The 576,716-nt window shown below is 40.0% G+C and overlaps 1 protein-coding gene and 1 long non-coding RNA gene across 4 annotated transcripts; one reads left to right on the forward strand and one right to left on the reverse strand.

Annotated features, from left to right (window-relative positions):
• Window positions 1-29,262: 29,262 nt before the first annotated feature.
• ARID1B (AT-rich interaction domain 1B) lies at window positions 29,263-355,590 on the reverse strand. 3 transcript variants are annotated; one of them, XM_053937248.1, is made up of 20 exons: window positions 353,556-355,590; window positions 322,837-323,031; window positions 273,850-273,996; window positions 254,887-254,997; window positions 127,650-127,893; window positions 110,731-110,820; window positions 95,568-95,747; window positions 88,908-89,235; window positions 71,054-71,205; window positions 63,485-63,594; window positions 62,574-62,732; window positions 56,338-56,547; window positions 52,753-52,957; window positions 44,981-45,119; window positions 43,775-43,947; window positions 42,019-42,169; window positions 39,378-39,474; window positions 35,330-36,119; window positions 34,350-34,480; window positions 29,263-32,351 (listed from the first exon to the last, which is right to left on the reverse strand). In XM_053937248.1, exons 1-20 carry the CDS (start codon window positions 355,305-355,307, stop codon window positions 30,639-30,641), a joined length of 7,077 nt encoding a protein of 2,358 aa, XP_053793223.1. In that variant the 5' UTR covers window positions 355,308-355,590; the 3' UTR covers window positions 29,263-30,638. The 3 variants fall into 3 exon arrangements, with proteins under 3 accessions (XP_053793223.1, XP_053793225.1, XP_053793224.1); XM_053937250.1 differs by lacking the exon at window positions 353,556-355,590 and adding an exon at window positions 352,610-352,637; XM_053937249.1 differs by lacking the exon at window positions 62,574-62,732.
• On the forward strand, window positions 353,763-358,594 carry LOC128785089 (uncharacterized). The gene is made up of 3 exons (XR_008429755.1): window positions 353,763-353,826; window positions 356,941-357,038; window positions 358,029-358,594. It is a non-coding gene; the product is annotated as an uncharacterized LOC128785089 (long non-coding RNA).
• The last annotated feature ends 218,122 nt before the right edge of the window (window positions 358,595-576,716 follow it).

Raw genomic sequence — 576,716 nt, forward strand, 5'->3', positions numbered from 1 at the left:
TGAAGTCAAAGGCAATATATCCACTTAAGTTCTAGTAGTACAGTCACTTTCCAACTAAAAGGGTGCTTATGGAATGTTGCCTGTGTGAATGTACCTAATTTAGATGGTTTAAAAAAGCATCAGAGGAGAAAACACAGAAAGCTGACGAGTATTAGGGCAGGAGGGATAGAGAAACTACAGGTAGAGAAAGCTCATGAAAGGAGTAGGGCTGAAAGGGTGGAGGAAAAAGCATGTCTATAAAGGACTGTTAAAGGAACAGAGGAGGATCAAAACTGTCAGGAACTGCAAATGAAGTGGAAAGAAGGACACAGGCAACGAGAACTCAGAGCCATTACAGGCAAAGCAGATGTTGTTGCTACCAAGTAGGCTGAATTTTCTGCATGAGGCTCAGGATGTGTTATGGAAAGAAAGAATTATCCTGCAGTTGTGCTTGGGAACCCAGCACAATACACTGCAGCTTTGCATCTGTTTATTTTGTAGCTATGACATAGGTTTTGTTTCCAAAAGAAAGTACCAAATACATATACTTAAATATTCAGGATTTACAGCACCCCTCTTCCATATTTCAAGGGTGCCACACCCTGAACTCTGCCTGGAGACTGCCTTCTCCAAAACGAGAAGACAACACCAGGGGCAGCTCTTCCATATGAAGAGATATATTTCACCTGTTAAAAATCTTGCAATGCTTCTCCAAGCAGAAATACAAATATTGGACTGCTGCTTCACTAGGCAATAGAATTTTTTTTTCCTCTCTGTGGTAAGAAAATACTAATGAACCACTTACTTAAGTTCCTGAGAGGAAGCAAGAGGGAGATGCTGTTACATCACCAAAACTAAAGCCTGATAACAGAGAACAGTATTTGATATTAATTTTCTATTGTCTTGTCAAAACTCGTTTAAATTCCCAGTGGATAGGTCTTCTGCTATTCCTTTGGGGATCATACTCCATCATACTCCAAAACTGAAGAAGCTTTCCGGATTTTTTCTTTGCTTTGCAATAAGGTAATTTTTCTTTCTCCTCAGCATTCATACCCTATAAAAATTTAAAACTTGTTATATTTCGTCTCAGTTACTCTTTCACTAAGTTGCCTGTACTTGACTGGTTGGGTTTTTTTCACGCAAGTTAATCTTCCTGTTCCCATTCTCTGGATTTTCTGTAGTTCATCAGCTGCATTCTAGTGACATGATAAATCAAAAATATACCTAGTATTCTATCCAGGCTACAACAGAACTACACAGAGAGGGCTATTAAGTCAGGACTCAGTGGTGCACAGCTTTTGCACAGGCAGCCTGAAATTTTGCTACGCTTCATTGCAACTGTGTCACATTACATGTGCATGCTTAATTTTCTGTTCACTATTACCCCTTTTAGAATATGTAAGACAGTGGCATAAAGCTATTCAGCTGGTTTACTTTTTCTCAGCACTGCTTGAATGCTAGTAATGATGTAATAAAAAAAATCTGAAATCTGAATTGGGCTCCTGTCGACTTTATCCAGAAATTACAATTTTATTTCATTTTCATTTTAAGCTGTTGTATTATGAGAGGTCTGATGTTTAGCAAAATATTTGCCTTTTGCATATAACAGTTTCACATAACAAAACCAGGTTTTTGCTTTGCAAAGTTTGAAGAAAGCCCATTTATAACTTTACTTACCCAAAAAAACATTTTGCTAATCAGAAAACAATTCTAATGCTCAAATGGACATGGCTAATTCAAAGAGTACTTGAAGTAAAAGATAAAAATCAGAATAGTATATAGGCTTGGTAAGGAGTTTATACTGCACCCTCCTGGGACATCAGAAGTAGTGCATCATTGCTTGCAGAAGTGAAACTTGTGGTACTAATGCCTACATAAGATCTTCAGAAATGCACTTCATCAGGAGAAAATACTCCATAAATAAATAAGTAGAAATTATTTCAAACAGAGTACTATTGTTCCCTTATACAGTAGAATCTGCCCGGAACAATCTCAAGATGGGAAACCTCTGCTATAGTGTAGCATTAGTATTTCATTAGTAATTGTAAATCATTCTGATGTAAAAGATGAGGAGGGGAGGAGAAGGAGTATTTTTTCAGTGCCTTTGTGCTGTTTCTCTGCAAGATAGGGGATGATCTAGCAGCATGTTTGATTGCATTGAAAATATGAGACAGCAGCAAGGGTAAGTGTACCTAGATTACTGCTAAATTAGTTTTCCTCAACATCATGAAAAACATGAGCTACTCAGGTTTGCCTGGGACCCATGGCATATTGTGAGATGGCTGGTTTATGTGGAAGTCTAATTCACATTCTGCTGCATTTCCTTGCTGTTAGTAAAGTTACAGTTGCTCAGGAAGCAATTAGTCCTTCTTGTTGCAATATGGACACTGCAAGGCATAGAAAACAAAACACATCACTTGATCAGTCCCTCCTCGATTCTTGTCATACCCTCTCTTATACTGACTTTGTACCTTGAACAGCAGGAGCAATGCCTTCCAGCTGTGCATTATCTCCTTTCAGAAAAGAAGATAGGAACAGCTTGAGACACTGCAGATCAGAAACCTATAGTACAATGTCAGCTAATGCCAAAGTGTTTATAAATAATTTTCAGATAATGGATACTGTGGAATTCATATTATTCTTAGTTCTTTAATCTGGTTTGAAATTGATAAAGCTAACACAGCATTACAATCCAAGCCATACTCCCCACAGGTTTAGAAACTGGGTTTGTACATAACTAAGCTTAAACCAAGTTTGACCCTGTATTGGCAGCTCAACCCACATTTAAATCAAAACTGCATTGAGTAGTAAGTTTTTATGCCAAAGTAATAAAAACTGTAACGAGACACATACATACACACATCCCTGTCACAACATATATACATTGTGTCCTAGGCATACTTTTAATCTATATCTAACTTTTTTAGTAGCGACAAAGCTCCTTTCAGTCATTACTAGAACCATTAATTTAAGTATCAGCATTGTCTGGATGTACTGTTCTCCTACAGTGCCTAGGATGTCCACGCAACCATTGATTTAGGAGACAATATCACTTGCTTCCAAGTTTATGAGGCAATAAACAGCTCCCGCATATTGATGAATGTGGAGGTGTTTGCTCAGCACATTTGCAGGGGACGTTTATTACCCAAGTGCTGTGCTTTAGAAGCAAATGAAATTGTAACTATTCTCACTTTCTTTTGTTGGGGGGGAAGGGAGAAAAATACTGTTGTGTTTAATTTGTTCCTGCACTTTCCCTCCTCCTGTGACTCATTAAAATGACTGACACAGGCGCGGACGTTTCCCTCATCTGTGCAGTTGACGACTACAGTCATTTTTTTCTTTGGTGGCTTTACATGAGACTGCTTTAGAACAGGGTGCAATTGTCAGAATACCAGAGAGACATGACTAAGATTATTCCTTCGTGCTTTATTACCCCATTATCGCCTTCCAAAGGATTAAGTTAGCTCATCAGCATAGCCACTTAGACTTACTAACTCTACAATAATATTCATTGCTCTGCCCATACAATAAAATAATGAAATAATTTTTAATCTGCAGAATTGGATCATGCGAATGTAAGGGATTACAAGATGAGTCTTTGGCTTGTACACCTGGCAAAACACTGCTTAGAATCTAAACTCCTTTGAAGTATATTATGCTGGGAAGGAAAAGAGAGTGGAGGAAAAAGATGAGATTGCAAAGCTGCATGCCAACTGAGTTGTTATGAGGATGCCAAACAAAGAAAGCAATCCGGAAAATGTATTAAATTATCAAGCCCACAAAGCTGATTTATAGCTGCCGTAATTTCTCCTTTGCTTTTTGTTCCCATATGAAGAACGTCAGGGACAATATTTACTTACAAGAAAAAAAAAATGTTTCTAGCTGTTAATAAAATATATGCAAACATATTTTAATTATTTTATTTATCTAGGTTGGGAATGAAAACAGAATAATAATTTAAAGAAAAGTTGGAATACAAAATGTAAGAAATAAACAAATATTTTCCAAAATTCTTAAGATTAATGAATCATTGATTCTTCTGGCTTGAAAAGTCTTCTGGTATGAAAAGTCTTAATCTAAATAGCCTATTTGTTGTTTCAAGAAAATGATGTTTGAAATTTCTAGCAAAGCAGATGATTCCTTTCTTACTGTTACAATATGAGATTAGGGAAAAAAATATTAACTTGAAATATTTCATAATGCTCATTAACTCATTTTTTCTCTTTTCTAACTCAAGACTCAGATATGCAAACTTGCATTCATTTATATAAATCTGTTCATCTGAGTAGTGGCATTAAAATCGATGGGACACATTCTTAGGATAAGCCAGTCCTTAGCAATGTTATGCCAGTAGGCTGTAAAAGGTCATACCTTTCCTTCATGTTTGAAAAAATGCCTTCCATCCACCTAGAAGTGTAAGAATTATAATATTAAGAACCAATCCTTATATTTAATAGTAGAGAAACTGTAATTGGTTGCACCTAACTAGCTCTTAATACTTTACACTGTTAGAAAGGAATTTTCTACCACACCTGCTTTAGTATATATATTTGGACTTTTCCATTAGAGCCCTTTTCTTTCTAATACTATTTTTGATCCTTTCAGTTGTCCTGAATTTTCATTTTTCTTTGATTTTTGCCCTTCATTCTTATTCGATAAATGAATTTTTTAATGGGAAATTGAAATGAATCATGTCCTGTGCTGATTCGCTGCAAACAGCCAGACTCTGGTTTGCTTATTGTCCTTTGCCCTCCTGCTGCTGTGGGCTAAAGGGAGTTAGTCCATGGGAGCAAGTTGGACAATAGCAGTATCCCTTTCATTTACAATTCAGTTGGCAAGATTTAGTTGGCATTGTTATCTTGGTAATATTAGGTTACCATAGATTTTGAACTATGGAAATTAGAAGCAACAAGCCTTCTGACAAGTTTTGACCACCTCACTGACTGCTGCTTGGGGAATTTATTTGGGGCAGCACGTTAAAACTACACATTTAGATTCTGCTTTAACTTACCTGAATTCACTGCAAAAAGTGTATTCCAGAAAGTCAAGAAACTGAAATTGACATTTTTCCATGCTTATAATTTTAAATAATGGATGTGTGGAATTTTGAAATTGGAATTACTTGAAAAAGAAGTCATGGCAATAATGGATGGAGCCTGTGCTTCAGTCTGGTAACTGAAGTGAAAATGTATGTCATCATAAAATGGTTTAGGTTAGATCTAGTTACCTCAAGTGTGAAACAAAGTAATGGAAAAGAATGTTTACTATATAGAGGTTTTTATGTATCCTGTTTTATAACAATTGGACAATTGAGAATAAATATAGGAAGCAGGTTCAGTTGCTCACTTAAGTTTACTACATATTTTGCTCTACTATTACTAATTTCATCCGAATGTCTCTAAAGATGTTCATAGCAGCCTTGACTAAGGTCGATACATGACCTTGTTCTTTGGAGGTCTGGGTATGACAACAATCTGCTATAAAGACAGTCGGAAGAAATGGTGGTATAACAAAAAATGAGGCATCTTGCTGATTTAATGGACCCCCAGAACAAAAGAAAATAGCAATATCTAATAGCAGAGGGCTACATGGCCTAATAAAGAACTTTTATACTAAAAAAATAAAATAATTCCCAATCAACATAGTAAAAAAAAAATCAAACCTGACAGTACATACAGCTGATAAAACAGGATATTTATCAAAGACATAGAACTAAATGAGAGTATGGTATTTTTTGAAGAAAATATTTTTTTAGAAGTTATTTAATTTTTTTCTTATTTAGGCTTTTACTGAGGTAGAAAACAGGGTGTAATTTTGCTGCTCTAGTTTTGGGGTTTCATCTTTTTAAGTTTTTCTATACAGGAAAGCTCAAGAAGAATTACTTTCTTTTCAAAAGACATTTTTAAAATGACTAGTGAATCATATTTTTCTTTCTGGTCACCCTATTGGATTTTTTTTTTTTTTCCAAAACAATGGGAACACAGTAAGGTTACCTCAAGGAAGAATAACAGAAGCATTTGACACCACATGCCTGAGAGAAAAGTCAAGAAAAGGCAAATGGGGGCAGTGACTAGTTTTTGTTAGTCAGGACTGTCATCCACATCCCATGGAGGGAAGCAGCTGATGACTTTGGAAAAGACATTCTGAATGTTAGGTCAGGTGTCTCAGTTACACAGAAAAGCTAGGACATGGCAATGATTTTGAGAGAGAATCCATTCTTTTGATGGATAGGATGTGCCAGCTTCTGTAGGAGGAAACCTCAGAAGTGTATACCAACACTTTCCTTCTATATGTTCTCTGCTAAGGGTCTCAGATGAGCAATACTTACTGTACTCAGTAAACTTTAATTGCCCAGAAAGTGTTGACAGCCTATAATACTTCATGTGAAGATTATTAGGGGTTCCCCAAAAATCTCCTGTTGAGTGACTAATTGCTAGCAGCAGACACATTTCTAATTAATTATAACACAAATTATTCAGATACTCTCTTTCATTTGTCTAAGAATTCATAAGTAAGCTCTGCTATTTGCATATGCTCTTTGGCCCAAGGGACATGTTAGTGCTGGCAGTGAAAGGAAACCAAAAAGCACTTTTGTTAAAAGGAGAAAGGAATGATGCAATCAGGTCTGTTCTCTGATGCGGTTTTATTGAGTTACTGAAAACAGAGCAATCCTGTGTCTCCAAACACAGAACAAACCTAGGTGATGTTCACATTCACAATTGCCAAGGTTGCCTTCCTAGTCTGTTCTGTGCCCCAGGGTCTTTTCCTTTCTTCTGTTCCCTATTAAAGCCAAACAAGCACCTTATAGCTCTACCTGTAGCTGGTGAACTCGGACTTTTAATCATTCCCTTACATGAAGCCTTTTGCTAGTGAAAGGAACTCCTAACCTTTCCAGTTGTTTCATTTGTACGAAGGGCCTTAATCAAGCCTTCCTTTAGCCAGATTTAGGGGTGTTTAGCACCCCTAGCTAGAGCTGCAATGGCCTGGAGATCACAGGCTTACTTGACAGCAGCCTTCTAACACTTTCCAACACAGAAATATCATATCCAGGTATGATTTAATTTCAAATCCCTTTTGTTCCTGCAGGGGTCCCATCAAACAAAGCACACATTCAAAGTATAAATTCATAGAAAACACTGGCTCCCTATGTGGATAAGAGATACATGGTAAAGGGGAAAAATAAAAAGGAATTATATCTGGCCTGCTGCTTCTGTGTGATTTTCATATTAATTAGCATAATCAGATTTATCATTATTCTTATGTATCTCTTGAGAAGCAGAGTTGCCAATTATTTAATTTCTTACTAGTAAAGAAAAGCACATCTCTTAAGCACCAGGTGACAGGGATGGGAGAACCTCGGTATGAGAAGCACACGTGGATGGGCCAGTATCGATGAAAATATGTATATACTGCAGTACATTGGACACCCTGAATGGAGAGCAATTCTTTCCTTAAAGAATTTGTAGAGGCAAGCTTTGCATGTTGGATTTATTTACTCTCTCCTCTGCATAAGAAAATCACCGCCACACACTTACCTACTGAAAATGGCTGCATTTTTGATGTGTTCCGAATCTCATTTGTTATTTCCTGGGCAAAACTGAACTGTGGCTCACCCTCCAAAAAAAATCCCAGCAGACACAGACCTATAAAAACTATCTTGCTATAAAGGACTCTATAAAACAGTATGTTTTAATTGCTTCCTGGTTTCAGCAAACTGTTTTATATTCAAAGTTAACATTAGGTTGACACTTAACTTCCTTGGGCTTTTTATTATTTTAAGGCATAAATTATCAGAAGCTATTTATTTTAGCATTTGCTTTCATGAATGGAGGTAGCATTTGTGTGACTGATTAAGCACTTAAAAAAGCAGCAGAACCTGCCGCAGATTTAATTAGTTGCACAAATTATCACTGAGCACCGTAAATTTAATGTCATCTCTTTTACAATAAGCAGGTAATAACACATTTGTATGGATCAACTGAGTATCCTGTGGGCAGGTTACTATTATACTCATTTGGGATACAGGAAGATGAGATTGAAGGAGTTGCTCAGGGTGATGCTCTCAACGGATGGTTTGGGGTCTGAAGTGGGGGAACCAACAGTTCAGGAAATAAGGATGTTTGGATTTGTGCAGAGATGACTAGAGCTACCCTGCCACCCACTACAGAAAAGTTTAGGAATCACAAATATAATCAGCTGAGCAATTACTACCTTTCTTGGAAAAAAATACACGAAGCATTCTCTGCATTGTACACGTCTAACAATGTTTTGGTGCTCAGCCAGGTAAGTCTTCCCTTAATAACCTGTCTTCTCACAGATGCTAAGCCTGTAATACAGCTACTAAAATGTATTTAAAAGGTTTATTAACTTTGAGACTTTTCAGAAATGTCTCTCACACCAAACTGATATAATTCTGGAGAGAAAGATACACGGTAGTTTCTGTAGTGAGGCTCTGGCACTGTTTATCTCCCAAATGAGATTATCAGCTCATGAGGTTAAAAATCAACCAAGTGAATTTTTACATTATAGATTCTCACAAGAATCAGATGAAAACTGGTGATGTGCAAGAGAACTGAAAGTATACCTGCTACTTGCAGTACAATCTAGTCGTTAATAACCTGCTCCCAGGTATTGTGTGGTATCATGGCTGAACTGTAAGGACAAGTGGGTCACAGGCTAGTTTAAAAACAACCAGTTTTTTTAAAAAAGCCATTCCACATTCTTCCCTGGGGAGGATAGGAATGCACAAAACAAAGCAGTATGTTACTTAAAGGTAAGTCAGCATCCTATGAGAAACAACAAAAACGAGACTGCACAATCTGAAGACTTAGCCATCTTGGAGCAGTGAAAATTTTCTAAGCCACAGCAGAAACAACAGAGAAACTCTGCATCAGTAGTAATCTTTTTCTATAACAAGCGCTCTTCCAAGGTCATGCATTTAAGGAAGTTGACAGATGAAATCTGATAAACCTAGCTGCAGCAATTTGGGATGTAATTCCCAATGTTGCCTGGATTCATTTCTCCACCATAGATTATCACAGAACACAGTGCATGCCGCTGCTTTAGCCCATCTCAGCTTTGTTACTGGAGGTCTGCGTTGCAGAGGAAAGCTGTGAACGGAGCTGGCTGAGGTGCAGCCAGTCCTGCTGTTGTGCTGCCCCTGCTGCAGGGGCTGCAGCCTCTGGCACAGGAGCAGGACAGCCTTGCTCTCCTTGGCTAGGTCTGCCTCAGCCTGCCTGTTGAATTCACTGGGGCGCACTGCAATTCAGAGGCTTAACTGCAACCCCTGCAGATAAGAGCTTTCAGCTGCCAAATATTATGCAGGATCCCTGATGGGCTCCTCAGCCTATGTCAAACCCTGTGAGGTTGTAGTTGCCATCACACTGCAATCATGGATCTGAACTGCGGGCTACAATTGCACCTTGAGAGGAGCAGCACTGAGAGAACATAGCAGAAATCTGTCTAGCATGCAATGCTATCTCTTAACAGCAAATGCCTGGAGCACAATATAAGAACACAAGTACTTTTAAAACCAGAGGTTGCATCACATATTTCTCATGTACAAATCTAGCTAATTGCTTTTGGAACTCATAAAAACTTATGACTTCTACTTGAGGAGATCAAAATTACATTTCCTTAAAAAGCATTTCTTCTTGCTGCTTTCAATCTGCCATTTCCTAGTTCCAGTGGAAGCATCTATTTTTTTGGTTGAAAAAAAGCAATAATTCCTTGTTCACTTCCCTGTGTATCTCACAGATTTGGATTGTCAACAATGTTGGCCATTGTTTCCCCAGAAAGAACCATGCTAGTGTAGTTGTTTCTCATCTGGAAGACATTCCCCAACTTCTCTCACTCTTGCCATTTTTTTCCATCTTTCTTACTCTGCTAGTTAGGTGCAGGTAGCACACTGTCATCTTTGTGTCACAGGAGTCAGAGTGGCAGATGTGAGAACAGCTAAATCAGAGTTAACTGCCCAGCATGGGGGATGGCCACTGGCTGAGCATTCCCAAGGATAATGTGCACATCCACCTGTGATGTGCACCTCCATGCTTCTCATTGCAATCATATGCTCCAGACTCTGGGTTCATGAAAGATTTTTTACTCCTCTCAGGCCTCTCCACCTTTTCCTTTTTGTAAAGACACAAAAGATCCTTGCAGAGATGGAGACTCTCAGTAAATAACACCGCTCAAGCTAAATTGTAAATGTGTGCTGATATCAGATTTATCAATAGTTAGAAAAATTCTAAAAGTAATTCTCAAGTACTTATTCTGCTCTTCTGCTGCTTGTCCCATCTGGTTAAATTCACTAAATTAACAAGATTATTTCCACTCAATTGAACTATCAAACAGCAAACAAATACAAGCAAACAAAAAAGCAAAGCAGAAAAGCAAACAGCAACCACAATAACATCCAGGAGTACTAGGCTGGGTTCCAAGAAACTATGAAACTTCATTACAGATTATGAGGTTAAAAACCCTGAATAATCTGGGATAAATATTTTAGTAAATTAAGGATTCTGTTGTCATGTTCTGTCAGCAATTGTAAAATGAAAAAGGTTACTTTTACAAAGAAAGCTGCCCATCTGATGCCAAAAGCCACAGACTGAAAAGAGACCATTAAAAAATTGTAAAACCAGTGAAGAAATTCTAGCTAATGACATGATTCCAGTCAAGGTCCAAGTCACATGGAATTTCAGTTGGCTTAGAATTTTCAGTTTGTGCAGTTAAAACTCACAGATTCAGCTCTTTACTGTAAACTAGAGAAGAAAGGACAGTTGTTCAGTGTATTTTATTAGTTCAGGTAACAGATACTCTGGATGTTATACTCATCTTCAATATATTTCATGTGCCTTCTTTTCTATATCCCCTGCCAAAAAAGGAGAAAATACTTTTTGAGACTGGCAACACTCATTCTGGGAATGATTGTGCCTTCATCTTTACAGCCTCAAGAGGCAACTGGAGCTGCTGGGGAATTTGTATGTAGTAAATTATCTTTTCAGAAAAAGAAATGTGAACAGATTGCTGCAAAAAAATGTACAAGACAATTTCACTACTGAGAATAAAACAGAAAAATCCTAACCAACCAACCAAAAAAACAAAGCAAAACAAAAAAAACAAAACCCAAAAAATCAACCAGCCAGCCAACCAACCAACCAAAAAATCACACACACAAAAAAAGCATTATAAAGAAATTAGCCCTCAAAGAATTTTAGCCAGTTGCAATTAGTTAATACAGTCAAGTTATACTTCTCCAAAAGTGTATACAGTTAATACAGTCAAGTTACACTTCTTCATTACTTTAGCAGTTTTTGTAGTCATTATTGATCATTAATTAGCCACGTCTGGTTGCTAAGATGTTTTAGTGGGAATTCTTTGGCCATCACAGGTTAAAGCAAGTCCTTACTTACCACTTCTGTAACATTTCTAAATTAATAGATATGCACAACCTAGAAGACAGGGTGTGATTCAAAATGAGTCACAACTTTTCCCTATTACAAAAGAGTATATTTGCTTTAAAATAAGAGCTCAACATTACCCACAAATGTGTATGGGTGTCTCCTCCATTATGTCTGAAACTGGAAAGAGCAGTCAATCTGCACTCTGTATGATTTATATATGGAGAAGACATAGGTTTGCTTAATTCCTACCTTTGCCAGTGCTATGAAGAAATACAAATTAAAAAAAATCTCAACCACCATTTTTCTCAAATTTCCCCAAACATTAAAAAAGTGCATAAAATCATTATGCAATAAATAATATTAACCATGGTACCAAACTATATTGCTGCCTTTAAACAGAATATTTATTCTGGTCCATAGAAAACATTTAATATTTTTCATTGGAACTGAGAGCAAACAATGCATAAAATACTTCTGAGTTTGTTAATTACTAAGGGAGAAATATAATTAGCAATAATAATTCTTGGGATCACTTTATAGTCAGTCTTTCCCAATTAAACTTGCAATCTATAATTTTCCTGGAGGAGATACTGAAATGTCTCAGATCTCAGCAGGCTCAATTCTGTGTATAAAAAAGCTCCATAAAAGGTTGTCACACAGCAAAGCACGGGCTCTGTTTAAACAGAATAATAGTCATAGCAATAACTACAGAAATGTTCAGGTTTTGTGGTTTGCAGTAGAATAACTTTCCTGGAGTTCTTGTGCAAAGGTTCTCCTGCAGTCTCTGCCAGTGATAAACTAGATTTGAAGAGGGAGTGCATTTTGACCAAAATCCATCTCTACCCCTTGATCTCTGTGCTGGGGGGCACTTGTCTCTACATGTAGTTGGCTTACTGGACTGCTGATAGACTATGCTGGAAGAATTCACTATATATTGCCATCACTTCTAAGAGGAAGAATTCCTTTTTCCTGCAGGAAAAGCAACTTCATAGTGAATGAAAAAATAAAGTAAACCATACTGGACTACGGGCCATGCTATTTTACAAAGGCATAGAAGAGTTAAAACCTGTGCAGCTTCAATAAATTTGGGGGATGTGTCCTTTATCCTATTTTATCTGTACAGTTTGCCCACCTAACCAAATCCCATATTCTAGAAATGCATTTTACCCAGAATCATACCTAATCACTTTGTTTGCAGATGGGGCACTTTTAGGAGCACTACAGATTAAATTACTTGTCTGTTACTTCACTTAGTTCAGCATCCTAAAGCATTGACATGTGGAGCAGGAAGGTAACATTGTCCTCCAGATGATGTACAAGACATTTAATAATGTCCAGTTTAAAACATGCATGCTTAACTGTACATTATGGTCAAAGGCAACTACAGACGGAGTCCGAATTGGGGTACTATGATAGACACCATTTATAGATGACTTTGTAAGTATTTTAAGGTAAATATGCCTTGATTTCCTTTCAAAAATTTTATAGGAACTTTGCAATCATATGAAAAACATTGTTGCAATCACATTTCATTTGTGCTCCTTGCCCTTGTTCTGTCACTTGGCTCTACTGGAGAGAGCCAGGCCCCATCCTCTTGACATCCACATTTAAGATATTTGTATTTGTGTGTATTGATAAGATCCCCTCTCATCTGTCTCTCCTCTGAGCTAAACAGGCCCAATTCCCACAGTCTTTCCTAAGAAGAGAGATGTGCCAGACTCCTAATCATTTTTGTAGGCCTCCACTGGACAATCTCCAGGAGTTCTTTTTCTTTCCTGAACTGAGGAGTTCTTTTTTTTTTTCCACAGCACTCCAGATGAGACCTCACCAGGGCTGAGCAGATGGGCAGAATCAATCACCAGCCTCAACCTGCTGGCAATGCTCTTCCTATTCCCCTCAGGATGCCATTGGCTTTCTTGGCCACTGCTGGCCCAAGGCTCCTTCTCAGCAGAGCTGCTTCCCAGAAGGTCAGCCCCCAGCCTGTGCTGGTGACTGGGGTTATCCTTCCCCAGGGGCAGGACTCTGCATTGCCCTTTGCTGAATTTCAAAATATTCCACTCCAGCCTGTTAACAACTCCTGAAGAGCCACAAAGTGCTCTGGGGCATTGGCCATGCCTCCCAACGAGGAGGTGCTCTGTTCCTTCATCCAAGTCCTTGATGAACAAATTAAACAATACTGGACACTAGTCAGAATCTGTGTAGGCAATATATCTGTGTGCAAACAGTACAAGGGGAATTTTATCCCAAAGTGCCTCTTTTTTACTAGAATCTCAATTTTTGATCCCACATAATGTCATCCTCCTCCTTTGGCCTCTCATTTTGGGCGTTTTACTTGGAAGCACAGATTATCCAAGAATATGGATTACTTGAAGATTTTTTTTCCACAAGGAACAGAATTTTTAAAACAGCAGTTACCATGTGGAAGGAAATATGGGTAATTCACTCAATCCTTCTATCAGTGTGCTTGAAGCTGAGGAATCCAATACTCAGCTCTCTTGGTCAGGTTGTAATTTCAGATACTGCTGGGCAGCTATCTGAATCTCTTTGCATGTTTACATGGCCTATCCCCACATGCTGACAGGTTCACACCTGTAAATCTGATTAGCAGACAATGTTTGACTTGATTAGTCAAGTGCAAAGCTCAATGCAGTCAGACATTTGAAATTCAAGATTTCCTGGAGCTGTGTTAATAGGTTTGAGACCTGAGCAGTGTGTAAATGAAGCAATAGGAGCCACACATTCTTACAGACAGTGTTTCATTTCTTCATTCTCAGGGGGTGCTGAATTAGGAACTGTTTGGAGCTTATGTGTCCCTCAGTTACTAAATGCCTCAGGACAGACAGTTGTTGCCATCAGAGCTTTTCTGGAGCTTCTTCAAATGAAAATATCAGGTTTGTGTAATATTAAATTCCAGTTTCCTACTGGTTACTGTCTGTATATTTGATGATCTCTAAAGGTCCACAGGCTGCTTTCAGATTATTCCTTCACATGAGAAAAAAGGACTATATTCTCCCTCCAGCCTTTCACAAGGGTTATCTATTTGCAGTCTCTGAGCTCAACTTCTTGTTTACTTATTGCTCTTCCATTCCTGTGAATCCAATTTCTCCTCAAATTTTTGTCAATGCAAAACTCTCTTTCTCTTCTGAGACGGTCTCAGTGAAGCATTTCTGATACCACATATCACGGGTGCTCTGTGAAATCAGTTTCAGAGTAATGATTAGCTATACATGCTTAGAAAGGCACTTATATTTCCAAATATCTCCTTGCATATTATTAAAGTTTGTGAACAAAAATGATGAGTCGTTCTGCCACCATAAGGAGACCAGAGGAGAAACACACATGAGCCCAGTCCAGTCCTAGTTAGTGTGGGGAAAAAGTCATGGAAATGTTGCTAGCTACTTTTTATACCTCCCCACTATGAGCATGGTGTTTTACTATCCAGTAACAAGAGATGGATCCTTGTCCCTTGATCCTGCAGATCCTGGAATATAAGAGAAATTACATTGCACTGGAGTAATTGCAGTATTGCAAACCCTTGATACTGACAGAGTTTGTAAGCAGCAAAGTAAGATTTATTTTCATGTGGTGCACCCAATAACACATTGCAATAAGTAGTCAGGAATAAGCACTACTCTCTGGTACCACACCATAATGTCTCTATTCAGACTCCCAGAATAGTGTCTTAAATTAGGTCAAAACACAGAACAAGGATACAGGACATTATGGCAGGGCAAAGTAATGGTGGAAGAAAAAAATCAATAAATATTAAAAAAGGCTGAAAATTGCTTTGAGGTGAGTAGTTATTCCCACAAAAAGACTATTTGCATTGATTTAATTTCTGACATGCTTTGTTTTTAAGACTTACAATGAACTGTACTATTACTGTTTGTTCTGAAGCATTGTCAGAACAAAGGCATGAATAAGCAAGAATGGAAATGAAAAAATTTAGTCTCCGTGCCATCTGTGAAGGGCAGGAATCACCTACAGGCACTAAAACATGACCTGAATAAACAAGGTGGGCAGGAGGCTGGAGGAGAACATAGATCAGAGAGCAGTGACTGAGGTGAGAATGGGGGATTTGCTGGAAAATGATAGATGCAGTGCTTCAGTAACCATTGACCTTGCACTAAATAGCACAGGAAAAAGTCAGTGCTCCAGAGATTTAACATAGGACAAACTCAAGAGGACCAACATTAAACTGATTTCTCTCTCATGTACACGTTATTTCCCTATCCATTTCTTCCCTAGACATATTAGCTGTGTCATTTCTCCAGTATCATATGTACTCTCCTCCCCACAGGGAGCAGTTCTCTCTCCCCCAGCCGCCAAAACTCAGAGGCCTCTGAAACCTGCAGGGTAACATTTATACTCAAACCCACATTTTCTTTGATATGAGAGGACTACTTACTGATGAAAATTCGTGATTTTTCAGAAGATATTTAAAAATAATAAAACCAAACCCTAAACTTACAACACTGTATTTAAACTGGGAAAGCCCATGGAATAGCTGGCTTTCATTTGGTGCTTATGTGAATGTACAAATGACTGTCAGAAGACCTTTCCCTGTACCATTTGCTTTATTGCAAAGCAGCCATTGGGAAACTTCATGATGATTTCAGTGAATTTGCCTTAAGACCAATGTTGGTTACACTATCATTTGGCACAGCACAAGACAATTTGAGAATCTGTTTATTTTCAGAGCAAAATGTTCCTTGCTCATGGACTCTTTCAAAATGAAGCCAATATTTTTACAAAAAGGGAGTCTTGGGGACGGACTGCCCTCTGTCATTCACTTTCACATGTTCTGCCTCTTTTTTCACATTTTGCAAGTTGTGCGTGAAGGCACTGTGGTTTAGAAGGGTGATGCCTCTGGTGCTTGCAGCCACAGAACAGGAAAGCAAGTGGTGCACCAGTTCTGGAGAGCACAAGGTTGCACAATGCCACAATCTCTGTCCTCGTCTCTTACCCAAGACATTGGGTAAGTCTACTTGGTGGATCAAAGGATCAACATTCCAAGGAAGAGTGAGTGCTGTGTGGTGCTCCATTAATGCATGTGATGTGGTAGCATACTTTAAGTCATGTTTTCTAGAAGTGGAATATCTGTCTTCTAAGACCAAAATACTGGAACACCTTCAGTGCTGCTTTTACTTCCCTGACCCAGTTCCCCTTTCATTATTCATCTTTCTCCTTCTACAGGTGATGCAGAAACTTCTCTCACCCAGGTCTCCTCCCTCTCTGCTACCTGGACCCCTGTGTTCCTGTCTGAAAAATCTTGCCTACCCTCCTGATGACATGCAGCTGTGGGTTGCACAGTGCACGCACACACACACACACACACACAAATGCTGTGGGAAGGCATGGGGCAACCTGCTCTTACACCTAGCTCTCAGCAGGGCTGTGGCCCTGTGGCAACCACTAGCAAATGCCTAAAGGAATCCTTGGGACAGTATTTAACTCAGTGTTGTCTTCACATTGAATGCACTCACTGGAAATAAAGAGCAGGGAGCAAATCACAACTGCTTCGCAAGGGGGCTGCACAGTCTCCAATTCTGAAAATTTCTGCCTCGGGAAGCAGGTACTGTGAATGGTATTTAAATGTTACTGGAAAGGGGAGGGGAAGGCTGGTGGGAATGAATTTCTCTCTCACGACACACCATGGTCACCAAGGCTGGCAGCGTATGGTCAGCTGCCTGCTCTGGCAGCGTCACTGCTGGTCTGCTGCTGCAGTTTGTACGAGAGCTTAGGCCATTGGATTCAGACAAAATCAGCCAAGGTGGTGTAACCCATTGAAACATGCTGTGTGAGTTTCCCTGGCTCATTTTGTTTCAAGAGCTCACACAAAACCGATGCCCAGCAGAGCTGCAGGAAAGGGGCAGCAACAGGCAATTGGGAGGCAGTGAAGGCTTGAGTCAGAGCTGTATGGAACACGAACATCTGTGGTTTGGTCATTTACCAGTACAGTCGGTGTTCATCAATGTGGTCAATGAGGTCATCTGTCAAAACAAAACTCTGCTGAGTTCCCAGATGCCTCATTCTTTCATGTGAACTTCCCTAACATAAGTGCAGGAATAAAAAGAATGTAGTTGTCATTACAAGAATAAATTCATTAAAGGTTAGTGCGAAATCCAAAACAATTATAAGGAAGCATTTACCTCTCCACAGACAACATCTCTATTATTTTTGTCAGCAATTTGGAAAACTAATTAAAATAATGGATTATTGTACTCACTGTTTTAAGCTAATCAGTAATCCTAATATGCTATGCATTTGCTATTTCCTATAAACACTATTTTTAAAAGCCTTCCTAAATTGACACTTTAAAAATTACTTTCTTTTTCTTCTTAGTAATTTCTAATCCAATAAATAATTAAGCTCATCTTGCTTAATATTTGCATGAGTGTGAGAAAGCACAGGTCATTCAGCATGGGTAGCTGAGGAGATCCTAGATCCCTGTGAAGGGAAGATTTTCATAAAGCTTTTTAGATATCAAATACATAATGTTTTAAAGCCATTGACCTTCCAAAGGGTTGAACACCTTTCATATGTCTCCAGGTGAGCTTTCCAAAGCAGGAGCTACTAACCTAACAGGCAGGCTTGAATGCCTTGCCTCAGGGTGTTTTTCACAAACAATACAGACACACTCTGCTCATAGCATCTGTCTCATATCTGCTCATAGCATCTCCCACTTGCCTGAGAACTAAAAACCAAATAAGGGAAAGAGATCCTCAGTTGAGATATGAAATATGAATAGTTCTTCTGTGAACTGAACTTTGAAGCTTAAATAACAGAACAGTAAAAGTCTGGGAAACTGAAAGATGTACACTTCTAATTTAGTGCTACCCAAAAACTCAGTTAAAAGATTTAAACATCTTTCTTTACTTTAACTAGAATCTTCAATGGACCAAAAGTGCCTCTGGGGAATCAGCAAAGCATTCTGCAAGATCTGAAGAAGATTAGGGGGGAGGAGACCATGAGGGAAATTATCTGCACTTCAAAGTGTTTCCCTCAGTATCACTATTTCAGATGAAGATTTACAAAATGTTTATTATTTATACATTTAGTTATTTAAACAAATGTAATGTATTACTCAGATGAGAACAAAAAGATTTGGAAAATTAATTTTTATGCTGTAAAAATATAAAGCCTATTGGACTGAAGTTCCCTTTGACGTTCCTTTCTCTTTTTACAGAGACTTTTTTTCAAACCAAAGACAAAAATAATGTCAAGTTCTCACCTCTCTGTTGAGGTTCAAAGGATTTTCCTCCCTTCTTTTTAGTATTATTTTGTATGGTAAGTATCCTATCAAATGAAGGCTCTGTTTGCTTGAATTTCAATGAAAAATAAGACAGAATTAAGAAGCCAGCAGCAAGTATTCCACACTAAGTGCTGCTTTCTACACTTTTGATACAACTTCTTTAAAGGGTCTGCAGAAAGGGTAGAAACAACCATCAAAAATATGTAGAAAACCCCCAAACTGACATAACTTTGCTGTTTCATTATGTAGCATCATTTAAAATGAGCTTCAGAAAATAAGAAAGTACTTTTTAAAGCTGAGGTATTTAGAGGCATGGAGTGGCCATGGCTTTAAAATCAGCAACAACCTATCACAATGTAACTTCTATAATCTTCATCATTTCCAGGCCCAACTCTGTACCTCTAAATAATTTCTATTTCTTAAACATCACACATTATCTGAGGAAGTAGTTTAATTCAGACTAGTCAGGCTAACCTTTCAAAAAACCTGATCAAGCCAGATGAAAGATTTTAGAAAAGTGTTAGCAAGCACCTTTCCTGTGTCCCCATGGTTTTTGTGGGACAAGTCCTTTGATGAGGTAAGCAGTGCAGAAAAAGCATGTACACCATTGCTCTCACTCCATCTATTTTCCATGCTCTCCTGTGCTGCCAGAGGTTCTGCCTGACACTCCCAGATCCTTCAGGAGCATTTCTTTCTGCTAATGGACACCTGCCTGCACTCAGTCTCACAGCTGTGCTGGACGCTGCCCCATTTTACAGCCTTGGGGCAGCACTGGAGAAAGCCAGCTCTCCCAGCAGCTTCCAGGCCTGTGTGGGCAGCTGGGAAACAGAGGTTTCTGTGCAACTTTTGGCTGTCAAGGTGAGTTCCTCCAGACTACCAAAAAGGCAGCAGTGAATCAGAAGCAGTCTAATGGCATGTTATGTATTTTAGCATAACTTTGGTCGAATTAGAGGCTATGGATTGATTTCAAGGCTGTATGAATGTTGCCAGCTCGACTAAAATACATGGCAGGCCAGAACGGAGTTAATGTGCCAGTAAGACAAAGAGCTTTAGCCAGCAGGGACATCTAAAGCTCTGAGTTCCCTAAGGCTGTAACTAGGTGAAGCAAAGGTATGGCTGGTTACCTACTGTTATGCTACTGTGACTCGAACCGTTCACACAGCTCCTGAGAAACTCCTTGAAAAATGTGGATGCCTTGGCAATAGTGTGATACTGAGAGCATTGTAAGGATTGTTTGCCTTTGCTTTAAATAACATTCATCATTGTTTAGAGAGTAGCAGTGGCAGGGAGATTTGGAAAGCTTCTCCAGTATGCTGTCCTTCATCTGCTTCTGTTATTCCTATCCCTGCTGACAGCTAGTCAACACACTTCTTTATTTGGATTAAAATTTCTATTTTCTTGACTGGGGACTGAACTTCCACTTCAATTGAGAAGTTTAAAAATATATATATATACTGCTTTCAAATGTATTTTTATTATGGGAAACATTCAGAACAAACCACTTGAATTTACTGACTGATTTACTGGTTGGAAGGAAACATCTAAGCAGAATCACAGTGAGAGATATGAAGACAGACCTAAACTAGTTCATGACCTCTCACATAAGTTGTTGAGGAAGAAAACTGGATGGAAAGTCTGAATTATCTAAGTCTTATAGAGACCTTTTTTATATTAGGGAGATTTTACCTACTTACCAAGAATATTTCTATTATTTTACCTGTTATATGTTGCTACGATTATGTTGTTTTCTTCCTAACAAAAAAACTCAAGATGTGCTTGATCTCTTAGTCTGCAGCCACCAGATGCCTCAAACCACAGAAACATCAAAATATTTTAACACTTTGTTTGTTGCTATATAGTTAATGGAAGAATGGGTCCTTATTTATTTGTTTATTTTCAAACCAGCACAGAACTTGAAAAAAGATTCTTCAAAAAATGTGAAGATATAATACCATGTGTTTTTAACTTTTACTTATCTACAGCTGATAATGCTGATACCAACACTAGTAAGCACCACTGCCTACAGACTAATTAGAAAATGAAAATTTATGCTTAAATGATCGTTCTGCTTGCATTTTTCATAATTGACTAAAACAAAATCATTGTTTGATCTTGACTATTGCATAATAAATGGTACCAGCTACTTTTTCTTTATCAGCCAAATAATTTTGGAACAAAAGACATTTTTTCAACTTATTTTTCTGTTAAAATGAAGAGGTATGTCTTTAATGTATTACCATGGCACTGAAGGGTCTTAAAATACTGCATATTACTGGATGCTTGTAAACATGAGGCAAGGATTGCATTTTTTTAATAGCTTAACAATGATAAAGTGGTCCTTTCAGTGAATGACTACTACTCATCTTTCTTTCAATATGAGCTGAAAGACTTTTTTTTTTTTTTTTTTTTTAATTAGAACAAGCTGATCTGTATGTGCTTAAGTTTGATATAGTATGCTAATTGCTCGGTTCCCAAAAACTGATGACAAAAGCTGTGCTCATAAATAGAGCTCACACAAACACCTCCTTGTGAAATTGGGAAAAAAAATTATATATATATATATATATATATGTGTGTGTGTGTGTGTGTGTGCTTTTATATCCCTTCCCCAGTCTACAAGAAACATGGAGAGAGGCTTTTTACAAGGGCATGTAGGGACAGAATGGGGGGAATGGCTTCAAACTGAAAAAGGACAGGTTTAGATTAGGTATTAGGGAGAAATTCTTTCCTATGAAGGTACTGAGGCACTGGAACAGATTACCCAGAGAAGATGTAGATGCCCCATTCATGGAAATGTTCCAGGCCAGGTTGGATGGGGCTTTGAACAACGTGGTCTAGCGGAAGGTGTCCCTGTCCCTGGCAGGGCATTTGGAACTAGATGACCTTTCAGGTGCCTTCCAAACCAGACAATTCCGTGATTCTGTGATTTTGAACACATCAAACAAAAATTACTTCAAATCTGTTCTCCGAGCCGGGAAAAAACCATAAAGTCAGATTGAGTTTTTTGGGAACTCACCGATGGCGTTCAGCTGGTGACCCCGACTGCAGAGGTGCACAAGGGCTGCGCGGTACTTGCGTGTGAGGGACGCAGCGGCACCTGGGGGCAGGGGGTGCCGGGGGTCCCCGGGAGCTGGCTGCCACCTCGGGGGGCACGGCGCGGCCCGCAGGGGAGGAGGCCGCTCCTGCCTCCCCCTGTGTCAATAGACTGGGATGGATTGCAGCGACCTGCTAAATATTGATTCTGCTAAGGCTTGGAATTAAAGTTAATTTAAATAGTACGCGTAAAGAGTTTTATTAATTGATTTCAAATGACAAAGAAGTATTGGAAAAGCATTAAACCTAAGCGCCATTTTAAACAATAAATTTAAGCTCACGGTAATTGAATTATGTGTTTGCAGCTGGAAGGGCAGGCCGGAGGGAAGCGCACCCTGTGCTTCTGAAAGCAGGGGAAGCATTCTGGAGTGAAATGCTGTCCCGGCGGCAGAGGGGCTGCTCCTGGCCAACCTGCGAGGCCGCAGCCGCTGCCGAGGGGACGGGGCAGCTCTCGGCAGCGGCCCTCAGGGAGCCCGGCGGGGCCAGCGCGGCCGGGCGGGCTGGGCCGGCCCCTGCCCAGCTGGGGCAGTGCGGGAGGGAAAGCAGCGGGACACGAGAGGCTGCTGTGGCGATGGAGGAGGGGCGCAGAGCGGCCAGCAAGGCCAGAGAGATGATTGCCCTTCTCCTCTCTGCTGAGACCCTGCCTGGCGGACTGCGTGCGGCTCTGTGGCTCCCAGCACAGGAAAGGCATGGACCTCGTGGAGCGAGTTCAGAGGAGGGACATCAGGATGATCAGAGGGCTGGAGCATCTCTCCTGTGGCGCTCTTTAGCCTGGAGAAGAAAAAGCTCTGGGGAGACCTTATAGAAGCCTTCTGGTGCAAGAATGCTGGAGAGAGGCTCTTAAGAAGGTGTTTAGTGATAGGATGGGGGATAATGGCTTTAAGCTGAAAGAGAACAGGTTCAGATTGGATATAAGGAAGAAGTTCTTTACTGTGATGGTGGTGAGGCACTGTAACAGGTTGCCCAGATGAGCTGTGGGTGCCCCATGACTGAAAGAGTTCCAGGCCAGGTTGGATGGGGCTTTGAAAATCCATCTGGTTTAGTGGGAGGTATCCCTGACCATGGCAACAGATTGGAACTAGATGATCTTTAAGGTTCCTTTGAACCCAAACCATTCCATGAGAGCAGGACCAAAAAGATCTCAGTCCCACAGAGAATGAGTTTCAGTGTATCAGACTGGGAGGAGTTCTGGGTTTTATCCTCCATGTATCATCATTTCCTATCGAACTGACTAGTAAATATTTAAAAATTGAAACAAAAATTGTCAGAGCAATCCCCTCTCCCACAACCACTTTCTATTCCAAGGCAAATGAATGCCGCTGATGGAAAAGTCAAATTCATACAAATGAGGGTATTATTGGCTTCCTTTCATGACTGTTAAGTGATGGTACTGCTGCCCAAAACTGTATCCATGCCCTTTGAGTGCTGCAACACCTTTGTGATGGATTTGTTGCCCCCTGTACAACCCCTCTTGGTTTGCCCCCTCGTTGGCTGTCCCCCTATACAAGACAGAAGGGAAATGAGAAGCCTTTTTTGTGTTCTTGTAGTAGAATGTATTATTTCATAAATAGCAGCTCCAGACATTAAAAACTAAGCAAAAAGTGGAGATTAGACTGCCTATTAGAGAAATTCAAGAGCATGTCCTTGGATAATGATTTATCAATATATTTTGTAGTCCCCTCTCAGCATGTGTTTATCACTCCAGCACTACATCCTCTTCCTGTACCAGGGTCAAGAAAATGTGCCACTTCTTGAGAGATCAGGCTGAAGGTCCAGTGCATGCTAGTTCTCCCTTACACTATGTTTTGAGATGCTCTGGAGGTAAATCACATCTACTGGCTCCTGGAGAGTTTGGAGCCAGCAACAAATCCCTGTCCATAGTATATGTGAATAACTCCATGAGTGTATGGTCATAGCAGCTCAAAATGTTCTGGGTGGAAAACCAAGCAAACCAAACACCTGAATGCATTAAGTGCTTAACCCAGCCTGGACTAGGTTAGAAACAGTAGCCTAGAGCTGCTGTGTGTGCAGGGAGCTAATAACTTCTAGGAGGTGCAGGCAGGGAATGGTAACCTCCTCAGGTAAGGCCACAGCCAGAAGAATGTACACAGCTCCAACTGAAGATAAAACAAGCTAATGAAGTTAGATTAAAAGTCTCCTGCTTAAAATAAGCTGTTTAATGGATATGATCTGTACATACTGCTTTATTTTCTTCCTTATACTATACTAGTCATGCTTTCCTATACAAGATATACATATTGTGGAATGTTGGCATGTGTTATGCTGATAAAAATGCATGAGCCACTTGAGGTACTGAATAAGCTTATGTTATGGAGGCCATAATATTATTTTCACAGGGTACATTGGTCATACATCTAAGTGCTTTTGAACAAGCAGTTTTATTGATATTTAAAGCAAACTCTCTTTACTCAAAATACCCTATGTAATAGAAAAGCTGAGGAAAGGAAAGGAAAGGTTGGTTATTTATGGTTACTCTAAGTAACATGCCCATCTTTTGAAGGTGTAGGATGTCAAATGTGTAACTTGAGGCTCCTTTCTCTTCTTTACCTGTCCTTGGCAGATCTTGACCACTTCTGCACTATTAAGGCTGGGAGCCAGTGTAGTCACTTTTCCCTACAGGATAAGAACCTTTGGAAGATGCTGCTGTCTCAAGAACTGGTGACAAAATTCAGCACAATGAAGAAATCCCTCTGTATACTAGAAGGTATCAGTAACAGACAAACCCTAGGCTATTCAGTTACTTGAAAAATCAGGACTCTCTATTTGGTACTAATGCAGAGGGAAAGGAAGGAAGCAACATGAGAGATTTAGGGAGTAAATATTAGGGGGAAAAAAAGGAACAAAAGAGAAGAACAACTTCTCCTGCCCTGTGAGAGACATGCCAATGAAACATGCATGACTATACAAAATGGGTGGAAATACACTTTTATTTTTTAGGTGGACTCAGGATATTGGTAACAAATAACTTGTTACAAGTCTGTCTTCCCTAACTGCATATAAAATGCATAGTGGTAGTTCTGCAGATGAAGCTTTATGCTTAAATTGCAGTATTTCTCAGGTTTTGTGTTTCACTATTTACAGAGCTTCATCTTTCATATTAAAAAAAAAAAAAAAAAAAGAATCTTCTTGAAGGAGTCCACTGTAAGCTTCACTGGTGGTGTTATATCCAGTGGAACACTGCTTATTTCCAAATTCTCTGAGAGGGAAATAATTTTAATAATTGATTTTGCAATTTGGTGTTATAATTTGATGGTAAAACATTATTTAGTTGTTTTTCTTCTTCTCTGTTGCAGATGAATATGTAGAACTGGTAAGCAAATTACTACACGTAAAATAAAATTGCATCATGGAGTACTATAAGCTTTATCTAGCATGTATTTTTCATGTTAGGGAAACATATCTTTCTCCTGGCATGATAATACATCAACTTGCCTTTTAAAATGCTCTATAGGGGAGCAAAAGCCAGAATGTTTGTCCTTCAGGAGTCTCTTTGCAGACCTGAATAAACACTGTAGAGATGCCCAAGTCATTAGGGATTTGCTCTGCTAGCTAGGCAATTCCACTGCATCGCCCTTTCAATGTAACTAACTATGCTTAATTAATGGAAATGCAATATGTACTAAGTAATGACAGAACAAGTAAATTAACAAATGCAGGGGAAGATGTAGCTCTGTTGAGGGCATCAGATGAAGATCTGGCTACTTCATTAGTTTATGCGAGTTAAAACAAATGTGAAGTATAAACATACATTTTTTTTATACTGTACAACAGCATTGCACTGAAATGCATTTTAGCTTGTGTTAGAAGTAGTAATTAGAAGTACAAAATGAGTAGTTTAGGCACGTGACAGGCTGTATTTGGTATGCAGTCCAGAACAGCTGTCTCCTTTATCTGGAGCTCTGACACTCACAGAAAGGATGGCCAGACTTTGCAAACCCATTTCTGACAGTGCACAAATAAACAACTGAGGGTGGATTTAACAATGCAGACAGTCTTAATCCTTCCCCATTCCCGCTGTCTTGAGGTTTTGAAAGGTAAATGCAATTTAGAAAAACTTGAATTTACCAGTCTACACTTGGAGACTCATATTTTCCTTCCCTTGCTCCCACTAAAAATATTTTTTTTTTACTTCCATTGTATTTATACCAGCCACCAATGAAATGCCAAATTTCCCTAGCTTGGTTTAATTGTTTCTTTGGAATGACATAAACATAAAAATAGAGTAAGGGACATAGGAAGCTTTTCTTTCAGCTTTGTGTTCTGCCTTTCTCCAAATGACCATGCCTTTTCACCCTTTTTTTTTTCCCCTCTTAATTTTCCTCTCTCCTTTCTTCATGCTCAGTAATCTTTAAAATAATTTTTTCTGAGGGATGCATTGAAAGGAATTTGCCATGAGGAACTGTAAGATTTCATGAGAAAACAAGTAGGAAACACCCTGAAATTTCACAAATTGTCCTGAGGAAAATTAAAGTGGCATGGGGCCGTGTTTTATATCTCGGAATTCCACTTTTCTTCAAGAGTAGGACCTGCCTTTTCAGTTCACTGTTGCTTTTGTTTTCATTTTCTCCTCTTTCTCCACCTGCAGTTACTTGTTCATGACTTGGAAAATAAACTTTTTGCAGCAGGGACTGCTTTGTGGCTTTGTGTTTTTTTTTCTATGAGCACGGTTTCCACATATTTGATAATTCTGGGCCAAAGGTGATGAAAGTAATCCTTCTCTGGAGTACTCAGACACAAAATTTCAGGCTGCTCGTAGTTGAAAGTCCAAAAATTACTGGCTTCTGTGGTAGTTTTATTATTGTTCGGGCAACAGGTGTGTGTTATTTCTTAGGTACACCACTACTATTGCCTGCAGAGTAAAGAATCTACTCACAGCTTCTTGAAAGGTGAACTCACTGTGTGCTATCTCGGTTCAGTTTCAAATTGGCTTGAGCCCCTGCACTATATGAATACTTTGTATCTTCTATGGGGGAGAACAGTAGAGATGGTAATTTTTTTTTTTTTTTTCAGTTCTACCTCTTTATTAGTAAGAGGTATTTTCATATTCATAAAATAAGAGGTGTAGCCTGCATTGCACTGTTAAAGTGTTGTATAGGAATCATTAACATGTAATGCATGTATATGCTTTTCCTACAGTATTCCTCTAATTAAGCAAATTTTTCTTCTAGATGTATCCATGCCAGAAGGTAATGGTCTTGTGGTGATGATGGCACAGATTGCTGTGTGAAACAGCAAAAGAAGATGGAAGAGAAAGTGCACAGGTTTTTGATTTTGAACACAGGAATTTTTCCTTTCCTTCTTTCATTTTGGGTAGTTGAAAACATGGAGTTTCTGAGCAGGGTATTTTCATGTGTTGGTTTCTGTTTTGTAGGTTTTCTGAAAGAGTAGTGTAGGAAGTTATGTTACAAGAAACAAAACCAATTTTTCCTGTCAAAGGGGATAGGCATTTAATTCCTGAAGTGATTCTAAAGGTCAGTAAAGATATATGGATGTTCTTTCAACCTGCAAGTAATTAATCGCTTGGGTTTGCCAAAGAATCAGGTAGATTTATATACATATAAGCAGTTAGCTAGTCAAGTGTTTGTGGTTGATTAGTGCCTAAAATACTAACTGGCTGGTTTCCCTTAAATAACTCAAATAGTCCATCCTGTTAGTACTACTCTGAGCTTCATCACAGTGATCACATCTGCATAAAAATGTAGAATTTGCTTCCTAAATAAATACCTCTTGCAAGAACAATACCAACAGCAGTTCAGGCTTGGTCAGGACTCAATCAGAACATGCTAAGTGCACAAGTCTCATCAGCAGGTCATCTCCAAAGGCTTAAGAGAACATTGTGGCAAAGATGAAATCATATGAAAACAAGAGGGGGAACTGGAGCTCTTATGTGTCACCTTTCTTCTGATAAATGTGATGCAATACTAACCAGTGATTTAGACTGTTTACTCTTACTGTAACAGAATAAAATCATGTTCAGGTAGAGTCCTTACTGTTAATATTTTCTTTTCACTGCTGTGTTCCCTTGGCTAGTTCTTGGCCCAGCTGGAAAAGTGGCAGGAAATGTCACATACATATGGACATTATGTGGCTGGCTGGATGTTTTTCTCCCCATGTTCTTTAAGCAGGCTTGAAGCAGTCCTGAGGAGCATTAACATGCTGCCTCTGACAGCTGAGAGTGTTTTGCCACAGGTGTAGTTTTCCCCAGAGGACTCTGGGTCTGAAAGCTGAAGAGGGAAGAGATGTCCTTTGTTGTCCTTGATCAGAAAGGGGTGCATAGCACTCAGCAGAGGGTTTATTTAACAGCTTGCTTGTATCCATGGGACGGTATCAAGCATTAAAATATTAGTAAGAAATAAGTTTAGCAGGGCATTCTACTTTGACACTGCCCAGCAATAAGCTGTAAAAATCATCACTGAAATATGCCTCCTTCTGTGATGCAAGTGGGTTATAATTCACCAGACATTTCTAAAAGCAGTGATATGCAAGAGGAAGACAGACCACTGCAGCAGATGATGTAGCAGTAGAGAGATTACTGAGTAAGAGAAGCTAGAAAGAGAAATTACTTCTTGTGACACTAGGGAGGCACGTTTCAAACTTGGCTTATAATTGTATGTACTTTACCTGTCTCTGAAATTCTCTTACATATATTAGTGTTATAGCAATCTATATGAACAAAATGGGCAGTATGCCAAAGGGGGTTGTAATTTTCAAGTACCTCTGTATTGTTATTGGAGAGGAGAGGAGGATATCCACTAACAGTGTAATTATGTGGCAATTCCTGGGAAATTGATTATTATTAGCTTTTTATGATCACACTAACAAAGTCAATGATCCAAGATAAAATAGCAAAAATTAGTGCTTGAACAATATTCAGCAACAATGTATCACCAGGTGAGAGTGGATGTATCTGAAACCAGATAATTCCTGAAAGGGAAATGGCCATCTCCCACCAATTATAACGATGGATGTGCTCCATTAAAGCCTGATCCACTTTAACGGGGGACTCCCAGCATAAGAGGCCACATAAGTATGCAATGACACATACAGTATCGAGAAGTGGGTGGGTGTTTATTCTAAATACCCACATCACTGGGGTATTTGCACCTTTAACCAACAGAGAGAATTACAGGTAGTGAATACAGATCAATTTCTTCCAGTTGGTTATTGCTTTAACAAAATCTTTTGTCACTTTTTCTAACATCTGCCTTCAGTCCCCCAAACACAGCACAGAGACTGGATACCTGCATAGTCAGAACTATCACTTGTCAGCCATGTCTTACCCTTTGAGGCTTTGTGGTTTTATATATAATAATTAAAAACGCTTCTCTGAGATGTGAGAAGGCTTTTCTAAAAGAAGAGCAAGTTGCTGCAATACAGTAGTGTAATATTTTTGAAGGTCATAATAATAAAGTAGGGGAAAGAGAATAATCATTATTGCTCTTTCTTGTAATTAGTTTGCTTTCCGGTATCTCACACTGTAACTAGAACACTATTCAAGAACACCCATCACAGTGCTTAACAAGATTTAATGTACATTTATTCTTAACATGTGGAACATATAAAGATTTTATACTGAATAAATGAAATTCATTAAGCCAGAGGAAAAGGAGGAATTTACATCAAGTTTTTTCTTTTTAACTACATTATCTTGAAATACAAATGCAGATTCTTGTCACTGAAAAATCTTTGAAGTTGTGTTTCTTCCTTTTTTTTTTCCTGTATATATTTTTTGTCTGTAGACTGGTAACCATTTTCTTAAATCAATCCATACGTAACCATTTCCACACCTTGATTTATAAAGCAAATTGTGATCGGCTGCTCTCCCGAAATAGAGCATGACTTTATACATACAGAAACTTGTACATTACCCTCAGTTGTTGGTTTTCTGTGTTGGGTTTTTTCTTTTTTCTTTTTTTTTTTTTATTATTTTTTGGAGATATGGCCCAAATGAAAGAAAAAAAATAATTCTACTATCACTTTGTAGATACCACATCATGAAAAAGAAACTAAAAACTTTGTACTAAAAAAAAAAATGAGGGTATGTTTCATGTACAACTTCTATATACATCACGGCCCTTAGGCAATAAAAAAATATTTTAAAAAATGATTAAAGGAATTGTGAAGAACTGTCATTGTGGAAGGTCAAAAAAAAAAAAAAAAGATGTAGACAAGACAGTTCTGGTGAGGAAGCAATTGATGTTTAACTTCAGGTTTTGTTTAAAAATCTTTTAACTTGACTTATTTTGTTTTGTTTTGCTCCTAGCCTAATATAACCATTTCTCCTGAGGAGAAATCAGTATTGTTTTGGATTTTGACTACTGACTGACACCCTCCTTGATCCCCTATACCTACATCACTAGAATCTTCTATTGCACAGAGCTTTGGGTGATGGTATACAAGTTTTTTTTAATTTTTTCCTTATCTGAAAAAATAAAACACACAGGAACTTGGTATGTTGGTTATTTTTCACCTTTTTGTTTCAAAGTGGTGAGATTTTTTCCCATCATACAATGGTTTGCCATAACATTTTTTTTTTAAAAAGTCACTAGTTCGCTTCCCAAAAAATAATGCAATACAAACATGGAAAAGAACATTGAAAAGGATAATCTATGGAAAAAAAAAGTGTGACCTTTGAATGTACTAGACAGCAACTTTGGTTAAAAAAAATAAAATAAAAAGATGTACTTATACACATAGACAGCAAATATTAATTTCATAACTGTTCAAATTAATAATTTCTTTAATTCCCAATTGGTAAATAGTGAATGGGGCAGAGGAGCAAAGATTCTTTTTTTTTCCTTCTTCCTACATTGGATAAACAAGAACAGAAAACAGCCAGTTATATGTGACCCTCTAATCTCCACTCACACATGCTTGGCTTCTCACTTATGTCATAACTGCCCAATCTGAAAAAGTACATCACAGATGACAGATGCAACCAGAGAGTTCAGGACAGCAGATATTGAGATATCCAGCAAACGACCCTCGTGCAAAAGGAACTCGGAGCGGTTCTCGTCCACTCTTGCCATGGCCAGCAAGGCCTTGGCTGCCCTGCACATCATGTCTACGCTAGGCGGCTCCAGAGGCGGAGGCTGCATGTGCATGAGGTTATGCTGGCTCTGCTGGTACTGGGCCATAGTGACCCCATCCTCCAGGAAGCTTATCAAGTTTCCAATGCTTCCCTTCTGCACAGCTATTGCCCTTGCTGCTAATGTGTCCCCCTGGGCAAGGTTCGATAGGAGCGCCATGGACATTTCTCGGCAGACCGGGTTTTTGCGGTCCCCAACGTACCTAACTAAAGTAGCGTAGAGTTTCTCCTGACGGCTGAATGGGGGGGTGGCCAAGATAAGGTCCACATTATTGTCCTGGATACTGAGCTTACACAGGGTCTCCAGCACAAGTCTCTGAGGCGAAAGAACTGAGTTGGGCCCCACGGTTGGAAAAGGATCCTGTGCCTCTGCAGACGGGCACACCATCCAGTGCAGCAAGCCATCCAAAATTGGCAAACAGATGCTTTCTGTGTAAGCAGACAAGTCTAGCTGCCCAGAAATGTTGGCTAATGTGACCAATGTATTATCCCTCAAGACCTCGAGGCAGTCCCACCACCACTCATCCTTGCTGCAGGCCACCCCTTTGTCCTCCTCTTCCTCTTTCTCATAAGTCTGCGGCGCTCGCTTTCTTTCTGGATGCTCGTGGTGAAGAAGGATCAACTTTCCCAGGATCAGCACCAAGCCTGGATGTTTGGACATTTCGGTGTCATTGCCAGGCACAAAAGACAAGCTACGGACAATATTTGACACACAGATGCATCGTTTGGCCAAGGAGTCTTGCCAGTGAGTTATGGTGCATAGAGGAGTCTCATCCCGGCTCCTTGGCTCATCCTCTAGCAATTTAATATTCCGGTGGCTTTTGGCTTGATGGATCCCGAAGGGAAATTTACTGCTCTCTGTTTGGGAACCAGAGTTTGAGTCTTCAGGTAGCGCTCCTGGCCGAGCTGAGAGGACATCATCAATGGTTGCTGTTATACTCTTTTCTTGTTGCTCCTCAGATTCACCTTTCCCCTCGAGGTCCTTCTTTTTGCTTGGAGAGTTCAAGGGAGGAGGGGCTTTCCTGCGTGGTGGAATCTCCATCTTGCTTTCAAAGTGAGTCTGGATATGCTCAGTTGTGTCACCACCACCAAGCTGCCAGTGGAGAAGTCCACTATCAAATTCCTGAACGCGTCCAAGTTTGTCAGATCGGTCAACAACAAATAGATTATTTTTCTTTACAATCTTTATTGGCAGCTTGTCAAATTTACTCGCTTGTTTTGGCCTCTCACTTGGATCAGCAATGGCACCAGGAGTAGAAAAAATAATGCTCTTTTCTTCTCCTTCTACCTTTTCATCCTCCCCCTCCTCCTCATCTTCATCAAAATAGTCAATACATTCGTCATTCTCATCTTTTCCATTATCCTCTGCCAAGGACTGACTATCATCTTTCTTGGCTGCTTTGTGATCAAGTGCTTTGTGGCCTGGATCTCCCACTTCATATTCCATAAGGATTCCAAAAATGTCAATCAGGCATTTTCTAAAATATTCTACTAAAAGCTCAAGAAATCCAGACAACTGAGGGAAGAAGAAAGAAAGAATATAAAAATCACATAAATATTTTTGTCTACATGAAATTTTATTAGGAACACTGATTCATTAATGTGTGACTATTTCTCTCATCCCGCTGTGGACTTGTGGCTAGGTCCTGCATGGCAGAAGTTAATCAAAAGAAATTCTTCTAGAGTCTGTCCAAACAGTATATAATGTCAAATTATCACAGCTCTGTTTGCTTCAGCTGTAACAGCTATGAGAGGTACAGAACTTTATTAATGTCTCCTTTAAGCCATAGCAGACTTATCTGGCTTAGCTGCTCTGTCCCCTTGGAAACGCCTATTACTCTTCATTTTTTGTACAGAGTACTGAAGTTCCTAACTCGGCTATTTTTTCTGATTTGTATTTTTCTTAGATATCTAAAGTTTGCAATTCTTCCTTTCCTCCTTTGTCTCTAAAACCAACTGTCATATAGGAACCTGCAGTTCAGGGTCTAGGTACTGATATCCTAGATAAATATGTCATCTCTATTGGAATAGATCCATTTTTTGTCTGGCTGTAGTTTAAAACTGTTATTGGAGCCTGGTGCTGTAAATCACCCTTCAGAAACAGTTTTAATTTAGGTTTAATCTTCTTAATCAACTTGTAATGACTTCCTTATGAAAAGGCAGTAGTTGGGCTTGGTATTAATTTACGCTTAGTGGCTTTATTATTAAAAATTCTTTGTTTTTATGATGCATTCAGCCCAATTGTCTGACTTTTAATGTGTTTTTTTTTTTTTAATTGTGGGATAATGGATTTTCAGTAAAATGTAGCCTTTTGTCCATTCTATATTCTCTTATGGTTGCCAGCTTCTCAAAGAACTAAGAACAAACTGATGCTTATCAGAACCACAGGAGTTACCAGGCATCATATGGTCCTGGCTGCCATTGGAAACAGAGTCCAAAGCAAATATAACAAAAGAGTATTTACAACATATTTAGTATTCTGTGCCATTTGCATAGGGTGTATTAACACAGTTTCTGTCAAAATTCAGAGGAGATTCACCTCCTTTAACTTCAAACATCCACACTATTCACACACCTAACCAAATTGTCTTGATCCCTTTTATAATCAATGGTCTTTTACAGGCCATTTCTAGGGTATGATTCATCTGACCTATTTTAGATCTCTTTTTCTGGGTGAGATAAATCATGCTATAGATATCCCTAGTTCTAAAGTCAGGTGGGATGTAATGTACCATTTGTGGCTACATTAAAAAAAAAAGTAATTATATTTAAAAAATGATGAGTTACACTATTAGTATCCAAGGAGTGAATGGAGGAAAGAAACTGAATATTTAATTTGTACAAATTTTAGATGATGTGAATTATCAGCATGCCATCTATTACTACCACCTAACAGGCAAATGATTAGAGCAGAGCTGAAAAATGCTGGGAGGCAGTGAGGCAAAAGCACACACTGTTTAATCCTGTGTTGCTTGCATACTATGGATAGACAGTGGATTTTAGCCTTTAAATTGTCAATTTGGTATTCCTGTTAAAACTTAATTCACTGGAAGAAGAAACTGAACAGAAAATAAGCAATTAGATAAAATCCCATAGTCTCACAGGGAAGTACAGAACAGGACAAGCTGTCACCAAAAACCAGTTTGATATAGTCTTGCAAAGTCTTTAAAGAAACACAGATTAAGAAAGATACTAACATACTGCTTTTTTGAGGGATTACACTACCATGTGTGTGAGTTTACACATTAGTCTTTTGGCAGTGCTAAAATTCTTATATTCCTACATTCTCCTTTCTACAAGAAATATCCTTTTTTCAGACTTCTTTATTTCTTCTATTTGACCTATATCTGTCTCTTGTTACTCACCGTTATCAATCATAAACAAGTGCAAGTTTTTCAGTATTAAAACTTATGTTAATTAGAATAAATTGGAAAAGCCAGCAGCATTTTTGTAGGTGTCTTATTACACTTTTCTTTTCCTGGAAAGTTGAGAAGTATAATGCTTTCCCACCTACCTGAGAGAGGTTGAAAGTAGCAACAGTGCTGTCATCATACAGAAGAATATTAATAGTGTCTAGCGCCCAGGTACTTTCAGCCAAAAGACCAGATTTAAGAGACATCATCACTCTCCAGGCCTCAGGAGTTACTGGAGAAAGAAAGAGAGAGAAGTAAAACAGTATTAGTGCATCCTTGGAGACTGTTAATGAGTTCTGAAAGGGTAAAGGATGATATTCTGAGGATGCAAATTTAAATTAAATGGTTACTGATTAACTGCTTAGTTCTGTTCAGTTTTCTCTAACTGCTGCTAAGCCTTAGTGCTGGAGAATATCCTGGTAGGGCCATTCTTCCTGACACTGCTGAACCTGAAATAATTGCACAAACTTAAAGAACTTGACTAACCCAATTCATCAGTAAACAAAGGTAGAACACTCTGTCAGGAATGTGGAAATCTGAAGTATGAGAACTTGAATGGATGAAATGTAACCAAAATTTAAGATAAGAAAATACCTGGGGATCTTTTTAAGAACTGGGGGAGAAACACACAGACAAATATTATGGAATGATTTAATGGACCATGCAAGGAAAGCAGAGATTGCAACTACACAGCAGAACAGCATGAGCTTCCATGGAACAAAAACATAGAAAGCTTTGCTAAGCTAAATGCTGTACTGGTGATTTAACAGACACTCTAAAGGACCTTTCAACACATCTAATTTTGAAATCTGAGGCAAGCTTCATTTTTAATGCATTTGTGAAGACCTCAAGTCTCCATTTAAAATACTGCTTTCATTTCATGTCAGATTGTCTGGGATGAGTTTTACCTATCATCCTCACTGATGCACATGTTATTACATTTTTATTGAAAACAATCACATTGCAGTTACCAAAGTTCACTATTTGTCAAGAGTATCTTAAAAATCTGAAAAAAAAACCCAAAACCAGAATCAAAGTCCCTTTCCTCACCATTTATGTTAGGTTTTGTTTTGATGCTTACCAATATCTTTTGAGGTAATCTTTCGTCTTGGTTTTAAGACTGGTTGGGATGCTTCTACAGAGCCTGGGGGGAAGGTAATCTCTCGCCTAATTGGTGGTGGTTGGGGTGGTGGTCCTGTGACCTGTGACACTGGAACTGTGGGTATAACCTTTTGCATCTTCATGGAGGGTAAGAAAGGAGACTTGCTTGGAGACATACGGTTTTCCAAAGAGCGCTGGAAGGACGCTGGACTTGGAGCTCTGGAGATGTGGTTTGGCATAGAGGGTGGTGTCTGGTAGGATGACTGAGGAGGTCTAGTGATAGGCTGCATGGAGGCTGAGGATGACATATAAGAAGGCTGCCGTTGGTTGACATGAGAAGGCCACTGACTCTCGTGGTTTATCCTCTGGTCAGGTACCATCATATCATCAGTGCGATTCATCCCTGGATATGGGGGGGCCTGTGCAGGGCCTCCTGGACCTTGCCTGTTCTGGTAAGGGTAAGGCATATCATTTCGTGTTGGCCACATGTTCTGCTGAGGACCTTCACTGGAGGATGACGACTGCATGGGGCCACCAATCATCTGGGGAGGTATTCCATGCTGCTGCATTTGTCCTGGGCCCTGCATCCTCTCCCTGTTATATGGATACGGGTACTGTCCCTGCATGGGCCTCCTGTCAGGCCCTGTGTAAGCGTTGCCGTACTGGTTATACATTTCCTGCTGCTGGTTGCCATACTGCATGTTATACATATCCCCTTCGTGGCGTTTGGCTGGAGGCCCATACATGCCATCCATGTGTCTCTTGTAGTTCTGAAAGAAAATTTTTGGAAAGATGTGTCACTTTCACTCTACACACAATACAAATACACTGGATGAAAGCTCATTCAAAAAGCTGAAGGCGTTTAGCTCTGGAGGGATCATGCCGACTCCAGAGGCGGGCATACAGTGCTGTTAGGCTTGATCCAGTGCTTTCTTTTTAAGCCTCTGTTTTGCTGTGCTTATAACTGAATACTAAAAGGAAGCTTATCCTTGGGCTAAATTTTCTTATGCTTGCTCTATTTTTTCCCTTTCCTTCTCCATCTGTCAGATTAAATTCCACTGGTCATTTCAGACATGTATAAAAAGGCAACAGTCCTCACCAACTAAAATATTTTCACTTCTTTTTTATGCTTAGTCTATTAAGAAGAAAAATATAAAAAAAAATTCAAAACCACCCAGTGAATCTTTTCAAGAGACGAGCACTGAATAAACTCTTTAAGTAACAAGATATGCTGCAAGCATGCATGTCAGAAACAGTAAATCTTACAATATGACATCAGCTACAGACAATAAATTTATTAATAGGAGAAAACAATCTGCTACATTTGATACTCTGTGAATTCCCAGGAATACTGTCCTCTTTAGGCAACCGTTCTCTTCCTAAATCATCCTAATCACATTTAATTTATTGTGAGATTATTGCAGCAAATGGTCACATCCAAACGTTCTGTTCTAGTTTATGCAGGTTCTTACCCTGCTGTTCTGTAATGAATTAAGCAATGTAACTAACAGCTGCCACCTACGGTTTATTCCCTCTTTGTTTCTCACCCTCTCAAATGGGGAATGTTGTGTGAGGTAAGCTGTTTTACCTCGGGGAGAGCTGAGTGGTTTTTAAACCATACAAGCTTGAATGTATTTATGTTTAAGATGGCAGAACAAAAAAAAGACATGTTGCTCTTTGAGGGGAAGGTGGTAAGGTTTGTAGCGGTCCTTAGTTCCTGTGGGAGTTTGTTCCACAGTTCAAACCACATTGAGAGCTCTGAAGCAAAAAATGTGAATTAAATGGGTGATTTTTGAATATATGATCTACGGCAAATTCAAAGTTACAGCTCCCCTGGAAACTCAGTAGCTCAGTAGCATTGCACAATGTATACTAATGTACTAGAGTTAAGATCAGAGAAAATTCTCTCTGTATTCAAGATGGGAAAGTTAAAACAGCTCTGGGATTCATAAAGTCATCTTCCAACTTTGGTGCACATAAAACCACAACTACTGTATTGTATGTAAGTTTTTTTTAAAACTTGCAATAGAGCTTTCTCGCTATCTGAGAAATATCTATTTCCAGCCTTACATTAACTACTTGCTGTACTAAATTCCACCCTTGGGGCAAATTTATACATTAAGAAATGACTTGGCAGCAGCCACACCTAAGAAGGTTATGTTTGTTTTGCCACAGTGACTCAGTGCTCACAGCAGACACTTGGGATGTGCCTTTTTAAAAGCACTCCAGCACCCTGGTACGTGCAGTGTCAACGTGCCCAATAGTCCCCAGTGCAGAGGACAGTGATGCACCTGAGCTCCTCCCTCCTGTGGACATGCCCAGCAGGACACTGAGACTGCACAATGTGTCTTTCTCTCTCCTCTGAGATGTGGAATTGTGAGACCTCACAGAGGACAAAAAGCCACCAACACAGGTTACCTGCTGTGTAATAGCTCTTGGGATGTAAGCATTCATACAGGAATTGGAAAACCTGTCCCCAAGTGTTTCATTAGCCCCAGGAGTTCATGCTCCAATCACCTCCTTTGCTGGTCATTCTCTAGCCTTCGGGTTGTAGATAAAGCTTTGAAAGGGTAATTTTTGACATTCCTCCTGAACCACTACAGAGTAAGATTTAGGTAACTGTAAATAAGCTACTGGCAACAGAATCTCTAGCTAAATGAAGAAGTGGAATCCTCTTGGGATGGGAGAGAGAGGCTGAGGTTGATCAGGATCCTTGTCCTTCATTCTCCACTGCTTTTCTGCATTAATGCATTTTGCATTCAAGAATCATTGTACAAAATATATAAACAGCACTAAGGACAGGGCCAAATATATTTTTACAATTCTAGCTGTCTCCTTGCTTAAATGAACATGTAGTTAATATATTCCCTGCACATGTTAGCATGGAATATCACAAACTGTTCTGTTACGTATCTTTGCAATTCCCCCACTAAATCACCTAGACTGCTAGCATATGCTCATCATAAAAAACAACAAAACAGTTTTTTTGATTTCTGAGATGTTATGAACCAAAGAGATGAGCAAGAAATTCTGAAATTTAAATTTATGTATGTTTTTAGTACAGTGCAAGTGAAGATCTCTTTTGGTTTCTCCCCACAGCACTCCCAACCCCTGACCCCAATTTCCTAGTAAAACTATCCTGAACTGAAAATAACTATCTGAAATTGGCTCAAAACTAGTTTACATTTCAGGTTTTTTTATAATAAGGAAGTGCTTTTTATTCTGGAAGCCAACTTCAGGTATTGTATGACTAGAACTGAATTAATAACACACAGAATGAAACTGATCCTGTTGAAGTCAGTGGAGTTTTGCTATTGACTTCTAATGTGGGATTTTGCTCACAAGGTAGTAATCATGCATGTAACAAAAAAAACCCTTATTAATTAATATAATTTGTATTTTTGAGTTGTAGGAGCTGGGGAGACTGCAATGTACAAATGTTTAAACTATTGTTAACACCTATAACATTCTCTCTTATGTATTTGTACCATATTATTACTAGAGATATCATGTGGGAATATGCCCTCTGATCTATATTAAAGATAGGTATCTCATATAACCCACCACAGAACTGAAAATAATTGAGAGTGTTGCTCATTTTACATTGTTCCAATTCTCTGTTAGGTTCACTTGGCTGCACAGCATTAAGTTAAGGCCCTTGAACCTGCCATCCAAACCACTTTTCTATTTGTTCCTTCACTTGTTACTTCACTTCTTTGTCACTTCACTTAACTATACTTTATACTTTCCCAGTCTGCTGGTTATTAACTTGGGACAATCACTTGATGCACATCCAAAGCCACAGAACATCTGTTAGAATTTACATTCTTCCAGTGTAATGAACACATTTACCTACAGCTGCACATACGTTGCTTATCCATACAGGCTGTGACTTTGACCAGAATTACAGTGCTCTTCTGTGCCAAAAGACATACACTACATAAACAAATTTTTTCAATGTATACAGAATCCTGGGGTGAATTTTTTAAAACAAATGTTAGGAACATAGCCATTTTTCCCTCTACTACCTGCTGCTGTGGATACATTCCAGGTTGATGTCCTCCATATGGTGGCTGTCCTGAGGGAGGTCCTTGTCCTGGATACTGCTGCCCATATGGTTCATGCCTAAAATAAAGCATTCAAATAAATACTTAGAGCTGCTGGAGTTTTCAAGCTACCAGGAAAAGTAAATTCCTTTGAAAATCTTGCACCTTGAAGGCATCTGGCATCTGGAAACAAGGTGAAGGCACAGTCTGGTATGGTCCTGAGCCTGAGGTAGTAAGCTCTGCTGGAGCTGGTTGTGGAAGGAAGGAGGTAAAGTAGATAGAAGGAGGAGCAATGAAGATACAACAGAGAGATTTAGAGGGAGCAGTCAGGAATGGGAAGAGGGTATGGTCAGCAAAGAGGTAAGAAAGGCAGCGGCAGACATGGGGAATCCATCCTTGGTGGGGAAGTATCTAGTGTACAGCTCAAAGGTTGCAGGTAAAAATTCTTGTGTTTTAGAATGCCAGCCTAATAGCAAGCTATTTTCTGAATTATTCAAGAATATATCAATTTAAAGTGAGTAAAACCACTACTCATAATTTTGGTAATGTTCATGTAATTTTTAATTAAAGCCACATAATGAAGCATACATAGTAAGAAACAAGGTTGTGTTGCACTTGGAAACTTACCTGTGGCCTTTAAGACCTCTGAGGAGCACTACAGTGCAATATTTTTAGCACATATGAATGAAATTTAGGTTGCTGAAATCAAGTACTTGGAAAGCATTAACATTGATAAATAACACTGTATTGCAGGCTAATATGTGAGTAATTTTTCTCTGTACACTATCAGTGAGAACACATCAACAATTAGAGGATAATTATAGAAGTAATGTATCAGGGAGAGGTACAGAAACAGAGAACTGGGGAACTTGACATGTTAAAAGAACTAATGGGACCTCATTTTTCCAAACATAGAAAACTAATTTTTTTTAAAGAGATGACCAGAGAGAAAGAAATAGCAATTCAGTATCTCCTATAATTGGAGAGAAATTATCCAATACCAGTTAAAAGAACAATGTAAATGAAGGGAGTTGTCTGTAGCTGTCCAAGAGTATATGCAGTAAGATAAAATTCAGCAAAGGTACACATATGTTATACATAAGGGAAGACTTTATCTAAATATTCAGTTTGTTAGCCACAGGATAACCACAAGCCAGGTGAAATTGTGGAAGCTTCAGAAGTGGTATCATTTAATGCTGCTCTGGAGAACTTGGGCCTGTAAACTATGTTCTAGTCCTCTGCTGAGCAGCAGATACACAAGGTAGGATGTATATTCCTTTTCTAACATCTTTGATTTGACTACTCCAGAAAGCCAACTGATTCACACAAGCCTCTGCTCTCCTGCAAGAAACTGAACTAACGGTAAAAGCCTAAACAAGAAAGCAAAACAGAAGTAACACATCGAGAGGCCACATGCTCTGCCTGCATGCTCTCACAGGGGCTGCTAGCGCTCCTTGGCTGGTTACCGTGGGTATTACAAACACAGAAATCAGTGTCCACCTTTGCTGGCCAGGGTAACAATTAGGAGAGTACATGCTTGGGTCACTGTTTGAAGGTACCATGGTGCTTTGACCAGGTGGTACCATACTGCCTTCTGGACCCAGCCCGTGATCTGACCTAAAAAATTACAAAGGAAACCTTATTCTGTAAGAAGTACTTATTCTCCAAAATTGTCAACCAAATAAAATAAATCACGCACTTTAAAGGAAACATTCTCTTGACTGAACACCTTCCACTGGAGCCCTTACTCTCACCAACTCCCCATCAACTGAACTCCCCACCTACTGAACAGCATGATGGTATTTGTTTTACTTGACACATCTACTACTTAAAACTACTGACTGAAAACTACTTTGTCCTTACACTTTAAAGATCCACACTGTACCACTCTGTCTACCATCAGGAAACAAAAAGAAAAGCTAAATACACAGCCTAATGAAAGTAAAAGCAGGAATATGGCCAGAGCAGCAAAATCTGCCAGAATACTTAATATAATCCAAACATTCCCAGGACATTCTGCTTGCTCTACCAATGCTTAGACATCACTGATTTTACCAATTTTTCTCCCAAAGCCTTTCCCCAGATAAACAAAAGAGGACCAAATTTATTTCATGTACTTCACTGAAGGACAAACTTATGAGAATCCTGTTGGACACACTGCAAGACTGATGCTGCTACAGCTCTGACAACAGACTCCAGACTCTCCAAAGGCAATTCACTCACAGACCACAAATCAGACACATTTAGACTGTGCGTTTTGTTTTTCATTAAGAGCCAACCAGCAACTGTTTAGGTGAAAACATGGCCAGGAGACCAACTCAAGTGCTATTTTATGCTGTCACAGCCCAGCCCAGCTGCCAGCTGAAGGCAGCTATCAAAGACACCCACGATCTGATCTGCTGCAAGCCTGAGTGATTTCTAAGGTGTGACAATTCCTCCTTATTAATTTCTGTGAACAGCTAGACTCAGTCATTACCAGTGGTTTGACTCCCAGTGATTTAGTAAGATGCTGTAGGAAATGTAGGCTGCTGTGTTCTCTGCAAGGTGGAATGGGAAAATGAAAAGGGAAGAGAGAGGATCATTTTCACTAATGGGCTTTGCTTTTTCCTGAAGATTGACTCACCTCCTGTCATAGCCACTTCCATAAGAGAACTGCTGTCGCTGGCTCATGCTCATGTTGGACATTGCTCCAGATGGACTCTGGTTATACATATCTTGTATTCCACTGTTAGGCATTTGTCCAGGGGTCATGAAAGGCTCATTGCTTCCAGGCACTGCAACAGTCAGTGAAATTAAATTTATTAATCTGGGTGTTTGAAGATCACTTTCTTTTCAATGAAGTATTTCAGGAGAATGTTCAGATCCCTAACACTGCCAAGGAGAATTAGCAGGTGTATAACAAGCTCTTTGGGGTCTAATGGGAACACGTGAAGCACCACCACTACCAAGATGATGGATATAGTATTACGGAGCTGCAAGTGAGGAAAAAAAATCTCCTCCTATGGAACTGAGCTATCAGGCACCAGGCAGCTGTTTCCCTCTGGTCTTCACAGCTGAAAATGAACTTCACTCTTGTTCTTTTCACCAAAAACAATGCTAAAAATGAACGCAAACATAAGCCTTACAAAATAGATGAAAGCAAATCTACTAGTTTGAACTACAAAGCTGTCAGAATCAAGCTTTTCTTTCCCCCCATAAAACCCTTATACACACATATACAATAATGTTGTTTTAGAAAGGATACTCTATCCTAATGTGGCTTCTCAAGTAGGATGGGCATATTCTATGGGTCCAAGAAAAGGCACTATTATCAGATATAAATCACCAAACAAATAGAAGAGACTCTAACCTTCAGTCCCTCATAGTAGATACTGAACAGAGATATTTCTGTTTTGACAGGATGAAGTGAAATGTAAGACAAAGTACAATACACCCACTTAATCTCATATGGATATAAAACCTAAAGTGAATCTAAAGCAGAGAGAGTTCGCCCTTCCTTCAGCTGTATTATATGTTAGTGTCCACAGTCCAGGCAAAAGCATTTAAAGGAAAGGCTTTAAAAAAAAATCACATCAAATCAAATTAACTACCTCTTTTAAAGCATCTCCCCACATCATCACATCTCCCTCTTTCCTCAGTTTCAGGGCCTCTTCTTGCTATATCTCCCTTTTGCTCTGTTTTAGTTTATGCTTCGTCTCCTCCACCTGCTCCTCTCTTTACAGCCATTGTGAACCCTGTCTGTGTTCTTTCCTCCTACTTTCCTATATCTGAGGCATGCAAGATTGATTTAAAATCTTTTTACAATATCCACAAAACCAGCTGTAGGTTAAGTACCCAAAAGGACCAGAGTCAATTTTGATATTAATTTTAAATTTTGCTTTTTAAAAATAAACAGAGTGTGTTTATCACGTTTTGTCAGGGACTGCCCAAGTAAGAAAAAAATTAGCTTTACTATTCTGAAAAATATATAAACTGAGACAGAGAGCATTAGGAGGCTTGCTCAGTTTCACACAGTGAATTCCCACACCAGTCCTACTACAACCATGCATGTTGCTTCACCACTTCACATTCTAACAGTGAAGTCCAGCACTTGAATTGCAGAGTAGCTAACCAACCTCAAGAAATATAAACACTAACCCTATGATTTATGACATTTCCCAAAATTTATTCCTACAAGCATTTTTAGGATTCTGTTAATTCCAAAATAATGGGCATGACTCTGAGTGGGGAAATATGACCAGACCAGAAACTCAACTGCACTGCACCTCTACAAGGATACCAATGGCAAAATCATCAAAGTGAAAAAGCTCATTCTGACTACAACATCTTGATTACCTAAGACACAGGGAAGAACAGTTAAGCTCCCACAAAGAAAATACCTTTTCTCATTCCACCAAAAGGATCTTTATTCGGCTCATATGGCATCCTTCCCATCATATCTGGCATGTTTATTCCCTGCTGGTATGGTGCATTTGGCGTCATGGAGTTTCGCTTTGGGAACGCTGAGTCACTTACATCAGAAAAGGGATCATGCACACTGACTGCGCTGTTTCTAGCAGATTAAGAAAAAAAGAAACATTAACATCATCCTGTATTCATAAGAACTGTGAAAACAGCCTAGACTACAATACAACTAGCTCACCATGCTGTGGCAGTGATCAGTGCAGGATGCATCCAAGGAAGATGCAAAAGACTTTAACAATGGACAATCATTTAAAAGAATCTACCCACTTTATCCTCAAGCTTCTTTGTCTACTTACCTTAGAGATCAGGGTTTTTTATCTAATTCTATTATTTGTGCATTCCTATTACTCATATAGAAGTCTAAACCTTCCTGAAATTTCACTAAGCTGTTTTGCTCTTTTTTATCTAGAAAACTCAATCTGAATTAAGACGATTAAAGAAGATTCTTGCTATCCTTTCTGCAGCATTACAGATGAAGAAAAATTTAGTTTGGAGTGGCTCTGCACACAGTTCAGAGATCAGTCATGTTCCTGCTGAAGTCATAAGAAACTGTTTTGTGGACTTCAGTGTACTAAGGCTCCTTAATGAATGGTGAGACAGCTTCACTTCAGATTAAACTGGACTGTGAGACTTACAGAGCACAGAACTGAAAGGGATCTCTTGGTCCACCCAATTTAAGCCTCTGCTATCTCAGCTACTGTTATTGCATATGCTTTTCACAATTTGAATTCAAGTCACACCTTTAAACCATGTTTCTCCTTCTTGAGCATGACTGGATCTGCTGACCAGAGGTGTACAGGGTAAGTGAGGAGAGGAAGGTTGTGGTTCTAAGTAGGTACTGCTGGTTTCCACCTTCCTCCCCATTACTGACATATTCACATACATCTCTCTGCACTGGTGCTTGTCTGATTCTTCTCTGCTGTTCAGAACGCTAATGGACCTCTCTCTACTCCTTCCTCCCTTTCCCTCTCTCTCCTCCAAAAATAAATAATTTTCTGCCACTTTTCAGGCTCTGACTGGTTTACTGCAAAATCCTACGAGTGCTGAAGCAGCTAGGAAAGACCGGATTAAAGTGCTGTAGAACTAGAGCAATAAAAAATGAAGCAAAGCCCTTTTCATACCTGCCACCCTGCATAGGTGTCATCTGTCCATGAGGTGTGGATGCTGGTGTTGGGGGCTTCAAATCGCCTGGCACTTCTGTCATGGAATTACTACCAGTGGACTGTGGAGTCTGTGGGCCTTGCAAGGAACCAGAATTAGCTGAAAAATTAAAAAAAAAAAGTAATTATGAAAAAGTAGCAGCCAAATTCCTGTGGAAATAATAATCATCAAGGAAAAAAATGGTTCTTTCCTCCAGAAGCCTGTGTATGCCTTAATCCATCTCAGTACTTTATAACTTCCCCAAAATCCTCTGAGATCAGGATATGCTGTGTAGTAATAGCCATCATCTTTCCTAGAACCATGAATTTAATCTGCTGCCTGAAGCAACATAGATAGAAATCATCCAGATGAAGGATCATTTAAATCAGAGGTCAAGTTAATTGTCTGTAGTTTACAACAGAGTAAATGAAGGTTGTTCTTTGGCATAGCTTCTTTATATAATCACTATCACAACACATGCATTTATAAGAAATATTTCAGCCAGAAGCTTTTTATCATAAATTTAAGCTGTTATATTAATATAAATTCATGGTTTTATTTAGCACTAAAAGGCAGACATTTCCATGGTGAAACATAGCAAATGATTAGCGGCACACTGCAATCCCGTGTCATCTTTGAGACAGCATGGCAAAACATGGTATTTAAGAAATGCAAAAGGCAATCTGGGATCAGAAGAAAACAATAACTGAAAGTAGAATTTGAACAGGAGGCTACAGATAACACTTCTAAAAGAATTGTAAAAATAGAAATGGACACCTTAACAAAATGTTAGTTGGGGTCAGTGATGGTAAAGTATATGTAACAAGACCAGGTCAATTCTGCAAAGAATCTGTTTAATCTGCAAAAACTTATTTGTTGAGATCTCAGAAAGCAATAGACTATCTGCATTAGTGTCCTCCTTAATGGAGGTAAATACCTTGATATTCTAGGTATAACAAATGTAGAAGAGCATTTTACTGTTCTGATGTGACTGAGCAGCAATAAGGGCATTAAATTAATACATCACCTATTGGTAATGGTGGAGCTAATGTAAAATACACCCAGACCAGTCTTTCAGAGCAGACACCAAAGCTACTACTTTCATGTGACTACTGAACAGAAACATGCCCTGAGCCCAAAGCTCTACATAGCAGTTTTATGATTTAGAAGGTGGTAAGTGAGGATTAGTAACAGCATCTAAGTCTTGGATCTGACAGGTCTTGCAGCAGAAATTCTACAGAAGAACTTGTAGGATTCAAGTCTTTAGATGCAACTGGGAAAACATTACCAACAGAAAAAATTCAAAAATCTAACACACTGAGTAGGACATGGATTTGGCTTGAGAGGTCCTTCTTTTTTATGAACTGTCATGTAAGTGTTTTATTGTGCCCGCCTACCTACGTTCAACAACCAATTAAAAAAACCTTTATAAATTACTGTTACAGGGAAAATTGGAACAAGCAGTATGGGTTTTTCTTCTGTATATGAAAGAGAGTAGTTTATAATTGACTCAGAAACCTAGAACACTCATCATCCTGACAGGTAGAGCTTGTTTTTAACTAGAGAACACCTTTTTTATATGCGTTTCATATATATCTGTAACACATGTTCCCTTATCTGGAAATCAGTCTCAGTAGCAAGTGCATATGTAGAATCTACATTGTGTGGACCACATTGTTCTTGTCCTCAGCTTTCTGAGGCATTTTTGAATTATGCTTACATAGTAATGAGTTTCAAAAAAAAAAAGTTTAGGAAAACCTCTCTGATTGCATTAATACAGGAACAAGAAAATTTGCAACAACTAATGTTAGTTACATTAGTCTACAGTTAGCTGAAGGCTTTAGTGCTATAATAAAACAAAAACCCACTATATTCAAATAAAATGAGCTCTTTTTATATATGACCTCCAAGCAGGTCAGGATTATTCTTCTGCCCTTGAGCTTTAAACACAATTCTAGATTCTTCTAAAAAGCTTGAAAGCTGAGTTATGCCACAGATTGTCACATACCATCCTGCTGTATTAGAAACATGTAAGCAAACATCTTAGTGTACCCATATACTTACTGTAAATTCAGATATCGCCTAACCCTGCATATTTCTCTTATGCTGGGCTATTAAGAAGCAATTAAGTTTTTCCCTATCCTACTTGAGCAAGAGCTTAATTCATATCTCTAGCAAACCTAAAGGAAAAAAAAAGATTTTTCTGTATTTACAACCTGCCAGAGTGCAAAATTATTAATAACAATGTGTTTTAGATCATCTTCTAAAAGAATGGTTTAAAAAAAAAAAAAAAAGGATACCTAACTGAGAAGCTACAAGTCCAATTTCTATCTTTAGGGTGCCACTTATAAGGCTGGTTATTTTTCCTCAAGCCTCTTTCTAAATGACTGATTATATACAACTGAAAAAATGGAAGGCAAATGCTGTCACGAGAAGTGCGAAGTTTCTGGTACTGCTTTGTTAATACACTTTGCCCCTCACCTCCACTGGGTTAGGGACACTTCTAGAGAATAGGAACTGCAAGTGTTCCAATCTCTGGATTAGGACTCTGTCTACCAAGAAGAGCCCGTATTTCCTATTTCACCTTAAATTTTACATTTGCTGGGCTGCACTCTGAAATTTTTACATCTATTTTTGCAGGGATTTTATTATGATAGATGTTCAATTTTGATTGTGGACATTGTGAAAGAGAAACAGTATCTTTTAGAGTGCTTCATAAGCTTCAGTATTAAACCAAGCTCTAAGAAGGAAGACAAACAACAGTGTTCTTTTAGGAAAAGTAATCTCTGCTTATATGATTCTGCAGCTACCTTAGGGATGTCCAGGGAAAAAACTGTGGGTTCATAGCCACTGAATTCCTCATCTCACTCCACATCTAAGCAATAACTGTCTTTCAGGTATCACAATACTAAATACATAAAAACTTAAATACAATTGACATCCTGGTCAGTGAGAAGGTGAGGTCGTCCACAGTTTGCTGTGGGAACATGTGTTAATAACACATGACTGCATGCATTATTCTCTGCAGCAGGAATTATAGTACTAGAATGACTTTTGCCTTGCAAAACCTGCATGGCAGTAAGTACTGTTTTCAGGGAAGACCCTTTATTTACCAGAGAAGAAATATGCAGCTAAAAAAAAGACATTAAACCTTCCTCTTACCAGTAATTTTTCCCCTTTGGAAAAAAAAAAGAAAAAAAAAAGAAAAGAAAAGGAAAGAAGAAAGAAACCTCTTGAAATTCCATTAATGTGAGGCCTGACATGCTCTCTAGGATATCCCTACCTTTTGCCAGAAGCTACAAATGTATACTCTAAAGTAAACAATGGAAAGGTTACTGAAGGTTAAGTACATTCACATACTTCAGAGTGAACAGCCAGCCACCACGCTGGGAAGATAATTTACACAGCACGAACCCAGTGCCCCAGTTAGGCTGGACTGGGGGCCGCTGGCTGCTGCAGGGCCCCCCGGGCAGGCATGGATGCAGGCACAGGGCCACCTCCGCCTGTCCCCCCAGCCACCCTCCCAACCCCTGGCCCATCCATCTTCAGTGGGGATTCCCTGGCTGGCCTCATGACACGCTCCATGACATCACCTGCCTGCTAATAATAGCACTTCAGTCAGCCACCCGCCAGCAGAGACGGATGGGTTTGGTTACAGACGCACTCACTGAATGGCTGTGTCCTGCGGTGCCGTGCCGTGTCCCCCCCGCCACCCCCCTCCCCAAGTCTCGTTTCTCTGCTGCCAAGGAAACGCAGGCAACACACTCCTGGTGCCTTCTCGCTCCCTCTTTCCAGCACAAGCGTACGATTTTTCCAGGTTTGCTTTAATGAAATCTCTGTTGACATCAGGACCAGCTGCTGTTACTCACAAGCATCCTCAGCTGGACCACTTTGGCCATGCTGTTCATTCAACACAGGATAAACTCTGAGCCTGTTATTTTGAGAGCTGTGCACACATGACCGCACACTGCAACTATTCAGAGTGAGAGAATACAGCAATGGAAGATAACTCCTTCATGCTGATGCTCCTTTGGAATTTTTTCTCCAGCATCCATTAGTGCTTACAGTAATGGTGCCCAGAATTCTTCTCAGTTTAGAACTTCCCACATTATTTCTGAGCATTTTGGTCAAAACTATCAAATGCACATGACAGGAAAAGCATTTTATCTTTGCACGTGCTCCTGGAAAGAAGGAAGACCTACAATGCCCCTCTCTCTAAGGGAGTTTTTATGCAGCGGAAATCATCAGCAGGTGACACGGCCCTTGGCACAGACCCAGTGATCAGGACAGAAGGCCATCAGGGATCCTCCAATAGTTAGTCTGTCATTAGGCATTTGCTGCTGCCCTTCACTGCTGATGGTATTATCTGACACAGGCAGATTTAAGCTGACATGAAGGCCTCAGCCTACCACAAACACGTCACCAACTTGCACAGCCTTGGAGCAGCGCAAGGCACACTGAAACATTCAGGCCCCCACCCCTCCCCAGGAGCTTTATGAAACAGCAGAAGAGGCTCTGACAGTGATTTGAAGTAACAGCTATTGAAATGAGCACCTAATCCCACCTTGGCTACTGTGCAAATCTCTGCCGATCAAGGCCAACCAGTCTGTCACTTTGCTGCTCTACTCTCACTCTTTTTTTCAACTTCTTATAATTGCTGACACTACCGTGAATTTCACTGTACATAACACTAAATTACTCACTCCTTTAGGTACCATTTACCTTATTAATGATGTTGTAAAAAACAAAAGTGATGGGAGAATCCTGAATATAGTGCTACAAGCAAATGGACAAACACGTGATCCCAGACCACCGTCTCGCAGTCCCATAAATTTGACTTACACATCACATCCTTTTCTTGACCGTGCTCCTCCACGCGAATCTCCTCACCATGGCTGGCGCACTGTGCTCCCTAGCACTCCCTCTATGCCTGCACTCTGAAGGTCATCTGTGAGGCAGTCACATAACCACCCCTTGGATGTGAGATATCAACAAGAACGGATTTGCCCTAAGCTGCACTTCAGCCTGCTCCCACCTTGCATAACCACATAACCACCCACCTGGAAACTACGACGACATTTGAACTGAATCCTTCTCTCTACCATAAAGGCTGCCAGTCCTGATGTATTCTTATGAGCAATTGAAATATTTAATTTTAAAAGTTTTATGAAGATCATCCAACTTCTAAGATCTCAAGACTTTCTTCACAGCATCAGCTTGTTAGAACTGGACAAAATACAGCACCCTCCCCTCTGAGACAAGTTCCCCTTCTTTTCTATCAGATTAACTTCAGCCCTAATACTGTAACTAGTTCTCTGCAAATGGATTTGGCTTCTAAGTGGCTCTGCCTACACTGAGCTAACTGCACAAGAGAGGCCAATAGTTAAAGTAAGGACCTTTGGAGGCTACTGTTTCTTGTTGTATTGGGCTCCTGTTCCCTCTGAATGCCAAAGAGTGACAGATTATCTAAAGTATGTCTACAACTCTGCTTCTTTTGTGCCTCTAAAATGTTAATGTTGGTATATACTGAACGAAAAGAAACAAGAAAAAAAGCTGACTACTAAAGAGCACAGGCTTGTACTCTCTGAGGCATCTATACCTCAGCGGGATTTCATGTACTAAAGCTGATACACACTGGGAAAGCCTTTCTCCGTACAGAAGTGCAGTCCCATTCAGTGACACGAGCTCTTTTCTCTCCAACAAAACAAACCTTGAGATCCTTGCTTGCTTCCCCCTTTTCTAGTCTCTATGTCCTGCTGTGTTTTTATTTTAGAAAAATAGTTTCAGTTCTCCTCAAAGACAACTAACTTGAATGTTATGATAAATTTAAACTTGGACTTTGCCATTTTCATTCATAGCATTGTGATGCAAAAGGATCCTGTAAAGTGGTACATCTGACATTTCCATTCCTTTGTTTTATGTTTACATATTTAAATAGCAATTCTTCATCTCAAAATTCAGCTGATTTAGGGTGATTATCCCAAAATCAACTACTGAGAGCAGTATTGGAGAGAGAAAGTAAGGAAAGAGAGAACAAAGCGTAATACTCTCTCATTTTTAGAGACAGATTAATTTATTCTTCACTGTCCTTAACAAGTCTAACCATTTCAGCTTTGCTTACCAGTCTTTTCAGGAGGTGATGGGTACCTCCAGCATGTATTATTTTTTGCAGCTGTGCACACTCAGGACACTCTGTGCTTATGTGAGACAGATAAACATTTGGACTATGGGCTTTACTTCTAGTACCAAGTGTTTTTCTCTACCTTCTACACTTGAATTGCAAAGTAATCTAATCTCTCTATTAAACAATCACCACTGGGGTACCTTATAAACCTAGGTTTTAACAAGGTGGAGGAAATATTTAAGTTATTACACAGAGATGTGCTTAGGAAGATTTTAACTAAACACTCCCTCAAATCCTTATACTGAATAAAACAGGCTGAGAAAGATTTAAGCCTTATCACTGTTATCTTTTTCTGTACTGAGAAAGCATTATTGTAAGAGATAATCTTGGAAAGGCCAGAACTTTATTACATGATTATAGAGGTCTTTGCAATTTTCTAGTGTCCATGATAGGGTACTGAAGTCATGCAATTGCAAACTGTCTGCAGGGCTTGCTGTGTCTCTGACTCTCCACTTCCCATTTTCAGCCATGAACTATAGTAATAGAAATTAAGTGAATTAATATTTTCCTAAAACTGTTCTACTGCAGGAAACTCCTGTAAACATTCCAGAAATTATATTCTCTTGGCAATAAGTGACGGTGGTCTGCCTAATAAGTAACTGTGGCAGTAGTTCGCAAATTTTGTCAAATTATTTTGTTGGTCAGAAAAACTAATAACAAAAGAAATGATCCAAAATAATGAAAGGATTTTTTTACTCTTCCATGGGTAGTCCAGAGGTCAACAGCTAGACTAATACTATGACTCTTCCTATGTACTTAAAATATTTCTACTTAAGAATAGTCCTGCCTTGAGTATCAACTGCGACTATAATCTTGAGTATCTTAAGTGACATGAATTTAGAAATAATACAGTGGTTTCAAACACCACACTGTAAATGCAAGAAAGAACAGCCAAAATACAGTAATCCTGGTTCCAATTTTTCACATGAGAAGATAAAAACAGTGATCCCAATGACTTACCTGACACATAGAATTAGCAACAAAAGAACAGAGAGCGTGCCTCCAAACAGGGATGTCTGGCAGTGAGGACACACTGTACTCACAGCTCTCCATCTGCCACATACCCAACACGAGCTGCATCAGAGCAACCATCTGAGACACACCGATCAGTCCAGCATCTGCCATCCTGCTCCAACTGAAGCCTTGCTGATCAACAGTTGTGTTGAAAAGCAGCTTCAGTCACAGCAAGGAAAGTGCAGGTACCAGAGCCTGACCTTTAGACAAATGCATGCTCCTGTCTTACAGCAGAAGCACATCCGTGCAGACCTCTGTTCTTTTTATTACGCCCATGTCACTGAATGTTAAGGGTGTGCTGGCACACACATCTTTATATGTTGGACTGAGGAAGGACAAACCAGACACACAGCTGTGGTGGCCTTTCAGAGTTAACTCTGATTTGACTCAGGAGTCAGCTCCAAGTCTGAGAACGAAGATTCCAACAACGGGTTTATCCTCGTTGTTCCAGCATTATCCAGACACGTTTATAAATACACAGGGTGCAAAAACCTAGTATGCCTTGCATTCAAAAAATGCAAAGTTGTGTAAGAGGCTGCAGTTTATTTGACTTACCAGGAGATGGCGGCTGAATCTTAGGTTGTTTCTTGGTATCTCCAGTGCTGAAGACTTCTGGAGGGGGCTCCTCCCCTCGCTCAATCTTGCACTCGAAGGCAAACAGGTACTGAATGTATTGTTTTTTCAGGGAGCTGGCTGCGCTGCTCGAAGTGCCAACGTTCAAGGTGGTTGCCAGCTCACGCCACTTCTTGTTTTTATTAACCTAGCAAAGTAAACGGCAGAATCATTGGTTTGCAGCAAAGTGTTTCGTTTAAGTCAGGAAACAAAAAAGGGAAAAAAAAAGCACTTAATGTCTACTTGGTTTACTTTTTTTTATTTTCCTCTTTTAACTAATGCTCATTACTCCCACACACAGTAATGCACAGACAGCATTTACAGTTATAAAGCCATTAAGGAACCTGCTGATAGCTACATAAAAAGCTTTGCTTGTGCAGTCTTCTGCATGGTGCATCCTTTAAATGCCTTACGCCCTTCCAGGGCCTATGCTCTTCAGTTAGCAATCCATCTCCAAGCAAATTCCTGTTCACTCTCTCCCTCCCTGACACCCACCCACACCCACCCCATTCTAATTAAAAAGCAGCTTCTAAAATATAATTTAGAAGGCACTAACAGTGTTATTCTGCAATTTGTTTGAACATTGATATAAAAAATAAATTTTTCTCCCAAATAGCCACCAGCTGTCAAGCAGTTCAGCTTTTAATTCCTGGTTCAATTCCTTTCACTTTAGTGCATCTTGCAGGGACAGATCAATGATCCTCTGGCTAGATGAGAAGCAGAGTGAAGCCAGGCCCCTTAATTAATTAAGGCAGACTTCAAACGCTCACGGCTAGTCCAGCAATACTCTATATTACAATGCTGACTGCACCACTCCACTGTGAGTCTTGTTTGCAGTGTAAGGCTAAGAATATTGAAAGACTCTGCTCAAACACAGCTGATCTGTAATAATAGCAAAGTTCATTTGTCATTCTGGGTGATGCCACTGACTCACTCGGCTGTACCACTCGTAGCAGCCACTGTTTTTGCTCTAACACCTGATGTCTTTACGTTCATTCAACCACTTATGCAATTTCTAGGTATGATCCAAGGAGCAGGGTCAGCATCAAAATAAACTGGCTTTAAATATCTGAGAAATCTCATCTTTTGTGGGTAGCAATTCTGATTCCATGATCGTCTGCTTCTTGCCCTAAGGCCTGATATTTTAATGACTCCACCTTAACTTGTACAGCTAGAAAGATTATCATCAGCCATACTATTCCTTAGTCTGTGTGCCAGCAAAGAAAACATTTTTCTAAGTTTCTCTCAGTGTTTAATAACACTGTAATTGCTGCCAGTCAGCAAAGATCTTTTGAGGATGGCATTAACAGCAAGCAGGTTGGCATGGCTATGCTGTGTTTTTATTTCTCTGGTACATCGTGCAAGAACCCAGGAGTTAAAGGAGAACAGATTTTCATTAAGTGCCCTTGTTGAGGCCTGAAATCCAGTTACACAGCTCTTTGTGCCTACTGGCTTACAGCTAAGTGGTGCGTAATGAACACATTGCATAATGCAAACAGAAACATTCATGCCTAAATGCCCAGTATATTGGCATTTAAAAGAAGACTCCCAGCAGCTGGTCTGTTAGTGTTGGGACCCCATCAACAGCAACTCCTCAGACAGGGAATATGCACCACTGCTGCACAGCTCCACTCCCTGCCACTCTCCAGGCAGAGTCACGAGATGTGGATTGCAGCAGTTGGAGCAACAGCTTTTTAGGAGGGCATCACACAGATGCATTTAAATAAAACTCAGCAAGCAAAGCTCTGCACCTCTGAGCAGCTCTAAACAGATGAACATAGTGATCATTCATGTAGGCACACCAGCAAAACCAGGAGCTCTCATTTTTAGTGTTAATTTTAACCAGTAAAGCACACACATTTGTAACTCAAGCTCTTTCAAAAATCAGTTGAAGTGAACAGCATCTATTCTTTGGCAAAACATAATGTCTGTCACTGAAAATCAACACTGAATGTCCCAAAATAAAATAAATTTCCATAATAAGCAAACATGAATAATTCTCTAGAATATCCCATCTGCCCCCCATCTTGCTCAATTTTTGATGCTAAGAGTCACACTGTGGGCACAATCATGCTGTACAAGGCAGAGCAGCTGCATGATAAAATTTACCTGTAATAAAGTTTCTGAGCTAAAAGTAATCACATCCGTATGATGCTGAGGGGCATGAGCTGATCACTAAAAACGTCGGGATAACATCTCTTACCAATATACAGCATTTAACAACTGGCAGAATCAACTATGTTAGGTTTCTCTGCCTTCCTTTAATAATAAGAATAGCTATAATCCCTGGATTTGAAGGGCCAATGATCTAATTCAGTAGTCAAATCCCATGTTGTGAGGTGCACTATTAAAAATAGCTTTGGAAGGGGTACTAATTGATGTTGGACATTCCTTTCTTGAACTAACCACATATATTATGAAAATATGTTCTCTTTTTGAGAATCTAATTTGTTTGCCATATTTTTGAGTTCAGATTTTGTAATTAGGGGAGAATTGTATGTTTTAATATTACGTTTTATACAATATTACACATGCATATTTATCTACATGTTAGCTATATTTAAGACCTCATTTTGTAAGGCATTGAACAAATGTTCTCATAAATACAGAACTTATGGATCCCTGCACTTCACAATAGTGTCCAGTGCCTAGTCAGTGATCCCCTAGATGAAAGAGATGCTTTGTACAAGCATCAGGAAAGGACAGGTGACTTTGAATGCCAAATCTAAGACTGCAAGTACTGACCATTTTCTCCTTCTTTCCCTTTAGAAGCTAAACAGTGAAATATTTCATTTTGCTCTGTGGTAAACATCCCCATAGAACTCATGAATATTTTTCCAATATCCCCATGCAAAACTTTAAATTAACTGGTGAGAACACAAATGAAAGTTTCTGTCTCCCATCTGTGACTTTTTTATTCTCAGCTCTTCCTGCTTTCATTTTTCTTCAACTCATTTAGGTAATTCACGTTTTCCTTATAATCATTATGTTAGCAAGACAACCCAAAATATCCTGTAAGCATTTTCCAAACACAGCATAATCCATGTCTAAGAAACACATACAGCGTATAGAGACACTCAGAATTAAAGGTTTGGGATGAAAGAGCGCATTTTAAGAATATTTCTGCAGTTTCTCTGGAGAGATGAACTGAATTGTCCTACAGGCTTATCTCTATATAGGAAAAATGGACTTAAAAATCTCCTTGTCCTTTTAGCTCTATCATCTTACTCATAATTTTGATCCAGTGGCCTTTTTCTATTTTCTTCTCTCAGCAGCATTACTAGAAAAGGTTCCCCAGAAAAGGCAACAATTTCATCTGTCTACAGCAATGGCCAATCTTGATTCAAACTCTAAAGTTTTAGGGCCATTATGCAGCCCAAAATGAACTCCAGACAGCTATCAAAGCATGAAACCATTTTCTTCAACAATATTGTCTGGGTTGAAAACCTAATGATGTATCCAGCAGGAATACTCTAGAAAAAAGAATATTGACTTTTTGAAGGTTCACTTTTAACCAGTTCTTCTCACCTGTGCTAAACCTCCAATCTCCTTGACGCAGACATAGAGCCTGAACAGGTCCAAGGGCTTCTTGCCCACAGCTGGCAGACTGGCCACAGGCGTGCCCCTCTCCTCCATGAACGTCAGGTACCGATCCACCCACATCTTGCGCTCTGGCTCATTTCCTAGCTCATAGACTTTAGTGATCTTCTCTCCAGTTGTGGTAGAGGAACTTGATTTCTAAATTGCAAGAAGAAAAGAAAGAGTTGGGGGAAGGGTGGGAGGGGAAGGGAAAAGAAAGTAAGAAACTCACAACATTGAAAAAGAGAAGATGTCAAACAAACTAAAGCTATCACACAACAGTCAGGAATGAAGGCTACTAGTTCAGGCACAAACAGTACATTCTGTCCATATACAAAAAAGTCAGCTTTATAAATAAAGGGCCCAAACTCCCCATTCTCATATTTCTTTCAGTGATCTGAACTTTGGATCCCAGAAGGCAAGTTTCTGATGTTGCCTCATGTCATTTTAAGAAGACGTAGCTCTCACAGTGTGCTTCTCGTCCACTTATCTCAAAGTGCTTTGCAAGCAACTATTCTGGTAAAATTATAAACAAGTTTGTCCCACACAGGTTTAGAAAATCCTAAAACCAAACCAATCCTCTCCTCTTTGCCCTCAAAGATGGGCTAGAAAACCTGAAAGTAATCCTCTAGAGCAGGAATTGCGCAAAAATAGCCTAAAGTGTGAATCATAGCAAATTAGTACATGGAGAAGTAGTCCTCCCTTCAGAGTCACAAAATGGTTATGCTTTATTACCACTTCACACCACTGGTGGCCAAAAAGCAAGATAAGCAAGAGTGCCTACAAGGAGATTGGTGGCAATACTCTTTGTGAGCTGCCAATTAGCTGCCTGATCCAATAAAGCCTGTAAGTAGCAACTACTCTTCTCCCTTGCTGGAGTACTGATGATATCCATCTCTGTTGTCCTTGCAAAGGGAATGTGTGTTATGACCTGGGGAAAACCAAGAATGGACAGCAATCAGAGCTGAGACACCACCAGAAAAAGCAGAAGAGGTGGCAAGAGCAGAATTCCATCTCTGTGGCAAAAAGGCAGGAGTGAATCTACTTTCCTGCTGCTCTTTGGGCTTTACAGCTAATGAAAGCTCATATTATGTTTGATTCTCTTTTCTCCTTTTTTTTTTTTTTTTTTTTTTTTTTTTTTTTTTAATGTAGTGACAGCAGAAAGCTGAGGCTGCTACACAAGCTATAGATTCTCACCATATCTTTTCTGTGCAATGTAACCCTGTGAGCTGGGCTCTGTGCCATGTGTGGACAGACTCTGTCACAGACCCTACCCAAGCTGCCTCAGCTCTGACAGCAGAAAGGGGCTGCTGCTAGAGCAGGACAACCCTCCTACTTGCAGAAAGTGAACTGATTTGCTCAGCACTGGAAGATGGGAGTGGTTCAGAATTAAACACAAGGGAAAAAGACTGACATAAAGCTTTGGGAAAGGAGCCAAATATGTGAAGGGAAACATATCCTTTACGTCTGTATAGTAAAAGCCTAAACTTTGTTGTTGATTGCAGTAGACACTTCTTAAAACTCATCTAGTCAATCACTCTTTCCCTCTTTTGTCTTTTCCTTACTTTGAACTGAAGAGAGACTATTGTCAAGTAAACAGAAACTCATTCCTATTTGAACATCTCTGAAAAAGATCCTCCCTGTACCTCACAGATGCTACAGAACTGCTCACTTTGTCCATGTCCCCACATAGTGGTGAGAGGCCTGGCACTCAACACCATGAAAGTGGGATACAGAAGAGTAGAACCTCACTGCCAATGATTTCAAGAGTACTGCCACCATTTATCTTGCATGTTAGCCTGGAAAATATGACAGACTCTGTATCTCCTTCCAGCTATCAGCTGCAACTTGGCAAAACTGGAAAAGAGTCAGGAGAAAAGAAACATGAAGACAAGGGGGTGACCTAGCAGTTCCATAAGCCATTGCCATTCTTTCCAGTGAATGGATATTAATTTTAATTAAATAAATAGCCTCCTTTAAAGTTTTCTTTACTGCCTTGCTGACACTGTAACTTCTTCACAGCAATCCTTCCTACAGACATATATAATTACCTTTCTTAGAAATGACGTGCACACCTGAATTTACTTCAGCCAGACTCAGTTGTGTTACAACTCCTACTGAAGTGAGAGTCAGGGCTAAATTTGTTTTATTAATACTAAGTGGCTGGCAGGAAATACACTGATATGAATCCTGCAGCTTATGCAAAGAAAGCACAAACTGATTCTGTAATAGCAACCAATTTACTGAAAGCATCATTTGCTATATATCTGGGTACTCAAGAAAATCAGTTTAACTCTTCGCAACAAATACACTTTTTCAAAGTTTGGGAGGGTTTTTTTTAAGTGGGTGGAAAGGGGGAAGGACGGAAGTCATGTTGCTACTAATTTGATGTGGTGAGCACCAGATACATGATCACACAGGCCTGAACAGTTGAATGAACTGGAAGTACCCCACTACCTTTTGCAGTAAGTACAAAGTTACTCTACTGCTCACCAGCTTCAATTTTAATCTGACACTTAAGATGCCCCAGAACTCTACAAAAAATAAGGTGGGAAATTCCAGCTTTTATGCAGGAAATTTTCTATGTGCTTACATTCTAACATATGAGGCAACAAAATAGTTTCTATTTCACTTTTATGGTGAGCCATGATTAAGAAAGTTCAGATTTACAAGTTTTAGGGTTTCATTTTTATATGTTAAGATTCACTTTTTCAAATCAGAATCAGAGCAGAAAGGAAACAGTTAAGAATTTTTCTTTCTGCATTTTTCTACTATACATCTCAAATGATGCTGCTTTTCAGCAGTGTGGCAGCAAGTTCTAAAATGACAGTATAATCTGAAAACTTTTCACAGCTTACAGAAGGTAAGAAGTGTTTCTTACTGTGTGAGCTTTCAGGTTGTCATGCTTTGTAAAATGGGTGCAATTTTCTTCTAAAATGAAATGTTAACTTTATAAGAATGCACTGGAGGGAAGAATGCTATTCCTCAAGAGTAAAGATCTTTTTATCTTCTCTATTTTTATAAAAGTAAATGGATAAAAATGACAGATGTGTGCAAGCTAGTCTACACACAAACAAACTTCAGTTTCACATGGGCAGGTTCAGCTGGAAGCCTAAATTTACCTATAAATATTAAATATTAACCCTTATAAAGCAAGGGTTTAAAAGAGAAAGATCCCATTTTAAACTAAAATGAGCACATCCCAGGCAATGCTGGAAGAACACAGATCACGACCTTTTCTTCTGTTAAGTATGTTGATAATTTTGGTGACAGAAGAATGCTAGTGCAAGCCTATGGCACATAGCTTTACTGATTTAGTTATATCCTACTCTGCCTGCAATCCCCAGCACTCTTCCACATGATACACTGGGGTGTTTAACTGGGTGATTAAAAAAACTCCACCAAAGTATGTGGATGCCAAAGCCAATTCCCATACTAAATCTGTCGAAACCCATACTTTCCTTTCAATACACCTACCCACTATTAAAACTGCATTATATGCAGACCCTTGTATGGTGAGTCTGCAGAACCCTTCAGAGCAACACAAATTTATGTAGGAGTTATTTTCACATGAAAGGCAGTGGGTAGTTGCTTCTCTACATATCTTTAAGGATCTATATTTATACAATTATCTACTGTTCCCTTCCCTGACTTCCCTGTACACGTGTTACACAGACTTCCTTTACTACAGAACAGAGTGTGCATACACAGGCAGCTGCCAAGTCCAATCCCTGGCAGAGTCTTGTGCAGGACACATTCCTTTGTCAAGATTTTCTCCTGAAGGACTCTGGAGACTCCTCTCAACTAGCACCATGGAGGTGTAGTACTGTTCAGGTGTATTCACTGTCATTTTCATGGGTACCTATGTACAGTTAACAGCATTTTATGGGCTTTTCGTAACCTACTGTTCTACTCATGTTGCAGTGACCCTGCATAGTTTACACCCATGCTTGAAATGTCTCTTTTAAAGAATTTTAGAACTACCTCACCACTGTCAGGGATGCATATTATATGCAAAACTGGCAGAGCAGAAGTGTCCTTTTCCTGACATACCCAAGGAAGCCTCAAAACCTAATGTTCATCAGTTCTTTCTCCCCATTTTCTCATGCCTCACTTCCACATAAAACAGCTGAAAGAGAGGATCCACTTAGTAGGATCACAGGGATACCTTGAAGTGAATCAGAGACCATTCACCCCTGCTTTTATTCTCTACTGGAACGGACAAGTTGTAGCACATGAAACAGCTTTGGGATTTAATGAACCAATTCAGGCTGTTTTCAAGTGTAACGAAATGCCTGCAATCAATCGTTCCAGTCTATGTCAGGCTGCTGTTGAAGTCGATGAAGTTATCCAATCCACTGGCCTTCATAGGCAAAAAGGGATCAGCTCATTTGCAGCACTTATTTTTCTATCATTCCAAAGCTCTGTTTTTTCCATGTCTAACTGAAGCTTTTGGAGAGAAGGACATTCAGAAGAAATTGAAAGCACAAACTTTCCTAATTTATTTTTTCCAATGTTATACTCTGTCAATCATCTGTACTTTATTTACACGAAAAAAATCTCCACATATGTTCACGATGACTCCAGGATTTGCTATGCAGTTTATGCAAGAACTCAGGAATACATTCTTCTTTGGTTGTAGAGGAAGCACTCAATGTGTTAGACAGCCTATGCAATAACTCTCTTGCTTTCCTCCAGAAAACTGCCCAAACAAGCAATACCCCAAACATCACTACAAAGAAAACTAACAGAATTTTTGGCGTCACCCTTTCACAAATGTTTTTAAGAAAAAGATGAGACCTTGTGGGAACAAGTAACATCAGTTGCCTTCTGAGACTCAAAGTTGCTGTCTAATCAACATCCAAAGATTTAAGTGGTGCATTTCATGCCATGCTGCCCCCTTGCTCAGGGGATTCTGTAAATGTCTGGGTTTTGGATAGTTAGATCTCTTCCCCTCTGACTGGCCTTCCTCTGTTTGCCTTGAGAAATACTCTGTAACATATCACTTTGTAAAAATTGTTATCAAAGAATTACTGCTAATTTAAGTGCACTTTAACACTGGGGAAAACCCCCTTTATATTCTGCACAAGAATATGTTACATTATTTTTCTACAGAGAAATTATGATCATTTCTACTTTTGATAAAAAGAAGTAAGAGAGGAACAACATATATATTCCTAATTATTAAAAAAAAAAAAAAAAAAAAAAAGCAAAAATGACCACATGGACTTTTGCTCCCCATAGACCATATAATCTTAGGCCTGCATTCTCTTTTCTATATACGCATACAGATTTTCTACATGTGTGCATATATATATATAGACAGAAAGATGATGAAATTTGGTTGTAGTACCACACATTTCTCTCAGGTTCTTCTTTATAACCTGTATGAGACTGATTAACCATTACTCATCTAAAAAATAGTTTTCTAAAAATGTACATGCATCAGGAACTTTTTTCAGCTCACAGTCTGGGTTATTTCAAAATAACCAAATGAAGCAAATTAGCAACAATTTTAGTTTAGACTATGCCTTGACAGTTATAATGGCTGTATTTCCAAATACACAATTCAAAATGAAAAACGTTTCATAAATAAAAATGGCAACTTTTTTGTGGTGCTGAGTCTATAATTTAACTTTTGATGGGTATTAGTTTCAATAGGGGAGAAGATTTCATTATTTCATTTTGTGGTTTTTTTTTTTTTTTTCCCCTTTGGTTTTTTTTCCCCTCTAAATAATCCTAGTAAAGACAAGTGCAGCAACCAGAGTGAAGTCAGTTGTGTGAAGGAGTTTGGGCCCAGGAACAGAAATGGAATTGTTCTTAACAACACAGTCGGCATGCTTAGAAGCTGATGCATTACAAGAAGGATGTTTTCTTCACAACAACCGCTGTTTTACCAGACAGCACACTTGCATGATGCACACAACTTTACTCTTTCTTATTTCAAAGTACTGTTGGGACAAATTTTGCCCTTGGATAAGCATGCTCAGGCCCCACTGAAGCCAGGCAGTGGAACTTACAGTCATGTGTCCGAGAGCAGAATTTGTACCCAGTGTTATAAAGAAAGAAAACTGTTTAGTGGATAAATAATAAAGAAAAGGAATTTACAAAACAAACAAGCAAGCATTAAAATATAATTAATTACAAAAAAATAAACAAAAACCAAAATAACCAGAGCCACTTACAGGGCTTGATGGAGTCTTTGGCCAGCCTGGGCTGCTAATGCTATCACTTTCATCTCCATGAAATGAGGAGATGCTAGCAGAGCTTGGGGACATTGGGGAAGGGACTGGCAGGTTGCCTGGGGTTGGGGGCTGAGAAATACCCTGAGAGCTGTAGCTATCCTGTGGTAGAGGAATACAAAAAAAAATATGACAAAGGCAGGGCAAACTTTGTTAAAAACAAAAAAAAATACATCCAGTTTAACAGACTGACCAATTTTTATATATAAAATATATATAAACAGAGAGACACATACAGAAAACACACACATATATAAATATATTTATATATATATATAAAAGGTATTAAAACAACATAGTTAGTATAATTTGGAAAGTTTGCTGGATGCTTGGCTAAAGTCACTAAGCCACCATGCTTACTTCAAGCTCACATGAAATGCTAAGCATGGGTTTCCCATTATGAAAGAAAGAAACAAAAACAAGCCGTTCACCTTATTTAATCAAATAAGGCAGGAAAGCAAAATATTAAAATATGTTGCTGCTGCGGCCAAAACAGGAAGCTATAACTGAAGGCAGAGAAAAATGGCTGCAAGGATTGAAACCAGGCAAGACCCTTCTTTCCCACCCACCTGGCACAGCCAAATGCCCACGCAACTTTTGGCTTGGGATGCTTTGCCCCCGCAAGTTAAAATGCCGTAAGAACTAGTAACTTTCAGATCCACACAATGAAGAAAAGAAAAGGAAAAAAAAAAGAAAATAAAAGGAAAAAAAAAAAAAGAAAGAAAGAGATTGCACGTGAATGGAAAGGCATGCAGGAAAGAACAGAAGTGGGTAGGCCAAAACCAGGAGATGAAGGACAACACAGCAGACCTCTGCAGGCGGAACCAACACCACGTGCGGAAGGTGGTAAATACCTTTGACTTGCTCTCGGGTTGGGGGGCTCCTTCTTCTTTGCCATCTGCTTTGAGAGGAAGGGGAAGTTTGGACTCACCGGGTGTCATCATATCTGCAAGACCCATAGGTGCTAATCGAAAACAGGAGAAACAGTTAAGCATGACTTTATTTGGTTTGTAGGAAAAAACACGCCTCCTGCTGCATGGTTGAGGTGCCACATGAAGGAGAGGTTTTCCCACGTCTGTCCCGTTACTCTAGCATCCAGAAACCTGGAAACCTCTTCAGTTGAAGTGAGGAAACAAAGGAGAACAAACAAGAAGAGAATACAAGCACCATGCAACAACAACCATCGCTTAACAGAGTAGAATTCATTCTTCATGCTGCTGGTGCTCTTCAACTGTCTGCGTTTGACCACATTATTTTAACAAAATAAGTCTATTTAATTACTGCACTCTCCCTTTAGCAATAGACAAACGTAAATGAAAGCAACGCACATTCTGCTTGCCATGTTGAATCTAAGAAAAAAACCTGAATTTTCCAATTACATCTGTATTAAGGCTGGTGTCCAGCAGATAATTCCTGCCCCTACGACTTCAATATGAATGGCTCAGCCACTGTGAGCCTTAACTACAGAATTACAAGCTGTAAACCGTGCTCTGTTGGACAACCAGCACTCAGCTTCTTCCTCCTGCCAAAACGAGGTGGGACTATAACGAACACATAAATGTCTTTCTCTGATAATGGCATGCAGTTGCTTCCCAGGGGTGCAAGGAGTTTAAGGGTTTTTTTAATTTGAAGATGCAAGTGCCAAGTACAGTATTATTGCTGCAGAGCTGCTGGGTTCCTGGTTCCTGGATTTCTAGAAAGATGCAAGAAACATTCAGAGAAATAGAAAGAAATTACTGGGCAGAGCAGATGCCAGGAGGTGCCATGACACTGAATCAATGCAAATAAGCAGAAAACAGCAGCAAGACACCAGGTGATTCTTTGCCTGCTGAAAACCATGTGCACTGCATTTGTGAAAAACTGGATTACCTTCCCTTTCTCTCTTTTTAATCCCCCTCATGCCCTTCTTTCAAAGGGTATGAAGTAAGAAAAATACAGAATAGCCTAAAAGACAATAAAAAAGAAAAAATATATATCCCACATGTAAAAATGTAAGAATCAGTAAACTATCACTGTCTTTACCAGAGTAGTGTAGCTCTTGCAAAATGACAGTGCTGGCTTGCACCAGGCAGCAGGCACACTGCACAGCAAGCCAAAGACAGGAGGGGGAAAAGAAGCTTTAAAAATACTTCACAGATTGCCCACTACAAAATGATTATTGCACATATTCATGTATTACTATGTTTTAGAAAATAATTAGTTTTAATTACAGCAGTGAGAGCATGAGCAGGACTCTAGCGAATACGCTGGCAAGCTTTGCAGTGCTAATTTGCTAATATCTTTAGCATCACTGCAGGTTGAGACTCTGGCTCTGCCAAAAAAACCTACCCAGCCATGTGCCATGTGAGTTTACAACTGTATGCTCAATATTCAGCTTTGAACTGCCGGTGTTTTTCATGGGCACATTTTCTTGTTTTTTCAAAGCACATTTGTAGCCCAATCAAGCCCTTAAAGTCATCACAACACATAAATCATAATTGAGATTTAAAAAAAAAATTACTTGCAATACTTCAGACTTCAAGAATTGGAACAAAAAGCCTTTTACAAGTGATGCAGCTGCACAGAAAAATCTATTGGGATCAGCGAAAAATGCTGTTATTTTTATGTATGTGTGTGAAATCTCAACAAAACAGCCAGTCAACATGCCACTGGGAAGTCAGCATCTACTAAGCATTTGATTTGTATGCATTTTGCCCTTATACTCTGCTTGAGGAGCTGGGGCAGCTTGTGACCATTCTCAAATGAAGGATGGCAGCCTAACACATTCTAGTTTTGAAGATGCATTTAAAAAAATTGGTTATTTTTCTTTCAGAGATTTAAAAAAAATATATGTACAAAGTGGTGAAATATATGCCACAGTGTGGTTTCAAACTGGGATGCAGAACCGTTATACAAAATCCATTTTAACAGTTAACATATTTCCTGCTGTGAAAATGCTAAAAAAGAAGTCTTGGGTTTTCGCTTCAAAGCAAGCAAAGCTGACCCTTCCCCTATAAAGCAATTTTAGAGAGGTCAAACAAAGCAAAGTTAATGATAACGCTTCTTCACCGGAATTTTGCATAGCTAAGTCCTCTGCTGGTACCTCACTTTTATCTAGTTGCACATCATACTTCTATTACAAAAAATTTAAAAATTGTGTCCACTTCTGGTAGTCCTGTTTCCATTAGAAGTCCCTTATGGGATCTCTGTTTCAGAGGGGTTTAAGTTAACACCTCATATAAAGGGCTACTAACTCCAGCCTGCAGATTACAGCACACATTCTGACTCTATTAGTCATGTTTAGAAATGTAAAATACAGGTTCATTCTGGCTTCTGACTATTTCTTGTTGGCATATACAAACATAACTATGAGGAATTGGAGACAATTATGAAACAAATAATGAAATTACCCAAATTCTGTTTCACATTTGTTCTAAGCTATTTAGTTCATCTACGTTCTTTCTTTGTACCTCTAAGAGAAGAACTGCAAGCACTTTGCTGGCAAACTGCAAGGTTGTCTATTTTCCCTATAGCTTTTACCCAAGATGTTTCCACAGCTATTTTTCTATCTGCTGTTGAAATGCTGTTTTGTAACTTCTTGCAATCATACTCTCCAGCGATTTGTGAGAAGACATTCTTTCACTTTTTTTAGCTAAGCGGTACAGTGAGAACATTGTTTTGACCCTTTCTGAGCAGTGAAATACTGTTATTGTCACGAAACTGCTAAAATAAGACGCAGTCTCTTTCTACACAGGTACTGATAATTCTGCCTGTGAAGTGCAGACCAAAGGAGAAAACATTGTAGAGAGGAGGATAACAGGGAAATCTTGACTCAAGAAGTGTTGTGGCGTACTGTGAATAGGTTTCAAGTACTAGCCTCTGGCTTATAAGAATTTAAGAGCTAGAATGATTTCAGAAAGCAAGTATAGGTCAAGGTCCTGAATTAACTATTCCACACTGAATTTAATGTACTCAAAGGCAGATATTGACATGAGTAAAACTGCAGTAAAGAATTCTTTTTTGCTAAAGGCTGCTCTACCAGTCCCAGAAGATGATGAAATACTGTAGAAGCAGCAATATACAAACATTGTTTTTCTCTTTATTGCTAGTGTGATAACAAATCATGCTCTACAAAACAGAATACTCCCTCCTCTCTCCCTTGTAATGTAAAACATTCCACTCTCCTTTCCAACCCTAGCACTCTCCCTCTGCGAAAAAAAGAGAAGAAAAAGCAAAAACAGTGAATTAGTGACTGTGGAGATGATGAGAGGATCCCCACTGCTTTGATGCCTGCTGAAAAAACAGAAGAGGGACAACAGCACTGCCCAATGTCCTGCCATGAATGATCCTCCAGCTCTGGGGACAAGTGCAGCCAAAGGTGGTTGAGGACCTTATCTCAAAAGGATGAGAGAGTCACCAGGGATCTCAGTGCCACATTGCCCTTCTGCTGACAAGTCTTGTCCAAGGAAGGACAAGTTTGGGATGTGGGCATCTCCGTGCCAGGTGCTGGCTTGATTTACAGTCACACAGTGACCACTGGATCATGGTCATCACTTGTTTGGAATATAGGTGATGGGACATTTCAGCTGTTACCACCTACTGACAACCTCCAGAAAGTTTATCTAAATGTGTATTAATAGCTCCTACAAAGATATGCATTAGGGGAAAAAAAACCCTGAAATAAACTGATGTACCATTTTTCAGAAAAATGCAACCAAGCTACAAACCAGAAAAATCCAAATCAAGTTTCTAATAAAATATTTCACCTGCATAAATATCATTGCTTTTCCTGTTAGAGGTTCATTCAAATAAATACCAAGTCAAATATAGAGCATATGTATGATTTTTAGTATTATTTTAAAGAGTGTCCTTTAACTCCTTTAGTGCAAATCATTTTTCCTAGAATATCACATTTTATGTAAAGTATTATGATGTTGAAAGTTAATTGGGAATAACAATACCCAGAAAAAGAAAGGTTTCAGTAAGACACAGGTACTGAAATAAGGAAAGTATCCTTAAGCACTAAGGAGATTAATGCCTTTTTATTGGTTTGTTCATCTCCAGAGATAGCAGAGATTGTGAATGCCAGTTTCTGTGCAAGAACAATATGGAAACTTGCGAGACATAAATTTCATATTGCTTCTTTTTAAAGATAATTTTCACTAGAATTAACAAAGCTTACAGCGTGAGCTATATTGGGGGTTGTAAATTTCCTGTTTATTATATATGCATTTTTAAAGCTGGAATTTGAAAAATAGAGGGGGAAAGTGTAAAATATATATATGGATAATGTAAACTCATACAATAAAAGGACAGCAGCAGTTATACAATTTTTCTGAATGGCAGCTTGTTCCATAATTGTGAAGGGATTCTGACACCTTTTTCCTGAAGCTTTTGTTATTGTTATGGATGGAATACTCTATTAGAAGACTCTGTCTTCTTTGATCTTGTAATTTCTGTGTTCCTAAACCACTCTGCATCAGCAGAAGCTGTTTGATCCACAGTCACTGTTGAAGTATTAGGATGCATAACTGCAGCATGATTTTCATTTCAATTGTGACATTAATTAAAAAAAAAACAAAGACAAAAGGATCAACTGGTAATGAGGAGTTATAAACACTACTAAAAATGGGTAACAAAACCAGTGTTAGACATAGCTGTGCTGAAGCTCCAACACCATATGAAAACAATTCCATCGGTTATCAGCAATCTTCTCCTATTTTAGAGTACAACCTAAAACTGCATTTTATTGAAATGAAAGACCTGCCTTCCTCCCTCACAACAGGCAACAAAACTGTCCCCTTCAAAACCCAGACAGCGAAGAAACTAACTTCTCCTATTGCTCAGCTAAGGTTTTCACTGGCCTCTAACTGAAGCCACAGCTGTGGATGCTCAGTGTATGTGAGCAAAGTTAACCAATGCCTTCACTCCAGCAGCAGCCACTCAGCTGCACTTGGTTTTGGCCCTCCACATTGACTGAACCCTGGTTTATCTGACAGATGTGTGATTTTATGGGGCAGGGAGGAAGGAGAAGCTAAGGAGCCACATAGCTGAATTGGTCTTCCTGCCACAGAAAATCTTGTTTTCAAGCTCCTAAAAAGGAGTCACCTATAGGTTCTCCACCTCATCAAATGCAGGGCCAGAGCTGACCTTAAAATGCACCCCCAGCTCAAGAAATCATAATTAAAAGTACTGTATTTGCACTTGTCTTAAGCATCCATTTTTTTGACTGAAGCAGAAGGATGAGTCTGGATAGGGAGAAATTAAGCATTCCCACAGCATTTGCACTCAGCAATGTATTCATACCTAATTTTCTCTTTCTGGTGTTCTGTGAGTCCATCTCCTCCCCAACAGTGCCTCTTGGAGGTCTGTAAAGCAATTCTAGATGCGTGTCTACTCCCACACAGACTGAAAGAGGTGCAATGAACTCCTCTAGTTCATCTCATACTTACTTTCCATTGGGCAATCTCTGAATTAATATAACTGGAACAAAAGAAAACCTCACAAATGCACTGGCAGAAAAACCCCTGATAAATGTTTAAATTATTAAAAATCCAATATTTCAGAATGCATAACACAATAAAAAGAGTATGACTACCCCATACAAAAGACTGCTAGGATAAATGGTCTTGCACTGAACAGATTTCCACTGTATGAAATAACGAATGGCTGAATTATCTGAACAAAAAAACCTCTGTGAATCTTCCTTTAAACTGGTTATTCCTTAGGAATACATAAATCTTCTTAGGCAGGGCACTCTGCCATCTGTTTGCTGTTGGTTATTTTTGCAGCTCTGGGGGCCAACAGAAAAGGGTGGAAAAATTACTTCTGCTAATAGCAAAACAGAATTTATAGCACAGTTTCAATGCTCTGAAGTAATTTTATTTCAGCAAGCCAGACAAAACACATAACTACACAAACAAAACATAATATTACCTGGGACAGCTCTGGTGGGGAAAAAGCAAGCTATTATCTAATGCTCTTTTCAATAGCTTGTCCCTCTTTATCCATATGGTGCAGTGTGCTGTCTGGGTTAGTCAAAAGCTTCCAGGCCAGAACTGGAAAAAGCCTTTTTTTTTTTTTTTTTTTTTTTTTTTTTTGTTAATTTCTCTCTCTCTTAAAAAAAAAATAATCTTACTGATTAGCAGGTTCCTTTCTTCAGCTAACCAAAATGGTAACAATGTTCTTGAAATATAAGACACTGTTCAGTGTCTCAGCAGCTCGTATGTAGAGGAAAGAAACTCTGGACATACCAGACACTAGCATCTCACTGTGGCTATTTTCTTCCAAAGACACTGGAACATATAGAACTGACAGGAAGAAAAGACAGCAAAAGATGCAAAGGATGAAAGAATTATATAGGCTCAGAGGGGTAGAGCAAAAGATGTGAAAAACCTGGTTCTTGGTAAGACACAATTTAGGTAGTAAGGCATTTCTTAAGAAATAAATAAAAGTAGAAACAAAACCAACTAAGAAACAACTTCCTATTACCTTAGCACAACATATTCAGCTTTCAGAAAAAACTCCAAAACCCCCAACATTTCTAAAAGGGATAACGTAATCAATAAGGCAGGCACAGAAATTCCATTACTGGAATAAGTACTTGGGAGGATCTGCTTCAGAGTCATTGAAACTCCATCCAAACACAGCCCAATCAAAGAACTGATCTTTGCTGAAGTATTATCTTGAAGGAGGATGATTGTTAGGAATTCAAGCTGAATATGGACCATGAAGCACATTTGTGCAAAACTCTATTCACTGGTCTTCAGAGTCACACACAAAGTACAAGCAATTCTGAACTCATAAGTCATGATATGAAGGATAGATCCAGGAGCTACATTGAATATGCTTTTTTTTTTCTTCAAGAGGAAGTTATGGTAAAATTTCATATACTGATACTTAAATAACTACATGAGGAAACCCTATATACATTTTGGAAACAGTAAATATGGCCTATATTTTCCACACAGAATAATTATGTTAAGTGCCCAGCTTACAGCATCTTCAAGTCAGAGCAAGTGCACATATCTTTTTTTAAATGACTACCACTTTAAATATCTGAAATTGCAACCTTAGTGAGTAAGACGCTGAAAAACAAAAGCAACCTCTTAAAACAAGAAGCTGTTCTCCTTCCCTTTCTTGCAGACACATACACACAAATATACATATACTTGCTGGTCAACACCTACATCAAGCTGAGTCTGAGAGATGCTGGAACTGTGCAAAACCCTGTACTCATCTGCATGCTGTGCAGAAGGACTTGATGAAAAATGTATCAGTTACTGTACAAAAAAACCAGCAAGCACCTTAGCCTAATTTCAAATCACTCCGAACTACCCAACAGGGGTGAATCAAATGAAGAAAGATGTTCCTCTGCCACCAGCCCAAGGCTGATAGTGTTAAGCAGGTTTATGGAGGAAGGTCACTGCTGGAAGGTTACTCACCATTACCTGCTGAACTGTTCACCATGTTGGGTGCCATGCTGTAAGGAGGAGCCTGCGGGTTCATCAGGCCAGAGCTGTTGTTCATCGGCTGAGTGTAGGGGGAGCTGGATCCCATAATGCCGCTCTGATTCATGGCAGGAAAATTGCCTTGCCTAGGAGAGGAAAGCACACATACAACATCTCACTACAGACCTCACTGCTGAAGATGCTGTGGTTTGTCACAGAGCACATCACCTAATGTTTGTAAGGAAAAAGCAGGTAATTAGTTCATTTTACCTACGTGGGGAGCTTTGAGTTAGTCTTGAGCTAATTATCATATATTTGAAATAGAATTGGACTGAAGACTAATTTCAAGAGACATATACAGAGTCTTTCTATGTCACTATCAATCAGAAGAGAAATACAGCTCATATTATATATCCTATGAGTAGACAGCAATATGATCAGGAGTCAAAATTAGAACCTAGCATTGGCATTAAAAAAAACCCAGCACATCACCATTCTTACCATTTTGACCATGTAATAGCAATCCTCACCTGCCAGACCTTAATAAACAGTGAAATGACCAAAAGAAAAATGGGTACCATAGATTCAATTTCTGATTTCTGCATTTGTCATTATTGTGTTGAACAGTGTTCATCTGTATGGGTCATCTATGCCAAATCTTTCCAAAAACTCAATACGTATTCCACTTCATTGAAACAAGAAACCTCAGCAGAACTATTTTGCTTTTGAAAATTAATAGCATATTTGTAGAATGCTTGTATAACTGAGACTTAAATTTGTCTCGAAAACTGCCCTAAATGAAGCCCTTACATAGTTCTCCGCATAGTTCAGACCAAGTATTTTGAAAGACTAACACTTATCTACTTTTAAGTTATAAGAAGTATCTAAGTATGCTTGGTACCTGATTTGTCAAACTCTATAGACAAACTGAGGCACAAGGAAGAAAATAATCTAATTCAAGTACAAACGATAACCCGATGTAATGCATGATTCAACTTCAAAAATAATCTTTTATTCTTTTAATACATAAAACAATTACCTACCTTTTCTTAGCACAGTTGAAGACTGCATGTATTATCATATGTACATGAGTAACACTTATACATATAAAATAATACAAATGAATAAAAACACACAGAAAAAAATACTTACTTGTATATTCATAGGAAAATACATAGGAAAATAAAAACTCAGATCTCTTTCTTCAGTGTGCCCCCTGTACATTTCTGCTGCTTTTCCAAATAAAAGAAACAAGAAAGCAGCCGCTCTTTTACACAGCTTTAGTACCTGTTAACTTTTATTTCCTTACAAAAAATGAAGCACTTAATTTCATCCTACAGGAAGGGAAAGCTGAACATCCGGGTAGCAAGATGAGAGTTTTAGTAGAAATCCTAATTTTAATTATTTTACAGTATTCAAATAAAAAAAAGAAAACTCCCAAATCAAGAACCCTGAGTAACTTCAATGGCTTCTTGTCCTCTCCAAACTCATGGCAGATTCTTAACACAATTGGTAGAAGCAGATTTCTTTTTTAGGAGGTACAGGAGGAAGACCATTAAAGCAGTATTTGGCCTAATTTTTCTTGACACACTGTGAATTTCTTCAAAGGAAAAGAGAATGTGTTATCTAAATAAAGCATATTTTTCCAAGTCAGTTTTGTCCTTTGCTCTCTGAAGACAAACTTTTCTTCACTCTTGCAAAGACACAACGGCTTTCTTTTGATATGAAGGAGATAACTGCCATACAATGTCATTTCCCAGATGAAGCTTGCGACGAGAAGTGGAGGGAAAAGATTTAAAATGCACAGTGGTGCAATGCTCCAAGGGAAAATTACAAAGGGAAAAGAGAAGAGCAGATCCATTTGGCAACAACTTTAAATTATTTGAGTCACACAACCAAGCTTTTCTTATGTAAATACTGTATCTTAAACCCGTCCCCCCCTCCTTTTTTAGCTGAAAATTGCTATATTTCAGCAAATGCAGTTAACTGAAAAGTGCCTTCTATGCTGGATAAGCAAGATCCTTTCTGCTACTGGGTAAAGTTACTAGTGAAGATGAAAAAAATGTGCAAGCATATTTTCATACTTTAAAAAAGAAGTAATGGATTTTCAGAGGTTCTTTTATGGAGTAAGGCTAGGATCCTGGAAAAGGCAAGTCTCTACAGGTATCTATCTCTTTAATGTCCTTCTGTTACTTTAAAAATACAAAGGAGACACACACCTTGCAGGTAAGCTGAAATTGGTCCTTACCTACTAATATTTCAATACTATTACTTCCTAGCATGTGTATCTTATAAGCTGTGGGGCTGTTCATTGTCTCAAATTGAGGTACAACCTATTTCATGTTACCCACGATGGACATCAATCTCAATTGCAGCTCATGCAAGCATACTGCTGTACAAGAGCTTTAAATCAAGAAGTAGGAAACTATTTCCAATTTAGACGGAGAGTGGAAATTAAATAAAAAGAATATACAGGCTTTGGCCAGGACAGCAAGAAAACAACTGAAGTCTAAAAAAATTGCTTCTGCACCCAGAAGAACCTGAATGGCAGAACCTAATTCTGAAATCTCATCGGGCAAGGCAATAGCTTTCCCTTTCATCCTTCTATGTAATGTTGTACTTGGAACAGACACAGCTCTCTATCTCTGGAAAGAGCCCAGCAAATGAAAAGACTCAGCACTATCCCTGGCAGGACTTTGTCCTTTCCCAGCCCCCTATCAAAGCCCTGACCGCAGCACGCATGAGCTAATTCAGTAACACTGAAAGGACATCCTGTCAGAGTAAATGCTGTTTTATTCCGAGACTGGGGGCAGTGAGCAGTACAGAGCTCCTCCACATATTATTTTGCTCTATGATGGCTTGGAATGGAAAGTTTCTTTAGGGAGAAATAATCAGGTATTACTTCAGCCTTTAATTCTCACTCCACAGTAGGCCTCCTTTGAGTAAAGACTGCCGACTGTGACAAATTGTGCTGCATCAGTGCTATAATATGAAGTAGAGTCCATTAAGAACTGAGCTGAGATCACCAAACTCATTTTGATTAACCTCCAGGTCACTAAACACTTATAAATATGTTACACAGCAGCTGCTAAACATATTTATATATGCTTAAGGTCACAGCATCATCTGTTGGTTGTTGGAGTTAAGTCAAAAATCTTATGTTTCCTTCTGTGCTGCTTTTAGTTAAGGCATATCCAACATACTACAGTACTAGACTCTCTCCTACATCTCCCAATTCCCTCCTCCATTTTTCCAGGATGCTAAATAAAAGTCAAGCCTTTAAAAACAATCTGCTGTACACGTAGTGACATCTAATGGCAAAAATTCAACTGGCCGGCTATGAATTTTATAACACTACAAACCCAGCTAAGTATACAATTTTACAGTATTTGCCACATAAACACCAAGGGCTGGGTTGCTTAGGGATGAAGCAATTAGGAATAACAAGAAGAAATTAAGAAAAGATATACTTAAGTTTAGTATAATGAAAAGATGTCTTCACGGTGAGATACAGTTACCTCCAAGGGAATGAAGGAAACCTCAGCACCTGACATTTCTGCATGCAGGCAACATATACAAATACATGAAAATGTATTTGTCAGAGAAACCCTGCATTGTGTATGAACTAGAGTATCTGCTCTTGCAATACCTTGATCCCAGATAATGTATTTTTCCCCATTTAGAAGAACAAGAAGCCAGGTCAACACAAATTTGGGATTATGCTATTCATTTAAACACCATACCTATGGATACATTTTTTTCCCTGCTCTACTGCTACAAGTAGATCTTCAAGAGTTCAGCAATTGTAAGAAATTTAAAGTGGAAGAGAGGAATCTGTTTCTTTCTACAGTTTATTTACTCTCTTGACAATTTAGCAATGCATCATGCCAGAGCCAGTTTTTATGCTTGAGGAAAGAGCTGCCACCTCAGGGGACTTGGAGAAGCTGGAGGAATGTGCTGACAGGAACCTTGTAAAAGTCAACAGGGACAAGTGCAAGGTCCTGCACCTGGGAAGGATGAGCCCCCTGCAGTGGTGCTAGCTGGGATTTGACTAGAGGGAGCAGCTTTGCTGAGAAGTCCCTGGGCATCTTGGCAGACGGAGCTGGGCATAAGCCAGCAGTCTGCCCGGGCAGCAAAGAGGGCAAACAACATCCTGGGCTGTGTGATGAGTTGCAGAGTTGGGAGGTGGAAGAAACTGATCATCCCCTCCTTCCTCAGGACTCACTGGATTCCATCTAGAGTATCATGTTCAGTTTTGGATGCCCAGAAAAGAAAAGATGATGATGAACTAGAGTGAGCAGAGAACCCCTCACATGGGCTTGAGCCCCTCCAGGGCTTGAGCACTCACCCTGGAAGGGCTGAAAGATGAGGCCTCATTCAGCCTAGGGCAGAGACAGCTGTCCAGAGGAACCTACAGCACCCCCATAGCACCTAAAAGGAGGTCAGCAAGAAGATAAAACTGGCCTTTTCACAGTGGGCATGGTCGGGGGACAAGACACACTGGGTAAGAGTGAAAACACGTTCAGACTGGATGGAAGGAAACCATTTTCCCAGTGAAAATAGTGACTTGATTTGGCGGCCCAAAGGGCAATCTGTCTTTGGAGATTTTGAAGACCCAACAGGATAACACCCTAAACTCTAAGATGAGCCTGATGAGGAGAAGGTTGGACTAAACATTCCTCCTGAGATTCCTTTCCAGCTTGAATGATCCTATGATCTTAGCTTGTCAGCTTCACTGTGCTGTTGACAGTCTGGTGTACTATTGGGTCCAAAATACAACTGCTCAAATTCAAACCATTCCCTTTTAAGAAGTTCTTCTGATCTTTTGTTTTCCTCCATTTGCAATCTACCCAAAGCTTAATCTGCACTTAATCTCTTTTCTCTGCAAAACAAGTAGCATCAGATCTAATTGTGTCGTCTGAGCTAATGCAGAAGTCCGTGTATTTAAAAAGAGGAGTTGACACGCAAGATCTGGTCATCGTTAAAAAGCACAACAAAGAAATTGTTAGAAAGAACAGCACTGACAATACACAGGAACACATGAGTGATCACAGCTGCTGAGCAGTCTCTAATACTGAAATGCCTTCCTTTAATTGGACCTGAAATCCTCAGTAAGCTTATGTGTTGTCTCCAACTGCGACACAGAAGTCACTCTACAGCCCTTGAACTTCATGCTTCCTGATATGTGATTTAGTACCTCCTCAGTTTTGTCACCTGATGCAAGACTTATACTATCATCTTCCTTCTCTATTCTTATTGAAAAAAGATGAATTCACTACGAAGTTGAGTTCAGATGTGTATGTGGTTTAGCTATGGACAATGACAGAAGTGGATTATGCTTCTCAACAAGGCAAAAAATTAAGACTCAACTTTTCATATGGAAACACGTCAAAGCTCAGGTTGTTCCTGTGTACATAGAGATCAAGTTCTAGAACTTTCTGTGGATTTCCTAAGAGGCACCTGATGCCTTGTACTCTTCTCTCAATCTACAACTCCAGAGCAAAGCCCTTCATACATACAGAAAAAGTGAACCAGCTTCTGTAATGAGCCCTGTGGCAGCCAGAGCACAGGAGGTGAGTCCAGCATAGAAATGTATAGGGAACAGAAGAAAGCTTCAGAGGTGGAAAGTATAGAAGTGATGGAGGTGAGGAGATTTTGGAGCACAGAAAATGGAAATGAAGGAGACAGTAGAGAAATTAAGAAGGAAAAATGATTGGGGGCATCCTCACTAGGTGCTAAAGGTTTTTAGGGCAAGGAGGATGACAGGTGCTCAGGAGAAGGCAGATGAAACAGAGATGCAGGAGAAGGAGAGGGAGAAACACACAGAATGCTGCTATTCCCAGGGTAAACACAGGTTACACTCTAGCACAAGTGGAGCCTCTTAGCCAGATATGCCTGAAGGAAGGAAGGGATTCACAGGAAGCTTCCAAAACAGGGTGCTACCAGACATGTGCCTTCCCTCAGTTCCTCAGTTTGTGCACCCTGCCCTGAGGTAGGGCCAGGGTCTGAGGTGGCCACCTTGGCCAAATGCTGGGGGAGCCCCTGTCCAAATGTAGCACAACGGAGTGATGCTGAAGGGGCAGTGCAACAGGGACAAGAGCAGAGAAGGGACACAGCCCAGGCAGGGAAGAGGTGGCACTGAGTCACACTGCACAAATCCTGGCAGTCACAAACTCCTATCAGTTGTTAGTTAGGCACTGCACTTCCTGACACTTGACACAGTGTGCACCTAATGTAGGGATTTCTCTCAGTTCTGCTGCCCTAGGTGGACCTGAAAAACTATCCTGTTACTGTGACCTGGCCACCTGAGCAGTTGGCAGGTAAAACAAAAAAGGACCCCAAGTTTGCCATTTCTGCTCCAGATCTTTAACCTACATCAGTTTTGCAGCGAATGCACTGCAGCACCTCAGGGGAGTAATTTGTGTAAACATTTTAAAAGGAACATTTTTTCTTTTAATGCTGACACACTGCTAAGGTGGCTACTTGATTACAAACTGTGAAAATGACTGCGTTAGGCTGCACTCACAAATCACAGTGTACTGACCAAATTGCCCTGTGCTTATCTGTGCCAGGTCTGCAGCATGACAATATTTCCTCTCTCTTTTAAATGTCAAAGTATGATTTGGGGGGTTGTTATTTAAACACACTGACCTGCACAATAACCAGAAGTACTTTATTTAAATCTGTCTTGAGCTGGGACTAGCCTTAAGCGCTTATAATCTGTCACACTTTGACACCAAATGGGTTATTATAATGAGAGTAATTCAGGAGTGAGACCTGTGAATGCTTTCTCCCTGGAGAATTTACACATAAACATGTGCAGGCAGATACATATGCTCTTTTGTTAGGGATTTTCCTTCTTGCTACATTATGGGCTTCCTTGGAGAAGTGAAACCATTTCTATTGTTAGTGGATATGGGAGAACTGAAGAAGGGAGAAGAGAGAAAGGGAAAATAAACCCCAATATTGCTTATTTTGTTCTGCCTGGAGGTTCACAGTATTCTTAGAAAAGGCCAAGACAAACGAAGCCTGAATATTGTTTTGAGCAGCTATAAAATGGCATTGAAGGCAGCTCCCATGTGAATAAAAAAAAAAAATTTAACATCATTATAACTGAAAGCAAAGTATCTTTTTCTTGTTAGCTGCTACTGTAAGTATGCTAACCTGGATTTACATGTCCTACTCTGTTCAGTGGGGAAGCTCACCAGTTGTAATAACAAAGTTTCAGAAAAGCAACCATGAAACCTGCTGCTTTGACAGGTATTAGGTCTGCCACAAGACAGTTTGCCATTTTTCAGGCTAGAAAGAAAGAGAAAATTTTACACTTGTGCATGTCTACTTGTGTGAAAATGGGAGGCCTAAGTTCTGAAATACACTGACACTGACAAAGCACTGGGAAACATAAATGAAAAAGCATCTGGATTTGTACTGAGGGGTGTGTGTTTGTACATGTCTGCTGACAGGAGGTACACAGAACTAACAGAAAACTGTTCTTCTCAACAACAAGGCCTAAATGGTAATGCTAAAATGGGGAGATAATTTTAACATTGTAATTATGTGATAGTGCAAATCGCCTTGTAATCCACTGCAGTCAGTACACAGCCAAATTTCTTAATTTGGCTGATCCAAATATTGTTGTGCAAGATACTTTTAAAAAGAGTAACAGAAATAGTCTTTCTAAATATGTTATCTTTCTTCTGATTTATGCAACTACTTATGCCTTTAGCATCATCTGCATTGGCTGAATTTTACTAAAAACCAATCGAGGAGGGGGAGGAACTTAAAAATTAGTTGCTCCTACCACACTGATTCAATGCTGAGCTACTCAGAAAAAGTCACAAAAACTTATTGTTACTTTACAAGTTGTTGTCAAGACATTAACCATTTTTCCAGTGAAAACATCTGCCCAATGGGCTACCTACTTGGTAGTCATTTAAAGCCCAACAGAACAGGAGTGTCACACCATGTCGAATTCTGGAAGAGCAACATAAGAGGCACGTGTAATTCACAAGTAATAATGCTAATAAGAACACAACTTCCCAAATTTGCACAGCTGAATGCATACTGGGATCAGAATAAATCTCTCTACCCCATTTTACAGATAATAAAAACTGAGGAAGAGATCCAAGATTAATAATGGTCTAAAATATGGTCAGAAGAACAATAAAGTAATTGAATACAGTGAGGAAAACACAGGACAAGCCTGCCGAAAAGAAAATAAATCCCTAACTTCATTTGATCCTAATGACAGAAGGGTGTGTGACTGAAAAGCATTTTGTGATAGTGAAATACTGTAGGGTTTTGTTTGTTTGTTTAAGTTGCAGCCATTTGATTTTCTTTTTATAAAATTCCCTTTGTGTTAATTAAAGTAGTTTTGGTCGGAATTTCATGGTGATCACAGCATTTGTTTACCAGTCTTCAAACCCACAGAGAACCCCTGAAATGCCTTTATTGCACAGCATTCTTACAAGTACAGCAATACGTCCATATCTGAATTTATTCGCGTAAGAACAAACTAAGCTCTTGGTACTCCATGTAACCTGTACTGGATAAATACAATTATAATGCTGTGTGACAAAAACCACAGAACAACTGAAAAGTGGGCCAAGTCAAATGGCTTGGAAATCCATCACAGCTCTGCTCTTGGTGACCTCTGTCTACCTTCCCCACATATGGATTTGTACAGCAGCTCTAACAGCAGCTGCTTGCACAACTGTCTACCTCACACATGATGTCTGAGCACTGAGGAGATACATTTCTTAGCCCAAGTGGAGCGTGTGATGCACAACAGACAGCTGCTTTAATCTGTCCAGCAAGCAGGAGCATGCATGAACTGGGTTTATAGGGAAAAAAAGAAATTTGCCCTGTATGGCATGATGCTGTCAATCTGAACCAGAATGTCAAGAAGGGTGATTTAGCCTTGTGTGACTTGATGTCAAAATGGGAATGACTCATATGACTCTCACTATGCACCTTCTATTTTTGTGCATGTTTATAAATAGCTGTATTAAAAAGTCGGAAGGCCCTATGAACTCTCTCCCAGAAACATTACTTGAAAGTGGTAAGTCTGTTCCCAGCACTTGAACAGCCAGAAGGTCACCAAGGTGTGGTGCTAAAAAGCTACAGGAAACTAAGGACACACTTTTGTGTTTCAATAACTCAGTTTCCTCTGGTGGGACACTGTCTTGGGAGAGGTTTAACCCCTGAGCTCCCTCATCTTCCACCTGGGGATGCTGTCTCCCACTACCTTCTTACCATGTTCAGCCACATCCCCACACTGCTTTTGAGCACCTTGGAATGCACTGTGCTAGCAACCAACCGAAAATCTAATAAAAACCTGATCATTTCATGCCAGCTCTTCAATGTATTTTTTCATAGTAAAATGTCATCTGGCTGACAGCAGCATGCTGAATGCAACTGTGCATGTGCATCAGCATGGTGAGGAAGTTCTCCAGAGAGATTTTCCAGCAGACACGTTTTTACTCACCTACCTTTGCCCAATGGCCTGGAGCAGTTATATGTTTATTGATATTATTACCAGCACTGTTACCATCAGTCTCAGCTCTTTGGCACACTGGACAGTTTCACAAGAGCAATGTAGTGCACATGCCAGTATGATTTCAGCTGCCTCTTTTCTTCATCTTTGTTTCAGATGCCTGAAACCTACTGTGGCCACTGCAACAGGTATTTAACATGTTAGTAAGATTGCCAGCCATCATTAACAGAATCTCCCTGCTGCCAGGTTATTATTTAATATGATTCTTACAAGACTACTTATATGTCCAGCTAGAATTGGTGCTCCCATCTGGACTCATCAACAAACTGAAGGGCTCTTCCCATTCATATTTCCCCAGGCAGCATTGCTAAAAAAAAAAAAAAAAAAAAGTTTATTTTTCTCTCAAATACCACCCTTGTAAAAGAACCTAAAACCTTAAACCACCTTGAAAACCTGAAACCTTCCTACCATTTTTTATGTCCCTCCCTTCCTGTCACAAAAATCTCAGGCTCTTCTATCACAGTATTGTACTTGCACAGTGTAATGTGCCAAAGCACACAGCACAGTCACAGAATTAGCTTTCTTCATGAGTCCCATTAAACAGATGGCTATTCTACTTTGTTTTGGCTTTTTTTTTCTCTAACCACTTCTGTGATTTAAGCTAGTAGATCTTCTGACAGACTGTGAAAACCGTTTCCTCCTCTGAAATAGTTTGTGTCACCCAAGAAAGAGTACTCAATCTAAGGTCCTCCCTTATTCTTTAACTTTATGCAACATCAATTAATGAAGCACTACATTCTTAATGTCCTAAAGATCATATTTTAAGGTACAGAATTTCTATGTAACATCCAACCCAGAGGCAGAATGTTAATAAGCTACACCAAGTCCTACACTGCAATTTTGTTTCAAAATAATTAGTCTTTCTACAGAGGGCAATGAATCTCCTAAACAACCAAATCAAGCCAAAAATAACCTTGACAAAATAATAATCGAATTATAAGTGTCTCTGAGGTAAGTGAAAATTCTCATTCATGACTAAAAATCACGCTTCCTTCCCAACAGACTCCTTCTTTCACAATTTAAGAATGGTTACTCTCTGAAGGAGGAAAAGAGTAGGACTCTTGAGGTCTGTGGTTAATCTCTAATGGCACGAACAGCATACAGCAGTCGACTTGATTGATGAGTCCAAAGAAGAAAAAAATGCCTCCCAAAATCACTGGTTGCCTGCAAGAGTTCTGCAGCATGGTGACAACCAGGGCTCCAAAATGATGGATTTACCTTTTAGCAAAACAAAATTCCAGATAAAAATGTATTTCTCTTGGTCTCCCGCAAGAAATGGCTTTGGTTAGCTCAGCATGTAAAGTTTCTTCCAATCCTTACACAATTTTATCAGCAATTTTGAGCTGATCTATAAAATGCATCTCCATTTAAATAAAATAATCACAGAAGATTTCTAGCTCTCCCCTTACAATAATAAATACATATAAGCTGAGCTGAACTTCCTCCCTCCTAATACATTATAGAAAAAACTCATACACGATTCTGCTTTATAAAGCAAAACATAAGGCAAGGAAAAAAAGAAATAATAAAAAAATCAGCTTGATACAAATGACTATTTCTCATGAAGAGGGAAGAAGCATGGGTCCTTTAGAAGAGAAATATGCCAATGCTGGTTAATAGCTTCCTTAGAAATTACAGTTACAGTAAGCATTAGTATTTGGACTTTTAACCCCTCATATCACGCAGAAGCCTAGCATGGGGAGAAGATATTTCAGCTATTACTGCATTTCCTCCAGCCTCAGGTGGAGCCAGCACGGGAGTATTTGGGGTTCACAGAGACAATACAGCCAGTTAAGCCAAGAAGCAAAACCACTTCACCCTGCTGAAACTACACACGGACTTTATTTTGGAAGCCAAATTTAGTTTCATGGACTGAAAGTACCACCAGGATATTAGAACAGCACTAATCGAAAGCAAAGTGGGGCTCATTTCAGGGTCACCCATCAAGATCTCTAAAGGAAATCTGTGATTGTTTGGAGGAGCAGAGCAGAGGGGAAATGACCAGACAGATTGAGCCTGTAGAACTGTGAATGGCCTGAATTTGAACAGGAGCAACTCCTTCCGTGTGACTGAATGCTAAATAAAAGACCCGGCAGAAAGAGCCTTTCTTGCCAGTGGCTTATTTCAAAGGCAACAGATAACGCAGGCACGGGCTCCAATTATGGCTACCAGTCCTATCTTAGCCTAGTTTACTTTGGGGATTTCACAGCTGGCAGCCTTTCATCTAGAAGTAGCCTGGTTTGAATAAGCAAAGAAACTTGAATGAGTACTTAACCTTCATGCACTCCACCGAACTTCCCAGCAGAGAAGAACAGCACCTCCAAGCTTAAGGGGAAAAGGGAAAACAATGGAAAATATACACTCTCTCCAGGGATTAAAGATGGTAAGTTTTACTGGAGTGCTTCAAGACTTCCTGCTACAAAACTGCAGCTTTCAAAATCACAATTAGAATTTTAAATCCAAGTTTCAAGATCAAAAAGACCAGACTGGAAAATACTGCACAGAACTGACAGGCACTAGGATGTAAAACACCTAAAACAGTTCTGGGTTTTATTTATATTATTATTCTTTTTAAAAAATTTATTCCCCATTTCCGCCTCCTTCTTTTTCCTTTTGACATTTTAATGCATCATGTCCATTACTATATTTCCTCACCAGTACCTTCTAGTCCATCAGCAGTGCTGCATTACCCTGCTGTTGGAGAAAATAATATGGAAAAAGTGCTTTGCTGGCACCAGCAACATAGGATTATGAATTATACATACACAGCAGGAGAGAAGTGCTGATGGAAGGTTAGTGTGCCTGTGTGTGTGCAAGTGCATGTATACACACACACAGACTAAGAAGAAGACATCTAAAATTCACTTTTAAAACTAATTTACACTAACTGTGTTTCTCTGTACAACAGAAATTCTCTGGTATCAGTGCAGCTTTGTTTGATCAGTTTTATGACTGATCAAAAATGTACTAAATTCTTCTCACCACACTACAATGAGGCTGTGGTATCCAACCAGTTGCTAAGCAATTTAGAACCAGAACCATATTCTAGAATGCCTAGAAGTATGTCAAAACAATGCAACATCATACATGATTGTAGAGTCCGAACACCACTTCTCAGGTGGCAGGGGGATCAGCAGAAGGTAATGTAAATATCCACCTCAATTTAGCAACCCAATGGCCAGGATTTAAAATGATCAGTGGCTGCAAATAGCAAAACTGGTTCCAAATTCCTCAGTTTAATAAACTACTAGGTCTGAATCATCTCCTCTAAAATCAATGGCATTTAATTCTAAATTCACACAATCTATTAAAAAAAATTGCTTTAATTTACAAAATTGCAACATGCAATCCTGAGAATCATATTAAGGTACATTGAGGTCAAAGGGGCTGCCTTCAAAGATAGGACTGCTCCTCAGGCAGGCATATCAAAACTCATTTTGTTGTAATTAGTTCAGGTATTGATAACTGTAGTTGCACCAGCAAAAGGCTCATTTTAGCATCCAGTTGGATGCACATTTTACAGCCAGCTAGCACTGAATTACATTTTCTAAGGCCACACTACTAAAAGCATCCAAGTCAGCCATTTTACAACTGTTTTTACCTTTCCATATACTACAGTCACACTTTCAACTGCTAAGAAGACATGCTCAGAATGACACTCACTGCTAGCATCTGAGATGCTGAAAGTGATGGTGAAAAGCATCTAGCTCTAAAGATGTCTGTTGACTTTGAGTGCCAAACTGATAATCAGTTTTAAACGGAGAACTTGCTGTAGAAAGCAAAAGCTCACAGACAGTGAACACAATCCTGAAAGGTTCAGGCTGGGCATCTACAAACTGAGGAGCTCAACACTGGCTGGTACTAGAAGATACTGGCTAAATTTGCTGCCTTTCACATCAACAGGGATTTCATTTCTTACAAACAGTAAGAATGAGATACAAACAGTATCTCATTTCTTAAAACTGTTTTTACTGAAGGCTTATTGTGATGCAGTTTTTGTACACACAGGAACATTTATCTGTCACTATAAATATATGTGCTGTTCTAAGAATCACAGTGTGATAAAACATCTTTTGGAGCCACCTGGAGCTTTAAGGTCTCCTCTGGGTTCTAGTCGCCTGCAGCAGAACCAGCCCTTGGGGTTTCAGTCAATGCCAACTTTCTTCCATGGATATATTAGGTCTTCAACATACAGTCCTCACTAGTCAATGGTTATGCTGAGATCAAGACAAGACAAATATAAAAAGTAAAACGCTGTTTTGTAGTTTCTTCACACTCTCCTTCTGAAAATAAAGTGTATTACTACTCAAGGTACTAGAGATTTATTTAACATTGCCTGCTGTGAACTTTTACTCAGGGCAAGCATGAACACCCTGGGTAGCCTGAAACAATGAAGAGATTCAATGAAGAGATCTTAAAAACACCTTTCTGTTCTCTACCCTGACATGGCAGTTATCATTTGGGAAACCCTGGCATGCATGCACAAGACAGACCAGCACATCCTAAGATTTTAGGTTACAGGGAAGGTATTATGTATCTGTATAAATTAATCAAAGCTTAACATAAAGCAGACCTCAAGATGAGGTCAAAGGCTAATTCAAATGGTGTAAACCTAGTACCTTCCACAGCCACCACTTTCATTTATATGATTTTAATCTTTTCTAATGAAAAGGGTGGTGGTCTGCTCTGAGGATGATACCTAGGTGTAACTGGCTGACACTCAGATCCTGATCATCCTGCCCTGCTTAATGAGCATTGATTTTGTGCCCCAGTGGAAGAATTTTTTTTTTTCTGATGCATGCCATTTAAATTCTTTTTATGCTGCTGCTTAGTGTGGCTTGGCAAGGCAGAGGCAAACCAGCATTCTATGACTAAATGAGACTCCTGAGCTGGGAAAGGACAGATCCTGTGGATTAACAGCTGAAGATAAATTTCTCTCCCCTATTGATACTTGGCTTCTGAGTCAACAAGTTGACCTTGAAGTGGATCACAACCAACGTGAAAAGAAACACTGCTGTGTAACCATGACTATGACACAACTATTTGATTTTATTCTTAGTTCTACACAAAGAAGGTGTTTCATAGTAATAAAAATCCAACACCTTCTGAGCTCCACAGCTGAATCTCATAAACTCAACAGATTCAAAGAAAAAGGCTGAGCACTGTTCATGCATGTTGGCATACATAAGTGGATGTCTTCCCAGTTAGGTAGTGTGGTGGGAGAGTTCTCCCATTTCACTAAGTTTTCTTTCTGCCTTCTCTGTACACATATATGAACAATGTTATTAAGGGAAAAACCAAATTAGCAGCTACAGAAAACTGGTAATTAAAACTTGTTAACTGCCATGACAGAAGCAATAATTTGGGTATTAAAGATTTCCTACAGAGGCAACAACTGGAATAAGAGAATGGCAGGGAAGTCTGTAAGAGTTAAATCTCAGGTGAAGATGGACTTGTTTGTGAGGGAGCAACAAGCTGGTAGCCAACATAGATACTTTCACCCAGTTCTGTAACTTGTGATATGGTTACAGAAATCAGTGTGGAGGACTCTGGTGAGAAAACGGTAGTTGCACTTCAGGCAAATGTTTTGCAAGGGATACTTAGTGCTCCTAAGAATTCTTCTAGAGACTAATTTTTCAAATATATGCACACTCAGCTACAGTGTACTAAAACTTCCTTGCAAATCCCATTAAGAAACCCTGTAATCACTCTTGCAGTACATCATCTCTCCGAAAAGGATCATACTCTGGGGGTTGCAGTTCTCTGCCTAGACAGTAGTGACAATACCACCAAGTCCAGAAAACGTGGCTGCACGCACCGCTGCAGACAAGAACACCAAAAATGAAGAGAGAAAAATGGTGCCTGGGTCAGGGAAGGATACATTTCATTCCTTCTCAGTGATGAGGTTCTTCATGTCCGTTTTAGGCACAAGGAAATGGAGCTGTGCCAAAAGCCATGCAGGTGTGTTGAGTGAGTGACATGCAGCTTTTCATTGTACAGTCACAGTAGCATTAATAAAAAGAAAAAAAAAAAAATTAAATCCCCTCTACAATACAAGCATTTCTGTATCTTTTATGTGATTTTTATATTCCTTCAGCAGCCAGATGGGATGTTCACAAACATTTTCAAAAAATGCCAAGGTCCCACAGTAAGTCCAGTTTACACTGCTGCCTACCCGTACTGGTCAGGCTGGTGGGCTGAGGGAGCCTGAGTGTTGCCATAGTTCGGGCGCTGTGAAGAAAACATGCTGTGTCTGCCAGCCCCAGACTGGATAAGATGACCTAATGTGTGGTGGCCTAAAGCAGAACCTCTCTGGATTTGATCTGTATCACAAATCCGAGTCGTTGTGAAACACCTTCCTTCCACATGCGAGTCTCGAGGACTTGCAGGAATAGCCAAAAGCCATTATGCTTTCTCCCCTACAGTTGACTTGAGATCAAAGAGGAAAACAGTGTGCTTGCAACCCCCTGGCACAAGAGTGGTGTGACAAGTTCCTTCCCATTTGCAGTTCATAAATTACCCTTTTGCCAGTATTTGTGATAGTCAGTGACTGCTCAGCTCTTCCATAGGTGCCGGATCACTGGAATGGGCAGTATGTGATAGTAATGCTCCAAAATGGGGCAGTTTTGTCCAGTCAAAACTAGAAAGAGAAAGCAGTTCTACAAAATTTACTTGGGAGGAAAATGTGAGATAGAAGTGGTAATCATTTAACCTAGTTTTTGATCAAACATCACACACTATGCAAAACGTGCAAGCTGAATCACAACCAAATGCTTTCCACTTAACACAAAGTCTTTTCTTGCTGTCAAGACCAACAAACATGAGCTTTTCCTTTCATTCTATGATTATAGAGAAATCCTGTTCCTGCAGCTGCAGTGATGGCCTATTTATTCCTTCGTGCCTGACCTATCAGCTTATAGCCTAAACCAGACAGACAGAAGCAGACTTCCACAAATCCTACTAGACAGGTCTGTTAAAACAACCAACAGAAGAAAGGGACTGCTGGTTCACAGATATCTCCTGGAATATGGTCTGCTTTAAGGGAGCCTGTTTCTATTTTACTGAGCAAGAACATGAAGTACACTAAATTAACTGTTATTGTTTTAAAGTTTGCTGCTGCTTATCATTAGTAGCCACCTGCCTTTCAAGCTCTCAACACAAGAAGGTAACAAACACAGGGACACACTGGCTTTCTATTTCTTGTTTAACATTGTGTCTTGGAATAAGAGCAACTCAAGTGTCCACAAACACTGGTCTTGAATGATAGTATCTGGACGAATGTAGTGCATCTGTGTATGCATATGCATAAGTGCAGTGAGCAATACATGCACATATGAACATGTTCACCAGAAGAGTGCAACTAGATTTGTGTAATTCTCAAAACATTATGGACCTTCTTGCAACAGAAAAAGGTAATAAATATGACAGGAGTTATTTGAGTCCAGGGAAATGTGGATGTTACATAATCTGAAAAATTTCACCAAAAAAAAAAAAAAATTAATCGCAAATATTCAGTCATTTTAAGAATGACATGGACAGCAAAGTGCCTTTTACTAAAACCTATATACTAATGACAATATGTAGCTGTGCTGCCCAGAGGGGACACAAGAAGACAGACGATGGCTCCAACCTCTGCAGCTTGTTTGCAGGTTCTCTGCACAAGTGGCAGGAATCAACTCCAGATAACTACAGACTGCTGTATGTCTCCCTCTGCCTCTCCCCTCCAGCTGCTCCCCTCAGCCTGCCCTCCTCTCCCCCTCTGCAGGCCTGCCTGGGAGCAAGAACATCCTGCAGAAGAGAACTGCCATCAGCACTGTTGCTCAAAACGTGGGCAGTAGATACAAGTGCTGATGGGCAGCTTCACAGGCTTCCTTACTCTCTGGCAGGGGTATAAGCTGCTGAGGACATGTTGGCCCTCTCTTTACCAGAGATAAAAAAAGTATATAAACCCAAAAACGTTTGAAGTTGCAGAGGGCTTGTCGAATGTTGTTGCAATCATGTGGGTTGTCCTAAAGCTGTAATGCCAAGAACCAAACCAGAAGTGGCCATCATCACCATTGTCGCAACTGCTTTTTGAGAGGATAATTCAAACAGGCAACAGCATGTTTTCTCCTTAAGAAAAGGAGATAATTAAGAAACAGTATTCTTTGGACACACCATCTCCTCCCAGAGATAAAGGCATAGCTAGAACATGTATAAATGCACATTCACACACCTCTACAGCGCTGTTACTTCAGAAATGACAACGAAAACGTTCCTACTTATTTAAACTCCTTTCACCTGCATGCATACCTGCTCTGAGCTGAGTTCGCAGCAGCCTGCATCACTGCAGCAGCCGCCTCCTGTGCCTTACGGTTCACAGTTGGCATGGGCGGGCCCATCCCAGGGCCTCCCTGCTGAGACATGCCAGGAGAATTGGGGGTCATACTGCTCATGTTTCCAGGAAATGGTCTGCTCTGCATCCCAGCTGATGGCATCCGTCCCAGGGGCATGGAACCACAAGGCTGGCTTGGCCCCTGTCCATGCATCTGACTGTTGGCATTGATACCCATGCCGGGTCCTGGGCCACTGTAACTTGTGTTGGGCACACCGCTGTATGTCGGTGGTCTGGAGTAGTTTCCTGAACAAAATGATAAAAAGCACAGAGAAAAACATTAAAACTTTTGAGCAAATTTTCTGTTTAGGAAGTTAGCAGCTGCAGAACTTAACATATGTGAACTAAAGTGACCCACCCTAGCCTCAAACTCAGGACAATGCTCTTACACGAGAGAAGCAGTGGAACAAACTACCCAAGGAGGTTATGCAGACTCCCTGCACGGAGGTTTTCAAAACCCAGTTGGATACAGCCAAGAGTAACCTGGTCTGATCCTTTATCTGACCCTGATTTGAATACAAGGTCAGCCCAGAACAGCTCTTGAGCACCCCTCCAACCTGAATTATCCTGTGAACCTGATTTTCACATACCCTCAAACATTTTCTGTCTAATGTATGTTACAAGGCAACAAGAAATAAAGAAAAGTACAGCCTCCAGAGAGTTAACAGCACAGCATGTGTGGTATGTAAGAAGCCCATTACATAAGTTCAAGGGAGAATTTCATTTTTGCAATTTCATGTTCTCATTCCTTTGTCTTTATGCAGTTTCAGCAACAGGCTTCTTGCTCCTAACTGTTCTGCCCATTTAAGACAGAGATGATTTGGTGTGGACTGGTGAGAATGACTGCTCAGGTCCGAGAAAGATTCCTGCTCTTTCCTGCCCCATCCTGCTTTTCTAGTAAGTTCAGTTTGGTTATGTCAGCATAAGGGGTGGTAGCTTACAGTGCAACTCCTCTGAGAAAACTAGTCTTACACAAGTAAGCAACAGTACAAAGATGCTCATATAAGCAGGTGCCTTATGAAGGACAGCATGAAAACCTGGCTGAATCCAATCTGTGTTGTCACTAAAGTGCTCCGCTTGCAGCAGCTTAACTCATTTGAGTGCTGATTTTCCTGTCACGTTGAAATCTCAAGAAAAATCAAGTATACAGCATGCAGTGTTACAGAAACAAACCCAAGCAGCATGAGAAAGAGGAAAAAAAAAAAAAAAAGAAAGCTAAAGATATGATAGAAAACTATTTTAGGAAACATATCACATTGCACTACTTCAGTCATCAGTTTTGACTTGTCTTCATTTCCATCTCATCCAGATTAGTGGAAACATGACCCATTCCCTCCCTGTGGGATGCCACAAAGCAGAGTTTCCTGACTACTCTCGGATATTCCCACGCTTATTCAAAGGCAGAAGTCCTTGGACTCTTCCTGTGATTGTGCAGATCAGCCATGCTCTCCTCAGGCCTCAGCTACCAGGCAGAGGAGTTGGTGGCATCCAACTCCCATTTGTATTTAAAATAAACATATTCATCCATCATTTGAATGCACACATAATTAATTCATATGCTCCTGCTGCTGTGCTTTTGCTAATCTTCTCTTCAGTCTGTAACTGACTCACTCTACTACAAGATCTCCTTAGTGAAAACGTATGAGACCTACGCTTCCCAAGGAAATGAAGCAACCATCCTCTTCTGCTTTAAAATCCAAGTTTCTGCCTGGGGGTCCTCACAGAAGGATCCCCAGTATGTGGTTCAGCAGATATGAAAGGCTCCAGATTCAGCTTTATGCTGTCTTAAGACTGCCCTGTCACTTCTCCTCTTCTAGGCTTGGCTGCTGGCAGCTGACTATTCTCTGTTCAGTGAGCCATCGCCCCCAGCCAGAGTTTTAGCTGCTGAGACCAGCTCAAGCCATGCATCTGATCCAGCAAAAGTGACTACAGACTGAAGGGTTGACTAGTTTCACACTGCTCTGCTATGTGTTACAGGCAACAGCACACAACTTGGATGTTGCTCCGGGTTTCCAGTTGCTTTATACCAAAAAAAATGTAATACAGCAAGATGGTGTATATGTGCACTCAAAGATTATGCACAGCAGTTAGCACATCTTATGTACATGCCATTAGTAACACCGCTTCCCAAAGTGAAGCAAATTCTCTCCCTAGACTAGCAGACCTGATATCCACAATCACTGGGAGCTACTGTCAGTACAATTTACATAAAGGCAATTTGTTTTGTCATTTAGGGTCTACAAAGTACATTCAGCAGCATGTGTGGAGGAGCAAACACCAATGCTATATAACACTGCTGCTGTTTTGATGCTATTTTGAATTGGGACAAAAAATGCAATCTTATGTGCTTTGGCTTTTCCAGCATACACACAACAAAGAAAAAACAGTGGAATCTTCTCCATAAAAATATGTGGCTCAGTTAAAATAGCTCCTAATCATTCATCTTCAGGGATACAAGATGCACAGGGAAGTTATATCTTTTTAGTAAGGAAAACAAGTTTCAGTGTTTCTTTCCATCTTTTTCTTTCCCTAAGCATTTCCTTAATACCTCAAGTACTAGCTATTCTTATACCTTTCCCAGACAACAACAACAACAACAAAAAAAGAAGAAAAAAAAAAAAAAAAAAAAAAAGGCAAAATAAAAGCCAAACAAAATACAAGAGGAATTGCCAGGAATGAAGAGTGTAATCTTATTTCCATGTTTCTCTAATAGATTAGTAATTTGTTGGCAGTGGCTTTGACAGAAAACAGATGGATGCAGCATTAAACACAATGAATGCAGCAGATGCTAGGCCAGCCCACATCAGCTGGACGTGTCAGGCAGCCAAGTTCAAGAGCCCACACTTTTCAAGTGGGTACAAGCCTGGCAACAGCGGCTGCACAGTACTACTGAACAACTCCTCCCCTCCATATCTGAGGGATTTTTGATTCCAACTCCCCCTTGGCAGAGTAGAATTGTACCAAGAGAGACAACGTCTCTAATGCATGAGAAAAAACAATGCTGTAACAGGAATCAAGAGGAAAAAAAAAAGTGTAATGAAGATAAAAGTATAAAAAAGCTGACTAACAACCTGCCAAAGACAGATGTTCATACTTATTGCTGAAACTCGGGTCCACTTTGTTCAGGTTTGCTGAACAAAGTGCTCTGAGATCTTGCCATTTCTAAGCAAACTAAAAAGAGGGAGATTTGAGAACTAGCTGTTAGCTTTGCTCTCTGCTTTAGAGACATAGATCAGATTCACCATATTAAAAAGAGCATCTTGGAATAGTTCTAGAATTTTTTACATGTGCACTTAACCATCAAGCTATTCTTCTACAGACAATTTAAATGTGTTGTTCTGAATTCCTCTAAGCTATTTTACCTAGGGGACTTCAGTAAGATATAGTTGATATTTAAGTCTTAGCTCCACAGACTCTTGCATACATGGGTCTGGATTCAGAGGTACACACTCTCAGGATACACAGGGCATCTCATTCTTAAGATGCTACCATTTTAATTAAAATTTAGGATTAAAATCAGTGGGAACTAGACAGCAAAGTGCCTTTGTGAAATTAATCCAACATTAAAAGCACAAATACTCAATTCATACTACTTTATCACAAGCAAAAGGGGGTTTAACTTACAGTGAAGCTCTGGGGTTGCAGTTCAAACAAATTCAGTCCCGATTTCCCTCTTTGTCATACCCCAACAGAACAGCTTTACTGCTGAATTGAGTAGGAAAGGTTAGGAAGACAGGATGCATTTCTGAGGCATTTTACTGATTCACAGGAAGCTTTTCTCTGCCCCAGTCTTAAAAGATCCAACCCACTATGGCATCTGACTGCTCTCCAGAGTGCATTTAAGGGACATTTTGCTGTGGCAGCAGTCTGATGCTCAGGTCATAGACCAGAGCTTCATTAGCCCCTGAGCTAGATGTTGCCCAAATACAAACTGAAGAGATTCTTTCAGTAACAACTTCTATCCTCTGCTTTTTTTTTTTTTTTTAATTAATTTAATTCTTGGGGACAGGAAAATGTTGGGATTTAATAAAAAATTAAAATTAATCTTCTGTACTGTATGCTCCTGTGTTGTATCGCAGACACACAGAAGTGTGGAGCCAAAGCCATTTATTATTTTTGTAGGAAATGGTTTCACAAAATTGGACTAGGACCCAGTACAGAACTGCTTCCTGGGAAAAATATATTCTGCTCTTATTATAGTTCTAAGTGTCATGTAAACACATGAAAATCAAATAAATCAACCATAGGCATGAAATGGATCATTCTGCTCTCATGAACTGAGGGCTAATACTTCCAGTCCAAACTTAATGGTGTAGTCTTTATTATGGTGAGCAATTCAACTGCACAGAGGATACTAGCCTTGAGCAATTGTTTTCAGGACAGCACACAGTGAAATCCAGTATTCAAAGCTGGATCAAAAGCTTAGTGTCCAGAATGCTTTGATGCATATATGAAAATACAAGTAGTCCTGACAAACCCAGCCTAAGCTTAACAATATTCTGGAAGAAGGCCTATGTGAACAAAACATGGAAAGCAAATCAAATCCGTGAGCATTACTTTAGTTTAATAATTTAAGAACTTGGTTTCAACCCACGTAATTTTCAATATATTTGCTATTTTGGCAGAAAAAGGCAAACGGGATAACATTATTATATATTCATCATTGCTGGCATATGATTATGCTGTATAATAGGGTATGTTAAGAATTGCAATTATGAATTACTTTCATTTAAAATGAAAAAATGCTTTTAAAACCTGAAGTCCAGGTAAACACATAACTTGGAAATATCACTATCTTCATTCCTGGTGGTTAGATCAACCTGGTGAAAATGTACTATTCTTCTGGTCTAATTGTTACCTATAGAGCTGACAGTCTGCAAGGCCCTTATTTTATGATGACCAGTGCACAGAATCATTGGTACTTCCCAAGCACTGGCAGAAGAACATGGTTTTCATCCATCACACTATTCACCAAACCCTTCTGAAATGGTCTGTTAATGACAATGATGCTCATTTTCTTCCTGTCCCTCAAGTTCACTTTTTAATAGGAGTTTCTTCTTGACCATGACCCATAAAATCATTACATAGGCACTTTCATCTGCAGAGGGAGGAAAAGAACTGCTGAACTCAAGCAAAAAAAGAAAGTAGCATTTGGCGTGTTACTTAAATGCATTGATTTAGTACAAAAACCTTTCCATTCAATCAGTGTGGATAGCTAATGTTTTACTGCACTTGACACCACTATTCCCATGGTTTGGAATCTCAGCAGCAGCAGTACAGCTGGAAGTCAGGATAGCACATCATAAATCCACTGGATTTTTTACCAGTTAAGCTAGTTGCTCACTGTGCAGATAAAAATAAGCACTTGGACAGCATTTTATGGCCACAAAATGCTTTCCAAATAAAAGGAAAGCACCAGTCAACTGGAGTTAGGTAATTAATCTTCACACATGGCTATAAGGCATTACTAGTCCCATTTTATAGTTAAGGAAAGCAAAGCAGAGAAATTAATCTCCTTCCCTATGCTGAAAGATGATGTAAAAGGCAGAGCCAAAATAAGAAACTGGGAAATCTTGGCTAGTAGCCCTGTGCTCAAAACACTAAACCAAACGCTGCCCAGAGATGAAACAGAAAGGAGCATTGCACAGGAGAGCAAGGCTCCTTGCAAACAAACATCAGAACTAGTTCTCAGAAACTCGGGAGACTAAAATAACCATCCTTGCTAGCATGGGAGAGTCACTGATCCCTACAGAAATTCCCACTGCTGCCTCAAGTCCTTTCTGAGGCTTTTAAGTAGAAAGCAACAGTAGAAGTGCTGAAATAGAAAGGCTTCTTTATGTTCCTCTAAAGAAAATACTGACCCTTATATATTCCATGGCTTGACTTCAACTTCATTAAACCCCTAAACAGACTCATACGTTATAAAGGTTATCTATTAAAGGCAAAACAGTAGACAAGTTCAAGGCTGTCCAGGGGCAGAAACTGTGTATTCTATTTTGGTTCACTCCCCCACCAATTCTGCCAAACAAGCAAAATAAAAGGAACTGTCTCTCTCAGTCTGAAGAGTTAGTTAAGATTCACAAACCATAAGCATTAGAGCTCAATATTCTATTTCCACAGAAGCCACTGTATTATTATGCTTGTTAGAAGACTTTACCCTCAAAGTCACCATGCAATTTCAGGCTGGCCTTGGGATTTTATCCAAGAAAAGGAGTCCTATTTTGGGAGCGGTGTTGTGACCCTTATTCCATGCTTGCTCAAATGCAGCCTCATCACAGAGATGACATGCTTGGGCTTCTAAACAATAGACCCAGCAATGCCACAGATTCTTAATTTCCTTGCCTAATTGAAGGTCACTATTTTTACACAGAAAAAGGTGCTAATAACAGAAACAGCTTCTTCCACAAGGTGCAGCTCCACCTTTGGATACAGCTTTATTTGTTTAGGATTTTTTTTTATGCAGAGTGTTGTGCGTGCATTTCTGTTGTTTTTAACATACATACTCACATACACGATACATACATATATTGTAAAAAATATATATAAATTATTGTATCTATCACCAGCATGTATTTTACCTTGTGGTCCATACTGGCTCATCTGAGGCCCATAAGTACCACTTGAATTACTCTGCTGAAAGCTACCAATTCCAGGATGCACTTGACCTCCAGGTGAGGGGTGTGGTGACATGGAAGGTCCAGTTTGTTGAGGTCCATACTGTGACATTTGGGGGTTCCTCTGTATGCCTGCCATAAAACCTATAGGGAGAAAAGCAACAAAGCAAAAATTAATATTCAGGTAACTGTTCTTTATTTCTAAAATATCTTTGGCATTAAAATAATCCAACCCTCTTTAGTTATTTCACACTAAGAATACCCAGAAAAATGCTGTTGTTCATACAAAGAAAACCATACAGATCTCCAAGTCAGCAATGATGTTTCAACCACCAAAACCTGCACGTAAGGTTTGAAAGCCTTTACTTGTAAATGAAGATGGGGCAGTCCTGCTTATTTAGAAGTGGTTGTCAATTTTAAAATTAAAACAACTTTCAGTGAAAAAAAAAATAAAGACAATTATATGCATTAGTTAATTAGCAGTACTAGGGAATTTGCCTGATGACTTATGGTGGGAGTATCACATCTTCAAAATTATACGTCACTAACAAAATGCCTCACTTCAGCATATAGAAACCCACTGTAAATACTCCTCTACTGCCAACAAACTCACCAGAGCTAAAATTTACCTCTGTGTGAACACTAGTCATACCAGCCAGAAATAACAGTTGTTTTGTTATGTATTTGTTCTCTAGGTCCTTCTTCTAGTCTTTCCCCTGCACATTCCATTGCATTCTCTTCTTTTTCCCTTTTGTAAATGTATTAATGAATCCAAATTTAATTTAAGGTTCAAAAGCGACAGCATGACACCTAGTGAAACAGTATCAAATTCAGAAGCTGCACATGAAGGAACAGAACTAAGCCTATTAAATGAAGGAAGAAGAGGGTTTTGAGGTGGGGTTTTAAAGTTTTTTTGAACTGGGAAAAATCCTGCAATCCTGCCCGTGAAATGTCTATGTAGGGATGCTGGTTTTCTGGTGTTTTATACCCTGAAAGGTTTTAGTGCTGCTTTGAATGTTGAGGAGGATGTGCTGGCAAAATTTAGTTGTTTTTTTTATTTCTGGAGGAAAATCCGCTTTCTTTCCTTTCTGCTCGCATATTAAATTTCATCTTTCCGTTTCCCTGCGAGGCAAAACCTGCACATACCACAGCCCAGCTCTGGCTGTGCTGCTACTGTGCCGGGTGAGGAGGGAGCCCCGGGGTGCGGCACAAAAGGATGACTCTCCCACAGGGCCGGGGTGTCCTCCCACTGGATAGCACCAAACATCACCCTCTCCCTGCCCCAGGACACTCAATGCCTGATTAATGGAGAGGTAATTTTTTCTGAGCCATATCCAGACACGCGATCAGACTCATAACTGAAAACACTGAGGTGCAGGTTGTAAGGAGAAAAACCAGGAGATGAGATGACTTTGTACCCCTTGGGCACAGTTCTTTCGTGCTGTGAACAGCTCAATCTATATTGTGCTAAAACTCCAACTGCAACTTGGCAGAATATGCATCAATTTTTCCTGATCTTTGTGCAAGCCCCAAGACAAGGAACTTGATCACACCTGAACTGCAAAGTCAGAGTCTGGCACTTGCTCTGGAGGCAGAGCGGACATTGACACATGACACAGCAAAAAACTGAGTGTAAAATGGCAGCTTGGAAACTGGTCTGTATTGGTTGGAAAACTCCATTCTTCTGCAAAGGAAAACTTGCATGACCTTCTCCATTTAGCTTTATTTTGAAACAGACCCCTTGATTTTTAAAACAGTTCCAGTCTGGGCACAGCTCTTATTAGAAGGCCTATGTCTTCTGCTAACAGTGCTGTAAGTAATTTAGAAACCTAATACAATCATGTCTGTACAAAATTAAAGCCCATGCTCCTGACACACACCATATATATCACTCTCGTGGGATCCATTTGAATGAAAAAATTTGTACTGGTCACACTAAGATTTTTGTTATAAAGACAGTAAAGTTACTCCTGTGTCTAGAATAGAAGTGAGGTTTTTTTCTGTTCAGCTTTTAATCCATATGAGGTAACTTTCCAAACATTGCTCTAGTGATTAAGGTTTTTCAGCCCCGTTATTATTGCAAGCAGTACTTTTCTTAACAGCACAAGGAAGGGTGATATACTGAACAGCTACTAGTGTAGTAATTTCTAGTAGTGATGCAGAGGGCCTGCTGGTTGTTGAAATTAATGGAGAACATGGACTAATGTCTAATGAAAAACATGGACATTATCAGTTTTAACCAGCCCTGCTGTTGTCAAAAAGGCTTCTAAAGGGACCAGACTAATAAACAAAAAGTAAGTGTTTCTACTCAAATGACTTCTTCTTCAGTAAACTCCTCCTCATTCATTTTGGATGCTGTGGAATGGATGTATAGCTATGTATACAGTCATAAATAAAACATGCCAGGAAGAGAGTGGGACACTTGTGTCCATCCAGATAAACCTTCCCACTCAGTCCTGGTAATCTTATCTGTATGACTTCTGGGCACAGTTCCTTGTCCTGCCTTATCCATGCTCTGGGCTGTGGCTCAGGGAACATTGGCCAAAACCAAGCCACGGGCATGCCAGAAACTCAAGAGCAGAGATAACTGTGTGAAACTACTCAAACTCATGCTCTAGCCTTAGTTTAATAAAGATGTTGATTAACACAACAAAAAAGGAACACTATTAAACTGCTTTTGATGTGAGGCATGAGTTTCATAATCTCAGAGGGTGTAGGATTCCTCTCAAATCAAGGCAGGCTTTACTGTTTTCTCTTGAAGGAAGATATTAAGATAAAGAATTAAGGAAAAGGAATCCTGAAATTCAGGAAGAATATCTATGCTATACTATATTCTGCTACTGTCTGTATGGTACACTGAAGCATGATGTTAAAACAGGGCATGCTCAGATTTCCTTCCAGGGGGCAGAGGAGTCCTTTCAGCTATGGATGAGATGTGGAGTAGCAAAGAACAGTTCTTATCCTCATCAACCTCCTTGAGAGCCCAGTCAACATCCAGAGATCAGTGTATGAGTTTGAAGTGTTTTAAGTATTTGCAGAAAGCTCGGATGTCTTACAGAGAAAACGGTTCCTGGTCAATACATTAACATTCATGCATCATAAAAAAAAACCCATCAATTCTAAAAATCTTATCAGAAATGAAAGGGAGCAGCTGGCATACATTCATTTTTCCTTATTTACACACATTTTCCCTAGTGTTCAACTTCATTTTATAGCCGATACAAAAAGAAATAAATTTTCTTTCCAGAAAATTAGATTTAAGATAAAGTTTTCTTCTGTAAAGAATGGAAGTAGGATTACATTAGAGGTGCACTAGAGTAATGGTAGTGAAGTGATTCAACAGCCAGACTGCATCTGACATGTCAACCCCTGTGACAACAAGGTGGGTTGTTTTGTCTTTAAACTGCTAGGAAATAGCTGTCAATTAAGCCTTTAAAATTGCAGTGGCAACACACTCATCAGTGAACAAATCTACTCCCTTCCCTTAATATTAATGATAAAAAGAGGTAGAGGTGATGCTTTATTTGCCATCACAACAAAAGATTACTTATTGAAAAAACACTTGAGTGGGTTTTGGCAAACTAAGCTGTTTCAGAAGTAGCTGAATAAAGTGACCCTGCCAGAAGCATTCTCTTCCTTTTGAGTTAGCTTTTATACTACATTTACATACGTGAAGGATGACTGTATTAAAAACCATTTTAACATTGCAGAGTCATCTTTGCTGGTTTTTTTTTTTTTTTTTTTGTTGTTATTGTTCTCAGTGGAAGAGTAGCATACTATTAACAGTTATCACACTGTAACAATAATAAAATATGTTTGCATGTTCAAATTCAACATACATAGAGTGTTAAAAAATGGTCAGGTAGCATTTTATTTTTCTTCCTTTTTTTAGCAAAATACAGAGAAAAAATAAACCAAGCAATGCTTGTGACAAAAGTGTTTCTGCTTCTTTGATGAAGGAAAAGACAAAAATTAAGCCTCTATTGTTCTAAAGAGCACTAACACCTGGTAATACACATAATTTAGCTAATACCACCTATAAGACTTTTTAAAATAATTTAAAACCTTTTCCTTCCCTCAGGCATATGTATACACAAAACAGATATACAACAGTAAATGACTAAAGCTTCATGAAATTGTGCACTAAGGTTGTCTAACTTACATCTGTACATTGACCAACCCAAAACCATCTGTTTCTTGAATACTATCACCTAGCACTACCCGTGAAAAACATCCACTCAGCGTGCTGGGTGCTGCTGTAAAACATCAGATGGATTCTTGTGATATTTTAAAATCTTTGCTTGAATATGGAAAAACCTTTTGATATTTTAAAATCTTTGCTTGAATCTGGAATAAAGAAAAGTAAAAGCTCAAACAAAAAGGAAGTGACTGCAAAGGAACAGGTTATTGCATATCAGTTGATGGACAGCAACTGTCTACTGGCACAACTTTAACCATGGTCAATGAGAAGTCTTTTGATTTAGCCAGGAGTAGTCCATCCATTTTCATGAATGAATTAAACCTGAAAACATGTGCAACACTTACTCATTATAAGCTAAATAAACCTTGGAGTTTACAGTGATAGCAGATCATCATTAACCTATGCATCTGATAAATAAGAAATGAGGAAAGGTACAATGTGCAACAGTATACTGTAAAAATGAACTTTCCTAAGAAAAAAGTACACTGGGCTGCAGCTCTTCCTAGAGGGGCATGCTTAGTGACAGAGCTTGCAACCAAAACAACTCAGGAACCTTTCTAAGGAAGGAACAAGGAAGCTCCCTTTGTTCAAGGGCAGAGAAGCAAGGGCTATTACTAGCTAGACAGGCTTATTAGTCTGAAAATCATGGAATAAGAAAAGTAGAAAGAGATTGGATCCATACACTGATGATCAACTAATTAGGGAAAAACAACATAAAATCATGTACTCATGAATCAGCTCAAAAAAAATAAAGTATGTGGAGAGATATTTTCCACTACCTCTAAAGGAAAAACTTGTGTACGGGGAGAAACAGAAATTTCCAATGCTTGGTATTTTAACAAGGCACTGGTCAGTACCCTTGAGAAAAAAGAGCAAATGTTTGCACACCCATGACACAAGCTTTTGGCAAACCTTCCTTCCTCAGACAGCGGTTTGTGTTGTATCCACTCTTTCAGGATTTTCACCAGAGTATACAACAGAACTACGACAGATCTAAAGCAGTGACTCCCAAATCTAGCTCATCCGTGGATAAACAACACTGAGATAGACATGTCAGGGTAAAGCTAAACAAATGAAAAGCACTATTGTGTGATTTGGCACCCTGCTAGCATGGCAGGATGCTGAGGAACACCACAGTCCCACTGAAACTCTGCCTAGCCCACCCGTTTCAGATGGCAAGGACAGCTCAAAGGCTTCGGACTGGTGAACCACGTCTGGGTTTTTGCCAAGCTAAACATGTTCATAGTCAGCACCTCAGAGCACTGCAAGGAAATAGCCAACAGAACACAACTCAGACATTAATTAAGTGTTTTAGTAATTGAAAGAGTTGGTTATTCTCATGTAAGCTTGTGACACCAGAACCCTAAATATGCAACCAGATTGTCTGCAGATGGTACTTGAACAGACACTTCACATGGTGTGGTCAAACCTGGAGATGTGTGGCTTACAGATGGCAGGAGCTAAGAAAATACTGCTGCACCATTGCTTATGGGGGCCAGCTCTACCTGGCCATAAACTACTTACTGTCACTGGCAAAGAATAGCCTGGTACTTACCCCTAAGGTGCTACTTAAAATAAACACCGAAAAGGACACAGTGAGAGAGATTTAGGCACTGGAAAAAAATCTAAGCAGACAAAAATGTTATATAGGTCTAAACAAATGACAGCAATTAAGAAACCGGTGAAGGTTTGACCCATGTATCAGAAAATAAACTAAGTAAATCAAGTGAAATAATGTGGCATAAAAACCTGATATCAAGAGCAAGCAGACACAAGATTTCTTTACATTTGAGATACCTCAGATCCTATTTTCATTTTCCAGAAAGCAACCTTTTTAACATATGTCCAGCTAGACCTATGTTTGACATACACAGAGCACGTAACTTGGAAATACACACCACAGAGCGATGGGTTGGTGAGCATGAGTGGCTGAGCTTGCAGTGTCAATCTCATTTAGACAATGCAAATACTAATTCTCAATATTCCTGTCCAGTTAATAGGCAGACAAATTAAATAATAAATAAATAAAATACCTGCATTACAACTGCATACAATATCTTTGGACATAATATTTTGTAAAAACTAAAAATGGTATTTAACATTTCTTATTTCTTTCTCCACTCACATACTATTAAAAAAAAAAAAAAAGTTCCAAAATGTTTTTAGGAGAAAGTTCTTTGAGAAAAAAGAGCAAATACTTGCACATCCACGATACAGTTTTTGGCAAACTTTCCTTCCTCAGACATTCACTCTCTCAGTTCTTCTGAGAACTCTTCTTCTTCTAATGAGCTGCTCTTCTTCTAATTAGAAGTTCTTCTAATGTTTCTCCATTAACCATGAAAAAATGTAATCAAGTTTCTACACTGAGCTCTTTTTTTCCAGCCCACATAAAAACCCACATAAACCTTGCCAGCTTCTCCAAGTCCATCACAGCACCACTGAAACCATCTGAACTTCTCTAGTCTAGAGTAACAGTGACATGATTTCCCTTTGGTATCTGGACAACTTATTTTCACAATGGCATCTGCTAATACCTACAGTCCAACCACCACATTTCTTCACATCCATTCAACAAAGAATGTTTCTTTACTTATGGGAAAAAGCAGTAAAGGAAAACAGCACCATAGCAAAATTAGTATTTCCTGCAAAGATCATTGCAGTATTTCTTGTTTCCACAAAAAGACCAATGTTCTGTTTAAGAAAAAGTGCTGGACTGGTTTTATTTTTCTTTAAAATTATTTTCTTATTATGCTTTAATATCTATCTTACAGTCTCCTCACTGTTTATTTGTCTGACTGCTTCTCTTCACAATGTGAATAGCTTTGGGGAAGATGGAAACTAATGACCTAGCTAAGGTTTTAACCCAGACCCCCTAGTGTTTTACCAGCTGTGCTATTAGGTTAACTGGCTGAATCTCCTCTGCTTCTCTCTCTGATATTACAAAACCCAGTCTATGTATAGCATGCAATAATGTTTAAATTTTTCCCACCCCTAAACCTCCCTCTGCTACTGCCTAGCCTTGAAATTCATATAATCTATCATTGATAAATTAGAATCTGGGGAAGGATCAGACAGATTACCCAGATGGTAGCCGGGGAAGAAATATCCAACCCTTCCTAATGCAAACCTTGCATAATGCCCTCTGATGCAAATTTTAAGTGCTATACTGAGGACAAAGAAGGAAAGACATTTATGGAGATGTTCACGCATAGCCTAAACAAAAAATACATTGCTCATTCGCCATTTTACACATAATTTGTTACTGTAATATACCTTATACAAGATGCTTTTACTATGGTGCTTGAAAAATCAGGTTGACGGTGACTTGCAGTACAAAAGCGCCCACCCTGCTCTCCCAGCTGCCCCTGAAGGGAATCCTGAATTTCAGTAGGTAGCTTGGGCTGCTGGAATTAATCTCAGCAGCAACATGAAAAACCTGAGGAGTCTGTCTGCTTTGCACAACCAACATTTGTCTACGTTTCCCTAATAACGTGCACACTTAGGAAAATTGTGGAGGAGAGCAAGGAAGAAATGGCATTTTACAATGTGTAATGTGCAAAACCTGCAGGCTTAATGGTCTAAATTTCAGGTTTGAAAATTTTACCCTCCCCAGAGACTGCTGTTCAAAGGTTCTGAATCAACTCAGATCTTCCTTTTCATGAAGTAAATATATTGAATATCGCTATTATATACTTTGTGGACAAGACTAAAATATACGTGATATGTCTTCTGTTGCACACATGTAAAATAAATTATATTGCTTCTTTCAAAAACACAAAATCAGTGTGTTGTCCTTGGTCCCAAAATGCCTTTGCCTCAGTCTTATTTTTACCATGATTTATGATTTGACTGATTTTTTCCTTTCCTTGATTTGCAGCTGTTCCCTGATGAGTGTTTATTCTTTTGGGATCCTTTGGGATGGTAGGAACTATCCAGTGTTAGCTATTAATATATACATGATATAGACTTCAATTCACTGTCCTGTATATTAATTTTAAAAGACATAAAGGGTCTTAGATCAGAGATTGTTTATCTTTACAGGAGCTTCACAAAAAGGTTAACTTAGGCACTGAGCGTCCTGACAACCATGGTGCTGTTGAACAGGCAGACCACAGGCAGCTCCCAGTTTATAGGCCATGGTGGGAAGCTCTCCCAGGGACAGGGATCATACCCAGTAACTTCACATCAAGCATGTGACAGCAACATTGACTCACTCTGTCAAGTTCTTCTTCAGTAACTGCTGTAGCTTATCTTGCTCCCTGAGCCCAGAGGCAGGGAATTTGATGGCTGCCTAATGAAGTCAGTGGAAACTTTTCTATTGAGAAGTCTCTCTGCTGGCAACTATATAAACTCTCTCAGAAAAAGTCAATTCTGCTCCCTAATCTCAAAAAGAGAATCCCCAATTTAGTTTAAAAAATGAAATAAAGATTCATCTCCAAGTCTAACATCAGCAAGAAGAGTGCAATGACCAGCTGCTGTTATACAAAATTTGTTTGTTGATAACTGACTCTGGGTTTTGATTGTACAGATATTATTACTTACTTCACATCCTACTTCTGCAGTTTTGCTGTCTCCCAGCATGGCTTATCATATGTAAATCATACCCTTTTGTCCTTTGATTCTTCTTGCAGATGGCCTGCTGTGTATTTAGCATAGGCCACAAGTAATCAGATCAACCTAAAGCTGAGACTGGCTGGTGTATGTCTGAAATCCAAGTACAGTCTGGAACCAACATCCTGAAATGGCGATCGACTTCTTTAAGAATTAACCTATTTTGGCAGAGTAACATAATTTCTAATACTTTTGGGCAAGAAAAGCAGGTTTTCCTGAAACGCTTGAGAGACAAACAGACACAAAACTATGCACTCCACAGCTCAGAGAGGAAAAAAGGAACTTTTCTTCCCAGTGATGTTGATTACTAATCAAAGTAGACATATTGTAAGCTTTTTTGCTGTGCATTGCTAATCAAAATAGCAAAGAAAAATAGCATGCACACATTTAAAAAACCTGCTTATCACACTGACACTACATTTCAGTGCACTTCCACTTTTACAATCCAATTAAAAATACAGAGGTAAAAACGAATGAACCCCCCATCTTTTTTAAAAACTGTCAATAAATTTAGCACTCACTAAGTTGAGAAAGTAATGTGGCTTTCTGAATCACCAATAAAGCTTAGTGCTTGGCTCTACTGCATGGCTCTGCCTTCACATATAGACCTGCTCCGTGTACCCCTTGGCATCATGTTCCTACTTCATCACATGCCTTGAGATAAAAAAGGGACACTTTACAGAGCTAGTGTGACAGTTTCAACTAAAACCTGCTTTTCCTCCTTACGTGATGCACTTTTTCTGTTTGTTGAGGGCACAGTTCCTCTAACCCCAGTTTTCTGGGCATGATTTCCACGCAGCCTGGCAGAGTGCTCCTGCATACCAGACAGAGCTCAGCTCCCCTGCACTGACCCACTTGGAGAACACTGTGTGCAGAAGAGGCACTCAAACATACCTGTGGCTTTGCACTCTATGCATGTCTCAAGCATCTTTCTTTAAGAGCCTGAAACACTTCAGTCTACATCAAGTAAACTTATTACCAAGTCTGATTTAACCTTAAGTGGTGTCATCCTTAACATGGCAAGCAGAAGAATGTTAATGACAAGAATCATTTTATTCTCTAGCTCCTCAGTGCTCTGAATAGATCCCAAATCCCCAAATGAGAGTAAAAAATGTATTCTCAGGGAAAAAGTCTTTTTAAGATCTAAAAGCAAACTACAGTATCAATCTTGTTGCAATAAGAATTCTTTGATCTATTTTCTTTCTTCTGGTTTCCCTTTTTAAGAAGAAAATAGATTTCGGGGAAATGAATCTCCACCATCAAATGTCAGTATTAAGCCATAAATCTGATCAGGAATTGTAGGTGCAAAACACCTGATTGGTATTCTGTGTCTTCCACACAAGTAAAAACATTTATATTTTGTTAGAAGAAAATGCATGACAGTGGAATTTATGTAATGACTGTGTACAAATAAGCATGCCCAGAAAACAGTTAAAGGGGAGAAAAATGCCTGTATGAAATCTAATGGGTAAATTAGGGAATTTTAGTTACAGGAATTCAGTTGCTACTTAGTGTTTGTAGGGAAGCACAAAGAGAACATCAAAATGCCTGATCACATCCCATCTGTTACAACCTCTTACTGGATAACATCTTGACTGCCAAAAAAGCTATTTAAATTTACTACATTGGAGCTACTGATAAATATCACTTCTGTGAAGATCTAATACTAAATAAGGACAAGATCTGAGGATAAACCTTACAAGCAGCAGTGTCAAAAAGATCCAAATTTTGCTTAGTGTAACACCTGTACTCTTAAGAGCCCGCAGTTTCTTACTCCTTGTCCCTGACTGTGATATGTTTTTAATAGAGCACACAACTGCACAACACTCCTCAAAAGCTGAATGTCAACAACGTAACGAAATAAAGGTAGAACAGAAAGAATGACATAAAAAAGAAAAAAAAATGAAAAGGTACTAGGAGAAGGTGATCGAGAAGGCGGCAACTTCCATTCAACAATTTTGGAGGTGATTACTCCAGGCACTGTCCACATAGATCTGACAGGCACAGAATGCTGCCATGAAACTGCCTCCAGCAATGGAATACATTTTCCAGCACATCACAGCAGCTGCAACAGCATCAATTCTGCTTGCAATCCATGTCCAAAAAGAAAAGTTCTCAGTGGTCCTATTTCAGCATATCTCAAGGACTAATTAAATCCTCATTACTATCTTCTAATTATTCCAGTGCTCTGGGATTTCACTCTGCAAGTCCCCAGTGGTGCATTAGATGAAAAGGGTTAAATAACCTGTGTTGATTTTGAGACTCCAGATCTATTTCAGACCTTTAGCATATCATCAGCATTATCATGAATATTTAACTACGTACCGCTGTGAAAATTATAAGGGGAAAACAATTAAAGATTTTTTAAAAATTAATTCTGACCCATATACATTTGCACTAATAAATAAGGCTTCTTTAAGTATCCCCATTATGAGAGTGCTTGCTAGAGTAATAATGTGAAGTCATTAACTGTTTTCATTAAATTCAATGGTTTTCAGGAGCTCCCAATTCACTATTTTAATGTAAGACTGAAACCTGACATCTACATGCCCAACTGCATAAGCATGAAAATACTATATAAAAGCACGTAAGTTTTCTAAGCTTTTTCAGAATTACATAAGGAACCATTCATTCCTGCAGGGGTAAAAGTGCCTATTTCAACATTATTATGACAAATATTCTCCTAACAGTGCTTGCACAGGTGAGTGTTCATATAAGCAGACAGAAATCTCTGTTAGTTTACAAAAGTAAGAATGGGAGTATAAGCTAATGGCCAGGACAAAGGTTTCTTTTTCAGGCTGCAGCTTCAGGAAACTAATTTAGAGGGTCAACTGGGATGTGCTGGGCTTCTATTTGATCCCTAGAAATAACTTCAAACTTGTTGAGCAGTTCTGGCTACTAAGGACATCCTCAAACTACATCTTCCAAAACCCAAACAAATAAATAGATACAGCTGAACATAGGGAACTCAAGTGGCTGTGTACCTCAAGTATTTGCTGAATGATTATGACAGCTGCCCTACCTCTGGGGCTGATAAAAAGAAAGTTTATGAAGAGCCTTGATTTCAATAAACACAAAATACGGAACCCCTACTTTTGATCATATAAAGGAAAGTCCGGAGTAGGTCTGTTAGAAATGGAGAGCAAGATGTGCATCCTCCTCCCTCCCAGAAATGAAGCAAGTTTTGACCACTACCTCAATTAGTTGTGACTACACTGTCATTACGGTAGCCCCATGTAAAGTAATTGTTAGGATTCAGCAGTAGTTAAACATACTCTTGCTTCTCCAAGAGACTTCTGACACCAATCTGTCTTCACAGCTGTCTGGCTCCAGCAGTTCTTTAAGGTGTATGGGACTTGACTTCAAGTCCCACTGCTTTCCAAGTCACGTGAGCTAAGAAATAGGTTATGTACATAAAATAAATGCAATTTCTTGTTTCTTAGGTAGCCATTGTGTGTTGGCAGAACTAAAACCATTTCACAGATTGGGCATTGAACAACAGGGGCCAGTTACCGGTTGTGGGACAAGAACAGAAGTGCTTAGAATAGCAGGCTACATTTACACTGAGCAGGTCCAAATGTTCTACAGTTTGAGCAGGACATGAAAAATTTAAAAAATATTTTTTAGAAGTAAACATTTTAATGCTTATTACAAAAAGTATTAAATAAGCTATATAAAAAGAAACCTGAGGAGCACAAAAAAAATCCAATCCCCCAAGAAACTCCTATTACTGTGTATGTACATTACTACTCCCCTACTATCACACACAGAATGTACATGTAAAAATGTTGTCATTGTTTCATGCTGCATTGTGAGACAGGGAATGTAGAGTCTTAGGTAGGCAAACATAAAAATCCCACAAGGGTGCTGAGTAACCATGGAAAGCACAGTAAAATATAATCAAGCACTTTAACAATAAAATAAGTAAGTGTAAACTTAATGGTTCAAGGTAGTGCTTTAGTATCCCGAAGTGCTACAGCTAAGACTCCACCCATTGGTCAATCTTCGTGTTAGCTAGTAAATAGCATTTTTTTTCAAGTATTGAGAGCAGAGGATGCTGCTCAAGCAATGATTAGCACTCTTTTGTTCACCCAATTCTCTCTCAAAACAAGGAAAGAAATGCTATACAAAGTGTGGAAACAAACAACATTACCTTATCCTATGGAGTGCCCCTAGGGTTTTTGTTTTCATTTTCCTTTAATTTTTTTTCTCTTTTTTTGGAAAAAGTGTATCAGTAAGTCGAGAGTTTAAATTACTGTAACAGATGCCCAAGGATCAGGTGTCCTTAGCAGCAACGATTTTCTGCTCAGGTTTTTATCAGTAAATGACAAGCACCTTCCCTTTGAGTCCCCATCATTCCCCCTCCTTCCTTTCTTCAAGTTCTGTGGAAACCAGTTCAAGCAAGCAAAGGAATCAACTAATGTAACAGCCTTTTTAAAAGGTGAAGTTTTCCATTTCAAAGGAGCCTCTAATCAATGACAGGGCACAAAAGGGAATGCACACATGTTTATGCGCATACAGCACAGACTTTAGAGAAGCTTTGGGGAACATGCTCTGCAAAATCAATAGGACCTAGCTAGTTACAAATTTTGAATCTCCTGCATGAAACAAATGGACTTCTTGTATAAGCTGGGTCACAAGGATCATGCCTATTACACCAGATTTTGTAATATGAAGTGTTCAAAACCTGCAACATTCCTAAACATATTTTCTCTAAGAACATACCCACAATTCTCACTATGTAGAAGAAAAACAAACTAAATTAATCTCTAAATTTTACTTCTCTCACTGTTATGTACTTGTTTGACTTCCCAATTATGGCACCTGTGTTCTGTTTTACTTCTGAATACCTGTCTGCCTCTCCTGATCATACATTGTACCCCAGTTTTGTTCTACAGCAGAACAGAGAGGTTTGACTTTTCCAGTTCTGTCAGACCTGCCTAACTTGTCCCCCAAAGCCAGGTGAGGAACATACCCTGCAGAGATAATTATTACTGGGCACTGTAACATTTTATGCCAAGATCCATTTGTGCCAGGAAATGCACACATCTTTCTGAGATGTTTGGGTTTTCAGAGCCTTCATCTGATCCATTCTTGCTGCCTCGTGACATTTCTATCCCACAAAGCATCTTGTATTTGTGTTGGGTACTGAGGGCATTCTTTTTTCACCAAACATGTATGCTATTCTGATTTTTTTTAATGGGAAAATATGTCCCTGCATTAACAACTGAGTATAAAGAAGGACTGAAAAGGAAACAGAACAAACCAGCAAGGAATTCTGTATTTCATGTTCTCATTAATCAGCATTCCTGGAGGAGGGGACATTCAACCCAGAAAAACAGCAAAAATTAAGATTCTCTGCTCTTCTTTGTGAGTCCTCTTAGCTCCTCCTGGATGCTATCCCAGAAATTTGTCATTCTGTGAGTTCAACTTGTTTCACTGTGAGAAAACTTCTAGTATTTATGGTATCCCCATATGGTGCTACTTGGGATATTTCTGGAAGCAAGACATTTTAGGAGGGGCATTTCATAAATAACTCCATGTTTATCACAGTTATCATGTGTCTGTTTTGCAAGCCTGTCACTGGCACATGTTAACCACTGCATGGACAGGATGCCCGATTTACAGCAGTTGATTGCACGTATGGCCACACAACAAAGCTGTGACAACTGTATTCCATGAGCTAGGGAGAAAGGAGGTAAAAGGAAAAAGGGCTTAAAGTTTATAAAAGGCAAATTTAATTTGAAAATGCTCTGCTTATTTTTGTGAGCACGCGGTAGGGAGCACCCTTTTAGAACAGTGCTCTTGACTGCAAGGTTTTCCATGGCAAGATTTCCAAATGATTGAACCATTTAACCTAAATATTTGATTTCCCTTTATATTTAAAGATATTTTATCCTAGAACTGGCTAGAGGATTATTGTGTCCATGCAAAGATATTAGAGATGACAATTTTAAGAACAGTAGCAAAACTGTTCCTAGTTAGCTCTCCTTCTCTACATCTTAATTCCAAGATAGACAACAAAGAGCTGTATTCTCCAGGACATGACTCAAGTATTTACAGAAACTGCCTTTATACCCTGGGCATTCACTGTATTTCGAGAAAACCTTATTTTTGATTATAGTTTGGTAAAACCTGCTATCCAGTTGCACTTTCCCCTGAGACAGAAACCCCCCAAGCTTTTTACAATGAAGACTGTCATTATTTTCCCTGGGAAAAGAAAAGGAATTCCAGGAAATCTCACATTGCTAATGTGCAACTTAAAATTAAGGCTGCATTTGGCACCAACTGAAAAAGCCCCAACACCTAACAAACCTCGATCCTGTGGCATTGGTGACTGGCTCAAGGCAGGGTGGGAGCTGGATTCTGACTGGCTGCCAGGAGGCTGCGGTGGCATCTGACTGCCTGTAACACACAGAGAGAAAAGGGAAAACACACTTGCTTTTAGCATTTCAGTGCACAAAACCAAGGATTGCTGCATTTTTCAACCACTCAACATCAAAGAAAGAACCAGCTATATAACGTAAAGAAAGAGCTCAACAGGTCTAGCTTTTCTCATACATTTTTTTTTTTCCTTTTATTTTTTGAAACCCACGGAGGAAACATGCACAAACACATTTAGCAACAGGCATGGCAAAATGTTCAATTTCGCACTGAGCGAGTTCCCAACCTCACCAACATGATCCAATTTATAGCTGCAAATCTCCTGACACATATTTCTGTTAGGGAGTTTAACAAAATCCAAGTCTGCTGAACAATAGAGCTCATCCTGCCTAGCTTAAACTGGCCTCCAGCCAGGCAGACATGGACTGCTGCCAACAATATTACCAATGAAAAATTCGGTCAATACAAAAATTACTAACAACAACAGTTAAAAAAGTATTTAAATGAATCAGTGGTTTTAATATTGTTTGAATGTCGATGTAGATTATGGGAATAAAGAATAACACGTAGGCAGGCATGGTAGAAGTGAATGTTTGAAAGAGATCAGACAGAAAAGGGGTATCTTACTATCCAAATAAAAACAAGAGGAAGTTATTTATGAAAATAACTACCCAGAACAGACACATCCATTTTTATGACCTTATTCAAAAGACATCCACTGGTGTCTACCCACCCAAACAAGCAGAACACTCCGAGTGCTGTCTGTGCGGATCGGAACACAAAATGTTTCCTTTCAGTGTTAATGGATAATATGGCAGATGTTTATTGCACTGATGCAAGTCACTCCTCTGGGTCACCATTCAACACCGTGTCAAGCAGAGAGGTCCATATTTACCACCCTACCAATACCCCAGGAGCCTTTAGCTTAAGAGTGAACCTCCCCAACCCGAGCAAGGGGAAGAATGAGACCTGAACATCCCCTAGGACTCTTCTTTGCTCTTGGTCTTATGCATGCCTGCTCGTGACGGCCCAAGTGGCTTGAAGACCACCTCAGGTTAGGCAGCAAATATATACTTTAAGCATTTAGACACTTGCAGTGACGAGCACAGTATAAATAGCAGCAGACAGATTTATACCCCTCATCCTCAGAAACTGTTCAGATTGTTTTCCATTTGAAGGAAATGGAAAGAATGAAAACACAGGCAATAGATTTGTGCCTGCTGAGACTCATTTCCTCCTGCTCAGCAGCTGCCCCTCTGCAGTGGCAGAAGCAAGAAGCCTGCGGACGGTCCTGGCACTGTGAGCCGGGCTGACAGCAGGGCAGCAGGGGCTGCCCTTTAGAGTGACCAAGGGCCCCAGGTTGGACATAAATGCAGGAAAGTAAATGTGTCTTCTCTGTCTCATCCACGTCCCGTCCCAAATCCACGGGCTCTCAGCACCAACTCTGAAGAAGGGCCAGATTGATACAGAACAAAGAGAATATCTGTAAAATGTGGAGTGTAACCACTGCCTAGCTATTCAGATGAAGTGCTTTTGCACTAAAAACATGACAGTCAACATTACTGGGAGCAGCTGTGACAACTATCTCAGAGATGCAAATGCTGGACCAGAGGCAGAATTGTTCCTCCAAAAGACCAAACATGCCACTCAGCGCCCAAGGCTTTGGGTTCCACGGCCCATTCATGAACTCTGAGGCATATGACAATAATAATGACAAATTCCAGCTTATGTTTTGATGCCACTCAAGAGCAGGCTGTGGAGATGGTAAGTGCCTGCATTATAATGAAAGCTTTCAGCTTGACAGGAAGGATTCAGTGACTCAAGACTGTAAACAAACAGCATTTCCATGTTAACACAGGGCAATGCCACTTCCACTGTGTATGCCCCAGGCACTGCTATCAGTGAGAGCACTACAAAAAAAAAAAAAAAAAAAAAAAGCACAGGTGGTTCTGACTCCACTGCATAGCTCTTAGAGGATCCTCCTTTAGGTGGATGCTTGGCAACTTTGAGAGAAGCTACAGTTCAGAAAATATCTATGATAGGCAACATATTTTGCATATTATAGATGGTGTCTAGTTTTTTTACATTGATAGTAACATCAGTTATCTGGCTGGAGTCTTGTCCTGCACAGGCAAATGTTCAATCACAGACAAGTAAAGTCAAGGTGTAGAGCAGTACCTGTACAACTTTTACGAAGAAATCAATTTCATCCACATCCTCCGTCAATACAGACTCTAGAGTTTTGCAGATTCACTGGAATTATCAGTCTCTGCAAGCACGAATGCTATTTTTTCAGTGTACTTCTGATTTTTTCCTTATTAAACAAACTGTCAAGCAAAATTTTTGTTTCACAAAGATAAACGGTTTCATAAACATGACCAACTCTGCACAAGTAACAAACTTTCAAGAGAAGTATCCACCTCGCTAATTATCAGAGGGTGCTACAGATTATCCAGGTGCTGGACATGAAGGTACTGCATCAAGTGTTTTCAATCAAACTGCCATTTTATTCTTAGAAGTGTTGTGAAAGGTAAAAGGAGGTTAAGCACCCAAATACCTTTCAAGACTTGAACTGAACTCTTAATTTGGGTATCTAACTCCTATTAATTGGGAGCTGATGGCAGGACTTAAAACCTTTGAAGATCCTGTCTGCCATGCTTTTTAAGTTTCTTTGTCATGAAAAGAAATGACCTTAAAGATTTTCCATTTCTTTCCTTTAAATGATAGCAATCCTTTTCTCTTTCAGCCAGTATTGCTGTTGTGTTTCTTGGAAGACACTTTAAATAACACATGAACAGACTTTTTTATTTTATTAGGGAAGGAAAACTTCTATGAAAGAAAAACAACCTTTTTCCGTTTTTAACATAACTTCTACAGCTATCCAAAAATTCAGTATTTTTTTTTCAGTGACAGACTACTGCCTCCTTTGACCCAGTGATAAACAGAAGAAAGCTTAAACATGGATCTTTTGTATATCATTGCTGCCACACTGGTGAGATACTCCACCTGCCAAAATGTATGCAAGGTGAATACTACAGATGTTTCACTAGTATTATGCAAAACCAAAGAAAATGCAATAACACATGTTAAAAGGATAGAAGCTGCCATGCTAGTTCTTTCCCCTATATTCAACAGAGGAGCAAAATGCTATACAAATTTGTATAACTATCTAGTAAAAATAGTTGTTAAAACTACTGAAACTGGCAGTCTACCTAATATAGTATCTGCTATTTAAAATAAAAGAAAGTCATCTGAAGGGGTAAGGGAATTTAAAAACACATAATACTGTATTTTTAAGCGGGTTTTCTATTTTTTAAGTTATGTCAAATGCTTTTAAATTTTTTCACTTTGAAAATCTTCACTTCAAATGAAGTCAGGAGAGACTCTGTACTATGTTTGGCAAAGATGGACTGAGAAAAGTACTAAATAGTGACTGCATTATGGCTACAGCCATGCAATTAAACTGTAAAAAGTAAATTCCTTAGGGTCAACATAGCAAGCAAGAGCTGACCTTTGATTTTCTGCTAAGGAGGAGTCCTTACAATCCACATCAGCAATGTTTTGAAAGATGCTAAGGGCTCTCCTTCCCAATGATACTGGAGGATGCTCAGCTGTGACACCCTGTACCAGCTGGACAACACCTCACAGAACTATGCCTGAACAGCTGAGTCAAGAAAACACTTTGGTGATAACAGGTTCCCTCTGGGAAATAACCAGTTAAGGGGGGAAGGAGGGGTATAAGCACAGGAATTTTAAGATGCATGAGGAACTGGAGGGCGGGGGACTGATCACAGCCTGTGTTGAAAATGGAACACTAGGCTGAAGGAAAGGCAGAAGTTACAGATCTTGTGGGTCATCTTCAGGAAAATTCCCAATCTAATTTAGGAAATGAGAGCTACGACTGGATAAATGACTTGATTGATTAATCACAAAGTAAGTAATATTAGTCAATACAAAAGATGATCAAAATACTACCTAAGAAACCCTTGGGACCACCTTTTGGCTTGGAGTATTAAAAATGCAAACATTTATGTACATGGATCAAAACCAGGCCTTTTATAACTGAAAAGCTATAGGTTATCAAGTAGACATAGGAGGAAAAAAGGAAGGAAAAATCTGACCATATCTGTTGACCTAAAATGGTTATAGCCTACAAACAGCTGTAACTAACCATGTCATGTGGCACTCAAAGAAACAAATTGATCACTAGGATAAATTAGGGGGATTGTTTACAGTAGAGGTAAGACAACAACATCACTGCTGATTTGTCACTGGTGGGCCTTCACAGGGACAAACCCAGAAAGCCTAATACAAACTAGAATGGGAACCAGCTACCAGCATGAAATGACAGGAGGCTGAAAGTGTGAGTATTATTTGCATGACAAAAACTAGAGCCGGAATTTTGTAACTTCTTTCTAAGAATATATTTGAGGCTAAATATCAGGGAGGAAAAAGAGCATGATGATGTTTAGGAGGATAATCAAACCATTAATTGAACTTGAAACAACTTTGTTTTAGGAATAATGAGGTCCTGAAAATCTAGTGATTAGGATGAAATCTGATGAAATAATAGGATAATAATCACACAATGTTACAATAAAGGCTCACAGACCAGAAGAGACATTCCGGGTCTCGGATCCCTACATCAGAATTGGAAGAACATATGTAGGCTTCTATATAGGAGTGTTTCAAATGAGCTTTTCAGGAAATTGGAAGTGAGGTGCAAATGACCTCAAAGGAAAGAAATTTTCTATGGGTAGCATAAAGGGAAACTGGTCATGTGTTTTGTGTTACCTCTTTCATCTTATAAAGCCTATGACCCCTTAAGAAAAAATATTATTTTCTTGCTTAATTTATGCATTGTAGCCAAGCTTCCTGTTGTATCAACAGTATTTTTAAAATTACTTATTCATTCAAGTAAAAAGCAAGGGTTGTCTGCATATCCTCTCTAATTAAGACGTGCAAAATACTAAAACCTTCCTCCTATCTATGCAGTATCGGAGTGCAGATGTTTTAAAAGGCCTGAGACATGAGGACCCTTTCAGATACAGCAGCTCTGGCTGTGCTGGGATATGCAGAGTCAAACAGACTCAGACCAAGCCTTCTGGCTCAGCACCACACTGCAGCTAATAACCCCTTACAATGATGGTAATCCACTGCAGCCTGCTTACCAAGACAATTTCCGCCATGCTTTTGGTGGCTGGCTGAGAGGCTCACTGAAGGCAGGACTGCAAGAAGCTGATTTGTTCCACTGCAGCAACAAAAAAGCTTCTGTACAAGCTTCTGAACAAGGAGCTTATCAACTTATGCCAGATTTATGGATGCTCTGCATCACAAAGTGTTATCAAGACTGTTGTCAGGCCTAACCTTGATTTTCCGTATTACCTCTTAAAACAAGTGTATCATGTTTCAAAGACACAAGATTCCCTAACATATGTGAGTATCACAATCCATGTAAAATCAACAAAAAGCAAAAATCCCCACTTTGCTTTTCATGAAAGTGTAAAATTCTCAGACTACCAACACTTGAAAGTTACACTCTCACCTTCTTTTTCCTATCTATGTCACATTCGCCATATCAAGAATGGGGTTGTGGGCGAGTTTCAAAGAAATCACTGTAACTTAAGTGCTAAATTGCTCTCAAATCTCCATTGAAAATGCAACAATGAGCAAAGGGGCCTAGAGAACCCTAGCTCTGACTTTCCTCCGCACAAATGCAAAAGCATAAACATCTTAATTTCATGAGTAGAAGGTACTTGTTTGACATGATATAACATTTAATTCAAAGGAAAGTTGACACTGATGGGATGAGGTAACTACTCAATATTTTGTTTCATCCTCATTACTCAGCGTGTAGTCCCAAGGTATTACTTATGGAACACCATCCAAATGTCACCCTTACTACAGAATAATTCATTATATTATGGACTTAAAAAAAAAAAAGAATTAAGTAGCTGAAACTGGGGTCTGTCAAATTAGACATCCAAGATTTATTCCCAGATTGTGGAACTTCTGAGTAAGGTATAAAGAGTGCAACAAATACTCAGGAGTATGAAGTGAAATAATTGTTAGTACTGCCTGAGCTGACAACAGTCTTGGTGGCACGGGGCAGGAAAGAAAATATATTGCTCTCCAAGGCCAAAGCTCTTTTTGCTCTGGAGGCGAAGGGAGAGCAGCAACAGACACTGCCAAGCAGGTCTGTTTCATCCATGCCCCATCCAGAAGTCACCTCTGTGTTTAGACCAAAGTGAAGCACTTTCTCCTGAGATTTTGGAAATAAGCCCAAAGCAAGCTGTCAGTTGGAATCTTCAGAAGCATGCGACTCACCCAAATAATGAGTGGCTTTCCAGTAGGTCACAGCAAGCACCTGTCGACCTGAGGACTATTTCTTTGCAACAAATTCCAAAATTCTGCTGCAAACCAGGAAGGCAGTAGAGCTCCTCAAAATTAAGGATGCATCACTGAATTACTTGTATAAGCGAAGGCATAAATCAGTCTAAATCTAGGAATCACTGCTTCTCTATCCTCAGTAACACCTACCCCAAACCTGTAATTTCACTTGCAGTTATGAGAAATTTCATTTGGGGGAATCAAATTCTTTCTGCTTTCACCTCTGCCTAACTCTGCATCCATTTAATGCATTATTTCCATTAAGCTCAGGAGAGTTTCCAGCCAAGGATATTTCTGCTGGAGGCCAGTCCAGAATGGTGCAGCCCAGGATAGCAACCAGTTAAATCTTTTCTAATCCCCACATTCAGAAACGGTGGCTCACAGTGGCTGGCATGCAGGAACTGAATAGAGCAGGCAAGCTCATATTTCTCTCACCAGGCCAAATTAATAAAAACAAAACCTTATTTCTCCTTCTCGTTTTCCTATTCTTCCTGTTCCCCAATATTTTTCCTCTTTCAAAAACCATTTTTTTTTTTTTTGTTTGAGAAGCCTAATGTTTGGCTGCCTTCTGAAGAAATGGGCACAGTGACAGATGAAAGGCCGTATTCATCGCCTAATTCAGAATAGGGAAAAACCGACTGCTGTGCATTTAAGATTCTAACAACCTTGCAATTTTGTAGAGCCGTTTTCCCCAACCCATTCTTTTGAAGAAATCTGCTTTTATTCTGTTAATAACTAACCACAGTTGCAGCAGCATGGATCCGATTAGCAGTTCTTACGCTACAAAGGGGGTTGGGGGGGAGGCTGTGAACAGGGTTGCCAATTTGTCCACCTGGGTCCCCAGAAGAAAGATTAGATGAGGTGCTTGCTTCTTTCTTCCCCACTCGCTTGCTGCTCTGCACTAGACAGACCTCTTCAAAGCTCAGCCACTGATTTAATTTCTTTTTTTCCCCTCTAAAGTCTCGTTTAACCACCCCTCCACATGTTTTGCACTCTGTCGCTGCGGCCCTCCAAAGTGATGGCGTGAATTGGGATGAGAGGGGTTGGGAGTGGCTGCGGCCACAGCTTGCCAGCAGTTTTTCTCACACCTTTACAGGGCCTCTGAATTGCTTTTAGATTTTGAAAATTGTATTTTTTTAAATTTTTGAAAAACATGCCTATGTTCTTTAGGGAATGATCCAGACCCAATAGGCATACTGTGGTTTTTCACTCTGTCCTTTTAGTCCTTCCATAAAAATGGTAGTTTTGCTTGCATTTGGACTGAAGTAGAAGATTGTTAAGGGTTGCATGGATTTAGTAATCTATAATTACTTAGGACACATCATTACATGTTTGTAGTAATTATGTGTAATGCAAAAAGCATATACTTCAGCTAGAGGAAAACCATTCTCAAATTTTTTATAAATTGTAAATTAAACAGAATATAAAACTGCAATTGATGCAAGTGCTAAATATCTAAAAGCTCCTAACAAAGGAGAGGGTAGTATTTCTTTCTTATTTTTGGCTCATTTCTTCCTTCCAGGAATGAAACCTACCCTGCCACACACATGAAACTTAAAACCTCAGAATTCTATTTAAGGATTTAAACCAAGTTCCAAAAGGAAGAATTTTTCATTATCAGTGCTCATTCTGTAGACTGTATAACTAGGAGGAGATTTTTTTTCTCTAAGCTGCTCCTTATTGTACCACCTGCATTCAAGAGCCTAAGAAGCACAATAGATGTAGCAAACATACATTTCTAAAATTTGCTACCTTATAAAAACCTTAACTTCCAACTTCAACATTGCCGAATTTTAACCAAACCACATATCAATTTTCATTTATGATATCTGTGAAAAAATGCATTTATGATATAGTGTGAAAAAATGCAAGATACAAAAGAAAGGGTGAATGTGATGTGAAATTGCTGTTTCTTATCCGTATTTCTTTTCCCTTGATCGAGGTAAGTTCAAGAATTTCTCAGAATCAGGCAGCATTAACTTGGATGACCATCAGCAATGGAGTTTGAGTTCTCCCTGTTCCTCCCAGTTCTCTCAAGTCCAGCAAGCAGGGAAATTGGAGCAGTGCTATGTGGCAACGAACTATTCAGCTAGTCCTACCTGCTGCTCTTCATACTAGATCACTGTCTCTGATTAAAGAGCATTTTAGTAGCAAAATGTATGTGCTCTCACTAATACTACCCTCAAAAGGAACAAGCCCTCAGCTAATCTAGTTTTTCTTATTCTGTTATATGGCATATTACACAGCCCTGGTCTCAGCAATTCTCAGGGATGAGGGAGAAAAGGGCAAGTTGAATGCATAAAGGATTAAAGCACGTTGAGGCAAACCTGTTTCCAAAACCCATTTGGTGGGTCTGATCTCCCTAGAAGACAAGATCTCTCATGCCATATTTCATCTTGCCCGACAACGATAAGCTCCAAAGACCAGTGCGGAAGCGAAGCAATTCCTCATGTATTTTTAATCAACCGAGAACTTTCATCTGGCGAGCTCCCTCCTCCGCAAGGTCACACACACCACGTGCGGCCACGTGCCTCTCATGCAGTTTGCAAACACCAACTACTATGTCAGCTTCTGTTTGGAAGGGGGAGTATTAACATTAGCAACTCCTGGTTATATCATTTATAAACATGCAGATGTGGATTATTAAAGATTAATGCATTTTGGGATTGGTGTCGGCATTCCGTTTGTCTCACGCCGAAACCAATTCTGTTCTTCATTAGTCAACGACAACCCGCATCACCCTGTTGTGGAAGAGAAATCAAAGGTGCAAGCGTGAACTGAGAATAAGTGATGAAACTGATTACTAAGAAACTTAACGGCTGTAATCAATCAACACATCACAATAATTTGGGTCCACTGTTATCTGAAGATGGGGAAAAAACAGAAAAGCTTGCCGATGGAGTGAATTGTTCTTTTGTGTTTGCTTTCTAAAAACTCACTTTGCAATTTGACTTCCGTATCTACCCACAGAGCGATGCTGTCAAAGGGCTGTTCAAATCTTTCAAGTCGCAGTTGAAGCTGCATGAATTTTGTCTCTAAGGAAGAGAAAGGATATCTCTCTTTTCATTAATTTTTAAAAAAATTATTATCTGGAGGTAGTGAAAATGTTCTTCTTTTGAGGCACAGAATTAATTCAAGCCATATTTGCAATTGCTCAGACTCCTTCTTCTAAGGAGGGACACACCACGTATCTGTCTAGTCAAGTCTGACACTAACTATGAAGCATGAAGGCCACTTTAAATATCTCTCACGGCAGTGATACATAGTCCACTGAAAAAGTGAAAACTGCAGCAGCCTATCCCATCACAGAAATCAAATACCTTATGACATTTATGCTCTATTTTATCTAGGTATAACAACCACCTGTCAACAACAACAACAAAAACACACTGATGGAGATGTGAGAGACTTTTCCCATTTGCTCATTAATCACTGCTTAGTATTGCAAGGGACAAGAGAATGAGAGACAACCTTTTAATTGATGATAGAACGCAAATTAATGCCCTATTTGCCAACACCAATAAAGAGAGACAATCCATATTTGTGTAGCCAAATAATGACAGAATTAAAACTCCCAAACATACAAAATCAAACCCACACCACTTTAAATTTCTTGACAAAAACATGAGTGGGTTGAGACAAAAAGTTATAAAGAAATAAATAGGTTAATGATCAAATGTAAACAATAACTGTCCAAGGATGGCCTTAGAACATGCAGCTAAAACTAATAACAATCATACCTGTCAAATCTTGGCCGCTGTGGTTAAGTATATTTGAATTTTGTTACATGAAGCACAGCACATGCATAATTATGCAAATATGTTAATTGGATTTCAACAGCCTTCATACTCTAGATGGATTTGTACCAGCAGGGTGCTACCAGTGACTCACAGAGCTACAAGAAGTGGCCTGTGTATGTGTGCTGCCACCGTGTCCACAGCAGCAGATGCCCCGCCATGCGGGCTGCTCAGCCATTGCCAGGATGGTGGAAACAGGCCTGGCAGGAACCAGCAAAGAGGACAAACCAGATATGGGGCAGAGTACAGCTATGGGGATGTGAATACCACTGATCTGGCCATCTGTGGCAGGGTGCTGGACAACTCTCAGTGGTGGATCCTTCAAGGTTTTCAGTCTATAGGGGAGAAATGTTTGGCACTGGCTTAAGACAGCAATTAAACACTAAAACTGCAATGTGTGAAATATAAAGGTATTAAAGATATTACCAGATCTTAAGCAAGTGAAACCACTTAAAACTAAACCCCATAAACTACCCATAAAAAATAACCACCCAGGGCATGCCTTTTTTTGGTGATTTACTGTTTTTCTATCTGATACTTAACTCTGGGCCAATAAAAACCAGCAGGTTGATGCCTGTGGAAAATGAAACCCTCTGTCATCATGAAAACTGAACAGAGGAACTTGAACAGCGTGTCTCTGTCTCTTTTCATCTCCTGCACCTGTTCTGGAAAGACCACCTCTGCAGAGAAGGACACCTCCCTGATCTCTGGCAACATTGCAAGTATGACAGGAGTTTTTATAGTACCTTTTGTAGCACAGGCTTTCCTCACAAAACCTGATGAGACTATTTAGTTATTTCATGAAGTCTTGAGACAACAGATTATTCATCAGTTCTGACCTGGGCTGAATACTAATAGGTATCACAAGCTAGATGCTCCCTGTGCTAGAAGCAATGCCTTGAGCTAGAGTGCTTTACAATTTGCTTATTTTTTCATCCTTTGAAAATACAGAAATGCTCTAAATGTTGTACAAACCATTCAAAAGAAAGGATTTTAAACTACTACTATGTGAAACATTCACATATTTAATTTATAAGCATTCTAGATTTGCAAAACTGCTGATTAGATGTTTTGTGCACTAGAAGTGATTAAGAACATAGCTACGTCAATGGCATTTTGTGTTTTGGCTTTTTTCTGGTCTGGATGCCAATGAACAGCATGCATCTTCCTTGCAACAAGCTGTTGCAAGATTTTTGCCTCCGGAGAAGCCAAGGGAGAAACATTGATAGATGTGTTAAAACAATCTTTCTAGACAGGGGATCATATCCATTTTACAAGTATATAATCTCCTCTTGTTTTGCAATTACTTTAGGGTATTTTAAACTTCAACAAAAAGCATAGTATTACAAATTAATAGATTCATACATTTGTTTGGGTTGGAAGGGATCTTAAAGTTTGTCTGGTTCCAACCCTCCTCCCCCCGTCATAGGCAGGGACACCTTCCACTAGACCAGGTTGCTCAAAGCCTCATCCAACCTGGCCTGGAACACTTCTAGGGATGGGGCATTGACAGATTCTCTGGGCAACCTGTTCCAGTGCCTCACTACTCTTACAGTGACTAACTTCTTCCCAATATCTAATTTAAACCTCCTTTCAGTTTAAAGCTATTCCCCCTTGACCTATTACTCATGTCCTTTTAAACAGTTCCTCTCCAGCCTTCCTGTAAGCCACCTGTAAGTGCTGGAAGGCTGCCTGCCATAAGGTTTCCCCAGAGGCATCTCTTCTTCAGGCTGAAAAACCTCAGTTTTCTCAAGCTGTCTTCTAGAAGAGGTGCTCCAGCTCTCTCATCACCTTTGTGGCGCTTCCCTGGACCTGCTCCAACTTAGGTTCTGCTTGTGTTGGGGACCCCAGAGCTGGATGCAGAACTTCAGGGGGGATCTCACCAGAGAGGGGCAGGATCCCCTCCCTCACCCTGCTGGCCACACTGGTTTTGATACAGAAGGTTGGCTTTCTGGGCTGCAGGTGCACATTGCTGGGTCTTGCTGAGCTTCTCCACCAACACCCCCGAGTCCTTCTCCTCAGGGCTGTTCTCAATCCATTCTCTGCCCAGTCTGCATCTGTTGGGATTGCCCTGACCCAAGTGCCGGACCTTGCACTTGGCCTTGTTGACTTTCATGAGGCTCACACAGTCCCACCTCTGAAGTCTGCCCAGGTCCCTCTGGATGCCCTTCTCTCTGTGTGACAACTGCACTGCACGGCTTTGTGTCACTGGCAAACTCGCTGGGGGTGCACTCGATCCCACTGTCCATGTCACCCACAAAGACAGTGCTTATCACTTTCATATGGTAGTCTTCTCTCCCTCAAATATATTTAAAAGAGGTCCATGCCATATAATATACAAATAGTGGTGATTCACAGGGTAAGTATGTAGAATAGCTCAATCCCAAGGAAAACATTTTTCCAAATTATTTTTTTAAAACAAGATCTACAGTAAAATTATTGTTTTGCTGTAGTATCTTCTGGAAATTGGTTCAACTGGTACGCTTCTCTTTCATAAGGCATGAAAGAAAGCATCACTCCTTTTCAGATTCTTGCAGCACAATGTCCCTTTAGACTATGATAGACTACGGTTCATGTTTTTCTTCTTGCAGCATTTTAGCCATACACATTGACTAAACATGCACACCAAGACAAGATTTCCTGTTACTGTTCCATCTGGGTATCCCATTTCCCTCTTGCTCCTCTTTTTTGCCTGGAGTGCTGGCTGTAATGCTGTAATTCTGATGGATCTTGGAATTCAAGCCAGCTAGCTAATCAATACAGGTGTGAAAGACCTCCAGGTTTGCAGAGTAGAGTTTAACACTGAATGGATTACATCCATTGGTTCACATAATTATCATGATTAAAATTTGGGGTATTTTTAATGAGAAGATGCTGACTAGTTAGCAAAAATTAAGAAGCCCAGCAATAACATCCTAAAACAGAGTATCCACAAATGGATTTTTTCCAGAAATTGTAACTTCATCTGTACCCAAGTTCCTCAGTGAAAGAAGACAACAACTAATAAAAACAACAATGTAGCTGATGCTTAACAGAGTGAAAATAAACTTGTTTTTTCAGAAAGTACATGCTATATCTTAAAAGCACAAGTCAAAATACTGATCTATACAAGTGAAGTCAAAATACTGATCCATGTGAAAAAAACCCCACGTATTTCTAAAGGCAGCATTTGCTACTCATTATTAGCATAGCATGGCCTTCTCTTCTATGTAGATAAAAATTGCTGTAGGCGTTTAAAAATAATAGAATCTATTAACTTGTACAAAATCTGCTTGTCCATCATGGGTTAAGGGATTCCTGGCCTATCAGCAATCTTTCTCAGAACTCTTAATATTAAAAAACTTTTGCTGTTTACACCACAAGGGAGAAAGAGCTGACAAAAGCCTTTGGCCAGTGAGATCAAAATTGGGGTTGGGGGGGAGAAAGGGGAGCTTGGCTTATTTACATTTTTGCTTTGTTAGTAAACTGGAATTGTTAGAGCAGGAGGGAAAGGGAAAAAAAAAAAAGAGAAAAGTGAAATTAACAGCCACTAAATCTTCTGCAACAGCAGTGCATTTTAATATATGCTGCATCAGCTTCCACTAATGGTGTAGGGTTGAATAAGGCACAGTTCAAGACCCAAAGCAGTGCGGGGCATCACATCTCGTTTCTGGAAGAATATGTACCCTAAATATAAAGACGGCTACAAAATAAAGAGATCAGGATTTCTGGCAAAACAGAATAATGATCTACTTAATAGGAAATCTTAATGTCATTTTGAATCAGTAGAAATCATAGGATTTCAGCCCTGTAATGAACATACATCTGAACAAGAAGTCTTCTGATTTTGAGAGAAAACTACCTTTTTGAACAAAATCCATTCAAGTTGTGTTTTCTGCTCTCAGGAGTTAATCTCCCTGGTCTATTCTGGCAATGTGAATGGAAACAAAGGCTGTATATGCATGTGCCACTTAACACACAAAATATCCATCCAGTATTTCAGAGAGCACAGGAAGGAAATGCCCACTGAGCTAGGGACGTGCCAATGTCAGTGCTGCCTGTGCCAGGCTGTTCCTGTGAAATTCGTGGCGTGTAGCAGAAAGCAATGCAGGGTGGCAGGATTGCAGAGGGGTGCGGAGATAGCTTAAACAGGCAGTGGAAGAGCATCAGCCATTTGGGAGGTTTAATTTTGGCTGTTTGTTTGCCCTTTTGATGTTAAATTAGTTTTCAATTTTGTTGTAAGGAAGGAGCCATTGGGAAAAGGATGCTTCTCTTCCAGTAAACCCTGGGAAAGCAACACCTTTATTTTAACAGTCTTCCCACCAAGAACCCCCTGCAACATTTTGGCTTTCCCTAGCCATAGCTATCAGCAACACAACAGCTGCTCATTTTACAATGACTTGCTGGAGAGAGAATGATTGAAAGAGCCAATCTATGTCACATTGAGAAACTGTGGCACAACATCGCAGGAGGTAATAGGAGAGGAATGAGGTCAGAACAAACAAGGGTAGGGTGAGCACGGAGAAGAAAATAACAGAGAACAAAATTACTAAAGGCAAGGTGCTGTACTACACAATTTGTGTTTAAAAACGTCTACAACCTGACTGCTGCAAACAGCCACAGAAATGCAAACAAGCTCTGTGTTACTTTTTCTTAGGATCTCATGAATGCAGCTGATGATAAAAGCTACCAAAGTCCTTGTAATGAAGAACAATGGTGCGAACATACTTAGGTGAAAGCACAGTCTAATTCATACGGCTTGAAAGCCCCAGCACCCAGCAGCATCCCTCTATCACAAGGCTTTAAATAGCAGCCTTGCTCCTGCTTTTTGTAGCTCGAGAAACAGCAGCAGCAGCAGCAGCAGCAGCAGCAGCAGCAGTGATGCTACTGCAGCTGCCTGGCTGCCCTCTGGAGAGCGCTGCCTTAGCTCACGCCTGGGAGTTCACCTTTAGCAAGAGCTGCAGAGACCAGAAGCTTGTCTATGACAGGGAAACAGTGCAGGGTGATTTTGATTTAGCACCATTCATAAAAATCGTTCCCGAGAAAGAATTGCTTTTGTGTTGCTGCAGCAGACCAGAAAACCACCGTGCAAAATGGTGGCACAGTTTGTATGTAGAGACAATGCTTTTCACTAGGTGAGTTATAAAATGAGCTTTTGGGGCTCATATGAAACGATGAAGTGACTCTGACCCTGACCTCTGAGTCCATATCCCTTCTATTTTTACCCCATAGGGTCAGGTGGTTTCATAAAAGTTATTACTCTCCCCCTACACACTTACGCTCATCCTTACATATCATGCCTACAATAAACCTATTTTCAGCATCACAACATCTTTTCCCTATTCAGCAATCAGGCTGCTAAAATGCCAATCCATTTACTCACCTGAATCTGACTGTGGCAAAATGTTACCTTTCCAGCCAGGTGGACTATCTGGCTTCACTCAACAACAGAGATGGATTTCTATACCAAATACTGGGAACTACCTTGGAAATACAAAGCTACCACACTGCATACAATGCAAATCCTCTGTCCCCACTATTCCTGATCCACCTGAGCGTGTGTTGCCAGTCAGAGTGGCTGGAGAGGGAATAAATAACTGCAGGGCATGCACACAGCATCAGGGCTCAACATGCTCAGGCCACATTTAGTACTAAACATTCCTGTGTACACCGAGCTTACTTCCCTCTGCTTATCTATTTTAAACCTCTGCAGACAAACGGGCAGGAACATTTTACACAGATACCTTTCTATCAAATACCAAAACACATTCTACTCTCTGAATTTTAACCAGCATTTGGTTTACAGTAACACTCAAATCACCTAACAAAAAGGCACTTCTGCTTTTGTTTCTTTTAACTGAGGTCTGTTTATTATTTTGTGGTTTTGTCAGCAACTGATGTTATCCCTAGGGTAATGTCAGCACTCTCCTACTCCTAGGAATTCCCCTAGTATTCAAAATGTCAGAAGATAATAAAAAAACTTGAGCATCAGAAAGAGAATAAACTCACCTGAAATACTAAATACAAATTGCTGCCTGACCCTCTGGAGTAAGTAACATGCCAGATGGGTGGGGATAAGGTAAGAACTGAAATTAATGTATGCCATTTTTTTCTTCTGGGTATCTTAACAGATTTCCACAAATTTCTGAAAACACATAACGGTGTGTCATATTCTGAATCTCTAGTAACTTGTTAATATTTGCAAATATTAAATATCTCATACAGTATTCTGTATTCATGTCCAAAATTACATTGCCACAATACAGAGTTGGAAAATCTCTGCCTCATCCTGCAGGTCTGTAACGACCATTCAAGCTCAAGAGCCAAACCCAACAAAAATAAACAGTTAGAACAAAAAAAGGACTGTAAATAATCGAGAGAAGCATGTGAAAAATGACACACAAACCAAATACAAAAACTACAATTAAGTATTCACATTGGTTGGTGATAAAGACATTTATCAAACACCTATGTGGAGTCAAGTTCAGAATTTTGAGCATTCTGAAGGCTTGGCAGCTGAAGTTTAGATTGAATTTATTCCTGCTCTAAGTGTGCATTTTTTCAGAAACGCCCTGAAAATGCAGGATTCTCAGAAAATAAATTAGTTCAGAATATGGGAGTACTTATTTATGTATTTAATAAACCTACCAATTAGTTTAATTTTGTTTGTTAGAACAAACTTACCTGGAATACTCGCTGGAGAAATGGGACCAGATCTCGACTGGTTGCTTCCAACGGGTGAGCCTACAGGGGAAGGTGATGGGCCCCCAGGGATGCCAGAGAGATGTGGAGAAGCATGAGGGGAAAACGGAGACTGTGCAGGGTTGCTCTGCTCCCCTTGGCTGCTCGTGGAGCCTGACGCGCTAACAGCTGAGCTGAGGGTTGCTTCAGTTCCAGTCGGCAAGTCGTCAATGGATCCAGATAAATCCTGAGGAAAAAGGAAAAATGAACATAAGTGCTTGCATGAATACTCAGGCCACAGGACTCAAGAGCTGGCATGGCAATAGATCCATTTGTTTACTTATTGCATCAGATAACTGAGAGGTTGTCTTTAACATTTAACATGTAGTTACATGATGGCAGAAAACAAGGATAGTATGCACAATTCTCTGCTTAATCTCTAATTCTTTTGAGAAAAAGAGCAAGCAAGGGCAACAAATGAATTGGAACCAAATTCATTCAGCATTGAATTTAACCTTTTCCATCTGGATTAAGCTTTCAAAATTAATCCCACAAATTCTGCCTGAGCATACCAAAACTAATGAAAATGATACATCAGTTTCACTTTCACACAGTATTTAATTTTGGGGTTTGCTACCATTACAGTCACAGCTTATACACTCCACTCTAAAGCAGTACAATGAGAGAAGAAGAGTGTAATATATGCAGCCCTATAACACTCCCTTGCAGCTCCTTCACCTTTGCAACAAGGAGATGAGAAGAGGCCCTGCCCTCAGCAGCAGCACTGGATCCACTGGCCACCAAGGAACAAGGACTGTTGCTTCTCCACTCTCACCAAATACCAATGTACAGCTCACAGCTTCTCTTCAAATTCATCTGAATACACTGCTAAACAGTTACTCCATTTCAGCTCATAACTGCTGCATTTTCAATGAGAAATTTCCTCTGTAGGTCACAGCACATTTGAATTCTAACTATGAACCGCTGGATATATTCCCTCAAGCTGTAACACAGGAGTTATACTGGTCTTTGATTCTGTGGGAGTAATTAGGGGTTTTAAATAATTTTAAGATCAGATATGAAAAACCAAGAATGCTGTGACAAAGCAAGCACATGTTTCCCAACTGTCAGAAAAAATGTTGGCAGCTACTGGCAGGTCATGAGGAGCATGTTACTATTTCTATTAGCAAATTAAAGCTCAAAAAAGTGGCACAGATCTACCTCACATATAGATCAGGTCATTAAATGACCCCTGAGACTTGAAATAACTGGGATGACAGGGTGCATTACTTTGACTGATCCTGACTTATTTGTTTGGCTCATGCAAGTGGCTGCAGCACAGACAGCAGGACCCCTTGTATGAATAGCACAAGAAGAACTGGGTTATGCCTGAGCAAAGAGCTCAGAAGTGAAGACTCAGTGCTGCCTAATTTTCATAACGAAAAACGAAGTTTTTTAGAATTCACGGAACACAGACGGAACTCACATGGTGTACTTAGAGCCCTGCCTTCCAAGGCACAGGAAGAGGAGGATTAACAGTTTAAGCACTGCTAACACTCACTAGAAGCCACGTAGAATGCCACATGTTATTCCTCCTTGTGGGTAAGGGCAGTGAATACAAACCACCTGACCTAGCTCTCTGCAGGGCATCTTGCGTATTTCCAAGGAGTTCCCACAAATACTTCAAGAACAACTCTCACTACAGTTAAATTTTGCTTTTTCTGACAAGCATGAAATTGTACCCAAATGCCATTAGGCAGATGAAAAGAAAAATTAGGGCTAAAACTTCAGTCTACATGTAGATGCTGCATTCACCCAAGAATAGGCTTCCAAATCCGTACAAATGGAAATTTAATTATGAAGTGGGCAATAAACTATTTTCATTGGGGTTTTTTGGAACTATCAACTGTAGAAAATGTAAACAAGAAATAACAGTGCTTGGTACTGCATAGATCAACACTAGATATTTTTCACAGTAGAATGTATTTGGCAAACAGGTAAGCAATTACTGTTTTTCCATACATAATATGGTATTCTTCTAAATGGAATCAAATCACTGCTGTCGTCATGTGTAACAAATGCTGCAGGAAGTGCTGATAAAACAAATGCTGTTGAAAAGCATATAATAAACCTCTGAAAACTGAATGTTGCAGAATAGAGCCTATTCTAAAGGAATATAAATTCTGTCTAAAAAACAGATAGGCACACAACTGACATAAAACATAGAAAGCATACAGGTTTACGCTTAGAATAATAAAGATTTTAAAAGGGTGTGTGGAGTAAAGCTTTCATTTGTATTGCCAAACCAAAGTACTTGAAAAAAACAAATTTGCCAGGATAATGGAAAAGCCATGAAGAAATTAGCACTATCCTTGATGAAATTATCTGCTGTTCACAGGCTAAGGCAAAACTTCAGGATGGGACTGAAGTTCACTTTTCCCATCAGGTCACAGAGATTTCTCCAGCCTTCCACAAGAGCAGAACAATTGGTGAGTCTCAGGCATCTTCTCGAGTGCCTGCTTTCCAGGAATTTCTTCAACCACCTGATGAAACTCCTTCTCCAAGGTGGAAAAGGAAGAGAAAAGCTTGCATGGCACCAGCCTATTTAAATTGTCAAGCCATGCCACCACCCTCAAGCAGTGCAGGCTGAGTGCCTGAGTGCCTGGCAAGCACAACACACCCGCAGGGCCTTGCACTCCCCAGGTGGGATTTTCTCCCAGGAATGGGGAACTTCACAAACAGTGTATTTGCTCAGGATGCAATAACAGCGTTCACTCATCCGACACATGAAGAAAACCAAGAAAGAGGTTGATCTCAGGATGTCACAAAGGATTGCTAGCTATCTATAAGTCTGGGCTGTGCAACACAATTTCCTACATTGTCTTCAAGTGGGCTAAAATAAGAAACATCAGCTGTTCTGTACAGGGTGGTTTGGGTTTTTAAATTTGTTTGGGGGGGATGTGAGTTGTGTGTTTTGATTTTGTTTTTCTTTTCTGTCAACATACACTTCGAGGCCTTACCTAGTTTTCTAATGTGGAAAGCCTGAGCAGGCAAGCAACTGGGAAACTTACAGCAAACAGAGGCTTTAGAAACACTTCTCTTCACTAAAAAAGCTAATTGGGTAATTAAAGAGAAGGAGAAGAAAGACTTTATGTGAAGCACCTGCACAGAAAGAGCAGAAGTCGACTTTCTTTTATCTCATTTTAAAGAACAGTAGTGAAGTTGTGCAAATTCCACACCACAAACATTTATTTATGTATAAAACAGTATACACATACACATTATATATGTCAATTACATGGATACACTTGCATTTACTTAGCATATCTACATGTACAGCTATTAGCAAGCCTGCTAATAGGAGAAATTCACAGAAGTTTAAGCATACAGCCTAGTTAACAAAGAAGCTCTGTAACTAATACTCCTCTAGAGGACAATTTAGTCAGCAGGGCACCAAGTCTATTCTTCTTTTATAAGTAGTATCAGATCTATGATGCCTGTAAAGAACAGAGACCTTACTTACTGCATCTCATTCAAGCCAAGGCACCTTCAAGCTACAGTGCTTCCATTTATCTTGTTGGAAAGTTGGCAGGTTAGGTAATTGCTGGGATTCTTTTAAGGGCCTGAAGTCCCCCTACCCTAAGGCATGCCTTAAATTTTGCCTCTTTTCAGAGGCTTTTTCTGGAAAGCACTCATTTCTTCCAGTAAAATCTAGCAAGCTTAGAATTACCAGTAGTCTTGTGTTTCTTACAGACCTGTTTCTTGTAGAGCAATCTTATTATTCCTATCTGTGGTAATGTTATTACTATATTTTCAAATCTCACATCAAATCTTAGAACAAATGAAGGATGAAATATTTCCTCCCTCCCATCACAAATCTGTATTACAATTCTGTATTCTCTATGTTAGCTTTATATGCTGTATTATTCCGAACATCCTAATTAGCTTTCAAAGTTCATTTCTACATAACACCATGATTACAAACGGAAATGTCCCCATGCAAGATTTATCTCTTTAAGTAAAGTGTTTTATCTTCAACTATCTTCAGTTCTAGCCTCACCTTCCACCTATGCACGACCTTTTTTCTAGTCCATCTGGCAAGAACAAGAGCTGAAATGAACAGGATCACATTGTGCTTGGGATTATAACGTTATGCCTTCCTGGTGGCATGATCTTATCAGAGTGACAGAAGAGACACTTGAAACAGCACACCATTTTACTACTGCAACGTGGGCAGCAAGGGGTAGAAGGAAGGAAATTGTTTATCCAGAGCCAGGAAACCCAAAGCTACAGAGACCACAGGAAGAAAACCCCTACAAACACCCATATATAATATAATAACATTAACTTACTCAAGGAACAGGGAGACTACAGTAGCTCAGCAATACCATCACAATTTGACACATCAAGTGTGACAGGACTACAGCATTCACTGTGGAGCAAAAATTTACACTACAAGTACTTTGTGCAGCTGCAAGCTTTGCTTAGCAGTGTCTCAGCAGACACCAACCAAGATTTTAAGGGAATTCCTTGCTAAATACTTACAGCTGAAAAAGGATGAGTACCTTCTCTGAAATAAGCAGACGGAGAAAATGTGGGGCACTTTGCTAATGGAGTTCCTACACCACTAAATTGCAGCCTAAGTTCTGTAAGAAGTTATTGCAGTTGGGGCTCTCTTGTGGGGATTATGCAGAGCACATACAACCTGTGGTTTATTTAAATTTTCCAACTCTTGCCTACCAGTTCCTTTATGCTCAGGAGCAGAAGAAAAGTAGAGATATTAAAATAGAAGACATAGATATTAAAATTAAAGACACACAAAACCTTTCTGTTTCCAAGTAGTTGAACCCCCCAGACTACCCTGCCATCCATTGTGCTGGGATGAATCCCAGCATTGCACATAGGGAACTGGATCAGCTGACTGGCTGCAGGATCAAAGCCTGCTCATTCCATTCAGGCCTTCCTGCACTATTTCCTTAGGACGGTGCTGCTCAAAAGACAGGATCCTGCATGAAATATCCATCTCTTTAACATGAATCACCACTTTAGAAGCAAAATTATATATACAAGCAAACATATTTCACATGTAAGTATGTAAATATATATTCAAACAGACATACACTCTGCTATTGTTTTGGAGCCATGGGGGATTATGAACAATATGCTCTGTAATTGAGATTAACTTTGAACAAATGATTTGGCTGACAAACACACATATGCGCATAAAAGGAAAACCCACAACAGCTCTGTTTAAATTTCAAGATATTTGTAAGACCTCTTTTCATCACAAAGCAGCCTATAATAGCATGTTTCAAGAAGTCTTCCAAAGGCCCTGCTGGTCACATTGTGGAGGCAGCAAGTGAGCTAACAGCCTCCCAGCGCCTACGCAACCGGAAAAACGCATGGGCACAGCAACGATTGGGACCATGTGGAAAATTCTTTTATTTTCAAAGGCTGCTACTCCCAACATGGATATCTTCCTTCCACGCCAGCTGCATAATGACCCTCATCTAAGCACAAAAAATGTACCTAATGCACATCCTTAAAAATTGTTTAACAGGAGACAGCAGGGCTGCCATTACATTTCTGCCAAAATCCCTTTTACATGCCTTACTGAAATTAATTCTGTGGGAAAACAAGGTTCATTCTCTGAATCTTGTTAAATCAAGGTCTGGAGCAGCAAAAGCAGAGAAGACCACTTCTAGTACAAACACCTCCCTGAGGAAAACTCTTGATTTCTATTGACAGGGCTTGTTTCATTTGTGAGACAAACACAAACTTTGACAACAGCTAGGCAGAGGTACTTCTTATGATACTCATGTTATCTACAAATCTTATTTAATTCCACTTACTATATGTTTCAGCATTTTTAACCAGATTTTTAACTTTAACCTCTATGTCATAAACTATTCATGCAATATTTTAAAGGAAGGGAATTCTAAGTATATGATAAAAACACTAGCGTCTTGAACTAAATTTAGTGACAAAGCACCACTTGCTGGGGAAACATATTCCTTTCATTCTGTGGACCTCACATGCTTCCCAGAGTAATTTGGGTTACTGAATTGTGTTGCAAGTACACTGATCAGTATCAAGTAGTTTCTCTGAGAAGTTTTACAGACAAGTCCCTGAAGATGCAAAAATATTTTTCCCAAAAGCCCTATATTCACTCAAGCAGCCAAGAAGATGTGCAATCAAACAGTGCAGTGCCACTGTCCTGCCTGATGTCCTTTCAATCTATGAGATCCTGGAATTAGATCAGTCTTCAAGAAGTTATCCAGAAAAAGCTGACTTGGAAAACCAGATTCAAATCACAGCTTACTACCTAACTGCTAAGCAAAAGACTGTTCATTCAAAGAAAGAGTAATTTTTTACTGCAAAGGATCTTTGTTTGTAAGACAACCTTACCTAAAATAAAAGTTGTTGACCTAGGGATACAGGAATCCAAGAACAGAATATGACTTGCCTGTATCTGTCACACATGGGATGAAAAGAAGTTGTTAGGATGGATACAATCACATTTCTGTGTCTGAAATGATCCACAATGGGATCTTATTTGCTTGTCCAGACAAGAGCTTTACACCAAAACCAACTTATGGCATCTAGGAATTCAAAACTGATGAGGCAGCAGATGAAGGCTCCACCAGCCACACTCCTCCCTGCCTGTGCCAAGTGCCACTCACTGTGGGATCTGCAGCTCCCTGGCAGTCACCAGGAAGGGGCTCTGAGTCCTACAGCTCCATCAAGTAGCCTAACAGCAAAAATTCATTGGTTTATAAACACTGACTCCTGTGTATGAAATGATAAATACTAAAAATATGCCATCAAAGCAAATTGACAAAGTCTAACAAGGACTGTAAAGCATAGGACACACAGCCTGTCTGACAAGGATACTTTTTAATATTGAAAATAAACAGTAAGTCTCCAGAACAGAAAAACAATAACACAGCATCTCTGAAGATATGAATTTCCCTGTTTATCTCTGAAGCAGAATGCTTAGCACGTAGAATTTCTGGAAATAAAATTTAAAAACAAAAATCTACGAACCCTTAGGAGTCATTTGTTTCTTCAGTACTGTAGCAAAGAAAAATTCCCAGCTAACAACTCTTGTAGCTACAGCATCAGTCATTTATCATCAATAAACCATCAACCTTTAAAACAACCAAATCAATGAAAACCACAACAAATGGCCCCTATGAAGACGAAAGAAAAGTTGTGTTTGTGTAACAGCAATTTAATAAAATTCAGTTTATTCATACTACTTCCTATGCATAGTACCAAACTTAACCACTCCCAAACATTAAATTCCTTCTGTTAAACCTAAAGGGTTTTTTGTATAAAGAACAGTGAGATGAGACAACTTCCCTTTTTTGCATCTCTTCAGATTACAACCATTTTCTAGATAATCTAGCCTACAGTTGCCTCTACAGGGATAAGACAGACTAAACTGGCAGGATAAAACAGAGAGGAAGCTGTACTAAGCAAGCCATGTACTGATCCAAAATCTTTCAAGCTCTCTGGAACTTGCTCTTTTGGGGATCACTATCCTTCTCCCTCTATGCAGCAAGCCTAGTGATGCCATCCTGATGTTTAACCTGAATGGACACTGTGCGACCACCCTGCTCACCAGCCCAGACTGCTCTCCTGGCTGTGCTTCTGGCCATGCTGAATTCAGCAGCAAAAAGCCATAGGGAAAACACCATGTAGCTGCTAGTTCTCCTCCCATTACCTACTTACTCTACTTCACAGCTGATGTAGAAAGAAATGAGACTAAGTAAGGAAGGAATACCAAATCACAGGAAAGACAAACATAAATTTGAGCAAAGGCATATGAGAAAGAACTAGACGTTATTAATAGAACGCATGGGTTGGTAGATCTGAAAGAGACCAAACATTTCAGCAAGAGCAGCAGCAATATGCATTAGAAAGTACTGCTTACTCCCTTTATTAAGGGAGTTATTTAACCCATTTACTCTGGCCATCATGTTTCAGCAACTTGCAGCACATGCAGTCAGACATAGACCATCTGTCTTTGAGACTATATATTCAAAAACCTGATATTGTGAAGGTGTGGCGCAAGCAGAAAGGAACAAACAAAACTTCAGAATACCATAACATGTAATGTGGTAAAATTCACACCATGCCTCACCTGGACACACCCACGAGACTGCAGTGCAGAAATTCTCAATAGGTCTGTGCAGGGCACCTCATGTAGGAGAAGTGCTTTGAACATGACCACACAACCTCATGTGGCTGCATGTACCTTACTGTTTACTACTACAGACACACCCTGAGTCACAGCACACCTATTTCACAACTGTTAATTGACATCTTTCTACATGTGCTTCTCAGACTACCCCATACCACATGGCATCCAGAAGGCATTAACAGTGCTTGTAACTTTGCACCTACAATACTATCTGATTTGGAGGCTGCAGCTGAGAGAAGTGTTGGTCCAACAACCAACTGCACACTGATCATTGAAAGCATACTATTGTCATATTATTGTCATGCCACAGTAAATTTGCCAAGTTGATAACAAGTGAGCTGTTCTGACAGCCCAAGGACACCTATGCATGGAGCACGATAAAGGGCTTAAACAACGGATTGAACTGATACACCTGTATGCCCAAGGTTCAAAAACTCTTGATCTACAGCACTTGCCTTTTTTCTTTTTTTTTTCATATTAATACCCTTTGTAGAGTTATGGTTTGATTAAAAAGTCTGTCCCAGCAGGTTACCGTGGGAATAAGGATCTACAAAACATAGTTTTTCATTAGCTTAGGGCTTGTGCATGCATCATACTGCGTCTCTTTCTTCTCTCTCCCACAACACCCTGTAACCAAATACCACGATTCAATGAGATGGTAAATAAGCCCCAGACACATCTTAAACTTCAAAAACACAGGTGCTCTGTTAACTTTCCATCTCTTCCTCTTGAATCAGAAGCAGAAAGGAGGAGAAAACTGTATACATCAAAAAGACTGATAAATGTTATAAAGACTACCTTTTTAAGGAACTGAATAAAGTGACTTCCCTCAGAGAACAATATTAATTAATGAATTAAGTCTTATTTAAAATACTGGATATATAACATTATACTGGGGTAACAGGCAGAAATTAGTGTTACAAGGTTTACCTCAGTAAATATAGCTTAATTTGCCACTTCAGGCTCTTTGTCTCATCCTCATGCAAGAACCTCTCATCCTTGTTCCTTTTTCTCTTCATTTTCACTGAACCCAATGCAACTCAGTGGAGTGTAGTTTGACCATCAGTAGAGCACAAATACACGGGGCTGTGATCACTCTGCTTCTGCTTTGCTCCTCACCCGCAGCCCCACACTCAAACTGCTTACTTCTTTCTGAGGTCTGTGGACCACAGCAGCAAAACCAAACAATTACTCTTCAAGAGCTGTCCACTCAACCCCTCCCACATTTACATTCTCTGGTAACCTGGGAAAAGGTTGGAAAATTAAATCCAAGACAGTAGAAGGGCAGAAAAGAAACTTTCAGATCGTTTCTCACACATGCCTGCTAGAACAAGGTTCTCACAACACCCCAAGTTCTGCAATTCACATTTCTTTGCAGTAATTCAGTGCCTGCTGGTAATGCTAAATAATTAAGCGGCCAGGGAATGTGGTATTTTGAGATGATACAGCTTTAACAAACTTATGTAGAACTCAAGTCTCAGAAACCTCTATATAAATTTCAAAAGGCTTCTGAAATTCTAGAAAAGGGTCTTGACTTCAGTTTTCTTTTTGAAATAATGCCTTGGCCAGCCAAGTAGGATGCATAACTTGTAGCACTTCAACTGGGTATTAAGAAAAAATTCTGAAAGACCAATACCCTTCCCCATCTACTGCTAAGCACCATTTTGGCATGGGAAGAGGTATCTCAAGGCTAAGATAATGTCACAGTTGTCTTGATCGCTGAGTGAACTAAACTAAACATTATCCAACACATTCATAATTTCGGGTGCACTCCTGAAATCCAGTAAATGAAGAGACACATGGACACGTCAATACAGAAGTGTTAAACACTGTGTACTACGCAATCTACCAAAAAAAACCCAACAGATCTCTTCTTTAATTAATATATCATACAAAGGAAAAACATCCATGGGGAATTTTGAGGGTTTTGTGCACCTGAGCATGCTTCAGTGTTGCAGCTTTTTTCTTATGAAAGAGAGGATGTTGGTATTGCACAGAACTATCTATTCATTGCAACGCTAATAAAAGTGGTCTGAAAAAATTCCAAGAAAGCATGGGTAGGATGTCCAGGTTCTCAAAAAGCTGACTGCCACAATGGATGATCACTTGGTGGGGCCTTACTGGGCAGGGCGTCTCCATCTGCCTTTTTGAATGATGGTGCTTTACCCAGCCCTTCACCTGAGGTGCCAATTGTCCTTCTCCAACACCTGCCAGGCTACGTCCCTGCTGCAGCTTCTTCCAGTAAGCACCACTGTAATGCCACAGCCCACAGCACACTTGGAAGCCACTTGTATAAAACATTCTTAAATACAATAAAAGGTAACTCCTTTCCCCATTGATCTGTATTCTTGTTGCACTGAATTTTGAGAGTATTCATAAATGGTGTGAAAAAACATTTGAGGTAAAATGACAGTGGTGGAAAAAGAAAGAACTGCAGCTGGAAGCTTCTTTGAAAGAGGGTTTCCTAGGATCTTGTGAGGCAGTGATCCTTTGCTCTCCTCTCTGGCCACTCCTTTTCCCCCATGGGAAGTCAAAAGAACTGCAGCTCTAGTCAATGTCTGCTTCCTGGTCCTTGCAAGAGGAAGCAGAGACTTCAGCCCTGCCAGACCTTCAGGTGCAACCCTACCCATTGCTGATTCCCCATCCTCCAAGCCTGTCTGAGCTTTGCAACACAGCTGAGGGAGCTGGGCCAATATGGTTTTTGGGGAGTGCATCTGATAGAAGGATGGGAAAAGAGCTATCTGTATCAAGGCATGGTTTGTAAGTGCTACAGCTTGAGAAGAACACAGTTCTTAACCTTATGAAAGTTTTGCTGCATGGCTTCTCACATCATTGCTGCTTTGCAGTAGTTTTGCTTGAGCTCCTGTCCCAGTTCCCTGTTCACAGTCTTCTACACTGAAACCTACAAATGGGGCCACTGCTGTCTCTCTTTAAAAAGACCACTATGTATACAACAACTTCTAAGAAGATCCACCTGATGGAACTATCAAGCCACAGCTCATTTCAACCTTCAACTTATTCATTAGATAGACACCAAAAAAGAGGAAAAAAAAAGCAGATCAGTAAGTTAGATCTTTGCAAAGTCTCAAATTACTTCAGAAGAATGCTTGTCAGAACAAACAAATGTACCAAAGGAAGAAACTGCCTCATGAATTAAGTTAAAAAATAAATAAAGGGAAAACGCATGAAAATTTCAACAACCATGCCAATCTGTTGCGAGCTGTACCCGTGCCAGTGGGCGGCCTTGGGGCACCGTAGGATTCCTCAGTGCAGTGCCAAGCTCCAGCAATATTGTTATGGTTAGAGAGGAATTTCTCACAAGAGCTAACAAAGGCAGAAGGTCATAAATAAACACAGCAGGATCGCCTTGTCAGTTCTCATTATTAGCGCTGCAGGCACTTGCTTTTCTATGGGCTGCTCACAGGTTCATTTAAGTGTAAGAGCTCCTCCTCAGAATTTCATGCTCATAAATAAAGACAACATTTCATTAGAAAGAAAGGCACACCTAAGTTATTTTTTATTACTTTTTTTTTTTTTTTCACCCGCACAGGGGCACATGTGCTTGAGCCAGCTGTGCTGTCTGCAGCCGCTCTATCCGTTCAGATCCTGCACTGGCAAAACCTTACACTTGGCTAACCCAGAGCTGCAACACCCTTCTATGCTGGCCTCTGTGAGGCCATGCAGGCCTCCCTCAGACCCCGGCCATAATGAATGAGGAGAGCCTTACTACTGTAATAATGGTCACCAGAATTACATCTGGGCAGGAAATGAGGCTGAGCTCCTAAACTGATCCTGACGTGCATTATACAACTAGGGAAGCACAGCTGTGTGATCATTATTGCAATTATAAAGTGACATTTAGTGTTAATTTTCTTTTCTTACTGAATTTTGAACCAGTAACTCTGGGGGTACAAATGTGCAAAAAAGGAAATTAAAGTTTTTAAGAGTGCAAATGTTGATTCTTCATCACCTGCCAGAGGTTAACAAACAGCCAAGTGTAAATACCTCGTATCTCCCATACACATACCCACCTTTACCTATATTTATACATATATAGATGAGTGAAAAGCCTGGTGTAGAACTAGACACATTTGAAATAAATTAACACTATCACGTAGTACATGCTGATTTCAAGTTGCAGATATGGTGCTTTTCAGAATATTAGGGGAAATCAAGAGATCAGCAAGGCCATCTCTTCAGAATTTTTATTTTCTACTTATTAACTTGGAATAAAAAAAAAGTAAAGATGTTAATAAAGCTCAAAGGTTCACAACCTTGGAAGCACTGCCAGTAAATAAAAAGTAAATAAAGTAACAGACCATATATTATACAGGGGATGCCTAGCAATGGGAAAAACACCTCTTGGTCATCATTCCTTCCAGCACAAGACAGGTGGTAGAGAACGTAATTGTTCACCTGCCAATCCCACCCCCAAAGTACTGCTCCCTCCTGTGAACTGTACTAAACACCAATGTACCAGTACATTGGTGGGTACTGGGCAATGGTCGTGTCCATCTTTCTAGTTGCCTAAAATCTGACCAATGTTATGGTTACTATAAACTCAGATCCTCACCTTTTAAAGCAAACTATATGACTGACAAGCAAAAACCCTGGTGCCTCGCACACTTTCTGTGAGAAGCTTGGGAAAACAATTTTCATTCCAGTTTGCTTCCTATTGCATACCCTGCTATCAGAAGAAGTCGGGTTGTTAGTCCTGATGCACTACAGCAGAAAAGCCATGTTCAAAGAGCTGTTTCCCTGAGCTGTGCAGCCCTTCATTACACACCATTCATCATTATCAACACCAGGAACTGCTGGAACAGCCCTTGTGAATGAAAAATCTCCCTGTTTAACTTCTAGAGGCTGCCAGCCCACTCCCTTTGGCCTCTGTGCTGAGGCAGGGTTTGTACCTCGGGCAGGGGGCTGCTGGCCATGCTGTGTGTGCCCTCTGCCTAGAGCCCAGCCTAACAGGAGGGCAGCAGCCCCTCTCTCCTTCTGCCAGCAGGAACGCAGCAGTCGCTCTCCGAACGGCCGGCCCTAAATTGGCCTCTGCCAGGCAGAGTACCGGAGGAGCCAGGGAAGGGCTTTCTTTCTGCACACCAGCAAGGGTGTGCTTCGTGGCTCCACACTCCTGCAGAAGAAAGAGCTGCTGGAAGTGGAAGGAGCTGGAGGAAAGGACAACAGTTTCCAGCTGGTCAGTTCCTCAGTCTCTCCTGATCAGTAGGCAAGGTGCTGCCAGGGCACAGGGCAGGCTGCAGCTCCTTCTGCAAGCATAGACATGGGGAAGCTGCTCTATTTCTATCCTCTTCCCTTTGCTCACTTTTTTCTTATTAATATTTTAAAAACATTTACATAGCAGACACGTTGCAATTAATTTATCTTCCCTGGTCAAAACACATTTACTTCTGTAGAAACATGCCTCTGCCACCCATTCCAAAAGAAGAGCTGGGTTTCAGCCCACTCACTCAAACACAGATTTGTATTAATTCTTGTGCCTCATTAATTATTTCAGAAAAGGAGAATTCCTCACACAAGTTAAAAAGTGACCTAAACTGTGTGTGTTATGAATGGCAGTGGGCAGAGACAAGGAGTTGTTTTTCAGGGGTCTCTGCAGCACTTTTAAGTCACAGAGAGAAGAACCTCAGGTTTCACACACTCCTTCTTTCTTAGTACCATCTATTTTGTTCTTCAGCAGTTTTGGTCATATTTCAGTAGTACCATATCCATGGCTTTTTAGGACTTTTGATATCTTAAACTTATTTTACACAGTTACACACTTTGATTTTTCTAAACAAAACATTATATAAAAATTTCAAGGACATGAAATTTCTAAATTAAATAATTAAATATTTTGTTATATCCAGCAGTATATTTCACTGCCATAGATGTATTACTGTGGAGTTTTTCATCTCGGAGTGCAAAATATTTATTTTACACAGTCTGAAAAAGTTCATTTTACATTTGTTAAGAGTATAAAAAAATTATGCAAAGAACAGTTGAGAAAGAGGAAATAGAGCAGGAGTTATGTTCTTCAAAAGAATTACTGGAGGTATTTTCTTGTTACGAGATACCATTTGTTATTTTCCAATCAAAGAAAACTTCAACAAAACACAGAAATGGTTGAACCATCTACTAAAAAATTATGAATGCCAGAAGATCACAAATAGCACATTAATGTCAGAGTGTTGGCTCTCATTGACTCCTCAGGATTTTCATTTTGCTTTTTAAAGGGAGAAAGGAGAGAAACAGAGAAGGCACCATTACACTAAGTCCATCCTGCATTGCCCAAATTTTTTAAGCTAAAACCCCCAAACTGTGTCCATGATCTGTATCAGTTTGTACCTGACCACTTCAGCTGTCCCTGACACTTGACCTGCTTCCGAAAAGCAAGAAGTCCAATTTAAGTCGACGGTCCTACAGGGAGGTAATGGTTTGACCCTTGGTCCCTCCACTGCAACCGTTCCAATTCTCTAATGATTTCCCTGCAGGGTTCATTTACCAGTTCTGGGTCAAAGACCAGCACATCACGAAGGCAAGGGGCAGCAGAAGCACTGCATGATGGATTTGAAAATAAGTGCATCGTAAAGGAAACCTCCATCAATTAGGGATGGCCTTTGAATTCAAAACAAAAGGAAGCAAAGTGCAAATCATAATGTCTATTCTGCTCACTTTAGCAGCACACGATTTAGCAGATACACATGGTAAGAGATGCATTTTAGCCTAGGTGCAAAACCAGCAATCATCCTAGGGCAAACAGTCCTCCCGTTCATCCTCAGAAGAGATGGCCTTTTGCTCACTCTGAGCAATGGTGAAGTTGAAGGGATTCACTATTCGATTCCACACCATCTTTTGGTACAACTTAGTACTTTGATATGTGCACCGTTACTTTAATTAGAAACATTAAGACCTGCTCTAACTATGAAGCAAAGTATTACGCAGGTCCATTTGCATTTTCTGGAATCTGTGGTTTAATTTACTTTTACAGGGAACTGCGAAACTACCAGTTACGAGTACATCTTTTCCATCCACTCATTGCTAGGTACGTATAAAAACAGCTGCAAATTTCCTTTTTCTTCCAGTGCTCTTCAATACTGAAATGCACTATGTGTTTTTTTTTGAAAGAAAGGTATGAGGAAGTATATTTAGAAGTACAGAAGGAGATGCAATAACTGCATAAAAATATGAACAGTGAAGGAAATAAGAGATATCTCTTGCTTGTTCCTAGTGAAAAATTATGGTGAAAAAAGAAATACTGCCAGCAAATGTGCAAATTAAAAAAAAATATGAGAATGCTGAGAATAACTTTTAAGGAGGTCTCTGCTTTCCTGAGTGAAGTGACCAGGCAAAGACATGTTAACAAATCTGCTGATGCTAGAAGCCATGGTCACGACTAGTGGTCACTGAGCTCTCATCTACTGAATTCTGCTTAGTTGTAAAAATTGGGGAGCTATATTCTCACATGCAACTCTTTTAATGCTACAGTTATAAGACCACCAAAATTAAAACAGTAAAAAAATCTTAAAAGCTGTGGTTTTGGGTTTTTTTTTGTGTTTTGTTGTGTTTTTTTTTTTTTTGTTTTGTTTTGTTTTGTCTTTTGTTTTTTAATACTTTTAATACATCTAGGCTTCGCTTCCCTGTTTATTTTTGAAGGACAGGATAAACTGCTTATCTGATATTCAAAATATGTTCATTATCAAGAAGCCTTGGCTTCTTGCCAAGGCTTTTCAAATTTAATAGTGATTGGGACCTCGTAAAAATACTTTAATTTTCCAAGAGCTGAAGAAGCCTGGAAAGAAAGGACTTCATAGTGTTTCAGTACAGCAACTGAAAACTACAAATTGTCTTTTAAACTTTTGCTTGCCTGTGTGCATGAGTATCGCATACTCTCTCCAATATTCTGCCCAATACTAGCATGTGTGTATTATTTTCTGGCACAAGAAGCATGGAAACCCATACTCTTGCTAAAATAGAGAGAAAGAAAAGTGTGACTTTCTTCAACAATACCTGTCTGAAAAAAGAACATGACTGCTGAGACTGAGAACAGCCAAATTTAAACCGGGAGCAGAGATATAAAATAATAAGGAAAACACAACAACAAACTTTTTATATCACCTTCTCTTCATAAGTGCCAAACTTAGAAGCTGTGTAAAATCCTCTGTATTGAGCCCATCAAGTTCACTGACCTTGAATCTCCTGGATTACCTCCTAAAGCCTTTTGTATCCTCACTTCTATTTTGGCAAAAGTGAGGGATGGGCAACATCCGCTGGTATCTGAGTGAGCGGGGTTTGTCTATGCAACCAGGCTGGCTGAGAGTAAGTTCTTGCTGCCAACCACACCATATGTGACAGGAAAACTTTTGTTAATAAAAACCATATTGATGTACTCGTTAACGACTTGAACAGCCCAGTAATTGAATTTAAACCAGTTAACTATTCACCAGGGTTTCATCAACCCACCTCCTTCATCTCCTCTAGCCCTGTGTTATTTCAAAGCAACTGGAAGAATTTTACACCACCACCACCCTTCCCACCACAACCCTTTCACCATTATGTGTGCTCAGGAAGCCTTGCGTTTGAGCAGCTCATTTGAAGAGCTCTTAACTGCATTTTTGGAAGAACAAAGCAGTTTTATAACTCTCTCTATACAAACAGAAGGCACTTATCTGAGGAGCTCTCTTATTTTCAGTCCATCAATAAGTGACACCGATATGTTACAACTGGCTACCACCATGGAGACAAAGTGTGTCCGTCCCTGACCTCAAAGGGATCAATCACATCAATGTTTCTATGAGGTTTGCGTTTTTTATTAAAGGGATCAAGGAAAGAAACAAAGCTCCCCAAAGTACATAGAATGTTTTAATGCATAAGTTTTTCAATTTCCTCATCAGCAACATTATTTGAAAGCTGCATTACTAAAAGGTTGCAATTACAGAAAGATGGTTTTCAGTAATTTTTTGAAGTAGTAATTCTTTAATTTCTTGTCCCTCATTTTTCATCAATTAAGTTTAATTTTTCCTGTGAGCCAACACAAGGGAGCTGACAATAAAAGCCTGATGCAGCAAACCTTTCCAGAGGCCCTTAAGCCAAGTGATTTCAGCTTATAATCAGGATATGCTTGTATTCACAACTACCCTCACTATGGCTCCACCTCTGCCCAAAAGTGTGGTTTTGCAAGATTTCTAGCAACATTTTGCTTTTGTAGTTGTATGCAAAGAATGGTTCACTACAAACATTACTAGAAATAAAAAACTTATTTGTTTATTTTTGCTTTAATTAAATTATTCTGTGCAGCTCATTTATCGCACACAGACCACAATTTACTATTGCTGCTTATTGAAACAAAACCTGTGTGTGATGAACTCCTTATTGTGAGCACCTACAGAAAATGATGAGATTTCTCTCAGAGATGCCCCTCTCCCTCCCCAATTTCAGACAGGAATAGAAAAGCCAATAGTTGTCTTTAACCATACACCTGGTCTCAGACTATACAGTAATACAGATTTGCACAACATTTGGGCAGCATCTCAATGGATTGATAGCCTGTCCGCAGAGATGTGAACTTATCAAGGTTTTGCTTAGTGTAGATATCCAGACAAGCGGTTGGCAGCAAGGTTTCTTCTGCACTAATTACATTCTTTTCCAAAAGTTCACCCTGCCTGGGTGTCCAGGTAATTGCAATTAAGGCAAGAATCTGGTAATTAGAAATTCAAGTGCCCTGCCAAGAACAATACACTTCCTCTTAACGTGCTGCCCAAAGAACTAATTCATTTGGAAACGACAGAAGCTGATGTGAAGTGGCAGAGTAGATGTTGATTAAGCAACAACCATAGAAGTACATTCCCTTCCCCCTAAATCATTTAGGCTCTTAGAAAGTGTTTCATTACCTTTGAAACATTTAAAATAAATTTAAAAAATCAAAATTCCACGCTTTCAAACAGCATCACTTTATGCTCCTATGTCTGCTTAGAATTGCTGGAATGTCTTTCTTGAAGCTGAAGATACAATGCTGGTCACACACCCCTTCAATCTCCCACCAAAAGCTGTCTTTGTATCATGACTCAGCAATTACTGCTCACAGGCATTACTGAGTAAGTATCAAATCACTTAGTAATTGCTGATATAAGTTTAACACAGAGGAACAAATACATTTTTAAAGAAGTATAAACCAAAGCCACTTGCAGTTTAGTGCTCTCACAGGACAGAAAGATACTACATTTTCCTCTAAATTCTAAGTTTTTTAATGGTATTGTTAGTTGGAAACGAATGGTTATTTTTTAGTCTCCCTACACATTTCTTTCTAACTCACAGCTGTTCTTGTCAATTTGGAATAACATCTCTATCCCAAATCTTGGGCCCAGCTTCTTATGGTTAATACTTGTTTTTTCTTTCAAGAAACACAAAAGCCTTTTTCTACTGGGCATAAGAAAACTCTTCCTGTATGTATATTGTGTATGTGTGTGTGCCTATTTACACAGTTACAGTTGTGTGCCTATTTACATGTTAACACAGAGGTTTCTGTCCAAATCAAAGCCCTGGAATCATGTGCCTGGCTTTAGACATAGCTGTGACTATTCACTTTTATATAGCTGAGCAGTTTGAAATTCAAAGATGGGAGGTTCGGGGATGATTTTATTAAAACTATTTGAAAAAAAATGGGGTGGGGGAGAAATTCTCTCCCTCTTTCTGAATAAAAATGTATACCAGGTCCACATTCATGCTAGATGAGACAGGAAAGTGCTCTCTCCAGTCCTGAACTCCGTGGTTCCCAAATAGCTTCTTCTGGATGACATCACTACCTCTTCTAGTGTGCTACTCAGGCACTATCAAAGAAACTTCTGTTGCCTTGTCTCGTGTTTCACCCACTGGAGACTTCAATAAAATCCCATCACTGGGATTGATCTGGGGATCAAAAACCGCCACAAGCATCACTCACAGCATCCAGAGTGCACTTTACAAACGGAGCCTAGAGTAGCATGCAAAATGTGTATAGAGCCCTGATGGAAAACTATGAAAAGGAAAGGATGCTTTGAAATTTTCAAGTTTTGTTGTTGGTTTGCTTTCATAAAGCATTGTAAGAGCAGTACTGCTCCCCTCTCGCCCCCAATGTTTTTAAGCTTAAAAAATTACTCCGTTCTCTCCTGACCTCTGTTTTCTATTGCCTTAGTGTGTTTCCAAGATTTCTTAGATCATAGCCAGACATAACTACTAAAGAAACAAGCTGAGATCATCAAAACCTCATGACTGAAATGCTGAAAACAAAATAAAATGTACAGTTTTCACCACCCACCCCAGAAGTACATCAAGTGCACAGCAAGAAAAGCCTACAGTAAGAAATTACCTCTCACGCGCTGCAGCAAAGCCTCAGGAGCTAATAATACAAGAAATAAAACTGCTGTTTTGATTGATAGATCTGTTAAAGTTTCTTATCGCTTATTTCCAACAATGTCAGTCAAATATGTTTCATCTTTTATCAGTAACAAAATAAAGTTATTTTTGCCTGAGAATCTAAATTATAGGTACTTATTCATAGAGAAATAACACTAAGCCAAGTGACAATTGGGGACTAATATTTTGCAATTGACCTAACAACGTATTAAAGAAAAAATAACAAAGATTAAGTCCTACCATCTAACACTCTATTCCTTCCTATAATTCATTTCAGTTGATCATAAGCAAGTTGTTTAGTTTAGATATACTGGGTTATAACTGAAGTAATCTTCCCCTTTACATCATGTTCAATACAGAAATTAACTGTATGAATTCTTTGCTCATGTAACAGATAAATTTTACATACGTTACACAATTATTTACATATATTTACATGTTTATGCAAACACACACATTTGTATCTACACATATAGATTACATATAATGTAATCTTTGATTGGTAAAGCTGGGTACTGAAAAACATCTCACTCTCAGCAAGGCTTTGCTGTTGTATTGTAAGTAATTTTTATCTTCCTGTTCTACTGTACTACTGTTCAAGCAGTATGAAAATCCTCTAACATGCACACTGATTTCATAGTTAGAACATTCTGAAAGTCACTGGGTGCTTTGTACATGGCATAAAAGTGAAATTAGTGCTTTGTGGGGAATTCAGACTAGAAAAGTCTGAAAAAGTTAGGAGCCTTATTGTCCTTGTATATACTCACACCCTCACAGAAGCAGATGAACAGCTGACAGGGTCCATGCAGTTGGGTAAGATCATTTATCAAGGTGCTGACATTGTCTGCACACAAGCAGGGCTGGGCCCCATTTCCTTCTTAATTGCAGGGGTACACCACAACCCAGAGAACAAGAGAAAACCCTAAGAGGCCACAAACCACAAAAATGGCAGAAGAGTTTAGACCAAAAGAAAGGGATTTTTCATGTCAGAAATTACCAGATGCCAGCCTGATGCATGTGTGGGTCCATCCTGCTGCTTCTGAGCAGCTGCTGGAGGTGTTCAGAACATACTCCCGCCTGGGACCCACCACGAGCAGCAGCTCTCCTGCTCCTTTCCATAGCCTCTTCTCATCTGTGTGCTGCTGGGCTAGGATCACAACTTGCATTACACTGGACCACATTATAACAATATTATCTCCATTGGCTCTGCACGAATGTTGAAGACCTCAACAGTGCGCCAAGCCCTGTTCATACTCCCCAAAGCTGACTGCTGTCAGGGGTATCCCCATCTCAAGAAGCAAAACTACCTAAGTTTCTCTCTGGACCACAAAATCCATTTTTTTACACTGAATATTATATCACTAACTAAGTAAAGTAGAATAAACTTTCTCTTGTAACATCCTTAAAAACAGTTAATAAGGGATTTTTTAAAGTTAAGATTTTTCTATATAACACTCCATAAAACAATAACAGAGCATTTTACTGCTTCTTTCTTCAAAGATGCACAGCCTTTCTGAGAGCTGCATCCATTCAAGTAATGGAAAGAAGCCGAGGTGCAACCAGAGGCACTTATATTTTGAAATCCAAATGGTCACTTTAGAAAAATTATACTAACCAGCACATAGCAATATAAATTGTTCTATAAAAGCAGTGAACTGCCTTATAAATGGCTCTTTTAAAACTAACTTAAGAAAAAAAAAAAAAAAAAAAAGAAGGTTAACAATGGACTACATAGCTGTAAAGTAAGTTGCCAGTTCCCAGACAAGATGATGAAAATCAGCCATGAAGGACTTTTGGTGAAAGGCAGAAAGAACAAGGTGATGAATATATTTGGGTGAGTGATCAGGCCTTGCTTCAGTAGAAGAATACATGTATAATGCTGCATCCACCTCAAGCTGGCATGGTATTCTAGACAAATTCATTATCATTCAATAATAATGACTCAAGAACCAGTATTTTCTGGAAAAAATGAATTTACTGCAATGGACAAGCAGCAGACTGCCAGCAGTTAGACAGGTCTGGGGACAAGTCAACCACACCACAGATAATTTCCTCCATTTTATAAAGGTTCAGTCGTAACACAGACAGATACCTCATTTTCCTAACTTTGAATTAGAAGTCCTTTCCAGAAACCTATCCAATGTCTTTGTGCAACAGATTCCAAATATTTTTCTGAACCACATTCAGGCAAAGGCTCGTGCAAATACAAAGAATGACACAATAAGAAAATTACTGGACGCCCTCACTGTTTCTCATTAGCTATTTTATTTTTTTAAAGAAGATACAGTTTCTAATGACCTTCCCACCCAAAGGGTAAGAGCTTTGTCACTTGTGAGTTATTTGTATACTCCTGCTAATTGTATCATTACACTCCTCCAACTGTTATGAATATTCATTTTCTTTCACTTCTCTCTCTGTGCACTTATTAACTGTATAACACGAATACTCAAGAGATTTTGTGTGTGTGTGTGTATATATGTATGTGTATGCATGATATTATTTATGTAAATCTATAGCTGACCTGTGCACACAAAACATTATTCACCAGTGCTACCACAGCCCTTAGAAACAATGTTTTAAAGGTCTGAACTGCAACAGAAATTGCAAAGGTTCCAAATAACCAAATTTCACCTCAAACAAAACCAGTTCCTTTTACAACGACTTTATTGGCAAGGATATGAACTCACGGAGCATTTTTTATCATAATTGTTGCTATTATTTACTGAACACTAAACCGTGTGTTGTCTTATATATTTAAATTACGAAAGTAAGCTGCCTAAAAGACTGTGTCTTGTCGTGTTTGCTTCTATCTGCTGCTACAGTTTTAAAGCACATTTCCCTTTATTTCACTTTTCCACAAGCCATAAAAAAACTCATTTCTAATTCATCCGTTCGTTCAGCTTAACCTCTCTTCTCAGCAATTAAAGTACTCTGCGCATCCCTCATCTATCACACAGCCAGCTAAATAATGCATTGCGTCCTCCGCTCATCTTTTATCATCCCAAATGACAGGTATTAGCATATCTCCCCAGTCAATTACAGTGCAGCGGAATAATCACAGCATAATTGGGCGAAAGCCACTCTAATCACCAACCCTGCAAACTCGCAGAATAAAAACTGAGTGGCAGTTCAGACAGGCCTTGCTCTTGTCCATGACTCCAGCCAACAGGCTTGGCAGGTCTCCATTTCCTTCTGCCTTTCCAAACTTGTTCTTTGGGGCTGAACTTCTCAGCACATACACATGCAACCCGTTTGGGTTTTCTTAAAGGAAGACCAGCGCATTGATAAATATTACCCAAAGACTACTTGCTAACAAATGCCAGCCTGGAATACAGCACAGCTGTTTTCTGCCCTTCAGATCATCCACCGGGGCTCTGCTTTACAGACTAGCTTTGACAGATGGGTTTGTTGCTCGAGGTAGAAAGTTTTACATTTCATGTTAGAGCAAGCAGAATTTCTTTTCCTTTAAGTATAAAGGATTTATGAGATCTAACACAGTTAGGTAGTGCTTTAAATGGTGCTGCTTACTGCAGACATTAGCCTTCTGGTTTTCAACACTAGTGAGATGCCCACAAAGCATAATTTTCATTTGTTGTCTGTTTAATACATCTAGATTAAAATCCTACATATCTATTTGAACATAAAACAAGTGTTTCACTAGCTAAACAAAAAGACAAAAGTAAATTAACATCACATTGCCGTCTCCTGTGTTCAATCTGAGCAAATGAGAGTACCAACAGAAATTCTCCACCTCCATGGCCATTATGCCAACTTAAGGCTAATGGGCTCCTAGATATGTGGTCTCCCCACAGCTCTCAAACTGGTGGTGTAGGACTAATCTCAGGCGAGCTACTTGCTCTGAGACTTCCCCGTTCTGGGATTCAGAGCCATGTTCTGATGGAGGAGCTACCCGTGGATGGTGGTGGGACCATCCCAGACCTGGGTGTGTTCCTGGGATCTGCTTACCCTACAGGGCAGGAGTGCATCAGCTCTACGGTCTGAGATCCTCTCAACAGCCAGAAGTTGAGGGCATGAATAGTGCCCTGGGAAATCAGGATATGAATTGAACACAAAAGAAGATTTTCCACAGTATTACGTCAGCACAGTTGAAATTTTCAAATGTATTACAAACATGGAAAGTCTTCTGAAATCTAACAGCCAAATTATCTTCTTTGAAATTCTAAGAAAGATGTACTAAATTTGTGCTGTTGTCATCACTGGTAGCAGACTCAGGTTGAGCATATTTTCTAGTTCAGCCCCAAAGAGAGAAGAAAATGCTACTAAAGAAAAAGAACAGTTAGACATATAACCAGACCATTAGCATAGTGCATTCCTGCTGTTTGGTTAGCTGTGTGCATAACTGCAAATTTTACCTAGTATAGGGTTAAATAGCAAATAATGACAAAAACCCAAGACTTTCTGGAATTAAAGCTTAGGCAAGCTACATACCAATTTCAGTCTAAAGGGAGGGGGTTGTTTTCAATTCCTTGCACTAAGTACTTGAGAGCTTACACATTGTTTTAGCTAGAACACATCATAATTTTAAAATAGCATTTAATTTTTCATCTTCTTCCTGATCTTTTTGCTCCCCTGTTTTCTCTAAACCACTTTCAAATTTCTACCCCAGCAGAATTTCTTTTTAATTGGCAGATTTAACACCAGATATATTTAATCAATGGTGATCTTCCCATCCCTGCTTTCCAAAATGGACCTGAACAAGATAGGGAGGATTTTCTTTATTTATTAAATTCATTTTTTATAACTTCTCATTATATAGTTCTGTGTACTAGCACTGTCCTATACAGTGTAGCTATGGGAACAATTTGGTATTAAATCCCTTATATAAAGCTGGGCAGGGAAGAATAACAGCTTGTGCATAGGACAAAGAGAAACATCTTCCTTACCCCCCATATCTTCCACAGGATCTATACTACTGATTTTCCACACACAAGCTGCTGCAGCCACAGAACAAGTGAGAAGGGCAAAGCAAGGCTTGAGACTGTTTCACATTGGAAATACTGGTAGAGGATCTGTGCTTCTGTCCCCTGAACAGACTAAAGTGCTCACAAAGATGTGGTAACTATTCAGCTTTCTGTGCTGCTTTTTTCTTCTGTGCCACCACAGGGCCAAAGCCTGCTTCTTCTGCTAAGAGCCACAGAACCAAAGACCTACCACCTGTACCCTTCCAGCACCTTTCATCTTAACTCATTTCTCATTTGAATCTTTGCTTAAAAGAAGCAATGGCATAGAGTAGTTATACGAATAAAATTTTCACTGTTTTAAAATTCCAGTGTTACTCTGTTGCATGACCTTCCAAGCTGCTTACTTCATACAAATAGATGGAGGAGACTTTCCAAATTCCAGCTTATTACCTTTTATAATGTTAGGTACTGTCTCACTCTCAACAGATTCACTGAAAACAATGTGACTTGGGGCAAAGCCAATCGACAAAAAAAAAAAAAAAAAGGGTTTAAATCATGGCTTTCAACTGATAGAAAGACTCAAATTTTAATTTCCCTCCTATGATTGCTGATTTCACTCCTGTTCTGTATAAAACCCAGCAAAATGAATGAAGGCCAGTCAGCTAGGTCATAACAGGTTCCATTGAAAAAAGCACTAAGTTAAATGCTATTGCAGGAATCTTTATAAAGCCCTACAGACACTGCTTTTCTTTCTGCACTGCATTTACTGCTCATAAAAAGTGCTCAAGAGCTACTGAGGTTTCTTCATTCCGGCAATCTAAAGGCATAGTGCGTGTCCCTGAACAAGACCCACAAACATCGCCCTGTGCTAAGAAATGCATCTGCTCTGCTTTTCTTCTTCCTTTTTATCTTTCTTTTTTCCTGAACACCAGCATCCAGCTTTATGAAATTAACGACTTCTCTGTGAAGAGGCAGGCCAAGACCAAATCCAATTTTGCAGAGGTACACAAGTCTCCTTAATTTCTCAATGGATACATCTGGTAAAGCCAAAAGCTGAAGGATTTGGCAGCCTGTAATACAAAGCCTACCCAGGAACCAGTGTCATACTTTGAAGTGCAAACAGCCTTAACAATTTGTTTCACCTCTGGGGCAAAGGTTTCTACAGCCCTATTTCAAAAGACCTTGCTGGGGCAGGTTAGAATCGTAGAATGGATTGGGTTGGAAGGGACCTTAGAGTTCCAGCCCCCATGCCATGGGTTGGGACAACCTCCACTAGACCAGGCTACTCAAAGCCCCATTCAACCTGGTTTTGAACACTTCCAGAGATGCGGCATTCACAGCTTCTCTGGGCAACCTGTTCCAGTGCCTCAACATCATCACAGTAAAAAATTTCTTCCTAAGATTAAATATAAATTTAGTCTTTTTCAGTTTGAAGCCATTGCCCCATGTCCTGTAACTACAGTTCCTGACAAACCGTTAGGGTTGAACGATGAAGGTTAGGGCTCTTCTATCTGTCTACCTCACTGCTTTGCTGCTTTTACAGAAAAATCATTATAAGAGAATGTAAAGTTGCACCCAGATACTGAAAGTCAAACCGAGTCCCATGTTTTAAACTATGACTGTCTGGATTAGTGCAAAATACCTACATGTGTTATGAGATTTGAAACTTCTGGTAAGTAGCTAGGAATAGTTAACACATTCTGCAGTATCATCTGTCAAAGGACCTCCTGATAGACACCTAATCTAAAGAATGCAGAGATTGTTCTTATAATCACACAAGTCAAATTCTACAACTTTATGTTATACCGGAACTGCTCTCAGCTGTTACAAGGAAGCAAATAAAAAGCACACTCATCACACAGTAACATCAAAACCTTGGCCTAGGTGTTGGATAATGACTGCTTGATGGTACACCCAGACACATACTGGATTTTGTATTTTTGAGAAAAGGACAATTCATCTAATAACAATATCCAAAATCATGTGCTAATAAGTAATTTCTCAGGAAATAGGAAAGACTTTTAAGCAGCTTTTAAGAAAAGGTTCCAGAATTTCACATGGAAGGAGAACATGCTATAAAAACTCCTCCACCAACACCTGGAACAAAATAATAGCTTAAAAAACCTCTTTTAAATCTACATTACTTGGAACTGAAATTCAGGAACATTATTTCCTTTCATTAATAATCAAGATTCTGTAACCAACAAATGGGTCAAGTTCTACCAAGATTATTTCCTATAGATGGAGTATTTTAATGCCTCGAAGCTGCATGCAAATTTCTATCCAGCAAGGGAATTTCTGTGTTGATGTTTACAAAGTGCAAATGTGACATGCTGCAGCTGCCTTGCACATTATGAGACACAATTTTCATAGTCCTGGACAATGCCTGTCTGCAAAACTGTAAAGATAGAGAAACATAAACTATACAACAAGGTAGTCAGAGACACAGCAAAGGAGGAGGGGGCAGGGGAAGCATGGCTTTAACACCAACCTCAGCTCTACAGTGATGAAGGAGAATTCTGTAAATTAGTCTTTGCTTCTCTGAACATCAGTCTGCTCACAGTGGACACTATCATGGTGTCTGAATGCAAAAGAACAGTCTGCAGAAAAAGCATGCAAGATAAATCCAAGAACTGATGGGAAGATGCATTCTCTGGAGTAAATGGTTAGTAGGGAACCATAAGCTACCACTCTTTAAACTGGCACCTAAGGACTGTTGAAACCATATAGATTTGTAAAGTTTAGTCACACAGAAACTCTCTCCTCGATGCAAACTCTTTATGTTCTCATTAAGGACAGTCCTAGAGAAACAGACAGAAATACAGTCCCTTTCTTCACAGTTGCACTGCCTTATGTTTCAAAAATTAGGCAGCAGTATCTCTTTATCACTGAACTTTCATGATCAGTTGCAGTACTGTAATTTATTTGAAACTCAGGTTCAGGTTTGTTTTGTGGATCTTGAAGGATGTTAAAATACTGACATTTTTATTAAAATACTTTTATTCCAATAGATCTCACAGCCCTAACACTTATTTATCTTTTTCAAGAATGCTCTAATACTGTAATAATTATGACCTATGTTCAATTGACTTGATGACTAATGAGCCTTCTGTAACCCAAGTAAAAATCCCATAAGCTTTGATAAATTGCACAGATGTAATGTCGTAGCAACACTCAGTCACTACTTTTCCATGATGAAACAGGAGTATGGAGATAAAGCTGAGAGGATAATTGCCTTCCTTAGAATGTTGTTTTCCCATTTCCTTCTTCTTTCCTAGGGGGTGGGAGCATAGTGAGGAAAATATGCATTATGTTCCAGACACAAAATCCTTAAATCTAAGAGGAAAATTAGGAACCTCTTTTAATGTAAAAGACTTCCTACACTACCTGGATTCTACCACTAACAGGAATGATGCCTTATTTTTTCCATGGATCTTTCAGCATAACCACACCTATGCCATGGGGATAGAAGTGTCTTCAAAGGAACAGCATTTTTCATTCAAGAGAAAATACAGTTGAGTTCTTATTACAGAGTATAATACTCAGCATTTTAGTTACTGCTTGGAGGATTGTTAGAAAAACATACATGGTCTCAAAAATGGGATTAGAGCTCCCTTATCGCAAAAATTAAGTTTAAATATATGGGAAGCAATCAGTTCCATGCATAGCTGTTCTCATTCCCTCGCTGTATGTGCATGAATGAAAGCAGGCACATGTGCTTATTACATTTCTTAGTATATGTACAATATCAAGGAAATGATATAATCTTTGGTTATCTAGGACTTTGAAATCCACATTATTAAATAACTTACATCATCCTAAAGACAGGTTAGTAAAATGTCATGGTTTTCTTCTATAAATAATGTCAAAGAAATGAGACAAATTAATAAAGTAACTGCATTCAGAAAATGGTTGCAAAAAGTGCTTTCTTTAAATTAATTATTAAAACAGCTTATGACTCTCTTCCTGAAAAATATTCCAAAACCTGGATAATGTCCAAATAGTATTTTGGAATTAGACATCTGCTCATCACATCACCCATCTTATAATTTCCTCGCAGACTGGTTCCAGGTATTAAAAAGCCTTTTTAAGTCTAGAATGACAAGATCCAACTACAGAATAAAAATGCTAACATATATGCACTTTAAAACAACTTCTGTTTTGAAATATTGCTTCCTTTATGATTTGCAAGATCATATCTATGTAAGAATAGAAACCATTTGCAATCCCTTTACAAATAATTCCTTTGTATCAATTTACCACAGAAGCATAAATATGAAATATTATAAGGCATTTTGAAACCCAGAAATACCATACTGCAATTTTGAATAATTTAATGCGTAACTAACTTTCAAAATTCACTTTAAAAAACTGTCTTTCCATTGTTACACAATGACTTGAAAAAGGGAACGTTTCCCCTTTGCTCAGCTATGGCAGATGCCACCTCTGGGACGGAGGAACTGAGCACCAGACATTGGCGCAGCCCTTTTGAAACTGAAGACTGGCACCCACAACACTCCTCCTAAATTTATTATGCTCTTTCTTATAGCTCAGCAGTGACACATAAGCAACAAGCAGAGCTGAGCGCAATCTACAGTGACAATCTCAGGCTTATTTTATTTTCACCAAAGAGTTTAGTATTACTGCTATCCATGCTGCTAGTATGCACAAAATGGACCCAAGGTATAGAAAATCTTTGATTTTATTACTTCCAATTGAGCATGTACAGCTCTACAGATACGCAGCCAGAACTTCATATGTACATAAGCCTTTTGCAAGATGTTCTCAACGAGCACACAAAAATTCAGAGTGTATGCATTAAGAAAGCTCAAAATTGACAGAAACTGAACCTAGCTTTTCTACTTATGCCTCCTAGCACAAACTTTATTGTGCAGTAGGGAGCAGTAACTTTGAAATAATAACAGATAACGTTGCATTTGAGCCTTATTTCCTGTTATTTGGGACCTCTTGCCTAATTTTTTTTTTTAATACTAAAATGACAAGGGGGCAAAACCAATTACAGAGACAAGGCAACCTGCTCTTAAACTGATTAGCCTAGATGTCAAAATGGTCGTATTCACTTTTACTGAACATCTTTCCAGCAAAGCAAATCCACTCTCTTCTAGACCAAGTGTCATATACAAGTGTACATATGCAAATATGTACACTTCAATCTACCGACTGGTGTTTGATCAATTTACATAGTTGAGTGGCTCACTCAGACTCTCTGTGCTTTGAGGTTACATGTCCCAGAATGTACTGAGCTTGTTGGCATTTCGAAAATTAAATTTAGAAAAACGTATTACTTAACAGTTCTTTCCCCTAAGTTACTAAAATATTTAAGTGTAAGATATTCTACATCTAGATAAGGGGATAAATCAAAGATCAAGACAATGAACTTCCATTCAACACCAACCCTTTTCTGCACCTTTCATCTCTTTACCAGAACACAGAGAGATGAACCTTGAGGGAAGCAAGCCCTGGAGTGAGACATTCCAGGCTTGCTGAAGTATGCAAGGAGACCACAGTGCAATGGTCGCACGTATCTGAGTGTAGTGAAAACCATCTTTCACTTTTAAATTAGAACATGCTGAACTCAAATAACTTTGCAGAGCAAAATTGGAAGTGCAAGACTAAAATAAGAAGAGACGATTCTAACCAGAGAAAGATCTGGAAATTTATCCAGCCCTGACAGGCCCTTTTTTTCCCCCCCACACCTTAAAGAGGCACCAGTAGGAAAGTGAGAAGGCAAACTCTTCTCCTCTGCTGAAGCACAGCAATCATCTGGGCCTCACTGGAAGTTCATTTCAGATTTTGCACACCATGGCACCTAGTTCTGGGTAGACTTTAGGCTCCACACAACTCTTCATCTTGGAAAGCCCTCTAATTGAGGGGTCTCGAGATATTTATGGTTAAGCAGGAGCATCCTGCCGAGGGTGGCACTGGACCCCCCAGAGCTGTGGCAGCCAGCCCACAGAGCACCACGTGTGATGGGCTAGGCCAGTGCTCCCCCAGGAGTGAGGTTCCTGCTGCAGTTTAGCACAGCACAATTTGCATGGTGGGGATGTAGAGGTAAGGCACCACTGTCCTGGCCAATACCATGCAGTGACAGGCATTCTTAGTAGCGTTGTTTTTAAAGTATGTGCACATTTGGGATTTGGAACGTATATTTCATCAGATTTAGCAGAAAGATGGTCTTTGGCAGAACACGATAAAAGGGGGTATGTATGGAATGCAATCCCTAAATTACACTGTCATAGTTTAGAGTAGAATTACTTTAACTCACTGTAAAATATTATAAACTAACTCCAAATCTTAGTGAGCAATGCTCTCTGGCAAAATGTATATTCACAGTAAAGATCTACAAGAAGAAACTGTGGCAATAGATGCAGCATGAAAAAAAAAAAGAACCAGGTGCTGCCATAAAAGGTGCTGTTTTTAATTACTTTTAATTATTTCATAAGATAATCCAATATTTAGAAATTACTGCACAAAGACTTTATTACATATGTTTGAAATATTTCTATTCTAGACTGAAGATTTCATTCTGTCTAGTCTGAAGGAAATAAGTGGCAGGGAGCAAAAAACAACAACAAAAGAAAAAAAAAAAAACCACCAAAAAAAACCCCCAAAAAAACCCAACAAAACTTCTTTGACTTCACCTCCTGGGAGATTTAGTGATCAGGGATTAAAAATATGTAACCAGCCTTTATCCAACTCCCTACAATTTAAGGCAAAATAAACAGGATTTAACTCTCAAATGTGGAAAGGACATAGCTCTCTTTTTACCTTTTAACACTGGTTTTCTTTGTTTTGCTAAGACCTTGTATTTCAAATCTGCTGGCAATACAATCACAGCACATTACCCATGCACAGCTTCTCTCCAGTAATTACAAAACACTATGAGCACAGCCCAGACAAATGAGGGCACACATTCCTTCCTAGGAAGGATGCATTCTAGTGTATCTTCAAGTCCTAGCTCAATCCCTCTGAAATCAGAGAGGGATCTGCCCCACACTGTTCTCCTTCTGGGCCATGGAGTACCAAACTTGATTCTCTGCACAGTCCTATCCAAGATTATTTTTAGCCAAATTCTCAGTTGCTGTGAGAAAAATGCGTCTGAAACAAATCTTGAGAGCCCATTAGCTCAAATAATGCTGACTCCCTGGTAAAGCCAATGGAAGAGTGGTGGACTAAGTGATTTACAAACCAAATAGTTCTGCACATCACCACCAGCAGCTGGATCTGTGCCACAATGTGTGTGTACATATGCCTGTTGATAATGTGATCCACACGATTCTCTGTTCATGTATTTTGACATCAAACTTTTGACTTCCATTTTGGCAAAAATGAAATGGACAAAATGACAGCCCAGAAGGAGCTGGGGTACCTGGGGTTGGTACCTCCCTGTTTTCTGCAGGGAGGAGTACTGCAGTTACACTGAGCTCCTCCCAGCTGTAGAAGGCCCTGTCAGCACCTGGCTGACAGCAGGGAAGGAGAGCAATTGGAAGGGAGTAGAAAATCCTGAGAAACTTTTTGCAGACATTATAGGAAGATTTAGTGACCAGCTATGATATGAACCAACTTAAGAAAAAATTGCAAGATCAGCAATTATCTCTTTAGAAGCCATGCAAAAATCCTGCCAAAGAAAGAGGAAAAAGCCTACATAACAAAACATAGGTACATAAGAAATAAAATTTTACATGTGTATTTAAATAGACAGCTTTGTCTATATATATTTTATATTTCCATGTGCATGTACAAAAACACAGTTTTGAGTATTTTAATAGAAGCAAGCGCAAATTGATTTAAATTAATCTCTGAACATAGTGGAGAGCCAGCAGAGTAATTAAGTATGTTATTTATTAATTACTATAACCATACCAACTGTCCTTTCTCTTCATCTCTCCAATAAAAACAACTCACTGCTAATCCACTGCAGCTGCAGAAACTTCTATGAAACGTTAGTTAAGGTAATAAAATAGCCCCAGTTTTAGGTATGGAGGATCCATTACTGCCCTTGAATCATTTATGTCAGATTATAATCTTCAGTAAAGAATTTGATGTTATTTCAACAATCCAGTAATTCACTGGCACATGCTAGCACACAAAACCATTTTTAAAAAATTACACAGCAATATAATCTGAATAGGAAATCGATCACTGAACAAGCTAAATCTCCATGAAGGAGAATGACTGGAAATGTGGGATAGTGGTGGGAGGGTAGAATGCAGTGAGCAGTATCAGAAAAATGAACATATAAACAGGAAAGGAGGAAGGATCCTTTTCAAGTAAAGATTTCTTTCAATATCTGCTGGCACTTTCTTTTTATCTACCACTAGTTCCCTCTACTGCAGTCAATAACCTGAATGGGCATAAAATAGATTTTTCTCATGGTTTGGATCAACACAGGATATAAACCACAACTCAAATACATTTCCACGTGCTAAACTCAGCAATAATTATTGTAATCCAATTGCCTATATATAGCATACTTTGGCAATTGAGGTGGGAGGCACAGGGAATACAGAGCAAGAAGGAAGGTAAGAACACGTTGGCTCAGATTACTGCCTTCCAAATCTACTTTTGTTTTGCTGGTGTATTGTTAAATCCTTTTTGTGCTTCATAGGAAGCTACACATTTTGAAGACAGTTAGTCATAACAACTACTTTATTTTGTTTTTGGATTAAAACGCCTATGATCTGCACACCCTGATACCTGCTGATTTCATGCCCTGCCTTTTCCCATCAAAGCTTCTTCTCGGCTCTCCACACAAGGAAATCTCATTTATCAAAATTCTGTTAGCGTAAGGGGAAGGGCTATGCTGAGCTGAGCTGTAGCCTTCATTAAACATGCAGAACATAAACTGCTGACACTAAGCACAGTCAACTTGCAGCATGGCAGAGGAGGGGGGAAGAAAAAAGGGGAAAAAAAAGAGTAATGAGACAGAAGGAACGATGTGATGGTGAAATAGGAATAAAAGTCGCAGTTTTGCAAAACATTTAAGTCCTACTGGAGTCAGTGAGATTTAATCACAGACCTGAAGTTAAGCATGTGCTTAACTTTGCCAAACAGAAATAGATCACTAAATTATGAATGGAACGATCTATTTCTGTTCCCAGGAACACGGATACTTTGTTCTCCTGACCAGTCCCTCAGGGAATGAAAAAGGTGAGGGGAAAAAAATGATAATAAAATTGGAGAAAACAATCCCTTCTTCAACTCAAAATAATGGTCTGGATAAAGGAACTGTATGTTATATTTAACAGGATTAAAAAGGTTGCTACCCATCATTTAGGTTCCAGGAGATAGAAAATAGCAAGTGCCATTATGGTCATTAATTTCAACGTGGTACCAAAGGCTGGGCTCTGAATAGAAGAAAAATGTGTAAATTTGGAAGAAGCAAGTATGAGAACAGGAATGCATTAAAAATCAGAATTAGGGCTGAGGGCAAACAAAGTGGCTTTTTGATTTTTCACTTCATGTACTGTTCTTCGTATTTTTCCTCCCTTTAATTCTCAAAGATAGCTGTGTAATGCTGCCTACAATAGAAACTTGAATTTAATAGGCACGAAACAGAAGGTGTGTAGCATTTTCCTCTGATCACAAGGAACAAGCACTTAGCTGTAAGAGATCCACAATGACTCACTGCAGGGAGGAATCAAATGCATCACAGGTACATGCAAGCCTTTTTTATTATTATTCTACCAACTGAAAATGCATTATAACATACAGCCCTAGGAAAAAAAAATCAATTTCAAACCACCTAGTCCTATAAAAATATATAATTTACCAATCATATATGCCTGCATTTACACAGTTCAAGGAGAGCTAAGGCAGATGCAAGGCAGGAGGATGGGGCAGGAGATAGGTGGAGAGGGATGTCAACATTTCCTCTGTAAGCTTTTGCTGGTATTTATAAATAAGATAATAATTCCAAGTTGAAATCGTCTCAGTACTAATGAATAACTTACCATCAAGTTTCAAATAGCAGCTAGAAGTCATTTTACTATTTTAGATATTATCTAAAAAATAATAGAATATCAACATATTCTGATACTTTCACAGCTGTTAAAACACTTCTTCAAAGTTAATCTGAAAGTAAAGTACCATAAAATTAATGGCTGGATTTTGCCACCCTTTTCCATTCTGAATGTCATCATATTCCAGCGAGAAAGAATTTAGCTCTGAACAACTAACTCTTGGCATAGTATTAACTTTTTTTCCCTCTTCCAGGGTTCTGTGTATATGCAGCTTTAACAGGAGAGCAGAAAGCAGACACACTTATGGAAATGAGGCATACACCTTGACCATTCCTCAAAAGTGATTTCTGTAATTAAAAAAAAAAAAATACTATATACATTTAACAGAAATCAATAGCTGCTTTTATGTCGAAAAATTGTTTTTTTTCCTTGAGGTCACCTATGAACTAGAACAGGACAGTCCAATTGTTCTATCTTCTCTTTCAACTTGCAAACAATGTGGTATTATCACCAGTTTTTTTAGCTTTTATTCTGGTCAACAAGGCGCTGCAGCCTGCCATATAAAGCTGCACACCACATGGCACCATTCAACAGTGTATCTGGGTCAGCTTGCATTTTTAATGTGCTCCATTAGCTTTCCCTTGCTCACTGTATCAAGTTTGAACTTCTCCTTCTCACTTTTCAAACCTCTCTATAACTAAGCCAGACAACACACAGGATCCTAACAGTATTGTGATCACCTTCAACATTTGCTCCACCAAAGACTGCAGTTCTAAACCTATTGCCTGAATTCCATGTTTTTTCCAAACCCAGCATCCTCTCAATTTCTCCTTCAGGATCCTTTTCCACAATACTGCTGGTAAAAAAACCAAAAAGCAAAAAAAACCCAAAAAAAAACCCCCAAAAAAACAAAACAAAACAAAAAAAAAAAAAAACAAAAAACAAAAAAAAAACCAAAAACAACAAAAAAAACCCCACAAAAACAAAAAAAAAACAAAAACACCACAAAAAACCCAACAAAACAAAACAAAACAAAAACACACACACAAAAAAAACAACAAAACAAACAAACAAACCCCACAAACCCCCCCCCCCCCCCAAAAAAGGAGAAAAAGAAAGAGGTTACCTAAATAAAAAAACCCCAATGCTTTACCCAACGTAATTCCTTCCCTCAGTACTACTTGGGGCATCTTAACAATTTTGACCTTGGCAGCATTCTGCACGCACCAATGCTAAACAAACCTACAAGTTTGCATATAAACAGCCTACATACCTATATTACTGTAAAGCTTTTGCAGAATCCTATATGTTATAATGGTATTTAGTTACTTCGGTGCAACAAAAAACAGTGCCACATGATTCACTTCATTACTTTCCTTCATAAACAGCAGTTAACTCACTTCTTAAAATACATTTATTAATTTTTAAATTACCATGTATTCTAACTGCTCCTCCCACTAATGATTTTAAGGTGTACATCCCTCCATCAGAGCACAGCCTTTGCCCAAGGACTGAAGTTGTAAAACCACCCTTGATACAAATTACATGTACAAGGTAATCAGTCCATTAGTTCTGACACAAGGAATAGCACTGTGAGGAAGTTTTGCAGGAGGGTCAGGGAGATTCAAACAGATTTTGGTAAGTGGGGGGTGGAACTGGATGATAGAATGAAAACAGTCACATTAAATGGAATGGTACAAATAATGCTTATTTTGCTTCAGATTAAAATGATAATGCAAGTTTTAGGAAAGAGACTAAATTCGTCTTTTGTCTATCTCATGCAGTAGCAAGGACTTAGTAGTGAAATCATAAACATACAGAATGATTGTTACACTAAAAATCTGTCACAAGTCACATGTGTGTAGTATAAAACCATGTAAAACATTGCAACAGTATGAAAATCATGCTAATATGATCTGTAATCTTGATCCTCCTATATAAAAAATATGAAAACACTGTATAATTAACTGTTCACCAAGAAAATCAAAGGAATGACCTAGAAAAACAAGACTTCCCAGTGTCATCCTAATCTAATAAAATTATCTGTCAATATCCCAATTCACTAGAAAACCCTGTCTCACAAGAAGAAATTCTTAAAAAGCAAACTGAAATAATTGAATCTTCAAAGCTAAAAAATTATGTCTTCTGTAAAAGAAAAATATGTTCAGTAAAAAGCCGAGGATTCTGCATTATTGTCATTGTTTTTTCCTCTTGGAATCTGCAACACGTCAACAGCACTTTTCCCAGCAAAGCACAGCTCTAAACACACCTGTCCTTGTCTCTGGGAAAAAAAAACAGGGGAAATGAAAACCTGAATCACATATGTCTACCCAACAACTTTCTCATGCTCCTCTCTGCAATTCCTATTCCTCAAACCTAGCATTAGTTTTAACAAGCCAATTCTGAAATCAGGGGAAGCAGCCACGTAGCATATATCTGATTTTTTTTTCTGTATCTGTATAAAAGTATGCTTAAAAAAAAAAAAAAAAGAAACACATTAACAGTAGCTTTATTTAAAAAACAAAATAAATACTTGTGGGGTTTTTGTTGTTTTAAGTTCCAATCTGAATGGGAGCATGCTTTCTGTAGCAAAGTGGTGTTGGTTGCTGCAGGGCATGGTTCTCGTCCCACCAGTTGTACAATCAGGTAGAATTTACTGAAGAAAAAGAAATCTGGTCTGACTCGCTCATTTCATCAAGGAGGTACAGCAAATTATTTGCAAATATTCTGAACTGCTCTTTTCCTACCCTTAAACAAAGAGACCACCTGCTTCAACATTTATTTAAAATGTGCAGGTATTTACAAGCAAACTTTGTGTTCTAATTTTTAGATGACTTGGTAAATCTGATACTCCCTCCAAGTTCAAACCACCAGCGTAAATCAAAGGGGCCACACTGTGGGCCACACAAAGGGGAACTCTAAAGGACCTGCCTGGTCCGGCAAGCATCATCCCCGTTTACATGTCAACAGGAGGCAGCTGAGCGAGGGAGGATGCTGAGCAGCACACCCAGCCAGACAGCTCAGGCACACCAGACTCGGGCTGCCTGACTACACCCACCAGTTAAAATTTAATGAGCAACAGAAGGAAGACTGAGAAAATAAATTCTTTTTCTCTGGTAGAAACTTAAGTTGCTGCGATGTAGTGACTGGTGTTAAATGGTCAGTTCAAACCTTTGAGGAGATGCATATTCCCACCATGAAAGAAGTACCAAATTTTGCATTCTTCTGGCATTTCTATGAAGTTTGGAAAGGGAAAAACCATACTACAGACTGCCTCTTCATAAAAGCAGCATGGGGAAATATGGATTGCTGCTGCTGCTGCTGCCACCACAAAAGCTGGATGGTTCAATGTTGCAGCAGTTCATTTTAATATAGTGGCAATCTAAATGGGCATAGGACCACCTAGAGAGATACTCATCAATCAGAAAAGCAAAATTAGTCACTAAGTCTTTACTGTGAGGGTTGTGAGGCACTGGAAGAGGTTGCCCAGAAAGACTGTGGATACCCCGTTCCTGGAGGTGTTCAAGGCCACCTTGGATGGAGCTCTGAGCAACTTCATGCAATTGAAAGGTATTCCTGTCCATGACAGAAGGGTTCAAACTAGATGATCTTTAAAGCTCCTTCCAACCCAAACCATTCCATGATTCTTACTTACAGATGTCACTTGAGCAAATACCTAACAGTTGCTTTGAATTGCATACACATCTTCTGAAACCTCCGCACTGGTACTCTCAGAAAGGCAATGGAAACTTTAAATTCATATCAAAATCCAAAATGTGGCCACAATCCACACCTTGATAACCTAAGCGGCACAGTGCTGGAGAGGAAGGCTGTTCATCACATTTATGTATGTCCAAAATAAAGATGATATAGGAAGAAAGACAGCAGTTCACATTTTCTTAGCACTAATTCCAGCTGGTTGCAGGGCACGGGGCCAACCACAGGCCAACGATGTTCAAGGGTGCTGAGGAAGGCGTGTTTACCATCTGTGCTCACTCCAGCTTGCCACAGAGTGCTTGGGAGCTTTGTAAAATAAATGTTACCACATACCCATGTAAACTGCCTAAGCCTAACCCTGAGGCCATCAGTATTTATTCTGCAAGCACCATGAGATGCTTCATGCTGAAAAGGAACATTAAACATGTATTTATGGCTAGCTTGGATCACTGGCAGAAAAAAAGGAAATATCCAAGAAAGCCTGATATGCTGTACACACACAGGGACATTGCCACAGGAGACACATCCTCCCAAAAGCTTAAGCTTGCCTTGTCTTTCCTGAAACTACAGGAGTGTGGGCACAGGGCACAAAGAGGAGAGAACCAACTCTTATTACATCATTTATCCAGCTGATCTTGACTTTCTGAGAAGTGGGGCTTCTTAGCTAACATAGCTTTTTTTCTCCTATTTTGTGTATTATTTTGTCTTTTCTTCTCTATGCAGGATTGTTATGGAATTGTCCAGACCCACCTCCACTGCACAAGGAGGCATCACAATCTCCAGGAAGCCAGCACTTTTTTCCATCCTCCCAGAGAGCTTTAAAATCTTCTCCATATGGGAAGTGGGACATAGTTATGAGGAGCGGGGCACCACAAGTGGGTGATTTTTGGAATCACCCTCCATACTCAAGGTGGTTAGATACACTCCTCTACTGCCTGCAGCACTCAGGACACAGCTGGACCACAGTTAGGACTGTGTGATGGATGGAGAGGAACTTATGGCCACAAATCTCTTGGTGTGCCTCTTAACTAGTATAAAACTAATTGGGGAAAAAAACCCACAAACTACAGAGGTATTTATTGAGACTAAACTTACCAGACATTAAGAACTATTGATTATGGAGATGAAATTTGTAAAACATCATCACGGTTTCTCGATTTTATGTTTTCTTGGACTGTCACAAATAGCATAGCAGTGCTATGCACAGGTTGTTCAGAAAGAAACCTGTTCAAGTTGCTGCTACTTAGTCATAAGTGCTTCAAAACACTTTGATACATCTGTAAGCAGACCCTAAGACTATAAAAAGAGCACCTTGTTCCCTGCTATAATGCCATTCTCTACTCTTGGAAAACACCCAGCACAGAGGGCACTCAGGAGACTTCTGCAACCCCAAAACACAACTTTAACAATGAGTCAAAGAAAAAAGTTTGGAAAATCCTTTTAGTCATCTGAACACCTCAGGTGAAACAAGTCCACAAAGAAATGAAAAACAGAACTGGGGAAACATGCAATCCTAACTCTCCTATGAGTAGCAAAACAGAATTTACTGGAGGTTAATATGAGTATCTATTCTTTCTAAGCTAAAACAAACCCAAAAACTTATTTACAACTCCCAGGTTCCTATCTAAGTCAACAGTGCAAAGACAGATGTAAATGAGGACTCATTTCTCTGTATTTTCCCATATACTAAGCACACACAGACAATCCAAGTGTCAACACATCAAGACAGAGATAATTCTGACCCTTGAAAACATTCTCTTCTGAAAAGGCTTTAAAACAATTTAATTTGGCTTTGAAGATGCAACTGTTATTAGCAACCACCAGATGGCAGGAGCAAAGGCTGCTTACAGTCTTCAACAAAAGAAAGCTGTCTTAAATAAGGCAAGCATTAGAAGAGAACAATTTTTATGTCTACTTTTTCTTCTCTTTCAATTGGTTATTCTCATTTTCTTTCCAAGAAGTATTATTTTATTGCAATCAAGCTAATACATAAAAAAAAGAAAAATGTCTCTTGAGAACATGTCTCTCAATTTTATCTCATGCCATCTCCATCTCATAGCTCAAGGGTTCTGTTACAGATATTGCAAGAACAACAGTTTCCTTCTAAGTTTGCACAGTCATAACTCAAAGTCAGCCAACAAATGTATTCCCTTTGATGTCCTATGCTTCAAACCAGGAAGATGACACATAGCTACACTGTGTAGCTCAATTTACCCTTGGGATTTGAACTTCTGCTATCTGGGATATGAAAATAAGTAGACTACGGAAGATGCACCATGATGTGCTGATTGTTGCAATAATGCAGCATCTACAAGGTGGAGAAAAGCAAAACCCCTCCCCTAAAACTATGAACCTCCCCACTCTGCCCAGCACTCCCTCACCAAAGCAACCCAAAAAACACCTTAATAAACTGGAGTAAAAGTAGTATGTTTGGGAGGAAAAATATTTTAGTCCTGAGCACATTTGATTCTTAAAACATGTATCGTGTATCAGAGAAAGAACACTTTAAAAATGCAATCCAGCAGCACATACTTTAGAAGACTTAGGAATAGACTCTCTAAACAACTTACAGAGTTACTAAATTATAGAGACAAGGTCATCGCTTTATGTTGTGTCATAAAACAAAAATACAGCTAGTTTCACGAACAATGCTGGAAGCTCCACCATACAGACACGTCCACATCAGAAATACCACCCTTGCTGTATTTCTTTGATAGAGCTGTCTCTCCATTATGCTGATTTCTCGATCAAAGAGAAAGCTTTACTCCTGTATTTGTCTTCCGCAAAGGAAACACAAAATCATTCCTACAGTGAACACATCCATCGGGAATGAGATTCTTTTTCCTCAACCCCAGCAGCACACAGTCCCAGAAAAGAACAGGTGAAGCTTGCTCCTACTTCAAACCAGTGTGAGATGCAGTTGTGTGGTTAATTCTGCCTCTGTACATTAGCAAACATGCCACTTGCAAAATATGAAAGGCTTTCTTCCCTGCCCCATTTTTAAATGACACCTGCAAATCACTAATCCAGTTGCCATTTATTTCCATATGTCAAATTACAATCTTAACTTGTGCAAAGCAACATAATAGTAATGATTAAGCCAATTACATCACAACACAGCTTAAAATGACACACAATGGAAGGATTAAAGCTCACTACCAAATAAGAGAGTCCTGTTCTTGGTGGAGCTCCCCCACTGTGGGAACAGAAGTATCTCTTTTCCTGTTGCCCAAGCTTGTGAGCCTTCTGACATGTAGCTGCTGGACTGCCATTAACAAACTTATCTCTATTAATGCAGCACTAAGCTGGGATCACGGCACCTCGGCATTAGCTGTGGAGGGCAGGCTCTGTGGCCAGCGCTGCCAACACAGCTGATGGCACTTCACAGGTCCAAAGACAGGTTGGGACATGTGCACGAGGTGATCTCACCAGCCTTAACTGAATGAAGCCTCCCCTACCCTATGTTATTTGGGTCAGATGGATGCTGACAGTAAAAGCCTTAAGGAAAGGGAGGGAGAGTAAACTGAGCACAGATATTTAAAAAGTCAGGCATCCTGTTCTAGATAGGGATAACAGACACCATTTGCAGCCTGTATGAAGCGTGTGCTACTGCATTTGACACCGTAATTCCAACTGATGCCAATATGCAGCTCCTACAACAATAAAATGAGGGTTAAATCTTTACATAATAACCAACCTTTCAGACTAAGATTTTCAATTCTACCTCAGGGATAAAAAGGTTCTAATGGAAATTGAGCATCTGAATCTCTTAGGAGGATTTAAAAAACTCCCACACTCCTATTTTTATTTGTTCATTGCCTTGGTCTTTAAATGAGCATCATTCAAAAAGGGTAATTTTACCTTTTACTTCTGCCATGGGCACCTTATTTTTTTCTTTTTCTTTTCATATCTTTGTATTCCTCCTATTTTCTCTGCCATCTGCAAACACTGGTCCCATCTGCTAAAATATGATTTCCTACTCAGCTAAAATAAACACAAAATAAATTGGTACTTTTAGTATTTTACACATCATCATTAGGCTTTATAAGATTAATGGGACTCAAACAGTTTCCAACTTTGAAATCCATTCCTGTGTGTTGACTGCAGACTTGGGCAGATATCACTCCTTCTCCTCCATCTATAGAGTAAGAGTGAACTCTTACTCTAAGTTACTTTCTTGGCAACTATGGTTTTGAAGGAACTTTCTACATGTTTATCCTCATCAGAATTTGAACAAACCAGGCATGACTATTAAGCCTGTCCCAGATCACCTATCAGCTGTTTATGATTTGCTACGTGGTCATTCCCCCTACATCTCTCCATGCGTAACCATACATATATATATCACAACCCCTCTGAATATTGAAACAAAAGAACCAGTCAAAAGCTGGAAGACTTTTTTCTTTAAAAACAAACATGCATTCAAGCACACACACACACAAATAAATGTGTAAATTAAACTGAACACCATGTGTACCATCTTTGAAAGAGCTGTTACAGCACACCAAGAGCTTCCTCCTTCTGTAAAATTAGTTGCACAGAAAGCCGAATGGGTTTACTTCCTTCTATTCAACCAAAATAAATCTTTGGACAGCAATGCAATCAAATCTGTACATATTTATACTTATCAAACAACAACTTTTTTGAAAATGTGCTTAGATTTTTATGGCCTTTTACAGAGCACTGGTCTCACATATGCATAAAATGAAAACAAGAAGTTCATATTAAAATGCAATTTTTACTCTAATAAATGCCTTATGCCCTACATTTATTTGGGGAAGACTGTTTACTTATTAAAAAGTTGAGGAGGAGGAAACATTTCTAAGGACTACTTTTTAATGGTTTGCAATTTGCACCTGTTCCATGCCTAAGGAATAAAGACAGAATTTGGTACTACAAGGTGCCTTCTCCCTGGGTATTTTGACAGTTTGACACAATTCTTTTTGTTTTCATCTTATTTTCTAAAATAAGAATTATTTTGTCTAAGTCAATATGCATAATTTGTATCAAAAGCATCACACAGCTGATTTCTACAAACACTTACTAGAATGATGACCATCGTCCAAGACTCAGCCATTCAAGGGGCACAATACATCAGCCAGATCTTCACTTTGCCAATGATAACTACACCAAAGCTGAAAAATGTTCTGATGTCTCATTCAGAACCTTTTCCTGGGAAACAGTCCTATTTGCTGCCAGTATGCATATTTACCATGAGACTGACATCACGGAGAATTTAAGAATAACAAATGGCATTGTACATTCTTTTAGTAGTCTACAAATATCTTTTTTTTAAAAGACACTATTCTTGTATGCATCTACAGGCAACACAGACTGTCAACAGCCTAAAACTAAGTGGCATCTAAGGATAGGTGGACTGGATGCAGTCAAAAGAAGAGTCATCCCCTGCAGCAAACTGTGCTTCTGCTCCTGCATACAGAGGGGCCTGCCCTACAATGTTTCAAGCTGAGATATATTCTACACCCAAACCTGAAAAAGATAGCTCCCCTCAACAGTCTACAATAGCCCTGGAGGAAAATTTAGACTAAAAGCAGGTACCAAGGAAAGCACTGCATGGTGCAAATTTTTAACTTTACATCCTTCTCAACTGTGTTACCTGGCCAACTGTGTTATCCTATCAACTTATTTCCTAATTTATAAAATTAACTTTTTTTAATTTAAAAATTTTTGCTTATACACATCCTCTGTTGGCACACAAACTCATCTGTTAATGTAGCAGAGACACTGGCATTTATTTGTCATTGAGACAGACGGTAAAGAAAGCACCTCTTAAGGGAGAGAAAGGAAGAAAGTGCTTTTGCAGCATCTCTAAATAGACAGCAGAAATAAATTCTGGGATTAACAAGTTTTGGATGATACATTTAGCTTTCTTTTTGATTGATAAAAAGTACATGACATTCCTAGACACAGACAGTTCACTATATAACCTAAAGCTAAGAGAGTTTAAAAGATCCTGATAGTTCTGAAGATGAATCAGGAAAAAAGATGGTGGGACTCTGGACATTGATGGTCAGAGATGGTAACAAACTGATTCAGTTTTGTAAAACAGAAGCTTAGCAACAGAAAACTCTTAAACATTTTTGTAATAAAAAGGAGTTTCAAAGGATGTCCATCAGGATGACAAGACATAAAAACACCTTGTAAATCTAGCCATGAAAAAAAAACTCAGAAGCCTTCTCCACAGTGGTTTTTTTTTTTTTAGCTCTGAGAGTGACTGGCGACAATAATCATCAGTAATATTTCTTTTTACCCACCTAGTCTGAAGGATTATGGAGATGAGCTCACAAGAGCTGACCCTCCAGGTTTATTAAATATTCAATGAATATTCTGTATGCTTGCTGGGTATTAAATAAAAATCAGAAAATACTGCCAACTACCATACATTATATACTTCAAATAATACCAGACTAGCTCTGTTTGTTTTCTAATAATTTACTGAAATCACTTTATCACATATCAACATAAAAATGTACAATATAGACACAATGTAAATTCTGGCATCATGCATATTTATGTACTTTCAAAGCTTTTTTTTTTTCCTGATGGTTAATTTTGCTTATTGTATTCCAAATAAACCTGGAGAACTTATTTAATATTTACTTGCTTTTCCTTTTTACCTTAATAGTAACAGCACTGCTATTTTTCCACCTGCAGTAGCATCACAGCATATGGGACTTCAGCAGCAGGAAACTCTTCACTGTCATGATTTAGCCTACTGTTTCTACAATCTCTTTTCTCCCTTCCCCATCCACTCTTCCTGGCTCTATGGTTATAGCCTACACACAATCTGCCCTCATTAAAATCATCTGCTATCAGTGCTCAGTTAAAACGGTGGTCATCATCACAATGCTCAGTGGCCAAAGAAACTTGAGCATTAGGTAGGACACAGCCCATCCACGTAGCTGGGCAGGTCTGAAGTCATCTCTCCAACACACACTATTGCCCGCCACACGCTGATCTACAATTGAACACAGGGTGATGCAGCTGTTCAATGCACTACTTTCTACTCGAGATGCTCTGTGAAAAAGGGCATGAACAAAGTGGCTTACTCAGTAGACTGCCAAGCAGACAAGTACAATTTCTGAGTTGCAAATCTATGGAACAAGGACAAATTCAGCATTTGGGCAAGTTCAATCATAAAAACTGCTGCTAAGCTGACATTACATGTTTGCATGTGGGTTTCTGCAAGTAAAACTTGCTCACAGGTTTTATACCAAGAAAAGGATTAAGACAGCCCATGTGCCATTCTCAGATTACCACACACAAGGGGAAGTTTCTGGATTGATGGATGCAAGTCACAGAATCCTCGATTCTCAGGCTGAAAATTGTCATTTTCTGTGGCATCACATCCAAAAATTCATATTTTTGGGACCTATGTAACAAAACTGCACCAAGCTACACACCTTGTGTCCAAATGTAGCATCCTCAGAGGCCAAGACTTCAACCTGAAATTATAAGGAGAAAGATAATTTCAAATTTAGCCACCACCAAGAACCTCTCTCTCCTGAGCACAGCACCACAGTCCAGGCAAAGAAGAGATCTGTAAATGAAGGTGCCAGTCTGGATCAACTCTAGGAAAACAGCACATGATAGATGTGCAAAACTAACAGCTGACAATAAAAGTCCTCAAGTGAGGAAACTGAGAGCATCCCTCATGACACAAACAAGGTTTTTCCACCTGAATGACATAAGGAGTACCTGCCAGTGTTCCAGAATTTACTGTACTACGGCTGGAATATTTTTCTCCATACAGAGAAAACTCAGTGACTGCACCAAAAAGCTGCCTGAGCACAACCAGAATGATCTGCCATGCTATGTCCCTGCAAAAAAAAAAAAAAAAAAAAAAAAAAAAAAAAAAAAAAAGCTGGAAACCCCTGACCTTTTCCTCTTCCCCTCCCTTCTAAGCAGGCTGGGTACTTCTGCACCAGCACCAAGTGGAACAGCAACAAGGGGAAACTCTGCAGCCAAGGTCTTGGTTGCAGGTTCCTGTCCTGTCTTGCACAAGAGAACTCTTTGAAAACTAGAATTCGGGGAACACAAGCTCCCCAGGCAAAGGCTGAGAACAGCTGGCTGAGAGATACAGTGAATGTTTGAAAGTCTGAGAAAAACAAGCTGCCAGGTCATCGAGTGGTGCTCCAGATCAAAGCCCTTGCTTTGGCCACACACTAGTGGTCACACTGGTGGCAAAGCCATTGCTGATTGCCACACGCTGCACAGCTCTAGAGTTGATATGCACTAAACTGCGATAAGAAGAACAGATGCAGGAAAGCAGGCACACCAATTTTTCATTAGACTCCTTAAAAATACTTAACACTTCGGCACCTTCCACCTGAGAATATCGGTCTTTTATGAATTCTAATTAATTAAGCTTCCCAATATACCAGTGAAGTCAGAAATGTCATCATCCCAATATATAGAGAGAAGAGTGAGGCAGAAAGAGATTGAATAATTTTTTAGTAGTTATGTGCCAAGCCAGGGACACACTCATGGAAAGAATCCCAGATCTCTCCTCTCAGGCTCACAGTTTAACAACCAGGAAATTCTCTGTTTCTCTGATTTACATCCTATTTAGAATGCCTACTGCTGCATTATAATTTATACAACTAGTATAACTAATGCATCTAATCTCCAGTTTAACTTAAGAAGAGTGAAGGATTTAAAGCAAATCAAGAGGGAAAAAATGAACATGAAGTTTCACCCTGAAGCATGTTATAATGCCAAAGTTATAAACCCCTGAACAAGAGGGTTTATAATGGAAAGGCTGATAAACTAACATTGATGGCAGCACTTAAATATATTTATGTCACGATCTAGCAACATATGGTATTTCTTCATCTCTAAATTAAAAAAAGGAGGAGAAAAAAAAAAAGCAGGAGGGAGATAAAGCATTCATAGGAACTAGGAATAAATGAAGAAAATGAACCTGGAGTTACCCAATTGTGACCTGTCCAGGTAATTAGGAATGACAGTAAGAGGCTACAAAATAGCATCTCATTCAATAGGAGGTAGGGGAAAAAATCCAAGTAAATAAAATCAATCTAAAATGATATGATACATATTAGCTCCTTATATTAAGCTTCTAATCCTTTAGGCACTTTATAAATATTAAACAATCAGTCCTGGTGAGACTGATAAATATCCATAATATATTTTACAGATGAAGAAACAGACAGAGGGTTAAGTGACTTGCCCAAGGCCAAAAAGAATAATCAGCCATTGGATTGGAAATAACTGTATGACTGCTTGTCACAATACACTGCCCTACTCAGACACTCAGGTGGTTTCTGAAGAAAGTCATTCCACTATCATAAGCATCTTAGTTAGGGTTAATGTTGTACACATCTGAAGTGTGAATGCTCATTTTCACTAAGCTTACTGTTTTGGGACAGCATCCAGTTACCACACTAGACAGACCCCTAAAGCTTTTTCAAACTTACTCAGTTTTCTCCGTCCAGTATTATGTAGTCACATATCCCAGACGCTATCTCCAGTCTTAATCATAGGATCATAAAGGTTGGAAAAGAGCTCCAAGATCTTCAAGTCCAACCTTTGATGGAACACAACCATGTCAACCAGACCACAGCACCAAGTGCCATCTCCAGTTGTTTCTTGAAGACTTCCAGGAACAGTGATTCCACCACCTCCCTGAACAGCCCATTCCAATACCTGACCACCCTTCCAGTGAAGAAATTATTCATGACGTCAGACTTGAACTTTCCCTAGCAGAGCTTGAGGCTATATCCTTCTGTCCTGTCACTTGTTGCCTGGGAGAAGAGGCTGACCCACACCTGGCTACAACCTCAGTTGTTCTACCTTTCAGGTAGTTGCAGAGAGTGGATGCTTATTACTCTGCTACATTTCTATTGTGGAGATTCATTAGGGAAAAAATAGAGCCTTTCTTTGCCACAGGGTCCTTCTCTGACTTCCTCTTCGAATCCATCAGAGATGTTGATGTGTTGCCAGCCTTGCTGTCCCATTCCTCCTCCCTCTCCTTCCCAAGGGTCTCAGCTGGGTGGACACTCCTATTCAGGGCTGCCTGTCCCCTGCTCTGCAGAAGCACAACATGAATGGGATGGCAGGGAAAGCCTGCACCAACCCAGCACAGATCAGGCAGAGTTTTTGTTTGGGCTCTGCACTGCACTTCATCTGCAGAGAGGCCACCTCACATGCCAGGACCCCCACTGCAGAGCACAGGCATATTGTCAGCACCTGGGTTCTGCTCAGGAAGCTCCTGCTCAGGGCCAAGAGAATGCTCACAACAGCCACAGCTTCAAAACACATTAACACGGCACAATGACCAACACATGTGCAAAATTCAATCTTCGTTTCACCAAGAAACTGAGAGGAAGAACAAATTGTGACATCAAAGAGTAAAACAGACGTTTAAGCTAGTTTAACATACTCTTAGTCTCTTTCACATATAGAAATATTTTCTTTTATACTTAGAAACATAAGGCTCACAGAGACAATAAAATGGCTTGGAGTGAAGATAGATAACAATTCTAATTAAAAATGTTATTGAACAGGTCTGATAAAGCTGCTTCTGTTTTTCCAAGAATGATCACACCACTTCTGTGATGTCCTCACCTTGCAGACAATACAACCAAACATTCTCTGTATTCTTTGTTACTATTGTATTTAACAGTGCACTAGTGCATTAGTCATTTCATTTGGATTCTCACCTCCTTGTATAAAGGACAGTTAAGCTAAGTAAGAGACAAGTAGCTGCTGACACCGAGCTACACAACATAAAGGACTAAAGCAAGATGTGAGACAACGTGAAGTTTTCCTCATGCTGAGCTTCCAAAAAACCCCACAAAAACAAAAACAAAACCAAAACAAAAAAAACACCAACCAAACAAAACAAAACAAAAGAAATAAAACAAAACAAAAACCAAAAACCAAACCAAAACAAAAAAACCCAAAAATCCCAAAATGCATTACAACCTAGGCTGAGTGGACCCCCCTCTAGCGGGAACGCTCGTGTACTTCAATCAGCACCCACATCACCCCAGCAAAAGAGAACATTACCTTAAGAATCAGGCAAGCACCATCTGTCTCTTAACCGCCTTCAGAATATATCCCTTCCATTCCAATACATAAAAAAATAAACAAGATATTCATTATTGCTTTAAGATAATCTGATATTAATTAAGAACTTCCCTTTATATAGCTATTTGTGGCAGCTAAACATTTTTTATTTTAGTTGGCTGTTCTGAGTGTGTACACATGTAAATATCTTGGGTAGGTGGAGTGTTTTTCTTTTACAGTGAAAAATTCACTCTATCACTAAAAAATGCAGACTTGATTCTTAAATGAAGCACTGTTTGAGTTCATGTACATATTTATATCTGTATCAGATACAGCAGCTTTCCCCTAGCTTTCCACTGCTCTGAATCTTTGCTCCAATCCACACTTCCTGCTCCTCAAAATACAGTGCTACAGCTGAATGGTGTTTGCCCTGTATTTAATTTCTATATAAAAGCAATTTTTGTTCACTGTTCTTTGGTCGGTTTTTTTCCCAGATTATCTAAAGAACCAAACAGCCTTTTTTCTTCTAATTGCACAGTATCCTGCAATTCTGGGCTAGAAGGCTATTGCAAGTGGTACGGGGTAAATGAAAGGGTAATATTCTAGGGAGTGTGTGTATTAACCATACATTGTGTATCAATGACACTACAATTAGTAGTTTAAGCAGGAGTATCCCACAGCTGAAGCATGCCTGTCCTGCCTGGGCAGCTGACCCTTCCTACAGCTCCCCACTGCTGCCCTCAGTCCAAGCAGCCTTCTGGGGCTGCCCAGAAGGGGTCCAGAAACCTCCTCAGTGCCTGACAAGGTGAACTTCCCACCTCCCTGCACAACTTACATGGACTCCAAAAATGGACAGCTATGGCCCAGACCACTACTGCTTACGTAGTATTCTACGATTAAACGGCTGAATAGAACAGCATTTAGTACTTTTTTATAAGATGAAAGAATTCATAAACGTCATGTCAGCCATAAGGACATAATGAGTAATGTGTGGAGTACCCTGAAACAAGATGGGGTGTAGCCTTGAGTCTCTTTTTGTAAGAAGTAATGAAACTTTGTCAGTAGTTCTATTTTGCTTCTCAATAAATGACTCATACAAACCCAGTTCAACAAAGAATATTGCATCGCGACCAAGAGACTTATAGTAAATTACACACAGTCATTTTTACCTCCCTGTCAAAGAAAAAAAGGAGTTGAAACATAGATAGAACCCTTGAGGTGCAATGCTGAACATGGCCTTTTTGGAACAAAGCTGTACAACCCAGTGATCAGATGACACAAAGAATCATTATAATTTGTTCTTCTTCAAAGCCATATTCAGCACTGGTTCAGTCCTCAGCTCAGCCCAAGTCCTTCTTGGCTCGTTGAGACATTGTTTGAGATAGGATTAGGTGAAACTAAGCAAGAGTCATGAGAAGTGGAAACCATTAAGAGGAGGAATTACAACCACACTTATGCCCAGACTGTTATCCAAACAACGGAATATGAAATACCAAGTACACAAGGACAAAATAACTAAATCACAAAAGACAGGGGTTAAAAGAGCCCTTTCCATCTTTTCTGGGGGAATCTGAAAATAAGCACTAACAATAATTTCTGATGCATACTGATTCCCATGTAATACCCTGTTAACATTCATGCTGAGAAAGATCATTGATCTACATTTAACTACCCAGGCAAAAACTTCCAATACAGCACACACTTAATGCTGCTCTGAGACTTGGGCTGGAGCTCCTCGGAGTTCACCCAATGGAGCTACTATTTGCAGCTGGCAGGTGAGAGGGTTACAGCTACTCTGGCAAGGGATGCAATAGACTGGAGCAGCTCTGATCAAGACAAAATATTTTATATGGGCACTTACAGTTTCTGTGGTTCACACAAGAGAATTTGCCCAGCTGGCTGCAAATTTTATAGGCTTTCTATTGTCATTTGTTTGACATTATTATTCTACGAAAATTATAGCACAGGGCTTCTCTGATACCTAGAGGGTTTTCGCCAACTGCCTGCTTACTAAAAAGGCATGCCTCTGGCTCTTCTAAAATATGCTCAAAACAAAACAAATGTGTAAGTTAATACTTGCATTTTGCAATACTTTTGTTTTCCCTGTTCAGTAACGATCAGTTTAGAAAGAACTCTTTTCCCCATGATAACAAAATCTAAAAAGAATGAGGAAAGACAGGTGCATCCTCTTGAATTACTACTGCCAAATCACCTTCCTGCTGTTGGGGTGCACTACTTGCTCAATCGTGCCAAGACAAAACTGCATCAGAGCGTCCAATTCAAACTGCGTGGTCTTGTACCCGTTTTTGCCCTCTGACTTATGCAGGACTTGGTGGTAACTTTTTCCACTCGTGGGGAGGTAGAGGCTCTGTAGTTCCAACAACTCAGTGGGAGTGGGTCTCATTAGCCCAGGTGCAGAGCAATGCAAATGTAACTCCAATTACTATTTTCACATACCAATCTTGCTGAGCTGCCTATAGGAAATAGCCTGGATAGCACAGAACATGGAGGATGCTGTAGAGCTTGGTGCAGATACACCCTCATAATCCTTTTCTAGCATAGATTTTCAGCTTTTAAGGTTTTCCCATCAGCCCACCCACCCACCCACCACCAGTTCTGAACACATCTTTTAAATGAAGGTGATAGGAAGTTAATCCAGTTTTCATTTTTCAAAGTCCTTAGTTTATTTTAAAGATGAATATGGCTATAGTCATTAATATCTTTATGAAATCCAGTTTAACTAGCTTTAACATCTCCTCCCTTTGCCATCCTTTTCAAGTAATTAGGATTCAGTAATTGTGGCAAATAATTGTCCTTCTCATTTGAGCAGGGACAGGGACAAACCTACGTGACCCATACTAGTTTCTGTCAGTTTTCAAGGATTTATTGAGGGTCTACACAGCTTTAAATGCACACTGAACTATGATAATAAACTTTGGTAACTGCAACAATCCTTACTTCCCTTTTTCCTCTGCTACCTGCCACCAGTTTTATTTATTTTTAATTGCAATCATGCATGAACTTCAGGCTAGGTTTCAGGTCTGTAGCAAGTGAGTATTGGGCATGTTCCCTGGGCAATCCTTGAATAAATACACCAAAGACACACCTTTGTTATGACCCTGAATCTATGCCTAAAATAAAGGTGTGACAGTCACACAGTATAAATCTCATGAACTAAGGATAGATCAGCTGAAATTTCCTCACTTTCTATACAAAGGCTGTTGAGACTACTTACTCAGGCCTTTCAGTTAAGTAAATGCTATTGCCTCATAGTTTGACCTATGTAAAAACTGGAAACCATGAGACCCAGTTCATGGTAATTATTCATTAAATCTGGCATCCCCTTTTTCTTAGGCTTTCTCTTTAGTTTATTGCTTCTTCTTTGTAGTTTCAGTCATTTATCTCTTAGCTCACTGGGTCTAGCAATAATAAAGATCAATGTTTTAATTTTTGAAGCCACAACTTTTAGGTTGAAAAATACAAAATAAGTATCAAAATGATCCCTCTTTAAATGATAGAGTAAATTTGTGTGCTTCTTTGTGTTTAAAAGGTTTGAAAAGATGTTTCAAGAAACTATTCTGCAGTTCAAATTGCTTATTAATTCTCCTCATTCTCCTTATTAGCATGTACAGACAACACAGTGGCTCAAGGACACAGCTCACTAAAGCAGCTCTGTTCTTGGTCAGCCATTGTTTAAGATAAAACACAATGATGCATCATATTCTTAAAACCTGGTTAGTGGAACAGTCCTGTCCTGCTCGTATTTTTGAAGCTTTTCTTAAATGTCAGTGCTTTTGGGGAAGCTGATTTACAACAATTAAAAAAAAAAAGAATCATTCACATCTTCAGCATTGAGTCCAACACACACTGCTGGATTTGCTATTGACCGACCTGCTGGTTTAGTCTCCCTTTGCAAATATTTTGCAAAATCCTGAGAACAAGGTCAATCCCTGAGAAGAAAATATTAGTTAACTAAAAGTAGTAACAATCAGCCTTGTGAGATCTAATACTTACAACAGAATTAGACATATCAGGAGCACCTCAGGAGAAAAAAAAAATGGTGTGCTATGGGGCAATTTCTGTAAAGTCAAGAAGACAGAAAAGTACAAAAATATTTAAGTCTGCACCAGGAAACAAACATTACAATTCCCAGAGAAACAGACATTTGAGATTGTGTAGATCTCTGCTCAGTGCACCCTCACTGAAGGGGAATCTGTGAGACCTATCTCTGGACACCCTCCCATCCCTTACAACTCTGCCACACCTTACTGGTCTGTAGGTCCCTTATCAATACTGGATCATCAGTAAATTCATGGCAGTAACATGCTCATCTGCTCTTGTCATTAGGAGATGAAACAGGCAAGATATATATAAACATACACATACCCATACACATTTTCCCTCTGTAAGCATATATTAAAATTCTTTTATATTTTCCTATCATACTGTTTATATATATATATGCAAAAGATGTGTAACATGCAATTAGTTCTTTCACACCAGAACACTGCATGAAACAGAGTAACTGCACTAAAAATGCTTTTGGTATTTATTTGTTTGACAATGTAAAGATCAAAATGACTGTTGTATATAACCCAAAATCTCAGAGCAGCTGCTACTTGATTTCCCTTAAGAAAGGAGTGGTAGGTATCAGAAAAACAAAATTCCAACCTCATGCATTCTAATATATGGGAAATCCTGAAAAACTGTCATTATACCATGTGACATAAGCACTAACAATTACTGCCACCAGTAAGTCTTTTATTTAGGTATTTTGACTGCATCTTTTCTAATCTGTTTGTATTTTTCGCTCTCTTGTTCCAACACTGTGATTTCATTTCGATTTCCCGCTTTCAAAACTGAGCAACATAAAACTTTGTCTGCAAAGGGTCTCTACAGCTATCACCTTTGGGGGATACCATGCTGTGGGACTACAGAGCAACCACTATGGAAAACCTCAAAGAAGGGTTAAATGTTGCTGCCCTCTACTAGCAGGGCTGGAGCTTCCCACTGCTTCCCACTGCCACAGCTCAGCGACCCAAGGGCACATCTGAACAGCCCCAACAGCCCTATCCACACAAAGTTGGGTTCCTCAGCCTAAATACAAGATGCTATCCACCAGCAACTAGGGGTGGTAATGAACAGCTGCATTGCCATAATGCTTCTAAATATTCCAGAAACTTCCAAAAAGGCATGTTTTAAAGCCACCCTCCCCAGTGGGAAGGGGTTCTATTGCTTAAGGCTGCAGTTGCAGAGTACTCCTCTGTCCCCTTTACCTACATCTCTACATAATTACTGCACACAGCACCTGCAAAAGTGAAAACAAACACTGTTCCAGATAAAACTGCATGTCTTAACAATCTTGTCTAAAAGAAGTTAAACACTTTGCAGTGAAAACTAAAGATAAGTGACCAAGGACAAAATCTTTACAGAAACAAAGCTTCAACTCTACACCATTCTGTCAGCAGCTTTCTTATTTAATTGAGCCCGTGTACAACCAACATCAAAGATACAAAGCTATTTTGTGCTGAAAATATTGGAAGCATGTTAGGAAGAGGTGGCAAACAGAAAGGATCTGTCAAAGGTAACAGATGTATCAAGGGCACCAAGCACTCTGAAGAAGGCGTTAATTATCTATGCTGAAAAAGAAAAGGTGTTTGAAAAACAGAAACTGTTTTCAAGAGATTCAACATATTCCTATTGTACTCAGGAGAAAAAGCTTCCTGCACTTTAGAGAACATTATTTTGAGTATGTCGGTTAAAAAGAATTTTTAGGCGAGTTTAAACACAATGTAGGGAGAACTCTGTTTCAGAAAAAGGATTTTAATTTAAAAACTTTTACTGTGTCTCGCAACCAATTGCAATCATAAATTGCATTCTTTATTCCTACTTTTAATGGAATGGGTAACTTACACAACCTAGTGAAACCTCAAAAATAACAGGAAAAGAAAGAAAAGAAGAACACCTTTTTGAGCACCTTTTTGTAATTTAGCACCACTTCCCACAGTACTTTCAACTCCCACCCTACAAAAACTGTTGCATTTTTCTTCTTGCTTTATCTGAAAAATCTGGTGCTTTTTGAAAAAATACCAGATCACACCAGTGCAAAATTTATCACCATAAGATCTACCATACATATATCTTATGTACTTCTATACTTGTTTTCTAGATTGTGTATGGTACTACTTGCTCACAACCTAATTGTGAGTCAGAAGAAACTGATTCTTTATTATACCTGTGCTTCCTCTCTCCACCTTTCCTTGTAGGACCAGTAAATTGGGACTTTCTAAAGCATGGCTTTGAGAAAAATGATCAGTTAACATAAAAATGACCCTTTTCATCTTCAACAGAAAAAAAAAATCAGAACAGATCCAAAAGGAGATGAGCAACACTTAAAAGCAAGGAGAGCCTATGCTTTTATACAAAAAAGGCTGAAACATATTTTTCTGAAGACGTTTAAAACATACTAAATGCACACTCTGATACTGCACGCTCAGCTAAATTAATATTGCCATAGGAGTGTGGTATGATTAACAAGAGGACCATGGTGCTCCATGAAACTGTAAATTACATGGGGAAGGGATAAAGGCAATTGCCAGCACGTTCTCAAAATTTGGCTCCTAATTTCCCAAGCAGATCAAAGGCTCTTCCTGACATCCCCTTCTCCCATTTATCATGCCATATACAAAGAGTGGCTAATGCTGACAACATCTGGGCAACTCATGTGGGCATCATGTGGGTATTGTCAGATCCAGTGTACAGGTTTGGAAGGGATGTTTTGCACAACAAATTATCCACACACTGGCCAAATAACCGTGCAGTAGGGATTCACTGGGCAGTGTTCTATGTTTCCATCTTTAACTTGAAAAGGTAAATCTGTGGAACAAGATTCAGCTGAACTACTTGATTTTTGCCATGAATGACATGAGCTTTTCTTTTGAATTATCTTAGGATGTGTCCCCGTCGCCTTCACACATGGTACAAAGACTGATAAACACTCTGACTGGATTAACTGCTTTAAAAATTATTCAGATGTCACAGCTGGCAAGTTTTTGACCCTTCTGGTATCAAGATTTAAGAGTTGACTGGGAAAGAACAAGTGCTCCAGTCAGTGCCATAACTCCTCCACACTCCTCCAGCTCACAATAGCAATACAATTCCTCAGAACTGAATGAAAAACTGTCTCTCACATCTAGCCCAGCTTTACACTGAACATTTCAATGGGGTAGGCAAAAATACCAGCATTCCTAGGAATCACTTCAGTTCTAAGTAGGGTGCATAATAATAAAAGATTAGAACAACCAACTAAGTGTTTGCATTTTTTTTCCATTTTACTTGAGTTCTCTAGACATTGTACTGAAGAAAAGTGAGCACAAGCCCTGAAAACATGTCCTCCAAAAACACACGTTCCATAATTCACATGCACAAAACCCAAATCTGCATACAGGAATTAAACAATTAGGTTTCTCAAATGCTTGAACTACTTATATAGCTTGGAACTTTTGCTAACCGAGGCAAATGCACAACATATAATTTTGCTGACCACTTAAGCATTTCACTTTTTTGTTATAGCCACAAACAAACAAACACAGTAATTTAAGTCCAAATTCTTCTCAAAGTTACTGCTAGCAAATAGTGGCTCACTTATAAAAGCCTGATTAATTGCAGAATCTTGGCCTCAGAATTCAATTACATGTTAGAATATTAAAAATTCTAGAGTCTATAAACAATGACTATGGAACTGTTTATAGCATTTTAAAGTATTTTATTTGCAATATGAACTGTAAATGTTCTCTCCCCTCCCCCCCTTTTCTTCTCATTTGTTTGCTGCAGTTTCTTCATGCAAACAGAACAAGAACGACATTGAGGGAAAGAGGAGAGGAGAAAGGATGTGGCAGGCTATCGACACGCCACCTCCTCACAAACTCTGATTCTTCACTCTGCTTTATGCCTGTTCCATGAGTTTTATTCTAGGTCTACAAGGGTGCTTCTGGATAATTACAGTATACAAGCTAGAATTTTTTTTCCCAGCCTGTCTCAGTTTCAAAGTAAACCTCCTCTTCATTATTTTATTGTTATTCAAAGTGAAACAGCAAAACAAATCAATTGCTAACAGCCTTGTGCAGGTTTCCAAACTTAGCATTTCTGTATGACAGTGTGCATATAAGGTAACATTCAATGTAGCAGTACATCTTCAGGCATAAAAACCTAGTAAAAATCTTCAATGACCACTTTTGTAAAGATTTCTTCTTTACACACATATATATTTATATATACAGAAACATCTACGTATATATGTATTTTACAAGTATCCCAGTAAAGATTTTCTTTATAACTTTTCCTGAAGAACCAAATCCCACCAGTCACCCTGTTTTCCAATTAGGTTATCTGCACCAATTGTAACACTAAGCTGGCAATCCCAGAGACTACTTTTTATACTTATTTTAATTCATTTTACTCAGAATGTAAAGAAAGACCTGAACTACCACTTTCAAGGTGAAAGGCTAGAGTTTTAATTTCTGAAGTGTGCAGTCCTGGCAGGGCTTTTCAACACTCTCATGTTTTGTGGAGTCCATTTGATTTCTGCATTCATGCCTACTAAGGCTCCCCTTTACCCCTGCAGTAAAGAATGTACAACTGTATTTACAAGGAAGCTGGTCATGGACAGGTCTTGCTGCAGCTCATTTGTTATGTCTGAGTTTACAAACAGCTGTCCCATGCATCTCCGCTAGATACAATTTTAGTCTAGACAGGGGAAATCCAAACTACTACTGCCCAAACAACATAAACACAGGAAGATTTTCAATCAATCATTTCATTAATAGAAACACGTCTAATAATATAAGGGGAGGGTGTTTTGGAAGAAAGCCCATTTCAGAGCCTGAAACAGCATAATTGTGTGGTATTGTTCTTGTGCTAGGCAGGGCTATGGAACGACACTCACAAACCAGATTCTGGTGCTGTGGTACACTTCAATAAAAAGCCTTGTTTCTCCAACACAAGTGGCTTTCAAGACCACTAACAACTTTGAAATAAATGGTATACAGACTAAGTAAGACTTGCACAGCGCTAGCATTCATCTCTGCTTTGATACAATCAGGTCAGTGCCCACACAACTATATTCCTAGCATGACCACTATTTCTGGTTTTCTTCAAGCTGTTTTACATGGGAAACAGCATTAAACCCAGCAACTATTAACATACTAATACCTTTTTCCTGTTCTCATCTGTGCTAGCCTGTTGTCTGTCCTCAGTCATATAAACGTCTAGAAATAAGCTGCCTTGAATGCAGCTATTCCTATGTTGTTATGTTTCTTAGAGAAAAACACTCTGGTCTCCCTTGTTATGTTTGGAACATCCACACATTAACTTGTCAAAAAAAAAAAAAAAAATGAAGACCACGGCAATGCTTTTCCCTCAAGAGGAGGAAGGGGAAGAAGCTATTATTTGGTCCACGTTTTACTTTTTATTCCTGAGTAATAGCTGTCCCTTCATCAAGAGGCTCAGTTTACTATCCTGATCTCAGATCAACTTTTACCAGTGGGTGTCAGTGTAACAGTGTAATGATAAAATGGGGGGAGGACAGGGAGAAAATGCATGAAAAAAGAACTCTTAAGTTTTATTTTTAGATGCTACACTTATATTAAAAGTAAAGAAAGAAAATGTTGCCTTTTAAAACCAATTTCACTACAGATTTATTCTGAAAAGATCCTGCAACTGTTTGTTTGTGCCAAGTAATTAATTTCAATTTTTGTTTTCCAAGCTTATGTATCTTCTGTGTGCATACACACATGCACACAAACACGGACATACAGTAAATGTTTGGTATATAAACCTTTTTTCAATATTTTGACAAAGTGAGACTGTCTCTTTAATTCAAATTTCACAGTGAAGAGGCTCTGTGGACCCTAACTTATTAACCTGTGCCAATTTAACTAGTATTACTCAAGAGGTTTGAAAACCTAAAAATAGGTGTTAATCTGTGCAGACTGACAGCAACTAATCAGTACCCGCCCTGCCACAACTTCTGTCCCTCCTACTCCTTGAAGGGGGGCAAGTACAGCACAGAGGGAGGCAAGAAAAGGACAGTCCCCATGGTGTGGTTTTGTGTGTGTGTTTGGTTTGTTTGTTTGTTTCCGCTTGTCTTTTCTGAAAGGAAAAAACCCCACCAAGTGTTAATTTAGTAGAGCTCGGCTTGAAAACTTGTTTCCGTACTAGCAAGCAATGGCTTCCTGAAATCAAGAACTGCTTGAACGTCTACCAAATCATTCTGCTGAAGTAATAAAACCCTTTTGTTTTACATACCTTAAAAATAAACATGCTTTTAAAAATCCAGTTGCCTTAGCTCCAAGTCTAGTTAGACAACATTTCAAAATTTAAACGTGCAACTTTGTCTTTTCAAAAGCTGCTACATTAATTAATAACCTAGATCGGAGTCCCTCTTCACCAAAGCACAAAGGTCCATGCCTGTGCCTATGCAGGTATGTCCTCTTCTTCCCTTGCTTGCTTCCCAACCATAAACCTGGCACTCCTGTGCCATGGAGACAACTCTGAGTTATGTGCTCACATCCCCTTTCTTAAAAACAAGAAAAATTAAATGCTGAGTGAAAAGCAGCCCAAGTTGTGGCTCGCAGCTGTAGCTGTAGTGCTGCCCCTGGAACCAGACCCTACAAAAGGGAGTTAAAATAAAGAGCCGTCCGGGACAGGCCGATAACTGTACTGTCAAATTAAAAATATTCACCGAACTAGGTTAGGTCTTTCCGTATATAACTCGTTCTGCCCAGGATATGCCGGGCCCTGTTAAAAGGAAAGTCCTATCCTTCCGAGCGAGCCACTGCGGGGCAGATTTGCGGGAAGTACCAAAATACTGTACAACAACTCTGTTGCAGCCATTGTTAGCAGAAGGAAGTAAACAACACTCGGCTAAGGCGCTTGTGCGTGTCTGGAACGGGGAGAGACCAGAGGAGCCCCCGCCGGGCCGGGCCGGGCGGGCTCGCAAATGGCGGCGCCAATGGCGGCCCGCGTGCCCCTCCCCCGGACCTGTTTTTGTGCGCGCTTGCCCTCCCCCCCCCCCCGTCCCATCCCCCGGCCCCTCGCAGCCATCAGCCGCTCGTCCCAATTACGCTGAACGAGTCGCAACTCATCCAGGCTGAAAGTTATATATTAAACAGAGAGCGGGCGAAGCGTGGGGAAAGAGGTCGGGAGGGTCGGGGGGGAGGGAAAGCGAAGAAGAGCAGCTGAGAGTTACGGCCAGCGAGGGTACGGCAAGGGGCGCTCCGCGCCTCGGCGCTGCCACTGGCCGTGCGACCTTTTATTTTGGGCTGTCTCCTGCGTCAGCAGAAACTTCCCCCCCACTGTGTCTCTCCCGCTCTCCCACTCTTCTCAAGAAAAGATCAGTATCTTGGGAGCCCATCCCTTTAATACACGTCCTATAAAATAAAAAGGGAGGGAAAAAAATCCCCAAGGGCCAAGTAGACCCCGGCCGCCCGACAGTGCTTGGCCCCGCGTACAGGGGCGGGGGCAGGGCCGGCCTGTGAGGAGCGGTCCGCTCTCTCTCTCCGAGTTCCAAAGTTTCCCTATTTAGGTCGCCTCCAGCTTTCGCTGCCGTTTGAGCCACTCCGCAGAATTAAACAAGGGCCACTAATAGGCGGGGGCTGGGGGAGAAGGGCGGCCTTGGGCAAGGAGCAGCCGCCTGCCATTCGCCTCGGCCCCGCGCTCTTGCCCTCACTCGCCAACCTCCTCCCTCCCCGTCGTGTGTGTGGGTTCACAAAGGCACATCTGTGCGTGTCGGAGGGCCGGCCTGACGTGTTCTCCGCTCGCAGCAGCTGCGGTTTCTGAGGAAACAAGGCTGATTTTCTAGTCAGGCTGGAAGGGCTTTTTCCCGCTCCCCCCCCCCCCCCCTTTCCAAGCGCCTACGTGCGGGGGAGGGGGAGCGGGAGCGGCGGGGGGAGGAGAGGAGCAGGAGAGCCGAGCCCGCGCCGCAGCGGAGCCGCCGGGGGAGGGGCCGCGCGGGGCCTGCCGGGAATGTGCTGGGAATGGTTCAGCGTTCCCAGGGCGGCTCTCGGTGTCGCAATCCCGCTCTCTCCTTCTCTCTCCGCGCGCTTGGCTTATTTTCTTTAAGGCTACAACCTTTGTAGCCGGCGGCTGTTGCGCGAGGGCTCGGGATCGTCAAGGGGCGCTTCGCACCGTTTGCCAAAAATCCCTTTTAATCCTGCCAACTTGGGGGAGGGGGAAAGGGAAAAAGAAAAAGCTCTGCTCAACTAAGTCCTCGCAGTCTCGGTGCGGGGCGGGTTTTCACGCTCTCCGCTTCGACTTCCCCGGCTCCTCGGCAAGGGAAGGGGTTAATCCGAACCACTCCAGCTCTTTAAACCGGCTGCAGATCTGCGGTGCGATAGCGTCCGAGCAGGGACTCGTCCTTCCCCCTCCCTCACACTGCCCGAGCCCCTGCTCAAAAGCCCGACCCTGGCAACCAACACAAACAGATAATTGCCGTGCCCATGAACGATGAGCATCGGCGTGACACGCAGCCCGGCCCGGCAGCGGGGGAGGAGAGGCGAGCGGAGGGATGGGGGGCAGCCAGCGAGGGGCCCGCGATGGGAGGCAGCGACCGCCGCCCCCCGGACCGGCCCTGGACACACAGGGTCCCGCTCACAAATTTCGCGAGGTTTTCCTGTGCTACCTGCGCGTCGTGATAAGACACGGAAAATAATTAAAGGCTGTAGAGCGAACTCGGAGCCAACAAGGACATGCCAGGGAAAGATCACATGTTCCGAGTTAAAAGGGAGCGCAGCCCTTCAGCTTCCCCGTTCTGGCTGCCTGCAATAGACCTCCCCCCCGCTAACTAGAAATTAAAGGCTGGGAGGGAGGACAGAGGGTGGGAACTACTGGTGTTCTGACAAGAACAGGAAGAAGAAAGAGGAGACCAGAATGAAATGCACACAGAAAGACTTTTGCCGAGTTCGGTAAATAAAGTCGTAATTGACTGTAATAGGCAAAGGTGGAAGACAAACATTTGTGCTCTTTGTTCTGATATTAGAAATGTCAGATGAAACTTTAATCCCTTGTAGCTGTTTATTTGTAAAATGTCCAAACATCTTCCTGTGCACACACCATAACAAATTAATTTCACTGATGTTTAGCGTTTACGATCACCGTAGACAAGCAAGGAATTGATTCTGAGATATAAAAGCTAATGTTACAAATTTTTCAAACTTGATTGCCTGCTATTAGGTACCTATGTTCATATTTAGTCACTGAAATAATTGGCCTAATTTTCAGAAATGATAAGCACTCACATTTTCAATTAATTTCACATCTCTGAAAATTAGGCCATTACATAGCTAAATTCGACCTAGGTTTGAAAATTCTGGTTGTATCTCTGAAACAGAAAAAACCCAGAGTGATTACAACCGAATTCTGGCATAATTACTTAGCATTAAATATGGAGACACTGGAAAAGGAAAATACATTCATAGGGCAACGGTATCTAGTGCTACAGAAGCTATATGACAATAGAATTAAAAACATTCAAAGCTCTATCTGAATCTGATACTTAAGATTGGCTTCAGTTATTGCTGTGGAAGAAAAAAATAAACAACTTGTATCCCAACAGAAAATAAAGCACACATTTACAAATTGTCATGACTGACCCCAAACATTTGGCCATATTAATCACATTTAATGCACATTCTCCACAAAGGAATTAAAGGGAAAAAAAGAAACACTTATGCTCTAAAGAGGGGAAAAGGCAAACTGGATAAAGGCCGCATGTGCAAGTATTCCTTACTGCATCTAATTTAACTGCTATTTCTAACTGTACAAAGACTGTTTTTCCCACAATTTCAAGTGAACTTTTCTGCAAGTTTGAGCAAGGCACAGGGCTGGCTCTGAAGAGGAATATTAGAAACAGAGGGAAAAGAGATTCTTGAGAAATGCCAAAAATAATCATGTTTCTTGCCTTCTGCCAGAACTGGAGTCAGTTTTACCAAGCGGAAGCACTCAAAAATCCTGTGTCTGGGCTCAAAAGAAGGAAAAATGCTTTACAGAACATGAAACTTTTAGGAAACAACTTTGGATTCGTTTTATACATCTTGTAGGTTTTGAACCTGTAGAGTAGGTGCTTCGATCATTATTCTCAGGTCCCTCCCCCACCATTTTACAAGAGCTAAAAAATGCCCCCTACAAGCACTGGAATGTCGAGGCTGAAGGGTTTTGTTATTGTTGTTTCGTTTTCTCAGATTAACCAAAAACCAGAAATCCAGTCCCTGATCCATCCTCATCTCCTCTTCCCCTCTGCCCTCCCATGAAAACCCTGAAGTAAATTTCCCAAGTCCGAACGCCCGGGGAGCCGGCGGCCAGGCGTCCCTGCGGCTGCTGCCTCTGCCTCAGCCCCGCGCAGGGCAGCACCAACAATGGCTCCTTCTGCCGTGCTCGCCAAAAAAGGTGACCTGCTGGAACAGTGAGGGAGTATCTTTAGCTCGATCTAAATCCTTTATGCAGGGAAAAAAATCAGCTGCATTGGCTTTCAGAATCCTAGCTCTCCTTGTCAGCAGGCCTCCTAGGCATAGAGATTGCAGGAGGGAATTCACGTCCCAGCCCTACTGCGGCCGGGGAAGGCGGCGAGCAAGGGTGAACTGAGCACTGCGTTTGGGATGGCCAGCGTAAGGCAGAATTTGTACCTGAGATCCTTGGAGGAACCTATAGCTTACCTCGGCATACGAAATTGTTTGAAACCCCCAAATTATCTCATCCTCATCGTATTATCTGATGGTAGTTAACTTGCTAGGAATGCTGTTCTTTGATGGCAAGTGCTTTAAAGGCACAGTGCAGAATCTCAGCCACTACTGTACTTGCTTCCCCCTTAACAGCTTTGCAGGCCCTGCAACAATGTCGAGCTGTTGCTCTGCAGGCTTTCTAAGTCTGTCTCAACTATTGGTCAGTGTTGAGGGCCAGGGGAACGGCGGCTGAGAGTGGGTGTTTGAGGAACTGAAACACATGGCAAAAGAAAAATCTAGTGAGCTTCTCTGATTAGGGGGGACTACAAATGAATGGCCACTGTCTGCAATTTATCAGTACTTTAATGTGGACAAGTACAAGCTCAGATGGAATGCCCTTTAAACTGCAGATGTAGCTTTAAATATGGTTCAAGAAGGCATTTTTTTCAGTCTTGTACTACTTTGTGGACAGTAACAGCAACTGGAAAATAATGCAGCTATAACTCATATACAGAAAGCAGACGGTCTGTTTATACTTGCAAAAATCAAACATTTAATATGTAGACTATATTGGCTTACAACCTTTTCAAGTGAAAACACAAATTCTTTGTATGTATGATATTCTAGAAGTGCCAACAAGACCATTCAGAGATACCAAGCCTAAAAAAACAAATGCCATCCATTTCAGTGCCTGTTAAACAAGAAAGTGACCCCAATTCCTTAACGTTTCAAAAACTCTAGAAAAAGCAAGAAAATTCCCTTGATGATAACTAAATCTCTATTTCCAAATCTTCCAAGATCCAATAGCAACATTCAACACACACAATCACAAAGCTCTGAAAAATGCTTTTAAAGTTCTAAGACAGCCTGTACTGCCTCATAGGAATTATTCACATCTCTTTCCATGCTCTGGAAGACTTGAAAGGGAAAATAAGGTATATATGCATAAATATTTGACATACTGGTCCAAGCCTCTAAAAAGTATGAAAATAAGAACATGTGAAAGGAGCCAACCCAGACAAATGCCTGCATGATTAGATGAGTGCTGCCTTCCATTCCCTTCCTTTTACCACTAAATGAAATTGTCATTAGCAGAGTGTCAGTCCCAATATCATCAACTTAATAAAGCAAGATTGAAACAGGAGACTAAGGCAGTTAATGCAGTCCTCCAAATGCAAACCATATCAGAAGAATACTGTTTAAAAGGCATGGTGCTGCTTCTAGCAGAGAAACTAGTAACTAAGAGACTGGACAACAATTCTTGAAGGAAAAAGAGCAAAGATACTCATTACACTGTACAGAACACTGAAAAATCTGTATCTGAGAAAGTTATGGGTAAAGATGAAGTATGATACAGAAGAGGGTTATTTAAAATATAGTTTAAGTATCTAAAAACTCTTTAGTAGTGAATGATCAGCACACAAGGAACAGATTGGTTAGGCAGATACAACCTTGGGCACTTTAAGAAGATTAACATTGAGATGAATTGCTAATGCTCCTGGATATTTCCTTTTTCCACCCCAGTTCAAACTGGCATCATTACCACTGTTCACGTTGGGAGTGGGAAACACCCCAAACCAGAAATCATTTACATACTGATCACACCATCACACCAATGCACTGTATGCAAGGGAAAATCCTTCTCGAGACTACACAGACTCCCTAACAAGAGTTCTCTGAAATCTATTATAGTAGACATGGGCAAAAGTGAGAATTCGTGGTCAGTAGAGGAAGCTGAGTCTTCTTCAGGGACTGAAAAACTAGGATTGCTTTAATATTGTACAAAAGCCAAGCACCCAAATCCATATGAGGAAAGCCAAAGAAGTTCCAGCCTAGTGATTCAACAACCTACTGAAGTTCTCATCTACCGTGCATCAAGAGATTTACAAACGGAGTGCTACATGCTCCACAGCACAATGGGACCAATTTCTGAAACAAGAAACCTGTAACAAAGCTAATTTATTCCATCAGATTGAAACAACCTTCATTAGGTTCCCCACAACCTTCATAAACACAACTTTATTTGAAAATGTTCTAGCATAAGATTAATCAATAATTGTTTTTAACTGTTTTATAGTTTCAGGTAACTGTTCTTTTATAAATATTGTCTATTTATACATTCTCATTGTGAGTGAAACCATATGCAAGCACAGAAAGCCTATGAATTTTATTTTCTCAGCAGTATCTGTGGAGGAGGGAGACAAATATGACCCCTTCCCTGTGCCCTGCATACAGCTATGAAATCAATGGCATGTGCACTTCCATCAATTCCTAACCTGAGAAGACTTTTTTTCCTAAGGGACGCTAAGGAGAGGGTTTATGAAAATACAGGAGAGTAACACACTTTAGAGGCAGAATAGCTGTGAGTAAATAACCTTTCCATCTCTTTAAATCCCTCCCCATGTGAGCTTCTAATTGTACTTCACACAAAATACCATTTTCCTAAAGGTTGATTCCAAAGTCCATTGGAGATAGAAGCTATGCTCTCCCAAAACCACCTGTTGAAGCCTGGCTTCAAGAGCTTGGTAAACGTGGGAAAAACCTATCTAGGTAATGTGTTGAAAAAAGCTTGAGAGAGAAAACATCCTGGCATCGCCCCAGCTATGGCAGAGTATGCCTGGGTCATCCCAGGCCTCCTATTTTCCCTCAAAGCATCATTTAACTATCTGACACTCTCTGTCTTGAGAATATCAAGCACAAAGACTTTCTAATTAGATCCAGAAAACCAAGGGAATCCTCCAGTTTTCTGGTTTTGGTTTTTTTTTTTTTTTTTTTTTTTTTATGATGATGATGAAGATCATGAAGAAACATGTAAGATGTAGGAGGAAGCCTAAAGCCCATAGAGGTGAACAGGAGCACATGAACTGTGGAGACTCAAATGACTGGAGTTCTGACATGGCCTCAGGGAAAACCTTAGTGTGTGTCCTAGAAGTTATCTTGCCCTGAAAAGTTAAAAATTAAGTCCACCAAAAGGTTCTGGATCTCTCACTTTGGATGAGATTATACAGACATGAAGACAACTCTATAACAATAACAGAGAGGGTAGGTGGACACTGGCTGTAACAGGTGAGTAATCCAGAAGGCTGATTCACTGAAGGACTTCTTCCTCAGCCACAGAAGAGATTGCATGGATCAGGGTGGGGTGAATTAGCACTAGAGAAAATCTCTACTTGGGAGTTCCAGGCAGAGAGGGAGAGCAAGTGCAACCTGAGAAAACTTAACAGAGGCCCACTTCTTTTCAGCTCAAGCAAGTAATCCAGAATACTGGGCAGAGCAACCTGAAACAGGGTCATGTTTGTTTTGCTCCTCTGCAGATACTGCTGAGGAAATAAAATTTTCTGGCTTTCTGTGCTTGCATATGGGTTCACTCAGAATTTCAGCCACCCACAAAGCTGAAAAATGTGGTTTATGTAGCGATATACATTCATTAAAGATATATTCTCAATCTTCAGTGATTTGTAATTCAAGACTTGCTGAACCAAAGGTCACACATCTTTGTATTAAACAGCATTTGATGGAGTTTTCTTCTACTAATTTATCAGATCTTTATTTTGAGCCCACGTACTTTTTTTGGCATCTGTAACATCTTTCAGCAAAAATATCTACAGTTTAACGTGACTCTTTTGGTTTACTTTCAGCATGCTCCCTTGCTTTGAAAGAGACTGAAGTAGGACTGGACTTCACAGGTGTTTCTGAAATGGCACCCCAAGATAGGACTTCTGCACATGCACATGTGATCCCAGAATGGAAGAACGTGAGTGGGAGTCCTAAAGTGCTCAATATTGTACACATACACACACAGAGAAATAAAAATAAAATTATACCTTTTATGAACAGGGGACCTGATTCTTTACAGATGTTAGCTGGGAATCAGCTAAAACTCAGGTGGAGCACAGTTCCTGCACCTGTCACTTGTTTGCAACAATTGCGAACACCAAAACTTGCCCCGCAACACAACGCTGCTGCTCTCACAAGATAATAGAGACCAAAACACATACCAAAAATGTGGGGGAGGGGTAAGAAAACAACACTCTTTGTATATCCAGAAAGCCCCTTACGGAAAAGCCAACCTTTCAGTCTTGCAGAGTACTGTTTGAAAGGTTAAGTCACTTTGGCATTTGAGATAAAGAAAGTATCTTAACTTTTCCCTTAACCAGCTCCCTACTAGAACTGGTTACAATGTCTAATTTATATGTGCCTTACCAGATGAAAAACATTTGTTGGAATACCTTGGTTAGACATGCACTAATTTACTATGTGCAAAATACAATTTACTTTGACAGTTTAAATCATGTTATTTCCCAAAATTTGAATTCAATGTTATTTTTAAGTTAAGGTAAATACCTCTTAAAGTATTAGCAAAATTTTAGAATGACTGCCAATGTTTCATTCCTTTACAGGATACATTTTTCAGAGAATAAACAACCTTCCCATGAACTGAATTCATTAACCTAATCCTAAAGGAAAAAAATATGCATACCAGTCCTATTAATTGAGAGACACTGTATAGGAGAGGTTATTACAAACAATTAGCAAAAATTATTTTTATTTTAACTTTACTCCCCCCATCCCAGTTACACTTTCATCAAGACTAACAACAATAACTTTTGAATCTGATGTGTCAAGTTAAACAGGGAGAAAGAAAATTTCCTCTGTCTCTTTCTTGTGTTGCTTGTCTTTAAGGAGGCTTTCTGACTATACAGAAAATTACTTGAACCTAATCCTATTTTGAAGGGGAAAAATAACTGGTGGGCTTTACTGCCAGACTTCTCAGGTTAATAATGAGGACAAGCCCTTCAAAATGGATGTAAAATACACAACTTATTCCAGAAATTATGTTCATTCAAATCCAACTACAACAGCTCTGTGCTATTAGCAGATGTATTCTCACCTCCACAGCTTTCACATTTGTGTATGTATCTATATATAAATGCACTTTAAAATGATTTCTTAATGTGTTTCTTTAACAGAAACTACAGTTCAACCAACTTCACAATTTGCAGGGTGTTTTAGGCCAGGAAGGATGATGACTACAAAGGTGAGGCAGATTTATATTACATTTGGCTTTGTATCTCACGAAACTACCTTTCAGTAGAAAAATCATCTCTGTTCTCCAGGGCGCATAATTTACTTGTCTTCACAAAAGGCAGCTGACACTAACATTACAAATACAAGGCTCTGAGTCTCAATTACAGGAATTAACTCCATTTAGCCGGGCTGGATTTTGTTTCCTAACCTCGCTGCACCCATGTGTCAATGCAAATTCTGAACTCAGAACAGAAATGGTAGCAAATGTTGGGTTATCGGTAAAATAGCTTTCTTTATGTACACACACACACAAGAGTTCTTCTCAACAGAACTCAGTTAACGTGATTCACAAATGTTCTTCACTTTTCAGAAAACTTGTGTTGCATATCTCAGTACCAACTGTGCAAGTCCACATTAACTTACTGAAAGAACATCCAGGCAAAAATCTCAAAACCACAAAAGCAAGCAAAATCAGATCCATGGAGTTCTACCATGAAGATAGCATCGTCTATAGTAACGAGCTGTAGCCTGCAAAGGTTGCGTGTCCCAGCACACAGTGCAACTCCATGCCGCACCTCTGCAGCATGAAAACTCAGAAGGCTGCACAAGATCTGCTGCATTTTACAAACACCAGCAAGTAAACACCGTGCTTTCTGTAGAGTTTGTATGTTATTGCCTTAATGTAAGTATAGGTAAAAACAGCTTCTGTTTGCATAATACAGGAAAAAGTGTATTTCCAACTCATCTGAAAGACCCCACATCATTTAATCTAGTCAGCTTTAAGACGTGAGGACAGGGAAACTAATCTTTGCAATTATTCACAAAAGGCATTATGTTTTAAATAAATGCTATTTTTGAAGTGGGATGCAACACATTAATGTTGTTGGATCTCTTCATACCTGGCATTGCTTTTGTACCTTTGTATGTATTAAAGCAGTGGAATACAACTTCGTGATATATGTGATGAATCTGAATTTTCTGGTTTTCCTTCCCTAGTCCTGTGTGCGTAGGCACATGCATGCACACACACCTACTTCTCCCCGTAATGGGACTTGTACAGTTAAAGTGTTCCACTGATTAAAAGTCTGAAAAAAAATTGCGTTTTTTCCTCCTCTGCTTTCACACAAGCACCTAGAAGAATAAAATGAGTAGGAATGGTTCTGCTAATGATTCACTTTGCACTAAAGTCATCACACCAACATCTCCATTTTCATTTCACATCCACTCATCCACTCCCCGGCTGGTGCATGCAAGTGACCAGTACATGGGACAGTCCATTAACGAAAGGAAAAAAACAGAGAAAGAAAAGGTTAAGGGAAGACTGCAACTAATTCATATTCACTTTTTCAGCACTTGTCAGAAAATATATTCTCACAAACAGGGATGTACTGAAAATTATATGCTTTCTCAAAACCAGAAGAGGACAAAGATATTTATTTTTGGTGCAAAATGACAGACGATATAAATGATGGCTCTGTTTGTGTTTGGAATTAACATCATAACTACAGTATCTGAGCTGTAAATATATGCAATTAATAAATGAAAACTTGAACTTTCTTCTGAATTTTTTCAAGTACTCTTCCTGAAGTCCTTAAGAACTATGTCTCACTGATAGTTTAACCATCTGACAATCTCTAGGCATGCAAACCTGTCCTATTCTACATTTTTGCTACACAGCAATAATAAAATCAATTTTTTAGGGCTAAATGCTCCTGATATTTGTCTTGACTCATACCTGCAGCTGCTACAGACTGACTTCTATGGTAGCAGTTCTGGCAAGGCCCTGGTTTGCTGGGCTGAGGGCTCAGGAGAGCTCTCAGTTCAACACAGCAGTCCAGTCTATCCTACATGAAGAAGCCAATGTAAATCAGAATCTTGCTATGCCTTGGCTTCTAGAGCCTCCACGTTAAAAATTTAAAGAAAACCCAAACCTCTTTGTCCTTTATTAAGATTGTTTTTTTGGAAAGCTTAATTACTTACTTCAGTAACTTTAAAAAGAGAATTCTAATAAAAAATCTCTCACCTTGGTATCTCCTATACAACAGGCCCCAAAGAAGTGAATTCTACAGCTGTGTTGTGTCAGCAAATAGACAAGAAAATGAAAAGAGAATAGGGAGACAGGCTTGTAAAACACATATTGTAAGTACAAAGTTAGCTCCTAAGTGGCATGTTAGCCTTCGGGCTTCCTCAGGCCCTGAAAAAAACCAGAGCAATTAACAGATAAACGGGCTGAATTTTGTTTGCTTGTTTGGGGGATGCATTTTTCTTTTTTTTCGGTGGGGTTGTTTTCATTGTCGTTTGTTTTTTGATGCTCAAGAACAAAGGTAATTCATAATTTTCAGATTTCCTAAAAAGCCAAGGCAGCCCAATATTGTAACATTGTTATTTGTACTTGTTAACAACAGCAGCAGCAGCAATAACAAAATACTGCAAGAGAAGAGACAGTAGGGAAAGGAATATGATGTTTCTTTTCTTCCCCAGCATTTGGAAAATAGCCTGTAGGGAAACACCACTGATTATTTTTCATAGAAAAAAACCAACAGAAACCGTGCTTAGTCCCCCACCACTGAGGATTAGCTGCTCAGAGAAAAGATTTTTCATTTTCACACATGCACACGCTTCTACACACGCTTGGTTTAGATAAATTTACACAAGCTGCTTTAACTAAACTGCTGGGAAGCTTGGCTGCATCTGAAATACATGGTAATTCTCATGGACAAGAGGGTGGGTACTGCATGCATGTTGTTCAGAATTAGACAGCAATTTAGGACATCAAATTGATCTGGGATGAGCAACCATGCTTTCATTCAGTGACTTACTATGAAGCCACCAATATTGTGGCCATGGTAATAAACTCAGGTGCACATGGGCATAGGTGAAAGAAGCAATAGGACAGGCTTTGATTATTTTCTACTTTTAGATTTTAATAAACAAAATAATTTTAATTTGGGCATGTATAGAGCCATTTAATTGTCTGGTCTGGTTTGTATGAACATGTAATTCACCTTTTCTTCCTCCTCCCCCTTCATTTGTTCTCTCTTTCCATGTCTCCCTTATAGTCAGATTTGACAAAATGTGAAAAATTTATTATAACAGCTTTCAGAAGTTGCATAAGAAATACCTCTGAAAAAACTCTGTGACTATGGAATCAGGGCTCAGGGGGAGATCATTTCACTCACCATGGCTTACTCTGTTTTAATGTTCAATTTTTCATTTGTAACTACAGTTACATTTCTGCAACAATACATTAAAAAAAAAAAAAAAAAAAAGAAAGAAAAAATATTTTCCAGCTCAGCAAGTGCCTTTTCTATTGTTTGCCAGACTTAAGCCAAGCTCAAAAAAAAAAACAATGGTGGGTTTAGGATAAAGAGTCCACTCATCCTCCGCTGGTAGAAAAAGTCCAGTGGGATCAAATTGTGGGAGAAAAAGGAATAATATCCTTGGAAATTCAAATATAAGCCTGATGAGTTCTTTGAGACATGACTAAACTGCATTTCTAAAGAGACTTTTACAGACTTACACTTTTACTGTAAGTCACATATGTTCGCTATTAAATGTAACAAAATAAGCTTTAATCTCTGTGATAGTAAAATGTTGTAATATGTGAGACTGTAATCTTCTGTAAGAATCTTTTTGCTATTATACACATTTTGAAGGTATTATACACTTTTTGAAGTACTCATTCTTGCCTTCCCCCTCTTGACTACACAGTATGTACATTTTGCCTAATTTAAAAAGTATTCCTGTTTGCGTATGGTATTCCCAAGGAAGATTAATAGATTCCTACAAAATAATTCAGCTCTCTCTTGCCATTCTGCAAATACTACCAACTGTACTACAGCACACAATTTCTGAATATCTTAAAGCTCATACTTCACATTTTCCAGTTAAAATTAAAAAATAAAAAAAAAAAAACCACAAAAAAAACCCCAAAAAACACAAAAAAAACAAAAAAAAAAAACAAAAAACAAAAAAACAAAAAAAACAAACAAACAAACAAACAAAAACAAACAAACAAACAAAAAAAAAAACCACAAAAACCCAACAAACAAAAGTACCACAACCCAAACCAGTTTCGTGGCACTCCATGTAACTGTCTGGAAATTTTCAAGTTTGTGCAGTCTGTTATCAAATTTAAAGTAAGTACATAAGGAAGGATTTTCAGAACAGTTCCTATTTCTGTAAATACCATTTTATTAATTAATACTTCACAATTATACAGAAGCAAAAAACCTAGGCTCACATTAAATTCTTACACAGGTTTTCTACAGATGAAGAAATTGAGATACCAATTTTCAAGTGAAATGTTCTTCAAAGGAAAAAAATTAGTTGCAGCACTTAGAACTCTCAATGCTTAAGAGCAGAAAGCCTTCATCCTGGATTCCACACAAATGGCAACTGCTGTCCAAGCCCCAAAGATGCTGTTCATCCTCTTCCATCAAAGAAAAAAAATCCCAGTTCCCTTCTTGGATGCATTGTGGAGCCTGTTTATGCACACAGTGCTCGGAAGCAGTGGGATGCGTGGCTGCTGCCAGGTGAGCGGCTCTGGGACTCCTCTCCCGGAGTCTCGCAGCACAGAGGAGCCATGTACGACACGCACAGGGGAGAGGGAACCATGCCCACCTGTCATCCTGCGTTTTCCAGTACATTTATTTATCAATAAATCAAACTTGGTTCCTGGGCAGTCTCCTATCTTCCATTCTAGTTCACCATGGAACCTGTCATGACTGCAAGTGTCCGGGACTTTGGTTTTACATCTCATCTGAATGACAGGGCCAGCAAAAGGTATACTGTCCCCTGATACACTGCAGGGGCATTGATTCTGCATGGGTTTAGAGAGAACAGTGTCACCTACTGAATCACAAATACCACTTGCTAGAGCAGTTTTTCTTCTATGTGTCACATCTAATCAGCATAGCACAATTCTCACAGCTGCTAGGAAGGCTGATAACATTTTCTTTCAAAGAACTAAAATTTAATTTTATTCAAGCAAGATACTAGCATTGCTGGAAAGAAAGGCTTTTACTGAGATTTGGAAGAGCATTAACAAAATGTTATAGGGCCATATGGCCCTCAGTAATCTGGCCAAGCTAAAGACCATTTAGGGGTAGCTCAAGATGTAGAGGGAGTTTCATCACAATGGGAAGATCTCTTTGTGAGAGTGCAGAGCTGATGAATGCAGAGATGGGTGACACACGCTGTGGCATATCCACGCTGCTCACCAGATCATTTCTTTATTTTTTAAATATCCAGGATTTTTTTTAGATTGAATTTGCTATTCAAAACAACTTAACATGAATGTTCTTTTAGTATTAGCAATAAATTTGCACAGCCTCCGTGCAGCGTGGAACACTGAATCCATGTGGCTAAAAAACTGGTTATGCAAGCAAGGCATATGCTTGAGAGGATGAAGAAAAATTGGCAAGATACAGCTTGCCAAGGCATGCCACACATTAGTCTACTTTAAAACTGTTAGGAAATTTCAGCATTTGCAGTTCAGTTTTTTCTAGAGATATACAAAATGGGAAGCATCTTCCTTCAAGAATCATCATGAGATGCCTTCCCCTCCCCATTTCTCTCCTATTTTGATCACATCTTCTCTTTGAAATTAGTGTCCAGCTTTCTCAGATGGTGTTATCTCTCAGCTAAGGAACACTATATTGTGTATTATTTAAAATTAGGTATTAAACAGAAGCAAACACTTCTTTGTAAAGCAATTAGTGCACATTTGTGCAGCATGAGGCATTGTTCTTGGAAATGGCTTAAACCATTGAACAAGCACGTAAGAGAAAGCTTGCACACATGCCATATTATTTTAAAGAACTGCTTTACCATAAATTGTCTTCGTTTTTTTCTGAACTTGTGTTCTGAATTTTTTTTAGTTGTAATCCTGGGTATTGGAAGAGTCCAGGGCACAATGGATGGTACTAGAAATTTTAAAAAATCAGTATCACCTACAGTGTTATCTTAAGTGTGTCTCTTACAATGACTAGAGAAAATGTTGTGTGTTTATAGCACAAAAAAAAACCCTAAAAATATTAGAAAAATGTTAGTTCCTTATTTATAATATTTACAAGTAGTGCAGAATATAAATATTAGGCACTGATTCAATTTGTTAATGTTTATCATGGTCAGGTGAAGTATAAATACTTCTCTGGAAAAAAGAGCTAGAAAAAAAAAAACAGAAAATGAATAAAGAGGTTTGTAGGACTTGTCTGGAAAATACACAGGCATTGTAGTAAATGAAAAGATGAAACATGATATTAAATCCCTGAATATCAATATTTACATTCCTGTCTTTCTTACAACAATAAAATTTCCAGGAACTTTTAGAAAACTTGTAGATTTTCACTACATTGAAAAATGTTAAAATTCCTCTCAAATAATGGACTGTTAAAAATCCTGTTCAATATATCTAGACTGACTTCTTCCTCTGCAAGGTTATTAGCTTGCTGCAAACCTCCACCAATGCAGTTGGTATAATTACTGAGCAGTGTTATTTTTAAGCTTCTGCTTTCAAAGTGACCATATATATGCAGAATGTTGCACCTGGAATCCTGTGAGCAAAATAGGAAAAACAAAACAAGCCCACAATATTTTTGATTAAAACATTGCATTCAACTAAATTCCTGTCTCCCCAAGTTGCTTCTGTATGCTCTTTTTTAAAAAAAAATTTCTAAGAGGTAGGGTAATTTCATTAACAGTAATGATGTAGATCTTCTTTTTACTCCCACTCTTCCATTATCATTCTTTTGAATACAGATGCACCAGTTACTATGAAGCAGTGGTTCTTCCCCAAACTTTCTGGAGTTTCACTCAACTGTAACTCCATAAACTTATACTCCATAAAGCAAAGCACGGGCTATCTTCCATTATGATCCCATTATTTTCTCTCCCAGTATTCATTCACAGGAGATAAAACCGACCCCATTTAACGTTTTGGGGGGCTGCAAAGCTATTACCCTTGCTAAACATTCAGCAAACATGTAATTTACTTGGCAGTATTAGAGGGAGTTCAAGCTCTTGCTTGGCATGCAGTTAGCATCCCCAGCCCATGACATTTCCATGCAAAGCAGGCTTCCTGAGAAGTAAACTAATGCTAATCAATAGATCTGACTCAGTGAAAAGCCTTAGACTGATAAAAGAAGGCATCAAACATGAAGACAGATCATTATCTCGTCTAGCAGCTGTCTGTCATTTCTAGTGAGGTGCAAAACTTTTTCTGAAAACATCACTTTAACTCAGTTCAAACTGAAACACCATTTCAAATGCAAGCTCGGTGGGTTTAGTGCCAGTGTTTTACTGAAATTGGTCAGATCTCATTTTGCAACTGCCAGAAACCATTGTTATTAGCATCGCTCAAAATACATCCACAAAGGCTGTTTAAGTCTCCACAGAGAGACATTTGGATATCCCCTTTAAAATCAGGTACTTTAAAGGTTAAAATAATATTTTTTTAAAATCTGTAAAACGGCAAAGACTTTCTTCCTTTAAGTGTAAAAGGCTGTAAAAGATAGTCAAACCTGATGAAGTTTTCCGCCTTTGCTCTATGTAACAGGTGTTAACAGAGACAACAGTTAACCCTTAAGCCCACATTTATTCCTGACAGAAGTATTTACTTCAGTGAAATTTCTGGAGCACAGATTAATTCAGCTCTCACTGTGAGTAATAGCCTATCAATGAGTCCATTGAGTCCATTTAAGATATTTAAAATTTTTATTAAGAATTCAAAGGAGCTATATTAACATTTGGAAGGAAGGGAAAAAAGCTTGCATGAAATTCTACCTCTTTTACATAAGATTTCTTTATGTGCCAAAGTCATACTGAAAGCTGGTATCAAGTGAGACTCATAGCTAGCTTAGAAAACAGTACCAATAAGTCTAATAATCATGTTGAACACCCAGCTTTGCCACCTTCAGAAAATATCTTGGTAACCTTGTTTATTGTAACTTAAATCTCTATGTAAGTTTACAAGCACCTTCACAGAAACAGACAACCAGAACTGAAGTTTTGCAATATAAAAATGATGTGCAGTTCTCGTGAGGAGAATTTAATGTATATGTGCTTCAGGTTGCAGTCATCTTATTTTAATGAAGCCTTCCCTCTCAAAAGAAAACATACACAAACCTCAAGATGTGTCATGATTTTTAGAATATGAGCACTGGAGGTCATGGATGTTGAAGTATGTACTTGTGAAATACAGGCTGTTTTTGCAAATGCTCACACAGTAAGGATATTCTAGGTTCTTCCAAGGTCAGATATTTTTAACACCCCTACGCACAGAGCCCTGTCTGTTAAAACATTATAGTAGGTCACAAAAATAGGATCAAAAGTAAAGATACGAATATTGAGGTTGCTGATGTCAACTCAGATGTGGTCTTCTTTTCCTGTCACCTCCCATTTGTTCATGTCCTACCTAGTCCTGCTACCTTTCCCATGTGATCTCCTGCTCAGGACAATTTCTGTCTCTACAGCTCCTAGCCTCTGCTATCCCTGCCCATCCATTCCTGGGGACCCAGGCCCTGTGCTCCCCCTGCACTCAGACAATGTCCCCTGTCCTCTTTCTTTCTGTCTAGTCTTCGCTGCCTTCCCCTGAAGCCAGCATCCCCTCCTCCAGTGCTGATGTCTCGCTCACTCCTACCCTATCACAGTGCAGCTCCAGCCTCCCCTTGGCTCCTCAACAGACCCGTTTCTCCCTCCTACTGCTCTCTTCTCACCTCCATAATGGGCTTTGCTCCCTTCCTGCTGTTGCTGAGGGCCCTCCTGTGCCACATCCCCAGCTCAGTCTTGTGCCCTACCTCTGCTTTCAGAGCTGCCTGCTTTCTCCCTTGCCAGGCACAGCCCGGGCTGCTGCTGAAAGGCTCTTTGAGCCTCCTTAGCTGCACTCCAGGACTGGTGGTGTTACCAGCTCTCATCTGCCAGGGGTGGTAACAGGGGCACATTTATGGCAATGGCAAGTGACCTACCCTGCATGCCAAGTGTGACAGCAGTCAGTTTGTTTTTAAGTTTCTGCTAAAAATAATGGGACTGCGAGGTCTGTTTGAAGAGAATAGGTTGTGCTATGGTGGGTTTTTTTTTTTTTTTTTTGGTGCCTAAAAAATTTAGCTGGTTTTGTGGTATTTTCAACGTTAAAAAAAACTGTCTGTAAGCAAAACTTAAAGCAGGTTTTTACAGTAGGAAATGTCAGACACCCTGAATATTAGTGCTATCACGCCTGCCCATAATAATTTCCAAATCAAATTTAGATTCTCTTGTATATCTTTACCTACACAGATTTCCATAACCACCAACCAGTAACTCTTCTTTTAATTTAGGAGTGCTGTGTTAGATGAATTTGTTCCCAGACTCAGACTATGAGGCTAGCATCCCAAGAGACACTCCCACCTCTTCCTGGGGATAAACAAGCCAGCCCTGGGAACATGAAACAAACAGCAAGAAACACTATTTGACTTTTATAAATTTTAATAAACTAAAACACAGGATTGAAAGCTTGAGATCTTTTTTATTTACTATAACCCTGCAGTGAAAATAGAGGGGAAAGGAGGGGGTGTGTTTTTTGCATATACTTTAAATATATAAATGTACGATTTTTGTCATTCAATACCCTTTCTATCTACTTATCCTTTTTCACTTACTTTGTTTTTTGAACAGTCTGACATTGGGCAAAAACCTAGTTTTCTCTTTTGTTTTCTTTTTTGTTTTTTTAATCTAAAAGAGGAATATATACACAGTATGCTTAATAAGCCTAGCAGATATTTTTCATGATCATTCTTTGGTTTGTGAATCAGGCAATTAGAAGTCAGTTGTGTCACTGCCATCGCCATTTTGATCACTATATGTGAGAAGTAACTGTTTTACTTTAAAATTTATTCTGGAGTCTGCCCTCAGCACATTGCTTTTTACTGCTTCCCTTCTACCATTTTTTTGGAATATTATAAACATTAATCTCTATACTATATGTCAGCTAAGTAAGCTTTTTTTACATTCCCAAATACTTAAGTTTACAAATAACATTTGTAATTAAAAGGGCCATCTTAGCTCATTTTATCATTGTATTACTAATACTTATTTGTAATGTATTGTTGTGTTGCACAAATGTGTGTGTAATGTATGTATTGCTGGATGGGAGAGGACAAAGGGGAACATATGGGTATTTAAATATCTTAGAGACAGTAAAAGACAATGGATTAAAAAAAAATTAAGTATATATTGTTGAGAATGGGTTTGTATCAGTTTCTGAAATCCAGGAATTACTCTGCTCTATCTATATGGGAAATGAGGGGGGCTGCAGATTACAATCACTTCGCTAACCTTCACGTTCCTGGGTTTAACAGTCAGAAAGGAGAACTGCGCAAATATAAATACCATTAGTAAGAACGCAACAAATCCCAAAGAAGATCCCAAACTACTCCAGAGTAGGCTGGGCTTCCAGCGACCCATACTGGAATTTGTTTTCTCCTGAAATGGGCTATCTCCAGCCATCTTTCACAGGCTCAAAAACCCAGGGAAGAGTAAAGAAGAGAAAGCTGCCATTCCAATATCAATACTTGAGCTGTGTTTTTCTCTCTTCATTCCCCCAGCTATCACTCCTTATTTACTCCCCATGGTGGAAGAGACTGTCAATCTCTTTGAACTTGTCTCCACGATTTTTGAAAGAGATGAGGGGCAGCAGAAGAAAGAAGAGAGAGGGAAGAAAAGAGAGAAGGAAAGAGACAGAGGACACATCAAGGGGAGTTACGCTTCCACATCATTTATTCTACAAGAAAGCACATGCTTTAATCTACCCTGAGCCATAGACAGGCATTGTCAGGGTTGCATTTTGTCTACAAAGCTAAAGAAGTAGCGAGTGTAAGATTATGCTGCTGTGTCAGTCTAGTTTGACCAGTTTCACAAGTTTGCTCAAAAAGGAAGTGTGACATTTTCATTTAGAAGAACATGAGCAAAGCTTAAAAACATGGCTGGGCATGTTGGAGTAAATGGGACGGTGTGTCTGAGCAGGAGAGCCTTGTTTTACAGTGAACTGAACGTTTTAACAACCGGTGAGGTATTTGCCTGAATTTAAAATCTGAATGCAGAGAAACTTGACTTAAGATAGTGAGAGACAAAGAAGGAAGAGATTTCAAGAGGAAAAGAGAAGCTGTGTTTGCCGCTTCATTTCCCTGGTACCCCCAGCTCACAGGTAGACTCCCATGGCAGGTATGGATACACCCTGGCACTTGGGAGCACATGTCCTGTACCAGCACCTGCCTGGCACATGGCTGTGGGTCTCCCATGCGCTTTCTCCCCCTGGGTGTAAGCCAGAGTGTGTCCGTATCATGCCAGTTTTTAATCCCACTGCAGTATCCCAAAGACAGGAGTTCCAAAGGGACTTTCAGGGGAGAGAGTGTAGCGAGGGGAAGAGGAATGCACACCATGAATGTTCATGCGTGCTGCTGTTGTAAAAAACATCAATTACTAGTAAGGTCTGTTTTCAAACCCCATGGTTATATTCACAAAGGGCAAATGCAGAGAGCTCCAGGAACAAGCCCCATTCACACTCACAAACCTGGTAGGGGGTCCAGGAACAAACCTGTTGACAGTGAAGATGCAAAGAGGGGCCTTGGCACTGGAAGCAGATTAAAACCATACCTGCTGACAGCTGGGTTTAAGAGGAATTAAAAAGCCACTTTGCAGAGAAACTCTGAATGTGCTACAGGAGCACCCTGTCCAGCCTGCCTGGGAAACATCAGCAATAAGGGTCTGGATTTCTTTCAAGTTCCAGAAAAGGTGATTGCAAAAGGAACAGTAAGATGAAATAAGAATAACATGAAATAAGAAAAAATTCTTGTGGATTGAAAGTGAGTTTATCCATCAGCACATGATATAGCAATATAACTTTTAAAATATGCCAGAAATGCCTGTCTCTTGCACATCATCATGTCATCTGCTCCCTCAGTCCTGTGTGCTTACAGCCAAAATGTGATCCCTTGTTCAAAATCTGTCACAAAAAACAGAGGAAAGGTTTCCAATGTTGGGGCTGTCCAGCCCTGAAGAACAGACTTCCTTGCTGGGATGTGACCATAAACTGAGACGTTGCTGCATATTAGAAGAAGCAACTACTGCTCACAAATCAGGGAATAGTCTAAATGCAGGATTTTAGGTTTTACATCTGTTTATGGAGCTGCATGGTTAAGAAAGGCTGCACAGAACCATATTGATTGAAAATGAAATCAGGACAAGACAAACAACACATGATCTAAAACCTATGCTGCTGCACAACCTTTGAGCTACTGAATCCACGTTCTCTAAAATGTTCTTTAAAGCCTGGATGAAGCTAACCTGTTGCTTCTTGGCATTTATTGTTACACTTCCAGCTCTGAAGGCATAAAATGCTCCTACAGAAAGGCTCTAAGATTCTTTGATCGAACAGCTGTTCAGACTAAGTGAAGAAGATAGTGAATTCCCCTGAGCTGGGAACAGCTTTGTTAAGGTGCTCACCTGTAGTAGAAAAGGAGACAATTTGGAATTAGAAACCATTTTACCATTCCCAAGAAAAAGAGAGCATCTGTGGAATTTTCTCACAGCTGTATGAAACCAGAAACCTCAAGATCAAAAGGCATCACCAGTCTTTTACCACCAAAACCAAGAATCGGAGCAGCCAGGGTCACTATCCTGGGCTTGAACTTGCAAATTTTGGTGCTTAGTTTTTCTAAATGCAGAACATATTTAAATCTGATATTTCTCTTCATGAAATACCTGGTTTAGGTATCTCACACACTTTGTAGTGTATGAAAATTATCTGTAGATATATTTTACTTACGTGAAGTAACTCTAATGAAATTCTCAAACAGGGGTAAAATAAAGTTTTGGGGAGACATCACACAGAGAATGACTTCTGATGACAGTGTGTTGGACCCTGAGCCTGACATTGCATGTGCTCCTTGAAAAACTTGGTCTCCAGTGATAAAATCAGTTTGCACTTACTCTACAGAATCACTGCAGGGGAAGAGAGATTATATATAAAAATGTATTTATTCATATTTAATCCACATCACTTCCCAAGGTACAATAAATTTTAAGTTTGGGAATCAGATGCTATAGATAACATTACAATCAAGGACAGCAGAAAGGATGTCAGAAGTTGACCAGCTCTGAAATAGTGACTGTTGCATTATGAATGGTGCCCAAAACTATTTCTGTACAGATAGCTACACCTAATCTGCAGAAAAATTAGGACTGCTATATTTTACATACATTATTAGTTACAGGTGAAGCACACCTATAAAAAAAGTGTCAGTAAAATAAACTGTAAATGAAAAGGAACAGAAGATATATATGATGGAAAAGACAGTTAAATAAGAAAAAGGTCTATCTGGCATAAGCAGAAATGGGTAAAATCCCCCAATAATTGTTGTGTTTAAGCTGGAAGTGAGAAAACATTCCTAAGTAATGGCATGACGTACCAGTCAGGGAACTGAATACAAAAAGGGCGTTGTTTGGAGAAAGAGCACTCAGTGTGCCATACAAAGAACCAAGTAACAGATCTTGCGGTGATCTGGGATTACAGCATAAAGGTTCCTCATTGGTCTCAGCTGCAGAGCTATTCCATCACCAGGAAGTGTGCCTCTGTGTGTTGCTGACATTGTCATGTTTATTTCAGAGCGCATATACAAGCAATTGCAAATTAACTGAGTTTCACTGGTTTCTTTCTCTTTATTTTTCCCTTTTTGTTAGGGGTGGGAAGGGCAGTAGAAGGGTAAGAAGAAAAAAAGGCATGAGGAAAGACAAGCTAGAAGACATTCTAAGCAAATGTAGAAACATAAACCCTGAATTACAAGCATTAGTTCCAGTATAGAATATGGTTCCCTATATGTCTACAAATATTTTTATTTCAAGAAATACTGAAGTGATACATGCAACTGTTTGTCCTTCCTCAAAGGCATGCTGCAGTCACAAATGGATCCTCTTGAAAAGTTGTGAATGGTGAAAAGATCTGTGTTTCCGCCTTAGGCCAAAAACTGAATCTATTTCTACTGTATCAGTTTCCTTTTAAATATCAATAAACACCACAAGTCCTGGGTCACTTTCTTGAAAGACTTGACGTTTCTACTTCTGTTCATCCATTTACCCTATTATATTTCAGGCTAAACACATTTTGTTAATTATGCAGCAGGATAGGATACATCCTCCATTCACAAGCTTTTAATTAAAAAAACAATACAGCAATAGGTAGGTTTTTCTAGTCATTTAAGCCTTTAAGCTCGGTCAAAGCCTGCCCACCAAATGATGCAATTATGTTTTATTTCCCTGCACCTACTTCTTCATTGCAAAAGAAGGCTGATGATAGAGATTTCTTTTCCATACACTGCTGAGGAAGGAGCAACTGTCATGGCACAAAAAAAGATTATTGTCGTGGCTCAGGAGTGCACTAAACATGAATGCTCATCTGTAGCACATCCTAGAGTTTAACCATAAGAATGACCCATAGAAACACCAAAATGACACTATAAAGTATGTGACAAACACTACCTTCTGCCTTGATGCAAACTGCAACCACGCTGTCATTTTTTTACTGAAATTAGTTTTCATCATGCTATATTTGTTGAGAAACCTGTGACAGGGAGTGCTCAGATGTGACCACTGCCAGACCACGTGGCCAGCTTATGGCAGGTCACAGAAAATTCCATAAAAGCCTGGGATGCATGTCCTGGTGTTAGCACAATGTGGAGAGGTTTCACAGAAACATCTGCAAGGCCAGGGATGGTGACGAAGAATTATCCAGTATTAAAAAGCTATTGTACCTAGGTCCTCAACAACAGACACACAACTTACTCCTCCACAACATGGGAAACAAAACTGCCTGACAACTTCATCAACTAATACCTCATCTTTAATCTCTCCTTCATCGGCAAGATCAGTGTATATATTTCTGTAATATATATATTGTGCCTTTCCATGTTCACATCTTCATTTTCACTCTCCACTTTTTCCAAACAAACTTCTGCTGCTAGATCTCAACTCAAACTCTTCTCCCCAGAAAGCCCTTTGGGCTTCACTGGAGCTCAAACTATTCCCATCCTCCCCCATCTACCCCATCAGCCTTCTTCCTCAGCCCTTCTCCTCCTGTGGTTTCCCATGGCCCATCCCCTCTCAGTGATAAGCCCACATGCAGTAACTTCTTCTGTGCGCTGCTGGAAGAGCTTCTTCTTGTCTTCTGTCATCTCTCCAAGAGAGATCTGTGAGTCTTGGACACAGCATTTACACACAAGACTGATTCCTTGGGGAAAGGAATACCACTGAGCCAGGAAGACAACTGAGGTTAGGAGGTGGCAGCTGGTATATTTAGAGAAACACATCACTGTCAAACTGTATTTGTATAAATCCTCCACTTTTCGTAAAAGACTCTCCTCAGAACATGGCATTTCACAAAGCACTTGAAATTTAATCTTTAGCATTGATAGCCAAGTAAAAGCCACTGTTAGAGCTGCTGGTCCTATTCCAGTCTCAACGTTAAGGACAGAAGATAATGACAAATAAGGCACATGGACAAGCCCCCAACAGGTAAAACCTCTTGCACATAAATGAGAAGACGTACTGGGAGCCATCAAGTCACTAGAAGGGAATAAAATAATGCTTTCTTTTAGGAAGATATTTTCAGTGTTTTTTAAATATCTTTATTAGTTAAATAGAGTATTTAAACATCTGCAGTGTATAGTAATATAAATTCTATTTCAGTGGTAGGAAATTTCAGGACATTCTGAATTATTTGACTAATCCAGAAAAAAAATCTCATATCAACAGATTTCACCGTGCCTTCCCCTTGCATCCATTTACATACCTCTAAAATATTACTGTTTTAAGCTTCTATGTCCTGATATTGAAATGTTTAACAACCCCCCCCCCCTTCTACTGAATAAACATAAGAAATTATATCTCAGTATGAACTATGGCACTGCTTCCACAGTGCTATAATAATTAAGAGTTAACATAATGAAAACCTAGTAAAAAGACTATAAATTCACCATATGAGCACATATGGATGTGAAAAAGGAAATCAAACAAGTTCTCTGAACTAAAATTAGAGTCAAAACAGAACAGTGTCCCACAGAAATAGCACAAGCCTAAAAAGTCTGTATAAATTTACTATGCCAAATCCAATTTTATCCAACGTTCAGTTTCATCTATCCATATTTCCACAGTGGATTTAAGGTATTGAGAGCTTAACTCTTCATGTAAGTCTGGACTGCAGTTTAGCTACTTGAGATAGATTTTCATGTTTGAAGCAAACCAGAGATGGGCTCATTGCAGAGCTACAAAACCATGGAGCCCAATCCACCAAGCCGTGAATATGATTCTCCTATCCAAGCTTCTGCTCCCGATATTTTGCACTGCTCTATTTATGCTTTCTCTACAAACGAGTCTTCTTTTCTAAGAGTTTCAACACAATGATTCATTTAAAACATATCTCTGATGAGGGGGTCTCATCATAAAAGAGGACAGCAAAATCCATTTATTTTCTGTTATTGTATATGTATTAATTTAAATATCCTTTTAAAGCAATTCATCTGTGAAGATGAGCCACCCCTCAGCTCAAATGAAGACATTTGCGAATACCATATTTTTTTTTTTGTAGCCTCTGCAACTTTGGTTGTAAAAAAACTTTGTTGTTAAAAGCTTGTGACAGAGCACTGTTTTGTTCTCTTTCTGCTGCATCCTCCACATCAGTTTAACTTGCTGTGTACTGCATCTTCTAACATGTCATATACACAGAAGGAAGGCCATTGGGGAATCAAATCAAGCAGTAGCATGTATCCATTTTGCTTCTGGACTGCCTCAGAGGCTTTTGTTGCAACTGATGCCAATCATTGGACCAGGATTCAGTTAAATTCCCAGGCACCTTTTTCTGTGGGATAGAACCAATTTCGTCTGAGCTGTTTAATTACTTTGTGACTTATGAGATTTAGCTTTTTTCTTCTTTTTTAGGGAAGTCATCAAATGGACAGAAATGCTACATAACTACTGATGCTGTTACAAGAGATGTGGTAGCTGAGGATGTGCTGGTTCTACTGGGGAACCATGACATGGGACAAGCCAGGTAATCATCTTTCCTTTGTGTTGTCCAGATGCGTGGCCATCCTGTATTTCATAAAATAGTCAGGTCCTCTTTAATATAAGAAGGAGCCGCCATTCCTAAGAAATGACTGAATCCCTCACCTACAAGGCCTTACATGCTGGACAATTTTACAGTGTGTCAGGTCTTATGCTGCTTTGCCATGCGTATGATTCCCTGTCATCTTTCTATTCCTGTTCTCTCTCTTCTTGTTTTCTGCTGCATCTCCTGTTCTCAGCAATCCTCCTCTCAGACCTTCCAGGCTCAACGACAGATTTTGTGCACAAAAGGCTGTAAATTTTTAGGGCAGGAATTATCTCACTACTTTTGTGAGTTAACAAGCTATGTACCCTTGATAGGGGAGGAAAGTGCAACCTACTACATGGTTTTAAATAACCACTATACTCATAAATTATTTGTAACAGCAATAATACGCCTACACCAAAAAGCAGTAGGAAAGATCACATACAGTCGTGGTCTCTCACAGTTGTCGGTGCCATCTGGAGCTCCAAGCGGCTAACTCTGCTCAGCAGTCTGTGCGCAACGAGTTGCACGACACAGAGAAAAATATTCCAGGACTTCACAGTTCCTCCCCATGTAACACATTAATAATGATCTTCCACCCATAGCTAGCACTTCAACTGCGGACACACTGCTGTTGACGAAGGCACAACAGGTCAGATGGGAGGAGAGCAAGCAGCTTTGTCCCCAGCACAATACCCTACAGCCGCCACACATGTCCCTTGCTCAAGTTGCGTGTGCTCTGTCATTATACTTGCTGCCAGCTCCAGTGGGACTGCTCAGCGGCTACGGCAACTCTCCAAGGTCCACAGGACTCTGGGAGGGGACAGGCCACCTTCTGATCCACAGCCAGGATGAATGGATTAGCGGCGAGCCGAGCCAGCTGCCGCAAGCTTTATCAGCACGCAGCCCCGACAGATGGGAGCCCACTGGAGAAGCCTCCTGCTGCAGCCCGCGTGGCCCTCGCGCCGGCCTTCTGCTCACCCCGCGCTCGCTGACACGAAAGCGGACACAGAATATGCACAAGGGGCAGAATCACATTTAAAAATACACACGCCCCGTTTGGTACGCTGCTCAGGTTAAGCAATAACAAGTGAGCTGCTCTGGGAGCACGAGCTGGTTCACCGCAGTGAAGCTATCTATGGTAAAATGCTTCACTTTGGTTTGGATTTGCAGTTAGTAGGATTTCTAACAGATGATGTTTGTTTCCACCAGAACTGAATTACCTGCTGACATTAACACTGCGTGCATCAGAACTGTAGTAAGAGATACACAAAAGACAGACGAGACTGTAACTATAGAAAAGAATTCAAATTAATTGACTTTCTTCTGGGCTATGTATCCACATAGAAGTCATAGATATCAGAAAAAAGGCATACCCCAACTCAATCCAGCAGAAACTGGATTCAGACAAGGCAGGTAATGTCCATTTGACTTTTAAGTCATGAACCTTATGTGCTGGCTCCAGAAATATTCAAAATATTATCTGATGCAAAGATTTGCAACAAGATCAAAAACACTGACAGTTTTTATTGCAGCAATCAAAAATCTTTTAAAATCAGAAAACCAGAAAACTGTTGAAAAAGGGAAAACACCTACCTAATTACAGCCACAAAAAAGACACTTTACTGTTGACCACGCCACACTGAAGTATGAAGTGCTACACTTATGAACAGCAGTATTAAAAAAACCCAGGAAACCCTATTGCTTCTATTTAACAAAGAGCCTCTCTTAACAATCGTTACACAGCCAGATAAAAGCTCAGTTGAGTCAATGGCAGCCTTTGCATTCATTGTAAGGGACTTTGTACCAAACATTACATATCAATACACATAGTTTCTCTCACGTTACATCACTCAAGTCTAGGGACTTGGATTGTAGGGGTGAATTCTTGGGTCCTAGACAATTCACTTGATTTTCTGTGAGCACAAATGTGAACAATATTTAGAAAGAAATGCTACAGTTTGCCAGCCTTGTGTGTAAAAGTCTCAATTTTCCCTATCTCTTGCTTTTTGAAAGGGGTGTCACATAAACCTCTAAGTCTGAAGGTGTTTTGCTGTAAGAGAAAATTTTGCAGCGCAAAAAAGCTGTCTATCTCTGAGCAAAGTATCTAGAATTTTATTTGCACAAGTTAGACTTGTGCACTGTGGAGAGTATAAACCTTAATTAATGTTCTTTCAGGTAATTTCCTATTAGAACTCAAAATCAACTTTGTAACAACCAAGAAACATTTATATCAGTATTCTTGATTTATGCTACTAATCTCAAAAATATAGTCCCAAACAGTTAATGCAGCTTCAAACTAATTTCACAACTTCCTTAATTTGAAAACATAGTTAGTGCACAAAAGTGAAAATATAGCATTAAGAAAAAAGGAAGCTAATAACATGTACTGCAAAATGAAAGTTGTTAGAACGTTCATTGAGTCCATTGAGGATGTCCACAAAAATTTATAAATCATACATCCAGGTCAAAACTGGCTATTTTATTTACATTTAAACACAGTGATTTAGGTACTCTAGTATAAGTACAACTTGAGGACATCTTTTTTATGATGCATTTTTCAAAAATTAAATTACTGTATTTAATATATGGAAAACAAGACTACAAATCTATTTACGCAGTGTCCAATACCATAAGCAAAAGTTGCCAGTACCTACTTCTAAAGACAAATTGACATTGCTTCAGCAAATTACATCAAAATGTATACAAAAAAACTTACCAAGTATCTCCTGAAAAATAAAAGCTATTTGTCATTAACGATCTCCAGTAGGCATAAAGTCAAGATCAAGAAGAGCTGACTTCTCCAAGTCTTAGACCAGAAAGAGCAAATTTTTTTGTATTCTGCTCAAAATCAAAAGCAACACTTAAAACAGATAAAAAACCAGGCATCTAAAGCATAAGTAAACAGTATTTGAAAATAGTGTATTTATAAGAACAGTCTTTCAAAAACCGTTTTCAACAAAAAAATGTGTTAATCACAAAAACAACCAACCAACCAACAAAAGCTGAATGACAGAATTCTTCCTCAACTTTGCATTGTTTTATTGCTGCAACATGGTGGCCACTTCTGTATCAGGCAACAAAAAGACACAGGTGCTGTCTAGATACTCTTGTTCTTTGTTATCAGTAAGGGAATTTGTTTTAAAAACTTAATTACTTAACTTCTCCCCCCAAACTGATAAACACCAGTTAGAGAAAGTAAACAGTGATTAGAAAGTCCCACACTTGTGGGACTTCATCAGTTAAGCCCTAACCCCATGTTTCATAAACATATTTAGAAATTCTGCGTGTCATTTACAAATGTAGTTTCTGGTATGCAGCTGAAGACCCATGACTAAGTGATTTCTGAAGAAGTGTGTCATCTGTAGATTTCAGTCATCTGCTTTTTAAATTTTACAGCATAAAAGAATATTGAAGGAACTTATGAATTCTGCCAAGGAAGTAACTTAAAATGGAAGGGTAGGGTTGGTGGGTTTCTTTAGTAATTTGGGAGGGGATAGGGGGTATTAAATGCAGGAGGCATCTGTACCTCCACATTTCATGCCATGTAATGTTTGTTTGTAGTACGCTGACCTATTTAATTCTGATGGCAGCACTAACATATATGGCCAACAAATTCAACAGAGGAGGACCACACACCTTCAATGAGGAAACAAGAACAGAGGAACAACAAAAATTCCAGTAGCTCTCACCCACTGAAACATAAACATCTAGGGTTGACCAACACAGTTGCACCACCTGAAATGCTCAACGTCCAAATACATTCTAATTCTCACTTGTTGCAGAAACCTAATTAGTGTTGACAGACAACACTTCACTGTGAAGGCTGCAGATAATCTACTTCAAAGACAAATGTATAGAAATAAAACCAGAAACACAGGAGAGATGAGTTTGGGCAAATACTGGAGCAACTATCCAAACAGAGCAGAGCAGGTGCACGTAAGGCAACCAGTTGTAGACCAAGCTCAATCAATTCATGAAAAGACCTATAAGATCCAACTGCCTGCAGTGGTCCTTGGTTTCCATCACTCTTCTGCTATAACAGTTACTTCAACATGTCCAAACATGATGTCCTCATGCTTGAGTGTCTAAATGGATCAAAACAGGCTTTTTGTGTCATTTTAATAGACAAAGCTTGTGGAAGATCACACGGAGGAATGGAAAAGACATGACAGAGAATAAAATTTCTTCAGGCAGCTCTAAAGCTGCTCTGTTGTGTGGCAGCTTCATCAGATGTTCCATCACAACCAAGACTGTACAACAAATGAGCAGTGGCAGCATGCATGTTCTCTGTCTCACTTTAAGTTCACTGTGCCACGTAACCACAGATGTATACATGAATCCATACATATGATCACAAATAAATCCCTCAACTCCAACCACCTCAAAACCTTGGGTTAAGTAGAGTTGGTAAAAGACTGAATGAAAATGCAGATACATAAGCAGAAATTTAGCCAGAATTGAGATTACTGATGGATAAAAGACAATGAATGGACAGAGAAAAGAAATGAGGCTGTGTCTAGTTGTTCTGCTTGGCAAATTTTGGAGTATTTCTTCCCATCAGCATCATATCCAGGTGTCCTGAGGCAGCAGAATGTTGCTGCTGATGTGAAGAAGCTTCAAGTGCAGCCATTTGCCTTGCAGCAAACAATTTCCCAGCTGATTAAAATACTGTGACAATCTCAAAGCTTGCTAAAACCAGGAAAAATAAACATATGGATTGCTTTACTGAAAAACTAGAATACTGACTGGGGGGGACACGTTCCTTTTGTCAACTGTATTTTAATGCATCTAAACTACAGCTGCCACTATCATTAAGAGCTGATGGGCATTAATGTAATCCAGGTGGTACATGGCATTCAGAGCAGAAAGCACGTCCCTCTGCCTGTTCCAAATACAAGAAGAAGCCACCTAACCGAATTCAAGTGCCCAGCTCTGGAAAGCAAAGCACAGACACATGAGCGAGTTGCTGTGCACCAGGAGTCATTTACCCTCCCCTGCTGAGGGCTACAGCAACAGTGCAGGGTACTAATGGCAATGTTTGTCAATGGCCAGTAAGGACACATTTGGAAATCCGCCACAAGGTCGTCCCTTCAGGGACAGTGGGGCATGTGCCTGCACGTGGGAGCAGGCAGGACAGGGATGATGCACAGGCCACTGCTCCAGTAGAACCCCTCAGGTGCCACTTGCCGCTCACTGCTCCTACCTGACTGGAGAAGCAACGAAAAGCCTGTCTCTTAAGGTTTGTTTATTCCAAACAAGTTACCAATGCAGAGAACAGATGGGGAGAAAAGAGAGATCGTTTAAAGGAATAAATTTTTTTTTTAAAAAGGTGTGGGGTAAACCAAAAGCAATGCCAGCAATTACTTAATAAAAATGAAATATTCAAAGTATGATGAGAAGAAAAACTTAGAAAAAAGCAAGGTGCACAAAAAATGTATGGTTTTGGTTTGCAGTGCAGATGTTTAGGATTTACAATCAATATGGTTTGCTTTTTCATGCTATAAAATGCATATATAATTATGCCCAAGATGTGTGTAAATGTTTAAATATTAAAACAAAACAGATATTCTGGATGTTTGATGTTTGTTTTTAAAAAGAAAAAAAATCTATTTTACAAGGACACAAGCACTAAAATGAAATTAACATAAAACAAACAAACCAGTGTAATAAAATAAAAAGCTCAAAACCAAGTTAACCAAGGTCGTTAATGTCAGTTCAATGGCAAAGATCCATGTTAGCCAATGTTTAAATATCAATTAAATGAGAAAAGACTGCCTTGCAATTGCACTTCACAGATTTATTTCTGCTTCTTCTAGGGAATATATTGTCTCTAGTGAACATGCGCGTTTCTTTACATTCCTAAAGTTTAAATTCCCTTGTCTAAATTGTCACAACTATTCAGGAATTTCAGATTTCTTTCTTTTTGCCATCTTTCTAATATTTTGGAGAATAATAGCATTGATCTGCTAAGTTCTACCTACCTTTTCCAATGGTAAATCTGTAACTAGTGAAACCATATGCTGAACTTCTTTATTTGAACAGGAGACAAAGCTCTTGTCTACCTCTTTGCTCTAAAAATCCCCCACAGCTTAAAATGCTGAAACACAGAAGGCACAACACGCATTAGCACAAATTCACAGTGTTTTGCTGACCATAAAAAAAGTCCTTGTATGGATGGAAATGACAGTCTGGAAAAAAAAAATTTTGGTAAGGAGGTTTTTGTCATGCCCTCTCTCCTAGTAATACTGCTTGAATGGAATTGACAGAGAGCCACAGACTAAAAATACATAGGCTGAGAACAGCAAAGCAGCTACATGGATTATACCCAGCTCTTACAACTCTTTGTAGTTTCACAGGAAAGCCAATTGCTGGAGCACCCATCAACAGTACAGTTCTTTCTCATATATTGGAAAAAAAAATTTATGAGAACAGGTAAAATATATCCACTACAGGAAAACAAAGTCAAGTGCTGGCCACTGTACAGTGCCCACATAAAATATTCAGAGAGGGAAATGACAGCACTAAAAAGTGCTCCTAGAGTATATTCTCATTTATTTATTTTTAATACAAATCCTTCTGGTTTTCAGGCTACAGGACATAAAGCATATACAGCTGATAGGTATTTTATGCTGATAATAGTAGGGGAGGCCCAGCAGCCTGTGTGCTACTGACACAGAACTATCTATTTAAATACATTCTGATTTTTTCTAACCCTGAAAAGATGATGAAAAAGGAGGGTTTGGGGTGCTTGGGTTTTTTTGCCTAGTTTATGTTGTCCCCCTCTTACTTCAGTGTCTTAGGTAAGTTTGCCTGATGGGCCCCCATACACATAGGACTGTGTCACAGTTCTTTACAAGGATTAAGGCACAGCATGGGAGGACTACCTTTTAATTGAAACAAAACAGTGCCTACTGTAACTTTTTCCCGAGAGTCACTAGAGAGAAAAGGACTTTACTAGCAATCCTGGCCTTTTCACCTTTCTATTTTCATAAACAAGTTCAACAGCCAAATTATTTTAAACTGCCAGTGGAAATACAGATCTTACTTACAACTGTGTAAGCAATCCCCTTTCCTTTTGATCATTGGGGTGTGAAGTTTTCGGAGTTCGCTTTTCCATTTAAACATGCTATCATCTGAACAGGTAGCTTTTAAAAGAGGTTAGTACCTAATTTGATGTTATTGATTCTTTTCCTGGAACAGAAAGGTTCAAATTTGTTCAATACGGATACGCAACCCAGTTCAGGAAAGATGTTCTTGGACCCTTTCTTGGTTTAGTTGCATAGACACACTACTACCCTGCTGAGCAAGAAAGGATGTTCACACAATCCCTGCTTTAAGGTGAGGAAGATCCTTTGAGCAGCACCAAGCTTGCAAACATCGAGGCAGAGGTTCCCGATACCCTTAAAAGACAAATCAGCTCAAACTGGCTCTTCATCTGCCCAAACTGAAATCTGTGGTCAGATAAATGTAAATAAACCGTATGCACCAGAAATGTATCTTTCAAGGCACGATTCAGTGTAATGGCAAGAAGAGCATTCTGCTTCATAAAAGCATATTCCTCTCTCAAGAACTGTATCATGGCCATTGCAAAGTAGTCAGTTATTCAAGTCAGTCAGTCAGTCACTCTTTTGCCTTTCTCCATGAAGACACTTAGACAAAGGTACCAAGTCTTCATTGGAACCACCTGTTCGGAGAACTCACAAGGAGGAGAGCAGAAAAACATGCCCGTGTTTCAGTGCACAGTTGTAAGGCCTGTCCTGAATGGAATTACTAACATGGATGATAAATGAACTCTCTACAAACAGACACAAGAGAACTTCCATGTGAAATCCACCAGCAGGCCCTGGCAATCATGCCATCTCTTGACCATCAAAGCAATCTGCTCAAGATCCCATCCTCTAGGTGACATGTACTAGAAATCATCTGATGAAGCTCTGACAGCACAACTGCCCAGCATTTGCTTGAACATCTTGAAGGTAAGGACCACAGCAGAACAGGGTAGAAGTCAGGCAGACCATGCAGGATTGCGGAAGAAAATCAGAAGCTTTTTTCCAGGATGGATCTTCCCTGAAAACATACCATAGTGTAGTTTTATTGGTTATGCAAGACGTTTCAGGAATGAACGTAGCAATTTCAAGCTTTCCTGGAAAACACTAGTTTTTCTGGATTTTTGAAACAATATTACTAGCCTTAGAAGATGTCAAAGGGATTAAGTGTCTACAGTACAGAAGTATTAACAGCTTTGTTCCAGCTCTCTCTAGGAATGCGTGAAAAGACACGCAGGAGAACTCAAGAGTCCAAATAGTCCCCAGCTCTTTCCAGAAAGAAACGGCAACGTCTCTTAAAAAAAAGACAATGCATTTTGTGCAATGCTAACCGTATGTAGACATTCTGAAATGTGGAAGTATGTAAATCAAGCACACAAAAAAAATCTTTATTAGTTGTGTCTTCACTGGAAATAGGAACACGCAAATGAAAAGCTCTGAGAATTACCAGCCCGCTCGTAAGGTGAGGAAAAGGAAGGAGTTACGAGTCACCCAAGTGTTCATAATAACCAGTGTGTACAAGCATCATGTACTCTATGAATACAAGAAATCATCAGTACTGGTTATTAAGTAAGCTAATGAAACTTTCAAATGACTGGAAAACATAAAGGTTTTCAAATCAGATATTAGATCAGAATGCACAAATTCCTCCATCTCATTCTGCAATTCATGTAGAAAACCTTTTTCTTTTCCCTCCACCATCTGTCTAAAATTTAAATAAAACACTCAATCTAGAGATGTTCTTAAGTTCCAATGAGGCAGGGTTTCAGCAGATAATGAAATCAAATTAAGGGAAAAAACATATAAAAACCCAGTACCATTTTTTAGTAATTTTTTATTATGCCTTTTATGCAAATATTTTCCTTTCCATGGATTTGGTCAGTAATATCTTTGAATGATTGCAGGTGCAGTGCTTTTTTGAAAGCAACCTATAAAATCAGGTTAACCTAGAAAGCGAATTCCATCTGTCCTGGTTGTCATCAGTAAAAGATACCTATTCAGTTCCTTTCAAGCATGTAAGCTAGTACTCAGTCTAAAACAGAATTTTAAAGACCTCTCTTATCAGCTTTTAGCTTTACTTCAGTAATTTCAAGCTGGTGCTATGCTGAAATCAGAGCATTGATTCCTCCACCCCCTGCCCCACAAAAGAAGAATAGGTACAGATAATACAGGAGTTCAATGCAACAAGAGATCTGGTAAGAACCTTTGCAGTCACAGTAATATTTACCACAAACACTTCAAAGAACCACACAGTGTGTAACTTGGGGATGGGAAAAAGGTATTGAATGATTATTGCAGCCTAGGTTTGATACTTCAGTGTATACAAGATTCTGCTTATTAAAATAAATAACATATCTCTGAATAAATTACTTTTTTAAAAAATCTATTTTGCATATGATGGTGTTATTTCAGAAATATGCTCATTTCGTTGCAAACACAGCAGATGAAACTTGGGGAAAAGAAGGCTGGTCCAAACCCACAATATTTTTTCAATTAGATGCATTTCTTCATGAAGTTTCCAGGATGATGCAGTTATTTACTCAAGACTATGAGAATGATAATTATTCTAGTTTGCACTGAAACAGGTGTTATTCCTTACAATGCCTACAAACTTACTGGTTTTGTATGAATCTTTAGAAGTGGAAGTATTTTCAAACTCAGTTAATTCTAGGATTTGACACTCCACACAAGGAGTGCAAAAAATGGGTTTTCTAGTTCAAAAACCAAGGCAATACAAATAGCATGATACAGTCTGCCCCTCAATAGGTGATGTAAATTCTTTAACATTTCAACACTACTCACACATCTGGACGAATGCTGAAAAATTTAAGAGAGTGTAGAGTGTATTCTACACCTTTTACACATTCCAAGATTTGGGAGGAGTCAACATTGCTATACATGCAACTGAACCCAAAGGTTTCACTTGCCTGGTTATAAAAATCAATGCCCTGAAATTAATTCCCTGGAAATTAAAATGTATGCAAGCAAAACAAAGCAAAACAAAGCAAAACAAAGCAGCATATAAATTCTTCAATAAAACTGTTTCTCAAAGCAAAGATCACTTGAAAGACCTGGTCATGCCTGTGACAGGAAGAAACATGTCACAATCTCTCCCACAGGTTTGTAAGGTTTACTGCCAGGATCAGGCAGAGGTGCACCTCAGCAGGGTGCTAGAGAGGCAGCAGCTCTCAGATTCCAGTCTGCAGGAGGAGGCTTCCTGCACTGTGCACAGCAGACAACCAGTCAGGAATAGAAAAACCACTGAGATTAGCTGGAGGAGGGCATATTGCAATCCTGAACCTCTCAGATCTGAGCAGCCCTCCTGAAAAAACTTAATTGCCTTCTTCACTTAAAATCTCAGCCCCAACTCCAACCGCAGTCCTTCAGTGACTACACTGATTCTGCCACTCACTGAATCATAATTTTCTTTAGACAATGACCAGTAATCACCTTGCCAGCTCACACAAATTTAGAATTGTACAGTAAGAAGTTAAAACAGAGTAGCAGAAGTTATTTTAAAAAAACACAAACTAAACAGGTAGGATGAGTGATAGTGTTTGAGCAGTGCAAGGGTGCAGGACAGCTACCACTAATGCACTTCAGCCGATGAATTTATCAAACAACATGGCTGAGTTCACTCAAATTTCATGGTAATTACAGTATGTGTTATAGACTTGTCAAATTAACAAAATGGCTCAGTTTGTCCCCAAAATGTTTTCTCTGTTTTGTAACACATCATTTAGGGCTTGATATTTACGTCTTGTTTCTTTCAGAGCACAGAATGTGTAACCCACTTTATGCTGCTCTACTCATTTAATGTTGACTGAAACACAACTAGGATTCTTTACTGCTGTAGGTTCCCAAGAAAAGCTCCAGTATGAGAAAATTAGTCAAATTCTTAGCTATTATAAACTGATTTTTACTCATGTGAACTAAGCAACAACTGACATATGAGTTAATATAAGCATACCAAACTTTATTTAGGGAGGAGAAATGAGCTATTATAATTGCATTTGATTCCCATTCACTTACCAGATCCACTCTGGAAAATGAAATAAACCATGCCAAAAGACATTAATTCCCTGCAATGTATCAGAAGTACTTTACAGAAGCAGCGTAAAGAGAAATAGCTATTGTTCTTATTTTATTTCCAATCCCTTCATGCTCCTTACTGTTATGAGGATCAAATTCAAATACACCAAGCAGCTATTTTGAATGTTTGCAGCCCTAGTGAAACAGAATATGAGCACACTGCAGCTACATTCTAACTTGCCTGCCTGCCATCCACCCGTCATTTGGATGGGTAATTTCTCCCCTCGGGACCATATGCGGTGCTTAAAGCTGAGTCAGTTTGCCGTATGGCATTATTCTATAAAAGCGAGACGGCTTTGCTGGAATCTGACCTAGGAGGGTAAAGGCTTCTACATACTTGGCTCAGTAGTTGCTAGACATGTTAAAGAAACAAAAAGATTTCAAATGTTAGTGTAATCCACTTGTTTTACACGGCATTTTCCCTATCAACAAGTACAGGCTTTACACATTATGAAGCAGAGTAGTGAACATTACTGTTACTACCTACATCAAATAGCACAAAAGAAATTAAAAAATACAGAATGCACAAAATAATTACATTGCACTGAATTATTGATCTACAGACAAATTATATAGCCACTGAATATTCTCTCTACTGAATTATACAGATCTGCTTTATACTTTCTATCTCTGTTCTACTGTGCTTCTTTTCTTTTCAAACATTTTACATTCATAATTTGGAGAATACTGGACATCAAAGGCTGCTAATAAATGGCTAGTGTATGCAGGACTGGCATATTAGAAATGTTTACTAATATTCTACACATACACACATTCACTTTCGTTTTACTGCAGCTACCTATTCCAGCTTTTTTCTCAGTAGTGGGAAAGTAATTAGTTCAGAAGGCTGAAGACAGAAGCACTCTTTCTTTAACTGTGTCTTTTTTGAGCATGATACAATAAAAGCAAGCCAAGAAAAATAACCCCTCCACATAAGCAGAAGAGTTTCTTTTCATGTTTACTCTTGATTTGTTTTCTGTTGCAAGTGCTGCTAACGCTGTTCAAGATCAACAGAAACAAAAAAAATATTAGAAGAAAACTTCACGGATGCTGGTAATTCTGCTGATGTGCATTTTCCAATCTGAACAAAAAATACAGTATTAGTTTACAATCACATCAGGCATCACAGGCAACACTGGCTTGCTAAGACAACAGCAAGAAGCAGCCATGTATCATTACGCAATTCTTTCTGGCCCCTTCGTTTATAAAAGTTTTACTATGTACGTGAGAAAAGGAGGAGAGAAAGATTATAATGTATTTGTTGATGTAGACCTCTGCTATATTTCCATAGTCCAGACAAATGGTGCTCAGAAGGGGTCCAGCCAAAATGGAACATGTGCGTGTAGTACAACCCACTGGCCTTGACCGTGGGTATTAAAATATTCATATCTCCTTTCAATGTCACTTGCATACAAACAGCTTTTCCTCCCCCTTTAAAACATTAACCTCTGCTCTCCCAGGTGATACAAACTGGTCACAGAATCAGCACTGCCTTTCCATACAAAACCACCACCGAGGTCAGGCAGCCGCTCCTGTATCCTCTGAGCTCAGGTATCTATTAACTGCAGCCTACCCACTCCGCCAATACACGGGTCAAAACAAAGAGGTGGGGGTGAAGTGAAAAGATCTGACCAGAAAAAAAAAAGAGAACAGCATTACCCCCTCAAACTTTATCCCTGGGGTAGCTACTCCCTCCCTCCCTCTCCCTGCTGTCCTCCTGCCATGGGATTCACTACCAAGGCGTTTTGCTAAAGAAGCTTCATCTTCTTCACAGAACCTTTTATTTTAAAATGCAAGGCTCCATAATTCCTCCTTTGTGTCACACAGAGGAATACGAATAATAAGCTGAGGATTCATATGGCTTTATTATTACAGGGCATTGTAAGATAAAACACCCAGAAGAGTCAAAACAAAACAAGAAACCTCCCACTGTAGTCAATCTGAACTGTTTTGATCAGGAAGTTATCCAGATTAGGTATTTATCTTTTTAACATGGAACAGACAGAACTGTATTAATACAGGATTTGAAGCCCAGAACAATGCACACTGATGCTCTGGGGTGAGGGGTGGAGGGGACACTAAACCAAACCAATGGACAGCCCCACTGCAAACAACCAACAAATAACCAACCCATCCCCAAAATCCAGACCCACAAGACAGACACTATCAGCCTCTGAATGAACAGGAACATTTTGGCAGATGGGTATCCACCAGGAAATCATATCTGTATAAGCCCAGAAAAATATATCTGTAAAGTATTTACCAGGAAAATTCTGTCCAAAAGCCAGCTGAAGTTCAACTCTGGCTGTGACGCAGCTACCCCACAGAGGCAGACAGTGGAAGGAAGTGGCCTCTTTAATACTTTCACCACCACTGCCCATGGAAAGAGATACAAGGAGCATCACTTCTGCATTTTGCTTTTTCTCAAGCATAATTGTCACAGTGATGGATGCATCAGAAACATACATAAACCAATTTCAGCATCGAGAGCGTAATGCTCTCCCACAGCCATGCAGCAGGCCAGTTGCTACGCTGGAACAGCACTCAGGTTCATAGGACCATTAGACAGAGCTCTCTTACTATAAAAGCCTGCAAATAAATGTAGGCTAAAATAAACAGCAAGTCAGATGTTTTATCTGGGGATGTTACCTCATTAAAGGCTATATATGCCAGTTCCAATTCAATTTGAGGCAACCTTACAAGGGAAGACATCTCCCCCCCCCCAACCGGAATTAGATCCACTTGATCATTTTAATTATACTGCATTGCTCTTTTCAAAAGAGTCCTGGCGAGCCTTCATAGGCTGCTGTGCTCCCCTTTGAAATTAACAAATTAGGCTTGGTAATTAGAGAGTCAAAATGGTGTGTTATATTGTTTGGGGTGACAAGGGATTTAAGAGTGTTTCATTTTAAGCCGTTTTCAAGGTTTGAAGGTAAAATACTATCACTAATCATGTATGTTCCCATTTTCCACCTATGCTGATTAATATCTACACAGTGCACTGAGATAAATTTCTTTGCATCTTAATTAAGAACATTTCAAGGCAGATTCCTCAAAGTTCTGTTCCTTTGAATGAAGCTGTAAATATCTTTTAAATGCTATTTACCACCACAAAAAAAAAAAAAAAAAAAAAAAGGAAAAAAAAAACACAAAGAAAAAGCTTCTAGGGTATAATAGTACATGCTAATTTATTCCAGAAATTATAAATTACTATTTTGTTCTCCTTAATGGACCTGTCATCAAATCTTAGGATGTCACAGAAGCCTGATACATCAATTCAAGGATACAGCTGAGTCACCCTTCCTTCTGAGAACAGGCCTCTGCTCATCGTCAAACAAAAACTTTAATAATTTACGTCTCAGTTTGCATTGCTTAACATTATGCTTCAAGCCCTGAATTCATTATTCTTAACCTCACTGCCTCAGCAGAAGATCTGCTGTGATGCATCACTTTGGGAACTGATGTCCACCCAGATTCACTGGACAATGCCATCATCAGATCTGAGCATAGTGTGCCAGAACTTGGGGAAGGTTGTCCTGAGAACCATGAGAGGACATTTATAGCATTGCATCTTTCATCTCAGAGTCTCAAGCCTCTTTACATGCAGAACAACTCATGGCTAGTTAATTACTTTTGCATAATATACAGGGATAAACATTTGGCAGGCTTGGTCACTTATTAGGGCACAAAAAAACCCAGAATTGAAGAAACCCTGATGCCTCCCCCACCACTGTTCTTCTGCAGCAAGTAATGTACAGGTTATATTTTGATATTACAGAATTTTCACTTGCATCAAAACTAGAGCTGACGTTTTATTCCCATTTTCAATGTTTGTTTTTCAGCAAAGCCACCGACTTTCTGACAGTGCTCAGAATAGATGCAATATAGCAGGATTTCTCACAAAATTTACAAAACCTGAAGCATAAGGTATTTTTATCCCATTCAAAGTTTTAAAGCAGAGAGTATATAGACTTTCTTCCCCCAAAGTACTCTTCTAAGCTGGCATTGTGTAACAGTAGGTGAAAATGTCAGACAGAAGGAGGGAACTTTATTCCTATATACAGGATCAAAGAACATAAAACATAGGAGACAATGAAAAGAAAGCAAGCAAGAAAAAGGGGTATTAAAAGGGTATGATGAATGGCATATACATTCTTGTGATAATTCCTTTCCTGCTTTATTGCTCAGTAATGATCATACAATACTATACTTCATTGATCACTGCTTGAAATCTAAGCTTCATTTCGTTCACATACGTTAAACACCTTTGACTTGAATTCACTTCATGTAACTTTTCAGTACTTTCTTTTTAGTGTAAAGAGAAACTGAATATAAATACTGAATGAAGGAAAAAAAAATCATTCTACATTATTGTTCTCTATCATCTACAGAGCTAGGAGCTGTCTTTGAGGTTCAAACGTGCCAGTGGCAAAGCAGGGCACCACATCAAGGCACTCTATATATTAAGTGTGTGCCTCGGGCTAGTGATTGAAAACCCACTTTGACCACGAGCTGCAAAGACTGAATGCAGATTTCCCTGCAGCCAAATCATTCACTGTCTGGACAGGAAGGAGGGAAGCTCCCGTACAGTCACTCAGGAGCAGTCAGACCTCAGGGGTAGGCCAGTGCCTGGGCTGGTCCCAGCAGCTGCTCCACATCCTCTTGTCTCACAGGGCTCACCACTAGATGAAGTCCCCCACAAGTAGTCCATGTACCTGTAGTATGTACAAGGCAACTGTGTGCAGATATTTATAATGGACCACTCTCTCATGCTTTTTGACTACACGTGTGTTTTCAGATGCCAAATGAACAAATAAGGATGCTGGCAGCTCCTTTTACACAGATAAACTCCAGCTGGAAGGACATAATTTATGAGCAGTTCCTCACTGCATACACTTCCCTTTTAATCAACCGCTGATGGTCACTGCGGTGCTCCCCTTGGACAGCCCGATCTCCTGCTCACCGTGGAGCACAATGGCTCCAAACACAGGAAAGCATGTAATGAATCAACACACCACTAACAGCTAATATTCTTCTGGCAGTTTAATATTTTATTGTGATGAATTCTCTGCCACAAAAACATTGGGGGGAAACTATATTAATTAAATAAAATAATTGAATGTATTTTGCTTATGTTGCAGTTTCAACAGTCAGATTTACATGACCAAACAAAGTGCAAATATCTATAATTTTAGAATTAATATATATGTACATGAAAGAACAGTTGGTATTTAAACCTGAAGTCCCTAAAAATCCTTTTCACTAAGTTTCTATTCAGGACAAAAGGCATATGGGATGAGGATTGACAAAAGGCTAAATAAGGCTTTTAAGACACAGCATGAGGACCACCTAGTTAAGCAAACAAAATCACAAATATTAAGGGGTTATGGTCCTGTGATTAAGGCATTTGACCAGGAGGCAGAATATCTGGATACAATTCCACCTCTGCCTCTCACTTCCTCCATGACCTTAGGCATATCAATTCATCTTTCTGTGCCATAGGTACTCAGCAGGGAGAGTGATAATACAACTTCCTACCTCCCAGGACTGTTGTGAGAAGAAATTTGCTGATGTTCGTGAGGTCAGCACACTCCCTCTTAGGTCATATAGATTGACTCCGTTCTGTTTGTATTATCAGAGTACTACAGCAGCAAGCCAACACCATATGATTCCAAACAGCAAGGCAACTATTTCTGCAGATTGTTTTATGCACTAAAAAACATTAAATTCTTAAGACACTCAAATTCTCTGTGTGACAGGGTACACTAAGGGTATATTATGGACTTTGCAGTTCATGACCACCAATCACCTAATGAGAGTTGAAAAATTCAGGAAGTTCTAAGCCCTTACCACATATTTATGAAAGATTCCAGTGCCCTTCAATTTTGAACATTACTGTCCAATACAGAGGAGTATATGGCTTGAAAATCCCATAAAATACTCCTTCTAGGAAAAGCACCAGTTGTGTGCAGCTCTTACATTCAAAACACTGATTCAATACGTATAGGTGCAGGCAAAATGCTCTCAATTCCAGACTATCTTGTGCCTTATATATGTGACTGAGTTTTAGAGATTATTGTTTTGAAGGAAAAAAAAGGCAAATACTATATTATGTGTAAAGTATGAGAACAAAATAGCTAGACAAGTAACATAGGTAGTCTGTCTAGTCAAAACAACACTTGATATTTTACAAATATTTCCTTTATTGCATACTTCAAAGAAAAAAAAATTAATTTTGAGCAGACTGGACAGGTGAGTATTAATGGAATTCTTGAATAAAAGAACAGAAAAAAAGTGGTGAGATGCCTTAAGGTCAGCTTTGCACATCTCGTATTTTCAAGCCAGTTTGGCCTGTTAATATTACTCCAAACCTCCGAGTTTTTTTGGTTTTCATCCATCTGCCAGAATGCTCCAAGAGATCCAGAAAAGAATCATGAGCCAACTTAGCATGCTACAGAAACTCCCCCAACTCAAGGTCTGAAAGCTACATAACGGGGCAATGGCACCACCTTGTTGCTCTCCAACCTTTGCCCTAAGCCACAGCAATTTTCAAACACCTACAGAAGTTGCTACAGAAGTGAAACCTAGCTATATAGACTCCCCCCCCCCGCTCAACTCTTCCAGCAAAAAGAAGCTCTACTAAAGTGTAATCAAGCTATTGAGCTTTCTTATGATAACTTTCATCATCCAGTAACAAAAAGTAGTAAGAGAGCACTACAGCTGTGCTGTATCACTAAACTGAGTTCCCTTGTAGTGGCAGGGGTCTCTAAGAGTTGTGTTTTCATTTTAAATTAAATTTAAAATATTTAAAATCAGTCACAAAAACTGCACTCAGCACGAAATAAATTAGAATGTTTTAAGAATTTGGGACTGATTTTAATAAAACTTCTGGGTTCTTCCTAGCTCTCAGCCACAAGATTAGCCACTCATCAGGAAACATTTCCAAGTATTTTCTTGCCCTTCCATGTCTGAAAACAAGAATAAGAGATGAGGAGAAATAAAAGGAATTTAAAGCTGCTGAAAACTAATGTCTACCACATGAGGCACAAAATAAGCATGCCATTGTATATTTGATGAAAAAATAACTGTTATGAAATATTCATTTGAAAAGTGATTAAGCTTTGCAATTGAAAAGCTAACCCTTCACAACACGAAATAATCATGCAGCTTGGGAATGAACACATCCTGTGTCCTCTGGTGCTCATTATAATATATGCAACATCTCTACCCCACGACTTCGGTTGCTTAGATGTTTTCTTCTTATTTTTTTTTTTTTTTAACTTGAAATAAAAAGATCACTAGACTTGTTTCTCACAAGCATGCTTCAAACCCAAAGAACTAGATTTACCATTCCCATACATTTCCAGGCAAGGAACAGTAGGTAACACTTTCTCTGCCTTACCTGTGGGGGGAAGAAGGAGGCTCTCCAGGCTTCAGCATAGGGGCCCCCAGGACTCAGTGCAGAATCCCACCTCCCACTCTGCAACAGGAAGAAGCTTCTTTCTTCAAAGCTATTAACAAATTCACTCACCAGCACAATCTATGATGTCTCTCCTAAGGGTTAAAATGAACAACCTTTCATACAGAATATGCAACCTATTTCCTACACTATGAGGGATTAATCCACTGAGCAAAAGAAATGTTTTACAATCCCATTTATTTTAACAATATTTCTTCAGGGATATTTAACTTTACATATGAAAGCTATACTTTATACATGGTATACATGCAGGCGCATTATTTATTTACAAATCCCAGGCACAGAAATCATGAGTCCGAAATTTTCCTTACAATGAGTTTCATAATTAGCCCTTCCACAGTCAAGGCACACACAGAGATCAGGGATTATTCATTAGAGGAAGGAATTAGAAGGATTTTAGGCTTCAATGGCCTGTACAGACTATTAGCTTGCATTTGGCTATTAGGAGAGTAAGCAGAGTGGTCTCTAAAGCGTCAGCAACAGATAACAATAAATTCTCGAAATGAGACTTAACACCTGCTTTCCTAATTTTGAAAGGAAGAGGGAAACAAGACAGTTGGGTGGTGACACAGCATCCTTCCAGCCGCACAGACTCCCAGTGTCAGGCTGGCAGCGCATGACAACTTCCAGCCATGGAAGCCAGAGGTCCCAGGATGAGTGAATAAGCCAGGCAACTGAGACCATGGCAACACCAGGCCCCAACATCAAAAAACGCCCTCCAGATCTGCATGACAGCATGCAGGCTCTGACTGCTTCCCTCTGATAGAGGAGGTTTTGAAAATGAAACAAAAGGATGGTACACGGGGCTGGCTTATTTGAGGACTATCAGCTGGTCTACTTCCATCCCTTCCAAGATCTGGAACCAAGATGAGAGGAACATCGGGACTGTGAATGACTGATGGATACACAAGTGCAGGTGTGTCCTGTCTATGCATTTTATTTATTCTGAATGCCACCAGCACCCCCCACATGCTGATAACACAACCACCAGCCTGGTAACACCAGCCTATCCTTTCCTTTTAACACGCTCATCTATTGCTTCAAAGCAGATGGAAAAAAATAAAAAGAGTCTAAAGATATTATCTTCTTTTTTTTTTCTTTTATTAAAGATAATGCCCTCAAAGATGAAGGACAGAATAATGTCTCCACCAAAAATACAGTGCAAGACTCTCAGGACCACTTTGTTCAGCTACTGCTGGCAAGTAAATACCAGAAAACCACGGACTTTTGATTTTACCTTTCCTCCCCACTCCTTTGCATTTCCAAGGCACACAAAAATAACTGCATTAAATAGAGCTGCTAGGAACGGAAGTGCTGACAGATAAGCAGCATGAACCCAATCAGTGAAACGTCTCACAGCTTAGTGCAACATTTCATCCTCACCTGGATCAGTAGAGTATTTCAACTGAAATAAAAAGCACCATCAAGAGTGCGACCCTAATTCACCACTACTGCAATTTTCTATCAGTGCAAGATTGATGATTTCAAAGTAATTACACAGATGTAAAACAAGGATGACTGTGGTACATCAGTCCCAGTGCAAATTCAGAGGAACTCTTCCATGCACATGTACAAATAAAAATATTAAGTCAAACAATTACAGGAAGACACATGCTATTACATGTAATTATAAATGCCATTCTACTAGATCTAGTGCCCAATGATGAAATGCAGCTACATTTTGTTCCCAGATTGCTTAAACATTATTATTATACCATACACCTGTTTTAGGAAGAAAAAAGAGCACATATTTTTGCAATTTAACACAGATGAAGACTAAGTAAACAAAATAATACAGTAAATTAAGAAACAGAAGTTTAACGGATCCAACCTGTCCATGTTAATGTGTTAAAGCAGTAAGTTGATTTCCTATCTCACAAGAAAGGATTCAGAGGAAGCAGGAAAATGAAAGCTTTTCTGGCTACTGATCAAACAACACCTTACATGATAACAAAAATGTAATTACATGCAAAAAAAATAGTTTGTGGAAATTCTGGATGAGAGAGAAAATTTCAAGGGAACATGTGAGATACAGGGACATGTAAAAAATTGGTAGTTTTGCTATTCTAGTTAGTAGGACAGTGAAATGCCTTTTCTGTCCTCGCTTTTAAAAACAAACTTGAGATTTTTTTCATTGGCACTGTTTTTAGACCTATAGCATGACTCAGAACACTATCAATACAAATGAACATTGAGTTTTTCCTTCCTGTCTTCTGGATTTTTACTTCAAAATTGTGAAGAAACTGGCTGTTGGTAAGAACAAGTGGCTTACCACACAATTTTGAGAGAAGCAGACACCTGCACTGTGCAAATCTCTCCACTCTTTATCAGTACAGTTCAATCTATGACCCAAAACTCCTCTGCTAATTTCAACCTTGGACCTTACTTGAGCAACGAGTAATAATTTTCAGATTTTTTTTTTGACAGGGACAAAAGGATTCCAGGAGATAGCAAGAAGCTCCCTTCCACTTGAGAACTGATCAGACTATTTCAACTCAGTTCTTTAAAAGGTAACATTTTCTCATTACAGAAGATCTCTGAACATCCCTTTTCAGATCACAACCAAATCATTAGGGCCTGCCACAAAGCCTATTGAAGTCAATCGAAGTCATTCAAAGACTTCAAAGGCTTTGGATCCAGACCTTATGTAAAACATCCAGATGCGGCCCAGCAGCATCTTGCACTGAAGGGAAGGCAATGCCTGCCCGAGCCAGCGGCGCGGCTCTGCAGGACCTGGCACAGGCGGGACAGCTCCGTGCTGAGCACCTGACACCAGGCTGTACCTGCTCCTGTTGGAGGGCTCTCGGTCAGGCTGGCCCACGGACCGAGTACCCACGAGCAGCTGGAGTGCATTAGGCAGGCTCCGGGAGCACATTTTTCAGTTTTGTTTCATCCAAAAGGAATCCAGTTCGCTCCTTGCCTGCTGGGTAACGTGAATCAAATGGTAAAGGGCTCAAGCCAGAGCTGCTTCAAAAACGTTTGCCTGATATGAGCCAAAATGCTTATCCAGCTCCACTCCAGCATGCTACAGCTTGAAGGAGCAAGGCCAAGTTTCTGTAAAATAAGGTCCCTAAGAGGAATTGAAGAGGTCTCCAGAAAAACTGTGGACTTCAGGGGCTGCAGCACGGCAAGTGCCCTCAGAAAGAGTACAGCTTAGAGCCACAACTACAGCTCTTGCCCAGCGCTGACTTCTCAATACTCATCCTCTGTACTCACGATGGATCCAGTGCCTTCATATATAATTAAAAATAATGAAATACTACTGTCCAAAAAATTCTAAATCTAGGACTAAAAGTAAGCTATATTATTTTCCATGAGAAACCAAGTTCAACTTTCAGAACTTTCCACAGTCTGGAAATTGAAGATCGATGGCATCACTATACTATTTTAGGCCTGCACACAATTTTCTGTATTTTTTTGAATGGTTGACTAATAAACTATCTAAGTTCTCAACACCTCCTACTTAACTTTGAAGTATCTTAGTGTAATTCAAATCACTGTTCATTGTTAACACTCACATTTAGGAATAAAAAAAATAAATAAAACAAAATAAAAAATACTCCCCTCCACCCAACACTTCAGCAAGAATATAAACAAAATATTTCAGTGATGTCTTTCTCCAAACTGACTCCAAACTAGTTTTGCTTTTCCAAAAAGCAGAATTTTTAAATATCAGCTGAGTTATTTTCAATGCGTAAATAGGCAAACACCTGAAAATTTTAACATACTTTATACAAACTTAATTTTGGACTGCAAATAAAATAATCTCAAAATGTCTTCCCTGCTGTAAAGAATTATACATATTCCACTGATCAGCCCTCCCCCAAACTGAAGCCACGCTTCGTAAAATTTACCAAAAGGAAATTTGTGATGAACTAGTGTGTTTACTGATGTTCAACACTGGTTTAAGTAAATTAACCCTAGAGTAATAACTATTAATTATTTTCATAAAATATATTATTATGTTCTGTACTCTGAGCAATCACATTTTAATTTGGGATACAGCTCTTCTTCTGAGGTATAAAAGCAAACCTAACATAAAAAAGGACATATTACAGTTGTCTTTTCATTTGATAAGTGAACGAAATTAAAAAACAATTTCATTATGGCAGTGCTACAGGAAACAAACACACAAAAAAACTACCAGAGCAAAACTGAAGAAGACACTTAACCTAGTTCTGAAAGGACATATCAAACCAAAAATGACAGTATTATATCACTATTATTAGCTTTAGAAACAAAGCTTTTAGGAGTAATTTCAGTTTTTAGTCCATTACCCTAAATGATGGCATATGTAAAAAGAGCACATGCAGAAATGTAGTTTGAGAAAGATTAAGAGATTATTTTAGAAGCAAATCACTCCATAAATAAAGCATAAAGGGAACACAGCATCATTCAGGAATGGACATCTGTCACCCAAGCAGATACCACATCACACATTCACAGCCTAATTCTACAAAGTGGAAAAACAAGACTTGAAAAAACCACAGTCTTACACGCATTACATTTATTTTTAAATTTCTAGTTACCATAAATATCATCAAAAAGTATAAACATTACACAGAGAGGAAATGGCGAGAAATAAAATGAACAAAGAACAGAAGAAAAGAAAAAGTCACATGGAGTAGGAAAAATCCAGCCCTATCCTGAGTAGGTCTAGTGCTGCTTTTCTTCTAGTGGGGGAGGGAATGAAGAGGGAAGAAAAGTCACATTCAATGTCATTTTGACAGCGACCTCTTATTCAAAAACTATTATTTTTCCATCTCGAATAAGAGAGAACCAAGTGCTCTTCATAATCACATAAATGACCTACCACTCTCTAAGTGCTCTCTCTTAGATCAACAAAGAGCTATCGGAAGCAGAAAGTATTGCACACTACTCCCCTGTTGTCTCAACCCAAGTCGTCCACACAGCTCAACCTACTGTAAGAGAAACCTTGAAAGGCCAAAAGCTTTAGGAAATAGACTTATCAGACTACCCCTTCTCCTTGAAGCAATCCTTTTAAAGCTTTGCAGTATTAAAATTATAAAGACACAGAGAAAAATAAAAGTTAGGAGCAGGAGACAAGCACAATGGGAGTTAACTTATATTTTTCTAGGAGGAGCTAATCAATAGCTTTAAAATGGTGTTTTACAAGGGTGGGAGGAAAGATTTCAGTTGTCCTCAGAGGCAGACCATTCCCTAATGCTGCATTTTCAGTCAACTTGTGCAATTAACTAAATTAATATAAAGGTACTTATTGCAAGGCATGCCACACCAGAATGTAAACTGACTGATGCATACTTCTTTGTACTCATACCCCCTTCTTTGGGGGAAACAGAGGTATCTGTCCCCATAACATCAATGGCAAGGCTAAGGATCTTTATTCCAAAAGAAGAACTATTCCAGGGGTTGGAGGTGTTTGTGTTAATTGTGTTATGTTTTCAAGGATGAAGGGATAAATCCCATTCATTTATTCGTCTTCAGTTTTTTCCCTTTAACTGAACCAGGAAAGTAGCCAAAGAAAAAATTGAAAACTGTACCATGTGAAAGAAAAAAGGGGGGAAAATCCCCAAACACCTCTTTCAGACTACAGTATTGCCAAACACACAAACATCTCCCAGAAATGCTCTGCTGCTATTTTGAAATCCAACTGCAAATTACAGAAGTTTAATTAAAAAAGAAGGATCTGGTATACTGAGCGACTTAGCAAGTCAGACCTCAGGTAACTCACAAAGTGGAAGTAAGGGGGTAGTGCACAACCCAGATATCCTACCCTTATTACTGCAACTGTCCCGAAACACTCCACAAACTCCTGTTTCACCTGTGAGGAAAGCTGAAGTCAGGAGTGATGAAAGCTTACCTTCACCAGGAAGGTCAGCCTGAAATCCTGACTGTGCAAGAATTTCCATTCATCCATGCAAACCACTTGAAAACGTGCAGACCAAACTACTTCTAGTAGATGGATTTGCTGGAAATTCAAATCCTCTCAAAGAGAATGGGTGAACTACTTCTGACAAATGGCATTTGTTGAAATGCTCGGTGTTCACAGGCTGCAATAAACTGGGCAATAACTAAGAGCTGGGGAACAAGGACTGTGGCAAGCACTGGGATTGACTCAGAGCTCCTTCAAAAACTAAATCCATATATTCACCTCTACCACTACCATAAAGCATAAAGATTAAGTTTACATTATCAGTAGGAGGAACCAACAGGCCATAATGATTTTTTCTGTTTCTACCAAGACAGAGTATAGTAAGTAACAAAGGAAAAGCAAACACAAGAACACCCTAAGAGAATCAGAATCCTTGGATCTGACCTTCTCTCCATATTCTCCTTCTGTCATCTTTTTTTTTCCCCTGCTTCCTGCACAGCTAGCTGTACTGCTGACTGCAGAACACTTACTGAAGAATGCATAATTACATCCCTTTAACCCCTTGCTGTCTCAGTGTATATACACTGTGCTTGGATCTAGGGTTTTTAACATTCCCCTTCTCCCACCAAAAAGAATGAAAATAATTTGCACAGGCTAGTAATCCCCCAAAAATACAGGAATACCGCCGATATGGTCCTATTGCCAAAGATTCCAACCCATACAAATTAGACTCCCATGTTACTTCACTGCTAGCTGCTCTAGTGTATTCCTCTCTGCTACATTTTATTTCAGACTGCTCAAGTCAGTGAAAAGCAAGAACATCAACAAATGACATTTCAGGCCCGGTAGCTTCTGTTCATGTGCTTTTCTACATGAATCTCGCAGTCTGCAAGTGCAACAAACCCTCTGACTTCCATCATATCAATCCCTACTCTGAAAGAGCTTGAGAACCTACTCTTATGTCAGTGACAGTAATAACTTCCTGTGAATTTTGTTCTTCATTCAATGTCTAAAGAAATAAGCAACTCTTCAAATTAACAAGTACTTTTGAATTTTTATGGACCTGGTATGCAATCTCAGGCTTTAGTGCTCGTGCTTTGCAAAATTCAATAACTAACATATTCTGAAATAACGCTTTCTCATATAAGCAGTAAATATGTTTGTAAGCCCTAGCTGCTGATGTTAACAACGACAAGAATTTTTTTCAAAATAATTTCAGAAGTACCTGCTGTTGTGTTTTAATGCACAGGAGACCTTAACTAATAGGCATACGAGACCATAGTGGCAGTCAGATGAAAATGATGGAAAAACAAAAATCCTGATCTAAAAAAGACTTAAACAGAAAACATTCCATGGGCCATCAGCTAATGAGAATTAGAGGTTTTTCCCCTCCAATTTGTCTCTATTTCCAGCTAGTCAGAGGAATGGCTGAAGACTTAGAGTTCTGAATAAAGATACTACTGACCTATGAACCACAGGTTTCTAAATCAACCTTTCTTCACTTATGTATGGTTTGCAAATATATTGTTTTCAGCAAGGCTTCTACCTGTGCTCAAGGATGTTGTTATAGCTCAGCAGAAGGCTACAAGTGTTATCAAGGAGAGCTGTATTTTCTGGTCACTACCGGCAGAGTGTAGGCTGCTGTGTACAACAGGTTTGCAGACTGTGTCCAAGGGGCTTGAAACAGACACTGAAAGAGAGCAACAGGGTGGCAACGGGGTAGAACAGATGTTAAGAATTACTCAGCCTAATCTAAACTCATTGAAACCAGTGAAGAAACCCACTTCAGAAAAGTCTGAACTGAGTCCTCTAAGATTAAGGAGAAGTGGAAAAATAGAGTGAAATTTGCATTCATTTGGGACTACTGTAGCTGTTGTTCATTGACTGACTTGGAAAAGGTCACCTTTTGGAAGAGATGTTACTGGTGTTCGAGTTTGGATTTTTTCTTCCATGTGGCTGTTTTTTTTAAAACAGGCTCTCTAGTCTTTTCTTCTCATTCCAAATCAAAGACTGATATCACCTACAAGAAGCCAATATACTCTTTGACTACCATGGCAAAAAAGTAATAAAACATACAGAGCTTTCTGATCTTCTGTATGTTCTTTTGTATCATGCATTATTACGGTTAAAACTGAACTGGTTTTAGTTAAATTATTTTATGAAAATTGTCATAGTTTGACAAGGTCAACAGAGCTATGACAATTACATCAACAAAAGGCCTACACAAAAGATTTAAAAGGAATTGAGAAACTGAAAATACCAGGAACTCTGGAAAAACCTGCAGAAGGAATAATTTTAAATTGCCCTGAATTCTGCAAATACAGCACTAAGAAGAACATTGAGTACCTAAATAATTAAAGTTTATCCTCTTTATTGAAACAGTCCATGTTTGAGAATTCATGTGCGTTTTAATGTTTAATTAAGGGATTTAAACGTCATTTTAAGTGAAAACTCAGTGCAACCTTAACTATGAACCCACGAGGTCACCTCCATAATATATTCATGTTGGGAGATCCAGGACCTGGCTTTTACATAAGTCAGTTACTACAAACACACAGTTCAAATATCAGTCACAAGCACGTGAAAAATCAATTTACAAGGAGATGAAAAAATAAATGTTCTAGGAGATAGGATATGCTAATGAAAATTAGTGTAGTGTGTTTGCTTTTTGTCCACATCCAGGTTTTGGTTTCACATCCAGTGACTGCTGAGACATGTTTATTTAGTGATTAAAAAAGAAAAAAGATTAAGCAGCAACTTTGAAAAGCCCTGTGTAGATAAAGATACGCCTGTTTTAGAAGCAATTAGTAATTTCTTATTCATGGAATGTAAACTGTGTTGTCTAATTTTCCCAGAATTTGCAGATTTAAGACGAATGCAACTCAAAAGATGAAATTCATACCCATATAAAGCCTATAGATGAGAATAAGCCTCTAGTCCAGCCATTTAATATATGCAGTTGTACAATACTATATCCGCACTTAGAGGAGATTTACCCATCATTGCCTTTTTTTTTTTTTTTTTAATATTTGAACAGAATTTTAAAAACACATAAAAGAAAAAACTTTTTAAAATGTATGTTATTGCCACATTCATCAACACTACAACACACCAACTCCAGGCTGGCCTGCAACACAGCCCACAGCTGCTGTTGGCCAGAAGTACATACGGGCTTCATGCAGATCTCAGGAGGCCGGGGGCTGGGATGCCTGTCCATCTGCCATCCACCCTTGAACTCCCTGAGGCACCAAATATATGTCCCTTGAGTTTTAGATGCACCAAAGGTGTCTACAGGAATCACATGGATGCTGAAGATGGATGTGGTAGGAAGAGCAGGAGCCCTGCATACACAGCCTCCCCGCTCGGATACCCGAGCACAGTCTGCAGTCAGCTCTGTAGGTGAAATAAATCTCAGCATTTCAGTCCACTGTCCAAAAGCTGCAAGTCCATCCCACAGGAGATACCATCTACATCACCACTGCCACATGGCATCAGTAAAAAAGGACAAAAACTGAGAAATATTTGCCTTCACCTGAGATCTCCTTGGAAATTTTTAGGACAGAAGGATCTGTGATAGATACAGATGGACAAAGCAAAGTGCCAGTAAGCACCCCATAACAACAAATTCAGAGTTTAAAAAAAAAAAAGGGAGGGAGGGGATTGGGAGAAAGTATGAATTCCAGGTTTGCTTGTTACCCTCCAAGTTTGTAACACAGAGACCATTTGTGTCGGCAGGGATGACTGAATCCCTGTATCCACAGCATTTGACTGCACTTGGATATATGCCTCCTACTAGAGACTAAAATGAAAGCTATATTTTAGAGCACTGAAAAAGTGAAACAAAGCCTGCAGCTTTGTGTTTATAGCAATACTTCTACATGTCTAGATGTATTTCACCAGCTCCATATTAACAAGAAAGGTGGTTGATGTAAATACTGTGTCCCCAGGACTGGTCTGGATTGTTTGTTCCCCAGTCCTTCCACCATGAGGTGCATCTCTTTTGAAGGCAGCCAACAAAAATGCTACATGTAAAGAGTATGGGGTGAAAACACTATGGACAGAAGAGAAGATGGGCACACAAATTAAAAGGCAACCCCAAGTTACTTCCTCAACCCAAATGCTCCACAATCATATCAAGGCTCGTGTGTGCTGACTTCAGCATCTGCTTCAATTCAATTACAAGAACAGACCAATCTGCATTGCTTTTTAGAGTGTTTCAAAAAGCAGAAGTATTGAAAAAAATTAATCATAAAAAGAAAGCTTTTTTTCTAGTTTTGAACACATTAAATGGGAGCAACCAAGTCTGTTGGAGGCTTGGCTCCAAGTTTTTGAAGACAAGATCAAGAAGAGAAAGGGTTAAGTCCTGAAAAATAAAAGAGCAGCAGAGCAAATCTGTCTACATGTTTGAAAGGGCCTATAAAATGTTACAAGCAAAACAGGAAAGCTTGTGTTAATAATGCATAAACCAAAGGAGGGGGGAAAAAAGCTACCCATTTAATGGAATAATGCTTTTATCCCCGCAGTTAAAACGAAATAAACCATGACTATTAATCTGGTAGGGCCATGTAAAAGCGCAGTTTTTAAACATTTTCTAAGAGGGGACAGCTCAGTGAACGCTCCGGCGAGCGGGGCCTTCGCAGGGCCGCGCTCGGCGCTGAACACCAGGCTGGGCTCGGCGGAGGCCATTACCCGCCCGTCGCCATGGCGACGCTAACAGAGCGCCCGGCTTCAAAGACAAAGCTGTAATTTCAGACGCGCAGCAGCCAGAGGGAGCGGGGAGAGCTCCCTGCCACCTCACCAGCCATTACACAAATGCCCTGCACGGTGCCGAGGCGGCCTGAACGCCGCCCGGCCCGGCCCGGCCGAAGGACACACGACCCGAGCTTGCTACACCGACACGCCTTCGGGTTTACGGTGTCAGTCCAACCACCGCAACAACAAAAGTCGTTTTCACTCTTTCAACCTATGTGAAAAGAGTGGGGATACTTGTGAGATCATCACTTCTGGGGAGAAAACCCTCAGCGGGAAGGAAAAAGCTCACTTAAGTTTCGCCAGTGTGTGGATAATGGCAATAAAAAGTAATGGCAGTGCAGAAATAACACACATTAACTCAGCTTACACAGTGCTGTCTCATCAATGTGCTCTTATTAAACGTGACAAAAATATCCACTTGGAAATCAATCTGTAAAGCTGGCCTTGTAGCCTAGCAATAGTTCAGCGTGCTGCCGGGGAAGCCACGGATCCATCGGATGCACTTTTTAAAAGCTGCTGTACCGAGTCTCCAGGAGGGAATGCAGCTCTACTCCGAGGTGCCATGTTCCCCACTGCATCACAGCCATTCGCCGAAACCAAGATAAAAGTAACGCTGGGTTACCTTGCAAACCCCTTGGAGACAAAGCAGAAGAGATGGAGAAAAGCCAGATCCTTAAACAACCCAAAATTTGGAAGTACATTTTTTAATGTTAACATATACAGAGATATGTGTGTATAATCAAAATGGTACTACAAGCATAACTTGGTTATTGCCTAGTCTGAAGGAAATCTAACCCTGTTGTGCAGAAATAGGGACACTTTGCTTCCCTCTCAGTACAAAATTACTGTGAGGTTTTGTACCCTTACCGGAAAGGCACCTTCCCACCTGAGAGAGCCCAGAAGTGTCCAGAGACACTTCTAACACTAAACCCCAAACACAGCAGCACAGAGCACCCTGGTTAGCCAGCAAAAACAGCACACAAATCATGGACACAGTTCAGCCTAGGATGACATGTCAGCCCATGACTGGGTGAGCAGCAGCACAAGCCACCACACCTGTCCCTGATCCACATTCTCCCAGCCCAACGCACAGTGGGAGCAGCACTTGCTGTTGGGTTTTGTCACTCTGTAAGGCTTGGAGATAGGTACTGCTCACAAGCTTGAGCTGAATCCTGCACGTGACCCTGGACCAATAACCCCAGACTGAACTTGGAGAAGCATAAACTGCCTGATCTGCACTTGTTTAATCATGAATCTCTGAGTTCTGCGGAATACAAAATTCAGCTTTTGACAAACCTGAGTCCATGTTACTCAAAATAAGCACACAGAAATTGAGAGTATGCAAAAAAATCAAATATACACAGATGGGTATACAGAATGTTTAAGATTGCAGGGAAAAGTAATAATTTTGAAAAGAGAAGGTTTATAAAGGAGGAGATTGGAGGGTTTTTTTTTTGTTTCTATCTTCTTTTAAATGAAAAAACCCTTTTTTAAAAAACCCTTTGCACCACAGCTGATCATATATTTTGTTTCGAAGTTTCATCTTTAATGGATGTGGGTGGTGGAGAAAAAATGTGTCAGACTATATCCTTTAATTACTTCTAAACTCTGGAGTTTCACTGCATGCTGTAAGTGAAGATAGTCTTTAGATGGCCTGGCTAGCTGACTACTGCCCTCTGACCACATCTCCATGGAAATGGAGGTCAAGTGATCAAAATTCACACAGAAGGGAAAGTTTGGTTTTTTTTGTAGCAAAAATAAGGTAAAGAATTTACAGGATACACTTGAGTCTGACCTATATTACTGTGAATATAGCATTGAAAAGCAAGCACTAGAAATCACTAGTTCTAACCAGCAAAAATTAAAGAGCTGAAGCGTAAGCATATGCAGGTATATGCATGGGTGCATTTCTCATCATTCATAGGATTTGATATGTAACCTCTGGTTCTTTGCAGAGGAGAAAGACAACTCTGTAGGTAAGCCAAATGGCCCCTCTCACACCGAGCTGTGGTCTCAGTGCTGGAATGACCCTCTGGCCAGATGCAGCCCAAAGCTGCCAGAGCCAAAAAAATCCCTGTATTTCATCATACCTCAGAAAAGGAACAAAAAATGCTGTTACTGTGATTTCCAGTGGGGTAAAATGTCTAAAAAGCCCTGTGAGAAGAATCAGCAGTCATTTTAAAACATTGATGCGTATAAGCAGTCTTCGTAAATCTTCTTTAAAGGTACAAGCAAAAAAAAGGAAAGTAAAGAAGACTGAGAGAAAACAGATTATGAGAGAATCCAAATGAAGCCATGAGATGTTACTAAAAGAAAAATTAATTTGGCCAGGCCCTCCCAAACAACAGCAATAAAATCCACAGATTTTAAGATTTTACAGCCTTGTTTCAGTAAATTCTGAAGAGCTGTGCTGAAAATTGCACTGATTTTTTTTTCCCACTTTCATGTAGGCATGATAATAATGATACAACAAAGAAGATGGGAAAAAATAGGTTTCTATGAAACATTCATTAAGCCACATTATTAAAATCTTGACATGAACTGTAAGTTAAAATAAAGGAAATAAATAATCTGGAGTTTTTCTTCCATCTCCACTCACCCATGGAGTATCATATGAAAAGCTGCTAAGGCTTTCAGTTTCAAGTCTAAACCTAAAAGATAACAGTTTGCATTAAGTTTTATCCCATGCCATAATGAATTTGTTCACTAGGGTCAATGTCTGTAGTTAATCCATACACCACTTTATCTACCTACTTAATCTTATTTTGATTGTAACAATTGAGTTAAAAAATCTCAGATCACTTCCACTGTCTTTATTTCCATACTTTTCAAAAGCAACAACTGGCTACAGAATAATTTGCAGTTTAAGAAACAAAAACAGTAACATTTTATATCGCTTTCATTACCTTTTGTGCAAAATGCATTGGGAAATTTCATCAGCTAGGATCCTGTAAATATACATGTGAATCTACACCTTATTCTATGGCATGAAACAAGCTTTGTCCCCTACACTAAGTCCACTAGCGTATATTCAGCAAACCTTACTAAAGCTTACTGATACATAATGCATTATTGCATGCAAACATAAATAGAAATGCTCATATATGCTTATCTTTATATTACTTCCCAAAATGATAACTTAAATCAGAAGGTGGAAGACAAATCATTACATGAATCTCCACCTTGAAGGGAAAAAAACAGAACAAAACTACCAAACCCAACACCACACACTGATACAAATTCATACAATTTAGCTATAATGTAAAACAAATTATCCAGGATGGCATATTTTCCTATCCTAATGCAATTATTCAAATGTGCCTCAAAATTCAGGTCCTAAGTCTTATTTAACACAGTAAATCTCACAATAAGGTTAAGATGATTAAAAGGGTCATCTGCAATTGCAGATGCATGGAAGGAAAGAGATCAAAAGCCTAGAAACTGGGAACTGAAAGTAGCCCTTTCCTAGCATTATCGCCTTTTCTATCTTAATTTCAACATTTTATGATGCTTCATCTCAAAAATTACACTGCCAATTCAAACAGGACCATCTTTACAAAGTTTTATGTTTGAAATTGAGTGGGAAATGGCACAGAATAATCTGCATGGTCTTAGCAGCAGGTTAAAATGTAAATGCCTTCCAAAGACAAATGCAGACGCCCCCTCTGCTTGCATGTGTGTGTGTGTCTATGTATATGTATTTTTAAAGGTAAATTGATAATGGAAACTTATCTACATGAAACACACTTCAAAAGCACTGCTCACATACAGCACAATATAGCACAGATTGTATAAAAAGTCACCATATATCACTGTCTTCAAGAGAAGATTCATAGTGAATCTGAGATGCATGGCTCAGCAAAGAAAGGAAGGTTGTGGAGGTTTAAGTAGTACAAGACATTAGATTAAAAGAAAACGTATTTAAGGAATGCTTAAAAACCCGTTTCAAACCTCAAAAAAATCCCAAAAAGCAACCAACAACAAAAGAACACTACTATAATGTGTTAATGGCCCCACACTACAGGACTGAATTTGTCATTACTTGAACACAGTAGTATGAAACAGACAGTATGTTACAAACACTTCCCATTTGCACTGTGATGGCATGTAGAATCCCCAGCAATTATGGACACACCATAAACAATCAGACAAAGCACTGTGAAACCTGGCCTAATCTTAACACTATTGACCGTGACTGCACAAACATCTGCGCACACAGAAACAGCAGCTGCCCAGGACCACTCAGGAGTCAGCGTCACATCAAAGACTGGTAACTTTTTTTCTAAACATGAAAGCTGCAACAATAGCACCAGAAACCAACATGTTCCAAGCAAACAGGAATGGAAGAAGAAAAAGAAAAGGAATCTACTGCTAGACTTCAGATATTGCTGGTCAGAGTGAGTTACTGTGTTTAGCCAAGGTTATGAAGCTGAGGTCATACTTCACAATGGTTGGACAAGCAAAGGAGTTACTGGGGAAAAAAAATTCCATCTTACAGGAAGACTTGTGGTAAAAATAAAGAAAAAACATTTACAGTGTCTCAGGTACTTCCTGAAATGGTATTCAAGTGAGTAATACTCCTTTGTCTTACTTTCTGTGTTGTAATCCCCATGTTCACACAGGCATGAACAAAAGACATGCACCAGTGAATACATTAAGCTTTGGAATTTATAGTATGCTATCAACTCAAAATTTACAAACAACCAAGCAGATAAGGTATCTGTGCTTTTATACACTATACATGTATGTGCACACATTATGTAAAACATTCAAACAGTAAAAATTGATCCCCAAATAAAAAAAAATCCCTAGCACTTTAGAGATAGATTCTCAAATGCAGAACCTAAAGGCACTGACTTGGAAATTGAGGCAGATTAAAAAGAGAGCCAGTGCAGTTACTGCCCCTGCACAGGTATGTCTGAGCCATGCATGCAGAGGCACCAGTGCTACTACAGTTCAAGGCCTTGCACATTAAAGTAACCTTGGGAGCTTTCAGCTCTCATTTCAAGCTGCAAGATTTGGTGGTTCAGGGGCTACCACAAGTGCAGTTCAATCACCCTGGCTAGGATGGCAGCAGCCTCTGTGGATGGATCAACATGAGTCAGGGGGTGGTAAGGAAATAAAAATTAAAATGCTTCAACTACCCAAATTAAATCTAGTTTCTTAATTTCTGAATCAACACCAATACTATTGTGGTATTGGGAAGTAAGTGATGCAACTTCTCACGGCTTCAAGAAACATTGCAGGAAAAAAGCTACTAATACTTTACTATTCCACTTAGAACAACATTGGCCTATTTAACTACAAGTTTTTGCAACCTTAACCACTATGGGGATCTATAATCCCTTAGCAGGTTTCCCACATAAATTTCTTGTAGAGGTCAGACTAAGTATTTCTTTTTGCATTTGTAAATTTTCTTGGATCATAAATTAGCCATTTTGTTATTACAGGGATGTTGTAAACATTGTAAATGTAAAGTATTTTGAATCTGGAAAAGGTGATGAATAGTCAAGTATCTTTTTTACAATACTTAGTGAAATTATTTTTTATACTTCAATAACAGCCTGAAACTGTTTTTTTTTTTAATAAATATGATCAATCTGTCAGGCAAAATCAAGTAATTCTGTAAAGCACTAAAGACAAATTAATAACAACAGGTCCTTCTCTTCACACTATAAATATTAAGAATACCTAATTCAAGCATCTGTAATTTTGGTTTCTATGTTTCAGCTTAATCCTACATGGACAACACACAGGGCTGCTCTGCACTACTTTAATTGCACTTTTTTCCCAAAATGGGACTGAAAGTTAATGTACAAGTTGACTCTAGGACAATGAATCACTTTGAGCACCCTACATGAAGTCCTGGTTTAACTGAAGCCAGATGTAAAATGTGGGCTAGGATGTGGGCACACAAAGTTCCCTCCCCTAATAAAATCACCAATGTCAGTGGTGCTGCAGTGGCTCACACTGGTTTTGACCCATTATTCTGACTGACACAAATGGGAGGCCACAATGGGAAGCTCTGGATACAGCAGCTACAGTGCATGTTTTGCGCCTCAGAAACACACAGAAATACATATATTTGATCTCTCTATACATACGTGTTGAGTGAAGCTGATTCTAGCTACAGGTTTACAAAGAATGTTAAGGGAAAAAAAAAAAAAAAAACGAAAACAAAAAAACAACCTAGCAACTGCACTTGATCCAAAATTAAAATAACTTTGAAAAAAATAGCAACTTCTTCCAACTCTGCACATAATGGCTAAGAAAAACCTTTGAGATAGCTTAGTCACTTCTTTGCAACTTGAAGCTTTTTTCCTTTTATTCCAGGCTTAAACAAAGTTCAGTGGGGCATCAAACTGCCTCAGTTTTAAATTACAGTCTGTACTTTAAAATAGAATGCATGCACCACATGTTCCTGAAGCTAGAGGGTAGGAGTGTTATTCACTGAAAATTGAAGGCTTGTTGAGTCAATAATCTTCTTTCACAGAGTAACAATTTTCAGCTAAAATTTCTTGACCCAAACAAAGGAAAACAAGATCATTCAGTTATTTTACAATGTTGCAGAAAAGAGAAAGGAAAAGTGGGAAAGAGGCACACCAGTTTTATCCTACCTGATGTAAAAACAGTGCAGAATTTAATTCACAAGTATTACATACTCACATTTCTTTCTTTTTCATGGTTTACTGTACTCCCAAACAAATATTTTTGGGCAGAGACATGAACAACTTCAGGACAGATTTGCTATCATGTACTACACACATCTATCAGCTGGCAACAGCATTTGCCTCCCAAGAATTAAAAATAATCAATTTATAGGATTTTTTTTCTCTCCTTTCTCAAATCACAACCAATACTCTCTATTTTTAAAACAGTACTTAAATTTAGATCAAACTTTGTATTTGCTTACCTGCAAAGAATTCAACAAAGATTACAAAAAAAGAGGGTCACTGCACTATCTTCTCCTGTAATAATGGTTTGTCCTTACAAAAAAGGCTACAGTGGTAATTAATATTTACATGATGGTAGTGCCCATAGCCCTGATCATGATTAGGGCTTACTGGACTAAGCTGTATATAAATGTCACCAGAGTCCCTCGTCCTAGTAGTTTAATCTCTGAGAGAAGAAGAGTTACCTCCTGCTCCAAATCACAGTTGCTCAAGTAATGCTGGGAAGTGTTTTCCTGGTTTATTAAGACTTCACCCATTAAAGGCATTTGTTCAGGGTGTGCTGTTGCTTGAGATGACTTTGCAAGCTACTTCATATTCTAGAAGTGGGACAGAGGATCTGGATTCCCAAACCCTCCCATGTATTTTCCTCATAGCCTACACTGACTGAGATCCATCTGAAATGATGCTGTTCCATGAGCCAAGTGTATCTAGTTTCGGATTTCGTTCACTACTAATTCCCAACAGAGGTCCTCTGAAATCTAATTTAGTACCTGCCTTCTGCAACAAAAAAGGTGCATCAACTGGAAGAAAAACTGTCCAGCACTCTAAACATGTTTCAGAGGCTCATTAAAATGAGGTAGAACAGAACTGTGAAGCAGTTAATAAAATCAGGAAGGGACTGCTGATGTGCTCTTTTCCACGGTACCAAGCATAATGAAACAAGACAACTGACATCTTAAAAAAGTTTATCTGTCCAAGCAACAGTATGTATTATTTTGAGCTCTGAAGCTCGCACAACGATAGACGTGTAGAATCACAACCAACTTCGTCAGGTCACAGCGCTGCACAAGATTCAAGTGGCATTTTACCTCCACTTCTGGCTACTATTTTGTTTTGCATAGGAATTGCTCTGCCTCAGTGAAAACACCCAGTGAATAACTGATGTCACAGAATGAATCCATAAACTCTGAATTCTGAACAATCTAGCAGAGTAGTGATTCCCTCAACTCCAGATACAATCTTCCCCTTCCAACACTGCATGACCTCCAGAAAGCATAAGATAAACCTAAGTTAAAACACTAAAGCTACAATTTCCCTACAGTTTACATGGGTGCAGGTGAGGATCACCACAACCCCACCTTGTCCACAGCCTCCATCATGTCACAGGCTCATGCTCGTGCCTCCACACTTGCACTCATGGGCTTGCATTAAGCAGCTTAGGGATGGGAACTGGCAGAAAACTCACCTTACAAAAAGAAGTGAACTGTCTTCTGTCTGTCTGTGGCTCTGTGACTGCTACAGGGCCTGACTGTGAACACTGGAATCTGCTGTGCCACCATGTCTCAGCTGACAGGATGACAACATCTCAAACCCTTCCAGTAAGATCATACAGTCATTTAGGATATGGCTAAAATCAAAGCTGCCGTGGCCCCTACTGTCTGTCCCCTTTCCCATCACAGCTACTGATTTCCATCTCCTCATCCAGGGTGCCACTGATGTCCATGCAGTTACTCAGTGATTCAGTCAAAAACTGAGAGAGATTATTTTTCATCTGGTTCAGTTCCCCAAGTCAAGCCCACTGGCCAGTCCCAGGAGCAACAGTGGAGGAGATGGGATGGCACAGACAATATGTGGTGGGGCACACAGCAGGAATGCAGCTGCCCTGGCTTACAACAGCTCAAGATGCCACAGAGCTTTTTACTGTAGGTTGCAACAAAAAAGCCATAGCAAAAACCTGTCTTTCAAAAGCTTGGCAACCTTGGGCCATTTGACCTCATAGCTCAAAGCAGCACACCTGTCGCTGGGCAAAAAGGGCCTTATTAAAACAAAGTAACAGCAAAAACAGTAGCAGCTATCTGAAATGACTTTAATACTCATGCCAATTTTAAAAAATTATATTAATGAATGTTTTCTGTTCCTCATTCTAGCAACACAATCCAATGTGAACATTTATAAATGCACTTACTGAAGACAAAATAAAGGATTAGTCTTCATACACACACAGCCTACTGCTGACACAAGCTCCTTTACTGCAACAACAAATCTGCAGATACATCTTTTGGAAGCTTTTTCCTGTAAGTCTCCTCCAGCTTTCTCACAATAGAAAAAATGTGTATTTTGCTATTATTATCCCTTAAGTCTTGATAAATATGTTCTGTAGTAGTTGCTCTCCAGACAATTTTATTCAGGCCTCTCCCCCTTTATTCCTCCACTCTAATAGGGAACAGTTTCTGTTTATGACTTCCTTTCCTTCACAGAGTTCCTAACTCCCATGTTTTCTCAAAGACTTGAGATTTCCTTCTAATTGTGACCCCAACAAAAGTGCTTGGAGCACTATTCTGTGCAACTTTTCATTTGGGCTCTCAGTCACTCCACATGGTCAGAGACCCACAGGTCAAACCCTCCAGATATCAGAGCAGTTAGGAAAAGGAAAGCAAGCATTGTATAGAATCTGACAGGCCATTAGAAGTAGCTAATAAAGCCATATTTTGTTTGTAGCCATTTGTTACCAACCCACATTACAAATTTGTCTGCTTTGAACTTTATGGGAACATTCAAGCCAGGACTTTTATATACAATGTGTGAAGGAAACGGAACAACTATTGAGCTGTTTAGCTGTGCTTACTGTGACACAAACCTGTTGAAAAAACTCCCCCAAAGGGTGACACAAGCCAGCATTCAGTGCTGCAGAAAGTGGCCAGCTCCTCTTCGAATCCATCAAAGGGAAATTCTTTTTTTAAAGCCACATCAGAGAAAACCATTCACCATTTAGTATTACATCTCTTTTGTTGTTTTTCAACACTTGTATAAGCTTGCTATATAAGTGCTGTGATTTTACACAATGCCCTTAAGAAATAAAAAGATAACGGGCAAATTGTATAAATACCAGAATACCATGAAACAAGACATAACTAACTTTTATTAAAAGCCTAACACCACTGCTATAATTTCAAGCCTCACAGTACAGAGACAACTTACTGACCACTATCCTGAAGAACCACATTACCCAAAAACAACCTTAAGAAGCCATATCAAGTGTACCAAAATGAAGCTAACTAGGAATACTGAACAAGGAACAGTAATCAAGGGTTTTCATAAGCAGTCTAAAACAGAATACAGAACTCTCCTGCTTCAGGGAAAAACCATCATGTTCAAACCATTACCCCAAATAGACTTATATTAAAGCTTTTAATGTATGGATCATCAAAAAACCCCTTGTTGCTGCATACGAAGAATTGAAGTTGTTTTTAAATTTGGAAAACAAAACAAACAAAAACCCCACAACAACACCAAAATACAGAATTACACTATCCTCCCCCTCCACATGAAAACAGCAGTGTTTTTTGAGTGTATGAAGTGTTCTCAGGTTATGCATCAAAGCTTTTCAGTAATTAGGAGTCTCAGTAACAGCATTCAGGACCAACTTCGAGTTTGCTCTGTGGCCAAAATGGTTAACATTCACTGTTAATGCAACCAGCTTACTCATACCTAGAATAATTATGAGCTACTAAATATACCAAACACTCTGGGACACAGATAATACCCAATACTCTGCTTAAATATCATGATCCTGGAGATAGGACAGAGCATGGATTAAAACTAGGACAATTGCTTAAGAAAAAACACAGGAAAATCAGCGGAACATTAGCTGATAAATAACTTTTACTTCTCTCCACCTTAATAAACACTGTTCATGAAAAACTGGGAGATAAAAAGTCCTTTTTAGTATCCCTGCTTTTTAAACTAGGTAGTTGTTGCCAAAACAGTTTAATGTCCACAGGAGCTACTATTTTTAAGGTAACTGCCAGCATCCATTTTTGAGAACTGTTCAGACCAACCAGTCTGTTTAAAAAAGGGCTCCTGAAAACTATCAAATACTAGGTTCAAAGCAAATGGATATCTTTTCTCATACCAGTTTCCATAGCTTTTCCTGAGACTTGCATGTCTCAAATGTCATGTAAAGCATTTGTAGCACATATACTCTCCTAGGTGCCGAAGATGTAACTTTAAAATGCTATGAAGATGTTTATTGCCCTATTTTTAGGGATTTACAATTGTGCCATGTGCCAGAGGTAATATATACAACATACTACCAGATTTCACAAATAAATGTGATATCTTGATGCAGTAAATTTTTCAGAGATCTCCCTGCCAACTGCAAATGAATACATATCCAGTGAACCATGGGAAATATCTTACATGTTTCTGATACGTTGTTCCAAGCCAGAGGTCACATAGTTTATAAAGTCTTCATCATTTAAGCTGAACATATTCTAGTTGGTTTAAATTCATGCTGGTTTATACCAACAAACAAGAAAATCCCCAAACCACAAGGAGCACACAGAGACAAGGCTAAGTACTTTGTCCATTACAAGACCTTCAAAAATGCAAGCAGCTGCAATGTCTTCACAACATATATTCATTTATGCTGTTTCCCTCACAGCAGAATGCATAGAGCTCAGAAAAGCTGATAAATATTAGTCCAAAATAATCTCCTAATCAACCTAGCCTAAGTATTGCTGTCATTCCTGCTTCTACACTTGTGTAGTAATAGATAGTAGCAGAATTAACATGTCAAACTCATTACTGATTATCAGGGTTTGGAACAGACAGCTCTTGGTAACAGTATTCTAAACCAGAATCTACTGAAAACATTTGAAAAAGGACACAGAAAAAAGCCTCCTCCTCACCAGATTGGTTTGTGCAAGTATGGAATTCCTAAAGTTAAAAAATCAATCAATTTCCTGTATGCAAATACACGTGTGCAGAAGCACAGAACATGCATGTGCACAAATAGTGTTGTTCTGAACCAGAACAAGCCTAAGCCAAGTCCATTCACATAGAAGCTATCTGTTCCCATAGTTTTAAAAACAAATTTTCATCAACTTTATTTAGTATTTCTTTCACTATTTCTCACCTGCTCATCCCAGATGCAACAAACTGGTATGTAAAGTGCTTTCAATTCTAAAATACTGAAACAAACATTAGTTTCTTACTGGTAAGCTCGATGGTCTTTCTTGCTGGATTAGATTCAAGTCTTCATGGTTAGGCTTTCCTGGGGCCATAGGGGGTTGAGATCTGGTTCCATAGCCTTCCTGAGACATGTCCTGCAACAACAGTTGTAAAAGAATTATTAACCTGACTCAGTAATTATAATTAAATCTGCATCATGGAAGGGTGAAAATAAAACAGCTGAGTGCTGGTGGGTTTTTTTGATCTGAAGTTTTTACCAGTTACACCTTCCTGATACAAGTGTCAAGCCCACACAGGTACCGCTATGACATGTGCTGTTTGTTAAGAAAACCAGGGAGCTGAGATGCATGCCAACAATCAGCAGGGAATCATACCACTGGAACATGGGAAAACACACAAAACCAAACCACTTAAACAACCCCCATTTTACTGTAAAAGAGTTAGTAGCAGGCATAAACATTCATCCTACTCTAAGACATATTCTCAAGCGTTTTGATAAAATACTGAGCCAGGTGGAAGACTGGACTTGAAAATAGGATTGCAATCACGCTGTGTAATCAGACTCCTGTAACAACTCTGGATTTACCATCAGTACTACTGGCGCAAATTTCAAACCCTGGCCATCAGGTCATAGCACAGAGCAGAGTCACTGCATCTGCTGAAGGCATATTGTTTGAAGGGTTAGAGGGCACATGTATTTGATCAAACATAGCTCCAGTAACCTGGGGATTTTCCTCCCTACACATGCCCAACCAGTTGTAGTTAATGGCCCAACACAACACCTACCATGCACAGGTGGGGGGAGCAATGAAACAACCTCCTGTCCTGCACCCCATCTCCCACCCCCCAGCACAAGCTCATTTCACACACAGAGATACTTGCCCATTGCAAAGCCTTAAATTCAGGCTTCATTTTAGCTTCTATAGCAGCTTCTACATCAGCTTCTTTAGGGAAAACAACAGAAAGCTCAATACTGACTTCAGCATGTATAACTGGCAGAGAAAGTTGAAGAACCAGTTCCTGCTAAAAAAGATCTCACCTTTTTCTTTGTTTTCAAATTATTTAACTCTCCTGTCCCCTCCCCTAGTTTACTACCAGTTCAGTTTGCTTCAGCCACCCTAAGGCCTTTGATTTTGTGGCATACCTGAAGCAGGCAGGAGCTGCAAGGCACAGAAGGACAGAGCAAGCTACCCTCTGCCTCACCCCACCCTGCTACTGCCTGTGCAGGATTGCTCAGGCAGCCCAGTGCCCACAGCCACAGCTGTGGCTCGTGCACAGACTCCAGAAGGCAGCTGGCTGGCAGAGCAGGAAAGCTTTCTGTCTCTGGTTTTAGCCCAGCTTCTGACAGAGAGAAATTTGTTAACAACTGTACCATTTCCATTCAGCCCCTTCCACCCATTTGGACTCTCAGAGATTATTTTAAGGGACGCAGAAAATTCAATGGGGCTAATTAAACAAACCCCAGCAAACCTGATACGATATAAACCCAGCAATAAATGACCCTATCCCTAAGCCTGTGCCAAGTAAAATCAAGAAACACTTAAAAGGCCAGCACTTCAATGTGGTTACCAGCAGAGGGTAACAATTAGGCTTAAGGGTGACAAAGGCTGATGGCTGAATGATTATTATCCCCTGTGACCCCCCGCACACCCTCCCGCCCAGATTTCCACTTGTCACACAGCTCTCCTGCTGCGCACACCAGCAGGTTCCTGTGGATTAACAGTGAGGTTTAAAATCAACAAATGGCACAAGGCCTCCATTCAGCAGCCTTCACCCCAGTACAAAGGAGTAGAAAGGTGCAGGACAGCTTCACAATAGGCAAACAAATGAGCAAACCTCTGCTTTCCTTTTTATTTAAAAATGCGCACGCACGCACACACGCACACAGACACAGGCACAGACACCACGCTCATGCACACTGGGGCTGTCACTACACAGGCACTCCCAATAAACCAGGCAACCCAAGATTTCAAGTTCCAATTCAGCATTCAACGTTGTTCTTCCTAATTCTTAAAAAATTACACCAAATAAAAACCACTTGTCAAAACAACAACAACAAAAACCACACAGCTATACCAAGAGTGGTGAAAAAGGATAAATGGGATATTCAGTTTAGGAGATGTCATTGTAGAAACACAATTGTTCCTTTTTCCAAACAGACACTACAGGATTTTGCTGGGAAGCAAAACATGTTTTTTTATATTTTGAAAAATCAAGAGTTATTACTTCCTTATGAAGTACCAAGCATGGGTTTTTCCACATGTTTGCAAGATTTTAACCTTGCTTCCTACTGAAATTTCCAGGGAGACCAGAGCAGGAGGGAGAAGAGACAGCATTCTTTCTCATGAGAAATACTGCAAGTTGAATGGAATTTACTTTTACCTGGGTATTTGAAGACTGTGTACGAAATGTCTTTCCACACACTGAGGAGCACATTAAAAACCCCCGACACAACACCCTTTGTCTTTTTAAATACACTGTTTGCACAGAGCTTTCCCTTCTGTCTATAGAAAAATCAAATCCATTTGCGGAGTTGTAGGTGAGGTTTGCAAACACACAGACATTTTTGTTTGTTAATGATGCAGGCACCTGTGCACTCCAAATGGGACTGAGATTACAAACTCTTACATTCTCTGTAAAGCTATGTAGATACTTGGATCACTAGAAACTTGGAAAGCGGCTCTTGAGAAATAAAGGATTGGTTTGCTCTAAGTAAGCTGCAGGCTTGGGAATCTCTCAGATGAAATATGCATGGGACTGTGTGTATAATTTTATCTGTTTATATACATGTATTGTCCAGTAAAAACAGTCCATTTATATCCTAAACATAATGATTAAATAATAGCATATTTCACTAAGAGGTTGGCCTCATAACCAAAGCAGTGTTTAGTATTAATTTCACTGAAAAAACAGGAGTGAAAATCCCTACTGCCTTTCTTCAGTTCTGCATTTGGAAATTTTGTTAGCAATAGAGCATATTACAGAATAGCTACAACAGATTTTGAGAGATAAATAAGAAATAAGGACAGAAGTATTAGAGTAAATTGTCTGTCACAGAGGAAATGCATGGAATTGGCAATTCTCGCAGCTTTGAAAGGTCATTTTTCTTTCTAGCATCTAGGAATGGATTTATCGGGGACTGAAGAGAGGGAACATAAGGGGAAGAGAAACATGTTACCACGTGTTGTGCTACAGTCATGGCTGAGGAATTCCCCATTGATACTGGGGCTCAGTCTTCTCCTGGGATTCCTGACTTTTATTTTGACTTCCAGCATTTCATCCATCATTGACATCAGCTTTCAAAATAAAGCTTATGACTTTTTATGAATCACGGAAAATCCTTCCTCCCATAGATGAGCATGTGTGTAAGACAGAAACCCAGGCTTTTATAAACAGAAGGCTACAAGTTTCTACTCAGAACTTCCCAACTTGGCACAAACCCAATCATATCATAGCTGTTACAGCACAAACTGTCAACAAAGTTGTAAAATAACTAAAGTCAGGGTTTCCCCCATCAGATTTTAGAAAAGCAGAAGGACAAATAATCAGCAAGTCATAAACATATACTCAAAATAGCTGAGGTTTAGACTTTTTTAGACTTTTAAAAACACATTTATGATTAAAGTAGGTAGACAAAAAAAAAAAAAAGGACTAGACAGACCCTAAAGCCTATATATTGGGTAAGCTGCTCAGAAATTAATCCATGAACAATTATTATATTTGGGATGCAATAATAATAACAACAACCAATTGCTCATAATTCACAGAGCCTGGACTAGTTATTCATCTCCTATTTATGTACACTTTCAGCTTTTTCTGCACATTGAGGAATATGGAGCTCAAGATTTGTGTAGTCTAAGGAGTCAGGGAGAAAATGGGATATTTTCATCCCTCTTGTTCTCTGTTACTGTAGTCATCTTATAGACTTTCAAAGTCTCTAATTCTGGTGTGGGATTTCACTACCACAGAAGTTTAAAGTGACAGAGTGAGCCTACATACTGGTCTGCAATAAAGTCAAAGGCTCCTTGTTCCTGCCTCCCGCAATTCTTGCAGCTGGACACACAACCCTTACTTTGTATTACTGGCCTTTATTAGACCACTTTGTTAGATGGTGCAACTTAAAACTTGCCAGGTAAGTAACCTGTTCCCCTTCAGCTTTATCATGGCTTACTGTGTTGAGCTGGCCTTAGGAAGGGTTGGGTCAGCAAGAGAGGAAGGAAAGTTCCTCTGGCAGCAGCCAGCCATGAGCCTGGCTCCACACTTGCAGGAGTCAATTACACTGCAACCACTTTGGAGCAGGCCACTGCCAGACAGCTTTTTCCCTTTTTCATGTGCAATGGTAATTAGTGTCATACTTTCATTCCCTAGCTGGACCTAGCCTAAGACAAGCAAGCCTGTCCACATGGATGTGTTCTCTGCAAATCTGAATGAATATAGTGCCAAAAATGACTGAAACCATGTAGATGCAATGCACATTTGTTTTAAGTTTTGCCGAAGAAGATTAGATCTAATTATTAAATAGTTTAAATTATTTTTAATGGAAAATGAAAGCATAGTGAAAAGATTAATGTTTGAGGGAAAACCACATTTAAAGGAAGGCTGGGTGAGAAATGTCATTCAGGCTTCATTCACTTCTACTGCAGTGAGTTTCAGAGGGATAACATGACCACCCAGGAAGATAAGTACCACGATGGTTAAACAGAGACAAGATAATTTATTTAAAATAATATGCTAGAATTCAATCTGAAAAAACTCATTAAAAACTATTTTAGCCCATGTTCTTGATTCAGTGGGTTAAGCTTAAGAAGACTTCAAGTGTGAGAGGAGCAAATTCTATAGCAATGTGACAACAGCAAAACTGAACACAAATGTTAATTTTGTTTTTTGCCTCAGACCATTTGAGAATGGAAATCAGTACCCAGTAGAGCAGCCAAGAGAAGTGGACAGCCCTACAGTACAAGAGTATTTTACTCATCTCTGAAGGAATGCTACTGAACAGAAAGGAGCCAAGTGATATTTTATGGGCTATGCTAGAAGGACATGCCTTATTACCAGTCAACCAAGCATCTGTTCATTCTGTGTAGGTAAGTACGTATCAACACATCTCCCCTATTTCCACCTTCTGTACTAAGACTACAATAAAGAAAAAATTACTTACCAGAATGGTGACATATCCCTAAACAGCCAACTTCTAGCCAAACCCTAATACCTAACATGTAACCTACCAAGTTATATATTCTCTGGTAACACAAAACTGACAACAAAGGCCAGCCAACCTGTTAGAGGAATATTGTAGGTAAGGCTGCACTCAGAAAACATGTTATACCCAAGGGCACAGGCAACACTGAGCCTCATGCAAGCAGCCCTGTGAGGAATGATCCACTAAGGACAAAAGAGCCGAGATGTTTGCTTGAATCCTGGCCAGAGGGTCTGCAAAAGTCCTCCAGGAAGTAGATGGACTCTTGCACAAGTTCTTGGGTCAAGAAGAAATACATACATATGTATCTTGAATTTTATGAATCAGAAATGGGGAAGGAAAAATGAAACAGAAGCCTGCAAAGCCTTGAAGAAAACTGCTATCTTGTAGCTGGAGAAACCAGCACAAACCAGCAAGCAAGTCTCTTGCTGCACAGGAGGAACAGGTGATTGCAGGAAAAAAAATTGTTTTGTCAGTCCTAGCACCTATTACATCAACAAAAAAGAAGAGTGTGCTAACCACCAGAGGTGGATTACCAATGCAGTCTGGTAATCCTCTTAAACGCGCGAGTTTGTGTTTACGTGATGAACTGAATAAACCCTGTTCACAACCAGAATACGTAAATAATTTCAAGCCAACTCTCTACCACCACCATGGAAAGCTGAATGGAGACAAGGAAAGCAGCAGTTCTGAACAATGGCAATCAGCAGGTTGGCATCTCCTGCAACACACTGACACTATTTTGCTGCCTGCTATGTCAGTGGGACCAGCAAGCAGCAACTGCAGCTCTTTCAGGTCGTTATCATTTGCCCACAGTCAAGCCAGCACTGGAACATGCCCTCAGAAACAAAGATGATACTCTGCCTCATCAAGTTAACTTTGGTCTTGAACATCTTTACAGGTACTAAAGGAAATCAACAACTTCAGAATCTTGCCAAAATAGCCCCTTCCTTTTCGAAGAGGAGAAATTAAACCAGAAATCATAACTAATCTGTAAGAGAAAAATCCTACCATGTACATGGAGACAAGTGAAAAACCTGCCAGTTTGCATGCCTCAAGTGCAGACCAATCATTGTCCATAAGATACCTCATCACCTTCCTAAAATGTTATTGATACTGTCCCTTCCAAGATATCTGTGGTTTCTTTCTAAAACTTACTATTTCCTAGACGTCCTTTGTTAGGCTGATTTAAAAAAAAAATGGCAATGATAACATAATTTTCTTGCTTCACGATCCCAGTTGTCATGAAATGACATCTAAGTTACGTCATAAGGCACTGCAGAGGGAAGAAAAAAAATACACTATGAAGCAGTTGATGCAAAAGATACTTAGGTAAGCAAATATATTATTGAGGGTCAGCTCATCAGAATTTTCCAGAAGTTATTAGCAAGTCAGACTACCTAACTGTCAAAAGATTTTTGCTGTAGAATACACTGAAAACATTTTAAGCACAGACAGGGTCAAAAAAACCTCCCCACATCTTACAGGAAGATTTTTTGTTTGGACAACACATCTTCTAGTTGCATATTAGGTAACCTGAGCCAACTAACAAGCCAGAAGGGTCTTTCTTCCTCAACGCTCTAGTCCATTTTCACATGTGTCTTGCTACATGGCCTCCAGGAGCCACATTAAGCAAGTGATGCAGGAAGAGCTCCAAGATGAAATCATTCTCAGAAAGCCTTATCTTGCTTTTCTCTTTCACCACTATTGCATTCCATGGATCACAGAGCATATCAATAGTGGATTTAATCAGAAACAAGACATTTCTTCTCGTTTTCCACTCTCATACTTGTAACATGCCACAAGAAAAATAGGCCAGTTTGATGTTTGTATTAAAATGTGACTGTTGTACACTGCACAACCTGATAAACAGCTGTTAGCTCTTCATTTACAGGCAAAAAAAGGTAGGATTTTGTTCTACAGATCTAAAGCTCCAGTGTAAATAAAGAGATGAGAGAGAGTCCAAAGAAGTAATCTGAGAAATGTAACTTGGAAATGAGGGGGTAAAATGATCATTTTATTTCCATGCATTTTCTCATGTTCTTTGGACTATTCCTAAAAAACCCACAAGGCTTGACAGTCCAACCACGCTTTCATTTTCTACACCCCCTCCTTCCTCTCCCTGCCATTTTTTCACTGACAAAGCTATATTTAAAACAAAACAGAACAAAAAAGTTTTTTAAAAAAGGGGCCTGGTTGGTTTTGCATATTCTATTCTTTACAGTCACTTGGGACAAACTACTATGTTAATGTGGTGACTTACAGATTTTGTGCCATCCAGCATCCTGCCCTGCCACACTAGTCCTTCCTAAAATTCCAGGAGGAATGCACCGCTTCAGCAGACCCGAGATGTGAAGCTGGGCTGAGGAACAGCTCTGCACCCCAAAGAAACAGCTAAACCTGGCAAAAGGTGGGAGAGAGGCAGGATTTAGAACCTGCCGTTTCTTTCAACTCAGCTGCTGCAGAAGCAGAGAGCTGGGGGGCTCTGTGCCCCAGAGGGCAGCAGCCTGCCCCAGACTGCCTGCTGCTGCTGAGGAAGCTCTCCCAAGCATACGGCTCACTGGCAGAAATGAGGTCAGAGCACTGCCCGCAGCTTACAGCAGAGCTGAAAGCCTGAAGCCAGCTTACAGAATAAAGAGAAAAGCTGCACCGAGAGCAGCTGCTACCTCTAGGCTAATCGAGCTAGGTACCCAAGGATGAGACTTCCTCACTCAAGACTGGGAAACATTACTTCAATGTTTTCTTAGGGGCACGTCTGTGTCTGTGCTTTGAGGTAGAAGCCAGGACTTCATCTAAAGGCTCATGAAAACCTGCAAATCAGTGAGGAAGGGCTGCAAAACATCACTGAGGTTACATTTAAAAAAAAACAGAATAGAGAGGTTTGCTTCCTAGCCCCTGTCCCTCATATATAAAGCTATATCATATAACAGACAATTTATATCACAGTCCAGTGACACCTTATTTAAGAGAGCCCTTAAATAAAAACTGGGAGGAGATTTACCTACTATTTTATCAACAGTACAATCATAGGAGAGAGAACTGAAGCTCAGATGCAAAAAAGTCTGCAATAAACTTGGTAAAGAAGGTATTCTCGACTGGTCTCTACTGTTTTGGTTAACTTTGGTTTTTCAGTATGTGAAAGCATTTGAGGCTGGCTACTGGAAGGAGAAAATTAGCTGCATTACCATCCTCTCTTTTTCTGCAGTCTGTGAAGACACAGAGTTATCTGTGCAAAAATCTTTAAATCCAGCCCACCACATGGAACAATATCTTAGTCCAAGGAGTGGGAAAAGAACAATAATTTCCAAAAATAAGTACCCAGCAGTAGAAGCAATTCAATGGACTGCAAAATACAACAGTTTAAACCAACAGCAGTAAACTATTTCTTTATTCTTTTGAGATAGGAAAGTCTTCACCACCATCACCACACCACAATTTCTCAAAAGAAAATATTCCCAGCTGGGCTGGTGCTGGGAGTGGTAGGAAGAGGGGGTAAGAGGATGGTGGACAAATGAAAGAAGTGAAAACTTAAAACTCTGAGACCAGACCCCTGACTACTCTTTAATAGAGCAGTGAAAAAACAGTGATATTCATTAAAAACTGGTAAAGGATTACTAGGTAATAAAACAAAAATGATCCTCTTTTTTGTGAGGGTGAAGGAGAACAATCTTCATGAATTCTACAGAGACCCAAATCCCAGACTGGTTATAGCTGGTTATTTAGCTTTCTACCTACAAACACGCATGTGGAAGATAGCTTCTTGGCAGTCAGGGATAAACATGAGGAAGACACAAAGAGAGAGGCTGTGTTCTTCCAGAGCTTAATATATTGAGGGACAGCTCACCAAGACCAACAGTTGTTCTCCTATCTTCTGCAACATAAACACCAAGTAGTTTTGTCAACATGCAAAGGTAAACTTGTTTTTTAAGTGGTATCTTATTTATTTTGATTTGCTACTTCATTCTTTGTTGTACATATCTGAGTGCAACAACTAAAACACCCTGTAACAATTCAGTTGCATGCTCCAAGATCTATTCAAAATCCTACTACAGTCCTGGAAAGGATAATGAATGCATATGAAATATATGCTGGTCAATATTCAGATAATTCATTGTCTCTACAACAAAATCCCAATGCAAAATACAGAAAATAAAACCAAATATATGTATACTGAACAGCTTCAATTATTAAAGAAAATGCATGCAGCCAAAAAAATGCAGTGTTAGATTTTATGCCAGGAATATTAACAAACTTATTTTCCCTACCGCTGAGGAAAATAATGTGTGTTAATTTAAAGGCCGTAAGAGAATACTGCTATATTGTAACTGGCCATGAGGTGCAATTTACAAGACCACTGAAATTTGGAAATATACGCTGCTCAAACATACAGAACTACAAAACTGAACCAACCAACCAAACAGAACAAATAGTAAAAAAAAAAAAAGACACCCAACCACTTAGATTTATTAGTAGTTTTTAGACTTTACAACATGATTACTTAATTCAGAATGCTATTCTATTTGCATTTTAGAATTTTTCTTAGAACAGCATTTATGCCTTTATATTCTAAAATATTTGCCTGCATAACTTTTGTCAATTAACAGCCATCAGATTAGTGGGTCATAAAATAAATAACAATTACATGATCAGGTATCTTCTGATAAATTCATGATTCTGTTTAACTTACTGCTACATTTCAAAGGCATGGATAAAATTATTTCTGGGATATTAATTTAGCTCTCAGAATAACATTAAAAGAAAACCTTCCCTGAGTAGTAAGGAGAGTGGTAAGGGTAGCAACAATAGTTATGATCACTAATCACCTAAAAGAAAATAGTTTTTATCAGCCTGCATTCCAGTAGTGTTACTATCAAGTTAATTAATTGACTCCTATGCTAATATCTAAATGCCAAGCAATTAATGGCACTGAACTATAGATGGCTTTTCTTTGCTCTTATAGAGTTATTTTATAAAGCAAATGCAATTCTGTCACTTCACTGATTTAATGCAGGGTTTGTGAGGTTAATATTCTAAAGCAATTGCAAAATAAAGAACTGCTTTAATTAACCTTCTGTGATTTAAATACTGTGAGAAATCAGAACTCAGAAACTTTAAATAATATCACCATCATAACAACAACAACACTTTGTGGATCAAAGCCAAACCACTGATTTGAAAACTTTTAAGAAATATATTTGGACACGTATATCTTAGTGTGTTTCTAAACTCGTTAAAAAGACCTTTCTCTAAGCATAGCATACCAAATCCATGATATATTTTACATAGTTTTTGCAGCTGAGCTGAAAAATGTTTCCTTCTAAGATTATTTACTTATAAATACTGAAGTTCTTAGTTTGAACAAATGACTCAGCACCCCTGCTTTTTGCACTAGAATACTTTGTGAAGATTTTTGTTATGGACATAAGACACTGCTCACTAAATCTACAAACTGACTGCATGTAAGTAACTGATCACTTAAAATTAAAGCAGCAAAACAGGACTTCCCTTTTCCTAGGAGATTAAGTTTTCTCTCTTTCCAATTTAGCTGAAGGGAGGTTTTTATTGCCAGAGTTTCTTTATGATATTGTATGCTAACTTCATTTTAGTGCATGAAAAAAAATCAAGACTCAGTCCTTTCAGCATTGCGTATCTTTCAAGCACAAAAGCTGCAACATATCTCCAGGCTCAGAATGATAGAAAAACACAGGAATAAAAATTAAAAACCAGCAGGATACAGGTGGTCATGAACATTCCTGCCAAACAGGTTTGCAACGTGCGCTGACCTATCTCCTCTGACTATCCAGCCAGGTATCATCAAACCCCCATCAGCAGCAGATGCCTGAAGAGGTGCACTTGCTGGTTTCTCAGGAAAAGAAAGGTGACCTTCAGAATTCCCCCTTCAAATGGAAAAGCCTGCTTTCAGCAGAAAACCATTAAGAGATGGAGACAGCAAAAGAACATATATACTGAAAAAATGTTTAATTACAATGAAGGAACTTGAAACTGAAGGTGCTGTTCAGTTGTTGAGACAACTCAGAGGCAAACAAATTCTTTCACTGACAGTCCTTTGGAAGATTATAAAACAGGAGTATAAACAAGCCTGCTGCATTTTATACATGAATAGTGGTACCACTTTGCAAGATAAAGTACTTCTCCTTTCCCAGTAGTATCACTTAACAAATCCAAGTTACTATAAAGACAGCTATGTGTAAGGGATAGTAATACATGCTAACTTTAACAGCTTCAGGCCTAACAGACTGGAGTTGGATTTTTATTTGCATAAGTTGATCACAATCTCTGTAAACACTCTCTGTAAAATAACAGGGCCAAGAAAGTCTTCTCTAAATCTGAATGCAGATTTTAGGGTTTGGTCAACAAGCCTTCAGCAAAAACAAGCCTGCGCTGCTGTGACTGCTGCTCTGTGCTATGCCCTCAATTTTGTGTTTGTGCTCAGGTGTGAGTTTACAGACAATTATACTTTCTTCTTCTGCCTGACTCTATTCCTTCTAGCTACTTGGCTCTGGAAGATTATTCTCCAAGTCTGACAAGGTAGCATCTATTGTGATCTAATAAATACAGAGAGAAATCACTGAGGAAAAAAAGAGAGAGGTTTGACACATTTCCTGGAATGATATAAGCAATGATGAGCAAACAGAGCAGTCCCCAAATGGACAATAATCAGCCATTCCCACTACTGGGAGAAGATGTAGCACAGGAGTCAGTTTCACTGAACTCCTGAGCTGAGCTAAGTAACCTCCACAGATAAATAGCCTTATGCTTAACACTTATTTGCTATCATAGCAACATCATGATTATGAAGTAAGACTTTATAAAAGCAGAGATCTAACAGGCAAAGATTTCAATCAGTTAAGTACTCATTGAACCTACAAGGGTTCAAACTCCTCTTGTCCTTCCTGAAAATATAATGTGCTTAAAAAAGGCTTAAAAAGGATAAATCAGTTTTATGCACAAGTTCAATATGGTTCCTATAGTATTTCAACAGCTCTTATATCAGTGTTCAGCAGGTGCTGGTCACTGGTGGCTTGACTAGAAGCTAGGATTTAAGTTGTGATGTGTGAGTTTGGAAGCCATTTGCTGAAAGCCTGCTCCCCTTCCCTGCTCTCCCCAAGGCCAATCAAGTTTTACTACAGATGCAAGTCAATATTGCACTCTGCCTTTTGGTATCTCTCTGACCTCTCTGAAGCACGTTGCAACAGAAGGTTCAGTGTACCAAAACTGAGGCCTTCATACAAAGAAATACTATTGGTGTCATACAAAGAAATACTATTGGTGTTCCTTGTCCCCCATGTCAGTTCCCCCCATTAAGAGAGGCTGAAATGGCTGGCAAAGTATATCTGTCTGTCTGTATCTAGATCTAGACCCATATGAGTTCTTAATGTCATGAGCCTGGGATTAAATATTTTACGTTACTTCCCCCTAGTACCTCTTCACTCTGGGAAGAATATAATTGCTCCTAAGCTAAAAACAAGTCCAGCATTTCAGAATGGAGTGAGTGTACACTGAGCACTAGGCATCTCTGTTGCTGAGATGACAAAAGCCATGAAGGATTTATGGTACACAACAAGCAGTGGTGTCAACCACTGCTGCTGACAGCAGGCAATTATCTCTTCTAAACATTAAATTTGATTATGAGTTCCCATATAACTGTAACAGCCAACTTCCACAAATAATACTTTCCTATATGCCTGGCAGCAAATGTCATATTAACATACAAGCTTGTTCTTTCCCAGATTTCTTGTGGTTCATAACCCAACAAATATTAAGTGCAACCACTCATCTAGTGGTAGAATGATTACAGACACAGAAGTTTAAAAAGGACAGAAGGACAAATGATTTTTATTACAATTTTTAAGACATGCACAGCTGTATGATAGTCCTTAAAACAAATTTAAATTTAAGTCTGAAGGATTTGAGACTAAACTACAGTACAGTTGCCTGCTAATTCTGTGCCAATTTCTAGTAGGTTAAGAGTGAAGATTTTACTATAAAGAGTAATTGCATTGAGGTATACCAATTTGGACTCACTGAGGACTGTCTGTATTACTTACTTGTGAATTTGATATTTGCATGTACGGCAGTTGTTCCTATTATTACAATACTATTTTTGTACAGTGTTACACCCCAAAACAGCTTGACAATGATAATTAACATGTTGCTTATTATACTGTTTAAAGAACTTTAGCAGTTCACATTGAATTTAAAAACAATACTTCATCTTCATTGTATCAAAATCACTTTAATAATTTGGTGCATTTTGCCACAATACAATTTGTTCTGTTTTCATGACAGTCATACAGATTGGACATGAAAACAGATTAATTAGTTTCACATTTTGTTCACATTTTCGAAGACTGTTTTAAATCAGGAAATGTTTTATCTGTCCTACCTTGCACTGACTCAACACTAGAAACAGATGTCTGCGAAAGAACTTTCTCATCATCATCTCAGGCTTAAAACTGAGAGTGATTCCAACCACTGATCCCAGTTCAGGGAAACATAGAAGTCCCTTATGGAAGCATCAGTGGTCTGCAACCCTCTGCCTGGAGAGACTGACCAAGGTGTCACCAGAGATGCTTCCCACCTCCTCATATATATGGCCTTCCTGCTTCCGATGCCTTTCTACCTGGGACTCCTAAAAGAATTCACAAATTCCTACTGGCCTAAACTGTATTTATCCCCTGGCCCAGTCTCAGGAAAAAAAAAACCCACCAGTTAATCTTGCTCTTTATTTGTCCTATACAGTTTGAGTTGGAAAAAAATCTTGCCAAGATCAGTAAGTAAGGTATATTATTCTGGGAGGGGGCAAACAAGATTTTGTCTAGCTTTTAGAACACCTAATAAAACCTGTGAGACAGTGAGAGAGTGTTGTTCGTTTGCTTGTTTATAAAACACTTTCTCCTTTTAAGTAAAAGCAGACTAAAGAGTGAGCCTGAGCTACTTAGAAAAACCCATAGTAACCACAACAAATGATGTACAAACACACACAAACTCTTTGTGCACACGGTTAACCAGAATGACCAATGCCCCAGAAAAGGGCACATACATGCCCCACCTCAAGGACCTGGACTTTTTGCCCATTTAATCTTATGCCTGTATGTGAGAAAAAGGATCAGCATTTTATTCTGGAAACTTGCAAGCAGTGAGTTTCCAGGAAGGTGTAAAACAAAAGATGACTTCATTCAGGATAACAGCAGTAGGTGTAGAATAAAATCACTGTTTTTGTTTAACTAAGAGTGAGACCATAACTATTTTGCAGATCCATTTCATCTGTCAAAAATCTATATGGTCCCAATTCATAAAATAACACAATAAAGCTTAAAGGCACAATTCTATCTCGATACATATGAACACATGCTACATAAAGCAAGGAAATATATAAACATGGCTGTTTACAAGCCAGTTGGAAACCATAATAACCAAAAATATACATCACACTATCTTAACAAAATAATGTTTAATGATGACAGTTTAAGTTTGCAATTACATGACATTCTTGAACAAAATATCACTTCTACTTATGGCAAAAGATTTAAAACTGCAAAAACAAGCGAAGCATTTATTCATTTATATGCCATTTCAAGATGAAAAGCTCTGCCAAGGGCAACACTATAGTAGTATAGCACATCTTTCTTCCTCTTTTTTCTTTTGAAGAGCAGTAAAGGTAAAAAGAAGTTAAAGAAAAAAAAAAAAAAAAACCAAGGCAGTATCTACATCTACTGGCAATATCTAATGATTAATGAATCTGCTACTGCAATAAATTTGCTTAAAACAAAGCTCTTCCTTTAATGGTTTTTACACAGCAGGTTCCTGATATGAAGAGGGGATGACTGATGCTGGCTTACAATATGGTTCTATAGTAAACTGTGCCAGTATTACTATCAAATCACCTCTTATGAAACTCCCTTTCTGCCTACCATGCAATCAATTTAACAAAGATCTAAACAACTTAACAGTTCAAACATTCAAATAAATCTCATTCTCCTCCTTCCCATCTATGCTTATTAGAAGAATGAAAGTCACAAGTCACTGGAACAGTCCCAGAAATTGTTTTAGCTGTTTACTTTTATAAGACAAGATTGCATATTGAATTCAAATGAGTCAAGGAAAAACAGCAATGGCTTCACACTTCCACAATATGTGAGAAATGAAGACGAGCACCAATTCTAAGGCACAACACAGAGTTATACCTGACCTCAGGAGCTCGCTCACAATGTGTCTAAAAGAGCAAAAATAAAACATCGTCTGCAAGAAATTTCACATCATTTTTCTCCCTATAACAGAATACCCAGATCATCACACTATGGGGTTTTACATAAAAGGAATCTGGTGGCAAGAAAAAGTCCATCATCCAGACAGAATAAACACTATTTTCAGCTTTATAATCTCCAAAACAAGTAGCTTGACATAAATCTACAAGGGAAATAAAGAAAATACAGACAGGAAAAGAAGGCAAATTAGAGAAGCCTTCTTTCCCCAGTCTAGCAATTCTCTTCTTCCTCCTGAAGCAAAACCAATTCAATCACATTCACATCACAAAATCAATATAGAAAAAAAAAAAAAAAAAAGGTTAATGAAGAATATAGAAAACAAAGGAAATTAATTTGCAAGCTGAAAAGAAAGAACAAAACTAAGGATGACAGACAGAAAGGATGACAGATTGTATGACTGAAACTACCTCAGCTTTCTAATTGACAGGATTATATAAACAGGATGTACTGATATTTTTAGGAGCAGAAATAAGAAAGATACACCAACTGGTGCAACAGGTAATACTGGATTCTGCAGTTGATTTTAAAATTGTGTTTAGAAAATGTAAAGCCAGTTTTAAGTCACAGCAACACAATCATATATATTCGAAGAGACCTTCAGAGAGAGGTCATATAGTCAAACCTCCAGTTCAAAGCAAGCCTAGCAAGAACAGGGTGCTTGGGGGCTTTGTCTAGTTGAATTTCTCCAGTGATGCAGATTGTAGTCTCTCTGGAATTTTGTGGGGGTTTATAATTTTTGAGTTTGTTTGTTTCTTTTAGAGAGTTGCAACATCCCCTTTCTTAGTGTGTCCCTGTTGCTTCTTGACCTTCCATTGTGCCCCTGAGGTGAGTTTGGCTCTGTTCTCACCCACATCCCCAAACTGGTACCTCTCCTAAAACTAAACAAGTACCTACTCCTATTTTTCTTGCTAAAACGTCAATCAAATAAATTATAATTCTTTATTTTTCCAAGGTAATCAGTCTCATATAAGCAGGGATATGTATGCTTAAGTAAGCACAGTTTGTAATTTTTTTCTGTCAGCAGCAGAATTTAACATATGCTTCCAACTTTTTTTGGTTTTTGTTTAGAATTAATTTTTGTATTTCACGTTGGTTACCACTTGATGGTAATTCTACTATGCATTACCAGCACAGAAGTAACACTTCTGCTGAAGTGTCAGAAATATAAACTTCAATTTCTTGTGTTAGGAATTGTTTCCTAGATGAGCAGTTCTCAAAGAATGGGAAAGTGCACAGTGGTGAGGTTTTACAGAGAAACATGACAGAAGAAGTGTTCACCTGCTGATTCTTCTTGAGAAAGGGGGAAGAGCAGCTACGGAACCGATCTGGAGATCAGGAAAGAAGCAAGCCCCAAGGTGCTTTAGAACTACTTATTATTCATACAAAATGGTCCCATCTACACACAAATATTCCAATTACACAGTGAAATTATCATATAATTCAGAACCTGGGATCAGAGTCCAAAACTTAAGAGGCTGACCACTACAGCCATTCATAAACCATCAAGAATTCAGGTAAAATTCTCACAGAAAGGACTACCAACTGCAAAGCTGTATTGGTGAGGACCTAATGCATCATCTCACCTTGCAGACTGTGGCAAAAAAATGCCTACTGACCTTCCTAAGATGCCTGTATCAGCCTTGGAGCCTGGATTTTGACTGTCCTTCAGTGTCAGTTCAAATCCTCAAAAAGTGAATTTGGCTACATCAAGGCTGGTATCTTTTACCTGTGAATCTGCCCCTGCCTTTCTCTTCATCCCAGTTCTCAGAAATTCAAAATATATGGAAAGCTTTACTCAAATTTTACTTTCATCCTTCTATGATCCCTCTCACCTCACTGCACAAACCTTCTCTTTCCCAGCTATGATAGCAAATGATGTAATTGGAACACATATCAACAGATAAATCCGTACCTTGTTACTCTTAAGGCCTATAAAGTTTGAATGTTTTATATATTTTTTTAAACCAAAATATTCAATCCGTTCAACTGATAGTATATTTATAACATGACAAGGTGTCCAAGGCAGCAAAAAACCCATTTCAATTTCATATACTGTGATATGTAGACACTAGAGCAGCAGTGTTTCTTCTATCTTATAGGACATATTACTAGGTCTTTATCTGCTGAGACTTTACCACGATGCTTATGAACAGTATTTTCAAGTCATAGAGAAATCAAGCATTTAATGGCTAAGTAAAAAAGGAAGAAAATTAAATTTAAAGACACAACTGCAATCTTTAAAGTTGCAATTGCATATAATCCAAAAGACAGAATGTGGTGACATTTACAAGAATATCATAGATACAATTAAGAATTCTATTTCATAAACCATCCAGCATTTTAATGAAAAAAGTTAATTCTCAATGGAATTTTAAAATGTAGATGAAGAAAAATTAACATGTAATTACACAGTGAATTATCATAGCTTTATTTTAAAGTCAAAGGAGGGGAGTCTCCAGTATCATTGCCACTTCCAGCATCTTTTGTTAGTTTATTTTACGCACTATTTTTATTTCAAGCTAAGATTTCTTTGCACCAGCATAATCGCAAAATGTTAATCAACCGTGCCTGACAGAATTCCCCAGTGATTTGAAGCAAGTGCTGATGCTTCCACTAATATCCAGTCTTGAGCAACTCACTTTTGTTAAATTTCCCAGGATGGTGAGTATGCTTTAGTTTCATCCTTCCATCTCCAGATCACCTCTCCATGATTAACAGAGCTGAGACTGCAGACAGAACTGAGTCCACATGTTCAGCTGCATCAGCTATGCACATCCATTTTGTTCAGTATCTAAAATCCAAGTGTTTCTCCAGCTCTGGGAACCAGACCCATACATTATCACTTCTGATCTTTGTTAAAAACAGAATCATTTGAAGTTAATTTTAATGCTTAATATAAAGAGCACAATTCAAAACCAGCAATGGATAATGGATTGTGCGGTTTCCCTAACTGGATGTGCAAACTGACAGCATTCAAATTAGTAGCTGTAATATCCATAATACTTAAAATATCTTTTAAGTAGCTCCCTTGACAAAGCAACTCCAAAATGCCTTGAACTCCTTCCTCCACAAAAAACCCAAAACAGCAGTGACCATACTAGATGCAGGAATTCTCAACAATGTCTGTCTTGTGAGGAAACAACAACACAAAAGCAAGGAAAAACTCCAGCATCCACTGACATCTCATCAAGAAGTTGTTACATTGTTTTTAAAAGCACAGATGCTGGGACATTCACACTGGCTTTACTCTAAAGATGTGGTACGACATAAAGTCTGAAAATGTGTGCAGATGTATTAGTGCATATATCCTGAAGACCGTTCAGAAAGATGTGGTCTGATTCCATGTTTATTTAATTTTGGTCAATTTATTGTTTAATTATTGCTATTTAATTAGCACTGTTCCCTCGAAAATATGAGGTGTGAGTTTTGCTCATTGCTCACGGGTTCCTTTTACACTTCCAGCCCCAGAGTGCCTGTCAGTAGAGAAGGACAGTGCTTACCTGCTGAGCCTGGTACCTCTGCTGGGCCTGCGACAGATACTGTGCCTGGGGTGGCAGGTGCTGGGGCTGCGGCTGCTGGTTGTAGTACGGCTGCTGGCCCTGCTGGCAGTAGCCACTTACACCTTGCTGACCATACTGAGGTGGGATCTGTTGGAAGAGCCAAGCAAAGCAAATTCATGAGTGGAAGCAGGACATGAAATCAAGCTGTGTCCCACCCGCATGGCAACCTCAGCAGAAGTGATATTCTCAGCTATACACCTGACCCAGCGGTCTGACCCCTTCACTCAGCAGTTAATGGGAGCCCTTAGATCCTCTTGCCTTAGCAGAAGGAGTAAGCCCAAGTGCTCTGCATAGTTACTCTTTCCAGGGGAGCTTCTAGGGAAAATGCTATGCTTCTGAACATCACGGTTCTGTAATGCCCATCCTTAAAACACAGCAGTTATTTGAAATATTTGCTCTTACGGGCACACTAGTGAGGCAAATCAACAGAGGAATCATTCTAATGTGCTGACCCAAAAGTTGAATTGTGGAAAGAAGGCACAACTACTCTTTTTTACTTAATGTTTTGCCCACAATCCTTAGGGTGTTATTGTTTGCATTTAAGCCTTACAGGAAAGTCTTGGGGTTTGACAAGATTTTGGTTTTGTCAAGTTCAATCTCTCTTAGTTTTCTCCCCCTACTAAAATATACTTTTTAAAAAAATAACAACAAAACAAAATAACACCAGTTGGAACATGTAGTATGTACTGAGAACCTGCACACACTGAAAATCTATTAGAACCAAAACCAAGTCAATTACAGTGTCAGAGAAATTTTCTGCATTGATTTAGTGTGTAAGCCTTGTATCAATAGACACTGACATTTTCTCGAGGTATTTGAAAGAGCACACTTCCAATGGACTCCTGATATTGTGCCCAGATTTCCTTGATTTTAGGTACCCATACTTTTCCCCAAATTTTAGTACCATTTCAGATGCAGCACATGACTTCTCTGTTCTAGAATGGAGCTCCCATTGGTCCTGCACATCCCCACCCTAAGCAAGTGTCTCAAATACCTGAGCACATCCGAAATGCTTTGATCTCTGAACTATTCCCACTGAGTTTCTCATACAACGATAAGTCTGTTTATTCAACAAGCAAACACTGTTCTACCTAAAGTTAATTCACAATATTCATTCAACAGTATTTGCTAGGTAATAATAATAATAGTAATAATAGTACAACATTAAATTTAAACACCTGCTTAGGCTGTTTTTGTTATCGCAACTTGATCTGCTCCTATTACTTCTGCCAGAAATTGGTAGTCCTACCTCTTGGTTACTCCTAAGGTCAGCACTGTAACCCCACTCCTGCACTTGCTCTCTTTGCCTTTGCTCCCATTTCCTTTCCCATCATTTCACAGGCAGTTGAATGTTTCTGTGACCAAAGCAACCCTTTCTGACAAATACCCTCTCCCCAGTGATGCATAAATGAGGCCTTTATAATGCAAACTAAAAAGGGTGGGTTGGAATATCATCAGGCAAACAGACAGCTGGAGTCTGGGATCTGACAGAAGACCACACGGTGATTTGCCCATCATCTGCAAAGGTCACAGAGCCTGGACTGGTTCCTGTGAAATACTGAGGAGAAACCTATGCTGTGGTCCATCTGGGTTCCAGTTACACCAGGAAGAAAAGGAAGATACCAAGACAGCAAAATATGGGCAGCTAGAAAGAAAGAAAGAAAGAAAAAAAAAAAAAAAAAAGAGAGAGAACTTGAATGCCCAATTGACCAGATGGTAACAAAGCAAAAGATCAGATGCATGAGCAACCAGAATATTTCTAGAATAAAGATACTTGTACAGGAGAGCTGGAGTTCAACTGAACATAGGAGCCAGGTCACTGGCACATAAAGCACAAGAAAATGAAATTTTAAAATGAAGAGGGGATTAGAAGAACACATGGTTAAAAAGCATGGTATTGCTATGTCAAATGAAGACATGGAGATTCTGGGACATCAAGTGAAGATGCTGAGAAGAATCAAAGAATGAAAAATGGACATGCAGTGATTGCAGAGTAAATAGAGTGGCAATAAGAAATTCTAACAATACATGGACTTCTACACAAAGAGGGGTGGACTGGATCACTGGAACATCATATAGCAAACAAAGGCACGAATAGTAATTATATAAAAAATACGGCAGAAAGGAAAAAATTTGTGGGGTGATTAGTAGGCATCTTCCTAGGATACAAATTCAGGGAGAAGACAGCTGATAACGAAGTAATATTATATGCTACATAGTATTTAAAAACTAATCAAAATAAAACTCCACCTCACCAAGCAGCAGAGGTCTGGAGCTTGGTCAGATAAAGACGATTGAGTGCTGGAACCACCATGCATGACCAGATTACAACGCTGACAGCAGCACACTAGCAAGATCAGCAAAAGGCACACCACAAGATTGATTAGGGGGAGATTTCAACTCCTCCCAGACAGACTGAGTAAGCAGACTACAAAGCTGAGACCACAGTATCAGATAACTCTCAAAGGTTGTTCCATGGAACTGCTGGTTATGGAACCTGCATGAGGAGCCACTGCCTTTGGCTCAGTCCAGAGCAGCAAGAATCATCTACTACTGCATCCTGCAGCTGCAGAACCACTGTGCATCAGTGACCATAAAGGAGTTAAATTGAGCATCCCTACAGGAACAATCAAACCCAAGGAATCTCCTACTGTCGCGCTTAACTTCAAAAAGTGTAACTACACAAAAAATGAGAAAAGCTTGTTAAAAGGAATCTCAGACAGCTATGAGAAATGAAATCTGACTGGCAGCATCAAAGCTGTTTAACAATAACCACATGGAAAGCACAGAAACAATATTCACCACCCATTCAGAAATATTTGATAAGAGCAAAGGGACACCAGCAAGGCTCACTGCAGCTTTCTAGAGGCAAAAAGGCAATCCCCTTCAATAAGCCAGCGCCAGGTCCAAATGAGTAAAACCAGAAAAGACCGTAAACTCTGCCACTTCAAATATAATAAGACAGGCCAGAAAGAACTGTTGGAACAGCTAGAAAAGGGAAATCAAATGAGTAATGATTTATTTCTTCAAACACATCAGAAGTAGGAGGTCTGCCAGAGTCTGAAATGACAAATGATGATGAAGGTATAAGGGGAGATAGAGAGCACAACACCATCACAGAGAAGCTTAACAAAATCTTTGGCTCTAGTGTGTACTGTGGAAAAATCTTGGAGTGTTCCCATGCTGGAGTCCTTTATGAGGGACTTGATAAATATCTCTGAATCTGATAGAACTTTTCATGGAATAAAGTGACAAATGAACAGTCAGAAGTGGCTAGGGACCATAAAGTATCACTCCAGAGGTCTAATCAAATTTAAAAAGCTGAATTACTAATGACCATATACAGCCTCTAAATTGGAGCTGCCGTGGTGTGTGAGAATTGCAGTATGGCTGAAAAAGAATAGTCAGAGATTTGAGTAATTTAAGACTATGTAACGCTGATGACTGTTCTGGATAAATCAAGACAGAGAAGAATGAAGATGAGATTTAGGAAACATCAACACAGCAAAAGAAAATCACTCTCTACTGACTTCTTGGACTTACTAGGAAGGGTCAGACAAAAAGGTTCAGGGAAATACAACAAGAATCATCATAGGTATAGAACAGTTTCTATAAAAAGCACCTATAATCCTTTGAGGATGGAAAAGACACCAGGAAGTAGGAACATGGTGGAAAGCTACAAAAGCATCTTGTCCAACAATTAGGATGCATTCAATAGCAGAAGCAAATTTCAAAACAAGAGGGAAACAGGTTTTCTAGTCACAGAGGTAGCAGATGTTTAGAACTCCTTGCCAAATTGATGTTTTGAAAGCTGAAAGTTTACGTGGGCTCAAGCAAAGACTGGACAAGTTCACAAAAGAGACATCCTCTGAGGGTTACCAAATTTATAGAGCCACATCTGGCTCAGGAAGTCCCTGAAGTGAAAATAGCTGGAGGCTTGAAAAGTACTGGGGGAAGTACCACATGCTTGCTTTGTTCTGACTCTCCTCCAGGCATCCAATTAAAGCCTCCACTGGAGGCAGGATATACAGGGCTGCATGAATCCTTGATCTGCCCTGATAGAGCCATGACTTTCTTCTCAACCCTTTTCAAAAGATAGTCGAGTCTCCGGAGAAGACAATGAAACTTTGCTCTGCAAGATACTTAGTAACAAATGTAAGCAACCTGAAGAGGCAATAACACCTTGACTGCCAAAGCTCTGAGATTGCTCCATTTTCTTAAATATTTCCCCAAGCAATCTGCTTTCAGACACTGGTTTCAGAAAGCGTACCAGGCAATTCTTCTGATCTTATATATCAGTTACTTACATTAGAATTTTCCTCCATATCCTCCCAATTCAAACTGTTTTAGAAAAATAACCAAACACCACCACCTAAAATACAATAACAATCATAATGCTACATATATGTTTGGATGCTGTTCTCTTCAGTGCAGAGACTCATCACCACTGCTTTAGCAGAACACTCCATATAATGGCTGTGGCTATTTAAATAAATAACAAACAACAACATGCAAATTAATCCTGCTTTACTGATGGGAATCACAAGATACTGCTTATGGACAAATGTTTATTAAACAGCATACAAAAAAAAAAAAAAAAAAAAGGTTAATTAAAATCTCCCCAGAACAAAACAAATCTAAAGCCAATTACTTACAATGCTTGGAGTGAATGACCCAAGCATCCTCTTTCTTCATAAAATAAACCCTCCCTCCCCTTCTCCCTCAGACTCGTATTTTTTGTGGCCACACAACGCAGGAGACAAGAATTTAGCAAACTTCATCATGCCTGTGGTAGTGCAGACGTTCTGGGGACAGCTGAAGAGAGAACAGACCTGAATTTGAATCTATTTCTAGGCAAGCACAGAAACTGTAATAATTACTTTGGACTACTATCTGACTTGCACAGTATAAACAGCATTATTCTGGGAGAAGTATGACTGACCATAACTGATTACACCACTCTGAACACAAACAAAGGAAAGATCAGAATAGAAGGAACAAAATTGGCAGCCAAAATGAAGAGATGGGGAAAATCCAACTAAACCTATAACTTAGCCCATTATCTTTAATTCTTGTTTGAATAAGAGACCTGGTGGCAGGCATTCTTTTTCCAGGTAATACCTTGATAGAAATGGAAGTTTCAAGCAATTTTTGCATGCGCAATCCATGACTGATGTCAAAGAAGAAGGCTCATTAGACAGCATTAGAGTCATTATAATAATTTTTAAAATTAAAATGTAACAGAATTAGTGTGTTAGCATAGGTACACTAATAGTACTAGCAATATGCAGCTACTGTCCTTTTACAGCATCCTGATGGCTAAATCCAGTCAATAATGGAAGAAGCTTTTCATAGTCCCTATCACAAAAAGCTCTGCGAAGTCGCTCTGCGATCCACCCAAACACATCAGATACCATGACATGCTCACTACAGGGGAAGAGTCCTGGCTACATCCCTGCTTCTCCCTGAAATCTACTGGGTGCCCAAAAAGTGAGGCATGATATTGGATATCCATTTCCCTGGATGACACTTGTGGAAGGCAAGAACACAACCTGGTAGCTGTGGACCACAGCTGGGGAAAACAGGTCTGTCTGACCTGATCCGCATTAAGCCCGGCTTACAGACAGAAGAAAAACTGAACTTCAGGGGCAGGGGTGCCACTCAGAAGAAAGGATGGCACTACCTGGTTCTACAGTGGCACTACAGTGGCCAACTTTGCTGAGGAACAGTGAGATAGAATATTGTGAAACAAGTACCATCCTGAGTAATATAATCATCAGTAACATTCCACTTTCTTAGCATCTGTAACACTGTAATTACATAGAAATTAGAATTTAAAAATGTATAGTGAGGGGTATTCTCAGAAAAATAAAACCCTACTACCTGGGTACTTTACACTAGGAGTAAAACAGCACATTCCTTCACTTTACAAAAGGCTACAGTGTTTAATTCTAATTATTTTAATTTTACAGTGATCAATTCAGTTATAACTATAAAGAAAGATGTCACTCAGTTCCTATCAAACATTCAAATAAAACACTTGTGATTTCCGAAACAACTTCTGCTTCAGTTTTAGGTTTCCAAAGTCAGACCTCTGCCAAACCCTAAGTATTTTCCTCCAAACATTCAAACCATGCACTTCTCCATACTTACCAAGAGAAAGCTGTAATAGGAAACTAACTCCCTGACTTTCACACACTTAACAAAAAAGTCTGTTTCATATCAAAAACTTTCAAATTCACATAATCCCAGGTCTTCCTCTGTATGCTTAGCTGAATTATAGGAAGGAGAAAAATATAATATGCTTATACAGCATAAGGAAATCCTCTGGCACATGTTCAGTAGAATATTCTGTCACAGTTAGGGCAGCATGGTCTCCTGTCTCAAATCAACATGTTCAACCCCAGCATGCTTGTGCACACAATCTTAATGAAGGCTAAAAATCCTTCTCACTGAATGACAAAAAAGGAAAAACTCTAAGAGGAAACCAAGTAGAAAGCTGGGTGTTAATGTCAAGGCTATTAATCAGAGGTAGATCTGAAATCCTGATGCTACGGCATTTTATTCATACATTCTATAAATTCTATTACTTCTTATCACTTAGCTTTGACCTTTTGACAATACATTGGTCGCAACGTTCACCTGTGTTACTGTCTTTCCTACACTGCTTGCCTTTACACTGAAGTATGAACTTTAACATCTTATTAAGAGCCTTTAAAATATTAACACTAGGCCTGATACTGGTCCACCCTGTGACCCAGAGCATGGAAGCAAAGGCATAAAAAGCATGTTTCTGTGTCGCAGAACAATAATCCCCATTCCAAAACTTGCAAGGTAGTGGATTTTGCAGAGTCATTAAATGCATGCCTATGTTGAAGACTGCAGTGCAGCACACAGATCTGCAAACTAACTCAGATACTGGCAGGAGCCTACACCAAAAGCTGTGCTCAGCTAATTTTCCGTGCTCCACAGAAGGGTGAATTAGGTCAAAGGGAGATCCACGCTCTTGTAGCCAGACTGCTTCTTGTACACAAGCCAGTTCATTAAAAAAGGTAGCTTAACTGTCTTCACAAGACACTGCAGTCTGCCAGTCTGCAATGCAGTCATACCCAGTGCTACAGAAAGGACAGGACTTACACACATGCCTGTAATCCTCTTTTCCCCAAAAAGTACACGGCAGCACAACTACACCACTTGTCAGTGCAATGTATACGGCATCACATATGTACCTGTCATAAGGTGCTCTCTACATACTGCCTTTTACTCTAGCTTAAATCAAAACAAGAGCTAACCAAGTATTAATACAGGCAATTTTCCTCTCCTAGAAAAGCCCCAAACCAACCTACCAAAAAAAAAAAAAGTGTAAGAAATCTTCTAAGATTACATGATTAAGGAACTCTCCAGTCAGAAAATACAGATGTTAAAGTTCCAAAAGCAACATTAACTGAGCCATGTTACACATATATAGCACCTTCTCTTTCTGATTTATGTTGTCAAAGGCATTTCATAAAATACAGAGGATGTGAAATGTGGCTTAGTTACTGTGGCTGCTAGAATCTTATCATTTATGTTTTCTGACTTCTCAGCTGCGCAACCTTCACATCTTATTAACATAGTTTTTTGCATAGATTGTAGTATGGAATAGTACTTATGTTTTATGTATTGACATATTTTTGATGTACAGAGATTTTGAATAAGTTTGCTATTCTTCATGATGAGAGCCAAATAAATAAAGACTACTGCCACAAAATAGTCAATCATTTATACGGGAAAGCAATATCTCTCCTTCCAAAAAAGAACACTTTGATTCCCCTGTCAGAAATTGATGAAAACTACCTCTGCTGTAAATGCTAAATCTATGCCAATATCACAACCAACTCCCACTCCCACCTTCCCCTAAAAACAACAAACAAACAAAAATTAAAAATTTGCATGTTTCAGGTGAGCTAAAATTAGTTTCAAGGGAGAGGTAAACAGCTGAGTCTACAAATAAAAGGAAGAATCTTTTCCTACAATAGTGTTGATTTGCACAGTGCATTACAGCTTGAATTAATGCAACATTTGGTCCATTCTGCAAGTTAGGGATGAAAATATGATAATCTCCAGTAAGAGATTTCCACATTGCTGTATCTATGCTCTCAGACCAACACTATAGAGAAGACTAAAAATTTGCAACAGAATTGTTTTTAGAAGTGCTATTTTGATACACTGCATTACAAATAGAGAGAAATCATAGTGCCTACACACACACTCTCTCAAGTGATGAGTCAGGTAAGATAGCTATTCTTATACTCTGCCTTCCTTCCTTTTTTTAAAAAAAAAGTGATCAAAAGAATTAAAAGGGATCATGTAATCTGCTGAAGTAATAGGTTTCCACTTTACAAACCAACATAAGGAAAAGCACATCACAACTGTCTCAACCTGATCTCTGGTGTTTCTAATGATTGTGGCTTCAGTAAAAACCTTGTAGGAAACCCCACCTCTTGCTGTGTGAGTAGCACGAAATTCACCTAGGAAATGCCAGCCATTACAGAAAAATGCAAAAGCCTATATTTAACTAATTTTTAATCATATAACAAATAATTTATTACAGGGCACTTCTTGAGCATCCATGAGTGGAATAAATAGTGATATTTGATCCCCAAATCCTCTAGTTGCCATTTATTTTCCAGGAAATTTGTAACAATTTTGACCACTATTTCTTAAATGGTGATTAAAATAAGATATGGTCAAAAAAATACAGAGAAACATATTTCTTCAGACAAATTCTGTAATGCCATTCAAACCTTCTAAAGCAGGGAACACAAATGAGAGGTATGGGTTGAATTTGAATAGCAGGTAATCCCGTCGCATGAATAATCCTCCAGTTTTATGCCTTTATACACAGAGAGACCCCTAACACTTAACTACTGGAGACTGAAAAATCCCTCAGTAAAATAGCTTTCACTCTACATTTCTTCTGGCACATAGTCTTGAAAGGAGGAAAAATTGCAAACATTCTTTAATCTCAGTAGTGAGAAAAGGCAGAATGTGCACACACCCTGTTTATCACTGCTTCCCTTGCATCTTGCACACCCTTGAGTTTTCTTTCTTTTTTCCAGTTTTTCGAGAGAAAAGGGTGCTTTTTAATTAATTCATGCTCTCCTCCAAAGATACCAATCTTGATGAATACTGTCTTTACCATTCCTAAACTCAATGGCTTTCAGAACTAAATAATTTGAGATCATTCAGAGCTCTTCACCATATCTCTTAAAACAGCAGAAGAAGAATATAAAAGATCTTCCACAGGGAGGAATGCCATGCAGTCTTAAGCAAGCTAAGCTTTTCTCTTCTTTCCATCTAAATTTGTCCAGTTCCACAAAGGGCTTCACAGACCCTTCCAGTGCACACCCTCTTTCCCTGACAGCTGCTTTTCTTCCTTTATTGCTATCCTGCACTTATGGAAGGACAACCCAGGCACCAATATACAGTGGAGGCCACCCAGCTGGAAAACACCTTGGCAGAGAAGGACCTGAAGGTCCTGGTGGACACTAAGGTGAACATGAGCCAGCAATGTGCCCTTCCCACAAAGACAGCTAATAGTATCCTGGGCTGCAATAGACAAAGCACTGAGAGCAGGTCCAGAGAGGTGCTTCCGCTCTACTCTGGAGGACTCTGTCCAGCTCTGGGCTCCCCAGTACAAAGGAGACATGGACATTTTGGAGAGAGTTCAACAAAGGGCCACAAAGATGATTAAATGCATCTGTACTGTGAAGAAGGGTAAGAGAGCTGGGACTGTTCAGCTCGGAGAAGAGAGGGCTCCAGGGAGACCGAATAGCAGTCTGCCAGTACGTAAAGGGACTCTAAAAGAGAGCTGCAGAGGGCTTTTGTACAATGGCATGTAGTGACAGGATAACAGGGTATGGCTTCAAACTGAAAGAAGGCAGGTCTAGATTAGGTATCAGGAAGGAATTCTTTACTTTGAGGATGGTGAAGCACTGGAACAGGTTGCCCAGAGAATTTGTGGATGCTCCATCCCTGGAAGTGTTGAATGGGGCTTTGAGCAACCTGGTCTGATGGAAGGTGTCCCTGCCCACGGCAGGGTGGTTGGAATTTGATGATCTTTAATATGATGCTATACTTCAGCTTAGCAGTGTCTTAGTACAAAGTTTTCTGCCAAGGGCTGCACCCTGGTCTTCAACAGAGAACCCCTCTGGCTTTGGCCCAGATACCTTTGACAATGTCACCACTTTTGAGTTAACCCCCACAAACAGCAGACCAGCAAGTCATCTTCTGTTTCAATCCTTCATTGTGCTATGGGATATCACCCTTTTAATCAAGAAAAACTTGCAATGACAGAACAGATTTACAGCTCTTTGTGTTCACATTATAGATTTGAATCCCTAAGTTGTGTCCACAGCACAGGAGGTCAGTCAACACACAAAGAAAAAGGGATGACCTCCAATATCTATCATTTAGGTTCAGCAATATCTGTCGTAAATCTAGTCATTTGTACAGTCCAAATTCTACTAGTTTCTTCTATTATAGCAGGATCAAAATCACGCTTTTCATCTGGACACTAAAAATTCCCCACAGCAAGGAATCCTGAGGCAAAGAGAATGACTGGCTGAACTAACGGTAAGAAAATTTGATTACATCTCTACCCATCCAAGATAATTTATTATCCTGCAGCATAGCATTAACTGCCTAAGATCAGGATCCCATTCCTACGGCACAGTTCCTCAATATTCTTTTGAGGGTACTTCTGCTTGGTTAGAAAAACAAGAAATACAGAGCTACTCCTATCAGAAACCCTTCTTCTTTAGATGAATTTGACCAAAGCGTACTACCAATAAAATCAAAACCAACCAGCCAAAACAATTTGTAAAAAAGGGAAGATGTAAATCTTTTCTGTGATGGCTTTTCTTTCCTTTTTCCTACTGGGAACCGATAAAAACCAAGTCAGCCTCTTAAATAGGAGTTCTTACATAACAGCTGTGATTTTAAATATTCCTGCAAGTATTTTTAAAAGAAAACTTTCAAATCATTCCTTGTAGATGCAGAGTTCAGATTATTTGATTTATTCCATTTCTATTATTTAATTTGACCTATTACTTAGCACTGGAAAACATCAAAAGAACCCTGACAGAAACATCAAAGACATCTATCTTATAAATTCATAGCTGAAACTATATAGCACATCATAATTTTAAAAATAATTACAGTTTTATTATACTCAAAATAAGATGATTATTGTAAATTATTCCTCATATCAGTTTCCACAAGTAAGTTTTAGAAACATCTGCTAAATATAAGTATCTGGATACAGTTAATCCAATTCATGTAACATTATATTCAAAATGCAACAGAAAAACAAACAAGAACCTTTAACGTCCTACGATCACTTATCAAAAATTCCCTGTTTTGCTTAATTGAAAATAGCCAACTTAAAACCTATGAAGAATCAATCACCAAATTCATACATTCATTCTACAAAACTACTAGAATTTTTTAAAATTAATATTGCAACTAAATTTAACTCAAATATTGTGTTCCATCTGTTAATGTTCATAATACCTACTACTCTTTCAAAGCATCCAAGCATCTCCAGTATATCCACGCATGGCTCCTTCCTTTCTGGAAAGCTCAAGCCCCCCTTCCCCAGGTCTGGATATTTTGGGCTATTATCCTGAACACCTATTTTGTTTAAACATTCACAAAACATATTCTTACACTCACAAGAAAATGCTTCCTTCTCATTTATGTCCAGACTGAAGTAATATCTATATGTACACAAAATTAACACACAAGTGTATAATTGTAGTTTTATGCTCAAGTGCCCCAATTATGCACTTTGAAACACTTTAAAGGATCCATGAGGAACATTCAATACCTCCAAACTGTAAAGTCTTGAGGAGTGTCTTTTGACAAGACAGCTGCATTATGGAGAAATCTTTCAGCTACAAACAAAGCAAGCAATCAGCCTCGGGGTTTTTTTCCTCTAGGATACTCCAGCTGTAAAGAATGGTGGGACCTATCTGGTGCAGTGCATTTTGCCACAACTTAGAGACAAGTGGGAAACTGAACAGTCTGTTTTGATTTTGTGTTATATGTCCCAGGTAAGCACAAAAGGCCCAGCCTCCAGATTGTTTGAAAAGGTGATTAAGGAAAAGTGATTAAGAATGTTTGCAACAGACAAGCGAGGACCCTACACCTTCCTCACTTCAGCCCCATGTCAACGGCAACTCCCCACACACACACTTGGTGAACATTCATCCTCTCCTTTTGCTCTTCTTACAAAACACTTTCAAGAAGCAGTTTGTTCAGAAAGAGAGTGCAGGAGGTGACTGTCATCAGTTTTTTGTTACATAAATAAATTTCTCTGCACATGTGGTAAAGAAGGGAAATCTGTGTTAGCCCATCTGACTTTGCACTGAAATGGGTTACAGGTGCTCACACAATGCATTACACTCTTTCACTCAGACTGGTGATAAACTTGCCATATCCTTCATGTTACAGTTTATGAGAACCACTGGTGGTGTTCGTGGCAGGGGGTAAGTGGGGGGATGTCCCAGCAAGCACAAAAGAAAAGAAGACAAACTTGTTTCACATGACAAACACATACCAAGTTCTTAATAAATAATAGGTGAGGAATTCATGAGTGGTGAAAACAGCGTAAGAAGAGGGTAGACAATTCATTACATTTAAAAACATACTAAGTAAAGGGCTTCAGGCTGACTCAAAGATGCTTAAGTGGTGAGGCCATGTTAGCAAATGTTTTTCTCAGTAAAACCAAGACACAGTAACTTACATTGAGAAAATACAATGCTCTGTGCAATTCATATGGGATTTAGGATCAGGTGTCAGGGGCATGCAGCCACTGTTTGTTGACTATCAGCAAAGAGATAAGATGAGCCTATTTGTGAGCTCAAAGAGCGATCACAGGTACCAAGCAGAATGAGACAAAATTCTAGCTGCTGTTGCAGTTCTTTAGAAGGGTCAACAGAATGCCAAGTTCTTCCAAGGGTGATGGAAAAACCACAAGTTTTCAGGAAGGTGCCCTTAAAAGCTGTTCTAGAAAATACATGCTATGCAGAAATGCTCCCAAACCACTCATCCAATGCACTGTGTGGGTTCCTGTCTCACAGCTGCCCAGTGCCCACCTCCGCGAGCTGAGGAGCTGTGGAAAGAAGAGGTCTCCTGACAGCAGGCACCGTGAAAGACTAAGTGCAGGTTGATCACGTTTTGGATAATGCTCCAGAGGCAAAAGCACCAAGACAACTGGTCTACAGCTGCAAGCTGATCTGTCTGCTGCCACAGAAGCTCCACTACTTTACCCAACCTGTCAGTTCTCCCCGACTCTCTGCCAAGGGTTCTGCCACACTCAAATGGCAGAAAGACAACGGGCAACCTTCTGCTGTCTTAGCAGACCAAAACAATTCAGCATGGTCAGATGAACCCAGCAGTGACAAGAGGTAAGTGGCACTTCATGCACCAGCTGGGTTGGCTTTGGCTGCTGTTGAACTGCAGATTCTTTGCGTTTGATTTTCCGTGGCTCTCCTCATCTCATGAATCCAAATCCACAATTCTCACTTTCCAAAAAAGCATCCCATGTGCAAAGTAACAACTTCCAACTCTCCATGTAGAGCCCTTCTAAGGGAGAGGTGTCATGAGAAACCTGCTGCACTACCAAGTGAATCTACAAAAGAAGCCTCTACTTGACTTTCAGGGAGGACACCGGGTTTTCACACGTCCTCAAACTCAAGACACTCAAATTCTGTCATAAAATTTAATCCACTTTAAGCAGAAAATAATTCATTGCTGCTCTCAGCTAGAGTGACAGCCAAAGGAAAGTAGTGATACAGGGAGGAGGATATACACCCAATTCTCTCTCCCTTCCAGAAGCAAAAACATATAATGAATTTTAGGGACATTCTTAGCATGAAAATAATGGGTAATGCTCATTTAGATTAGTTCTTGAATATTATTAGGGCAATGATCACTTATCTATATTGGTAGTTAGGTATTTTAACCTCCTGTTTGGTTTGGCAAATCCTCCTCTGTGTACCAGTTGTACTTCAGCTACAGCATTGTTCAGGCATGAACTTCTATGATCAAACTAAGCTTCTGATTTTGTCGTTGCATAACTATTTAAAATATTTCAAACAATAGGTCAGTATTTCTCAGAAGCTGTATATACCTTCCAGAGCACAGAGTTCACATGTTCTGGAGGCTTTTTGATTTGAAAACCAGGTATTATCATTACTTAATTGGCTCTGAATAATATAAAAAAAATTTTTGGAGTGTATAAAACTAGGGAGAAAAGCTTAGGAAGCAGCACTGTCTGCTTTGGAGGGAGTACTTACCCATCTGCCCTTCTGGCCAGAGGTTTAATAGATTTCTATTTTTATAAAGGACATAAGGGGAGGGGGTGGCTCCATCAGTTTCCTACAGAAACCCAGCTGCCAAACTGGATGTGCCAAAGGGGAATTTTAGGGAATTTTAAAGAGATAACCTCTGCTGAGACTGCAATGTCAGCTTTGTAACCTCATGACTGGAACATGTGCAGTGAATGCTGGATTGAAAAAGCTGTGCTATGGGAGTTAGAAGAAAGAAAAGGAGAAAACAGGAACAGCACTAACTGGGATTATTACTCTGTGATGAGAAGAAGACTGGAGCTAAAAAACACTGTTAGTTCACTGTGAAAAAATACATCTATAGAGTAAACTCACTTTGATTTGAGTATTTATTGATAACCTCTGTGCACTTCCCTTCTCCCAGCCCTAATATGGTCTCTGCATTTTATGCTGATTCTGTTGTTCCATTTAGCAGGTCACTTGCAGCATATTTTAAATAACACATGGACCCAAACTGACCTCTGGTTTAAACATTCAGCACAGAAATTGCAGGGTAGGGGTTGAGCAGAGAAGAGGAATGGGAGAAGAACAGGAGCACTGCCAATTAAAAGCAACCAATAAATAAATTTTTTAGAAAATTAAACAATTGGTGCTTTTTCGATATAGTCCTTCAGCTTCTACTCAGCTTTTCTTGCATGTTGAGACAAAACTAAATTAAATCTTCTTACTTCAAATTATCAAAACTTTTTAAAAATTTATTTTACAGGAAATAGATAAAGAACTATGGCAAGTACTGCTATTTACTCACCAAGATCAGAATGTTTGAAGAAATTTAGTATGCTAAAGAAGCTGTAAAACATTTGTGATTCTAAACTGAGATCAACATTCAAAACAGTAAGGAGAGGCAAAAAACCCACACTAATAGAATAGCCACAAATACCTTCAAAGGTCTATAAATATCTATTATCAACTCTTACTTTGGGATTATAAAGGTGAAATTAGTGATTTGCACTCAGACAAGTAAATTTCTATACAAAATTACAGAAAGGGAAGTCTCTTATGGGTAGGACCCCATTACAAAACACTTCTGATGTCCACCTGGTATCTTCTGCTCTTCACATATTGCAGTGTGCTTGCAGAACCATCCCTTTTGCTACATTTAAAATAGATGAGAAAAGATGATGTCATCACATTTCACCTAGAAGAGAAGCAGTAATAAATACCCTTTTGCAGTGAAAGCAGGAATGCTTTATGATAAAATATAACAGCTCTTTAAAAAGAAACATTTCAAAGTAACAGGAATGTTAGAAAGGTAAAATAAATTAATAGCCTATGTTGTTAAAAACTATCTACAAATCTTTATAATCCAATTCTCTCAACAGCTTCCATATGTGGTGAATGTCATTAAATTATCAATCTAATACAGAAATCAGTCTTCAAACTTGAAGATATATATCCCATTTAGCCTAATATTTGGGAGTTTTAGAAAACATTTTTTTTCACATTCTGGGTTACTGATGGGGTTTGGAGAGTCTTGCCTTCTTTTCTTTTAAGGGAAACTGTCAACTGTGAACCCTTAAAAAAACAGCTACAACATCACACCATAAGGCATACGCTAATATATGTTATCTTTAACTAAATGCTAGCTTGCTTCACTAGTGTTTGTTCTTCTTTCTGGGCAGCACTTCATTGAGGATCTGCTCCCTTGAGGAAACAGCTGCTTCAGTGCAATGTATCTCAACATCTCTGCAGAAGAAAAGGCATGTAATCAAATAATTAGCAACCAGTGTAACCATTCTGTGCATCAGAAACAAAAACCTAGACAAGCACCTCTCTTTAAAAACACTGCCTCCTCCATTGCCTCATCTGAAAATAATATTATTTACTCTTCAAGTCAAAAAGAAAACAACTTGTTACATTGCAAGTGGCTTTTCCATTGCCTTTCAGCAAGAAAAGCTTTGCCAAGTAGGAAGATTTTTGCTCTCTCAGAAAAAAAGTATTTCTATGATGTACTGTAAATCTTTACCTCCCTCAATTGGGAGGTAGGTTTTTATGCCTTTCAAAATTTATTATGTCTACTTGACTGTGCTTTCCTAAAGATCCCTTTCAGCTTCTGTTCCAAGTAGCAAGTGAAAATTCTCTCAAGTGCAGTAATGTAAAAGGAGTAGGAAAGAAATTCAGCACATGAACAGGGCAGACACACAATGCAGTGCAGTGCTTTGCACAGCCCTACAAAGCACATTATGGCTCAATTCATGGAATACCCAAATTCAAAGTACTTGCTCTATGGGTCTTAAAATTTATTAAATTTGATATTATAAATAAAACCATGAAGTCAGTCCCAGGTGAAATGCTTACATTTCCAAAGAAACCCTACAAACTCAGCAAAATCTTGGGCCTCTTCTATACATCTTTCCTAACCACATCCTATTTATTTCCATTATGTGTAATTCACGTTCCAACTCTACAAACTACTATGCAATTTAAAATTTTAATTGTAAGAGTAGTGCCACGGAGCTTAACAGGGCCAATGCTACTAATGTAACCAGTGATGCACACATCAACCTATTGAACTGAGGGATTTATACTGCAATATCCCCGGGGCAAGGAATTTGGCTTTTCCTACAATTCACAAAGCAGCACATAATTTTGTTGGAAAGCAGGAAATAAAGATTTCAGTTTTAAAATTTTCCTATTGCCAGCAAGCCCAAAGAGGAGAGCAGAGAGCCCAGAAAAAGCTCTGCAATATGTCAGATTAAAAGGATCTCCACAATCTTCTGTCTCATGATGGTAGTCAGGAAAGGTTCCTTCCATACAACATGTGATAAAAGAAAGTTGTGATTAACTGGAAAACTAATCAGGAACCAATGTTTCCTGCTGCCATTCTTAGCTATCTTTTTTTAGTTTTGTCTAAAGCAAAAGACTATACTACTATTAAAAAAACCAAACACAAAACCAAAACCAGTTTAAACTACACTAACTATACCTCCATTACATTTTTCCTGCTGTTAAGCTTATTCAGTAAGTAAAAAAGGGAAAAAAATCACACACAGATGCACTACCAAATTCACCATCAGAGAAACGAGCAATCATTAGCCTAGCAATGACTCTTTCTCTGATATTTCAGTACATATACACTGCATTAGATATTCAACACTCCTTCTTCAATAGCAAATACGTCCTTCATCTGCACAAAGCGCAGTAAATTCTCTCATAAGAGTGCAGGACAACCTTGATAATTTTAATTACTGAGAAGTTTGTCTTAGGTTTCTAAACATCATCAGTAACAAGGTACATAAAGCAAGTAAGACACACAGAAATAGAAGCCAAGGCTGTTTTAGCAAAATTATATCTTATTAATACATTAGAATTGCAGGGTTTGGTTTCGTGACCAAGTACGAGCAAGTGTATTTCACTGACTTTTGTAAGATGAATTGATTATTACCATGACATTTCAACCACACACTAAAGAGAAAGGTGACACTACAGCAGAAATGTGCTATCAGTTCAGCAGCAGTGATTTACAGAAAGAGCTTTTCAAGTTTATACTAACAGGGTTATTTCATGAGCTGAAAATAGTTTTATTCCCTTATGTCAAATAACATTTACGTATCTGTAATGTGCACCATACCATAAAAAGGGAGACATGAAGAAAAACATGACTTTACAGACATGACTACCATCACACAGTATTGCTTTATAAATAATGCTGAAGTAAACACAATCTGCATATAAATAACATTTCTTATATTGACTGTTAAATACATTGGCAGAACCAAACAGCAGCAAAATGTTGCTTATGGTAAAAGTCTCTGCTTTTATTTTAAAGATATAAACAAAATATTTATTTTTGTAACCATCAAAGAAAGCAGCTGACTTTTGATTTTGTCTGTGAGGAGCACATATCTACAAATAAAGGAAGAGGAAAAAAATCCCCAACATGGTAGAGGAAGAAAAAGACACAAGTGAGGTTTCACACTATTGACAAGGCTTATAATCCAGAAAAATCTGCCATGTTAGCCAAGGCATGGCAACACAGCATTTAGGCACATAGAAGAGAAATGCTTGTAAATTCCATGGGTCCAATGAGCAGAGACACAGTTTTCATAATTTTATCATTGTGCTCCACGGCTGAGCAGCTGTCAGGCCAATGGCAAGGCACAGGTTCCCATTTGAATGACATATGGGTTCACCCAACCAGAGAGATGTTAGAGCATTAAATACCACAAACAGACAGGACAAGAATACAAAAAGCCAAATTAGCGCTTGTGCAATGGCGCGCTCAGGCAGGGACCTGCCTGCTCCAACCCAGCACCTCTGCCAGGTCCCCAGCATCGGGAAAACCGTGTCTTCCAGGTAACAGTGTCTCACCTCATAAAACTCAAAGACACGCTGAAAAATTATACTTCTAAGTATGGCGGGAAAATAAGAGAATGTGTATTTTTAAAACACTGGGAAATGTAGACTTAAGACATGTGGGGAGTGAGAAGGGAGCAGGAATTATTCTTTCCCACAGAATTTCTAAAAAAGTGCCATGGAAAATACATTTTACCTTTGTGGAAAGCTGTTCTTCAGACAGAAGTGTTTAACATGTTATATAAACATGTTATGCAGTGAAATGTAAAACACAGGGGGATTTTCATCACATTTATTGCATTTGTTAGCCAAAACATAGTAGTCTTGTAATCACCGCCACTGCTGTAGTAAAACACTTCAGTAATATTAACAAAAAAGTGCTTTCAGACAGGCTTGTCAAAGGGGAAAGAGATTATATTGAACAACTTGGACCTAAACAAAACAACAAATCCAAATAAAACCCCCAAAGAACTACAGATGAGCATGCAAAAAGAGATCATGGGGCTGATTTCAACTAGCAAATCACCATGCCTTGACATTTTCTTTTATGAAAAAACCAAACTCAAGTTACATAAATTACCAAACACTGAATAGGACACAGGTGTTCCCTCTCTGTACAATGTGATGGAGCAACACATGAACCACACACAACATCACCGGTCCACAGGAGAGATTCAGACTTCAGGGAATTGAATGGAGGAGGAACTGATGGAGGAATTGCATTAGCAATTTTCAGTCCAAGTCAAGAAGTTCCCCACGATGGCATACCACCTTTGCACAGCAGGATTTGCAAAAGCAAAGGCAAAGAGCAAGCTTTACTCAGGCTCTCTAAGAGACCCTGCTTGTACACAGGCAGCTTCTCAGGTGAGGAGGGGTAGGCACCTTTACCCCTGCCCCTCACTCTGCACCCAGTCAGCTGCGGCCTCCCCGCAGCTCAAAACAACTCAAGGAAGTGGTAGAGATGGTGCCTTTCACTGACTTTAAGGGAGCTTTTCTTCTCAGTCTTTCTGTGCTCTATTTTCACTCTGCAGATCTCTCTAGACGTGGTCTCTTTAGATTTATTTTATAATACCAGGATTCTCTTCTGTTTGTACTGTGTTTTTCTGACTCTCATTCTTTTTACCCTTTCAGTGCTAATGTTATCATCTATGCAGAAGACTTTGGAGACTTCACTAGGTTCTGCAACATTCTCCATCAATAAACCAAAAGGACCAGGAGGGAGGATTATCTTCAGGCATACATTCAAAATAGCTGCTTAGATCAAGGGTATTGATTGATTACTGCAGCTCAAACGTCACTGACAGTCTCTTCCTGACCAAGAGGAAAACCATTGCTGCAAGAGCAGCAATCTGTAATAATCTTTATTAAAAGTTATTTAACCACACACTGTTTATGCTTTAAGTGGTTGAATTTGTACTTTACTGGCAAAAACAAATAGGACACTAGTGAATTGCTAGGAAATTTTTAGGACACTAGTGAATTGTTAGGAAAAACAACAACAAAGCAGTTTCTTTCCTTAAGAATTCCAGCACCATATCACCATCTGCTACAAGATCTCCACATGCTTCACATGGTAGATCCCAGAAAACTGTTTATAGGTTAAACTTCGCCCCAAAGTTTATCCCAGCAGTTTATCTTTTTACTTCTGAATTTTCTTTGCCTGAGAACTTCACATTCTAACATACCTTTCAACTGAGCACATCCAACTAGTATCCTCCCTTTTTTTCTTTTTTTTTTTTTTTTTTTTTTTTTTTTTTTTTGTAGTTAATTACTAAGAACTTATTTCAGGACTACAGACACCAAAATACTGAAAGAAAGCCTGTCTGACTCAGGAAAAATCCCATATTCAGTTAAATATCTCCCTAATTGTTCTCTATATAAGAAAACTGTATGCCACCTGAAAGCATAAGATGAAGAGGAAATGAATCAAACAGTAGGAAATGTACTCCTTAGTTATTTTAACATCTCACAGTAGAAAACTGTTTCAAAGCTCCCCATACATACACAAAACAGTGCTGGCAAAACACAAGAAAAGTAGATATGAAGCAGAATTGTCACTGATGTCCTCTCTATCTTAGAGAACGACTCTCATACCCTCTAGGCTAATCCATTCCCATGTTCTGTGTTGGAAGATGATACTCATATTAAAAGATCCATCAAAGCCTGCCCTACAAGGAAAAAGAAGTCAGCACAGATAATGGGAGAGAAATCTTCTGAGCCATAGGCAGAGCATCTCCCCCCTTGCCATTATCTCTCCCCACCCTACCATGCTGAGGGAAGTTGGCAAACTGAGACAGAATTCCCAATTCAAAAAACCAGGAGCTTTCAAAAAAGCTTAAGAACGGGGAGAGTGAGGCTGAAGATTAATAGGATCTTCAGAGCTCAGCAAAGTTCAGGACAGAGGGAGAAAAATAAAATTGATGTCTATGACATTTCAAAATAAAAGAAATGTGAAAACCACTTTTTCCTTAGAAGTTGAAATTTTTAGTTAAAAGGATGAATATTTCACTGTCTGATATGGATATGTGAAAACTCCCGAGGGAGTTGTTTTGTTTTTTGTTTTGTTGTTTTGTTTTGAATAATATACAGGACACTAAAGCATGGAAGAAATTATTAAAAGTAGTTTTTAACCAGAAGTTTTCCACTCAGAATGAAAGCATTATTACATAAACACACAGAAAAAGAAAAAAAGTCTGTCAAAACAGAAAACTGAAGTAAGTTACAAAATCTGAATATTTAGATTTGACTATAACTGCCAAGAACATACAATTTATAACTTACAACTGGAAAAAAAGAAGTGAATTAAAAGAAAAACAGTATTCGGGGTGGGGGGGAGAAACAGAACATTTCAAATTCCCATCAAGTATTTCTTTTGAAACTGATTTTCTTTTGAGGATACTTTAACTATGACAAAAATTCATCACCCAGTAGAAAACTACCCTCACTACATTTTCCAATAGCCTACAGCTTACAGTGCAATACACCATCCTTTTTTGGTAACGTGGAAATTAATAAGCACTTCATATAGATGAAATTTACATGGACTTACAACAGACTTAGAACGAAGACAAGCATACTGAGTTAAAATTTATACATTGTGTTACAGTCTGCTTAATGTAGTGTTTGTTCATGCAAACCTGTAGGCAGACACAAACTGAGTCACAGTGGAACATGACCTTATTGGAATCAAAGGTAATTTTAACATGAAAAATGCTGTACCCATCTACAGAGCTCCAGGACACTAACAGGTCTTTTCTAACTCCATTTCTCTAGAATATAAGCAACTTGACATCAATAAAATGAACAAATCATTCTCATAAAATTAATGAAAATACAGTCACAATACTTAATCTACTGGTATCCTCTTTTAAAATTGCTCTGAAACCAAAAGCACCAAAGACTTGAACAACACTGATGAAAATATTTTCAGCTCAGAAAGTAACATAGGCTTAATGGTCAATGTTTGGGCTGCAACAGCTCAGGGGTTTTTCAAAGATGAGATTTCAGTTGAATCCCAAGCTCCAAGGGGAATGAAGCCTCACAAGCTATTGCTTCTCCCACCCAGGTGCAGCAAAGCCCCTGCATGAATATCATCTGAACCCCCAACCAAACAAGACTACAGTAAATAAATATGGCTCACTGAACACTTGCCAATGAGAACTTCATACAGGAGAAACAGGAGACTTTAAGTTTCAAGGACCTCATCCAAGTGTTTGCATCCATTCCACCCCGACCCAAGTTGTGTAATGGATGGAAATGGTAAGAGCTCTACTACCACTATGAGCAGCCGTAAGAATGAACAGCTGTCCTCATCTTTTACCTAATTGAAAGAAGACACAAAAAAGTCATGTCTAAATTCATTGCCTCTTCAGTGCTTTTTCAATGGATGACCAATAATACTTAATAAAGCGACACAAAGACAATGATGGGACAGGGGATGGACAGAGGGAAGCGCATTAACAAGGCAATGATACCCATTCTTCAAATGTATTTTTTTCCAAACAATTATAAAGCTGTTTCTAGATTTAGGGTATACTCAGAAAAATACTCTGTATTTCTGCTTACAGAGCCAGCAAGATAAACGCCAAAGTCCCGCAGGAAGACAAGTCTTAGGCCATCACCCATATGGAGGAAGGTTTCAGGTATGCAGATGTAAAACTGCACTGAAAATACAGGCTAGGCAGAAAGTTAATGATGGTTTGATAAACCTTATTAAAAATCCCACATGGATAGATGGCAGTCAGTGCCTATTATTGCAAGGCTTGGATGGGATTACTTTAATTAATGCTCTACCTAAATTCTTACTTCAATAGCTACTAATTACGATTAAGAACTACCAAGTATATCCGCAGATTAAACATTTCTCCCCACCCCAAAGACCCAATTTTAGAAGAATTGTTGTAGAATAATTTGTTGATTCTACAACAAATTATTTGTTATATTGTTTATGGTGCCATAGAAACCTCTACATCCTTTTAAATTTGTGGTAATATCCTTTGATGTAGGTCCTTAAAAAAACTTGTTGAACAGATACTCACAAAACAAATGCCTCTTTAGTCTATGCTGAAAGAGTGCGAAAAAATGTCAATATACTACATAACTTTAAAGCAAAATTAGAGGACTCCCAGCATTTGATGCAATCTTCAGATTGACTTAAATCCTGTAGCTTTCTCTTTCTTTCTGAATGCACACAGGAATAGAGAAATAAGAAAGACCTTGTCTTGAAGATGCAACTTTTTGTAGATTGATGTATTCTCTTTTAAAGGGATATAATTTTAAAATCCCTCACAGGTGAGATAGTGGGTTTAATATCTAAAGGAAAGTACATATTTTTGTCTTTATGTCAATCTGCATGAAAGAAAAATCACTGGTAAAGTAGCAATAAAATACATGCACTGCAAGGATTCATCTACATTCCTATTTTGTGGCTCAGATTTGACGTATTATTTGCCATACTCAGAAATGTAGTATTTCTGTATGCACACACATTAATCTTGACAAAAAGATCTTATTTCAGTCATGCTGATCCTATTTTAAAATTTATTTAATACTCAGCTATAAAAGGCAAATACTATTTTATAATTGAAAAGGACATCACAGTTGAGAAATATCCCTGATTGAAAACACTATCTGAGCAGTTAAAAGAAAAATTCTACTGTCTTCCCTTTAAAAATCAATAGAAGAAGACAGCTATGTACGGATTTGGAGAAACTAATAAACAATTTGCAAGAACAAAAGCCTTACCAGTTTCATACACACACACATAAAAACTCAATCGTATTTTTCCCCACAGTATTGTCAATTTAATAGAAACTGTGCTGTGCACATCTATGAGATGCTGTATTTAAGAATTTTTGTATCTCTTTTTAGATATCCACAAATTTCAGTAAACAATTATATAGGCTTACAGTTTGAAAAAAGCGAATTAAAAAAGGAACAATTCTAGTAGAGAATATATTTGAAGAAGAAAGTTAGTCTATTCTCCTGCAAGACAGAACCTCCCTTTATATTTCTCAACTGTAAAACTGCATGAGAGCATAATGGTTTTAGTATAGCCAAAACAATAGTTTTGTACAAGTAAGAAACCATGAAGAACAAAAAGTAAATGTAAAACAAATCGAACTCTGTACAGCCATTAGGATTTAAAAGTGACTATTAGCAAAGCTACAGTACTTCAGACAAAATTTTTAACAACATTTGCTTTCTCCATCTGTCTTTTTTAAAGCCTTATTTCAGCAGTGAGTCAGACTTTGGACAACATTTGATGTGGTGCCATTTAAAAAGTAAGAGAAATAAGAAAAAGGAGATTTTATGAAATAAATTCTGCCAAAATCCAAGGCAGATCTGGAATATAACAACGAATTCATGTCAAATAACAGTCTGCCTGATGTTTAGATTGTTAAGATTATTTAGGAAATGTGAAGAAAAAAGTAAGCTTTCCAAACAGTCTTAAGGAACTTAGATTCCAGCGTATGTAACATATTAGAAGAAAATTAATAGATACATGAATTTAATTAAAAGATTCTGTGTTTGCCTATTGCTGTTATACCCAGAGGAGCAATCATATTTTGGTAGCAGATCCATGTCATTAGAGTGACTTCTGCAATTTTTCTTTTCCATGTAGAAAAGCAACTACAAATCTATGAGACCAGCAGCAAGAGGGCCAACTATCAGAGTCTTTTAGTCTTGTTATTTACCTTTGCTACCAGTGTTGCACAGGTTCTTCTCTACCAGAACTAAGGAGAACAAAAAACATTTCAAACAGCTGCATGGAGCAGACAGCATTTTGGTGAGTGGCTCTCTGGCACAGAGAACAAATTCATGAAGAGTGCACTGACAGCACATTTTCTTTTAAAAAACAACAAAAAATTTTACTAGCCCATTAGAAATGCCAACCTGAATGCTTTTTATCATCCTTCTGAATAAATGAGAAGTTTGAGAAGTCAGACAAAGCTTCTTGACAAAACTCTGTCCTGTAAAACTAGGAGAAAATAATGGAAACTTATCAATTCCTTTTAAACATTTATTGGGTCCAGAATAGGACTGTTGGGCAGAAGAGCATAAAGCATTACCACACAGTTTTGGCAGACCCAGTTGCAGCCATCAAGGTGCCTTGCTCAATGACATGAGCCTTAATTACCCAATTATGTCTTATTTTTAAGTTATTCTGACCGTGGCAATGGAATAAAACAAGTTGATCTAACTACCAAGTGCCAGAGATTCACCTCGTCTCTATCCTCCTGGCACATACTCCCAAATTTTTTTTGCATGGATTTGGCACCAGCCTAGCCATGAGCCGAGCCATTTTAGCACACTCAACCTGCAGAAAACTAAGGCTTCTCCCTTCCTTCCCAACAAAAAAGACCCCAAAAGTCTCCCACCCATTCAGCAAAACACTGCTAGGCTTCATGAAAATTAGGAACGTACTGGACTGACCCAAGGGAAAGCAGGAGATCCAACTGGAATCAATGTGCTGCAAGGAACAGAAAGCCATCCAGAACTAAGAAAACTGTTTCCCAAAGTTGCCCAAGTATGAGTCAGATTTGTAACACCAGCTAAGTGCCATATAACAGCAATGTGATTGATGCACACTGTATTTTGCATCATGCAAAGCAGAAAAAGCGTAAGAGAATCTCAGAAGCGTAAAAAAATCACTCCAACATCGAAGACATTAAATACACACATACACATCTATACTTAACACAGACATCTTTACTGAATTTTGTTAGTAATTAGCCCTTCATCTGAAAATGCTTAAGTAATTCACAATGATGCATAAAATATATCAGTGAAGCTGACAGATATTATTACCTCAGTAGAGACTGCATATTAAACCTTCTGTTCAAATCTATGGCAGAGCAATGAAGCCCACCACCTACTCTCAACTCTTTGGAAAAAACTCTCCCTATATGGAATTACATTTTGTCTGTTTATCATTTCCTACCAATTTAGTTTGCTAAGTATTTTTTCCGAATTCCTTTCTTCCAAATATGTTGTAACGTGTCTAGCATACTGTAGTTTTTTAAGCACTTGGGTAGTCAATGCACATATATAATCCTGTTTTCAAAGTCATAACGTGCCTTGAGGGATGTGAAAGGTGTTAGGAAAAATAAATAAGGCAAGAAGAGTTTTTGGTTCAGCCAACCAGCCTGAAGTTACATTTTTCTAAGTACTTCTATGTATTCTTAGCCACTTTTAAGTATGTGTTAAAAGCATAGAAACAATAAAGAATTTGTAGTTCTTCAGTGAGCCATGAAAACCTCTGTAGCTCCCTGGTGTACATGCAGAGAAGTAATGGGTGAAGAAGGAAGATGGTCACCTTCTTACTAGTAAGAAGGGTGTTCAGCCTACTTAAGCTCTTGAGTAATAACTTACTTCAGTGGCTAAACCAAAACTAATATTTAAGAAACTCAACAAATTTATAACAAAAGCTACTGAAACCACTTGCAGAGAAAAGCCACTTGCAGAGAAAAACCACTTGCAGAGAAAAGCCAAAAATTATCTGAGAGTTAAAGACTACATAAGTTATTTTTAAAACACTGTTATTAGGGTATTGCCAAGACTCTTCAAACATAAACGGCTAGTATCTTATTTGTTCAATCTGCACAGTGCATGTAGATATGGTTACAAAACCAATGACATTTTTAATATTTTTTCCTCAAGCTTTTTATTTCAAAAATAGTTTTCTGAAAAACACAACTGCCTTATAAATGAAACATCTCTAGAACAACCCCAAAAAGTTGCAGAAAACTAAGGAGGGATGAAGTGAGAGAGACAAGCAATGTTTAAAATACTGCTAATTACTAAGGGTACTAAGGTAAAAACTGAATTGAAGATATGCTCAGTGCTCAAAGCACATTTCTGAAATACAAGATAGCAATTTGTCTGAGAACATCTTCTCTTTTTCTCCCTCTGAGGGTTGTAAGATTATTAATCTTCAGAGCATAAATCACTGCAAAACTACAATTCCCAATGTACCCTGCAGCCCATTAACTTACTGAAGTAAATGAATCCTTTCTAGGAGGAGGCAGGTAAGTTTTAAGAAAACATAAACCTAGCTCTGCTGTGCAGTTTCCAGCTTCTAGTGCCTAGACATGTATTTCTTCCAGTGCTCTACTCTTTTTGCAGAAAAAGAGGTAAAGAATTAATCAATTTAGTGAAGCTGAGTATTTCTGGTTTCCTGTGGAAGAACAAACTCAAGGTGATACTGCAAATACATAACTGCTTCTGGGACAAATTTTGGCAATGCCCTCTACACAACTCCATATGGTATCAAATAACCTCAGAGCAAAAGGGTATGTTACTAGGTTTCCACTGTCCTCAAAATGCTTCAGCTGACCAACAGAAGAAATGAAACACAAGCTGAAATAATTAAGTGGCACCAGCAAACAGGAACAAAACCCTCTGGTGTAGCTCAGACAACAGGATCAATCCAGGACAAATGTTTGTTTCTCCTCTCTGAGTTTACAACTGCACCTGTGATCCTGCACTCTAGAGAAGCTTCCTACAGAAAAGGAAAAAGTCCTACCTACTGCTGTAAGAAAAAGCTTGCACATGGCAAACACATGCCTGCAGTAAGGATGATGCCATCCGAGACAGGTGCATCTTTCCAGGCCTGGAGTCACAGCTACCAGACCAGGGGTTGATCCCACACACTCTGGTTATGACTAACAGCCCCCCAACTTCAGCTGAAACATCTTTCCTGTGTGGTTTTACAGGTTAAATGAGGAAAATAAAAGGGGGTGGTTAGGGGGAAATGTTTTATCCCTATGATATCCCTATAGTTTGGCTGAGCTTCACAATCTCAGCCATGTCCCACTGCCTGGCTCCTCCATCCCACTATTCAAGCTCCGGTAACTCAAGTGCTGCATTAATGATGGAGCAGAGAGTTGCCCACACCACATAAGCACCAGAGGCTCAGGCAGTACAAAATTGCCACCAAAGTCTCCACAGTGTCCACTGGTGCTAGAAAAGATCCACCCAGAAGTCAGTGAAAGCAAAGATCCCTCCAATGTACATCACAGGAATGCACAAGCCACCTCCTAAAAGTAACTAATCATATTTATTGCATCCACTGCTTCAGCAGCAGAAGCCAAAAGAAAAAAAAAAAAAAAAAAACAAAAACCTTGTACAGAAGACCACTGTTAGTCTCTAGAAAAGTGAAGAAGATGGATTGGGAAGCATGCAGGGGAACTAGGTGCCACCCCACAGAGAGGACAAGGAGTCTCACCCAGGAGGTGGCCAACACCAGTTTGTGGAACCAGGGCCCCAGTGTGTCAAAACAAGCTGGGTAGTAAACTCTACCTCACAGAAGATTCAGACACTTGGAATTTGGTGCCTGTTCCAGTACCCACCCCATTACTGTATTAACCACTGGGGAGGAGGCAGATGACATACACCAAATTTACTGCCTGGTACTGCAAAACCATTAATTTATCTTACAGCTATTTTACTGGCACAACCCCTGCTCTATAATGGTGCTCTTTTCCTTGACTATGAGAAATTATTGGGCAGTTTGTGCTAACTGCTTTCCCGTCATGTTTCATTTCCAAACACCATCTTCTGTCAGTTTATTCCCATTCAATCCAAAGTGACTGTCAGCATGGATACGGATGATCTGTTCATTTTTATAATGGTCTAATTTTGAGAGCAGTTTCCACCTCTCTTACTCCTTGAACTTAAAAGGCCAAGCAAACTCAATGAAACAAAAATAAAAACAAAAACTAAGGAAAAATAGAATCAAACAAAAATCCACCAAAGCACAGGTAGATTAAACCTCAGTATTACAGGAAATACATTCTGTGTATGTCACTGACCCATTTGTATTTTACTTTGTTTAAAAAAAGACAAGAAATGTGGAAAATAGAAAAGAAATAACCAAACAAAAGGGAAAAAACCCAACCAAGCCCAGAATCACCCTCCTCCTACTTGTTTTATCTGCACATAAACATTTTTCACCATAAATAGGCAAATTCTGCTTTTATATTCCTGCCTATTCCACTAATTTTAACATTTTACCAAAAGCCCTTCTTGAGGAGCTGAAGCCTCCTCTCCTAGCACTCACAAATGTGTATCTGCACTGGAAACACTCTCAAAAAGCAGCAAAACCCAGTTAAGATTGGGAGGACGAATGGTAGGGTTAAAAACAAAATAAGGAATCCCTGGAAATGGTCTTGCACTGCAATTATGTAACTCGATATCAAAGGTGCGAAAGCTAGAATGAAAATATTTGACGTGACAGCTCTTCACCTCAGTTGTAGCATGCCCTATCTAAATAGCAGGAGAGCAGATGGTAATTTTCAAGCACATTTAGACTGAAATGCAAACGATACTTAAAAATAAATACATAAATAAACAAATAACACTATACATGGAATAAATAAAGTGAAGCCTGTGGAGGGGGAGACAGCATCTTACCAGGCTAACCAACATAGCTGGAGGAAAAAATCCCACCACTGCACACACAAATTTACAGTCACACAAGCCCTTCTTCAGATCTGACATTTATGATTTATTTTTCTAAAATAAGCTAAACCACCAACTTATGGAGCAAAACAAAGATGCATGCACTTGTCCTGGCAAAAGCTTTCAAAGTTCACTGGTATTAAATCTGCAGCCCACTAAGCTGTGAAAACTCTGTCCTTTCAAATGAAGCAGCTTTTGAATACTTGTTGTGAACATTTTAAGTGAATAAGCAGACTGCATAAAATTTGTTCAAACACCCACCACTACCTAGAGATTTATACAATGTCAGACTCAAACTCCAAGTTATTTTAAACATAAGGAGAAATAAATCATTTTAATGTTAATAAAGACTGGTTTCAAAATGCTGCTTGCTCCACAGAAAATTCTGAACAGTCTTCCAAATGTCCAATCAAATAAATCAATATCTGGGGTCATGGTAGAGGGGGATTTGTGAGCTATACATGCTCTGTATTTAATTGTCATAGTAAATCCCAGATTTAAAGCATCACTACAGCTTTCAGGGCCAAGAACAACCAGTGCTGTGACCGAGAGTGGTGCCTACTACTGCCCAGGAATCCAAGCCAGCAGGATGTTTCTGCATATGGAGAGCTACATACCACCACATACATGGATGTGTATATAGAATATAATATGTTCATGTATATATGTGCATGTGTATAGTACTTCCAAGACAAAATTTAACACCACTGGGACCAGATGGAAGAGAAAGAACAGAAACACACATTGAATTGTTTTCAAGCATCTACTGTTCACCAGTATGGCTGGTGGCAGGGAATGTCCACACACACCTTTCCCAGTTCTCCTCAGTGATACAGTAGGCCAAGATGTTTTTCTGGTGGTCATCTTTTCTCTTTTGTTCTATTCTAAAAGGTGACAACCAACACCTGACAACTAAATGGAAACTGTTACAAATTTTATGTTTAAGTTGTTTTAAGGAAAAAACACACCAGTTGTCCCACTTAAATAAAACTTCTGAAACTGTTTTTACATGTACTGTTTTAACAAGCTACATGTATACACAGCCCACTGCACTATACTGATCTTTCAGGGATCCAGTAACATCAGTAAACCATGGAAGAAAACATTAGACTAATTGTGCCTGAATAAACTATTGAGCACTCTTACCTCAATAATCCTGATGTTAATTATTCCAAAGTTCTGATGCTTCATGCAGAGCAACAGCACCTAAAATTTAGTTTCCCTTGCTTGCATAGCTACATATCCTATGTGCGCTCTCATCAGCTGAGGTCAGTCACTGCGACATTCCACTTGGTGCAGTCACACCAGCTTTGTACCCCACTGTCCAACACTCCTGCAGACACCTACTTGATTCTTTGCATTGGCCATGTTATTCCTTGAGTACATCTCTGTTGGTATCTGTTTCCCCTACTCATACTCATTTTGAAAGGTCTTCCCCATCTCCAGACCCTCTCCTATGATGTAACCCAATTAAGCCTGAACTGGCAAACAACACAGCAAACCCCACTACTCTTGAGAACAAATCTAGAGTCCCAGTGCAGGACGGCAGCGGTCTTTCCTCACAGAAATACGGCACATTTGACATCAGCTGAGATAGAAAAGGTTTCATGACAAGACTGGGGGAGGGGGGGGAAAGCATGACAAGGGGGGAGAAAGCAAAATCAAATTAAGTGCTGAGATAAAAGCAATTAATTGCTGCATCTATAGCACAAGTGTTTCCACCCGATGTGCAAGAACAGATTTGTTCAAAGCAAGCTAGAACTCCAGCTCACTGAAAAACTCAGATTTCACTCCCATGGTTTTCAAGAACATAATTTCTGCTCAATAAACATTTTGGATAGAGCACTACTAATATGCAGCACTGGGTAGGCATTTTATCATTTATTTGCACGTATGATGCATTTTATAATAAATTAGCATAGCAGTTCAGCAGCAGAGTCAAAATTTGCACTGAAGCATCCTAATTACTTGTATTTTTTCTATATTGCAATTCTAAAGTGTTATCTCATTTGCTCATTAGTATGTAATATACACGCATTCCTAAAAGCACATACAACTGAAATTATCATAAATATATAGTACAGTTACATTTTTATTAGGTTTACCAAAATCTGAAAGAAAAATGGACTATTAAATGCAAAACTTACATGTAAAATTCTAATAAATAGTGCCTTAAGTTTAATTTATTCTCCAAAATACCCCCAAGATGTCTAAAGATTCATATTTTACATAAAAATTAGTAACTGTTCATTGTCTAGAAGAATGAGAGGTTGAAAAGTAACTTGACTGTATTGTAATTTAACAGGTATTAAAAAAATATAAAGCCATTTCTTAGCTATTCATAGAGCCAGACTAAATTTATATGATTAAGGCTCAGTTTCATCTACTGTATAGTTTTATGAATTTGTTAAATTTGCTTCCTTGTGGTCAATTTTGGAAAGCAAAGTGTTAATCAATCCAGACCCCTACTCCCAAAGCATACCAAGGCAGACAAGAACAGATACACGGCAGTGTACTTAGTATGGGTACTCTTGCACACATTTTCACAAGGAAACTAGTAAGGTAATCTTCATTTTATTTGTACGTTTTTGATTTCACAAGCCTGAGAATCAAGATGATGGCTAACCAACATAAAAAAATGCAAAAATCATTCTCCAGAAATGTCTCATACAAAGTCCATGCCTGACCTCCCTTCCTTGGAGAAACTCTCAGTAAGCTTCAGTGGTATATAAACAGCTAAAAGGAAGAAGACTGCACTGTTTAAATGGGCTTTACAGAGTTGGACAAAGTCAAATTCAGGAGATAAACTTTTGTGTGTCCCATTCAATGAGTGTCCTGCCCAGAAGTCCTCCCCATCAGCTATGGTGGGTCAGCGCTTCTCACAGCCAAACTTGCGCCTGCTGTGGAGACCATGGCAGCCCACAGCTTGCTGCCCTCTCAAAATAAGGTTTCTTTTTGCAGGATGCAGGTGCAATTCTGCCCATGATTCCAAGGAGACACAAAGTATCATTTCTGTGTCTTCTGAACTCTTACAGTTTACGTGTGGTATTTCAGAAGAAGTAAGAATACCTTCCATCTCCAGAAGGTGTTTTCACACCTTCTATATTCATTTTAAGATACTTGCCTGATGGCAAACATCTTGGGCCCAGAGAACCCACCTCCACAAAAAGCACTCACTTTTACAAAATTAGGAACCAGAGCACATAGTTTTTTTAGTAATTAAAGTTTCTGGTTTCTAAAGGCATAACAATATGGTGCAGGTTTAATAAACTGACCATACTTTTGGAACATATGATTCACTATAGAAAGAAAAACAAATGTTCTGATTGCAATATGACAGAAGGAAAGTGATTTCACATTCATGTCACTCAATACTTTAAACACCACGTTAATTTTCAGACCTCTTGGGGTTATTTTGATTTTTTTGAGTTACCTGAAGGACATAGCAAGCCTTACACAACATTTGCACATGGCCACAGTTCTCCAGCCAATGGGCCTTCCCTGTCTGTGAAAGTATAGCCCATACATACCTCTGTGCTGGGCTGAAAAATTCTTTAAAGCTTCTGTTGCGTGTATTCAGTTATACACAAGTTCAGGCCAAGAAACCTGAATCACTTCCTTTCAACCTAAAAGGTTATTCAGTTCTTTGGAATTTTTACTATCAACCACACTCTCCAGTTCACTGCAGCCATCCTAACTCTGTATCTGTGCACCATCTCTATTAGCCATTTTTAGGGACCAAAACCCAGATTCAGTCTGCCAGTATCACTTTCTTTTATCCAGCCAAATATCATATTAACGCTTTTAAACTGCAGGACTGCACAAGGAACTTGCACTCAACTGATTATCTACCATGACCTTCAAAGCTTTCTCTGTCACTGCGTTTCCAGAAGAAAGCGATATCCCGTAAGTGAGAACTGCATTTTAGTTCATAGATCACAATGGATTTATTAAAATCAAAGTATTCTCTATAAGTCTGGTCTTATCTTCATTTAAACTGGCAACAGGAAAATGTGGTGTGAGTAATGTATTTTCTACTTGTGTTGCTTATTTTTTAAAAATTATTTTAAAGAAAAGTTTAGTCTCACTGACTGGTAACTATTCTGTTTCAGTTTATTAGTAGCTCTAGCTTTCACACTATGCTTGCCAAGTCTTTTTGCTAACCAGAAAAATGTATTTAATGTCCTCATGCACTTATTTAAGCAATTAGGTGCTTAAACAAATATTTATTCAGTGCTTAAGTTTAACACGCTTATTACATTATAAAAATAGCAAACAGAACATTTCTTTCTCACCAGATCATTTTTTTAAAATTCATAATTAGTGCTCATTTATAGTTGAAGGAATTTTACTCCTTTTAAAATGAGTCTTCATTACTTAAAGAAACCACTTAAAAATAAACTTGATCCACATTCAAAATATCCTTTATAAACAAAACAAGAAATTGCTTTGAGAAGCGAAGCTTCTAGTTATAAAATTCCAACGGATGCTGGAAAGAAGAACAGCAGGACAGCATTAACTTTTTCTTCAATTATTTGTTTAGTAAAACAACCTTTAAGCCAGTCCAAGCATCATCTACAGAGAAAAAATAATCCCTCCAATTGATTCAGCTCATGACCATTCCCGTCTTTTGTGCTGCTGTCCCTCTGAAAGCAACATTGTGTGTGTACGTACACAATACATCTATCAATTGATACACGCATCCATGCTCATGAATTTTATACTGTTTCTTATTTGAGCTCAATTCTTTCTGCATACAACTTAATTAAATCAAGCTATGGTCCTTTCAACTAAAACACCACTAATTTACTTCTGTGACTAGTTCTTCTTCATCTGCTTTTGAATTCCTCAGTGCCATTTACAATGTTTTTCCAGACAAACATGCACAGTTTTTAACAGAAATTCCTAAGGGTTTCAATCCTTGCAGCAGGTGGTGTTCAATGTCTCTATCACCCTTCTCTCCCCAGTGCAAGTAACATTCTTGAGGGACAGGTCATCTTGCTTTTGCTTAATTTCAGTGGCACCTAGCAGGTACTGGTTAGTACCCTCATCTTCTGCCTTGTCTGCCAGGACAATAACTCACAAGCATTTAATATCATTTGCTTTTGAGTACTCAGTTACTCAGAAATACATAATATCACTCTTGATATAGAGTATCACTTCCCCTTCTATCCATTCAATATCTCTAAATAGGTTATAACCATTTATTTTAAAATTCCAATCCTGTGAACCTTTACACTAGATTTCAAGTAATATCAAGCAGACAAAATTTGTAATTGCAAATGAGAAATTTCAGCTTGTTTATTATCTTGGCTGCCAGCTAGAATGTAGGCAATTAAATGGGGAGTGCGGGGGGGGGGGGGGGGTGCCCCTCCTGTCATCTTTAGTTCCTTGATCACTGCTGTCCAAAAAAACATGATTTCAATCTCAATGTGTGCTTACATGTTCATGCAATGTTACCCTCCACCCCACTGCCCCAGCTCTGAGCTCTTCTACTCACCCAAGCCAAAGTGAACCCAAGAAATAGCTTCTCTGCTTACCAGGGGGAGCTCAGCCTAGGAACAGGCTCCCTTCCCTTCGCAGACAATAACCAGCTTCTCGAAAACACCAACAACTACACCAACTTACTCACCCTACCAGTGGGACACTTGCAGGATCATTGTTTCTATACTGCTTATCAGGAAGACCATTTGAGCCAAACTGGATAAAGAGGCTTTTAAAAAGCTTCTGCCTCCTGGCAACTAGCATCAAAACCCTACCTTACTAATGTGAATTCTTCCACCACAGCTGACAGACAGGACAGCCAAATGCAGCTGGGGAAAGGGAATGGGAAAAGGAGAGGTGCTAGGTTTCTTGCACTGAATGGAAAAAGTGGGTTTGTTCCTACTTCATGGGATGTTTTGTGACTTCAGAGCACCACTTGGTAATCATCTTCTGGGAGTCTGCACAGCATCAAGTGTGTGAGCCATTCTTTTCTTCATTATGTCAGAAAAGGCCTGTCTAGGTGTATTTTCTGGTCAGTGGAACAATTCAAGCTTCACAGCTTCAGAGTTCTCCAATCCCACAGCAGCATGCTTATTTCTGCTACCTTGAAATTTATGACATAGTAATTTTGTTCTCAAACAAAAACAAAAACAACAACAACAACAACAACAACAAAAAAAAAAAAACCACAAAAAAAAAAAAACAAACAAAAAACCAAAAAAACTACTGCTTTGATATGTAGTATTGTCGGAACCCAAGGTATCCCTCAGACACTCTTGGATGTTCCGGGCCCAGGGCAGAAGCCTCTGAGACCCTGGCAGGCGGCCAGGAACCCCTGTGGTCTTGAGTCTGACCCATGGAACAATTTACCAACCTTGCAGGAAGAACAAGAAATCACAAAAGTTTAGATATTATTATAGAAGTAGTCACAAAGTGAAAGGTAGGATTTTTGAGTGCTGTACAGGGGGGTTTTAGGCCTTGTACAGAGGGGTCTGAGTTTTGTACATGGGGGTCAGAGGTTCTAAGATGGAGGGATTTGGGCGTGCCCTGTCCTCCTTCTTTCTTCTTCCTATTCCCCATGTTCTTGGTGGTGTTGGCACTCACAGATTGGTTTAGAGTAGAAAGTCACTGTTCAACACAGGTAATAGGCATTGGGGAAAAACTATAAACACCTAATACGTAATGTGTGATATAAAAGATGGCACCAGCCCCTCGAGAGACGGAGACAGGGACAGAGACGGAGACAGAGAAGAAGACGAAGAGAGACGCAGAGAGAGACGCAGAGGGAGAAGAAATCAGGGACAATGTCAGGGAGTCTGTGTGCCTTGAGATAACATGCAATAAACTGCCTTGAGACCAGACGACTGAAGACTACTGAGTCTTTCTTTGAAGGCACGGGTTGGAGGAGAGACTTTACCACCACCCGGAGTCACCCCGATCTGGGGGAAGGCTCCGGCACAGTATGACTTCAGTTCTACATCAGTGGTACTGCAGGGCATCCAAAAGTACGGCAAGTCCAGGCAATACTTAAGCACTTAAACACAGTAGCCAGCCACATATCATCATCAGCTTTGTTCATGAGAAAGATTATCAACTTTTTTTTTAAGATTTGCATCCGTACACTTATTTTCAAATGCCAAGTCTTTTCTTAATAGCTATCAAAATATACTTCCATCCAAACGACTTCTGTTTCAAGACGTATTTGTTAATGCAGGTCCAGTCCTACTGTCACTACGTTTACCTTGACTGTCTCACAATCAGAGGGGGAGGCCTTTGAGACAGATCAGCTCATAGCCACTGATTTCCTACTAATGGGAAGCCTTCTGTGTCTCCAGTTGGAAAGTGCAGTGCTTTGTGCAAAACTGACATGAATAGTGCAACCTTAGCACAAATAGCACTAATAATTTTCACTAAAAATCATGTAAGCCAGTGGGAGAGCTAATGGCCAGCAGTGGCCTTCCTGAACACAAACAGGGAGACCCCCCAGCAATACAGTTTCCTCACCCAGTAGGGAGAGTAAGCAGATGACCAAGCATCCATAACAGCTCTGTCCAGAATGAGGTTTCAGGCTTTCATTACTCACTTAATTTTCCACTAGTAAATATAGTATAACGAACAGTATTAACATAGCAATATGGACAAACATGTACACCTCTGCCTCAGCTGACAAATATGTTTGCAAGGCTCATTTCACCTTCAACTAAACAGAGAAAGTTGCCGCAAGACAACAGGGAATCTTAAGGACAAAAAAAAAGACAAGAAAAATCCCTCAAGGCAGCTGCACACAAATACACTGCTGTATGTTGCTTGCTCCAATAAGCACTTACAGTGACTTCAACCGTAGGAAAAATTATGGGACAAGAATGAATTCACATCCTTTCAAGGAGTTCTACCGCCCAATTCATTCTACCTTTTTTGAACACAATTGGGATTTTCACAACATATCAAAACCTGATATCTGAATATCTCAATTTCCAAACCAAGATGTTAACAGCATAGATTAAGAACTCCAGAAAGGGTGCAAAAACAATACTATGCTGTTTTCAACCACTGCTCAAATTTCACCTGCAATCGCTTGTCAAGTATATAAAAATAACAAAAAAAATCTCTTTCTCAGGAAAATATTACGTCTTCATATTTTTATTGCATCTTTTAGGTGAACCATTCACAATATTTGTTTCCCAATGTAATTTCACACACCGCACACCAGGTGGTTATTAGATGAACAGTACTAGTGAAAGTAACAAAAGGACAACAAATACTGCATTTCAAAAATGAAGATGGCATAGCAATAAAGATGTGCAGATTTATGTTATATTCATTGTAAAAACATCTCCAGAGTAATCACAAAGTGTTACATCATTCCTGGTATTTTCAACTGCTACGGCTTTACTTTAAAGGGAGAGGTAAAGGGGGAAAAAAATTCTGTGATTCAAAATGGAAGTTCAGTAATTATTTACAGCCCAGTATGTAACTGGCAAAATGACTGGCAAAGTTCTCAGCACATCAGCTCAGACGTATGTAAGCAAGGCATTCCTTCCCTGCGGTAGGCGGCCCCATGTCAAGCAGCTATGTGCTAGAACTTGTCCTGTGCTACCTGTTCAAAGGAAACTGTGCAAGAATATTTCAAGCTCTGACAGATACCACTTTGTGCAAAAACATCCACAGGAGTATTACAAAAAAAGACAGCACTGATGTTTCAGCAACCTCTGTGTCAAGAAAGGTGCTCTCCTGCATTTTTATTGACATGCAGGAAGCAGATGATCATTCTTTGTACAATCAGTGCTGGTGCTGACAATACTGCTCTTCTACTAGTCCCAGGCTCCTTTCCATGCCTTTACCAAACTCTCACTTAAGAATTTGCACCCACCTATTTCAGAGAAATTACCATTTGGTATTGCAAATAGAAATGTTGCATCTCTAAGACAGTAAAAAGTACCCAACAAAACCACAATGCAATAAGAAACCCTATCATTTGCAGCATTTCATTACTACAAGATCTATGCCAAATGCCACAGTGTATTCTCCTTTCTTTCAGCCAATATTTATTAAAATACTGAGATCACTTAAGTTTATTACCTGAAAGAATTCAGGACACAGCCATTCCTGCCTGTATCTGAAGTGCAATACATAACATCAGGTCCATGTATAAAAAATACTTTTCAAGTAAAAACATGTTTTCTCCACTAAGCACAACAGTACATGTAATATAGATCTTTCCACATTCCTGCAAAAAGCAGTCTTACAACGAGGTTAACTCTTTACCTCTTTTTTTTTTTCTTTTTTTTTTTTTCTTCTTTAACCAGATTTGCAGAAAGCTGAAGTTTCTAAGTTCCTGCAAGCAAAGCAGGTCTAAAGCAACTCCAGTAAAGACACAGCAACTCACATGTACACAGGGTTCTGGTATTTTGTCAAGTTTTATTCTGCTTTGCAAGATTTTAATGCATGCCAAGAATAGGAGTGTATTTTTAGTGAAAGACAAAAATGGGATGACAGAACACAAGAGAGAAAGAAGAAAGAAAAGCCTACACCTAATACACCCAAAGTATATCTGATCTTTTCCTGGATATTCTTCAGTTACTTTTTGTGGTTATGCTTCTCTTGTAACCCTGGTATTATAAGCTTAAAGGAATATTAAAAACCATTATTTTTTCTTCTGATGTATAAAATCAAAGCAGAAAAGGCCAAATACCCCACACAATCTTGGCATTTACTGAATCTACTTTTCACAACTTGATGCAAGACTGCAAATTTACTCAGGTCATAAAACAATCTTCAGTTTTAGAAGGATACATGGAATTTCTCACAGCATCACCTTAGAGACTAAAAACCCACCTGCCTGCTCTCCAACATCAGGTAGGATTTTTTGTGAACATGGGGTCTAAAGTATAATTTTCTGCAGAACTTAAGGTTCATTTTAGATGTAATAGTTTCCTCCCTAGAATAACCTTCCAAGCATAAAAGAGCCATAAATCTATTAAGTACACACTTCCCAAACCTGCGGGGAGATATCTTGGCCTCTGATTTTCCTCAGTTTTGCCAACCAGCAATAAAATGAAACCAATGAAAAACACAAACCAGTCAATTTGCATCTGTCCTTTAAAACATTCTCCAGTACAGCAGAAGAGTCAAAACACATGCCAATTTTCAGTGCTGCCAGCTCAGAAAGTTAGGAGAGAGAGTGGAGGCAAGCAGTAGAGATTCTGAGGAAGGGCAGGAGTAGCTTCAAGCAGAGGTCCTTGCTGAGCAGCTCTGCTTGCTTTGTCCATGCACAGGCTCAGACTGTTCTCTGCATGGACTCTTAGGTGCTTGTTTCTATTAAGCACCAATTGTTGAGCACAAAACAGAGAGACAATAGTGTGGGAAGAACAAGGTAAGGTGGTTCCAGTAACCTCTCCTGTAAAGCACATCCTTGCCAACATGGCCTGTAAAACACACATGTATGTAGACTGCAGATAACTAGCGTTACTTCTTAAATAATTAAATAATTAAAACATCTTCCCTAAGTGGCTATATAAACCCTGTTTATTTTGATTGGACTCTTGTCTCAAAAGACAAGTTATACTACAGTTTGCCAAGAAATATGCAGAAACTCTTTGTCACTTCTGTGAAAGAAATGAAGAAGCAAGAGAAATTTGTCCCTTTGATGTACATACCAAAACTAAATCCATTTACTTTCCTAAAGGTGTATTTGGATATAAGATTCAAATATGATTTCTAATAATGTCCAGTCACTGAATTGTTTATTACCTGTATGTGTCTTCCTCTTAGTAATGCTTTTTGCATTTGAGTGTAAGAAACAATATTCAGAAGAAGAGGGAAAAAAATGGAATGCACAAAGAAATAAAACAATTTTCTTCTTGGTACTCTTCCACACCCCCAAAATACTTTATAAGCTTCAGAGATGAAATACGTTATCAGCAAGGATGCAAGCATTTAACACATTTTTTCTATTTCAGGCAAAGCAATGAACAAGTACCAGAAGTACCCAAAAATGGGGTCACCCAAGGTAGCAGAAGAATAAAAGCCTACAGAGATTGCATGAGCTGTAGATTTGAGTTATTCCTTAAGTTCTTAAATCTTTATTTAATCCATCTTGAAAAACAACCAAACACCAAAAGCTTAAAGTATTTACATTAGGATTTTTAGATATGCCCAGTTAGAATAGTTATAAGGAGCAATGCAAAATATAAACAAACACGAGTATTAGAAAAAAATAACTACAGAGAATTAAAATAGTCTCAAACATATTTAAGCTTTTCCTTTTTTAAGACTTTATAATTCATCTACTCCCACAAAAAGTCTTAATGTTCTAGATGATAAAACATGCAAAACTACAGCAGGTTACTGAACAAGCTTGAATTGTACTGCATGGAACCCATGTCATTTAATACTGACTAGATAAAAAAGGTATGGAAAATACTTTTGGTTTTTTGCAGTGCTAACTCTCCCACTGTAATTTTTGCACAAGTTTTGCTGAAGCTAAATCTAATATAAATCTTAGCCTATAAAAAAATTAAAGTTGCTGCTAGCAATATGAGTCAAATCTTGAACTACTAAAACATCAGATATTTTTTGAAAAGCCTATTGTTTCAAGAAGAAAACTACCTGACTCTGTCCCAGGGTGACCAAAGTGAAGGGTACTGACCTGTCTCATTCTGAAAGTCTCTTCAACTGACTTAGGAGATTAATTCTGCCTACCCTTATATCAGCTAAAGCCAAGTCACCCAACCTCAGCAATGTGGTCCCAAAGTGAAATTGTAGTTCCAATGAAGTCACAGCAAATTTCCCAGTGACTTCCCCTTATCTTCAGCCCTATTTTCAGCTGCGAGAAACACACTCCCTGTTTTTAAAAAAGCATGTTCTATTGCCTCCCTTGCTTCCTTTGAGCAAGTCCAAATTTACAGACAAATGATAGCATCTTCTTAGAAACTCATACCATGATTTAAAATAAATAGAAAGAAATATCTGAGCTCCCTCAGGAATATTGGGAAATACAGTTACAATGTGGTTAAAAAAACCACACTGCATATGTGCATGATGGGTCGGGACATCATTTCAACCATTTGAGTGTCAATTATTCTTTGATTAATATTATTAACAAAAAATTACTATGACTATAAAATTAAGAGTAACAGTCAATTATTTCTTACCTACACTTTAAAACCCTCCTGGCACAATCATTGTATGACAGCTGTTGAACAGAGTAATGCAGCAGACTTTTCTTAAAGCAAGATGCTTATTTTACTTCAAATGTAAATAAACTCATGTCTCCTGCTGCCATGTAAAATGAGCTGTTCATAAGTAAGCGATTTTGTACCTTCCTAGTGAAGCAGCAAACAGCTCTCTGATCTCCACTCCTGATCACCAAATCTATTTTCTGCCTAACTCCAGTGCAGACTGACAGCTAATTCTGCTAGCAAATCAAGTTCCTAATAACAAAATAACTGCTGCTTCTTTAAACAACCACCTTTTTCAGAACACCAACAGAGAGGGCTTGCATGTTTTCCTCTCTAATGCCCCCACTTCCAAGCAGAACAACAAATGTGATTACAGCTATTAAATATTCCAGCTAAATGACAATCATTTAGCAGTAACAAAAATACATTTCATTTGTCGTAATACACTGATCATTCTTACACACTTTGTGTACAAATGTTGTCTGCCTCTTACTCCAGTTTGGATGTAAAAATTAGCATTTACTGAACATCATTACATGGTAATTCAACAAATAAAAATGTTGACCCAGCCTCATTTCTGAACCATCTCTCAACAGCTGAAAGATCAGTTCTTTTCCCTTTTCAACCTACATTTTTTTTCTGCACTGTTTCAAAGAATGATGGAAGCTACTGAAATGTTTCTATTTACCATAATAATGCAATTCCGTTACTTAAGGGATTTTCTTCGGTAAACAATTTCAGATGACCAGCATTAAGATGAAGAGCTAAACTATCATAAGGACCACAAACTTATTTCAAATTTGATTCTGTGATTATCTGTAATCTGTGCTCACCTCCCTCTATAGAGTGAATTACACTCAATAGAAGGGATAATTCTAAAGGAGACAATACAACATAAAGCCTTATCCAGCCATGAACTAAAGTAGCAGCCTTTTTTTTTCAATTTAGTCAATGAGGCTTAGTATACCCAAAAGAAAGAACCATGCTAAACATTTTCCTACAGTCTGCACAAGCACAGTACTTAGCATTTTCCCAAATCTGAAATTTAAAAATCCAATTTCTTTACATGACAAAGAGCAACAACTTTTCTTTGCAATTATTAACACTTGACTATCAAAAGACCCATTCTTAAAGATGACCTTACATGAAAGGCAACTAGCTATGACTTCTTGTCCCTTTTTCTGGTTCAAACTTTACATTATCCAGGAAGCAGCAGTTCTACTTGCTTTACTGATTTTTTTTCCTAGAGGTTTACAGAAGTTCAACAGGATAGCAGACCTATCATTCAAATAAAATGTTACTAAGGAATTATTTTAATTAGAAGTATTTATGTTTTTCTCAGAACAGGAAGTTGGAAAAAATAATAACAAAGTAGATTCATAATCTGCTAGTGACAGTTCCGAATAAATGCCCAGTGAAAAAAGCAAACCAAAATAAATGAAACAAGAAACAAAAACCCAAATAGAACACACACATACACATGCCACAAAAGCCATATCAAAACCAAAAGAAAAACAAAAGGCCCCCAAACCCCAAAGGTAAATCAAACAGAACTCTGGAAAAATGTACTTTTGAAGCACATGCTGATCAAAGCTTTACACTCCCTTCTTATGTGTGTGCATCAAATGTATCTATCAATCTTTAAGAAAAAGCAACACATATCACTATTTTGTCCTCTGCTGGTTGTTTTTGCGATTCAATCACATCGATTCATGCTCTGTTCTTGCAAAATAAATAGACCAAGAACTGAAAATGGTGCTTATTTTTTGTGTCTGCTCTCTTTAACAAGATTAACATCAATTGTGCTAACACCTACTTAGGAGCAAAAAACTGCAATGCATTTAGTATCATCTAGGTGCTGAGGGCAATTATACACACAGAGGACCAAAAAGGTAAGCACTTGACCAGTACTTGCTGTATGTATACAGAGCATTTTACGTTAATGGTCAGAGCCAAATATGACAGTAAGCCTCACTTTCTTGGCATACTTCAATCTTTTAGAATTAAAATTACCTCAGAAAGTAACTTACACAACCAGCCAACCAGCAGTAAACACGTGTGTTTGCTAGCTTTAAAACTCTATCTGCCAAGGCAACAGGCAACTGATTTCCTTGGCATAAACTCGACATTTCCAAGCTGGGACATTACCCAATAGGGGCACTGGAAACCCTTTCCTAAATGATGTAATCATGCTGCTGCTCCTATAGTTCTGGTTTACTTGCAGTTTCCATTACAATAAATCCTTGCTACATATTCCTAGAGGTTTTACAACTTTTTCTCCCCTTAAAAAAAATAAAAGTTACTCCACTTGAAACTTGCCATATAAGACAACAGCAGGCATATTTTCCTTACACCTCAAAATAACCCGTATATCAAAAAAGGGGAGAAATGGAATTAGTACTTCTCTGAATATCTACAGTTCCATTCTTAAAACAGTGAGGACACTGATAAAATTTGGTTTTGAATTCTGCAAATCAAGAATATAAAAAAAAGTTAAAGGGACCCTTTAATCTCATCGTATTTCTATAGCAAAAAAAAAGGAGAAAGAATAGACTGAGGCTCAGGCCTCATAACCTGTCTTGCTGCAAGCAGGCTCAAGGCACTAAGGCAACTGCATGATCAGTACTGAAATGTTCCATTTTAAATAGCTATTAGGAATGGCTGTTGTATGTGTCCATGCAAATATCTTTCATAAAGAATTTACTATGCATTATAGCAACACAATCCTATTTACACAATAAGTTGTTGTTCCAGTCCATCAAGTACACAAGGAATTTTAATGCATGCTAAAAAAAAATCAATTAGGCAATGATCATCTGATTAAACAGGCATATCACACCATTCAATTCTTTCAAACATATTCATAAATCCAAGCCTTCAAACTCTGAAAAAAACTTTCAAAACCTGTAAGTGAATATTTCAAGTATATGATTTTTAAGCTTAATGCAATGCCTCACAAAATAAAATACTGCATGCTATTATCATGAAAAAGCAACACCACTGATGACAAAAAAGCCCCTTATTTTGATCAGTATTATGAGGTCTTTTTATTTTTACAAAAAAAATGTCTTTACAAAGCAGCAGAAGGTTTTCCTACAGCACACAGTACTAAAGCACTTAGAGCGGGTAATCGAACTAAAGCCAGAAGGAACCAATCATGGCATCATCACCTACTTGACTGGGGTCGAAAAAGGGTGTGAGGCAGAAAAGAAGTTAAATAAAAAGCAAATTATTGTCTTTATAATCAGATCTTATTACTCAGGTAGTATTTCACTCATAGTGACATGTATTGCAAAATCAAGCCTGAAATTTTCAGGTGCTAGCTATCCCTGCATATTAGGATTTTAAGTTTTGACACCATCTCTTTGTAATTCCAAGTGATATCTAAAATACTGGAAACTGAAAGTTAAATCTGAAAGAATATTTTTCTGCTTTCTGGTTTTAAATACATTCCCTGGGTAAGGAGTGCTAATAATCCAAAAATTACATTAATCCCATGCAAACCAGGAGAGAGAGTTCATGAGATTATGAGATAGCTGTATTAAGACTTACAGGCAAGACTTACAGCATTTTAAAACCTTGTTGCAACTTCTGTTCCATTTATGAAGACTGACAACATTGGCACAGGTCATCTTGCTCCCAGCTTTTACTTGCCTTCTTCCCCCCTCTCCCACTGAAGGTGAATGGGAAAGAAACTAAATCCCAAGTTTCCTAACAATATAAAAATCTCTAAGTAATTAATTTTCCATATTAATACATCCTGACAAGAAATATGTTACCTCTGCAATCCTATAAATTAAGTATATGACTCTTTTTGGATCACCTTCCCTTCTCATACCTTCCCTTTTATATAGGTGTCAAATCAGTCCAAAGGCTTTATGTATTTATTTGACTCACACTGAGTTAACTGGACATGCCCTCAAAATCTTACAAAATGCTGCAGCATTCTTCAAACTGCTTAGCACTTTGTCCAAGGAGGCTATCATCCATCTTCACATGAAAATCTGTATCTCTGTTGTTAACTGTCAGAAAAGAAAGCTAAAATCTCAGGTTACCATTGCTTTATTTACAATCAACCTGCCTTTCCTATATGGCCATTTATATATCTCGACCTCTTTATCTTTAGCTGTATTAGTGTAAAGAGATTGCCTGGATTTCAAATTGTGCCCCTTATGTAAGGTTCAGTGTGTTGTGCTGGAGCTCATAATTGATAACTCATCAGAGATGAGTTCAAAACTCACTTAGGGGATCTGCTTTCTCTCTTCAGTCCTTTGCACAACATATCCCATGCTTTCCACAGTCACTTCAACATCCTGCAGTTTCCACATGGAATTTTAGGAGAATCTGGGGGTTTATTTGCACCTCCATATTTGTTGTCAAGCATGCCTAGACCAAACAGCAGTTGTAAGAGAACGACTGCAGCATTTCATAGATACCCCTTTTAAAACTGGTTAGCAGGCTGTGCTTGACACCCATGCTGCAGATACATAGGCTGGTTGCACCTGATACCATTTCATCTTTTTTATCCTCTTTAATCTTTTACTGCTTATGCCAGAGGCCTCCCTTCCTGAGAGCTCTTCCACCTCTGGGCTGCAGGCTGGAACACACTATTCTCTGCTGCAATATGACATAGACCAGCTAACTACATCTAGGCAATTATCTGCAATTCTACTACTTTCATTAATTTTAGCTCAATCTTTAGGGTGTTGTTTTTCATCTTTATTTCTTCATTTGCAGCATCCTGCAGAAGAGCCTGCAAGTTAAAATCTGTCAAGTCCCATAGTTCTAACCTCAAGCCACAACACTTGCTGACAAAGAGCCAGACTTAACATTTCAAGGTCTTCTTCAAAATTCAAAAATCTTCACAGTTTAACAAAAAGCCTTCTTGTTCCATCCAAAGAAACAGAGCTGACACCCTCAGCTGTCTTTGAGCAACAGAGAACTATAACTTAAAATAAGAACAATCTCCCTCATTGATGCTTCCCACCCTACCTACAGTGTGGCACTTCCACCCTCATAATCCATCTACTCAGTGCTATCTCTGCACAATACTTAAATCTGAGCACAGTATGTGTTTAAGGCCCAGTATTTTTTAACCAATCAAGTTTTTGGAAGTGCCTTGCGCTTTTGATAAATTCAATGTGACACTGTAAAGCAGTCTAATTTCCAGAAAGTGCTGAGATTCATCTTCTGAAACTTCTGGCAATATTATGTATTTTATATATATATGATATAAAGTAGGTACGTGCTACACAGTTTTAACAAGTGTAGCTAGGCTCTCCTTATTTAATATTCATGTCACAGGAGTAAAAATCCAGCCAGGAATCAAACTGTGGCATCCTGTGCCAAAGACAACTTACCACTCAGCTGGTAAGTTGGCAATTCAATTTACAAACCTGCATTCCTGCATTTTAATCCTTTGTACAAAGGTGGTAATATATGAGCAATATGAAAAGAACTGGATTCAGATCATTAGAGGTTCACAAACCAAACACACGAAGCTTTGGAGGCTGTCCAAAACAAAATCATGCCTAGGTGGTGATGTCCGTTCAATAAAAATTCAATGTCATAATTATCCTGTCCCTTTTTCCCCGAAGAGCTCCGGTGCTCAGCCGGCGCTGCCGCTCCGCCACTTAGGGCAGTGCTGCGAGGAGACGGATGGGGCCGGCAGCCAATGGAGCTGCCAGGTCATTGCCTGCTGACGGGTAATTTACAATTACCAAGCAATTAGCAAATGCACTGAAAATTCAACAGTCATCTCTGCGTAACACAGAATAACTCATTTTTAAATTAAAAATCTGTTTTAATAACTTCACTTTGGTTACAGATACACAGAGAAAAATAAAGCCTCCTTTATTCAATTTCAACTCCCTTTTGCAACTGACAAAATGCTTTGCTGCCTGAATCTAGCAACCAAATACACAGTCTGACATTTCTAAATTAAACAATCTTTTCGTTATCAGTAAGTATCTATTTAACAACAGAAAAGAATAAAAATTAAGACCTGTGATAATGATACTATAATATATTTGAAACTGTTATTTAATTAACTGCCTGATTAACATCTTGTCCTATTGGATGGTAATAACAAGAATTGGCCAGGCATCTATCTGCCAGGAGTCCAAAATTTTATTTTATTTTCTATATTTAACAATAAATGGCATAAAAAGAAGCTAATCTGTGACTGGTTAGTTGCACAAAACAAATGTTCTTTCCCATTAATGATCAAGTTACTAATCTGTTGTACTTACAAGGCAGTGTAGAGCTCTCACTGCCTACACTCACGTCCCTAATTTAGAAAAAAAAAAATTAGCAAAACATTAACTTCTTGATAACCTTGGTTTATTTCTCCCTCTTGAAAACTGCTGTATTTTCCTTAGTACATGGTATGCACATTGAGATTGACCTTCTTAAAAAGGGTAGGAAAAAAGCACAAGAGGTCTCCATCAGCAGTGAAATCCAAGTAGATAAAAAAGAAGATCCTTACCTTTCTATATACTCTGATATATTTAAAAAATCCTGATTTTAAAGAGTTGGTAAAAGAAAAAAAAATAAGAAAAGCTACAGACTCCTATCAAAATGAGGAGAAAAAAGAAAACCAACTACCACAACAACAAACAGCTGATATAAAAATTGAACAGTTTTGTATGCACTGGACTACGCTAACCTTGATGTACTAATGTCAGCTCTAGGTTTTCATCTTACATTTAAGTGTATGTAAGCCGGAGAGAAAGAGAACATAAAAACCCCTAACAAACCAAGAACAAAACAGCAACAGCAGCAAAGAAAAGAACCAAAAAATATGCAAGACTAAGTGGTGTCAACTGGAAAAAAAAAAAGAAAACTCGTGGCATTTGACATACTTCTTTCTCTCCAGAAAGATACCAGCAACAAACTAAATCCTGTTGAAACTGTAAGGGATTTCAGAAAACATTCACACTGTGAACATAATTTCTTTAGTTTTAAACAGTCCTTCATCCTCCTTCTGCACAAGAAATACTTATTTCTGACGGTTTTCTCTTGCACCCTCTGTATTACCGGAATGTCAGAAGGGAAGAGAAAGAGAGGAGGGAAACCAAAGCAACCCAGAAAAATCCTCCACAAACCTGTTGCTGTGGATACTGCATTCCTCCCATGGCTGCTGGGGCTCGGCCCTGCATTCCCACGGGATAGCGCTGGGGGCCGGGAGGGCCGTAGGACTGCCCGGGGTAGGGGCTGCTCTGCTGTGCCTGAGAGTGAGGGTTATTGCCCATGCCGTACAGCTGCGGCCTCTTCATCACCATCGGATCCATTGGACTGCCCTGTTGGCAAACACAAGCAAAGGAATATTTAAGACACGCAAAGAAAAAGGTCAGAATCATCATGCTCACTGCAGGCGAATTATACATGTGTTTTCTCAATGCTTTATACATCAAATATTGACTTGATGTACAAACTGGCAAAGTACTATACCCTGGGTTCTCTGATTAATTAGATGAGGTTTTGAATAGTAAGTTTGGGACTTCCATTCCATTTAAAACAACTTTAAAAAATATTTTACACTAAAACTTGAGGCTGTCTGTCACCTGTACAGACAGAGAGCAGAAAATCTGCCTAAAAAATTTCAGCTTAAGAAATAATTAAATATACTGCTACACACTGATAAGCATCACTGACCTTAACATTAAAACAAAAATAAAATAAAAACATAAATATTATCTCAAGAGACACACACAGTGGACAAGCCACTTAACCTTGAGAAAATGTCTGTTCTCTCACATAAAAAAAAAGAGAAACTGGGAAGAAAATAAAGTTTCCGAGAAGTGCAATGCATACAGAACACTGCATTTCAGCATTTTCCTGTTGCTTTCATGCACACTACTTAGTTTCCAGATCAAAAAGCAAGTCATAACCCACATTTTACATGAAAGTTTATTTGCTTCCTTAACAGACCTCAGAAAATCCAAACTGCAACCAGTGATGGAGGGGGAAGGGAGGTAAGGGAGGAAGTTTTATTTTTAGACTTTTTGGCAGCACTTACCAAGCCCTGTAACAGTTTCGGGACAGGTGTCAACCATTGTGCAGTATTACCCTCATGTTTTATGAGAACTAACTGAACCAGAAAAAATACCATACTTCGTGAAGTGCAGCCCTGTATTGTTAATATGACATCCATTTTTTAATTCCTGAGTTCTGGTTAGATTATTGGAAGAATGTGGGGGTAAGCTTTCCAAAAGCCTATCACAATCTCATCTCCACGAAAGTGGCAGATACCCCCCTCCTGCTCCCCCCTCCCCTCCCAAAAGACCTATTAATTCACCCAGCCAGCCCACTCCCCAACCAGGAGCAGGATTCCCTCCTGCAGCACATTTTGCACATGTTTTCCTGTAGCGCACTGCTGAACAGTTTAATTTAAAACCTCCTATGTAATATGGCTTCTTCATGTCCTTTCTGGCTATTATATACTGATGTTATAGTAATTATGACAATAACTAACATTTCCTACTCCCATCCCTGTTTCTTCTAATCACTGCTGTTTGTACTACTAACATGCTACTTTTTTTGTTCCTATCCAAAATATGCCCTTTCCAAAGTAGTCACTGCTTAATGAACTATTATTCTTTCCTTACTGCAAATAAAATCCATCAAACCTCATTTTTTTCCCCTGGCTGTCTCCACCATTACCAATACCAATTTTCCAGGAATGTCACCCAAAACTAATAAAGTATTCTGAATATGGGCACACTACACCTGAGGAGATGGAAATTATAACCTCCTCCTCACATGACATCTCCATTCACTTCAGAAGAGGACTGCCCTTTTTTGCTACCATAGCAAATTCCACATTCACTGCTAATTTTGGGTAAGTATTACTCAGCAATTTTCCCTTTATTGCTTGCATGCTCTGTAGCCAGATTAGAAGTTTCTATTTTTTGCCACAAAATGTCCCTGGGTAATTTACTATTTATATTTCATACTTTTCAAAATCAATGGTTCCTTAACCACTGCAGATCACCTGACTCACAACAACATTCTCAATTTTGATTTTTTTTAGGCCATCATACACTCTCACCACAGTTTCAACTAAAAACACAAAGGCTAAGCAGACGAACTGTAGATTCCTTCTTACAGTTCCCAGTGGAAAACTTACATTTCCTCCTATAGACCACAATATTTTATCTATGTTTACTTCTGTGTTTTAATGTTCAGTGTATCACCTGCCATATTCTTCTTCGCAAACATAAATCCTTATTCAAAGCGAGTCTTGAGCTTCCTCCATTAGATTCCCATGAAGCCAAACAGCACTTTTCATTGCTACCATCTTCTGTTTCATGGTATAATTTCCAGGTCTCATCTCCAATAACCACAATTACTTAAATTCAAGTTTAATTAATTTTGAGTGTAATATTTTCTTTTCTGCATCCAATTCTTAAATATAAACAATGCAGATAGCTACACACCTAAAACAATCTAACATTATCCATTATTAAGACTACTTTCAGGTGCGTATAAACTTTGCCAAACTTCAAGCATTTAGGCTGAAATTTTCCAGGGCATATGTATGCCTGAGGCTGAAATTCTCTGGAAAATTCAGCAGAAATAGTTCAGCTATGTCTTAGAATGAGGTCACAGAAAAATACATGGTTTATGTTCTCACATAAAACACTTGAAAATACCTCTTGAATACCATGCTTTGAGGCAGAGAATTTTAATTTCCCAGGGTGACACTGGACATTCGTGAAAGGCAAGGCATGTGCCCCTGTCAGAGAGAGCACCTGAATGTCACCAGACTGGGAGCACAGGAGGAATAAACAGGAGCACATGAGGGGCAGGGCAAGGCTTCTTCAGAGGAGTTACAAAGTGTATGGAAGCTGCCTTGAATTTGCCAGACAAAGGAAGAGGGACAATGAGTTAAAAAAGCAATGGAGACAGAAGTGAGGCAGAAAGAGCTGAAGGGGAGAGGAGGAAACAAGGTCAGGAGGCGACATGGATACAGGCCAAAGAGTCTCTGTCCTTTGGACTAGTGACCTCCAAGCAGCAGAGCTTCTGTGTGTGTGCTAGGAGAGTGAGCCTCACTGCCAGTGCATCCTTCCTTCCCTCCTTCTCACCAGCCTGCCATCACAACACTTCTCCGTGTTCTCTTCAGGTGAGCCATTCCTCTTTCCCTCGGGTGATATTCCTCCAATTCAGAAAGGTGGAGGGATGAAGAGCCTCAGATATTGCTATAAATCCAGTCACCAGGGGCTGCAGTGTCTCACACAACATGGGAATTGAGGGGGCTGTGGTCACTGGGAGGCAAGGGATTTGGACATACTCAGAATTTACTGTGAACACTGGAAGTTAAGAACCTGGACCAAGGACTGGAGATCCTTTGAAAGTGAGAGGGCGAGAGAGAGCAGTGACTGTGCCTGGACAAATTACTCGGACAATCCACAGGGACCCACCCTACCTATCAGTGCTGCCTGTTCCCTCCTCCCTCCAAAGATCTCAAGGAAAGAACAAGGAGTAGAGTGTTCTATGATCTCTAAGGTTGGAGAAGATAGACTTCGTGAGGAAACATTTCTCATCCTATACACTGGTTGGTCTTTATGAAGGGTGGCAAGTCACCACTGCTATTCCTGACTGCCTTCAGATTAAATCTCAACCTTCTATGTGGTGCAGCTAAAGGTGAAGACATCTACCAGTGACTCAGTGGCTGTCAATGTATTTCTGCAAGGCAAAACAAAACCAAAGAGCCAGTTCTCCCCCAGGCTTAAGAAAGATTATTACCGCAGCAGTTGAGAGCTCTTGGAATTAAGTTTGCCCTTGCACCATTAAGTGTGTCTCTTTCACAGATATGGCTGTCTTTAAACCCACAGTCACACTTCAGTCCTCACAGGCAGCATGTGTGCCTGCTCCAGGTATCCACCAGCACAGGGCGGTGAAGGGGCCAGTGTGAGCTACTGGAGCAGGGCTTCACTTATCATACAGGTAGTGAGTGAATGCAGGAGACGACTGTCCTACCATCTAAAGCAGCTGTGTGCTGCTCAGGCAGAAACGGACTCTACCTCTGCCACAGCTTTTCACTAAACCAAAAAAATTTCAAAATTTACCAATTTAATGCATCCTGACTTGAAATCCTGGTGCTTAAATTTTAAATGGTGGTGCTTTTAAATTGCAGGAAATGCTGCATATCTACAACTGCAACAACTTTTGAATTTGATGATAGATGTGCTCTGAAAGTGTTTCCAGAAACCGTGTGTTTCAAAAAATTTAACCTACAGCCATCAAAACCAGGCCAAACTTTCTACAACAATGCCTCCATTTCCCTTGTGTAAAAATGAAAAAAAAGGGGAAAAAATTCCAGCCCCAAAAATGAACAAAAAAGCCCCATAATTTCTTCAACACAGAACTGATTTTGGAATTTAATATGTCCATGATCAATACCACTGAAAACTCTGCAACAAAAAGACAAATTTTGTCTTAAGAACAGTGTATGGTGAGGAAGACCTGGAGCCATACACTTAACAGAAAGATAAAAGAGCTCCTCATCAAGTACTGTCTGCCTTACAGTGAAGATAAAAATTTCAATGTAAATTTTTCCAGCTTTAATGCATGCACAGTTTTTTAGCTTTATCAGTCCTGTAGACTTTCTGATTTCATTCTTATAGCAAGACTTTCTCACATCCATGATATTTTGAAAACTTAGAAGAAGTTGCTAATTGTGACATATTATAATCTTATTTGAAGTTTCCTCTAACGTAATTTATTAAGTTCCAGTATTTTCTTTAACATCAGTTCCAACAATTTTCAGAGACGAGTTTTTAGTGACAGGATGATTATTAGATGTATCAATCTCTTTATGCTGCAGGGATCATAACCCAACCCCTCCACAAGTGCTCTCTAACATCTACCAAAAATGACAGCATTGCTCTAACTGCATCACATTCCTCTAAAACCCAGCATGCATGTTTGACTATGAATGGATGATGTGTGTATTTTCACATCTTCCGTGCTTTTACTTTCTATTACATGCTGTAGAGCAAAGTTTTAATCACTTATTAAATTTTATTTTAGTGTCATTGTAGTAATCAACATCCATTTGTTTCTTTTCCTGCCTTTACAGAACAGTCCAATTTTTCTCTAGTGCTGTTTTACTCCTAATACACACTCCATTTTACATACTCCATTTTGCCAGTTTATCTGGAGTTTGCTCATGCTATTTTTACTGCCATATTCTTCTAGGCAAGCCTAGATGGATTCTGCCTTTTGCTTCTTATTCCGCACCTCCTCTTCAACTTGCTGCATTTCATTAAAATTGAGTAGAACTGCGGTTCCTCAAAATACCTCAGTCTTGTTCTTTGCTTCAGTCCACAGAAATACCATAATTTATAACCCCTTTATTATAACACCTATCTCATGTCAGGATCCGATTCATTTGCACATGTACTATCAGGCTTTGTGAGAACAGAGCATTTCATAAGAGTTCCTGCCTATTATGTGCCTCATGAGCACCTTAAAATACCCAGTGGAAGGTTTGCTTATGATTTCAACAGGGCCAAGGTTTCATTCCCAGTCTTTAGACTGACAATACAACCATTAAGGTAGGACACTGAAAAATCTAAACTACTTACTAATAGTAACTGACAATCTTTTTCTCATACCTGCTCCTTTCTTTAATGTATTGTGTAAAAGAATACATAAACTCGCCATTCCTGCTATATGCAGAAGTGAAAAAATTAATATTCTACATCCACTTGTAAACTCAGTATCACCACCACCGTCCTGGTCTCCTCCCATCCAAAATGATCAAATAAATCACCTCACCCTGAAGTACCTGGAGATTCAATTTTGCCTTTTCTAAAGTGATAGAAAAATACACTACCATTTTCTTTAGTCATTTAGCCAGTGTTTTCCAGTTACAGTATCTACACTCAGATCTGAGGCAGCTTGCACAAGAGAATAACTTGAGAAGCAGTCTGATCAAACCAGTTCTTACTTTTAAGGCATTACTGATGTTATGCACACATTACATATATATATCCACTATTAAGTTATCAACTAGTGCTTCATTTCTAACAACAAAATGTTTATTTGAATGATATTTATGAATATGAACAACACCAGTCACTGTCCCAAAATACAACTAACATTTCCATTTAAAGATGCCACAAAGACCCTCACCACTGAAAACTCAATACAGGGAGGAGTGAGAGACACTTTAATAAGGTCACAATGGGATTTAGATGTGAATCCCATGCAGCTAGTGCTCTTTTCTACAAGGTAGACAGAGCAATTCACTAGAAGATGAGTATTTACATGAGACATATAACTACTTTTCAAGTGAAAGTGTGCTTTTCTGATTAAACAAAAAAAAATTGAAAGAGGACAACCGCAAATGCAGTGATTTAAAGCAACTATAAGCCACAAAGTATCCCAAGTAATGCTCCATCATTTGTGCCTGTAACAAAGCAATATGAACTCAACACTCTCAAGTAGGCTTCTCCTCAAACTCCTAGAGCTATGAATACAATAACTCTTTGTTTATTCATTGATCTGCAGCCAAAGCTTCTGTCTCTATATTAAAAAAAAAAAAAAAAAAACAAACATGCCTCTGTAAAAAAACCAAAGCCTTGAAACCTCATAATAAGTAAAGACAGTTGACAATCGGTTACCAACATTCCAAGGAAGACAGGCATGGAGCTCTCAACTCCATGTCAGGCACCAAGCCACAAATTTATCGCTGAAGATAATCACAAGTATTCACTATAATAAGTGACACAGCTGGCTTGAGGATGGAACAACTGCAGAAAAGATAATCCACTCCTAGATAATGTCATCATTTGTATGAACATGTACAAGGACACCTCAGCCACCATTTTTACATGACAAAAGAGGGAGTATCAAAACAAGTCTAGTGTGTTTCAATATCCATTTAAGAAAGTTGCAAGCAACTATTTAAAAAGTATGAATGTACAGCATTAAATCCTAACATTAATAATAAAGTCTGAGAGGTGACTAGTAAACATGCTTTCTATTTTTTGAAAAAGGAAATCTACTATCTGTTTTACTAAAATTTTAATTTTAAAAGGCAATTGCACAAACACAATATACAATAACCAAAAACATAAGCCTATGGTGAAAGAAAATCCAGTAAATGAAGAAGCACACACTAGCAGAGTTTTAACATAAACAGCCATTTTGCGTGTCTTAAAGGCTCTGCATACCGTCTGATTTCAGCTTCAGGGAGGTATCAGAAAGATTATTTACCACTCAAAACAGAAAGTATGTAATTAACAAGGCAAAAGAAAAAAAAAAAATCAAAGCTATGCCCCACAAGGAAACAACTGCTACTTGCCTAGAACAATAACAAATAATTTATACAAGCAACTGTTCCTACAGGGTGAGGTAGAAGGATATACTGTTTTTCAGCCTTCTTCTGAGTCCTCTTTAACACACACTACCTAAAAGCTGTAAAGCCTGTGTATCAGCCATTCTCTATAATTTTGCATATAGATAAAACTAAACAACTACTGAAAGAATAAACCACAATAAACATAACAAAGAAAATAAACCTGTTTTTAATGAAATGTACATAACTAACCTCTTCAGTTGCCACTACAAGTGCATGCAAAGGTTAAGACAACATCAAGAAGCAATTATACACATTAACACAGCTGATGGCCAAAACAACCCTAGGTTTCTGACAAGTTGACATGGATATACAGCCCAGAACCACTGCCCCTTAAGTCGCCTTTGTCATTGCCAGCTACTGACAGCTAATAGGTTACTCTGAAGTCAGCTTAATGTGTGTCATCTATCCTCTTCACACCTGAACATTCAGTTTTCTCCTGTAACCCACTTTCCTAATATGGAACTTTTTCCAGGAAGTACTGGGGAATTATAGTCCTGTCTTTAGATTTGTTTTCTCCAACTTGGATGCCCCTACAAAGAAGACTACTTTTCTTCAGGCATGCAGAAGCTCTACTCCCCTCCTCACCAAGTTTGCAGCAAATTCTAGTGCAGCAGAATTCAGGGGTTCTTCTAGCAAACCTATCTGCAACTATACAACAGGTCACTCATTCCAGCTGCTTCTCCTATGTGCTGCCACATCATGACCACACTTTGGCTACTCCAATCCACAGTCCAGTCTGAACCTAGAACTGCCTGTGTTGGATGGTTTTGCACCAATACAACAGCTTTGGCACTGGAGCACGGTCAGACACAGGCAGAGCTCTCAGTCTGGCATTTCAACTGTCAAAATAGCAACCCCCAGTAGGAGAGCAAGGCAGATAGCAAGGGAAAATAGTAACCTAAAGTTCTTAGGCTAGATTTACCACTGGATGCCTCAAAGCTTTAAGGCCTCCTCAGTAGCCAAGGCTATGGCTCAACAAGGATGAGAAAATCCATTCATAAACCCAGAAAACCAAGTTTAAAAAAGCAAAGCCCCTCCCAGAACACCAGTTCCTTCTATTTTGTCTGGCAAGGAGGTTCTCAGCTTCTTAGACAAGTAAACACCTTCACTCACTGTGCATGGCTGCCATCTGGAACTCAGAAAAAAAAATTCCCTTACCTACTTTGTACAGCTCTTAAACAAACACGGCGTTAGATGGACAGAAAAGGATGTACTAAAAATAGTGTCCGTCAGCCAAGGAATAGAGCACTGCCCTGAGTGGAACGAAGGGAGCTCTGCAGGAAGGCTGCCTGCAGAGAAGTATTGCAGTAAGAGGGGGAAAATGCACAACGTCCTAAATATAAGTGACGGGAGGGAGGGATGCAAATGGAAAAAAATCCCACATCCACTTCAAATTTTAAAGAAAAAACTTCCTAAACTTAATATTCACATGGATCTGAATACACTTTTTCAACTACTTGGCTTTACTCACAGATATAAAATTAAAAGTTAGATGTATTTAATTGCTGGAAAGAACGCTAGCTGAGAAAGTGACATTGTGGACACTGGAGATGACAGAGTACCCGCAAAATGGTATAACCAATCACATCTAGGTCAGAAGCCAAAAGTACATACAGTTAGCTGCAGATTTTTTCCACTCCCAGCGATATATATAGTTCTATATTAACACACACTCACACACACACACAAAGGTATGCTGGTCATATATCCTCAGCATTTATGGCAAATTATTAATCAAGTCCCACCTGAAACAATTTGTTAAATTGATTTTAATCACTGGGCCTCTCATGTGAAGCTTTGTATAATCAGCATTTCATTTACAAAATTAATTGCCTGATTGATTCTCAAGAGGCAGTAGCTGTCATTACACTGCTGTCATAACTTTTGAGTAGGGGTGTCACAACACTGAATTCTGACAGTATGAAGAGCACTGCTATTTAAAAAATGAGGGCGGGGAGGTAGGGGGGAAACAAATACAGTGATTTCACAGAATTGCTCTTTAGCCCGATAGAATGTTAAAACCATTTCCCAGCAGTTTCAGCCAGCCTCCCTGTTTTCCATTCAATGAATAATGCGCTACTCAGCTATTCAGTATCTTTACTTAGAGGCAGGTTCATTTAATTCAATTTTATCATAGTTGCGGTTGCATAAAATGAGTTTGTTGTTGAATATACAAAAGATTTAATCACAGGCCACTCTTAAGGTTATTTGTAGAGCAAAGTTTGACTTTCAAACACACGGAACTTTTTTCCACATCCTAAAGCTTCAGGAAAGCTATTCTCCTTTTTTTTTTTTTTTTTTTTTTGTTGTTGTTTTGTTTTGTTTTTTGGCTGCTGTTTTTTAAACAAAGCAAAGCAAACCGTAACTTTACAGAACTTCTCTAGGAGCTCCTTTAGAAAGCTTTTTTTTCTCCCCTTGTCTTATAAGTTGTGTATAAGCCCTGGAGCCCTGCCAGAGTAGGAAGCAAAGCTCCTGTATTTGCTGTAGTTACTCCTATACCCATCGCTACTATATTCTTGGAAAAGACCAGTGCTCTGGAGAGGCGGCGCAGGCCAGCGGTTAGGGCACTGAGTCATGAGACAGGACTTCTATTCCTGGCTCAGCAGCTGACCTGATATGCAAACATGAACACAACACTTCACCTTCCTGTGACTGGGTTTTCACTCTCATAACAACAAGTGTTATATGCACTTTTAACAAGAAAGGACACATGAGGACTTTGGGGAGACTGATGTCAGTTACTGGGCAACAGGAAACAGGACTAGGAGTTAGGAAGGGTAGGCTAAGGGAGGAAAACCTCCCAAACTTGTAGATGTTGAAATGGAAAAATTGCATCGACAGGCTGCAACAAAGTACTCTAAACTTTCAGAAACCTACACTCCAAAGAAAAAAGATCCCTACAAGCATCTTAAAAAGGAGTGAAAAAAAGGAGAAAAGATGACCTCAAATTTCTGCTGCTAGATCACCTGGAACAGTATTAATGCCTTTGAAAAAAATCATCTATTTCTAAGATAAGCTCAAAAATAAGCCCCTGAACAGCTCAAATTCAGCCTTATACATTATAGATTTCATCAAGTGTTCATGAATGAAGCAAATATAAAATTTCTAGGCCATGTTCTGAGATTACACTATTACAAAAAAAAAGCAAATGACAACTCTTCAAAAACTGAATTATACTTACTGCTAGTATTTGTAATTGACCTCACCAGAGCAATTCCATAATAAATCAGAGTCCAGGTAACACTCGAACCTAGCAGATACTCTAGACAACACAGCCCCTTTTCCTACCCCCCAATTCTTACTCTCATCCCTAACTATTGTCAAATATTATCTTCCATTCTTCTCTGCAAAGTGGTCTGCCACTTGAGTGGCTTTATGCAATTTTCTTCCCTTTTTGCAGGTGTCTGAGTTCATGATGAATAAAACTGGGGAGGAGGTGAGACACAAACAGGAGGACACCAGAACAAATATCATTGACAAAATTGATAGATTACTGAAACACAGAAGCATAAAAAAGTAAAAGAATGGAAAACTCCACCAAACAAAAAAAAAAGCCATTAGCTGTTTTCCTTCTCCATAGCCATAACATGAAATTTCAACTTAGGGAGGTTCAGAAAGTTCTGTCCACACTGAGAAATTGTTGCCAGAGTTTTAAGCTATATCCTTCTGCCACACCAGTAAGAGTTCAGAAAAAGGAGGGAATCAGTCACCCTACTTACAACACGGGATAGCAGACTGGGACACTAAAAAGCAGTGCAAAGCACTGATTTTCTGTATTTATTGGTTTCTAGTTTCATAGCAGGTAGCTTACTGATTAATCAAACATCTCCTCTTTTCAAGCTCAACTTTCTTCTTTTTTAATAGATAAAAAAATGGTCTTCATTAAAACAAGAAAACAGGGGAAAGCCCCTAGCTAGAGCCAATATATGCAGAATTCCTAAAAGCATATATTTAGCACCAGGGTAATTGGAAAGCAAACTTAGCTCTACAACAGAAGTCCTGTCACTTCGTCAACTGCCAAGAAACTTCTCTTGCAACATATTTTCTATATTAAAACTGCTTCCTGTAGAGGCTGAAAAAATTTAGTTGCAAATAGTGCAAAATTTTAAGTTACCTGGAAACAAATCAGTTCATCTTTTTTTTACCATCATTCCATTATGATCTCTGTAGCACACTGGTTGAATATCGCAAAAATAAAGTGTCCCAGTTAGAGACACATCAGCAGCATCAGCTCAGCCCAAGGGTCCGCTACAAACAGATAATGCATCTGGAGCTATACACCTGTATTGTGGAGCTGGAGCAATAGAATCTTGGTAAGTACCTGCCTGTGATTATTTTCCATTTACAATGACCTTTCTCATCAACACAGACACTGTCAGCAGCATGGAACTACCTGGGCAGGAGCAAAACAAACAAAAATTCACAAGCAACTAGAAAATGGGGGAGGGAGGTTGTAAGTAGATAAGGTAAAAATTAAAATCAATCACCAGAACAAATTACACTTATGAGTGGGAATTTTCATTATTGATTGAAAACATTTAATAGTTAAGTTATAAATTAGAAGAAACAATAAACTGAAGGTCGAAGCCCTTGTATCACTTGAGAAAACAATGTGACTAGAAACCATGAATCTGCACACATGCCTACAATTCACACCCGCTCTATTGTATAATGTAACTGATTCCCAAGTATCATTTTACAATTCTGATTAGGTCTTACAAAAATCTTGTTTATTAAATTGCTTTCTTTAGGCATTCATAACTGCTAATTTGTTTCCAACTAAATCATGTATCATCTGAAAAAGACTACATTGCAACAGCAAAATGACACTCCTGGGATTACACTCCATCTAGATTTAGAATTAAAAGGACAAAAACTAGATGAGTTGTACATTTCACTTTGAAGGTAGTGGTGTTAACACCCTTCAAGGAATTCTAAAACTACTAGTGCACTTAGCATGTAGTAGCTGTACTGAAACAAACATAGCAAGTCAAAAACTCAAAATATTAAGGGATCTGTTAAATCCTTGAATTTTATTTTCTACAATTAAAATAACCTAATCAACATATATGTATTTATACAAACATTTTCAAAGCAAAATAGCTTTCTGCTATTATTATTTAAAAGCTATGTTGATTTTAAAATACTGTCAGCTCTAATTCCTACATGTTTTAAACAAACTTAAAATTTTGCAGAAATTTGGGAATGACTTTCAAAGAACTCTAGAAAAATGACCTCCAGAAAATGTATCTCAATGTTAATACAAAGTTCAATGTGGCTCACTCAGGGTCAAAAAAGTCAGACCTGGGTTTCAACCAGGTCAAATTCTGGTTTATCCTAGAACCTTCACCTATTTCTCAAAACTGGCAGAAGTCACTAAGTCTTCATTACTCTTCTTGCAATCACAACAAAGGGGACAAATTCTTCCACAAATCCTGGCAGACTATGAAACATCCCAAAGCATCTCAGCTCAAACACATGTGTATAACACACATCTAGGTAAGTGCAGAAACAAAGAAGTAGGATTAACCATGGGTACGAACATCTCTGCAACAAATCATGTAGGATGTTCTGAATTAAATGCATAGTTTTAGTACAACTACTATCTGGGACTTTCAGTTTCTATACAAAGAAGACGTGTTTTCAATATACGATCATAATTTTCTTTTAATATCACACCATTTAAAATTAAATTAAAAATCAGCATGTGAGATATATGTGGTCTGAGAAATATGAAAGCAGGAAAGATGATCTACTTCTTCAGTATTTCTCATCCAAAAAAAAAAAAAAAAAAATTAACAGGAAACCTGATAATGCCATATTCATAGAACTGCCTTCCCTCTCCCACAGCTGAAACCATTATATTTTCAAATTCTCTCTTCCTGAAAACTCTTGGCTTTTTTCCACTTCTATGCCCACCTCTTATTTCCCAGTCCTTAAGAGAGTCCACTTCAGCCATCATGCAAAAACACCAATACAGCTATCTAAAAGCACTTCAAAGCAACTTCTTTATTTGTTAGAGAGGATCTTCAGGATTAATGAGCCCCCTTTGGGCACAACCTGAAAGAGAGTATTCCCAACTTCCTAAAATTGCTAAATCTAGAACAGAAGTAAAATTAACAACCAGATTAGACTGGAAGGAAAGAGAAGGGAATCGCTACCTTCATAAACACGGAAGCAGTAGAGCTACAGGGAATCTTTCCTGTAAGTCTGAATAAGCTATTTCTGGGGGCAACAGCTATTTGAGTATATTTACAGCTAAACCTTCTCCAAGGCGGCAACTTACATCAGCACCTTCCTGCAGCTGTTGAGGGCTCAAGACAGTCCACTCAGTCAAAATCACTTGGCCTAGTCAGAAAAGGTCATTTAGCAGCAAAGACAGATGTTTCTCAGCTGACATAACCAAAAGGGAAAATGAAGCAAACAAACTCAAAGACTCATTTTAGCAACAAGGTATCTGCAATTCCAATTTTAGGTATTGTTCCCTTTAGAAAGATGCTATTCATCTGACATTCATTTTTAACCTTCAATTTAGATTAAAGAGCTGCAGATACCACACGTAAAATTCTGAAACATATGTTCCCTTTATTCTTCAAAGAATATAAATCTTTACTTAAGGCCACACTGTTCACTTCATATCTAACCTGACATTTCAGCTAAAACCAGCTCCTCTGCTGAGTACTATCATTTCTTGAACACATTCTTCCCCTTCTCACTTCTACACTCCTACCCACAGTTGTTTTACTTTTTTTCTGCTCAGCTCTTTCATGCAAAAAGAAATTGAATAAAAAAAGGAAAACAAACTGATTACACACCAGAAATACTGTCAAGTATGAAAATGAAATGCTACACATTTTTAAACCACACTGCTCAATGCCAGAGAAGAGGAGACACTGGTTACAAAGCCAACACAGAAAAATAATCATTTCAGGAAGAAATACACCTGAACATCTGACAGCCAAATAAAATTAAAATAGGATATTGCACTCAAAAATACACAAACGTCATTAGACTATTTTGACAGAAACACAGAGTTTCCAAACAACAAAAGTAACTCAGAAACTTGGAATAATCCTGAAGGAATACATATACCCTCTCACACCAATTCTATGTAAAGTTCAGCTTGCACAAAGCTCTGGGGAGAGAAGAGGAAAGAGTAAGTATAAATAATTCTTTTTTGCTCAGTCTGTTACTACTACAGGACAGATGAACATCTGCCATGAATGTTAGGTCTGCCTTATACTGTCAAAGAGCTGACAGATAGATGAAATGACCTCTTAGTGTCACTTCAAGCCCTGCTCTTCTATGATTTGGAGGTTATTACATCACCTCTATTTTATTACAAGGTTTCTCCCATTTCTGCAATTTTTCATTCCAAGTCATAATCCTCAATTTCTAGCAAAACTAGACCACATGGACATTACAACACTACAAACATACTAGATACATTGATGAAAGAAAATTAATGGAATAAAAAGAGGTATGTTTTTCAAACCAATCTTTTCACAAGGAGTAAAATATATGTAAGAAAAACTGTTTCTAAGTAATTTATGTTGATATTTGCAGAAACTGCGAAAATACTGTAAAAAATGTTTACATATTCCTGTTTTTGGGGAGGTGTGAATGTAGGGATGAGATGAGCTGTGTGCTAAACAGCAAAGGTGATATGGGGAGAAGACAACCGGAGAAGATGGCAAACTTCAAAGCACCATCCATGTGAATACTTCTCTCTAGGTACCCACCTTTGAAGCAGGCAGGAGACATCAACCCTACCAAACATACCTTCTACACATCATCACCCTTCTCCTGACTATACTGCACACCAACAGGGCTCCTGCACCTTCCCCTTCCTCTGAATCCAATTTGAGATGCTCCTTGCACAATCTGTGCCTAGCAAGTCAATTATGATCCTGTCTTGTGTAAAGATCAATAAATTTCAGCAATTCTCCAAACAATTAACATTTTTGGAAGCAGTTTTTTCAACTTCATCAAGGAAGCTTCTTCCTGTGATCCATGGAAATACATGCAATTAGAGTCACAGCAAAACAAAACTCAAGGAATAATGAGAAACAGCAGACAAAAAGTTCCAACACAGAACTCATTAGACAGCCACACACTATTCCACCTGTTGCGCTGTACACCGAATACTGGTAAAATCACAGGGGGGCGAAAATGCAGATATATCCAAGCAGCTAGGAACATGAATTCTGATCCCTCTTTATATCCTATTGTTATCCACAACCCAGGAAGCTGTTAATTGGCCTAAGTAATTGGCTTAAATACCCAAGTCCCATTATAAAAATATACTATAAAAATGCTTAGACACTTATCACAACCAAGAAATTCTTAAATAAAGTTCAAAGCTGAAAAGGCACAAGGGACTTGTCTACACTGAAGTAAAAACATGCATAATTATACCAATATAACTATCTCAGTGTGGAAACTTTCTCCAGCATAAGAGTACCCTTTCCCTCTTAAGCTTACATGGTTTGGAAGCAAAGTAAGATAAACCACAAAAACTCTTATTCTGGTATAAGAGTGTCTCCATAGGGAGTTATATTGGTATAATTATAGCATATAATTATAGCACATAGTTGTACAGTTTAGACAAGAACTAGATGCCCAGTCCACATATATTTTCTAGCAAAACAAATGGTTATCAAATTCCAATAGAGTCACATAAAATACTTAGCTTTTATTTTTGTTTGATGCACCTTCTTCATTTTAAAGTGATGAATTACTTCAATTAATCTTCCTTGAAAATGCTTTTCTCTCTCTATTCTATATGGTAATACAATGTTCTTCTGGTGGAGGCATTGTAAACTAACACTTCGAGAATGGCTGCGGTATCTCCCACACTGATTTAGGCTCTCATATAAAGCAAGTGGTGAGAAATCAGGTACAAGGAAGGAATAAGGTGCTGTTTACACATTTGACTGTTAGACTCGCACCTTTTATAGTACATCCCCAGCCACTTTAAACAGTCAAGTGCTTCAATAATTTAGTCTCTATCCTTCTGACAATTTCATTCTCACCTCATTTGCTATAGAAGTTAAAACATTTCAGTCAACCTTGAGGAAGCCATGCTTCCTCCTCCTCCCCCTGTACATACTGGGGGAAAAATAGTACATCTGAAAATCATGCCTCGAGTTGAACCTCAAATTATAAGAGAGAACCGAAAAGGAGATACAATCTTTTAACACTACAAAAGACTCTTCAGAATTTTTTGAAAACAAGCAATTTTCAGAGGATACATAACTCTGAAACCTAAGCCTAAGCCAAATAAACTGATGCCCTTTGTGAGAAAGAACCCTTAAAAAGGATGCAAACAAAAATAACGTTGTGCCAGCCTCCAAAAAGTGCAAAGCACTGACATCCTGCTACAAAGATACCAGTGAAATTATTAATCACAAAAATATTTCAGTTTGGGAATTTTAAATACTTTACTAAGAAAGACCAAGGATTATGGTACCCATTTTTCAGGATGCACTGGTAAATCTCTTTAGCAAACTGTGGTTTTTCCTCCTTAACCATTTTGAAAACACGATGCTGCCAAGAAGAGCTCTATACAGGATAGGCATCCCTGTGTTTCCTTTTGTCCTGAACAATTTCATCCCTCAGCATAACACCAAGTTTCGTCACCTTGGAATACACCCGTAGCATTCAGAACAAATCTTGTTTGCTTTCACAACCACCGTCCCTCTCAGTGGCAGAGATCTCTTGACAAGGCTGCCCCTTCCTGACTTCCCATGCCCAGCACAGCCCCTCAGCCCTCCAAAGTGCTTACTGGGTTTGCTACTCTGCACAAGGCCCCACAGAAAGACCCCCATGAGCAATCAGTCGGGGGAACACAGAGTCACAGGGAGCACCAGTGCTGGGTGAGGAGGATTACCACAGCAGGGAAGCTCCTTCCCAGAGGTGCCCACTTCTCTGCAAGCTGAAGTGCCACCAATGGGTAAAGAGTTTTCAGTGGACTGTGAAGCAGCATCTAAACGACAAAACTGCTGCCCTATTTCTAAATCAAAAGCTTGCATCTGTGTACAGAGGAAACTGCGTACCTAAGCATGAAGGTCAACTGATCTGGAAATTCATCCTGGTATTTTCAAATTTGCCAGTATGCCAGTATGTCTGCAAATACGCTGGGCAAAAATAAATGATACTGACAGTTCTTACATGCAAAAATTTGGCATACCAAAAGAAAAGCAGCAGCAAAAAAAAAAAATCTCTGAATAGGCATTATACAAACAACAACAAAATAGAAATGTATCGAGCTTAAGCAGAAATGGGTATGAAAACCATTAGTTCCAACAGGTTAGCAAGACAAGAAGAGGAAGCTAAGTTAGTCCAGAACTCCAATACAAGTCTGGAGTAATTTGCCTGTATGAAAACACTGTGGAAGGAATTAATTTCACCTGGCCTTTGGCATCAACACCTGAGCTTATCAGCTTAGATTTTCTTTAGAGCAAGGGGAAAAGCATGAAACTTTAGGAGCATGATTCATTAGACCAGAATTACACATCTACTTTAGGATGAGATGATTCACATGAAGATCTGACTATTTTTTTGCACCAAAGAGACACAAAAAGATCAGGTACAAATGCCTACAGCACATATGGTTAGATGAGTTCCACCCTTGATATCTTATTTTTCAAAGATACTCATAGCTTATTTGGCCACTGCAATCAATGCATTCTGTATAATTATCACCCTTGGGGGAAAAAAATTACTCTCTGCCTCAGCTTCTCTCCTTTTAAGAGAGGGATAACAATGGCTTCCTGCTCCAGAGAAATGTTAAGAAATTGCCTGTCATTATTTATAGACTAATTTTACACTCAAGAGGCAAAGTAGGAGGAGTTCAGGCTGACAGAACCACCACCTGTACCACCACCAAAGGGACTGTCATGGCCTGACGCCCATCCTCAGTCAAACTGGACATATTCTCCCTTGCTTTACCTCTGTGCTGCAAAGGTTATGCTGCAAGTCAGATCTGCTCAATGATCTGGCTAAAAGCTAAACATTCATAGGTCTTGTTTGGCAGGATTAGTTTTCAGACAAATCTTCGAGCTGATGCGACTCACCTTATGACACAAGGGAAGCAGCAGGGAGCTAATAAAAAGGTGGGGACTGGTCTTAACAGCAGAAGTGAAGTCTTAGATCAGCTTCAGACAACTATCAGACTCACATAGTGGTGCAAGATCTTTTAGCAACACAAAACTGAATGAAAGCGTACTGAAGGAGTGTAACAAAAGGCTACTGAAAATGCAGAAATAAACAAATTAGATTTTCAAGTTTTCTTCAATTCCCCCAAGAGAAATTCTGGCTTTGTATCTACACAAAAAGCAGATGTCCATTTGGGTCAACACATATTTTCCTGTGCATTTATGTGTTACAAACTTTCTCTTGCTAATTTCTTCTTTGTTTCAGCCTGTGATTCTCAAAAGCCAAGAAGGACAAAAAGCTGTCTTTCTGAGGAATACCCATGCAGACCTTCTGATCGATGTACATAGACTGAACTAAATTTTTAAAAAATATTCGCTGCTTATTCCCAAGAATTAATTTTAAAATTACAAACAAAACATGTTACTGAACGCTCAGTATCAAACATTTGGAGAAAAAAAAAAAGACGGGAAAAAAACCTCCCGTCATGTTCATTGTCTCTTTGGATATATATATAAAAACACTTCTGGAGAGGAAAACTGCATTTCTTTCTACTTCTGGCACATTAGCTGAGACAATTTGCTCAAGTAAGAGAGACAACCATATGTGAGATCAATAATTTCAAGAAAGTAAAAAATGTCATCACAAATCATAAATATTTGAACCTTCCATTATGATGCCATGACTCACTGCAACCTTTAAGAAAAAGCACCTACTTTCCCTCCATCTCATCAAGGAAGACATCAGCCACAAGCAAATGAAGAATTTAAACTGAATGTTAAAAAGTAGGAGTAGAGAAAAGCAACACAGAGAGTAAATCAGACACTGTGGAGGGTTTTTACCAGGCAACAAGATTGTTGCAAATAAACATCTAGGTGTTTTTAGAGGCAAAGCAAAAGAATTTGGAAACTATCACGCAGGAAGAAACTGGCCTCAGCTCTTTCTTGAATTACTAAGGTATTTTAGAACAATGGGACCTTAACTCACTTTTTAAACAGGCTTCATTCACCATCTTCATAAGATAGATTCCCTCAAACAAAATATGGCACGAAGTATCAAGTTCTATAAAATTGTACAGAACATATCTAGTACACCACATCACTAGTTAATATAGACAATCATATGCCAAGTGTTCCTTCTACTCAGTTCCAGTCTTTTCTACACTTTCCACATGTACAGTAACACCACACTTGAATTTTCATGCAGACATCTTTTCAAATATCTTTTGAGCAAATATATTTCTTTTAATCACACCTGCCATGGCAGGTAAAAAAAAACTATGCACATCAACATTTACATTTCAGCTTGGTTTTGCCTCCTTTGTTTGTTTCCCTCCTTTAAGTCTGCTATTGCTTAGAAGATCAGCAATAGAAGAACTTAAAACAAAAATACCAGCGCCAACGCCCACAGATAACTACTTGTACAATTTTTACCACTGTACTGCTAAGTCTTGCCAGGATTTGGGGGGCTTGCTTGGTTGTTTTTTTAGTGGCTTTTTTTCCCCTTTTTCATATATGCAACTTGACCTGTAGTCACTAGGAGAGCCTGCACAGGAAGCTGGATAGTGAAGACACTTTCCCTGCTGCCACTCTTTGCCCAACAACTTTTGTCTTGGAGGACAGAGGAGCAAATACAAATCAGGATGGGTACCTGGATCATTCTAAAGCTATTTTCGCAGTGACTATACAGTTACACCAATCACTCTTGCACAACTGGTAAAATTGCAGAAGACAGTAAGGATGACTTTTCCATCGCTCCAATGACTTGGAAAGTAAGAAAGACATTTTAAGAAAGAAAAAGAAGTATCATAAGACAAAGGAGCAAAAAGAGATTATGACATTTGGATAAAACAAGTACTATGACTTTGGGAAGAAAAGAAATGAAAGAGATTTAAATAACCCACAAATAAATCTTTCACTCACTGAAGGGGAAAATACAGAGGAAGAGTGTTAAGCAACCACATCACACAACAGAGCTGACACAAAACAACATTAGGATCTGCAGAAAAAGTAGAAGACTGCATCCACCATTCTGTCAACCACATTCCAGCAAAGTATCAGCTCACTCAGGCCCTCCTCAACCTTCCTCTTAATGAGAAAGTGCATTGTTACTGTTGCTATTATTATTGAAATGAGTTGAAGAACTAAAAGGAGGAATGTGTGGCTATGCAAAGTCTTCCTGGGACAGGGAATCCCTCTCCACTGCTTGTTCAAACAGCTGCATTTAGCAAGTCTCCTGTGAACAACCAAATCCCTAAATGTCCCAATATACGAAACAACCAGTCCATGTACCTAAATCTAAAACTTTTCAAGGGTCTTTTTCAAGGTTCATTCTCGGTTAATCCAGAAAATGTTCTGATTGCCATCAGCAATCACACATAAAGCTCTCAACAGCTTAGACTGAAGTAGCCTTTTGATTCCTAGCTAATTCTTGCAAAAATCTTTAAATATTGGCCTCCACTCCAACACCTTGATCACTTCAAGAACACTGTTCTAAAATGCAAGACACTTTGTTTCATATGCTGCTGCCCAATCAGTCCCTCCTCTTTAAAGGAAAAGCTCAATTAAATTGGGAACTTTTCTTCTGAATGATTTTAAATGTTTTTTTTTTCAGTTGTGGTTGAATCTCAGTTAGTGTAATTGCTATTTATATCAAAACATTAGAAGGTCTGGTTATGGGGTTTATTAGAAAAGCAAAATGTGTTTTTAATACTTAAAAAAACCCACAACAAAATACTCCATAGCCCTATTTCCATTTGTATTTGCATACCACATGTTCAACAACAAAAAGAGCATTCTGCAGAAAGTTAAAAATCTCAGAAATGTTGCTGAATTAGTAGCTCCTACAGTTTGTTAGTAGGAAAACCGGCTCTGTGCCAGGCTGGAAGGGGGGGCTATCACAAGGGATGTGTGTTAGCTTCGGGATTTAAAAGAAAAAATACATATATTGTAAACCAAAATGTAACATACAAGACAAACAACTGCAGTATCTCTTTACTAGCAAAAATTTAAAATGTAAAATAAGTGTCATTTAAAATGCTAGAAATACTCCACACGGTGCGGCTTCTTAGATGTGAAGGCAGAGAAAGCCTTCTCCCCAAGGCAGCAGAGGGCCATCGCTGGACACAAATGCGTCGCCCGCACTTGCCGGTCCCACCGGTGAGGGCCGGGGCATCCCGCGGCCGGGAGCAGCGCCTGGCCCGCTGCCCGAGCGGCGAGGTTGTTGAAAAGCAATAGATAGCTTCTGGCAGCGGCAAAGGGGAAAATATTTTGATCATGTGACGCCACACAAGAGAACTAGTTCTCTTCGTGTGGGCAACTTGCACAGACGCTGCCACCGGCCCGGCACCCCGCCGACTCCCCCCACTCCTTTCCCGGCCCCGTGTCCCGCCAGGGAAATGCCTCAATCAGGCACCGCTTCGGCAAAACAGCCAACGGCATCCACACATCCCGGCACGTCCCACGGGCACCAAGAAGGTACCTCCCTCACAGAAGTCGACCTTTCTGCCTACAGGAAGGGAGAACTTTCAAATACAAGTAAAACTGCCAAGTAAAATTATTTTGCTACTGCTGGTACGCAGCTAAAACAACCTCAAATGTACCTACCTCTATTTTTCCAAAAATATTTCTTTTAAATAGCCTCTATGACCAACCATAAACTTAAAACAGCAACAGCTCTGAAGAACATGCTTATTACTTTTCTTTGCTTGGGAATTTCAACCAAATTAGAAACACCGAATTTAAAAAAAAATTCACAAAAGCACAATTCTTTTCCATAAATCATGCCTGAAAATAAGACATCAATACTAACGTTTCATATAAACAGAAAATCCAAGATATTCACAACATAAATTGCTACACAAAAAAAAAAATACAGAACTCCATACATTCCATCCAAATCAAAGGCTGCAAACAAACCAGCATATTCCTTTGATGCTGTCAAAACAAACCTCCTTATCTTTATTTTTAACTTTAAAAGAATAAAATTTAAGAACTACAAATCCTGTCCTTGTGCTTTCAAAAGAAATTTTCAGATCTGATGTTCCAGTATCTTGCTTACAAACAAGTAAGTCTGACAAGCTAACCAAATAACATGATCAATGCTGGGAACACCAAGCCTCTGATCCCATCCAAATAGAGGAAGGCACAGTGCAGACTGGATACTTTCCCATGTAACAAGTATTTAGGCTGCCTATTTATTCCGCCTTACTCAGTAATTAAAACTGCACATCAAACTCGAACAATTAAATAAGGCAAAAAATATTATTTCTTTTAACATGGGGAAACTGAGGTATCAGTCAGTGAAACCAGCTCATACAGACAGCTGAGAGATATTAATAATTCCTGCACCAATCCTCTACTAATATCATTTTCCTGAAGTCACATAATTTACTTACCATGGCTGAATTCACTGCTTGTGTCAAGAAGGCACTATTCCACTTCAATCAATCTGTGAATTAAGCCATGTCCACACTGGGAACAGCACACATGACTACAATTATGTTTTAGATCAGGATCCCTCCTTTTGGGATTTTCTGAACCGATTTCCTTTCTTTATTTGAACAAAGAACAACCACACTCCAACTTGAGGTCCTTCTGTGAAAGACAGCTGTACCAGGACTGGTGCTACAGCCAGGACAGCCCTCTCTTTGCCATACAACACAGACCTCTTTGCCCTTTTAAGAGCTGACCAAAACCTGTTGTGGAACTATCTACCTTCTGAAAAACTCAGCAAAATACCTCAATAGCCATACCCGCAAACCCTTCAAGAGTGGCTTCTTATAAAGGCTGTTATTTTGGCGGTGAAGATATGCTACCACCCCAATGGTAAACTAAATGCAAAGGGGTTTGCCACAACAGCTATTAGTCAAGGATGCAATTAATTCCCTGAATCTAACTACATAGCTGCAACAACAGAACTTCACAGTGAAGCGAGCCACGTGGTCTTTAAAGGGCAAGTACATTGATTCACTAACTTGGCAGAATCACATCCGAGAAAAAGCCTTGCTACATAAGACTTATTTTTTGAGTAAGAAGATACCTAAAACAAATACCAAACAAAACAAAACAAAACAAAACACAAAAGAGACACAAAACCCCAAACCACCCCCAAAAACCCCATGAGTATGAAAAACTGAAGTAGAATCTTGCAAGACTCTAACAGTAACACAACTAGCATTATCCCTTAAAAAAAAAAAAAGGGAATGTATACATCAATGTTTTTTTCCCATTTTCATATTCATTCTTTTTTTAGCAACAAACTAAAATTCCATGTATATCTACTTCCTTAATTAAAAAAAAAAAGAGTAAAAAAGTATTAGAAGAATATTCTTTCCCCACCCTCCAATGGTCAGACAGAGACTGATGTGAGTGGCAGGGGAGATCAGTGGCACAGCTTTACAGATGGAAGTGTCAGAGGGCCTATCACTCAGATGGATGTCTTCATAAACAATTACATCACAAACCTGGATTCAGTATCTTTTCAAATTTGAGAAGCCTACAACGTAGGGCAAAGATAGAGCACAGCAGTGACTTCTTAAAGGTAGGACATCATTTGACAATCTTTGTGCATGTTTAGTTGCAAAAGAAAATTTTAAAAATTAATAGCTCTTAAAATTGGAGAAAAAATAATAAATAGATTACATACTTCTACACATGCTTAGTCCTTCTGATGTAGTTATTAACTCACAATGACTCAAATGCAAAAAGTACTATGAACATAGATCACACACTGATAGGTCTGTATTGAAAGCAATTCCTTATACATGCCGCAGAACCATCAACCTGTTTTATACCCACAAACTGGCCACTACACATTCAGAAAATCAGCCACTTCATAAACTTGTTAAATTTACAAGGAAACTAACATTTCCACAATACATGGAATATAAATGCACAGTGTAGCAACACCCTTTCAAATCATGCCTGCCAAAAACTTTTACACAGATTTCACATTAGTTTTAATAAACATAGATAAAATATTTTAATAAAAGCTTCAGGACAATGATCTCAGGTTTTCCAATTTCCAAAACAACTGCAGGCACCTTCAGATAACATAAGCATCCTATATTGTGAATACAAAAGTTTGATAAAAGGTACTTCATATTTGCAGTAAGAACAATTCCCATGTGAAAAGCAATCTTTAAGCAAGACACAACAACTGTGATTTCTGCATCAAATCTGTTCACTTCAAAACTGAAGACAATGTATCTGACAGATAAAACAACCGGACTTGGTGGTAAGGAAGTCTGTGCATGCACCCTCGTACTGACCCCACCCCAGTACACACTGGTGCTCTATGCAGAATACTCATCAAAAGACAAGTTCCATGATACTCATTAAGCTCCTAGGCACTTGTTCAACTCAAGTTTCCTCAGAGTTTAATTTCCATGAGAAATCTAGTATCTTTATATAGATGATATTGGGTATGTAATGATAAAACAGTGCAAGGAATACTGAAATTCTGAATTACGGTGCCTTTAGTTTAAGGTGACTGTACTGATAGAGCAGAAAATCTCTTGTTTCACTCAGTTATTTGTCTTCTTACTCACTGAATAGATTCCAGTAAAGCTTGTGTTCTCCCACAACAAAATGTGTACACAATAAGACTGGATTTATTAAAAAATTAAGAGTTTATGGCCCCAAGACCCTGGCTATTTCCAAAACACCTGTCCTTGGGTGGGCCTGTCTGAAATAAAGTGGATGTAATGCACCTCAGTTTCCCCACACTGTACAACAGGAAGAATAATTTTTTTACTCCAATCCAAGGCACTCTAGAAAAACAGTGTAAAGATCAAATGTACTTAGAATATTGTTACTGAGAAGATAAAGGTAGTTAAAATCAATTCTGTACTAATTAGCCACTGTCCCCACTGTTCACAGATTCACATCTGTTTTTTAAGATACATTCATCCCTGAGGATTCTTAGACAGCAGTGGAACACCACCGTGGATGTGTTTGGCTTTTTTGGAGCTGACGTGCTCCTGGTGCACCACTGGATGCCACACTCTTGGAAGTGGAAGTACAACAAGGGAAACTGTCTGGCCTACCTGCAACACAAACACTGCAGCACTCTGCCAGCACATCAGCATTTGTGTGTGAAACTGAGCATGAAAGGTACCACTGGGGAACAGAAAAAGTGAAAGGGTAATACTATGATCTGAATGGGAGAACATACATGAAATGTACAGAAACCCTTCAGATATACTAAAAATATTTTTAAATTTATTAAGAGGTAAGACTTCCTTAAAATAAATTTTACTCTAATATGATTGGCTCCACAAGATTTTTGGCATTACATTTATTTGCTTCTATAAGCACCAAGCGATACAAAAACAACACAACTAAGCAGCACTCTTCTCTTACTAGTTTTCAAAACAAATTTGAAAACCACTAAGGTATACTTTTAATTTAAGTTTAATTAAAGTCCTCATTCAATCGTACTAAAACATATATTTAACACTATGTAAATAGCCCCAAAATTGAAAGAAAAAGGTTTTTTTCCCAAGTACCTTAATAATCACAATTCTAAAATATATTCTAGCAAGTTAGCCTACCACAAACACATGCTACTGAAATTCTGCAGCCTTGAGCATGCATGCACAGTGAATGTGGCAACACTGCTTTACATATCCACAGAGAATCTTCAAAGCCTCCTGCAAAATGGCACATTTTGAAGAAGTACTAAAAGATGTAACTGGTGTAGGGCACAGGTACAATCCTAGGGACCAAAGAATAAATAAACTACTGCCATTCTTAATATTAACAATTAGAATGTCAAAATACCTATAACAAAATACTTGAGGAATAAAAGTAACAAAGATCTATCAGTAGCTAATCAAACTTGTTTTCACTGCACAAATTTAATCTAGTTTTAACTAAGATACTATTTCAGAATGAATAAGCATCACCTAACAGACCATGCTTAGTAATTTCAAAAACATTATTTTACATATGTAACTAGAAAATTTAGCAATGGATTAAATGCCTTAGTTTTTGTCCCCCGAGATTCAGATCAGAATGCCAAAAAGACAGTAATGGACTGCTCAGTAGAAGAATCCTTACATTATGGAAGCAGAAATAGAGTAGGCAGGTTTGCATCTCTCTTTCTTCATTGTATCTTGTACACAGGGTTCTGCTGTTCCATGTGTAGGCATAAGCGCTACTACAGAAACCAATAACTGAACACCAAACCACAAAGTGTCAAATATATGGTCGTAATATATATATAGATGCTACTAACTGTGAATATTGCTATTTGCTACTTCTAAATAGAAGCTATGTGAATACTAAACTGTTTATTTGAAACTGCACAGGGAAAAATATATTTTATTCTCCCATTGAGACATCAAGAATCTATTCACCACACTAACAGCTGTTAAATGGCCTTCAGGCACAGGACATGATTCTGCAGCCTTGGCTTAGCCAGAACTGTCAATACGGGCAATCTATTTGGCATTAAAAGAGCTGCAGAATCAGGCATATTCAGAGTTTCTCTACAACAAAACAAACAATACATACAGAAACTCAGAGTAGCTCCACAGATTTTTTTTTCTAACACTTCCTCTGTATCTCATACAGGTACTCCTGAAAAGACCCAGGTTCTCTCCTTCTGTGTAGGTGTATGTAAATCATACACACATGCACAAAGGAGAAAGACCTGTATAAAGTGCACATTGACAGGCCAGCTAATGTGTTAAATTACTGCAGTGCAAATCAGAAGTGAAGACTAAAAGGAGCCTTAGGACTCTAAAATATCTGTACGCTGTCAAGGATTAATCAATAATCAAAAGATCTGAATGACAAGGTTCTGTACTAGTATCATATAAGTCCCCCATCACAAAATCAATGTATCTGTGTGAGCAACATCCATCTGCTTCGAAAACAGAAGCAGGAAGCCTCTGCTGCAAGCTTCCATCACATCTCTCAGTTGGGTAAGGTGATTAAACTAAATGGAAGCAAAATTTTCTTAAATAATTTAATAGGCTGGACAAATACAGAACTCAGTTCAGAGTAGGATGCCACAGTTCTTCATATTACAAAAATTACCCATGCCGAGGCAAGAATTTCCTGAACAAGCATCTCAGATGTTGTAACCTACTGTCAGTCCTTTTTCTCTGTTCACAGGACAATAGTTCCTTACAGGCTTAGGGGCCAATCAACATCTGCTTTACAAAGACACATGACAAGTGAGCATATTCTAATGTGTGTATACACATATCGAGAGCACACACACAGATGATTATTAATAAGATTGAAGAGAAGTCTTCTGTTCAGATGCTGGACTAAATATACATTTTCTCTTTGAAAGAGCAATCAATTTCTCTACTTACAGGGAGATTGACATGTGGGAATTAAAAATAAATAGCAGTGTACAAAACCAATTGTGTTCTGCAAGCTAATGGTAACTACTTTTTGACACAACCCATTTTATGCATCAAAAAATATTAATTTAAAACCTAAAAAAAAAAAATTATCTCAATCTCTTACTGGTTAAATGGAAAAATCGTAATACAAAAAACAATGATGTCTTGCCTTTATGACAATTATTTTGAGGAAAAAATAATTTTAAAAATAGTCGAAGAAATTTTGCTCTTGACAGACTATTCTTTCTGAGCTGCATGCCAATCCTTACGGTAAAAAAAAAGAAAAAGAAAAAAGAAATCTGTAAGAGAGGATGTAAACCCATAAATATAAGGAAGTATTTCTAAGGGTCATACAGGGGACATAAATGAACTTAGTCTCACTCCTCCAATAAAAATAAAATACTTTAAACAATCTCTGCCACGAAGAAAGAGCACCCTGAACTAGCACGTACGATGTGTGACAACGGTTTTCCTAGCTTTTAAAGCTACAAATTCTGAACTACCTGTTTAAAAGGAGACGATGCAAATATTTTTAGAGTAATTATGAAAGGTTATGCATACGAGGCCTCATTACATTATGGCTTCCAGTGACCCTTTTACCATCGCAAATTTAAAAAAAAAGGTAAAAATTAGCACACACACAAGAATCTTATTTCCTTGGAAGAAAAAGAAAGGAAAGTGGAATAAAAACTAAAAACATGACAGGAATGGTCTGTTGGAAGTAGACAAACACACACATAGCCCATCTAAGGACTATTTTTTTTTTCAGGATTAATACACCATTTGCAATATTAAGCAGTGATTTTTCCAGATTCTATTCATTACTTTATGGAAAGATCCAGTTGTTGGAGGACCCCAAAAGCATACACCTGCCTTTGTTCCTGTCAGACCTTGCTGTTAAAAGATTTAACAGTTCTTAATAGAAAGATCTTGTTGAAGGGAGAAGAAACCCATAAAATTCTAATGCACTACTCCATTTAACACAATTTACCTTCCTACAGAGAATTCAAGCCTAATCTCACACTTGTGTAGAAAAATAATGAGATCAACAACTCCCGATGCTTCTTGAAGTATTCTAACCCCAATTCAAACCCAAAAGCACGTTTTCTTCCGAATATCTGGATTTGTTGCAGAGCTGAAATAAACACAACCTCTGGCAGAGCGGTTCCTTCTTGCGTTCTTTGTACAGTACACGGCATTTTCTCACCTACAGCAGCTCACATGCAAACACGGTCTTTTTAAGAGGCATGCACAGGTTAGGCATCGAGCTAACAGAAATGCAACAAAACTAGGATTTTGTTTCTTTTTTTTAATAAAAATCCAATCCCTTGCATAACATCCGTAATCTGCAACATTACAAAATATTCAAGTTTGTCAGGGTTGGTTTTTCTTTCCCTAAGAAGGAGCGAGCGCGACCCGAAAACCCGAACCCTCGTCCAAAAGCCCTGTTATTACGAGGCACTTTCCCTACCGCCCCTAATTAGCGCGGAATTAAAAATCTAAAATAAGTAAGTAAATATAGATAAGTCGATAAACAAATCAATCGGTGCCCAGGAGAAGCAGGCGGCACGGGCAGGCTGGGGGGCGGGGGGAAGGTGCCCGCGCGGCGCTGGCGGCGGTGGCCCGGTGCCCCCCGGTGCCGGCGGTGCTTGCGGCGGGGGCTCCTGTGCCTGCGCCGCTCCAGCGCCTCTATTTACATCAGCGGCGCGAGGTGCCCAATGGCGCGCGCGGAGCCAATCAGATGGCAGATTAGATGTCAACTCGGAGGCAGCTGTCGGGAGACGGTTGCAGCCAGTTTACCTCCACAATTCAAATTCCCAACCTGGCGGGCGGAGGAGACCCGGACGCTCCTCCAAGGGTCGCGCCCGGCAGCCGGCATTCCTGCCGCGCCGCCCCGGAAAGGCGCTACGCCGCGCCCGCCGCCCCGCGATCATCGCGCCTGCCTATCGATCGGATCCATCCATCGATCGATCGCCGGAGTTACCGGGGCTGGGGCAGAGGAGTGCCGGAGGGAGCGGGGGCGGCGGCCTGCCCCGGTGCCCGCGCCCCTTCGCTGACGCCAAGGACTTTTCCCTCTTTTTTTTTTTTTTTTTCTTCCTCCTTTTTTCTTTTTCTTTTTTTTTTCTTTTTTTTTTTTTTTTTTTTTTTTAATTTCCGCGTGTGTTTGTGGAGAAGTGAAAGGCAATTATGCGCCCGCGCACCCGGGCACGCTCCTGCCGGCAGGCGAGTCCCCACAGGTCACCGAGCCGGGACGACCCGCGCGGACCGGGCGCACACGCGCGCACACACGCGTGCGCGCGCTCTTCCCACAGGGAAAGGAGCGCGGCCGCGTAACGTGGATCTCACTGCGGTAACTCCAATCAGTGACAAACTAATTTGCTGAGAGCGCGCAACGGCGCAACTCGTTCTGCTCGGAGATTAAAAAAAAAAAAAAAAAAAGGCAAAAAAAAAAAACCAAAAAAAACAACGGGTTAAAGAGAGAAGAAAAAAAAGGCCCCGTGAAATATAATGGACGTTATCCCCCGGGAGCCCCCCGGGTCCGGCACTCCGGTTACAAAATCCAACCCCCCGCCCCCGTCCGTCCCGAGCTGTTTGTCCTCCTGGCCCTGCGTCTCTCCAACGCTGTTTCAAAGTGGTAGGGGAAAATATTAATTGGGTCTGAGAACAACCTAATTTCGGCAGCGAAAGCCACACGCCGGTGCCTCCAGCCCCAACGGGGCCGTGCATTGTGCACGGCTCACCCTCTCTACGGAGGCAGCGAGGGGCAAAACTGGCCCAGAAGAAAACGGGGGGGTGGGGGGAAAGAGGAAAAAAAAATAAAATACAAAAAAAGGGGGGGGGGAGAAAGAAAGTGAATTATAAAGAAACTAAGAGCCCAACACGAGCGATACGGAGACACGAGCCGTCATTAACCGAGCGCGGGGAGTTACCTGGGTCCTGCTGATGGCCTGCCCGGTGTTCCCGGGGCTCATCGCCGGGTGGTTCCTTTGTTGAGCCGCTGCCCAGGCCGGGTTCGCCGCTCCGTACTGGGCGCCCATGTCCTTGCCCATGCCCATGCCCGCCGCTGCCTGCTGGCTTCCCGGGGCGGCCGCCGCTGCCTGGGGCTGGGGCTGCGGCGGGGCGCTGGGGCTGCTGTAGTCGGGGTAGCTGCTGCCGTAGCTCCGCATCATGGGGCTGGGGGATGTGAGAAGCTGGTTCAAGGTAGGGGTGGCCCCGGACGGGTGCTGGTTCTGCCCGGAGAACCGCGCAAAGCCGCCGGCCGCCGCCGCCGCGCCGGCACCAGCCTTGCCGAGGCCGGCTCCGCCGCCGGGGCCCATCATCATGCCGCCGCCGGGCTGCCTCGGGGAGCTCAGCACCCCGTAGCCCGCCGCGGAGCCCCCGTAGCCGCCGCCGCCTGCCCCGGCGGCCGCCGCCGCCACGGCTCCCGCGCCGCCGCCGCCCGCGCCGCCGCCGCTGGGGCCGCGGCCGTAGCCCGGGTAGTGGTTGTACTGGCTGTTGGGGTACCCTTCGTGGGAGTTCTGCAGGGGGTCCATGCTGTTGGGGGCCGCCGTGGGGTGCATTATCCCCATCCCGGGGCTTTGTTGTCCGCCATGTTGATCAAAGCAAGGCCCGGCGCGGCTCGCCGTAGCGCTGCTGGCAGGGGCAGGGGCAGGGTTGCCATAATAGCTATTGAACTCCGAGACACCCACCGCGGAGGGGCCGCCGCCGCCTCCCCCGCTCCCGCCGCCGCCGCCGAGGCCGCCGCCGCCGCTCCCAGCGCTCGGGGGCGGCTGCTGGGGTTGCTGCTGTCCGCCCAGGGGTCCCAAGCCGGGGTGGTCGTAGCGGCCGCCGATGGGCTCGCCCATCTTGCCGGGCATCTCCTCCTCGTCGGCGCCTTTATTCAGCATTTGCTGCGGCTGCTGGGGGGGCTCGGCCTGAGCGCCCAAAACACTGTCTTTTCCTCCATGTTGCTGCTGCTCCATGTCTGCACTGGGCTGAGCAGCGCCGCCACCGCCACCGCCGTTGTTGTTGCTGCCGCTGCCGCCGCCGCCGCCGCCGAGGCTGCTGTTGTTATTCTGCACGGGATGGTGCTGAGGCGGCGGCTGCTGCGGCGGCGGCGGCGGGAATTGATTTAGCTGCTGCTGTAGTGCATGGTGGTGGTGGTGCGGGTGGTGGGCATGGTGGTGGTGGGCATGGTGATGCGGGTGGTGGGCATGGTGGTGGTGGGGCGGCGCGGCGGGGTGATCGCCTCCGACGCTCTTCAGCTTGTGGTTGGGGAGCAGCCCCGTCTCCATAGTCGAGCCCGGGTTGGAGGAGGAGGAGGAGGAGGAGGAAGAAGACGAAGAAGATGAAGATAACTCCGAGGAGCTTCCACCTTCCTTCAGAGCCGGCTCCGAGGAGGAGCCGCCACCGCAGCCGCTGGCGTTGTTGTTGTTGTTACCGGCGGCAGCGGCGGGAGCCGCGTTATTGGCCATGTTCGGCGGCTCGCTGCGGTGGTGGTGGTGGAGATGGTGATCTAAATTATTCACGCTGTTGCCGCCGGCCGGACTCCCCTCGCCGACCCCTAGTGCGGGGCCTGGCCCGGGAGCCCCGGCCCCCCCCGGGCCTCGCTCTGGGCCCAGGCCGCTCGGCAGGCTCGGGGCTTTGCCCTTGCTGTTGTTCGCACTCGCCGGAGCCGCTGCGACTTGCGCGGCCATGATCATCGCAACATTGCGAGTCCGGAGAAATTGGTGCTGATAATAATAACTACCAAAAAAAAAATTTAAAAACCCAAAATTGAAAAACTAAACAAAACAAAACAAAAAAATCGACTCCCACCCTGAAAAATGGGGGGTGAGCAGAGGGGTGGGGGGAAGGAGAGGAGAGGGGCAGGAGAAGCGGCCGGGGCAGGGACTTGACTGAGCCCAGAGTATTCCCTGCGGACCGCTCCGCACGCACCGAGTTACAGCGATTTCCCTCCCCGAGTCCGTGGTTGAGGTTAGAAATGGTAAGAACGCCTTACGGTCCGTGCCCGTTCCCGCTGTGTGATTTCACGTTGAAAGTTTTTTTGTTCAGGTTTAAATGAAACTTTTTTTTTCTCCTCCTTTCCTCCCTAACCCGGATATGGGTAAACACACGTCTGCCGGAGCCGCGCTGGCCCAGCATGGCATGAGCGAGCGAGCGAGCCAGCGCCGGCAGCCATCGCCCCCTCCGCCCCGATCGCTCCCGCGCACCCGCAAAACGCGGACTGGACTCCACGCTGGACTTGCTCGGGCTCCCGCTCCCCTCCCTGCTCTCCCGGCAGCGCGGCGGGATGGGGGGCGCGGCCCCCGCGGGTCCCCGCGCTCGCAGCGGGGTCCCGCCCGCGTACGCGCCGGGGGTCGCGGCCTGCGCGGAGCACCGAACCCGCGGGAGCTGCTTCGAGCGAGGGGTCGAGGCGGGCCCCGACGGGCGCCCCGGGCCGCCGAACGCCGCTGGGCGGGGCGGGGAGCGGGACTGTCCCCGGTGCTGCGGGGCCGAGGGTGCCGCCGGCGGCGCTGCCCCGCGCGGGCCGGTTCGGCGGGAGGGAGGCGAGGGGCCGCCATGCGCTCCAGCTGTGCCGGAGCAGATGGATCGGTCAAACTTTCGGGGGCCGCACGCTGCCCCCCAGCCCCGTGTTCCGTGCTCAGCAGCCGCCTCGTGTTCCGAGGGCAGAGACGCGTTTGCTCGTGTGACGGAGAAATCAGACTTGTTTTGGATTCCCCCCCCCCCCCCCCCCGCCCAAGCCACCCGCCCCCTGAAGATTTATATTGTATGTATAGACGGTTATAAAATTTAACCTAAAATTCTGCAGCGGTAGCATCTTTGCAGTTGTCCACATTGTCCAGCTGTCTCCAAATTCTAACGGTCATTTGCACTGATGATGCTTTTATATATAGGGCCGTTTTCAATATGTTCTGTGTACTTATTTGCAGTTCAACAAGAGATGATCAAAGAGTGAGAGACATTTTCAGTCTCATAATTGTTTCCCCAAACAATATAATTTCTAGTATGCACAAGACACTCATGTAAACGTAGTAACACAAACCCAAAAATATATAATCGGAGTAACTCTTGCTCCAAATGGAAAGCTGCTGCTGACCTACATTCTTGAACCAGAATGGTTAGAAGTTTTTTTTTATAACTATCTTAATACAAGTGATACCCTAGTATAACAAAAGGTAATAGTCACACATTACGTTGAACTAATGAAAGCATTTAGGAGATCAAATACTTGGCTATGAATACAGCAAACTGGGATATTAGCGAACATTTTCAATACAGCAAGGGTCTAAACCACGATGTTTTAAATTAATATATTTATACGGTCTGTTACAGGTAAGCACGTTTTCAAATATCAAAATGGATAAATAGGAGATTCAATCATAATGGTAGAGAAAAGCGCAGCATATCAAGAAAGATGCTGTCACGAGTAGGTAGGCTTTTTTGAATTCACTGTGAAAATATTAAAGGAGCAGAAGCTTCATGCTCTAATGTTGAGTTACATGTAAAGATTATTGATAAATGTATGAGCAGTGTGATTCCAGTGTCTATTAATTTTAGTTCTGTCTGAAAAGTCAGAAATATTATGATTTACATTGGGGAGTTAGTTTTGAAAAGTCTCAGTGCTCGTGAAGTACATCTTGCTAATACTTCTGTTTTACAGTTGGGGTGTTTGGTTTTTTTGGTTGGTTGGTGGTTTTGTGGGGGGTTTTTTTTGGTATCCTTTGCAAGTGCAAAAATGTTATATGGCTACACATATATAAACACAGAGTGGGAAAAAAAATGGTGAGTAATTCTAGCAGGGGGAATCAGGTGCATACCCAAGGGTCATTACAGTCTGTAACAACAACAAATTGCAATTCTATGCAAACTGCTAGAAAGGGATATATCATCTTTGTAGGAGAGAGAATAACAGAACCGTAAGATGAATTCATGCCAAATCATTCATCAGCTTTTGCCAAGAGAATACTACATCTTTGTTAGTGAGCCTTTTTGACATTATCTCCTGGATTTTCTTCTTTTCTATATTCAAATGCACGCTAATTATACACATTAAACCACCTAAGTTGATTTTTAAAGTCTTTCATATGCAAATAAAAATATAGATGTCTCGTGTGTATTTCTTTACATGTGTACTCTAACATAAAATATAAAATCAATTAAACACCTATACTTTGAGACATTTATATTTGAGCAAAAATACACGTATCGATGATCTGCTGAGATGTGCTGATAGTGACTAGGCTGCAGATCGCAGTACTTCCCGACATACTTCACAACTCTTTCCAATCGGGAAAATAACCCACAAAAGTTTAACACAGATTTACTCTGAAATGTTTTCCCTGGGAAAAGGGCAAAAAAAGCATGAGGCTTTAAACTGAAGAGTTCGTACCACTAACTCCTTTTCCTCCCATTTGTTTCAGCAACTCGGCTACAAGATTGGAACTAAGAGGCTATAAAATTGAGGCCCTCAGCACAATGAAATCAGTCTGCTATAAAAGGCAACACATGCCAGTTTTTCCTCCCCAATGGCAGATGCCACACCCTAAAGCAGACAGAAGGCACTGCAGTCTGTGCAAGGGAAGCACAACACAAAGCAACAACGATGGTTCAATTTTTTAGAGCGCAAATAATGTTGAAATTCCTTTTGCCATCTTTGCTCAGATGATGAGTGGTAGTGTTTGTTAAATTCAAATGCTCCTTTCCAAAAGCTCTCATTGTATGCATGAATTATGAATTTATTATAATATAATGTAAAAAAGCTCTAATTGCCATGCATATTATCTGCTGCAAAGTGATTGCATTGATATTTGATATCGCAAGTGCGCAGTTTCAACTTTAGTTCTATTTTCATTGTTCCTTCAATTTAATTATTTTCTATAAACCAATGTTGTCCGAGTGTAGTTTCTTTCTTTTGATTTTTCCTGATAAATTATAAACTGTGGTGCTCCAGGATCCCTCATCAAAATAAACAACATAATTTTCTAAACTTACTGTTGGTAATTTGTTTACACCATTGGCTACAGCATTTATACAGACCCCCTAGGCTACCTGTCTGTATCTCGATCCCATGAAAGTTACTGCCATTCCCCTCAGTACAGCAGCCATCCTTCTGTTTGGCCTTCCAAGTCATACAAATAGTAACACTGAAGAGAGAGATGGAAAACAAACCAATATTGTAATAATATCTCTGAGATGTTATGTTAGAGGTATTGGGAAAAATATTTAAATTTTTTTAGGTAAAAATCCAATCCGAGGTTCAAGAGCTTGTTGGATTTGACACTGGTGCACACAGGAGTCTGAAAAATCTCTGTGTACAAAAGAAAAAGCTTTTCATTGGGATCTTGTTGTGTTTTATGGTTAAATCCACTGCACAATTTAATGAAACTGTTGTCAAATTCACTGTAATTCTCAATTTCCTTCTTTTAGATTTGCATTAGATTTAATGAGAAAAAAAGAGAGAAGTATGTGGGCTTTTATTAAATTATCACTTCTATTACTAGTTAAACATCCAATCAAAATCATTCTGAAGTCAGTGCAAATCTTTTAATTTATTTCAATAAGGCATAAATCAGATCACAGAAAAGTAGGCAGCCAGCTCAGGGCTGTTTTAGCCTAGCATTTGGAACTATAGTAATGGAATTTTGCTTTAAAAAGATCCCTTATGTGGTCAACATATAAATATAACACAGCGGTGTTTTCTTTATTATGTAATATTTACATTTCAGTCACAAATGTAAAAAGTAAACTAGTGCCATAGATGTGCAGCTGATAAGCCAGAATCTGTTAGGTGTAAAGCCTGTAAGCAAGTGTAAAAATTTTATTTTAGCTGGACAAAGTGAACTTTGAAAAAAATGTGGTTTATGCCAACAGATCATGGCCTAAAACATGCAGAGAGTGACACATTGTACCAATTAATTAAAATCCAATCTTTAGCAGCTACTAATCCTGGGCAATTTAATCCATTTCTTCTGGCAATGTGTAAACAAAAGGACTTTACAACATCACCATCTCCATCTCGAGAATGTCATGCATGATTTTATTACAAAAATGCAACTTGCTAAAGTTAGATCACTTGAATAGACTGTTTAAACGCCTCAATTTTACAAATGCAAATCATCCATTGAAGTCAGTAAGATTACTTGCTTCCTTAAACTTAAGCCCTGACTCAGTGCTTCTGTGGACTGAGGCCTCTATGAAAAAACAGGTCTTGTGTCTGTACTTTGGTGAGATAGGGGCCCAACCAATTTTCTAAGTCAAAACAAAATCTTGCATTTGGCAGTAATAGGAAGGATTGTTGATTTCGGAGTTCACCTACCAGTGAAATCTAAGCCTTTAAACTGAATTACTCCAATATTTCTGGATCCTATGTCATTGTTTGAGAACATCATTGCATTTTGGAAAAATTTAGGAAAAGGCTGGCCTTCCTTTGAATTAATAATTTATGTCACATTTTTTACAAATTAGAAAAGTTAAACAAGACTCAGTGTAACAGTAATCATAGAGTTCTCTGCCAAGTTTCTTTCCCATTTTCCTGCCTTTTACAAATCTTTTCTTGTCTGATGTGCAAGAGATACACGGGAAACCAAAAGAAATATTGGCTGCTCAGTACACACTGGTTGGAGGTCCTTCCTTTCGCCAGTTGTAGCATGCCAGGTTGACTGATACATTGAAGGAACAGTCAAACTGACAGTACACAGCTTTCACTCTCATAAAATAAATGAGATTGGTACCTTAGCTGTAAACATGCTGTATGTTCCAAGAAAAATAAAAAGCCTTAAGTTTTCTTTCCTAAACTTTTTTCACTCTATAGTCTTATATTTTATGTATCACAGTATTTATCAATTGCTGTTTCTAGAAACAGATTACTGTAGCCTCCATGGCTTAACCAAGTAAAATATTTTTCTGTAGGATATTTTTATGTACAGACAGAAATGCATGGATTTTAATATAAGATGGCACAGTATTCTTCCTTTGTAATCTGATTTTTTTTTCTTACTATAGTGTCAGAATTATATGTAATTCTGAATTTTTGTAAGTGTGCCAAATTATGATTTTGCCTGATGCATTCTATTTCTGACCCATTTTTGTAGTATTTTACCATTTACAATCTCAAATACAGCATCTCTGAGTCTTTTAGCTGGAGCCTCACCTTTTTCCTTTACTGTAATAGTCTGTAATTCCCTCTTTCCCTCACATCATCTTCATTCCCCATCCTTTCACACATGTATACACATCTGCTTGCTGGATAATCCCAAATTCCTGCAGCCCAACTTGCAGCTGCCTTAGCCTCCTAAAGTATAGTCATGCTGTATCACTCATATATATCACTCACACTGTAATCTTGCCCTCCAAGTCCCAACAAAGTTCACCCCAGTGCCAATTTTCTTCAGCTCCTTTGCACAAGGGACACAAAGTGAATGCTCTTGGGGATGAAAGGGAAGAGCTGCAAAGCCTCAAAGAGGATGAAGGAGATGAGAGGTGGAAGAGGCCAAATGAAATTGTCCTGAGCCTTCTCCATCCAGCTTTGTACATCTTGTGCTTTCTCAAGGGGGCAACTTCCTGGTTTGAGAGCCGTTGCTTTAATACATTTACCCTTAAAGCACTATTGCACACTGAGAAGTCCAGTTGCTTCCACTTCACCATCAAGAAAAACAGACACAAGGGAGGAATACCATGACTGCATACTGCATGAACACTTCTTTCATCTGCAGCACCAGCTCCAGGTGCTTCAGGTGACTGCCACAGACACCTGGTATGGACCTTGGGGGTGCTGATGCAAGGGTCTGCACAGATGCATGATGTGCCAGCAACCCAAGAGGGGAGAAAGAAAACTTATTTTTATCCAGATCCTTGCACTGACTCACCCAACGGCCCAAACAGTAGTGCTGGCATAACAGGAAGGGGGAAGAGAAGGGGCAGAGTGCACGAGGCTGTTACCCACTTCTTTCTGTTTGACCAAAGGGAGGTTTGGTGGCAAAGGGAGATAATAGGGTCTGTTTAGCCAACACTACTGCTGAAAGAAAATTATGTCATAAGATTATAAACAGGTGCTCTTTTCCAAAATCCAGCTAAGCCAGTGTAAAAAAGTTACTGTCCCCATTTTTTGTCGGCATCACCCTGTCAGATATTAATGATCCTCACATCTGCTGGTACAGTTGCTCCTATGTATATTCCTCAACCCTGTCTAGATTAAACAATCCAAGTTACCAGACTTACTGTTTAAATTATTTGCATTAACTGAGATTCATTTGCCTAAATAAGATTAGGATCAAGTGAGCCAACAGATCTGAGGAGACAGTGGACTCCAGCTGAGGGACAATAAACAGCTGGCAGGTGGTAGTAACCTCTTCAATAAATACAATGTACTTTTGATGTACTGAGGGACTCCATACATTTAGGCCCTAAATGTTAGTCATGGTGATATAGAGACAGTTACTTATCAGTAAAGACCATTTATCCATTCTTTACATGTCAGGCCTGGAGTAGTAAAAACTTCAGGGTGTGGGCTTTGCCATCTTAATTTCTTTATTAATTTCTTACTATATTCTTTCTATTTCTGCATCAGTGGGATGTACACTTATGAAGCATATGCTGAACTATATGTACATCTCCAGACTCCCAGGGTTGTATTACAGCTGCTGGTCCATCATCCTTGCTTACAGAGTGATTCAATAGAGCCTGTAAGCTGTGAAAGTGAGCTTGCAATTCTTGCAAGGGAATGCTCCTTGCACAGGTTGCAGCTGAAATGCCTGTGATCTCTAAATTCACTCTGAGAGGTTAGCTGGGATGAAGTTGCTCCACACATCAGCTGGAGATGGGGCAGCTGTGGCTTCGTTCCCAGGGAGCCAGCAGAGGAGAAAGCTGCTCTCCTGAGGGGCGCAGTAGCACTCGGTTACATGCGCAGTCCCCATGGATATGCTGAGCTTGCTCCTGTCCTCAGCAAACAGGACGTCACCACCAACTGCCGCTCGGGTACCTCACTTTCACATCCTCTCTGCCACGTCTGTTTGCCAAAGCCACAATCAAATCCTCATTATGAGGGTGAAGCATTTCTTTAGAAGAGCATCCCTCACAGCTGGCTGCCTGCTTCAAATAAGCTAAGATGTCAACTAACCTAAGAGGAGGATTTTTTAAATATCGTGGATGTAAACTACTTCAAGATACGCAGTTCTAAAAGATCTCAAAATGCTACTAGTCTAGGGTGTGATCCTAGAAATGCTTACTAATTCATGTAGTCTTTGCTCCTGTTAAGCCATGAAACGTAGTGACAGACTAGAGAATCTACCATGTGATGAGGACAGGATTGTTTAAAACATCTGTTTCTTCTTGCTTAAATATAAAAAGTAACGTTATTAAAATTAGAAAGACCATTTTATTAATCCAAAATATCATCTAGTTATTTAACAAAGACTTAAAAATGTGAGTCATCTGCATTACCAAATCCAGATGCTATAGTCAGAAGCAGGAAAGACTCAGGGACTGACAATAGGCTTGCTTTTTATGCTAATTTTTTTTTTTCTGTTTGTTTTTCATTCCAAACAGACCATCCCTAATATTTTATCTCACTTGGTGGATTTTAGGAAAATTTTAAAGTGAAAAGAAAAATTCTCAGTTCTCTCTCTTTCTTAAAATGGTAATATGCAAATACTAATATGATTTTTCTAATCTATTCAGGAGAGTTTGTAACAAAATTAAATGTGTTTATATCTTTTTGCTTTGTTACAACTGGTTTCTTCTCATCCAGAGGATTGGACAAATGTGGTTTTTATTTGGCCACATTTAAGTATAAATTGCCACACCGTTCTGTGCTGGGTGAAAACTTACTATGCATATGTCCAAGAAGAAAGGACCATAATTTGGGAACCACTATCCATGGTGATTCTCACCAACTAGATAATCAGGGACTCATTCTGGGAAAGGCCACATAATATAAAATCACGGTCACCTTGTCTTCTTTGCTCTTCATTGAAGGGCTGGTACTACTGAGAAGGAATTTTCAAAGTGCCTTGTGATAGAACAATCAAAGTTCAGCAAGAGCAAAGTGAGGCCAGTACTAAACACTTTGCTGATTTAATTTGAATATATATAATTTTTATACAGGGATCTTATTTGCACAGCTCAATGGAGTAATGTATTTGAAGAGCACTGCTGATTAAATAGGTTGGTTCAGTATGAATGAATTAGGTGATCTCTATTTTATGTCTGTTTCAAAGTTCACTATTGTGAACTTCACCCCACTCAGTGCTCCATCCTCTTCAAAAGACTTGTTGCTAACTTTACTTGGGCATAAAAATCATTATGCAAGCCTCTTGAGTATGGTGGGTTCTGTTACAGTTGTATAAATGCAGCTCATTACTCAGCTAAGTGGAACTGACTTTCTAGGTAGGTTTTGAAAACAGAGGGTTCATGAGCCAGAAGGTGTGGAAACTGCAGGTTTTATGACCAGACCTGAACTCAAGTTTTCTGTGTTCCTGGGATGAGTCTATACCAGCTTTAAAAGTAATCTGCCTTTTTTTTCTAATGATAGTGTGTATTTTGCTCCTATTTTCTCTGAAGACTGCAGAAACAACTGATTTCATTTTTTTGGAATATTTATCTCAACTCGTCAGTATTCACGTTTCCCTTAGAAATACAACAAAGGTGGAACATGCTAGACTTTCCTTTTTGCCTCTTTACTTCCAGTTCAGGAGTTCCTTTATTCACTCTGATGTTAAATCTACTTGTATTAGAGAATCCTTTTTATCTGAGCAAATCTTATTCCTTAGCAATGAATCTCAGAACATTGTGGGGTGATTGTATAAAGCCATTGCATTTTCTTTATTGCCCACTAAAGAAACATTTATGATTAAATGGGAAAGGGAACTATCTCATTCTCCTGAGCTGGAGATATTGGACTCAATAATGTCCTTCATACGTGTATGCTCTATTTCAGCTAACCTGTTAGAACTGCAATATAAGATTGTAAATCAATGGCATCAAGCACCTGTGAAGATGAGTAAGATTGCAAGTCATTTCTCAGATAGATTCAGAGAAACAGCTCCCAGCCAAGAACTCTTTTACATGTTCTACAGGGTCTGTCCTAAATTACTCCAATAAAGTCACTTGTTATACATCATATTGAGAAAATTTCCAGCTGTCTGATGTCAAGTACTCAGAAACACTATACATAGGGACACTTGGACTTTGAGGTATGTGACGTACAACTGGATGTTAATAAAAATTGAGTTACAGGCTATCCAGCTGGTTATTTGCAGAGCTAAAAATTCAGAATCTTCTTCAATAATGAAAGTGGATCCTTAGGAATTTTTTAGAATCTTTTCTGTTTAGCTATAACTGCAGAAAATTCATTATTTCTATACAAGGTGTTCCTTTATTGATTACTTTTGTGCTGGCAGGTATACTTAAATCCAGCTACTCATAAACACTTTATGGGCTAGAAAGAATGAAAGTAAGAATTTTGTTTGTTTTTCTTGTCTTTCTGTAATCACAATTGTATCTCTTTTTAAGCTTGTCATCTTCTGCTTGGCTGATTCTCTTGTAAGGGCTTTAATAACATGAATTTAATATGAAGTATACCTTTGTACCTACAAATATATATCAGTCAAACCCCTTACTTTCTGCATTTTAGAATAAATTTACCAAGATTTATATATGTGAAATATCCCCAGACCTTACAAAAGCGGAGTTGTTAATACCCAGGCATGCTTTTTACCTCCACAGAGCTTGGAGATCAGTGCAATGTAAAACTTGGCGTGGCAGACAGAGAATGTAAAATAAAAATACGCACCCACCCAGCTGATTTCAGCCCCATTCACAAAGCTGACAGCAGCCACTGAGCATACACCGTCACAAGGGTGTTCTCCCTCTCCCTGCAGAAGACACCAGAAGAGGGGGAGGATATGTCTTAGTGTGTCAGCCTGGTGGTTCATGCTGCTCTGGGAGACTGATGGTAGGTCTGCTGTTGGAAAAGGGATTAGAATGTTGCCTAGAGGAATGCAAATAAAAGGAGTAAAAGAATGGATCACAGAGAGGAGAAACTCCAAGTAGAGGCACCTGCACAGATGATGGCATCACAGAGGTCAAAACATCTCTTGGGGCTCTGGACTCAAAAATGTGAGGCTAGAAAGGAAAGCTAGAAAGGAAAATGGTGACTTCTTCACTTGGTGTCTTTGACTTAAAAATGGTTTCTAGAAGATGCTTGCTCATTTATGAATCATGAGGCTTAATTACATAAAATTGCTTGACCTGTGTTATACCTCAGGTTATGATACCTAAAGGTATCTTCTGACCTTAAATTAAATGAATCTGCATAAAGTAGCTATAAGGAAAGAACAGCAGAATATGATGTTGTTTCACTGATTTGAATTACAACATGCATTTGCATCTTCATTTGCATTTACCGTCTTAAAAGTAACTGTACTGAATGCAGTTTTGTGATGGAGTTGTCACTGTGAGTCAAAAAGAGATGAACGTGTGTTCTGAATGACCAAGATCACATTTACAGGACTGATGTCTACCAGCATAGCTCTAAAGAGTTGCCAGCCCTGACAGGCATAGCTGTGTCAACAGAAGCCTCTGGTAGAGACACAGTTGTACCAGTAAAATGGTATTTTTACCAATAATATTTTATGCCAGCGCTGGGAGATCGTTTTATTCTACTAGCAGAGGGTATCTGCTGGACTTCAGTATTCACAGCAAAATACTCCCCTCAATGATTCCTAAACCAATCAATTTTGTTGGTGCTGCCAAAGAAAGGGCATACAACTGGCCCTGGCAACTATCAGCTTTGTGCCACACATGACAGCATTTAATAAAGGGAGAGTACAGAGAGAGTACTGGATAAGTCCAGGCTAAATCTGTCGGCCAAATAATTATGTCAGGGAGGAGTGTGAAAAGATCAAGCTGATCAAAGTCAGAATAAACAATGACTAACAAAAAAGTTCTTTCTCAAAAATAGTTTCTATCATTCGAAGCAAAGGTTTAACAATACTGGCAAAAGTGATACTGGAATGAATTACGCTGACCCCGTGGTTTTTGTAATTACAACTATACTGGAAATTTTTTTGTGGTGTTAACTAGCTCTCAGAAGAGACTCTAGGGGAAAGGGTGAAGGGTGATAACAGTTAGCACTTCATTCAGGAGCAGGGAATGAGGAGGGAACATCATTGCTTAGGTCTGTAAGTGTAGGCCAGATGCACCAGCCTGATCAGACTGTGAGCAATTCTCAAGCCTTGCCCGTGAGAGGTGTGGGTGTTACTCTGTTTTACTCTTTATTTAGCTATGCTCACAGCCTCCATTTCCAAGGAGATAGGTGTGCATGGCTTAAGGACCAGCCTGGCATGTTCAGTCTCTACTGAGCTGGTGCTCAAAAGTACAATTCTTTTTCACTGTTCAAATCTAGGCGCTCTATAATTTGGAAGGGCATGACCACTAATCAACCTTTACTCCACCTTCATAAAGTTGTGCAACATTCCATGCCCTTAATTTTTTTTTTTTTTTTTTTTTTTAATCCTATATAAATTTCTTGAAGCCTTTCAGTACTCTGGTGCAGTTTTTTTTTTCTCTGTGACTAGTTCTGCAGCTTCAGCTATAGCAATGACTTTCCTGCTCAAAGGAGGTTTACACAACTCACTGGTTGTATGTTATGCTTTCACTGCATCTGCACCACTCACACCTGAGCCCTTCTCCTCGCTGAGGAATAGGACTCAAAGCCTGAACCTCAGGGCATTCAGAAACAATTTGAAGGTGATTGTGGGAATGTGTTTTTAAGTAAAGTGAACTAGGGGTGAGGGTTTTGGGGAAGCAAATTTCCCTGGCTGCTCTGACTGCTTCTTCTCTCTCCCTCTTGAGTTGTTGTGCCATTTGTGCCTCATGGTGCTCTTCACAGTGCTCACCTACTACAGGGATTTTCTCCTTATTTCCATCACTGAAGCTCTGACTCTTCCTTCACTCGCGCCACCATCACCCCTGTTGTCTGCCCCCCATTGCAGCAGCTGCCAGTCTCATGTGTGTGCAGACATCCCACGCAGGGCTGTGTGGTGCTTTGTTTCACTCCTCCTCTCAGGAAAAACTTGAAGGACTGGCAGTGAGGCAGGAAAATGAGGGCTCTGGGAGGGGTGTAGGCACATCTCAGGGCAGGCACAGCTAGAGGACGGGAGAACCAAAGGACTAGAGAACAGGAGAAGCAAAGGACTAGAGAAAAGATTGCAATCTCTGCTTCAAGGCTGTGCTTTGTGTGTCAGAAAGGACAGCGCCGGCACACAGGAGGTCTGGAGAACACTGAAGTAGCCCATTCCTCTCCATGAGGTGTGTAAGCAGCCCAAGGAGATGAACACAGCTGGAAACACTAATCCACAGCTGGAGCCTGTGGATTAATGAACTGCTCTCTGCAGTTACTGCGCGTTCTTGCTTGCCCTTTCCAAGGAATTCGGGCTCACTCAGGCAAGGGAGAAAGGCTCAGCTGCCAATGGAGGTGGGAGCAGGGCAGATCCAAATTCGCTCCCATGAAGGGGCTGGTGCGGAGCCAGCCGTGACGGGGTGAGGGGCCCTGCAGCTCGCTGTGCCCAGCACTGCTGGCCACTGCCCTGCTGCTCCCAGCCCAGGCATGGGAGATGCTGCTCGGCTTGGTTTGCTGCGGCTGGTGGAGACAGGAGCAGGGTGAGGCGTGCACCGACTGCTGCCCTGAGCCAGGGAGGATCAAACACCCAGCGGGAAGCCCAGTGGGACTCCGGCAGGACCAAAACTTTGGCTCGGTTGTGGGAGACACCTGGCAGGGCTGTGCTGGGCGACTCCTTGGGCAAGCGGCCTCCGGCTTGGGAGTACGAGCACTGTGCAGCCCTTGCTGAAGCACTGGGGTGGTGACTGGTTTGGGGACATTCACAAGGGTCCCCTTTGGAGATGGAAGCACTGCTTGGCGAGAGCTGTGTTTGCTTTTGCTGGCACGGAGAGGGAGATTTATAAAGCAAGCAAGCAAACAAACAAAAAGCCACAATGGCTGAAACAGTGAATTCAAACATCACTTACACTCATGTCTTGCAAATTTGCTCCACAAATGTTATTTTAGCACAAAGATTTTGGGAGTGTGAGCAACACAGATCCAAATTTGTTGCAATAACACTTCATATGTGAAGAAGTATTTATATGGGACCCCTAACTGAGTGGGTAAATAAAGCGTGTATCTTTAAATCGATTCAGCCCGGCTCGGCGCAGCTAAGTGCCCCGGCCCCGGTGCTGCTCAGGATGATCCCGGGAGCGCTTTGCGAACACCGGGAGGCCGGGAGCGGCCGCCGTGGAGCCGCGGGCGGGCCGGGCCCAGGCCCTGCTCCGCCCGGCGCCACCTCGCGGCCGCCCGCCCGCCGCGCGCCCGGTGCCTGCCGGGAGCGGCCGCCATGTCGCGCACCGCGGGCTGTGGGCATGGCGGGAGCGCTCCCCTCCCGCACAGACCCGCCTCTCTGGAATCGGGCGGGATCGGAGTTTAGGTGCTTGCCTTCTCCTTGTGTTCTGGCTGTGTTGTGCCAGGTCATCCGCGCAGTGGTGCCACTGGAGCTGCGGTGCCCTATGCCGCTTACGGAGCTGGTGACACTGCCTGCCAGGGTTGGTTTTTCTTTTTGGGTGCAACATTTCCCCCCATGGCAGTGCATCCCTTTCTTGTTGTACTCAGAAGTGTTTTCCTAAAAGATACTGCTATTTAAGTTCCCCGTGTTGGAACTTGGCGAACGCATTGTCTGTAGAGAAAATGCTTGAGGTAATAGGAGTTCCTATAAATCATGGTTACCTTGAAGGAGCATAAATGGAAAAAAAAAAAAAAAAAACTGGAAAATACTAAAAAACTTTTATTTGGGGTACAAAGAGCACAGAAGTTAAATTGTTAAAGGCTTACAAATACCAATGGAAAATCAATAGAGGGATTAAACAGGAGTACTGGTTTTATCACACCCTTAATTTTCATTTTATAGGTGTACAACAAGACCCTTACTAATCTGTAAATAAAGTTCTCAGGGCTGTGGTGTATCTTTGCTCCATTTGCCATTTGGTGGGCATTAAGTCTGTTTTGTGATGGAGGTTTTGGGAGAAGGCAAGGAAGAAGCTGTGATCCTGCTGCTCCACCAGGCAGTATTGTGTGCTGCCAATGTCATACAAAGTTGTAAGTGCCACAGCCTTGACAGGCAATGTTATCATAGCAAGCCAGTGTTCTGCATTCTTTTGAGAACTTAATTACGGGGTTTTTTTTGGGTTTTTTTTGTTTTTTTTTTTAATTAAAGTAAATTTCCGTAAGTATATTGACAAGGTTAGAAATGTTAACTGAAGTATACCATTCAATGGGTGGAATGCTAGATGGTCCAGACAGCCATTATTTATTTTTCAGTCCCATTATTAAGGTAATATTTGACTGGGGAAAGGGTCTGACATCTGTTTTTGTAATTCCTTGGGTTTGCAGTACTACCTGACACCATACCTGATCTGTGTCCTAGTGTAATTTCTCTGGGTGTGGAAAAAATCAATGATTGGAGCCACTATACACTGATTTACAGAAAGATTAGGGATATCAATATTACAACCAACATGGATATTTATGTATTGTGTTTGTACTGTCTTTGTACCTGCATTTTATCCATAAGCTTACATGGCATCAGAAATTCTTGCGCATTCAAAAATACTATATAAATATAAAATAAATTATAAAAAGTAGAAAGATTCTGATGAATATAGCTGCCTTCTTGAACATGTGTCAAACCATGGTTATAGAGAATGGAAGAAAGACTTTGTAGAGTTCACTCTTCATCTCCTTTGTAAAAGCAAGAGCAACCTGAAAGAAGGTGTAAGTTTTAAAATGCAGATGGCTCAAGTGCCTTACTCTAGAAGTTGGAGGAAAGAACATCTTAGCTGTACTGCTACCACTTATGTGTATTTCAAAATAGACAACACAAAAGACTGTGTATACTTCATGTGTCTTGCAGTGTGAATACAACTTTGATGGTTTATGCCATGTCCAAAACAAAAAGAGATCCCGTACCTTCTTGTCTGACAAAAGGTTTACTTGAGAGGGGCAAAAGCTCAGCTGAAATTGAGATGTGTTGCTTCCCCTACTCCAATTCAGCTCAGAGTATATAAATTCCCAGCTAGAATTTTTGAGACAATTAAAAAGGGATCCTTCAGTAAACTGGATTTTTACAGATACAGTATGTGAGGAGGAATATTTTCCCCAACATTTTCTTTCTCCAGTGTCATTTTTTATGTGGCTATCATGTAGATAACAGCAGGGAATTCCACTTACGGAGATCCTTAATGGATTTAACTAATGGTTTCTTTGTGATGCTCTCAGACAGTTCTCCTGTAATGTGGATCCTCTAAATATTTAAATCCACCATTGAAGCATTTATTAGGAAGAAAGTCTCCTACCATTAGAATAAAGAAAAGGCTTTCAGCTGGAAACAGTACCAAAACAAAATCTGATTTGTACAACTGCATCAAGAATTCAAGCCCACTTACTCTGTGAGGCAGCTTATACAACAAGGACCTAATGGTGCCAGGTAAACAACAAGCAGTCATTTGTATATTCAGGCAATATCTGTCCTTTGTCCATATTTTTGAGGGCTGTTTGTACTGATTGTTGGTTTGAATGATCAATTAAACTGATAAAATAATACTGCTACTTACTCTTGGTACAGGGAAACTGCCTAATCCATGGGCTTGTGGAATCTTGAAAATAGTGGATAGGTTAAACTGGGATGCTTCTCCTTGTTTTGAATCTTCTGACACTGTTTCAAAGTGATCTTTTTTACTGTTCTATCCATTATCCTCCTTTTCTGTTCTTACAAGTGGAGCCTAATGTTTGTCGAGTTCCATAAAATATTTGAGCTGGAAGGAAAAACCTTTTAGAAATCTACTTACTGTACTGTCAAGACCCAATTTTTTCTCTCCAGTCACTTCAGAAACTAAAACTGGTCTTTAAGCTGTCTGCTTAGTGCTGGATTTTACCATGCTTCCCTTGCACAAAGAACAAAATCTACTGTTTCCAATCTAGATTTTTTTCTGAAAATGATAAATAATAGAAAAATAAAGGCTCCCCATAGCTTGCATTCAACCGAACAAAACCATAGAGCTGCAGTTGCCCCACAGCTGTTTTTGTGGTGTATAAAATACATCCGTACCTTTTGAATATTTATCCTTGAAAAGAATAAATATCATTTTCAACTAAATAAATCTGTTTATTTTGTTCTGCACAGTTTGGGCAGGGACATTTATTTCTGCAGATGATATTAATAAATTTATAGGAATTTTCTGCAATCTCTTGACAATTTGTACTGTCTAAATCCACTTGTAACCTATTCCAAATCTAGCCCTTAAATACAAACACCTTTAAAAGTTTATTCTCTGATATTTCTGTGATGCAATTAATTTCTGCATTTCTGTCACTTGGTATTGTTACACATACAAGCACGTAGAGCCTTTCTGAATTCTTGTGTGCACAACCATTGTATAAATAATACACAATATAAACAGTAAAGTTTCTCACTTGCACTTGATGGAAGCTGGCCATCCAGAAAGGGCACACTGGACCAAGTTGCCCAGAAGGGCACCATCATTTGACTCTGATGGGGAGGTTCTCTGAGAGAACAAGCAGGCACACTTAGATTTTCCTTCTTGTTGCATCTGAGTATCGTTAGCAGTAATGCAGAACTATCAGCATGTTCCTCTCACGTTTGTACTTTATGTTGCATGGATACACTCAAAGGCTCGAATTAAAGGCTTTCTTGCTATCCTACCCGCTGCCAGAAATGGAGTGTCTGTTTTTAAACCAGGTGCTGGATTCTTTGTTATGCTGTATCTCCTGCAGTTATGTAAACCAAAGAGAGTCAACAGAAAATGGCTAAGATGGATAGTAACATCTATGTAAATCAGTGCAGATGCTGAACTAGTAGCATTTTGCATCCTCTTTGCAGAGCAGAATATGCCTGCCCCAAAACAAAAATGGGGTGAAATTTATTTTGGGGGAAGGAAAACAGTATAATGAGTTAGTATGTGGAAACTGCTGTTACTTGGATCCATTTAAAACTTTTTTACTCCAGGTGCCTGTATAGGTTATTATGTATGTTAAGTATGTTACGCATATACGCTCTCACAGCCCCAAAAGCCCACTGTATCCAATGCAGTGTGGCCAGCAGGTCAAGGAGAGTGATTCTGCCCCTCTCCTCTGATCTGGTAAGACCCCACTTGGAGTGCTGTATCCAGCTCTAGGGTCCTCAGCACAGCAATGACATTGACCTGTTGGAGTGAGTCCAAAGGAGGGCTGCAAATATGATGAGGGGGCTGGAGCACTTCTCCTGTGAAAACAAGGGTGAGAGAATTTGGGTTGTTCGGCCTGGAGAAGAGAAGACTGTGAGGAGACCTTAGAGAAACCTTCCAGTACTTAAAGAGGGGGCTACAAAGAGCTGGAGAGGGACTTTTTACAGGGGCGTGTAGTGATAGGACAATGGGAAATGGATTCAAACTGAAAAAGAATAGGGTTAGATAAGATATTAAGAAAAAAATTCTTTATTGTGAAGGTGCTAAGGCATTGGAACAGGTTGCCCAGACATATGGATGCCTCATTGTTGGAAGTGTTCCAGGCCAGGTTGTATGGGGACTGAGCATCCTGGTCTAGTGAAAGGTTTCTCTGTTCACAGCAGGGGGTTAGTTTAGGGAATTAAATAGCCTTTAAGGCCCCTTCCATCCCAAACCATTCTATGACTCCACAATTTACATAGTGGTTAAAAAGCAGAGAATGCAAGTGTTGAATTAATGATAAAGGGCACTTCACAGAATCAGAGAATGGGTCAGGTTAGAAGGGACCACAGTGGGTCACCTGGTCCAACCTCGCTGCTTAAGCTGGGGTTATCCTAGAGCACATGGCTCAGGATTGTGTCCAGATGGTTCATGGATATCTTCAGTGAGGGAGACTTCACAACCTCTCTGGGCAACCTGTTCCAGTGCATGCTCACCTGCACAGTAAAGAAGTTTTTCCTCACACTCAGGTGGAACTTCCTGTGCATTAGTTTCTGTCTGTTGCCTCTTGTTCTATTGCTTGGCACCACCAAGAAGAGCCTGGATTCATCCTCTAGACACCCTTCCTTCAGATACTTATGGACATTGATGAGGCCCCTACAGTCATCTCTTAGGCACCTAACTCCTGTTTTTTGTGCCTTTATGTCTTTTAAAACCTCCCATTCTTACCTAATTTATGTATGTATTTACTTTTGAAGGTGTTGCCTATTTAATCCATGAGAGCAAAGAAAAGATATAGTACTAGTCTGAATTGGTACAGGAGCAAATGCCTCCAAAAATAGTGTGATTTTTTTTGGAGAGGCCCATCTGTGAATTGCTGCTTTGTGCTGACCCACAATTTATGCAGCTTTTGCCCAAATCTATCAGACGAAGTTCTTTAAATGGCTTAAAAATAGTTTGTAAGTGTTACAGGCATTCAGTCAAATTAGTCACACAGTCAAATCATCCTTTCAACTGGTGCTTTCAGCAAATGGTTAAAACATCATTTGAGGAAGGACCAGGTGTATGATCTAATGCCTGAAAGCAGCTCATGCTCAATGACATAATCCTAAGAATAAATGTATTGTAAGTATATGGCCAAACACAAGAGAATATCTGTCATCAAGTAGCTAGAAGTGCCACATGGTTTTTGTATCACTGTGCTGGAGCCACTGAGTGTTGTGCAGCACTTGCAATTCTTCTGAGAAAAATACCACATACTGCTTCAGCACTCCCTTGATCCAGGGCAGATGCTTTAAGAAAATCCTTAACTGGCAGAAGTAAAATCTTGCTGTGTGTCTCTTTTTCTAGACGGAAGAAAATAAAACTCACAGAATTTTATAGGTACAGCTTTTAGCAGTGTATTTTGGATGGACTGTGGGACAGACTCTTACCATGTTGTGGCAGCACAGCTAAACAGAGGAGGTCACCAGGAGTCCTGTGTACAAGGATCAAAGTCTGGGTCCCTCAGTGGTGCACATGATACCAGGCTAATCATTTGGTCTCTTTATGGCCTGTTTTTACTAGTGTTTCAGGATAATGCGCAGTGTGGACATTTGGAAGAAAAAAACTTGGAAGAAAGGAACTATACTACTGCTACTCTTACAGTTGCAGCTGTGCTTTCAGAATCACAATCAATAATACATCACTCACTTAAAGATTATTCTAGATTTCTCCAAGAATACCTCTTGGGCTAGCCTTCATTCTTAATCTCTCAATTTTTCTTCACTGTAAATGTGTATAGCTCTGTCATTAATGTGTTTACAGGTAATTTTTAACTGGACTTATTGTCCCTGTCTTCATGCTTTTTCTTGCTAATCAGAGTTTGTGCTAGAGTTCCTTGCTTGTTGATTTTTCCCCCCCCCCCAGAGAATGGTGTGTTTCCATGTACTGTTTAAAAACTAGCACTTAAGTGGAGTGTTAAATCACTTCTGGAAACTGGGCCTAAAATAAACGGTTATACTCTATGAAAAACCACATCAACCTCTTGACCCTGCTCTTGTCTCTTTCCAGAGGCATGTTAGGAACAGCTGTGTATACAAATTGAATGTACTCTCTATCTTCAAATCCTTTACTAGGACCCTTCCTAGTATCTCAGTGCTCATTGCAACTCTATCATTGTTCGAATCCATCCTCTCCTCCTAAATCTGCAACTACCTTCTCAGCTTTCCTCTCTGTTTCCTGCCTCTCCTCCAGCCCTTACCATTACAATCTGCAGGTGCTCCCCCTTCCCCCCCCACCTCTCCTGCATGTCACTTCCAAAGCACTCTGCATTACTCATTTCACTGGTGAGCCCTCTGAGTTCAACTGAATTGCTGTTAGCTTCTCAAATAGTTAAAAAAAAAAAAAAAGTAATGACACCATTGTATTAAAATCAGGGAATTAAACATCGAATAGTGATGCACCAGAGTCAGCATGGATTTTGCCATTTCTGGGAAGGAGGGGCTTTATGGTCTTCATTTCTCACAAGTATTGGGCAATGACACTTTATAGAAAAGTAAAGAGCCTTAATTTTTAAACATGGAAAACAAAAAAGGAAAAAAATTACCTGTAATAAATTGGAAATAAGAATACAAGATAGAACTTCTTTTGTGGCCATGGTAGAAGTAGTGAATATGTATATATAAGAGGATCATTCAGCAATCACCTCTTCTGGCAGCAGATGATGACTGAAATTTTGGTTGCTCCTGGGTAATTGGTGCTAGTGGAGCAACAAAGGACTGGAAATCCTGATCTTGCACCAGTCAGACCCAAATTCTCAATCTAGTTTCTGATAAGTGGAAGACTGAAAAGAAAGGAGGAGGAATTTTTCTGCAGTCTTTCTTTCTGGAAGGGAAGAAAAATGTGAACAAGTGAATCCTCACAGCAGCAGGTAGAGATAAGTCTTTCCTCTTCTGTCCTAATTCAGCAGTTGGATCTATGCCTGGGATGTTCACCAGGGAACCTTTCTTATAGTCTCCTGCTCTAGGGGGTGGCAGACAGTCCCACAGCCTGTTTTGACATTCAGGAGTAAAGGCACTGATGAAGGAAGGCTCTTCATGGCTTAAACAGGAAGGCAGGGGTAAGAAAAGAGATCATTCATACAGTCTTTATTTCTCTTGATGTGGAGCTTGTATCCTGGTGCATTTCTGTGTGTATGTCTCCGGATGTCAGTGGAATTAATGTCAAGGGAGGAACAGCAGCATGTCCCACAGGCATGGTCGCAAGGCAAGGAAGAGATCTCCCAGGGGCCTCCTGAATTTATGAAGGCAGTGGAATAGTAGATCTGAAAATGAATACTAAGTGTGAAGTGGGGGCTGGGATATTTCAACTCATTAGTGATTGTTAAAAATAACTATTACTCTGTGAGTGTAAACAGTACTGAGTATGCCGTGCTTAGAATGAGGTTGAGCAAGACGCTTCTTCACAACCCAGTTATTATGCATGGTCATCTACAATCATTGCTTTTTACACTGTGCCTTTCAAAGTGTGTGAAAAACACTTTATACTCCTGTGTGTGTCTAAGTTGATTTCACACAGTCCAGGCCAAGCCGCCATGTGCACTTATTTAGTGATTATTTTATGTGCCTTTCTAATGTGAGACTCTTTGAGCAGTGGTAGATATGTAATTAATTGCTCTTTTTGTAAAGTATCAGCTTCAACCAGTAATCAATTTATTACCAAATGTTTCTTGGAATGAGCAGCTTTCTCCCTGACAGTAATGTCATTGGTTGTGACAATGAGACTTTCTCAATAACACTACAGTAAATCACATCCAATAAGAATAAAGAATCCTGAGTAAAAATAATTCCATTTTCTATTTAACAAAGCCCTTGGCAATTGGCAGCCAGTGCCACAATGGCAATACTAAAGACACTGCTGGAGAACTGCGAAGATTGTTGTCCAAAACAGAAAAAAGTTACTAGGAAGCTCAGTTTACATGAGCTTTCTATATATGCTCATTTTGCACTGCTAGGTCTGACAACCTTTTCGGGGTGAATGTGTCTCATTATAAAGCTTCTCTCTCTTTGTGGTTCTGGAACTGTTGGGTAAAACTTAATCCCTGGTATCTGTTAAGGCAGCTATATCCAATTTACCTCCATGGTAATACACTCCAAGATCATATACTTTAACAATTATGTACAGAGGTACATATTTTTTATCTTTTATATCTTAGAGTTAGCATTGCATTTATTTATTGTATTGTATTGCTCTTGTGTCTCATGGACAAAAAGTAATCTCGTGGCAGGAAGATCTGTCGCTGTTCCAGTGTTATCAAAAGGGAGATAGTTCCATATTCAGCTTTCTGCTTCCTGCACTGACATCTCTCATTCTCATCGCAGACAGTTGTTTCAGAGAGATGCTTTAAGAAGCCATGTTAGCATGGGCTGAAGAGACTTCTTCTAACTCTCTCTGATCTGTCCCATAAAAGGCTCTGAAAACAGCTGAGAATCTTAAAAATCATTAAACACAGTGGCTTAAGAAGATAGACGATCTTTAGTCTATAGTATAAGAACTGTACTTTGCAGGACTGAAGCTTTTAAACTCTCTTTCCCTGATGAATATGATCCTTGGAAGCTGCAAACACATGGCTATACTGTGTCCAAGACATGATGTCATTGTGCTTAAGACTGGGTGCTTCTCAGCTGTGTTTGGTCAAGTGCAGTACTGTTCAATTGGCTTCAGTCTTCGTGTGTTGACTTGAAAAAAATTAATTTATCACAAGTGCTGGTGGACTCTAAGATAGCCTCCATCATGCTGGCCCTGAGTGTTCAGATGACCTGAAATAAATTCTAATTTGAGAACTTCCATATTTTTATCAGTTATGGTAATCATAACCAATTAAGTGTTCATTCTGGTATTTTAAGTCTCTCAGTCATTAAGTATTATTTCTTCTGGTAAAACCACTGAAGAACAAAGAACAAATTGTGAATATCTACACTGCCTACTGTGAGTAGCCTATATGTTGCCATGGATAAGCATGAATGTCTATTTAGAATACCAGAGAAGCCTGAGACAGAGCCATACTATATTTTCCTCCACTAGCTCCCAGCTAACAAGTAACTTCAGGGAAAGAAAACGTCCTTGATGTATCAGTTCTTTAAATAAACCATCCTGCTCAGATCAGCTACTTTCTCAAAACTCAGACGCTTTTGTGAAATAAGTGATCTTTCGTAAATCACTTCTGTAATTTAAAAGAGGTTGCCTTTGGCCACAAAGTATGAATGGAGAATTGTAACCCAGGTGATATTTTCAGCAAGATCTTATCAAACACAGGGCTGAAATGAATTTTTTTTCTCGTCTTATCTGTTACCAATGGACGATAGGTTTTCCTTTCATCCTCTGTATGATACCTCCCACAATTGCATCCAAATCCATAATTAAATTTCTGATTGCTAATTAATGCAAGTTATTATTTACTGTTACTATTAAGTAAGGGCAGGGCTGCCTTTATCTGTCTGGAGGGTCTGCCGTTATATCTGCTCTGTGTACTGCTGCTACAGTGGAACTGAATATGCCTCAGCCTCATACAGATGCACTGTGTTAGAAAACATCTGCTAGCTGCTGATTTTATGCATATTACAGAGACTTTATGTACTGTTAAATGGACCACTTCTTCATTCCAAACCATAATTTTCCATGTGGCATCATTTGATCTGTCCTCACTCCAACATTTGATCAACTCATTTCTTCCTACCCAATATGTTTGTTGTAACCTCCTCCATGGCTGTCTGTGTGTGTCCTCCCTGTGAATGGAGATTGCTACAGTGCTCCTGTCACAATAATATGGTGGTAGGGCAAAACGTGTCATTTTAATCAATATATTTTATTTCCATTAGCTTCTTTCATCCCTGAGCTTGAATCTAGACAGCTTAGGTTTGATTATGCCAAATGCTACTTGGCTACATAGTAGCATTCTGTGATCTAATGCAATGCAGTTTTTCAGAACTACCAAGGACTCCTAACTGGGTACTAGGTTTAGAGCTTAAATACAGCTAATGGGGAGAAGCATGTCCTCCACACAGAACTTTGCTGTGCCTGTACACTGAACTTCCAAATGGACAAGTCAGAAGGGAAGCTTATTCAGGTCACTGCCCTTTGGGGACACATCCATTTCAGCCCTGCTATTACCTTCCTGGGAGTCGAGCTGCAGGGCCGTGGCAGAGCGTGCAGGAGGCCGAAGTGGGAAAGGGCTAAAAAGGGGGACCATTCCCTTTGGCAATGGAACATGCTTTGCTGTCAATTGTTTTGCTTTGGTCTTCTGTAGCAATGGTTTGTTGTGATGTTTAACTTTATATCACCTACCCATGATATAATGCCATGGTTAAACTTGAAATTACTGCGGAGGTTACCTTGTAGATCCAGGCTGCTCAGGATTGCTCTGCACAGGCTGAGGATTGACGAGTCTTTGCCTGTCCATTCCTAACAGTTCTTGAAACAACAGATCTCTTCTGTACCTGTTGAGTCACAACTTGGGATTAGTACAGCTCTAATTACAACAGTGAAAACTAACCTTTGGCTGTGGTGACATTTCTAGAGGCTACAAGGAAAAAGATGTAAAGTTAAATGGCACCTACCGATCATTTCTGATATATGTAAGTAGCAGGAGGCGGGCACATACTGCAGGGGAAACATTTTTGCCAATCAAACGTGACACAGTCTTTCTTGGCATGCATAGAACTTGATTGCTACATTACAAAATAATAATATGCACACACACACCCAACAGAGATTTTTCATATTTAGTGATTCTGACAAGTTTGAATAAATACGGTTTTTTATTATTAGTAGTAATAATAATAATGCACATTTAAGTATCTCTTTTAATGTTCAAAGCACTTTATAAATGCTAGCTTGTTAACTAATCCTTGCAACATCCTTGTGAGGTGCAGAATTATTGTCCAAATATAAGGGATATATATTGGTGTGCAGTACACCAATTTCCATTAACTTTTTAACAATACACTGAATTCTGATATACAATATGTGTCCCTATATTTCTGGAATATATTTCGTCACACAGTGACAAAAATGTGTCTAAAATAAGTGATTTCTTCCATGAAAGCACAGTAGAGTAGATATATTACTCATGTGTCTATAATTCTCTTCCAATTTATTTTCTCAAAAAATAATTATAATTTAGTTGTGCTTGAGGTAACAGGGAACTCTGCAGTGATGTTTGTGGGGGTACTGGGGTGCAAGGCACTATGCTAATTTTTATGGGTCAGTGAAAAAGGCTGGTTCTTATCTTGGATATTTTGCAGTCCAAGAATATGTTTAGAGACAACATATGAATACAACAAAGAGACAGAGACATTTTGAGGTTACAGTGGGAGGATTACTATTACTATAAGAAGTGGTGGTCACAGCACACCAGTGTTTTAACCATTCTCAGATAATTTTTTAGTCATCACAAGAGTGAGAGTAAGAGAATTATTTGAAGGAGGATGACAAAATGACTAGGCAGACTTCTGTAATGTCTCCTTCACATGCAGATATGGGGAAAATACCTTCATAAGAAAATGGCATGAAAAGCATTTCACCTTTTGTAAAAATGAGGTGAGTGCTAAGGATTCTGATTCACTATAGGAAATCATGAAGGATGAAAAGGGATAAGCTCTCAAGATAAATACTGAAGTGAATTTGAGTCTGAAGTGAAATGCAAGGTATAGGCCTGTGGTGGCAGTGAAGTGAGGTGACAGGAGTGAAGTGCCAAGACAGAAGATGATGGGAGTGTTTTGATAGAGCTGTTTGGTAGAAACTGTTGCAGTTCAATGGCTGTAAGAGCATCTGTTTTTCAAACTTCAATGAAAGCCCTGTGTTTCTTGGCTGTTCTACAGGAGGCTGTCAGAAGTCTTCTGACCCTTACCTTGTGTGGCCTCCATGACACAGACACTGGTTCTGTGCTTTGCAGCCTGTGCTAGAGTATCTTGCACTCTTGCTTGGGGTTCAGCTAAAACATTCCCTATGTTTGATATGTGCCTGAAGACTCAGTTGAGACACAGAGGAGTGAAGATTTACATAACATATTCGTCTCTGATCAGTGTGGTCTCCATTCTTCACTACTCATGGTAAAGCCTTCTCCACATATCACTCCTGAGGCTACAGATCCTTTGCCATTCTGCCATTCCTGCCCTTTCAGACAGCCTGGCATGGTAGTTGCACATATTCCCACAGCATACCAAGGTGTAATGTAAACATATACAAACTCATTTTAAACAGGAAACACCCTTGTTGTGGTAGCACTGAGGTCTGTGCAGATTAATCTGTCCTTTGAAAAAGGCACTAACCCTAATTTGTGTTTTATTTCCAGTATAAGCACTTGGGTTTTGATAGAGCAATTAATGTACTTGATGTGAGTCTTTGCATTGCCTGCAATGAGCTTTGGATTGGAACCATAATCTGGATGCCTTACATGCATATACGTCCTTAATTAAGAAATTCTAAATTGCTGCTACATAATAAGGATCCCAAACCTCCTGTGAAGCATTTCAAGCTAAGCCAGTGGAAAAAAAAAATGCACTCGGTATCTTGCAATCACAGTCAACATGAAGCAGAGCACTTCTCTATATTGAGTATTGAGACAGGTGAATTACTGGTTCACTGAGAACGCTAAGTGAATGTCCTGACTCTTATATGTTTTGTAATTTATAAACAAGCTGCTTTATGGTAATTTAGCTACATTACACACATACATACATAGATAAATATAGATAGATAGATAGATAGATAGATAGATAGATAGATAGATAGACACTCTCAGAAAGTTATGATCAGCTTTAAAAACAGGCTTAGAATGAACATAATTAATAAAACTTAAATATACCAACTGTTTCTGTTGTTTCGGTTTTTGTTTTCTGTATTCATTCAGTCTGCCAGGCATATTTTTAAAAATATAATAGATTTCTATACCTTTTTACCAAGAAGAGATACATCCTGTAGCAGCTGTCCATCATTAGCCACAGAATCATTTTACAATGACTTATATGAAAAAACTGAAGCAGGCCTCAATCATATCCCCTCTCTTGTGCAGTAAAAGCAGTCATTCAAGATTTTAACTCATTTAATTTTTTTCAGCAGGAAATACCAGTCTGGTCTCATAGCGAGTGCTCTGACTTAGATTCATATGACCTGCTTTCTATTCCTGGCTCTGGCTCTTCGTGACCTTAGGAAAGTCATTTTTATCTACTATTGTTTTTAAATGGACAGAATGGTTTCCTAGCAGAATGGGTCAAGCATAGGCACTTTTCTTCCATTATCCCACCTCAAAAACCTATCCCTGAAGAAGCTACACACCTACACATAAAAATGCCAGTCAAGTGTTTGCCTCAAATAAGATGCTCTGCCTCTCTCCTTCCTGCTTTCTCTCTCTTTTGTTCTTTATAGCATGAGGAAGTCAGAGTGGAGTGCCTAAACAATGTTCTTTAAATATACATAACTTGAGAAGACTAATTACATATACACATCTCTGCTCCAGTATGCTGAGGTGATTTCTGAAAGCAAATACCACATGGACAAAAGTGAGCTTCCCAAAATATTTATGGGCTTACTGTACTGCTACACACAATACATGATAAGTGTTTATTGGAAAACTGCCTTCCCCTTTAGCAGTATAACTGTCAGGCAACAGTTCACACACAGCAACACCAAGTCATAACTTGGGAGATAATCTTTTATATGTTCCTAAAAATATGCTTTGAAATCCTACATTTAAAAGGGTTTAACAACACACAATACCCCAAACTATCAAATAAGCAGTAAAAGTAACATGAAGAGCCAGACGCAAAACCAGAATGAAAACGATTTTTTATTATTCTCCTCTGTATTACCATAAATGACATGCTATATTTAATTTTACAGTGCCCCTGGACAAATCATCAAATACTTTAATAACTACACAAACATTAATATTTAAATACAAGAGATCCCCTCAGTTACTGAATAATCATAACTCTGGATTGATAGGGCACTAAATGGAAAAATCTTGTTTAGACAGTTGTAAGGGGGGGGAAGGGTGTTTAATGAAACAAGTTTGATGGTCTTGTCATCATAAAACTGATAGATATTTGGCACAATTTATATCTTTGCTAAAAAGAAGTTTGAGAAATGGAACAATTGTGGTGAAGATTAATTTTCCCTTCTTCTGCTGTGAGAGCATAGTCCTTTAGATCATTAGCAGGAATGTGTGACATAGATTGCACTTTAGCCATGCAAGCTCCATGCTGACTCTTAGAAAATGCACTTGTTAAATAGCTGTGACTTCTACACTTGTGAAATGGGCTGCCCAGCTATCATCACAGCTATCTAGACCCATTTTATGAGAGTGATGAATATAGATGGTAAAAGAGACAGCATACAGAAGGCTGGCTGCCAGTGTTTGTTAGGCCTGACCACCCATTCTACCCACTGTCCTTAGAGGGATTTTTTTTAATCCAGATTTTATCTTGTTGCTTCAGCAACTCTTCCAGTTAAATGTTCTACCTAATAATGGAAGTTTGACTACTAAACCACAAGAAGAACAGTGAATTGGGAGGTGTTTCTTATCCCTCCAGCACCACAAAAAAACCCAACAGACAAACAAAACAAAACAAAACAAATCAAAACACAACAAAACAAATAAACCAAACCAAACCAAACCAAAAAGCCTGAAAGACTTCTCAGTCAAAGTCACTTACATAAATGCCTGAACCAGAAGCCTGAGACTTGACTAGATTTTCAGGTCTCCAGATCCGTGACTACGTTAATGCATGTATACTATGTGTCACTGAGCACAGATGACACTAAGCTAATGAGACTATCTGATCATTGCTGGACAAAGGCTTGGCTTTTATTTGTATCAACTCATGCTCTGCTTGGGTGCCACAGCTTTTGTAGCTAAATGAAACACTTATGGAGTGGGAGGTGGGCTGTGTTCACTTACCAATCCCTTATATTTGGCTTCATGCCTCTTTCCAGGAGAGTCTGTCTCTGCAATGCACCTTAACATTTTCTTTTCTGTTTTGGGGTGCTGCCTCAGACTCTGCAATTTTCAGAGTTCCTTTTTCTTCTGTGCACTTCAGCTCCATGGAGATAATATAGTTCTAGCTGTATTGTGTTTCTTGGCCCCTTCTCAACTGGAAAATACCCCTTTGAGGGAAATTCAAGTGAGAACATGAATGTGTTTACATTCTAGCTTTGCTGGAGCTGAGGGGAGGAAATGGCACAGAGACATAAGGCCCCTGAATAATAGGACATGGGCTGGCAGACCTGGGAAGCAATACCATTAGAGTACTCCTCCAGATGTGGACAGCTGACAAACTTTAATGATGAAGGCTGCATCCAAGCCAGTTATGATGAACTAATTAAATATCTTGCTTCATTTAATAAAGGAAGTATAGAAGAATCCAAAGCTGTCTATAAATCATCTACCCACAGTGGCAGGAAAGGTGAGCAAAAAAAAAGACAATACATCAAAACTAAAGGACTAAGACCAATGGAAGTTTCTGTGCTAGGAAAGAATGGCTGTTGTCACCACATCTTAATGAAAAAAAAATACTATAGAAACTTCAAAGCCACGGGCGTGGAATCAGAGCAGAGAAGGTTAAAACAGCATAAGAAGTTAGCATAAACACTGCTGCTTAGAGCTGAGCAAATCTTTAAATAAGTAATTAATTCTCTCTGTCTTGACTTTATATGCTTAATTTATCATTCAGTTCTTGTAACTTCATTTATTTTTCCTTTTCCTTGTTATAAGGCAGCAATAAAACAAGAAGTTGGAATTGAGTTCTTGATATTAAGAAAAGGGCTGATTAGTCTCTGAGACTAACTCTGGCCTGGGCTGCCTCTACCTCTGCTGCTGCAGTAGTAATGCATGCTCCCTTGAGAGGACAGATTTAGTCACTGAGCGCAACCTCTTTTTCAGGAGAAGAAAATGTAAAGAGACAGCAGTTTCTAGCAATAAAATAAAAACCAAAATAACATAAACCATTTCTCCCCCAGATATTTCTTCCTCCTTCATTTCAGCTTTTCTTGAAATGGACAACCCATGCCCATTGATGAGATTTTGAGCTGTTCATGATTATTTGTAGTGCTTGAGAGAAAAGCTGATTTTGCGCTTACATGTGTGCAACAGAAAATATATTTTCACCTTTTTACTTCACTCCAAAAATCTACCTGAAACATGCTGAGAAACTAGAAATATCTTTCTTCAGATTAATCTCATTTGAAGACATTGAAACGCTGGTGAGGAATGAAATTCTACAAAACCATATTACTTTTTGATAAAGTTGTGAATTCAATGTACTGGAATGAGTAACCGAACTCCCCAAATTGCACTGTGATTTCTCCCTTCCCCTGTATGTGCATGGGTGTCTCTATTTTTGTACAGTCATAGGAAAGCTACTCTAAAAGGATGTTTTAGTGAAGTTTTTCAATTTACTGTTAACAAGTTTTTTGAGATGCATATACATTTTCCTCATTGCCAAGTATTCTCTTTCAAAGATATCTTTGAAATCCTACAATTTGAAGGTTAGAGTGCCTTTTGCATATCACTTAACCATTCTGATTGCTTCCTATTCCTTGACAAAATCACAGATAAGGAACAATTTTGTAAAACTATATTTTGAATATCTGAAGTAATTTCTGGGGATGGACATAGTCCCAAGGTGTACTGGAAGCTTGAATTAATCCTAGAAATCATAAATGGAAATGCTGGAGAAATCTTCTGTTCACCAATAACACAGCTCACAACTGAAACTATCATTTTTTCAGCCTTCTGTGAAATAGAAGTACAGATGGTTGTCTATGTGCATAACATCAGCGATGCCCAAAGCAAAGAGATTACAAATACTTTACAGAGTTGTTATCACCAAATAAGTACTCGAGAGAATACAGAAAGGCAGAAATTCACCTTAAAGCTACAGAAGATGGTCATGGCACCCTATTTACCACTGTATTGTCTGTTGCCATGACCTCTCAGCCCAAATTATTGTTCTAGAGTAGATTTCCTTTAATATTTTTTTTCTAGAACAGGCTGGATTTTGCTTAGGATGTCACTTTGCACTGATGATATTTAACTTTGCAAATGAAATTAATTGCCAGAAACTATCTTACACAGACTGAATGCATGATCAAAGAGTTGGTAAAAAATTCCTGTGAAGATGAAAACTATTTGGCATATGCAGTGGTTAAAACCTTGTCTCTGTAATGATTCCATGATAAAAAATGGCCTCATGGATTTAGGATCTTCCAGGAGGGATCACACTAACACTGTCGTGCTTAGCCAGGATACCTTTCCAACTCTATTTGTAAGGTGTGGCTCTTTCCTGTGAAAATCTGTGATATTGCATAAGATAGTAACCAAAGTTACCATTTGTGCTTCACAGGAAGAAGAAACTTCATGAAGACAACTTGGCTGCTGAAGTCTGAAAAAATCAATCAGTGCACACATTTGTTTCACTATAGGACCAGGGCCTGACACCTTTCAGGCTAAATGAACATTTTTGGACGAGCCTGTGGATATGCCTGATATCAGGTTGAACAGCTCCAACACTTGCTGTTCTTGCAGCAGTCTCTCTTTAAACTGCTGCAGTCCTTCAGTTCATGTGCTGCTGTTTGTTTCCCTGTCTGGCATAAACTTTTAACAACACTTAAGTATTTTGCTGAGATGTGGTTTGTCTTGAGTTGTGTTCCTTCAAACTGATTTTAGCATTATCTTTTACTAAGGTAGATCTATATGTTTTCAAATTAATACAGAATGCAAATTCCTTTACTGTATTACTGCATTTCAGCATACCATATCAGGAAGGTGCATGTCAGTAAATCCCAGAGCTGTAGTCTGGAATATTGTCTCCACGACAAAAGAAAATATATTTATTTACAAACATAAAAATATTTTCTGGACTTAAGTGCCAGTTGAACTGATATTGATGCTGTCAGTTTCATCAGGTAGCTCTTGTTCAAATATGGCAAGAAGTCATAACCTTGGTCACACAGAATGGCACCAGGCTCCAAGAGACCTGCATCACTTTGCTCCAGATAATACAACTGTATTCAATAGTTTTCATTCTTGATGATTTCTTTCTTGCATCTCATGCTGGAATAGGCTGAAAATTAATGTGTTACACTGGTGGATGTGATTACCCTGATCTGTCTGAAGCACATGATGACTTTCATCTGTTTTAATAGCTGCTGTAAACATGCAGGCAAAGCAGTGGTGTAGATGAACATAGAAAATAATCAAATCATCTGGTTTTGATGAATGTGTGTAAAACTCTAAAGTACACTTAAAAAACATGAATCAAAAGTTTATTGAAAATATAAAGCAGCTTGTCCTCAGCAAATTCATGACTTACACCAGATTTAAATGCACCATAACACACTTGGGCCAGCTTGAGAGAGTTGGTTTTGAATGCCTGGAATAATATGTAAGGTGCAGAAAAAGTGTGCATTTGCAGCAAATCTGTTCTGATGGAAAGTGGCAATAATGAGGCCTCAGGTATTTGAGCTCCTGGTGGCATGAGAAGCATCCCAGGGACTTAGACATCAGCAGAAGGATGCCCTATTTTCCAAGACAGGTAACATGGATACCTCTGAAAATCTCATTGAGAATGCTGATATTTGTTGCAGGGGGCAAATCCTCCTCAAGCTAGGTATCTCCTAGGGATGTAGAGATGCATTTCTACGTTCATTGCTACATTCATTTTTAGGGGGCTTTAGCTCTTAGAGGCAGGACAAGGCTGTAAATATCCCTGGGGTGGGACTTTGTCCTGCACTCTGAACCAATTATAAAGGTGACTTTTATATGGACATAAGAGTACAAGAATCAGCAGGTGACTCAGATCTCGCTGCTCCACTGACCTATCTTAGATGGTGGCCATTACCAGATAGCTCAAAGGAAGGTGTCAAAGCTGAAGGACTTTCTATTTAGGACTGGATTAAAACAAAAAGGGAGGTTTCATTCACTTTGTAAAGCTGTTATTATCTCTATGGTATTTCTGGATAGTTTAATCTCAATGCTAAACCTGATAAATTCTTGGCATCAGGGACTTCCAGAAGCAAAAGGCTTCCCCTAGATAATTACTGGTTACATGACACCATTCCCTCCTTGATTTTGAATTTCTCACCTTTGAACTTCATTCCATGCCATTTTTTCTTGCACCACAATACAGGGAGAACAGAAATTCCTGACCTACTTCTTCTATTCTATTCATCACTTTGTATCATATTATCCTTTCCCCTCTTATTTGTGTAATTACTTAATTAAGAACTCCTCCATCTACTCAGTTCCTCATCAGCTACTACTTAAAACTGCAGCTTTTTTTTTTTTTAATGTGACTAAATTGTATGCTACAGACAGGAACAGGAGAAACTGAGGTGCCCACAGCTCTTTGTGGGAGCTGGGAACTGTTTCTGTGACAATTATTTTGTCTTGTCTTCGTTTCTAATAATGGTATGTTGAGTCAAAGTCCTTGCTGATCTCAGGTCTACAAGATGTCCAAGTCCTGTTCTGAGCTGCTACTTCTACAAAGAAGCAGATTCTGCAATTATATCCTGTAATAGGGCAGACCAAGAAGGGAAGAATTCTGTGCCTTCTTGTATGACATCATACAGAAGTGCCAGATGCAACCAATCCATGACAAAATAATGAAAGGCCATCGACCATTTAACATAACAAAATAAGATCTGTCAAAATGCCTTTGTTTTGGTGAGGGTTTTTTTGGGTGTTTTTTTTTTTTTTTTTTTTTTTTGGGGGGGGTGCGGTTTTTTTTGTTTTTTTTTTTTTTTTTTTTTTTTTTAACAAAGAAAAGAGCACATTTGGAAGAAAAGTTTTCTCTATAAGCCAAAATGTCTTTCCTGTGTCCCAAACACTTATCTAACAGGAATGACGTAATGACACTAAACTTTTGTTTTTTCAAGATAAAAATCACAAAGATAGCATGGCTAGAACACTGGTTTTCAGACAGTCCATTCAATGGAGTTTGGCTACTCAGAGCCTTACTGTATTCCCAGTTATGTGGCACTGAAGCAGAAGTGCTGCGCACTGAAGATTCAGGGCAGTGCAACAGAGAACAGAATTAGGCCCTCATGAAATGTTAATGCATTGTGAAGCTTTCCAGCTCACATATATACCCCAGTGAGACTGGGAAAAGCCTAGTTCAAAAACTGTCTAGCAATGAGAGGATATGGTTCAGTTCTGCTGTGATCTAATGAAAGATGAACCAAGCTTCTTAGAAGCCTCAGAGGATTTTTACCTCAGTTGTTACAGACAGGTATGTAGATAGTATACCTAAGTTGAATAAAAGAGGGAGAAAAAAAAAGGTCTGGAACTAATTAAATATCTTCTCCTCGAATATTCTCATAAAACTCTTGTCTGATTAAAGTCTCTAAAAACAAGGAAAGAAATGCCTGCCTACTAAAAAGCTAAAAATAAAGTTAAACAAAGGATGTTTTAAAGATGGCACCAAATAAGTGAGAGAATTCCATGAGCTTTTGGCTTAGTGGGCTGACAGCCTTTTTTAAATGGCAAACGCTTGAAGGTTCAGTTTTAGGACAGGTTGTTAGTTGCCCAAATAGCCTGAGTGCTCTCAGAGGCTGTTTGAGTGTGTGGTTAAGGGCTTGCTGCTCAGACAGGCTATACAGAAACACTCAAAAGACCCTGCATGCTCTGCCAGATCCTTGTGATTTATTTATATGAATAAGCCACCAGGCCCAGACTAAGCTCTTCAGACACTACTCATTTGTAGGTGTTTCTGCACATTATTCTTTTCTTACAACCACCAAACAAATTAATATTAGCACAGATATGCAATAGTGTTGTTTTTCTTAAAAGCTGAGCATTCAGCGTTGAGAAGGCTTTGGAACATAACCTTAGAAAAACTAGGGCCCAGACCTTAAAGCTTTTAAGAAAGGGACAGTCATGAGTCTGGATGATATTGTTGGCTGTGAAATACAACACTGACTGTGTGAATACAATAAGATTGAATCTCTTGATTTAATCTCTTAATGGTGGACATGATAGGGAGGGAATACACTATAGTTTCCCCATGTAATGACCATATTGTAAAGGGTGGAGCACAGATGAATTAGGCTTGGGCCAGTGGCTGCTCTAGGAATTGCCTACTTATGTGCAAAAAGGATGGGGCATGTTTGACAATCAGTTTTTAGGCTTTGAAGCTAACCATTGCTTGTAGTCATACTGCATATATTTCTGTCAGCAGTGGACAGGTAATGAAATACAAGCGTGTCAGGTTTCTCTGTCTCCCATATGCATTATCTCCACTTTGGTGTGAGTGGGAGTGAAGCAAAAGTAGTAATGAGATGAACTAATTTCCTCAATAGGCTTGAATTCAACTTCTATATTAATCCAATATCCAAGTTGCTTTGCCTTCACTGTTACTTTATTTAGCTAACTCTGGCTTGTTCAAGAAGATAGGTACACAACTTCTTTTTAATTGACTGTGACATGCACTGCTACTCTATTTCCTTAAACCTTAGTTTGGTTGCTTACCAGCTATGAATAGAACTTTTATGGATATTTGGTCCTGGCTACTATTATTTTTCCAGTGACAAAAAGAGACCAACCACACCTGACTTCGCAAGTACCATTACAAACTGACAGTCTACTGACTGGACAAAGGAAAGAAGGAAAGCTTTTTCACAAGTAAATTATGAGTTAACCCACTTTTTTTTTTTTCTTTTTCTTTTTCTTTTTTCTTTTTTTTTTTTTTTTTGTCATTGGCAATAGCAGATAATCGCTGACAGCCACACTGGCTCCCAGGTAGCCTTGAGAAGACCTAACCTCCAGAACGATTCCCTCCTTTGAAAGGAGGAATGTATTCCTACCTTGTGTGAGTCTTGAGTGGAACTAATCACTCCTTTTTTTTCTGAGCTGGATAAGGTAGGTTTTGCAGAGCTCTGAGTCAGCAAACCTCAGCAGCTGAGTGTTCTGTGGCAGGACCAGGAACCAAGAGTTAAACACAGTAAGTAGGAAGACAGATATCTCAGGAGATGAGCAGTCATTTCTTCTCTAAAAGTGGCACGGTATCCAAGGAGGGTAACCTAGGAGGGATTTTGTCATGCCTCCACATACACTGAGCAAGGCATAAGTATAAAATATTCCTGATGAGAAGCTAAGCAGCATACTGTGGTGAGAAATGTTGCCTCAGGAGGAGTGTGACAGTGGCAAAGAGGTATGCACAGAGAAATTATTAATGGAGACTACCCTTGAAGAAGGATTGACCCACCACCACATGTCCAGCTCTCTGTTCTCTATGATGGTGTTCACAGGAGTAACTGGAAGAGGCTGCTTTAAACTAGCCAGTGAATGCTAGACCATGCACTCACTGCTCTAGGAGAGCCAGAAATGCACTGTTGTCTGAGTAGCTCCATGCCACAGGTCACTTCCCAGTTGTCAGTGTTCTCCAACTGCTCTAATTTCACAGGCTCCTCTATGAAATTGCTCCAATTCAGTAAGGCATTAGAACTGCAGATGCCCTTGGCATTTGGAAGAGGCATCTACAATATTTGATTTTTTTAGCTTCCTTCTGCTTCCTTGACTGTTATCCCTGGATTCTGTGTCTACCTCTTTCTTGGTCCTGTCTCTGTAGCAATTCCTTTAGCCAAAATGCTCTGATTGTCACTGAAAACCCTCTGCTTATATGCTGAACATCTCTGCATGAGCAGACCTCATTATCATGTGGCAAGAGGTCATTTACATATGCAAATCAGGTTAATGAGAGCAGAACTGTAAAAGGCTTCATTCCAGAGGCATTTGCATATCTAGCTTTAGAAATATTTGAGTGCTCTGCCCCTAGCTGTGCAACCAGGACACAGAAGCCCTGGCAGTATGTCTTCAGTGGCGATTATATCCACAGACATCTGCCATCCTGGTTTGCAACAGCCTCTGTCTGAGGTACTGGCTCGTTTGAACACAGAGGGTAGTTGTGTAATATGCGCTTCTGCACCAGACTACTAAGAAGCAGTTAAGCCTTGGCCCTTATTGGGACAACATGTGGGCTTCTGACAGGTAGATATATGTATTTCAGTATGAAGAATACAATTTCCTATGGCGCTGTCACTAATGCATGCCTGGTGCATGATGAATGAGGAAAAGAATGCAGGTGCCAGGCATGGTTCTCTAAGAACACACTGTGTGTGACACAGCACCATGCAAAATACTGGTCGCGTTTATTCCATAACTAACTGGGCCCTTAGTCCCCAGAGTACAAGGAGGGATCTCTTTTGGATGTTTGTAAATTACCCATGAGAGAGCTCAAATTCCCTGCCACAGACAGAACAGGCTGCCCCCGCCCCTTCTCTTAGACAAGTCCTGGGCAAGCATGTTAGGTGCCTTCTGACTGTCTAATTGTGAAGCAAATTTGCACAAAATGTTCCTTAGAAGAAGCATCTTTTGCTGGTCCTTTTATTTTTTTCAGCTGTTTTGTTTTCAGGAATATGAATGCTTTTTCACTGTAAAGCTTTCTCAGGTATTGCTCTCTGCCAGGGACTTCTGTGCCTGATTGCAGGGACAAAAGGCAATTACATCATAATTTCTGAGAAAAGTTACTGATTTTCCCTTTGCTTCTGCCCAGTCCTTCTGAGGAAGCTAAGCGTGTTTCTGGCACATCCCGATGACTAATATAAGAAAAGACATTCCATCTTGGAAGAGGTATTTCTCTGCCTTGACCCACAGTACTACAATCTATACAGCTGCCAGGCAAATGCCAGGTGGGCAGCCTCAGAGTCAGCTTGGTGCATGGTTTTGGTGATGATCCTGTATGTATTAGGCACGAATGAGCTGGGATCTTTGCCAGCTCCTCCAAAGCACAGGATCTAAAGCAAAATGCCCCATTTATGCCTTCATTTTATCTCTACCTCCACTTATTCTTAGGGACACACAGATGACAGAGAATAATTTACCATAATTCAAATAATAGTGTTCAACTGTTCAACAGTATGCCCAGTCCCATATGCTACTGTCCACAGATTTTCTCTCATTTGGCCTTATACTTTTAACCCTCCTGACTTAGTGTGGGTCAAACTCCACTGCAGTAACTCCTTGGAGAAATTCGTGTATTGCAACACTTTGCCTGTAGCTATTCTCAACAGCTCTAACATGACAGACAAGATTAATTACCTGTGCCTATAGGAGCAAGAATAGCTCTTACACCTTTGTGGAGCCTGGGACTGAGCTGGTTTCTCCCTCTCAGCTGATGGCTATCACAGAAGACTCTCTGTCCATATACAGTACACAAACACTTTGACATTTGCCTACGCTATGACACATCAGTGGACGGACACCACCATCTAATAAACCATGCTTTTTGCATGGAGTTGGGCTGCAGACTAAAGATGAGATTCTCACACTTGTCATGAAAGTCTGGATACCCCTTAAGGCCTATGCCTGTGTGCTCACATGTCAGAGGTACAGCCTGCAGCTGAGCAACCTATCTTACTGATAGCACAGCTGGATGTAGTCATGATTTCATTGCTGACAGCTCATAGCTATGAGAATCCCCTCTTGTTTAAGAGCACGCTGGACTGAGCAGTCAGCATCCCTGCCGTGGCCCCAGATTGTCACCTTTGGAAGCTGATCTCTCAGAAAAGCATTCCATTGTTTCAGAGCAGAATTGTCCCCCTCTGTTCAACAAACTCTGCCACACAGGTTTGCTAAGAGAAGAGAAAAGCAAAATACAAATTGGTAAAATAAATACCTGTGGGGCTAATGAAAGTTTATGTCTTTTTTCCATGTTTGAATCCTACTTTTCAACTATGAAAATTCAAATTTAAGTAGCTCAAACTTACCGTCTTTGTTGTTTCTGGAGGTGTGTCTTTGTTTCGCTGAATATACCTTTTCCATTATGCTCACGTTTAAAGCTTCTCACACAGAATACAATTTACCTTCTTGTGTAGTGTGAGATCAGAAGCCAGAGATTGTTTAGTAAACGACGGCTTAGGAGGTGTTCTGTTTTACATAAGCAATAGCCTAAAAGCAGCCAAACCAGAAGGGCAAAGAAAATGTAATCATTTCTAGGAAAAGGGAGCAGTCCTCTCATTATCATTCATTGGAAATATGTATGGATTTTTTTAGGTATTAATAATAAAGTTTTTCAGTGGATCACTTTTCAGGTTTGATAATATATTACCATATTTTGCTTAAAATCCAGCCCTCCCTATCTTAAGAGCACTGAACTGTTTTTATTGCCAATCCTGAAAAGTGTTAACAGGAGTAAATCTCCCCTCAAATTACTGCTCTTGTTCCCTTGCCCTGAGCCAAATTCACTGCTAAGCACCTCTGACCACACAGCCCATATAAATGTACATAATAGAGGAAGTGCCTCACATTTGCTTATTCTCACAGAATTAAAGTAAAAAAAAACTTACAATGACCTATGTTACTGTAGTTTTTTATGTATAAACATATATATATTTGGTTATAGCTTACTTCTTCATACCACATGCTAAATATTCAGCAAGAAACCAAAGTCAGACATGCAGATGCCAAGAAAAAGTGCGTAACATCCAGAGAAAAAAAAGAGGGAAACTAAAGCCATTTGGTGGTGTCAGTTTTCATTGTGTATTACATTGTGGGAGAGCTTTTGAACTCTGGTATGGAGCTTTATTAGAAGCCCATTCTCCTCTGACCTCTGGAGGCCTAGTCCTATACATGAACAAGCCAGGTGCCAAAAAGAAATGGGGAGACTCATACAGACGTGTGTTTCTAAGGTTTGAGCCAAACACGGTGAACTACAGCAAGCAGGATTGCTACCAACAAGTTTAAATATTCTTGCAAGAAATTAAAGACGTTTCTTACTTTTTCTCCATCTCCTTTATTAATTTCCCCTATTTTATTTTTCACTTTAACATCTCCCTTGTTTTTTCAATTCTTGTGATACACTGTTCTTTTTCTTCCTTCATCTTTTGCTCTTCTGATGTCGCCTATTTCTCCTTCCTAATTCTCATCTCATTATAGACTTTTTCCGTGTCCTCTTCTCCTTATTTACCTCCTTTCCTTGCTCCTTCTTATTTACCTCCTTTCTGACGTAGAGTGGCATAAGTTCACGTAAAAACATAACAATATAACTATGATGAACCTCAGACAAAAAAGTGAAGCAGCAAATGACTTTGTATTATATTAGCTGGAATTAGTATACATTCTTACAGAATTCCAGCTCAACAAAAGTGCTATCACTTATGTATCCAGAGAGCTGGGAGTTTAATTTCCTTTTCAGTGCTGCACTTTGCTTAGTCTTTGCTGATAGACTGACAAAGCAACCTGGTTGAAAATGAAATGATTTCAACAACTGTGAAATACTGCATGACATAACGGCCAACATAAAGCCATCATTCTCTGTGTTTACATCGGTACTGATTCTTAACAGCATGCTGTTAGCTCAGCATAAAGCTCTACTGCTGAAACAATTCAGGTACAAGGACAACTCTTTTACAGCCAATCATGCTCTGTCCCTATAAAGAATTATTATATCAATCTAAACTGGCACCTAAGTTAACGCTCACCCCTCAGCAGCTTAAATTTACATTGCAACCCACAGACTTATTCATCTCCTACCGCTGAGAATCATAACCCCATGATCACTACATGCACATCCACACTATCCAAGAATCAATGCCTGCTACAGCATTATACATATTATCAAATCCAGTTGCTTGTCAATTAACCCAGTACAACATCTGCATGAAGGATTTAAATAAGAAGCATCATATTATGCTGTGTAATCAGTAAAGTGAAAATACAGGCACTGACAAGGCTTACCATTTGGCCTGATACCACAGCATCCATCTCTCTGAATGGAAGTTATTTATGCTCCCACTGAATTATGGCTTGTATTCAAATATTGGCAAAGATGCAATGTACAAAAAGTGTAACATCTACAGTATGCTGTGGTTGGCTACAGCTCTTGGGAATCTCTTAAAAGAGTAATTTCTCGTTCAGGAGCACAGCTCTCAGTCTGGGACTTAGGAGCAGATCCTTTTCAACTCAGACAAAAAGGTGCTACTGAAAAAAATTACCAGAGGAGCAGATGTGTTCTTCAGCACACACATGTACAGTGGAAAGAACACCCTCCATAGTGCCGGCTAAACAGAAACTTCATTAATTAGAAAGAATCCTGACTTCCATAAAGTAAAACAAGAGTCTGCCTTTTTTCTCCATCAGGAAAAGCAAATGAGCTGATGAGGATAATGAAATGTATTGACAAATGATTTCACTCTGGACACTGGAAGAGAATTAAGCTCCTTTATAACTTAAAATAACAAAACTACCCTCAATACAGTGAGATGTCCCACATACAATCAGTATGAGCACATGGAACAACTGTCCTCCCAGTTAATTTGGCAGCAGTGGCACTGGTTTCTCAAGTTGGAAAGACATCTCCTGGTTTTGAACAAACTGGTGATCTGCAAGTTGTGAGTGAGGGAAAAAGATATCTATCCTGTTGAAGGGCCAGAAGTGAGTGATATAAAGTATGTTTAAAGGGTTCCTGTTATGTTTAACTCAAAATTTAGGCTCTGTGTCAAATCACTTCTTACCAACTTGTGATAGAAGTGTTTCCATTAAGAAATATTCCAGTGGAAACAATTTAATTAGAGACAGATAAACTTCAGTAGTACCTGTGAAACAAACCTGTGGCATGGTGCTGCTACAGAAGCCAGGCATAATGCATATTAGAGGAAAGACAGGCTGTCTAGTGTCCATTGCTCAACTCAAAAAAACTCAGAAAACAAACATGGGTGAAGACCTAACATTTGGGAAATGTGTATCTATACAGGCATTGTAAAAAACACACTACTGCTGAACCTAGTGTTGTTTCATTCTACAGGCTGACTAGAGATATCAGTGTCACATCCACTGCCACTGCAGGCAGTGGAAGCTCTTCCATTGATTTTAATACCATATCCTATAAAGTTCCATAAATTTTTTTCCTTCTACCTCACTCTCTCCCACAAAATAATTTTTGGCTCATGAAGTTTTTACTCCCACTCTTCTGAGCGAATTATTTCAAACTCTTGATACTTCACATGTGAATGCATAACATAAGCCCTATCAAAACATACAGAGACAACTTTCCAGTCACTCCTGAACATTAAGAAAATTCATGAGCACCCTAAATTTGAGAATTTGGCTTGGTACAGCAGGACAGCGAACCAAAATGTTTGTTTCTAAACTCCCTAGGTCTACAGTATATCCAAGTGTAAGGTCTCTTAGGAATTTCGTATCTTCAGAAAAGGGGCAACCTAAAGACCAAAGTGCTTTTTTTGGTTCTGCTTTAACAAGTGAGAACACAACTGAGATTTTGGATTTATAAAAATTTGGCTGACTTAATGGCACAAGGCCTTTCTGAAACAGAAGTTAAAATGACCCCTCTCCCTTTTGTTCAATTCTTATATTAAGTTCACAGCACTATATGTAGTCTTCCACTCTTGTTTAGAGCTCAGATGGTTTTGTACATGCTAAAGAAGTATTTTATTGAATATCAAATTACATGTTCTGCAGCATACTTACTCCTGGAGTAGATGTAGCCTCTGAGAAATGAGGCTGCCATGGAAAACTGGAAGACTCACAAGGACTGTAGGCTGCATCTTTGAAAAGTGTTGCCATGGTTGCAATGGAGCAAACCTACTTCCTCTGGTTCTGCCACAGAACCTGGAGCCCTTGATGAGGTGGATTGTGCAACCAGCCAAACAAGGGGACATAAGGGTGTGGGAAACAGGACTATAACTACAGAGAGATTCGGGAGTCAATGGACAGGTGCCCCAAACTATGATGCTGGCAATGCAGCCTCTTGAGAAAAGATGGCCTCTCCTCTCAAACCATGTGGCAAATATTTTCTGATAGGTGAAGAGTACTTGTATGAGTGTGTGTGTGTAGGTGGTAAGCGTTAGCCTGACCATGACAAAGTCAGGAGTCAAAACTGTTAAGCAACAGATGAATGTTCTCATGGCAAAATGTAGTAAGGGAAAATTTGCTTAATTGGTATGGAAAGATACAAGAGGGTGTTTGTCAATGATGGAAAATAAGATAAGACAAAGTAAATTTTCTATAATCATCTCCTCCTCTTGGTAGATTCTGTATGAATATGTCTGAGAAAAAAAGAGACTGGAAAACTCCTGAAGATCTCTCCCAAGGCAAACTGTGAAAAGCTATGGCATGCTATACACATCTAGAGAAAATGGCATCTCTCTTGTAGTACAATACAGCCTTCTACTGAGATACTGACCTGTAAAAATCGTAAATGACTTATATTTACAGAAATCATCCAGACAAAAACACATAATCAGCTGCCAAAACTACAGTCCCTCAAAGCAAGATGGGATAAGAATACATACACACCTTGGTTTTGCAGAGAGAACCACCATGACTGTATAAGTGTAAATATCGTAAGCAGTAGGTAATAATGCTTGTTTGTCTCACCTTAAAATATAGTGGAGAGATCAGAGCAGAGAAACAGGTGGTTGTGTAAGCTGCCCAAGTCTTTTTATCCGTGTCTTATATTAAGTACTGCCAGGCTATAAAGAATCAGGTACACAAGTATCAAGAGAGCTAAAATAAAACAATACCAATGATGGTCATAATAACACATTTATGTTTCCTTTCCTTTTGGTTCAGAGATGCTACAGCACACAACATAAGTTTCTGCTGAAATCAGAGGACCAGAATGGACATTTTCCTTTTAGATGAAAGCCAAAATTCTTACTTGACTTGCATAACTGTAACTTTACAGAATTTCTACCACAGAACATCAGTTCACCAAACAACCATGACAGCTGACAACACTGTATTACAAAAACTACATTTAAGAAACAAGGAAAAATTGCGCACTGGTGTAAATCACAGCTACACCTTGTTCAAAAAGAGCCACATGCTCAATGTCAAAAATGGGCAGAACTCCAAGTAAGATGTGTACTTGTCAATTAGTGGATGAAATTTAATCTGCAAGGGAAGCAACATATTGCACATGGGAGAAGATAGCTCAGGGAGGGGTAATATCCAGACACAAAAAAATATCTCCCATTTAACTACAATCCCCAAAGAGGTAAGGGCGAGTGATAGTGGTGACTATTGATGGACAGGTTTTGGCTGGCTCACGTGAAATGATGTTGGCAGAACATACCCAGGTCTTACCTCTGCCGAACTGACAGGCTGGTTCGTGCAGGATCCCAGCCTGAGCATGCTCAGGCGAGTTTTATGGCATTTAGGGGAACATTTGTGTGCACTTTAGGAAAGGAGCTCAAGGTTCCCTAGAGCGGCACTGCCTCAGCCCCCACTCCTGAGTGAGGGTCTGTGTGATATCTGAAGTGGGGGGCCATGGGGTACCATGGCTCTTGGTACACAGCACTCCTGAGGCAGCACAGCCTGTGCCCAGGCCTAGCTGTTCATCTGGAGAAAACAGATGAACATTAATGTGTAAAAATATCTAAAGGTGGGAGGGGGGAGGTGTCTAAGAAACTGGAGCCAGGCTCTTCTTGTTGGTGCCAACCATTAGGACACAAGGAGCAATGGGCAGAATTTGACGCACAAAAGTTCCACATGAATGTGAGGAAACTTCATTACTGTGAGTGATGGTGCACTGGAACAGATTGCCCAGAGAGGTTGTGGAGTCTCCTTCACTGGAGATATTCAAGAATCATCTGGACACAATCCTGTGCCCTGCGTTCTAGAATGACCCAGCTTAGGAGGGAAGCTGGAGCAGATGACTCACTGTGGTGCCTTCCAACTTTACCCTTTATGTGATTCTGTGATCCTTTATGCAGCACAAAATTTGATTTCTCTGTTCCTGTTTTGCACCTCCTTGGCCATTCGTACCAAACCGACACAGATATTTTACTTCAGAGATGCTGAAGACAGGCGAAGTGAAGGGACACGGCCTGCCGGGGAGGGTGCGGGAGCCCCGTGAAGGGCTCGGCTGCAGAGGCCGCAGCTCCGACCCAGCCGTGACTTTCGAAAGTTGGACCCGGCGAAGGGGCGCTACGAGCCGCCCTTGTCCCCACTGAGGAGCGCTCCCGGCTGAACCTGCGCCTCCTCCTGACGCCAGCGAGGCAGCCGAAGGTGAGCCCTCACCACCCCCGCGCCGCTCCGGAACTCCAGGCCGGGTTTTGCGGGCGGCCGCGCCCCGGCGGCCGGGGCCGCGCTCCCCGCGGCAGAGCGAAGCGCGGCTGGGGCGCGGCGGTGCCTGCGCCGGGCCGGGCTCGGGAGGGGGCAGGGAGCGCCCAGCAGGAGCCGAGGCACGGGGACGGTGTCCTCGGTCCGCGTCCCCCGCGGGAGCGAGCAGCATTCCGGGGTCGGAGCCGGCTCCCCGCTCTGGGCCCGGGGCTGTTCCGTCGCTCCCGCCGCTGCTGGCGGCCGCGGGGCGCGGGCGCTCAGGCTCCCGGCGGAGCGACCCGGGGCTGCTCCCGGGTCCCGCGGGCTATTCCCGCATATTGTTTCCCTGAGCAGTGCTGGGAGGTGGAGGGTGGGAAGGGGGATCTGCCAGCAGTTGCTCCACGTGCATCGATAGTTGTCAGTAACATCAAACTGACGTCATGCTCGGGTAAAAAGATCTCTCTTTTGTTCTCGTTCCCTCCCACCACTTCTTCCCCCCCAGCCCCCTCTCCCCCCCCCCCCCCCCCCCCGCCGCCCCGCTTAAAAATCAAAAGCCAGAACATTTGCAAAAAATAAAAATAATAAGAACTCCACTCCCCCACATTAATTGCAATGCAAAGGGAGATGTTGCATTACGGATCCTGCCTGGGCTGCGCTGGGCTCTAATGAATGCGCCGAGCCTTTGATCTGGGTGAGTCAGTTGGGTTCAGTTGTGCCGGAAGGTTAGTTGCACATCCTGGCTGATCTGAAATTCGATCAGCAGAGGGGGCAAAGAAAAAGAAAAGCATTTTAATGGGAATCAATAGAGGATCACAGGGTCCTGGAAGGAAATAGGTGTTGATTAAAGATGTGTGGGTTTTGTTCGCTTTTTTCTTTCTTTTTTTTCCCTTTTCTTTTTTTTTTTTTTTTTTTTTTTTCTTTTTTCCATGTACACGACTTGTTTAAAAATAAATAAACACCAAAAGCAGCCCGGCAGAAACGAGGGAGGGCAGGCTGGAAAACAGCTTTCCCAATCACCCGCGTGTTTGTGTTCCAGGGAGGCAGTCAGCAGACCGGGAGTTTGTGCAATGCTTCAAGCTACAGCGCGCAAATTTAAAGCAGTAGGCTCCAAAGGATAGCTCCGGTTCTCACTGCACTGCATTTCTGTGCCTGAGCTGTTTACTAGTGCATTATTAAATAAGCCCAAAACACTCGCCTCTCTCCCCCCAAGCCAACTTGTTTTTTCTCCCTCCCACTTCACCTCCCCCCGTTTCCTGCCTGCTGGTGAGCCACAGGGATTCGAGATACCCGACATGAAGGTGCAGACCTGTTTAATTGCAGTCCCAGGTTTCAAAGCTAAACTTTCTAGGCACGTTTCCACTGTTTAGGAAATACTGAGCTGGAGGGTTCGGTATATGTTGCCTGACTTCACGTGAAAAAAGAGGGAATTACAATTGCGTTGAAAATTTTTTCACTCAGGAGGAGGTGAGTCAACTTCCTACACAAAGGCTTGAATCACCCACCCTGCACATTGCAATAAAATCCGGACTCTCTTCCATTCATGTGTTCGTGTACACATGCACGTGCAAGAATGAGGATTGCAACTGAAGAGCTGGGAGAAGCTGCTGGTGGAAGGCTGAACATCCCTGGCATGATTTTATGCTGGCTGTCATCATAGAAATAGGGCATTGCTGCACCACAGTGGTCATGTTTTTATCCAAATGGGAAACCTGATCAGTTCAAGTTTCTTGTTGAGTTGCCATTTCTTCTGGTTTTGTGTTCTGGCATGGCTCTCCCTACCTGCTGCTAAAGATTTCCACAAAATTCAGAACTGTTGCTGTTAATGGTGTTGCAGTGGTGTGTCCAAGTCCCATGTAGAGCGTGAAGTTATGCAGGTACTCATTAACAGGCAGCTTTTCAAATGGGGACACAGAGTAGGAGGAAGGACCTCCCAGAGGTAAAGCCTGCCTCCTCCAAAGGTTTCCTGCCTCCCAGGTAAACATAGGCCATGCTGTCTCACCATGTGGTGTTTGAATATCCTTATCAACAGCTGAATTGTAGTTGTAGTGATGATTTCCATTCTGAGTAAGAAATAGAAAACACTTGTTCTACCTTTATAGTTTTTGCCCAGTGTTTGTTTAAACTAAAATGTTTTGGGGCACATTTTTGGATATTCTGGCAAATACTGATCATCATTTGCCTTCAATTTATATATCTATTTAATATATATACTAGCCACTGTTTATCTCAGTGATCTTTGAAGAAAATTGTTTCAAATTTCTTTGAAAAGAAAGGCAGTATTAGATAACATGACCATATGGCCACATATATACATTTTATAATAGTATGAAGATTTCTTCTTTTATGAGATATAATTAATTTATTTTAAAATTATGATGACAATGATAATAAATTCTCTATTTGCTGCAGGACAAAATGCAATAGAAAATGGGATATGACAAGTGCCATTGTCACTCACTATCCTGCGAACACACGGAAGACAATGGAAGGTCAACTACCTGAATTAGTTATATACCTCTTCTAGGTTTGTGCTCATAAAAGGTACCAGATTAACAGCCTAGGAGAATGAAGGGCTTCTTTTACTGTCAGAGCTGGTACAATAATGGGATCTTTCCCACACCTTACCTTACTCGTCACTGCCTCAAACCATTTTTTGGAATAGACCACAATTACACCCGGAACCTGCATAGACTTGTGTTCTTAAATTTATTTGTAGAGCTAAGTCATTAGTACTAAGAGGCTGTGGAGACCTGAGAGGCTGTGGAGGCTGAGCTATCTGCTGAGAATGCTAAGAAAGTTGTGAATTATTCAATTTTTGTGCGAATACTTGTGAAATACCACTGGAACATTTCATATAAGCCAACATTCAGCAGATTACCTGCATCCATTCTGGCCTAGATTTGATCTATGAATGAATGGCTTTCAAGCCCTTAAAAATGCCCTGGGCAATCCTGTTCTATTATCTCCACCATTGTTTTTCCATCCAGATACCAGAGGGATGAGCACAATCAGCAGAGAAAATGAAAATCAAATTGCCTACCAAGAGCTGACCATATGGGGCAGCTGGTTGCTGCTTCCCAACCCCCTGCCTGATGTCTTTTCCCTGTCTCCGATGATGTGCTACTGAGTGCTAGTCAGTCCCTGTCACCCCTTCCAAATCTGTTTTTATGCTGCAGACAAGCAAATTTCCTCAGTTTTTGCATTTTCTGAGAATGTATCCTTTTTCCCTCCAGTTTTCTTGTTTCTCTGCAGACTAAAATTGTTTGGTGTGCCCCCCTCTGCTCCCCCCCCCCCCCCCCCCCCGCCTACTTCTGCTCCTTTGAATATGAACACTGGGCCTAGAAATAAGGAAAGGAGGCCAAGAGGAAAATGTGTCTTACTGAGACTTGCCAGATATCCAAGTTGCATGTGGAGAGGCAGAGTTTCAGCTCATGTGTCTGGCTCGGATAGCAGTGTAGACCATTAAACATCCTGTTGTCTGTCTTGCACTGTCCCACAAAACTCACACTGACACCTGGAGGGGCTGGTGGGGAAGGGAGGGGTTGGAGTAGTTGGGGTTACTGCCATGTTGAGCTGAGACAGATCTGGTGGGTTATTGGTGATTTCTGTGCCCAGGGGTGCATTTCATGCTACACCGTAAGAATGAGGACACTGGGAGGAGGAGAGGTGTCTGCAGTCAAATGCTATCACCTGTCATGTAGAGGAGCACAGTGCAGGTATTTCCTCCTGCCAGCTTGTCCCCTTAGAGTCTCTGGCCCTTGGTTTCTGCAGGGTGCTACAACAGTGATTGGTGGTAAGTAGTAGTAGTTGTTGTTATTATTATTATTATTATTATTATTATTATTATTATTATTATTATTATTATTATTATCTTGTTGCTTCATGGCAGTTCACACGGCCCAGTAAAAACTGGATCCCACTGTGCTTGGCACTGTGTAAACTGTGGTACTGTGTCCTGCTACCCGAGGAATTTGCAATCTAAATAGGCAAGGCCAACAAGGTGAGACAGAGGTATACAGGAAAAACCCCCAACCAACTACTGAAAAAAAATCCCCACGTGTTGACTTACAGGCTGGCTATTTTTTGACAGTTCCAAAATAGGGTACAATTTAAAATACCTGTGTTGCTAGATAAAAACACTCTCCTCCCCCAGGCAGATTAACAAAAATTAACAGAAAAAGTGCCGAGGTGTGTCTGCCATAGTACCTTAACAGATTTCTCTGTGCTTCATTGTTCTCAGTCTTTGTTCTCAGATCGTGGAGCACACAGATTGTGTAATACCTCTATTCTGGGACACCTAGGTTGGCACAGTTACTCTCAGCAGGATGAAGGAGGAACTCTGCAGTAGCTTTAGCTGAAAGTGTTTTACTTCTTGTGGTTTTTGTCCTGACTTTCAGTAATCTTGAGAATTTGAGGACATGTATCAGTCTTTGAGGACATTTATAAGTCTGACAGTTTTGAATATGCAAGTGTTCTTAATGTTAATAATATTTTTCAATGTATGTGTTTGATCTGTAATTTATTTTGTACAACAGAAATATTTTTACAGCACTTGCCATACAAGCACCACCTCATTCTACTGACTGTGGATAGGAGATAGATGATAGCAGCATGTGCTTCCATGCAAAAAAAGAAGGAAAAAAATAAACCTGCTATTACATTAATAGCATCCTGTGACAGAGTCATAAAAAGTTTGTGCATTGGCTCAGTGCCTCTCTGCCTGGAGTGTCAAGGCTCCTGGTTTCTCCTGTGCTGTGGTGGGGAAGCCGTGGAGAGACAGAAGAGCAATTCCAGATTCTGTGCGGCGAATGCTTTCCTTTCCCACCGGCTGGCTACATCCATGCGTGCAGAGCTTTTGATTAGATCTGCTGTTTTGCCTATGGCAGTCTTCACTGCAAACGTCCTTCGTCTATACATCATTTGAGCATCTATACATGATAAGATTGCCACCTTTTATTACAGTAAAAACAGGAGTTTTTTTCTCAATAAGCTTTGCTCCTTCCTCAGCTCTCCAACCACCCCTAGGGGAAGTGAGAAGGACAGGGAAACTTTGAAAAACCTTTCACCTCTTAGTTCTCCTTGGAAGAATGTGGGAAGGGTTTTTGTAAAATCCCAGGTAGACATTCATAAAGGGACTTGCCTGGGTGTCATAAAAGTGGTAAAGTGGGAACTTGGTAAAGTAGGTACATGTAAATACACACAAATTACTTAACTAATAAATTAACATTTTTTTCTCTTCAAGGAAAATTATATCCATGAATTTCTTAGCTTACATCTCACTTTCAGTCTTTGTTTCCCCTGTTACTTTTAACACCAGGGTCTCCGAGCATTACAATGCCTTTCAGCATTAAAAGCTTCCTTTTTCACTGTGAATAGATTTGTACTGCAAGTAGGCAAGTTCTAGTATATTACATGAGAATGAATAAAGATATTAGCATACAGAAAATGTGAAAAGAGAAAGGCAGTAGACATGAATAAGCAAATAAGTAACTTAATCACATCTTCCTTTGAATGTACAAAATATACTGAGGATCACATCACTAAAAAAACACGTCTGCTGAAAAAGAAGTGGCTTTTGTGTAAAAATAGATCATGCATCTGTTTGTCTCTGAGTACTTTAAATAGTCAATGTATGCAGTCACTTTGCTTTTACTCTACAATTAGACTTGGGACTAGGACAGAAGTATATGTGATATGCATTTCCTTGAAAAATACTGCTGTATGTAGGAAATGAACTCTTAGGCCAGGTAGTTCAGCTTCCTGTGAGTTCACAATTGTTCTCTACAGTTTGCCATTGAGTGCTTTACCTGCTCAAGTTTCAAATGCTTTGTTTGGTGGGCCTTCATTATTCATTCTCAATTTGAAAATTATCTGCTAGACTGAATCATGTGGTTTCTGAGAAATTCTCTGATACTTTGTCCAAATTGTGTTCTTCTTTACATTTAGCTGTAACACTGCATGGTAGCTTCCAAGAAATTCCTTTCCATTGTCTCTCTTCACCACTCATATATTTCAAGACAGTGATTGTTTTGCCCCTATGTCATGGTTTAAACCTGACAGTCAGGTACACACCAGACAGCCATTCACTCACTCCCACTCTCCCAGCAGGATGGGGGAGAGAATTTGAAAAAAAAGTCAAATTCTAGGGTTTAAATAAAAACAGTTTAATAGGACAGAAAAGGATGGGAAAATATTATTAATGTTAATAATAGAATTGAATATACAGATGACACACAATGCAGTTGCTCACTGTGCACTAACCTGTTCTGGAGCAGTGGCCCCCATCTATCTTTCCCCCTAGTTTGTGTGCTGAGCATGACACCATATGGTTTGGAATATCCCTTTGTCCAGTTGGGGTCAGCTGCCCTGTCTGCAACCTTTCCCAACTTCTTGTGCACCCCACCCTACTGACTTGCTGGCAGGGCAACATGAAAAGGAAGGGCCCTTGACCACTGTTTGGCAACAACTGGAACACTGGTGTGTTACCAACATGATTGTCCTAAATCCAAAACACAGGACGACTCCAGGTACTGGTAAGAAAATTAACTCTTATCCCAACTAATACCAGGATAACTTGTTACCTAGATTAATAAATCAAGCCCCTTCCTTGCCTAATCAGTTTTGTTGCTCTTCTCTGAAGTCCTTTTCAGCATACAAGCATCCTTCTGTCATGGAGGTGTCTAGAAGTGGAAGCAATGTTCTGCAGAAATCTTCCTAGATGTGTAGACAACGTTTCCTCTTCTGACATTATTCTACTGCATATGCAGCCCAAAATTACATCAGTCTTTTAAAATGATATATCTCCATGAGAACTCATATTCAATTTGTTGTTCACTGTCACACATAGGTATCTTGCCGTGCAGATGTTTTCCAGGTTTTGCTTTCTCATGGACTCTTCATATTTCTGATTATCTTTCCTCAGTATATTAGTCTACATTTTTCCACATTGAATCTCATTTTATTACCTGTCTACATATCTAACCTTGTTAGTTTCCGTTTATACTATTGCTATACTCTCTGACATTTGCAAGCCTCCTGGTTTATTGTCATTTGTGAATTTCATTAATGTGCTATTTACCTCCTTTTCCAGATCATTAATTGAGATATTAAATAAGAACATACCAAAAACACCCCTGCAGCAAACTGGCTCAATACCTCACCTCCCATCATCCTGCTGCTTACACTCCTTCAACCACCTTTTCCATCCAGGTCACAGGACTCAGATTCAAGTCAATTTCAATTAGATTTTTCTAAGAGATTCATTTCAGTTTTTAAAGTGTTTATAGGATTTAGTTCCACAACCTTTTCTCCTTTTTCTTCATTGCACAGGTGGGACTGATTCTCCTTCCCTGTGTTTCCATAGATAGCAATAATGAATTAGACAGTGATATGGAGGGGAGCAGGGTGGGAGGGGGTGTGGGCATGAATGGCTGCCTTTGACTGATTAAACCAGAATGCAAAATTGTCTCTAGTCTTTGTATTTTACTGTTTATTTATGCACTTTAAAGTTGTCGTAATGTTCCTTTTGTTGTATCTTGACAGGTGATATTTTGTTGCTTTTCTCACACTTATGTTTGTTAAAATCCACTCATATTTCCCTTATTTACTTTGGTCATCTGTTAAGCACTTTATTTTCTGATGATGTGCTTCTCTTTTCTCTGCAGACTTCATGTAGCTTTGAACATCACAAACTGCCTGTGTCTCTATTATGTAGATAAAATAAACCCTATGAATCAGTTAATTTTTATTTTCATTATTTTTATGATGAAAGATTACACAGTATAGAGTGTTCTTAAAACTGCTTCTAAAGTAATTTTTTCCTCACCTCTCCTTCAAGCAGCATGACTGAAAGCCCACTGGAGTGGGAAGAGAGTCACTCACTTCAGTGAGCTTGGGGTCAGTTCCTTAAGGCCCCAGCACTCTCCTGGTGCAATGCAACACCGAGATAGAGAGGAGGCTGACAGGACTACTTCTGAGGTGTTTTCCATGTGTACTGCATCTGCTGTGATCTCCCTGGCAGCCATGTTCCCAGGTGCTGCTCTGTATTTCATTGGAGCAGCTGGCCAAAACAGATGTGTGTTACCAACAAGTGATTTGGAGAAGCAGCTTTTTGCTGTTATTTAAGGATTGGTGTCAAAACTGTGCTGCTGTAGTAATGTTCTAAAAGCTGCATGGTTCGGTAATGCCATTGTGAATTTATCACTTACTGATTGCCTGTAAACAACATTTAATGGTCAGACAGGTTTTGGCAGCAAGGATTGTGGAGAGGAAGTAAGTGCAAGAGGCAGGAATAATGAGAAATCCAGTGAAAAATGTTTTCCCTCTTGTTTCTTCCTCTCGATCTGCTTTTTGTCTGAGGAGTGATGGAGAAATTAGCCACAGAAAAGAACACTGAGACAAGACACCCCAAAAATCCCAGCATCTCCTGAGGTTTCTCCAAATTCCTCTACCAGATTTCCAGCTTTCTCACTGCTTTTCCTTCCTTTTCTGTCCCTAGCCACTCCATCTCCTCCCTCTGCTTTTATTGTCATGACCCTGCAGTGTCCTTATATCAGAAGAAAGCCTTCTGCAACTGGCTTTTAGTGAAGCTAACCTCTGATTTCAAAAATTATATTTTGAATTAACAGAAGAGTAAGTATGAGTCCACAGTTAGGGCCATAACTTTATAGAAAAATGAATTTTAATTGGAAAAATTATTCTGGGACTGTCTGTGGAGTCAGGCATATTTAAATGTCTTGGAGAAGATAATTTCTTGACTTGGAAGAGGCAAGATTCAGTTACTCCTCTTTGCTTTGGAGATGTTGAATTTTCTGAAATTGGTCTCAGTCACCTTCATTAATAGAAGAGGTAAATCTGTGACTTACCTTTTATTGATTGGTATAAAAATATCCATAATGACACTGGACAATTACAGTTTTGAGGGAAGGAAGCTATGAGGTCTGGTAACATATATATGATATGTGCTGATTTCTGGTTTTGTCTATATGATCCTGGTCTGATCTTAAAGAATGTACTTGTCACTTGTCTGGAAACTCAGATAACCGTATTCTCTGTCTCTCTTCAGGACTATGGAAGACCTACAGCTAGGCAGATTTTCTGACATGGAGCTATGGAAATAAGTAGTACTGCCATTATTCTTGTTGAATGCCTTTGAACACTGTCTATCTTTCATAATTCTGTCAGTGGCATCTGATTTAACAGCTGCTGAATGTCTACTGCTTGTGTTGAGTTCAGCTGGAGCTGAGGGGCTGAGCACTGATCTAATTCACAACCAGGCAGTGGAAAGGCATCCAAAATGCTTTTTCTGCTGTGCTGCTCCACAGGCGTACATAATGCAGTCCAACATTTTTTCTCCTCAGCTTTTTAAAAGCTAGTAACTGTACAAGCTCTAAACAAAAACGCAGACTATAGTCCTTTAAAATATTTGTTGTAAAGCATTTTTCTTTTTTCATTAAACTGAACGCCTATATTTTGGGTGAGATGTGGAATAATGTTAGAGTCCAATGGGAGGATAGCTTGAGGTAGGAAGGGGTGAAAGTGATAGCTTGGTCACTGAGTGGTAAATCTCCACTAATTTCAAAGCAAGATATAACTCAGGATTTTTCTTCTGTTTCTTTCTAAGCGAAGGCCATTGTGTTTCCATCCTTGGCTGTGTCAGCAGTGATAGCCCTTTTTTCCAGCATTGATTGTTGACTTCCCCTGACACCATATCACAACCCATTAGTGCTGAAAACTGACAAGCCCAGCTGCAACAGCAAAATGGCAAGTTTAAAAGAAAATATACAAGGGACAGGCACAGAATGCTATTAGTATGAAAAAGTAGTTGTTTTTTGTCTTACCTCTGTAAAGGTCAAGAATGGAAACATTTTTTCTCTTGCTAACAACAATTGTGTATATTTTGAACTAACAAAGCCATTCTCTCTCTCTGTTTTTTTGTGGATTTTTTTAAAATTCAAGTTGTATGTGGGTTTTACAAAAGCAACCATGTTGAGGTGAGTGAAAAAGATTCCTTCCTTTAGGAAACTCACAGGGAGTATTTTCCTTATACATATGTATGGGTATGAGGGTTTTTGTAAGGCAGAGACATTTCAGAGAAATTAATGGCTCAGCACTTTCTGGGTACTGAGATCCCATCATCAAGCTTTTGTGTTGTCTGAAAAATAGGATTTCTCTCTTTCTCTCTTTCTCTCTTTCTCTCTCTCTCTTCTCTCTTTCTCTCTTTCTCTCTTTCTTTCTCTCTTTCTTTCTCTCTTTCTCTCTCTTTCTCTCTCTTCTCTCTCTTCTCTCTCTCTCTCTCTCTTTCTCTCTTTCTCTCTTTTTCTCTCTTTCTCTCTTCTTCTGGTATTGTATGGTGGTGTCAGCACTGTGGATGATAGAGTAACAGTTCAAGTGTTTCTTCTGATTGTACGGGTGATTTCCCAGGGGAAGAAAGCAACAGTCTTCATTGTCCCAATGCTGTGTACTTAGAGAGATAATGGGGCTTGAGCAAGGGCAGGTAACTCTTCAAAACCTCTGTGCCCAGGTCCCCATTTGATATCAGTTGAAAGGCAGAGTGTACACTTTGAGTGTACACTCAGAGCCCAGGGGAGATTGGAACACAAGTAGAGCCCAACAGCTCTCTTGGCACACAAATTTGTTGCAAATGATTATGTAGCAGCAGCAGCAGCAAAGGAGCAACAGTGATGTAAAACTGGTGAAATACATTACAATTTTTTATCTTTTGAGGAACAGCCTAGAGAGGCAGGTTTGTTCAGTCTCAAGAGGAGGAGGCTCGGGGGGGACCTCATCACTCTCTACGACTCCCTGAAAGGAGGTTGTAGCCCGATTGGGGCTGTTCTCTCCTGCCATTTCTGCAGTGAGAGGACTGGAGGAAGTGGCCTTAAGTTGGGACAGGGCAGATTCAGATTAGATATTAGATAAATTTATTGACCATTAGGGTGGTCAGGGATTGGAATAGGTTGCCCAAGGAGGTGATGGAGTCACAATACCTGGAAGTGTTCAAGAGGCATCTGGATCTGGTGCTGGATGATATGGTTTAGAAGTTGCAGTGGGAATGCTGGGTGCTTGGCTGGACTGGGAGATCTTGAAGGTCTCTTCCAACCTTGATCATTCTATGATTCTATGAAAATAAAAAAAAACCCAAAACCAAAACAAACCCCCTAAATAAACCCCATGAAGACTGAAGGTCAAATTAAGTAAAAAAATCCAAAATTTATTTAGAATCCTGGAGAGCAGTGAGGATACAAAAGAACTTGGGTTAAAAAGGTAATGAATTTGTTTTTGAACAAATTTTTGAGATTATTAAGGCTTGGTTTTGCAAATTGATAGCTATGGACACAAAGGACATTAATCTCAAGTAATCTAGACAATTCTGTTATCACAAACATGAGTTCTTTTGAACTTGTACCTATGGACATTAGTGTGGCAGTAGCTGGTTGATACCACATTTTGCTAGAATGTTGCAAAGCAATGGTTTCTGCCCCAAAGTGCTTGCAGCAAAAAAGCCCTACTCATCAAATAAAGGAAATGATACGCAGTTTTATTGGTGGAAAGCTAAGTCTTACAAACCAAGTGACCTATCCAAGGTTATACTGTGCACCTCTCCTGAAGACAGATTGCTATGTGCTAAAGTACGGATTTACAAGGTCCAGCCTATTCTGTTAGATTTCAGGGTGATTCTCTAAGCATCTATTAAAATGCTCTTGTACAATGTAGCTCAGAGTGAAGTGTGTGGGTAGAGAGTGACCACATCAGAACATACAATTAAGGCAGAGTAGCTAAAACTGAGTTAGTTGATGTCCAGCTTTCTCATCTTTTTTTTTTTTTCATTTATTCAAGCCATGGGTTAGTGACTGAGGTTGAGCTGAGCTTCATTCCCTCTTTTTTCATTGCTAGAGAACTAGGCTGCATTTGAGGCTTCCTTGTTTTTCCTTTCTCTTGGGCTTACTTGACCAATCCAAGAACCTCATTAAGATCTCAGACACATTTATGAAATTTTGGTTTGATGCATTAGGATTTAGGTCTAGTTTATCTTCACATGTTAGCTACAGTTTTAATTGTGGATCAGATTCCAGAGGGATGCTTACCAAACTTTATTTTTATGGATTGGGTCAGGTAATGCAGAATGATCTTATGCCGAATATGAAGCTATAGTCATGAGGAAGTTTTATTATGGCAGTCCTACTCTAGTAATTCATGGGCAACCTTCTCCAAATAGCCAAAATTTTTGTAAATGCTCAAGTATCCAAAAATCTGACTTCCTCCTTATTTACACTGAAGCCAGGACAGCTGTAATAAATCAGGCTTCAAACGTCCTTGGAGTAGTTACCTCTCACAAAGAAAGAAAAAAAGGATAATTTCAAGTAGTTAAAACAGGGGAAAACAGATGAAGGCATAATCACACTGAGTTAGTACTTGTAGCAGACAAGCTAATGCATCTAGCTAATCCAGTTGTCTGGGTCTGAAAACAGAGCCTGCTGTTTTCAATATGAAGGGCAAAGTTTACTTCATGACTTTGGACACAGATGACCTAATTTCTGAGATTTTATATTAATACTCAGTCATCCCTGTCAACTTTACAAAGTAAATATGGGTCTAGTGGCAGAAAAGCATGGAAGGAAGGCTTCCCATCATTAGGGTTAGGCTGAAAGGCATTTCTTTGTGTTCTTCAAGGCTCTGCATTTTCACTGAGGCCATCCAAAAATAGTATTTAGTGGGATTTCATCTGTCTGGTTAACCATTAGTTTAAACTGCTGTAAAGCTACCATGGTTAACTTTAATAAAAATAAGAGACAAAGCCAGACAAAATGGAGAATAAATTAATGCTTACGTGTAAACCAATGCTTATAGAAGAGTATCTGTCTATGTTATACGTGACAGTTGGTTTTGGATAACTGTGGATGGCACTGAGACATGGTCGTAGAGGCAGAGTTTATGCGTTTACAGGCAAATGGGAAGTGCGGGTGGAACTTGTGCAGCGCTGGCTCACTCATCTTCTGGGCATCTCTGTGAAAAGCCTGCCATGCAGTTTGCCAGCTGTTGATAACCCTGAGGAGTCTCAGTCAGCCGTACTCCACTTTGACAGGTATCTAAAATCTCAGTTATCTGAGCTGCTCTGTTCTGTGCACTCCTTTTGTGCCTTCTAAGACACCATGGGAGGGAGTAACAGTGCAGACTAAGCAATCCACACTGTTTCAGATATTGAAAGGAAACTGGATATCATGGAAATTGTTGCTATAAGTGTACTGTTTCTCTTTAATCAGTCCTCCCAGTGCTAAAATAGACACTAAATGAGGAAACAAAATACCTGTGTCTGTGAAAAGCATCTGGAACTCTGCTGTACCTAGTTTTTCTTAATACTATAAACAAGGGCTAATACTTTAAAGGGTGCTTAAAAACTCACTCTTTAGCTTTAATACAAATTTTCAGAACTTCCTTATGTAGCAGACACTTTAGGTGTAAGGCAAAACAATATAAGGTGATCATTTATTTAATTCAGTTTCAACTCTCCCGACCTGCAAATGCAGAGTGGGTATCCCTCACCAACTAAACATATTTTGTATTTTTTTTCAGCACTGTCTGGGAAGACGGGCCATATGGACATGACTACTATTATTAGTGGGACTACATTTGGAGGGACAAAAAAGTCTTTCTGTTCTTTTAAGGAATTTCCCTCCTCCAGAAATTACCTGGAGTAATGGTAGCAGCCAGCTGTAATGATAGTATAAAGGAGGGAAGCTAGATTCCTGGAAAATCTTGCAAGCAGTTAACATGCTGAATTCTTTGGTATCATCTCTCAGAATAAGCTGGACTCTGATTCAAGTACTGAAGTAAGTGAATATTTTTTAAAATCAGCTCAGCCTACTGAGCTTTATTGGAAACCTGTCTATTATTTTGGTGTGTAAGATTTGAGCTCTTTTAGAGTAACCTGAAAGACTCCAAGACTTGACTTCTTCAATCCTTTCATGGTTTTCAAGAATGTTGCTATGAAAAGTCTCCCTTGGAAATGCCTTCTTTTCTGCTTAGGATACAAATTTTTCCTCTTAATATCAGTGACATATACAAATGCGTAGCAGAGGTTATATGTGAAAGTATTTTGTCTCTGAAGGAGAATAGCAGCTTACAGGTGTGATGGGGTGAGCAGCACCAGCTGATGTGGGAGGGAGTGAAGTTATGTCCCATTTCTGTTCCCTTTGAGAAGAGCAGCCCTTCAGGGTGCTTGCACTTCCTCACTGAGCATGCCGAGCTGGCAGGCAATGACAGAATGGAGACACCTCAGGTAGCTTTTGGACTGTTACTTTGGTTGCAAGGAGTAGTCTGGTTGTGACAATTCAGAACTCAGTAAAAACAGATGATTTATTTGGCAACCCAACTCTGGTGTCTTGATGATACCCTAGAACATACTTGTTGCCTGCAGAGATCTAGGATTCTTGTTTCCCTTCTGTGAAGAACCAGGATTTGGCCACTTTTGTGCAAGACAGTTACTTTTGTAGTAGTGACCTGTGAGTTAGTTTTTTTATATCGTGTTTAGGCAACTAAGTAATTAGCCTTCTTTGGAAAATGCTGAGTCTACAATGGCTCCCAGTGAGGTGAAGAGAATTACAGACTATTCAGCAATCTGGAAAACGAGACCTATTACTTATTAAATATGGAGCTGGGAAGATAAATTATGGTGTTCATTTTTTAAAATTTGAAGCTGCATAAACTACAGCTTAAATTAAGACTCTACACATACAAAGTTGCTAAAGGTCTGGTAAATGATTAGTAATTCTTTGTAAAAGTGATGATTGGTTGGTTGCAATGTCCAACAAGTTTGAAGTTTATTTTAATACCTCCTAAAAATACTTATAATATACCCATTTGTGTATTTTAATGTACCTTTGATCTCCATAACCTGAAAGTATTGTTCTTTTGTCAATTTAGTATCTCCAGAACATGATGTGTGGTCATGATATATTTGTGGAAGAGATTCTTTGGTTGAAATGTCTGTTGGCTTAAGTCAGCTGGGGCTGACTTCAATCCAGCACAAGAATCTCAGTTTGGGAACCCAAAGAATGGGGCACTGTAGTCCTGTGGGCAGCTTAACCAGGCAGGGAGTGGAAGCAAGTTCTGTGAATAGCCTTCCATTGTCCACCATCATGAAATCAAAAAGCAAATCTTTTGAAAAACATCAGGCAGTAATTCCCCTGGGGCTTTCCTAAACTCATCCATCATGGGGAAAATCTAATTTTCCTTCTTTCTCTATTGTACTCCAAGAAGCCTTGTGACCAGTTAGGTCATTTTAGCTTTAAACATTAACTTTGATAAGACATTTTCAATTAGTAGAGTCTTTTCAAAAATTAGACCATAATCTTACACTCATGCCCTAGGAATAATGATGCATTCTTTTTGTTAAATGTTAATGATTTTTCAGTGAAAAGTATTTTGTTAATGATACTACTGTTGAATAATAATAATAACTACTAGTAATGTTGTAACATATTTTTTTTTAATGGTCTAGGAGGCTTCCAGCAGAGAGTTGACTTGAAACTGTTTTACTTTGGTAAAGTTCACTTCTACCTGTATTTATATGTTATTAAAGTGTCAGGCCTAGTGTTTTAGTTAGGCTATATTCCAGTTACACCCAACTATTAAAATGTCCATTTATTAATTCATTAATTTCATGACTCCTTCCAAAATGTTCTACAAAGATATTTTGTCAACCATGTTTACATAAATTCCCCATTGTACTTTGTATTTTTATTAAATAGAATTGGTGTTTGAAATAGCTTGTAAATTGACAGGATATAAATTAGTGGAAAAGCAGATATTAAAGAGTCAGTGATGTCTCTGGGTGAGCTTTGAAAAGCATTCTATTTAGAACCAATTGTATGGATGTATAATTTATTTTTTTGCTTTCCCCTTCCTACATTTGTTATAACTAGGGAAATTTGCATGAAAATTGATTGTGGGTATATTTCAATGTTAACCTGTTCTGACTATTTCTCTGATATGTATCTGCTGTTTTAATGCTTGTCTTATGACATCACTCACTGTTCATTGCCAGGGGACTGACAGTGATGTCACAGAAGTGATGGCTTGTAGGACTGAATGCTTCTTGAGACTGAGAGTGACTATAAAACCCTTTCTTCTCTTGGGCCACCATTTGTTGCTAGCTGATGGCTATCATTCCCCTGTGGAGTCAAAACCGTCGTGTCATAGCCAGTGCTTTTGCCTGTGTGTCACCAAATGGCCACTCATGACAACTTCACTGCAGAAAGCCAAGCATTCCTGATCACAGGAGACCATGTTTCCTTGTAATTCTTAGTTAGGACACAGATTTAATTGGGAATGAGGACTCTACTGGAGTTTGTCGTGTTTTCTATATCATATTTATTCTTTGTCTAAATAGTCACCTCTGTGTCTCTTAATTCAAATCCAAAACCTCCCAGGACAATGAAACTCGGCTAGTCCAGTTTGGGCAGGGTGGGAAACTATGGCTCCATGTCAAGGAATAAGCAGTAATGAGATTAATCATAAACATCTTTCTTGTGTATATAGGTTTATATGAATGAGAAGTGACAGAAGCAGGACAGAGTAAGAAGAAAAGATCTATCTGAATACAGCATATTTTCCAAAATGTTCCCGGAGTTATTGAAAGCTCCTTGAAAGCACCCCATGTCTTTTCCAGTAGTCGATGGACCACAAGAGAGGCAGCCCTTGTGAAACCAACTTCCTCTAATATATACAGACAGTAGATCTGTTGTATCTGTTGTATTGCTGGGCAGAAAATGGAAAGACAGTGAGTACTCCTTTCACTTTTTTTTTCCCTTCACGCTCAAAATTGTCTCCCACACCTTGAATCTCCTACTGAATATGACCTAGCGATCAAGTTGCAATCCCTCACCTCCAGCAAGCAGGAGGTGGCTGGGTTGCTCCTTTAGCAGCCCATGCTGGTAATAGTGCACCGCCGCTCGCCCCGCGGGGCTTCTTACAGAGTGACTCGAGCTGCTCTGGCCTCTCTCTGACGACTCGGTTTGTCATTTCTGTCAGTCTGTGGCACACACACACACAGAGCAGCTGCCAGTGGCCTCGGGGGCCTGGGATCCTCTTTTCTTTGAGCTCAGCTCTCCTGCACACTGGCTGGCTACATTGCAGTCTATTACCTGCAACAGGCTCTGACCTCTTTCTGAGCATCTTTAAACACCCTGCTATGGAGCACCAATGGCACACAGACATTTGCCCTGTTTGCTGGTGTCTCTTCCCTGCTTTCACCTCTTCAAAGTCCATTTGGTATCAGTGGCTTGGGTTTTTGTTCTTTTGTGAATGGTGGTGGTTGTCTTTGATATCAGAATTTTAATTTTTTTGCTCTGAAGGAAATAAAGATGCACTGGTCCGTTTTAGGTATATTTGAATAATCGCTAATAATAAAATGGAAAAATCAGGGCTCTACTCTACAAAGTAGTTTTCAATCCCCTGAAGAGTAACATGGCTCTTTCTGATTCCACACAGGCAGACAGGCCTAATTCAGCTGTCTGTTGCATGGTATGTTTAAGTGGTTTTGTAAAACAGTGTTCCCTAAATGTTGACAGTTTAATGGATTTCATTAGTGGCTGCCTACTGGCTGAGGGCTCAAACCTGCCCCCACCAGGGTTAGCTTAGATGAGTTCAGACGTGGCTGTGTGGACGACCACACCCTCATCCTGTCGAAGCTGCTCCAAGAGCTGCATCTGGAGACCTGAAACAAGAGCAGGCATCTTCTGTGCCCCCAAATCCACAGCACAATGTGGGCCGTGGCTGGTGGGTGCATGTGGTCCTGTGTCCTTCTGTGTCCTCACTAGGCAGAAATGTCTCCAGGGCTCTGTCGCACACCCAAAGACATGTGGGTCTTCTCAGGTCTCTTTCCAGACTGCCATGCAGGTGAATTGCCTCGGTTCACTGTCTTGGAGAATGAAGGATTGTCTCTACTATGCCAAAACATGCTTGTGCTACATCCCCTGTGCCTGTGAGACCTGTAGCTGCATAGAACATCTGGGGGCCCTCCAAGTCCAATTTCCATTAGCAAATAATGTTCATGATTTTGTTCTAGTCACTGCCTGTTAAGTTGAATAACATATGAAAGATAGCTTCATCAAGGTAAGTAATAGCTGAATTGAGTCTCTCTCTCTACACTCTGTGAGGTCAGAGGAAGCTTGACTGCTTTGCTAGAATGTGTGTTGGACGGGAAACACTTTGAAGGGGAAAGCATTAAAACTAACAATATGAAATCTTGGAATAGACTATAATTTTATTCTTTTTTCTGAACAAAGCAAAGAAAAATAGTTTGTTAAGAAGCCATGAGTATAACTGAAAGCCCATTTTAATCAAATCATTGCATGTTAAGCTGTTCCCAAACTGAAGTGGACACTCCAAAACTAGCAGAAGTAACTTTTTTCTGACATGTTGAAAATCTAGAGCATGACAGTTAGCTGTAAGAATTACAAATTGAAGGCAAGTCATATAGTCAAATTAATTCCAGCATCTATTCTGTGATGTGTAATGATTTCCTCAGATTTCTTTATTTGGAGCGCAGGTCTGAAGACCTCTGTGTTTAGTGCCTGTCCAAAGACGGTTTCTCTCCTGCCCATCCTGAGAAGAACTGTGTGAGCTAGCTATTGTCTGGATTAGGCACTAGGGAAGAAGGGTGCAGAGGTGCAGACTACACGTTGCTTTGGCATTGTGAGCATCAGGACTGCAGCTCAGCTGTGCCTCATGACACACTAGCAATTTCGCTCTCGGGTTTTGGGTCCAGGTCTGTTCCCATGCCCAGTCCAGTTAGATGGTCCTCACACTTCTCAGACAATTTAGGTCAAGTCCACTCTTGTGTCTCTGCTGCCATGTGAATGCCATGCTCCAGAGTAGGGGAGGGAAGGCACCTAAGGGAGAGGCAGCCTCTCCATATGCAGCATACTCTTTGCCTGGCAGCTTAATCTTTCCTGCAGCCTTCCTGTGCCTGCTGATGGTGCAGGTGAGGCAGTCAAGGAGGTGTTCATTCATTTTGTAGCCAACCTGACTATAAAGCTTTTTGGGACCCATTTTACTATTACCTCTATATTTAATGCACTTCTTTTTTTCTCTTTTTGTTCTCCAGTAGCAGCTTTTTTGGGCATAGTTTTCTGTTGAAAGTAGACAAGAGCAGTGAGACATATAAGCAGGTCTTTCATACTCCAGTAGAGGTCAGATACCTACCTAGAGTAAAGGAGCTAATTCATTACAGCATGATAGATTATAACAGCTTATTTGGAGCCCTATTATATAAATCACTTAAATGTGTATTTACATAACATTCCTATTAATTATCACAAAGACTGTAATGACTGTGAGCTGTTCTAGTTTATCTTGTAAATATGTATTTAAGCAATTCTGTTGCAGGTAATATTTAATCAATAGACTGTAACAGATCATTAATCATGCCAAACCTTTGTGTAAAAAGTGAAATTCTACTGGTTGAATGTAATGGATCCTTTGGAGTACCATATAACATATTACACTACTCATATGAAAACTCTACAGTGCCAGCAATGATACATGTTAAAAACCTTAATGTGACCTCCTGTATGGTAGGTCTGTATATTGACACATGGGCACATACTTTTCTTGAGGTAAAGAAGCCAAGAAGTTACTCAGCAGTGATTCTTTTGGACACTTGCTAGGAGCTGAAAAGACAAGCTCTGCAGGGATGCACCTACCATATGTTTTCTTGGCCAAAAAGTTGCTGGGTAAAAACATCTCTGTAAAATGCTTATATGTGTGCCAGATATCTGTTGTGTCTGAGCACCACACAAGAGTATTCTGCAGCACCAGCGATGGCAATGGCTCTGGAAGGAAGAGAAACATTACTCTCATCCTTACTTTGGAAGTGGAGAAGATTCAGAGAGACAGATCATGTGGAACACTCACAATGTAGACATGCAACAGAGGGGTCCCTGCACTATTGCCATCAAGCAGATGACCATCAACTTACTTGAATGAAGGCGAGCAATGCTGCTGTCTTTCTGGAAACTTAAGATATTATCTCAGTGAAAGCATGTGTATGTTCAGGAGCCAATGTTTAAGTGGTAGTATTTTGGTGGTCTTCACAAAACCATTCAAAACACAGGTGCAAAAAATTGAGATCATCATCAGGGACTCATTTTTTTAAAATACTTGATGCACAGAGCAAATAGGAAAGAGAATGTAAAAACCTAAAGCACTTTAAAGTCCCAAGGGTTTTGTTTCCTTCTTCTGTACTGTTACAGAAGACAATTCATGTCATCAGAAAGTAGAGAACTTGAGAACAAAATTTTGCTTACTTTACCTGTGCCAGCAGCCCAACTTGATTTTAAACAGACTGATTGGGAGAGGGAGGTGGGCAGGATTTTCTGCAGAACTGAATTATCAAGTATCATAACTGTGCCACTGCGAATCCACATGATGTAGTGCATGCACGCTTGCCAAACTGTCCTAGGAAGTTGGCCTTGAGCTCTAGCTGAAGTCATAGCTAACAGCTAAGAGCCAAACTGTGGTCACGTGAGTTGGTCACTGGCATCATGCAGAACTACTGCACAGTTAAGGTGCACCATGTTGGTGCTCAGCCTGGGAATGCAATTCTAGAAACTCTTTGTCTTATGTCCTGAGCGTGCCATGAAGTTTGTGCTGAACAAAAGGAGGATTCATGGCTGAAATAGTAGGAAAGTCTTAGTTTAGGACCATAATGTATTGGCAAAGCTTTACAGGAAGTCTGTGCGTCTCTGGCTCTGGCCAACTCCACCGATCTCTTGTTTTTATTAGCACTAAATTAACTTAATTTTTTTTAAAAAAGCTTTTATTAATGGTTCCTTAGGAGGTTTTGCGATCTGTTGTCTAATGCAAGCTTTCATTAAGTTAAAAAAATTCTCTGCAATAACATTCTCATGTGTAATAACTAATCAATATATGCTAATCGTTTGCCAAATATATTTCTTACAGAGAAATGGATATGAAGTTAGGTGACTGTAAAAAGGAACAAAAACCAACCAACAAGCAAACATAAACCCCCCGACCTTTAAAACCCTCCTTTAATTCCTTAGTCAGTAGGTATTTGTATCTGTAAAAGATTAACCAGTTTCTTACTTTTGAAAATTAGTATGGAAATTTTATTAGCTGGCATGAATATTCAATTCAAACAATTTTTTACAGCTAAGTTATAAACCTGTAGAAAACATGGGAGGCCAACTCAACCCTGAGTGTAGTGGTGAAGCTGAGTGCTGCTGTAATAAAGTAATCTATTAAAAGGTTATCTTTCATATAAGATTGCTTTCCCTAAGCACCTAAGCATATTAACAACATCTGAAATGCACGTGTATTTATACACGCCTCAGAAAAGATTTTAAATTGCCTTCTTTGTCCGCACTTATAAAAACATCTCAGTCACTCTGTGATCTTATTTTACCTATGCACCTTATACCTTGTAAAAGCAAAATGGAAGAAGCAATGACCCCTCAGAGAATTGCTCAGAGGTGAACTTTGGCCATCTCTAGTGGCATTAATTTTGCTCTCTGTGAACTGCACTTGACACCCTTGAAAGGTCTGGAGACTTCTTTCCATCTCTGACTGGCCTACATAACTGTTTGCTGCTAATTTGCACATCGAAGATGATGCACTGGGAAAAAATATAGTTAATTTAGTCTCTGAAAAACAGCTTTATGGCTAAACCCTGCAACTTTCTGGGAAAGACTGCTTTACCTTTTCAGTCAGTGCCAATGAAATCAGCAATGTGCTTGCATGACTGGGAATGGAAGGAGTGGGTACAGCAGCAAGGCAGGAAATGTGCTGCTTTAACCACACCAACTTCATTCACGTTTGAACTCCAGCTGCCTTTTCCCTGTTTGCTGACCATACTAATGAACCTTAATGCCCTGCAACACTGTTGCTGTCATCTTTCCGTATATTGTATATAACACAGTAAGAAACATATGTAACATAGTCTATAACCTATTTGCTTCTGGTGTGGACCAGACATCAAGACCAGCAAAACAGTTTCTGTCAATCCCATACAGCAGAAAGAAGCACAATGGTTTGAACAACACTGAGATTTTTAGACAAAAAGGTGGTGGGAATACTTTTTAAAAGTTGCTATGCCTCTTTGCCTTGTTAGAGATCTGATTTTGCTTTCCTACTCAAACAAAAATACCTTTGATTTTAAGCCCATGTAGAAATTCCTTTTGAAAAATTTCAGCTGACTCCACTTGGCAGCTAGGTTTATGAAGGAACATTTTTATCTGTCTCCAGTCTTCTGGGGCTACTGGTTATTTGGTGAAGAGCATTTGAGCTAATGGAGCTCACTTGAATTCCCCTTAGGAATAAGATTCTTTCCTGAATAAGGACTGCAGGATCAGTTATTAGCTGTTCTGCTGAATAAACTGAATACCCATGGAGCTTTTTAGCTTCTCCTTTGTGAAACCCATGGCTTTTAGAAAGGTCTGTGATGGTTCTGGTGATTTTTATTGTGATAATACTCCTAAATGCTCAGGCACAGCTGAGAGCAGTACTAATATTCACCACATGCTACCTACAAAATTGCTATGGTGGAAGCATGGGGTCCTTGCCCTGAGCACTTTATAGTGTCAGGTTTTTCAAGATGATTCGTTGCAGAGTTCTACTTGCTGGATTTTATTTCTAAAATCATCTTATTTCCAAATGTTAATTCTCACAATGGAATATCAGTTGTAAATGCATGTGTTACTGGGGTATTTTATCATACTTAAGAGGACTTCATAGCATCTCCCTCAGCAGTTTGATTAAATGAAAGTATTAGTTTCCTCTTCTGGAAGGGAGAAAGCTGTGCAGTTTGGGTCTCTCTGTAGCAAATTGATGAAAAACTTATATAGAACTTAATGGAAAAATCAGGCAGATTTAAAAGGAAAATGTCATCTCCACCACACAACCCTCTGGGATGATTCAAAACCAGATGAGAATAGACCAACATAATTTCATACCTCGGTATTTTAGGAGCGATTTCTTAAAAGCTGAATTTTTTTTTTAATTAAAAAAAAATTCTGTTAAATTTTTACCAGTATTGAGTCAAAAAGACCTATTTAGAATACTTTTAGGTTTAACACTTCCCAGATCAAGGTTAGAGGAAAGAGTGATGAAAGGTGAAAGAATATGGGGAATCTGTTGCATGATCATGCACAAAGCTTTTCTGGGGTGGAAAATGTGTCTCCTGAGCTCTCCCCACTCCCAAAGGCTGGGTGGAAGAAATGCCTTTTCAGTGCTGACGGAAGAGGATGTGGTGTCATTGGCTGTTTAGGTCAAGAGTTGCTCTACTCAAGCCACTCCTGTATGGTAGGTGAGACTGGGTAAGATGGTCAGGTGGTCCTCTTTTGACCTTCATGGTACAGGAAAATCCTGTGAATCATTTGCATAGAACAGTGTCAGCAGGTATGCTTTCATTTCTTAAAGCATTGTGTGAATTGTATAAAATCATATGCTGACTTACAAATGATGAAAGTATTAGGCCCATCTTCTACTGTGCTGATACAATGGAGGAATTAATTTAAAAAAAATAATTCTGGTAAGTAAGCTGAAAGAGCACTAGAAAGTGCCTGCTATTTCAGACAGCACAGGAAAGTCACTAATTGCTCTAAACTAACTTCACTGAAGTGCAGAGCAAGGGTACAGATAACACAAAAATGTATTAGTTGCTTTTGTTGCAATAGAAAAGACTGCAGCAAGGGATTAGGCTTTTTCTGTTCAGCAAAGGAGGGGACTGTGTTTCTCACACACTCTTCTTTTGCTATAGTTCAAAAATCTCAAGATACAGCAATTTGGCAGTGTCAGCAGTGTAGTTTGACATCACACGGAGTGGCACAGCACTGCCCCACAGAATGGTGTCCCAACGCCCTTTCAGGGCTGCCGCTTGTGAGCACGATGTACGCTGAGAACATTTTTATGGGAACATTCAGGCAAACAAACACAGATGGCTGCAATTGCCCTCCCCCCTCCCCTTCCCCGGTGGGTAATCGGCACTAGTCTTGAATGACATAATTATTGGGGGTAATACTGTATTATCAGGTCAGGCAAGTTCTCTTCGTGAAGGTTCACCTGGTAAGTACTGCATGGTGATAGATGAGTTTTGTGTTACTTCACATTGCTTGGGACTGGCGCCAACCAAATCACCTCCTGACTTGTGTACCAGGTAGTCAGTCACACCCAGGCTATCTAAAGCTCTGCTTGCCCGGGCCAGTCTTCTATGAAAACAGCTGGGAATCATGCCATATCAGCCGTGTTCCCGGGGAACGGCAGATGAAAGCGGCCAGGAAAGTTCAGCCGCGCTTTCAGCGCGGTATGCGGTGGTACTTTTGGCACTAGCAGGAAAAAAAGAGTGAGGGCTGGGAGGAGGCTGGGAGACGAGCGGGCGAGCCTGCAGAGCAGCCGCGGTCACAGCACAGCGGTTGGCTTTCAGCTGGGGCAGGGGTGGAGAGTGGGATGGTTCCCACAGCATCTCCCGGCTTCGGAAACCTCTCCCCTTCCAGCACCGCGTGCGCCGCGCTGGCTCCGAGGGTACGGTCGGATGTTTGCTTGGGAAACAGCTGTGGTGGTTTAACAAGTTACTGCTTGATCAGCTATTTGTTCTGCTCCCCTCTGCTGAGGTGCAGTAACCGAATCCGTAGGCTCTTTCAGGCTGCTGCAGGGTGGAGGGAAACAGGCTTTGCTTCAAGTGATTGCAGGTACGGGCAGCTGCCGTGTCTGAGTCGTGGGGGCAGAGATAAAGAGTTAAGGGGCAGCAACTTTTTAAGCAGAGACAGCTGTCTCCTAAACGAATGTCTGACTGTGCCATAAAAGACACACAACACCATTAAACATTGGGCTGTCAGCAATAATTACAGAATGTGTTCACACTGTTTAAAAAAGCAAAAACTACAGAGAGGAAGAGAAGTGACATGAAAATTTAAATGTGAAGAAACTAAATAACTACACTTGGAAAATAAAGTGTTGCTTATGTGACTAGAGAGTGTTGTTTCAAAAAACCACAACTTCAGAGCAAATTTTGCCAGTGAATCTTTCATGTAGGAAGTGGGAGTGATGAAGAGAAAAAAAATGTTTGGCCCTTTTGCAGTTTGCCCCTTTCTTTCTCTCTCTTGGTCTTGAAAGGTAGGCAATCTCCACTGCAGTTTTGTAGTGCTGATCGTTTAATGTACATGAATGTAAATATAGCCTCATCTGTCTACTTCAATGCACATATTAGAAATTGCAAGGTACATCTGAAAAGTGGAAGTTAAAGAGTCTGAATTCATCAGCGATCTTCTAGTCAACACCTGCCATAGAAGAGTTACATTTAGATGTGTTTTTTATACCTATGGTCATCCCAAATAATGCCTCTAAGGGCCCCCAGTCAAAATAAATGTGGGTTCTCGAGTGGATTGTGCTAGATGTTTGCTTTCATTGCAAAGTCAGCTCTGAGTTTCTTCATCTTGTAATTTTGCCCTGACTGTGTAAGTGCATCAATGGGAAGGTGTGATTGTAAGGCACTTGCAGTGGACACAGGAGGGAGTGTAGTGCTGTAAATGTATACTGTTTAAATGATTAGGTTTAATGATTAGGTTTAATCAGAGCAGTTTAAAACTGCTTCTGTCTCTCCAAAAACAATTATAATGCTCTACAGCATTCTAGTTCAGATAATAGTAAAAAAAAATCCCCCACATTCCCAAACATGTGTGCAAAATATTATGGAAGGGCTATTAATATCCCTTGGTTTGCTTGCTGAAGTAGAAGCACTTAGAAACACTTTTTGAGCATTGAATTCTTGTGTTTCTGTCAACCTTTTGTGGAGCCATTTGGAATCATCTGTGACTGTGCATCTTGCCCAGCACCCTGGTGTTGGCACCTCTGTCACTGGCTGACACGTTCCAGCTGGTTTTTAGCACATTCACATGCACTTCAAGCAGACAACAGATACTCACTTCAGCTGCACTGTGCCAGGTGCCAGCACCAGGTATCCACTCTCTCTGTACAGAACACACCTGGAGCAGAGCAGCCATGCATTGGCAGGACTGACAGTGCAAGCTGTTACAAATGCTTCTGGCATTAAACCCTACGTGGGTACCCGCCTATGCCTGCCAGTGCCCTGCAGCCTCACATCATACCTTGCAAATAGTGTGCAGACTCTCTGAAGACTCTCTCAGAAGGACTCTTGGCTTTCCCTATGTGCAGCAGCAAGGATTTGGGAACAATTTCTTCCTGCTCTTTGGAGCAGGATGTCTTCACTGGGCAATACGACTGATGGCTTCATGCAAATAGTCTAGAAAGTGTAAATCAGTTCATTAGCACATTTACAAATGTAATATGTTACACAGGGAGCTGAACAAGCTGAACAGCTCTGCCTATATCCCCTTTGCACCTGATAAACCTCTGAGTGACAAAGTAAGCAACCTTCACTCTGCCCTTAGTGTTATACAATAGCCATGGCCCTCACCAGAATCTGCAGTGCAAGCCTTGCTTAGTAAGTTAAGTAATTCACTTGTGAATTTTTGTGCCTAGGATGTCTAACTGCAGGAAAATTTTACTTTATGGAACTGGAGCATTATGTAGGAGTAGGTTGATCTTCCTGACCTAATAACACAGGTCTTGGAACCAAGGGTTACATAGGGCCAGTCCTCCTGGTAGTTCCAGCCAGAACAAAGAGGTGCAAGAGGTAAAACATATTGTCAATTCTCAAGTATTTAATCTGCTTTCTTCTGTGTTAATACACCATAGGAAAACCCATGTTTCCCAAATGCCATCATCATTTTCTTATGCAGGGTGGCTGGTTAAAATGTGGACCTGGAAAAGCACAATACCCCTTTAGTGCTTGTTAGGCTCCTCTGCTAGCAGTGACGGTAAAGGATATGGCTTTCCTGCTGACTTCAGCGAGAGGTAGGGCTGTTGGAACAGTTTTCCCTGGCTGTGCTTTAGTCATATGCATTTCCACATGCGGCAGGGTTAAAAGATTCATCGTCCTTCCTGACTCTGCTTCACCCCAGTATTTGAGAGAGCGGTGGGGGGCAGTGAGGGGAAAAAGGAAGACATTAATAACACAACGAGAAGCTGAAACCAAAAGGCCAGCCCGTGCTGCATGTTCCCACTTCTCGGCAACTGTGAGTCACACGCGTTAAACACATTTGTGAGCCGGTTGTGTGAGTTGTCCCTAGAATGCTTCAAACTTTTTATAGCTGCTCCCACTTGCTGCAGTGTCACCTGCTGGTGAGATCAAAGCACTCAATAGCACGCTCCCCCGCTCCATGCTCAACAAAGTCACCGGAGCCCTTGAAAACTCCTACAGATGTTTCCTCTCTGAAGACAAAAGGATATTTTTCTCCCCTCCCTTCCTCCTTCACACCAAAGAACAAATCCTATGCCTGGCTGAGTTTGTACCACCTCAGATTAATTGGCACTAATGCAAATGTTCGTGGCTGTGTGTGGGATGCTGCTGAGAGCATAATGGTTGTCGTATTTGCTTGCATGTGGTTACTCCACTTCAGCTGTGTAATTCATTGCTTTATAAAGTGCCGTACAATGCGCTACAGCACAGGAAGCTAATCATATGCCGTGGCAGACAATACAGCAGAGATTCAGAGTTACTGCAGGTCTCCTAAGACCCGTGCCCTGAAGTCCCCAGTCCTTTTTCATCAAAAGTCCCCCTCGAGTGAGTGTCTATTTTGCCACCTGGAACAAACTCTTAGAACTGCCAGAATGTCTGGAGCTTTTCTGCTGGCTCCTCGTGGGATTCCCTTTCATTCCTTTTCAGTCTAATTCCTCTTCCCTTCACTCCCACCCTGAGTTTCTCTCCCTCTTTTTAGGCATCTTATTGGCAGTGTACTCCAGGCATAGCAGTATGAAGGTTGTACAAGAGTTTCCATTCTAAGGGGGTTATTTTGAGTTGCTTATGTTTTTGGCTGCAATTTTAAGCATTTGATATCAGGCCCAGAACCAATTTTTTAATTGGAAAGTGTAAGCTGAGATAGGTAAAAGAACAAAGATCTCTTAAAAAACAATACTTCCAACTGTGTAATTTTAACAGTTCTCATAGATGTGGGGATGGATTGGTGTTTGGTTATGCAGTATCTTTTGCCTCTTCTTCTTCTTGTGCCCTTGAGTGTAATCACCAGTTTTTTGTGAATTCAGACTCTGCTTTCCAGGTACCAATCTATGCTGCTACCAAGCTCTCATCTCTAGCTTCTTCCTTTAGAAAGAAAATATCTCCCTCTCTCTTTGACCAATAAAGCATGGATGAAGAAAGGTGAGCTCCTCTGCTATACAGTGACAATTGGAAAGCCAGCATAGAAGGAAGCAGTGAATTTGCCCAGTTGGTTGCATAAGTTTTTGCCTTGGTCTAGTTTGCTGGCCTAGCAGAAGCTGGACCATTTAGAAGTTCATAATTTAATTTATTTTCTAAAAATGCACAAAATTCTATTAGAAACCCTACATGACAAGACTATCAAATTGCAAACTCAAAGGCTAAGGAAATGACAAAATTGAGCTTGCCTACCCAGCCTTAATTCTGTTTCTTCGCTTGTATAGTTACAATAAAGTTTAATTAGATTGTCGCATGTTATTTTGGGGAGCTGCTGGAGCTGGTCTCCCGCCTCATTCATTTTGCATGCTAATGCAGTGTGAGGCAGTTTTTCTTGAAACACTGAGGGCTGGAGTTTCTCACTTACTGCAGAGGCTGTATGATGTGTCATAAATAAGATTGGTGTTCATAGAAGGCAGGAGCTGTGAATGTAGAATGATAATGAAGAGTTTGGATAGTGACAGAGTAAGCACTTACTCCTTCAACCTGCCAACCACCCACTGCTATTCCAGTCCCTCCAGTCCATAACTGAGGACACCAAACTGATACTCCCATACTGGCTGCCTCCCCAGCAATCATATATACTCCCATGCTCCAGTTTCCTGGGAACCACTCAGGAGAAGATGTGAGGATGTTATGTGCCCTAATTCAGAGACCAATCCTGAGGGACATACTGACCCTCTTACGTGTCCTGTGGTAAGTTACTGCTGTGGGAATGACAGTGGCTCCACATCTCACTGGGTCTTTTGTCTTAAAAATTAGAATCTTGCTGTGTGGTTATTCATAGAGAAGTTTCTTCATAGATAAACACTCTAAGGACAAGTTCTCTTTTTATTTTCAGGCAGTGGTAAATGTGAAAATCAGTTTCATGCAATAGAGTTAATTCATATTCAGGCAGTCATTACTATTCCCAACAAATGAAAGGTATGTGACCATTTAAGGGGTCAGCTATCTGTCTTCCCTGTTTGTATTTAACAATGGCCATTCCACTTCTGATAAAGATTGTGTATTTCCTCCCAGATGTTTTTTTTCTCTTTATTTCTGATTGGTTGTAAGTGCTGGAGTGAGTTTTCCTTTTAGCTACAAATGCTACTCTTCAAAAATGAAGTGCATGACAGTAGAACTTAAGTGTAATAACAAAAGGCAGTCTCTGTTCCTGTAATTCCATTTGCCTCTTTCCCATGTTCTCCTGCAACTGTAGCAAAATGCTGAATAGCTTTAGTATTTCATCTTCAGAAAGCTAGGAAATATAGCCAGGGACACTGAGCCGCAGTGAAAATGAGAAAGGGCTCCCAGAGTACTGAGAAATGTTCCAGTTCTTTTAGGTTCAACCAGCCCTTTTCTGTTTGTTGCTTCAACTTATGTAAATTATTAGAGTTCAACTAGATTTAATATTTATCGTCCAAAACAGGAAGGGTCAGCCCTCCTTTCTTCTACATTCCCTCTACTGGAAAAGTGTGATTTCAGTAAAATGTCAGTGTTTGTGATTTAAATACATTTCAGCAAGAAGACTTGCAAATTGTTATTTCTGCTGTCCCTCCCCCAAAAGTATCTCTAATTTTTTCTCTCTAAAATAGTAGGATCTAAGGAGTAAAGCAAGATGACTACAGTTGCTACATAACGAGGCTTAAAATCTGTTTCCTTTTATAAGCTCTTAAGATTCTTCAGAGTCTTTGGGCAAATTGCTGGATAAAGTACATCACATTAGTCACATTAGTGACCTGTGAGTGTCCAGCAGGATCCCTCCATGAGATCTCCTTTTTTAGATGACACCTCTACATGAAATAATTTACTTGTTCATTATTGTTTGGAGATGTCACTGTTTGCACTGAAAGGATGTGTACATCCCACTGTGCCACACATTGAGCATCACTAATTCCTATGATCTTGCCTTATTTCAGGAATAAATAAGAACAATTAGGAACTTGTAAAGCTAGGTATGATGTCAATATAAGAGCCAATATTAATCCTTGACTTGGTTTGCTTCCAGAAAACCCAGTCTTGGACTGTTCTGGGACATGATGGATTGTCATGCTAACATTTTATGGTAGCAACATCAGTTCCTACAGAGTTCAGACTTTAGAGAACTACCCCATGCAGTTACAGATATCACAGTCTTCACAGAGCAAGTGCAACACTACTTTACCTGTTGTCAATTAGTGTTTTGAAAAGCAATTATATGTTATTCCACCCATTTTTCAGGCCTCATCTCTTCAGAATCATCAGGCACTTGATTTCCTTTAGCTCCATTCATCATGTTTTAGAATATGTAGGGTATTCTGGATATCCTTCAGCTGCTCTCACATGCTTTTGTTGTGCAGGCTTGTCCTGCTGTTCATTCCTCTTATTCCTGGCATCACAGAGGATTGCAGGACCTTTCCTGACCACCTTTCCTCATTCTTGCTTTTTCATGGGTTAGTCCCAGATGGACAGGTCCTCTAGGACTCTTCATTTATACTCTGGGACAGCAGAAATTCATCCTTCAGTACCTAAAGGGGTACAAGAGAACTGGTGAGATTTTTTTTTACAAGGACATGTAGTGATATGACAAGGGGGAATGGCTTTAAACTAAAAGAGGGCAGGTTTAGATTAGATATTAGGAAGAAATTCTTTATTGTGGAGTTGGTGAGGCACTGGAACAGGTTGTTCAGAAAAGTTGTGGATGCCCCAAATCCACAACTGAAGTGTTCAAGGCCAGGTTGAACGGGGCTTTGAGCAACCTGATCTAGTGGGTGGTACATTTTTGTCATGTTCACTATATCTCACTCCTCTGAGATGTATGTATAACCTGTAGTCTGTCCCCTCATGCTGGGCCTTGCAGGCAGCTACTGGAGAGTGAAAGAAGGGTTCTTCAAGAACATTTGGCATGACAAAGGAAGTTGTCACAAAAGAAGGGGCTCCAATGGTAAACAGAGTGACAGACTAATCTTGCAGATTATGCTAGATGTTCTACCAGTTACAATCTATCTTCCTCACATTCACTTCCTTAAAACAACACATTAGGGCCTTATTAAAAAGAAAAAAAGAAGAATATTCAAAAATCCATTAGTTCCCTCACTGTTTTTTTGTTTTCTGAAGACTTCTGTATTTTCATTTTGCTTGAACACTTCTGCTGCTCTCAGCCATTTCACTCAGTTTGGAGCCCCTCTCTGCTTCTCCCACAAAGGTCCGTTGCTGTCATGTTTGTGTTTCCAGGTCTGCAGAGGAACCCATTTCCTTAAAATACAAACAAAGCAGATGTTCTCTTCTGCTAGACCTCATACTGTAAAGAAACTGCAGAGAATGCAAAGAAATAAATATGACTGTATGTGTGCCTTTGTCCATCTGTGATCTGTCACAGCTTGCTGAGGGAAGGCTGTGCGTGAGGGAGAACTGACTGCACTCAGTGCCACAGCTGGCCTGGCCAACTCATGCCTGCAGGGGCAGCACAAGGAAGAGAATTAAAATCAATTGCAGGCAACGTCTTATGCTTCCTTTTTAACCCGCTGCATCTGGGGAAGCTGGGGAAGGGAGCTAGTGAGTGGAATGAGGAGGTGCACAGAGACAACTGCAGGGTGCAGGAGGAAACAGTGTTTGGGAAGGGGAGGCTTTAGTTGAGGGTTGAGGAAAGCAGAAAAGGGTTATAGGTTTATTCCTGGTTCGAGTCACAGATTGAGAATACTGCTGTCGTGATCAATGGAGAAGAGCAGTCTTCTGTCTCTTCTAAGGTGTTATGTGGAGAAAGTGAAGGGGATGCATGGGGAGGAGGCGCTGGTAACAGGACAGGAGCTGGGAAAGACATGATGCTTTGAGGCTGCTAATGATGAGCTGTTTTGCAAGCTGGCTGGTCTACTACAGTGAGACAGAGGGAAGAGTTGTCAGCAGTTGATATGCATGGCTCATTCAAAAGCTTGATTGTACTCTTCATTTTGTTTATCAGTACAAGTGGTCCAAAGCTCTGCTTTCTTAAGACTGCACTCATTTGAGCTGTGAGAATAGAAATAATAAAACCAGTCATATGAATACTTTTAAGTTGCAATGCATTGCAATGCATCTATCCGATTTCTAAAAAAATGTACTGCAAATTATAGCAATGAATTGATGAAGAGTATGCAGTTTATGGTTACAAAAGGTGAGTTCCTCTTTCTCCCCCTTCCTTCACATTTTCCCCTTAAAATAATGTATGTGATCATTATGGATATCTTTTAAATAAAGAGTAACCCTTGGCTTATTACTGTCTGGGGAATACAGCCATTCCACCCGAGGAGCCGTTAGGTGTGTACTGTTCTTGTAGCAGCAAAAGCCAAATGTTACTGTGACTGCAAATTAACTGGTATCACTAAACACCTAGCAAGTTTCCATGTTGGGCATCAGTGTCCTCCAGGGCCAGGTAATTTTTCCACTAAACTATGTGTGCAGGGCTGGGTAGACAGTGGAAGTTCACACAGCTTGTGTAGTCGTTAAAACATCCCCCTCCCCCATGCTGAAAATACAATCTGAGTTAAATTCACTCATTAGATGATGTGTGTGAGCACAGACTCTAAAAGTCCTGTAGGTTAGGTGTTATGCATATCTGACCTGAGAAGTTAACCAAAGCTCAGGGTACTGCTGCTCTTTTGCTAGAAGAGATGGATGAGGCAATCAGGTGGTCTGAGTGAAATCTTGTATTATGACAAAGAATGCACGAGGAACTGCTCCCTTGAACCCATGGGGAATCTGACAGAAGGTAATCTCTTTACACACAGGGTCAGGTCTCTCTGCCCCAGCCCCTGCTCACCCAGATACTTATTCTTCCCTGTTTTGTCACAATAGTGACAAGGTCTTTTTTTTTGTCTTCTTTCTCAGCTTTTCTGGTCTTGCTGTTTCTGTCATGCACAAACCCTCGCAATATAATTGCCTGTGAAACCTCTCTGTCTACATGTGTCTTTGTTTTGGGAGATGGCACATAGTTATGTTTGGGGTGGAGATCATTATTGTTTCAAACATCTGGCTTCATAAAGAACCTTAATGGCTTCTCTGAATTTATTCTGAGTGAAAGGATGAACTGTTACGCCCATCATCTTCCACTAGCTTTTACCCAGCTTGTAGCAAAAAAGTGACTGGAAGCTACATAAGCTGTCAGGTTGCTTATTAAAGATGTCAGGAGAGGACTATTAAACCCCCCTACTCGGAGGGGACGTGTGTTAACTCACCTATACAGAAACTTTTGTTGCAGTGTTAGAAAGGCAAAGTGCAAGACAGTTTCTTGTCTTTCAAAAAGGGGTAGACTGCTTAGATGGAGGAGCAAAGGCACATTTCCCTCAAGGCAACGTCAAGGATTGCCCTGAAAGGGATGTGTTGCTGTGACCTTGAGTGCACCCCTCCCTGACAACCAGCTATGGGCACAGGGCTTGTAGGAAGTGGTCAGTGCCATTCCTCCAGATCCTCAGAAGTTTCAGGCAGGATCATAGCTAATGTTGGCTTGACCTCTCCCTGTGTGCCATGGGGTCATGTGTAAATCAAATCCTTTGCCCTGACAGGTGATGACTTTGTGTGGTGTGAATCAATATATGTCCTGAAAGAGTAACTTTGAAATACATATCTCTTTAATGTGTGTGCAGATGGGGAATTAGATCACATAAATGCTAATTTACACACATTGGAGACACAAGTGAGTAGTTAGTTCATCCCCCGACACCAGAGGAGAGTCCTGGATAAAAAGTGCATGAGCCATTAAAAAGAGATAACACTTAACCTTAGCTGGTGATGCATGTGAGAATGACACCATTACTGCTTTGGTGGTGGTGGAAGAACAAGATATTCAGTGGTCTTCTGAAGGTTTGTGCTACAGTGTTAACAGGGTGTGAGTGTCAAGGACCTCGCACCTCAGCCATGGGAGCCCTTTTACTGGTTGGAAATTAAAGAATAGGAAACACAGAAAAGCTGCTGTGATTATAATTGACTAAACTGTGATAAAAGAAGATCAGTTTGTGGGCTGCCATAGCCCTGCTTCTTGTTTCCTTGCTGTGAGGCAGTGGCATGCTCCCCTACAGAGCCTTAATTTCTGGTTGTTTGTATGGAGGGTCTTAGTGGTTTCTGGCAAGTTTTTCCTTCCAAAGTGAGACTGAGCCAGTGGAAGAGCATAGCTCAGCTACATGCTATAGAAGTGCATTATACATGACATCACACAGCAAAGTTCCTGATGGGAAACAGGAGAAGTGGAGCTCCATTAATAGGAAAAATGGGTAACAATATAGTTTTAGAGGCCCCATCATCCATGGGTCTTCCAGAATGTTGTAGAGGGAGGCATTGGGTAAAATTAGATAATATGACGCAAGGGTTATGGCCATTTCACAAACAGAAGGTTCTCTGAAGAGTCAAGGTACTGTTTTCAAAAGCTTTTCTCTGTGCTCAGCTTAGTAAGTTAATATTAATGGTTAGTTATCTGGATAGGACTGGAAAATAAGTATGTGTGAAAATACAATATTGTCTAGGCTATCAACCAGCAATATGGGGTAGTATGGGGTTTGCCATTGGTATTGTGTACCAAACCCTCTTTTTCTGTAAAAGCTAAAATTAGCTACTCAACTCTGCTGTTGAAGGCATGGAAGACTTGAATTGATCAGTGCTGAGAAAACAGGCTGAAATCACAATAATACCAAGTGTGATAACTGCATTTGAGGTGAAAAAAACGGTAGCATAAATGATACCCTTATCACTTCAGTGTGAGGGACGGGTACACTGCAGTCAAAGAGAATACAGCAGTTTTAGCCTCTTCTCACTGTTGCCCTAAATGTAAATAGGGCATCACCGAGATAGACAACACTTCTGATTTTGCCAAATCACTTATATATAAACTTTGATCCAGCCATGGCTGAACATATAATATTCTCCCTCACACATTTTCCTGTGATGTGGAGTTACTGGCTGTGTTGTAGTTCAGAAGTGAGCCATTCACTTCTGAACATGCAAGTGTTCATGTGTGTTCCTGCATTAAGCTCTCTGTGCATCAGGTTTATGAATCTAGTGGTCTTCTCAAAAGAATCACCTCATCAGATGGAGCAAATTGAAAAAGCACCCTCAGCTTTGCAATAATTGCTGTGAACATTCATTTTCCTATTTAAATTAATCTTCAATTGTGTTTTATTTTGTCTATAGTACAACAGAGACAAATTCTGCAATTAAACCAGAATAGTTCATTACAGGTGACACTAATATTTGAACAGAGACATTGGAAAGTATCTCTTCTCCTTTACATCAAGTGTGCATGATTGTAAGAAGGTTATACTGGATATAAAAAGTCACATTACAGTAAAGGAAGAGCATGAATCCATAATCTGGATGATGGGAAAATGTTGCTGGCAGGAACAAAGGGCGTTTTACAGTCCCAAACTCTAATGAGTGATGATAAAGAAGAGAAACTGAAAAAGCAGCTTGTAAACCTATGACAGTGCTATAGGTTTGGCTGAGATATTAGGCCAAGAGTTATAGGGACATTTAATCTTATACCTGAGTCCCAAAAAAGCTGAGGAATGTTTATTGTTAGTGCTCTTATGTCTAAACTTCACCTCTGTATTTCTTTCTGAACTCTTTCCTGGCAATTAATATCTGAGATCAGGACCACATTAATTTTTCATTCCAGAAGTAGGTGGTACCTGTGTTCTTATACACATAACTTCCATACAGCTGGAAAGATATGAGGGACAAAGAGACTACCATAGGGAGGGGAGATAGAGTATTCTCGTGGTCAAGGGTTAAAATACCTTTCCCACTAAAGCTAAGATTCAATATTGAGGCCACATTTACATTAAGAAATAAAACACTGAGTTCTTTCTGCAATTTAAAGTTACCACTTCTCTTGCTCTGTCCTTCTATGAACTTCCAGAAATTACTCCACTAATACCCCACTAAGAAGAAGGAAAAGTAACCTGTGTGTTTTGCTCCAAGTTTGAAGTGCCCACATTACAAAAAACCACCAAAACCCAAAACCCAAAACCCAAACCAAACCAAAAAACCCACCCACCTAAACAACCAAAAAAAAAGGCAAGAAGGGATTAGATCAGCAAAAATGCTGGTTTGGGTAACATTTTCACAAGTGCCCAGCTGGGATGTCAGAAGCCCTGTAACAGCTCCCCTGCTTTTGAAGTTGTGTTGTTTTGCAACAGTCTATCCTCAAGGTATTCCACTGATGGGAACTGCAGCTGCATGGTGCAAATAAAGGCCTGTGGAATTTATTTCTTTCCTCCCAATAACGGCTGCAACCCCAAATTTACCCACAATTACTTTTTTCCCCCTATGACACAGAGCTTTTTAATGCACTGCTGTGCAAATACTTTCACTTGAAATGTCAGGGATTTGGAAGCAATTTTGACTTTGGCCACCATTTTGGGGGACATGGGCAAGCTACTTCTCTTGCATTTGTGCAGCTCCCTTTAAGGGACATTGCAGTTATTTGCTTCTCAAAGATGTAATGAGGTATAACTTGTGTATACCTGGGTAAGTATTTGGAGAGAAAAAGCTTCACATAAATGTAATTTAAAAAATGTTATTATATTGGCCTTCAGAACAACTGAAATATGGTGAATTTGGTATAAACTAAAATGAAAAATTAGAGCAGGAATTCACTGCTATGGCTTTCTGTTGGTTCAGTACTTAATGGAGGGAAGACTCAGGCATCTTACCATTGTGAACTTCAATTTTAAACAGATTTCAAAAGAAAGTCTGGTGGTAGAATCTTCTGATCTGTGTTATACATTTACCTTTGTGTACAACTAATTGCAGATTTTGGAATTCCTTTTCCTAACCCAGAGTTTTGCAGTGGCAGATCTCAAAAGCGCTACACAAAGTTCATGGCTCTTGCACTGCAGATCAAGTAACATCTTAGCTTTAAATGCAGCGAGTCACTTCGGAATTCAGGGAGTGATGGCTGGGGAGAGAGCTCCTGATTCCTGAATCCCAGAGGATCTCTACCCAGGAGAATGTTTTGCTCCTCTGAACAGGAATTTGAAGAACTCCCCAGTTAGCATTTGCCTGAGCTCTGCTTATTGCTCTTTTTCTACTTTCTTACAAGTGTTAATTTTGCTAACATTGTTCAATGATATCTTAAAAATATCTTCAGCACTGGAGGCATTTTTCCCTTCACTGTTTTGTTGTTTTTTCAAGCACTTGCAATGAGTCCTTCTCTTCCTGAGATAACAGCCTCACTGAGGTCTAGTAGTTCAATTCCTAAATATTATATCCCTTTTAAAAAACACACCAAAAAGAATATCAAATGCCACATATAAAACAATATTTTAGAATATAAAGAAGCTTGCTTGGATTAGTATTCCATAATAACGTGATTATTTCTCTCAAAACCAGTGCTACTTATGTTGTTTCCTGTTTGAAATATCCTGCTTTGCATTTTTTTAAATTTATGAAATAATTGGTTTTGCACAGCAATCTACAACAAAAGTATTCAGAGACCCTTGTGCATTTCTGCCTGATCTGCTGCATTTCCTCTCTCCAAAAGAAAAAGACCTTGGATGTTTTAGATATGGCACTCAGTATCCTTCAAAAGACAAACTTAAAAATTAGCTCTGATGTGATATAACTAAAATGCTGATGAATCAATTTTCAGCTTTTCAGTGTTGATGATAGCTGAAATAAACCAGTTACACAACTGGAGTCTCTTTCAGGAACACATTTAAGCACATGCTTAAATTTGGGCATATATGTAAGGTCTGAGATTTTTAATATTTTCCTAAATTAGATCTTTGTTTTCCTGGGAATGTGTATACAAGAGATATCCCTCAGCAATAGAGGTATTTCTCTGAGCACTATCAGGGCAAAGTGAATTCAAGTCTAAAGTTTAGGGGGAGAGCCTCTCACTTCCAGTTTCTTGAGGTTTTGCCTTTAGTATAACTTTGCTTCCGAGGGTTGAATTCTCTTCACTCTGGCTTTCTCTTGTTTGATTTGGAAGATGTAGCTATGTATTTCCTTAAGTCCTGATTAATGTGGAGAAACATTCTTTTCAAGCTCGTAAAAAACAGACGCATCCCAGCCAGGCCCAGAACATATGTGACTGGTTCCATCCTCTTTACAACATATTGCTGTGTGAAATAAGGAACATGCGACAATCATCACTTTCCAGTCTCAGGAGTGGTGCCAGATAGAAGGCACCCATCCATTTTTTTTCCCCTCATCCTTTTTATAGTCCTTACTCTCCCATACTGATTAAATTTGAATAGCCATTTTGTTGCCAATTCTGTTAGCTATGATCATGCCTTATTATTCTATTAAATGAAGTTAAATGGAAGTAGGAGAATCAGGCCCTTTGCTTGCCAGTTGCTGGCTTGCAGGTTGAAATGGTTCACCATTCCCTTTCTTCTATTGTTGTTAATAAATAAGACATACAATTCTTTCATTTAATTCATTCCTGATCTTGAGGTTTGATGGTGTTGACATTCTAAGAATCCAGAATGAATTAGTCATTTTGTGGTGCCAAAGCTCACTGTGCATAGGAGAGTGCTACTAGTGATGTGAAAATAAGAATACCACAACAAACCAGGCAGTAAAATTTTTATGCCTTTTTTTGGAAGCTTTTTTTTTATTGTTGGTGGTATGTTGACTGTAAGTGATCGTATCCCTGACTACACAGAAGAATGGACTCAGGTGTTCTCACCTGAAAGAATCTCTCTAGAAAAATTCACACTTTTTCTGTTTAGTTTTGCTTTTCCTGTTTCTCTTTGTTCAAACAGAACCACACCTGATTTGCATTTGTAATTTAGTTTTGTCACTCATATTGTTATTTGAACATAGAGCTGTTCAAATATGCACATATAGAGCTCTGGTTCTGTACCTTTAAAATAAGCAGGAGCTGTGCCATTAAGTTTGGGGAGTATCAGATAAAATCCTGTATGTACAGATAAGACATCCAGATTCTTGTGTCTTTTGTGTCCAGTGATCTTGAAAATGCAGACTCAGTTTGGACACTTTGGGCAGCTGGATGCATTATGCAGTATTTGTCCCTGAGTGAGCAGTCATTCTCTTACTCCAGGAGAAAGTGTCTAAATCTGGCTCAATGACAAAAAAGAAAGAAAGAAATCCTTACCTTTCTTCTCATGGTTCAAACCAGGAATGAGTGAATCAATTTAGTAAGTACTTAAAATACATTGAAAATTGAGAGAATTTAGGTTTTCATTATAGGTATAGGATGTGACTTTGAAGAGTCTGTTCTTTATTTCCCTCTCTTTCTTCCTGATTTATTTACTGACTCCCAGGCAAACTTGTTTGCCATGTGGTGCAAATTGAATTGAAACCACTGAATTTCTCTAACTGCTTAGGGTACCTACTGTCATAAAATCTGCACAAGTTTTAGAATTAGCAGACACACAAAATGTTTATCTCACTTGTTAGCTTGGTAAAAGCCCACTGACTTTCTGAAATCACAGCAGCGAGCTGTAAATGATGTGTGAAATGAAAAGGCTTTGCTCACCCAGCGAAGACAGAGCAAACATTGAGGAAGCTGTGCCATTGGACTGGGCTTGGTGGAAAGGAGAGAAACAGCTGTGATACAAGAAGAATTAAGCCCAGAATATACTGGCAAAGACAGGAAATAAATCAAGTTTGATGTAATTTTCCTATGCAGTTTTTTTTTTTTCTTTTCTGTCTTGCTCTGTTTCTTTTTTGTGTAGAGACTGCAAAGCTGAACGGTTCTGGTTTGTGTGACTTGCATGAAGTTTTAAATTTGAAGTGATCATTGATTTGTGCATTATGTTCCAGTATGTTCTACTGCATCAGGCATTCTGTTTTGTTTCTGTCCACGTCTACGTGTTTTGCAGGGAAACAGCTTTAGCAGGGAGTCTGTGATAGAAAACTGACTTGGAAAATGAGTGCCAGTTCAAGGGCAGAATCATCTGTCTTTTCTGCCTTCACCCTTCTGATGATCTGGGAAGGAAAGGGAAGCACATGGGGGTTAGAAAATTGAATGACACACTTAGAGGTTAGACAGAGGCATAGATTTTAAAGAGTTTGCCCTTGAAGAGGCATCAGATGCTGAATCTGTTCTGGTTATCACCACGCTAATGGGAAAAGAAGAAGAAAGGCATAAGCTGAAAACCATAGGATCTCCTCACGAGTGGGTGCTACTGGGTGCTAGCAGGGATCACACATCCCGGCTCTCCCCAAGTTTACTCTGTTTCCACACTATCTGCCATCCCTACCCCCCATACTTGTTGGCTTAACCCCATTAAACACTTGGCCCTGTGCATGATGGAATGAGTAGACACAGACCATTATGTGACTGCTGGGTTTGAACATTGAATCAGGGGAATATGAATATATAACTTGGGTGGTAGCTGGGGATTGATGTTGTGCAAGCGTGCTAGCACAGCTTCTGGATGGGATCTAGTTTGCACTGTCCAGATCCAAGTGTGAGGAGAGCAGGTGTGTGGTTGTCTGCCCATGTAAAGCTGCTTTAAATACTGCACTGCCAGGCCATATTAGATTTAAACCCCATTGTGCAAAGATGCTAAATAGCTATCCCTGTCCCAGGATCCAGGCTTTGAATTAGAGCTTTTTGTTATAACAACTTGTATTTCCAAAAAGCCAAGATGCTCTGTTGCAACAGTTCCTAACAGTACAGTTTACAATTTTTTTTTTGCTATATTTTGGCTTGTTACTGTAAAATACTGTGACAGATGGAGCATCATCTGTCAACCATTCCAATCTGACACAGAGTAGAAATTATTGCTGTGATGAAATTATTGATCTTGTATCTTTACATTTAGGAGCAAGGAGGATCTTAACTGAATAAAATCAAAAGCAGTTCAGTTTAGGATCCAAGAGGGGTTTTACTCTAGGAAGACCCTTAGTGACTGGAGGTGGAAAAGATTTTAGTCTTGGCAGACACAGCTACATAAAAGCTAATTTCTCATAGCTGTCTTATTGCTTTCTATGCTATGTCAACACTAGGATGGAACACTAGCATGGATTTATCCATGAATCTTTAGAATGTTTTTCAGGCAAATAAGAACTAAAGAAAATTCAGATTTTTTTTTTTAAATTTTTTTTTTTTTTTTTTTTTTTTTTTTTTTTTTTTTTTTTTTTTTTTTTTTTTTTTTGGTGTGTTCGTGTGTGTGTGTTTAGTGCATTCTCTTAGCTGGGAGCCTATGAGCCAACACACTTCTCTGTGTAAGATCTGAGAGCAAGTGGAGAGCTTGACTAGCCAGACTTGCAGTCAGGAGAACCATAGGAGACAAAGGCATCATGAAAAACAATTAACAAAAAAGATGTGGTTTTCCAAGAGTTTGCTGGCACGCATAGGGACATGGCACTAATGTGGCCTAACGTGGCAGTAATTATAGTGTTAATGCCATCTTATTAGTTCTTAAACCCAGGATGCCTTCTCGTTTTAATGACCAGTGGCTTTTATCACTGATTTGCTAAATCATTTGCTAATACTCTTGATTTAAGTAATTATGCTGGAGAAACAAGGAAGGGCTAAGATGAAAGGATAAGAAGGAAAGAAATTTGAGGGTGTGGCTCTTACCAGTGGTGGTCCTTGTGCCTAAATATGCCTCCTTAGATTGACCCTAATACTGGAGAGGAAAGCTTATCTGCGTACAGGCAAATGCAGCCAACGTCAGGCAGCAGGTAGAAGATCTCATTGGTACTATCCTGAAACTGATAGGAACTGAGTGGGAAGTCTGTTCTCCATTATTTTTTTGTTCCATTAAAGCTACTCTGCCCAGTACTTGTAAGAAGTGACAATTCTTATCCCTTCAGCAAATAGCAATGGGTTTGGTGCTTCTTGGAATTATCCCCAAAGAAATATGCCACCTGAACATCTTCAACCTTGAGCTAAAGCACCTGTAAACCTAGCTGAAAATCTTGACATAATGGATTTCTTAGGCCATTTCTTAATATGGCTTTTTGCTGTGCCAGAAAAACAAATAAATAGTTCATTTTTCTCTGCTTCTTGCTTAAACTAGAAGGACACAGGCTTTTTACTTTGTCTTGAAAAACAGTCCAGCCACATTTGTGGACAGTGGTTTGGATTGGTCTTATTTTTTTTTCTGAATCTGCCTGTCCATTCCCAACAGTGAAAGGGAATCACTGTTCATTAGGTGATTAAGAAAAGTTTAGAGTGGCTTGGAACAGCACAGAGGTGGATTTTCCTGCCAGAGAGTCTATTAGTAAATGCTTTTATGGGACTCTTCACTCCTCCAGAATGAGTAAGTCGTGCATTCACAGTCTTGCAAAGCAATCATCTGTGAATTGTACATGAAGAAATGTAGGGGAGGCATGTGTAGTGTGTGTTCCAATGGGACTATTCCCTAGCCAGCACTTGCTTTGGAAATTGTATTAAAAAGTACAATTGTTGGTCATTAGGGTTAGCCTTGCAAAGCAGGCATGACAGCATTAGCAGGAAATGCTTCCTTGATTTCAATTATAATGCATAAATTACACTCTTCTTCTGTCTTATCCGTGCAACATTCAACAACAGCATTTTCATCTTGGTCTGGGGAATAGATTTTTGCACATGGTATAACTTCCATTGCCTTAAATACAGCCTCCCCAATTTTATCACTGAGCATTCAAAATCTTCATTATTGCAGTTCAGCCAGCAGAAATTAGTTGTATTTTGATCCCAGTAGGCCATAAGATGCATGCAGCTTTGAGATTTGGCTTCCTTCTAGCCTTGGGAAGCAGTCCTAAAGCTTGACGTTTGAATTACAAGAAGTACTTGTATCCCTCTACAACAGTAAAGACCAGAGCTGTCCTGGGGTGTGAGAAGCACGGAAGGGGACTAATCATTCCTTCCTATAAGACTAAAGTATCTATGGGAAAATCCATTTCCTCTGGCTTGCTTTCATCTGACAAAACCCTTGCACGAAAAAGTGGTTGAGATAATTACATTGTGGAGGTCACTTCATTATTTGCAGTAGTTTATTCATGAAGTGTAAGCATGTAGTTTGCTGATCTTTTTGTCCACACATGTGAGACTTTATCTGCCTTTATCTGAAACATTTTTTAGGGTTTCTCTGGCTGGTTTGGGTAGCAAGAGCTGTGAAGCCTCCTGGAGCATGGGCTTCAACCATGCAAATCTGCATGTAAGGACTGTGGTGGACTTGTATGACCCTCTTGTGCTGCTGAAAAGTCACTTCTCCTAATACTTAAAGTAGTTACTTCTCCCTTTATGATCATCCTACCTCCTGTTATGGTCCAAAACCAGCTCACCAGTATTAATGAACACGAACTATTCAGCCTATCAACTTACTGTGTAAAATCAGTATTTCTTCCACCTTTTGTATTGAAACAATTCTCTGTGTGTGTGTGTATGTTTGCATTAGAAGATTGTGCTGCCTTGCCTATGTTTAGCACATATCTGCTTGGTAAATATATCTCAGTTGAAATGCCTGTGTGCATGAAAAGAGGAGTTTCTTGATGTTGTCTCTACAGAAGACTAAAATTATAACTCCAGGAAAGGAATGTGAAGTGTTCAAAATGACAAGAAAAACAGATCTGATGTTGAAAAAATACAAGTCCGTGAGTTTTGTTCCAAAGAAGAAAACTACTTGCCACTTACAAATCTTCTATTCACATCTTTTACCTACATCATTAATTGAAATTCTTTTTAGTCAGTTTTTTCCTTCTCCTCCGTGGAAGCAGCAAATTTTTCCAGCTTTCCAGATTTGGTCCTGAACTTTTTAGACCTTCACATGCATTACAGAAATGGCTAATCCAGAGAAAACCATTGCCTGCTTTTCTGTTTCCATGTATTCACGATTTCAACATTAGAGGAAATGCACCAAGAACTAGTGAAACATAATGCTGGAAGCTTTGCACAGTGGAGCGCTGACTTCAAATAATTTTACACTCTGGTCTGAACAAAAGTTGTTTTCAAGTATAAATACTTGGGTGTTTATATTATGAGTTTACTTACTTGTCAACTAAGATATTAAAGGCAAATATTCCTTGTGATTGTAACCTAATAGAAAGACAGAAAACTTAGTTGTGCCATACCATCTAACGGGTGCTGCCCAATAACCAGTAAATCAAGGATTATTATGACTGAAATATTTTAATGCTAAAATAACCAAAATTGGCTTTTTATCACTGTTCTTCATGGGCAGGCAGCCCTGTTTGAATTGGTTTTGTCTCCAAGTCTCTTTCTGAATGTCCTCTTTCTACAGAGAAGAAGGAAGTTTGTGCTGTGTCCAAGGAACGTGTTAACTACTGTATAAAGTTCTAGACCTTGTGCAAACTGGGAGGAAAAAAAAAAACCAACAATATTTTGTATTCATAAAGCACTTCCTGTTTGTCTCAGCTCACAGTGAAAATGTGACCTCTGAATTAAGAAGCAGCACTATCATTATACCCAGCCTACTGATGGGTAAACTGAGGCAGAAAATAGTGTGAAATGAGGAAGTTGGCTAGGAACAAAATCCGGGAACAAAAAAAAAATCTTCAGCACTTAAAAGACAGAAATGTTTCCCATTGCCCTTTCCACTGTATCAATTGGATATATAAGAATGTGGCATTTTCCTTCCCTTAACATTTTCTGATGTGGTAGACAGACAAATGAGTAACACGTGTGTCATAAAACAAGTTAAGATTTTTTTCTTTTTTTAACATAAAAACGTAGTTTGCCCCTAACTTTTCATGTCAGGGTTTGAGGACTGGGAATCTATTTTGTATCCCCCATCTGCACAAATCCTTCCTCATATGTGCAAAACACCTGGGGGCTTCTCCTTATCACCACTTTTTTGCACCTGTTTCTTCAAGCTCACACTTTATGGCTACAATTGGTGTGACAGAGAGTGGAGTAATTCTGCATTGTGTGCTACTGTTTACAGGTGACTGGGGATATTTGCACTTGAATGTTGTGCATGTGCCTTTAGCTAATAAGCAAGAGTTTGACTTTGAGTGGTCTTAGTGGTTTTCACTACCATTTGCCATAAATAATGGTCAGTGATACACAGCGTCCAACAATTTGCTCGTCTGTTTCGTTTTTTGTGAACATTTTATTTTCCATGCTGGCTATGCAGAAAATGTTTGTGATTTCCAATGCTCCTTGTTCATCTGGGAGCAGAAGCATTACAGAGTGAACACACGCTGGAGAACCCAGGCCCAAACCCACCACCCACTCCTTGGATACAAGGGAGAGTAAGCCTGGCAATGCCATAGCTGCATTTTGCCTGGAGCTGAGGTGACCTGCTGTTCTTCACTTTTTGAGCTTTTTCTCCTCAAGTATTGGTTTAGCTAAAACCTGTAAACCAGGTAGTGTATCTTACAAAAAAAGGCTCTATCTTAAAAATTATGTGGACTGACTGCTGAAATATTGCTCTGTATCTGTCAGAAAATCCCAGAAATCTGTCTGGGACTGTATTGATTATTCACTTCACCCATCCTCCCGAAGCCTCATTCCTAAAACAGCAATACTTCTCTTCCATATTTCCTAACATTGCAGCATTATTCTAAGTTTCATAATCTCTCCTACTATCACAGTCATACAGAATTCATGTGCTTTTACCCACCATGCACAGAATGGAAGACCTGGAATGAAAATATAATTAAATCATATGCAAATAAAAAATGCTGCAGCTGACTTCATAAGAAGGAGACTGTCATATCAAATACCATATTGTATTTGATTTCAATATTAACTGATAGGATTAGCAGAGATGAAATTTACCTTAGAAAGGTGAGCCTGCCTAGAGTTACTGGTGGAAGGATTTCAGTGCTTTTGCAGCTTTTGCACCCGGGAGCTTTTTTGTTCCTAACCTTGGTGCAAAAAAAGCTGTTTTGTGCCAACTGAAGGTTTTGCTGCCTGGGTGGTGCTGTATTTCCATCTTGCCTGGTCCAGGGGTTGGCCAGATATCTGAGTGTGGCTGAAAGGACAGGTCAGCCTGCTGTCTGCAGCAATGCCAGGGTAGGGCTGGGCTGTTTGCTCCTGCTCCTAAGTGGGCTGTAGGAGGTGGGCAGCCTGGGGAGACTGTGCCCCAAAACCTGGCAGCTGCCCAGGAGCTCTGGATGCAGTCACTGAGCTGTGTACACTGGTGGAATTTTAGGGCATCCTTTTCTTGCACCAATGCTGGACTCTGGATAAAGAACAGAGGAGGCACGAATTGCCTTTCCTTTCTCTGTTGGTGCTTGTGGAGCAGTTGGGCAGTTCTTGTAGTCTCTGCCTTTCACAAGGCCCTGAGAGCTCTCATATGGCTTACCAGTGCCCCACACCTCACCTATGGGCCTGTGCACTGTGATGTTTCCTGCCTTTCCTCCTCCCATGGGAGTGCTGAGCCCGGCCCTGTGGTTCAGAGACCTCTCAGCCAGTGCCGTCTCCTGGTGCTGCGGCGTCCCAGCCCCTATGCCTTGGCCCAGGGCTCTTCTGACCTGCTGCCTTCATAAACACTTCAGTGGCTTGGCCTTCGGTGTGAAGTGCCTTGGGAGCCCAGTATGAAAGGTGCTAAAGAAATGTAGTTTTGATTTAATTTGGTTTGATTTACAGTTTGAAAAATTAAAATCTTTCTGGAAAGCTAAGACCCCTGTACAATTTTTCCAGCTTGCTTCTGCTGCTGGCAAAGCTGCTTGCATTCCCTTTTGGATCACTGGGGATTTCCTTGACACATTTACACTCCTGTTCTCAATAACTTCATACCCAGTCTCATGCTGACACTTTTTCTCTTTCTCTCTCTTTTTATTTATTAAAATTACCTGCTCCACAGGTATTAAACATAACCAAGCCAAGCAGAATAGAGGCCAGTCGTAGAAACATAGATGACTACATTTTTCTTGGTTATGATCTACGACAGGCACTTAGTCCTTTAAAAAATTGCTACACCTTCAAAGCCTGGAGATCTGGAGACCCCAATAGCATCAGAGGTTTTAAGAAAACATTGTAGACATTTCCTTTCAAATCCCTGTCCTTCCTGAATTGCTGTCCTTATTTTTGTACTACAGTGTCATTCTGTTTGATGCTGGGTTGCTATACTGGCAGGCACTCTACAAACACACAGGAGTTGCCCCAGAAACCGCACACTTAAGCAGACAAAAATATTGACAAGAAAGCAGAAGTACAAGAGAGGTGAAGTGATTTGTTCACGGCCACAGAGCAGCTCACTGGCAGGGCTCACTGTGGAAGACAGGCTTTCTGGTGCCGTACCCACAACAGTTACCTGCCTCTAAATCTCTGAATTCATCCTTTAATCCTTTGGCATTCACAAAGATTTAAAAAATTTACTTTATTGGACTTGGGGAAACTTGATGGTCCCTGAAGTGGAAAATACCAAAGAATACGGCCAGCACTTGTAAAATTAAGTTGGGTTATTGAATGTATTCCTAGAAGCTTGTATCTCTGTGAAGAAATACAGTAATCCAGGTTCCCTTGCCAGCATTTCCTTATGTGTGACCGACTTATGGTGAAGGATAGGAGAAAAATGGGAATGATTTTACCTCTTACCAGGAATATTTTCTTGTACTTGATATATAGTAATAAGTGGTGAAACTACACTCAAAGCTCCACAGGTTTGGAACAATTTTGGAGTTAAAACAAAGAAGTTGTCTTGTAGGTTTAAACAGTGGAGATGTGTTTTGGGGTAGAATATGACTTCTTGGTGATACAGTAATCAGAATAAAAATCTCAAAAAATAAAAATGGAGGGCAGTTTTGGCACAGGCTTTTCACCAGAGGCACTGCACTTCCCAGTGATGTTAATTAATATGTTCTTTACCGGATGATATAAACTAACAAGGCAGAAAGCCACAGCACATGGTGAAATAGAGGATTGAGCTGGGTCATCCTGAGGTGACACTGACACTGCTTTGAAAGTGTTTTAGGAGGGAAACACTCATCTGGCTTGTAACAGGCATCAAGTCGATGGTGGGGATCTGAGACCCCTCTGCTGTGGCAGGAGGGCTCTGCAGAGCCCCTTCAGGGGTGAGTCATCCTGTCTTCCTCAGGCATCCATGTAGGAAGGGATGAATCCCTCTCTGAAGGGCTCTCTCACTCTCCGCTGAGTACAGAGGGAGCCTGGATGACTCCCTTTCTAGCTCTCTTCTAGCTGCATGGACTTCCAGGGATTTACAAGTAGGGGAGATCAGTCCCACACCTGTATGTCCTCCTTCAGGTTGCCATCAGAAATGGTAAAACCTGCCAGGGCAGGCCGACAGTCTGTGCTTGTGAGCAGTGCACACTCCAAGTTTTACGAGTACGTCCCATGTCCCTCTCCCACATTTCTCTGGAACACTTCTGGCTTCATTCCTGTTGCATCCATAGCTTTCTTTACAGCCCACCCTCAAGGTGGGTTGCTGGGAGAGGAGTATTTTTTTGTGTGTCAAAACATGATTTCTTGGGGAAACATAAAGAGGACAGAGCTGCAACGAAACAGAGAGACAGGTGCAGATGCCTATTAATGTTTTTAAAAACTGCAGATGTCTATGTGTGTACATAGAACTGCTCAGGCAAGCTAGGATGCATGGATTAATTGAAACTTACACTCTTCAGAAAGCCATTTGAGATGTACTTGGTTTGATGTTATATTTGTAACCAACACTATAGTGATTGTTGGGGTTTTTTTCTGCTTGGGAAATTTCAGATGTGCTATTTAACTTTGTTTGGAATGAAGACAAGTTTTTTGGCATAGAATAATTTCCTGAAAAAAAAAAAATTGGGACTCTCTAAGGCTTCAAAAGTCATGTGAATAGTTTTATCCTGCTGGCCTATTCTTAGTGCACTATTTATCTTCCTTCTCTGTGTGCTGTGCATGGCAGGGCCTCATCCTCTTGTGATGCACGTGTCAGAGGAGCCTTGGTTCTGACTAGGAACTGCAGATACCATATCATTAAAATTAATAAACAGGAACGGTGGAGGTTCCTGGAGAGACTATGATAAACATTTGACCAAATTTTGTTTTAAATTGTGTCATCCTTCAAAAAACAGTATCTTCACTATCTCATCCCTCGTGCCTTTCTGTCATGTCTCTGTCATGTGCTGAAGTTACCCATTCGGCTCTCAGCCCACTTTCCTCCTCTTGTCACACTTACAAGGTGGCTGACACCTTTTCTTGTCCTTCACTGACTGATGGTTCCTAAACTTGGCTTTCTGTGCCTCTCCCTAGCACGAACCTCTGGGTATTCTCAGAGTATGCATGGGGGTACAGGCATCTTTGCTCTGCAAGTGTCAAGTCATGTCAGGTGGGTGTAGTGACTCAGAAATAGCTTCTCCAAAAAAGAAAATAGCATTTCTCTTCTTATTTTATTTAAAAAAGGAAAATACAGTTTTGTTTTTCTTTTTTTTTTTTTTTAGACACAGTTTGTTAAAGCATGTTGTTTGTAAAAACAATGAAGATCTGTGTGTATAGTTTGGATCCTTAACCTTTAATCTCCCCTTGCAGGTTTTTCAAAGTTCTCCTCCACCCCAGCCTGGGCTAGCATTCTCTCCCTGCTTCCACATATTCCCTCACCTGCTGGGAAGCCGCATGTAGCAGTATATGAGCAACCCTCCTGATGACATCCAGGCTCCCCTGCTGTACTCCAGACTTGGGATCCTGCAGTGATTTAACATCTTTTTTTCTAAGCTTAGTTTAGGAAAGATTAAACTGTTCTTTGCATAATGTGTGCTTACTGGATCCACAAGACTTATTAAAAACATATGCAGAAAGTCCCCACCTCCCATCTCCTCTCCTGGGGCTAATGGTTGCGCTCTCTGATAGGTTCATTATTTCAGATGTTCTCCTGCAGCAAGCCCTAGTCACTCCCTCTTGGAACTTTCAACTTTTACTTCCCTTGGAGCTTTCACCTTTCAGGTTCGTTCCCTATTTTTGTGGGTAGTTGCCATACTGGCTTCACCTGTTGAAAATCCTATGTATGGGGAAGGGAATCTTCTCATGCTGTAGCCACTGTCCCATACATTCACCCATTTTCTCCCCCTCATCATCTCCCTTCCACACCAACACTTTCTGCCTCTGAAACTTTCTGACCTGAGAGAAGCCAGAAGAAGAAGAGTTACAACAGGATAGCTACACTGGGAAATTGAAAATAGGTTATATCTGCCATGGTTTTGAAGTCAAGACAGCAAAACCATTGCTGTGGTTGAGGGGTTTGTAAAAGTTAACATTATCCACATTTATGAAGTCTTCTTTCCCTGGGAAGACCATGGATTTTCAAACTGCTTGAAACAAGTCTCAAGAGAAACCAGTGGTAGGTGAGAGAAGGGCTGATGTGAAGCAGAAAGAGGAGGGAGTGTAAACCATTCACTTCTGACTGAGGTACCAAACAAATCTGAAGCTACAGCTGAGACCTTGGAGAAAGTAGTCAAATGTATTGTTCCTTCTTCTGAGGGAAAAAAAAAGGTGAAAAAATCAAGGGGAGCAAAACATTTTCTTTGCATATTACAAAAGGCATCAAATGTAGAAAAGAAGAGGAGCAAGTAGGCTGATAAGAGATTTCATTTCATTCCCCTCAGGGTGCCAACTTACCAGTGGTAACCTCGTGGTCTGCTGATGTCATTCACACAAAGCAGTTACTTCTGAAGAGATAGGTTTCCTCAGATTTTACCATCTGAGGGAAAAATAGAGGAAGAAATTGTTTGAAAGGGAAAAAAATGTTAAGGTGTCTGTGTTTTACCAAAAGCCTTTGTAGGAGATTATTAACTTCAAAAGAAAACTAAATTTATCGTAACTTCTCTCCTCCCTCCCTGTGTTTCTGAAAAGAGCACTTGCTGTGATTGTCTGAGCCATTAAGGGCTCCTGGAAGGGCAACGAAGTCCTGTGCTCCCATGTCTGTGTGCTTACTGATTTATAAACCTCTCTGTAGGTAGAAAGAAGAAGGTGAAATTTCTCCTTTAGTGGCTGATGGGCTCCAAAGACTAAAATACAATTATTATGCAGACCCTCAACATGTAGAAAATGGGAATAAAAATCTGTGTCTAAGATCCATATGAGGGAAACTTTCTTCTCAGGCTCTCAAGGGAGCAGACTTCATCACCCCAAACTTTTTTCTTCTTTTTGAACAATGATTCCTGGAAAGAAAGACAGGTTTTTAAAAGCAGTTTGCAGAGGTGAACCATGGATACCACCTGTTCCTTTTGAATGTTAGCCTGAGATCCACACAAACAGGCTGTGCTATTCATGTACCTTGTGTGACATTTTGAAGAAAATCTTTCTAAAGAGTCTGTGCAGTGAGACTGGTCAATAGGAGGTTTGTGTTTTCTCTTGCATTGGAGTAAAACCTGTAATCTGAAGGAGACAGGAAGGTAGCTGAACTGCTTATGCCATTGCTGGTACAAGAGAATTAATCTGGCATGATGCAGAAGGTGGAAGATTTCATAAAAAGCTCATGCCATGTGGTAGTGGTTTCTATATCAGTGTTTCATATCAGTGTGACAGCTGGCTTTATCTTCATGGGAACCTTCTCCCCTCTGAGCCAGTCCACTTGCTTCTCCCATCTGTATGAACCCGATCCTTATGTTCCCTGGCAATGTCACACTTTTGGCACGGCTCTTCATGTCCCAGCCCTTCCCTCCTTGCAGCAGGTAGCCTTGTATTCAGAGGCCTTTTCAGGAGGTTACCCAGTCAGTGCTAACCAGCTCTGATGGAAACAGAGCCACCAGGTCCCTGGTGGCAGGGGGGCAGGTTGTCCTGCACGCTCTGTTCAGACAGACTTGTGTCGGTGCTGTCAGGGAGGTGGGTTTGGTGTTGGAGAGGTGAAATTTCAGGCAATTTTAGGGTGAACAAACCCTCAGTTTTGCCTAACCTGGTAAATATGGGGTGAGAAAATTGGAACCTTTCCTAGGGACACAGTCATTTCAGCTTGGACACAAAGCTGGTAGCCGGTGCTGTGAGCACTGCCAGGGGTATGGCAGAGAAATTCCCTGCCTGCTTGGGAGAGAATGTGCAAAGGCAGCAGACTGAAGTGGCTGGTGCTGGTGGAAGCAGATCCTGTGGCAGCCAGGGAGGTGGCAGAGAAACTGCTGTGGTGCTTGCTGCCCTTGGGCATCCTGCAGCGGTCAGGGGAGCCATGGCAGGAGTGTGGAAAGCAAAATAAATTCTGTGCATTGGTCTGTCCTCCCCCCTGCTCCAGTGTGTGCCTCATGCAATTCCAGCGGTGTTACTGGATGGGTACTGATGTAGGTGACAGTCCTGCTGAACTCTATGTTTTCTCTGCCTCTGAAGTAAGCAGTGCTTAGGAAATGGGTAGCTAAAATGCCCAAATATCCCTGAAGTAAGCTTAGCCACAAAATAAGTGACTTAATTAGCATACAGTAGATACTTATTGTTAAGTGAGAATGCCATCCCCTCCTGCAGGGATTTCAGTTAAACATGATGATTGATAAATTGTTATATTCACACGGTGTCACTCAGTGATATAATCATGGCTTTTGTAAACATTTAGTCAAGAGAGCAATCCAGCTGTTCCCAGCCAGGTTTCATCCAGTGTCAGCCAGTGCTCAGTGCTGCTGATTTATTTCATGTGTTGCTTAAGCCTTGAGTAAGAGCACATTTTTATGAGTCTCGAAATACCTATGGTAATAAATAGTGAGAGTGCTGGAGCTAATGACAACAGTAGAAATAATTGTATGGAAAAATATTGCCCAGGGTCCAGAATATAGCCAGGTACTTAACTATTTGTAGTTTTTTTAGGGCAACTGCTTAGCAGCTTTTGGTCTAGGTTTATGGCAAAGCAGCCCTCACCAGATGCCATTGGAAAGGGAATTCAAGCAGGAACCATTTTTGAAAAGGACACTAGCATTTTCTCCCAAAGCTTGACTTAGCTGTTGACAAAGGGTTGAGGTTAAAACAGTGTTGGGTAATGAATGAAAATTCCATTTTCTAAAGGATTTCAAGATTTTGAAATTTACGTTAGGTTCAATTTAAAGTCTGAAATTCCTCCTCACAGAGGAGGGTTCTAGGAAGGATTCACTCTGAATCGACTGTGCTGGTTTTGCTATTCAATACAGTACTAGAACATAAAATATACAAATATATTAAAAATGGAAAATAATTCTCAGATGAAACACTGACACTGTTATCTCTGAAGGTGTCCAAACCTGATGCATTCACAGTGTTCACTGTGCATTCACAGTGGAGCCTTCTTGTGTCTTTTCCTAAAACATATTTCTGCAGAACTGACACTTCTGTGAGCCAGTTCATCTTTAATGAATTTATATTTTCTGATACTTCTTTCCTGACCATGTTCTTGTTTGATGAAACACCCATGCAACTTTTCCTCACTCATCTGTCTCACTTTTATTTTGAGAACTCTTCAGGAATAGCTTTTGTTCTCATGTCAGTTCTTTGTTGAGGAACTGGCTGTCGTGATGTCCTACCCCCAAGACTTGGAAGTGATTCACAAAAAAAGAAAGTTTAAAAAAGATGACACCTAGTTTGGGCTGTATTGCGTATTTGAGATAGCATGCTTCACCCACAGGACAAGATGGTAGATGCTGAATTTAACTTATTCCCAGTAAAGAGCCTCTTCAATGACCCATATAGACACCTCTTCCTGACAGCAGAGGAACAAATTATCTTTACTGACAAAGTTTTATTTGCAGAATATTCAGTTTTTGTTCCCTCTTTGCAATTTGTGTTCTTTCACATTTAGAAGCAACTCGTAATTACAGGGTGTTTCTAATTTTCCAGGGAATGTGGATATTTTGAATAGAAATATAGTATTAACAGCAGTGGGGTGAACATCTCCAAGAAGGTAAGCTCAGATCAATACACTCAGAGCCTTTTGCTAACTTGGATCCTAATGTAGGGGGGACACAGGATGCACTCCAGGATGGAAAACAAAGTCTAGAAGGTGCCTGGAAGCAACTGTAGCTCACTGACAGAATGAGGTGAGGTCGTCCTACAGCACTGCAGACGGAGTGAAGCAGAGGCTTTTTATTTGTAGAGTGCATGAAAACATCTGAGACAAAGGAAAAGCTATTTCAAATGGGCATTAGCATGCCTGTTGGCACTCTCAGACTGATATCAAGGGCGCCCTTGAGCTTGGAGCCAAGTGGAGGTACACCCCTTGAGAAGCCGAGGTGACAAAGTGCAGGTGGAAATGCTGTTCAAATGTATATTTAATGGACATGGGGATAAGCTGTGTTCCAGCCAGTGAAGGCAGGGAAAAAAAGCGCAAAATCCCCCTCTAACAATATCTCATGGTCGATAGCACTAATGGGAAGTAGAACTTTTAAACCAATAGAATTACTCTAAAGCCAGCAAATTGAACTGCAGAAATGAGTGGACGACTAGCCATTTTTAAACCCACTGCCCAGTGGGTCATGTGTGTTACCCTTTCTGCCTGAAATGTGGGGAAGGTAGAGCAATTAGAGCCTGGTGCTGCAGAGTCCAACTCAGGTAGTATGGATTTGTTTGGTTTTTTTCACTCTACATCTTCATTATGATTTTTGTGGTGACTAAAGGGAAATCATCCAAATCAGAACCAAAGTAAAAATTCCCCCTCTGCCATTTGCTAGCAATGGTCACCATTTTTCAGTACCTGTAGGGGGAATACTTCAAAGTTTCATTGTCAATAAATATATTCAAAATGCTAATGTCAGTTGCCTTAGCAATACTTGTTTGTTTCTTATGAAAGACCTCTTCATGCAGTTGCAGAAGTTTCTGGGTATTATAAACCAGTTCTTGCTTCCGTGTAGACCCTGAGAATTCAGGGTTTATGGTTTGCTCTTTCTTATTCTCATCCAGCTGTGATGTGGAATCTTCCCACTCACTTGGTTTTTGCAGGCTAATATTCACTAAGTTTGGCATTCATCTCACCTAACCATAGTTATTCAAAAATTACACAGTTTATCTGAGTGAGTAGTCTGGGCCGCCCCTGTAGTCAGTGGTGAGACTCAGGCAGGTTGATTCATTCCATCCTCCCAGGTATCACCCTCTGGAGGTACCTGAGTCTCTCCAGGGAGACAGATGGCCGAGGTTAGGTGAGGTGAACCTCAACCCCAGTGCTCAGCAATAATGGCTTGGCATGTGCCCAGAACACCTGAGGTTCCCTGGGGAAATCACCCTTGCAAACACCAGTTAGAACTTGCACCTTTTAGCATCCAGAATTAAAGGAGGTTTTATGTGCTTTCTTTTGGTCCAGTGTACATGTAGGTTTTGTGTGTAAAAGGAAAAACTTTGCCCTGTGTTTGACCTACATACTCAAACACAAATATGGCCTTAAATTGCATATTCAGTATTTTTATATATCTGCTGTCTGTGTGAACATGCACATATTTTCTGCATAATAATATTCAGATATATGGTTCTTTATGATATTTTACTATTAAAGTGCTGGCAATATGCTCAAAGCTTTAAAAAATACAGATAAAGGCAATTCCTGTCAGAAGAAGATTATAACAAAGATGAACGTTAGATTCACAGGCAGTGAGAGACCAAAAGATTCTGAGTTCACTGTTTGTATTTTAGCCTCATTTCCTTAGAAAATGAGGCTTCAGTGTTGCACTGTGGGTGAGGTGAGGTATGTAGCTGTCTTCACAGTGACTTTTGAGCTGGTTGGCCAGCTTTAGCCAAATATAACCAAAGAATATTTTCTCAAGAGACAAAGCTCTCTGAAAAAAGGCAGCTATTTAGAAGAGAGAATGACCTTACTATGAAAAAGGTACAGGGTAAGCCATATTAGGTGCTAGAGTATCTACAAAGGAATCCTTTGTGGAAATCCAAGTAGGGATAAAGCATCACCTGTCACTGGGGTTGTGCTAATCCCTAGGGAATTGGGAAGGGAGACCCATAGGAATCAATGCATTAATGATTTTATGATGCAAAAACCATATTCTATACTAGTAGTGGCCTTTATGTTTGAATCTTCCTTAAGAATGGAATACATTAAGAGTTCTCCCAGCCACAGGAACAAAGCTTATTAACTGGGGAACAGAGCAGTGGAAGAGATGAAGCTGAGGATTGGTAGAAAGTGTGAAAGCAAAGAAGAAATTAGCATTCCTACAGCTTCTGCCATTTATCATATGCAGATTTATATAACTATTCAATATGACATTAAAATTAAATATATTTTTTTAAGTAAGGTATTCTTGGCTAGTTTTATCAGGTCAGGGCATCTCTGATTAGCTGTGTGTTGTGGATTTCTAGCCTGTGCTGTGTGATCACTCACACAGGGGTTAACCTCCCTCATCTGCTCTGACATTGTCTTCAAGGTACAGCTTTACCAGTTTATGAAAAAAAAAAAACTGCCAGATGTCATTGTCCTTAAGAGCAGAGGAAGGAGTTTATTGGCCAAATAGTTCAGGTCCTGGCCTGGGTGTTCCTATGAATACACCTTTATCAACATGCTTTATCAAAAACAGGCAGTTCCAGGGTGCAAATAGTTTCCATCCCTGTCTGCTAATGGTCAGAATTAGGAGTATTTTATCAGATATGGTGCATGCCTCTGGTGCACTCAATATCTATTTTGATTCTGATACTGGTGTAGGCTTCTGTACTAGCTCTTGGCTATTCTGAAAATGAGAAGAGAGGGGTCAGGTTTCTAAACTGAGATTTTCTTATTACATGTTCTTGGTTTTAGCACAGGAACAGGTAAACTTGGATTGTTGAACTGGGTGCTGTGTTTCTACCCCACGAATAGCTTCAGCTGTCCCTGGGGCTCTGGGTCATCCTGTGCAATGCAGTTTGCCTAGGAATGTGGGCGCAAGATGCTTTGTAAATCTCTTTCCAGCCCAGCTTGTGGCCTTTTAGGCAAGCTGTTTATTCTGTCTTGCTGCTATTTTGGACTTTCTTCTTCCCAAGAAGCTTTTCCAAAGAAAGCTGTGGGAGAAAGAAACTGCCATGGCAGTGATGGCAAGTGTTTTAAGTGTGCCTCCCTACCTGCCCTGCAGCAGCCCTTGGGCTCATGGAAGCTTCCTGATCAGCGGAAGAACTGATTGGGTTACAGACCGTAGGGAGCAGAAATGTCTGCCACTTTATTCTACACTTCTGCTTCCCCCCGGTCACATACTGGGTGATGACCCAAGATCATATCATTCAAGACACGCTGCACTTGCAATTGGTGAGGTGTATCAATAGTTTTCATCTTTCTCTAAAACACGAGGTACTGACCGCTAGATTTGATTTACAATTAAATGGCAAATCCTACAGTATATTCCCAGGACCCCAGGAGTGATAAGTCATTTGAGTTGTATTTTTAATAGATTGTTATAAATCATTTTTATATTGCCATAATTGATTAAGGTGCTTTAGAGAAACAGAAGACTGCACATTCCCTGCCCCTAGGAGCTTGCTTGCTAAGTACATCTTGAGGTACAAAAGTACTTTGTGCAATTTTATGCAGTGTGAGCCCTTGCTACTAATGACAGTAATATAAATGTGGCCCACATCCTGAAACAACTTAATGTGTGCTTAACGTGGAGGATTTAGAGTACCTCCGGATGAGTGTGGTGATTCATGCCAGAGAACACACAAGACTGCCTCCTGCACCACCTGCCCGGCTACCAGAGGTGGCTGCCTGCCACTGAGGGTCAGTTCACACCTAAAGGCCAGCAGCCTAGTGCCATCGGCTTGCTGGCAGTGGCCAGGGAAACAGCAGGAGGAATAAGCCAAACCCATCCTCTGGCACATTAGCCCAGAGCATTTTAGGGACTTTGTGAGCCAAAGTTTGTTTAATGGGCTGATGGGCCTATCTTCTGTGAGTTTAAGCTTAAACTGAAATCTATATAGTTGCAGTGTGGTCATATTCCAGCCTGGATAATTCCATTCTGCATTTTCAACTTCCCCTGATGCATCTTCGGATAAAGCATTTATGCCCTAAAGCTGTGGTGTTTTGTTTGCTATTGCAATTTTGTAGCAGCTGCATTCCACTCCAGAGACAGATGCATTTTGGTGGTAAGTGATCCTTAGGTTTAAATAATCTATAATTCTTTGGAGCACTTTTTGGGCTTGTAAAAGGTGTTATACAAATCAATGAATAATTCTCACTCACCATTGTTTGTAATGTATTCTTAGTTTTCAACTGAAAATAAAATTTCTTTTCCTATTGATTTTCTTCTTTTATGTTTTGCCAAATTGATTTTTCCTTTTCCTAATGGAGCAGAAACGAACATATCTGGATTTCAGTTACTTCACCCTTTCTGATTCAACATCATTTAGGATATCAGAAGGAATAAAAACAGCTCTAAGGAATAATATTCATTCATTAACTTGAAGGGAGCTGACACTGTTTTAATCCATTTTAAGGGAGAGCATGTCTTTTGGGTTTTTAAATTTCATCAGTGAATTTGTAAGTGTTCTCTAAACAAGTATTAAAGAGACAAGTATAAATATGATGCTATGACTTGGGAGGGCGAGGTGTGAGAATTAAGCAGAGTTTAAGGTAGGCCAAACTGTTGGGTTGCAGAAGAAAGGTTTGGAGCTCTCACTGCAAATGTGTGCTGGGTTTTGTAGGGGTTTGATGATCTACTTACATTTCTGCACACCAGGGCCCTTCTACGTTCAGCTGGAACAGTGACAAGGTAAGTATGCCTATGGTATTTTCAGATCAGCTTTGATCAGGAAGAATCAGAGTTGTCTTGAGATACAAAGTATGAACCTCAACTGGGGGCTTGTTTTTTTAAGGCACCAAGCACTCCTTTCCATTTAGGAGATTAAAGAGGCCTTTGAGCATCAGGTAGCTAAGAAACAACTTGAGAACTTCTGAAATATTTGGCCTAAAAAGGTTGTGAAAGACTAGGTCATTCCCCCAAAGTGAATAGTGTTATCTGAAATAAATTATGTTACCAGCTTCTGAATCAGTGTTTCTTAAGAAGCTCAGCTATGATTGGAGGGTTAATAAAGCCAGTGACTACAGGATAATAGTTCAGGCTACTGTAGAGAAAAATGAGATTAGAAAATACTGAGATAAACAAAATGGTTTTTTAATGTATCAGGTCTTATGAAATTCATCCTTGGGTATACAGAACCAGAGAACTGACTGAAACAGTAGTTTCAGAAGTTTAGTATTTATCCCAAGAATTCATGAAGGACAGGGGATGTTCTAGAGAATGGAAAAACAGCTGAGATAGTGTCTATCCATAACAAGGAGAAACAGCTGAACCTGGGGATTTGTAGTCAAGTTGTTTACCTGCCAATACATGGAACAAACAATCAAACAACGGATCATAAACCCCTTGAAGGGAACAAGGATGTGAGCAGGACAGCTGGCATGGATTTGTCAGGAGTAAATCACCTGAAACCAATCTCTTTTCCTTCTGATACACAGCAACAGACCTTGTTGGTTGGAAAAAAACAGTGGTTGTCAGGTGTTTTGATTTTAAGAAGTTTTTTCATACTGTTTTACAAGACACAGTCAGAAGCAACATGGCAAAACCAGGATGAGAAGAAATTGTCCTCTGAGGTCAGTACACAGGTATCCGGCAAGCTGTAGTCAGAGACCAGTTCCCAATGTTACTTGTGAAACTGCAAGGGGATTTTAACTTGATTGCTTCGGGATTTGTGCTGAGACAGAGTGATGGTGGAAAGCAGAGGTTCTTGTTTGCTTTGCAGTCTGGGATGGGCTGTGGGACAGATGGAGAATGGGTTCAGAATGTAAAGTAACCTGGAGAAGTTGGGTGGGTGGCCTGTACAAAATGGACAGTTGCAAAACTCTCCTCTGTTGAGGTAGGAACACTGAACAGCATTAATACAACGAGAGTAGGCGACTTCTTGAAGAGAAGGTGCTGGGGTTTGGAGTGCATCATCTTAGAAGAGGTAATAGGTGAGATGTGAGTCAATAGGGTGACAGACTTTTGATCGATGAGGAACATGATCCATGAGAGAAGACTGAACAAACTGGGCTTGCCAAATCAAAAGAAGAAAGAACAAACATGATAAATCTTGAAAGGTTACTAAAAGGCAGAAAAAAAATCTGTACTCTTTGTCTTCTGGGACAAGGGGTAATGGGCTGTAACCTCAGTGAGAGACATGGCTGAGATGCCAGCAAGATCCTTCTAGTAGTGATAATTGCAAAAAGAGGAAATAGCTTGCTTGGAAGCTTACCAAATGTCCATCCTTGGGGGTTAGACAGATTACAGTCCAGAACAACGTAGATCTTATTTATCTTGCCTTTGGGAGATGAACTAAATGTCCTTCTGAAATGCCTTTCAACGTCAATTTCTTGAATTTAAGAATCTTGTAAACTACATTTTAATCTCCTCTCATTTTGGTTCAGGTAAGCCTACTTAGTCTATGAAGAGTTAAGAATTTTCCTTATTATCTTACAGAATAGTTAGTATTTAGCATCAATTCAAATGGCAAAGTCTTACGATTTGCTCTCCACCTTTGCTCAGCCTTATCCATTATTCTTAAACCAGTTAAATAAATATGGTTTAACCGCAGTCTACTGAATAAATGTTCTCTCTTTATTTCTCTGTATGTATGTCTGTACATATATTATATATATATATATTTGAAATTATGATTCCATTTATCCCAAGTTTCTGGAATTTATTGATTTTTTTAACAGTGTTTAAATTACATCCACTTTTATGGAGACAAATCTGTTGAAGAATTAAACAGCAAAGTTTGCTCCAATCTATAAACATGACAGGGGGATGATTTCCTCTCATTTGCTAAATATACTGCTCCTAGTTGGAGACATAAATAAGAATGTTGCCTAAGTAGGTCATATTTGAGCTAGGGCTTTTCAAAAGACATGAAAGCACCCACCGTGAATATACACTTCAAAGCCAGAACCCATTTTTTTGTGCACATTTTGTTCCCGAGAAGTTTTCCATCTGTTCTAATGTCATGGCTTTGCCACAGTGGCTTGTCCTCAGACTCTATATCTCTGGCAACTCATATGTTTTACTTTTTAATGCGGCAGGTAAAGGAGATAATTGGAAGACCTTCAGAGTCAGCAGGGGAGGGGGGGAAGGGGGTGGGCAGGAGGGAAGGGGGAATCTTTCACTTCTAAATGGAGGCAAAGGACAGACTTCCTCTTCTCCTTGTTGTTAGATAGCTAGTTTGATTGGATGCCAGGAGCTGAAAGGAGGCAGCGTGCATTTTGAAAGGCTTTTCAAGGAGCAAATCCGAAATTAAACGACAGATAATATTTATAGAGGTTAGTGAAGTTCACTTCACCCTGCTCTCTGTAGCAGTGCAGTTTCAAATTCAAGATTCTTGATGGATTTAAACCCTTTTTCATCAGCAATAGTCCAACCTGATCTGCCTGTCACTTTCTAAAACGATGCCTTTCTGACTTTTCGATGCAGCTCTGAAAAGGGAGGAAGCTTCCTCACTAATATGTCACTCAACCCACCCACCTAGACACCCACAGCTTGTTTGAAGCCAGCATAGGGAAAAAAAGACCACCACTCCACACACCCTGGATTTTAGCCATGCTGAAGAAAGCACTTCTTTAAATATCAATATCAGTGAACATTGGTCCTAGGGGTGAAGCCAGAAATAAAACCCTACTTAACTTGTATCTCAAGCCACCCCTCAATCCTACAAAACAAGCCGAGATGTGCATTTGCTATTTTATGTGCAAATCAGTGGCAGCATTGCTGTGTGTTATATTTACACAAGAATTTTTATTTATTTGCATTGCAGAGTGCCCATCACTCACACAAAACTTTGGGAGCACCACTGGGTGCTGTGTGACTCATGAGTTGCCCCACTCAATGTCCAATTGGTGACACTTCTATAATGGCCTGAGGAACAGAAGGAACATCCAGGGTCTGGAGTTGGCTCTGCAAGGAACTGGCTGCAGTGCCTTTGCTGATGCAGTAATGTGGAAAGTGACACAAAAGTCAGGGAATGGGTTTTGTTGGAACCAGATGCCAGCAGGAGCAGTAATTGCTGGGGAAACAGGAGGGCTTCAGACCTAAAGGCCATGTGCATATGCCTGAATAAATCCACAGCGATGGACTGAAGGGCTGAGCTCAGCTCTGGGGGTTTGCAGGTCACAGGACTGTGCCTGGGAGAAGGCTTTCACATGGTATAAAGAGCTTCTCTGGTGTCTTTGGCACCATGACCAGGCAAACTGCCCAGGGAGCAAAACCTCTTTCTAAATATCTGGAAAAGGTCTTCTGGAGCAATCTGTGTCTTCTCACCCTGAGGCTGCTAACATCCACCATTACCACCACTCTCGTTGCAGATAACCCTGAGACAAGCAAATACATCTAGTACATCACCACTCACATATACAGCAATTGTTTGGGCAGCACTTGTGTTTTCTGGTCTCTAAAGAAAGGGCAAACTGCCTTTCTTCCTGCATTTGAAAATGCCTCCATGGCACAGTGCTGGCAAGCCTGTGAAACACAGTCAAGATTCAGAGGAGGATGGACTGGTTCACAGCAATACCTGGCAGTGGGATATATGGAAACACACTGCCATATACAAGGAAATTAATTTCTTAACCATTACAGAAAGACAGAACAGCATAAGAATAAGTCTTCAAAAGACTTAGCAATTTAGAGCAGAATGAATGTGAGTCATCTGTCCAGCAAAAGCTGTGCCAGATACAGACACAAAGTAGTTCAGCACTTTAATCCCACTTAGACAACGCTTGTCCTATGACAGGGAACATTTTTTGTAGGTTCGTGGGGCAGTACATGCACATGCATGCATACACACGAGCTTCAGTGCAATTTGGGGTTGTTCATTTTGCTGATCAGTTTGCCAGCTATTCATCTTAGGGCATTTTTAGTATGTCTCAAAGTAATTTGGAAGTGTATACATTTTGCATTTTGGTCCAGTGATTGTCTATATAGGCACTAACTGCAGAGCTGCCTAAAAATTTGGATTTCGGTTTGAAAGAAAGGCTGTTGTTTTGAAATGTGATGTATATTGAAGCAAGCAAAAGAAAGACTGAAGAAATTTCCAGCAGCTCTGCAGGGTCTATACCTGCTCAGTGGAACAGAGAGGACAGTGGAACGCAGCGTTGACAGTAAACCTTTGCTGGCAGTTCCTAAGACTCCTGGCTCCAGGGCAGTTCTGCAGGGAAGGAGACCCTGAGTGCTGAACAGGTGTCCCAAATCCCAAGCCTCACCTCCAAAGCCTTGAGTGAGGTTCCCAGACAGTTGAGATGTCTGCTGTGTTTGGGAAAGCAGCAACAGTTTGGGAAGGAATTAATTTCTATTTTCTGATCAGAAAATTTCTGACCAGCTTCTCTTTGGTGTTATTCTATTTGTGGAATGGGAAAGCTGCAGAGTCCCTCCTTTCTGGATGAATCCTGAAATCCTTAGACATCCTGGTCTCAGTCTGAGCATCAGAGCTTTTGGAGGTAGAGCATGACAGGTGGTATGGCTGATGACAAACACTGGCCAAAGTGCTTTTTGCTCTGGTAGCTCTAGGCTTGCAGGTGATTCCCCAGGTGATGTTTTCAGCCAGTCAGAGAGACCTTATCTTACCGAGAAGCCCAAGGCTTGAAGCTTCACCTCACTCTGCCTTGCGCACCAGCAGCTTTCTGGACCTTGTGACAGAGACTCTGAGGTCCTGGAAGATGAAGTCAGACTGTTTTGGTGAAGGTTAAACATGACTGCTGTCCAAAGAGCTGCTAACTAAATGAGTGTGGAGGTGCTAAATGTATATAATGCCTCAGACTGCTTGTAAGAAGACTGGTAGTAGTGGCAGACATTGTGATGCTGTAATGTGCTGGCTGTTTCCCATGCTTACCAAGACTTTATTTACCTATTCCTCATATTGTTCAGGTTGTCTGGATAGGGAAATGTGTACAGTTGGGAGTAGATATGACTTTTGAAACACAGACCCAGGGTCATGTGAAAAATGCATGTTGCTGTTTCGATTGCAATCAGTTGTGAAAATGCAAGAGGATGAAAGGTTTTTGCTGGCTTGCTAATGGGTGCATGTGTATTCTTTTTAATGCTATTTCAATGAAAACACCTGGAAATGAGCTGAAGATGTGAGGATTCAGGGAAGGAAAATGAGCTGCCAGTGCTGAAGGCAGCCAAGCTGAGTAGCAGACGGCAATATGCTACAGCTTGTGAGGCACTGCTGGGAGATGGGGGAACAGAGGAGCGCAGAGGTCAGTGCTATTAACTCTGTGTGGTGGTACGTGTGAGTGAGAGCAGGGCTTTATCAAGCTGGCCTATTAATTTTTTACCATATTTTGCTGATTTTTTTCATCTTCAGTTTTATAAAGAGGATGCATATTTGGTGAGGGCTTGCAAGCTGCCCTTAGAGGAACTGAGTAGAATCACATTGCTGGATCTAACACTGATCTCTCTGAATTCAAGTGGTTGGTCCCCATGACAGACTCAGGGGAACAGGATTGGCCTCTTGGGGGTCGAAATCTTCCTGGCTTCTTCACTTGGCTGCTCAGCTCACCTGTGAAATGCATGAGCTGTAAGCACACAAAACATGAGGGCATAAAAATTGGTCAGCAGCAAAGATCTAAAATCGGCTGGCCAGCAGCAAAGTGTGGTGCAATGGTAATTAACTTCCATGATGGCAGCTCTGGGAGAGATACACATCGGGCACTGTGGGAGATTTGGTGTGATGGACTGGAAGCACTGCTGGGAGGGTCACGGGCTGGTGGCAAAACCCCCCCGGGATGAGGGAGCACAGCAGGGTTCTGGAAAAGAGCAGCCCTGAGGGAAAGAGATGAAGAAAAGGGCCCTTTGGTGCCTTCTGTGTCCCTCCTGCCCCTCCAAAGGTGGCAGCTGCTCAGAGAGGCCATGAAGTAAGTGTGTTTCTCCTGAGTGTTTGCTGTAAACAGTGCGTACAGCAGCGCTGATTATACATCGGCTCGCTGGGCTAACTATAGCATAGTAATTAAAGGGGTGAGAACATTTTGGAGTACTTTCCACCACTTGTTGTCTGTGTAATCCCTCTGTGTTTGGCAATAAATAGAACTTTTAAGTTTAATTAATATACACTTGGCTGGCTATCCATTTAAAAGCATGCTTCGCTGGCCTGAGACATTATCCACTTATGCAGAGTGTTGCTGGAAGAGCTGGTGCAACGCTGGAGAGGGAGTGCAGGGCCAGGGCAAGGGGCGCTGCCGAGCCCTGGAGCAGGGAGGCACAGCTTCGTGTCCCAGGGAATGTAGGTCAGTGGGCAATTCAGAGCATGCTCTGACACAAGCATACAGGCACTGCAAGAGAAGGCAGAGTAAATAAACAGCTTTTCTCCTGAATGTGGAGCAGCTTGGGCTGTTTTTAAAATTTATTTCTGAACACTGGGTTTCGTAAGTGAGTTCCTCCCAGGCTGAGGTGTCAGAGGGTCAAACGAGTCTTGAGAGAAAAATGGAATCTAGTATCTCTCTTTTTTTTCTGCAAACTTCTTTTGTGTAGGGCAGTTCAAACCATTGATTTTTTTTTTTTTTTTTTCAGTTTAGCAGAAACAACACAACAAAAAAATTGGTTTGGATTAGATCAAATATACATTCCTTCCCTCCTCCTCCCCTCCTGGGGTGAAACAAACAAACAAATCATGCCGTTTAGCACCATTGTGTCATTTGCCCCGGAACAAGCCATTTCATTTCATGTGCTTTTTGAAAAGCAGAGGCGAGGAACAGCTAGAGTTTCATAAAACTGCCAGAGAACTTGGACTGCAGTCCCAGCTCCAGTGAGTGCCGAGTTATTTATTGGCAAGAGCAGGGTATCAGCAGGAACTATTTCAGGTCCCCCTTTACTCCAGAATGTACCCCAGGCTGACGTTTGGAGGAATTTTCTGTGGGTGGCAATGACTCTGTGCAGGTGAAGGAATGAGTTCAGCTGCAATGGATGTACAAAGTAAGCCATGGAAGAGAAGTGAGGGTCAGGGTGGATGGGGAAAAGACTTTATGGATGGAGAGGAAAGAGAAGAGTTCAGGAATGAAGCAGGTCTATAATATTGCAGCTTCTGCTTATTTCTGTCAGTCTCTGATACTATTTTTCTACTGCTCTCCCTACGTCTCCTGGTTCTTTACTCCATACCTGCTCACCTCCTATTCTCATGTCTTTTTATTACCTTCTCAGTATTTCCCTCTGGATCAGGTGTTTTGATCTGAGAAGTCAAGTTAGTATGCCACTGTGTAAACTGGTAACTTATCCTTCCTAGTGATGAGCTAGTGTATGTAGGGTTGTATGTCTTGAAGACCCAGTTGTAGGTAACCAGCTTTAATTTTCATAGTTGTTTGTTTGTTTGTTTGTTATTTTCATTTTTATTTTTATTTTTGTGTTTGTGTTGATTTTTTTTTCAATTTTAAAGTGCTCTGCAAGAGCAGATTCACTGGCCTATTCTGCAGGGTGGAGGGTGTGAGAAATGTCCTTTCTCCTGACTTCAGAGGGGAATGAAACAAACACTTGTTGGGTACAAATAATTTGTCCTATTTTCTCCATGAGTTCCAGGAAGAGAGGAAGTGTTTCCCCAAGGAAAACCTCTCTCTGCATTATCAGTAAAGGAGCCTGAGGTGGCTGGCTCAGATGCAAGTGTTGGCTGTGGGTGTCCACCTGTGCCCGGAGGAGCAGCATGCTCTCTCTGATTGGCCTGGCCAATGGCAGTTGAATTAGCAACAGAGGGTCCAAAAATAAGCAAATTTAATAAAGAAAGCTTCATGACATGGTGGTTGGGGCCGTGCTGTGCAACTAATTAACTTGCTAACCCTGTGGAAGCACTTCCAAAAATGAATTCCTATTCTCTGCTCCCGTGCTTCCTGCATTCAGCTTCCTGCACTGCTTCAGCTTCTGTCCCCTTCCCCAGACGGTCAGCACAGCAATGTCACTTATGCCTGCTGTGTGTACAGGAGGGACATGTCACATCTTGTGTCTTTCCTGGCCTGCCACCATGACCTTCTGCAATAGCTGAGAACATTAGCTCCCCCTCCCTGAAGTGGGGCAGCTCTTTTGCTGAAAGAAGACTTCTTTCTTTGGGCTTTCCTGACATGCAGTAGTCATCCACCAATAATTGTATATAAGGACATGGAGATAAGTGCTTTTTTGAGTTGTGCTTCCTTTTGTTTATGGCAAGTGGAATGTTATCCATCTGCACAGTTATAAAAGGCATAGATGTGCTTCTCTTTTACATTGTGAGATTTATCAGCGATGAATGTGAAACAAAGCTTCCTTTTTTCTAAGTTTTTCTGTTTTCTCCATTAGCAGAAATGTCCTGATTTTCATACTGTGGCTTGAAATGCCTGGCTCTGGCTATTTGTACCTGCTTTGTAATAGTCCCACTTGAGAGGTGAAAAAGGAGGCTCTAAAGCCCAATTCCAAGATTACGACCTGCACATTATTTTAATTTAAACTCACCTCCTGTTACAACAGAGAATCAAGGTGTAAGTGTGTAAAGTGCTTTGGGAGCCCTGTGATAAAAGGCCCTATAAAAACATAAATGTAAGCAGATGGCAGTCACAACCTGCCTGGAAGGAGCAACACACAAGCTCACAGAAAAGGGTGTGAACTCAAGCCCTTCCCGAAATTATCTTGGACAACAATAAATGTAACCTTTGCCAGGGCCTGGGCATTTGTAATGTAGACCCCATTATTTCTTACCACATTGCCTCAGCCTGAGACAAAAAGCTAAATCATTGGGTTGCACCTCCAAGCACGTTCAGGCTTTGTGTGCCTGTTTGAAAAGAGATCCATGACTGTGGAACAACACCAATGGCAAAATCATGGCCATGGCTGTATCTCAACCACTTTGATGTTGATATCAACATCAAAGAAAAGTCATAAAATAAGAAGCCCTTGGATACTGCATCACCACTTTGTAGTTAAGCTTAGTCTGGGCCATGATGTGCAGAAATGGAAAGGAGTGAAATGTAATGAGCAAGACATGCAGTGACATGTGTTTGCTGAGGAAAAGGGAGAGCTGATCTTTTTTCTACCCTTGCCTGTTCTTCTAAACACAATTTTTTTTCCCAAAGGATGGATTTTCTCTTTATCTAACTTGTCTTTTTTTCCCTGCTGTGAAATGTTTTGGGTCAGATGATATTTTGCTGGGCTTTAGAAAACTGCTAAGAGTTAATTAATCTGTAATTAAATTGATGGGGAAAAGACGTACAGAACTGTTAATAGAATTATATCTTCAAAAGGAACAAAAATAAGACAGTTTCCTTTAATTTCTCTTTTTTACAGTTTGCAATGTGACAGATTTCTGACCAAGTTCGAGTTTAGACAAAGTGCATGTGGCAAAAGTTGGAAGTGTTGCAATGCTGCCTACTGTGATTTGTATAAACATTTAGGATCCCCTGGAGAGGAATATAATCCAGGGTTCCCTGCTTATACAGAAACGCTCAGAACAATATAACATTTGAAAGGAAAGAAACATTTTTAATTGGATTTGTGCTGACTATTTTCAAAATACAAAGAAGACACTTTATCCAGTAAGCTGCAGATTGTTTGCAGTCACAGGGAATCGGCAGGCCTGAAATTAGCTGCAGGACAGCCCTTGCTGTTGTTCTGTGAGCCCAACAAAATCTGAGATTTAAAGGAAAAATACTAATGATAAGAAAAGGCTGTAAAATTCAAGCCACATGTTTCCCTAAGTTTATGTGAGTTAGGCTGAACGGCTCATGTGATTTCCTCATGCATTCCTCAAATTATAAAAAAATTGAAGGGGAAGATTGTCAAGTTTATCTTTCTTCTGACTAGAATAGTTGCTATGGGATGAGGCAGATCCTGGCATGTGCTCTCCCAGTCCCTTACTGGGACTGTGCTGCCAAAGGGTGACCTTGGCTTGCTCCCCAAGACCTGCCATCTCACTCTGAACCCCTTGTACCTTTGGGGATGTCCTTCCCTGCTTTTAGCACCCATCCCTCTGCTGTTAGCAGGAGAGGGGCTGCTCAGGCACTGCTCCCAGTTTCATGCTGGGTTGAGTCCCTTTCCTGTTTGTGTTGAACGTGAAGAGAGGAGAGACCTGTTGTTTCATCAGCGGCATCAAAAAGAAGAAAATTGCTCTCCAGTGTATCCAAATTTGCAACATCCCTTGGCTTTTGTAGTAATATAGAGAGGATATTAGAGGCTTTTAGTAAAGGTATAAAGCCTGGTTTTAGTTCTCTTTTGCTTCCATTGTTGCATTTTTTTTTCTTTCTTTGCATTGTTGATCGGTGAGGTCCATTGGTAATGTCAACAGGCTTTATTTTGCCAGATGCAGCTTTCCTCTTAACCTCAGTAGCAGCTGAAGAATCACTAAACTTAAGGTGAGAATAGGCTTCAGAGCAGATAGAGTGCCCTGAGGCAACTAAAAGTTCAGTGCCTCTGTAGTTGTTTGTATTTATTATTTCCAAGTATTAAAAGAAATGTTAAGATGTATTTCTATAAAAAGAAAAGATACAACCTCAGGGTCATCCTACTGATCTTTTGGCACTTCATGGAAAACGTAAAATAAGGAATATTTCCATTCTGGCCTCCTTCTATGTAACTAGTGAAAAGAAATTAATATCTTCATGGGGAATTTAAAACTGCACACGATCTGAGGGCTCCTCTGGAGGGGACTGTTTCTTCCTTGACTCAAGTGACTACAAACCTACCATAGATGTCTCATCTGGGTACTCATGGTTAGCTTGTAATTTGTATGTGACAAGATCCCATAAGTGCTGTTTAAGGAAGGTGCAGACTAGGTTGGTTCCAGTAACTGTTTGGCAGAGCTGTTAGCACATTAGGTCAGGATTAATAGAGCCAAGTGGGTAGGAATGATTTTTTGGAGGGACTTGAATAAGGAGGGCTCCTAGAGAATGAGATTTAAGGTGGGGCAAAAAGAAACAGGATGGGAAGGAGGACTGCGACTAAGGGCTTGGAAGTAAAAGATAAATGCTTATGCTCTTATCACCTCTTCATTAAGGACCTCTAAGAAAAGCTCTTAAGAAGGAAGACAGATGATGGTCCCCTTCTTTTCAGGAGGGTGCCAGTTAGAGCAAGGAGAAGCTAAGATAAGGAGGAATGCAAGGGGGGGGTGGTTCTGCAAGACAGTTTTGGGAGGTGACCCTCATATTTCCCAACATTAGCGATCTACAGGTATAGATGTCATGGCTGAACTAGTTGTCCTGAGTTCCCTTTTTAGTCAAAGGAGAGCAACTGCTGCTTTTAAGGTGCAGTTCAGCTGAGCTATTTTGGATGTCTGCTTAAAAGTGTGATGAATCCTACTTTACCTGTTTCCATTGATGAAAATGGAGTTGAGGGATGTTAACTCAGATGCAAAGCCTATGGTTTATAAGTTACTATGAAATGATCTCTAGTATTGCATCCACCTCCAAACAAAACTGCCAAATATTTGTTCTTTCTGGACAAATCTTACTCTTGCATGATCCAAGTAGGACTTTTAGGTGGTCAAGGAGACTTACAAGACTGATATATTTAAAAAGCAAAATGAGATATTTTTGGTAAATTGCATTTCCTTATTAGTCATCACTTCCCTTTTTATTCTGAGAAACAGTCCTCTTCAGACGTGTTAGTTTTATTTGGCAGAAGCATAGATAACTCCAGATGTTGCTAACTCTTTTTCATTGCCTTGCCTTAGGAAACTTCAGTTACACCTGAGAGAAAATAGAAGCCAACCTGGAAGAAAAATAAAAGAGATATATAATAGCCTTGATAGAGGAAAAGAAAAATCAGATTAATTTATATGCTCTGGATGATCTCTAATTGTTTCCTTAAAGATAAATTAAAAGCCTTTTTATTCACAAAGAGCTGAGTTCAGGGCCTTGTACTTCTCCTATTAGAGTTGAGAACATCACTGAATAAAGAGTTAGATTTTCTAGCTTCCCTTAAGGGTCTACTATTGCAATGGAAAACAGAGCACTAAATGTAGCAATTGGCAAGTAAGTAGAAGTGATAATAGTCTTTGATATTAAGGAGCAATATCCTTGGCTTATATAAGTAGGTGCCATCTTCTTATTTCAGCAGAGGTCTGCTTTTTGCCCCAGATTGGCAAAAAATTTCCCCAGATTGAGGCACCTAGATTTTTAGCTATGGAATGTTGTAATTTTAAATCTGCAAATACAATGTGTTATTCAGCATGACTTTCACAGTTTTGAAGTTTGTTGAAGGATATTCTTGATGTTCTAATCTACTAAGGATGAAGCCTGAAAAAACACTGATTTTTTTGCCATTCTTTAGGATACGTTTCTTTGCTTACATTTTCTGTTAAATCAACAGAGGTTGATGAGGTTAATGACATACAGACCTTTCCCCTCCAGAGCAGCAGTTCATCTCTAGTTCACACTGCTAGACACTGAAAGTCATTCCACCTAAAATAAGATAAATAAAATAAAATAAAAAGGAAAATAAAAAAGAAAATAAAAAAGAGAAAAAATATGTCATCCACTCAATGACAAGTAAGAATTCACAAGCCTGCAACCCATGAACTAGAGCTTTCCATGTCACTAAGCAGAGTGAGAAGGCCTGGAGTATGAATAATGTGCCAAAGTGTTCCTCTGTGCAGCCCTGGAAAGCTCAGCAGACTTTTCTGTCCAGGGCTGGAAGACACCAAGATTTCCAGGCTATTATCTTCCACTGGAATAACATTCAGTCAAAGATAACTTGCTCCTTCTGGTGAAAGTACTTCCATATAAATAAGGGAAGGAGTGGTGTCCTTTGGAAAGCAGTGTGGTATCACTTCTGACAGATAGCAGCGATTGTGATGAGGAGTAAACACCTCAATCACCGGGTGATGTAGAGCACGCTGATGCACCCTGGAAGCAGCACCACGGAACCACAGCTGAAGGCTGAATCACTGCTGTATCTAATTAGGCACATCAGTTAAAATATGCAGGCCTCCAACTGTATGAGAAGGGCTGTTACTGTCCTCACAGCTCGGAAGAGGTGATGGTTGATAAGATTAAAGAAATAACATTTTGTGTTAGAGTGGTCAGTAGCTTTCTGGTTGCTTGTTGGGGGGAAGGTGGGGCAGGCAGTTAAGTGGTGTTGCATCATTTTCTGATTTAGCCCTCTGATGAATGTCAAGGTAAAGAAATAAATTGCATGTATTTAATGTGTTGGTGAATAACAGCAGTCCCTTGATTTTCTAATGCAGTGTCATTTGAATTGTATATGCTATTGAATCAGACAAAATATGTATTTATGCATTAGGTTTCTTCAAAATTCCTAGTATGTTTTTTAACAAGATGCAGGAAAAATAAACTGAAATGTCGATCTTTTTATTCCTAGGTTGTTTGTGACAAAGCATCAGCAATGTCCTGTACCGAACATGATTCACGTAAGGCGCAGACAGCGGATACTGAGTTTGAAAGGGGGCTAATCAACAATCTTTGGAATAAAGAAGTATCTTAACTCGAAAATCTTGATGCATGAATGAACGTAATTCTCTGTGCACTGAGTTACTGTTTAGGGGACACATCTACTGTAGCAACCACAGTGAATCAGTTCAGTGCCATTCACAAGCAAATTAAGTTGTAAAATCTCACCGCATGTGTATGTGTGTGTCTAAATATCTCTAGAGAAATTATTTATTTATTTTGTACTTTGCTCAAATTTTTCCTCTTCCAGTGCACTCAGTTCATTCCTGGAGTCACTCTATTGACATTAACAGTGGGGTATCAAGGAGGTATTTTGCTCTTCTACATTTTTAGGATAAAAGTTTCTGGGACAAGGCCACACACAGCTGCAGGCGAGCTGTCTGATCCAGGCAGGGGACTGATGTGGGGGTGGAGGAAGGTCTGCTTCTCTGGCCTTGGGGGACAGCACAAATCCAAGCGTGTCATAGAGCAAGGCAGCAATGCAGAAATGCTAAAGAAGGTGGATGTCCTGGCCCCTAGATTTTTAGGGACAATTTGATGAAGGATTGTTGGAGGGGCCCAGGGAAGGTGTGCCTTGCGAAGGAGCCTGGCAAAGAGCGTGAAGGAGGAATGGTGCAGGGGATGTCAGAGTGCTGTGGCAGTTCATCTCATTGATGGCCAGTTGGACAAGGAGCCTTTGTGTTCTGCCTTTCAGGCATACAGTAGTTGAAGATGAGGGATAAGGGAACACTGAAGGAGGATGAACAGATTACTCTTGCTGGGAAGATGGCACTGTGGGTCTCTAACCTAGGCAGTGTTGAGTATTGCAGATAGCCTCTGAGTTGTCTGAATGAACATGAAAACACAGGGTCCACTTGAAAATTAGGGTGCAGTTCCATGTTCTGGATCCTTCATCAATGGATCCAGTATACCCTCTCCCACCCTTCTTTGCCCCCACACAAGGATCTGCTGTCTCTACTGCTGTGTCTGTTCTACTGCTGGTGTGTCCAGGACTGATGAAAATGAGATGACTAAGGAGAAAAAGATTATGACAGGAAGAAAATAGAAAAACAGGGAAGATAATAATTTAAAAAAAGTGCTTCTTTAGAACCGAATCATTTTATATCTCTGAGTTAGCTGAGTTGGTGCAAAGGAGAGGGATAACCAACCCTTTTTGGGGATGGGAGGGGACAGAGATGAGTAGGGGTGGTGGGGGTGGGGCTGAAAATTTTTTAGCCAACACTACTCCCAAAGTATAGGAATGGGATTCATCTAATGTTTCTAAAAAAACAGGTGTGCATATGGACACTGGTCATGTCTGGAGAACAAGAGCTCTACCCGGTCTAATAAATCAGCTCCCTACTGCTGAGCTGCTTTTTCTGTCCTCCATGAGGGAGTCCAGTTGCCCAGCTGACCAAAGTACCTGAGTCTTAGAGCACTCAAATGAGCTCAGATGAGTGCTACCCATACCCTATGAATAGTTCATATACTGTACAAGTTTACAAGTAAATCCATTAACTAGCTTGATTATAAACAGATTCTGTAAGCACCTAAGATTGGACCTATTTTAATGATGGAAAAACCTCTTGTCTGTAGGTTACATTGTTAAAGAAATATGATCATCTTCCACTTAGTGTCATTATTTGCCAAACATAATTTCTTGCCAGCACTGAAAAATCATGTTCTGCTGTTCCTTAGACACTTGCCATCTCTCAACATTGCTTCCCTCTTCTATTGTTTCTAGAAGGAATAAAACTCCAGAGTGCTTTAAGCAAAAGAAAGACCTCTGCTTTTCTTTGTCATTTGAATGTGACTTCACCTCTTCTCTAAGGACAGCTGGCCTTCACTCTCCAGTGAGGGATACAATGAAGACATGGTACTGGAAAGCTGGAAGACCTTGCTCAAAGAGTAATTTTATCTAATATGGTGCCATAGCTGCTTCAGTGACTCTGTAATCATTTTATGTTTACTGGCTATAATAACCATATGAAATGAATGTGCTACATGGTATACTGCATACAGTAAACCCAAGGCAGAACTAAGGTTATTTAGGTACCCATTTGAATATAATTAGAAACTATTTCTTTAGTTTAGAATACTTGGTTTGGAGATAATTAAATAACCCTGTAAAAGACACTGTAAAAGATAAATATGTATTTAGTCACCCAGCTATTTTGCTAGAGTTTTGGTCTGGCAATTGTTACAGCACTGCATAACTATAACTCAGCAAAATGGTATGTAATACATTATTATAACCTGGCCATTGATCAGATGAACTGCTGCTTCTGGCTGCTTCTCCAAGCCAGCTGAAATTGGTCTTACATCCCAAGCTGGATCAGTGCACCAAGTCCCCAGCTGACCAGAAGAGCTATATTTTATTTATCATAATTGTTATAACATTGTCTGTTATATAATAATTGTCTGCTCTTAACTAAGGGATTCTACTTTTGTTTATATCCTGTTTATAAACTAGATTAATTCCATTGCAATTTTCTTACCTGGAACAACTACAGATGACTTTATTGAACCCTTAGTTGTTGCCTAACACTTTTAATAATCCACCTGAATAGTTTGTGATCTCCCACAGGTAGTGAACAGAGGTATATTTTAAAAATAAGTCTGTATACTTTGTGTGCCACTATGTGAGACATTTTGGAAGGATTTGGTGTTCATAAAGTACAGATCATCTGCCTTTTGATGAGCAGGCTTGTCAATGTGTCCCAAAATAAATATTTAAATCTTGTACGCTACCTTAGAAAAGATAAACCAATCTGAGATTACTGACTATTAATTAATTTCTGCAATTCTTTTTTTCCCCTTGCACTGTGCAGAATAAAAGGGAGAAACTAATCTCTGTGTGCCTTTTTTGTAGTTTGAAACTTCTGGGGTTGGTTCCTTTCCCACCCTGTCATCAGTGTAAGCTGCGGTTTGCAGGTTTCTCCCTTTTCTTTCCCATTAGTCGCTCTATTAAATATGTTAATTGTAGTGTCCCAGATTACTGGGAGCTCCTTAAATCAAAGCCATGAGTCTTGGTAGCAAGGCGCTTAGCTATGGGCTTTGCTGATGATAACCGCATCATATGAGTATTCATACAGAACTGATTGAGCCCCTGAGGCCAGATGCTAGAGCTATTTTGTGCTGCTCTGGCACCATAATGCAAACTTCAACAGAGTTTGTAGGTCTGCTTGAAGCCTTTTTCCAAGTGAGGAAGTCCTGCCATACTGGCTTTGATGCTGGTGTATCTCTTGCAAAACACAGCCCTCACTGGAAGGAGGGAAATGAGGCAGAAAGATGTAGCCCAAATGGTCTGGCCAGGAAGGTCAATCCCATTCATTGCATACTGAGCTGAGAGGAGTTGGATGGTTTTAGTGGTCAATGTTGTTTTTACAGCTCAAGACTTGGAGAGGCCTAAAATAATAATAACTAACAAATAAGAAATTTATTATTTGTATTATTATTATTATTACTACTATTACTGCTGCCGCACAGTCAAAATTGACAGCGCTCAGTACTGTACAAACATATTGTGTCTGGAGAAACTTGCTCTGGCAGCTTTAAGATTTCCCTCATTTTGCATTTCTGATCCTGCTTTTGGCTTTTCCTAAGGTATATTTGTTGAGATGGGCTGGTACATGCTGCATCTTAAAGCATCTATAAAGGAGCTTTATTTGTACTGCCTGTCATTTCAAGCTGGAGGAATTCAGTATCTATCTCACTGCCTTTGCCATATGCAGTTGGGTTTTCTCCTTCCCCTCTGTAATTCTTCTGGGGACACTGCATAATAAAAGTCTCAACTTAATCAAGAAAAATTCAACATGTGGCACGGCAAGAGAGAGCGTCGGGATTTAAAAGCGTAAAGCAAACAAACAAGCAGGCCCTTGTGATGTCAGACTAATAACACATTTGCTGCTGTGCTCTCTGGCTTGCTGGTGTGTGTACTGTTTCCCTGTACAACATTGTTCTGGGCTTTGTTTCCTTCGGCTGCTCAGCCCAAGAGGGTTCCCTGCTGCCAGGGGGCTGCTGGGACACCAGCAGGTGTCTGAATAATTGGAATAAAAATTCTTTTAGAAAGAAGCAGCTCACGGAAAAGAAAACCCGGTCCTTAGATTAAAAAAGTAAAAATAAAATAAGAAAAAGATCTTCATTTTCCAGGGCAATTAGCAGTTTCAAATCTTCCTTTCTCTTAGTTAGAGATAAAATTAAGGCACACACATGAAGGAGCAATTGTTCCAGATTGGAGCAGGATCAGCATAGCATGTGATGAGGGGAACTGTGCCCTGTGAGCCTATGAGAAATGGAGGCTGTTTGTGGCATAGAGTCCAGTGCTTGACTCCTGGGTCAACACCACAGAATAAGGTTGTGCTTTGTCACTTGTGGCAGTGCTGGACTAGCTACCATTCCACACACAGTCATAGTGGTTTTTTAAACCCCCATTTCCCATACCCTTTTTGAGAGCAAAGACTGACTGCTATAGCAGAAGCTGGCTGCCTAGGCACAGATGGATGTGGGTGTCTTTTGCTGCTTGGGCACCCAGTAGCATCTAGCAGTCCAAAAGGACGCCGATGCTGCGAGCCAGCCTAGCCGCAGGGGCCAGCTGGTGGGGCTCCCTCCCCACAGAGGCACAGAGCATCTCTGACACCCCCTCCCCTCCGCCCAGGCTGCCTCCCTTTGGGGCTCTGCTGTGCTTGCCTTTGCTGCTGGCTGCTCCTGGCCAAGCAGAGGGAGTGGAACTCCTTCCATTTAGTATATAAAGGGTGTGGAGCTGGATGTGGTGTGGTGGATGTCTGTGCTCCTGGTTGTCTTAGCTGCTCCCTTGAAGGCTTTGGAAAGGGTGAGAGAAGAGGGCTGAGCACACAGAAGAGGTGTAGATGTGGGCTGGAGCAGCTTGTAGGGGCTTTTGATGCTGGTCCTGGAGGAAAGACCTGGACCATTTTAAGGCATCCCCATGCATTAGATGGCAGGTTAGGCAGGAACATGCAGCTGTTGGGGGTGGAAGAGAGACTCCGTGCGGAAATTGTGTCCCGGCTCTGAGAAGGAGCAGCCTGTCCCCTGCAGTGCCAAGCAAGGTAGAAGTGTGGTGACAGAGCTCAGACTAGGTCTGGGAGGTGTCCTGGGACTGATGGTGGGAGTGGGCTTTGGTCTTATCACCCCAAGTGCTCCACGGAGGAGTAAGGACTGCACCCAGACTGTATGCAAGGTTCCCTGGGTGCTGGCTCTCTGGACTTCAAACCCAGGGGCAAATTCATTCTCTCTTTCATGTGATTTCTCCTTCAAGGTCATCTGAGAGTCCTGCATAGTGTGTAAAATACCAGGAATCCCACCCACATAACAAGAAAGGTAATAGGATGAGCAGTGGTTAGAAAAAAATCCCTGTGGAAGGATATTGAGAGGGTTGGGTCCTTGCATTTGCAATGGGATGGGAGAAAAGGGCTTAGTGGCTGAGTGTGTAAGAGTCCCATAGGTTCTGTGATAATTTTGACATTCAGCATGTTTATGAATAATGAAATAAACTGGTGTGACATGAGGGAATAAGCTGTAAAGTGTCACAAAGCACCAGAAACAAAATCCATCCAAAATACTTCTTTTCTTCTTGAGGAAAACCTAAAACAACTTTTTTGATTACCTGACAGTCCATTTAATCCCCAGGAAACATTCCTTTGTTACAGTTTCAAGGAGAATTACTTGAAATAATCCTTTGTACAATGCACTTCATTCTATTTTAGTTTAAAATCATGTCCCTTTTCTTTTTTGATTTTTTTTTAAGGGAAAAAGAAAAAAGACCCCTAATCAATGCCTATGGAAGAGCTGAGGGCAAATCTGAGGCTTTCTGGTACAAGGATTGCCTTTGTGAGGAGATCTGTGCTAAAGAGACCAAGACTGCAAGCGCTGAGCAAGAAATAATAAAAAAAAATTAAGGAAAAAAAAATCCTGAAGCTCAAATCATTGCAATTGCTCAGTGCAAATTTGGCCATCACTGAGATGAGGAATGGTCCTTGATGAGTCTGTGTCACACTTGGGTGCCTTCAGCAGGGCTTTGTGCTACCAGTGACCCAGATTCAGGAGGAGACCTGGGGTCTCCAGCACAGAGATCTTCAAGGCTTTTGAGTGACACATGGTCAAGGAGGAGAACTGGGCTTGTCTGTGGCTGCTGCCATCTGCCTGCCCTCCAGCAAAGGCCTCTTTCCAGGAAAGAGCCAGCTCGCCTCTTGGAAAAGCCTAGTGGTGTGGTGAAGGGACGAAAGTAAAAGGCAAAAAATGATAAATAACATGTATTTTGTTCCTCGCTTTCTGGATGTCATTAGTTAGTAATTCTAACAACAGGAAAACGGTATAATCATAATCTGGAGGATGTTGGGGTCCTCTGAGTTTGACATTTGAATGCTCTCAGCTTGTCTTCTCTTTCCTATTGATTCCTGAGATTATTTTCTCTTCTGTAATACTGACAAAAATCTTATTTACCTTACAAAAATGTGTAAAAGTTTACTCTAGCCATATTCCCAGACACCTAAGGACATTTCACTTGTGCAGCCTGAAGGATGCTTCCCAGTGGGATGTCTTAGTTTAGGCCAGGGTATTTGCTTAAGTGAGAGCAGGCACTGAAGAAGACAGTGTTTTCCCCTTTACCAGGTCTCTTCCTTGGATGATCATGCTGTGACTCTGCTCTTGACTGAGCCATGAAACTCACTGCCACAAGCTAGCATGGAAGCCAAGGTGTTAGAAATATTTCAGGAAAAGCAAGGCCTGTTTCCTGGATGAGAGCTTTCTGAATGACATTGGATGGGCAAAATAAAAATCTCTCCCAAACTGATGAACACCTCACCCTCCAAGGAAGAGAATCAGGAACTTGAGGTTTGCCTGAAGTGGTTTTGCAGTGATTTCCGGTGGTGTTTCTCCCACCAAGGTCTGCAGCACTAGGTCCTAGGCACATCTAGGAGAAGATATTGAAGTCTATGTGAGAGGTTGGGGAAGGCTGCTGAAAAATATTCACTCTACTATGGTTCAGCACTGATTGCACTGGAGGGAAGAATTAATAACTACTGCCTAGGCCACAGGTTATTCCCTTTATTTTCATTCTCATTTTTTTTCACCTTTGCTTTCAGAAAATTCATAGCTTTTTTTTTTTCCTCTAGAGAGAGAAGCTCCCTTTGATCTATAAATAGCTCCACAAGTCAAAGCAATGGGGCAACCTTAAAAATATATTATGGATACACCAGTAGTGACTCTTTTGCTAAGGTTGTATTGAGGTTTGAACTTAAAGCAGGACTAATGTTCCTTTTTTTCACACTCCATTGTGTAGAGGCAGTGGTGGGACTTGGCACAGGAAGGCTTCAGAAGATGACTGCCTTTGCTGTGTATTTACTTTAGGGAAATCTGGAAACTGAGATCTCACCCTTCCTCTGGGGTCTGCTTGTGTACCAGCGTGTCTGTGTTGGTTACTTGAGCTCACTTTTGGACACTCAGAGTGGTCTGTATGAGAGATTCCCCGTTCCCAGAATGACAGTTTTTTTGCTCTTGAGGAACCACTTGGCCATGTTGTTTGCTTTCCCCCCCACCCCCAGCATTCCTCTTCACTGGCTGTGCCGGCTGAGAGTAGGTCCTGGTGGAGCAGAGAGGGAACGTGGCAGTGGTCTGGGGCAGGCCAGGGGGATGGTGGGGTCTGCAGGGTGGTGTGTGGGATTTGGGATGACTCTCTGGAGCATAGCATTCAAAGAAGGAGAAGAAGACAGTAGGAACCTTTGTGTGGGCTTGGTGCCTTCCCTTCAGGTACAGGGCGATAAAGGGGGCACAGAGACGGGATGATGATGCGGAAGGATGCAGGACTCCGCAAAAATCCAGAGTGATCTTGTGAGCTGCAAACTTTCTGAAACACAAAAAAAAAAAAAAAAAAAAAAAAAAAAGCTCTTGAGAGAGGGAACAGCAGTAAGCACAATGTTATTCTTTAAACAAATACCTTTAAAAATAATATCCTATTTGGTTCAAACAGAACAACTGAAAATGCAGCTAATGTGGAATGCACTAAATACTCATGTGAAGTTGCCAACACATTATCCTTGTATCTTTAACCAGGGAGGACTTCACTTGCAGAAATGGCTCTTGACAAACTTAAGTGGACCTATATATTGTTTGGGAAATTGCCCTTATTTTGTGTGCTTCTTGTTCCCGTAATGGAACCCATGAGCAGAGGATAATTGCAGCAGTCTCATCTGTCAAATAATATTAGAAGTCAACAGCTATAATCTCAGCCACTTGCTTTACACAGCTTTTCTCTGTATTTTCTGTTCAAATTGTCAGTTGTTACATGTAAGTGTCCCCATTCCCTGTGGCTGATAAAAGTAAAAAGATTTAAGTAAATCAGGAGGAGCGCAGAGACAGGGCTTGGGCAATGGTTCTCAGTGCTAGCACAGTAAATCATATGACAACAGCACAGTGGATATGAAAAATTACAGCCCGAGTATAGTGTTACTTGTTACTATTATTGGCAGAGCAGCGTGGCACTGAATGGTTTGGCTTTGCAGGGGAAGCTACTGATTGGTTTTAGCTTGTGTGGGTGTGTGCTTTATGAGCTTGGCTTTTAGTTTCAGGAGATGAATGGGTCCCTAAAAACAGAATTCAGCTGAAACCATCTTCTCATCTGCGGGTCAAATCAAAAGCATTGTAAAATTAATTTGTTGGGATAGTCATTCAGCTGTGACACTGCAACTCAGGGCACAGTTTCCCCAAAGCCCCTGTATCATCAGCTCATCATCTTTATTCTCCTTTCCCCACCCCCACCCCCCCCCAAAGTTAGGGACAGAAGTATAGTGATGGTTACATTGATACAGACTCCCCACACCACCACCTCCTGGTGAGGCTCTACAAAGCTCTTCCTGCTTTGTAGGAAGGAGGAGGAACCCATATCCCTCTCTGTGTCTCTGCTTTTCTCAAAAGGCCACAATCACTGTTTGTTGTGGTTTTGTGAGCATTTTATGGCTCTGTGAGGAGCTGGATTGAGACTGCCAATGTATTTTTTATTACCATGGAATAATTATCATGGTCAAAGTTGTATCGTGAATGCATGAAGTCAAATTCATGCTCCTGGCTGGAGGGAAGCGACTGTTTGTCATTACCAGCCCTCTTGTGCAGCAGACAGGCTGATTGTTTCCACAAATAGCTCAAGCCATGTTTGGCACCCTCTCTTGTGTGCTGACGGCAACTCTTCCTGGTTTTACATAGTGACACAGGTTATACGCACTGAAATATTGTGAGAAATGTTTTCAAAGGGAGGTTTGAGGGCTATTGTGCTATAGATGTTTAACTCCAGCTCTCCGTGTAGAAATGTCTTCCACCCTCAGACAGTCTTGTGTGAGTTTACTTTACTGCATGTCAGACTATGAGCTTCCAAAATGACCAGAGCCATTGCACTCTGAGTTCACACCGTCCCACATGTCACAATAGCTTCCTGTGTTGACAAGCCCTCAGTGGTCAGAGCTTTCTCTTTTGTTGCTTTCATATTGATTGCATCCTGAGGCTATCAGAAATCCTTGATATAAAACCATATGATAAGTCCAATGTAAAGCTCTGGATAAAATGCTGAGGTGTATTGTTGTCTGTGCTGTGTGATTGAGTTGTTGCTCAGGTGTTCTGATAATGTCAGCTGCCTCTTTCTGCTGAATTTTACCCCTCTGAGCTAGTGATAGGGTGATCCCATCCATCAGATCATCTTTCTCCAGTTATTATTACAGAAGGCCTGTAGCAAGCTTTTGGCTTTCTTCAGTGGAATATTTGCATGTACATGGCAGCACATGCAAATATTCCAGGTCATGATTAATGGGCTCTGCAGTCTGATTTTTTTTTTTTTATGTCAGAATAATAAAATATCTGGCTCATCAGATTGTTTGCCCTGATTGTTCAGCTAAATGCATTTAGCACCAGAGGTAGAACCAGCATATACGTATATGAATACCATTCTGGCAATTATTGTCAGAAGTGACAGCTGATTGCAGGTATTAGAATGATGCAACTTGTTCAAACTTAATGTTATCTATTATGAACTCGACTTCATGATGATAATAGCTGGAAGGCATTGATTTTGTTTTCTGTTACTTATCTCAAGCCCATACATTTTGCTTGCATTATTGACTTTTCTGATCATTTCATGCATCATCTCTTCAGAAGATGTGTAAATCAATGTTGACTGTGCAATGTATGTTGTTTATTAAGCTGCCACGTAGAGTTTACACCTTGAAGAAAATTATCAAATGCATGTCTTGAATAACTGTTGAGCAGGCCTGGCAAGAGAGGGCAGCCTTGGAGCATGCTGGCACTGGTGTGGAAGAGTTCAGTTAATTATTTATCTGGGCCACAGTATTTGCATGCCTATATGAATTTTTTATGAAGTTAATTAGCTTTTCAAGATGTTGAATCGGTTCAGCGCTGCAATGATTGCAGCCCGACACACTGGGCGAGTGGCTCGGAGAGAGACACTTGAGTCACAGGCAGGAAAACAGGCAGTGGGGAATGCAGATGGGTGGGGGTGTCTTTGAACAATTTCAACAGGTGGCCCTTAGCACCATGAAAACCTATTGTGTTTGCAGTCAGCAGTTTGAGCACGTAATACAGGAAGGGGCTCAGATTGCACCTCTTTCTCAGGCAACAGATTTAGACATTTAGGTTGAACTAAAACTCTGCCCACATAAAACCCGAGAGGGTGGAATGAAGAGGAACTGGGGAAATTAAAACCCATCCCATGAGATGGCCCTGGCTGCACAGCTGCTGCACAGGCTATTCACTCAGAGCTCCTCATCCAGACCATGGATGGAAAAAACCAGTCATCGCTTCTCTGCACCAGCTGGGGCCACTGCAAAGTCCTACAAACAGGCTGTGTGTGTCAGGACTCGAGGCTGGGAATTCAGCTCTACTGTTGCACTGAGAAGTAGATCCCAGTCAAATGTCAAGAGACAAACCCAGGGCCAGGAACCAGCAGCCAGGACTGAGACTGCAGAGACTGGTGCTATTGTACAGCGTTTGATGGCAATTTCATTTACTGCTCAAAGCAAGGCAGTGAGGAGTGGTGGGAACTGAGACCTGCCCTGGGTTTGTCAGGGTTGCAGGTCTTTTTGGTGCTTTTGTTGGGGCTAGAGGCTGAACCAGGGTAGAGTGTAATCCTTATGCTGCAGGTCTTCTTGTCTACGACCATCATCAGGCTTTGTGCCAGTTTTTAAGCAGGAATACAGGCACCCAAAGCAGCCTTTTCCTCCATGCACCTTGAAAACGGAGCTTGGCTGACAAGGAGTTTTCTATGGAGCACCTCCTCCAAGAGGTAAGCTCCCTCTCCAAGACATTGCTCACTGCTGTCCACTGTTCCCATTCCTGAGTGTTTGGTGGTGAATGTACAAAATTTAGAAATCTTTGCATTCTTTTCCTGGGGGTATCTTTGCATTGAAACATTGTAGTCTCATCCACAGCAATGAAATGCACACTGAAAAAAAAATCATATAATGCAAGAATGTTCATTTACATTGTAAACTAACGGTTGCTATATAAAAGATGTACCCATGTCTGATCTTTTCACACACATGGTCATTTATTCAGATAACAAATATTTTAGCATTTGGAAAGAGCCTCAACTTTGAATATCATCTCAAATCCAACTAAAGGGAAAAGAATGTCAAATAGGCCATATAAATTCCATTGAACTAATGTTTTCATAATCCATATTGAAAAAAATCTGAGAATTGAACATTTTTATAAAGTGGCTGAGGGTTAGTTACTGAGCTCATTTGGAGAAATGAAATTTTCACAGGTCTAGAAATGACAAAATATAATTGATATCCATGAAGATTAAATGAGATTTGGAGCCAAGTATTGTTCATATTTAAAAGTTAAATAATAATTTGGTCTCCACGTCATTAACAGTAAGTTTCGTCTCCATCTGACCTTATTGTTGGCTACATGGGAATTGTTGGCTAAATGGGAAAGAGCCTCATAGGAAACTGGGGGTATAGACTAGAAGCAGATGGGCAGAAGAAGGAGAGAGATTGTGTTGTTTGGGATGTGTTTATGAGCATAATTTCCCCCTGAAATCCTTGTGGAAGTGAGGAACAACTGAGTCAGGATACTGTGGTCCATCGAAGCTGCACAACCCATTCTACATGCTTGCATTCATTGCTTTATCTGTGCTTTTGAAAACACATTTATGTTCTCTGTGTACTTAACTCTGAGCATCATTGTTCCTCATTTTCCCCTTTGAATGAACTCCTTAGAAATCCTAATGAAAACTGAACAAAAGCCCCCACCAGGTGACTCATGGAGTAGCTTTGTTCCTGCCACCTGATGAGAGCCTCTATGCAGTATCTGCTTCTAACACAGAGTTTCCTGCCTCTCTCACTTCCCCATCCAGGAATAGAGTTTTATTTATCCAGAGAGGTTCTTAGATAGAGAAAAGTGTTTGACAGAAACTTTTCCTTAGTGATTGTCCATTCTTTCTTATATGGCAGGTTTAAAACATGTTGGAATCCCTGCTTAGCACAACATCCTGCTCAAAATGCTTGCTGGACTGTGTATAATGTCACCTTCTCTCCCCTGTAGAATTTCCAGGGAATCAGTGGGTAGTGGTGGGAATGTTTGATCCTTTGACTGTGATTTCTGTCTGTAGGTGCTTGGAATCCTTGCTGAAGGACTCGGGAAAAATCAGGTGAACGATCTTTAATTTTACTCTTAAAAGGAAAAGGATGACAGAAATTACTACTAGTTGAGTAAGTGAGAGACATCCTTACCCATGCTAATTGTGTTCATTTAAAGCTCTTTTGGTGAAACTCTAACCAGCAGTCAGTGCCACTGAAAGCAGTACAACCAGGATTTAACCAAAAATATTTTCTTCATTTCCCTATCTTTCATAGTCTGTATGTCATATCTGCCAGATCTCTGTGGATGTCTCAGATATCCAAGGCTTTGAGCAGCATAGAAATCCTAGTGAGGGTCTGTATCTCTCTTCTGTCCTCAACGATGTAGAAATCTCTAAGCAAAAGAAATTATTGATTATATCTGGTTACTAGAGACAAAAGATCGTGTCCTTAATATCCTTAAAATAAGTAGGACATGAGTTGAACTAGGTTTTTTTTTTTTTTTTTTTTCTTGCAAGTTCATCTATTCATATTCTCCCAGTTAAACAGATATATTTTAAGAAATGGTATCCTGGTTACAAACCCCTATCTCCCAAAAGGTAGAAGACCTCAAACTTTTCTTCCACCTTCTCTTATTTCTTCCTCAAATGCAATCCCAAGTGGGAAGGAGAACACTCAGCTTACTAGTTCTCATAACTGGACGATATTTTTTGCCAACACACACAACTTAAAGCAATAGGGCTTTCATTCTTCATCAATTCTATGGTGAATGGTTTGGTATTCCTCTCACCAAAGGAAGTGCAGGCAGGAGGAGAGTGCTCCTGGTCTTAAGGCACACAGGCAGGCAGGTGTATAGAGGATTCAAGATGAGAATCTTCTAACAGTCTGGAGTTCAAAGTGGCCTGAGATGCTCTGGGTACTTGAGCCTTCCATGGAGGGTAGCCACAGCCTCACCTATAAGAGATCTCTGTCCTTCTGGACTCCCTGCTAGAATCCTCATACTGCATGTCATCCCAGATGACACCAAATACCTATCCCTGGTTAACTCAGTTGAGCCCACAGCATGCCTGTAGCACCATTCATGTAAACGCTGGACTCTAGAGTTAATCTTGAGATCTCAGATAAAAAGCAACAAAGGAAAGACATTCAGGTTTCTGTGTGGTTGCAGACACCACAGTCTTTCCCCTGTCCCCGCCCACATTCATGGTCTCTGACCTGGGTTTCATATCATTTTCATTCCTCCCTGGTTTTCCAGGCAGTTTGTGAGCACAGTACTCAGGTGGTATAAATTAGATTAGCTCTAATATTTTAATCCATCATTTAATTTGCAAATGAATATTTAATTGGCTGCTGAATACTCAAACAGATGTGGGAAGCTTTCAATGGGTGGTACTTAGGGCTAGCTCCATGAAGACAGAGACTGGGATGGCACACTGGGACCAGCCTGACCTGCGAAGCCAAGTTATCAGGTTATTTGGCAGTATGCACTTATTTATAATCATATTTATGTTTATTTGCACTTTAGAACCTTGTTATTGGGAATACTTTGCATTTTACTAACTTGTATGAAGTCTGCTCTCAAAACTACCAAAATCCTGAGATGACCATATAAGATCTGTGTCCAAATTGGGTTGGGTAGTTGTGAGTCACCATCTTTCCATTTTGACATGGGAGCAAATCTGGTCTGAGAGACAAAGTCACATTATACACAAATCATTGCAAAGTAATAGAGATTTTAACATCACTTCCTATCAGGATGCATATTCGCTACTTATCAGAAAGCAGCAGGTATTTGATATTTGACAGGTCAGAAAAATGTGTGACAATCCACAAGGAAAATAATTTCCCTTGATTATGCCTCTTCTGGCTGCTGAGTCTGAGAGTTTATGCTGTTTATCTATATTCAGGTACAAATTTGACGAATTTTTTTTTTTTTTTTTTTTTTTTTTTGTGTAATCTATATTGATATTGCATAGAGTTGCTCTGGCTCATTTATTTTTTAGATGACCTGTCATAAATAGGTAATATTTTCATACTTTTTACATAAGCTGCAAAACATTTTGACCCTTCATACATGTTTAGTGACAAACATGCAGAAGTGACTGATGTTATGGCAATGTGAAGGGCACTGGATGAGCAGACACATCAGAGCAATCTCCCCTGCATCACAGGAGAACATTTCCTGGACTCCTCCTGCCCTGAGAGGAGACAGACCAAGCCAAAGCAGACAGTACTGAGAACAGCAGAGAAATAAGCCAGGAAAAGCAGAGCAGCAACACAAGAGAGGATTTTGTTTCCTAGTATTTACTTTCTAACTGGAACTAAACCTATTTTGACTTCCTGTCAAAATATCTACTCATATGTAGCTGGTTCTTTTAAGAGGCAAAGTTGCTGACATTCTACAGGGCGATCACATCCCTCTGAAGTGGAAGCAGTCAGGAGACTGGGATTGTTGTTTTACCAGGCAATGTGTGTGGGTCATGGTGGGAGGAATTATGTTCCAGTCCCCTTGCCATCTGCCCAGCACAGCTTTCTGCAATGCAGCTTGACACAGGGATGTTTATTCCACAGGATGCAATACATATGAACTCTTCTGGTGCACGATTGCAATCATTTCAGATTATTTTTAACTTCTTTTTTATCTGGGACTTAGTTCCCAGTCCCATAAGTACTTCAGTGTGTGCATGTTTCTACTCATATAAATTGCACTACTACAAAAGCAAATAATGTTTTTCTAAGTAGATATTTGTTTGGAGGATCAAGGTTTCTCAATCAATTATTTTATAAAAAGATTAAATCTAGCAATTTTAAAATATAAATAACTGTGTGATTTTTTGTTCAATTATTTAGATTTACATTTTTAATGGTTATTTATCATTCCAAGATATCTATTAAAAGTTATTGCCACTTAAAAATGTGATGTGAGAGAAACCCAGCTGCAAGGTACTTAAACTATTTCTGTGCTAAATAGGTGGAGAATGAGAGCAAGCTTTACATATACTTGGTGTTCTGAGAGACAGAGTTCCTGTTGTTATTTCATTTTCTGTTGCTGGAGAAGGCCCTTTGCAAAGTATTGCTCACTCATTAGGACAGTTCCAGAGGTGATGGCAGCCATGGTTTGGGGTTATGTGGCAGCACCTTTGGAGCTGCATGTTGCTCTGCTGACATCCCTTTCCCTCCACGTGCAGCCCAGCCAGTGCCACACCACAGCAGGGCATGGGGCTGATTGCACCTTGCCCTGACCATCAGCATCAGAGGCACTTTTGTAATGTGAGCAGCCTGGTCAAAATTAAGACCTTGACAAATTAAAGGGTTGGGCAATCACCAGCCATAAGAATTTTAACATGGGAAAGCACCTGGGACAAGGCAACCCTGGATGTACAGACAGACTGGGGAGTGAGAGGCTGGCGAGCAGTGCCACAGAAAGGGACTTGGGGGTGCTGGTCAGTGGCAAGTTGAACATGGGTCAGCAGTGCCCTGGCAGCCAGGAGGGCCAACCCTGTCCTGGGGCCATCAGGCACAGCATGGCCAGCCAGGCAAGGGAAGGGATTGTCCTGCTTTGCTTTGAGCTGGGGCAGCCTCACCTCGAGTGCTGGGGGCAGTTTTGGTCACCACAATATAAAAAAGATATTAAGCATCCAAAGAAGGGCAGCAAACATGGTGAAGAGCCCTGGGGGAAGCTGCCTGAGGAGTGGCTGGGGTCACTTGGCTTGTTCATCCTGGAGGAGACTGAGGGGAGACCTCATCTCTGCCTACAATTTCCTCGAGAGGGGAAGCTGAGGGGCAGTTACCGATCCCTTCACTCTCATCCTTAGTGGCAGGACTCAACAGAATGTCCTGAAGCTGAGTCAGAGGAGGTTTAGGTTGGATATTAGAAAAATGTTCTTCATCCAGAATGTGGTTGAGCACTGGAACAGGCTCCCCAGGGAACTGGTCAAAGCACCAAGCCTGTCTGAGTTCAAGAAGTCTTTGGACAATGCTCTAAGGCACATGGTGCGACTCTTGGGGTGTCCTGCTTAAGTCCAGGAGCTGGACTCGATGATCCTGATGGGCCCCTTCAGCATCTTCTATGATTCCATGATATTGCTTTTGTTTGAAACTTCTAAAGGAGAATTTTAATAATTTATTTAAAGATGGTAAAATGTCTTTTTCTATCAGTCATCCTGACAGCCCTTTCCCCTGAGACCATCCTGATGAAGGCACATTTGCCATCCCCACACAGCGCCTTTCAGTGCATCCAACAAGCTTAATAACCTCCTGTGTGCTTCTGCTGAAGTTACCAGCAATGGTTTACCTAACAATGAAGATTCAAGTTATCACTGATGTGTTTATTCATTTAAATAGCTCACACTTCCATTATTAGCATTTTCTAGAGGTCACAACACTGGCAATACTGCATTCACACTTCGAAACGCTGTTGAGTTTTATCTCCTAAAAGATGCCCCAGATTTGGATTCACAAAGTAGATAATAATCTTTTCACCTGCCTCAGGTTTGCAGGTTGTTTTTATCTTGAAAGGATACAACCCTAAAAGGAAAATTGCCATGCAAGGAAGTGAAAAGTCTTGTTTCTACATTCAGACTTCCAGGAGGTTTTAGTCATCTACACATTTCCTAGCAAATTATTCTGATCAGCAGGAAGGGTTGCCCATAGAATTTACCCCTCGTTAGGAGCTATTGACCAGGAAAATGACCTTTAATTCCTGCAATCTATAAATTACCTTTTAAAGTCATTTGCAATAACCATAAAAGTAAAGAAGCAGTTACAGGAGAGATGTATATGAAGGAAGGTAGCTCAGAAGATGAACCATCAGTAGACATTGGCCACATTGTACATTAGTACAATTCTAAATCCTTCTCATGTCAGCGGGAAATGAAATCTTCTGCATGGGAAATAAAATTAGAGGCAAGTTATGATTAAAAAAATTAAAATGTTTAATTAGCTTTACTCATCTTTAGCAATCACTGGAAATGGAAAGGTGGTGAGAGCAGGGGAGATGAAAACGGCAAAGTCTTCAAATGCAAATGAGGAGCTCTGGTAAAACCCAACTTTGTGGTAAGCATTTAAAGGACCCCTTAATTAGCTTTTCTGGAAAGTTCACTGATGATATGCTGGAATAATGATCCCATATGTTCAAAAATGTCTAGTCATTAGCCAACGTGGTGGCTGAACATACTAATGCATTTGCCTTTTAGATATTTCAAGAGCGGCTGGTGCCTCTGCTGCTGATGCTGCTGGGGAGGTCAGCCCTTTGTTTTGCTAAATCAAATACTGGCTTTCAGGACTGAATCATTTTCTTAGTCACACTGTGAACATCAGTTCCCAGCAAAGAGAGGAGAATGATCATGTTTAGAATGGACAGGACAGAGGGTTCAAGAGGGATGGGGTTTGTTTTTGTCCTTTTTTTGTTTTCTGTCCTGGCCCTGGTCCAGCAATACGTGCAAAAATCTGGAGTGAATTAGCAGAATAAGTGTGGAACTGGCAGCTCCACACTGTCAATTGATTATTGATAGCATGAAAAACATTTTTTTAACACTTAGTCACTAAAACACCTTGGGTTTTCAGACAGATGCTCAGGTGTATTCTAAAATAAATGTCATCACCTCATCTTTTTGTAGCTGTGATAAACAAATAGCCTGTCTAAAGACTGGTACCTTGAGACTGGGACTTGCTGAGGACAAGAAATCTCTTGTCTGACACCTCAGCTGTGAAGTTACAGACTTTCACTCATTAAGCCTATGTGCTAGAAGACTTGAATAATCTTCTCTAAACTTTTTGGTGCAAGTTTATCTGGTCCAGCTCAAGTCAAATAAAAGAGTTCTCATTGATTTAATTAGGATTGTATTAGGTGTGAGTTAAAAATAAGAAGCAGGGATAGAGTTAAGCTAAGTAAAATTAATAGGAGAGGCATTTCTGCAGATGGAATTTCAGAGAGGTAGGTTTGAATGCAGAGAAACTGACCAAACCTGTTCCAGTTGGTGTGACTAGATCTCCTTGTGTCAGTAGTGAGGAGACGACACGAAAAGTACATAGAAAAGTGAGTTTTGGACCAATAGAAGATGTGGAGGGAGGAGCAGCACAAATAATTCTCACACTTTCAAAACAACGAGATCTTCAGCAGATCTTATTTTCAGGCGGCAAGATAGATTTTAAAAAGAAGATATGTTGAAAGGGCTCTTAAGTTAATATCCCAGAAATAAACATCTCAAATCTGATTTAAGCTTTGTCCACTGGGGTGTTTATTTTTTTCCTTCTTACAATTGCCCTTTTGAAGTCTAGAGGACAGAGGAAAATGCAGAATCAATAAACATACAAAGGCATCTTTTTATTGGTCTCTCTTTCAGTGTTTGATGGAATTATAGGAAAAAGAAAAGTAAACATGTTTCTTAGGATAAAGTCTAACACATTCTTCTTTTTAAGAATATTTTGAAGCTAAGGTAGTGTGATTAGGTATTCTCTTTGTCCTGTGGCTCTCTGGAATGAAGAGTCTGGGCTCCAGGGTACATTTTCCTCCACTTACAGTAGAAGAGCCCACATCAAGTTCATTTTTTATGACTTCCATAATCATGTGTGGATTGTCACAGTGTGAGAGCTGGAGTTAATTTTAACTGAATTGTGGCCTAGAAAACATAGTTGGCTTAATAAGCCTGAAATATACATCAGATCACAATTTCCATTTCCAAAATTTGGAATGAGTTACTCATCTGTGAAGCTGACAACAGCTTCCATGTTTAAGTGCTAAACAGCTTTTATTGAGCCAACTTTTAGAAGGTGCTAATATCTAGATCCACATGTCTTCTATGTTTGCAATGGCAAATACTCAAAAAGAAGCATAATTTGGCTCAATATGAGTTGATATAACAAAAAAGTTCACATTCTTCCTATGTCACTGTTGCCTGAAACAGATATAGAGGCAATTTATTCAGAATAAATTATTGCCAGCCTTAGCTAAAATAACTTGCTCTGTGAAGCTTCCTTATGTATTTAACCAAGGGGAGCTGTCTGGCTACATCTGTTTTTGCACATCTTTCAGATGTATCACACACAAAATCCACCATTTGGGGATATTGTGTCATCAGTGACACAGTCTAGGGAACTCTGAGTTCATAAACCAAAGAACAGATTACATCCATCCATATATGTAGTTTTTTCATCTGTGTCAGATGCAATGCTGATAATATTCTTCATTGTAATATTTAATGACAATCTTCATCTAATAACTGAAGGCAGTATGATTTAATACACAAAGTTACTTATTCATGGGCGGTTGGAATATATTCTTCATTTTGCTTAACTGTTTAAGGACACCTTGAGAAGGAAGAAGGAAGTGAAATTGTTTGGGAAAAAAATGAAGACTATAAATTGGTCACTTGCATTGTGATATGGCATTACACATATGTGGGCATGCTATTTAGAGGCAGATGCAGGAAATCCAAAGAATCTGGACTGAAGTCCTTTTGCTTTTCACTCATTTATCAGTCCACTGGTTTTCTTTGTGGCACAAATATACTGATATGCTTCACTCTCCCACTCCTCATGAGCATATCCCCTCCTTAGGTAACCCAGTTATGGCTTAGCCCCAGCTATCAACCAAACACCATGCAGTCACAAATGGGGACATTTGGAATGATGGCGTTGACTTTCCCAAGTAACTGTTACGTGTGTTGGAGCCCTGCTGTCCTGGGGATGGTTTGACACCTGCCTGCCCATGGGAAGAGGTGAAATCGTTCCTTGTTTTGCTTTGCTTTGTGCTCATGGCTTTTGCTTTCTCTGTGAATCTGTCTTTGTCTCAATCCATGGGTTTTCTAGCTTTTATCCTTCAGATTCTCTTCCTAGTCCCACTGGTGGGTAAGTGAGCGAATGGCTGTGAGGGGTTTGGTGACTGGCTGGGGTTAAACCATGGCAACTCTCCAAGACTGTTCTTGCTTCTCTTGTGCCTCTCAGCTAGGTAACCCCACTTCAAGATGTACAAAGTGACCTTTCTTGTCTTGCCTGCTCTGTTCCTTTTCTGATGAACATGGAGGGTGATGCACCCACGTTTGCTTGTGGAGGAAGAGGAGAAGATAAGAGGAAGATTGGGATCTCCAAGCTCTCCATAGAGGGTAATAGTAAGCTTTATGCCACTCTCTTTTTTTCTTATCTTTTTTTTCCAGAAGGTGTCTTGGCTAGAAAACTGTCTGAAGTGCACTAAAGGGCTAGGGATAGAAAGAGCTATGGTTTTTCTCTTTTCAGGTAGCCAGCTGCATCTTTTCTCGCATTCTGTCTAGTTTTGCAACAACACAAGCTGGGGTGTTTCCCTTTCTTGTCTATGTTGCCCATGCTCTCATGTGGCAGCTACACCAATTACAACCCAGCAGTCTGCTTCCAGGATGGGGCATCTTGCAGAGTGTGGGCTGCAAAGCTGGGTGGGTGTTTCAGAAGTAAGTTTGTGTCTACTTTCTTTCTGAGAGTCTATCACATACCTCTAACAGAGGCAGAAAAATTTGTATCAGTCATCAGGTCTTTGCTCTTTTGGAAACATCAGGCTTTTCAGATGTGGCCTGCAGCTGAGCCCACATGTTTTAGAGTTGGGGAATGCAACGGAGACATTCCTGGTGCATGCTGATGTAAATACTTGTGAATGGGGTCTGGAAATTTTCAAGGCTTGTTTGCAAGACAGACCACAGCAGAGTAGTTTCCACCAGGCAAGGTGTAGACTTTCAAAGTCTTAGGTCACAGAGTCCAAAAATGACACCTTGTGTTTCTGTACTTCGCTTTACTAGATGAAACATGATCTCGGATTCATCCTCAGCAGATGTACACTGCCAGCACTGGCTTTTGTAAGGACACTGTCGCTCAATGAATTTTCTATGTTTTATCAGAGCAGAGCTGTGGGAAACATCACATGAAAGTAATACATCATATAAAAGATATTAAAAAGGTGAAAAATATACCTGTGGGAATTGTCTAATAATTTTATTATCCAAACCTCAAGAATTTGCCAAACAGGGCTGGAAGTCTCAGAGGACTGGCTAGCTCACAAAATTTCTGCTGCTTTGCTAAGGAAAATAGGGCAAATGCACATTTTAATTCTGAGCACTTTGTTGCTTCTCTTTCTACTCTGTAGCTGCGTGAAGTGTGAAGCACAGAGGTATATGAAAATGAAACTGAAGAAGAAAATGAACTGCTTGTCTAAACATCTTGGCATTTGGCCAGGTCTTTTTGGTGATGTAAATTAGAAAAGCTGTTGGCAAGCTAAGGAGCTGCTTTAGATTACACCCCATGAGAATTTGGCACGGAGCATTTGACAAGTTTTTGGAATTTAGATTTTCAGGAGACACAATATAAGGCTTTTATTTAAATACTCAGGTGCAAATATAACCTGAGCTCTTCTTAGATGTTTGAAAATATCTCTTTATCAGCAAGCTCAGAGGATTAACACACAAGCTAGCCAGAGGTCCTCCCATATCCACATTATAGCATCATTTTTGCATAGTCACACCTATCATAGTTGTTCAATGACTGCCCCCATACCCTCTTTTTAAGGTAAATCCAGCTATAACTGACTAATTAAGCAACTTTGAGATGTATTTCAGAACCTATTGACTAAAAAGTTATATTCTTTCAAAGCTGAAAGTATTGCCTTAGGGGAATTAAGTCAGCCCTTTAAATTTTTTAGTAGCACAGCTTTCTGCTTAATAGGTTTTGAAATACGTCTCAAACTCACTTAATTAGTTATAGTGTATTTTAGCCCTGGAAGGTGTCTGGCTTTCTCCAGGCATGGACACCAACTAGCAAGGCTTGCTGCAAGAGTGGCCACTTGCACACCAGTGCTGCTGCAGGTGCAGCGGGACAGATGAAGGCGGAGTGTGAGAAGCTGGGTGTCACCCATGGGGACAGGGTGCAGGAGACTGACCGGCTGCTTGAGGCATCTTGTGCAAGGGCTCATGTGCAGGTGTCTGGCGTCCCCTTGCATGTCCTGACTGGCTTGCCATCAGCAATGATGGGAACCAAGGCGGTGCTGATGAGATCACGTTGCTGCAGAGGATGTCAAAGGTAATTTAAGGTTTTGTGGGATATTCTGCCTGAGAAATGTGCTAGACCTCTCTGCAGGTCCTGTATGATTTCTGGCAGCCTTGTACACATGTCTCAAGTATGCTAGGACAGCTTTTGTAGCCAGACACATGTGTTTAGGCAACTTAATTTTGTCTGTACCTGTACAAACTTAATTCTTAAATTTAGCTTTTTGGGTTTGTTTTTGTTTTTGGTTTTTATTTTGTTTTGTTTTGTTTTGGTTTGGTTTTGGTTTTGGTTTTGTTGTTGTTGTTGTTATGTTTATTTAATTTAGAGCTGAATCTTCTGTGGCATGTTTGCATTGTGGTGTGCCTATGCACGCTGAGCTTCTTCAGCCATCCCAGCCGTAAGAATGTGCTCTCCCTATACCTGGTCTACATGGTGGGGCAGCAGGGAGGGTCCTGTTGCTTCTGGGCTTGTAAATCTTCCTTCCTTCCAAGCAGAAGCCAAGCTGCTCTGCTAGGCTCCTGATCATTTCTCTCTGTTTTCACTGGCCTGAACCCATGGTGCTGTTCTCCTTCATCTTTGCAGAGGAGAGCGTTTGGACCAATATTAATGAGCTGCGTGCTTAATTACCTGTACCTGCTACTTGAAACTTTCTTCTTTTACACTAGAAAGGCAAATTTATATGATTCAGCAGCATTCTCTGCCACAAAAACTACTTAGAACAAGCGTCTATAGACATCACATTGCCCCTCAAAATCAAGTATCACTCTCTCTGCTTTTATCAGCACAGATAATTTGTCAGTATTCACATTAGCCAGACTTCACTGAAGTCTATTATTAGTCAATAACACACTCATTTTCTAATATAGCATACACCAACTTAACCTGTCTACTAGATTTAAGGGTGCTATTTTTTTTCTGAGTCTTGTCTACTGTCTGCTGCCTTTTTTTCAGTGCTGTTTTTTTTCCCATTACTGATCCCACAGCTCTGTGTGCTTTCTAAAACCACACAGAGACGTATTTTGAGAAAGACTTTGACTAACAGCTGTTTGACCTGTCAGGTTGGAAATCTTTTTTACTGATTCTGTGCTGCCAGACTGAAACTGTACAAAAATGCATATGGACTCAGATGATTTCGTCTGACTACTGACACTAAGATTTTTTGAACAAAATTTTAAATTTACTTTCTGAACCTAGGACTAAAGCAGGAACATAATTGATTTGGGGACTTGCCAGAAATTATTGACTCTTCTGTCATTGATTCTATTATTTTTTCCTCTCGAAGTTTTTTATTGTATTTTTAAGTGTTTTTGAAGCAAATCTGTTCAAGATTATAAAGATCCTGTGCTTCTACTGTATTACAAGGAATACTTCAAGTAAAACAAAAATTATTCTTAACTTCCCTTCAAATTTAATCAAAGCCTGCTGTAAATAATTCCAGGTAATTTCAGTGCTCAACAGTTTTTGAGGTCTTTAGAATCTATGCAGAGCCATGGCAAGAGAGGAAGGCAGCTTCCCCCGTCCCCATTAGTAAGGGAAAATGAGCTTAAAGTAAAATAAATTTCACAAAGTTAGTATTTCAGTTACCCAGAATTAAACAAATACCAGTCTAATATGTATAACTGGAGCAAAACCAATGTTAACAAAAATTATATTATATTCCGAAAGCTGAAATTGGTCACGATGATGAAGTCTGACAAAATCCCCATTCCTGCTGTAATGAAGACTTGATAGAGGAGTAGGGTGGCTACTGACCCAATGACACTTAGTGAACTGTGTGCTAGGACATATTTAAACCTAAGCAGGCCTGGGGTATTCCCAGATACAGACTGCCTCTGATCTGGGATATGTACGTGTGCTGCAGCATTGTTCTCCATAGATCTGACCCCTGAGCAGAGGTGTCTGAATTATGTGCCAAGAATGGTTTTGTTTGATTTTTCTCTGCTTTCAGCTTATCCACAAATGGCTTTGAGATTTGTTTAGATTTGTTAATATTTTTTGTGGGCATAAATCAACTCTTAATGAAATAATTAGCTGGTGTGATAAGGTAATGCAATATATTTGTGGCATAGCAATACTCTCTGAACTCCAGGGATACTGTCTCTGCTCCATAACTGGACAGCCTGCAGTTTATGTGCAGTGATCTCTGCCCTGTTCAGAGCATTCAGAAATATTTGTTACTGCTTGGGAACAAACTAATCAGTTACAGTGCTAATAATCTTCTAGATGCTTGTTCTAACCAATATTGGTGAGGTTTTTTTTCCCATTACTGATCCCACAGCTCTCGGTATTGTGCCAGACTGTGAGGACACCAGTGAGACAAGATGCTGGTCTTGGACTGCATTTTAAAAAGTTTCTTTTCCTTTCCCTGTTTTTTGCAAAAGCCACCCACTTATGAGAAGATAGTAGTCAACACAGAAGCAGAGACAATAAAGGCAAGGTTGGGTATTCCCTATAGCTCTAGGAAGAAGTAGTATTTATGGGTGGAAACCTTTACTGTTTTAAAATATCTGCAAAGGGCTAGCAGGTCTTTGTCATCTTTGGCCAGAGGCTGGCAGTCACAGAGTATTAGAAAGAACTGAATTAACTATTCCAAGTTAAAACATAGTGAACCTTGACCTTTTGCTATTTTTTTTTCCTCAGAAAACATATTTTCAACAAGAAATGAGCCTTCTTTATTTGTTTGTTCTTAGAAAACAAGCATTGATAATATTCCCACTTTGCTTAGGAAAACAACTTTTCCCTAATTTTTTAGTTCCTTTCTTAACTTATCATGAACAAACCATACTTTTCTTACTTATGCTCATAAGTGGAACTCAGTTCTAATGAGGAAAAGCAACATTTGTGCTGCAGCAGAGCAAAATTTTAATCTTTTAAAGTGATCTAAAAAGTCCAGTAAAATCAAATTGACTTCCTTTTGTTAATGAATGCTCTGAAATTAGCAGATCAGTTAACAGGTGCAAATAGTTCTACTGCAACATTTTAACTGATGATCCACCTCGTCTATGCAGTATGTTAGCATGCTTCTTTATCTGTTGGCTGCTGAAGTAATGATCCAAAATACGATTTGCGTTTTGTAAACATGACTGAGATGGGTTTTTTAAAGTTTTACCAAATAGTGTTCAAGGGCATAAAAATATGTTTAGACTGGCTCGATCTTGTCTCACTTCCTTGCAAGCCCAGTGGGAAGCTAGGCTATCAATGCAATCTTTCCTTTCTACCTCTTTCTTTACAGGAACTGTAGGGGGTGGAATTACAACTACTCCACCATAAACAAACTCCTTGCCCTGAGTTGATGCATGTGTACCCAGTACCTGGGTTCAACGCAACATGAGGGTATATCTTGCTATTGTTTATCTTGTTGAGATAACAGTGTATTTTTCTGGGGGTTTGGTCATAACAACTAAACCACCGCAGCAAAATACAAATGTGGCAAAACTCATGTTACCTTGTTGTGGGATGCCCTGTTCTTCCCAGTTTGCCAAATTCTCCTGCAGCCCACCAGTGCAGGGGTTCCTCTGACTCTACCAGTCTCTCCTCTAGTCTAAGGGCTTTTCCCCCAGCAGACCTCCAGGTCTAGATCATAAATTGTGTGAATGTTCGACTACTTATGCTTTTAATGACCTTGTTATTATCCTACCGCAAGTCCGATATAAATAAACATAATTAATTGTCTGAATCATGCATCAGGTTTTCCTTTTCTTTTCCAGACAAAGGAAAAAGTGTGTACCAATTTTATGAGTTAGCACGATATGTCTAAAGTAGACAAAATTTGGAGATGGGAACCTCTTTGGACCAATTGTAGTATCCAGCACTTCACATCCATTCCTGCTTAAATGCAGTCCAGACCATTAGTAACAAAGAGCCATATGCAGGTCACCAGGGATGGTTACCTGCCAGTGTGATGGAGTGTAAAATAAGTGGGCTGTCCCTGTTCCTCCTAATGGACAGATGCAAATACCCTGAACATCCCCTTTGGCACCCTCAGCCATAAGGACTGATCTCCCCTTCCCGTCTCTGGTCTGATTGCTCCCCTGTACCATCATGGCTGAGTCCCAGCTTATGAGAAGTTTTCCCTATGTGGGCTTCAGCCCCAGAAATAATTTTGCAGAGGGCCAAAATGTACCACATTGAGATGCTGGATGCACTGAATGCAGTCCCCAGTCAGCACGATGCCCAAGGGTTTGCCTGGTTTTCAGTAAAGTTGTCCAGCAGACATGAAATGGAGCTTGCTCTTTAGTGCTGTGCTGCTTTCAGGCTGGGAGGAGCAGTTTTAAGAAGTAGACAGCTCAATTATCCAGGGAAAGAGATTTTTGTTTGTTCATGTGGATTTTTTTCTCTGTTTTGCAAAAGGAGTAAGTAAATATCTTATTTGTTTGGAAAGATAATACTCTGGTTAGGTAATCTGTTGTTTTGAAGGATCTTGCTTGTATTAAGGAAAACAGTATCTATCTTTGTCTATCCAGCTTAGCTATTTGCAGGACACTTATCTCTGCAGTGTCTGGGACCCAAGCATGATCATTAAGGGAAATGCTAACATGTTGAAATCCTAAATGAGAACCACATTATGGGATAAATTCAATTTCATGTTATAGTGGGAAAAATGGAGCCTTGCTGAAGATGAGCTGAGTATTGAATACAAGCTGTATTAACTTTGTATGCTGGGATTATTTTTCCCTTTTAACTTACTGTTTATTAGAGACTTTAGATCTTGATAGGTTATAAAGCTTGAGGAGAGGGGAAAAAAATATATAATAAACCCAAGCAGCATCAGTAGATTGGAGAGCAAGAACTATCTGCCACTCCGTGAGCTGCAGCTGATGAAGGGTACAGAAAGAAATGATTGACACCAGCACACAAACACACGCCCTGACTAGACACAGCAATATAGCTCAATAGCAATGTTATATCCTGCGATGAGATGAAAGAATACAGGCTTTAAAAGTAAAACACTTTGGAACATAAACTCCCCATATATTGGAGTGAGTCCCTGAGGAGCAGCAGTGTGCCCCATGCCCCTCCTTTGCTCCTGCTCGCGACAGAACCTGCTCCACTAGCAGCAGGCGGGTTCAAACAAGGTCAGAGTGTCTGGCTTCTTGGCAGGAGCTGTCCTTTCTGTAAACTTAATAAATGGAGTCCAGGTGCAGGAGATACTCTTTGCAAATATATTGTCCATTGCGCCTATAATGTTTTCCATTGCCAGGGCTGGAGCTCCCAGGTTGTATTAGTCCCCTGCTGATCAGAAAGGGGTTTGACAATGACCAGTTGCCAAGAGAAGGAACTTAATCAAATTAGAATGCATAAAATTTCTGAAAAACATACCAAGAATTCAGAGCTGCATGCAGCTGCCCAGAGCAGAGGTCTTGAACACCCTGCCCATAGGCTGGAGTTTTATTTCTCTGTGGGCCATACGGCACATGAAGCCTGGAAACATGCTTACTTTAGTAATAAAATGCTGTTCACTCACCTGACTACAAAGCTAACCTTTAAAAGCAAGATAAGCATAACAGATAAAGAGTTCTCTTCCTTATGTGAAATGAGACCTCTGGGAAAAATGAATTCCTTCCTCCTTTTTTCCTCCTTTGCATTGCACTACAGTGGGATGCTCACTCTGAAGCCTAGTAATGATACTAATCTCTGCACACAAATCTTTGTCAAAATGGCCAGGTTTTGTCAAATGAACTAGGAAACAAGAAAGAAATATAAGGCTGGAAGAGACTTTCTAAATCAACAAATGCAGTTACATCCTGTCACTGGTAATAACATTACTATAATATGAACAGTCAAGACTAGTTTGAGAAAAAAATTAAAATGGTGAAGGAAGACATGGGAAGGAAATTCAGAAGAAAAAGAGTGTTAGGGCTGGAAGAAAGAAGCAAGCAAGGGAAAGGGAAGGGGAAGAAAAAATATAAAAGGATAGAGAAACAGTGGGAGAAAGTTAGGGGATACAAAAAAAAAAAAAACAAACCAGGAACAAGTGACCAAAATACTTCAGAGGCATATTTTCCTGCTGATGGTAATAAGTACAACTTGAATAGCTGCTGACAGCTCTGAGCCTTGTTATTGCATGTGAGACACATGCCAGTTCTGATTGTAGTGTAACTTCCTTTATAATGTCACTCCTGTTGTGTAACAGGTAACAAATTTTCATTTGATGGTGTTTGTTTCCTGGGAGCACATGAGTTTTACTTGGGGAGTTGCAAAAAAGTAGTGTTTTAGCTTGAGTTTTACTGAAAGCAATCTTTACCTGTACAACTGGAGACACAAAAACTGTATTGGCACAGTTAGTGCTACACGTGTAGGCTGTGTCTAGTTGTGGATCCCAAGTCCACAAGAGGCATTATTTCTCTTCCCGACTGGATGAATCACTCAGCTAGTTAGTGTGGGTCAAGTTCTGAATTGTTACATGATTTGCTACTTCTTCTCTCCTTTGTTCAGTCAAAGACACAAGAAGCCACCATGGGATTTAGATGTCTACCCCACTCTATATTCAATTGAGACATTTGGAAGATGCAATTTAATTGGATTTTCATACCAGTTGAAGCTTAAATCAAACTTCATTTTCAGCTCACTCAGATGGCAAATACAGGGAAGGTTGTGAGTGACTTTGGATGGTATAAATGAACCTAATAAATTAGTCATCCAGCTGTGTCATGAAAACAATTTTTTTCTGGAGCGTTTGCTTTCAACTTGCCAAGCAATGTCCCAGCTTTCTATGGCTGTGCAGCAATTTTGAGCAGAGCCTGGCAGCAATACCTAACTCACTGTTAGCTTTGTCCTGTGCGAGTGTCTGTTACGCTGGCCCCAGCAAGCTGACTTTCCTTTGCAAATTGGTCAGGACTTAAAACTGTCTCCTGTCACTGCCCCTCATTTCACATTAACCTTAACTGATGCCCAGAAGGACCTAACTGCAGGGCACTGGAAACAAATGTACCAGAAATCCATCCTTCCACAGTTTTACCACCAGGCATTAGATATATCAGAGATCATTCTATTTAATTTATGAGGTGTGAGAATCAAATAACCTATATAAAAATTTATGTTGTGTCTCTAGATGTCCAATTGAGATTGAAATATGTCTGGTTAACTTCCAAATAAATTGACTCCTCTAGAGTTTTCACTGAATTTTTCTCCCAGGCTAGAGTATGATTGAGTTTTATAGGTTTAATGTTGTGAAGTAGCACCTTAGAGAGAGTAGAGTTGAGACATTTGCCCAACCATAGGCATATGCTATTGTTTCAGTACCCGTGAGGGGGACTCACTTCAGAGGGAGTTTATGACTCTGCTTTGTCTGTAATTACTGATTAAAATGGTACCATAGCAATACTTAAAGAGAATCAAGTCCTACTGAGGGATAGAGCCAGTGTTGTGGGAAATATTTCTGGATGAACCCATGCTTCCCAGTCAGCAGAAATTCAGCCATCATGTTCAGTTTAACTGGGATTGGAGGAAAGGAAAGGTAATTACACTTCTGAGTCACATTCCTCTGGTGGGTGGGGGGGTGAAGGTGGGATGCTGATACTTGTGAATCTTTTTGGCCAATGACTCTCATCTCAAGAACATAAGCCAAACATCTATGAAAGCAAATTAAAGCATCCTCCTGCAGTGTGCCCCTCACAGAGAGCCCTGAAAGCTGCTGGGACATATGCTGAGGAATTTTGGTGGAATCTATGGGTCTTTCCTTGTGGTGCATCTTGTGTTGGTGCATCAGACTTTCATTCCAGGCTTTCATTCCTCTCACCTGCAGTGCAGGTGGTGGAGCTGAACATGGGATAACTTTGTCCATCCTGGAGATGCAGGCATACAAATAGTTCTTCTGGATATACGGGTATGTTCCTCCTTTGGTGCCTCTCTGTTTGTTGATGCTGTATCACCATGCCTTGAAACGTAGGTGCTAGCTCTAGTTAAGGGTGTGTCATGGTTTAACCCCAACCAGCAAACAAACGCCAGGCTGACACAGCCACTTGCTCACTCCCCCACTAGTGGAACTGGGGGAGAATCAAAAGACTAAAGGCCAGAAAACTTGTGGGCTGTGATAAAGACAGTTTAATAGGTAAAGCAAGAGCTGTGCATGTAAGCAAAGCAAAACAAAGTCCAGTCAACTCCAGGAAAGCAGGGCTCCAGCATAGGCAATGGTTATTTAAAAGACAAGTGCCATAAGTCCAAACATCCCCCCCTTTCTTCTTTTTCCCCTCGCTTTACACAGTGAGCATGATGTCATGTGATATGGAATATCCCTTTGGTTGGTCGGTGTCAGCTGTCCAGGTTGTGTCTTCTCCCAGCTTCCTACACACCTCCAGCCCCTTTGCCAACATGTCTGTATGAAAAGCAGAAAAGGCCTTGGCTCTGTGCAAGCCCTGCTAAGCAGCAACAAAAACATCTCTGTGTTATCAACTCTGTGCTCAGCACAAATGCAAAACACAGCCCCACACTAGGTACTGTAATGAAAATTAACTCTACCCTAGCCCAAACCAGCACAGAGTGGAAAGCTGTATTTTGTCATGATGTACATATAATATAGTTGAGCCGAGTACAATGTGTAGGAGAGCAAATCCAACACTAGCAATGTTTTGGTAGCAGTGGGGAGAGGACTTGTATTGGTCAGGGGACAGCCTCAACAAAGGGATTGGTTGTGCATGATTACATGAGAGATTAAGCAGATACTAAGCAGAAGTCCATTACAAATTCATCATTAGCACTGAGCCTAAACCCTGCATTTTTAACACTCTTTATCCATTTCTAACAAATATTTTGAGTAATGTTAATCTCACCTTATGAACTGGAGAAGTAATTTGTGCAAAGACTGCGCACAAGACTGTTTTTTTCTTCTGGAAATGGAAAAAGCAAGATTGGAGAATTGACACGAGATCTGTGGTCTCACAAGCCATTATTTTTTACTCTGAAATCTTTCCTTTACACTAGTAAATCTGTGGCAGGAGTTGTATTTTACCCTGCTGGGTAGAGGAGCAGCTTTGCCTTACTTTTCATATTGTGTAACATTTCAAGCTTTGACTTGATGATTGTAATGAATTTTGTAGGGTAGGCAAAATAGCAAAACAGAAACATCTGAATCTCTGTTCTTTTTGTGAAAACTTACAGCCGGTACAATGATTAAACTTCCTTGGGTCTGCTAAATCCTGTGGGAGTTCTTTAAAATTATAGCAGATTTTATTGAGTGTAGGTAGCAAATATGACCTATGATTCCACCTATGTTTTCCTTTAGTTTAATTCCTAGCCCTCTGCTTTGCTCCTTTCATCAGCTCTTTTTTAACTTTGTCCTGTCCTTGATTTTTTCCCGGAACAATCTAGCTCTCTTGGGCTTAGTCTTCATTAAAAAGGAAAAAAAAGTTATCTAACATGTCTTACCTAACAGTCCTATTTTTTCCAGTAAAGGTGAGAAAGGTGGTTTTCTTTTCAGGCCTGCCAATTCTTGTCTTTTCTTCTGAGATTGCTTGCCAGCATGGAGATGGCTTTGTGCTGTGAATTCCTCTTTCACAGTTCTGCTCCAAACTGAGTTACAACCATCATGTTGTGCCGAGGTTGCCATGCAGGTATCTATTCAGAAAGATTTCCAGTGAGAACCAGCAATATTTTTTTCCTTTGAAGTGCTAATAACAGCTATTGTCAGGTTCTTCCTGTCCTGGGTGACTTTACATAAGCGTGTATGTGTGTGTGTATGTGTGTGAGATAGCAAAGGGGGGAAAAAAGCAGATGGAAGAGTAGTAATAACTGGGGAGTGGATGAGTCCACAGCACATGGGCAAAGGAAATGCTGGGAGAAATAATTAATGCTGTAATCTGATTTGCTAATAATCCATTTATAAAACAGTTATGATATATACTTGTAGGAATGTGACTGATCATAACGACAAATGGTATTACTTCCTCCCCTCCCACTCTGTATTAAAGAACCTTAATTACTTGATGGCTCAAGACTTTGTGGGTGACTCATGCTGCAAAGAGTCAGATGCTCACAGCACATAATGGAGCTCTTGAAAAGCTTTCATAATGATGGCGGGCTTTGCACTACCTCCCTCCCATACATCCCTCTCTGCCAAAGAGTTATTAGGTAATTTAAAATAATTAAAAAGGAAATAATTAAAAGATTTTACACACACAGAAATAGCACTTGCAGCTAATTATGTAAGTCTATCACTTCTAACAGTGGAACACTGTTACCATTATCAGAGAATTGCGTTTGAATTGTGACGGATAATCCCCTGGTCCCATGTTGTACTCTTGCAAGTGGGAACTGGTTGTCTAGATTTTTACAGAATGAAAGAGGTGTATGGAGCCTGTGGTCTAGCCACAGCTCTGCCATGAGAGGTTTCTGCTTAGCTTTGTTCCCTGCAGATTTTTACCTAATTAAAACGTAGCAGGGAATGAAAACTCCTTAATCTAATCTTAATGTGTTTGCACAGGGTGTTCTGCTAAACGCGCAGTAACTCCTGCATGTTTGCAACTCTTTGTAGGCTTGGGGTGGCAAAGTAACTTCCTGACAAGGACACTATAGGCATGGGTCATGTTAAATGAAGTAAATGACAAAATGGTGCATGTTAGTAGCATGGACACCATCTCTATAAATATGGTGATAGGAGTATGAGGTAATAATTTATTTCATCAATCAGCAACATAGAGCTTTCACATGGATAATGGCAGCTACTTAATGGTGAAAAAAATGACATTGTAATTTTATTGTAATAAGCTAATATCCTACCCAAATAAAGCCTTTGACGCTTTAGGCATTCAGAATCTAATTATTCAGAGAGAAATTTGGCCAAAGAAAGTGAGACAAAACTCCTTCCACCTTTGAAAAATATCTGTAATACATCATGGCTGCTCATCAGACTGCCCGTAACACTGGACAGTCAATAATACAACCATTGAACAGTGATACTCTAAAGGCTATGGCCAAACTGTGAAACAGCAGCAGAAATTAACATTGACTGTTGGATTTTTGGATCTCTCGACTTTATGTTTTTCTTTTTTTTTTCTTTTTTTTCCTTTTTCTTTTTTTTAAAGAAAGCTATTGGCAATATTATCTTACTATTTGTTTCATCTTACGTGTAGAGGTATTGGGGTCCTCTGAAGGGATGTTCAAAATAGAAAGTTAATTTAGCCACTCCAAAACAGGCTCCAGTGAAGTTTGTATCTCTTTGTCCTTTGCCTGTAGATGAAATATCGAGAAAGGAAACCGGCTTTTATGAGTACCTGCATTGTTTGCATCTTTGGTTGTAATATGGGCTAACAGCAATTTCCTGACATATGAAATCCTTTTTGAGTTATGAATAGATTTCGCTTTTTAAAAGCTAAGCATTAGAATCATCATGCAGTACTTTAGGAGTGGTGTAAGAGAGGTTGTATTAAATACCATCATTAATGATCTAAAAGAAAAAAGTGAGAAGAGTATGATTACAAAATTTGGAGGATATTGAATTAGGAGGTCTAGAGAAAAAATAAGATAATAAAAAGAGACCTAAAGAGATTATATAAAGGTAAGCGGGCATTTTTATAGAAACTAAGATTCATTCCGAAAACTGCAGGACAATAAATCTGAGGGAAAATAATCAGAAACATATATCTCCAAGAGGAAGAAGAAGCCTGGGAAGCAAAAAGAAGTAAGATGATAATGGTAACCCAACCAAGCTTGAATTTTTAAGCTGCAAAATGTCCAAATGTAGTTTTAAGTCACAAATGCCAAACTATCATGTCACAAGACTGACAATCTTTTTGCAAACAGTTTATTACAACAGAATGCAGAACAGCTCAAGCAGTTTTCAACTCTGAGTGGTGAGTTTTGATCTATTTTCGTCACTGTGCAGTGTCCTCACTAAAACTGATACCTGCTTTAAATTTTTGGAGATATTTGCTTAAAACTGGTGAGGTGCTCTTTTGTTCATGCTGCTGTGTGCATTGCACAGAACCACTGTGGTCTTCAGTTGCTGTCCACTGTGGGACAGGTGTGGGAAGCAATGTTGATAGCAATTCTCACACACTTTCTTCTGCACTTCCTCTTAAGTGAAAGGTTTGCATGTGTGGGTGGAGGCTGAAGGGGAAAATACTTAATATTTTCTTACGGAAATGTGCAAAGAGCTGATACTGGCAATGGGTAGGATGAAAACCTACCCTTTCCAAGGAATGGTCAGTGGGGAAAAAGTGGTATGATTCATGGTGATTTAAATTAAGAAATCTCAGCCTGCAATTGAGATGTGCTCAGAGCACACAGGCAGGCTATTACTACACCTTGTCTGAGTAGTAAAAACTCATACATTTATATAGTTGATGACTTTTGCATTGTCCTCATCATGCCCTCAGTTCCTTGGCCCTGGACCAGCAGGTCTCTGTGCTATTTCCCTTGAGCCACAGCTGAGCAAAACTTGTTCCCAAAAAGGTGACATGATCTGTTACGTATCCTGGGCTGAGACTGCTGGGCATTTTGCAGAACAACAATGACCTGTTGAAGCTGCTGCAGTAGGTAGTGACAAGCCAGCACAGTGAGCTGAGGACAGTTCTGATATGTTCCCAGGAACGAATATTGCTGAAGAGGAGCTCAGTTGGTCAGCTGAGGAATTCTGTTGCTGAAATTGGTTCCCACAGTATTTTTTAACTACTGAAGTTTTCAGACCAAGGTAGATTATATTTACAGTCTCCCTATTAAATCATCATAAACTTTTAATGCTGGGAATATGACCTGTTCAAAAAACTAAATGTAAATAACAAAAGTTTGGAGTGGTTATTGAAACTGCTGTCAGTGTGAATCATACTGTCTTACCCAAGAAATAAGCTGCTGGGTTTAATAAGGCAGAAGTTGTGAAAATGAATATCTTCTCCAAATAAAGCAAAACTAACATTTTACTGTCTTCTGATGGTTGAAAATTTATGGTGGCAGCTAAGATATGAATGAAAGTTAAATAGTCCTATTAATTTGATTACTTGTTTCCAGAGCCATCAGACATGTGGAAAGTAATATCATGTGGGAAATGGTGTAAGATTTACACTCGCCTGTGAGAAATCACTGCTCCGTCTATCAGATTTGATAGGTGTCAGAGGGCCCTTTGAAAATGAATAATAAGGGAACTGAATAATAAGAAAGACATATAGCTGTTTAAAACTTTTAAACATTTGGATGAATTCTTGAACTAATTAAAACAAAAGTTTAAATGGAAGTTTTTACATATATCTGGAATATGGTAGAGCTGCTCAGCTGAGTGTGTGAATTATCTCATGCTCACTGACATTTGTGAGGGTGTTTTTTGAGGTGCAAAATATTTTATGGCCATTAAAATTAGGGAAAATTTGGGTTGAGTTAGTGCCTGTATCCTTTTATGCATTCATAGTACAGGAAAACTCAACCATATCAGGACGCCGCTGTTCAAGCCTTTGCACAGACCTGAGCCATAGTGTGGTATGCAACAATCCCCACAACCAATGTCCCTTCAATTTATTTTATGTTAAAATTTGCTAAGCTATTAAATTTAATAATGTCATCTCGTCCAGGACATCAGTGGGCCTCTACTGCTGTAGTAGTGATCACAAGCCCATGCTGATGAAGAGCCTGTTTCTTGCCTTGTGAATGACAATGGCAGAACTCTTCAGTAACTTCAGTGGGAGTGGTGTTAAACTCTAGAGAAGACTTACACAAAAAAATGATTGACCTGAACTGGGGAACAAATACATGTCATGTTTCTTCTTTGTGCCTTTTTCTGTTGGGGGAATCCTTTGCTAGACCAGCCCGGGGAAGTTCCATTGTGGAAGTTAGCAGAGCGATGTGAAACAAAGCACTGTTCAGACCCTGCATTTCTCATGAAACAGCAGCAGTTGCTGTACAGCCTGGCACAGAATAGGGCTGGATTAATCTCTTATTCTTCATTTGAAAGGCTCTGTATTAAAAGACTAAGGTTTAGGATTTTACATCCATTTAATACCTGGCTAAGTACTGGGGGTATGTGTTCAGATATTAATGTGACTAAGAAGATATATGCTTGGGTTAAGGTTATTTCAAAAAAAGAAGCTCTGTCATTAATAATTTTTGGTCAGGAGCTCTGCCCGTCATCAGGAGATAAATCATCTTCCAGCAGCTGTGACAGCTCTTTAAGTCTGAGGCCCGAACAGCTTAATTGGGGAAATGATCAATTCTAAGATACATAGTCAAGATGACATCCTCAGTGCAGTAAATTCTTTCAGGAATGAACATGAATAAAATGAATATATTTATGGAACAGTGATGTAATTCAGAATCTTGGCTGTTAGGGAGCCTATGCATCTTCATTCCTTCCCTGTCCTGTAGCAGTTTTCTGAGACTCCAACCTCAGATAACTGTGAATGGTCTGAAAACTACTCTAGGTGGATGCTGGTTTTGTAAAAATGAAGAATCTTACCAAATACTATGAATGAATAAAAGGTCTGCGTATTGTGAGTCAACTGCACCTTTTTTTTCTATATATGTAGTAAACATAAAAGAACACAAAACCAAACCAAACCAAACAAAAAAAACCAAAAAAACCAAAACAAAAAAACCCCAAACAAAAACAAACAAAAAAAACCCCAAAACAAAACCAAAAACAAACAAACAAAAAAACCACAAAAAACCAATCAACCAACCAACCAACCAACCAACCAAAAAAAAAAAAAAAAACCCACAGCACCAAAAACTCCTACCTGTGAGTTGCTGGAAAATATTGCTCCTTTACAGCGACAATTATGTGCGCTGACCCCATCGGTAGCAACACAGATCCCATAAGCAGACGCTTCCTGTACTTTAGGTGCCTGAGCAGCACTTGGAAATCCCATGGTTTGTCTTTGTGCCTTTCTTGAATTAATGATTTTTTTCAGCTGAGGTCACCTAGAAAGAGAAAAGCTGTTTCACCTTTTGGGATGCAAGGAGTTTCTAAGGGGTGTGATTTGTTACATGGAACACTGGCAAGTTTTCCTCAGGACACTGTCATTACATGATTCACTGGCAGCACTGACTGCTGCCTGGAATTTACTTTGCTGTGGAGGATGGCTCCCATTGGTATATATGTATTGCTGGAGTTTCCAATCCTGCCTGCTTTTTCTCCCCAGTGAGAGTTTCCAGGCATGAGACACACCAATAGCCCTGGGAAGGTGCCGTGGCTGTGCTTCAGTGGCTGAGCTCAGGCAAGGAGGGAACCAGAGCAGGGGCAGGGCACAGCGGGGAACAAACTGGTGCTGGCCAGAGAGTCTGTGGGTGGCCTGGGCGTGGTTGCCCACCACTCAGTTCTGCTGCTGGTGTTGTAGCAGACCAGGTGCTTTGCAAGTTGTCACTGTTGCTTGTGGTAGGGGAGAGTGGTGGGTAAGCACCGCAGAAATGGGCTCCAGAGCCTGCTAGGTATGCACCAAGCAGTTTTGGTTTCAAATTAGATTATTTTCATTCCTAAAGTGTGCCGTGTGCCTGCACATGTTCCCAGAGATGACAAAACACTACAGCAGCCATTCGTAAATTACGATCAGTGACTTTATGCAGAAAAAATGGCTTCAGGTTATGTGAAGAGCATCCATTCATACACAGGTTCTTGATTAACCTTGCAGGTTCCCATTGAGCTGTTACAGTGAATAAAGTAAGAGGCTGCATGAAAAGCACTTTCATATTGACGTGAAGAAAAGCAGACCAAGTGCTCTTACTGTGTATTTTATCAAAATAATTTTCATGCTGAAGTTTAAGCCACATAGCATAAATATTTTCCAGCTAGCAGGCAGTGATCATGAAGCGCATTCAGGAGTGCATGACTCAGGCCATCAAAAGAAAAGCTTTAACCATGAACTCTGTGAACTCTAAGGAAAACCTCCAGTTAAGCTAATATAATGTATTGGAAGTGACTTGGATACCTTCCTGTGTGTGGTGCTTTTTAATGAAATCTGTCTTACCCAACTCTGAATGTGTGTGTGTGAGAGTGTACTTAATAGATACGGGGCACTGAACTCCCCAGGATTAGCTAATGAAAATAGCACTATAAAATGAATTGAGCAAATCGATACAGCTGGAATTTTGAGCACAGTGACAAATGCACCAACCCGATATTCCCCTCTCCCACTGCAGCCCATATTTTACGTGCAAGTATATGTTGCAAACTTCCAAAATGAGACTGCTATTTGTAAATTAAAATTGACTCAGGCCACAGGACACTGCTTAGGGAAGCAAAGGAGAAGGAAGAGATCTTCAAATAGTGGAAGATGGGACTGCCCTTGGAAAACTCTGGGTCATGTTTGCCATTAGAAGGAAGACCAAGGAAAGCCTCCTGAGCTATGCTGGTGTGAGGAACAATGTTCAAATGTGTGAAAAAACATGGGGACTGGAGGATCTTGGAAATTTATCCAGGATCCTTATTGCCTTTCTGACCCCTCTGAAGCTTCCTGCCCAGTTGTGAGGGTACTGGGTTGTAGCAGCCAGAGGTCCTGCAAGGCCTCCCTGGCGGTCACTCGCCTAAGATAAGAAATGCCCAGTCGTGATGACTGGACCAAAGAAGCCCCTCTTCCGCACTCGAACCCTTGTTATCTCTCTGTAAGGCTATAGGTCATATTTGCCCTGACCCTGGCGATTGGACAATTTCTAAGACCCCCGTACCCTATATAAAACCCCATTTCTGCCCAGTTTGGCAGAAGAGCTGTCACTGAAACCCTTCACAGGAGCTGCCAATAAAGACACTGCTGTGGAAGCTCACACAGCCTTCTCCTCTCTCTCTCCCTACCCATCTGCCCGTGGCACTTAGCAAGCAAAGAGCTGAAATCACTAAAGAGCTGAATTTACCAAAGAACTGATCTCACTTAAGAGCTGAGCTGCTTGCTAAGATTGCCCACGGCTGGGAGCTAGCCTAGGGACCTGGACAGGTTGTGCCTATCAGCCCAGCACTATCCGGGACACCTACAGCAGCCGGGGTCAGATAGACCCTGGGGACCCCAGGTTGTAAGACTGGGTGAGGAGGGAAAGTTATCCACAAAACCAAAATGCTGTGGATGGGCTGAAAAAAAGCCTGGGTGCCTTATGCAGTCTCAATTTTTGGGACTTCATAAACACATCCTCCTGTTTCCTCCAATGCTGCAGGAATTCTGGCTTTGAGTAATGCAGAGGAAGCTTAAATTTACTTCATTTCAGGAGGAATTTTTCATCTTTCATGCAGGGTAGGTGACACATAATTTCGAATGTGAATGTCATAATTAAGTCTAATTATTTTACCATACTTTTGCCTTCATTAGACATTGTGTTTGCAATAATTGCTGTAATCAACCATATGGCTAGTATTAACTCATTAACTACATGAGGGCAGATAATCCCTGCAGGAGGAATAGATGACTTCCAGGTCTGGAGGTGTCGTGCTGAGTCCCATCACCCCAGGGAGTGGCAGGGTTTTGGCTCTGTGTCACCTCTTACAGATGAGCAGGAGAGAAAGGTTTCAGATGCTTTACATAGCTGAGTGGGTTCAGAGGACATGAAAGCCCCAAATCTGTGCTTTGGACAAAAAAAGCAAATCTGTCTGTTACCTCTCCAGTGCCACGAAATACGTCCATGCAGGTTGTCCTTGTTCTCTGGGAGCAAGGCTGGACATCTGGCCGATTTGGGGCAGCCTCACCAGGCAGCTCCCTGTGGCCCAAAGCTGGGCACTTTTGCTAGGCAGACTACCATGTTTTAACAGAAGTATGAAGTGAGTCTGTAGGAAAACTTCTCTATGCATTAGTATTTACATTTATCCAGAGCACCAGCTTCAACCTTGTACTGTCAGCTGTAATTTCAAGAAGCTACTACTAGCATCTGAGTGTGTAATGATGGTATCTACCAACTAATTCTCTTTTTGCTGGCTTGCTAATAATTCTGTCATCTTGTTCGTAATGATGATACTCTCAAATTAGTTTTTACAGTTATAGTTAAAAAAAATCTGATTTAAGTACACTGTTATTTCTGGGGTTTGTAGGATATATATTAATTTTTCTTTTGCAGTGTGCAAGGTTGCCAGAATCAGTTAATCAAGTATTTCATCCTTCTGTGTAAGACTTGCAATGTACAATGCTTTCTGAGTAACATCTCACCTGACCTGCTATTAGATGTCTTGCATTTTCCCTGATGTCACCATAAGTGGACTTCAGTTAGCTATACAGTAAACCATAGAGCAAAATTTAATCCTGATGCTATTTTCCAGCCACATGTTTAACCCATGTTGATATGGGCTGATTTCTTGATTTGTTCCCCCTTTTTCTGTTTTCAGGAAAGCAAACAAAAATGTATTCACTCACAGAGCCAACAGTGAAGATGTTCAGAGTTAATCCATGACCTCTTCAAAATCTTTAGTGGAGATGCAGCAGGTTTCTTCTTCATGGTAGAATTGGTGGTCAAAGACAGAGAGACAGTGCAAAAAGATCCCAGTACTGACTGACCTTAGCTAAAGTTTGGTCAGGTCCAGACAAAGTGCCCTTACCTGGAACAGCCAGTATCTTCTAGGTAGCCCTCTCAACAGTGATGAGGGGACAAAGATGATGTCCCTGTGCTGATGAACACCTGTCTTACTCCTTTAGCTGGTGACAATAAGGAATGCTTTTAAACTTTGCATGTTGAACCTGGACTTCAGACAGACCCCAGAGGTGGGGTGATGGGCCTTTTTTTACAAGGGAGGGATCTTTATACCCCTTGGATTTGTTTACTTCACTTGTACAACAATATCCTTCTGATATGGGCAGGGGAAGATTTCAAAGTCCTGGGAAATGAAAAATGCATCCTGGTTTCCTCTTGCTCCTGTGGCACAATCTGAGACTGCTCTCATCTCCAAGAGCTGACAACTCATGGTTCTCCTTTTGCACAAATGATGCTCCTTTTGTACCAATGCAAAGGACTTGCAGGGGGTGGATTCAGCTTGTCACGTAGATCAGTCAAGATGGTAACTTTACAGTAGGTTAACAGTTTGCTCCCTTGGTGACCCTGTTCCTTTCCAACCTTGGGGAGTCAGGGAAGCAGCACAGAGAGAGATATCTGTCTGAAAGGTGTCTACGTGGTATAGTGACACTGGTTTTTGGGGCACAAGAACTAATTATTTAAAGAAGTTTTGACAGACCTTCTGCAAAATTATAACTAGTGATTTCCAAGACTTTTTTACTCCCTGTACATATGCTGATTTTTCTTTCTGGATAATTCCTTGAAAAAAAGAAGGTGAAGAAGAGTTTTTGATGTCTGCTCCAAATAGGCCACTTCTCAAATCCCTTCTTTGTGATTTATTGTGATTTGTAAAGAGAACAAGCGGAGCCTGTATCAACTGTGTGAAGGAAAATGGAGGAATTTGTTTTGTACTGACTATAATACAGAGGATATATTATTACTCCTAATTGTAAATGTAGTGAGTGGAATGGAGGCATCTTTTCATGTGGACAAACAAATGGGGTAGGTGCTTTTTGAGGTGTGTAGAGATAAAACCTCAAGACATTCTGAAAGACAGCAGAAAATCTGTGGCTGAATGCTCACAGGGCTTGTGTGGACTTTGGAAAGCAGGCTTGTGTCTTGCAGAACATACGAAGTCCTACCAAGCATGGAATAACCACTTCATCATTTTAAATGAAGGCTATAAAAAATTACAGTAAGCACATAATAGGTGTTTTGCACCCATGCTAAGTACTGCCAAGAAAATAGTTACCTAAGTAAATCAATAAAGTATCATTTTCTTCCAAGGTCTTCCTGTCCCAGTCCTTGAACCCCTAATTTCAGGGGAGTACTGAAACCTGTTCAAGATTTATTTTTATGAAAGTAAGCATCTCTGCATTATCAGGCAGTAAAGAAGTTGTTTACTGCTACTCCAGTAGTGTTGAAAAATCTCTCTGAATACACACTTGCATTGTAGCTATCATAAAAATGTCTACTAGCTATTGGAGCCCCCAAATTGATTTTTTTTTCCAGAAAACAAAGAGTTCAGCCTGTAACCTAGAAATTGCTTCATAAGAAAAACCGTTTGTGTAGAGAGAGATGGACTGAGGCATCCTGTCATATATGATGTTCAAGTTTGGTATAAAACATTTCTATTCATATTCTGTTAGCAAATAAGCCTGGGCTGAGGTAGCAGCACCTGTTCTGGGTTTGTTTCCTATAAATCAGTCTAGATGTTTAATATGTTCCTCATTACCAGAGGGTTTGAAAACCAGCAATACACCTGAAAACCAATTTGCTGGCATTAATGTTCCAACAAAGTAGTGACTTTCCAATTCACACTGTCAATTATTGGCAGGAAACAGATTCTGACTTGGCCCTTGTCAAGGATAATACAATTCACAGTCATACTACTCCAATCAAGCTAGGAAAATGCAATGTGCAGGATATGCCATTGCAAGAGCTGGAATTCCAAATTTTTAACACATGCAACAAAATCTTTTCACAGGCACTGCATATATAAAATGATTTAGTGAAAAGCTTCAAATGGAAAAGACAGTGAAGAAAATCTTCATCTGTTTGCAAAATGTGTGAATGATAGAAAAGCTGACTCAGCTCCTGGCACTGAAAGGCTTACCCTGCTCAGAGAGGTATCACGCCAAGTAGGTTGGCAGAGAAATGCTGCAAAGGGGAAAATGGCTCATGTTCTGTGCATTCGCCCCAAACTCAAACCAGAGTGGTATCCTCTCCTCTGCTTTTGAGCTCAAAACAGTTTGGGAGAATAAGAAAGCACGGGAGGAGTGCTGACCTGCTTGGTGCAGGGGAGTGGCAGACCTGTTTCTCATCCTTGAGAACCGTGGAGCCATGAGCTCCTGGGGGGAGATGCCAAGGTGCCAGGTTTCGAGGACCTCATAGCACCTTAATAGGTCTCCAGGGGCTGCATGATTGTTCCTGGTGAGAGACTGAGAATTTAGGGTGAGATTCACTTTTACTTCAGTCAATTAAAAGTTACATGTCTATTTGAAGCTACTTATTTAGGCTTCTTGCAGACATCACTTTCTTAAACCTTGGCTTGAAGCCTTAACTTTATCTGGATGGGTTTTCTCACAATTCCAATAAAGAAATCTTGTGGGGATGTGGAGAAGATCAGATGTCTGCAAGTCTGAAATCATTAATGTTTTAGCCAGAGTGCATATCCTTGGGCAAGGGGGCAAACTTGTATTACTTGTTGGAACTATGATGAGTGAAGGAGTGCAAAAATCACGCTTATCATTGAAAGGACATAAGCACTGCTTCTTGTGCCTCATACCTGTGAGTACGATGCATCAGGTTTTAGCAGACCTGGCACAACATTTTGTCACCAAATGACACAAGCAAAAACGACGCACCACAGCCTTGGTCACAATGAAGAGACTACTTTATTTATTCTGACTCCAATCTTTTATAGTTCTCAAAAGATGCCAGTGGATTGGAGGGTGAACGTGCCACCTCTCCAACGACACTGGACAAACTACCTGTACATCAAATTTCTCCGCCTCTATGAAAGAATGCAAAACAATAGGTTGTTTACAGAAAGTTGTGTGAGAAAGTTCTCTACAAGAATGTAAACTCAGAAGGCTTTAGAAAACTCTTGATAACCAGGGCGACAACATTTCCTTTGACATTATCCTTCTTCTCCCAGATAGAAAATATTATTACCAGTATTTCTTTATTGCCTGAGCATGTTCTCTTTTTTATTAAACTGAAATACTGGGTTCAGAGCAAATGTTAGTTGGGAGCCTTATGTTTCATGTCCCTTGTTTAACTTGAAATTTGTCCTGTTTTTTTTTGCTAAACTTACAAATAAACCCAGTATTTTTGATTAAGTTTTTCATTTTTACATCTTGAATAAGCCTGTCTTATTGATGCCTGCCTTTCTGTTTCTATGTACAAATCTATCAAGACCATCAGGAAATGGTTTCACAAACAGAATTTATTGCAAAGCTGATTATGTATTAATATATACAAATGACAAATCTAAAACACAATGTCAAAAAAGCAAGAAAATGCAATCAAGAATTTATTATTCTCACATTACTATTCAGCTGGGAAAATAGCTGCTCTACTTTACCAAAATAACTTCCCCCTTTCAAACCTTACACCCAACCTGGGTTTTCTAAGTAAGTGCCACAGAAATATTTGTAATAAAATACTTTAATATATAATAACATCAAAAGCTTGCTGTAATTTATCCACCTATTTTTCTCACTTCTATATTCCATGCAGGCTTATTATAAAAATTCATTGTCACTCATACACCTTCTGTATATGTGTCTCTCTAAACTTGCAGGTCCATTTTAGAAATGGAATAAGCAACTTCTGCATATCAGAACCTTGTGTCTTGTTCTGTTTTGTACCTGCTTTTCCAACATTGTGGGTAAGGTTTCTTCTAGTAAATATTCACACAAGTGTTTCTCCCCAAAAAATTGCCTTCTTCCAAGCTCCAATTTAACTTCTCCCAAATATTTTTTTTAAATAAAAATCAGTAATTTGAATAAAAAGCTTTTGAGAAAAAATTTAATGCTTTGCTTTTCACCTTGAAAGTGACATTATGACAACGCCATGTCTGCAATACCTCTTTTATACCTCAAGGAGTGACTGATAATCAGGCCTTTTTTAACTGAAGGACTCATCATGCTGGCCATTTTGTTGCCTCTCACATTGTGATATATTAGGAGGAATGGGAAATGAATTATGCCTTGCAGTGACTTAAGTTAGCAACAGCACTGCATGTTATGTTGACACCATTATATTTACTTGCCACATATTGCTAATTACAGATGAATTTTGTATCTGACAACTCCTACATGCCCACATAGCAACTGATGAAATTTCTCTCATTTGCAGGGAAAAAGTCTTTACTTTTGGAAAGTCTGTGGTAGTGTAGCCCTACATTTGTCACCCGGAGCTGGTTCAGTGCCACATTATATGAGGGAATATGGTGGTTCTGGACAAGAGGAGCAATGGGAACAAAATGGGTGACACACACATGCACACAAACACGAATACAGCTCATACAGCATGCTCCACATGCTGTACAGATACTTGTTTATAGTGCTATCTCGAGTATATATGTGCTTGTGCATTTGTGCACATACACACATACCCTTATGACTGAACTCCGAGGCATCCTGAGCACAATAAAGAAGTTATCTGCCTGTGTTTCACACAGGGGCAATCACTCTACAAGCTCACGTGAGAAGTCATTATAATAGTTACTCTATTTATGGAGAAATGTGTAGCTAAAATGTGGGAAAATTATTGTTCTCCATATTCTCACTTTTTTATTGAAGAAACAAATCACACAGTAAATTACATCTGATTTGCATGAAATGTTGCATGCACCTAGAGCTCAGCATGAACCTGGGAAAAGACATTGCTTTAATTCCGTAGCCTTTATAGTAGTTTGTTTCCTTTCCTTTTTTTTTTTTTAAGATAAATTTCTAAGCTATGTTTCTTATTTGGCTTTGCTCGTATTTTATAGGCCCATCTGAGTATAATTTAATATCTGCAAATTGCCATGGTGAGTGAGAAAAAAGTAATGCCCACTACTCAAGTGGATGTAGAAGACAAGAAGGAGGGAGTATGTGTCTGCCCCATGGTGATAATGGATGCTGCCCAAGATGGGATCTGCTGCCACTTGTTGTGGAGGTAATTCCTGAAGGAATCAGAAAAAATGCTGAATTAAAAGGACCCACAAGGAACATACAGTCCAGCTCCTGGCCCTGCACAGGACCATCTCCAAGTGTCACACCATGTTCCTGAGAGCATTGTCTAAACGTTTCTTGAATCCCTCCAGGACTGGTGTTGTGACCATTTCCTTGGGGAGTGCCCAGGGAAGTGGTCACAGTTCCAATGCCCAACCACTCTCTGGCTGAAGAATCTTTTTCCAATATCCAACCTAAACCTCCCCTGATACAGCTTAAGGCCATTCCCTTGGGTCCTGTCACTGGTCATGAGACATCAGTGCCCACCCCTCCTCTTCCCCTCGTGAGGAAGTTGTAGACTGCAGTGAAGCCTCCCCTCTCCTGTGAAGCCACTCCTCTCCCTGCAGTCTTCTCCAGGCTGAACAAGCCACTCCTCATATAGCTTCTCTTCAAGGCCCTTCACCATGTTCTTGGCCCTCCTTTGGACACTCTCTAACAGCTTTATACCCCTCTTATTTATATTGTGGTACTCAACTGCCCCCAGCACTTGAGCTGAGGCTGCCCCAGTGCAGAGCAGAGCAGGACAATCCCATCCCTTGCCTGGCTGGCCATGCCATGCCTGATGGCCCCCAGGACAGGGTTGGCCCTCCTGGCTGCCAGGGCACTGCTGACCCATGTTCAACTTGCCACAGACCAGGACCCCCAGGTCCCTTTCTGCAGTGCTGCTCTCCAGCCCCTCATTCCCCAGTCTGTCTGTACATCCAGGGTCATCCTACCTAGATGCACTTTCCCTTTTTGAACTTCATATGACTGGTGATTGCCCAGCCCTCAATTTGTTGAGGTCTCTTTGCAGGGCCTCCCTGCCCTTGAGGGAGTCAACAGCTCCTCCCAGTTTCATACCATCTGAGAACTTACTCAGTATCCCTTCCAGTCCTGTGTTCAAGTTGTTTGTGAAGATGTTGAAGAGCACAGGGCTGAGAGTGGAGCCTTGTGGAATCCTACTGGTGATAAGTCACCAGTCGTCAGCCCATTCACTACAACCCTTTGTGCCAGACTGGTGAGCCAGTTGCTCAATGATTGTCTGATGTGTATGTCCACCTGTGTACTGAACATTTTGTCCAGAAGGGAGCTGTGAGAGACTGCATCAAAAGGGAGGCTCCTGTTTGCCTTGGGCCAACCCAACATGCTGAAGGTTTTGGTGTCTCCTTTTCCTCCAGTTTTTCCCCCTTCATATCTTTGGATGTCACCACTAAGCTGAAGAACACTTATTTCCCCATCAAAGTTCCCCTGGGAACTCTGGAAGCTGCCGAGAAGCCCTACTGCATGTTAGCCAGAGCACACAGCTGGGCCAGGCCCAGAGAAGGACACTATGTTTGATGTGAGGATGCAGTGACACTCTGACTCCACAGGGTAAACAGATACAACCTGAAGGAATTAGTGAAAGCCTACTCTGAGATTCGTCAGTAAGATCTGAGTAGGTCTGAGTGAAAATCTGCAATGTTACGGAAAAATAGATTTTTGCTAAAGTACCCCTTTATTATTTGCAATGGGCGTGTACTTCCCATAGAAAATGGTATTTCCTCTAAGATGTGTATGCTTGAATATGGAAATATTTTTGGTGGAGATACTCTGCCCTGTTCATGTTGTAAGGGACCAGGATGGCTTAGCCTTGCTCGCTCCTCTGTGCAGGGACATGCCCTTTGCCTTGAGTTCTGCAACAGGGATTGGCCTTGTGTTAGAGGCATCCAAGGTGGGAAGGTATGTCAGACATATGTATGTGTGCACATGCACACCTTGGCACAAACTCTTTTGCAGAGTTTTTGCATTGGGTTCAACCTGCCTTTAGAGCCATAGGAGCCAGGAAGGGGCTGCAATGGTGTGCAACAAGAGTGTGAGCCATCAGCATGAGGGTGGAACATGAGGCATCAGGGCAAGACCAGGAGAGGGCAAAGGCAGAAGCCATTAGGGCAGTAAAAACACTTTGGTCTCTATTACTGTCTTTGCCTCCTTCTCCCTTGAATCCACATCTGTCAGTGCTTCCTGTGAGTTACAGGTCAGTTGATTTTCATTTTCTCCTGTCAGCTCAGCTGTATTCTGGCTCTGCCTAAGGTTGCTGTGATTCACCATTTATTCTTTTGAAAAATGCCTGGTACCTCAGGACTTTCCCACCATGTGATGCACAGTCTGACGTTACAGAATGCAAGGAGGTAATGTGGTATTAGGCCTGTAAATACTTCAAAATAAAGTATTTTGGATTTGAGTCATGGTTTTCTCGTAGTTAATTGTTGCTACAAGATCCCAGTTTTCTAGTCAACAAGAAAAAAGTTTGAAGGAGGGAAGAAAAAACCAAAGTGGACAAAAATATTTCACCTAAGCTAGCTTAATAAGCACTTGTATGAGGGACAAATTGGGAAGATGTAAACATAAGAGAAGGAGGATTTTGTTTTTTAATTCTGAGAAACACTTAAATAAGAACCTCAAATGATAGCCCTGGTGAAAGTCCTAGGAAGGTATATAAGGCATGCAGTTGTAGAATAAAACTGAATAAATAAATAGATTCTTAAGAAGTCTTTCTCCTGGGGTTTTCAAAAAAGGAGTGCTTATTTAATAACCTTTACAAAAACACAAAAGCAGATTGTACAGGTTAATAATTATGCTTCACATCTATGTTTTTTTCTAGGAGTGGTCTGTGAAGAGTGCAAGTGGCCCTGGCTTAGCAAGTGAGCCCTTGCAGTCTGGTCTGAGCTCTTGCTGGCAGCAGGCTCTGGCCATTGTACAGCTGTCAGCCAAGTCTGTGTGTGGTGACTGAGCAGGGCAGCACCTGTGCTGTGGTTGTTTCTCTGTGCACCGTTGTGTCAGGAACCCAATTCTGTCCCGTGTCCGGTCATGGAATGGAGGTACAGAGGGCAGTGCTATGCAGTCAGCAAGATTTAAAACAAATGACACATTTTTCTTCACATGGATTTTATCCGAGCAAGCTTCTATAGCTGGTATGTGGAACTGTTAAACTCATTTTCGTGTGTGTGTTTCTAACCAGGTATTGTATACTTCTCTCTTTTATGTTGCTGAAAGCCTACTGCATCTTGCTAGAAGAACTGTTTAGTATGCGTCAGGACTCAGAAACTAATCTCGAAGTCTAGCCTTGAAGGGTATGATCTATTGCAATTAGAAATGTATTGCTTTGCAATTACTATTACCGCTTGTTTTTACCTGCAGGCATAGAAATAAATACCTGTTGCCTGTGGATATTTATACCCTCTAAATTCCTGCAAAGAAGGCAGTCCTAATTTCTGCAGCTCTTCTGGGGTAAATGCTTCTGCAGCTTTCTGGGGATGCCTTTAAGTAACCCTTGTGTCTGCTGAAAAGTACAATAAACAACCACATCTGGGTTGTAACTATGATCATGCAATTGTTGTCACCTGTCTGCAGCAAAAAGTTAGAAAATAAGTGTATTTAGAACACCAATCTGATCTGAAAAGTCTGAAGATTGCTGCAGTAGCCTAATTTTGGGCATATTATGTGATTTCTTCATCTGGAGAATAATGATGCCCAGGCAATTTTTTCATATTTCACTCTTTATCAATACTGGAAAATGATGTCAGAGTTACTATGTCTGTATCATCTCTTGCTCTTGTGTATGATAACCAACTCTCATCAGTATTGTATTTTTGGATATAGCAGGAATTAATACTTTGCTGTTCTGCATCATTTTCTCCATGGGCTGGATGGAAGCTATAGGCTGAAATTTGGAAATGAAGCTGATGTAGGTTAAAAATATTCCCTGCCCCACCTTGCTCTTTGCATTTTTTTTTTTTTTTTGCAGAATTGGGTAGACTGAACAGCCGAGGTCACCATGTCAGTGCAATTTAGGGGATGAGGGTCTGTGCATGGGGCCTGGAGTGCAGAAGGATCATTGGCCCTGAGCCCTTCTGAATGAAACCACCATAGATCAGACATCTTGCCTTTCCCACTCGTGTAAGTCTAGAGCGAGTCTATCACAATTGGCCAAGGCTGGTGCAGCAGAAAGCAGAAATTATCCCATGTCAGAAGCTGTGGGATTTGATGGATATTTTCAGACCCAATGTAGATGTTGTTTAACCACCTAAAAGCAGATGGTGGCATTCACTGAGAGCTGTGTGTGAAGTGAAACGACTCTCTCAGATCCTGCCTGGGCTGACTACTGCCAGACAAGACTGGAGACAGTACAGTGGCACTTGTTGGGATTTGTTTATGGGAACAAAATCTGGCATTATTCAGCATGTGTTGGGAGTGCATGCTGGGGATCAAAGTGTCTTGTGAACAGTTAGTTTGATTGGAGTTGAAGGAGTTCACCTCAAAAACAAGACATAAAGGGAGGAGAATTTGCTTTGCTACTTACACTAAGTTAAGGGGGATGGCATCTCCTGGCTATTGCTTGCTAACCAGACACCGTAGGGAAATGAAATTGAGCAATAAGGGACTGCTGTGTGCACCATATACTGTCAGGTTAGTGTGCAGTGCTGCACTGAGGAACAGTGGGATGCAGTTTTTTGCCACAGAAACATTTTGAATGAGTGATTTGATGAATTTCATCACCTCATCTAGTTATTCTCTCTTTAATTTCAAATTTTCAAACAAAACCTTTGACCTAGAGCTAAGAGTGGAGACAAATTTCTTTATAGAAAAGAAACTAGTAGGATTTTTAAAGTAAAATTTGAAATTGTATACTTTGCAAACCTATTCCTTGAGTGGGCTGTAGGCCTTACTGGAATCCTGTTCAGCTTTTACTCTTTATGTGTTTAGGATGCTGACTGGTAAAAACTGATAGAAACAGATCCTTCTCAAATTGTGCCTTATGAATCCTACAAATGTAAAAACATATATCTCTTCCTATCAGATATTGCAGACATACATCACAGTGTTCCTTGAATCCTACACAGCAATATAGCTTAGGAGAGTTTTTGTTATAGTTTGAGGGAGGATCATCATACCATAAGCTGTACAAACCACAAAGCAGAGTGAAATTTCTTTTGTACAGTAGCAAAAGAGATTTCCTGCTGATAGGTGAATGTAGGAGATATAAATACAAGAGCAAGGTTAACATGGGTGTCACACACACTTTCACCTTTCTCACTCAGTTAATCAGATCCTGCTGGCTTTTCCAAGGGGGCTGAAATTTTCCATGGGCCATGCCTTAAGTGGCCTACTGTACCTTGGGTTCCCAGGGTCCCCCGCACATGGGAAGAGAGGGGAAGCCCCTGTTGAACTTGAAAGGTGGAAACACCATGGAAAGGTGTAGTCTTGCTCTGCTCTTCACTGTGTCCCATTTTCCTCCCCTCTTCTGAATGACCCAAAATTGCCTCCTGCCCAGTGCAAGCGGGAGACTGCTGCACGTTCCTGAAACCACCCATCCCTCCCACCAGTGCTGTTTACTTGACATACACATACACAATATAGCTGTAGGAACTGCAGCTTTGTTTGCCTTGCACCATTACTCATCAGCAAAGAGCAAAACCTGCTACGTATCCTACAATGCTGAAATGGGCTCTGTGGTTTTGTATAAACAATTCTGACATTATTACATCCTCTCACACATGATTGTTCTGAAGCACTTAAGTAATGTAAAATTATCCTCAATATAGCTGTCACAGGTGAAAAAAGCCTATAGTGTGTTTATGATGTGGTTCAAGCTGCTCATTGATTTCTGGACCTACTGTAGCTCTTCAGGGCATATGTCAAAGCCAAGCAATGTCCTTGAGAGCTGGCTGTTGTATCTGGATTTCTGAATGAGGTGGAAAAAGTGTTTCATAACCTTTGTATGACCTGATCATCAAGTCTGACTTCTCCCTTTGAGGGTAATTTGTATGTCCCCTGTGAAGAGGTGATTCTGTAATGCTATGAGTTTGGGTATCTGAAGACAATATAAATAGTCTGGATATCAGGAAGTGTCTTAGCTACTAGGATGTGATGAATTGAGGCATGTTCCTCTGTTTGCCAGAACACTTTTTTTTCCCCAAATTATTTCCCTCTAGGCAGGGGAGCTCACTAGAGTTGCAGAACCACGCATTTTAGAAAAATTGTAGTGTGTTGGCATCACTGCTTGTTCTTGGACTTGCAGTCACATAAAGTTAGCCTGCCAGGTGGTGCTAATAATACCTGGGTCTCCTGCTGGGCTCATTCTGAGGAAATTGCAAACTATTTCTCATTAACAGGAGAATGATTATTGTCCGCAGCTTTTTGGTGTAGAATGGGAGCTGCAAGGTATGAATTAGCATACCAAATAATCTCTGAAAAAAGAAATTTGGATTGTAGGCTAGCCAGTTTTCTAGGTCTTGGGCAAAACTCTGCTCCTTCTTATTTGGGGATCTGACTACAGCACTGAGGTCTTGGTAGATGGACACTGAGACTTGTCCTGTGCTCCAAGGGCCAGAAAAACAATACCCAAGACCAGGACAGTGTCAGATTTGTTTGCTATTCTTGTTTGGGATGAAAATCCCAATCGCATTTCTGTTTCTTCCAACTTGGAAAGGCTTCTTCCAGTAGAAGCAATTTCCCAGGAGACATAACTTGTTTTCATTTCTGGCCTAGTTGGGAGAATGCCAAGAGGTGCTTCTTCCACCCAGTCCTGAACACTGTCTATGGATGAGGTTTAATAGACAGCAAATAGTGGCAGGAATTAAGAAACATGGACAGTCACTGAGTCCAGTGCACTGCTTTTCTTGTCTGTGCTTCAACAGCTTCATTTGAAGAAGGGGATAAAATTATTCTGATCCACTTCTGTAACATGCTTTGTGATCCTTAGCTGCTTTTTGTATTTTATTTCTTCTGCTTTTCCTAATTCTCTGACAATAAATTATGAAAGGGTAAAAAAGAGAGCAAATATACATAGATTTGTTTTCCTTGAACTCATAAGGATATATACATTTTCAGTGGACATATGGATTCCGTCCTTTTGATCAGAATGAAGAAAAACATTTCTTTCAATGGGATTGCTAGGAAACTGTCTCTTCAAGGGGTTTGCTAGGAAACTGTCCTCAGTTACAGGATTTGTAGTGGCCTTTTGTAGTCTGGAGAGCACATACTATGATCAGAGCTGGCTAAAAAGAGGTAATGTGTATAATATAAATATTAAAAAAAATCATCAGCTTCTTAAAATTATGTACAAAGAAAATTTAAACTGGTTTGTTGTAGCTTTTGGGTATTCATTAGTTATTTTTCTCACCACCTTTTAAGTATTTTTAAATGTTAGTTTTATCTACCCATTTTCCTTGCTCCTTGGATTAAAAGTGGAGAGGAAAAAGGAATAGAGAAGTCCCAAAACTGGAAAAGTGAAAAATTGTTTTACTTGACAACCCCAAAAAATTATAAAATGAAAAATGTATAAGAAATAATTTATTTCTGGGAGACAGTAATTTTTCATGTTATAAAGTTTTGGATAAAACTTTGACTTGCCCTAACGTTGTCTAAAGCACTGAAACCCATGCCCCCAAGTCAGAGCTCAGGCATATCCAGAGCCTTGCAGTATCATTTCTGCAGGATAATTTGCATTCTGCATAACAGAAGCCAGAGCAGTAAGGCCAGGTTTCAAAGTGAGAAGCAAGCGTAGGTCCCCCGAACTCAAAATCGTGTGTATGGGGTAGATGTAACCAGCCTGGAAAGCTGAATGGTTCAGTTATTCCTTTAACCCTTTATTGATTAATGTATTTAGCTCATTGCAGAGGTAAAGTGACGGTTTCTGAACAGAATGTGATGCATAACCACCTTTCCCGTTTCCACTGGTTTCAAAACGGATTTTGTGTTGGCTCTGCCACTAGTGGTCAGGCTCATAAATGAACAGTATTCTATTCTGTGTATGTATGTGTATCTGTAGATTTCTCTATTTATTTTAGGAGGCTGTGGGGTTCCCCCTTCTTTTAACTCTTCTGAAATACATATATTTTTTAGATGGGCTGCTTTTGCTGCAAAGCAAATGCTTGTTCCCAATATCTCTCTGCTGCTGTAACACTGTCATGGGAGAAGGTTTTTGGGACTTGGTATCATCATTAGAAAAGATGGATGTTTTAATGTTAGCCTGTTAATGTGCTCTTCTGGCAAGAGATGTTCCATTTCTGATTCCACCCCAGATTTCATGTGTGAACATGAATAAACACTTAGGTCTATACTCCCATGAGTCTTCTGAAGCAGCTAACACCTGTAAAGGTCTGACTTAATCTCAGCTCCTTTAAGCTTAAGCAGTATGTAAGCACATAAAGGATTTTTTATTAAAATGCATCAAGGTCCTCAGAAAATGCTGTACTGGAGAGTGAGAGAAGCTGAAATTTGTCCTCCTGAGAGTTGATGTCTGGGTGCATATTTGTGCAAGCATTTTTTTGTCTTTTTCGGTGCTTCCAGATGGTGAGGTGGTGTGGAGTACAGCTGGGAAAAGGGCATAGTTTTCTGATGTCATATTTGTTGTGCATTCTCCTGGCCACTTTCTAACTGGTCAGCAGTTATAGTTTGGACCACAAAAGCTTAAAGAAAGCAGAGAAATTCCTGCTTATACACTGATAATTAGTGTGCTTTTAAGAGACATATTCTTAGAGGAAGCAATGATGGGGGAGGGGGTGTGTGGCAAGTTACAAATGAACATCAGTGACTCCTTTAGAGTTGCACAAAATTAACAGAAATGAGATCTCTAGTTACTGAAGAGAATCTTCTCTACTGAGATAGCTATTAAAATAAAACAATCAGAGATTATGGCACATGAGAGTCTTTTTAATTGTTAATTTGCCCACTTCAAAATGACCGTACAGTGAAATCTCTGTCTTTTTAAATAACATTGTTTTCCTTAAAATTGGTTTCCCTTTTCAGTGTTATCTTTCTGAGAGCACTGTGGTGATATTGTTGGGAATTATCTATCCCACACTGAGGAGAGCCTATCTGAGGCTAACACAGTCCTTGCAAAGTGCAAGGTAATTAACCATTCTCCTCCCCCTATTTATCTTGATTTTTGCTTCCATCTAGTTGTTTTTCACGCTTGTAAAGTATAATTTGCATAAAGTTTTAACACTTTCTTCCTACACAACCCCTTGCTCTCTGGTCTTTCTCTCAACATCACTGCAATGAGCTGAGCATGAGTATCCTGGAGTAAGGGTGGGTGAACTGTTCTCCTGTGCACAGCAGACAATGGAGCACAGCATCCACAATTGACACAATTCTCACTTACAGAGTCACTTTGTATGCTAATGAACTTCTGATGGCAAGACCAGACTTTTTTTGCTGCTAATTCTGGCAATACCTATCTCTGATGGGAACCTAATTTCCACCCACAGGGACCTTCAGTATAAAAGAGTGAGCAAAGAATGATGCTGAACAGTGATGTGACTTTTCTCTTAGCTTCCCTTCTATGTTTTACCCACAGCCAAAAAAATAGAGCCTCTAGACCAAAGCACTTGGCACCTGGTGTTTCCTTTCAAGTGCTTCTATAAGCCAGGTTCCTTTCACCACTGAATTCCTCAAATGAGCTTCTCTCTAAAGCAGTCACTACCTCCTTTGTAATTAAGCCACAAGGCATATCAGCATAGCCAGGAAACATTGACCCAAAAGCTAAGTGGTGATGGTCAAGACTGAGCAGCTGCCATGACATGGCAACGTTTGAAATGTGTAAGAAGGGGCTTTGTTGCATTTACTTTTGTCATTTTAGGCAATATAAAACAAAGCAAACACAGAGGTACAGTGAGATTCAGGTACCTGTAGTTACACACACTGTATCACATACAAATCATGACTCTGCTGAGTTGCTTTGTGGAAGGTTGAACACTCAAAGCAATTGTTTCTAGCCTGCTCTTAGCTCAAAGTCTTGAGCTCAAAGTGACTTTCATTTTGAATGCTAAAAAGGGCTGATGAGAGCCATAGTTTGTTTTTCCCAACTAGGTCAGCTGGTTTAATTAGACACTGTGTCACCCTCCATGTCTTACTTCCCCAGGCTACTCGACTGTTTGAACAGATAATCCCAATTCCTAATAATTACAGCTACAATATTCTATATTTTGCAGAGATAATTCTTTCAACTGAAAATTTAGAGATGCCAGTTACATCCCCTTGTATTAGCCCCATATCATTAGGCTTTTCTTTCCTTACCTTCCTTGTGCCATGCACAGCTTTTCCCAGGACTGCCAAAGCACTGGTCTGCAGAGGCGTCATTCAACACCAAACCAGATGGGGTGGTGGGACCACTGTGGAGATTCATGCATTTTTGTTTCAAAACAGGTTATGGCAGTTTGACTGGTGGCTCTGCATCTGCAGGTGCAAGTTAATCTGATATTAGCCAGGTCTCAACTGATTTAATAATGTTCTCACCCAAAGTTGGTTTAATTAACTTGGATTTACACCAGGGCGTAAGAGGGGACATGTCGGTTTGGTTATTAATCAAAGGAGTAGGAGCCTGCAGATCTATCCTCCCTTTCAAACTTTCCAATAGATTAATGATGTGACCTTGGGCAGATTTCCAGGCATGTTTTTGCCTTGCTCTCCTTGGCCTGGATATAATCAATTTCTTAGAATAGATGCAATACTGAACTCACAGGCGTCTGTGAAACTTAATTCCCTATGTGCAGAAAGGGTCTTGGCAGCTGTCAGGGAGTGCAGCTCTGTGGGGAAGGGGCAGGGCTTACTTGCTGCCTGGTCCATCCTCTTGCATAGCAATCTCTACCAGGAGTCATAGGTGCTGCCATCCATCACAGCAATGGCACCTGGTTCTAATCCTGAACTGAAAGTGCATGGAAGTGCGTTGGAGATGGTTGGCATGGTCGTAACCAAGAGTTTGCTCTCTGTTTTGCAATATAAATGGGAAGGCCATCCAATGGCTTGTTTTTATTTTTATTTGGGCCGAGGTAAAATGGTCCTCTTTGGGAAACCAACTTTTTCCCTGCTTTGCCTCCATGTGTTGAACAGCTGTAGCAATATGTCTGGCATTTGCAGGGAGCAAAGGGCAGTGAAATCATTGCTCTGCTAAACTACAGCAAGTGCTGCTCTTGGTTAGCACGAGTAAGGCTGCTCCTGTGCTCCTGCTGTGGACACAGCTGGGCACAGCTGCCTGCCTCCCAAGGACCAGAGTACTTCCTGCTGAAGGCCTGATTCTACACACCTCTCCATGTGAGAAATGTAGTCTTGTTGACTTCTTGGCCAACACCATTTGGCCATCCGCTGCTGTTGTTAACTAATCAAGCCTTTCTGCATCTTCTTTTGCCAGTCAATCTGGCATGTATAGAAGTCTTCCATAGTGACCTGTTAATTTTGTCCTGATGTGGCTTTACTGGGTGCTCCTTTTTCACATTTCCATTTCTACTTATTGTAATTCTGGTTTGTGCTCTTCAGTTTGTTTTTTCTCAGAAAAACCGTGGTTTCAAAAGTGAGGGAAGGGACTCACAGGCTCACAGTAATTGCCATGGTTTTGTTAGGGTTGTATTTCGGTGCATACAGGTACTGGGTCATGAATCTCTCTTTGGAACTTCAAAGGGAGTCTAGGGAGAAGTATTACAGTGCCTTTTATTTTTTCCCCATCAGAACTGATAGTCATAAGGGATTTGCATTTCTTAATTGTCCACACTGGTCCAGTGTGAGCTTCTTGATCAGAACTCCTCAATAAATTAGATACTCCAGCCTCATGCAGGGGCTCTCCAAAAGAGTGGGAAGTGAGAAAACTGAATGTGACTTTCTACTCAGAGCCCACTTATGAGCTTATTTAATAGATGGAGTTTGCACACAATTAACTAATTACGAATAGAGTTAGTGCTTGCAGTGAAGAGCAGGCCTTCAAAAATAAGTGCTCGGCTTCATTTGAAGGGCAAACACTTGACACTCAATGTGAACTTAAGCAGGAACTGACTTTCAAAGAGAAAATTGTCTGTCAGATTTAAGTCTACACACATATTCTCTTCAATATTTGGGATTCTAAGCTCTTTGAAGGTAGTCTCTTCACTTCCCCACAAAGCACTTTTTTGTTCACCTTCACAGCAATTTTCTCTCTTCCCTCTCCCCCTCACCCCCAATCCCCTTAATGTTACAAAAGAATTTGCTTCTGGGATGAGATTCTGCTTGCTGAGTTTCAGCCCCAAATTATATTTTAGAGATGACTTTGAAATTCCCTGTAAGTGTGCTCTCATTATTGGATATCTTTGATACAACTTTAAATACAACTGTGCAGACATTGCTGCCATTAGTGCTAGGAAAATATAAAACCACCACAGAGAAAGCAATAGTCAGACCCAAAAAGCCCCTGTGATAGATAAAAGTAGGGTATGTTTCAGATATGGGACCCCAGCTTCGTAAACATTTTGAAGCTCTCTGAATTAGTCACTTCACACAATACTCTTAAGGGAGTTCTAATCAGACCGTGATGTGCAGGGGCTCATCCTGAATGGATTTAGCCTGGAGAAATCACCCTACTCAAAGTGCTCTTTTTTTTTTCTCCTTTTTTTTTTTGACACTCCTCTCTCCTGGAGATCAGTACAGCAAAAGAAGAGAAGAAGCAAGAGCAGGCCAATCAAAGCAGTATTGTGCTCAATATGAAACACTCTTGAAGCATGTTCATTATAAGCTACTGCAAACCACACACTTTTTAAACAGACTGGAGGACCAGTTCCCAGCTGGAGGGAAACACTGGTCATGTAAAGAGAATGTGGACATCACAACCGAGAGTAGAAGCTCCCTGTCACTCATGTCTTTTCCAACAAGCCAAAGCCTTTTTGTATTTTTCAGACTGCTCAAACTCCTCTTCCCAGGGGTCAAAGAAAACAGGCTAAGCTCAGAGGTGGAATTTACTGCCCCAAGACTTATATCAGGATGGACAGTGACTCACCATCCCTCACCTCTGCAGATGGCAGCCATGTGTATTTGGAAGTGTGCACAAGTTTTCTATGCAGCCAGGGAAGAAGGGTACAGCAGAAACCAGCCCATGCCTGTATGTGCCCTGCCACAACTTGTGACAAACTCTGCTCTACCTGGAACTTTGGGGGCTCTCCTGGTACAGGCTGCCAATGCAGTAGATGAGTGGTATCACAAGACCGAGCAGTATCACAAGACCAAACAGTATCACAACCACAACTTTTGTTTGTCACCACTGTTTTCCTCCAAAATGGAAATGGGAGGTTTGTGGGTTTACCCTTTTTTGCATATTATAGAACATTTAATGTACTATATAGCAATGTGTACCATAGCACTCACCATTTAAAAGTATCCTCATATAAGAGGTGTTTTGAGATCATGCTCTCAGCATGGAGAAGAAGTAGCAAACTTTGAAAGGTTTCTTATAGGGTTTTATGAATAGGGAATTATGAGTGGCAAATTGTTCCAGGAGGCTTGAAGTTTCTGAGGTGTGCATGTGCAAAAAAGACCTGTCAAAAAATCAGAGTTCCTTTACACGAAGCTCTTCTTGGCTGATTTGCTCTATCAACAGGGTATGTTGTACTGATCCTCAAAGAGCAGGAGGAGCTAAGTGTTTCTGAAATCCTCCTGCTGTGTCATTTTGAAAAGTGGTATTCATGTAATGTGTACCCTGGATCTCTTATCGTCGAGCCATTGTTCTGAATATTTCTGAAATCCTCATGCTGTGTTGTTTTGAGAATAGGTATTCAAGTACCACAGATTGCTTAGTGCTGAGCCATTTCTTGCCTGTGTCAGAGATGACAGAAAGAAGCAGATGACAATATGGCTGGCACTGATGGAGAAAATGCTATTAAAACTCATCAGAGGCAGGATCTAGGGTCCCTTACTGAGCTATTATTTGATCAATTGAGATGCACATGGATTAACAGGGAGATGATCCTGTCTTAACCAGCTGATATAATTTTTATTTTGAGGCAAGACTGCAAAGGACTGCCAAGAGGCAGCCGGAGATATAATTTATGCAGGCTTCATTATGCTTTTGCAATGGCAACAAATGCAAAAAGGCTAATGTGTGAGGTCAGCAGAATGGCACAGGGGGTGATGTGCTTGAATGGATTAAGGGGTGGCCTCAATATAGACTACAGAGAGCTCTTACTGCTTTGGTGTGACCTGAATGGAGAAACACAGAATTACATGGACAAGAACTGGACTAGATTTGTTACTCTTATTCATACTATTTATCTGAAGCCTAAGGAAGATGAAAATACTATAAAGCAAAAATATTTGCAGATAATGCAGAAATAGGGAGCGCTGCCACTACAAAGAAGTTACATGTGTGAATGGGAAGATGAATGACCTAGATAAAACTAAAGTAATGAGGAGCTGGACAGAACAGAGGACCAGACTCTGAAATATCATACTATGCAGAAATGCAGTTCAGGAAAATATAGTTCATGAGTAGCAGAAGAAATTTGAAAGATTAAAACTGGTGCATAAATGTGTAGAAATTTATAGAGATCTTTGCAAATATTACATAGTGGATTTAATTTTCTAGAAATTACTCCCCTTTAGTACTGCACAGACCATACCTGTACCATCATCCTAATTTCTGATCAACTGAGATTAAAGAATTATTATAGTGATAGACAAAGATATAGCAAGAGCAAGCAGAATACTGCAGGGATAGGGTCAAACTAGTAGTCCCAAATATACCTCAGAAATTAGGGCTGTACTTTGTTGAAAGAGAAGACTGACAGGTGGGATCATTTTGCTCCATGAAGATCTTGAGGGAATAGGAAGAATGGTTGATGCAAGACAGTTTGAATCTGTGTCAAATGGAAGAAGCAGAGGGCACAAATTAAAGTTTTGCATTATGTGGAGGGAGGTCCCGCAAGGAATTAAGTTTAGAATTCCTTTATGCAGGGAGCAGATAATATACAAGATGCTGAAAAGTGCACTCTGCTATACAAAAAGCCCAATGGGAACACAAATTTTTACTGCTATGTTCCCCAAAGCCGCATCTTTGTCTGAAGAGTGCTTTAAAGACAGCACCATTCTTCTACAGAATACAGGAGAGGGCTATAAGAAAAAATAACCTATCTCATCCTCCTGAGAATACTCAAAGTGTTTCTCCTGGCTTATTGGTAGCATTTTCAGAGAGACTGGATGTCTGAACCCTTTCGAAAATTTTGGCTGTGAAGGAATTGTTGCCTGGAAGAGTCAGTGAAGTGGCTTTGAAATTACACAGGACTGGAACTGAAATTATGAGAGCCCTTTGGGACATAGGACTGAGAAGACTCAATTTCTGCTTTGACTTAGTTTTTGCAAGTTTGAAAGGATTAATAATACTGCAGCAGAGGAGATAAAAAGCACATGACAAAGTCTGTAAGACACAAATGAAATGTGGCATTATTTGAATGACCCTAAAAAAATTACTCAGATGATACATAAGAAAAGGATTTATTTGAGATAGACCTAATTGTGCAATGGATACAGACGAATTTACCTGTTCCTCTGGCATTTAGGTAAAGGGTGGGTGAAAATCTGAGGTTTAATAACAGGAAAGTCCTGAATTCCCCCATCTACCCTTTTCCTTCCTTCTCTCTCCTACTGGTTAAGTGAAAGAAATCTGCAGAGTATTGGCTTACTGAAAATAAACAAATCATAAGTTTTTACTCCACTAAATCGTGTCAAAATTTTTTTATGCAAAACAAACACTTATAAAATATTTGAAAAAAAAGTCTGACTCAAAGAAATGTGTTTGGCTTCTCTTCTGCCCCTTTTCATTAGGAGATCTGTAGGCTTCCAGCATTTGAAGGACTCCTTGACCTGTCAGTGACATCTGCTAACATATTACATCTCAGCCTTGCACACAAACTGCTTGCAAGACAGTCTGAATCCAAACCTCTGAAGCAAAGCAGCAGCTGTAAATGAGTCTTTCATACAAAATAGAAAAGAACTAACCCTATTACTGTACACATCCAAAAAATGTAGGCTGTAACCCTTTGATGTCTGCAACTTGATTTTCCCTTTCTTCCCTCAGTGCATGCACTGTTGAGCATCACTTGCTGACACCAAGAGAATTGAATGCACAGAGAAAGACAAGCTGAAAGGCACCTGATCCAGTCATTTGCAGCATAGAGTATATACTGCTGCACAGTGAATTATTTTTACATAGGTAATTAATAATGGAGAAACAATGTAGTGACAGTGTAAGTCCCAGGGGAGAAAATTGTCAGCCTATTTATTCATTTATTCTTTGCTAACTAAATTGATGGGATAGTCTGATGCCTTTCTGGATTCCACATGGATGATGAAACTGCAAACAAGTTTCATTTAAATAACAGGCAAATCCTCCAATTAGTCAAAGCCTAATTCTTATGCCTTGAAATGATGAACTGCATGTATTATAACCTCTGTCAGTTTGAAGGGGAAAAAGCTGTCGACCAAAAACCCAAGACATTGATCTGAACATTTTAGGCACCAATTCAAATACGTTAATCTAGTGTGATTTGCCAAGATTCTGTAACTGTCTTCTGGATTCCTAGGTTCATGTTAAATGGGATATCATTAATTCTTTCATATAAACTCATCTTTTAGCTATTTAGTGTACACAGTTTAGTGTAACTAAAGCACAGTCCTCAAGAATATGTGGAGGATGGCACTGGATTCTGCTCTCTAATGCATGGCCATGTCCATTTTTCTGTGTGGTTTATGCTTCCAGAAATTGCACCTTGCACAGCAGCTGAAACCCCAATTTCAGTAGAGAAAGGATTTAGAGAGTAACAAAGTGTTACTAATCTACAAACAGATTAATGTCCAAAGACAACAAACACAAAACAAATATCCCATGGCCATTTCTGTTGTGCGACAGGCATTTCTGCAGGAAAAAAGTGAGCTCCCAAAATGTGATTTTTAAGTAAAAATGTTGCATTTTTTTCTGGCTTAACGTTTCTCTCAGGTTTTGTCTACTTTTGCATGTTTATTTTCTCATCTTTGTGAGTTAAGAAACACCTCTACTTCAATATTCTTGCATTTTTAAAATGAAAGCTGTTAGCTGGCACACATGTGGGGCAAGAACTTCTAGAGCACAGTGAGTAAAGAAGGATTTTTGCTATAACTAGCTACAGCTGAATCATGATAGATCATGCTATTTCATTGAATTTATCTTCTGAATATTAGATTAAGAAGCTGTGTCATGTTGAAATATTGAAATTACATCTCTGATGTAATCCACTGTAATCCATTGTTGGAAGTTTTGAGGGGGAGAAGGCACTGAGAGAAAGGGCTGGCTGGTGTTAGATAACCAATAATCTGCACAAACTCTTGGAGCTGGCAGCAGAGCTACAGTCTCAACACTAGTTTCAGCCTGGGAGCAATTGACACTCCCTGTACCAGCTATTTGGCTGGAACTTAAATACGTCACTTGGCACTGAGAGTCGATGAAAGCCCTGTTATTTCCCAGGCTGGGAGCTAAACGAGACTGTAGCCTTCCTAAACCATTGCACAGTGCTTATAAGGAATTGTTGGTTTATCTGAAGTAATTTAATCAACCTGATCATTAGATGAATTTGCTACTTCCACACTTTAGTCTAATTGTGTTTGCTCATATGCATATTACACTTTTGCCCAGTTATTTAGTTCTAATTAATAAATTGGAAACAAGCATGCTGCAAATGCTTCCCAAAGAGGATCTTCCTGAAATGGAGGAGTCTGCAGGGAAAACAAGCAGGACAGCAAGACTGGAAGGTGTTCTCCAGAGCCATCCTTGCAGACCACTGAAATCTGAGGCTGGGGCTGGAGCTGGAAAATCCACCATTCATTGAAGGCCTGGCATCTAAAGCTAATGCATTTCCTCTCCTAAGTCTGTGTGCTGTATCTATGTACTGCATAAGTTTTGTGTTATTTGTAGGGACGTTGTTAGTGTTTGGGACATAAACACTGCTGAGAACAGTAAAACACTTACTGTTAAACCAAAGGAATATGTCAACATATGCCCCTTCTCTGTACTTAGTCTCAGGGCCCTTTTCTTTCCATGTTCTCCTATTACAGTGCTCTTTGTGGCTGCACTGTCCATCACATCCCACTTCACTTCCGGGATGGTGGATAAAGCAAGCCCTTTCTGCAGAGCAACACTAGAGCTCATGGTATATAACTTTCACTGCAACAGCTGCAAAGTCAATGCTTTTTAAAGAGGAAAAAGTGTTTTTTATACACTAGGTCTTTTAGGCTGAAGTAAATCATAATCTTACTTTTGTTCTATCCAAGGACCTTTTATATGTACTTGTCTTTTGTCATCTTCCTCAGTATGGAGATATCCTGTAACTGAGAGGCAGAATGAGTGTTGTCATCTCTCTCTATTGCCAAGCCAGTAGCATTTTATGTGCCATGTACTGAAGTAAGACTGATGCTTGGCACAGCTTTGCAGTGCAGTGATCTTGTGTAGCTGCTGTCAGGAGTAAGGAGATGACTTCGAACGAAGCTAGACTGGAGCTTAAATGCACCATAGTATTTATGCAGGAACACATTGCTAAATATGGCCAAGAAAGTTTATCTTTGAAGTTTTAGAGAGTATGTACTTCTCCCCCACTTCTTTTGTATTGGGATGAAGTCAAAATCTTTTGTAACAAAATCTGGATGCTACACATAGATTACAAAGGGTTACAGTCTTTGGAAATAGCATCTGGTCTTTGAGATGCTGTTATACAAAGCACTTGATAAAGATGTATCCTTCCTCTTTGGGGTGAGCCACCATGCAGCATATAAAGAGCTGGATGCCTGCTCAGAGGGCCTCAGACTCACTGGCTGGTAGGATAGGCCAGGTCAGAGTTTGGGTAGTGGTGTGCTGTTGTCCACAGTGGTGGATTATGAGTGTGCTCCCAGCCCTCTTTAGGCCTGTGTCTCCTACTCCTCTGAAGTTATGCTCAGGTTTGGAAGATGGAACTGGTGAGTGTCTGTACTCATAGGCATACAGATGAGGCCAGGTGAAGCCCAGGGAGGTGGGACAATGGGAGAGGGGCCAGTAGGAACCAATCATGCTGTGCTACTTCTGCCCCCTCAGGGCTGGAGAAGTGCCAGGGAAGCACTGAACAAGTCATGGTTTTGGCTATGCTCCACTGCATCTCATACTGGGTCTCAGCCTCTACTGCAGGAGCTCTTGCATTCTGAACAGCTCCTTAGTCACAGGAGCAGGGTTGGAGCTGCCTTATCTTGTACAGACATGAATTCCCTAGTATTGGGCTGGTGGGTCTTCTGAGCTTTGGTCTCCTATTATCTTCCTTTGAGTGTTTTCGGCTACTTGGAATGTGAACATTTGTTCCCATTAAACATTTTAATGTTGAATTTGTGGAAAAAACTCCTACTAGAAAATCTGATCAGATCAAGTTTCAGTCTTATTGATTCTACAAGCCTTCTCTGTTTTAGCAGATGCTGTTGCTTTTAAATGTTTCTGGGAACATTGTATTTTGAGCTTTTTTAATTTGGAGAAAAATATGACTGTGATGGAAATGGTGTCCATCAGAGAGGAAGAGGTTATGTGGAAAGTGAAGCAGTAAAGTTCTCAGAGAAGAACAAGAAAAGAAAGACAACATGTAATTGAAGAGGTCTGAAAATGAAAGAGAAGAAAGTTAATGAAAAACTGTGTACACATTCAAAATAGTTGAACTAAAATATACTCTGCATTACAGCATGAATTGTGCACCAGCTTCTGTGGATTTTCGTAACTTGAGAACCTAAGGAGCTAATTTTTTCTCTGCCTTGTTTACTGTTTTTCTGCCCCACTGTGTGTTATTTTTTTAGTGTCAGATCTACATTGACACTTACATCAAAAAGCCTGTGATTTAACTTGATAGATCAGCTACTGTGAGGGGGTAGGGGCGGGTAACTGACCCTACTATTGAGATATATGATGCTTATTTAGAGAAATGACATATATTCTTGATGAGATATACAGATGCAAACTGCAAACTTCTGATTCAAGGTTACTTACAAATAAAGTAGAAAAAGAAGCTTTTTTTTTTTTTTTTTTTTAGTTCTGCTTTCCTTTCTTTTACTTTAGATAGAAAATAGAGAGTTTTCAACATTATAAATACTATATTCTGGGGATGACTCAGAGAACAGATGACCTGTGATACCACTTGACACTTACATGGGAACAATTCAGCAGGGGTAGTGGTTTTAGTTAGGTGGTAGTGGAATTTGGAGTTCTTGTTTATGTCTACACAAGTACAACTTCAGTTCATACTCACAGAGGGTGCCACTCCCGAGATTAGGAGATTCTCCATTGTTTCATGTAATATTTCAAAAAGGTGATTCGTGGGAAATAATGCTCTCCTGATGTGTTTTTCTGATTCTAACTATTTGAAAGAGAGTCAAGAAAGACATCCATAAGCCTCAATAATATCTTAGATGAAAAGTCAGTGCTCCTTAAGCCACGCCTGAAGATAGAGGAACATTCTTTAGTGTGGTTGGATGGGAATTCTACATTATCTCTTTCAAGGGAAAATGCTGATTTGCTGTAAGAATTTCAGAAAATGAGTGGTTTCATTAAAGTGAATTATTTGCTAATAAATCCCAAGTGCAATAAGAAATATCTACTTTACTATGAACAAAATTATAAACATTGATTTTTTCAGTCAGAAACAACTTTTTCTTTTGTGTAGTAATGATAAACTAGGTCAAATGAAATGTTTCACTTGAAGTTTTGCCTTTTTTTCTTTCTTCAGAAAAATCCTTTGCCTCTGAAACTATTCTCTGATTCTGTGATTCTGATTTTTTTTTGAGGCTGCAAAAACAATTTCAATATAAAATCTTTATGCATATGAAAATTATTTGCTGCCTAGTGCTTCTTTCTAACAACGTCTTGAAAGTTTACATATAGGCAAATTTCTCTGCATTTCTTTGTGCCAGAGAGAAGTTTGGTAACCTGACTAGAGATTTATAATTTGTTGATTTTTTTTCCCCCCACACAGGGTCCTTTGTGAAGAACTGTGGCAAGATGCTTAACTTACAGTTTTCAACAGCAAAAAATTATAAAAAAAGCCCACAAATGCTGGAAATAGGCATCAAAACTCTGCATGGCAGCTGAAAGAGTCTGAAAATCTGTGTCTCAGTCTGTTTTCCATTTGTGATTATTTTGTATATTATTTTTTCTTTTTGTCTATTTATGACTGTTTTTAAATGGCTTACATAAGAGGTCTTCTTTAAATCCCTTGCCTTTTACTAGAACAAAGCTTCCTGACCATCAGAAAATGGATTCTTTTTAGAGGAGCTCTTAATGAACTGAAAATTGAAAACTAGGCCTTTCATCCTTAACACAGGGTGAAAATTTTTCACATAACCCTTTATTGTCTAGTGTCACTGGAAATTAAGATAGGATAATCTTTAATGAAAAGCATCAAAAACAGTCACAGCAGAAGAAAACAAATTTAAGAAAAGATGCTTGGATACCAGAAAATGGGAGTGATGAGCGATCTTCATCAAGCTCTGGGGTTTGGGTGAGACTATCTATGTAAATCAGGTACTATGATTTTTTTTTTTTTCTGAAAGAGCAGACTGTAACAGCAGGGTTTTTTTTGTCTCCAGTTAGTCTGCACATTTATCCAAGGTGTGTGAAGAGATTTTGGGTTTTTCTGGTAGAAGTTGAATGGACTTCTCCTGGTTGACCACCATCTGAAAAACTTGAATAAAACTCCTCAAGCAGTAGCAACCTAAAGAAACTTCTAGATATAATAGATAATTTGTGAAGGGACACTTTTGTTTATTTTGTTTTGTTTTTTCCTCCCTTGCCATTAAGATGGTACACCCAACTGTATTATTTAGCTAGAAACAGTTGATTTCCAGCAAGGAATCACATGGTAATACTTTATTAGTGAATTATGCAGCCATCACACCAGGCCATTGAGGGGAGTAACTCTGATTGCACTGTAGCTTTCCAATAGGACTAAACGAAACAAGGGGACTTAGAACAGGTTGATGCAGCCTACTCTAAAATTACTCAGGCCATTTGCAAGTCCTCTGCAGTTTCAATTGCAGTCCTACAATTACCTATGGTTATTCATTAATCAGATACTTATAAATATGTAAGGAATTGAGAGGGAGCTTCAATCTGTAAGCAACTCACCTGCAGTTAGGGCTGCCACATTTCTAAAGGTGTCAGACCTGCTGAGCATGTGCACCCCAGTGGATGTGTGTTAGAGTTACAAGATGACTGCAAACCCTAGGTAAATATAAAATAATCTTGAAATATATCCAGAAAAAAAAAACATAGCATGTCTGGGAAAACTAATTTATCCAATTAGTTAAGTAAAGTGGCCCCTACAATGATGCTTTACATTGGGAATTACAAGCAAAACTAGTAGTATTGTACTAGAATCTTGAATCCTGCCATTTCATGCAATGAGACAAAGAGGATTTGTGAATCAGACAAGTGAATCACTGTTGTTATGTGTGAATTCGAATTGGTATTGTTAGCCACTGGGTTAACAGGAAGGCACTTGGCAATTTCCAGGAGAGTGACAGGTCCTACACCTAGATAGTGAGAACAAAGAAATGCCTTGGATTCTGTCTGTTTTGAATTTGGTATTTGTAAAAATTAAAATTGTCCTTCAAAGCTTGGCAGTAGCTTTTAGTATTAATTTTATCCCCAAACTGCTGTTAATTCTGACTGTTTAGCAGGTATGTATTAATATCAATGTAGTGCTTCTGAACTTGCTTTGGATGTCCCTATTTTAGGCAATGCTGAACGGGTTGTATCATGGTTTTGATATTTAAGTCCCCTTCCTGATTCTTCAGCAGAATAGAAATTGGGCTTGTGATTTCTTCCACAGCACTTCTGCAATACAGATTTTATTACAAATGATGCCACTTTAGGCAGGGTAGACACAAGCAAACTGTAAGCTCAGAATTGCCCATTGTAATCAAATTGGCTATTTTCCAAACAATTCAGAGTCTCTCTCCCAGTGTGACCTTTCAGAGCCCTGCACTCAGCAAAAGAGGGGTATATTACCTTTCATGCACTAGTGTTCATTTTCAGGAGAAAACCAGGATTATTGTTCAAAATCTGTACAATTACACCTGAGCACCTCATTGTTTTTGGGGGGCGGGGGAGTCACACACAAAAGAGTCGGGTTGGCATTTGGTAGAGAGATGTGTCTGGCCTTACACACAGGAGGGCAGACACAGAAAACACTAAAAGCACACTCTGCAATAAATATGTGACATACTGAATACATAGAAAGAGAATGGATACTACCCTATTTGTCTGGTTATTCTCGCCAAGCTGTGCTGATGCTTTTCAGAGGTGTAATTGGACATAATGCATATGTTGAGCAGACAGTGGGGGCAGATGGTACAAAGAGAATAAAAGAGCAAATGAGATCTGGAGTTAGGGATCCTTTAAGTTGGGCCATTTGGGCTCTAGACTGTTTCCCACTTTCCTGTTTTCTCCCCCAGCATTATAGCTGTTCTTAGAAACCTTTGGGTTTATATAAAACTTTAGGAAAAATCCAAACAATGATAGATTGCCCAGCAGAAAATTATTTACATGAAAACGCCTGCCTAAGCATAATTTTTCCTGAGATGACATCTGCTTTGAAAACACAGCACAATTTCATCTCAGATGTAAAAGTAACACCCTCACCCTTTTTTTTTTCCTGACACCAGGAGATGCATAACTTGCTGACAGTATGTGGTTGATAGCTGTATCAATCAGTCTTAAATAGTCTATAAATCCATGTACAGTGTAAAATATCATTGATTTATGTAATTGGTAATTTTTAACAATACAGTTTTGTGTAACTATGTTTGTTTTTCCCTTTTCAGAACCATCTTCCCTGTGAATCTGGAAGCAGTCTCTGATTGTACAGAGCCACTATGTATTCCATCCTCGTGCTTCCCTGGAGTATAAGTTATGATATATCAGCATTATCTTTGAGGTCTACCAAATCTGTGGATATGCAATACGCTGAAGTATGGAGATGGAATGAAGTTGAAAGGATTCATTAATAAAATGTAAGTGGATGATACTTCAAACTAAAGCACAAATACTGCATTGCCTAAATTGAAAGAAATAGCTCCTTTTGCTCAAGTAGGAGCAGTAGCAGTAACAAAAAGCCAGGATTATTGTGGCCTTTGGTCTGGGACTCATCTGTTGTCTGAGAGCAGCATATAGAGCTGCTGGAATACTTTCTTTCCACATGATGGTTGCAGATGAACTTTGGTGAAGAAAGTAAATACTGTACTGCATGCATAGAGTCTTACAGATCTGTGTGAGGAACTTTGCCAACTTTAAGCAATTCCCCCATGACCTGTAGCACCTACAGAAATAAATAAGGCATTCAATCCAAAATTAATAAATGATAAATCCAAAATCCAAAATGATAAATGTAAGGAGCTATTCTGCCCCTGGCATTGTCAATTTTCCCTTCCTTTTCAGGAACCTGATTATTCATACTTAGTATATAAACATACTGCATGAGGTAAATAGGTACCAAGGCTAGTATTGGTTTTGAACATAGATCATCATTTTACTTACTCCCTTACATCATTTAACTCTGTTCTGGTGACCCTGGGACCTGGTAATACACACTGCAACCAATAACCATAACTCCATGATCCGTATAGAATACGTGAAGGATGGTGGCAACAATGTAATTTATTACCTTCTGCAGTGCTGTGTTATTATTATGTGACTGTTATAGCATTCACAGTTTGACAGATTCCTATTAGCCAGTCAGTCAGAGTATGTAGTGTATTATTTTACCAATACCTGATGCATATCAATAAAGTGGATGAACACTGCTATAGAACAGCTGAATTGGCTTGGAAGTTGTAATCTCCCATTCTGAGTTCTTACCTGAAACATCAGTTTAAGCTGACTGATACTTTTGTAAGTTTTAGAAAAGTCTGGGTAACTTTCTTCCCTGAATCCTTGAAAAGAAGTGTCAAAACAGTACAAGAGCTTATTTTCACCATACTATCATTCCAACAGTAGAAGCAAATTCACGAGAAATCTTGTACTGTGAGACAACCTGTTCTCACAAGATTTCCAGCCCATTAACTCAAGAATCAGATTGTTTGGATTAGGTTTGCACAAACAGCCAAGCTTTTCAGGTGCTTATCCAAAAGGCATTGAACCAAATCTTTTGAGGTTTCCCCACATACTTAATATATTATGCAAATATTTACTATATGCAGAGAGGAGAGCAAGATGGGAAAAATCTCCTTGTCTGGGACAAGCAGAATTAGTTATTGCTGGATGAGTAAAGATATCATGATTTCTGCTGACTGGACAAAAATATCAAGAAGGAGAGGAAGCACTGACAGAAAGTGTCACCGGACTGAGGGTGTCTAAGCCTGAAGCTGGAAAGTAGTGAGTTGCTGGAGGGTGGGGAGAGGAGACAGAGCTTCATATAGCCATGAAAGAGTCTCTCAAATTACAGGGAATGCAGAGCTAATAAAAGAAAAGGATATGAGCAGGGATGGTTGTGATTCTGGAGAGGGGAGCTGGACAATACAACTCCTATGCCTGCAAGTGGCCAGAGCTCAGGTCACAGCTAGTGGTCTCGTGGGGGCTGCAGCAGAGCTGAGCTTGGGGGTGTCAGTCCTGCAAGGGACACATGCTGCTGCTGTTCTCCTGGGGGCAGAAGAGCTGCCTGGAGACTGCTACATCCCTCCTTGTATACTTCATCCTTCTGCATTTCTAAGAGATTAAGCTTAGATCAGCCAGTGACGTTATTTCATGATTGTGAAGTGTAATGTTCTGATTAGATGCAACACATCTAAAGAGTATCTATCAAAATTTAAGAAAATACATAGGAAAAAAATGCAACTTATCCAGATTTTTTTCCTGTTATTTCCATTGCACTGGCAACCTGACGCAACATGTTGTATATAATTCAACCATGCTGTCAGTTTTTACTAGGAATGTAATCAATATGATCTTACAAATTTCAATCAAGGTCTCTGAAACAAGGCACTTGTTATTATATAGCTTCTTACCTAATACTTTGCAGCAGTATGTTAACAACCTGATAGGAAGTGTAAATCTTTAAGAAGAAAGAGTCTGACTGTGAAAAGACCATGATTTCTGCCTCACCCAAAGTGTGACAGGCAGTAGCATAGACAGAAGGGACTAATGTAGTCCTCTGTATAAGGTAGTCCTACTGCTCCTGCTCCTGAGGGGTAATATAATTATAAAGTACCAGTAGAGCTGTGTCACTTCACAGTTTCATTAATGGTCGAGTAAATAAAGTATGATACTTTGTGTTACTTCATGAGGAACTGCTAAGAAAAGATGCAATGATCAAGAGCTGTAGAGAGGCTCTTTTTTGACGTGACTAAAGGAAATTTCTGCAGACCATCAAACTGCAGGTGGAAAGAGAACAGAATTGTATGAAGACATGGGAGGGAGTTGAACTGCTGCTTGCAATTCTGGTTAGCTGACCTGAGCTAAAACACAGGGTGAGCTTCTCTCCACCTAGCTTTAGACATTTATATGGTAATAATTTAGGGATTACGTTCACTGTAGAATTTCTTTGTACTCTGTAGAGAGAAAAAGGCACTTTTAGGGAGAGATTTTTTTCACTGGTTTTAGCTGTCTTCTGTAGGATAAGCTGATTTGGGACCTCATATTTATTATTCTCCTAAATGAATATAAGGTTCAGCAAAAGTGACTACACATGATGATGTCTAATCAGAAGAATGTTTCCCTCTCTTTCACCAATGATGTTAACATTTCATTCATTGTGTCTTGTATCAGCTATGGTATCACAATATGTTTTGCATGAACGTACTCAAATTTTTGAAATAAACTCACAAGAGATGCTTTGTTTTCTGGTCAGCTTAACAAGCTGCCCGAGGAAGTGGTGGAATCACCATCCCTGGAAGTGTTCAAAAAATGTGTGGATATGACACTTGGGGATATGGTTTAGTGGTGCATATGATGTGCTAGGTTAATGGTTGGACTCAATGATCTTACAGGTGTTTTCCAACCTTGACTGTTCTATGAATCAATGATTCTGTTATTTTGTATAAGCTTTATTAACCTCGTGTGACTGGCAGAAAATATGCAAGTTGCCCCATCTTCTTCCACAGTGTTTTAGAATGTCTTTGAGAGGAACATGCATGGGATGTTCCTCTACATAATTTTCTTTCACATCTTTAATATCAATTAAAACATTGTTCCTCAGTGACACACCACTGGGTTTGCATTTTGGTCCCCCTCTATGCAAACGAAGGAGATACATGGAAAGAAGAGTGGAAGATCATTATCAGAGTGTCTCCAGTGAATCCATGTGCAAGATGAGGCACTGCTGGGTGGGACAGTGCTGTCAATGGGATTGGTGGTGCCACTCCAGAGAGGCTGCCCTGCCTCTTCCATAGACATGGTAGCTCACAGACATTGCTTTCAGAAAGGATTTCAGCACAGACAACCTACAGGAGTAGCTGTTCAGGGTCCCTGGCAATCCTGTACATGGGACAGCTTCAGTGACAGCTCTGCTGTCATATTTTTATGAAGCTTACTGTGTTCTAGCTGTCTGTTCTGCAGCTGCCTCTCCACAGACAGCCAAGAGAAAACCTTCAACAGTGAAGCTGAGCTAGATAGCTCACATATATGTGGTGCTCTAGACTAAGGAGGTGGGCAGACTGTAAAGTACTAAAATTTGTCCCAGTGACATGCCATTAATATTAAATGTGCCTTACAATGCACAAACCCGCAGTAAATAGAAAGGGGTTTGCTGCATCATCAAATGAAGTCCTCCAAAATCTCAGAAAAATGTGTATTATAATATTTCCATTATAAAATAAACCAGCTCCATCTTAAAATGATCTGCTGTTTCCACTCCCTGGGTTTTTTTGTTTTTTTTTTTTTTTTTTTTTTTTTTTTTTTTTGTTGTTTTTTTTTTTTTTTTTGTGTTGGTTTTGGTTTTGTTTTGTTTTGTTTTATTTTTTTGTACACAGGTGCAGGTGCCTGTAAAGAGTCATCAGAAAGTACGGTTACTCAGAAAATTTTCCACTTCTAGCTCATGATCCCTAAATGTCACCATTGCTGAATGCTTAGAGGACTTTTCAGGTCTGGGTAAACTCTAGCTGGAAGCACATAATTAAAGCAGCTTTAAGTCATACATTAAATATCCTCAGCCAAACAGCAGATACACCTCCTCTCACTATTTTTTACTGACCATTTTATTCAACTCCATCACTTTATCCACTCAGCTTTAGGCTTTTGGGTTTCTCTTTGAAGATACCTGACTGCATGGAGATGCTAACTTAGGATTAGTTAATGCTGAGGCTAAGTATCTATTTGTAGATACTGTACTATTTATCACAGACATCTAGAGGAGACTTCAGACATCTCTGATTCTTGCTCTGATTCTTGCTCTTTTTCATTTAGTACTCTTCATAAATGTTCAGGAAACTAAGGATGGAGAAACTGGGTCTGGATTTTTCAGTCTTGATCATAAAGATTAATAAGCCAGAACTGGTGCAGAGAAATAAGCTGGTACATAATTGCTTGTTCCTATTGCAAAATGTATGTCTTAGATCTGAGGAGAGCTTCTTCCTCTGTGTGGAAACATGCACCTCAAAAGTGAAAACTAAAAAATGTAGTTTTCTCCAAAATAGCTCTTTATACTTTTCTTCCCCCAAGAAATTTTCTGTGCTGAGCAGTTCAGCTAAAAGTAAAACTTTGTTTTTGTTGTAGTAGCTAGCAATATTTATTCTGAATCAGAACAACAGCCCTTCTCTCATGGGAAGCATTCAGGGCCAAATGTCGTGTCCATGATACGATGCTGAGTAGAAATTACAGGGCTGTGGCTCACATAACATACCCTTTCCACTAACCAAAATGAAACATGCCATTGTGGAAGGATAAATGGCAATCTTTGGCTGTCATGCACTAGGATCTTATTATAGACACAGAGATAATGAAACTAATGTATCCTGAGGCAGTGTTGCTTAAAAGACTATCAGAATAGGAGAATGTGTGCTGAATTTAATTTACTGAGACTTTTTCTGATGTGTTTGGAGCTAAATTTTTGTGAACTATATAGAGCCGTAGTCCTTCAGAAGTGAAGTGGTGTTTGGACACCTGGCAAAAGGATAACTCTGCAGAGTTTGTCCACCTATTTTTGGGGCTTTTTTTTTTTTTTTTTTTTCTGTCAGGAAATACATGCCTGCTTATGTCACCCTTTTTATTGTCAATCAGTCCTTCACTGAGATGAACAAAGTAGAAGGTGGTCTGGGAGGAGTTGAACCCCATACAAGTTTTCCACAAAATGATTTTATCTTTTAAGCAAGTGCTGGAGAGGATGGCAACAGCTGATCCACAAACTCATAAGGTCAAATGCTGTAATTTTTGAAGATGATCAGATGTGACAGAAATGAAGCTCCTCTTATAACTTATCAAGAGTATATATTTTTGGTTTTAGATACATTCTTGGATATGAGATATTGCCTCGTGCCTGTTCCCTGCTGATAGACTGGTGTTTTCACTGTGCCACTTAGGACACATGCATTTATTTCACGACTCCATGTGCAAGCAATCTGTGGGCTGGACTTCAGTGTCTGAGTGGGCACATCATCTCTGTCTAGCAGCTGAAATAACCTATTGTAATGTACAGGGAGCATGTTAATGCTCATAATTAGCACAATTCTGGGGTCAGTACAGATGAACAGATTTTAAACACCTTTTAATTTTGTCTGTGATAATTTCTTCATTTTCTGTCCACCTTTATTTCTTCTCACAGTAGCTACTCAACATAACTTTCTCTTCATGCTTCAAATGCTGTGATGTCACTGACAGTTGAAAGGGGAACAAAACAATCTGAAAGGAAAATTTTGATATGGAAAATCTGTTTTAGGAGGGTATTTTTTCTTTTTATTAATCCAGGAAAATAGCTTGAACTTTTTTAGAAGGGGACACACTTTATTCTGTTAAAACTTTGATGTTTTTGTGATCCCAAGAGTTTTTAAAAAAACTGTATAAAGTCCCATGCCCATTGGTCTACATGATGTTTACTGTCTACATTAGGCTGCTACTCAGAATCAGCATCAAGGACTGAATGCTGTTATGCTGGGCACACTTCAAATATATAAAAGGTGACTCCTGTCTTCAGAGTTTAAGCTTTCAATCTGACTGGCTTACTAGCATGTTATAACAGTCCTGTCTCTGGCATGCTGATTTGTGGCCTTGATCAAATCACTTAGCCTTTTACTTGCTTGAAGAAACTACTCCTGCACTTGAATGCATGATAAGTCAATGGAGTCACTCACATATGCAGAGGAGGTGTGTAGGACTGAAAACTCTGGCCATTCAAGCAACATCCCCTTCCTGAGGAGCCTATTCTACTTTACCTCCTGGCTGAGCTGCTTGGGTAAGACCTTTTTCATCAATTTATATCAAAAGGAGTAATTCTAAATCTCTCCACCTCTGAACCCCAGTATTTAAGCTACCTGGTTTCTTTGGGTTGATTCAGATTTGGGAGAAAGCATAAAGATGAGTTCAAGTAGCATATCTGACTGGGTGACAAGTTTGATTAGATGGCATGGATGTCACCAAGGTTGGAGCAGACTAAGCTGCAAAATTTGAAGTCAGCCTATCTGTACCTAAAGAGACCTATTAAGCCATACTGCGTTAATCGTTTTATTTCTGGAGTCTGAACTACATTCTTGGCACTGAAAACTAGAGTATGCTAGTTCTTGTCTCTGCAGACTGATACCCTTAAAAATTTCAGAAGAACACACTGACTCTTACCGGTGAAAGGTCAAAACTAGCCTATTGTTGCCATCTCTATGTTTAAAAGAGATTTCAAGAAAGAAGGATATTTGGGTAGAGGTGAGAAGCAGAATAATGGTGCAGAAGGAAGGATTGGAAACATAAGGAGCAAAGAGTATTTGGTTTGAGTAGCCAATGCTCACCTAGAATGAGCAGCAGTGGAAATGGCAATTGTGGAAGCCAATCTTATATTTGATGAGGAGGGAACATATGTGATAGGAAGATGTGAGCCATGGAGCAGATCAGATGACTGTAGCAGCTGAGCTGTGAATATGGTGGAGTTGAGGAAGAGAACTGCTGGGAATCCTAGGTGGAAGAAAATACAGTGTTAGAACTCTGGAGGAGTCTCTGGATGAGAATGCATAAACATTTAGAAATGGGAGAAGATGGAATAGAAGTCAGTGAGCACTTGGATGTTGGAAAGAGTAAGAATATTACAGTAAGTAAAAAAAAACCCCTTGCTTCTTTAGGAAAGGCTTCTCGTAAACATACCTGTCCACAGAGCTGATAGCTACTTACATATTTTATTTCTGTGTTTTACAGTGTTGGCCTTGTAATCCATTTTTCTTCACAACCCAGTGAAGACCTGACTTCTGCAGCAGTTCAACATAGTTTGAAGGAGGCCTCTGAGGACAAAGGCTAAAAGCATCTCCTATGAATTTCAGCACAATATGTGCTTGTAGGCAACTCTCATCCTTCACAGATATTTGTCTAATTGCAGCTATTTATTAATCTGAAATGTAAAGTGTCCAAGAAGACGATGGACATTGGCAATTTAAGCTGTTCTCTCAACCTTCCCTGAAGATTAATCCGAAATAGACCCTGAATGTTTGTCATTTGTCAAGGATTCAGTAATTGGCAGGAAAGGATGGCTTTGGGCACATATGTTCCTTTCCTCCTTCTCTCTCCCAAGCATTGTGATCTTGTTTAGCTTTGTATTGTCATGTCAACTTCTCCTGTACTTGCTAGGGTTCATCTTGTATCTTGTGATGGTGCTGCAGAAGGTATTCTCATCACCTTGAGCATTTTCCACTCTTTCCTCATGCTGACTGCTGTTTCCATGGAAGTCTGTGATGTGTTTTATTCAAAGTACAATTTGTAGAATGTTTGCTTAGAACAGAGGAAGGGAAAAATAACTTCTTCAAGACAGAGTGAAAGAAAATATACTGTAAATTAAAAAAAGAAGTCACCCTCTCTCTAAACCCTTTTCTCAGCTCTACTGTATCCCAAATTAATACCATTCTGTGGACTGAAGTGTTCAATGACAACATGAAGGAAAATATGTCAGGTCTCAAACCCAGAACATCAAATATTTCCACTTTTCCTAATTGTCACCCAGCCTTACCAAAAAACAGATGGAACCACTTTTCACTTTGTGTGTGTGCCTGTGTGTGTGCATATCTATATCTGTCTTACGAATGGCTAATTCAAATCAAACTTGGGATTCTAGTCAAGACAACAGCTTCACTGCCTGAACCAGCTTGTTTCTGTACACTGATCCTTACCAAAAAGAAGAACTGCAATCAAGTTGCATTCAACTCCAAAGAAAAAGAATAAACCCTACACTTTCCAATAACAGCCCACTATGCCATACTTGCCTATGTAACAAACATATGGAGCAGCACATACTCTGGACTTGATTCTGATTGAAATTTCACAACTAACTCCAGCATCTGTAGCTTGACTAATGCAGCTGAAAGCTCAACCAACCTCTTCCCTTTCCCCTTATTCTTATTACAGGTCTACAGGATGAAACTTTATGCACAACAGGCAGAGAGATCCATCTACTTATGGAAGCACATGTGAAGTGTGTGAAGCACAAGCTATAGGTGCCCAGCACCACTGTACTCCACATCCTCACAAGCTATACTGGAATATCCAAAAGACAGTCCTGACTACACCCATTCCTTCAGCTGAGCCATGCTGAGAGCATTTTAAATATTGCAGAAGCATAATTCTGGTCTTTCCCAAGACCTTGCAGTGTTGTCCATTGCTATGAAGTGTCAGGAATTCAAAGGGAGAAACATGTGAGAACAAAAGTAGGTGCCTCCAGCTTGCAGCAGCAGTGCTGCTAATTGGGATACTTGCAAAACAATGTCATATGTGTTATTGACTTTTACTAACCACCAGAAACACCTCCAGAAAAATATAAAATGCTTATCTGATTTTTTTACCCCCAGCTTACAGCTCTTTTATAGTGGCTGCCTCTCTTGTCCTCAGAATGGATATTGTCCAGAGATATTTACAGACAAAAAATGATCTTCTAGGACCCCTCACACTGGGACACAGGCATTAAGGAAAAATAAAACAAAGGAATCCCAAATGCAATGGAAAGAGCAGTTAAAAGGCAGGGAGGTAACAGATGTGCTTCTCTGCCTTGCTCCAACTGGGTGACACACTAATAGGTTTCTTATTCTGCTTTCTTCTGCTAAGAGACTGGAAGACATATGTCAGTTTTCCACCTTAACTGTGCATTTTCTAGTTTGTTTGGATTTATGTCATAACCTTAATGGGATTTAAATGGAATTTTTATATGTGAATAATACTCTGCATTAATGCAAGAACTTTAGGTTGCTGTGCTACCAGCTTGATTTGCATAAAGGTTTTTAAATATGAAAGAAGAATAGCCAGGCTATTGTAGATGGCAACATGAAAAAAAAAACAAAAAAACACACTGGCATAATAGTAAGAGGAGAAGACAACTACCCCAAATCATTGGCTTGTGAAAGGGTTAATTCTCTGGCTTTTAGGTGCAACTGGGTGTGAGAGAAGAGCCCAGAGGTCATGCTAGTCATGAATATTTAGTTGCTGGAGGGTCTAGGCTGGATTAAATGGTGCAGCTGGAAGGTCAATGTCATAGATTTATACTTTATCAGAAAACATTTTCTGTTCTAGTGTCCTCCCTGTGTTCTGTAAATGTAAATTGTCTGTCAATGCATAGCTCACATGATGTTACACACACCCTACACACTGGGGTGCACAATAAGGTGTCTCACATTGAAAAGTGTGTCATTATGCAATTACATATTATGTGTATTTCATATACATTTTGTTGTTCTCCTATTTACAAGTCCTTATTTACCCTTGAGTATATCAAGTAGGAGCAGGAGAATACTTGTTCCTTTGGTATTTCTTCAGAACAGAAATCTGGGGCATAGAGAGTTCTGACGATTCTTCCTGACAATTTTTTGGGAGTAGCACTGAAGCTCTTGCTCTTAATTCCTTGCCTTAAACCTTTGCCTTTATTATCCATTTGGTTTTCGAAGCCTCAGCTGTGTGTGAGTAGTTCTGAGTTACTGATGGTTGTGCAGTCAGAGAACTTTCCTGCTGGCATGTTATTAATTCTTAGTGTACCATTATTATTTTTAAATGAATTATGTATGTAACACCTTTGGTGTACAGACTACTCTGCATGTGAATAATAAAGTACAGTCTTTGTTCAGAAGAGCTGACAGTCTAAGGGATTGATCCAGTAAACAGTTATTCATGGGCGATTGCTTAGCATACTGTTGTGAGTAATCTGTTGATCTGGACCCAAACGAATTAGATAACTTGATGAAAAAACAATAGGACATAGCATGTAGTGCAGGAGGGAAGGGATGAAACACAACAGTACATAAAGGCCTAGGAAGAAAGAGGATAAAGACAGGGTGGTTTGGATTTGTTTCACTTCTCTGTGACAGTGTCTGCATGGAAATGCTGTAAAGAATGGAGCTTGGGCACTGGAATGAAGTATCAGGTTTCCTCCAAGCCTTAAATTTTGTTGTGTGCTGAGCTTACTGTCATGGGAGGTGATAGCCTTGTATTGACCTAATTATATTTTTTATCATCCATCTCTGCAGTCAGTTCCAGAGCAGTCTTCTCAATGTTTTTTTTAAGAGTAGGTGAGATGGAATATACACACACAGGTCTGAAGAGCATTGGGGTGGGCTGAGTTAAACCATTGCTGGCAATTGGCAATGGTAAGGATGGTCAGTGGCTCAGTTCTTGAGAATGACTTAGTTCCTTGTCCATGTGGGACAGAACCTGCAGCAGCCAGGTGTGTATGACTGTCATGCAAAAAAAGCTTTATTATGGGATAATACTACTTTGGAGATGAGAACTCGCTCTTTATCTCATGAGAAGCAGAATACACTGTGCCAGTCTGCCAGAACACTGGTCGTGTGTCCTTTCCAGGGATTCCTGCAGGGCAGGGGAGTCAAGCACTAAATTTGAGTTGTGAGATTTCATGTGCTGTTACAAATGAGTTTAAACCACTTTATCAGAATTGAGGCCTGGAAAATTGCTGTTTGAGTGTATTTAATTTCTGTTGAATAGTAATCTTTAGTTTGTACCTAATGGTGCTGTCTGTACAGCTGTAAGTGATGCTTGGACTTGCAGAGACCTTGTTTGCATGGGTTCCACATTTAAAAGCTGCAGCAAGGTATGAGGACCTTGGCAGAAAGAAACCAAACCCAAACCATGCATTTTTATCTGGGAGTTGACCTCTGGTAGTTTATCAGTGGAGCTGGGCAGTGAGGGGAAGAATGGAAGTATCTGTTGCTGGCTTTGGAAGCCCCTGGCTGATGGAGCTGGTAACATTTGCTTACAAGCACCCTTGAAGCAGTTTCCTGGAACCTGGCTTCTGTTTGCATTTTCTGTGGGATCTAAGCTAAAGGATTTTGACAAGAAAAGTCCACTTATAATTATGGACAAAATGATTGTCTCAAATGATTATCCGAGATGCTCATTTCACCAACTGGTGTTGTTTACAGTATGGAAAGGGCCACAGGTGGCTCAGAAATAATAATGTGGTATTTATGCAGCTGACCACTGTGCTGGAAAAGGGATAGATGTATTTCACTAAGTTGGTCCCAGATGGAAAACTTTTCTTTAATGCAGAAGCAGATCAATTCTATTCTTACTCTAATGTAGAAGTAAGTGGGAAAATGAAGCAAAATATGGGAAAACATCAAGGTGTTACGCAAAATAAAATATTGATTGTAAAAATCCCCAAACAAAACTTGCTTGCTGTCTTAATTTTTCTCTCATGTCTAGTTATGCGTAAATATTTCTGCCTGCTCTTGCATCAAATTAAACTAAAATTTCCCAGTACAAAAAAACCATTTTGTTTCCTTTATTTTTTTTAGCAAGAAATATATATCTCTCAAAATATACAGGGATAAAAGTTTAATTATGTCTTAGTTACTTGCTGTGATTTTGAAATCAGTACTTTAGTCTGAATATGCACTTCGTGGGTTATAAAATGACATGATGAATATTTCTATTTCTCATGTTAATATCTCAGTTTTGTAAGATAATTGACAATAATGGAGTTGACACTGGATTAACAGTTTTGACCTGAAGTTGATACCAAGAAGGTTTTTTTAAGAAATTAATGAATGAAATTTTTTTAAAAGGACCATACTGTGGGAGAAAATATACCTGCAGCAGTAAGGATTCATCCACTCATGTTTTGCATGACAATCAAGCTGAAGATCAAGAAATGTAAATAAGCTAAAACCCACACAAGCACTTTTTATCTTGGTAGAATTTTATGAAGGCTAGGTTGTTGGACTGCATAGAAATAAACTATTAAAAAAAAAACTGATACAGAAATAAAAGTTTAGACACAGATCATGTGAATGGATCAGTCCTAAGAGCACTAGCCTTGACTCCATGATGAAAATGATGGATGAAACTGGAGGTCAGCACTGAAATGCTGGGGAGTTTCTGGACCATGCCAGGGTGAGGGACAGAATGCAGGGACAGCTCTGAGGAGAGATAGTGTCATTGCTAATGGGTGGTGGTTGGACAGATAAAATGAGGCCTGATGCAGGTGACTTGGGTAGAAATTGGTTGGGGGAGTCTTGGTGGAGCTTGGTGTTTGGCATAGAACTAACTGATGGCAGGGTCTGCCACTAGAAATGTTCCTGTTTTGTGGTCTTCTGGCTGGGGCCAATATGGTCTCTTGTTTAGAGTATATGTGTTTGTGTTTCTGCCATGTCACATCAGAGTATTGTTCCTGCAGAGTGCCTTCACTTCTAATGCCAAATCTGCAGTAAACTAATTAATAAGTCTTTCTCTGAATGTGAATGTTTTAAAAGATGCTTCTGGGCTTGTGAATAGGTGACTTATATTGCCTCCCTTACAGATACCCTCCTCAGGAAGACAGAAATAGGAATGAGTGCGTTCAGTGAGGCTTCTTTTACCCTGAGAGATGGTGTTTCCATGTCACAAATCAGACAAACTTTTTCCCTGTACTTTAAAGATGGAAATTATCTCTATGAATTCAGAATCTGAAAACCAGAGTCTCTAGGAATGAAATTAGGAACCACTGCCCAGAAAGGATGAGAATCAGCTGTACCACACTCTGCAAGTCTTGTCCCAGCTCCAGATAAAAACTGGAGAAATGCATGGGCTCTGCATGCCCTGGCACAGCCATTAGTTTGTCTCTGATTCTTCATCACAGTAACTGGTGTTTACTGCATTCCTTCCTATGATATGGGTTGTCTCAGAGAGAGAGGGAAATGCAAAGATTGAAGGCTGGGACTTGCTTTTGACTAGAAAGCTTTTAGAGTTAAGCTTCCTGCTGGGCAGTCCTGATATGTGAAGAATCAATTGTGCTAACTGCTTTAGGAAAAAATATCTAATCACTGCCTCAAAATATTTCCCTCTTGGCTGTGTTAGAGCCTTTCTTGTAAAAACTGAGGGGTGAAAAGGGAGGGTGAGCAGGATAGTAGCACTCTAAAACACATTTTAGAGAGAGGAGTTGTTTGCTGTTTGTGGTAAATGCTGTGATACTTTTCTCAGATCTCTGTAACTCACTCTTCTGTAACACAAACAAATTCCAATGCATCTCTACTAGATGGAAACCAGTTTTCCTGTAATGTCCTGTGTGTCTGATCTTCAGTTTATTTGTATAAACAGATTTCTTGCATCTTCTGTTTTGATCTTTAAGATTCACTGACAACCACTTACCTAATGAGTGTGTATGAACCATGTAGCACAACATTCATGGTGGGCTGATCCTTATGGTAGCAGTCAGCATGGTGTGTGTGTTTCCATCCTACCCCCTCAGATAAAGTAATTGATGACAACAGGAAAGTCCCAAATGTCCTTTTATTAAAGCATTTTTATTTACATACTGATTTTAAATATTGTTTTACAAGAAGAGATTTGGGTTTTTTTTGTTTGTTTTTCTTTTTTTAATGGGTTTGACAAAGATGTGATAGCAATAAAATGAATAGAAATAAGAGAGTGCTGTGGGATTCCAGGGCCACTTGATGGCTAGACTAGAAACATAGAATTGTCTCATCCACCAGTGCAAAGTGACTTCAGTCAAACAATGGTGATTTACGCCAGCTGGTGATTTCTTATTTTCTGGTGGCCCTTTGTTTTCAGTTCTGCATTTACATATTTGGCTTTTGTGTGTTTACTGAAAATAGCGGGATGTGTATACTGGGCAAAGAAGTAGAGAAATCACTTGATAAAGTTCATGGGAGGGAGCATCAGAGGGTGACAGAGCAGTTTTCAGCTCTGCTAGCATTTTCTCACAGAATACTCTTGCAGTCCTTTCCCTTCCTTGCTGATTTCTCTAGTTGAGCTGTAGGTTTATAATGTCTATGTGAAGGCTGATTAAGTGCTAGTAACAGGAAGTTTTGTGTGCTTGTGGAGTTTGAATGGATCTTGAGATTTTGTAGAGGATTACTGTAACAGCCATAAGGAAGAATTATCATAAATAGTATATTCAGAACAGTTCATATATCAGTCTAGAAAATAAGATTTTTTTTCCCCATCAGTTTGTCTAGATGCTGTTAGAAAGATCTTACAGTGGGAAAAACCTTCATCCATTGACCAGTGGGTTATGGCTGGATTTCTTTCTCATTTGGTATTTCAGTGCCATACATAATTATGCTTATTGTTAACAGTTTCTTATTGACTCCTCTTACTTCATCTCCTGTGTGTTTGTGTTTCTGGTCTGTTATATGGTCTTCTTTCTAAAACACTGGTGAACCTGCAGACATACTGGAGGCTTAAATAATCTTTTTGAGCTCAGTGATTATGTTATGATCTTAGAAATGGATACACTGATGTCCTGGTTTTGGACAAATTAGGGGAAAACACCTCCAAAGGAGCCCCTATAGGAAACCAAACCCTCCGCAACCTCCCCCCCACCACCGGGTTCGGGAGGAATTCCTTCAGAGGGGAAAGTGGAAAAAACTTGTTTATTAAGGCACAACGAAAAAACACTCCCCAGCACAAGAGAAATAGCCCAAGATGACCACAGATGTTTTCACCAGTCCAAGGGGGTTGAGCTCTATCTCTCTTCGCCGCAGAGGGTACGCAGCTTCTTTCGCAGACCCCGGGGGAGCTCCTGCCCGGAGTAGGTCCGATGTCTTCGGGGGGGGGGGGGGGAAAGGGAACAACGGAAACCGGGAAAAAGGGAAAAAAAAAAAAAAATGGCCAAAAAGCAAGCCAGCGAAAAGCAGAGAAAAAAGAGAGGAAAGCAGAGCCAGCAAAGCATGCAGCCAGCAGCAAGCAAAGCAGCAAGCAAGCTAAGCGGCAAGGCAGCAGCCAGCCCGGGGGTGGGGGGGGGAAGGAAGACAAAACAAACTGAGGACAGGGAACAAAAACCATGATTGGGATAATGAGCATGAAAATGTCCTGTCCCCACGACATTCCACCCCTTATCCCATATCGTGAACATGTTACTGAACTTCCTTCCCACCTGCTCAAACCTTCCACACTTACACATTCCCTTCCATTCTCACTTGCTCTGACTTTCGACATTTACACATTTTCTTCTGTCCCATGTCTGTGTGGTTTAATGTACAAACAATGGCAGTAACATCCAGCAAACTGAGATGTTTGCATATGAGTCTCACCCCACAATCAGGTCTCCCTGAGGTACATATCGTGTTCTTCCATCTTTCTGCATTATCCACCATGTACAACCTGGTCCCTGAGCAAAGACAATCCCACGAATGGGTTTGTCTGTACTCGAGGCAGAATTGATCCACACTGTCCTCCCTAACAAACCTCTGATATGTGCCACTGGGACTTTATCTCCGTCTACTATATTCAGGGACTCAGACTGGGCAGGACCTGCTCGATTGGTGGAACCTCGGGTGTTAACTAACCAGGTGGCCTGTGCCAAATGCTGCTCCCAGTTTTTGAAAGATCCCCCACCCAATGCTTTCAAGGTGGTTTTTAACAGTCCATTGTACCTCTCTACCTTGCCTGCAGCTGGTGCATGGTAGGGGATATGGTACACCCACTCAATGCCATGTTCCCTAGCCCAGGAGTTGATAAGGCTGTTCTTAAAATGAGTCCCATTGTCTGACTCAATCCTCTCAGGGGTACCATGCCTCCAAAGGACCTGCTTTTCAAGGCCCAGGATGGTGTTACGGGCAGTAGCATGAGACACAGGGTAGGTTTCTAACCATCCTGTGGTGGCTTCCACCATTGTGAGCACGTAGCGCTTGCCTTGGCGGGTTTGAGGCAGTGTGATGTAGTCAATCTGCCAGGCCTCCCCATACTTGTACTTGGACCACCGTCCCCCATACCACAGGGGCTTCACCCGCTTGGCCTGTTTGATGGCAGCACACGTCTCACAATCATGGATAACCTGAGATATACTGTCCATGGTTAAATCCACCCCTCGGTCTCGTGCCCACTTATAGGTGGCATCTCTACCCTGATGGCCTGAGGCATCATGGGCCCATCGCGCTAGGAACAACTCCCCCTTGTGTTGCCAATCTAAATCTATCTTTGACACCCCTATCTTTGCAGCCTGATCTACCTGCTGATTGTTTTGCTGTTCTTCATTAGCTCTACTCTTGGGGACATGAGCATCTACATGGCGAACCTTCACAGGCAGTTTCTCTACCCGGGTAGCAATGTCTTTCCATTCTTCAGCAGCCCAGATTGGTTTTCCTCGACGCTGTCAGTTAGCCCCTTTCCATCTCTCCAGCCATCCCCACAGAGCATTGGCTACCATCCATGAATCAGTATAGAGGTAGAGCTTCGGCCACTTCTCCCTTTCTGCAATGTCTAGGGCCAGTTGAACGGCTTTGAGTTCAGCAAGTTGACTTGATCCACCTTCTCCTTCAGTGGCCTCTGCGACCTGTCGTGTGGGGCTCCATACAGCTGCTTTCCACTTCCGATTCATTCCTACGACGCGACAGGAACCGTCAGTGAAAAGAGCATAGTGTGTTTCCTCTGCTGGCAATTGGTTGTAGGGTGGAGCCTCTTCAGCCCGTGTCACTGGTTCTTGTTCTTCGTCTGTGACACCAAAGTTTTCACCTTCAGGCCAATTTGTAATCACTTCCAAAATCCCAGGGCGATTCAGTTTACCAATACGGGCGCGCTGCGTGATGAGGGCAATCCACTTGCTCCATGTAGCACTGGTGGCATGGTGGGTAGTAGGAACCTTTCCTCTGAACATCCACCCCAGCACCGGTAGTCGGGGTGCCAGGAGGAGTTGTGCTTCTGTACCAATTACCTCTGAGGCAGCTTGGACTCCTTCGTAGGCAGCCAAAATTTCCTTCTCTGTTGGGGTGTAGTTGGCTTCAGACCCTCTGTAGCTCCGACTCCAAAATCCCAGTGGTCGGCCTTGAGTCTCCCCAGGCACCTTCTGCCAAAGGCTCCAGGACAGACCATGGTTCCCGGCTGCAGAGTAGAGCACATTCTTGACCTCTGGTCCCGTCCTGACTGGGCCAAGGGCTACTGCATGAGCAATTTCCTGCTTAATCTGGGCAAAAGCTTGTTGCTGCTCAGGGCCCCAATGGAAATTGTTCTTCTTGCGGGTGACCAGGTAAAGAGGGCTCACGATCTGACTGTACTCAGGAATGTGCATTCTCCAAAAACCTATGGCGCCTAAGAAAGCTTGCGTCTCCTTCTTGTTGGTTGGTGGGGACATAGCTGTGATCTTGTTGATGACATCTGTAGGAATCTGACGCCGTCCATCTTGCCACTTCACTCCCAGGAACTGGATCTCTCGAGCAGGTCCCTTGACTTTGCTCCTCTTGATGGCAAAACCGGCTTTCAGGGGAATCTGGATTATTTTCTCTCCTTTCTCAAACACTTCTGCTGCCGTTTTCCCCCACACAATGATATCATCGATATACTGTAAATGTTCTGGAGCCTCACCCTTTTCTAGTGCAACCTGGATCAGTCCATGGCAGATGGTAGGACTGTGCTTCCACCCCTGGGGCAGTCGATTCCAGGTGTATTGCACTCCCTTCCACGTAAAGGCAAACTGAGGCCTGCATTCTGCTGCCAGAGGAATGGAGAAAAACGCATGAGCAATGTCAATAGTGGCATACCACTGTGCTGCCTTGGACTCCAGCTCGTACTGGAGTTCCAGCATGTCCGGCACAGCAGCGCTCAGTGGTGGAGTCACTTCATTCAATGCTCGGTAGTCCACAGTCAATCTCCATTCTCCTTCAGATTTACGCACAGGCCAGATGGGGCTGTTGAAGGGTGAGTGGGTTTTGCTAACCACCCCTTGGCTCTCCAGCTCACGAATCAGTTTATGGATGGGGATCACGGCATCTCGATTCGTTCTATACTGCCGGCGATGCACTGTCGAGGTCGCAATTGGCACGCGTTGCTCTTCCACCCTTAGGAGCCCTACTGCAGATGGGTTTTCTGTCAGTCCAGGCAAGGTGTTTAATTGCTTAATGCTCTCTGCTTCTACAGCGGCAATTCCGAAGGCCCACCTGAATCCCTTCGGGTCTTTGTAATAGCCGCTCCGGAGGAAGTCTATGCCCAGAATACATGGAGCCCCTGGGCCGGTCACAATGGGATGTTTCTTCCATTCCTTCCCAGTCAGGCTCACCTCAGCTTCCACCAGGGTCAGTTGTTGTGATCCCCCTGTCACACCGGCAATGAAAACAGGCTCTGCCCCCACATATCCCGATGGTATTAACGTACACTGTGCACCAGTATCCACTAAAGCGTTATATTCTTGTGGCTCTGATGCGCCAGGCCATCGGATCCACACCGTCCAGAAAACACGATTTTCCCATGCCTCTACCTGGCTAGAGGCAGGGCCCCTCTATGCCTGATTATCCTTCTTTCCTTGGGCATATGTCTTGGAGGTTCCCTCAAGGGGATCAGACGTGTCATCATCATACCTGGCTGTTCGGCTACGGGCAACTGGGGCTGCTTTCCTTTTCTTACCTTCCTTCAATTCACGCACCCGTTGTGCCAGAACAGCAGTAGGCTTCCTATCCCATTTCCTCATGTTTTCTCCAGACTCACGCAAGAAGAACCACAACTCAGCTCGTGGGGTGTACCTTCTCTCCCCAACAAAGGAACGTCTGCGTTGGGTGCCAGGGCCTCTAATTTGCACAGCTGAGATTTGGAGGAGGTCCTCCTTAATCTCTTCCCTGAGTTTCTTGCGGCTTTCCTCTATTTTTCCTTCTAATTCCTGCAGTCGTGTCTCCACAGCTGCAATTCTGGCATGGGTCGGGCCATGTACAGCATCCGCATATGCCCGAAGCTTCTTTGCCATATCAAGCACAGTCTCATATACCTCCTCCCGCTTCATGATTGCTAGAGCAGAAGCGTATTCAGGTGGCCCAAGTCGCACCAGTTTTCTCCACATTACAGGTGTGCATGGTAGAAGGTCTGGATTCCTAACTGTTATGTCTTCTGAAAAAATGATCTCCACCACTGCCATCTCCCTCAGGCGCTGGATCCCCTGTTCTATGGTCTTCCATCGTGTCTGCTGGACATAGAGGTCATCGGCACACAGATATCTTTGTGCTACGCTGTCCAGGACCCGTTCCCAGAGGCTTTGAGGGCTAGCGCCCCTCATCATGCCTTGGTCGATGACAGGATCATGTGACAGGGACCCCAAATGCCTTGCTTCAGTGCCATCCAGAATGGTAGCCTCCCCTGCCGCATCCCAAAGGCGGACCAGCCAACTAATTATAGATTCGTCGGGCTGTCGCCGATAATCCTTCCTTAGGCCTCGGAGGTCCTTCAGGGAGAAGGAATCAATATTAGCCTCTGATCTGGTGCCACTTGCTTTGACTCCTGATTTTATGTCAGGAGGTGTTGAGGGTCCTTCTCCTGCATCGTACTCATCATTGTCATCCACGGGTCGATCGGTCTTCTCTGTGCACTTTCCACTTCGTGTGCTAGTAGCCACGGCCATTGGTTGAGGCTTACAGTCTGGTTTAACTACTGGGTTCGAACCTGGGCTGTTGGCTGCAGCCTGAGTGACTGGGATTGCTGCTGGTTTATCTCCCTGCCCCCCTTCCTCTGTCTGCTGTCCTACAGTATCGAGCAGAGTACGATAAGCATATGCCAGGGCCCAGCTCACTGCAATGATCCTTTTCTCCTTGGGGTTATCCTGGCATTTCCCTTTCAGATACTTTGCCACCTCAGCTGGGTTCTGGATGTGTTCGGATGGAAAGTCCCAGACTACAGGATCAGAAAACTCCTTTAAAATTTTGCCCATATCCTCCCATTTCCCGCACCACTCAGGATTTTTCACCCTTAGTTGTACTCCTAAATCAGAGGTCTCACCAGCCCCTCTAGAAATCTCAGCCTTCATCTTATATAAACTGCGGACAGTATAGAGAAAGGTTATTAAATTAAATAACAGAAAGATGGTATCCTTGGCAGTCAGGGAGGACAGGACATTTCCTAACAGAGATGTAAACAATTCGGAGGAGGAAAAGGAAAGCAAAGGCTGAAGAACCTCCTCCCCCATAACAAATTTAGCACACAGCCACAACCACGAGTTATACATTCCTGGAGCCGATAACAACATTTTTAATAGCCCCTTGCAGAGTATTACAGCCAAGCCCAGCCCGATAAATATTCTCGTTAGTGCCCCTCTGCTACAAAAGCTACGTATTAGGGACAATACCGGAGCTACTTCTGGATAAGAAAATAACTCCAGGGACCATAAAGCGATCAAAACTTCGAAGAACCCTAATGACCACAAATAGAGGCAGGCTTTCACTCCCAATGACATCATAACTTTAAAGAAAGACATACTAATATTCCCGCAGAACGGTTAAAGCCAAAAATATTATTAGAATAAAGTTTTTTCCACTTTGTCTGGGTTTCCCCGTACGGGCCACCAAATTATTTGTCCTGGTTTTGGACAAATTAGGGGAAAACACCTCCAAAGGAGCCCCCTATAGGAAACCAAACCCTCCGCAACCTCCCCCCCACCACCGGGTTCGGGAGGAATTCCTTCAGAGGGGAAAGTGGAAAAAAACTTGTTTATTAAGGCACAACAAAGAAACACTCCCCAGCACAAGAGAAATAGCCCAAGATGACCACAGATGTTTTCACCAGTCCAAGGGGGTTGAGCTCTATCTCTCTTCGCCGCAGAGGGTACGCAGCTTCTTTCGCAGACCCCGGGGGAGCTCCTGCCCGGAGTAGGTCCGATGTCTTCGGGGGGGGGGGGGGGAAAGGGAACAACGGAAACCGGGAAAAAGGGAAAAAAAAAAAAAAATGGCCAAAAAGCAAGCCAGCGAAAAGCAGAGAAAAAAGAGAGGAAAGCAGAGCCAGCAAAGCATGCAGCCAGCAGCAAGCAAAGCAGCAAGCAAGCTAAGCGGCAAGGCAGCAGCCAGCCCGGGGGTGGGGGGGGGGGGAAGGAAGACAAAACAAACTGAGGACAGGGAACAAAAACCACGATTGGGATAATGAGCATGAAAATGTCCTGTCCCCACGACAACTGAGAATATAGAAATAGAAATAGAAATAAAAAATGTGAAAGTAAAGGCAAAAATAAAAATAAGAGACATTTTCACACTGAGGAATATATTTTCTGGGGTATATTTAGTAGTTTGATTTGAACATGGATTGCTTGAAGTTTTTCTACCTGATTACTCTTAATCAGTGCTGAAATAAGTGGGATAAACTACTTTCCCTTGGGATGGTGAATATGGTGGTGTTTAAAGAACTTTTAATAAGGATGCAATTCAGGCCTCAGTGGATGCATAGATAAGAAGTGAGGCATACTAAATGTTAATCTGTTTTGCCTTTCCAATGAAGTCAGGTTAACTCAAATTCATGTGCTTCTCAAAGAAACTTTGGGCCAAATGGTGTACACTGACCTACACTGTTTTGGTGTGGCTTGGGTCAAAGGATTCCTGTGGTTTATAATCAGTTTAAATTCTGATAGTTGCATTTTGCTTTTTTTTTTTTTTAATAGTTATTTTTAGTTTACAATTCTTGTTTTTTTTTTTCTTTTTTAATCTCACAATAAGAAAAAAAACAGAGGAAAATCTCAGTTTGAGGAAAGTTTTGTACAGCTTTAGTTAAAACCTCATAGCACATAGAACTACCAAGGTAAATCAAGAATTCTCTGGCCAGGACATTTTTTTGTGACTAAAACCAGTAAGAAGAACATGCTTTCATGGCTGAAACAGCAATTTAGTAGATAGTGAAAGAAGTCAGAGTTTACATTTGAATTCTGGTAACCCAGTATCAAAAGGATAGGTCTTAGTGTTGTTGATAAACATTAAACAAGAAATATATCTTCTTTTAAAATTCCTAGAAGTCAATTATGTGATTTCTTGCAATCATGTCAGGTGCTGTTACAGAAAGCTGAGCTTTTGTGACTGTTCCAGACCTGTTTGATGTTACTGGGCAGCCTGCCAAAGTCTTATTTTTGTATGCCAAGATGGTAATTATTGACATTGCATAGGGAAAGGGTTTCAAGGAACTCACATCAATATTTCTTCCACAGTCAGAAACTGGAAATGCTGCTATAGTAAAGAGATCTTGAAATCCTTGGGGTTTATATTCCTGGACTGAATGAATACTAGGGAGTACTAAGAAAGTTAACCCCAGGCAGACAAAACAGAGGCAATATGCAGAAGCCTGGAGTGGAGCTTGAGCAGAACTATTTGAAGACAATAAATCTGGTGAGCATTGGGAGTGGCTGAGAAAACCTTGTATGTGCAACGTGTTGTCTTTCAGAGTTGAAGGTATATTATAAATCAGAACTAGCACTCAAGAAGCAACTAAGAGGCTTTACTTTACAACTCAGGAGTAAGTCACAGAGCTCACAGGGAAGAAGCACCTCACACAAGCAAGGTTGAAGCCATCACTTTCTGTGCTTTCAGGGTTTTATACCACATTTGTACATGACATGTGACTGCTTGTCTTGGGTTTTCCTCACAGTCTCAGGAGTCAAATTAATTTGGTTTTGTAAGTTTTTAGAGTAAGGAGGGATGTCTCACCAAGCGAGCAGATTTTAGAGCAGAATGTGAAGTTTCTGGTCATTCTGATCCCTTTCAGGCATTAACTTTATCACTGGCAATAGCTGTTATGCTGGGCTCCTCTTCTGCTTGTGTGAAATGGGTGTGCTTCCCTACTGTGACTGACAGCTTCACAGAGGCGTGCAGAAGTTTATGTAGGTTACCTTTAAGTGTTCATACTTGGCTGGCCCTTAGCCACAGTGATTCTGAAGGCAGGCTGAGTGCGTTGGGATTGTTCGTTCTGGAGAAGAGAAGGCTTCAGGGATAGATCACAGCACCTTCCAGTATCTAAAGGGGTCTATCAGAGAGCTGAAGAGAGACTTTTTGCAAGGACATGCAGTGACAGGACAAGGGGTGATGGCTTTACACTGAAAGAGAGTAGGTTTAGCTTAGATGTTAGAAAGAAATTTTCCCTATAGGAATGGTGAGGAACAGGTTGCCCAGAGAAGCTGTGGCAGTGGAAGTATCCAAGACCAGTTTGGATGGGGTTTTGAACAATCTGGTCTAGTGCTAGGTGTCTCTGCCCATGGCAGAGGATTTGTAATGAGATGATCTTTAAGGTACCTCTCAACACAAATAATTCTGTGCTTCTCTGATTTCTCTCCTGCACTGTTATTTGAATGCTTTAGATACTTGCACATGGTTTTCACATCCTGCCCCCTGCTCGCTGTTTGTCAAACTCCATATGCTTAAGAAGATGCTTAACTCATGTTAATCATTCCCTACATATCCCAATGTGTGTCACTTGTAATGCTAGCAAATACTTCCATAAAAAGCAGAAATTACAAAGTTTGAATTCCTGCAGATATTTACACTTGAGTCTGCTGATTTCTCTCTTCCTTGGTTAAAACTGCAACAAAATCTTTCTTAAGTTGCTTGAAAATACTGAAGACACTTAAGCAATTTTAAAATTTGTTTGAGGTTACACAATAAAAGTTACCGAGGAAGGGAAACAGACTGATAGACAGACAGGAGGCTGAAGAGATGAGTTGCGTAAGTCTTATTTATTTAAGAAACCCTTGAAAAAGTTAGAAGGAAAAGTTTATATGGTAACTGTTACATTTATATGATAGATGTTACATTCTCTGTATCTGCGCTCAACGCCTTCATTGCAGTGCTAATCCAAGTAGCCAAGCAGAAGTTGTACCATTTCAGGTTACTTTAGCTCAAAGCTCAGCCCAAGGAGTAACAAAGGCTTGATATAAATAATTAACAACTTCATGTTTTAAGGCAAGCTATAAGTGATGATGATTTAACCTGGACAGTGCACCCTTACCTGTGATGGCTCAGGAGCTGACTGCCATGCAGCTCAGAGGCCTGTGCAGTGTGATGGCGAGGGTCAGGCAGGGACAGGGACACTGTCAGCACCCCAGCCAAGCCATCTCTTGCTTTTGCAGCTGCATGCCAGCATCTCTGGTCATGTGCTGTCAGCAGGAGTGTTTGTATTAGCACAGGATACTTAGGTCTTTGCTGCTTTATGAGCTGGGAGGTCAGCTGCACTTGAGCTTCAATCTACCATCGCTTGCCCTCCATTAAGTCAGCTGCCTGAAGCTTAAAGCACAGTTTAGTCTGTGATAGAAACTTATGGGAGTCTGCTCAGGGGCAACACTCAAGCTATACCTCAAACTAATTCGACAATCCCCATGAGACAGCAGGGGTTTCTTGAGGAAGATACCTGATGCCAAGAATGTGTCTATGCAGTCCAGAAGCTCTTTATGGTGCTGTAGTAGGAGGCTGAAAAGTTCATAGGACTGGCCCAGGGATGTCTGTGATGGGGACAAACTGTACTATTGAAAGGCGCCATGCATTTTGTTATTGGGGTGCAAAAAATGAGTGCGTAGCAATCATTCTTTTTAATACTAACAGCAAATACGTTACTATAGTTTAAAAAACTTACCGGCCAGTTCTGTGAAAAACTCTAACAAAGAAGTAAACAAGGAGGAGAGAAAGGTGGTGATGCTGCCCCTAAAGAAATAATAGGCTGTTTAAAGTCCTTGGCAACAGCCTAACTAAGCTGCTGGACTTGGCACCAAACCAGGAAAGGGTTGGCACTCAGTCTGGTGAAGGGGAGGAACTATTTCAGAAAGTGCTTTCTGCTCAACTCTCAGCCTGCCCTGGGCTGCTTGCTTGTGCTGCAGCAGGGCCTCAGCTTTGCCCTGCATTCCTGGGAGTTCCAGGGGCTGCAGCGCTGGGGGCAGGACACCACCTCCCAGACTTGGAATTCCGGTGTGGTGGGCACTGGGTTCCTGTGCAAGCCTTGGCCATGCTGCCACCAAAGGTGGCATGGGACACATTGCACCCCATGCTATGCCTCCTTCTCCTCCCTCCTGTTTTTTCTTCTTTCCTTTAAAATACACTACCCTGGTTTTCCAAACAGAGAGCAGCAAAATATTTCTGCTCCTAAGTCTTTTCTAGACTTCTGGATTTGCACTGGGTTTAGTGAGAAGTTCATAGCCTAACAAAGAGATGGAGGCCTAAGTATTTGGTTGGGAACTTCATGTTTGTTAGTTACTACCAACCACAGTAAAATCGAGTGGAGTTTTGTGCTGTACATTACATTGCCATGCTTTTCTAGTTAAAGTAATTAAAAGTGTTTGTGCATTAAAGAGCAAAAAACCCAAACAAATAATAAAAAAAAAATGTGCTAATCAGTTGTGTTTCAAAGGATGCAGACAGAAAAATGACGCTGTCTGGGTGGTTTGGAATAGTCAGGCCTGTTCTATTACAAGACTATATCAGCAGGATATAAAAAAGGTAAAGATTTAAGGCAATTTTGACACCTTAAAGCAGAACTGTTAGCACTGCATAGACTTTCAAATCCAAAGAGGATTCAGCCTGCTCACTTACTGCCTTCCACATCTTCAAAGGACCATGACTCTTTTTTAATCTTTCCGCTTTGCTGTGAAGCCATAGGAAGTTATTGACTTTACAGGCAGTTTTAGTACACAATCAAGCACAGAAAAATGCTGGTGTACTCTGAGGCTGAGTTCAAATCTTCATCTCTTTATGTCACTCCCCTCTCTGTGCTGAAGCAGAATTTAAAAGTACAGAACAGATGGTGAGCTGTTATACAATGTTTTGTTTTTTGACCCCCTTGTTGAGCCAAGATTCTCTGAAGACTTTCAGGGATGCTTTGGCTACCTCACACATTTTCCAAATGTAGCTGGAAGAAGTTTTCCACAATAATATTGCCTGATTATAATTAGATACAGTTTGAACTCTGGATCTGAGCTCTGACATTGCTCTTCTTGGAACAGCTCTGGGGTAAGTGAAGGCTGGAGGTCTGCCAGGGAGTGTGTTTGCTCACTGGTCAGTGTCTCAGTGAAGTGCTGCCTACTTTCCTTTCAGGTCAAGTGTAAGAGCACTTGAATTTCTCTTTGTTTAATGCCAGAAGTTGGTATTAGAACTGATGCTTAAATCACCAACCTCCCTGGAAAAACTGGAACTGAGTCCTTGTGTTTGAATGGGTTTTCCCTGAACTCTGGGAGCACAGACCTCTCCTCAGTTTCACTGGGGTGAAGAGCTCAAGTTTCTCTGCCAACCAAGAAAGAGCTAGAAGGTGAAAAGGAATAGAAAGCCAGGAATCCAGAAAGGCAACTGCTGGGACTGTAGCCCCATGTGGGTACTCCTGGAGGCCCTTCCACCCACAGTGGGCCTTGACTTGAGGCTGAAGTTGTCCTTCACCTTCACCATGTCCAGTGTGAGGGAAGGAGGACTTTGTGTCCATCTCCACATTTGCATCTGCATGAAACAAGCTTTCACCAATACCCCTTCCTCAGAAATCCTGAATGTTAGCAAACACTTTGGGCTAATGTAGATTCTAAAATAATGTAACATAAGTATGATGAAAAGACTCAAAAATCCCACAATAAACTGTGCAAAGATCAGGAATTCAGTTTAGCATCCTGATCCTGACTGTATTTCAGCAATGTAGCAAATCAGTTTGCCTGTGTCTGCAGCTCCTAGGGTCACACTGGACAAACTTTCCTCCCAAGACTACACATGGCATTATTTTTTTTTTAACTGTACAAGATAGCCAGAGGGAGGAGCTCAACTGGATATATTTTCTCATTCTTTTATTTGTTTTCTTTTTGTCTTAGCACCTGAATGGTTCCTTGAAGAACACCTTGAAAACTTTCTGTACTATATTGATAGAACTGCTGCCCTTTAGCAGAAGCTTTTGATGAAGTCTAAATAACAAGTACATTAACATAAATTAAAGGTATAAGGTCCTAAAAATATACCAGTGATGACAAGTAGTCACTTGTTTTGGATGTCCCCATTTTGAGACATCTAACTGGAAACTTTTAGGATTGTCTTGACTATACAGATGAGCTAGGTGCTCTTGTAAAATTGATATAGTGAGAGGTTTAAGAATGGAAATGTTTTAAACCCCTCAATATTTTGAAATTCTTGAACTGTAGATTTAAGAAATTTATGAATTACATAGAGAATAACTGAAAAGTAAGGGTTATGTTTTATCTAGGTCTTATTTAGCATCTGTCTTCTCTATTTAGAAGTCAGGACAAGCAGCATTAATTACATTTCTGAATGTTTCTAGATTTGGAGGATTTTTGTATAATAGTTGAAAATAATATGAATGAAGGACTAAAAGCCTGTCTAAACATGTTCAAGGGATAAAAGTGTTAGTATCTACCTGAGCTTTACCTGATGTTGGAGAAAAGTCATCGTGAAATTAAAAATAGTCTAATGAAAAGAAAACACTTGGAAAGCACAGATACTTACAGAATCTACTGATGATAGCTCTTTTTTCATGGGCTGAAATTATACTCTGCCCTCTATAAAAATGAAAAAAAAAGCCCTAATGCTGCAACAAGAAGACAGAACATATTTTTTTTTTTAATCAGGAGAGCTAAGCACTGCAAAGGGGAAGTTTCAGAGAAGAAAGTTTAATGCACAGCTGAATTGGGCCAAAGGATTTGCTGTCATCTCAGGGACCTTTGGAATCTTATTTTTTGGATTCTCTGACATGCCATGAGAAAGTCGGAGAAAGGGGTTCTGTTAGATGTTTTATTTTCTCTCTCTTGTAATTTTTCACTTTGAATGCATGAACCTCAAAGGATTGAATTTGAGGAGGATTTGAATGAGAGCAGAATAGCGCTTGGCTTTATAAGGTTAAAGAGATTGCATTTAGTGAGCTACAAATTAAAGAGTTTGCCATATGAGATGTTAATCCAAAATATTGTTTTAAATGCCACCAGGACAGATGCAGACTCAATTGGAATGAGGAAGGAAGCTGTATGGCTGTGGTATTGTTGCATATTGAGGACAGGGAGCACACACATGGAAGCTATGGAACATTGCTAAGTAGAGACAAGAGTAGAGTTTCACTGGTCCCACAGAAAATGCTTATTTGTTTACTTGTATTTTTATAGGTTTTTTTATATACAGACAAGCTTTCTTTTAGCTTAATGATCCTTTGCATCACATCTTTAAATATCTAGGATTTCTGGAGTCCAATTGTCAAAAAAATTAAACAATTTCCCTCTTCATTGAAAGCAGTAGAAGCTAGAAGAGTAATACAGTATGCTCATGTTTGGGTTTCTGATAATTCAGCTTAGGATGTCAAAACTTTATCAGCCTTTGCCATCCTGAAGAAAGAAAACCAGCTATGGGCTTCTGCCCTCTTTCACTGTTAGCCTTGTATCCCAGTGCTTTTCCCACATCCATGCCACTATCCTCCTGTACCACCTGGTCTGGAGCAAGCTGGTAAAATTTTGCATCAGTGCTAGAATTCTAGTTTCTGTCTTTTACTTTCCAGCAAGAGAGCTGGGGAGAATTCATTTAGTTCAGCTGAGGCGTTAGCAGCCTCCTCTCTGACAGCCATTACACTATCATGACCTGTCCTGCACCTCTAACACGGATCTATTCATAGTTCTCATATCAGCATGCTGGGCAGGTTTTTATGTTAAATCATCTTTCTTCACTGGTCCCTACTTATACTGCAGCAAATAAAAAGGCTTAGATTAGTGCAACAGGCAAATGGGTCTCTTTATGTCCTACCGTCTCAATGTGATTTTCTGAGTGAATTAAATGGATGGACTAGCAGGGCTGGCCCTGAGACAGACACACGCTGTGGGCAAGCTATCCCACAGAGGGAACCTTCCTCAGCCAGATTGTTTGGTGTTTTGTGATATTAACTAAGTGAGGTCAATGAAATAACTTCCACTGCTGGCGGTGAGCAGTGTTTGAACGTGAGGCACCAGAGGTGAAGGATCACTTAAACCAGCTGCCATCCCGAGAGCAGCCTGGCAAAAACTCGCGCTCCAGGGGTGGGCAGATCCTCGGCGAGGCACGGGCCTGGTTATCCCGTGGGCTCCGTGCGAGCAGAGATGCTGCGGGCGCAAGCCTCGGCCAGGGAGCGCGGGCTGCGGCAGCTGCGCCGGCAGGGAGCAGCGAGCGAGCCTCGCCTCCGAGTGGCTTACCGGGATGAGCAGGGAAACAACAGATGGGGAAAGGCAGACGGAGGAGCACCAGGAAACACAGAAAATATTAGTCAGCATCACAGGCAGTGACCTCAGCATACCAGAGGTCTAACTGTTGTCAAGTCTGTTGTAGGCAACCCAAAAACGGGGGGCTTTAGAGATAATGCTGAAGGGAAATAATGAATTGTTTCATAGAAATTTACAGACAGTGGATGCTTAGCATCTGGGAGAGTGAAAGACAAAAGATAAATGTGTTTGAAAATTTATTATGAGAACCTTTCAAGCTGCCTATTGGAAGATTTTGTGCGTGGGAGCCTTTCAAGAGGTGTACTTTTGGTCCAGGATATGAAGATATTGTAGAAGGTCTGGAAATAACCCAAGAAGAACCTTCTTCTAAAAATGAAAGTAATGACCTTTAAAACATCAGTCTGGATAGATATGGGTGAAGAAAATGCTATGTGAGGGCTAAAGAAAAAGAAGATACACTTTTTGGAAATGCTGAAAGAAAAGGGAAAGGAAGGCATTTATAGGACTTACTGGTGAAAAAAGCAGGGAGGACTGCTGTGTGCACAGACAGAAGGTACCACCTGAGCAGCTCAGTGTTTCTTCTGGCACAGATAGTTCAGATCACAAACCTGCTCTGTTGTTTTAATGAGAAAGGAAAGAAGACAAGATATAGCTAAAACCCCAGCAAGAGTTAATGTCCTGTCTGAGTAAAAGAGAAGAAATCTCAGAGGAATGTCACAGCTGACAATTTTCCTCACAGGCTGAAAAAGAATTGGAAGTCCCAGAAAAAGTGGGTGACAGGGTGAATTTCTGAAGCACTGGTGGATGATGTTGAAAGAGACCTGAAAATGATAGAGAACAAGACCAGAGTTTGGGGATTCTTAAGCAAAGAGGGTAGACTGATGTAGGTGTAGTAACATAGAGGAAGAGCAGCAAAAATAACTCATTGGCAGCAAGATTCAAAGGAGGAAGAGTGGGAAAAGGGGAAGAGCTAGAAGTGGAATCAAATGAGATCTCCACAAGGGGTGAAGTAGGAGAGGCTGTTGGCAAAGCAGCATTAGACCTAGAGAAATCCTTGTTTGTGTGAGAGTCATGATCTAGACAGACTGAAATTTGGAAGATAAAGAAGAGATGCAGTCCAGGTACAGCAGTGCATCACAGAGGTGATGAGAGAGAAGAGCAACAGATACGAGATGAGGGATGACAGAATGGCAAAAACTAATAGCAGGGACAGTGTGTGAGGGTGGGGAAGCACTATGGATGGGTTTGTGGGCAGGCAATTAAACCAGTGCATCTTTTGATTCAGTTTCAATTTGGATTCTGTGGCAACAGAAACCATTCTGCTTTGACACTGTTTTGAGCATGATAACATTTCAGAATATTTGTGTAGGCTCAGCTCCTAGCCAAAAAAGGTAAAATATTCAAATCAATTTATTGCTAGTTGTAATTCAACTTCCTGAAGGTAAAAATTGATGTGATACTCCAAAAAGATGGTGTTAGAGAAGGATGGTGATAATATAAATGGGGAAATGCAGGCAATGGAGGGAGAGGGATAAAAATGGAAAGGAGAGGAGGAAGAGACTGAGATGACATCCTTGGGTGGTAGCAAATAGATTGGGTTAAAAAAGAAGGAAGACAAAAAAAGCCTTTAAAAAATTCTGTGAAGATTTAAGATAAATAATGTTTGGGAAAAATCCCATTCACAAAGAGTGCAAGGGATGTATGCACCTTTTATGCAGCCAAGTAAAATGCAAAACAATGGAGCTGAAAATCAAGTCTGAGAAAAAAAAGAAAAGCAGCTCCTGGAAGAATTGTTAAATAGAAGAGCACAGAAAAGCAAATGTCATCACAGATAAAGTCACAAAGGTAATAGTGACATAGTTGCTAGTTCAAGCAAGCACAGGCTCTTATTTTTACATATTTTGTAATTTAATATAACCTAATGATGTCTCAAACTCAAAACAATTCAGGTAATTCAAAGCTAAGCCTTTGAAGACTGTAAGAATACAGTATATACATACATTCTCCAAAGCATTCATTTGGCAGGGAGCCTGGAAAATCCTGGTGTTTTGTGAATGCTCACATGTAGCAGTGTGCTGCCAAAATTTCAACAAGATGGTTTGACACAAATTTGCCATTGAATTGATGGCACACCTAGTTGGCAGCTAGTATTGGTTGGAAAAGAGAAATTATTTTCAACAGGGAATTCTGAAAAATAAATCCCAAACCCCTCAAACCCAACACCTTTTACTCAGATTTTCTTGCAATTTAAACAAGCAAACAAACAAAACCTTGAACCAAGGGCTAAAGTGCGGGGATTTTGAGAAATTAATTTTGTTTATGTTCCCAGTTTTTATTAACGTGGGTGTGAGTGGTGTTTCCCTGGTGCTCCTGAAAGATGTGATGAAGGAAGCGCCTGATACCTTAAATATGAAAACTGGCTGAGCTTTTGATATTTCAGAGTTTTGACTTATTTCTATTACTTTTATCTAATGCCTTGAAAAATTTTATTTAAAAGTTCAAGCATTCAACTAATTATGGCCACTGATAAGTTTTGCAAGTCCTTTGTTTCAGAGGAAGGGTAGGGGGTAGATGACTAAGCAGGAGAGGGTTTTATGGGGTTAGAGAGAAGCTGGGTTTTGGAGGGAGGGCAGGACAGCTTGTGAAGGAGCTGCTGTAAATTATTTTCAATTTTACATCTAGAGGATTTGGTCATCTTATTACCAAACATCCAAAATATCAGAATATTGTTAGATATTTTGAGCCAGCAGCTATGTTTGGCATCTCAGAAATCTTCATTAGACAAACCAGAGATTTATAAGTTCAGTGGATACAGACATGTATTAGGAAAAAATACTATGCATGGTTGATTTGACTGGGCTACCATAGTGGAATGAAAGGTAATCTTCTCCTACTGGCTTTAGAAAGGCAAGAAAGTTGTGTAGCTCTCTTTCCTAATTCCCCCACTGTGGCTACTTACTTAATTAGTCAAAAAATGTTGCAGGCTCAAGAGACACCTGCATGCCCTTGCAAGGTGGATTCATGTCTATTTCTTCTGAAGAACAGTAAGGAAGTGTCTGAAAATCAGGGCCTCTCACGAGAGGATGGTCTGGTGGAGGCACCAGTACCTGTGAGGTTGGCTCCAAGGGCAGTGTCACAGAGGAGAGAGCTGAGGGACTTTTCTCTCTGGTAAATATGAAGTAGGGAGGTAGTAGCAAGCTGGAGGCTGGAGTATCACTTCTGAATGGTAATGTAAATACTTTGAGGAGACTGTAGAACTTAGTGGATTCAAGACTGAAAAGCTATTCATATTTTCATACTATAAATAATGTAGAATATTTAACAACACCTTAATATTTATGTTGGTAGCATACTGGTGAGCATTACTTAGCAAGTCAATGAGAATAATGTCAGACAAAGAGGTAGAAGTCTTTTATCGTAGATATCTAATAATATTTTGCTATCACCATTGAGGGCTCTTTCTAGCCTCTAGAAGGCAAGTTATTTTCCATGCTGATTTCCTCAGGATTAGTGTCAAGCATTGTTATTGTCTTGTATCTCCGCATATACTTATGCAAGTAGATGTGTTAATACAGTATTACATTGTATTGTTTAAAAATGTATAGAGATGCTGTCTGGTCCAGCTGCTGCTTGGACCACTTACTGTTGTATTGTTTTATTTATATCATTCTGGGACATGCTTGCTTTTAGAATTTGGTGCTAATAACATTTGAGGATGAAAAGATTTAGCTCTCTAGAAATGGAATAGGATACCATTCCTTGGATAGGAACTAAGGGCTGAAATTTGGACATGTTAATTTTCTATGTTGATGTCCTGTTCCATTTAAGACCTTGAAAGCCCCCCCAGAAAGTCTGTATTTGTGTATTATTTTGATAATATTGTCTTAAATTTAGTTCTAATGCCTTTGACTTTTAAGATATTTGACTAGACTACCACATTAAGAGACATGCTGAATTCCTCTGTAGTTCAAACAAGTATTTTTGGGATTGTATGTGCATGTTTTAGAACTTTAAGTGTATACACATTCACTCACATAACGTACATGGCTGACTTGGTCACACTGAGCTACTTGTGGGTGTATCCATCCTGACAGTCTGTGTCTTCTTGCAGTGCAAAGGCAATTGCAGGCCAAAGAGTAACAGCTGAAAGAGGAATCAAGGGAGCTGAACTATTGAGCAGGGACAAATAATTTAAGCTGTTCCCCTTTTCAGTTGCTGCCACCCTGTTCAGCTGGACTGTAAACTGAGGCAACTCTCTCCTATCATGTTGTTTTATATCACAAGATCCCTGTCTCAAGTAGGGCCTCTGCCACTATTACATTCCAGATAATTAAATATACCTCATGCTTTAAAATTGTTTCCAATCAAATTTTGTGTTCAATAATTATTTTTTTTTAATTCAGGCTGTATGTGAGATAATAATTACTTACAATTATACATGATATGATATGATGATATGATATGATATGATATGATATGATATTATATGATATGATATATTATATGATGTTATTCCTCCAGAACACAAATGGTTATGTTGGTGTCACAGGGCCCATTTAGCTGCTTTATATAAGCATTTTGTGAGAATTTTAAAGAAAGAATGATTTGGAATGTAAATAAGGTAGGAGATTTTGATATGAGGTCAGCTGTGCTGCATGGGCAGGGGTGTAAGTGAAACTCCAGTGATACCTGTTACAGATGAGCCATG

This window comes from Vidua chalybeata, chromosome 3, assembly GCF_026979565.1.
Source record: "Vidua chalybeata isolate OUT-0048 chromosome 3, bVidCha1 merged haplotype, whole genome shotgun sequence".
In the NCBI taxonomy this organism is placed as follows: Eukaryota; Metazoa; Chordata; class Aves; order Passeriformes; family Viduidae; genus Vidua; species Vidua chalybeata.

Coding starts and splice junctions, on each gene's coding strand:
- ARID1B (XM_053937248.1), bottom strand. CDS start 355,307: ATGATCATGGCCGCGCAAGTCGCAGCGGCTCCGGCGAGTGCGAACAAC. Junction 63,595..71,053: donor GAACAGTTCAGCAGGTAATG/GTGAGTAACCTT, acceptor GTTTTCGATTAG/CACCTATGGGTCTTGCAGAT. Junction 36,120..39,377: donor GAATGTATCCACAGCAGCAG/GTAGTAGAGGGA, acceptor ATTTTCTTTCAG/AACTACAAGAGACACATGGA.